Here is a 576,716-nt window from a genome sequence, read left to right on the forward strand (position 1 = left end):
AAAACTCAAAGATAAGTTAAAATCTTCTATAAAATTTTTCTTTTGTTCCGAAATGTTATGCGTAAATACGAAGTTCTATGTTTAGACGAAAGTCAATATGTCTCGGTTGAGACTTAGTTTTGTTTTACTTTATTTAGCTAAGGCAAAAGTATTATTTTCTTTAAGTATAAAATCTAAGAACAAGCAGTGTCTGTTGGTCGAAAGACTAATTCTGTTATGTTAAAGCCAAAATTTGGCCGAAGATAAAAATAACTTCGTATTCTTGTATTAATAAAAACTTTAGTTTCAGTGCCGCCAGCTTGGCGAAGAATGAGTAAAGTAAAAATTTATTTTCTCTTATTCATTTTATGGTAAATTGTAAAAATCATATGTCTTAGAATTTTGTAAATATACTTAAATACTTGAATGCTATGTAAAAGTAGAATTTAGTCTAGAAGCATAAAATTTTAGATGCTAAAAGTAAATGCTCAAAAGCAATGAATTCAAAATTTAAGTATTAAACTGTAGATAAAATCATGCTTTAGAGCGAAAGCCTGCATGTCAAAGGATGAATGAGGGGGAAGTTAGAATGAATGTGTTTTGTAGGGTTCTCCACCTACACTTGAATTTTAAGAATGTTAAAGTAGCTCATCGAGTTGTAGAATGTCGAGTAAGGTGTGTCTATTTGGTCTTTGAATTCTAACAAATCATGGTGGTTAGGGGAAGTGTTGTAATACTAAAGCACGAATATTCCCGTTTGACACCACACATGGTGGAGAGCCAGGGTAAAGTTAAATTAATGTTTGAATACTTGAATGAATATGAAGTAAGCAGTAACTAAGGAAAATAAATCGTTTAAAAACAAAAATGTATTCAGTGTCAAGAAAGTGTAAATTATAATGTATTTAGAAAGATACTGATACTTATTCCTTCCAGATGCTGGAAGGAAAGAACAAGATTGATTGCTGAAGTCCAGGAAAAGTTGCTGTAAGAAGAGAGATATAAATAAGTATCTACAGAAATTTAGTATACCTTTTGTTACATAAGATTTTTTTGTGTAAACGAGGCTCTTAAAAGTTAGTTCAGAATTGTAGAAACTTTATAACAGGTCGTTTGTAGGACCTGCTTCCAAGTTTTCCAAATTCTGGCAGCGGCAAATGTAGGGTTTATATTTATTCTAACTAACATTTATTTTAAGTTTAACTATCTTTCCTGTCAAGCCTTACTTTCCCTTGGAACTGCCAATGTAAATTTTTAGTAGAACGCGCAAGGATTCAAATTATCAGCGGAAGTATTCTGAGTTAAATAGAAAGGAAACGAGTTCGAGATGTGCTTTTCTTACTTCACGAGCGCAGAGGTAGTTAGCCAGAAATTGATGAACCACCCTTTTCGGCCTGTGTGCTTGTCTCGGACAATTGTTAATCGTTCAACGTGATATTCAGAGTTTGCTGAATTAGCAGCGGTATTGTAAAACGCGGTGAGGTTAGTTACGTTTAGAGAGCCTCGTAGTTAGAATCTTGTTATTATTTCTTTTCAGGTTCTTATTTTTATTTTACCGCCGGGTCGGCGTAGTTTGTGAGCGTCAAGAGCACGCAATTGTAATTTCTTAAGTTGAATAAAAAGGGACTTAAACCCTTTGCAAGACTCTGTCTAATTTCCAGTTTCAGCAGTCACCACTTTGTTGCGTGCAGGTTGGAGGCGCGCAACTGTACAACGTTTTGATGAGGCTTTTTACTCAAACTGGATTTCCAAAAGAACCAGGGAACTAATTTCACAGCCAAACTCACCCGAGCCTTTGAGAACTTACTTGGTGTGTCTCCACGATTCTCCACTCCAGGACACCTCGAGAGTATGGGTGCTGTCGAGCGTTGGAATAGAACCTTAAAAGAGATGATGAACAAAAATATCGAAGAACATGGCAAAAACTGGGATTTGAATCTTCCCTATCTTCCTGTTCGCCTACAGAGAAGTGCCACATAGCACCACTGGTTTGTCTCCCTTCCAGATGGTATATGGAAGCATACGACCAGGACCATTATCTTTGCTGAAAAAGATATGGACAGGTGAACGTAGCATTCCAGTTACAGCTTCCCGTTCAATTGAAAATTATCTACAAGACCTTTTAGATAAATTAAGAAAAGCATGACATTGCATCAGCAAATTCCAAAATATCTCAAGAAGAGTACACTTCAAGATACAATTTACGTTCTCAAGAAAAGACTTGCAATGTTGGGGACAAAGTTCTCGTGTTAATGCCATCATCATCACATAAATTGCTCAACACGTGGCAAGGAGCAGCTACCGTGATCAAACTTACCAGGCGGCCACACTCTGCCAAAATCGAAATGGAAAACGGAAGTATTAGAGAACTCCATATAAATAAGTTAAGGCCTTATATTGCTCGTGTAGATCACGTTGGTATCATTTTTGACCAGAATGAAGAGTTTGGAGATATCCACTATGCCCCAGCAGATCTTATGAATAAATCTGCTGATGATATCTGGACCCATTTAGAAAATCTGAAAGGCGACTTAAAATATTACCAACGGGAAGGAATATTTAAAGTTCTAAAATCTTATGTAGATATTTTCAGTAGCAAACCTGGTCAAGCCAATGTTGATGGTCACGACATCAAGGTTACAGAAGAATGTAATCCAAAAAGATTGAGACCCTACCGTGTTCCTGTTTCACTTCAAGAGGAAGTCGATCGTCAAGTTAAAGAACTGTTAGAATGGGATCTTATAGAACCCAGTGACAGTGACTGGGCACATCCTATAGTATGTGTTGCGAAAAAGAATGGCGGCGTTAGACTGTGCATAGACTTCAGGCTTTTAAATAGCTTCACAGTTCCGGACGCCTATCCGATGAAGATTGCTAAAGATTTACCATTCGAAATAGGGAAAGCCAAATTCATAACAGTTCTCGATTTAACCAAGGGATATTGGCAAATTCCTATGAAAGAAGAAGCTAAACCCTACACAGCATTTATCACTCATTCCGGCCATTACCAATGGAAAGTTCTCCCTTTCGGTTTGAAAAATGCTGGAAGTACCTTCCAAAAATCGATGGATAAGGTGCTTGCAAACCATAAGAACTACTGCCGTTCATATATTGATAATGTGGCAATATTTTCTGAAACTTGGGATGGCCACCTCTATCACATCGACCAAGTGTTTCAGACACTGAGAAACGCAGGTCTAACCGCAAATCTAGAAAAGTGTTGATTTCGGAAAGAGTCACGTGAAGTTTCTAGGACACGTAATAGGTTCTGGAATTCCCTCTCCAGATCCTGGGAAGGTAGAAGTCATCAGAAATCTGTCTAAGCCTACCACTAAAAAAGAAGTCAGAAGTCTTTTAGGGCTAGCAAGCTACTATAGGGATTATATCCCAAATTTTTCTGAGATTGTTTTACCTCTAACAAACCTTACAAAGAAGAGTGTTCCAAATAATATTCCATGGGACTCTGAAAAAGAAGCAGCTTTCAACAAACTTAAAGAAGAGTTGATTAAAATGCCATCTCTGCATACTCCGGACATCAGCAAGCCCTTTCAACTTTATACGGATGCATCTGCTTTCGCAATTGGAGCGTGTTTAGCTCAAAACGACGAACATGGCAAAGAAATGCCCATAGCATTTTTCAGCAAGAAACTAACGTCCTGTCAACAACGATGGTCAACCATCGAACGAGAAGCATTTTGTGTCATCGAAGCCTTGAAAAAATTTGACACATGGATTTTCGGTGCCAAAGTGCAGATTGTGTCTGATCACAATCCTCTCACCTACTTGACCCAAAGCGCCCCTCATGGTGCTAAACTGTCTCTTTGGACCTTAGCGTTACAACGGTATAACATGACTGTGACATACCGCAAAGGAAGTTCACATGGGAATGCTGATGCTTTGCCAAGGTTAGCAGTTAACTCTTTCTCTCTCAATGAACTCTGAGCAGCATTGTCTCTACGGTGACGAAGGTGCTTCTTGTGGGAGGACTTGTAAAGATCATGACTTGTAAAGATCGTGACTTGTAAAGATCATGACTTGTAAAGATCGTGACTTGTAAAGATCGTGACTTGTAAAGATCATGACTTGTAAAGATCGTGACTTGTAAAGATTGTGACTTAAAGAGAACGTGAAATATAAATAATAGGATAAGAACTTGCATTTTACGGTGTGGCAACAAGAGGAGAATTCGGAAGATTTTTATATATTTTGTTTAGAGAGTTTAAGATTTTAGTATTTTAATAGTTGTAAGGGTTTTAACTGTAGTAGTTAAGAGTTTAAAATTTTGATAGTTAAGAACTGCAGTATTTATTTTTTTTGGGGGGGTTTTGTTTTTAAAATTCAAATAAAAGTATTTTGTTTATTCTGAAAATTTAGCTTTGTTCTTCCTACAAGGTTCAATATCCATTATATTGAAATAAGGAAAGGATTTTTACTGACCTGGAGTCTATTAATAACTTTGCTATTAAAATTTATGATTACGATGCTAATGATAAATGTAACATCAATAGGACTGTAGAGACATTAGGATTTTTTTGGAAGCCAGACAGATGAAAAATATGCAACCGCCTTCGCCGGGAATCGAACCACGGACCTCTGAAATACCCGTCCAACGTGCTACCGTTACACCACGAAGGCACGCTAGTAAAGGGGGAGAAATACCTTATAGGCTTATGGCCATTCTTAGTGACACTCTTGATTAAGTTTAACTACACCATGGCTACCTTCTGTATAATATAATTTTTGTATTGTGTGTAACTGTTTACTTTTCATTTGTGCTCCTTACTTAATTTATTCCATGATTATGATTACATATTATTATAATATTGCACACTAGGTCTTGCATTTACCATATTTTTGTATGATAATTTATATGTTTCTATTATCATTGTTCTCACTGGCTCGACGGACTTCTGCAGCTTTCTGGATGGTATTTTCGTCACCGAATCATGTGCGCTTTAATTTGATGTAAATATTCATTCTAATTTCACTTATTAAGCCCATTATAAATAATTGAAAAAAACTTAAGATATCCTGTACATATTTATATAATACTATTAGTTACGCTTTGTCTCGTATTCAAAGTAGCATATTTTCGATTGGGGGTAGGGTTTATGACCCAGGCACCCCGGTGCTACACCATCACTCGTTGCGTACATTAACAGTTAAAAATTTTATAAAGTATTTTCTTCCTCCTTTCTACATGCATTTATTGTGTAATTGGAAGCATATTCAACACGTATTCGGGAGGTCCGGAGCTCGAATCTCGGCGAAGGCACTTAGGATTTCTTCAGTTTCCCGACTTTGAAAAGAATTCTAATGACACTATAAATGGCGCCCGAACAAAAAGGAGGTGGACGATAGTTCGCCACCGTTAGAATTTGGCGAGTGGGTACCCTAATCCCCAGTCGCCTTTTAAAAATGGTGATATATATAACGTAATTTTCCCCTCTTTTCCGCATGCCTTCGTGTTCGAAGCATACTTGACGCATATTCGAAAGGTCCAGGGTTCGAGTCCCGGCGAGGCACTGCGCATTTTTCACGTCTCATACTCCAAAATAACCTAATAACTCTACAAGTTAATGATAATGAGCTTTGATAGTTAAGGGAGAAAAGAGTGGTCATCTTAGGGAACAATATTATAATTTTCAATACCGATATTTATTTATAGTTTCAGAAATACTGGTCACTTCTAGACGGGATTCTTTGTAGGATGTGGTCACTATATGAAAGTTCTGTAATTATGTAGTATGCGATTTCCCGCTTTAGGTAGTTATATATTCCTTAGATGGGGCCACTTAAATATTTTTCTTAAACTCCAACGTGCGATAAAATTGATTTTTTGCAGTTTGGAAGACATAACAATAATTCATTTAATATTAGTGTTACAGTTTCTTTCGTCTTCTTGCCGCAGAGTGTAACTCTGCTAATATTTTCAATCTTTAAAAATCTTTAAAACATTTTACCAAACTCTATTAAAAATAGTGTGCTATTATTTATTATGTTTAGAAACATATTAAACTATTATTATGTTTATTATTATTAGAAACTATTATTATTATTAGAAACCATTATGTTTATTATTATTAGAAACTATCATGTTTATTATTATTAGAAACTATTATGTTTATTATTATTAGAAACTATTATTATTATTAGAAACTATTATTATTATTAGAAACTATTATTATTATTAGAAACTATTATTATTATTAGAAACTATTATTATTATTAGAAACTATTATGTTTATTATTATTAGCAACTATTATTATGTTGGAACAGTTAAATATATGTACTGTTGCGTCCGTATAAGTTTATAGTAGATTGAATGCACACAGATGATAGCTTAATAAAATTTATTTTACTAGAAGAAACCCTTTACAGCTTTGGAACTTCGTTTTTCCTAGTTTTGGAACTTTTGGAATCTAAAAAACATTCGTACAGCTCTTCTCAGTATGACAGAGTATTCTCAGTAGTTACCACTTCAAACTACTAAGAACGTTAAGCATAACGCAATGTAAAGCGCCTCTAAATAGCGAAGCATACACGGTGATATCTCAATACTCCGAAGTTTATTCTGAACTAGAAACTGAGAACTGATGCTCTCTCCAGTTTTATAGTTTGTCATCGGCCGTCGAGAAATCTCTAGTATCTTCCATTTCTCGAAATTACTAGAAAGAATATACGGTTAAAGTTACATATAAGAGCTCGATATGTTTACCGTTACATATAAAGATGAATTATAGTTATTCAGAGACCGAAACAAAATGTCGCCAAATTATCTGCAAGTTTGACGACTTTTAGCAATTTCTCGCCAAATTTTTCGACAAAAATCAGTCACCAAAACGAACGTCATCTTGGCGATATCTCGCCAGTTTAAGCTGACAGCCATTTACTTTAATGTTAATGCCTCTGCAATCTTACTTTTTTTGGCAATGCTTCGCTTTTTTGAGCATTTCATGTTACGTTATAAAAAGATACTACAATTTCACTAATATTACTTATATATATACAAAAATCGTTTCAGTATATGAAAAAGCGCACGCATTTAAAAAATGTGATGTTTAGAGATAAAGAAACAAAAAAGTGCTTTTACCTTTTATAAGAAAAGGCGAAGAGAAAAAATTCGCTCGATGGCATGGACGCACTCAGCTGACCAATGTTTATTAATTTTAACAATGTTTAACATGTTTTTACCGCAAACATCATGTGCAGTGAAATTCAAGATGAATTTGATGAGTGTATTTATTTTAACCTTACTGCTCATTTTGGTTCAAATTTTGAGTTATGTTTTAAAACAAAACAATAAAATAATTAATTTATCTTCACTTAGTAGTCATTTAAATTATTTATTTATTACTTAATTTGGTTTAATCTTATCACCGAGCCTCAAAATACATACATAACATTAAAGTTGGATTTGTTCCCTCCATTTTAATTTTCCAATTCTCATTCCTGTAGAATTTATACCGTAGCGAGTTTCACTAATTCTATTCATTAGAGAATCGGTAGCATACTAGTGTTTGGATAAAATCTTGATTCATGCTTATATATATATATATATTAAAAAAAAAGACGAAATATTTTAAATTTGAAAAAAAAAATATAAATAAACAAATAAAATCTGAAAGTTTCAGATTTTATATTACGCCCAAGAGGCGTTTTTTTTAACGTTTCGTGCGCTATTTTTATTTCTTAAATATCATGTTCTGCGCTTTTAAACCATAATATTCAATTCAACAGCACTATCACACACACACACACACACACACAAAAAAAAAAAAAAAAAAAAAAAAAAAAAAAAAAAAAATTGCACATTAATCATCTGTGTTTGAAGATGTTAGTTTCACAAAATATGAAATGGGTAATAAAACAAATTCCAAAATTCCAAATTTATGCGTCCAGATACCCACACTCAAGTGGAGGACTACGTTATTCAAAATTTGATTTCTCTAGGTACCACTTTTTTCACAATGAGAGAAACATACACACATTCATGCAAATTCTTCATTATTTAATTTCTTTAAATATAATGCAGGGCTGTAATATTTGGTGGCAACAATTTGAAAAGTGAAATGCACTTTTAGAGTGAACCAACGCAAAAAGCCAAAACGAAATCAACAGTCTTTCTGTGCTAACGCTCCTTTTGGGCTAAAAATAGAATAGAGTATAAATTTGCACACTAGGAATGTGACAGCCTGTACTCCATTTGAATTTTAAAAATTCATGTGAACTTTTACCACTATTATCTATTATTCACTTTTGATTTTTATTCAAGAACTGAGTGGTGCATTCCTTTATTGTTATTCCTCCTTTCACTGCTAAAGTGCTTTGAATAGAATATAACTAACTAAGACAATCTTGTCACAGGTTATGTATGTTGTCGAATTACCAGTTCAAGGCTAGTTTGAAATTAGCATTCTATTTCGCATTTACAGGAGCAATTATCTATACTTTCCTGAAATTTGGGCAAAGCTATTAAATTTGAACTTCCGGAGGCCAAAGCACTACTTGGGGAGGGTAATAACTTAACATCCTCATCCTTCCGTCGTAGTTACGTAAGAACTTGAACTAAAAAAATATCCATTCTGATTATGCGCCGACGATTGTTTTCGTTTTCCTCCTGACTGCATCTGCCGTTGCCATTCCTCGAAAGACAAAAGAATGCTTTTCTGGTCTCCTTTTTATTTACGACTTTGATCTGTGGCGCGTTCATATAAAGAAGGAAGGCCATTTTCCGCTTGATGAACGTCCTTTACAGTAAAAAAGAAAAAGAAAAAAAAAAAAGGGGGGGAAACGCAAGACAAGAGTTTGATGGTACAGGAGATTTAAGGAAAGAAGACAACTCCCTCTCATGTTATGTGGATGAGTGACCGAAGGTTCTGACCTTCTTGCAAAAATGGCAAAAAGGATTGTGGCTTGTCTTTGATTTTTTGTGGCCTCTATGTTTTGATATCCTTCGATTCACTTCCTATTTGAAAAGAAGGTGATTCTTAAAGTCGCGACCCTTTCTTTTCATATAATATTTTGAGATTATCAACCGTTCTTAGAAAGAGGAGAAGAGAATCATTCTTTTATTCTAAACTGTAAATTATATATTCTTTTATTGCTATCTCATATTCGGAGATACAACAGAAACCTTTGAAGTAAAAATAATATTAAAATTTTTATTTCGGAAAACATTTTAGAATGCATATGAAACCAATTCACTCGTCTACTAAGTAGAGTAAAATACTTTTCTTAATTATACAAAATATTTTAATTCTTACTCTGCTGTAATTTACTTTTTATCTTCGCGTCAATCTGTGCAAATAAATACAATTATTCATGTAAATGAAATTCATATATACTTTATTTCAGAAATTGAACTCACAATTTTCTTTTGAAAAAGTAATGTAAAAAATTTTTAATGCATTAAACTAAAACTACAAAACTTGATTTTCTTCGAAGCATGCATTTAGTAAATGTTTTTAATACATAGCATCCCCTCAAAATTATTGAGTTAAAAATAAATATTTTCTCTTTTCGGTGGGTAAATCACGTCACAAAAGTAATTGGCATTTACTGTTGTATAAATAACGAATAAAAATATTATTTATTATTTACGAATAAAAATAAAATATTCTTCTAATATTTTCTTAAATTATTACGGGCTTTCACAAAAAATGATTTAATCTTGTTGATGTAGATTCAACGAATTATTTATAGCTAATTTTTTCCCTTTCGTTTTAGTATTACTGAAATCATTTGCTGTTTTAAAAAAATACTTTATTTTTGAATTTTATATTCTTCTTTTTTCTTTTTTCTTTTTTTTTTCCAAATATATTTAATACTGTTTCTATCTGAACTCTAAACTAAACTCAGCGGCACAACAGCCCTTAGAAAGCCGTGGTGGCCGGCAGTGCCCTGATCACGGAGTATAGTGATACTTGATTTCTAGACAGTGGGCTCTGGGATGCGTGCATATGCCCCGGACAAGTGGTCAGCTTGTCGCAGTACCTCCGGTGTTTGGTCCCCAAGCGAACTTGGTACTCATTTTATCGACCCACTCATAGGATGAAAGGCTGAGTCAATCTAGCCCAACCTGGGGATCGAACCACGGACCTGTGTTGCTGCTACGCGAAGCGCCAGCCACTGCGCCACCGGACCTATCTAAACACAAAGGGAATATTTCTAAACTATTAAACAATAGCCAGAACTACATATTCATGGCAGTGCTCTTAAAGTCTACTGAATTTGAAATAGTTTTTGAAAGTTATGGATTTGTTATGGATATTAAAATATCAGTATACATCAATACAATGTACTGATCCGTTATCAATAAACTTAAAATTACGGTTTCAAAAAGCAATTATTACTTTGAATTACTTTGAAACAGATTGATGAGAAGTTGGCCAATAGGTGGCGTTAATGTTTACTTTTGGTTTTAGTACGTTCATTTCAGATGACACCAATTGAAGCCAATTGAAATATAATACAACTTCTGATTGTAAATATAAAGAAAATGAATATGCTGTATTCGCATATTAAGGATTGAGTTTAATTCACAGCTCACGAAAAACAATTAAGGGAAGAAAATTTCAGTTTACTTGATAGGCTATAAACCCCTGAAGATCTCAATTTCGATTTAATGGATTCAGAACACTCACTGTATTAAGCTTACAATGCGCAGTGGCTAAGTTATTAGATTTAATTTGTAGTATGAATGTTTCTTTATGAGTATGAATAAAAATTTTGGATTTTATTCTGAAGTTAACAGAATATCATAATTATCATAAAACAAAACTATATTAGATTGATTAAAACAGGAAGTTTTAAAGCTTATTTTGGCTGCGTCGTAACTAATTGCATGGGATCTGTATTTGTAACTTAAATTTTGAACTTAATCAAATAATTACCTTTTTATATTTTTCCGTACTATTACTTATGATTTGTTAAAATTATTTACTTAGTTGAATTAGAGTAAAGAAATAAAATGAGAATGTATCACCGTTAAATTATGCAATGATCCCTCTCTTAACACGAGAAGGTTCCAGATCATCTGTGGAAGTGGTCGTCTTAGAAAAATGATATTCTGTACCTATCATTAGTTAAGCTCTCAGAAATGCTTGTCATTTATCTGGAATCGTGGATCTTTTAGGGAGGTGGTTGCTAAGAAAAGGTTCGTAGGAGTAGTATTCAGTAATCAATTTAACTAAGTGTCTACCATTCGTATTGTTGCGTGCGTACGGGTTCGTAATAGATTGAATGCACAAGTCCGATAAAAAGTTGGTAAAATTTATTAACTTATCACAAGAAATATAGTAAAACGTTGGATTTTTCCTCACAGATATTTGCACAATATCACACACTAGTTATATTTTAAACTACTAAAACGTTAAATAGAACGCAATCCAAAGCGCAGACAAAGCTAATCCAATTTCACCCCGAATTCGCTAACAACTAAGTAAACAAATGAACTGAGATGTTTCTCTCCGGCATTTTAAAACTTTTTTTAACCGGGCAGAAGAATGAATGTTCTGGTAATTTCCGCTTTCTCGAGATTTCTGGAAAGCAAAAGAGTAGAATTACAGTCACAGCTAACACATTAGTCAATTCATTTATCCAGTTTAAATATAAATTACGAGATGTAACGAACGCTAGCAAACAGCCTCATGTACTGCAGCGCCACCTTATCGGACGCTATTCAAAATACCTACGCTCGAACTATTTAGTTTGAGTTTCGGCAGAGAACTATGAACATGAACTTTTTATTTTCATTTTGAGTAATATGTCTTTATGTTACTTCTTGTTAGTTTTGTCATGTAACTTTCTTTATGTAGTGTTTGTGTTTAATTAAATTTCTTTTGTTAAATGTTAAAGTTTGTCTGGTTTAAATTTTACCAGTTTTGTTTAGCAACTTTACAGCTAGCCGTGGTTACAACGCTACATAAAACAAAAATGGCTGCCCAACGGTCGGCTTCGAAAATTTAAAATTATTTTAAAATAAAAGTCGTACTCTTTACCGAAACTCGAGCTCAATTTTTTCTTTTAGCTCTCTAGCTTTTTCTGGTGATATGAACAATTTCGAATATCCATTTCGAAATATGAAGGATTAATCCAAAGTCCTTGGTTTTAGTTTGAAGCAGTTACACAGTAGGTAGGAGATTTATTTTGTGTAAAATTTCATTCATTGTGATGATTTAACATAGAGTGAAAGTCTGTTTTATTTTATAAATATTTAAGCGTTAACCGAAACATTACTTAACTGAGATTGTATTTTAATCATATCGGAAGTTAGAAGGTGTTAAATTATATTATCACAACCCATGATATCTCAGTTATGAGAAAATAAATATGTATCTTTAATTATACGGTACATCCGTATTTTTTTTTAAAGAAAAAGAGCAAAAGTTGTTCTTTGTTAATGTTATTAAAATGTGTAGAAATGATTTTATATTTACATTAATATTGTTTATAAGTTTTAAAGCTTGATTTTATCTTGTTAAATGATTATAACATAACTGAAAACAAAACTTGCTTTTGAAATAAGTGTTACGTATTTTATTCCATCTGAGAGATTGTTGCCAAATAAAGATTTGTCCTTGAACAAAAGATATCACTCGTAAATAACTTTTATTTAGAATTTGTGTCGTATTAATATGCTTTCACGTTCATTATTTTAAGAGTGAAAGATCAATGATGTTGGCAACTCAATAAAATTAGTTTGGTAAATAAAAGTATTATTTTTATACGAATGTGTAAAGAGTAATAATATATGATTAGAATTCCGTGAACTTTGATATTGCTTACGTGGAATTTTTGAAAGTATTGATATTAAATTAAACCCTCATTGCTTAAACTTACATATATTATTCTGCCAGTGAACAATATTAAATTAGATTAGAGACTTTTTCAACTATTTAAAGAAAAAAACTTTACATAAATCCCCTTAGAGATGGCGTATTTAGGCAAAGGCCTTAAAGAGGACCTTAAATTACTAGCTTTAGAGCTTGGATTAGAAGTTGCAGATAACTTAAAAGTTGTGCAATTGAGAGATCTGATAACGAGTTTTGAAACCTATGATGAAGAATTTACAAAAAATATGTTAAGTAACATAATCGATGAACGTATAAAAGCCGAAATAAGAAAACGTATAAAAGCCGAAAGCTGAAGATAGGGATGAAAAAGAAGCAGTAGAAGCAAGATTAGCCAAGGAACACGAGTTTGAATTAGAAGAAGTTTAAACTCCAACTTGAAGTTAATAAGAATATGCCAAAGGAATCTGTTTCTCAAATAGATCAGCCTAAATTTGATTTGAGTCGCATTCTTCCAAAGTTTAACCCAAAGGAAGATGAGATAGGACTTTATCTGACCATGTTTGAGCGTCAATTGAAGTTCGTAAATATACTCGAAACTGATTGGATCCCATACTTGATTGGATAATTACCACCTGAAATAAATCAATTAGTTGTTAGAGAAAACGAAGAGGATTCTAAAGATTATGCAAAAGTAAAAGCTATGCTTTTGAAGCCATATAGATGCACAGCTGATAGGTTTCGACAAATGTTTTCTCAGCATAGAAAATCTGCAGAAATTACATGGAAGGACTTTGCTTTTGAATTGAAATCTTATTTTGAAGGATGGATTAAAGAATTGAATATCTCTAGTTTCGAGCAGCTACAAAACTTGATCATAGCAGATCAAATAAAGAAACGAACACCTTCCGAGATAAGAGAACATTTTCTGGACAGTTTATCAGAAATGAACAATCCGTTGGAGCTCGCAGAAAAGCTCGATTATTATGAAAATGTAAGACTTGGCATGAAGAAAAATGGATCTTCCAATGCAAAGAAACCATATTGTAAAGAAAATATTAAATTTGTTCCAGAAGGTAAATCTAAAACTAGTAATCCTAAAAACGATAACCAGATTAAAAATACAAATGTTGACAATTCAAAATGTACTAATTCTAGACAAGAAAGGAAAACTTCTATTCATTGCTATGGTTGTGGATATCCCGGTTTCATACAATCAAAGTGCCCTAAGTGTAATAAGTTAAAAGAAGTTAAAACTGTCGTCAATTGTGTAAAATTGTATGTAGTTGAATCATCCGATCTACTGTCCAGTTCCATTTTTTTAACTGTTTGTGGAAAACAGCAGCTTTTTGCGCTGATACAGGGGCATCGAATTCTATTGCAGGAGAAAGATTTTATAAGTTGTTACGAGATCGAGGATTTATATTTAAAACAACAAATATTACGATGGTATTAGCTGATGGCAAAGAAAGAAATGTTCAAGCTTTGACTACAGTGGTAAATCTTAATGTTGAAGGAAAAATAGTCCGTATGAAATTTATTGCTTTGCCAAAAGCAAAAGGTAACAGGACGTTACTTGGAACTGATTTTCTACAGGCTGCGGGAATAGTGCTCAACAGAATCCAGAATGGCACTTGGTATTTTAGTGAAAATCCACAGAAGCAGTATCCCTTTTACAAAGAACCATATAAAGAGATTCCAAATGAACTAACATCTCTGAAAGTAGTATCTCCAGAAACAAAAATGTCTGGTGACACTCCTGTTGCAATAACGGAAGCAACCGAATCCGTGAAGTTGAGAGATGATGAAGGGAAGCATTTGACGAGAGAACAACGGAAGAAATTAAATTAATTGTTAGAAGAATATAAAACTGGCTTTCAGCCAGGGGGAGAGCCTATATTGAGCACAGAATCCAGACCGGAAATAATTTACCTGTTGCCGAACCACCATATAGAATGACACCCACGAAGAAAGAGTTGTTAAAAAAGGAGCTAGATTCCTTACTAGCTCAGTTACCCTGAGCTAGTAATGCGAATCACCCTATGCGAATTGAGGAATGCGAATCACTCTATGCGAGTCCTGTTGTGTTGGTCCCTAAACCTAATGGTTCCATCAGACTGTGTATAGATTATCGAAAATTAAACTCCCAAACCGTTCCAGATACCTATCCATTACCAAGAATGGATGATTTGCTAACTGAAGCAAAATCAACGAAATACATGTCTACCATTGACCTAAGAGCAGGTTATCATAAAGTTAAAGTTCATGAAGCAGATCAAGAGAAAACTGCCTTTGTTTGTCCATTTGGTACTTTCAAGTTTTTGCGAATGCCATTTGGGTTACGGAACGTGCCTGCAACTTTTCAACGACTTATTGATAAATTTAGATCAGGGTTAAAAGATGTTTTTGCCTTGTCATATCTCGACGATATCATAGTGTTATCAGAAACCTTTGATAAACATTTATCAGATTTGAGGAAAGTGTTTTAAAGACTTTCTGTGTTTAAACTAATTGCTAACAGGAGCAAATGCCATTTTGCTTGTGACAGAGTAAAGTATTTAGGTCATTGGATTACAGAAGATGGTGTAAAGGTAGATGCCGAGAAAGTATCTTCTATTCAGAAAATTCCTAAACCAACATGCGTAAAGGAAGTTCAGTATTTCCTACAGACGTGTTCCTGGTTCCCAAAAACATGTCCCTAAGTTTTCAGAAGTTGCTAGACCCCTTAGTGACTTAACCAAAAAGAATAAACAGTGGACATGGGGTGAAACCGAACAAAAAGCATTTGAAGAGTTGAAAAAAAGGTTGATTTCACCGCCTGTGTTATCTCAACCTGACGAAAATAAACCGTTCATCATTAGGACAGATGCCAGTAATTATGCTTTAGGAGCAGTCCTTATCCAAGGAGAAGGCCCAGAGGAACGTGTGATTGAGTATGAAAGTAGATTGCTAAGCTCAGCAGAAAGAAATTATTCAACTACCGAAAGAGAAGCTCTTGCAGTAGTTTGGGCTTTTGAGAAATTCCGCGGTTATATAGAAAACCAAGAAATAATAATTGCATCTGACCACCAACCTCTTACATGGCTAATGAGTATTAAATCACCATCTGGTCGTTTGGCTCGATGGGCCCTTCAAATCATCCAAAAATTCAGTCATATCATCCAAAAATTGTCTACACTCCAGGAAAATCCAATGTTATAGCAGATCTTCTTTCTAGACCATCTTATGCAAATACTGACTTTGTTTGTGATTTAAATGCTGTTTCTATAGATTTACCATCTCGGAAATCTAAAGACATTCGTGAGAAACAAATGAAAGATGAAGATGTAAGGAACATTATAGATTGTTTTGAGAGTGGCAAAAAAGATGAAAATTATGTAAATTGGACTAATAGAGGATATCTCATGAATCAAGGAGTTTTGTATCGTTTTACTCTTCCGACACAGACTCTGAAGAGGCTCAGTTAGTTGTCCCTTGTCAAGAGCGAGAACGAGTCCTACAGCAGTATCACGATTTCCCCACTGCAGGACTTTGTGGAGCTGAAGGCACGTACCATAAGATTGCCTCCAGGTATTACTTTCCTGGTATAAGAAAGTATATCTCAGAATACGTGAAAAATTGTGCTGAGTGCAATCGGTATAAACCAAATAACCAGAAACCTGCTGGATTACTTCGAACACCTGTGTATGCACAGAGGTTTGAAACACTTGCTATAGACCTTTTTGGCCCACTTCCAGAAACTCCAACTAGGAAGAAATGGATTTTTCTTATTGGAGACACCAGTACGAAATGGATAGAGCTCTTCGCCTTGGAAGTAGCCACTGCGAAAAAAATCTTAATTGAAGAAGTTTTTTTACGTTATGGTTTACCCAGAAGGTTGATTAGTGATAATGGCACACAGTTTGTTAGTGCGGTAATGCAGCAAACTTGTAACTTACTTGGTATTAAACAAGAACTTATTCCTGTTTATCACCCTCAAGCGAATCCCTCCGAACGAAAGAACAGAGATTTAAAACCGAAACTAGCTGTACTAGTCGGTGATGCTCACGATGCTTGGGAAGAAAAACTGCCCATGATTCGTTTTGCCATGAATACAGCAATATGTGACACTACAGGTGCTTATTTGCAATTCGGAAGAGAACTTAGGACGACGGATGACGTTAATCACAATTTAAGAGCACTTATTGAAAACGACAACTTTCTTGCCGAAATTACGCCGTATCTGAAAGAATTCGCTCGTTTGACACCTCAAATCAGGGAGCATGTCGAACAAAAACAGGACAAAAGAAAGGAATACTTTGATAGAAGACGTAGATAAACTACCTATCAGCCTGGTGACAAAGTATGGATAACTATACATCCAGTCAGTAAATCCATACACAAAAAAAGTAAAAAATTTATGCCGAAACGCGAAGGTCCGTATCTAGTGATTACTAACAGATCTCCTACAACATATGACACTGCAGATCCTGCTACTCCTGATGAAGTGTTAGGTACTTATCATACCAATATGATGAGACCATATAAACTGCCTCTATCGAAAGACCTAGGTCCTGTGACTCCCATAAGGAAAAGAGGCAGACCTCGCAAAATTGAACTGTCGAACACGGACTCTGCCGGGACGTCGTTAGAGCCCGAGGGGGAGTCTGTAACGAACTCTAGCAAACAGCCTCATGTACTGCAGCGCCACCTTATCGGACGCTATTCAAAATACCTACGCTCGAACTATTTAGTTTGAGTTTCGGCAGAGAACTATGAACATGAACTTTTTATTTTCATTTTGAGTAATATGTCTTTATGTTACTTCTTGTTAGTTTTGTCATGTAACTTTCTTTATGTAGTGTTTGTGTTTAATTAAATTTCTTTTGATATATATTTATATCAAAAGATATATATTTTGAGAGATATATATTTATTTAATGTGAGTGCTCCTGTATTTTTATTTTTTCGACGTAGCTTTCTCTTAAAACCCGTCACGCGCTGCATTGCACGGGGAAATAAAACAATTTTAATTACAATTATAATCAAAATAGCCAACTAAGTACAAATTCCGTAACAGTGTGAATATTCGGGTACTTTGTACCGTTTTTACTGTGAAGTGACCACTATATTAGGTGTTTAAGCCTTTTCAGATTAGAGTTACCTATGCTTTGATTAACTGGTACTATTTCGTTTTGAGGACCGTAAAAAATCGCCAAACTATTGTTGATGCCAGTGCGCCAAAAATAATTGCGGCAACCCTAACGCAAGAAAGGAAGTATAATAGGAAATAACTATCTAAAGATTATTGTATTAATTTATATGAAAGGTTAATTTCATATAATACTTTTTTATTATTGTAATTTATATCGAAAAAGCTAAACATAACTGAATGGAAGGCATAAGAGAAAATAACTGTTTCAAATCATTATTATAATTTATATAAAAAAAGACTAAACATAACTGAATGGATTCCTGCATCGCTATTTCGCTACCGAGTTATCGCTAAAGCATAATTTCATCTCATTGGTTGTTCAAACATAATTTTCTATAACGAATGATGCCTTTTCTTTGGAAAAATTCAATTGCAGAATTGTCATGGGAAATTCCCAAATTGTTAAATCCATAGGATATCAAAAAGGATTTAAAAATTAAACTAGTATTTCAATGGCATCTTTAGAAATATAGAACCACCTAAATTTACGCAATTTGAAATCAGCGCGTGTGCTAGATTTGGCGCGCTGTTAAATGGGCGCGTTTCTAGATTTAGCTCTTTGCGCATTCATTTTCGCTGCAATTTTTTACGGTCCTGAAACCGGAAAAGTACCCATTATCTTTGCCTTTGGCTTACGTACTTATTATCATTAGTTTTTTTTTTTTTTTTTTTTTTTGTGCACGTGTCCCCCAAAAGCCGAAGGTAGCTGAACGCAAGCTACTCACACGCATTTGTAATTTAAGTAGTGCGTGTGTCAGCTCGCTGTGAGTAATCTTACAACACAATAAATTATCGTTAATTACTTAGCAGTAAACATTTCATTTTTTTCTTCGTCGATATGTTATTTTATTATTATACATTATTATTTGCCGATATATTGGCCGGGCCGCAAAAATATCTGTTGTGCGCCGCATGCGGCCCTCGGGCCGCGAGTTTGACATCCTTGGTTTAAGATTTACTTCGTAATTTTTAATATAGATATTTTGAGTTTTTATGTATTTTTGCCTTCTCGCGAAGTAAGAACTGAATTAATTAAATGGGAAACACTCAATCGTCTGTGAAAAACTGTTTCTTTTTTGTTTTGTTTGCTTAATTTCTTTTATACATCATTTTAGCTTTATTATAGTATTTGAATAGAACATGTGGCAACGATTAGATAATTCTGTTCTTTAAATGATATAAATTTTGTGCATTATGAGTTATAATATGAACGAAATATATAAGTTAACTGTTATATAATTATTGGATTATATAACAGTTAACTTAGTTTCCGTTATAAAATTATTATATAAGTTAACTGTTATATAATTATTAATACTGTTAAGTCAATCTAGCGCCAGAGTGTCGCTATGGTAAACAAATACTGGAGTGAATTTTAAAGAATGCATTTATTCTATTGTAGTTTATGCGCTGTTGGCGAAGTAGATTTAATTCAATCCAATAAGTTTAAATGAAATGCAAGAAAAAAATGCGTATAATTTAATATTCCAATTTAATATTCCAATACAAGGAAGCCATGTGGTGTGCACATCAGATTTTTTATTTTTGTGTTCATTTAAGATTGCAGCTTTTGAAAATGATAATTGAACGTGGTTGGAGGTTGAAAGATACTGGAACAAATTACAAAAAATTAATAGTTCTAATACACCAATAAATACAGGGTGTCCCACAAATCTGCCAATATTATAAAAATTCATAAAAACTGAAAGAAGTGGTAGAATTGAGCGCAGTTTGGGAAAAAATTCTCGTGAAAGGGATGTTTTTTGGGTAAAGAAAAAATATTTAAAACTTTCACCGATAGAGGACGCCGCACAGACGCGGTAACAAGAAATATGTAAATCAGAATCCTATAATGCAGGTTTGACGATTATCAGTCATTTCTGATTTTTTCTCCTACCTTTTCGTAAGTTGTAATTGTGATGCTGACCCATTAGTGGATAAAACGTTATTAATGAAGTTGTTTTACCTCAGCCAGGAATCTCCTACTGAAGCTTTACGAAAGTTTCAGACACAGAAGGGATGGAAGAAAGGGTCGATTCCAATTACTCTTGCAAAACTGACTTTCCTGTAACGAAATTTCGAAGAAACAGGAAGTTTGTGTCGTCGCCATCGTAGTGGTGCACCAAGTTTATCCATAGGTCCGTATTTGCGATGTTGCTTCGCAAGTTGACACTCTAAGGCAATAGTTAGATACTGTTAATAATACATGCACATAAAAAATGAGATCGCTCGCATTTCACTTTGCGCTGGTATCTGTACTGGACGCAATTTATATTTTATTAATAATGAGAAAACTTGCATATAGAATTTTAATGAAAACTAAAAGATTTTTATAACAGTCAACGAGTGCAGTAAGTAGCTCACAAGAAGTAGCATGGAACTCTGGTATACCAAAGACATCGATACTCCGCATTCTTCACAGTGAATTGTACCCTTACATGTTGTAATCTGTCCAGCAGCCTTTGTCAAGTGACAAAGCTAAGCGACATGAATTCGCAAATTGAGCTTTGTCGAAACACGATGACGATCCACGGTGGCTTCTCAATATCTTGCGGACAGATGAGGCTCATTGTTCATTGAATGGAACAGTCAACATCCGTAATTGTAGAATCTGGGCAAAGAAGATCCCACGTGCCTACACTGAGGAGCCCCTACATTCATTGTGTTTAAGAGTTTGGTGTGGTTTCACTGCGTCCATTATAGTGGGCCCTTTTATCTTCTAAGAGCACTGTGCAAAACCTGGCTAGAAGAGACCTACTCAGTTGCTGGAAAAAGCTATTTGCAGCTGCTGCAGGAGAAAGTAATACCGAAATTTATACAGTGACGTTCATGCAAGTCGAGGCACCTCCTCATATCATAACTGACACGAAGACGTACCCAAGAAGAACTTTCACCGAAGGGCGACTAATTAGCCGTCACTGAAGAAATGAGTGTTCCCCTCTCTGCCCAAACTCAACACTACTGGAGTTGTGGCTTGGGGGTTATGTCACGTCCAGAGTGTACCACAATAGTCCATCTTCTTTGGTGCAATTAAAGGATGCCAATCGTCACAAAATCTCTTGCATACATTTGGATGTGTTACATGCTGCAGTGAACAGCGTAACTCGTTTGCAAACTGTAATTTGTGGTCACATAGAAAATGAGGCGGTCACAGAGACTAAGAGTGATATGTCTGTAAACATTTGCTTGCATGCAAAAGAATATAATTTCCTTTAAATACGCGATTTGCTCTCGTACAGTGCTCTCTGCCATGTAAATTTTAATTTTTTTTTCTTTACCCCCAAAAGAATCCCCCTTTACGAGAATAACTTTTTCGCAAACCGCGTTCAAATCTACCAATTCCTTCAATTTTTATGAATTTTAAAAATATTTAGTTTTGTAGGACACCCTGCATATACAATGAAAAAATTAATAAATAAAAAATAAAACAGTTACAAAAAGGGAATTATTGCGTACATACAGCAATGGAGTTACGTAAATACATAGTGGTGCGGTTGCAACATATTGCTATTCATTAAAAGAAGAAAATTACATACAACAAAATGCAGTTATAAAACAGAGAAACTCAGTAAACATAGCAGTGTTTACATTATAAACCTGGCAGATGTGACACTTAACTTATAAAGACACAAAGAGACGAATTCAATGGGGACCTTGCTGAATTATAATAAATGCAAAAGGAGTAAATTTAAGAATGTGTATACGCAACATAATGCTACTATACACCAGGAAAAGATACCCAAAAATGATAATATAAAATTGCAGTAAAAATTTTCACAGTTCATATGCATGGCAGTAACGGTGTTTAAGAAAATTTGAACAAAAATAATAGTTACTACTTTTATTTTATAGAAGTGAATACTTATATAGGAGTTGTAGAAAAAATGCAAAAATTGCAGTCTTTGTTCACGAGTGTTGATCATCAGCTGTTGTTACAGTTTAGTGGACAATGTCCAGAAGAAGTCGTTTGCCTGATTCTTTGAAGTGGTGAGCGATCGGATGGATGGAAATGGGGATGTCACAAGCTGATGCTGCTAGATGTCCCAATATCTTTCGTAATGTGGTCCACCGACTATGGAACCAGTTTGAATCCGAGGATTCTGTATCTAGAAGACATGCCAGGCAGGCCTAGAGTTACAACACCTGCGGAAGACCGTTATTTAGCTCTTTCGGCCCGTTGCAGGAGTAACATTACTGTACCTGAGCTCATGGCGCAGATCATTTAGTGGTAACAGGAACAAGAATCTCAGCTGCTACATTGCGCAGACGTCTGCACAATATAGGTCCGTATGCAAGGCAAACAATTTTTTGTGTTCCCTCCTTGACCCGAAGATACAGAGGTGCCTTTTTATGTTGGTCAGGAGCACATGTCTCCTGGACCAGTCAACAATGGGCGTCTCTTCACAAACGAGTCCAGGTTCACATTTAACAGTGATTCAGGTTGTCAGCTGATATGAAGGAAACAACGCATAAGACACAACCAATTCTACATTGTGGAAAGACACAGTTACAGAGATGGTGGAATAATGGTTTGGGCTGGGATCACTGTCGGTGGTCACACTGATTTGCATGTGTTCCATGGAAGAACTTTGACCGGTGTGAGATATCGAGACGAAATCCTTGATCAATATGGCCTCCCATAAGCCGCTGCTATTGGTCATGGATTTCTTCTGATGAACGACGATGTGCGACAGCACCGAGCTCGGATTGCTGAAGAATATCTTGAGGGTGGTATGGAGCGGATGGAATGGCCAGCTCAATCACTAGACCTGTAGCCGATAGATTATCTTTGAGACTACCTTGGGAGACAAGTTGCTGCTTTAAGTTCTCTTCCAAGGTTGTTAGATGAGTTTGAACAAGGATTACTCCGCATCTGGTTGTTCCTTCCGATTTCACTGTCCGACAGCTTAATTGACAGCATGGAACGTCGTTGCCGCCAATGTACTGCAGTTAAGGGTGGACACATTCCTTATTAGAACCAATTTTTGTAATGTTACCTCCCCATTGTTCCTCAAAAAACTGTGATATACTGTTTCTCCAAGAGTGGATTTCTCTGCCAAGAGTGCAATTTTTTGTTGTAATTCATGTTTGTGTTGAACTTTAGAACACTCTATGTTGCATTCATTAAAGAACTGCTTAATGAACATGTCCTTTACATTTCTTGTTTCTATGTTTCTTTATTCTCAAATTAGACAAAAAGAACGTGCTATTCCTTAACTTTTGGAGGGCAGTGTACATAAAACCGTATGACATTTAAAAAATGATTGCCAGAGAGAATCGCATTGAAAAATAACAGAAAAAAGGTAGTAGAACCTACAAGATATCAAACAGTAAATGAGTTAATGAATAAGGAGTAAAACATATTTACAACAAAATATTTTAGAAAGGTGGAAAGAACATAAAGGTGGTACTGCCATTGATGGCTTAATGCCATTTGCAGCCGTTGCCAAAAGAGCCTTAACACGTTTGTTCCTGTTTGAGCCTTATAGGGAAGGATTCAGAAATTTTATTCCCAGCTGAGCCCGATGGAGAAATATTCCCTCATTTTATTTGAATAGCAACCTGTGTTAACACAACTTCTTTTAAATAAGAGAACATAAAGTCGATATTTTCAACGGCATCACACTTGTTGATTTAACATTATTTTAATAGAGCTTTTTAACCTCGTTTTAGATGTTTCCAAATATGCCATAAGGCAACCTGTTACCGTTTCTTAAAAATCTTAGCTATTAATGATATTCTTATCATAATTTTGAAACTATAGTTTAACTTCGTTTAATTTTTTTCTTTTTCAATATTAAATGTTGAGTTTTGAAAGCATTTCCATATTAGAAGCTTACATTAAGTTCAATGTAAAATGCTCCTAGAAATTAGTCTAAAAGGTTAAATCCGAAGACAGGCATTATCTTATCTTTGACCAACGCGATTATTTTGGTATAACAAGTGGAGGGTGAAGTGTGATAAACCTTTCCTTACATTTGTATGAAGGGTTGAAAAACGAAGGCTAATATTGGAAGGATGGTCAACAACTATTTCCGGCTAATGCTAAATCGGGAATAAAATCGTCAAAGATCTTTTGGGATAAGGCCATTTTAGGCCATTATTGCCACTGATATTGTTTGCAGGAAGACATTTAATCCAGAATTTTGGAATGGAATAGCCTATGCATACACATTCTCATATACATTTGAGATCAAGCACATTCTTAATGTATTATATGCCTATGCTGTTAAATTTGCATTCGCAAGTTTGCAGGGATGGTGGCTCATGTTGTTATGATGTTTGGGCCACTTACCATCTAAAGAGATAGCGATCGGCATCTTCTTCCACAAGCACACTGCTCGATACCACAAATGCCAAAACTAGGGAGGTAGCTTATAAACAGTTTATGAAGAGTTAAATGGGGTATAAAATGCAGAAAGCTATTGATCAGCGTCTTTCCAGTTTTGGAGAAGAATTTATGTAACCTTCTTCCTGTTGTTTCATTATCCCAAAGAAGCTGCCTTTGCTCGACGAGTTCTTTATTCAGCATACTTGAGCCTACAAATGCACGAGGCTCGGTAGCTACTCTTTTAGCGGTCAATGTCGGCTTTAATCTACAAGAATTTATAAAAATTTTTAATTGTTTGTTTTACTAATTTGCTACTCTGTTCAGTTCTGTTATGATAACTCGTCAGAAGCAATTAAGACTGGCTAATATTTAAGAAGTTGAATTAAGGGCTAGGTCTCAGAACCATAAAAATCAGCTTTTCAACAGCCTCTTAGAAACTGGAAAAGTTATGACTAAGCTAACAATTCATTATCTGTTAACCCTTTTTACAGGCAATCATTTCAGGATCACCTGTTTTTCTTTTGAATATTATATCATTATGCCTTTTATTTTCAAATAACATTGGCTTTAAAATGGATTTTGATATTTTAAAATGACTTGAAGAATAAATTTTTAGCTTTTATAAACCATAACAAATTTCATAAATATCACCGAGATCTTCATAATAAAATTCTCTATGAAATCAACAGAAAGGTTCAAATCAATTTAACACTTTTTTTCCCTAGTGTTATGAACAAAAACACCTAACCGAGGCACATTTGACATGATGCGTGAAGAAATTACTCATAACAATGCATATTTCTCTGAGAAAACTATCCTAGTTGAAAGAAAATATACAACAAACATAATATAAATAGAATTTTCTAAACATTTTTAAAATAAAATTGTTATGACTCGAAAGATAGGTAAGCTATTACAAACGATGTTATCTATGCTTAGTTTCAAATCGTTCTTTCTTTATTCATAGGAAGTTATGCAGCTTTACATTTTTATTTGTGAGGAGGGAGAGGGTCAGATAAGCAACAGCTTTCCGTTTGTTAACATTATTGAATTTCTTTTTCATATACTGAACAATATACGCGCCATTTACTGCTACTGTAGCAGCGCGCCATTGAGTTCTATTTGTCAGTTGGATTCGCCATACAAGTCAAAGAAAACTATCAAAAATTATCAGTAAAGAATGATAAATAATCGAAAGAAAACACTTCATTACCTGAGAAGCTATATGATATAAAATTAAACTTATTGTTAAGATTGATGAGTTAATTGAAGAATAAAATATATAATAAAAAATCTTTTAACATAATATTCTAGGCCGTATGTTAATAAAAATATAATCATGATGTTGAAAACCATGGCTACGTTTGAATCAAAATCGCCCAACAGAAAGTTTAGAAATAAAGTTTTTAATTTAAACATTTTTATTCATGCCATTTAGTAAATGTATTGTTTCTTAAAATTGCCTCAATGTCTTGGTATACTATTATTAATAATAACAACTTTATTTTTCGTGGTATTTGACCAAGAATATTTTGATAGCTATTTTTTCTCTTCAGTGCTTTTAACTAAAACTCTAATTTAAAAAGCAGGTTAAAAGTGCAGTTTGAAAACCTTTTTTAATACTTTTTATTTAAGATTAATTTTGTCCACAAATATTAGAAACGTAATACGAAAAATAAAATAATTTTATAAGCGTAGAAAATTTTTTTTTCTAATTCTATTTGTTTACATACAGTCTCATTTAAAACAGCGATTGCGTAATCGCTTAAAATAATGGTCCTGCTAGCAATGAATTAATATTTTCAAAAATCCATCAAAGCTAGGAAGTAAAAAAATCGAATAATTTTTTAACAACCCCTGAAATTCCAAAAAATTACGTTAGAAATTCCGAAAAATGTTCATTTCGAAGACTATTGAATTTAAGGCTATTTGATAGTGTATAGATAAAAATTCTGGGATTATTAGTTTGACTGGTAAACAAGGCTAAGTAAGAAGCATTCAGCATTTAATAAAAAAATCTGATGTAGACACTACGCGACTTCCTTGTACGGTCTATTAAACTATTCACATTTTTTTTGCTGAATTTCGTTTAAACTTATTTTCTTGAATTTTAATTAAAAATATATTTCTCATTCAATGAATTCAGTTTTCACTTACTGCGAAGCCAAAAATACATAACATCTTCATTAAAAATCGTAAGATACATAAAAAACTAGAACACCAAATGCAGTTAAAAACATTTAAAAACATTTTTATAATAAAATTGTAGTTTTTACGCCAAAACTAGCAATTCGACCAGCGGGTAAAGAGACAGATTTTTTTTTTTTTTTTTTTGTACAAAATTGAAAGTTAACTTTTGGTCCGATTCCACAACAAGACACTGAAGTTGGTGCGCAAACTGACTTAATTCACTATTCTACTAAGAGTTTCAAATGTAAACAAATGGCGGCTTTGTTAGGCTTAGTACCACTTAAACAACTTTTAAATTGTTAATAATTCTACAACTGCTGCATGAACTAAAGGCATAAAAACCTTAATCGGAACATAAGAACTGCAGAATTCAATCACTTTTAAAGCAAAAAATGCATAATTTTATACATATTAAACTTTATTTTTTTTTTTGAAGTGTTTTGAATGCGCGTAAGGAAAATTCGGGATACATTTGAGATGTGATTTTTCGGTTTTAAACAAATCTTAATGTCTTAAATGAAAATTTAATTGAATCTTTTTTAGGTTTTTGATCTCAAATGAACCAGAAGAAGGAAACATGTATTCGAAACATAGTAATCGACTTTTATGAAGCTTTAATTCATTTCCCCCTGGCAAGTTCTGAATTAGAGTTTCAGTAGAAGTACATTAATTTTTTATATTTTTATAATTTTGTATATTTTTTCCCTTTTTCCACTTTTTTCGAGTTTCTGATGAATTCCTATTTTAATTTTCATTTGTTTAAATACAGTGTTAAACCTCTTATCTACGGTTATAATTATTAATATTGTTGAGGAATTGCCTTGCTTTGATTTCAATTTAATTTTAACTTTAGATGCTTTAAGTTTAATTTACTTCAATCCTGCAGCTCTAGCGCAGTATTAGTTAAAAATTTTTTTTTATTTTTGGCCTATTACTATGTTTCTTTTTGTACTTATATATATGTATTCATATACCCACTCTATTATCCAGCTCTGTGAGCTCAGTTTTTTATTCTTATATATTGTATGTATTATATGTTTTTTTTATTCTTATATAAACACATATATTTAATGTTGTATGATCTTAAATTCATTTAGTGCGAAATTAAGTTATTGTACTACTTGCGCAATTGCTGCAAAGTAAGTAAGTAACAGCATCAAAGGTAGTTAGAATTCTATTGAAATTATCAGGGTCAATGTTCCTTCTTACCTTCTTCGGGAAAATACAAGGACCTGACTCGGAACAGAGAGCTTACTAAAGCTATGTTCACTAATTGTGGTAAGTAGACAGGATACAGACGAAGGGTATACAAAACCCTTTATTTTTCTCTATATACAATAACTTCCGTACTTCGGAATACACTGACCCGCTACTTGGGGTCTAACGTAAAAGTATAAAAATAAAACTAAACTCTAATTTAACTTTAGAATAATAAACGTGGAAGATTGGCCTTATATTAACAGGAAGCGTATGTAGTACAGAGACTGTGAACACTACAATACGTTTAAATTTATCAAGAGGATTAAAACCTCTGGCCTGGAAGGCAAACAGCAACTGCGTAACTTCTAAGGTAAGCGGCCTGCTTTGACTCACTGCTTCCTCTCTCTCGCTTGGCAAAAGGCCACAACTTAAATACTTGGCGTTTGCCAGACAAACTTTGCATAAATACCTTCACGCTTATAATTCTGGCCGGAAGTAGAAAATAAGAAGTGATAGTAAAGATTTAAAATAAAAATAAACGTTAGTAAAACTTAAGATCCTTACATACTTCCCGCCAGAGTTAATTAGTTTGAAACTGAGGTCTAAACGACCTTGTTGAAAACTTTTAGCTCTAGAATCTAACGCGAGGCCAATCTTTTACAAACATACTTCGCCAGGAACTAGAAATTTAAAAGAAAGAAATTTGTTTTTTTTTTTACAATAGCAGCTCCCAGGATACAAAATTTTTTTTATCTGTACTGCATCTAAACAGGAGCTTTTATTCAATTCTGGTTCCTTCCAGAGATCTGGAAGGAAAACTAGTTTAATGAAATGTTACACAATGAAATGGCAAGTAACATATACAATTATACTTCTCTTAACATTCTTATTTCATTCATGACTATTTTAATTATCTCTCCCCGTGCTCTCTGACATGTGTTGTAAAAGAACACCAAACACGAATGTGTTTCTGTCTACGTGTTCCACACTTCCTCCTACAATCAAAACACTAACGTGTTAAAATTCAACATAACAAGACCTCTTAACACACCCTAATTTCAACTCTAAACCCTGAGGTACTATTCTGAAAAAGTCTAACTCTAAAGTGTAGCGTCAGAGAGCCTAACTACATCATTCAACCTTTAACACATATTCGCCATGCTTTAGTCTTTTTACAGTCACACGAATAAAAAATTTTAACATTCACTTTTACCATATCACGGTATTTCTTAACATTTAAAATAACAGTTCACATTGTATATAAGAACATATCAACATGCCGTTAATTTTACACATTTGAAAACATACATTAGTAGTACATTGTTAACTTCTATTCTTTTCAAAGCAAGTGCCAATTCTTTCTACAGTCTTTCAGACTAAAACTTCTCTCTTGCTAGAATGTTTTAAATAAAATTTATACAATAACTTTTTTCAATATTTAAGTCTTTACACAACGCTATCATACATCAACTTTAGTTTTACGCGCGAGTAATTGAAAAACATAATACCAAAATCGGTAACAACTCATTTCTTGCCCTTTTGGCGATAAAGGTAGACCTCGCATGAGGTAAAACTTCTTGAAATCTGCCACTTGCAGTAAGAATGAAAGATTAAGTTAAGTTTGCAAAGTAACATAAAATTTTACTTAACTTTGTGATATTCAGACATCCTTTTCTGGGCCCAGTCTTTAAAGGTATTGCAGATAGTAGTTTGATTTATCCTCCTTCTTGTACGGGCTCGCCCTTCAGTGCCTTCCTCTGGAAGCTTCCTTTTTTCACCAGTTCGGTCATCCTTGAATACCTTCTTTTTCTCCTCTGCTTGTGGTCTTGGCCGTTTGATGGCAGCTGGTCTTGGCGGACCCGGGAACCTTCTTTCGTGTTCTTGCTTGGACCTCGTTGCTGGCCGTTCAAATTTTCCTTGTAACTTTTCCTCCGCCGCTGATGGCCCTTCTGCAGTTCGGCGACATTTGCTGCGGAGAGTCCTGTCGGATGAGTAGATCTTCCGTTTTAGAGCCGGGTTATAGTTGCCGTCATTCTCTTTGTATACGTCGTCCTTCTCCCTTCTTTATTCTGGGGGTGATCGTTAGCTCTCTTTTCTGGACGGTGGAACGGCTTCTTTTTCTTGCTACCTTCAATTTTTCCGCGGGGCAATTTTCTTTTCACTTGCTCCTGTCTCTTATTGGCTTGCCCTTGTACTTGTCGTTTTTCCACCTCTGGACCTTGTGCCTGCGGTGTCTGCCGTGCCGGATCCTGCAAAAGATCTGAAAATATTTGCATTTTATTACGATCGAAGTAGGGCTTGATTTGATCAATGTTTGCGGAACAGGTTTCACCATTTCTGGCTTTCAACACTACTACAGCGTGAGTTATTTTTTCTATAACATATGGTCCTTCAAATCGTGGAAAAAATTTGGCAGTTTTATCTTCTGGTGCTGAAGAAAGTGAATGCTTAATTTTTAAAACTTCATCCCCTACTTTATAATTTACTCCCCGTCGTTTCAAATCATAATAGAGCTTCTGTTTTCTTTGTGCTACTTCCGTATTCTTTTTTGCTTCTTTTATTAGTTTTTCTATATCACCCATTTTAAATTCTGGGGCTCTTTGTTGCACATAAAATAATTTATCTAACGGCGTTATAATCTTTCTGCCTAGAAATAACTCAGCAGGAGTTTTGCCCGTTGTATCATGTTTTGCGATCCTAAGGGCGAAAGCAAATTCATTGACATAGTTATCCAGGCTTTTATGAAAATTTTTAACATAACTACGGATAATTTTCACTATATTTCTATTGACCCGTTCCGCTAGATTTGATTGCGGCCGATACGGGACCATTTTTAAATGACGTATGCCCAGTTTTTGGCACATGTCTTCAAATATATTACTTACAAATTGAGGACCATTATCCGATATAACTTTTAGGGGCGCCCTGTATTTAAAAATATATTTATTTAAAATAGAATCAGTAACTAATTTCTCGGAGGCTCGTTTTAAGGGAACAATTTCGGTCCATTTACTAAAATGATCAACCATAACAAGGCGATAGCGACTTTTATTTAACTGACTTTTTGGGAAAGGGCCCAATAAATCTATGCCAATTATTTCATTTGGAAATTCGGATTTAATACTATTTAGAAACCCGGCCGGGCGGAAATTAATATAATTAACTGCTTGACATGTTGGGCAGGACTGGACATACGCCCTTTTTAACTTTTGCAGTTCAGGAAAGTAGACTGCGTCGCGTACGCGTTGGATAGTTTTTCGAATACCAGCATGAGAAGCTAAAGGGCTGTCATGGAGCTCCTGCAGGATATTTAATCTAAGACTAGCTGGGATAACAGGTCGAAATTCGTTGTTGGAATTCGTAATTTTTGTATAAAATAATAGACCATCTATTAGTTCGTAATGCGCCGCCCTATTTCTTATCGCCACAATATCTTGGTGGCTAAAATTTTCAGGATCCTTCAAATACTCATAAATGCTTCCAAACTCAGGATCCTTAGCCAGTTCGGTTATTATAGTTTCTCGGGAATTGATTGTACATGCTGTAAGCATTGCCACCTTTACGGTATTACCTTGTTCGTCTATTTTAATTCTTGATAGGGCATCTGCTACTATATTTTCCTTTCCGGGGGTATGCTTGATTACCAGATTATATTCTTGCAGCTTGAGTGCCCATCTTATTAACCTTGGGGATAAATTTTTCCCTGAGTACAATCTAGTTACCGCCGCATGATCAGAGTGCACTGTTATCGGCGCCTTTCCAAAATAGACTCGGAACTTTTGCACTGCTAACAGAACTGCAAGTGCCTCTCTCTCGGTCGCGGCATAGTTTCTTTGTGTTTGATTTTGTGAAGTTCGGCTAAAAAATGCCACGGGCTGCTGATTTTGCGAAAGTACCGCTCCTACTGCATAATCCGAAGCATCCGCTGAAATTTCTAAATTCTCATCCTTTTCAGGAAATTTCAACACAGGGGCTTGCGTTAGTGCTTGTTTTAATTTTTCGAAAGCACTATTGGCTTCGGCCGTCCACGAGAATCTTGCCTTTTTCCTTTTTAATTTTAACAATGGCTCCGCGATAGCCGCAAAATCTTTTATAAAGGACCTATAATATGAACAAAGTCCTAGAAAAGAAGAGAGCTTCTTTGCCGTGTTTGGAGTCGGATACTTTTGTACAGCGATTATTTTTGATTCGTCTGTCTCGATCCCTTTTTGAGATATTTTATAACCTAAATATTTTAATTCAGGGGCTGCAAATTTGCACTTTTCGACATTAACTTTTAGACCGGCCTCATTTAATAAAGAAAACACCTGTCTTAAATCCTGTACATGTTGGTCGAGATTATCACTAGTAATAATGATATCGTCTAGATAGATAAATGTGGACTTTCCAAGAACAGGTCTTAACACAATGTCCATGCATCGCTGAAATGTTGCTGGGGCCCCTGAAAGGCCAAACGGCATACGCAAAAATGCATAAGTGCCAGACTTGGTTATAAAAGCAGTCTTAGGCACGTCCTCAGGCCTCACCCCTATTTGAAAATAACCAGTCGTTAAGTCTAAAGTTGTCATAAATTTGGTTGATTTTATATTCCTTAAAATTTCTTCTATGATCGGTAACGGATATACCGGATATTTAGTTATGGAGTTTAATTTACGGTAATCAATCGCGAATCTCCATCTTTTTGGATGCGTCAAAGGATAGTCATTATTTTTCTTACATAAAACCACCGGACTAGCATAACTACTTGAGATGGGCGTTATGATCTTTTTACGTAGCATATCGGTAATATTCCATTCTATAATTTTTTCCTTATTCTTATCATACCGGTATGGTTTTTGACGAACTGGCATTGCATCTCCGGTGTCAATACTATGGTTAGTAACCTGAGTAAATCCTGGAATATCACTAAATAACGAAGCAAATTCACTTACCACTTGTCGGATTCTTCCTTGCTCGTCATTAGGGAGGTGGTCAAGTTTTAACATCGGCGGTTCAGCCTTTTCTGCACGCACTGGTTTCATTGTCAGCTTAAGGGACGCTTCATTAAAATCCAGTGTTGCTTGTGCGTCTGAAAGAAAATCTATTCCTAAGATTAAATGTGCTTGCAGATTCTTTACTATAAAAAACATCACCTTTACTTGTTCGTCTTGATACGGATATAGAAAGGTACTTTAGCTACGCACTTACATTTTTCTCCTTGCGCCGCTAACACTGTCGTATTATCCGAATTATATATGCGGTGTTTGCGAAAATACTTCTTAAAAAATCTTCTGCCGCACAGGAACACTGCGCGCCGGTATCCAGGAGTGCGGTGGCTGGGATATTATTCACCAAGACTTCAATCTTCGGAAGAGTCAAATTTTTCACCATTACTGTATTTAACTTGTAGGAAGAGGGGTTTTCGTGGCCTTCGGATTTCCGCACCCTCTCGTCAGCAGAAATCCGTTTTAGTTTAAATTATTTTTCCTTTCCGTGCTTTCCTTCTTTTTCCACTGGCCTTGAGACTTTTTTTCTGGGTTGCTATTGAACTGTCGACGTTCGCCGGCTGTTTTTGAAAGCTCGGGTTTCCTTGCCCACTGATTCGCTTTTTCTCCGTAGCCGTGTGCTTGAGTTTGCTGTAGTCTTGGCGTACCAAATTGGTTTCGCTGTTGATATTGGCGTCTTCTTTCGACGTCCGCCGTTCTTCTACTTTCAAACTGGATTGCTAGCTCAAATAACTTTTCCAGTGTAGTCGGATTTCTCAATTCAATAAAGTCTTGCACTTGGGGCAGTAACCTCGGCAAAATCACTTGAATTATTTCAGGATCCGGACGGTTTCCAACCAAGAGTTTGAAAACGTGAATTTTTCTTAAAATAAAGCTCGAGAGGTTTTCGATTCTTTGTTGATATATACTGAAAAGTTCCGTTTCTAATTTCGCACGATCCCTTACAACAGGGAAGGCTTTTAGTAGGGCAGTCTTGAAATTTTCGTAAGTATAGGTGGGACTTCCTGCTTGACCCAAGAGACTTCTGCCTATACATTTGAACCAGTTAAGCGCTTGGCCCCTCAAAGCGCTGGTAGCTAAGGTAACTTTTTGAAACTCGTGCACGGGGTAGAGCATGAAGTGGTCATCCAATTTTTCCAAAAAACTGGTTACCGGTGAGTTTCCATTAAATGTTGCTTCTGGTTTCATCGAAGCGCGCATGGTCTGGACGATGTAACCAAATCCTTCCAGGGCGACAGCTGGCATTTCTGGATTTTGAGCCGTTTCTGCAGGCAGCACAGGTTCTTCTTGAAACTCGGCCATGGTTATTCTTCTTCGTTGGGCGCCACTATCAGGGTGAATGTTCCTTCTTACCTTCTTCGGGAACATACAAGGACCTGACTCGGAACAGAGAGCTTACTAAAGCTATGTTCACTAATTGTGGTAAGTAGACAGGATACAGACGAAGGGTATACAAAACCCTTTATTTTTCTCTATATACAATAACTTCCTTACTTCGGAATACACTGACCCGCTACTTGGGGTCTAACGTAAAAGTATAAAAATAAAACGAAACTCTAATTTAACTTTAGAATAATAAACGTGAAAGATTGGCCTCATATTAACAGGAAGCGTATGTAGTACAGAGACTGTGAACACTACAATACGTTTAAATTTATCAAGAGGATTAAAACCTCTGGCCTGGAAGGAAAACAGCAACTGCGTAATTTCTAAGGTAAGCGGCCTGCTTTGACTCATTGCTTCCTCTCTCTCGCTTGGCAAAAGGCCACAACTTAAATATTTGGCGTTCGCCAGACAAACTTTGCATAAATACCTTCACGCTTATAATTCTGGCCGGAAGTAGAAAATAAGAAGTGATAGTAAAGATTTAAAATAAAAATAAACGTTAGTAAAACTTAAGATCCTTACAAAATGAAGTATTTCATTAGCATACTTAAAATTGAATAATTTATTTACTAAATAATATTAATTATATTATCTCCTAAGATTAATTATAGTAGAATGATCTTAAAAGAGTGAATCCATATTTAGTAAGTTCTATTTCGAAAGATGTTTTTAAGTAACTTGAATGTAAATTGTTAAAAATGTTTAACGCGGACTGGAATTAAATCACGAATAACAATTGTAAAAGGAATAAATTAAAAGCAAGAATTAAATTAAATGCAAGTAATCATTGTCATTGATCGGAAATTAGTTGACTTTTCAAGGGGAACAAACCAACTCCCGTTCAATGAACAATAATTAAGAAATAAATACGAAGGTATTTCGTCCTTTACTCGAGCAATAAGGCAATGCCAAACCGGCAATTCAAGTCAGGCTAAACATTTCCGTGAATAGAAGGGATTAAGAACCAATGCAGAGATCCAAAGAACTCATTCCGATTAAATATTTTAGCTAATTCAATTTTGAGTGAAAAGCAATTTCTGCAGTAAATGTGATATCACTCGAGTAAGCATTCCCCGACACCCTCTTGTTTATGCATTTGAGTTCAATATTATTTGTAAAAATTAAACATTGGAAATTGTCATTATGAATAATATAATATATATAATTCAAAGTAGTTGAAATAAACATTAGAAATATACAAAATATAAGAAAATAATGCAATCTTTGTAAAAAAAATAAAAAATATATATAATAAGAAAAGTGAATGTACATGAAGATATAAAGCCAGAAAAAGCATTGATTAACTTACGTTCTTTCTAGTTGGGAGTGGGCAAAGTGCTCTCTTCGCGGTCTGACTCAGAAGGGTTGTGTTCAGAAAATTCTTTAGCGGCAGCGGGGGCTTTGAATTATATCAGTCAGTAAGACTTGTGTAAAGTAATTTATGGTGTGGGAGGGACTAGGAATTCTTGGGGGACGTATGCTGTGGAGCTCTTATTTGAGTGAAGCCGTCTGTTAAAATTTTTTGAAATGTATGGGACGTATGCTAGTGGATGGAAATTAATTAATTTCTGGCTAATTGTCGTGTCGTAACGATGAAGAATTTAAGAAAGGAAAAAAGGAATTTTCATTGTCAAAGAGCTATTTGACAGACTAGAGATTATGAAATAGGCCCATTTTTTTAGTAACAGCATCAAAGGTAGTTAGAAGTCTATTGAAATGAAGTAACTCATTAGCATACTTAAAATTGAATCTTGAATAAATTTAAAATGGAAATATCGAAAACGAATCTTGAATAAATTTAAATAGAAACTTTAAAAAGGTATAAAGGAAGGCTGAAATGGAAACTTTAAAAAGGTATAGATAAAGATTGATTTTAAAACTTGCCGGAACAGCCAGTTTCTTACTGAATTCTAAACAGCGCTTTTGCTTCAGTTCATCTTGCTTAAACTCAATTTACTTAGCTTAAGCTCATCTTACTAAAAAGCATTTTGTCATAATAATTCTTACTTGAGAAAGAGCATTTATTAATTGTTAATTGATAAGAGGTTGGTTTGTTCCACTTGTAAAGTCAGTTAATTTCCGGTCAATGACGATAATTACTTGGTTTATTGATTACATTTTTCACTTTTAATTATACCTTTTTAAAGCTTCCATTTTAAATTTATTGAAGATTCATTTTTGATATTCCCATTTTAAATTCATTGAAGATTCATTTTTGATATTTTCATTTTAAATTTATTCAAGATTCAATTTTTATATATGCTAATGAGTTACTTCATTTCAATAGGATTCTAATTACCTTTGTCAAAGGAGATAATATACACTCTTAGACCCCCCGAAAAAAAAAGGATGCACCAAGAAGGAGTTATCCGAATGGGACGAAAATCGGTAGAAGTGATGTACAAGTGCAAAAAAACAAATGATTACAGTTCGAGAAAAATTGGATGATTTATTGAAGTGATAGAGCTTCACAAAGTGAAAAAGTCAGTAATGCGTTTGTCCCTTATGCAAGCAGTTATTTGGCTTGGCATCGAATGATAGAGGTTGCGGATGTCCTCCTGAGTGATATCCTGCGAAATTCTGTCCAACTGGCGCGTTAGATCGTCAACATCCCGAGCTGGTTGGAGGGCCCTGCCCATAATGCTCCAAACGTGCTCAATAGGAGAGAGATCCGGCGACCTTGCTGGACAAGATATTGTTCGGAAAGCATTAATTCAAGTAGTAGAAACATGTGCAGTGAGGGGGCGGGCATTATCTTGCTGAAATGTAAGCCCAGGGTGGCGTGACATGAAGGGCAACACAACGGGCCTTAGAACTTCGTCGACGTACTGCTGTGCTGTAAGGTTGCGAAGGATGACAATCAAAGGGATCCTACTATGAAATGAAATGGCACCCAGACCCTCACTCCTGGTTGTCGGCCTGTCTGCAGAAGACAGCCAGGTTAGTATCACACTGTCCGGGGCGTCTCCAAACTCGCCTTCGTTCATCGGGGCTCAGTTCAAAGCGGGATTCGTCACTGAAGACTATTCCACTCCAATCAGTGACATTCCAGTGCGAATGAGCCCGACACCACTGCAAACGGGCTTGACATTGTACAGAGATAAATGGTAGTCGGCGCAAGGAGCGCCGTTAACTCAGCACCCTTTCTGTGAGCCGTCTATGAATGGTCCTTGAGGTCCCTGAAGGACTAGTTGCACGTACAATCGATGAGAATGATGCATCTGGGGCTGTGAGTGTCGCTGTGACGATTGCTCGGTCTTCACGTTCTGTCATTTCTCTAGGCCTACCGTGTCCTTCTTGATGCTGTGTGCGGCGATGGTTGACACATTCCTGGCAACATCGTCTAATAGTGTCATCGCTCCTGCTCAAATGTCGAGCTATTCGCCAATAAGACCAACCGGCTTCTTTGAGCCCACTACACGACCTTTCTCAAATTCTAACATCTGCGCATATCGTTCGCGTACTTGTATGCGAGGCATAGTTGCTGTCTACCCGAGTACACGGAATGAAATTCGTGAAGAATTTATGACATGGAATCGTAATTTCCTCTCTTAAATATCCTACCAGTTGCGCAGATCAGATGCGCTGTAGCGACAACCATTTATTCATTGGCAGACAAAATGTAAAATTTTGTATTTTCCGTCGAAATCTGTATGCATATCAATGTCCAATTTGATTTATATCTTCTCGGTGCGTCGTGGAACGTCGATTTTTTGTCTAAATAATCTGCTAGTAAATAAATCGTTAGCTTATTACTTTGCAGCTTTTGAGTAGGTATTAGGCAATTTAATGCAACTAATTAAATTGCTTATATATATATATATATATATATATGCGGTTGGTGTGGCCGATTGAAACCAAAGACAAATTAATGTTATAGAAGTCCCATATACAAAATTTCAACGTTCTGAGGCTACTCGTTTTAGGGTTATGAATGAAAGTTATAGCAGTTGCAATTGAATGTTATAAACACTACTCGTAATTCATTTACAACCGAATGTTATAGCAGTCCCATATACAAAATTTTAACTTTCTGAAGCTACTCGTTTTGGGGTTATGAGAAATATATATATATATAAGTAAGCATTTTAATTAATATATATTAATATATATATATATATATATATATATATATATATATATATATGTTACTGTGAAAGACCGAAATTGGAGAATGCCGACTTTCACCGGAGAATGTCAACATTCAACAAATACGTCGGTGAAAGATCGAATATTTCATTACATTCTTGTACATTCGGACCCTCACCGGTGTATGTCGACAATCACAGATATGCTCTGGTGTAAGTCGAAAAGAGAAGATTGTATGTACACGCTGTCATTGCAAAAGGAAGCGTTCCACAAATAAATGCCGTTGTAAAAGCAAGGGCCTCTTGTGCAATTCAAAGTGCCATAATAGTTTAAGTTGTTGCAATAAATAAGATTTGGATCACATAATGTAGTAAGTTTTTAGCTTTTATTATTTTCCTTTTTCATTTTGAATGTACTGTGTGTTTTATGTTCTTATTTTAAGTCTCAAGTGCTTTTTTTCGCGACTGAATTACGGAGAAGAAAATATAATATTCTTATATGTTCAACATTCACCATTAGTACATGGTGAATGTCGGCATTTACCGGTGTAAGTCAGAAGTAAGAGTATTTGGAAAATATTTTGGACATACACCAAGCGACTAGATGAATGTTGACATTCACCGGTGAAAGTCGACATTCTCCAGATTTCGGTGTTTCACCGTAACATATATATATAATACATTCAGGAGCAGGAATTTGGATGGCGCAGAAGTGTTGATCCATAATGACTAGGAAATTGGGGGCGAAGGCAGATAAATCTTCAGCTTTATTTTCAGCAACATGTTACGGCTACACACAAGTCGGTACATTAAATGTGCCTGTTCCAAAAGGCTTACATTTTTTATAACGTTGTAGCAAGAAAGCAGCAGCAGACAGACAGCAGTCTAGCTAAGCCAAAGCGTGGAAACCAAGTAAGAAATTTTCAGGATGAAATCTCAAGTCAGACTGAGTTACTTTGGGTTCTCAAAGCATTTTGATTGGATAGTTAATATTGCTGTAAAATTATTATTGGCTGCTTAAGTTTTAGTTCAATTTACATCACCAGAATTACGTAAGAGTCATATGACATTGATTTTTCTCGAAATAACGCAGTGCAAATAGATGTTGTTCTTTTTAGAATAGAGAAGGGAAATTAATTTACGCTGCTAATTATATTGTTGTGTTCTGTACGGATTCGTGGTTTTGGAGTAATTGAAGACATCACTTGATGAAGAATGAAAACACAATTTATTAGCCCATATTTTTCAGGACAGCTCCAAAAACACGTTTATAGTCGTGAAAGACTACGACAACCACGCTGAAACAATCAGCAACACAATCATCAGGCTATATGGATGAAGACAGCTTCAGAGCAAAGCACTAGAACATAGCTCCCGGCAATGTTCGTCGTTCTCGGAACTCAACATATTCTCGAGCCTCTCCACGCAACAACTTTCCATGTTCTCGACGATAGCCTCAACGATGTACACTCTCGATGGGCCAACTCGACAGTAGAACAGACGATAAAGCATGATAGACTAAGAGATACTCGATAGACTTGCGATTCAAAATTTCAACAGACGCCTCTTACATTCGAAAGAGAGTTCCACGACCACTTCTTTTCTGCATTCTAAAAATAGATTCCAAAAGTTTCCGCCTACACACTAACTCATTCTCTCTGCCCCCCCCCATTCTCTATCCTGGTTCGAATTCCAAATTCCATTTTGAGTACGAAGAAGGTAACGAACCTATCTCGCTTTAAACACTAACAAGCACAGAAGTTAATTAATTAATCTTCTGGCAATTTATGTACATTATGTACATTTCTTTTTCATACATTTTTAATCATACCTTTTTGTCTTACGTGAATATAATTTTTCACATTTTCTTACTTGTTTAATTGTTTTTGCAAAGATTCATTACGTTCATTATTTTTATAAAATTTACTTTGATTTAACATAATTACAGGCGCAGGTGTCGGGGGGAATTTTTCTTAAGTAAGAAAATACTGCTACTCACTCTTACAATAATATCTCACGATTTTGAAATTTATTTTTAAACTTGACGGAACAGCCACTTTCTTACTGAATTCTATACAGTGCTTTTACTTAAAATCATCTCATTTAAGCTCTACTTATTTAGCTTAAACTCATCTTACTAAAGTACCTTTATGGCATAATAAGTCTCACATGAGAAAGGACGAAATGTCTTCGCATTTATTAACTATTGTGAACTGATCGAAAGTTAGTTCGTTCCCCTTGAAAAGTAAACTAATTTCCGATCAATGACGATAATTACTTGGTTTATTAATTACATTTCAAATTTTAATTGTGCTTTTATAAAAGTTTCCATTCTTGATTCATTTTTTCCATTTAAAAAAATTTTTCAAGATTCATTTACATACGTACATATCTACGTACAGATGTCACGAGAAAACCACTTTTGAATGCATTTTAAATCAATTTTACGGTCTTTTTTTGGGAAAAAAGTCCTTTATTAGAAAGAAATTCTTTATCTGTACGCATATACACTGAAGTAACAAAAGTCATGGGATACCTCCTAATATTTGTCGGTCCTCCTTTTGCCCGGCGAAGTGCAGCAACTCGACGTGGCATGGACTCAACAAGTCGTTGGAAGTCCCCTGCAGGAATATTGAGCCATGCTGCCTCTATAGACGTCCATAATTGTGAAAGAGTTGACGGTGCAGGGTTTTGGGCACGAACTGACCTCTCGATGATGTCCCATAAATGTTCGATGGGATTCATGTCGGGCGATCTAGGTGGCCAGATCATTAGCTGGAATTGTCCAGAATGTTCTTCTAACCAATCGCGAACAATTGTGGCCCGGTGACATGGCGCATTGTTATCCATAAAAATCCCATCGTTGTTTGAGTACGTAAAGTCCATGAATGGCTGTAAGTGATCTCCAAGTAGCTGAAGGTATCCATTTCCAATCAATGATCGGTTCAGTTGCACCAGAGGACCGAGTCCATGCCATGTAAAAACAGCCCAGACAATTATGGAACTACTGCCAGCTTGAACAGTGCTTTGTTGGCAACTTGGGTCCATGGCTTCGTGGGGTCTGCGCCACACTCGAACCATACCATCAGTTCTTACCAACTGAAATCGTGACTCATCTGACCAAGCCACGGTTTTCCATTCGTTTAGGGACCAACCGATATGCTCACGAGCCCACGAGAGTCGCTGCAGGCGATGTCGTGCTGTCAGTAAAGGCACTCGAGTCGGTCTTCTGCTGGCATAGCCCAAGAAAGACAATTTTCGCCGCACTGTCCTATCGGACACGTCCCTCGTACGTCGCACATTGGTTTCTGCAGTTATTAGACGCAGTGTTGATTGTCTGTGAACATTGACAACTCTACGCAGACGTCGCTGGTCTCGGTCGTTAAGTGTAGGTGGTCGGCCACTGCGCTGTCCATGGTGGGATGTTATGCCTGAAATTAGATACTCTCGACACACTCTTGACACTGTGGATCACGGAATGTTGAATTCCCTAACGATATCCGAAATGGAATGATCCATGCGTCTAGCTCCAACTACCATTCCGCGTTCAAAGTCTGTTAATTCTCGTCGTGCGGCCATAATCACGTCAAAGCCGCTTCACATGAATAACTTGAACACAAATGAAAGCCCTGCCAAAGCACTTTGCATTTATACATTTTCTACGCGATACTACTGCCATCTGTATATTTGCATATTGCTATCCCATGGCTTTTGTCACTTCAGTGTATATAAGGTAAAAACATCGTTCAAATGGATCCGAGAACAGTCAAAATAGATATTTTCGTTGAAATACAATACCCGAAATTTTTCGCGATTTCAATCCTATTTTTACTTCGTACAAGGAAGTAAAACTACCTACATCTAAATGTGAGAACAATTTTCTGGAATAATACCTCAGCATCGTAAATATTTGTGTATGAAAAATTTCAGGAAGATCGGACCGGTAGAAAAAAGTTAACAATTACGAGTTGGATATATAAAATTCAATTAAAAGCCCTTTCAGCCGTATCAATCTATCTATTAGTAGCCGTTCTCGCGGCCAGCCACCTAAAGTAATTATCGTAAAAAAGAAAAAATAAGGATTTTAAATGAGTTTAGGTAGTAAAAATATTTAATATTTCTAACTTGTGATGATTTAAATGTATTTTTATTTAAATCAATCAGATTAGATGATAGTAAAATTATTCTTAAGAACTACTTTTTTCCCTCTCTAATTACTTACGCTTTTAAATCGTCTAATCTGTTAATGAGAAAATTCATTAAATTTGTATAAAACATGAAATAAGTACTGGGGCCCCCCAATGGCTGGCTCTAACTGTTTATAAGTGTACTAAGACTGGAAGGCTACTGAGGCTACTTCGCACTACTAATGCCGGAAGAGGTGGTCCCTTTATTATTTACGGAGGCACCTTCCAGGTGCACATGTTCGGATGAAGAACTACGTTATTCAAAATTCGATGGCTCTAGGTATCGTCGTTTTTTCATAGTGAGAAGAACATGCATACAGATTCTTCCTTATTTAGCTAACAATAGATCTTTAAAAAATGAAATGAAGATTTAAATTATTAAAAAGCGTTTTCTAGTTTTTAAATTTCGTAGTGTGCTAAGTAATACATCTGTATGTGAGTATTTTACGTCAGTTCGAAATTGAAGTATTCTAAAGCTATATATGCGACGCAACGTAAAAAATATGTTTTGAGTTTAGATATTTGAGTTTAGACATAGTAACCCCTACTAAGCTGCGTGGATGATAAATATATGGTACTGTAACCCAACTGTCCAAACATTTTGAAAAGACTTCTCTAAAGAATTTTTCAAGAGAGTATGATAGTTATGCTTTAAATAAAATGTATTAGCCCATATATCAAATCTTCTAGCTATCAAAATCTGTTACACGATAGAAGAATACGAGGAAAATGTTAAGATTTCTTATTTCAGTTATAAAATAATATAATAGTAAAATTGCTGCATTTAAAACATAACCAAAATTTAATTTTAAAATTACATTGTGGAAAACAAATTTAAAATTAAATTAGTTTTATTAGTGAACTAGTTGAAAATTAAATAGTAACATGAATATTACTCTTTAAAATGAAGACTTGTGTTATTTTACAAAATTTAAAGAATTATAACTGACCACTGGCAGGCACATATATGGGATTTTTTGGGTTATTATCTTTAATTTGACGAAATGTTACCATGGTTTGTAAACAATTCAAGTTAGATCGAACAGAAAATTGCAGATATTAATGTTGCCGTTGTCGTTGCTGTGACTAATCTCGCTTGTCTGACATCGGAACAAGCCCACGAAATTCATCGCGACAAAGAGTACAAGATAACGCCTGTGCTGGCAACAACTTAGGGCACCCTATAGGCAACGGTACGATTTTGTCCCTTTTCACACCAGTTTTAAGGAACAGCCCCGGGGGGGCATTCCGAGGTCTTTTCCTACCACCAATCCACACGAGAGGGCTCTCGGCTCGCCATACGTTTAGAGTGCTCCATACTACAAAGGCACTATACAAACATTCATGCCTTCTCCGAGACTCGAACCCAGGCCCTTCGGTACGGCAGACAAGGTCACTAACCACAATCACCTGGAAACACAGATATTAATAATATAATTATTAAGTAGCTCCTTTGTTTCAGATGTAAGAAAAAATATTTAGAAAACTAAAATCGTAGCCATGAATGTAGTGTTTGTTGAAAAGGTTTATTTAATGCTTGTGAGGGATTTCTCTTCTTCCTTAAAGGGTATCTTCTTTGTGCAATTGGAATTACGTCTGGCTGGCGTTCGAATCCAGATGAGAGCGCCGCAAATTTTTCCTTTTTCCTTCTTCAATAAATTTAATGACTCTGCAAGCTAATTTTAACCGTAAAACATTTGTTGTAACTTTAGATTTAAATTAAAAGTAATTCTAGATTATCAATTAAATTTTAAATTTAATACATTGAGGAAATCCTCATTTAATTCAAAAAGAAAGCATTATAACAGAATTTCAAATAACCGAACTCACTTGGACCACAGCCATTTCTCACTTTTGAAAAATTTGGCAACATAAGTTCTTTTTTCTGTAAATCAAATAAATACGTGTCTGTTATGATAAAAGTGAGAAAATATTTCATTTCTCTATTATCATGCATTATTTGGAAAAAAATATATATATACAATTAAAAATATAAAAAATTCTTCTTTCCTCAAAATGAAATTTAAAAACAAGTTCAACAAAATTAAATTATGAGACTATTTCTTGTTTGCCTAACATAAAAAGAATTTCTGATTCAACTAAAATAAACGATACAATCCATTCTCAGCTGCTCAATTCATAAAACTAAACACATAATCTAATTTGTAAAATACTATTCTAAAAAAATCCATACTTTATTTACTTTAAACAAAGAAATTCATTTCTGTATTTGACTGTTTTAATGCCAGTATGTTTAAATAGACAGTTTTTAGAAAAGGAACACTTGGTATGGTTTAAACAATAATTTAGGAAATCAGAATAGATTAAATAATACGTATCTTATGTACAACAGCTATATTTTATATACAACAGCTATCTTATATACAGCAGCTACAACTACTTTTAAGGTATATAAGATGCATATTTATTAAATATTAAGCGCAAATTTTTACATCCTTGTACGAAGTAAAGGAAGTATTATAATGCGAAAATTTCGGGTATCATATTTCAACGAAAATATCTGTTTTGACCGCTCTCGGGTACATTTGAATGACGTTTTTGCGTGAAATTTTTACTTAAGGGCAGAATAAAGGTCTCTTTTTTTTTCCCCCAAAAATAGATTGTAAAATGGATTTAAAATGGATTCAGTAGAAATTGCTTTTCGTGATTTCTGTACGTACGTTTGTATTTCGCATAATTCATAAACAGTAGCCTTTGAACACTGAAATTTTGTATACGGGACTGCTATAACACGTAGTTTTGCACCTCCCGTTTTTGTTCCATTGGGCCGCGTCAAACGTATGTAAATGTCACTCTGTTACTTGGCTCAGTGAACTCAGTTGTATATTCTTATATGATTGTAAATTGTGCATATTTTGCTTTAAATACATTGGTCTTATATTTTGGCTAAGGTACATTGGTCTTATATTTTGGCTAAGGTTTTCGTGCCTTTACGCAATCTGCAATCAATAGTTATAGAATTATCAACAATTTAATGGCCCTAAGCCTAACGAGGTCGCCATTTGTTTACATTTGAAACTCATAGTAGAATAATCAGTTGAGTCAGTTAGTGCACCAACTTTGGTGTGTCTTTTTGCCCAATGAGGCCAAATTTAACTTCCAGTTTTGTGCACCGAGAATTTTGTTTTCTTATTCATTGACCGAAATGCTTATTTTCTAGTTGAAACTCAAATTTTAACTGTAAAAAATTTCCTTTTTAACTGTTTTTGGTGTTTTAAGTTTTCCTGTATTTTACAATTTTTAATGAAGCTGTCTGAAGTTTTCATGTATTTTTGGCCTTATCGCAAGAACTGAATTAATTGAATGAGAAATATATCTCTGATAATGTTCGAGGAAATGAGTTTAAATGAAATGCACCAAAAATGTGTATATAATTCAATACGCCGTACAAGGAAGTCATGTGATGTCCATATAAGACATTCTAAACTTAAAAATACGCACTAGATTGCTTTGTTATTTGTATTACCGAGGGTGTTTATACATTTCAGGCCAATTTCGATAAAGAATTGAAGCAAATGTATTGGAATAAAAATTTCTAGCAATATTTTATTATTTTAAATGAGATTTGTCATCTCCTGCTTTTAAATTCATTCTTATTTCAAAATGTCGCATGTAAACAAGCTGTGGATTGAAGGATATGTTTTTGTTTTTTAGAGAAATATTTCTGTTCCATAATTCAAAAACGTTGTGAAATGCGAGGCATTAAAACTTCTAAGGGCAAAACAGACAACGTTATTAATCCGAAAGAGAAAAATTACCAGTCATAACTTCTACATGAAAAGAGGACTCCAAACAAATACTCGAAAAATGCACGTGCAGTTTCTAACATTGATAAACTTAAATCGTTGGTAACAAGGCAAAATCCACGTACGTGAAATCAGTTGCAGAGATTTTAAATACATTTCTAGCAACAATAAATAAAAGCAAAGATTTACAACTTAAGAAAGCTAAAACATAATGTTCCCCCATAATTTAGGTTAAAATAACGTGCCGGATAAAGATTATTGGAGAAATCAAACAACAAAGATCAATATTATTTTAGTAAATTTTCACAGGATTAGTTTCTATAGTTTAACTGCCGAAATATCATCCTCACCTGCCAAAGTGCAAATGGACGAAGTAAGATATGGTGATAAGATAAGAATGGCTGGACAGGAGTTAAGCTACTGGCGCCATCTATTTATGAAACAAGAAAACTGAAACATAATTCCCTTAAAGGCTAAAGGTAAAGATGGATTGGAATTACGGTCGTTAACTAGAACAGAAAGATTTTTTTGAATGTGAAACCCCTCCAGAAAATCTTATTCACCAATGGAAGATCTTTTTTGAATAATTTTGTATGCAGAAAAATGGAAGGGGATTTTCAAACTAACAGTGCTGGGCAACAGAGGACTTTTGTGTTTCCTTTTTCCTGATACCTCATGTTCTTTAACGCGATATTTTAAGTTTGACCAATGTTAATTAAACCACATTGGCAAAGAATCCTGTAAATACCACTGGAATTCATATCCGGAATGAGGTCCTTAAGTATGGAACTGGGAACTGAGTCCTGAAGTATGGAACTATATGACAGGAGAACAGAGACTACGAATAGACGAACTTACTACGTATACGATACTACGTATAAACTACATGTATCTACGCAGACGATACTTTTACCCTGTTTGACGGTAATAATGATTTAAAAAAAAAGTTCTTTCAATAATGAATTGAATTGATCCTGCGGAAATGAAGAGAAACAAATGTGCAAACTTGGTTCCGACAATGCAAAGAAAGTTTCAATAAAGTTTTCATGATTGTCACAGAATTCCCTTATAATGAGAAATTAAGAAGGTTGGAAAAAGTGTCAAAATCAACTCAATGTATTATGCAGAAGAAATTCCATTTCTTTATCACAATGACTTTCAGAGTGCGACCAACAAGTCATACTTCCAAAAGTATGACTGCTTTCCTTGAAAAAATGAAGATGGATACAGATATTGAAATCGTATTTTTTATATCTTTTCAACGTATTCCTGCAACGTCCCGTGTCGTTTCATCTATGGACTATTGCTCTTTTGATCTCTTTAAAAAAGCTCTTTTTTAAAAGTCATTGTGCCTTTCCTCTAAAAGAGGAAAGGCACAATGACTGATAGACTCTGGAAATTAGAAGAAGAGAAATGAAATCAATACCTCTAAAAATTTTACGAAAAGCCCTTCTATTATGGAAATCACTATGCAGATTTACACTCATGTCCATAAATTAAGGATAATTCGGAGTCACGGGGAAATCGAACTCTAAAATAAATATATCACCTGTAAAATCACTACAACACATCTTCAAGAATCATATGCAAATTTCAGGAAGTAACCAGATGACACCGATGGTACGTCACAATGACGAGAGTGTAAGAGAGTGATACATAAGGAATACAGGCAAAGAAATAAAATTGTTCGTAGGCGCTTTATAAGCATTTCAGTGCAATAACCGAATAGTTATGACACAAAGGACGCATTTGGATGATTTTTTTACGTAGTAGAATTATCGGCTGTCTGGAATGTGGGAAGTATCAGACGAACTTGGAATTGCCCAGAGTGTCATCTCCAGGCTTTGGCAATGATTCCAAGATGATGGTAATGTGAGTAGACGTTACAGCACAGCTCGCCCCAGAGTTATAACGCCGAATGAGGATCGGTATTTGGCAGTTACTGCCAAAAGAAACAGGCGGAGCACAGCCTCAGACCTGTCTCGTCAGCTCTCTTCAGCGACTGGCACGACAATTTCAAGGCAGACCGTGTACAGACGCTTAGGGCAGATTGGTCTATATGCTCGTAAACCTGTCAGATGCGTTCCACTTACTGCAACTCACTGTCGCCTGCGGTTAGCCTGGAGTAGAGAGCATGCATTGTGGACACCGCAACAGTGGGCTTGTGTGATGTTTTCCGACGAGTCCAGGTTTAGCTTGCAGTCTGATTCTCGCCGGACTTTCATATGGAGAGCTCCAGGTACCCGTTACCACCAAGAAAACATCATTGAACGACATCGTTACGGTGTTGCAGGAGTGCTCGTTTGGGGTGGAATTATTCTGGGTTCCAGATCTGACCTGCATGTTCAAATTGGAACCATGACAAGCCAAATCTATCGGGACGTCATTCTGGAACAACATGAACGCTTGTTTCGGGGCGCCATGGGCGCACAATTTGTGTTTATGGATGACAACGCCCGTCCTCACCGTGCAAACATCGTAAGCGAATGCCTTCAATCGGAGGATATCACCCGTATGGACTGGCCAGCATTCTCACCGGACTTTAATCCAGTACAGCACGTGTGGGACATACTTGGCCGACGAGTTGCAGCCCGTCAACCTCCTCCTACATGTCTACCGGAACTTCGGAGAGCATTTCGTTTTGAGTGGTGTAATATCCCCCAAGACCAGTTCGATAATTTGATACTCAGCATGCCTAGGCGTTGTACGGACTGTATTGCATCGTCTGGGAGACATACAATGTATTAAAAATCATACCAATCATGTAATATTGGTTTTTTGTAAATAGGTGTTTTTTGTAATTTGCTCCAGGGAGAAAAAATCGCTAATTTTTACTTCCTTGTTTTAATAATTATCAAACATGTAGCATCTTATTTTGCTCTGTACCTTTTGTTTAATAAATAAGCTTTACAAATAAGTCAAGTTTGTCTTGCTTCTAACTCTTTTTTTGCCTGATTTTGCATTATCCTTAATTTATGGACATGAGTGTATATTAAAGAGAAAAGGCTATCAGATCGAACATTTAAAAACTGCTGTTCACATTTTAAAACATTAATTAAATGCCCTCGAAATCGTTCTGAATCGTAAAAATACCCTTTATATTTAAGTTAACGAAAAGTAGTGTTACGAATTTTGTACATAGATAGATAATTTTAGTGAAATTATATGTGAAATTGTTGTATTTGTCTGTATAATGTAACATGAAAATCTAGAGAGAGGACGCTCTGCCAAAAAATAAGAATACAGGGGCAAGTCTATTTAACGCTGAGCAAATGGCTGTCTCGCGAAGCTGGCAACGGTTTAGCAACTAATTAACAACGGTTTAGCTGGTAACGATATCGCCAAGCTGGCAACTGCTTTAGAGACTAATTATTGTCGCCAATTTCCTCGACATTTGCAGCAGGTCCCTGTATCACCGTAATAGGTATAGTAATTGAATAACTGTAATTGATTTCATATATAACTGTAACTGTATCCAGCTCTCATATGCCTTCCAGTTACTTCAAGAAGCAGAAAGTGCTAGAAATATCTCGACAGCCGGGTGATAATTATATAAGACTACAGAGAGCATCTGCTCACAGTTGTTGTAGTTGTTAACTCAGAGCGACTTTGGAGATCTTCACCTTTTAGATGTACTTTGCATTGTTTTGCGTTTAACGTTCCTGGAAGTTTGAAGTGTAACGACTGATTGTGCTCTGTCATACTGTGAAGGGCTGTGTCAGTATTTTTGTGGAAAGTTCCAGAACTCTGAAGCGTTTCTTTTGATAAAATAAATTTTATCAACCTATCATCGGATCTGCGTGCATTTAGTCTATTGCGAATCCGTATGCACGCAACAGTATTAAAACATGGTAAATAAATTATGTATTTTGGATAGAAAGAAATATAAATAATTCGGATAACTAAAACTTCGGATTATTTGTATTTATGAAACAGTATACCGACATGTTTTTGATTATCAAAGTACGTACATTTATAATTTTATTGTATATGCAAATAAACCTTCCGTTTGATTTCCAAGTAAATAAAATGCTTTTACTACTGCAATAATCTTTTCAACAGAGGGTTTGAAATTTTAATTAATATTTATTTTATGTCTGTTAAATAAATAATTAAATTTAGGAACTCTTAAAATATTTGTAACGGAGAATTTTCATCATTTTTTTATGCACATTGCGTGCTTGAACGCGAAGTTTGCATAGATGTTTTTTCTTAACAGTTCAATTTAAAAACTACACAAAAAAATTAAATTCTACTAGCAAATAAAAAATAACAATATTTCATTGCTTTTTAAAGAATTCACTTAAATAAAAAAGTTATAAATATTTTTTAAAATTTACAATAAATAGGGTACTACTTTGGTAGACGGTTGCACAGATTTTTGGCGATTTACATTGGTGCAATTGTTCGCGCGGTTTTTATAGTCGTTAGCCATCTTGAAAAAAGCAGTTTTTACGCATTTTACGCATAGTAAAGTATTCGAAACTTGAAAAAAATGAATATCGTTAAAAATAATGGATTAATTTTTTGTTGACAATTTTGTTTTTTAAGATGGCTGGCAAATGTAAATAAATACATTTACTAAGAGTATAAAATGCTAAAGTAAGGTTAAATTATTGTTTTCATATAATGGAATAAAAACACCGCTATAAAAACATTGCGCCAACATTTAATTGGATTAAAATATTACTTAAATTGAATATCGAATTAAAAGCATCATACCAACGTTTAAAATAATTAAAATATTAGTTAAATTCAAATACTTTAAAATAGGTTTTATAGGATATTATTATTTAACATTAAAACATATGTGGCAATAAATATCTCAGGAATTTTTGAAAACAATGTATTAATTTTTTAATAAAAATTGAAATATACAATTATAAAGTAAAATAAAAATATGTACTTACATTTTGTTTTAAAAGTATTTTACCTGTCGTATTTTGATAAGTACCACACACACAACAAAAAAAGAAAAAACTTCATTTAAGAAGCAATTAGCAAGGTTTCCTCCAAAAATTTAAAATACATTTCCTCTGAATCTTTGTTACAATTTATAAATAAATCTTTGATTAGGAAAGACAGGTTGGCCAAAATAAGGTCTCAAAGGGCAATTTTTTTATTCCGATACCAATAATTATTGGTAATTACCAATAACAACATTAATCTTTGAAACGGACATATCCATTCGCTCTGAAATCTGAGGAATTCGAAGAGATGAATAATAAAATTTTAAAATGGCGCGGTAATTCAAAAATATTCAGTAACCAATCAGGGAGCTGATTTCATCACGCATAGAATTAAAATTATTTAAATAATCATTCATAATAAATCATTTTTTAAAAAAATGCAAAATTAAATTGTATTTTAATATTTAACAGCCATAAATAATGTTTCAAACATTAGATTAAATTTACAGATATTAAAACTGATTACTTTTAAAATAAGGTGACGCCATTGATTACATCATCCACGAAATAAAATTTCATAAACAATAAAATATTTATTTCAAATAAAACTGTAAAATTTAATTGATTTTTAATATTTAGAAGCCATAAATAATATTTAAAACGCTGAATTTATGCATAATAATAAAACGCATTATATTTTAAATAAAATGACAACAAAGTATTGGTTACCATAAATAACTTATCCAGCAATGGGTTTACCATAAGTCGTATTACTCGCCAAAAGAAAAATCGCCAAAAAATCGCCAAAATCCGTGCAACCGTCTACCAAAGTAGGGCCATAAATAGAAACCTTTTTTTTCACATAAATGCAGAAAGCAGAAACATAGAGCCATTTTATTGAAACTTGAAAAGATGAATCTTAGATCTTCTGGGCACTAATAATTCTGAAGTACACACAAGCGAACGCATAAGCGAAAGTTATGATACCTTTCTCCGTCAAGGAGAGAGTAATAAATAAGGTGTTACGCTTTTAAACGTTGACGGAACGTTTTTTCGCGAAAGTGATACGTACTTCTAACTGATGAAATTAAAGTTGGTTTGGGTACGTGTGAAACTTTTGATTTACACGTTTAAAATGTTCTTTTACTTGAGAAGGTTGAGCAACTGAGATAATTCCAGAAAAGTTTTTAGAAAATTGAATCGTTAGAAGACGTTTAAAACTTTGAATGAATGCTGAAAAATGCCAGAAGACGTTTAAAAAACGCTAAATTACATGGATCCTAGTTATATCGATCTCGTAATCTTTTGTTGTTGACTTCTAACATTCTTATGATGAATGAGAAAGTTTTTGGTTGCCCCTGTAAAATTTGACTTTTGTTACATAGCCCTTTTTTACATCTTTCGATTCAATTAGTTCCTCAATAGTTTCTCGAATTTGTTAATTTCTCATTGAGCACAGAATACCAAGAAATTTCGAATGACTTTTCATATGAAAGGATATTACAACCAAATGTTATCGCCATGTATTATTTTTAAATAAATAATATAGCCAATAGAAAAAAAATTATAGCAACACTTACATTCTCTCGGGAATTCTAAAGATATGTTGTTTTTAAAAATTTTGTGATTTTACTGTTGATTTTTATGTGGCGTAGTTGAGAAAAAACTGAAATTTAACAAATTAGTTAAAAAGACAAATAGTTAATAATAAAAGTACAAGAAAGTTTACTTAAGTCATCTTACTAAGAAAACTAAACATTGATTTCATTAACTGAGAAAAGACTAGAGGTGGGGGGGGAACTCTATATCAGTAGTTAGCACTCTATTGGAAATCTTAAAAATATTTTGTTTTTAAAAAAATTTATGATTTCATTGTTAAATTTTACGAAGAAAGTGATGTTTAATAATAAAGTTGAAAAGAAAAAAAATTATGTAATCAACGAGCAGATCGATAAATTGCGAGCTCATCGAGAACATAAAAAAAAAAAAAACCTCTGGTGAGACATATAAAATCTGAATCCTTTCAGATTTTTATCTTTTATATTTAATTTTACCTTTGATTCTCTTAAAATTATTAGTCTTCCATAAGGAATTCAGTTTCACTTTTTTCCAGTTCTTCAGCATTTCTGAATTTTTTCCTTTGGCATAAACTTTAGTTTATGATCCATGCATGTTTCTAAATGGACTTTAATTTATCTGTACACGGCAGAAATTACGAACTGTAGTTTCTTTAAGCAACAACCAATTAATTTCCTGACATCAAACACAAAAGAATCAAAGTCAACCATGTGAGACTGATCCGGTTTCGAACCACCTGCTCCAAAGTAACCTGGTTGGAAACCATTCCCCATCTGTGTGGCGCCTTGAATATGAGGCCCTCTTTTCTTTTGAAAAGAGGCCTGCATCGAGGACTCGTCACTTTCTCGTAAAAAAGGAGGGGCCTTTTGAGGTTAAACATCACTGTTTTAGGCGGAAAGTGAATTACGGATGCTATTTCGAGCATTCTTTGGAACAAAAAACGAGAGAAGGGACAAAAAAAAAAAAAAAAAAAAAGATAATGGCATTTTTTTATATATTCCTATGTCTATTTAGTTATGCCGTATTCTGGTTTCTATACTCTTGAGCAGCGGAATGTTTCCCAATATGTCCTAATTTCTATTTTATTTTAAATAAAAGCACATTTATCTGTTTGTTGTAATTGAAACATGGATGAAATGTCTTTGGAAGATAACAAATGGAAGATCCAACTTAACTCCTGCCGAGTCTAGACAAGTTAGGCAACATCCGGATGTGTTCTGCTGGGTGGCACCTGAATTCAAACATATGAAAAATGCTGGATTTCAATTCTAAGTGCTATGTTAACAGATGGGTGGGCTCGTAGGAGAGGCTGCACAAGTCGGGATGTCATGCTGTCAAAGGTTTGAGAAGATAAACATGAGGAATGACTTGAACCTTTATTTTATTCGGCTAGACAAATCTCAGATGCAACTACGAAAAATTCCGGTTTTGCTACTTATAATTGCACTTTCTAGTTCAATTAATACTTTCATTTACAATTAATATTTTCATTTAATTGAATTAATAGTTTTATTTCTAGTTAAATGTAAACGAAGCCTGTTAATAGAAAGATTCAACTGAAGTAACAAAGGTAATGTGAAAATAGGTTAGTTATCGATCGCAGGGTACAAGGAATTTATCATCATAAAAAACGGCTTTTATTTACGAATGAATTTATTGTAATGTTGAATGAATTTATTGTAATTTAGATTTTACAATCGCAGAACTTGTTAATGCACAGTGACTTAAGGCTAAATCAAAATGCAAATTGCCATGGTCCGGGAGGACAAAATTTAAACAATTGTTGTTGAGCTACAAGGCTCTTGAAGAAAATACATTGGCATCTTGTGATCTATAAGAAAGTTGTACTGCATAAATTATAGGACTGTTTACATCAATTTCATAGAATCATATAGTGGGCCACATATTATAGGAACTTTTTACTGAATATATGTGAGTATCAACTTAATAATACACAGAAATGCTCATATCCTGTTTCAGGGCCAACGAGACTAGTGGGAAATATTCAGGGATGGTACGTCTCTATATCCTATTGCCTTTGCCAGCTGTTGTTCGCATATAATTTGAGTTTTCCTTGCAGTGCTGACTCCGGCTTGGGAATGCGTTCCACAACCGGAAACGGGTAAGTTGTTCCTACCTTTAACAACATGTCTGCCTTTTCATTTCCTTCATACCCTATATCGGCTTTGATAAATTTCAGGTTGATGCGACATTCGCTACCAAGGAGAAGATCTCTAGTAATATATTCCAGCTTACTTTTAAAGGCGCTACTGCTTATTTTTACTTCCTTGTACGAAAGAAGTACTGTAATCAAAAAAAGTTTCGGTTATCATATTTCAAGGAATATATACATTTTGACCACTCTCGGATTCATTTGAACGATGATTTTGCGTGACATCTGTATATACGGACAGAATAAAAGACATTGTTTTTCCAAACAATGTTGAAAGTTTGTATATGGAACTGCTATAACATCTAGTTGTAAACATTGCTTTTTCGTTGCAATCAGCTGCACTAAACAGGCACACATATACATATATGTTCTCATTTTGTTACCCGGCTCTGTGAGCTCAGCATTTTTATTCTTATGTGTCGGTAAATTGTGCATTTTTTTGCTTTAAAAGTGATTGAATTATGTTTTTCTTATGTGCCGGTTAGGGATTTTGTGCCATTAGTTAATCTGCATGCAATAGTTGTAGAATTCTCAACAGTTTAAAAGTTGAAATTGCGTTAGGCCTAACGAGGCTATCATTTGTTTGTATCTGAAACTCTTACTAGTGAATTAGGTATTTGGTGCACCAACTTCAGTGCTTTTGGCCCAGTGAGCTCAAAAGTTAACTCTCAGTTTGTGCACTGAAAATGTTATCTTCCCATTGTTCGAATTGATTGGTTTGCTTAGAATCTCTAATTTTAATTGTTAAAATTTTTTTAAAACTGTATTTGGTATTTTAGGTTTTTCTGTCTTTCACAATTTTAGTGAAGATTTTTAAGTTTTATGTATTTGCGGGAAATAAGAACTGAACTGATTGAATGAGACATATATATCTAACGAAATTCGAGGAAATATGTTTAAATCACGTGCAGTAAAAGATGTGTGTAATTTAATAGGTCGTATAAAGATATTATGTGGCGCCTACATGAGATATTTAAATCGTAGGAAATCTTAGCTTCTTATCTTAATAAGAACATTTAAAACTAATGACCTAAATTTAAACAATTTTATTAATATTTACGTCATTAATATAATTAATAAAATACCATGTGTTATTTACATTATTTTTACTACCTCTTCTGACTTTTACGTATAGAGGTTTATCATGAAATCATTACTTACCTTAATTTGAAAAGGAATCACGGATAAAATTTGTTTTACTTAAAATATATCATATACGCGTGTTTGGGTCAGTTCTGTAATCCTGAAAATATTTAACTTCAATTTATTATCAGATCTCCACGTCTTACCAACCCTAAAGCTACCTAAAAACCGATGTTCCGCATGGCCGTCAGTCCATGCATCGGTACTTTAATATTTGTGCAAGAATGGCTTTAATTCACAATCGCATAGGAATCTGAGAATTGTCATAGAATTACTCCACATAGTCTGCCATTCTGGTCATGGAACTATTGATTCGGAATCAAATCACGCGATGAGAATGTTTTGGTTATTTTTTATGTATTTACTTCCTAAGTTACGGAATAGAAAGTTTTCAAAGGTTATTTTGCGAGAAGCATGAAATAAGACTGAGTATGGCTCTTCTAAAAATAATAATTTATATGCTGAGTTAAAAAAAGTTTTCTCAGTTAGAAACAAACAAAACAAAAAAAACAAAAAAAAAAAAAAAAAAAAACGTTTAATATCTGACTAATTTCTTGTTATTTCGTATGGCGCCATAAAAAAAATTTGAACAAAAAAAAAAAAAAATTAAACAATGGTTTCAAGTGTTTTGAAAACTAAAAAGATTTTTTGAAGGCACTTATTTTAACGTTTGTATTTTTTATTATATTTTTCAGAAAACTTAATAACGTAGTTCGATGTTGAGAGTTGAAATTATCACAGACAAAAGACATACATAATTTAATCTGAAATATGCAGTTATATCAAACACTTGAAATTACACTAAAAATTTTTCTTTGCTGTTGATTGCAAGCTTCTTCTATAAATTAAAAAACAAAATATTTTGCAGAGTCTGCATTATGAATTGTGGAATAAGAAGCTCTAACATGGAAAGTATCAAGCAAACCTCCATGAATCATGCATCAAATGTAACATGAAAAGTATCATCGTGCATGTATATCATGTAAAGAAAACAGAGCTGTTAATTAGTGCTTATTTGTTTCTACAAAAGATTAGGTTAGGTTGTTTCAGTGTAATAAAGTGCAATAGGGCTATGTGCCTAAGAAGAGGGATGCCTTTTTGGACGATGTTTTAAGGGAAACTGACTCATATTCACGTAACACACGGGAAAATCACGAAAAACAATCGTGCAGTAGCCCATTCATCTGAGACCGAGTTATGCAGACCCCAGCCGAAATTATACAGAAAGTAGATAGCTAAGAAAGCTAACTAACAGTTTTAAAAACAAAACACAATAAAGAGCGCACATTACACACATTATAAAAAATGTAAATATGTAGAAACAAGCAAAAAAAGTACTGTAAAACATTCAGGGCGCTTTAAGCTGCATTTCATTTAAGCTTATTTTCTCGAACTTCCAGAGAGATATTTTTCTCATTCAATAAATTCAGTTCTCACTTCGCGGGAAGGCAAAAATACATAAAAACTCAAAACATCTTCATTAAAAATTCTAAAATACAGAAAAAAACATAAATCACCAATTACAGTTAAAAAAACAATTTTTACAATTAAATTTAGAGTTTGTATGCAAAAAAAAAAAACGAGCAATTCGGTCAACGGGCAGTAAGAGAAATTTTTCTGTGCATGAACTCAAAGTTTTCTTTTGGTCCAACTCGATAAAAACACAATGTAGTTTGTGCGCAAACTGACTTAATTCACTATTCCACTGAGAGTTTCAAATATAAACAAATGGCGGCCTTACTTTAAAGTACTTTAGGCTTAGAAGCGCTACGTAACCTTAAATAAATTTAATTAAATTTTTGTAATTAAATTTTTGATTTAAAGTAATTAAATTTTTGATAGAAGTTGACGAAAGTCTGCTTCCGCTTCAAAAAGCAACGTTGGTCGTATCCTTCCGCCCTAGTTGGTGTGCGACGGGATTTAGCCGAGAAACAAAGAACGTTTTTTAGTTTCTGGGCCTAACCTCTCTGACAGAACTTAACTTAAAGTCATTGAAGAAAATATTATTGATGGACTACAGTATACTCAGACTAGGGTAAAAAGGTTATCACACTGAAGAACTAAAAAAGGACGTATTTAAACACTTTTGAGTTAAACATAAATATAATTTTATCAATCCCGATATTGGTTGTCACACGCAAATTATTGAAAGATTATGGAGAAGTGCGAAAAGGTGAAACAAGCGTCAACTCAGCGCTGATCGTAACCAATTAGATTCTATTTAATTGAGTTTATTTGGCGGCAGAAACATCCTAAAGCACAAATGTTTTCAAGCATTTTTAAATTATATCTGCAATTCCATGTCTTCATGTCAATCTCAATTCGCTAACCAAATTTGGTTTTGGTTTTTTTTGGCAAGTTGTTTAATTAACATTAAAAATTTCTATTTTGTCTAATATTTGTTATGTTATTTTTTCTCTTGGATGTTCCTTCAACTTAAGCGTATCGTAAATATTTTGACGATTATTTTTATGCTTTAAATTTATCGCCAAATGGCTAGCCTTTACGATATCTGAATCCGGTCACGATAACAAAACAATACCATTTTTTGCATTACTAAGTATTCTTTTCTACGTAATCATATGGGATCCAGAAAGGGACTAATTTAATTTACATCTAAGGGGATGGTTTTTTTCAGTTTACAAATATTTCGAGTGACAAACTATTTTCTAGAATGAACTAACTTCGTTAACCGAGGTTTCACTACAAAGTAAAATAATATCAGAATAAAGTACTTAAAATCTAAAGTTTAAGAATTTGAAGTTTTAGGTCATTGTGAAGGACTACGTCAATGAGGCCTATATGATCATCTGAAGCATTATTCTGCAGCAAATGCATCTCTGAAACCTTACGCTGGAATATTTCACAGCAACGGATGAAGCCGGTTGATGACTCAGTAAGCAGTGAAAGGAACGTTCTTGACGTAGCCGCTCAAAATGATCTTCCGCTTAACAATGACACCCAGATAGTGTTCACCTTGAGAATCTTGTTTACTTTTTCCTTTTGATGTTGAAAAAGAAATTTATTAATGGAAATTTGGTTCTAAAGTCTCCTACTAGAATGTTTCAAGATTCACTTTAATTTTCTTTCGTTGAACCACGTTAATAACATTAAACATGCCCTGCCCTTATTAAATGAAATTCGATAGCATTTTCAACCTACGGAATATGATAATTACGCTAGCAATGTTTAGAAGTTAATGAGAGCAATGAAACATGAAATACATCTATTTTACATGTACATTTTACATATATCTCTTAAAATACTTAGTTTAAAAGAGTTATGATAGCTTATCCATCTCAGATAAAAGAAAGTATGGGGGTGGGGGGGCAATATCTCCGAAGAAAACTGAATCATCGTCAAATACTTAATATTTTAGTATACCGTTTCAACTGTAATAGGCCGAACAACGGCTGAGCGGAAATGTCTTTGAACTCTGGTAGTTTCATTCAGGGTTCGAATCTCGAACTTACAGGCTGCATGTGCATTTTCGTGGTTTTTCCTATGTGTAATGTGTATACCAGCCAGTTTCCCGTAGGACATCATCTACGAAAGCATCCCTCCCTCCAGGCAGATAGCCCTCAAAGATAGCCCCTAGGCAGATAGCGTTTTGCCATAATCAAATAAATCAAACAAAGTGTAATAATATATTTATCAGTGCAACAGAACGAGCCAAGCTTTCTTCTTAATAATATCCCGGCATTCAGTTTTATATTGCAACACATGATAATTAATAAAGGTAGCTATTTCTCCAATACCTTAGTATAAAAGAAATGGAAAGAAACGAAATCAATATTCGAATGATGCTAGAGCTTCTGACGACGGCCAGAATGGAGCACAATTATCATCCGGATTCATATAGTTTCGTATGTGTGCAACCCGTATAACACAGCCCTCCAAACTGGAGAAAGTCGCTCTGTAATGTTGCTTTACTGCATGATATGTAATGCTGCTTTACTGTATGATATGTAATGCTGCTTTACTGTAACACACTCGTCTTGTAAAAGGGCTTAAGAACTGAGAAAAGTCGCTCTATAACGCGACTTTCCTACAATACGTTTTTGCTAACACGGACCGACCGTAGATCAGATAAACTGATATTATCAATTACTTGCGTTAGAATTGCCAATAACTTCGACATCAAAGGCAGGACTGTATTAAAAGGTTACAAAGAGAAAGAAAATAATTTTGTTAGTTATGTCATAATGGAGAGAACAATTTCCGAGTTGTATTTTCTAACTAAAGACCTTCCATTGAAAGAAACACAGAGTTCAAGACAGAATTTTGCATATAAACTTTATATGCAAGGAAATTTACTCTTTCACCTCCAACTAGATAATCGAAAACATCAGATTTTTTGGCAAAATGTGCAGCCTAAAAGTTAGGACATTGTTGAAGAAAGCTCAAAAGATTTCACCGAAAAGGAAATTCCCCCTTTAGTGGTGATTAGTAATGCTGATTAAGAGAGAATGTTGTGAAACAATTTTTGTTATTATTTTAACAAACATATTTCTCTGCAATTACAAATTAAAATGGCGCAATACTTTTAAATAGTATAACTTTATTTTAAACTTTTCTGACGCAATTCTGTTTTTTGTGTCAGTTATTTGGTTTGTGTAATACAAATTATTATGAAACGGCATTTTTTAGGAGCTTAACAACTATACTATACGTAAAAAAATTGTTAAGAGAATTGATTAAGAGTATTATAGAGTTTATTTTCTTGAATTATGAATAATTAATTATAGAGATTATTTTCTTGAATTATGTACTTTTTTTAATACAGATAGTTGCAAAAGATTCTGCACTTCTAGGAAAATGATAAATTTTTACATCCTTGTACGAAGTAAAGGAAGTATTGTGCTTGCGGAAAATTCCGGATATTGTATTTCTAAGGGAATACAAATTTTGCTCATTCCGGAATCCATATGGACGACTTTTTTTGCTCGACGTCTGTACGTAAATTCAGAATAAAGGTTTCTTTTCCCAAAACAGATCGTGAAATGGATTTAAAATGGACCTTTTCGTAACGTCTATACATTTGTATGTATGTACGAGTATATATATGTATGTATTTCACATAACTCAAAAACAAGTAATGTCAAAGAAATTAAAGTCAATTCCTACTTGGGTCAACAAAGAAAAATTTTATTTAATTTACATTTTTCGTTTAATGAGTAAGTATAATAATTTCATTTAATAAATAAGTAGGAATTGACTTTATGTGAAAAAAACCGTATTAACATCAAGTGTCATCGACTACAAGTTTAGGAATATGTATTTGAACTTGAGTGGATGAATAAAAGTATTTTATTAACGACTGAAAATTTGAACAAGATATAGGGAGAGTGTGATATAGTAGTAGGAATTTAATGATTAGAAGGATGAAATTTTGCATGTGAGATTACTATAATGTCTAATTGTGCCCCTTCTTTTTTTTTATTGCAACCGACAACACCAAATATGTATGTATATGCATGTTTTAAATGGCGTAAATATTCATGTTTTGACAATGTCAGATTAAATTTTTTTGACAAATTACAAAATCTAATTTTTAATGCGGTTTTCTGGTTTCTATACTTTTATTTAGAAAAGTTTTATACTCGTTATGAAAAAATAAAATAATAAGAAGTGTTATAACGTTGCGCGCCTCCAACTTGCACGCAACCAAGAGGTGACTGTGAAAGCTGTATAAAACACAGAGTCTTGTAAAGGGTTTAAGTCCCTTTTTATTCAACGTAATAAATTACAATTGCGTCCTCTTGACGCTTACAGACGGTGCCAACTCGGGAGTCAAATAAAAATAATAACCTGAAAAGAAACTAAAGACAAGATTCTAACTACGAGGCTCTCTAAAATAACTAACTCACCGCGTTTTACAATACCGCTGCTAATTCAGCAGACTTGAAGCTCACTGGAACGATTACCACTACTTCCCGCCAAGCACATAGGCCGCAACGCGGGGTTCTTCAATTCTCGCTAACTACCTCCGCGCTCGCTAAGTAAGAATATCACACCGAACTCGTTTCCTTCTATTTAAATCATACTACTTCCGCTGATAATTTGAATCCTTGCGCGTTCTACTCAGATTTACATATTCTGGCATTGGCAGTTCCAGGGGAAAGTAAGGCTTGACAGGAAAGATAGTTTAAACTTAAAATAAATGTTAGTTAAAATAAATATAAACCCTACATTTGCCGCTGCCAGAATTTGGAAAACTTGGAAGCAGGTCCTACAAACGACCTGTTGTAAGTTTCTCTAATTCTGAACTAACTGGCGAGAACCTCGTTTACACAAAAAAATCTTATGTAACAAATTGTATTCTGTTGCTCGTTTTAACTCTCTCTTCTTACACCAAATTTTCCTGGACTTCATCAATCAATCTTGGTCTTTCCTTCCAGCATCTGAAAGGAATAAGTATCAGTATCTTTCTAAATACATTATAATTTACACTTTCTTGACACAATAAATTTTTGTTTTTAAACGATTCGTTTTTCTTAGTTATTGCTTACTTCACATTCATTCAATTTTTTAAGCATTAATTTAACTTTACCCTGGCTCTCCACCGTGTGTGGTGTCAAACGGGAATATTCGTGTTTTACTCTTACAACACTTCCCCTAACCACCATGATTTGTTAGAATTCAACGACCAAATACACACACCTTACTCGACATTCTACAACTCAATGAGCTACTTTAATAGTCTTAAAAATTCAAATGTAGGTGGAGAACCCTACAAAACACATTCATTCTAACTTCCCCCTCATTCATCTTTAAACATGCAGGCTTTCGCTCTAAAGCATGACTTTATCTACAATTTACTACTTAAATTTTGACTTCATTGCTTTTAAGCATTCACTTTTAACATCTACAATTTTATGCTTCTAGACTAAATTCTACTTTTACATAACATTCAAGTATTTACGTACATTTACAAAATTTTAATACATATGATTTTTACAATTTACCATAAAATGAATAAGAGAAAATAAATTTTTACTTTACTCATTCTTCGCCAAGCTGGCGGCACTGAAAATAAAATTCTTATTAATACAAGAATACGAAGTTATTTTTATCTTCGGCCAAATTTTGGCTTTAACATAACAGAATTAGTCTTTCGACCAACAGAAAATGCTTGTTTTTAGCTTTTACACTTAAAGAAAATAATACTTTTGCCTTAGCTAAATAAAGTAAAACAAAACTAAGTCTCAACCGAGACATATTGACTTTCGTCAAAACATAGAACTTCGTACTTATGCATAACATTTCGGAACAAAAGAGAAAAAAATTTATAGAAGGTTTTAACTTATCTTTGAGTTTTCGATGCTTGAAACTCCGTCATTCGTTTTTGGCAGAATTGGTCCCAAGTTAGAGGTTTCATGGATGTTAATCTTCTCCTTACTGCCTTCCGAGTGTCGTCCACCTGACTTTTTCTTTTGCGTCCTCTACATGCTGGCCTCTTGGCGGAGTAATCGTCTGGTTGTTGGCCTTTCCGTTTCTCCCTGGGACGGCTGGTCTTGACGTCCTCCGGTCTGGAGTCCTTCTTGAATTTCTTCTGTTCCTCGTATTTTTGTGCCTCCTGTTGGCGTTTCAGTTTCCGGAACGGCGGCCTTGCTGGCACTTGACTCTGTGGCCGTGTGCGCGTTCTCCTTGATGTGTAATTTCTCCTGCTATCCTTTGTAGGTGGTGTTTTGCTCTTTACCACGGTTTCTTTACCCGGTGCATCTGTATTTTTGTTTTTCTTAAACGCTGGAGTTTGAAAATTATTTTTTCTTTTTGATACCGACGTCCGGGTTGTAGAAGTGCTAGGTCTCTCTTCAGTTCTCTGTTTCTTGGGTAGTGGAATAGTTGTTGCTGTCTCTGGACCCTCTACTTCGTTTAGACTTGAGTCCTGCAAGAAACTTTTAAGGATTTCAAAATCATTTGGATTATAGTATTTTTTCACCTGGTCGGGACTTGCTTTACAGATTTCCCCTCTCTCGTTCTTAAGATATAAGACTACTCCTTTGATTTCCTGAATTACATAGGGGCCTTCAATCTTTGGAGCTAGCTTTGCCATAAAATTGTCTGGGGCACTTGATAAAGAAAAGTTCTGCTTCAATACTTTATCCCCAACTTTAAAATCTGCTTCACGGCGTTTTCTATCGTAATATAGTTTCTGCCTATTTCTTGCCGTATCCGAGGTTTTAAGCGCCTGATCAATAAACTTTTGCACATCTTTTTGTTTAAACTCCTGCTCTCTTTGTTGCACAAAGAATAATTTATCTAAAGGCGTAATTAATTTTCGGCCTAAAAATAATTCTGCTGGAGTTTTTCCCGTAGTATCATGATGTGCCGTTCTTAAAGCATAAGCTAACTCATTTATGTAGCCATCCCAGCGCTTGTGATGTGTGCTCACGTAACTGCGAATTATTTTTACTATATTTTTATTAACTCTTTCTGCTATGTTAGCTTGTGGTCTATACGGAACCATTTTGATATGGCGTATGCCAAGTCCATTGCATATGTTTTCAAATATTTGACTAATGAATTGTTTTCCGTTATCGCTAATGACTTTTATCGGTGAACCGTATTTTAAAATGTATCTGTGTAAGAATGCATCTGCGACTGCTTTGGCTGACGCGCGTTTAAGTGGAACAATTTCTGTCCATTTTGAAAAATGATCTACTATTACTAAAAGAAAACGATTTTTATTTAACTCGCTCTGGGGAAAGGGACCAAGGAGATCTATGCCTAAAATTTCATTCGGAAATGTAGCGCGAATGCTATTTAAGTACCCGGCCGGGCTGTAATTAATATCATTTATTAACTGACATTGATTGCAGGACCTGACATACGCCGTTACTATTTTGTATAATTGCGGGAAATATACCGCCTCGCGTACCCTTTTTAGAGTCTTTCTGACCCCGAGGTGGCCGGCTGTTTTTGCTTCGTGCAACTCCTTCAAAATGCTTAATCGAAGCGAGGCTGGGATGACTGGCTTATACTCAAGATTTTCGTTTGTTGTTTTCGTATAGAATAATAAATTATCTATTATTTCATAGTTTTTTGCTCTATTTCTTATCGCATCGATATCTGTGTGCTCAAAGCTTTCGGGGTCTTTCAAATAAGCATAGATATTTCCAAATTCAGGATCAGCTTTCAGTTCAGTAATAACCGTATCTCTAGAATCTAAAATTTTTGAAGTCAACACAGCGCATTTAAGTTCATTTCCTTCATCGTCCAGTTTTATACGAGAAAGTGCGTCAGCTACATTGTTTTCTTTACCCGGTTTATATTTTATTGTGATATTATATTCTTGGAGTTTTAAAGCCCATCTTATTAACCTGGGCGTTAGATTTTTCCCCGAGTAAAGTCTACCAACAGCCGCATGATCCGAAAAGACTGTTACTGGCGATTTGCCGAAAGAAACTCGAAATTTGTGTACAGCCATTAATACGGCTAATGTTTCTCTTTCTGTAGCTGTATAATTCCTTTGAGTCTGATTCAATGTTTTACTAAAAAATGCCAGCGGATGGTTATTTTGCATAAGAACCGCACCCACCGCATAGTCTGACGCATCTGCTGCAATTTCCAGGTTTTCGTCCCCCTCAGGGAATTTTAAAACAGGGGCATTAATAAGCGCTTCTTTTAATCTTTCAAAAGCTGTGTTAGCTTCCGCTGTCCACGTAAATTTAGCCCTTTTTCTTTTGATTACTAAGAGTGGTTCAACAATATTAGCGAAATCTTTTATGAAAGATCGATAGTAAGAACATAATCCAAGGAAAGAAGAAAGTTTCTTGGCGGTGTTGGGCGGTGGGAAATTCTTAATAGCTTTCATTTTTGAATCTTGCGTTTCTATACTTTGTTGCGAAATTTTATAACCGAGATATTTAAGTTCTTTAGTTGCGAACTTGCATTTTGAGGCGTTAATTGTAAGACCGGCCTTTTTTAATAATTTAAAAACTTGTTCGAGGTCATTAATGTGTTGTTCCAACGTACTACTCGTTATAATTATATCATCTAGATAAATTAAAGTTGATTTTCCTAGGACAGGCTTTAGAACAATGTCTATAGCTCTCTGGAATGTTGATGGGGCCCCACACAACCCAAAGGGCATGCGTAAAAATGCATAAGTGCCCGATTTTGTTATAAACGCGGTTTTATGTATATCTTCGGGTCTCATAGCTATTTGATAGTAGCCAGACGTTAAGTCCAAAGTAGACATATATCTTGTCGATTTGATCTGTCTAATGATCTCGTCTATAACCGGCAAAGGGTAAACTGGAAATTTGGTAATACTATTTAGTTTTCTGTAATCAATAGCAAACCTCCAAGCCCTTTTATGCGAAGGAGGAAACTCGTTCTTTTTCCTACATAGTACGACTGGACTCGCGTACTCACTATTTATGGGCGTTATTATTTTATTCTTTAACATCTCCTGAATATGTTCTTCGATGATTAAGTCTTTTTGTTTGTCATAACGGTATGGCTTAGTCCTACAAGGTTTTTCGGCCTTTAATTGAATCTTATGTGTTATTATTTGGCAGTTTCCTGGTTTTTCTGAAAACAAATGAGAAAAATTACTCACCACTTGCTGTATTGCTTTACTTTCATGGTCATTCAGATGGCTAAGGTCCAATTCAGGTGTCTCCACAGGTTCCACCACCCTCTGGTCCATCTCCAACACCACGGAACTATCTTGAAAATTTAATTTGGCCCTCGCGGCCCTTAAAAAGTCCATACCTAAAATAAGAGAGTGTTGCAGGTCTTTCACCACAAAAATTAATACTTTGAGATTTTCCTCTTTTACCTGTAAGTTTAATGATAATTTCCCGATGCAGTGACATGTTTTTCCTTGCGCCGCTATAATTTCCGTATTTCTGGTTTTAAATAATCGTATCCTATAAAATTCTTTTTGAAGAAATTTTCACTCATAAAATTTCCTTCTGCTCCTGTATCGATGAGGGCTTCTACTGGTACATCGCAAACCAGGACTTGTATAATTGGTGGCTGTGAGTTTTTTACGATGACCGTGTTTAAATGTCTATTTGAGGGTTTTTTTAAAACTTCCGGGGTCTGGACCCTCCCTTTCACAGGCCCCATTACTCGTTTAAAGCTTTCTTTTCAATCTGTGTCTTCTGGGTACGCGGATGTTTATTTTCAAATTTTCTTTTTGGGCCTTGACCTTCGAGTTTCGATGCGTTAGCTTGATAGTTCTTTCCCCCATAAGAGCGATTTCCATTTCTGGTTTCCTCCTTCCTTCGGGTACTTTGAGAATATGTTTCCCCTCTCGCTTTTTCCGCTATTCTGCGATTTTGAAACTTCACCGCCAATTCGAAAAGTTCCTGCAATGTGCTTGGGTTTCTAATTTCAAAGTAGTCTTGAACAGCGGGTAACAATCTTGGTAATATTATTTCAATTATCTCCGCATCGGGTTTCTTTCCATACAGCATATCCGTTAGCTTGATTTTTCGTAGAATAAAGTCCGTCAATTCTGCTGTATCCCGTTGGTAGAAACTATATAGTTCGGCTTCCAGCCGTGCGCGATCTTTCACTATGGGGAAGGCCTTTACTAACGCTTTTTTGAAATTTTCAAATGTATACGTCGGGCTTCCAAATTCACCTAGTAAAAATTTGCCTATGTTTTTCCACCATAGCGCGGCCTGTCCTCTTAGTGCAGATGTGGCGATGGCAACTTTTTGTCTTTCAGGCACAGGGTAGAGCTGAAAGTGATTTTCTAGGCCTTCTAGAAATATCGCCACTGAATTTTTTCCGTCGAAATTGACGTTTGGCTTGATTGACGCTCTCAAAGTTTGGACCAGGTATTCAAATCCTTCCAATTGGCTTGCCATTTCTTGGTGTTGTCCAGCGGCTTCCATCCGATTTTCGGCCATTTCAGTTAAGTGTTCGGGCGCCAATGTAGAGTTGCGCGCCTCCAACTTGCACGCAACCAAGAGGTGACTGTTGAAACTGGAAAAATAACAGAGTCTTGCTAAGGGTTTAAGTCCCTTTTTATTCAACTTAAGAAGTTACAAGTGCGTGCTCTTGACGCTCACAAACTACGCCGACTCGGCGGTAAAATAAAAATAAGAACCTGAAAAGAAAATACTAACAAGACTCTAACTACGAGGCTCTCTAAAAGTAACTAACCTCACCGCGTTTTACAATACCGCTGCTAATTCAGCAAACTTTGAATATCACGTTGAACGATTAACAATTCTCCAAGGCAAGCACACAGGCCGAAACGCGGGGTTCTTCAATTTCTGGCTAACTACCTCCGCGCTCGCTAAGTAAGAATATCACACACCGAACTCGTTTCCTCTCTATTTAAATCATACTACTTCCGCTGATAATTTGAATCCTTGCGCGTTCTACTAAAATTTACATATTCTGGCATTGGCAGTTCCAGGGGAAAGTAAGGCTTGACAGGAAAGATAGTTTAAACTTAAAATAAATGTTAGTTAAAATAAATATAAACCCTACAGTGTGATGCCCACACGAAAAAAATTTACGATATTTAATTGCGAAACTTGTAATTTTTGATGTCATTTTCAACTTTCCTAGAGGGATCTGTTAATTTAAAATAATTTAAGGAAACAAGTTCAAATGAAGTGCAGCAAAAATCGTACATAATGTAATAGGTGTATAAGTAAGTCAGACCGTGTCTACATTATGTTTTTGCTTACTGCTGTAATTGCTGTGCTGATCGCAGAAAGCCTGTAAATAAATGCCTTTATAGCAGATTCCACATAAATATGAGATAGCTTTAAGAAACCACGAGCCATATTTAATGTAATCAAAAATGCTTTGCTAAAACTTGTGATTGCAGAAAAATAACGATTGCGTATCTAGCATTGCTAGAGTCTCGCAAAAAAGAAAGCAAAGAACTTGCCTTCCAACTCGAGACGGCAAGTTAAGAAATTTTCTGCGTGAGGAAGGTCAAAGATTCTCACACGTTTTCCATCTTAGTAGTTTGCGAATATCAGCTATCAGGAAGTATATTCTTAGCCTTAAGACAACACGGCTCATTTATTTAAAGTCTCATTCGGGATTGCATTTCAAAAATAAATAACCTTTTACCGTTTACGAATGTAGAGAGAAAGCTAAAAGCATAAAGATTACCCTTTAGAGCAACAGCTTCAGCCTAATGATGAAACACTTTCTTTAAAACAAAAGAATAAAGAAAGAGGAAGAAGAGGATTCTGAAATACGAGACATGATACAGAGCATTAACGTTCTGGGGGGGATTCTGATGCAGAGGCAAGTTTATCTGTTTTATTTTTATATTCTTCTTTGCTTAACGAAAGACATAAAGTTGATGAAAATTATAGTTGAGAAAACTTCGGTTTTCTTGTTTTAAGTTTCTGGAAGTTGTTTGATTCAACTGGTGACTTTCTTTCATTGCAGCTACAAAGTCTCGAAACTCATTCTATGTAAAAAACTGAAATGTTACATAGTAGCGAGAATCTTTAAAACAAGTATGAGCTGTCTATCACTATGATAAGAAGTCCTCTTTTAAAAATTCTTTGTTTTTCAAAATGTTACTTAACTTTTTTGATGGCTGAATAATTTTATATTAAATTAGCTTTTAAATATGAATAATTATTGCGTTTTGTGATGCAAATAAATATCTAGAAGGAAAGATAAATTTTAATTGAAAATATAAAGATAAATGAATAAATATTATCAGATAAATTCTTTACTGATTATGCTTGTATTTTATAATGAATTATGCAACTTTATTTTTATCCTAAAAGGCTACAGTTACCATCGTATATTTCTTCCTTTTCAGTTTACGTATTGGCTTTCCTACACCTTTAACTCCATCAAAAGCGAGTAAATGAGATATTTTAACATTGCTAGTTTTTTTCGCAACGATTGAACAGATTCTTACACGTGATTTTCTATAATGAATAGCATACTCTGATCTGTATTAGACATTATAATGCAATTTATAATCTTGTTTACAGGGGACATCATTTTAACAGTCTCTAATGACTCGCGTTTAGCATTAAACTGTAAAGAAGTTTTGAGGGAGGAATCCTGAAAAATTTGTTGTTTCGGAGTCGAACTCGCATCCTCCGTTTTCTGCATCAGCTCCCGATCATTTCTACAAAAGCACATGAATGAAAGTCTTAACCCTTTTGGCCCTGTTAATGGCGCTTACCGATTGTTTTGTAGAGTCTTGTCATTAGGTTATTTTGAATCAGGAGACATAAAAAATGAGCAATGCCTTCGCCGGAACTTTAACCTGGCCTCTCAAATAAACGCCGAATGTGCTATCGTCACGCAACGAAAGCATGTTGAAAGGAGGGAGAAAATATAAGTTATTTTCTATATATATATAGAGAGAAATATTCTTCTGGGAGAAAATACCTTATATTTTCTCACTTTTAAAGGGTGACTGGGGATTAGGAGACCTAGTCGCCAAATCCTGGTGCTGAAGAATCGGCATCCGCCATCTTTTAGTTCGGGCTCCACTGTAGAGTTATTAGGTCGTTTTGAAATAGAAGACGTGAAAACTGAATAATGCCCTCGCCGGGACTCGAACCTGGACATCTCGAATACGCACAGACTGTGCTACCGTAACAGCACGAAGGCGTGCTGGAAGGAGGGAGAAAATACTCTCAGAGAGGAACTTGTTAATATATTCCAAGGGAGTTCTTTTAACACCTATAAACAGTACTCTGTATACTTCTTCTTCCCTGCATCTAAAAAATGTCTAAAGATGAAAGGATTAATTTCTTATATTCTAACTACATAGAAAGGAAAGGGGTAGAGAAGCCGGGCTGCCTTATTCGACCAATTCAATTCTAACGGCTAATTATTATCCGTTACTTTAATTAGCTTCAGAGCTAAGAAGGTGTTCAATAAGAGAAGGTTTTGAAAAATTCTCCATACCCTTGCTTAGAAGTGAACTCAGTGGATTTGAATTATCAAATTTATGAACTATACTGTACTCTCAATTATTCGGGCGCAAATTATCTGGTTTGCGATTTATCCGTGCCTGTCTGTGCCGAGCATGCATAGTCAAAGCTATGCCCGAGAGTCTGGGGAAAAAAAACACATACAATTCCGAGAATTCTGTGAAAACCGTTGAATTGTATCTTTAGATTTAGTTTCAAAGATAACCTCGTACAATTCGTTCTGTATTTGCATAAAGCCGTCATTTAGATTGATCACTGGAAATTTTTTGCTTCCTACGTAAATTCGTGCATACTCTCTTCTTATTCCTTTAAAAATTGATTTAAAATTTTAGAACTACAAAGGAATAAAGAATACGCGCCGATTATCCTATTACAAGTACTAAACGTTTCAAATGTCACAAGAACAGAAGAGGCAGAGAGTGATACTGGAAATGCAAGCGAAGAAGACACTGACAATTATATTATTAGTTCCGAGACAGCAATGACTGCTGTTCAACTCAACTAGACTTCTTCACCAAAGAATCTAGGACTTTTCACCGTCAAGACTTTTTTTTTTTTTTTTTTACATGACTGTATTATATCTTGCTGTATTATAATCCTATTAAAATTATTTAGTTTAATAATTCTGTTTACCTCCTATATACGTAATAAAGGTTGCTTTTAATATATATAGTTGCTTACAAATATGAGATAAAAAGAAATTACTCATAGTTAGTTAGAAAATTAAGTCAATATCAAAGATAACTAGGGCTAAACCTCTGATACAACAAAAGGTATATTGTCAATTTTAAAATTATGCAGGTACAATATTTACATGATTCGTCAACATTTCTTGAAATTTTAATTGGCTAGTTGAGAGAAATCACTTAGGCAAGCAGGAAATTCACATTTTTATGAAATCTGAATTGAAAGCAGAATTACTTTGGAATCTCGTCAGAACGTTACTCTCTTAAAATTAATATGTCATACGTTAACGAAGTATTTGTATAACATTGTATACAAAACATTTTATATATTATTCAAAAGCTTTTAATATAAGGACTTTGCTAAAATGCGAATGTTAACAAACTATCTGGTTCTTTTAACGACAAAATTTTTTTTAAAGTACTTGCAAGAAATCGAATTTTAATTTAAAATCAAATTCATCTCTGGCCTATATTTCGGTTGAAGACGTTTTTTGAGATACTGCAATTTTGAACAATTTTCCGACCACCGTCTTTTAAACGTTAATGACTTCTGTTTTTTCTGTAACATTTGCTTCATGCATACAATATACCTAATTATCACACTGAGAAAACCCTTCCAAACAAATTCATCTCTGGGAAAAAAAGGTCGTTATTTCTAGGTAATATTTTAGAAAAGAAAGAAGATGAAAACTGGAAGATTAATTGCAACAGGTTTTTTTTTCGTTTAAAATTAAGACAGCCAGAGGTATACAATAGTAAACAAAATTATTAAATTAAATAAACTGAATATAATATGACGAGATATAATATGGGCGTATAAAGAAAATATCTCTTAAATGTACAATACAATAGGTAAAGCGAATTATTAAATACGGTAAGATACGTGCATACTGATATCATTAAATTCCTTAATAATACATAAAAGAAAAAAAGAGCATTTCAAAATTTTCGCGACCTATATAATTTATCTGCATTTTGGTACCATGTACACTGCGGGGAAGGAAGGGACAATTCTGTATCTCCCGTTCTACTGGGCCGATTGATGAGATTCAAATTGTGTTTTTCATGTCTCGAGAGCGATATGTATTACATTTATATATAGCGTTATTCTCACATGGGTATTTTGACACAAAATCTGACCTTTTCTGAAATAACATATATTGTTTTTTCCATATTTCGATTCTACAACACAAAATGATGCCTAGATATTAAATTTTGTAATTTTTGGTGAGAAATTTATGGGGAAATTTAAAAATTTATCTTGGGAAATTTTTTTCAGTTTGAGCCAAGAATAATTCACTTGGCGAACTTCTTAATTTATAGAAACCTATTTTCCTTTGCTTTTTTCTCTGTGCAAGAGCGGGAAAAAAGTCATCATTCATATTTTCAAATAATTTTAACAAAGTTTCGTTATCATAAATGCTCCAAATTTTAAAACGCGCCAAAATGTATATTTTATCATGTATATCTTAAGAAATTTTGAATAAAATACTCTAATTTTTTGCAGGTATGCTTAAAATTTATCTTGGCACATTTTTGTTTTTTTCATTTTGGGACAAGAATAATTTACTTGGTGGAATTCTTAATTTATAGCAACCTACTTACTTTTCTTTTTTTTTTCCCATTGAAGCGCAAGCGGAAAAAAAGCCATCTCTCATACTTTCAACTGACTGTAGCAAAGTGCGTAAACCATATTTTCATTATGATCGCTTATATTAAATACGTCAAATTTCAAAACGCGCCAAAATGTAAATTCAAGTACATCTTAGGAAATTTTGAATTAAACAAAACTCTAATTTTTTGGAGATATGCTTAAAAATACATCTAGTACTTTAAGGTAATTAAGGTTAAAAATTTTATAGGGTATAACACAAACAGTTTTTCGAACAATTTATAAAAATATTTTAAAATACACATTTTAAAAATAAATAAGAAAAAAAGCTATATTTGGATTAAGCTTAAATATCGAATTCTGAAAGAAGGAATGAGGTAAGCTTAATAAAAAATCTGATGTGTACACCACATGACTTCCTTGTACGGAATATTAAATTATGCGCATTTTTTCTTGCATTTCATTTAAATTTATTAGACTGAATTAAACCTACTTCGCCGACAGCGCATAAACCATAATAGAATAAATGCATTCTTTAAAATTCACTTTGTTTACCATAGCGACACTCTGGCGCTAGGTTTACTTAACAGTATTATATTTCGTTCATATTATAACTCAGCTAAACAAAATTTATATCATTTAAAGAATTATCTAATCGTTGCCACATGTTCTATTCAAATACTATAATAAAGCTAGAACGATGTATAAAAGAAATTAAGCAAACAAAACAAAAAAGAAACAGTTTTTCACAGACGATTGAGTATTTCTCATTCAATTAATTCAGTTTTCACTTCGCGACAAGGCAAAAATACATAAAAACTCAAAATATCTGTATTAAAAATTACGAAGTAAATCTTAAACGCTTATTTCCTCGAAAAAATTCCAGAAAGGATTAAGCATGATTTAAATAATAAATGAAGGCGTTATCTTTGTTGTTGCGAAGCTAAGTTTCTTTAGATTGGCAACAAATCCGCTATCCTGCTGTTTCAAATGTAAGCAAGAGCAATGGCCGCCATGAAAAACATTATTAGGCTTAGCGGCACTTAAACAATTTAAAAATTGTTGATAATTCTAAAAATATTGCATACAGATTTACTAAAGGCATAAAAACCTTAACCAGAAGATAAGAACAACATAATTCAATCATTTTTAAAGCAAAAAATGTACAATTTACAAACATATAAGAATAAAGAAACTAAGATCACTGAGCCGGGTAACAGAGTGGATATATATATAAATATATTTATATACGTTTGGTGCGGCCGATTGCAACCAAAATACGAGGTACACATCTACATGTTATAGGAGTCCTATATACAATATTTCAACGTTCTGAGGCTAGTCGTTTTTGAGTTATGCGAGATAAGTACGTCCGTACGCACGTACGTACATACGTTCGTACAGACGCCACGAAACATTCTCTTCAGAATTCATTTTAAAGCAGTTTTATAATTTTTTGGAGGAAAAGAGTGTTTTATTCTGTCCTTACATACAGATATCACGGAAATACATCCTTAAATTGCATTTGAAAGAGGTCAAAATGGAATATTTTCGTTGAAATATGATGCCTGAAACTTTTCTCGATTACAATACTTCCTTTTTACTTCGTACAAGGAAGTAAAAAAAGATATATTAATAAATGTATATCAAATTCAATTAACACTGTGGACTAAAGTTTTGAGAGGTAATTTTTTAAAAACTACTCGTGTAATTTTTACAAAACTTTGCGGTTTGGCAGAATCCGAGTCGTAGAATCAATATATATATATATATATATATAAATTGGCATGTTATTTCAGAAAAAAAGTCCTATTTTGTGTCAAAATATCTGTATTAGAGCACCGTTATATATAAATCTAATACATATCATAAGTCGCGCTTTCGAGAAATGAAAAACACAAATTGAATTTCGTCAATCGGCCCACTAGAAAACGGAGATACGGAACTGTCCCCCTCGTCCTCGTTTTTTTTTTGGGGGGGGGCAGTTCACAACCATGTATACATTACGGTAACTACTGACATGAGTAAAGAACAGTAAATTCTATCTATAATTCCATTGTAGTTTTTATTCCTGATATATTGATATTGAACGAGATCTAAAAACAACTTTCTCTTACAATGTATTTCCCCTTATGTCCTCTAACACACCCGTTTACTTTTTCCTTCGTCATTAAAGTCATTCTCCCCTTCTTGACCGCATATGGAACGACACCGTTGAAAAACGTTCTCTAATAAGCTGTAAACAATTAACAATGCTAATTTACCAATTAATTTATGCTCTCAAGAATTATGACCTAATTTTTTTCTCTATATTTTCTCAAAAATACTTAACATTGTTAAGTTTCAAAGAGCAATAATATGCAATAAAATGTATAATTTTTTTTATCGTGTTATCTACTCAAAATTCTGTTATCAATAACTCTTATAACTTTGGTGCATCCTTTCTACGGTTTTTTTAAACTCCATGCTCTTCTGGTAAAGGTTTATAATTACTTATGGCTTACAACGGTTTTAGCATTCCCTAGAGAGACTAACCCTCGTTTAAACTATTTGCCTTGCCATACTTCCCTTCCCCAACTTTAAATTCTTTCCCAATTAATAAGGCAGAGCACGCTCAAAGTTGAGGTTTGAACACGGTTTTGTTGCTAGTGTTGGGGTTGCCAAGAGGTCACGCCCAAATGGGCACACTAGCTTAAGACCCTGTTCTTTCTTTCTCCCCAATTGCTTTCTCTTTTCTGAAATTTCCTTGAAATTTCCCTTTCCTTCCATTCCCTTTTACTTTCCCCAGCTGCGATTGCAATAGAATTTTTCGAAGAGCTTTGGCTGGCAGAGTTCAAGGTCTTGGGGCCCGAGGTGCACTTAATTTATGTACCTATAGGATTTAGCTCACATGAAACATCGTTCTGAGGAGGGGAGAATAGCTACGATCCTACGGGGGTGGAAGATCTTTTTTACCTTTGTTCTTTTTAAAAGATTTATACTTTTGCGTGATATTTGGCCATAAATAGTTTTCCTACTTTGAAAAGTCAATTGCACATAAATCGCCAAGCCAATTCATTGTCTTGACGCGATGTGTATTACAAAGATGTGCGAAGAATGACAAAGAGGAGATAGTGGTATGTGATAAGTATTTTATTAAGGATTTAAAGAATTGTATCATACCAGGATGAAAAGTTGTCTTATTCTCAGTGACCTGTTATACACAGTAGAGCTTCTGAATTTCTTTCTCATGACCTCTTTTGGGCAAATGAAATATTATGTTTCTTCGTCCTTTTAAATTAAATTAAACTGTAACATATTGAAAATTATTAATAAGTTAGGAAGAAATTTAAAAGATAAAATATTATCTTGTAAGATCCATTACTATGACAGACGTTCAATTATATCAGCACTATTTTGAGCTAATAAACTGGACTGTGTTGCTTTGGTGATTTACCTTCCATTCATGTATCAAACACATAAATAACGACCAGAGGAATAAAATTTAATCAGATCTACCTCAGGAGGTGACACAAAATAAAATTTAAACTTAAAGCATTCCCTGAAATTGGTAGGAACTAAATGAAAAATTATAAAAATAATACCAGAATCTCAATACCTTTTAATTTTAACCAATTAGAAATTTCCTATTAGGTTTAATTTAGTTAGCAATGGGACTGTCAACTAAACTTAAGTCCTTCAGTAGCGTGGTTTGCAAACAGTAAAGTTTTAGCTTATTTGCAATTTAATGATGTAATGTGACACTGTTGCATTTAATTCTTTCCCAGGCAAGAAGGGGACTAGAATTTATTGCGCAAATTTAGTCATACATCAGGTAAACATTGCATCTGATTACTTTGCCAAGCATCTGGAAGACCAGCGCATTACTTTAAGTATGCATTATATCTGCATATTTATGGAGAGATGTTAATTGAACAGAAGAAGCAAAATGTAACAAAACTAAAAACGAAAACTAATTAATTGAACTTAGACCTTACATTACATATATAAAGTAGACTAAAAAAAAAAAAAGTCCTAAATGACTTTGGGTCACTTTACAATATAAAGGCAGTATACGTAATATAGTTACGTAATATTATTTGTTTTGGCTACAGATCTTCAGTTACTTAATCATTCACAATAAATAAATAAATAAATAAAATAAACAGAAATTTTAAACTTTTCTTCAGTCCCTAGTAATTTTTACATCAATATTAAATGGGACGCCACGTGTATACACTGTAACTCTGGCCTGTATCGAGTTTACTACTGGATAGATAAGGATGGTACTGACGGGTATGCAGCGAATGACCCGCAAGCAGGGCACAAAATTAAGGGGAGCCAAATCCAGTGGGTATCCATAATGGACACACTAGCTTAAGACCCTGTGGAAAGTTACTTGTGCAAGAAACAAATGGAAAGTTACTTGTGCAAGAAACAAATACACCATCCAAAGGTAATAATAAAGTCTAAATAATGGTAAAAAAGGCCTTTTTTGTTCAAAAGCCAAATTTGGAACTTCGGAGTTTACTTTTGGATAAAGGCCTTTTAAAATGTTTCACTCAGAAAGACGGGAGATAGAAATGCATTTACGTTCCTTTTAAACTGGGATTGCAAAGATAGCTTTTGAAAGATAAAGTTTAATTCTTTTTTTATCTTTTGAAGCCATTCCTTTTAGAAGCCACCTTTTTTAATTTTCAGACAGCAGATTAGGGAGTGCAAAGGAAATTTTTCGAGCTAACATTTCAATGCAGGCCCATTAGCGGCCGAACGGTAAAGTCGCTGAACACTGGTTGTTTGTTCCGGCGTTCGAATCCCAGCGAACGGGCTGACTGCATGGCCGTTTACATGGCCCATGCGTAACGGGATCAGCGGCCGAGCGGTAAAAGCGCTGAACACTGGTAGTTCGGTCTGAGGTTCGAATCCCGTTGGCGGCTGCATGGGCGTTTTCCCCATGTATGCCTTAGAAAGTTCTCCACGAAAGCATCTCTTCCCTTAGGGATATAGCCCTCGATGTTTAGCCGTAATCACATAAGCCCAACCCATGCGTAACGTGTATACGAGCCCATTTCCTTTAGAAAGTCTTCCACGAAGACATCCCTACCGTTAAGCAGATAGCCCTCAAATGCTTTGCCGTTATCAAATAAGCCAAACCATTTCAATATATTTCACTATTGAGAGAGCACGCAATTGAATTTATGAAGTCCCTTAGTTGTAAGTAGTACTTAGGAGACGCGAATGTCATTGGACAAGCGGCAAGAAAATAACCCCAGCAGACTCTAGAGTGGAGAGCATATATTTCTGTCGGAGAAGTCTTTCTGAGGCTTTGCAACTCTGACCTCTTTAGCTGCCGCAGTGAACTAAGTGAGTGATCTTGTATTCGAGGGAAATTGTTCTTGTTTTCAAAATTGACTATGTAAGACAGTAAATAGAGTATTATAAATAGAGTATTACAAGTAAATATGTACAACAAATTAATATTGTTAGGAAATATCAGCCGCGGTAATATAGCTTCCCCGCAAAGCAGATTTAGGGTTGCCAGAAAATGGCAAGGGAAGGCAGGGTTGTCATATTTGGAGAGAAATCACCCATTTGGCGACGAAATTGGCAATATGCCATAGACGGATGGAGAATCTTCTGGAACGAATTCTTACTGGTTTAGCCCAGAATGTTCTCGAACACAAGCCGAAAGTTCTATAAACCCTGCTGGTATGCGGGGAGTCAGATAGTGTCTTGTCTAGCAAGTTGATAGTCAGTCAGTGAGTGCCTAGTTGAGTCAGTTAAGAGTCAGTGAGGGAGTGTCTTAAAGTCTAGGGGTGAGTTGGATGTCGAGTGCATCGAGAGAGTCTCTTAAAGTATCACGAGTTAGTGCATCGTTGAGTTTCATCTTAGAGTGCGTTGAGATCCGGGAACGACTGAATCGAGTCGGTAGCTGTACTCTAGTGTATCGTCGAATGCATCGCGTCGAGTAGCGTGGAGAGTCTCGACAGTACGTAGAGTTCCGAGAACGACCGAGCAGAGTCGGAAACTGTACTCTGGTGCTTTGCCGTGAAAATGTTTTCCCCGCTATAGCCTGATCGTCTGAAGGCTGTGTCGCTGATTGTTTCAGAGTGTTTATTGCCGTTCTTTGACGACTGTAAACTTGATTTTGGAGCTGTCTTGAAAAATAATACTGGCTAATAAATTGTGTTTCGATACTTCATTAAGTGGTGTCGTTATTCGCTCCAAATCCACGAACCCTTAACGTGTAAAGAAAAACGTAACAATATTTAGGAAAATGCATTAAATAATTTTTATAACCAAATTATATTAAAAGAAATGAACAAAATAACTGCATGTTTCTGGAACGCGGACGCGTTGTCATGCTGAGAGTGCTGACACCACATCACAACTGGGTAGTTTTTTTTTTTTTTTTTTTTTCTTTCTTTCTTTTGCTACTTACTTATTTATTTTTCCTACTTAGAAGTGAGTGGCTGCTCTAGAAAAAAATATTTGAAGCCCAATATAAAAACGCCAACTGGAAAATGACTGAGAAAAAAAACAATTGTTGGATCTCTTACAAAATTTTTAAAACTTAGTTGTTCTACTCCAAAATAGTCCCCATCAAACTTAAAGCTTGTTCCAAAGTCATTGGTTTTTGATGATCAGCAGCCATCCATTCCTGGTGTGCTGGTGCGCATATTTTACTTAATTAATCACTTAAATCGGCTAAAATAGTAATCTATTTAATCATCATTTGCATCAAATTACAATCTATCAGACATAATTTAGAAACGGTAATCTATTTAAAACTTTTTATGCAAGAGGGTATCTGATATCTTATTCATAAGAATAGATTCGGACAAAATATTTTTTTCTGAAGTTACAGTATTGCACTTCCTTAATGAGTTTACAAAATGCTAATTTTTTTTTCGGCTAGAAAGAGTAAATCATGATAAACTATTTGAAAAGTGCTATAATTATATTCCATAGCTTCATAAAGCATGCAATATATATATATTTTTTGAAACTATGAATGGTTAGTTAGTTATTTCAGTAATGGCTAGGGGTTGGGCGGACATGGGACCCATGAAGGTATTTCCTGCGGTACGCAACACGTTTAAGAAATTTTATTATTACTGGCTACAGACTGATGATGCGTGATGAATACTTTTCCTCCTAGAAGTATAGATAAAAATTAATTTTGATGAGCTTGGTGCTTCACATCAAAAATCACCACGAAATTACAAATATTCTTCCACTTTGACAATGCAACAAGACGCACGTCTTTGCCTGTGAGAGAATGTTGGCCAAAATAGATCACTATACTTCTCCATGCATCGTACAGAGGACATTTGGCTTCGTTTGATTTCTTTCATCCATTCAGTTTAAAACTCATCTAATAAAACATCATTTTGGAGGCAACACCCAGGCAACTGCGATGAGGAGTTTGAGCAACTTTTGAAGTGAAGATTTCTTTCACTACTGCAGAGTTCAGTGATAAATGGCCACGATGCTGGAATTGCTGTATTCGATTACAAAGTGTAGATTTTGAAAAAGATAAAATGTAATTGCTATATCAATAAAAGTACAGCTTTAGGAAATCACTTTATTTTAGAGACAGATCGATAAAAATTGTCATAGACTTCTTATGGCTTCACATGTTTTTGACACCCGATGTTCAACTGGTCTGAAGGCTGCAGTTTTTTTTCCTCATTACTTTTATCTTAGAACTTTCCAGGATAGTTAGTTCTTCATGCCATGCTTTTCAAATAAATGTTTGATGACATACATCTGGACGCACTGGCGCGGGCAGTTTATCATTAGATATGTTTCCTTCACAACGCCAAAGAAAAATTATTGAGTATTACTTTGAGGACTGAACTTGCTCAAGTAGTCAAGACAAAACAATGCAAGTTTTAACAAGTATAAAAGAAAGGTACTCATCGATTATTTTCTTTTGTTATCGACAGTTAACTGGGAGTGCCCGATACATAGTGAGACTAACATTCGTGATGGGCGTAAACGTCTAGAAATCATTTGTCAATCTATTCCGTTATTCCACGAGCTGCATGAAGCTTTCTCAGCAGCTTTTTTTGTGTAGGAGGTGTCACAATAAAAATAAATTTGAAAAAGCTGTTAAAGACCGGAGAACAGAGAGAACAGATTGTTATCTCACCTACTTACTCAGATAAAGTGGATTCTTTCCGACTACTCTGGATTGATGGGGAAACAACAAATTTTAGTCATTAACATAACAAACGCGAAAAAAATAATTTCAGTCTACTGTACACATACCTCTCGCACGTACACAAAAGATTATAAAGAAAACGAAATACATGGTGTATGCAAATGAGGTAAACATTTTCAATAATTTATTATACAAAGGGAAGAACAGACAGTATATCCATATCGTCTGAAAGCAAAAAGAACTTCCCCCCCCCCAGTATATATGGAATAAAGGTACTTATTAGAGTCATCAGTTTTGGATCGAATCAGAGTGATAAAAAGATTTTTAATTTACTAAATAGTAATTTTAAAAATAAGAGTAAATTTTTCTTCTATGATATTTTATACTGAAGATTAGTTTCAAATTACTTGCACATTTCATGATCAAGTGATGACGATTTAATTTCTTTCTCTTTAAACTATAAATTATTTTTCTACTTTTAGTTTTTAATTATTTTGTGAGTTTTAAATAAAAGCTTGTTTTGTAAGCTTTAAAATTTTTACTTTTAGTTTTAATAATACGTTACAAATTAAATTATTCAATTTTAAAGTTATTTTTCAACAATGAATAATCACTATTTTACTTCCAACAACTGTTTACTACAGATAATAAAAAAAAATTGCAACGAATCTGACAAAACATCAGAAATTAAGTTGAAATCTCATACAAACATCAGTTAAAATATTTTTTTCCGCTCTATCTGATGATGCAAAGAATAAACAGTTCCAAATTGTATTGTCATCGATAATCTGTTATGTGATTTACGTTTTTTATTAGTTTCGGATCAGTTTCGAAAACATCGCTATTCTGTATTAGATTTTTTAAATTAACAGTTTCCGCACCTTCCGGTTAAGCCTAATTCCTCAGCAACGGATTTTAATTCGTCAGTCTTTTTTTTTTTTTTTTTTTTTTTTAGTTTAAGGCATGTTTGTAATTTGTGAATTACAGACATGCCTTAAAATATTAAAAAAAAAAAAAAATCCGTTGTCGAACTGCCTGAAATAGAAGCAAGAATTCAGTGATCAATGTACTATAATGGCATGATAACCATGAAACTGTTTTCCAAGTGAAAGGAAGAAGCAATAGTTCGGCTTCCGCTTCACAGCTTATTTCTTTTAAACTCAGAAAAGCAACCAATTAATCTTTATTTATCATTCTAGTTTAAAAAAGAGCGAATTTTTTTTAATTATCTGTGAAAATTTCAAGTCTTTGTCACCGCTACATTTTTAGATGTTGTAATTTTAAAATAACTGTCAAAAAATCAGAAATTGCGTTAAAACTTTCATATAAATTTCATTTAAAAGAATTCTTTTTTGTTCTAAAATATAGTTAAGAAATTTTTGCAGGCACTTATACTTTTAGTCTTTCTCCTTGCTAAGTATTATGACTATTTTTTCACCTACATCTTTGCAAGCATGTACGTATTTCTTTTCATAAACCTAGACAGCTGTAAGCTTTATATAGTTCTGAACATGTGCATGTCCAAACATATTCCAGTTATGGTTACTTCCATAACTGGAACATGTTTGGACATGTGTATCTTTCATTTCGGAAGTATATTCCAACACTTCCAGTACTAGCGGCATTCCTCCATCGAAAACCAACGATCCACAAAATACGCATTTCTTCCTTTCTTCAGTAATGTTCGAAGTCAAAATAAGTAGACTTTATTCTTCCCTTAAAGGGAAACATCATCAATAACTGGGCTTACTTCTGGTGAAGGGCTGTTCGTTGAAATCAAACATTATCTGATGTGAACACCACATTACTCCCTTGTACGGCTACACACACTTTTTGTAGCACTTCATTTTAACTTAATTCCTCGAATTTCATTAGAGATATGTTTCTCATTTAAACGATTGAGTTTCCATTTCGCGGCAAAGCAGAAAAGCATAAAAACTCAAAACATCTTCATTAAAAAATGTAAAAATACAGAAAAACCTAAAACACTAAATACAGTTAAAAGCAATTAAAAACACTTTCTAAAGTTTCTACTCCAAAACAAGCATCGGTCAATGGACAGGAAGACCACATTTTCAGGGCACAAAATTGAAAGTTAACGTTTGGTCCCGTAGTGCACCAACTGACTTAATTCACTATTTTACTAAGTTTCAAATGTAAACAAACAATGGCCTCATTAGGGCTAGCAGAACTTAAATTTTTAAATTGTTGGTAATTCTACATCCATTGCATGCAGTAAAGGTATAAAAACCTTAATGAGAATAACATACTTCAACTACTTTTAAAGCAAAAATGCACAATTTACCAACAGATAAGAACAAAAATACTGATCTCACCGAGCCGGGAATAAGGGTGAGAATATATATATATATATATATGTATATTTATTTATGTGTTTGCTGCGGCCGATAGTAACGAAAACATGAGATGCACAACTACATATTATAGCGATCCCATATAGAAAATATTTCAACGTTCTACGGCTAATGGTTTTAGAGTTACACGAGATAACACATACAAGCGTACTTACGTACAGACGTCCCGAAAATAATCTCTTCTGAATACGTTTTGAATCCATTTTACAATCCGTTTTAGAAAAAAAGAGTCCTTTATTTTGGCCATGCCTACAAATGTCACACACACACACACACACACACACAAAAAAAAAAAAAAAAAAAAAAAAAAAAAGTCATTCAAATGGATTCGATAGCTGTAAAAATGTCTGTTTTCCTTGAAATATAATACCCGAAATTTTTCTGGATTACAATACTTCCTTTATTTCATACAAGGAAGTAAAAAGTGTATTTAGGAGTATAAATTAGATAAAACAAAGTTGGGACAAATTACGTGTTAGTACTTTGCAGCTTTTATAAAAATGAATGTCGTCGTACTGATACTCTGGGAAAACAGGTTGTAAGAGTCTTATTACTTAGCTGTTAAGCTTTTCAGTTTTGCTATCTTGTTTGCTTTCTCATTTCATTTCACTTACTTATCCAGGAATTTTATAAATAAGTCGGTATAAGAACTGCGCACAATTGTGGAAATACTGGATAAAAAAGATGCATTAAACATTGTAAGGATCTTAAGTTTTACTAACGTTTATTTTATTTTAAATCTTTACTATTACTTCTTATTTTCTACTTCCGGCCAGAATTATAAGCGTGAAGGTTTTTATGCAAAGTTTGTCTGGCGAACGCCAAGTATTTAAGTGTGGCCTTTTTGCCAAGCGAAAGAGAGGAAGCAGTGAGTCAACGCAGGCCGCTTACCTTAGAAGTTACGCAGTTGCTGTTTGCCTTCCAGGCCAGAGGTTTTAATCCTCTTGATAAATTAAACGTATTGTAGTGTTCACAGTCTCTGTGCTACATACGCTTCCTGTTATTATAAGGCCAATCTTCCACGTGTATTATTCTAAAGTTAAATTAGAGTTTAGTTTTATTTTTATACTTTTACGTTAGACCCCGAGTGGCGGGTCATTGTATTCCGAAGTACGGAAGTTATTGTATATAGAGAAAAATAAAGGGTTTTGTATACCCTTCGTCTGTATCCTGTCTACTTACCACAATTAGTGAACATAGCTTTAGTAAGCTCTCTGTTCCGAGTCAGGTCCTTGTATGTTCCCGAAGAAGGTTAGAAGGAACATTGACCCTGATAGTGGCGCCCAACGAAGAAGAATAACCATGGCCGAGTTTCAAGAAGAACCTGTGCTGCCTGCAGAAACGGCTCAGAATCCAGAAATGCCAGCTGCCGCCCTAGAAGGATTCGGTTACATCGTCCAGACCATGCGCGCTTCGATGAAACCAGAAGCAACGTTTAATGGAAACTTACCGGTAACCAGTTTTTTGGAAAAATTGGATAACCACTTCATGCTCTACCCCGTGCACGAGTTTCAAAACGTTACCTTAGCTACCAGCGCTTTGAGGGGCCAAGCGCTTAACTGGTTCAAATGTATCGGCAGAAGTCTCTTGGGTCAAGCAGGAAGTCCCACCTACACTTACGAAAATTTCAAGACTGCCCTACTAAAAGCCTTCCCTGTTGTAAGGGATCGTGCAAAATTAGAAACGGAACCTTTAGTATATATCAACAAAGAATCGAAAACCTCTCGAGCTTTATTTTAAGAAAAATTCACGTTTTCAAGCTCTTGTATGGAAACCGTCCGGATCCTGAAATAATTCAAGTGATTTTGCCGAGGTTACTGCCCCAAGTGCAAGACTTTATTGAATTAAGAAATCCGACTACACTGGAAAAGTTATTTGAGCTAGCAATCCAGTTTGAAAGTGGAAGAGCGGCGGACGTCGAAAGAAGACGCCAATATCAACAGCGAAACCAATTTGGTACGCCAAGACTACAACAAACTCAAGCACATGGCTACGGAGAAAAAGCGAATCAGTGGGCAAGGAAACCCGAGCATTCAAAAACAGCCGGCGAACGTCGACAGTTCAATAGCAACCCAGGAAAAAATTCTCAAGGCCAGTGGAAAAAGAAGGAAAGCACGGAAAGAAAAAATAATTTAAACTAAAACGGATTTCTGCGGACGAGAGGGTGCGGAAATCCGAAGGCCACGAAAACCCCTCTTCCTACAAGTTAAATACAGTAATGGTGAAAAATTTGACTCTTCCGAAGATTGAAGTGTTGGTGAATAATATCCCGGCCACCGCATTCCTGGATACAGGCGCGCAGTGTTCCTGTGTGGCAGAAGAGTTTTTTAGAAAGTACTTTCGCAAATACCGCATATATAATGCGGATAATACGACAGTATTAGCGGCGCAAGGAGAAAAATGTAAGTGCGTAGGTAAAGTACCTTTGTATATCCGTATCAATGACGAACAAGTAAAGGTGATGTTTTTTATAGTAAAGAATCTGCAAGCACATTTGATCTTAGGAATAGATTTTCTTTCAGACGTACAAGCTACACTGGATTTTAATGAAGCGTCCCTTAAGCTGACAATGAAACCAGTGCGTGTAGAAAAGGCTGAACCGCCAAGGTTAAATCTTGACCACCTGCCTAATGACGAGCAAGATAGAATCCGACAAGTGGTAAGTGAATTTGCTTCGTTATTTAGTGATATTCCAGGATTTACTCAGGTTACTAACCATTGTATTGACACCGGAGATGCATTGCCAGTTCGTCAAAAACCATACCGGTATGATAAGAATAAGGAAAAAATTATAGAATGGCATATTACCGATATGCTACGTAAAAAGATCATAACGCCATCTCAAGTAGTTATGCTAGCCTGGTGGTTTTATGTAAGAAAAATAATGACTATCCTTTGGAGCATCCAAAAAGGTGGAGATTCGCTATTGATTACCATAAATTAAATTTCATAACGAAATATCCGGTATATCCGTTACCGATCACAGAAGAAATTTTAAGGAACATAAAATCAACCAAATTTATGACGACTTTAGACTTAACGACTGGTTATTTTCAAATAGGGGTGAGGCCTGAGGACGTGCCTAAGACTGCTTTTATAACCAAGTCTGGCACTTATGCATTTTTGCGTATGCCGTTTGGCCTTTCAGGCGCCCCGGCAACATTTCAGCGATGCATGGAAATTGTGTTAAGACCTGTTCTTGGAAAGTCCACATTTATCTATTTAGACGATATCATTATTACTAGTGATAATCTCGACCAACACTTACAGGATTTAAGACAGGTGTTTTCTTTATTAAATGAAGCCGGTCTAAAGGTTAATATCGAAAAGTGCAAATTTGCAGCCCCTGAATTAAAATATTTAGGTTACAAAATATCTCAAAAAGGCATCGAGACAGATGAATCAAAAATAATCGCTGTACAAAAGTATCCGACTCCAAACACGGCAAAGAAGCTCTCTTCTTTTATAGGACTTTGTTCATATTATAGGTCCTTTATAAAAGATTTTGCGGCTATCGCTGAGCCATTGTTAAAATTAAAAAGGAAAAAGGCAAGATTCTCGTGGACGGCCGAAGTCAATAGTGCTTTCGAAAAATTAAAACAAGCATTAACGAAAGCCCCTGTGTTGAAATTTCCTGAAAAGGATGAAAATTTAGAAATTTCAGCGGATGCTTCGGATTATGCGGTAGGAGCGGTACTTTCGCAAAATCAGCAGCCCTTGGCATTTTTTAGCCGAACTTTAAATCAAACACAAAGAAACTATTCCGCGACCGAGAGAGAGGCACTTGCAGTTCTGTTAGCAGTGCAAAAGTTCCGAGTCTATTTTGGAAAGGCGCTGATAACAGTATACTCTGATCATGCGGCGGTAACTAGATTGTACTCAGGGAAAAATTTATCCGCAAGGTTAATAAGATGGGCACTCAAGCTGCAAGAATATAATCTGGTAATCAAGCATACCCCTGAAAAGGAAAATATCGTAGCAGATGCCCTATCAAGGATTAAACTAGACGAACAAGGCAATACCGTAAAGATGGCAATGCTTACAGCGTGTACAATAAATTCCCGAGAAACTGTAATACCAGAACTGGGTAAGGATCCTGAGATTGGAAGTATTTATGAGTATTTGAAGGATCCTGAAAATTTTAGCCACCAAGATATTGTGGCGATAAGAAATAGGGCGGCCCATTACGAACTAATAGATGGTCTATTATTTTATACAAAAACTACGAATTCCAACAACGAATTTCGACCTGTTATCCCAGCTAGTCTTAGATTAAATATCCTGCAGGAGCTCCATGACAGCCCTTTAGCTTCTCATGCTGGTATTCGAAAAACTATCCAACGCGTAGGCGAGGCAGTCTACTTTCCTGAACTGCAAAAGTTAACAAGGGCGTATGTCCAGTCCTGCCCAACATGTCAAGCAGTTAATTATATTAATTTCCGCCCGGCCGGGTTTCTAAATAGTATTAAATCCGAATTTCCAAATGAAATAATTGGCATCGATTTATTGGGCCCTTTCCCAAAAAGTCAGTTAAATAAAAGTCGCTATCTCCTTGTTGGTCATTTTAGTAAATGGACCGATGGTTGATCATTTTAGTAAATGGACCGAAATTGTTCCCTTAAAACGAGCCTCCGCGAAATTAGTTACTGATTCTATTTTAAATAAATATATTTTAAAATACGGGGTGCCCCTAAAAGTTATATCGGATAATGGTCCTCAATTTGTAAGTAATATATTTGAAGACATGTGCCAAAAACTGGGCATACGTCATTTAAAAATGGTCCCGTATCGGCCGCAATCAAATATAGCGGAACGGGTCAATAGAAATATAGTGAAAATTATCTGTAGTTATGTTAAAAATTTTCATAAAAGCTGGGATAACTATGTCAATGAATTTGCTTTCGCCCTTAGGACCGCAAAACATGATACAACGGGCAAAACTCCTGCTGAGTTATTTCTAGGCAGAAAGATTATAACACCGTTAGATAAATTATTTTATGTGCAACAAAGAGCCCCAGAATTTAAAATGGGTGATATAGAAAAACTAATAAAAGAAGCAAAAAAGAATACGGAAGTAGCACAAAGAAAACAGAAGCTCTATTATGATTTGAAACGACGGGGAGTAACTTATAAAGTAGGGGATGAAGTTTTAAAAATTAAGCATTCACTTTCTTCAGCACCAGAAGATAAAACTGCCAAATTTTTTCCACGATTTGAAGAACCATATGTTATAGAAAAAATAACTCACGCTGTTGTAGTGTTAAAAGCCAGAAATGGTGAAACCTGTTCCGCAAACATTGATCAAATCAAGCCCTACTTCGATCGTAATAAAATGCAAATCTTTTCAGATCTTTTGCAGGATCCGGCACGGAAGACACCGCAGGTACAAGTTCCAGAGGTGGAAAAACGACAAGTACAAGGGCAAGCCAATCAGAGACAGAAGCAAGTGAAAAGAAAATTGCCCCGCGAAAAAATTGAAGGTAACAAGAAAAAGAAGCCTTTCCACCGTCCAGAAAACTGAGTTCACGAACACCCCCAGAATGAAGAAGGGAGAAAGACGACGTATGTGAAGAGGACCAGGAGAAATGACGGCAACTATAACCCGACTTTAAAACGGAAGATCTACTCATCCGACAGAACTCTCCGCAGCAAAAGTCGCCGAACTGCGGAAGGGTCATCAGCGGCGGAGGAAAAAGTACAAGGAAAATTTGAACGGCCAACAACGAGGTCCAAGCAGGATCACGACAGAAGTTTCCCGGTTCCGCCAAGACCAGCTGCCTTCAAACGGCCAAGACCACAAGCAGAGGAGAAAAGGAAGGTGTTCAAGGGTGGCCGAACTGGTGAAAAACGGAAGCTTCCAGAGGAAAGCTCTGAAGGGCGAGCCCGTACAAGAAGGAGGATAAATCAAGCTACTATCTGCAGTACCTTTAAAGACTGGGCCCAGAAAAGGATGTCCGAATATTACAAAGATAAGTAAAATTTTATGTTACTTTGCAAACTTAAGTTAATCTTTCATTCTTACTGCAAGTGGCAGATTTCAAGAAGTTTTACCTCATGCGAGGTCTACTTTTATCGCCAAAAGGGCGAGAAATGAGTTGTGACCGATTTTCGTATTATGTTTTTCAATTACTCGTGCGTAAAACTAAAGTTGATGTATAATAGCGTTGTGTAAAAACTTAAATATTGTAAAAAGTTATTGTATAAATTTTATTTAAAACATTCTAGCAAGAGAGAAGTTTTGTCTGAAAGACTTTTTTTGAAATGTAGTATTTCAATGTAGAAAGAATTGGCACTTGCTTTGAAAAGAATAGAAGTTAACAATGTACTACTAATGTATGTTTTCAAATCTATAAAATTAACGGCATGTTGATATGTTCTGTTATTTTAAATGTTAAGAAATACCGTGATATGGTAAAAGTGAAAGTAATGTTAAAAATTTGTTATTCGTGTGACTGTAAAGACTAAATCATGGCGAATATGTGTTAAAGGTTGAATGATGTAGTTAGGCTCTCTGACGCTACACTTTAGAGTTAGCCACTTTTAGAATAGTCCCTCAGGGTTTAGAGTTGAAATTAGGGTGTGTTAAGAGGTCTCGTTATGTTGAATTTTAACACGTTAGTGTTTTGATTGTAGGAGGAAGTGTGGCACACGTAGACAGAAACACATTCGTGTTTGGTGTTCTTTTACAACACATGTCAGAGAGCACGGGGAGAGATAATTAAAATAGTCATGAATGAAATAAGAATGTTAAAGAGCAGTATAATTGTATATGTTACTTGCCATGTCATTGTGTAACATTTCATTAAACTAGTTTTCCTTCCAGATCTCTGGAAGGAACCAGAATTGAATAAAAGCTCCTGTTTAGATGCAGTACAGATGAAAAAAAAAGATTGTTGTATATCCTGGGAGCTGCTATTGTAACAAATTTCTTTCTTTTAAATTTCTAGTTTCTAGCGAAGTTATGTTTGTAAAAGATTGGCCCCGCGTTAGATTCTAGAGCTAAAAGTTTTCAACAAGGTCGTTTTAGACCTCAGTTTCAAACTAATTAACTCTGGCGGGAAGTATGTAAGGATCTTAAGTTTTACTAACGTTTATTTTATTTTAAATCTTTACTATCACTTCTTATTTTCTACTTCCGGCCAGAATTATAAGCGTGAAGGTTTTTATGCAAAGTTTGTCTGGCGAACGCCAAGTATTTAAGTGTGGCCTTTTTGCCAAGCGAAAGAGAGGAAGCAGTGAGTCAACGCAGGCCGCTTACCTTAGAAGTTACGCAGTTGCTGTTTGCCTTCCAGGCCAGAGGTTTTAATCCTCTTGATAAATTAAACGTATTGTAGTGTTCACAGTCTCTGTGCTACATACGCTTCCTGTTATTATAAGGCCAATCTTCCACGTGTATTATTCTAAAGTTAAATTAGAGTTTAGTTTTATTTTTATACTTTTACGTTAGACCCCGAGTGGCGGGTCATTGTATTCCGAAGTACGGAAGTTATTGTATATAGAGAAAAATAAAGGGTTTTGTATACCCTTCGTCTGTATCCTGTCTACTTACCACAATTAGTGAACATAGCTTTAGTAAGCTCTCTGTTCCGAGTCAGGTCCTTGTATGTTCCCGAAGAAGGTTAGAAGGAACATTGACCCTGATAACATGAAGTAGTTCCTAATTAAAAAATTAAAACTGCAGCTGTAATTTCTCATATTCTTTGCATGGTAAGAAATCTGACAAATCAGTAGAAAGCTACAGCTGTTTTCTGTATAATATTCTATACAGGTACACTGCGACAAATTCTGATTACGTACCAACCAAACCTGATTTTAAAATATATAATGATTATATTGTCACAAAATATGTCTTTGAGCGTTTTAATATTCAATTTTTGCACCCTCTAAAAGAACTGTTTTTTTTTTATGTCAAAGAGATTGTTGATTCCAGTGCATACGATGTATATACAGACGGGTCTGGATTGAGGGGAGGATTTGATTAACAATCATTGTATATTATTTTAGTGTCGAAATCGACTATATAAAATTTAGATTAAACAAGTATAACTCTATCTTTCAGGCAGAGTGCGAGGTTCTCTCCCAAGCCCTAATTTGGATTAAGAGATGTGTTGTTTTTCGAAATGTGATTAGGCCCACCAGCGGCCGAGCGGTAAAGTCGCTGAACACTGGTAGTTCGGTCCGAGGTTCGAATCTCGCGAACGGGCTGGCTGCATGGGCGTTTTCGTGGTTTTCCCATGTGTAACGTGTATACGAGCCAGTTTCCCTTAGAAAGTCCTCCACGAAGGCATCCCTCCCCTTAGGTAGATAGCCTTCGATGCTTTGCCATAATCACACACTTCGCACTTCGAAATGTGATTAATATTTACACAGATTGTTTATCGCTGATTCAGTCTCCCGCCCAGACAATGACAATAATGTCATCTTGAAAATCAAAAACTTTTTACAAACTTTGAACGGGTATTTAGATGTAAAACTGCACTGGATCAAAGCTCATGTGGGGCCATATTTGAAACGAAAAGGGCCGACTATCTGGCCAAGGAGGCAACCTTTCCGATATGGATCTCCTCTTTACTGAAATTTCGGTATCTAAACAAATGGCTATCACACACGTGAAGAAATTTTATATTGATAAATGGAAAATCCTGTGGGAAAATTCACCAAAAAATAAGGGATACATAAAAATTATCAGAATTTCTAACAAAATGTCCATTTTTAACAATATTGATTTAAATCAAATTCTTACTGGCCGCGAGATATTTCCCTATTATTTAAAAAGATTCAACTTACAAAATAATGAACTTTGTAATTATTGTAATGCCACCGGAAACGCGAAATATTTTGTGGAGGACTGTCCTATTTTCGCCGATAAGAGGAAGCTTTATAAAATTGATAATGCTATATAGTGATAATTTTGATATCAAAGCTTTTATATCTTTTGCACAAGATGTCCTAAAATTTATCAATGCAAATCGAGGTGTAATTGGAATTTTGATCTGTTGTTGTCCTTTGTGTTAATTTTTGTTTGCATGTTTGTGAGAGTTTGTTATGTGCTTTTCCTCATTTCTATTTTATATTTGAGTATTATTTGTAATTTATTTATATTTTGTATTTGACCTCCTTTTGGGTTACTCTTTTTTTGGACCATGAGACCATTCCGCGGCCAGGAGGGTCTGAGTGTACCCCCAATGTGTTATAGGTACACAGCGGAAAAAAATGGGGAGGGGAGTAGTTCTATATCTCTACCGTTCCTACTGGGTTGATTGACGAAATTCAAGTTGCGTTTCTCATGTCTCGAAACCGCGACTTAGGATATATATTAAATTTATATATAGCATTGTTCTAACATAGGTGTTTTGGCATAAAATCGGACTTTTTCTGAAATAACATACCAATTTTTTTTCCACATTTCGGTTCTACGACTACGATTGATTGTAAATTGAACTGTAAATTGAATTTCAGTAGTTGCAGAAATCGACAGCTCTCCAAGAGAAATATGAGACTGAAGAGACTATTTAAAGATGCAACCGGAGGAAACAACTTTACCCGATAAGAGCTGAAAACCTAAATTTTGCCATTCATTTGCCATGTGCCATGATTTCTGTAGGCAAAATAAGTATACTTTAAACAAACAAACAAACAAACAAAAAAAAATGTTTAAGAAACTGAATTACTCTGAGGGTTGTTTTATAGAGAATACATTCCACTCAAGGGCTGTCTTCGGAACCATTTTATCATAGAAATGCGGCTATGGAGTCATCATTATACTTTCGCACTGCGTTCTAATAGTCAACAAAAACCATCACTTCTCCATTTTTCAATTTTTGAATTAGCATAACCAAACAGGACAGTAACCATACTTAGAAAAATTCAGACACATTGTATGATGATACATAATTTACTATTTCCTTTTTTCTTCGGAGGGCTTCATTGTAGAACCATTAGAAGATAATAAAATCTCCTCTCATACTACTTTTGAGATCATTAAAATAGTTTGAGTTGGAAAACTCAGGTCCATCCACTATTCTTTCTTAGTTTTATGATGTAAGTCAGGGGCTCCCAGCAAGGTCGCTACTGACTCCTAGATGTCGATGAAGTTTTTTTGGAATTTAAAAGTCATCCGAGAGAAATATTACAAAATACAAGTTGTTATTGAACCAATATTATTAATGTCTCTTCTTACTTAGCAGAAGCAAGCTTAAAGTTAATAATTTACCACACTAAGCAAGAAATGGGTTGAATACGTTTGAATGATGTCATTTAAGAATTAAGTTATTTGAGAGTAAAGCAGTTTTATGCCAAATATTAAAACAAATTGCATCAATACAACACAGAAATACATCAATCATCACATTAATTAAACGCGAACTTCTGTGCAATTAGAATCTATGATATTGTTTCTGAAAACTTGCTTACATTTGTAAAGTTAAAATGATAATAATACCATAAATAATAAAATGCAGATCTAATAAACTATTTTTGAAAACATTTGCTCATATTCTTAGTCTGATTGTCATCGTTATATTATTTATACGCGATTACTTGTATTATGGTTATATTGTATGTTGTATATTAGAGAAGAAAATGTAAGGGGATCGATACAGAAAACCATTCTTTTAAAAGGCTTCGGTACAAGTAAAAAAATTGGAATCCCCGATATAAGTGTAAAAGATTTTTGTATTAGTATTTGTTTAAATCATTGAATAATAATTTTACTATATATAAAATAAAATTTTAAAAATGTATATACGCTCTTAGACAAAAAACGACGAACCACGACGCACCGAAAAGATATAAAGCAAATTGGACACAAATCGATATGCATACAGGTTCCGATGGAAAATGCAAAATTTTACATTTTGGCTGCCAAAGAATGAACGGTTGTCGTTACAGCGCATCCGATCTGCGCAACTGGCAGGATATTTAAGAGGAAAAATTCTTCTGGCATACAGGTGCGCGAACGATATGCGCAGATGTTAGAATTTGAAAGAGTTCGTGTAGTTGGGGTCAAAGAAGCCGGTTGGTCTTATCGGCGAATAGCTCGACATTTGAGCAGGAGCGATGCCACTATTAGATGATGTTGGTAGGAATAGATGAACCATGGCCGCACATAGCGTCAAGAAGGAAGCGGTAGGCCTATCGAAACGACAGAACGTGAAGACCGAGCAATCGTCAGAGCAGCACTCACAGCCCCAGATGCATCATTATCATCGATTGTACGTGCAACTAGTACTTCAGTGACCGCAAGGAGCATTCATAGACAGCAAGGTCGCCGGATCTCTCTCCTATTGAGCACGTTTGGAGCATTATGGGAGCATCCAACCAGCTCGGTGTGTTGACGATCTAACGCGCCAGTCCAGTTGGACAGAATTTGGCACGATATCACTAAGGAGAGCATCCGTAATCTCTGTCAATCGACGCCAAGCCGAATAACGGCTTGCATAAGGGCCAGAAGTGGATAAACGCGTTACTGACTTTTTCACTTTGTGAAGCTCTGTCACTTCAATAAATCATCCAATTTATCTCAAACTGTAATCATTTGTTTTTCTTTACAAGTACATCACTTCTACCGATTTTGGTTCCATTCGGATAAATTTTTTTTGGTGCGTCTCTTTTTTTTTTTTTTTTTTTTTTTTTTTTTTTTTTGTCTAAGAGTGTATATAAATATATAGTCACTAAGCAAATCCATTTAACGCAGAATTAAAACTATCTTGTATTTTAAATAAAAGGTTTTTTTAAACACTTCTCAAAGAATTTCTTGGAATTATTCACTTTAGAATTTCTTAAAATATAACAGAACATATTTTACTTCTTAATTTCTGTTCATAACTTCCTCAAGACCCAGGTTATAAATTCTAAGGTATTTTTCTTTCTCGAAAGTCGTAAAGTTTAGTCTCCTTTAGTGTGACTGATTATAATCAATTATTTTAATGATATCAATTATTAAATTAAAATTACGATCCTTACAATCATTTTAATGTATCACATTGATTTGACTGAAATTTAAGAGATATGAAACTACGTAATTAAGTCTTATATAGCATCGCTAAGCCTTCCACAAATTCAGACTACCTTATAACAAGCGGCCAAGCCGTTTGTTAAAAAAAGATTTGACATGAGTATTTTAGTACGAAGGCGAGCATCTCGAAATGTGTTTGGACGTTTAAATTAGCATAAATATTGACAGGAAAAGAGTCAAAGATAGTGCAAAGTAAGAGGGTTTGTTTTGGAATTATAATTAAGAAAACGCATTTTCTCGAGGCCTTCTTGGAAAGGTGACGGTTTAGGGGGCTGAACCCTTGGCCGCTTAGAGGGTTATAAATCCCTTATTTCACTTTTAGTTCAGGAAGAAATTTAAGAGAATGAATTGGGTGCAAAAGAATCAACAAAATAATAATAACAATAAATCCTTATTTCTGCAGTATTCGGCATCAAAATTCAAACAAACGTTTTACATGAAAATTTCGTCTGATTAAGAAAGTAACATCAAATGATACAGACCAAATTTTCTGTTTTATTTTTTCAATACACTCTCCAATAAGTATTTGGACACATGTGATGGAAAACAAAATTTATGCATATTCAATAGTTGGTTGAGCCTCCAAGAGCGGCAATTAGGGCTTCAACCCTCCGGGCATGCTTTTCGTAAGTCCTTGTATTATGGCTATTAGCAATTACTTTCACTTCGTTTGGAGAAGACTTGTAAGTTCCTCCACCTACTAATTCGGCCATCCAACTCGTCCCAGAGGTTTTCGATAGGGTTCTGGTCAGGACTGTCGGCAGGCCAATCCATTCGGTTAACTTTATTGTCACCATAACAATTCAAGGTCGATACCGCTATATGACAGCTGACGTTGTCGCTCTGAAAGCAACATGGGTCCAACCCGTGAAACTGTAGCAACATAGTAAGTCCACTGCCATACAAAATAGTGCATTAGGCGTTGGCTTTGAGCTTACCATAAATTTGACCAAGGGTCCCAGTCCATACCAGCAGAAACACCCCAGCCTATAATTCCACCTCCGCCGAACTTTACTGTGGGCAAAATGCATTCTGGCAGGGGGCGTTCTTAAGGCAGACACCAGACACAAACCCCGCCATCCGAACGATGAAAGATGAACATTGATTCGTCGCTCCAGAGAACTCGTTTCCTACTGGTCTACGGTCCACTGTAGACGTGCTTTTCACTACATTAACTGAGCAGCTTGGTTGGACTTTGTGATCAAAGGCATTTTGGCGAGAGCACGACGATGATGTGCTTTCTTACGGCTTATATACATCGAAACAACACTCCCAGATGCCTGCTGAATCTTCTGGAAGCACGTGAGCCATCGGTTGCGTAGGTTTTCCCGAATTTCTCTGGACATACATGTCGGTCTCTATCGCCCAAGTTCGTGGGTCTGCCGACTCGAGGCAAATTCCGACAATCGCCAATCACCTTCCACATTTGAATCACATAGGCCATTGTCGATTTTGGGTAATTCAGCTTGCTAGATGTGCCCTTTAAGGATCGGCCATTTCTGTGATATCCTACGATAACTACGTGGCATCTTGTATGTGTCTATTACCGATGCTGTTTCGTACACGATAGTTAACGGCGGAAGGTGTGACGTATATCAAGAATTACAGATATTGGCATTTGCATGGGTGTCCAAATACTTATTGGTAAATTGTGTATTTTGTTTATCTGCTATGCTGTATTAGTTGCCTTGTTATATCATTCTCAAATAATATAGTAAAGTGATGCAAATTTATTAGGAATTATTCCATTTTCCTGTACATTCTTTAATGATGTAGGTATTTAGCACATTAACTCAGCGTTAAGAATATCCTAGGTTATGAATTTTCTCATTGTCTGATTTCAAAACATTTTACGGGTCTCTGTAGTAGATTTGAAATGAAATGTGTTTGGCGATAACCCATCACGTTCTGGACTTAATCGTTTGTGTCTCGTGTTATCCACAGCTACCCCTTAAATAGGAGAGAATAGAAGGAATTAATTCACTTCGTAATCTGTTTTTAAGTGGTGTATATGGTTAATATGTCCTATCTACTGGAGGAAGTAAGTAAATGCTGCTCTCCCCTATTTCATGCGTTCTTTTAATTCATAAAGCGATTTTATGAAAATTCGGACACTGTATGAGATTTTTCTAATAGACTTTGAATTTTGTAATTGTTTAACAAATGCCAATGCGGCTTGAGTCAATGGTCTACATGCCGCTAAGCAATATGATGCGGCCTACGAAGACATTTCAGTTATATATTTGTTGCAAAGATTTCGAAGTGTTAATTACTTGAAGTCTGAACTCATGTTATTTTCATTTCCATGAAAACGAACATAGATAATGGGCTAGAAAATCTATAAAAGTAGTTAAATAACTTTCTATAAAAGTAGTTAATTAACAATGTGATATAAATCTTCCTTAAAGATTTGAAGGTACAGATTTCGTTAATTTTCGTAATAAATAAGCTCAGTTACGAATTTTTGCACTAAGAATAATAATCGTTTTGCTTGGAAATACATTTATATGTGAACAGCTTTCTCTCTATATGATAAGAAAATATTCCGATGAGCATCTACAATCCGTGATGAAGATACTTTCCAGTGATTTCTCTCATTGCCTAGGTATGTTATCAGAATCGAAACACCATCAAGTGTCAAACTATAGAAAGAAATAAAGAAATTTATAATTATTTACATACGAACGTATGTATTTTTATTTATGCCCCGAAAAAAATTAGTAAATAAGAGAAAGAAATTAGAATATCACTATTTATTCTCAAGTTATGTCCACTCGGAAAAGTTTCCGTAAAAACTTGGAAATTTTTATTATTTCTTTATTTTTAGTTCAAATTAAAGTAAATCACTTAATGAACAATTAAGCATGTTAGGACTATCTGAAAGAAATGTCAGTCAAGGAATTTAATATTTAGCAGTTAATATAGCTGAATTACAAAATGTAACCAACAACGCCTTTAGGTAACAAACTTTAGATTTTTAGTTAGAAAATAAATATAAATTTGAATTTTTTGCGAAATTATTTTTATTATTTATGCGTACTTTCAGAAATATTTAGTAAGCAAAGCGTAGTAGTAGTAATTTAGCTTTCACTTTGTCAAACTTCTGACAATTTAGGTTCTGAATTCTTTTCTTTCCCAGTTTTGATAAAGGGAGTTTTGTAGTTTCAATTATTATTATATCTATTACCAAGATTTTTCAGTACTGTGCCAAATATGAGACTCTATATCTTCACCTTGGTTCTCCCAAAGTTGCTATAAAAGTCACACAAAAATTCATAAAATGTGAAAAAAATGGCTGCAGAAGATTTATCAAGCCGTTAATGTTAAAGGTCTTCCAAATTATTATAATTCAGTCTCACAGTTAGTTTGTAACATTTGACTGATATAATGCCATACTGAGTTTCTCAGAAAAATATGTTCATTGTCCTTGAAAACATAGTTAGATCATTCTCTTCAAGGGCAATGAAAAGGCTGACGGATTCACTGCCAAAGGTATCACCCATTTATTTGCAACAAACAGTGGGCATAGCTATTATATTGTTTCAAGCTTTCTGGCAGCTGGTCATTTTGAAACGCCTATCTGAAATCAACTGAATTGATATTTGTATATGACACAGAGAAAGTTACAGGTATAGTCAAAAGTAACGGCAACATGAAATGGTCACAATTAATCAACATACTAACCGTCTGTAAGAGTATCCTCGGCAATGAGTGACAGCATCGGAACACTTCCGATTTAAAATCCATGTTTGTTCTATGCCACAAAATCAGCCCCGCAATGTTGGCAGTCCATCATTCGCATTCCACGCGATAAGATCTTAGTATAGTTTTGAACCTGTGAATTACGTGAATATATTATAAGTAGGTTCATAGATTCAGATTTGAACTAGTTGAATTTGTACGGTGCTGCCAGACTATCTATCAGTTATCAAGCTCCATTAATCGGCGATATTCAACATACATATTCAGCACTCAGCATACATATATTACACAAAGAGTATTCATTTTCTTAATACAATTAAAAATCCGTTTCTTAGTCTTGGTCACACAGTCTTATTCCGTTTGTTAGTCTTGATCACACACTCTTATTAATAGTAAATTATTAATTTAGGTCGAAATAAACAGAGGCTATGAATATTTACAAAAAGATCTTGTAAAATTTACTATTTATTGATTTATAGAAGCGATCTTCTATAAATCAATAAATAGTTTTTCTTTTAATTTTTCTTTTAATACTCAGTTTCAATGTCTTGAATTTACCTCCGAAATAAACTCAAATATGCACTCTGTCTATTTTTCTCCGGAAGTATCACATAAACCTTGCGTAAAGACTTATTCATTATGTACTGTGTACTATATGTATTGTGTATTTATTCATTATATATAGAATTTAGATCTTATTCTATTCATTTGTGTATTCAGCTTAGAAGAAGACCTTAATTCCTCGTTTTTCTCATGTCTGCTTGAAGGAGAGAAAACTGATATAATTAGATTTTGCAGCGGGAAGAAAGTTGTTTAGAAATAGTCTGATATTGTTCTACAGATATTAATTTTTTTTCATACAGATAGGTCTAAATATATTTATATCGTAGAAGAAATATAATTTTTACTCAAGCAGTTTCTCTTTTATTGTTTACTGGAACAGCCAAGGCTTTTTGGTCACAACTGTATTATATTAATTTTTATAGGCACTTCAAGGTCGTACCGATCCTCCCTTAATTTACTGTCATTACGCGTGCCGTAATCATAGCACAGACGAGAATTAGAGTAAATGTTTCTCGACACCTTTCTGTAAGGTAGCATAAACTGACAATTAGACTTGTAGCATGGCATTTTTTTCCTGTTTTTTTCACATTTGAACAGGAGTCACTTCAAGTCTTCTAGAGAAGATTGTTTGCTTGTTTAAATGAATGTAGCAATGTAGCAATATACACGGAGGGTATTTATCTAAAAAGGTTAGTTTAAGCAATTCGACTACGACAAACACACAAGGGCTATCTACCTAAAGGAATAGATGCCTTCGTAGAGAACTTTCTAAGGAAAAATGATTCGTATTCGCATTGCACATGGTCTTCTAGAGACAACACATTGCACACAACCCATTGCAACACAACACTTTGCACATGGTCTTAACCAATAGGCCACTGGAGGGGCATCTGTCTAAAGAGAGGAATGCCTTCGTAGAGAATTTTATTAAGGAAAGTGCCTCTTATTTGCTTTCCAGAAGAGGAAACCTCGAAAATCCCCATGCCATGCAGCTTATTCATTCACCAAAAGCTGGAAATATAGGCTTTCAGAGTATTTTCAACTTGGCCATTGGATATTTTCCTCTGCAAAATTATCCTTACTTTGGCAGATAGCCTTTCTGTACTTATCTTAATTAAATAAGCTTTATTTACCTTATTTAATTAAGATAAATATGGAATCTATGAGAATAAGCGAAGCACATTATTAGCAAACTGATAATTGAGAACAGACTGCGTGCAAATTTTTCACAATATTAAAATTCTAATGTCTAAGAAGAATATGCAAGTAAACATGCACAATAAATTTCTCGAGTTTAAGTATTACCAATCATTGCATGTTTATTGTAATACAGAGTTAAAGATTTTTCAATTAATACAGTTTCTTACTTCCAAATATTAGTTTCATAAAAAAATCTTTCGATGACCTTCATAAAAATCTTTCGATGTCAGCTTTCTTTAAAATTATTTTAAATAATTATTTAAGATATATTTATACAAAGAAAGTAAAGCTCTTTCCTTAAAAGGGCATAACCGATTTCCTATACTTTCAAAGTTTCCATGTGAAGCTGATGTATATGCATGAGAACCAACAGACCAATTTTATGTTCCTAGATTTCGTAAGATCCTAAGTTGAAATCGAAATTCAGAATATTTTCGAAATAAACGATGGTTATGAGTCACAAAGGAAAATGTTTTGAAAAGCAGTCATAAATAACAACGCTTCAAATAATTTTCCACTGCGGTGTTCCTTGTGCATAAGAATAACCACCCGCCAGTGATGCTTTCGACTGTGAGGAAGTTTTCCTCATCTCTTTTTTTTCCCTTCCCCCCTTTTTTTTTTCTTTTGATGAGACTAAGCTTCTCACGGAGAAATGAGATTTGGCGGGAACGGAAAGAAAAACGTGTTTTTGAGGAAAAGCGGCATAAGTTCAGACAATGTTTTAACAGTTAATCTTTTCATAAAAGCAGAAAATAAAATGTGAATAAATATCAAACTAATAACAAAGAGAGTTACTAAAAATTTCGATACGATATCATCACTAAACATATACGAATGTTTGACCGTAAAAAGAAATCGTAGGCTTCCGAATTCAAACGAATAATAGACTTAAAAGAAATTACAGAATAATGCAAATTAATTTTTAATTTCTGAACGAAAAATCATAAATATGCCTCTGAGAGGTAATTGGAGCACTTAAGTTGTTAATCTCCTGAAAACTGCTGGTATTAAAGGATACCTACTTTTAATGTTGTTCGTTTGGTCTCCAAATGAAAAATAATTGAGAAATGCTACTGTACATGCGACATGCGACGGAGGACGTGGGCACCACCCCTCTACCAATACGGTTAATCGGTATAGAGCCACGTCCACCTTTATCTAGATAACCATACGTGTTCATTGTGCTAATATACTAATATATAAACATACATACAAATTTGGTACTTCATACAGTGGCGTTAAAGCTAATTAATGTTAGACACTGGATAATACATTGTCATGTTACAACGTGTATGCAAAAGCATGGATACGGTAGCATATATACATAACGTGTGTACTCATACGTTGAGTACACTATGACCCTTTGAAGCATTATCATTAGATTACAGAAGACATGTACATACTGAAATATTAGGTGCGCAATGTTATGCTGGAATAAGTAATTAGTACAGTGAATTAAAAGTTAGACCCTAGATTAGTACTGTGTAGTACAGTGTCTTTGGTGCAATTAATTTTAGAATGGGGCTCTAGTTAGTTCTTTGCGATACGGTGCCGTGTTACAGGATAAAATGTGCAGATGCATAGTTACATTATCATATATACAGAACATAAATTTATATACATATATACAGACGCATTAGGTACATGATTATTCAGTGCGTAATAGATGTATATTAACTATACAGTGCCAGATATGTGATAACACTAGTAGATACATGGGTACAATTACATATAAACAAGGACATACACAATTACATATAGACAAAAGCGTATAAACGCTTATATTTTGGTACACAATAGTCATTGGTGACATAAACATTTGGTACTTACTTCATATACTTAAACTCTAGATCCATAAAATAATGTTATAACTAGTAATAGGTGCTTATTTAATTTCATAATAGGACACTACGTTGATATTTTGCCTTACTGTGTCTCGTTACGTAGAAATGTATGCGGGTGCATGGGTACAGCTTCCTATTTACAATGCTATACTGTTTTCCTATTTACAATGCTATACCTATTTACAATGCTTATATCATTCGATTTCATAATCAATAGGTACATGGCACATTTATGTACATGAGCAGATGGTACATTGTAGAGTGCCGTTGAGGATAATTGATGCAATTAATTTTATAGTATTTTAAAAATAATGCATTTATACGCAATTATAGGGTGCATAATTGTCATTGGGTACATATACAATAGGCGCATAATACATATACATATTCATATATTAGTTTCTTAATACAATGCTAGGGCAAGTAATTGGTGCTGTTATTTTTACATGTTACATGATGCTGTAGGCGATTGGATGGATAAACTAATATATATACTAATATACATATACACAACTTTTAGGCACATAATAATCACTAGATTCTCAGACATTAGGTACATGGTATACATATACATATATAAACAGATGGTTCATAATACAGTGCTATGGAAAGTAATAAATGCAGTTAATTTTATAGTAAAATTCTAGTTTAACACTATGCGAAACGGCTTCATGTTACACAGTGTTAAATACTGACGCATGAATACAGTAATATTTCTACTTGTTAATACTATATATATAAAAATATACAAATATTTTTAGGTGCATACTTAACATAGGATACATAATTATTAGATGCACTATGCATATACGTACATAATACATAAGATTAGTACAATGCTGGAACAATTCATTGGTGCTGTTAGTTTTAGTGTAAGATCCTAGTTTAACGCTATGTGGTACAGTGCCATGCTACAGGATGATATGCGCGGAGCCATGGATGCAGTTATATACATACTAAAACACGTATAGACAATTATTTGGCACGCAGTAATCATTGGATTTATAAGCATTATATACATGGTACATATACAGACGATACATAATATATAAACAAATATATATATAATATATATAATAATAATGCTATAGAAGTTAGTTAATGCAATGGGGTTTTTATAATTAAGACTTTAGATTAACACTGTGCGGTAAAGTGTCATGTTGCGTGATGTTATATTCGGATGCATGGTTACATTATCATATATACGAGGATATATATACATATTATTAGGCACATAGTAATCATTGGGCTCAGAATCTTAATGCACATAGTACCTTAGTCTCGTAGACTTGAAAGTACGTAATAAGGTTCAAATGGTGCTATTAATTTGATGATGCTAAATAATATTAATACAACAATGCAGCAATGATTAATACAGTTAATGATCAATACAGTAACATTTATACTAGAACATATATATACAAGTACAAGGTGCATAATTACATTGAATATAGAAGCATTGGGTGCATTATACATATACATACATAAAGCATAACTACATGGTGATGGTACTTAAGATACATTTATAAACAGATACAGATGGTCCTTATTTACATATTGCGGTACAGACAATAGACATAATTCGTTTGGTTGGCATAATGCAAATTGATTAAATAGTTTATTCTTGGTATATTACTAGGAGTGTTGGACACTCCTTACGATAATTCACAGTTATTTTGTGGTGTTGGTAGTTGGTGCTAGACACTGAATTACTATTCGTCTATATGGCTAAGTATGGCACAGGTCTGTGTTAAGATCGGCCAGTTTATCCATTAAAAGCCCTATTTTTCTAACCAAGTGCCTCTGTTTTATCAAAAACTTACAGAAAGCTTGTGGATTGGTCGACGGAAGGTTGATGTGTAGCCCTTCTGTAAGGGGACAGGAGGTCAGATAATGCTCTGGAGAGCCAGTCTGTCCACAGGCGCACTGGCTAGTGTTACTTATCCCGCGTTTGTTAAAGTACTCGGGAAATGGTCCGTGACCCGTAATGTATCTTACCAATTGCATGTTTGCAAAAATTTTGGTAGTGTCCACGTAGCTGACATGGTAATAAGTCCGTCGGCCGGTATCGCTGTTATCCCATGTCTGCTGCCATTTCCCGATTGCCTTTAAGCGCAATGTTCTTATTGCGTATAGCTATTGCGTATAGCGAAGAAAGACTGTCTGTCTTTATTGTAGCGTTGCGGGAGTGGTGGGATTGCAGGTAGCGGATTGCTTGCGCATTTGCCACTGCTTCTCCCTGAAAAACGCTATTAAATTGCCTTAGTTGACCCTTCCATTGATCTATGACTGTATCTTGCAGCATGACCACATAGACACTTCCCACGTTTTCGTCTATCTTCGACCCGTCAGTGAAGATAGTAATCTGTGCTGGATGGTGGGCCCTAGTTGGATTAGTAATTATGCTTATTCCGGTGCCTTTGGCTGCTGGATGGATTTTCAGAGGGCAGCATTTAGCTTCATAGTCCTCTAGATTAAAATATTCTTCGTCAAAGGTGACAGGTCTTTTAAGCTGCAGGACGATTTGTCTTGCTGCCTCCTCTTCGACACGGATGTGTAGGGGAAGAAGGCCAGCCAGCACGTTGATCGCGTCTGAAGACGTCGTGCGGTAGGCTGTGGTGATACCCAATGCAAAGGGTCTTTGAATGGTAGAAAGGTGTTTAATTTTCCTGCTTTGCATTGGGTGAGCCCATACTGCTGCGGCATAAGTGACTATCTTTTCCACCACTGTGGTGAAGAGGACCTTCTGAATATGAGGATTGAGGCCCCATTTGTGGCCATGAAATAATCGCATTTGCTTCGCTATTGTCACTGTTCTAATTTTGATGTCCTGGATGTGTGGTATCCAGGTCATCTTGTGGTCGAACGTAAGGCCCAGATATTTTAGTTGATTGACTATTTGTATCCTCTGATTGTTGATCTTAATGGTTGGTCTTCTTGAAAGAGAACCTCCCTTTTTAGGTATTATTAACACTTTGGATTTGTGCTCTGTAATTTTCAGTTTAAGGTTGTCACATAGAGCATAGAATTGTTGGCACACTTCGTTACAGTGAGTCTATAATTCTTGTTGAAATAGTCAACAAAGAATTTAGGGTGAGTTTTGATCGTTGCTTTGGTGATAGCATAGTCCATCCCATCGGGCCCAGGGGTTTTCTTGCGCGGCAGAGTTGCAAGAACTTTTTGAAGTTCATTAATTGTAATATCCGGGTCTGTTGGGGTGTCCAGTGTGGTTGTTACTGTCCTGAGAAGAGCTTATTCTGTTGTGTCCTGCTGTACATCATCTTTGCAGAAAGCTGCGTTTAGGAGCGTACGTAGGGTGTCTGCCGTGTACTCCTGACTGTTGGTGATTGAGAGAGGGATCTGTAGCTGCGAAGGTTTAAAAATTTTACCGGTAGCTATTTTGTGGTGAATACCATACGTCTTTTTTGCTTGGGTGCAGAATTCCCTCCAGGAAATAATCTTAGCCTGAATAATCATCTTTTTGTACCGCGCCCGCTCCCGTTGAAATATGGTGAGGGTGTTGGACTCTATCTCCAACCGTCTTTCGCTTTTGAGTTTTCTTCGCAGTGCTCTGCACTTTCGTTGCTGTATTCTGAGCGCACTCTACCACCAGTGAATGCCTTGGAGTCTCTTAGGTTTTCCAAGAGGGAGATTTTCAGTACATATGGCTTGCATTGTTTCTTGTAATGTTACGGAGAAGTCTTCTAATTCTGCTGACGTGTTAACTAGTTGGAGCGAAGGTTCGAGGCGCATTAGCTGCACTTTAATTTTCTTCGTAAATGTTGTTAATTTTCGGCCAGGAAGGTTATAGCGTTTGATCTTGGACACGGAGGTGGTCTGCGATATCCCACATAGCACAAAAACATCCTTGGGATATCCCGAGGATGTTGCTCGCGGGATATGCGCACATCCTCAGGACATCCCGGAATATCCCGCGAACCTCCTAAACACCTCCTCCCGAGTGCTTAATGTCACATCCCGGGATATCCTCAGGACATCCTAAGTAAGTCCCATTGACAGCGTGCGGGATGTTATTAGGATATGAACTCCTACTTACTACATCCTCAAGACATCCCGGGATATCCCACTAACCTCCTAAACACATCCCATTATATCCTAAAAGCATCCTATCTATGTCCCATCGATGTTATTAGGATTTAAAGTTCTACTTACTACATCCTCAGGACATCCCGTAATAACCCAGTTTCCTCCTAAACTCATCCTCCCTAGTGCTTAATGTCACATCCCAGTATATCCTTAGGACATCCTATCTAGGTCCCACCGACAGCGTATGGGATGTTATCAGGATTTGAAATACTAGTTACAATATCCCTTTAACCTCTTAAATACATACTCTCAACTGCTTAATGTTACATCCCAGTATATCCCCAGAAATCTTCTTTATATTGCAGTGAAAGTGTGTGAAGGTGTTGTGATAACCTGAAACTTGCTTATTTTCCACAGACAGTCTCAGGTCCTCCATCTGTGGTTACTATGGAAAAATAAGAAATGTTAAGAATATTTATACAATTTATTTTCTAATTTGAATTTCAATTTATTTAATAATTTGTAAATATATCTAAAACTGAGCAAGAGACTTGAAATGAATTATTAATACAAAATATTATAAGAGAAAATTTTGCTTTAAAATATTAAAAATCTTTCGTTCATTTTTAACCATTCAATAGCCCAAAACTGAATTCATCGATATATTCATACTTAAATTATTCTACAAATTCAGTTCTGACATCAGTTAATTTGTATTCAAAATTCAATAATAAAATTAAGCATTTAATAACCTTTAAGTAGTGGACCAGATGTGTGTAAATTTTGAAATTCTGAACTTAAGTCAGTTACGTTGACTGAATCATTATTCATGGCTACAATATGATTAAACAGTTCATGAGTTCGTCTTGCTATTTGCTGTAATGGAGCGGAAGATTTTCTAATCAATTTTTTTTATAGAAGATATGTAGCTTTCAAATTTAAATGCACTGTAATTATCTAACGGCCCAAACATTTTTACATCTTCGCAAATATGCAGTAGGCCGTGAACATTATGAGCAATATACTGTTTTTCATAATAAAGCCCAAATTTTACTACGAAGAGTTTTAATAGAGACTGTGCGTATTTATCAATTGCCGTCTGATTCTGTATTTTGCATAAGAGTCTAATCGAAATATGAAGTAGTAAAAAATGATCATCTAGCGTTTTGTTAAATTAAAAAAAATAAATAAATAAAATAAGTGGGCTAGTGTACAGTAAAAATTGACGGTATTTTGTAGCTTTCCAGTGTTTCAATTCTTTTAGAGTTGGTTCCTTGGTTTTCTTGCAAATTCAATTGGTACATAAGGCTTTAAAAACTGGTCATTAAAAAAAAAAATTAGTTCAACATTTTTATGTGGTAATCGTGCTTGTAAGGTGCCTCCTATCCTAATAGTAATCATTTTTTGTACTACTCCTAAGCACACAAGGGACATAAAGTCTAACGGAATATTTATTAGTCCTATATTTAGAATATTCCTTAAAATGGGATAATCGTTTTGGTAATCGTCATCAGTCAGTTCTTCTTGAGACATAAAAGTTCATATTTCGAATCACAGTTTGAAATGGAACTTAAAGAATATTTGCTAGCGCGAAAATTCGACACAGTCTTTTTCATAATTAAATACTACTTCATCTTCTGACGAATCCGATAATATACGTTGATTTATTCTGCTGTAAATCCGTCTTTTAGACATCTGAGATAATTTTTTTTAGTTCTGATCATTTTTGTAGAATAAAGGAAACATTTAGAAACTTACTTTTCACACTCTGTCAATGTAAAACTTGCAAGCGTCAGCAAGTCAGTTCGTAACTGAAAGAGAATTTGAACGACGGCTATTAACGTTTAGCAGAATAGCTGAATTCTGGAAATCAGAAAGTAAGTACGTGTACTTTCCATTTTGTGGGGTTCTTCAAGGATATCACTATTACGGCGCAATTAAAACCGTTGGGGGCGTTTTGCGACTTTGTTGTGAAAGGATGTGAAGGGATGTTTCCCTTGTAGGGGGATACAAAAGAAGGGAAGGTCTGACACATAAATCTGCCACGTTAACAAAAGAGAAATCTTCTTGGGGCATCGGCTACAGAAAAAGTGCTCAGAGGTGTTACATTCTGAGCGGAGCTCGGTTTCTCAAAAGCAAAGAAAATTTGAGAAGCAGTTTTACGAAAAATGATAATGATGATCAAAACTTTAAGATTTTCAACTTCAATTGTTATTTATAGTATAAAAATAAAGTAATAAAACTGCTGAGTTTAAAGAACGCGTTTAGTTTAAAAATTAAATCATTTTAATTTAAAGTTTGAACATCTATTTAATCCGTTATCTAATTTTGAGTTTTCATAACAACATTTAACTTTGTGTTATATACCTTGAAGAAACCTGTTTACTGCATTTTCTGGATGTTACAAATAAATTAATAAAGCAGCAATTATTGTTAAATTATGAGGAGTCATGTAGCATTGTCGGCATAACGTATAAGACTGCAGAGCGCTGGATATATTTTTTCGCGCTTTGTTTAGCAAAGACCGAATATTTGTATGGTTAAAGAGGTAGCAAAGTGAGGTTTGAAGAGAGTAAGAACTTAATGTTAGTTCTTCCCATTCTCAAACCTTATTTTCCTATTACAGAGAGGTAAAAAATAAGTTACTTCTTACCTCAGTCGCTTTGAAAGACTAATTCTCATTATTAAAGAACTTACCAGAAAATGAACGAAGAAACTGCAATGAATTTTTTAGCCCAATAAAATTATTCTTCTGTTTATAAATTCAAATTAAAGCAAGTTAAACCTCGTACAGACTAGTTTTTAACTGCGTCTGTAAACTAAAATTTCGTTTGTTAAAAAAAAAAATATTGTTACTTATTACTTCACAGCACTAAACATCATTCATTACTAATATAATAGTGTAACAGATCAAAAAGTATTTTTTTTCTTTTGCAGTTTCAAAGTATAGTTATTTCTATGCTAAGAACTATCGATGAATTTAATAGAATACTTTTATAACTTGATATTTCTGATAAGTGCCTCAGAGACGGGTAAGTGATTATAGTGACTGATTGCCGTACAGAAGGGCTCAAGTTCGAATGCCATATAAGGCATGGATGCACATCATGCCCATCTGTTCATAGGATAAATGTCTTCGTAAAAGATTTTCTGAGTTAACCTGTAACGTAAATAATATTTGTGTTCAAAGATATTAGAAAAGTATCTAAAATAATGTTTACAAAATATATTATGTAGCAATTAGAATTTAATCGCAAACACACTTTCAATATGAAACTCAAAACGGATGAAAACACGTGCCTATAATTTGTAAGAAAGTTCTCTGATCAATAGGCACTGTGAAAAAACAACAAAAATTTGAAAATATTATTACTTAATACTTACAGCCAACATATACAAGACGAAAACCAGTGTAAGCATAACAATTAAATTTTCATATGCAGAATAGGTAATCCATAGAGTAAGATTTCGATTCTTATAACATGACTTGCGTGTGGTACAAGGTTACTTTAATATTTTCAGATATGAGCTTAAATAAAAAGTAAGTACTGAAGATATCTGAGAAACAACATCCTCAGGAGATCTTCATATATCTCGGGACATTACGACTTGAACAGGACATCATTAAGATGTTGATTTACAAAGTCCTCAGGATATCTGAAAATCAACATCCTGAGGAGATCTTCATATCTCCCGGGACATTGAGACTTGAATAGGATATCCTCAGGATGTTGACTTAAGAAGTCCTCAGGATATCTGAGAATCAACATCCTCAGGATATCCTAACTGCTTCCCGGGACATTGCGACTTAAATAGGATATCCTGAGGATGTCTTGTGTTATGGGGGATAGAGAAGGTAATGAACTTGTGATCACTGAGGCTCTCTTCCTCTTCGACTTTCCAGTCCTGCAAAAGAGGTGCTGCGTGCAGAGTGGTCAGGGTGAGGTCTGGCCATCCCTGCGCAAAGACCCTGTCGAAGGATGGTGGTGCACCTGCTGTATTCTGGACTATTAGATTACTTGAGGATATGAAGTCCTCTAGTTCTCTCCCTTTCGGGTCTGTAGTTCGATATCCCCAGGCCGTATTATGTGAATTGTAATCGCCTGCGAAGATCATATTTGGGATTTTAAATCGATGTATGAAACTTTGGATGAATCTTGTCGTCGGGCCAATATCCGCTGTTGGAGGAGAATAGATCGACGCTAAGAAGGAATGTACTTCTACGAGCACTGCTACATGATCTTGATCGAGTGAGATAGATGTTGGAGACCAGTCTGGATTACAGCTTATTATTATAGCTCTTGGTGGATGGTCGTGATTGGAACTTTGAAATACTGTCCATTGCAATGGAAAACCTGCTGCCGCGCCATCGCAGGTATATGGCTCTTGACCTATGATAAAGTCTATTTTATTATCAATTGCGAATTGAACTGTCTGAGCGACCGCAGCCCTGGCTCGCTGCATATTGATTTGTAAAAATCTGATGGGTTTTTCGTTTGAGTTAAACACTGTATTTATCTGAACGTTTTGCGCTTGTTGACTTTCGCAATTACGTGGTGTGTTGTTATTAATATTGGGTGATGCTGCGGATGTAGGCAGCTGCTCGCTGGTATTCTGCGCATTCAGTTGCGTAGGCTGGGTGCCTACAGTCGTGCATGGTTCCATGTCTATCGTTTGCGTCACGGCAGGTAATACATTCTGGTAGTTCTGCTTTGCAGTTTTTGACATTGTGCGGTCCGGCGCAGTAGGCACAGAAGTTCTTCTTGCATGTGCATTTATTCTGGGTATGTCCGAGCTGCTGGCACTTGTAGCAGCGACGGATGCCCAGGTACTCTGTGATTGCGTGTGCGTGCCAGCCTGAGAAAATTCGTCTTGCCCTAAGGACTGCCGGGAGGATGGACGGTTGGCACTCCAAAACCCATTTGACTCGCTTTGGGTTCCGTTCTCGGAGTCTGAAGAGCGCTTTGATGCCTTTGGATGGGATTTCTGCTGTTGCAGTGATTTCCTCGATGAGTTCCTCGGGCATGATGTTGTCTGGGACGCTATGAACTGCGCAGCGTGGCTTTCTTCTTTGCCGTCTTTGCAGATCAATCTCAAGGTTGGCATTTTGTAATTTCTCTTCTAATTGATCTATGTCTTTAGTTGATTTGCAAAAGACCTCTAACTCTCCTTTCGATGTTGAGGAGATATGCTCCACCGCAATTTGTAGGCTGCTAATCGGGGCTTTTTCTTGGAGCTCCTTCCTGAGTTGTGCTTCTCTCTTCTTACCAGTAGGCTTAATTATTAAACTAGGCCTCTGTGTTAGTTTCACTACTTCTTCAAAAGAGCGTGGGGGGTGGCTCCTGTATAACTGCTGATGTAAGAAATTTTCTGCGTATGAATTTTCTGCGTAAGAAACTGATGCACTCAGTGCAGGTGTGTGTGTGTGTATTTAATTATGGCAAAGCACACGAGGGCTATCTGCCTAAAGGGAGGGATGCCTTTCGTGGAGAACTTTCTAAGGGAAACTGGCTCGTATACACGTTACACATGGGGAAAACCACGAAAACGCCCATGCAGCCAGCCCGTTCGCGGGATTCGAACCTCAGACCGAACTACCAGTGTTCAGCGTCTTTACTGCTCGGCCGCTGGTGGGCGCACTCAGTGCAGGAAGATCGCTCGAGGCTGTAGAAATCTGTGCGCGTACTGCTTCGCAACATACGAAGGTGGATGTGTTGACCCCAATTTCAATTGTCTTAGGCTTCAGTGTGTATTCCGGGCCTTCTAGAACTAGCCCTTGTAGAACTTCTAACGACTTTTGTATGCGTATCCTTACGTCGTTTGGCAAGAGGTATTTGTTCCTTCTGGATGTCGCCGAGGCCTGTCTGATATCTTCTGCTAATGCTACGAGTTTCTCTGCGTGCGTCCGATCTGAAGAAAGTAAGGCAAAAGGGTCTAGTATGCCATTGATAGGGGTATGGTCTTCTTCAGTCGGCACAGCAGATTTTCGTCGCATGGCAAGGAGCACTATTCAATATTGCAACACTATTCAAAATTGATGTCACACAACACTGACATTCACGTCTTAACATTCACGAATATGATAGAGAGGTATGCAATTGTGTTTGAAAATGCAGTTGATTGCACAATTCAGTAATACAGGGAATATTATCAAGATAGTACTGAACAAAAAAAAAAAAAAAAAATTCAAAGTTCGGTACAGGGTATTACTGTATTAAAGTTCAGTCAGTGTCACAGATAGGACTAAATCAGTTCAGGGAGAAATATGTTACACTGTGGACTATTAAAAGCCTAGTGTAAAAGCTGTCACAGTAAATAAAGAACTTGTTGCTTTGATGCAGGTTCTAATATATGTGTGTCATACACTATATTAAAATAACAATTATACCTTGCACTAACCACAAAATGTTCTGAAGTGTAGTTTGAGATTGTTAATATACGGGCCTACTGCTCCCTGTTTATCTCAGAATGCAAGAAAGATGAGGTAGTTTTACCTCAGTAGATTAACATTACACTTAGTAGTATACAAGGATTATTCATTGACCATCTAGTAAAAGAACCGTGGTTGGAGAAATTCCAAATTTTTTTTTTATTTTTAGCCCAAAGGGTTAATTGGCCCTGAAAGACTATTAATTTGGTCTTGGCATTTTACGTTGGTTTACTATAAATGTCGGTTCACTTTTCAGATTGCTACCAAGAAATATTAGAGCTCTGTATTGTATTTAAAGAAATTAGGTTATAACGTTGCGCGCCTCCAACTTGCACGCAACCAAGAGGTGACTGTGAAAACTTGTATAAAAGATAGAGCCTTGTGAAGGGTTTAAGTCCCTTTTTATTCAACGTAATAAATTACAATTGCGTGCTCTTGACGCTCACAGACTGTGCCAACTTGGCAGTCAAATAAAAATAATAACCTGAAAAGAAAGTAAAGACAAGATTCTAACTACGAGGCTCTCTAAAATAACTAACTCACCGCGTTTTACAATACCGCTGCTAATTCAGCAGACTTGAAGCTCACTTGAACGATTACCACTACTTCCCGCCAAGCACATAGGCCGCAACGCGGGGTTCTTCAATTCTCGCTAACTACCTCCGCGCTCGCTAAGTAAGAATATCACACCGAACTCGTTTCCTTCTATTTAAATCAGAATACTTCCGCTGATAATTTGAATCCTTGCGCGTTCTACTCAGATTTACATATTCTGGCATTGGCAGTTCCAGGGGAAAGTAAGGCTTGACAGGAAAGATAGTTTAAACTTAAAATAAATGTTAGTTAAAATAAATATAAACCCTACATTTGCCGCTGCCAGAATTTGGAAAACTTGGAAGCAGGTCCTACAAACGACCTGTTGTAAGTTTCTCTAATTGTGAACTAATTGGCGAGAACTTCGTTTACACAAAAAGAATATCTTATGTAACCATTTGTATACTAAAATTCTGTTGAACGTTACAAAGCTGTCTTCTTACAGCAACTTTTCCTGGACTTCATCAATCAATCTTGGTCTTTCCTTCCAGCATCTGGAAGGAATAAGTATCAGTATCTTTCTACATACATTATAATTTACACTTTCTTGACACAATAAATTTTTGTTTTTAAACGATTCGTTTTTCTTAGTTATTGCTTACTTCACATTCATTCAATTTTTCAAGCATTAATTTAACTTTACCCTGGCTCTCCACCGTGTGTGGTGTCAAACGGGAATATTCGTGTTTTAGTCTTAGAACACTTCCCCTAACCACCATGATTTGTTAGAATTCAACGACCAAATAGACACACCTTACTCGACATTCTACAACTCAATGAGCTACTTTAATAGTCTTAAAAATTCAAATGTAAGTGGAGAACCCTACAAAACACATTCATTCTAACTTCCCACTCATTCATCTTTAAACATGCAGGCTTTCGCTCTAAAGCATGACTTTATCTACAATTTACTACTTAAATTTTGACTTCATTGCTTTTAAGCATTCACTTTTAGCATCTACAATTTTATGCTTCTAGACTAAATTCTACTTTTACATACCATTCAAGTATTTACATACATTTACAAAATTTTAATACATATGATTTTTACAATTTACCATAAAATGAATAAGAGAAAATAAATTTTTACTTTACTAATTCTTCGCCAAGCTGGCGGCACTGAAACTAAAATTCTTATTAATACAAGAATACGAAGTTATTTTTATCTTCGGCCAAATTTTGGCTTTAACATAACAGAATTAGATTTTCGACCAACAGAAAATGCTTGTTTTTAGCTTTTACACTTAAAGAAAATAATACTTTTGCCTTAGCTAAATAAAGTAAAACAAAACTAAGTCTCAACCGAGACATATTGACTTTCGTCAAAACATAGAACTTCGTACTTATGCATAACATTTCGGAACAAAAGAGAAAAAAAATTTATAGAAGGTTTTAACTTATCTTTGAGTTTTCGATGCTTGAAACTCCGTCGTTCGTTTTTGGCAGAATTGATCCCAAGTTAGAGGTTTCATGGATGTTAATCTTCTCCTTACTGCCCTCCGAGTGTCGTCCACCTGACTTTTTCTTTTGCGTCCTCTACATGCTGGCCTCTTGACGGAGTAATCGTCTGGTTGTTGGCCTTTCCGTTTCTCCCTGGGACGGCTGGTCTTGACGTCCTCCGGTCTGGAGTCCTTCTTGAATTTCTTCTGTTCCTCGTATTTTTGTGCCTCCTGTTGGCGTTTCAGTTTCCGGAACGGCGGCCTTGCTGGCACCTGACTCTGTGGCCGTGTGCGCGTTTTCCTTGATGTGTAATTTCTCCTGCTATCCTTTGTAGGTGGTGTTTTTCTCTTTACCACGGTTTCTTTACCCGGTGCATCTGTATTTTTGTTTTTCTTAAACGCTGGAGTTTGAAAATTATTTTTTCTTTTTGATACCGACGTCCGGGTTGTAGAAGTGCTAGGTCTCTCTTCAGTTCTCTGTTTCTTGGGTGGTGGAATAGTTGTTGCTGTCTCTGGACCCTCTATTTCGTTTAGACTTGAGTCCTGCAAGAAACTTTTAAGGATTTCAAAATTATTTGGATTATAGTATTTTTTCACCTGGTCGGGACTTGCTTTACAGATTTCCCCTCACTCGTTCTTAAGATATAAGACTACTCCTTTGATTTCCTGAATTACATAGGGGCCTTGAAACTTTGGAGCTAGCTTTCCCATAAAATTGTCTGGGGCACTTGATAAAGAAAGTTTCCGCTTCAATACTTTATCCCCAACTTTAAAATCTGCTTCACGGCGTTTTCTATCGTAATATAGTTTCTGCCTATTTCTTGCCGTATCCGAGGTTTTAAGCGCCTGATCAATAAACTTTTGCACATCTTTTTGTTTAAACTCCTGCTCTCTTTGTTGCACAAAGAATAATTTATCTAAAGGCGTAATTAATTTTCACCCTAAGAATAATTCTGCTGGAGTTTTTCCCGTAGTATCATGATGTGCCGTTCTTAAAGCATAAGCTAATTCATTTATGTAGCCATCCCAGCGCTTGTGATGTGTGCTCACGTAACTGCGAATTATTTTTACTACGTTTTTATTAACTCTTTCTGCTATGTTAGCCTGTGGTCTATACGGAACCATTTTGATATGGCGTATGCCAAGTCCATTGCATATGTTTTCAAATATTTGACTAATGAATTGTTTTCCGTTATCGCTAATGACTTTTATCGGTGAACCGTATTTTAAAATGTATCTGTGTAAGAATGCATCTGCGACTGCTTTGGCTGACGCGCGTTTAAGTGGAACAATTTCTATCCATTTTGAAAAATGATCTACTATTACTAAAAGAAAACGATTTTTATTTAACTAGCTCTGGGGGAAGGGACCAAGAAGACTTATGCCTAAAATTTCATTCGGAAATGTAGCGCGAATGCTATTTAAGTACCCGGCCGGGCTGTAATTAATATCATTTATTAACTGACATTGATTGCAGGACCTGACATACGCCGTTACTATTTTGTATAATTGCGGGAAATATACCGCCTCGCGTACCCTTTTTATAGTCTTTCTGACCCCGAGGTGGCCCGCTGTTTTTTCTTCGTGCAACTCCTTCAAAATGCTTAATCGAAGTGAGGCTGGGATGACTGGCTTATACTCAAGATTTTCGTTTGTTGTTTTCGTATAGAATAATAAATTATCTATTATTTCATAGTTTTTTGCTCTATTTCTTATCGCATCGATATCTGTATGCTCAAAGCTTTCGGGGTCTTTCAAATAAGCATAGATATTTCCAAATTCAGGATCAGCTTTCAGTTCAGTAATAACCGTATCTCTAGAATCTAAAATTTTTGAAGTCAACACAGCGCATTTAAGTTCATTTCCTTCATCGTCCAGTTTTATACGAGAAAGTGCGTCAGCTACATTGTTTTCCTTACCCGGTTTATATTTTATTCTGAGATTATATTCTTGGAGTTTTAAAGCCCATCTTATTAACCTGGGCGTTAGATTTTTCCCCGAGTAAAGTCTACCAACAGCCGCATGATCCGAAAAGACTGTTACTGGCGCTTTGCCGAAATAAACTCGAAATTTGTGTACAGCCATTAATACGGCTAATGTTTCTCTTTCTGTAGCTGTATAATTCCTTTGTGTCTGATTCAATGTTTTACTAAAAAATGCCAGCGGATGGTTATTTTGCATAAGAACCGCACCCACCGCATAGTCTGACGCATCTGCTGCAATTTCCAGGTTTTCGTCGCCCTCAGGGAATTTTAAAACAGGGGCATTAATAAGCACTTCTTTTAATCTTTCAAAAGCTGTGTTAGCTTCCGCTGTCCACGTAAATTTAGCCCTTTTTCTTTTGATTACTAAGAGTGGTTCAACAATATTAGCGAAATCTTTTATGAAAGATCGATAGTAAGAACATAACCCAAGGAAGGATGAAAGTTTCTTGGCGGTGTTGGGCGGTGGGAAATTCTTAATAGCTTTTATTTTTGAATCTTGCGTTTCTATACCCTTTTGCGAAATTTTATAACCGAGATATTTAAGTTCTTTAGTTGCGAACTTGCATTTTGAGGCGTTAATTGTAAGACCGGCCTCTTTTAATAATTTAAAAACTTGTTCGAGGTCATTAATGTGTTGTTCCAACGTACTACTCGTTATAATTATATCATCTAGATAAATTAAAGTTGATTTTCCTAGGACAGGCTTTAGAACAATGTCCATAGCTCTCTGGAATGTTGATGGGGCCCCACACAACCCAAAGGGCATGCGTAAAAATGCATAAGTGCCCGATTTTGTTATAAACGCGGTTTTATGTATATCTTCGGGTCTCATAGCTATTTGATAGTAGCCAGACGTTAAGTCCAAAGTAGACATATATCTTGTCGATTTGATCTATCTAATGATCTCGTCTATAACCGGCAAAGGGTAAACTGGAAATTTGGTAATACTATTTAGTTTTCTGTAATCAATAGCAAACCTCCAAGCCCTTTTATCCGAAGGAGGAAACTCGTTCTTTTTCCTACATAGTACGACTGGACTCGCGTACGCACTATTTATGGGCGTTATTATTTTATTCTTTAACATCTCCTGAATATGTTCTTCGATGATTAGGTCTTTTTGTTTATCATAACGATACGGTTTAGTCCTACAAGGTTTTTCGGCATTTAATTGAATCTTGTGAGTTACTATCTGGCAGTTTCCTGGTTTTTCTGAAAACAAATGAGAAAAATTACTCACCACTTGCTGTATTGCTTTACTTTCATGGTCATTCAGATGGCTAAGGTCCAATTCAGGTGTCTCCACAGGTTCCACCACCCTCTGGTCCATCTCCAACACCACGGAACTATCTTGAAAATTTAATTTGGCCCTCGCGGCCCTTAAAAAGTCCATACCTAAAATAAGAGAGTGTTGCAGGTCTTTCACCACAAAAATTAATACTTTGAGATTTTCCTCTTTTACCTGTAAGTTTAATGATAATTTCCCGATGCAGTGACATGTTTTTCCTTGCGCCGCTATAATTTCCGTATTTCTGGTTTTAAATAATCGTATCCTATAAAAATTCTTTTTGAAGAAATTTTCACTCATAAAATTTCCTTCTGCTCCTGTATCGATGAGGGCTTCTACTGGTACATCGCCAACCAGGACTCGTATAATTGGTAGCTGTGAGTTTTTTACGATGACCGTGTTTAAATGTCTATTTGAGGGTTTTTTTAAAACTTCCGGGGTCTGGACCCTCCCTTTCACAGGCCCCTCTACTCGTTTAAAGCTTTCCTTTCAATTTGTGTCTTCTGGGTACGCGGATGTTTATTTTCAAATTTTCTTTTTGGGCCTTGACCTTCGAGTTTCGATGCGTTAGCTTGATAGTTCTTTCCCCCTTAAGAGCGATTTCCATTTCTGGTTTCCTCCTTCCTTCGGGTACTTTGAGAATATGTTTCCCCTTTCGCTTTTTCCGCTATTCTGCGATTTTGAAACTTCACCGCCAATTCGAAAAGTTCCTGCAATGTGCTTGGGTTTCCAATTTCAAAGTAGTCTTGAACAGCGGGTAACAATCTTGGTAATATTATTTCAATAATCTCCGCATCGGGTTTATTTCCATACAGCATATCCGTTAGCTTGATTTTTCGTAGAATAAAGTCCGTCAATTCTGCTGTATCCCGTTGGTAGAAACTATATAGTTCGGCTTCCAGCCGTGCGTGATCTTTCACTATGGGGAAGGCCTTTACTAACGATTTTTTGAAATTTTCAAATGTATATGTCTGGCTTTCAAATTCCCCTAATAAAAATTTACCTATATTTTTCCACCATAGCGCGGCCTGTCCTCTTAGTGCTGATGTGGCGATGGCAACTTTTTGTCTTTCAGGCACAGGGTAGAGCTGAAAGTGGTTTTCTAGACCTTCGAGAAATACCGCCACCGAATTTTTTCCGTCCAAATGGACGTTTGGCTTGATTGATGCTCTCAAAGTCTGGACCAGGTATCCAAATCCTTCTAACTGAGTTGTCATTTCTTGGTGTTGTCCAGCGGCTTCCATCCAATTTTCGGCCATTTCAGTTCGATAATTGTTCGGGTGCCAATATAACGTTGCGCGCCTCCAAATTGCACGCAACCAAGAGGTGACTGTGAAAACTTGTATAAAAGATAGAGCCTTGTGAAGGGTTTAAGTCCCTTTTTATTCAACGTAATAAATTACAATTGCATGCTCTTGACGCTCACAGACTGTGCCAACTTGGCAGTCAAATAAAAATAATAACCTGAAAAGAAAGTAAAGACAAGATTCTAACTACGAGGCTCTCTAAAATAACTAACTCACCGCGTTTTACAATACCGCTGCTAATTCAGCAGACTTGAAGCTCACTGGAACGATTACCACTACTTCCCGCCAAGCACATAGGCCGCAACGCGGGGTTCTTCAATTCTCGCTAACTACCTCCGCGCTCGCTAAGTAAGAATATCACACCGAACTCGTTTCCTTCTATTTAAATCAGAATACTTCCGCTGATAATTTGAATCCTTGCGCGTTCTACTCAAATTTACATATTCTGGCATTGGCAGTTCCAGGGGAAAGTAAGGCTTGACAGGAAAGATAGTTTAAACTTAAAATAAATGTTAGTTAAAATAAATATAAACCCTACAAGGTAATGAGGAATCTGCATAAATGTATGTATGTTTCTCAAATTGTAATAAAACAACGGTACCTAGAGCCATCCAATTTTGAATAGCGTACGTTCCCACCCGAATGTGGACATCTGGAGGCTCAAATTTGGAATTTGTTTTATTATCTATTCCATGTTTTGTAAAAACTTTAAGGAATTTTTGATTAACAAACCCAACGATTTCAAAGCGAGAAATGCAACATCACTACACGAAAAAAAAAATTATCTTCAGCGTGCGAGACTGTGTATCGGGAATTCTAAAGATATGCTCTTTTTAAATTATTTTGCGATATTGCTGTTGAATTTAGTTTTATGGTTTGCGAAGAACATGATGTTTAATAAATAAAGGTAACACACAAAACGTTAAAAACGCCCTTTGGGCGTTATGTAAAATCTGAAAGCTTTTTTTTTTTCATTTTTTGGGAAATTCATATTTTAACGGTTGCCCAAAAGACCTCTTTTAAAGCTTGATGTGTTTCATCAGTGGAAATTACCTACACAGAGTGCCCAGGGAAAAAAGCGAAATATTTTATAGCACAGTAGGACAAATATACATTTAGGCTGACTGGGACCGTTATATATTTTCATTATATTTGTAAAATGAACAATATATAACGTAATTATATAAAATTATTGAATGTTTTGGTTATATATACCATGAATGGAATGCATTTTTAATTAAATTAATCCTATTAAAATGAAAAAAATATTATTCTTAAGAACTGCGTCTATATCTCTTAAATGGCTTAGTTTGTTCATTAGAAATAGTCAAATTTTAAAGATAAATATGTATTACGTCTTAACGAATGACAACAGGCTTGAATGAAAAGTGAAACAATGCAAAATCTTGTTTCAAAACTAATGGATGTTTTGGGTTAAAATGCGCGAAAAATGTTAGAAAAGTATTGTTTTTGAAGCAGTTTCTAGCTGCTTCGGTGAATGTTAAATTCAGTGCAGATGAAGCTTCCGTAAACGATATGACATGCATAAGTTATCTAAGCTGTATGAAATATTTCTTATTTTGGCGTATAAAAATTAAAATCTTATTTGTATTTTTCCAGTTTCTTTTCGATTTTCTCTTTATATGCTTATGGCCCTCCGAAACGTTAGTGCTTTCGGAATTTATAAGAGATTTTAGTAAAAAACTAATGTATGTAAAACTAAATAATCTTTTAAAAAATTTAGACAAAGAAATACATAAAGAAAGAAAAGAAAGAAATACATAATATTAGAACTGATTAATTTCTGTAAAACAACCAAAAATAACTAGGCTCTTTGCCTAAGGTCCATCGCAGTTTCGACTGTAGTGTCTTTCAGAAATTTATCAAAGCATTATCTTTTCCTGTCATAAGTACCTCGAGAGAATTTTAAGCTCCTCAGATCTGAAGTGCCCCCATGCCAAAAAAAACTGCGATGACAAACGTTCATGGCTTACCTGGGATTTGATTCCTAAGCTAAGCGCAAAGGAGTCTGATAGTCTGGAATCCTTCAGTAGAAAGTAAATCTGTAAAGAAGCATTTGCATAAAGTAGTATAAACTCTTAATATTGCTTCATTTCATATGAATTCCAGAAAAGATTTAAAAGATTTAAAACAAACCTTTTTATTTAACAGAACTTAAAAAAAAAAAAAAAAAAAAAAAAAACGCACTTTTTATGCTTACAGGATCAACCACTACTTGTTGCGACGCAACTTAAAAGAACAGTCAAATTCCAAACTGAAACAAACAATGTAAGCTAGCAGTCAAAACTACACAACTAATTTTATGTATATATCCAATTTGATGTTAACTTTAAATGCTTTAATTTCATTTTACTTTAATCCTGCAGCTTTAGCGCAGAGCGGGTTTAAAAATCTTGTTTCGAATTTTTAGCCTATTTTTAATGTTTCTTTACACACACACATATATATATATATATATATATATCAAATGTTGTATGATCTTAAATTCATTTAGTGCGAAAACAAGTTACTACTACTTGCGCAATTGCTGCAAAGTAAGTTAATAATAATTTATTTACTAAATAATATTGATTAATTGATTATATTATCTCCTAAGTTTAATTATAGTAGGATTATCTTAAAAGAGTGAATCCATACTAGTAAGTTATATTTTCAAAGATGTTTTGAAGTAATTTGAAAATTAATTGTTGAAAATGTTTTAACAGGGACTGGAATTAAATCATGAATAACAAAATTTCAATTGTAAAAGGAATAAATTAAAGGCAAGAATTAAATTAAATGCATGTTATCATTGTCATTGATCGGAAATTAGTTGACTTTTCAAGGGGAACAAACCAATTCCCGTTCAATGAACAATAATCAATAAATAAATACGAAGGTGTTTCGTCACTCGAGCAATAAGGTTAAGCCAAACCGGCAATTCAACTCAGGCCAAATATTTCCGTGAATAGAAGGGATTATGAACCAATGCTGATATTCAAAGAACTTATTCCTATTATGTATTTTAGCCAATTCAGTTTTGAGTGAAAAGCAATTTCTGCAGTAAAATTTCGATAATGCTCGAGTAGCCGTCTCAAGACAACCTCGTGTTTATGCATTTGAGTTCAATATTATTTGTAAAAATTAAACATTGGAAATTGTCATTATGAAACAGAATTCAAAGTAGTTGAAATAAACATTAGAAAATTACAAAATATAAGATAAATAATGCAAACTTTGTAAAAACAAATCAAAAATAAAATTAAAATAAAAATTATAATGAGAAAAGGGAATGTACATGAAGATATAAAGGCCAGAAATAGTATTAATTAACTTACGTTCTTTTTAGTGGGGAGTGGACAAAGTGTTCTCTTCGCGTCTGACTCAGAAGTGTATCCGAAACTTCTTTAGCAGCAGCGGGGGCTTTGAATAATATCAGTTGGTAAGACTTGGGTGAAGTATCCTTGATTTTAAATATATAATCAAATATAAAATAAAATGGGAATATTCTTATCAAAAATTCCAATAAAGTACAATTTAAGAATGCCACCGAAGGAAACTAAGAAATACAATTTGGATACAACAAAAATTTCAATCTACAGAGTCGTAAAAGTAAAATGAAGAAAGCAAAAATTGAAGGAAATTGATTTTATAAAAGCCAAATAAAGTGTACCAAATAAAGGTAAAATAAAATAAAAATTCTTTTGAAAAGAATTTTGAAATATTGTAAAAGAAAAAGTTACATATGGGAGAAATTGCCTTACAAGCACTAGGTAATAGTTGTGTAAAAGTAAATGAATTAGATGAAAAAAATAAATGTAAAGAAATTATAGCAATAGCACAGAAAAATGAACAATTGAAAAGATAACGAAATAATGCTGATTCTTGAGGGAAAATAAGCTTACTTCACTCTCTTCCCAACTACTCAAGCATCGTGTTTCATCCTTGCCATGCATGTGTAATTTAAAAATTTTTATACATACATATTCAGTTTCCCAAACTTAGTCAACTCATACGCATGTCAAGAATTTCCCTACACGATGTAAATCAATTTAAAAATTATTTGGAACATTCATATAAAATGAAAAAACATTATTTTAAAATGAAAAAAACTGTTAGAACAATACGCAAGTGTCAAATCAATAATTCGATTAAAACAAGTAAAAATGTATAAATAAAACAAGAAAACGCAGATGTAAACAAAAGGCGAATACCCTATTTTACAAAAATACTGCAAAACGTTTAAATTAAATGAAATTGTCATATTAAATTAATAAATAGACCAGAATAATTTTTAAAAACTATGATATTTTACTTCAGTACATCGTACTTTGTAACTAACAATGAACGGGTTTTTTGTTCTTAATTCCAAGGGCAGGCGTGTTTATCTGCAGTTGCCAGTTTTAAAAGAACAGTAGATATAAGGCAGGTGAAAAATGGAAGTTAGTTACGACATGGCTAGACAACGTGACTGGCTATTATATTGAACAAGTAAGCAAATCCATTTCTAAAATTTCAAATTTCTGGCTTAAAAGTCATGAAACACAAAACTAGATAGAGAAAAACATAAAAATCTTCACGCAAAATGAACTGTAATTGTGACTTAAGAAAATAAATGGCTCTTAATTAGTAAAAACACAGAAACCAGAAAAAGAATATTATACATTTATAGATCGTACTATTTTATATTTGCATAAATCTTCCTGTCTGCGCCATCCAACTTTCCTTTCCTTATTAAAGGTTTCATATAAAGCCTTCATATCTCCTATACTAAAAGATTAAAAGTTAAAATTAAAAATGACTGCCTTTTGAGATACAATTTAATGAATTTAAAATCTTTGAGTGTGCTAATTAGTAAGGAGATTTCTTTTTTAACATCTTGAATGTCTGTGCAAATACTCCTTATCCTCTGAATTTTATTGATAAAGGTATTTTCCATTATTGTTTTGAGAGATTTTGGAGTCCCCTTTGATTAACTTAATAGTTGTGAAATTAAATTCTTTTCTTTAGTCAAAATTTTGAATGGTGTGATGATTAATAATGTGCAAGTCAAGATAGTCAATAACCTGTTGATTGGTATTAGTAGACTTAAGTGTGAGTATAATACATACAAAAAAGAAAGGGGGGAGATTTAGAACCAAATTCACAAAGACATGGAAGAAATTCAAAACCAATAAATCTAAAATTCCCCATAAATATTAAAATAAAAATTAAGATAAAAATTTTAAAATAAAAATTTGTCATGCACAATATATGTATTATATACTCACTTTGTTACGCGGCTCGGTGAGCTCAGTTTTTTTATTTTTATATGCTGGTAAATTGTGACTTTTTTGCTTTAAAATTGATAGAATTAGGATGTTCTTATGTTCTGGTTAAGATTTTTATGCCTTTAATTAATTTGCATACAACAATCGTAGAATTATCAGCAATTTGAAGTGGTGCTAAGCCTAAAGCGGTCGCTATCTGTTTACATTTGAAACTCTGAGAAAAATACTGAATTAAGTCAGTTGGTGCAACAACTACAGTGTCTTTTTTCACAGGGGGACCAAAAGTTAACCTTCAATTTTGAGAACCAAAAAAATTTGTCTCCCTGCCCACTGACCGAATTGCTTGTTTTCTCATCGAAATTCTAATTTCAATTGTAAAATTAATTTTAAATGTTTTTTAAGTGTATTTGATGTTTTAAGCTTTTCTGTATATTTTACAAATTTTTATGAAAATTGAGTTTTTGTGTGTTTTTGCCATGTTGCGAAGTGAGAACTGAATTCATTGAATGGCAAATGTATATCTCTAATGAAATTCGAGGATGTAAGTGTAAATGAAATGCAGTAAAAGTGTCTATAATAGGCCATACAAGGAAGTTATGTGGTGTCCCCATCAGAAAATTTGCCATTAGCATTCTAAAATGCTTGATAAGTCCAATTTCTCAAATCTTATTTTTAAAGCAAAATAAGATTTTAGGTTTCTTATTGTGGATGTCCGACAAAGGAAACATCTTCATATTCCGTAAATCACCATTTGTATAAACGACAGATATCTGTAGAAGCTTAAAGATTCCATTTCAGCGAAAAATTTCTATAATTTTTCTTAAGCGATAATGAGAATGCTGATTGACACTGCAATCGATAATTTTCTAAAAGTATAAACAGCAATGATATGTAATTAAGAGTAATAAAGAAGTTTAGTACATGATTTAGAACAGTTTAAAACAATGAATTTGTAAAAATTTTAAAAATAACTAAATATTGCTGATGTAATGTATAATAAAAGTGTAAATCTGCAAGCGTAAATCATTAGGAAATCCTGATACGCATAGTAAAACAAAAATTACAAAATTAATTTTTACAAATTACAAAATTAAAAAATTACAAAAATCATTTAAAAGGCGATTCGAATTTGAAACAACACATTTGTGCTAGTTGTAATGCTCGCTTTAAGTTAAAAAAATCTAAAAAATTATAGTTAGTTTTATAATTACTTATAGTATTAATTTTTTACAAAAATAAATTAAAACAAAATTGTAGTTTGAATTCAAATTACTATCTAACACCTAAAATATTTTTATCCTTAAAATTTTTAAAAGACTACAAAAATATAAAAATGTTAAAGTAATTTGAAAAATCATATAAAGGCATCAATCATATTTCCATTTTTGTCCTAATTAAAAATGATAGCTGCTGCTGCCAACTCATGAAACTGCATCTTTACTGTCGAATAAAACAAAAATTAATATCGAAAAGAATTTAAATTTTAGCGACTTCCCATTTCTTTTGTTTGTTCGTTCTGTTTTGTTTCGAGTTGTTTTCCCATTTCCTTTTTGAACATAAAATGGTATAACTAGAAAATAACAAACTATTAAAAATATGTTACAGGTCTGATAGGTGTTTTAAAAGAAGCATATGGAGAGACTTTCAGTCTTTAATACAAAATCCCATCGTAGCCATTGGGCTTTTGGGAGTGGCAGTAGAGGATGTGAATGATGGTGTATATAAAGAAATAGAAGTTTAGAGTCTGTTTGTTATAAGTTAGTAGAAACTTGTTTAATGTATGAACCCCTAGTATCGCAAACATTTTCTTCTCTGAACTATCGTAACTGTGACTTTAGCAGACTCTAAGTTTTGATTTCACTTGATTTCGAATTTATACCTTTAAACTATCTTCTTTACTTGAATTTTACTTGTTATAAAATGCCATTTCCTTAACGTGGCGGTTCATAGGTAGTTCAATTAAACTTAATTATGTAGCCCCACATTTATGATTAGAGGTCTATTTTTTCTCCTTTTTCTATTTTCCTCATACAACTACTTCAATATAAGACATTTATTCTTCATTTTTTTTTTTTTTTTTGGTTCTATCTTTTTAGGTAGCCTTTCAAATTCGCATGAAAAGATACGAAACTTTTTCCTCTGAAATGCGAAAGTACCCTCTGTCTATGTACCTTTTCTTTGATTTTTCGCCCTGCAGGTAAAAAGATAGCGTGTGCAAAATAAGAAATCTACCTGCTTTGTCTGCTATAGCAAAAAACTTCGAGTAGTGCTTTGGTCTGTTACACAGTTGACGTGTAGGGGTGTGTATGCAGTATTTTGTATTCCTGCTAACATTGTAAAAAATATTCGTGTAACCTTTACGTGTGTTAAAGTATTTCAAAATGTAGATAGCTGTAATGAAAGTTGATGAACATTTGGATTTTAGAAGATTTTAGGCAAAGATATCCTACATCTCCGAATACTTTTACTAAAACAACTGAAGACACCCCAAGACATGTATTCACTGTTACTATATTGACATTACACATAGTATAAAACATCACTCATTGCAAAATGTTGTTATGAAATTTAAATCAGGCGACCTTTTTAAATAATCAGCCTGTGTTCATCAATAACGCGCTTTCATAATATCAAAGATTAATAAATCTCTTAAAAATATATTACCGAATATCATTTTATGCATCATCGATTTGCAAAAATATTTATAACATTTACATAAGGCTGACAAGATTTTCTAGCAAATTGAAAAATCCCTCATTCTTACATCTTTCCAAGCATTTTACGAGTTGCTGAAAGATAATATAAAAAATTCCGTTTATTACAATTTAAATTATAAGTTCTAAGTAAAAAATTTTACTGATGCAACACTGTGCTTTTCTTTTTTCTTTTAATTGACAAATTTTCCATAGAAGCAGTTAAAAAAATCGTATTTCATATTCATTCAAGAATAACCGTTAATAATCATTACAGTTCTGCGCAATGAAAATCAAGTAGTAATTAGTGATAATCAAATAGTAAACAATAGTATTTGTAAATTTGACCGTATAGGATGTTATACATTTGTGCAGAACACTAGAATTTTTTTTTGAAGCCAGGAAAAGCGGAAAGTTAATCACGTTCTCTTTTGAATTCGAACTAAGGATCTTTATCCTGCTATCTGAATGGGCTAACGACCGCAAAAGCAAGCCCGAAAGAATGCATAATTTTTTACATTCTCCCCCATGTAATTCCATTCTCTTCTACGACTTGAGAGAGATGCGTGACCCAGTCGACCAAATCCTATGGGAATGATGAACAATCACAAAAGTATTTGTAGCTCGAGCATCATTACAGAAAACGTTAGAAATTTTTGAAGCTGGATGCGTTGAGAAATTGTGGTCTTGCCGGGGTTCCTAACACAGATCTTCCAATTACTAGTTGTACTTACTAGAAATTTAGGGTGGTACCTCGACATACATCATTGATCCACTCCGGATACTTGGACGTGTATAAAATGAACTTTCTCAATGAGGAACAAAGGGAAAATAATTAATCTGTTCTTATAAAAAAATTTTTTTGTTATTATTACAACAATGTTTAATGCTAAAATACCAATGCAGTGGGTAAAGCATATATTGTACATAAATGAAGCACTGCAAATAATAATTTTTCTGCCATCCAGATCAGAAGGACTGTTCAAACAAAGATTACAGATCTTTGTTTGGTAATTGATTTCACCCTCTGCGCAGCATAAGCCGGTTTAAAAGCGCCTTTGGTTTTCACAGTCGTGGACACCATCGTATTTGGCGTATGGTATGCAATAGCCAAGTCTCGGATACGCATGATATCTTCATATTTTACAACAATCTCTTTTTTTTTTATCACCAGAGTGATCTTATAAGGTATTTTTTCCGCCTTCCTAGTATGCCTTCGTAGTGTAGTGGTTAGCACGTTGAGTGCGTATTCCAGAGGACCGTGGTTCGACTCCCGGTGAAGGTGTTGCTTTCCTTCCTCAGCTCCAAAGATCACATCGCCTCAAAGAGCTTTTTCAGGATTACTACTAATAAATAAATAAATTTCTTCATGTTTCAAAAATAATCCTAATGTATCTACAACAGTCCTAACCATTTTCTTCGTTGCTTGACTCTTCTCATTAACTTTCCTAAAACTCATTGTTAATAAATTTATAAAAAAAAAAAGTACACATACAAACAAACAAACAAAAAAATCTGATGTGGACACCACATGACTTCCTATTAAATTATACACATTTTTTACTGCATGTCATTTAATCTTATTTCCTCGAATTTCATTAGAGGTATATTTCTCATTCAAATAATTTAGTTCTCCCTTCACCGATAAGAAAAAGTACATAAAAACTCAAAATATCTACATTAAAAATAATAAAATACAGAAAAACATAAAACACTAAGTGAACATAAAAAAGAACAACTTTTAAAATTCAAATTAGAGGTTTCTACGCAAAAACAAGCATTTCGCCCAGCAGAAAAGAAGGCAGATTTTTCAGTGCACAAAGTTTACTTTTGGTCCCACTCGACAAAAAGACATTGAAGGTGTAGGAACTGAATTCACTATTGTACTGAGTTTCAACAAACCAATTACTGTTTGCTAGGCTTAACTCACCACTTAAAGCTTTAAATTGTTGATAATTGTAGAACAATTGCATACACATTAACTTAAGGCATAAAAACCTTAACCGGAACGTAAAAACTACATAATTCAATCACTTTTAAAGCAAAAAATGCACGATTTACCAACATATAAGAATAAAAAGTAAGCTCATCGAGACAGGTAATAGAGTAATGTAACGCCAGGTAGAGGGAACCTGAATAAGCAGATTTCGTATAGGGATGTGTGTGTGGTAATGCCGCATTAACTATAACCGCTAGCACATAAAGCAGTGTGAATCACAGGAAACTGAAAAGACAAGTAAAAAAAAATTAACAGTTTAAAATAGGTACTTGAAAGAGCGGCCACCAACAGCGAAACAAGATTCACTTCACAGTGGCGGCGTATGGATCGGGGTACCTTAGAAAAGACGTCAGGCATGTCGAGCACATGCCCAATAGCAACAGACAAGCGGGCAACAAGATCTTCTGCAGATGTGACGGGACTCTCGAGTACACTAAGCCTGTAATATGAAAAGAAAAGGAGAAATCCAAGCAGGTTAAATTAGGAGAATGCGCTGGCCAGGGAAATGGCCCTCCCCGTCCAATACCATGCTGGCCGCAGATAGCGTCCAGGTGATTCCTCACGTTCCGGCTGAAGTGAGCTGGGGCTTCCTCGTGTTGGAACCATATTCGTCTGCGAACAGCTGGAGGAATATTGACCAGAAGTTTAGGTAATAAGATAAGAATTGTGATACGTGCCCCATCCTTAACATTACACGTCTGGTACCAACTGAGGAACCTCCATATTGGGCAAGAGGCTGGATCCTAGGATTTAGTCTCCCAAGATTAGAATATATGCTAATTATACTACCACCCCGGGTTCCCAATCCTGAGTGGCAGACTTTAAAAATGGTCTCTATAACAAAGACTACCTCCTGGGCCCGAGAGGTCACTACTCCCGGTTCTCAGGTTTCACCGTGGCGAGAAACTATCAACTTGGAGATCTTACTGGTCGTTTTAAAGGCTACCTACCAGTACTACGCGGGCTACAGTTCACAATAGGTCATTACCTAGCAAACTCGGTGACGTTCCACATTGAGGCGTCGTCATCACACCGAGCTACAGAGCCTACTGCTCCGTGACTTATGCCGACCCACCCAAGCAGGCCAACAGAATTAGTCCCTGAGGCATCTCCTCCTGAGCACGTGGAACAGCCAAGTTCAATGATATTATGCCTCCCGTGGCCGAGACTGCCTAGGTACAGATCCTAGTCAGTAGCCTCAAAGAATTCTCGGCGTCGACCCCGGGGGGGGAAAGGTTCAGGTAATGTAGAATTGATCCCTATACATTCTTTGAGCAGCTAACCCATTTCCTTGTGCAGCCCCATACATGAAATGCTTGTCGGCAAGCTCCGCATTGGTGTGACAAAGTAAGCTGCTCAAGATCCGTGAGGAAAATGAAGAATCCGGCTAGCGCAGGGCTTTTATACGTCGTACTCATCAGCGCTGTCTACCCGTTCAAAGCGGCATTACCGCACACACACATTCCTATACGAAATCTGTTTATTTAGGTCCCCTCTACCTGCCTTTACATTTTTGACATATAGTTTTGAACCACTTTGTATATATTTATATACGATTGCTGCAGCCGATTGCAACCAAAATGTGAGGTGCACAACTACACGTTATATAGCAGTTCCATATACAAAATTTCAACGTTCTACGATTACTCGTTCTTGAGTTATGTTAGACATAAATACGTACTTACGTACACAGACGTTAAGAAAAAAATCTCTTCTGAATACATTTTAAACCCATTTTACAATCTTTTTTTGGTAAAAACAGTTCTTTATTCTGTCCGTATGTACAGATGTCACTCAAAAACATCGCTCAAACATCATGGTTTGGAGAGCGGTTGAAATGGGTATTTTCGTTGAAATATGATACTCGAAATTTTTCGCAATTACAGTACTTCCTTTACTTCGTCCAAGGAAGTAAAAAAAAACACACCACACAGAAAATCACTTAAAAATTCAAAATCATGGCGATAGTTGTTTACTGAAAAGTAGCAAGAGGTGTACTGACGCTCAAGCCAGTCGTAGCATTGTCTTGAAAGAGGTAAACAAGGGTAGTGTGCACATTCGGTACTCTTTGAACTCGAGTCGAAACAAATATGCTATACCAAACAAAAGTTTTCGCTTCCTGACCAGCTGAACTATTTCAGCTGAATTATTTTATTTAAGTGAATGTATACCACACACCACTGTATACAACAAGAATACGCACGAGAGGGATGAGATAACTTATTAAATAAATGTTGTCTTCGGGAAGATGAAAACGTTTCACCCGCAGTAATATTACAGGCATATTTTCAGCTTTACACGTATACGTTTTCTGCTGCTCTGTAAGTTAGTGATGAATTCCATAAACACAATTAAACTTAAGCAACAAACCTGTTCTTATTTTCTTTCAGAAACATTTCGAAGAGATGAAAATTTAATTCATAAAAAGTAAGAAGACAAGCTCAAAGTTCTTATCAACGGAGCAAGATTCAAAAACAGAAATGAGGGTCATTATGCACCCAGGACACGGCAGATCCCAGAATTTTTATTATGTTCTGTCACGCAAATAATTTCGCCTACGATCTTCCTCCTCGTTTAGATCATCCAAAGAATTTTAGCGTTGTAAAAAAATTCAAAGAGATGAGTTTGTTATTTTTACCAAACGAGTTTCTTGCCGTGGGAAAGTATGGAAACATTTTATCGTAAGATTTGTGATACAAAATATTTTCCCAGTGCTCTGAAAAAGTCTTTATCGGTCACTTATGACATTTTATAAATTATGTTTCGTTAATTGAGGTTGTTACTCTTAACGTGGAGTAATTTATTCATACAACGTTCAGAAAGTTACTTAAAAAATGTTCTTGTAAGAGTTTCTAGTTGGGATGAAAACTTTTATAGGGAATATATATCGTATTTGCTCGCATATCTCTCTTTTTTATTAATTTTATTGTACAAAAATTGAGAGAGGAAATTATGCGAATAATTTAATTTCTGAAGGACGCCGTTGCAGTAAAACAAATAAAAAATATTCATGAAAAAACTACCAGCAACTATCACAATATTATTCATTTAAAAGAGACCCAGATTCTAATAAGAACACAAAGTACCGTAATTTCCGGAAGAAAGGCCGCATCAGCGTAAACGCCGCACTCGAGAAAAATGGCGGGAAAAAAATTAAAATTACACAGAAACGCCGCATCAGCGTAAACGCCGCAATAGATTAAATTGCGCGTGACATCGTCGTGGGCCGTATAGATGCAAAAACTCAACCTAAGTCCTGATATATGACATACCAGTTAAGAAAAATGCATGAAATGAAACCATAATTCAAAAATAAATTAAAGGTAAGAAATGTATAGCTTCTGTGCCGTTTAGAGACATTTTCAAAAATTTTCGCTCCCTAATTAAAAACTATCCAACAAGTACTTGTACCCTAACTGATGGGATCTGTATTTGGCAGAATGCCAAGAAAAATCCATTCATGCTGAAGAGGAAATACGTCAGAGTTCGTTATTGCGAGGCAGGTGGAGTCGTGTCCGCCTTTGAAAAAAATTGCAGAAAAGGCAGGGGTGGAAAGAGGATGGGTTCTGGAAGATTCATCTAATGGCAGAGGAGAGAGACTATTCAAACTGATGAGAATGTTGATTTGAAAGGGGGAAGAATGTTATTGTTCTGAGATCTCGTTTAGGGTGAATAAGGCATGTAGGTCCGTTCAAGGGAAAGAATGTAAACAAAATAACGTTCGCAAAAAGCAACTGAGTGGTCTTTTGTGTGGGAACAGCACCAATCTATGCACAATGACAAGGCCATCCAAACTATGTACAATGACCATCATAGGAAATATTTTATTTTTAGTGCACCTAAACGCGGCATGGGTAGAAACGCCGCACCCGCTGAAAATTTAAGTTTCAAACACGTAAACGCGGCGGCATTTCTTCCGGAAATTACGGTAATATTTACATTAAACGATCTAATAAGGTTCGGTTCGAGGTAGTTCTGGTAGTTCGGTTCAAGGTTCAAATACCGCGAATAGGCAGACTGAATAGGCGTTTTCATAGTTTTCCCCCATGTGTAATGAGTATACGAGCCAGTTCCCTCAGAAAAGGCGAAGGCATCCCTGCCCTTATGTAGGTAACCCTCGAGTGCTTTTCCAAAATCAAATAAATCAAACCAAACCTGTCTAATAAGGTATATTCCTGTCTTCTTCTTTGTATCTTGAATCTGGCCCGTTATTTACTGGTTTTCAGTGCCAAAGTATTGCTAATTTAATACTGCTGGAAGTGAAACTACTGTGTCTTCTGCTAGAGCTTGTAATCCACCGCCATTATCACCTTTGTCATTGTCTTCGTTACCATTCAGTTTGTCCTCCCACACGCAGTTATCTTCAAAACCATTAAGAACATTAGCTATCTGTCTTCTTGAACCTCTTCACTATTATTGCTTTACCAATCATAACCCATGGATCAAATATCTGCATCATGTATCCTCTTGTAGGGCATCTACTGAAATAAATGTATATCAGTGTATATACAGCTTTAAACTGTGTTTAACTAAATGTGCTTGTGATCTCATCAAAAGACGAATTTCTGGCCCTCAGCTAATCTCACAAGGAGCTAAAGAACTTAGAAAGAAGTGAATGGCAGAATCAAAAGATCTTCTAACAATAATAAAATACATTCACCTAGTGCTTAAATTGCGCCGGAGCCCACTGGAGCCCGGCTCAGGTACTTCTCAATTTTTAAGATAAAATAAAATTCTAGCAGGAGCCCACCGGAGCCCTAAATAAGATGAGCTCCGGTTCTTCTTTTTATAAAACTGAACCGCAATTTCAAGAAAAAAAAATAGAATTCCTAACGTTTTAATTTAACAATAAGCAGACCTTGCAATACTCTATTTCCCTAGAAATACGAGCTCATGAGAACATGAGACGTTGAAGTAAAGTCCTCTCACTCACCTTTCACTGTCACCTTTCACTTTAAGAAGGGCAATAAATTTGGGGAGTTTGTCTATGAACGCGTAAATTTCTCGCCATTCCATCGTATCTAGTGTATTGTTATCGATGATTACAGTTAGTTATCCTCGCAGGAAGGAAAATTTGTGTTCTTAAATGTGCGTTAAGTGAGAGCGAGTACAATAAGAGTGAAATACTGAGATAAACTGCTCAAGCACGTCCTATACATCATCTTCCTACAGTATCCACTAATGTAACCAAGTACGGGTGGGGCAAAAAGCTTAACCAGCAATTTTACATTCATCCTTAGGAGTCAGATTCAGGACTCATTTTACCATTGACACACATCCGCTTGATGGCTATAATTATATCAGCAAAGAGCCGCGGTCAAAGAAAACGTTCTCTCTCACCAAGCTTCCCCTCATTTTTTGTTTCCACCCACTCATACCCTCATTATATGAATTTTCATCAGCTATATTTTAAGTATATTTAATTTTTGTGATGATAAAAGAACTTCCCTCCCTACGATCAGAGCTTAAATTGCGCTCACCGGATCCCTGCTCCGATGCTTCTTAGTTTTTGTAATTAAATCGTAATTCTAGCCGGAGCGTCCTAAAATAAGAAGGTTTTGGCACTTCTTTTGTGTAACTGAATAGCAATTTCAGTAGAAATTTTATCTCGAAAATTTTATTTTTAGCAATAAAATTATATTAAAAATCGCTTATTAAATTTTAATTTATCTCTTTACATTCAAGTTAATTTTAATTATTTAATAATTATTGATTAAATAACAATTTATAAACATTAATTAAATAACTATTAATTAATTTGATAGTAATTAACTATTTAATTTTAAAATTGTTAATGAGTTTAATAGTCATTTTATTTATTTATTTACTCTTGTTCCTCTTTGCTGACGGTCTTCCATAGGGCTTTGGCACTTCTAATCTTAGAAATTAAGCCCTGCATTCACCTGTTCAAAGGGGGGAGGGAACATGATTAGAGCAGTTTATAGACACCGTACTTCTGGGCAGTAGGAATCGATTCGATATATTTTATCCCACCCAGAGCCGAGGTTATTTGAGTCTAATATACTATACCCAGCTGTATAATAGCGCTGTTATGGCAACAAACGATACTGGGGGTATTGATTTTGCATGTTCTGTGCTCGAAAATTACTTACAATTTAACCATTTTTATTCTTATTATTGTGAAATAACTACGATCTGCTGACAATTCCAGTTCATGGTGTAGCAATCTGAATATACAGCTGTGTATTTCATATCCTTTGTCATGATTCTAGAAGTATATCATAAAGGTAAACGAAAGGGCGTGAATGATATTTTGCTATTTGTAGCTACTCAACAAAAATTTTCATGCGAAATTTTACTGATTTAAGCTATTTAAGCTATTATATGAAGTTTTTCGAATTCAGTTCATATTAATTATATTCAGGCAATCAGCATCTTTTTCTTTCACCCTTAAATCTTCAGGATTTATCGGAATTCAAACTCTTTTTGGCAAACAATTTGATTTCGAACTTACAAAGCTATTTTTGTCTTGCTGTGTTTTTCTGTTTAAGGATGCATTTGTCATTCAAATAATAACTATGCAATAGCTTATAAAAAAACTTTTTATGCCTAAAACGTAGATGTCCTTAAAGCACTTATGTGTAAAGAGATTTTCTGCTACATTGCTGAAATGTAATATTTTGCAGTGTTTTGGAGATAATGCAACGATTTGTAGTACTGCACATTAGTTTGAGCTCCCAAAGTGTGTAACTTTAACTGCGTAAAAAGTATCATCGTATGAATAAATTTTATATCATTAGAAAGCCCAAAGTGAGAGAAATTGATTGGTGCAAGTGCTGATACAATTGGATTAATCATCTGTAAGTCATTAGCGTTTCAATTATACATCTTAAATGCTTGAAGTTTCAACAGTGTTATCATTTGAAAGCCTGACTAACGTTTAGGTATGTGCTTCTAAATTGAAACTGAGTGGACTCCATTAATGATATTATGACTAATTTATAATAGATTTGTAGTACAAAAATTATCTTTCATATGATATAAGTTGTTTTACAAAATATTTAATAATATTGAATTTATGGTCAATTTTAAAATATTTTTCTTAATTTTTGTTTAATATTTGAATTCGTAGAAACCATTGTTACGAAATTCATGCAAAAAATCAAAAATAGTACGTGCAAAATATTTTCATATGTAATTAATAAATAAATACAGCTAAAATATTTAACGTTATTAAAAATAATAATTCAATAAAAAAATAAATAAATAAAATCCTACATAAGTAGTCAGAAACAACTAAATCTTGAATTGAAATTGAAATTGAGTGGAAAAATAAAATTTAGATTTAATTTAAGACTTACGTGTCTTAAATTGCACTTACGTGTACAACACTTAGGTGTTTTTAACTAATTTCAATGGCTTCCACTGCTCTATCAGTATCGCGCTCTGCACCCTCTTCAATTGCTTCTGAGAGAATTATTCCAGCTCCTGTCTTTGATCCAACAGTTTCTAGAGCCAATAATTATTTAGGAAGAAGCTTTTTTATCTTAAAATATATAGGTGCCGAAAACGCTCATCATAGATTAAACAAGGCTGATCAAAAATTAATCGCAGACGTCATTGAACTGGCACACAAGCTACTTGTCGAACAAGAACTTATTATTGCGAATCTACAAGGACAAATCAAAACATTACGGGAACACGACTCTCTCCAAAAAGTAATTTCAATCATACGCAGAACCTCCCAATCCAAATCCCACAACTGCTACCCCAGCACCAACACCCCAGCTCCATATTGATCATACATCAGAAGAGCCAGAACCTCCGTTTACACTAGTGCAAAGAAAGAAAACGAAACTCCGTCTGCAATTAACCCCAGTAGAAAAAGTCCTTATAATAGCTTCAAAAGATCCAAATAGTACACCTAAAAATATACAACAACAATTGGCACCTCAGTTGAACCGAAGAAGTTGCGGATTCCTATCAAGCAAATTAGGCCTACAAGATCAAAAGAATTATCAATCCGTTGTGCTTCTACAAAACACGTCACAAAACTGAAAGAATCCATTTCATCGGATAAAACCATTTGTGATACGTTACAGTTAAGAGCACCAAAACCATTGAAGGATTCCATGATTGTGTTTGGTGTATCATCTGAATTTACAGCGGACGACCTTATTTCAGCTTTTGAGACTCATTTACCTTCTGAAAAAGAAGGAGCAATTCACCCTAAGACTCAGATTCATCGTGAGGATTCTAAGACCAATTGGATAATTAATTTGGATAGAAACTATTTCATTAAATTAGGACAACAAGGACGATTTTACTTGGAATTTACTTGGGATGTGCACATGGGCAAAGCCGAGGTTGTGCGCTATGCTGAGTTTGTGCAATTCTCTGATGTTTTTTTTAAGTGAAAATAGACACTTACATGTACATGTACACTTAAGTGTACATGGGCAAAGCCAATGTAGCACGCAATGCCAAGTTTGTGCAATTCTCTAATGTTTTCTAAGTAAAAATAGATCGACTTGCACATGGACAAAGCCAAAGCAATGCGCAATGCCAAATTTGTGCAATTCTCTGATTTTTTTTTATAGTGAAAATAGATGGATGTGTACATCCACAGCAAGATTTTGCAATTCTTTGAAATTTTTCGAGCAAATGCAGATCGTTGTGCACATGAACAAAGCGAGGCTGTATGTTATACCGAGCTGTAATATAACGTATTTTATATGCAATGTTTAATGGGTCGTTTGTATATTTTAAATTTGCATTGTTGTATTAATTGCAAGTTATACTTTAGACATCTTTTTTATTGTATTTTTAATTGTTTGGTTTTGATACGTTGATAATGCTTTCCGAAAAATATCGATCCGACGATCGATAATCCGACGATCTACTCAATAGTAGCAAAATTTGACCCTATAAGTAACTTATACTTTTTTTTATTTTAATACGTAGTATTTGCTATCGCAATTGCACTTGATAATATGAGTTCATTGATAATATGTGTGTGCGTGTGTGTGTGTGTGTGTGAAGCATTGCTTAGTGTTCCAAATTTGTAGTGTTTATTTTCTTTCATTGTGAGAAATTAGATTTTTTTTATTTGTTGAATGTATAGAATTCTAGTAAGACTATAGAATATGACGTGATTTAAGGATTTAAGAAACAGTGGTATGAAAGCTGTGTATGATGTTGATCTGCAATAAAAATATTTATTATTTTTTTATTAATGTAAAATTTTAAATTTTTAGAAAATAATGAAGATTGTCTACTTACTAGTACCTAAGAGATTGTGTCGTTACGTAACAACAAGGTAATTTGTAAAAATGATAAATTAAAATGTTCGATAATATGAATTTAAATTTGTTGGCAACTACTCCGGTAAAAGAAAGAAAAAAAAATGAATGAAATAGTTTTTGATTCGAGCGTATTGGCAACAGAAAGAAACCAGACGAAAACTGTAGAACTAGCACATTTTTTTTAGAACTTGAACTCGATTTTTGGTAGTTTTTGAATCGGCTGTAATCGGATATTGTTCTTTAAATGATTATCCTTTTAAACTAAAAATGTAAATAATATTATGTCAATATAACCCCCCCCCCCCCAAAACAAAAATCAAAATCATGTGTAGGATTTATTTTACGTTGAATCATTCACAAAAGAAGAAGTTATTTTTCTAGTAGCTATCCGGAATATAATCCAGTGTCAAAAAAATCTTCAAAGGGGGGGGTAAGTCTTGAAATTTATTAAGCCCTTATATTAATAGATTTAATGTAAATTGGAGTATATACTATTTTATTTAAAAGACACCCAATAATTTGCAACATTCTGATATAATTGCTGCAATAAATTTAATAATAAAAATCTTTTTTTATTTGTATAAATTCTAAAATCTTTGAAAATACTGAAGCTGTATAAAATACAAATATGAGAGACTGCGACGTTGTTTACCGTTTTAATAACTGGTACAATTCACTTACTGCATTATTATAACTTAAAATATAAAGAATTTATTATACTTATTTCTATATCTATAGAGAATACCATGGACCTTATAAGAAATACACTAACCCAAACGGGTTTTCTCCCTCGTCTGAGGCGTTGCCGGCTGTCACCTTGATCATATCCGGAGGAGAGTAGGGACGACTTGCAGAAATTTAACATTGGTTGCCTATTGCAGCGTGTATAATTGTCAAGAAAAAGTTGCTTGTAGTGCCTCATTTCACAAATCAGAATTTCTACATATTGTTACGAATTTGGTATTTAAAAAGCTAATGTTAGTTCAATTATAAATTAAATGGTTTTATTTCTCGCGCAGTGCAGCGCGTGACGAATATTAAAAGAAAGCTAAGCCGGAAATTTGAAAATACAAGAGCGCGTGCATTAAATAAATAAATATCTCTTTTTGATTTCGAGAAAGTACTGGAAAATTCTAGCGCGTGATTTTTAAAATCTTATAAAAGGAGGAAAACATCTCAGTTCGTAGTAGTTGCTTAGTTTGTTGTTGTTTAGAAAACTGCTCTTGTTGATTGTAGCGAATTCGCGGATTAGCGTTCTTTAGCTGTTTTGAATTACGTTCTATTGGACATTTGAGTAGTTAAAAGATAACTACTGTGAGATATTGTAATACTGCATGATAATTTGAGAAAATTTAAGCATTTTTGTTGTGATAATAATAAATTTTTGTTCATTTTTCATCGGACCTGTGCATTCATTTCATAACGAACCCGTATGCAGGCAATAATATTTTTATTTTTGAAAGTGAGATGGATTTTTAAAAAATTAGCATATTTATCAAGCATAATTAACGTTCCAAATAATTATGAAGCTATTGCATGCTTCAGGGTTGGATAATTTTTTAGCTTTTCCTATGCCGGAAGGAAATTTGTAACTACTTCTTTTAGAAAATAATATTTTAAATCTGAACTAATAGAAAATTTCAAACAAGCAATTTTCTCTTGAAATTTTTGTGCTTTTTATTAGTGTAAATAAATAAAAAATATTAAATCTTTAAAAACGAATTTGAGAAAGTTTTGTTTAAATTTCTAAATTGTGCTGCTTTTTTAAAATTGTAGATGAGTATTATATCACAATTTCTATAAAGGAATTTTATTTCAATTATATTTCATAATACATCTTAGTGATAAACACTTTTGACTCCTTAAAAATTTTTATACATTTAATTCTAATATTAAAATTGTATTTAACCGTAACAATTAATTTTGTTTGTATTTTATAGTGATTATTTTTTAAATTTATTTTTAGTTTTGCATAAGATTTTTTTTACTGTTAATTTAATGTATTAGCCCAAAGCGGCGGAAGCCTAGAAAGGCTGTTAGTTTCGAAGCGTCGTTTTGCGCTGTTTTACTATAAATGTCCGTGTCTCCTTGCAAATTGTTGTTACCAAATATTATCGCCCTGTATTATATTTAAAGAAATTAAATAATGAAGAATCTGCATAAATACATGTACGTTTCTTGCATTGTGAGAAAAACGACAGTATCTAGAGCCATCAAATTTTGAATAATGTAATCCTCCACTCGAACATGGGCATCTGGACGGCCGAATTTCGAATTTTTTTTAATCTATTTCATATTTTGTAAAACTTTAACGAATTTTTGATTAAGAAACTCAACGCGTTCAGAGCGAACACTGTACGGAAAATAACAATTTTATTTCCAGTGCGGAAATTCTAAAGATATTCTGTTTTCAAATGTATGTGGTTTACGGCCGAAGAGCATGATATTCGATAAATATAGGTAACACACAAAGCTTTAAAAAAGGTTCCCTTTGGGTGTAATATAAAATCTAAGTGCTTCTAGAGTTTATTTTATCTTTTTTTTTTTTTTTTTTTTTTTTTTTTTTTCACTTCATTACGCTCAGAAAATTTTATGCTCCGAATTTTATGAATTAGTAAAATAACTAATCCACTTTAATGTTAATAATTTAATGATCATATAATAAAATAAATATAATCGTTTTGTAATGTTATTATAGTTTGGAAAATCACTGGCTGAAAATGTTCATTAAATTTTTAAAAAAAATTCTCAGATCTTGTTTAATTTTACCTTATTTATTCCAAAGTATTACGTACTATCAATCTTATTTAATTTATTTTTGCGCAAAATTAAGTTCATAAATTTTGTGCTTAGAGTTTTTACCGTTTTACCAAAGTACAGATGTTTGTACAAGAATTACGCGTGAAAAAAATGCTCGGAAATGCAGTAAAAAGTGCTTTAATGAGATATATTAAATCCTATTTGGAAAAAACTGTGGCTTTCATAATCTCATCACTATACAATGTATCACATTTAATAATAAAAAAAGATTTATGTGATACAAACGCCATAGGTTTCAGTGTTAAAGTAAACCAGATCGTCTCTACTCTTTCTTGCCGACATGTCGGTGACGCGCGCCCCGCCAACACCTCCTAGAACTAACTAGGAGGTGTTGGCCCCGCCCGCTGGGTTAGTCTATCTCTTATAAGGTCTATGGAGAATACATTGTGACGTCACAATTTTAGTCCCACCCATTTATGGACGTCACTTAGCTCCGCCTTAGCAACTTTATTTACGCAACGTATTCTGAGATTTTACTGGCGATTTTCAAAAAATCGCCACTACTGAAAATCGCCAAGCAGTGGGCTAAAGCACATTTTCATCGTAGCCAGCAAGGAACTCCGGATCATTCTGCCTTTTCCTGTTGTCTTACGAAACCTTTTCCACTTGACCAAGTCATCTGATCAATACTGGGAACAATGGACTTCATACCTATTAAAAACTAAAGGAGCTCTCTCTTACTAAACTGACTAAGATATTCATAATCATCAACTAGTTAAGTACTCATACGATAGCGACATTCGCACTCATCAGATAGCTAAGTAATCGTTTTATAATCTTTTTTTTTTATTTTTTTATTTTTATACATTTATTTTTTATTGTTTATTTATATTTACGTTTATTTATTTGCATATATTTATTCATTTTATTTATATTACTTTTTCTGTATTTATTTTATTTTTTATTTTTATTTTTTCCCTTAATTTGTTTTATTTTTTTATTATATTAAGTATTTGTAAAATTTATTCAACAACTTTCTTTTTATTATAAAGTACTAACTTATAACCCTGAATTATATGTAGCATATGAATGCAAGTTCTCTTTGTTTTTGAAATACTGCTACTGTATGTACTGTCTGAGTTTGTTAAAAAATATGTACAGCCCTACCGTAGTAGTGGCGACTGCTAGATTGTACTTGATCTCCTGCTGAGCAGGCACTATTCTGCTTGGTATACACCTTAGGTCAGAAGCCTGCTCAGTGGTGATAAATAAATAAATATTTTGCAGTTTTAAACTTTATAAGTTAACCTTTCCCTTTTTTCCTCATGCCTTCGTGGTGTAAATGGAAACGCTTGACGCGTATTCGGGAGGTATGGAGTCCGAATCCGAGACTGAATACCGCTGCACATTCTTCAGTTTCCTAACATAAAAAAAAAAAAATTCTAAAAGACCCTACAGGTGACGCCCAACTAAAAGGTAGTCTCCGATAATACGCCACCACCAGGATTTGGCAACTGGGTCCCCTCATCCCCAACTGCCCATTAAAAGAGGGTATATGAGACATTTTCTCCCTCCTTTCCGCATGCCTTCGTGATGTAACTGGAAGCCCACTGTAACAACTTTAAATATTATTAAAATCTTGTAGTTTAAATAATTTAAATAGATGAACATTAAGGTATTTGTGAATGGCAATATTTGAAACCAGACTCGAGTGCCACGTGCGACTCTCGCACGAAGAATGTAATTTATTTTTAAATGTTAGTATTCTTTTTTCCTTCTTGTTTTGTATGTCGCCATTTGAGTGTTAAATAAAGTTTTTTTCTGTGTTCCATCATTGGAGTTGCTTCATATTGCCAAAGAAGTATCACAGTCATAATTATTTTGGAGGCACCAACCGAGATCGAATAATCGTGCGTATTTTTATTTTATTAGTTCATCACTGAACATAACATTAGTGATACCAGATTATTACCTCCTGTTAATATTGAATTGCTTTATTTTATTAATTCATCATTGAACGCAATATTAGCGATACATGATTATTACTTCCTGTTAATATTGAATTGTCTTATTTTATTACCGTATTGGATACTATTTTTAATATTCATTTTAGTTGTCCAGACAGTAGATATATATATTGCTCTTTGTTGGCATTCTTATTTTAGTCACAATTAATGTGGTATAGAGAATGAATATAATTTAAATATTTCATTTTTGAGGTATGCGTATTTAACAGAGTGCATTTAATTTCGTGATTCCTGTCTGCATTAATTAATTAAAATAATTGATTTGAGCTATTTTGAGGAAGTATAAAGAACATAGTGTTCGTTAATTTTAAACATAGAAACAATGTCTTACTTGGGAAGAGCTCGTAAGGAAGATTTGCAAAATCTCGCGGCTGAACTGGAAATTCATGACTGCAGATTTGAAAATAGTCGATTTAAAACAGAAAATTGTTGAAAGTAGAGATTATGATGAAGTATTCGTCAAAGGAGTCTTAGACATAATAATAGAAGAACGGAAAAAGAGGGAGGGAAGGGAAAGAGAAGAACGTAGGAGACAGGAAGAAGCAGAAGAGCGAAGAAGGAACGAACAGTATGAATTAGAGAGATTAAGACTTGAAGCAGAGACAAAGTCTAAAAATACCGGACAGATCCGGCCGAAAACGGAGCTGCGTCACCTTATGCAGAAATTCGATGACAAGAAAGGAGATATCAGTCTATATTTGCTATTGTTTGAAAGGCAAGCAGAATGGGCTAAAATTGATAAAGAAAAATTTGTATCTCATTTACTAGGACTACTTCCTTACGAAGTAACCCAGTTAATAGCTAGAGAACCCTCCGATAAAGCTAAAGTCTATGATCACGTGAAGAATTTATTGTTAAGACGGTTTAAACTAAGCCCGGAAAAGTTTAGGCAGAAATTTATGAAACATCAAAAGAGTACCGAATCCACATGGGTGGATTTCAATTATGAAATAGAAAATTATCGCAAAGAATGGGTGACTGGTCTAGAAGTTAAGACTTTTGATCAGTTGCTAGATTTGATGGTGATTGACCAACTTAAACGTCGAGTTCCTCCTGAAATTCGAGATCATTTTCTTGATGAGTGGGTAGAGATGATTTCATCTAAAAAATTAGCTGAAAAACTTGATGCCTATGAAAAACGTCTGCGGAAACTTTCAAAAAAGGCCTGTAGTGGATCGGCAGAAAGAAAGATACAATGCATTAACTCATGGTAAATTGAGTTCAGATAATAAAAATAAAACTGAAAAAAAAAATTGTCATCAGGATTTAATTCGCAAAGCTGGTTTCATAGACCTAGAAGTCCAAGTCCGAATGATAAATATGAAAAACGAAAGACGCCACAATGCTATCAGTGTGGGTCCTATCAACATTTAAGACCCCAATGTCCAAAACTTAAGAATAGCATTGAATCTCCTGCTTAATCTTAACAGAATTAGTGCAAAACCAGAGGATAAATTTCTATTACCTTATACTAGTATGGGTTACGTAAATGGTCATTAAATTCCTATATTAAGGGATTCAGGTGCTAGTATTGATATAGTTTGTCGCAAAGACATCACGCTGGAAACGCTGACAGGTGAAAATGTGTGGGTGCAACAGCCATTAGATTTTAATCCAACCTGTTTACCATTGGCTGAGATCGAACTAAATTGTGATCTTGGGGGAGTAATAACTAAGGCTGCCATTATTAGAAATGAACTCGACAAAGGAAAGTATTTATTAGGCAATCGAACTTTTGCACTGTTTAATAAACAACGAAAGGAGCTCCATAGTTGTCCACACCAGGTTAATGCTGTCTCTACTAGAGCTCAAAGGAAAAGAGAAATAGCTGAAGAGAAGATCTTGGAACCAATGGAGGAAGAAAATAAAGCACACGGAGATGTTTTTGAAGAAGAAGATAATTTACCGAAACTAAACACGGAAGATGAAGCTCTCATGAAGCTGGTAAACATTGACTCAGAAGAAGTTGCACAACATCAGCTTACTGATAAGGAACTGTCTAAAATCATCAAAGAAGTTAAAGAAGGTACATGCAAAAATGAGAACTATAGTCTATCAGGACTTGTGTTCCTCTTTACTTGCTTTGGAAACATAAACTATCCTGACTCGGAACAGGGAGCTTACTCAAGCTATGTTCAATAAATTGTGAAGTAGACAATACACACAGGAAGGGTATACGAAACCCTTTATTTTTCTATCTTTACAGAGGTTTCCGGAACTTCGGAATACAGAGACCAACCACTTGTGGTCTGAACGTAAGAATATAAAACTGCTAACTAAAACTAACTTTGGATTAATATACAGGTGCCTAACTTTAAGATTGGCCGTTATTTAACAAAATTCCGTATGTAGTACAGAAAGCTGCTAAAACTACAATACGTTTAAAATTATCAAGAGGACTAAACCTCTGGCCTTGAAGGCAACTAGCAACCGAGTAAAACTACTATGGCAAGCGGCCTGCTTCTAATAACTCCTTCCTCTCTCTTGCTTGGCAAAAAGACGCAACTTAAGTACTTGGCGTTAGCAAGACAAATTTTCATAAATAAAGCTTTTAACTCTGGCCGGAAGTAGAAAATAAGAAGTGATAGTAAAGATTTAAAACAAAATAAATGTTAGTAAAACTTAGGATCCTTACATACTTTCCACCAGAGTTAATTAGTTTGAAACTGAGGTCTAAAACGACTTTGTTGAAAACTTTTAGCTCTAGAATCTAACGCGAGGCCAATCTTTTACAAACATTTCTCTCTAGAAACTAGAAATTAAAAAGTCGTTTTTACATTATCAACTCCATGGACAAGTCATTTTCATCTGTACTGCATCTATAAACAGGAGTTTCTTAGTTGAAATCTGGTTCCTTCCAGAGATCTGGAATGAAAACTAGTTTAATGAAATGTTACACAATCAAATGACAAGTAACATGAATACTTATATTTCTCTTTTAACATTCTTATTTCATTCATGACGTTATTTAATTATCTCCCCGTGCTCTCTGACATGTGTTGTAAAGGAAAACACCAAACACGAGCGTGTCTATGTACAAGTGTTCAACACTACCGCCTGCAATCAAAACACTGACGTGTTAAAATTCAACATAACAAGACCTCAGAACACACCTTATATTCATCTCTAAACCCTGAGGTACTATTCTGAAAAGTAGCTAACTCTGAAGTGTAGCGTCAGAGAGCCTAACTACATTCATTCAACCTTTAACACATATTCACAATAATTTGCTCTTTTTACAGTCACACCAATAAGTTAAAAAAAATTTTTTTTTGCATTACTCTAATATTTTCACTTTTAACATATCACAGTATATCTTAACTTTTAAGATAACAGTTCACATTGTATATAAGAACATATTAACATTTCGTTAATTTTACGCATTTTAAAACATACATTAGTAGTACATTGTTAACTTCTATTCTTTTCCAAGCAAGTGCCAATTATTCTACATTGAAATACTACATTTCAAAAGTCTTTCAGATTAAAACTTCTTTCTTGCCAGAATCTTTTAAATAAAATTTTATACAATAACTTTTACAATTTTCTTAAGGTACCTTTCTCAAAGATTATCAATGCTTTTACAATATTCAAGTATTTACACATTCCTATTATACATTAATTTTAGTTTTACTCGCGAGTAATTGAAAACAATACCAAAATAGGTAACAACTAATTTCTCGCCTTTTTGGCGATAAAGGTAGGCCTCACATGAGGTAAAACTTCTTGAATTCTGCTACTTGCAGTAAGAATGAAAAATTAACTTAAGGTTTCAAAGTAACATAAAGTTTTACTTATCTTTGTGATATTCAGACATCCTTTTTTCTGCCCAGGCTTGGAAAGTGGCGAAGACTACAGTCTGGTTGATCTTCCGTCTTGTGCGGGTTCGCCCTTCGGTTCCTTCCTCCATGAGCTTTCTTTTCCTTCCAATTCGGTCACTCTTGAAGACCTTCTTTTTAGCCTCTGCCTGAGGTCTCGGCCGTTTGATGGCAGCTGTTCTTGACGGAATCGGGACAACTGTCTCTCGTTGTTGCCTGGATCTCCTTGCTGGCTGTTCTAATTTTTCTTGCTTCTTTGCATCTGCAGCTGGTCTTCCTTCATCAGTTCGTCGACATTTGCTGCGTAGACTCCTATCCGATGGGAAGATCTTCCGTTTTGAAGCCGTGTTATAGTTGCTGTCATTTCTCCTGGCTCTCTTTGCATTAGTCGTACTTCTCCCTTCTTCATTCTGTTGGTGGTCGTGCCCTCTCTTTTCTGGTCGGTGCAACGGCTTCTTTTTCTTGTTACCTTCAGTTTTCCAACGGGGGAACTTCTTTTCAATTGCTCCTGTCTACTAATGGCTTGCCCTTTTGATTGTCGTTGGTCCACCTCTGGAGCTTGTGCCTGCTGTGCCAGATCCTGCAAAAGATCTTGAAATATTGGCATTTTATTATGATTATAAAATGGTTTTATCTGGTCAACGTTTGCGGTGCAGGTTTCACCATTCCTGGCTTTTAACACCACTACAGCCTGAGTTATTTTTTCTATGACATATGGTCCTTTAAATCGTGGATAAAATTTGGCAGTTTTATTTTCTGGTGCTTAAGAAAGTGAATGCTTAATTTTTAACACTTCATCCCCTACTTTATAAGTTACCCCCCGTCGTTTCATATCATAATAAAGCTTCTGTTTTCTCTGTGCTACTTGAGTGTTCTTTTTTGCTTCTTTAATTAATTTTTCTATATCGCCCATTTTAAATTCTGGGGCTCTTTGTTGAACATAAAATAATTTATCTAACGGCGTTATAATCTTTCTGCCTAAAAATAACTCAGCAGGAGTTTTGCCCGTCATATCATGTTTTGCGGTCCTAAGGGCGAAAGCTAATTCATTGACATACTTATCCCAGCTTTTATGAAAATTTTTAACATAACTACGGATAATTTTCACTATATTTCTATTGACCCGTTCCGCTATATTTGATTGAGGCCGATACGGGACCATTTTTAAATGAGGTATGCCCAGGTTTTGGCACATGTCTTCAAATATATTACTTACAAATTGAGGACCATTATCCGATATAACTTTTAAGGGCGCCCCGTATTTTAAAATATATTTATTTAAAATAGAATCAGTAACTAATTTCGCGGAGGCTCGTTTTAAGGGAACGATTTCGGTCCACTTACTAAAATGATCAACCATACCAAGGAGATACCGACCTTTATTTAACTGACTTTTTGGGAAAGGGCCCAATAAATCGATGTCAATTATTTCATTTGGAAATTCCGATTTAATGCTATTTAGAAACCGGGCCGGGCGGAAATTAATATAATTAACTGCTTGACATGTTGGGCAGGACTGGACATACGCCCTTGTTAACTTTTGCAGTTCAGGAAAGTAGACTGCCTCGCGTACGCGTTGGATAGTTTTTCGAATACCAGCATGAGAAGCTAAAGGGCTGTCATGGAGCTCCTGCAGGATATTTAATCTAAGACTAGCTGGGATAACAGGTCGAAATTCGTTGTTGGAATTCGTAGTTTTTGTATAAAATAATAGACCATCTATTAGTTCGTAATGGGCCGCCCTATTTCTTATCGCCACAATATCTTGGTGGCTAAAATTTTCAGGATCCTTTAAATAATCATAAATATTTTTAAATTCGGGATCCTTACCCAGTTCGGTTATTACAGTTTCTCGGGAATGTATCGTACATGCTGTGAGCATTGCCACTTTTACAGTATTACCCGGGGGTGTGCTTGATTACCAGATTATACTCTTGTAACTTGAGTGCCCATCTTATTAACCTTGGGGATAAGATTTTCCCTGAGTACAATCTAGTTACCGCCGCATGATCAGAATACACTGTTATTGGCGCCCTTCCAAAATAGACTCGGAACTTTTGCACTGCTAACAGAACTGCAAGTGCCTCTCTCTCAGTCGCGGAATAATTTCTTTGTGTTTGATTTTTCTACTAAAAAATGCCACGGGCTGCTGATTTTGCGAAAGTACCGCTCCTACTGCATAATCCGAAGCATCCGCTGAAATTTATAATTCTCATCGTTTTCAGGAAATTTCAAAACAGGGGCTTGCGTTAATGCTTGCTTTAATTTTTCGAAAGCACTACTGGCTTCGGCTGTCCACGAGAATCTTGCCTTTTTCCTTTTTAATTTTAACAATGGTTCAGCAATAGCTGCAAAATCTTTTATAAAGGACCTATAATATGAACAAAGTCCTAGAAAAGAAGAGAGCTTCTTCGCCGTATTTGGCGGCGGATACTTTTGCACTGCGATTATTTTTTATTCGTCCGTCTCGATTCCTTTCTGAGATATTTTGTAACCTAAGAATTTTAATTCAGGGGCTGCAAGTTTGCACTTTTCGACATTAAGTTTTAGACCGGCCTCATTTAGTAATGAAAACACCTGTCTTAAATCCTGTACATGTTGGTCCAGATTATCACTAGTAATAATGATATCGTCTAAATAGATAAATGTGGTCTTTCCTAGAACAGGCCTTAGCACAATGTGCATACATCGCTGAAATACTGCCGGTGCTCCTGAAAGGCCAAACGGCATACGCAAGAATGCATAAGTGCCAGACTTGGTTATAAAAGCAGTCTTAGTCACATCTTCCGGTTTAACCCCTATTTGAAAATAACCAGTTGTTAAGTCTAACGTAGTCATATATTTGGTAGAAGTTATGTTCCTTAGAATTTCTTCAATAATAGGTAACGGATATACCGGATATTTAATCATGGAGTTTAATTTACGATAGTCAATTGCAAAACGCCACCTTTTCGGATGTGTTACTGTGTAGTCATTATTTTTCTTACATAACACAACCGGGCTAGCATAACTACTTGAGATGGGCGTTATAATCTTTTTACGTAACATATCTCGAATGTGCCACTCTATAATTTTTTCTTTATTCTTGTCGTATCGATACGCCTTGTGGCGAACTGGCAGTGGATCTCCTGTGTCGATTCTATGGTTAGTAACTTGAGTAAAGCCGGGAATATCACTAAATAACGAAGCAAATTCACTTACAACTTGGCGAATTTTTTGTTGCTCTCCCGTAGGCAGGTGGTTGAGATTTAACGTCGGTGGTTCTCTTTTTTCTTCTCGAACTGGTTTCATCGTCAGCTTAAGGGACGCTTCGTTAAAATCCAGCGTTGCTTCTGCCTCTGAAAGAAAATCTATCCCTAAAATGACATGTGCTTGTAAATTTTTTACGATAAAAAACATGATCTTTACTTGCTCGTCCTTGATACGAATATATAATGGTATTTTACCTATGCATTTGCATCTTTCTCCCTGCGCAGCTAACACTGTTCGTATTATCCGAATTATATATGCGGTATCTACGGAAATACTTCCTAAAAAAATCTTCTGCCACACAGGAACACTGCGCGCCTGTATCCAGGAGTGCGGTGGCTGGGATGTTGTTCACCAAAACTTCAATTTTTGGAAGAGTCAAATTTTTCACAATAACTGTATTTAACTTGAAGGAAGAGGGGTTTTCTTGGCCTTCGGATTTCGGCACCCTCCCGTCAGCAGAAATCCGTTTTAATTTAAATTTTCTTTCTTCCTTTCCATGCCTACTTTCTTTTTCCGCTGGCCTTCAGACTTTTTTTCTGGCTTACCATTGAACTGTCGACGTTCGCCGGTTGTTTTTGGATACTCAGGTTTCCTTGCCCACTGATTCGATTTGCTTCCGTAGCCGTGTTCTTGCCTTTGCTGTGGTCTTGGCGCACCAAATTGGCTTCGTTGCTCATACTGGCGTCTTCTTTCAATGTCCGCCGCTCTTCTACTTTCAAACTGGATTGCTAGCTCAAATAACTTTTCCAGTGTAGTCGGATTCCTTAATTCAATAAAGTCTTGCACTTGGGGAAGTAACCTCGGCAAAATCACTTGGATCATCTCAGGATCCGGACGGTTTCCATACAGAAGTTTAAAGACGTGAATTTGTCTTAAAATAAAGGTGGAGAGATTTTCGATTCGCTGCTGATATATGCTGAAGAGTTCCGCTTCTAATTTGGAAAGATTTCTTACGACAGGGAAGGCTTTTACTAAGGCAGTCTTGAAATTTTCGTATAGGTGGGGCTTCCCGCTTGACCCAAGAGGCTTCTGCCTATACATTTGAACCAATTAAGCGCTTGGCCCCTCAAAGCGCTGGTAGCTAAGGTGACTTTCTGGAACTCATGGACTGGATACAGCATGAAGGGGTCATCCAATTTTTCCAAAAAACTGGTTACCGGCGAGTTTCCATTAAATGTTGCTTCTGGTTTCATCGATGCGCGCATGGTCTGTACGATGTACCCAAATCCTTCCAGGACGGCAGCTGGCATTTCTGGATTCTGAGTCGCTTCTGCAGGCACCACAGGTTCTTCTTGATACTCGGCCATGGTTACTCTTCTTCGTCGGGCGCCACTATCAGGACTTGTGTTCCTCTTTACTTGCTTTGGAAACATGAACTGTCCTGACTCGGAACAGGGAGCTTACTCAAGCTATGTTCAATAAATTGTGAAGTAGACAATACACACAGGAAGGGTATACGAAACCCTTTATTTTTCTATCTTTACAGAGGTTTCCGGAACTTCGGAATACAGAGACCACTTGTGGTCTGAACGTAAGAATATAAAACTGCTAACTATAACTAAAACTAACTTTGGATTAATATACAAGTGTCTAACTTTAAGATTGGCCGTTATTTAACAAAAATCCGTATGTAGTACAGAGAGCTGCTAAAACTACGATACGTTTAAAATTATCAAGAGGACTAAACCTCTGGCCTTGAAGGCAACTAGCAACCGAGTAAAACTACTATGGCAAGCGGCCTGCTTCTAATAACTCCTTCCTCTCTCTTGCTTGGCAAAAAGCCACAAGTTAAGTACTTGGCGTTAGCAAGACAAATTTGCATAAATAAGTTAAAGCTTTTAATTCCAGCCGGAAGTAGAAAATACAAAGTGATAGTAAAGATTTAAAACAAAATAAACGTTAGTAAAACTAAGGATTCTTACAAGTCTGACAAGAAAAGAGCTTTTAGTTAAAAAACGACTTATAAAATGGGCTTTGAAAGACAGCTGGTCGAACCTGAAAAACTCAAGCCGTCAATAATAAAGATGTGCCACGAAGGAACTTCTGGTCATTTGGGTGTCAAAAAGACCAAAGACAGACTTGCTAGATATTTTTGTTGGACGAGGTGTTACAAAGAAACTGAAGATTTTGTAAGAACCTGTGATGCTTGTCCGCGCGCTGGAAAAGGAAATGACAAAAAGAAGGCTCCAATGACATTAGTACCAGTAATTTCCAAAATATTCACTAAAATTAATGTCGATGCGGTTGGTCCGCTACCTATTTCAAAAATTGGAAAAAAATATATTATTACAGCTCTGTGTATGTCGTCCAAATATCCAGATGCTGTTGCGGTGACAGACATTTCTTCGCCATCTGTGATTGATGCTTTCTTACAGATTTTCAGTCGTATGCGTTTCCCAAAAGTGATCCAAACAGATCAGGGGACCTCTTTCGTCAGTGCTTTGACAGAGGAATTTTTGGAGCGTTTCGGAATTAAACATGTAAGAAGCTCTGTGTATCATCCGCAGAGTAATCCCGTTGAGCGATTCCATAGAACGCTAAAAAGAATGTTAAGAGTCGTATGTATAGGAGCGATTTCTGATTGGGAGAATTATCTACCATCAGTTCTTTTTGTTCTCAGAACAGTCACACACGAAAGCACTGGTTTTACACCAGCAGAATTAGTTCATGGCAAAAACCTACGAACGCCGGTCACTTTACTTTATGAGCAGTGGCTAGAAACGATTGAAGAAAGTAATAATGTTGTCAGTTACTTTTTCGAACTTATTAATCGAATGAAGAAATGCCAAGAACTTGTCATGGAAAACATGAAAGAAGCTCAGCAACGGAGGAAAACATGGTACGATCGAAACGCAGTGAAAAGAGAATTTGCTAGAGGAGATTTAGTTCTTGTTTTATCAACGAATCGTCAAAGTAAACTAGAAGTACAATGGAAAGGACCTGGAAAAATAGAGCAGAAAATTTCAGAAACCAATTATATTGTAAGTTTCGAGGAACAAAATGGGCCAAATCAAGTATATCACATTAACATGCTTAAACCATATTACAAAAGACCAGAAATGATTAATATAATAACTGAAGTGGAAGGAGACTTAGAAATGGACGTTCCTCATTTACCTTCCAATCCAAGTATATTAAATTTCTTGGACATCATAGAGGAGAATGAACTCGAGAAAAGGTTGAAACCCGAGCAAATAGAAGATTTACGAAAGATTTTATGGAAATATTCTGGTTGTTTTTCAAATAATCCTGGACTAACAAACTTAGTTTGTCACGATATTGAGCTATTAAATAATGAACCAATACAAATAAAGCCATGCAGACTGTCACCCTGACAGACTGAAATTCTCAAAAAGGAAATCCAGAAAATGCTCGATCTTAAAATTATAGAGCCGGGAGAATCGGACTATACATCTCCCATGATTTTGATAGAATCTTCATAAAAGGATCCTAGGCCTTGTATTGATTATCATAAACTCAATGCTGTTACTAAAACTGAATACTATCCTTTGCCTAATAGTGAAGAACGTATCGAAACTGTAGCAAAAGCAAAATATATTACCCTATTAGATTTATCTAGAGGCTACTGGCAAATTCCGTTAACAGAAAGAGCCCAAAGACTACAAGCCCAAAAACCAAAGAGCCTAAACACTTGTAACTAGTTTTGGAAGTTTCAGGCCTCTACGTTTACCCTTTGGATTAAAAAATGCCCCATATTTTTTTAGCAAAGTTATGACTAAAGTCCTGGCTGGATGCGAAGGATTCGCTGTACCATACCTGGATGACATTGCCATTTACTCAGAAAACTGGGAAGAGCACCTTAAAAACCTAACTTCTGTTCCAGAGAGAATACAGAAAGCAAACTTACGACTAAAACCATCAAAATGTAAATTTGCACGAGATCAAGTGAGATACTTAGGCCATGTTGTGGGACAAGGACAACGAACCCCGGATGAAGTAAAGATCCTGGCTGTAAAGGAGTATCCTACACCTAAAACCAAAACAGAAGTACGTGCTTTCTTAGGACTAGTAGGGTATTATCGCCAGTACATACCGAGATTTTCGAAAATTGCTTCACCCTTCACGGACGCTTTGAAGGGGGTAACAAAAAAAGGAAATATACTACAATGGTCTGAAATATGTGACAAAGCTTTTAAAAATTTAAAAGAGTTGCTATGCAAGCAACCAATTCTGTATGCTCCCGACTTTGATAAAAGGTTTATTATACAAACCGATGCCTCAGACAATGGCATGGGTATAGTACTATGCCAATTAGATGATGAACAACATGAACATCCTATCTTGCATATAAGCAAAACAATTACTAAATTTGAAAATAATTATTGTACTACTGAAAAGGAGTGCGCTGCTATCATCTACGCTATCAAGGAACTGCATTTTTATCTGGATGGTCAGCAAGAATTCTTGATTCAAGCTGATCATAACCCTTTGGTCTGGCTACAGTCCAACGCTAAATGTAACTCTAGATTGATGCGCTGGGCACTCTCATTACAACCTTATAATTTTAAGGTCATTCATCGCAAAGATCTTTGCACAAGAACGTAGATGTTCTGAGTAGAATTAAGTAATATAATAACTCTTAGTGTATGTAACCACGTTTAGAATTTATTTTATTATTTAATGTATGCTCAACTGATGTATTTGAACGTTCTCCATTTCTTTCTATTTAAATGTGGTGTAAAAGTATTTGTTTAAAACTTCAAATTTTTGACCTGAAATTTGGAAATTTATGAGAGAAATTACCTTTTCTCTTTAAGCAATTGAGCAAGCCGAGCTTATAAACTTTCGAATTTTACAGAACTCTTCCCGTCGGTAAAAGTCTCTCCGTTGGGAGAGAGATTGTAACAACTTTAAATATTATTAAAATATTGTAGTTTAAATAATTTAAATAGATGAACATTAAGGTATTTGTGAATGGCAATATTTGAAACCAGAATCGAGTGCCACGTGCGACTCTCGCACGAAGAATGTAATTTATTTTTAAATGTTAGTATTCTTTTTTTCTTCTTGTTTTGTATGTCGCCATCTGAGTGTTAAATAAAGTTTTTTTCTGTGTTCCATCATTGGAGTTGCTTCATATTACCAAAGAAGTATCACACCACTCGACGCGTATTCGGGAGGTCCGGAGTTCGAATCCAACTGAGGGCAATGCGGAATTTTCACGTTCTTGCATCCTTAAAAACCTAACGACTCTACAACTTTCCAGCATATTAATGCATGGTTTGCCAACTTGATGAAATTAAAGAGTAAACTAATTTTATATTGTCGTCTCTGACAAAACTGAGGAAGATGAAAACACGTTAAATCTTCTTTCTGGTATTAAAATGCTCTAAACTGCACTGATTGATATGCTGGTTAACTTAAGATTCATTGAACAATGTATATATGGTTATGCTATTATTTTAAACTATCGATACATTTTTGTCCAAAACTGCTAGATTTACTCATTAATTTTCGTACATATGAATGCTTTATTTCCTTAATTTCTTGAACAGGATAGTTTACGTAATACAATTTAGTTTCAGCACATTACATTTGTTTTACGATCGTTAAGAAAACAGATCTGTCAGATAATTACAATGTGATACAACAATAGTATCTAAAGTTCACAAATTTTTGCTTTCTGTTCAATGTAAGGTTGGTTTGATTTGTTTAACTTAAATTAAAATAAAACACTGCATCTTCATAAACTTAAATTTGACATGAAGTTGAATGGAAGATCAGACGTTCCACTTTTTGTCAAAGTTTTACCTATTTTTATTTTAGGCGGCATAAATAAAGAAAACCGTTTTGTTTACAGAAAACAACATTCAAGAGAAATAAGAAAAATTACTTCGATTTTTTAAAATATTCTTTATATGTGAGAAGAAATATTGAAGAAGGAATGTCCATGTTCTTAAAACCTATAAAGTACGTTCATTTGATTTCTTTCAAAATTGAAAGAAAGATACTCATTTCTAGGCTGATTTACATCTTTTTAAAGTTTCTTCTAAATTTCTTTAGCTGATTTTGTCAGCCTTTATCTTTTGATTTGAATCATGTTAATTGTCCCAACTTTATCGACAAATTTTTATCATGTTTTACTTAAGCCTAATACTTTCATCGTCCAGTTAGTGTCCATGTGATGGACTTACATCATTTTCCTTCAATATTTCAGCGTTCACTGCATGGGCGGGACAACTTCAAGAAGTTCCAAATGACCCATAAAAGCATCTTCAAGAGAGGGTGGACCTATGGCCGCGTGACTTACTTTTCCTTTCCTCTGAAGATGGAAAGTAAAAATACAGAAAAGAGGCTGCCGCTTAAAGAAATATTATTATTCTTTTTTATAGAGATGTGAATAGTGGGCCAAAAGGGGCATGCAGGGTTAGAAGCTACTAAAACACAGAGAAGGCGGCATTCGAACGATATGACGTCACCTGTTATTCATTCTTCTTTCAAAAAGTCCGGCTCGCCTTTGCCTTAGGCATACTACACATTACACGCCGGCTCAGAGTTGGGTGGTTTCATACGAATGCTACTGTGGGCCCTTTAAAATGAAGGTAATATTTGTTTTCTCTTGCTTTTGTCGTTATAGCTTCCTCCAGTGTAACGTTTTGCGTTGGCAGCAGCTTGTTCACCTTGTGAATAGTTTATTAGCTGTTTGACTATTCAGAAGCAAGTAGCTACTAAAATACTCAGAGTTATGATATTTACACACTTTTGTCGAGAAACTAGGCATTCATTTGTGATATTTCAAGATTTGTCTGCTTTAGAGCTAAAAGGAAAATGAGTTTACATTTCCCAAAACACATGGAAGTACCATATTTGCTTTTCGTAAGCAATGCTGATGCTAATGAAGAATTAAAAAAGTATCTAATATATTGGTCGCTATAGAATTTTACATAAATTTGTTGAAAAATGTCTGTTTACTTTCCCGGCTTATTCTGTGAGGATATATAAACATAATTAGTATTGTATTGTTTTGGTGCATTTTTTTAAAACAAAATGTAACATATTTTTATGTGTGGTCACCAGTGCCTTTACGGCGCTAATGGAATAATTTTGCCGAATACGCTGAAAGATACTACGAACTTTGCGGATCAACAATGACCCACCCTCGGCGATATTGAAATAACCATACCTAGATCAACGGTGACCTCATGGCGCCACTGAAATAACCAGATGTCGGTCACCGGTGATTCATATTGCTACCAATTTGTTAAAAAGGTGTTTATTGAGAAAAAAAAAAAAAAAAAAAAAAAAAAAAAGCGGAATAAAGAGGTTGCTGAAACTCTGAAACAAGCGATTTAAATATTCAGACTTTTCAGTTTGTTTTTCACGTCTATATTTTATGGAAGGATGCTTGCCAGAGCTCAAAGAGGTTGGAATTCTACTTCCACCACAATTTTGAGGGAGAGCAGAGATTTTGAGGGGTTGTCCAGGGCTCCCATCCCAATTCCCTGCCACCAAACCATATGAAAGTACCACCACAAACCATATCTTCTGCGGGATTCGAACACGGGCTCTTCGGTACGACAGTCAGAGTCACTAACTACAATCTGATCTGGGTGGTTGCAGATTTTTCAGTGGTTCAGCTTAAAGATAAAATGATGGTAGAATTATGAACACGTAAAGAACACTTCAATTAATTACAAATATTAACTTTTCTTTGAAATTACCGAATAAGAAACTTTTTTCATATATTAAAATCGAGAAAATATTACATTTTATATAAAACAAATATAGTATATGCATTAACCGTACATAGTTTAAATTATAATTATTTTTTAACGTAAAAATGAAAATTTTTGAAAAATTCTTTATTTGGGGGGGGGGTTACAAAATGATCATAATTACTGAAGAATAAGAGAAAAATATTTCAATTCAATGCTGAAATATTAAACAAAAATTATATTAGGGAATAGTGACAACGATCGAAATGTTAGTTCTTGATTCATTTATCGCAATATTATACTATTTTATTAATTGAATGTTAGTTGATATACTATTTATATACTCGTAAAGGCGCAGACTGATACCCTACCGTAACAAAAACTTTTGATTTCTAAGAGAATTTATACTAGGTAATCTTTTGACTGGCTTGGTTTATTTGATTTTGCCAAAGCACTCTAGGGCTGTCTGCCTAAGGGTACGGATGCCTTTGTGCAGGACGTAAAACTACGAAAACGTCTCTGTAGCCAGCCCGATCGCGGGATTCGAACCTCGGACCGAACTACCAGTGCTCATCAACTTTAGCGGTAATCTTTGAAGGCGAAACTGAAGTCCAAACTTTGCGTCAAATCGAAATTACGATGGGAAAAAAAAATATTCAAAGAAATATCTGTAGAGAAGGTACTGTGCTATCACCATATTTTAGCTTATCTTCAGTGAAATTGAAATTTTTAATGAAATAAGGTTTGTTAAATTATGCCAAGAATTTTTTCTTCAGAATTATTTACGCAACATTTTTAAAGAATGCGATGAAGAAAAGCCCGTTAAAGGCATAATTTTCTGTAATGAAACAAAACAATATTCGGAGCTATTTGTCTTTTAATTAAAAAAAAGCAAACAAACATTTTCATCTAATCCAAAGTCTAAAATAAAATCTAGTTCTGAAAATGAAGACTTGTGAAAGATCTCTTGTATTTTCTTATAAATCAGGAACTAAAACTGTATCCAGCTGCTGAACTATATCCAACTGCCGAACTAAAACTGTGTCCAACTACTGCATAGAAGATCAATTATATATCCAGAATGAATTTTATACTTTCCGCTTTGTTGCGAAATTATTCGCGATATACTATAAGGCTTCTCACTGTTTGTGGCTTAGTGAATGGACTTGATGAACATGGTAATCGAAAGACTCCCTGAAATATGCTTTGGTTGATTATGGTAGGATTATCTGAATAAGTGGCAGGAATCTCTGAATATGTTTTGATGCAGGGTTTGTTATACATGAGACAAGTTCCTTGTATTTTCCGCCGTATTCTGCACATGTAATGTAAATATAAATAATTAGATTAGATTCTTCACGAAAGCATGACTTCGAATGCAAGTATATGCTGCCAGCTAATTTTTATATGATTAGGTAATCAAATTAATTATTAGGTAGTTATATTTAATACTATTAGATATTAGTAATTATTAAGTAGTTATAATTATAATTAGGCAGTCAAATAGTTAGGTAGGCAATTAGGTAGTAAGTCCATCAATTTCTGCATAATTAGATAACGTTATTTGTGTGATTCGAAATACTCAAACACTGTGAGTACGAAACACAACTACATTACACGATTCGTTAACTTATGACTGGCTCCAAACCCATTATCGACTTACTATCAGTGGGGAAGTGTGGCTCATATTTATGTCCACAAGAGCTACAAATTAATATACAGATGGAGCTTTTTTCTATAATTTATTTTAAATCCATCAATTATTCAGACAACTTGTTGAGACATTACTTTTTTTTTTTTTTTTTAAAGCAGAAGTCATGAAAAATGAGCAACGCCTTCACCGGGAATCGAACCACAGACCTCTGAAATACCCGCCCAGCGGGCAGACCACCACACCGCGAAGGCATGCTAGGAAGGCGGGATAAATACCTTATATAACCCCCTTTTAAAGGGCGACTGGAGTTTTTAGGGGACCTAATCGCCAAATCCTGGGTGAGGAGAAGCATCATCCACCACCCTTTTAGTTCGGGCGCCACTGTAGAGACATTAGGTATTTTTTTGAAAGCAAGAGAGATGAAAAATGACAACCGCCTTCGCCGGGAATCGAAACGTGGACCTCTGGAATACTCGCTCAGCGTGCAGACCACCACACAACGAAGGCATGGAAAGCGGAAGAAATACCTTACAAACTATTCGAAATCTTCCAAATTATTATTAATAAGTACCTTCATGTTGCTTTTGTGATATAATCTTTAAGAAATTATTCTTCGTTAACATAATAATTCCTTAATATGGTGAAGAAATCTTGGCAACAAATCTCAGACAAGAGGGTTTGTCCCATAAAAGTGTCTTTGCATAAACAAGAAGATATACTCCACTTATCTATGCTATAGTAAAAGGAATTTTATTAATTCTAAGAAGTACCCAGCTTTACAACCCTTTTCATTTGCATTATTCGAAAAATATCTGATGTAGACACCACGTGACTTCCTTGTACGTCTCATTAAATTATATACATTTTTTGCTGCATTTCTTTTAAACTAATTTCCTCGAATTTCATTAGAGCTATATTTCTCATTCAATTAATTCAGTTTTCACTTCACGGCAAGGCAAAAATACATAAAATCTCAAATCATCTTAAAATTTGTAAAATATATAAAAACATAAAAACAGATTAAAAAAATTTTAACAATAAATTTAGTTTCTACGCAAAAACAAGCAAATCGGAACTCAGGGAAGTAGACAGATTTTTCTGGGCACAAAACTGAAAGTTTACTTTTGGTTCCACTCGGTAAAAAAGCACTGAAGTTAGGGCACAAAGTCAGTTAATTCACTATTCTACTTAGAGTTTTAAATGTAAACAGATGGCGGCCCGTTAGGCTTTTCACCACTTTTAAACTCTTGATAATTCTACAACTATTGTCTGCAGATTAACTAAAAACATAAAAGCATTAATTAGAACATAGGCAAAACATAATTCAATCACTTTTAAAGCAAAAAATGCACAATTTACTAAAGTATAAGAATAAGAAAACTGAGCTCACCGAGCCGGGTAACAGAGTAGTATATATATATACACGTTTGGTGCGGACGATTGTAACGGAAAATGGAGGAGCAAAACTACATACTATACGTTCTAAGGCTACTAGTTTTTAATTTATCCGAGCTACATAGATACGTACCGACGTCACGAAAATGATCTTTTCTGAATCCATTTAAAACCCATTCTACACTCCGTTTTGGAACACTGTCGGCACACAGACAGATGACAGATGTCACGGAAAAACATGGATTAGAAAGCGGTCAAAATGGATATGTTCGCTGAAATATGATATCCGAAAATTTTCGCTGTTACAATACTTGCTTTACATCATACAAGGAAGTAAAAATATTCCCATGTTAAAAAGTTTAGTTCTATTTTGATGACCACTTTTACAGCGAAACTGTACTGTAAATATGAGCTTAGTTAAAAGAATTTATGGAAAGTTAGCATTATTAAGGAGAGAGAAACTGTTTAAGGTCAGTACATTGTATGACCGCTTGATGCATGAATGCAAGCTTGAACATAATGTAAAATCCCGCTGGAGAATTCCACGAACCTTTCTGCGTGTTCGGCGAAAGAGGACTTTCACATGTGCAAAACTTCTTTAAATGTTACAGCATTTGTTTGATTATCTCCTAGATTCATCCTTCAATGGATGAAGATTTTAATGAATCAGCTAGCTAAAATAACGTATTAACTTTGGGAGCACTAACACATTTTGGCTGGAGACTTGATGCTGAGTTAAATGTCATGTTTACGAAAAAGTAATCTTGATGGTTCAACAGGCGTCAAGTTTCCAGAATATATTGGTAAACGGAGATTCTTCTAAATTTACAGTCTTATCAAGATTGATCTAAATGCAAGACATTATAAAACCATCAGATGCAATGATAGGATTAATTTAAATCTGTTCATTTCATCAAGTCGGTTGTAATGAACATTCCTAGAGAAATGCAGGAGTTATTATCGTTAAACAGATTTCCTTTGGATGCTTGATTTGCTTTTGTCAGACAGTACTTAAGGTGTTGTTTCTTACAAGTTAATGACAGCATTAAGTGCAGCTGGACGGAGGTCTTAACAAAATATTTTGGGGCGTATTGCCCCCCTTACAGTAAAAGTAGTGACTGCGTATGCTATACTGACTAGGTAGGAGTAGGAACCTTATCGTTTAAATGACACAGGGATGAGCTATTTGGCAGTTTGTTGTATACAGTGAGAAACCTTCGCTGGAGATAACTATCTTCTAATTGTACCATGCATCGTGATTTACCAGTTACTTCTCGACGCAAGTAAATATATTGTAGTCATGTTTGGTAAACAGTGTTTGGATCTGAATGAACACGATGCATTATTTCTATGCACGATAAATGGACAGTTTATAAGATTTTCAATGCCTATAAGTGGTAGGCTTCGCTGTGTATGTAGGCGTAAAAGTAGTTCGAATGAATAGGCAGCACATAAAGCAATATTCGAATTTATAAAACCTGAGTCTCATTCTGTTACAAAATACTGTAATAACTGCTTTCGCGTTTTATAGTTACTACATAGTATTTTGATAAGCAACTGAATTATAGCAAAGATTAAAAGCTTTAAAGTTTTCTCCAATGTACTATTTTGCAGGGGAGAAAATTACACTACAAGTTGCTTAAAATATAATGCATATTTCGTTATGTGACAATACTTGCCTTCAGGAATAAACATGGAAAACCCCTCACTGCATGAGTTCTTTTGTATGATTCTGTTGTTGATCTTTTGTATGATCCTTAAATTACATTGTTTGATGACATTGATCTGATTGCTGTTCTTTTGTATGATCCTCGAATTATACGAGGGTTAGAGGCTCCATTATCCTGAAAATTTGCAATCTGGATGTAAATTTTGCATCTTTGGAAATTTGATTATTAATATCCTATTGCAGTAAAATATCCTGTATAAAAAATTTTAGAGATCGTATAACAGAGAGATTATAGAGATCGTAACTAACACCTGTTTGTATGCTAAATGTATTATATACTATATACCTCCAATGAAGTAGTAAGCGAATGAAAGGAAAATTTTTTACAATAAAAAAACTTTATAAGAAAGATCAAATACGTCTACTCATACTGTACTAATTTCATACTGTACTCGTCGATATTATTTAAGTCATCTGCTTACGAGGTGGTTCATCTGTTCGTCTTACATGATATAAAACAAGGTAGATAGTATGCATAATACAGACTCCAGAAATCCAAACTAAAAAGGTAAGGAGAAGAAAAATATTATTATTGAAAAGTTTAAGTAATTATATTGACAATATAAATGCAGTCAATGAGATTGTTTCGTTAGCCCAGCCTGCCCCCTTATAGATTTAAAAAAATCTCCATAAAAATTTTAAGATATTCCAGCATGACAATACCATGTTCAGAACAGTCCGGAAAATAATATTGAATTAAAAATTAATCCATTAATTCACCAGTTTCTTAAAATATTCTGAATTTTTTCTGCATTTTGAGAGCAATGCCAGCATATCTATAGAATTTTAGCATGTGTGTAAAGATTGCAGAAATACTTTAAACACGGTGATAAATTTATTACAGTGTTCAAAATGGATTGACGAATTATTCAGGAGCAGACGATTAACGTCATGCGGCATTTTAATCAGACACTCTCATAGCTGAACTCACCACAATATGATTTATAGAAGGTGAATGTTGAAACTGTAATTTGGAATGCACAGTATGGAGTATAGATAAAGCTTTACAGATGCGGTTTATTTTGACGTTTTGGTTTACACTTTTTTATTGTCAGCGGCGCTGCGCAAAACAGTGCTTATGTACTTTATTTCGGCAAATTTTAATTTTCCATTGACGTGTTTACTTTATAATAGCAAATAATACCATAAGTTAGTACAGTAACACGGGGGATACTTTCCATCAAAGTAGAGCGTAATGCCAAACAGCGCTAAACGAGGCTATCTTAACATGTAAATAATGGGGTTAGGGGAAGATGGATAGAAAATTGGTTAGGTAATGAATTTAACAATGTTTTTTTAATAAAAATAAAACCAAACATTTATTTCTTACAAAAATAAAAACAATATAAACGAATATACTTATAAAAACAAATAAAATTCTCAGTCAGATCATTCAGTCTATTATGTGCTTCCAATTTTCTGCCTTTTTATCAAGAAGGCATTATGATAGATTAGCTTAATGGCATATTGCGTTCAATTTCGTCGTCAATCTATATATACAGTCGTTTTTCCATTTCCTCTATAATTTTATTTCTAGAACGGGTAATTCTAGTTGCAGAGCTTGACTTAGTTGTAGTTGCCGATGACAGTATTTTTTCTTTATTCTTAAGAATTGTCCTTATTGTTGAAGTTGCCAAATTCAATGCAGCACTAATTTGAGATTGACGTTCACCAGAATCTAATCTTCTAATCACTTGCATTTTAGTTTCCAGTGAAATGCTTTTTCTGGTTGCTTTCTTTTCTTGTTATTTATTATCACCAATGATAAAAACTAAAGATCATAATATTTGTCACTGTATTAATCGTTACAGTATTATATAAATTTATACTTACAATAATGTCAACAAATGTTTCAAATGATAAAAATGCGTCCGTACAGCACCGCACCAAACAAGAAACACAACTACACTGTTTCGGATATGTTATTTGGAAGGTGGCTTGGCAAATGCGGTCAAGAGCAAGAGACTGACGTTAATTACGGAAGGGTAAAGTAAACGGCTGTGTCGGGGATCCTAAGGGGACATATATTTTAAAAGAAAAGTGTTTTTAGGTCTTATTCAGTATCAGTAGATCAGGAATAAAATCTTGAATGGAGCTCTCCTCTGTTTTTCACTGTAAGTCAGTAACGCGTACAAGGCTGCACACGGTACCGGAATGGAGACAAATTACATAGGATACGAAAAGTTTTGAAGTGCTCTTTTACGTATTTATTAAACAGCTTAATAATATTAGTATGCACTTTTTGGTTTATTAATAAATAAATAATTAATATTAATAAATTATAATAAATTTATTAATAAATTAATAAATACTTTTTTAATAAAATAGTGCATAAACATATCAGTAATAAAGTATTTACAACTATTTTAGTAATAGTAATAATTTGTAAATATCCATATCATTAATGTAATTATTGAAAGGCATTTGAAACCAAAATAGGATTTGCATAAATAAATTATAGTTAAGAATAGTGGCTCCCATTGTTCTGATTATTATTGGAATAATTTGAAGATTAAATCCGATAGTAGCTTAAGATGGTTTTGCAGTTGGAAAAACAAGAATATAACTCATTTTGATTCACCTTTCTTTTCTTTATGATTGACGAATATCCGCTTGCCATACACGTGATCAAATAGGGAGTAAGTGTTTAATCCATAAGATAATAAGTATTGATTAACATTTCCTATAACTACTTCTAATTAAGGCTTCCTAAGAGCAACCCCCTTAATTTTGACTCGCAGCTTTTAGTTGTAGACTAGAATATGAGCATAGGATCTACCTTTAAACAATGGGATTTTTTTTAAACACTGTGCAATGACAATGCCTAGTAATAATAGTTTTAGAGTCACTAAGAATCATTTTCTGGATTCCCATACTGATGTTTTTTCCAAGAGATATTAAAAGTTGCAATTTACGAGTATGAGCAATGCATAATACATACATATATAACGTAAGCATACCATAAAGAAAAATGAACCCCAACAAAAGCTGATCGACTGTTATTGAACTCTAAAGAGGGGTTTATCAGTTGGAAAATGGCAATTAAAATTCCATTTAATTGATTTTAATTATATATTTACTGTATCGATTTATTACTAATTGTAATGGATTGGAGTATTTGAATATGAATTAGCTGAATATTTAAGAAAAATATTATGACTGCGAGAATAGAAAAAACATTTTTTGAATATCTGCTTTCTTATAGAATGCAGATGAATTCATTTTTACTCAAAATCAAAATTTAGTAGCTGATTAATCTGTCTTGTATCGAGTACCTTAGTTCAGTGATCCGTATTAATGTGCCCCTTTTTTTAAAAAAAAATTAAATGCTTCAAGAATAATTAGAAAAGGACATAATTCTCTTCTTACCCTTAAATTCTTCAATAAAAAAAAACTGTATTTTCAGCTATAACCAGGTGAAATAATTCTCTAAATATAATTCAAAGCATAAAAAATAAGGTACATAAACGAATTTGAAATAGAACTAGCACTGAGATTCTCTTTAAGAAATATGGTGAAGCTTACAAAAAGTCTACAAAGAAGTAATTCCGTAGAATATTTTCTAACTCTTTATAATTAAATTGCATTCAATTATACTTAATAAACGACATGTAAATACAATTTAATGCATATGTGTGGATGTGTGTGTGTCTGGCTTACTAGCGGCTGAGCGGTAAAGTCGTTGAACTCTGGCAGGTCGATCCGGGGTTCGAATCCCAGTGAACGGGGTGGCTGTGTTGGCGTTTTCGTGGTTTTCCCCATGTGTAACGTGCGTAAGAGTCAGTTTTGCTTAGAAAGTTCTTCGCGAGGCACCCTTACCCTTAGGCAAATAGCCGTCGAATGCTTTGCTATAATCAAACAAACCAGACCAAGCAATAGATATATAAATAAGTAGCTTAAAAAACTGCTATATTTTATGTATACTTATAAAGTAGTATTTAAATATATATAATGATTAAAAGAAAGGAAAAGTCGGATCTTAACTGATTGCATATAATGTAATCCCTATAAATGCCCTAACAATTCTTTCTCACTTAAAGTCGTAACCCAAAAGGAGAACAAGTAAAATTAAACTTCAGATATGTATAATACAAAGAATACAAAATATAAAAATAAATTATATGTTTACGAAACCTAACTAACCATTTATATTGATATTACTTAAACATACGTATGGTAATGAACATTTTATAATAAAGATATTTTTCTTTGATATTTTATACCTTGTTCTATATTTTGTTCAGTTTATATATACATATACATAGATATATATATAATTTAAGGATTCCATATTAACTACTACATATAAAACCCAAAACTGCACCAATAATGTATTTTTAGGTATTATTTAACTTCATTCTGAAGAATTTTTTGAAGTCTAGTTTGCGTTATTTTATTCATAAGTCTCAAATAAAAAAATTATTGTTTATATGTCATTAGAAAATTAACCAAAAAGCAGCGACCACAATGTAATTAAAAAACAGTCCTTAGACGTGAAAAGGTTGAAGGCCATTTGAATGAAGACTATTTTTTTCAGATACTCAGCTACTTCGTATACATGTAACATAGCATTCGAAATGAAAAACTCAATATTTACTACAAATTCATTCGTATAACAAATATCTGTCTTTCTACTCTTATGGCTTTAAAAAAAGATGTTATTTGCCTTACAGTTTATCGTTCAATAATAAATTTTCATTGTACAAAATTCCATTCATCAGAAAAATTCAATTTGCATTTTCCTCTGTATAAAACTGAATGTAGAGAAATTACATGTTTAAACGGCCCCCCACATTTTCTCAAGACCCCAAGCAAGATTATCCCTTCTCGTCAGCACTTCCCCTGAAAAAAGGAATGGTAAATTTACGACCTGACCGCATATGAGGTGATTTCATTTGGAAACCTAGCGCTGCGCACAATTTCGGGGAATCCCCGTAGTGCTGCGAGCAATTTCGGAAAAGCGCTAAACCGAAACAACGCTAAACGAAATAGCGTTAAGCGGGGTCTTACTGTATTTAAATAACATTTTACCAATCACGGCCTACCTTCCTTTTTAAAGTATTTACATTTTGTGATAGCTGTAAGCTACGTAGTTTGTTTGGTAGATTTATTTTCTTTCTCCTTTTTACAGATCGCTAGTCTGCATGTACCCCGAGAGGCTTAAAATAAGGAATACAGATAGTCGTTCTTGGGTTCTCTTTTCTAAGATTAAAATAGCAGGCAGCGAGAGGTTTTAGTGGTTTTCATTTTACTTACTGATTACTTTGTTTCTCATGAGAAAAGTATTTTCCCTAAAAAATATTTTCCTGATAAAATTTATTTCCTTTGTTTCATGAAGCTAATATTTTCCCTCGACAGATTAATAAAATAATTAATAATGTATGAATCACCAAAAGGTTCCTCGACGCATTTATTGAAAAATATTTATATAAGTGTAGAACGGCAGACTTAAAAACCTTTTATTTCAAATAATAAAAAAATATTAAATGAAAATAATTTTGCTTCAATGAGTTATTTCAACGACTCATCTTTTATATCAAAGAGTTAACTGGATATGCATATAATTCACTAGTTCGATCTATCTTGTCATATTTATGTGTAAAGGTACAGTAAAATGAGCATGTTTCAATTTTATTTTATATATGTGTATATGATAAAAATATGTAAATCAGCTTTATAACTTAGTTTATTAATAGCCTTTTAATTTCTCTTTTTTAATTTGGTTATTTCCTCTTTATTCTAAACAAATTAATAGCATTTCTGGACTGCGCCATTTCTAAATAAATCTATGTCAAATTGCTTGCGTAACGCTGATGACATAGTTAAATCGGAACCTAAACTCTGAGAACTGAAACCTTTCTAACCTAAACCAAAACCTTCTTCTTGGTAAGCTTCCATACTGGATAAATGCCACTTTTAGCTTGAACTTCTGTACTGCTTGGATGCCATTCCCTCGTTCTCTTCCTATCACAGCAGTACTCAAAAATGTAAATGTTCTGGAAGATAGGCACGACTAGAATGCCAAGTCAGCTGTGGCCACAAATGTGAATTTAAATAAAAATGGAATTTAATCCGCCTCGATTACCAAGTTTCTTAGTTATTATGATGCAATCAAAAATCTTCTTAGTTTTCATTTTTGTATTACATTTATAAATAATACGGGGAGTGTACATTTTTCTAGGATAAAAATACATTTCCGAATTAAAAGACAAGATTCTTCTATCAACAATTTCGTTTTCAAGAGTACACTGGTTTCATCTTGAAAGAAAGAACGTGTATTAAACTCAATATCCAGATGGATTTCTTAATTCCATTTACCCCAAAATTTCATAAAGCACTATTCGCCTAAATACAGCCAAGTAAATACTTTACGGTGCTTTGCTTTCATTAGCAAAAACCTGTTCAAATATAGCAAAGATTCCGAAAACTTTTCAAAACTATCAATTCAATATATTTATAAGTAGTTATACATGCTTTGATTCAAAAGAATATTAATTTATTGAAAACCTTAAGAGAAAGAATATTAGTTTTCCAAAAGATTTTCTTAAAAGAAATAGTTACCACATAATGCTTGTCTTTCTATACGTATGCTGATATAACAGAAAGAATAAAATTTGATATCTTTTAGATCTAAAAGTTTTTTATTGTATCCCAGCAGAATTGGGAAATAGTATGTAATGTGTTACGTTAGTTAGAGCTTGAGAGCTTTTTATCCCTTTTTTTGCACAGAATACATTTTTAATTCCGTGCTGCCATACTGAATATTTTTTATTGCAAGAAAAACATTTACAGCATTTTTGCTTATCTCTAGAATATCAAAATACTTTTATACTCCAAAATGTGCTTAAAATTTCAAAATATTTCTTATTTCTAAATGAAGTACCGTTAAACAAATATGGTTTGAAAGTATCAGACACGAATCTAAAACACTTGAGTCAACGCAAAGCAATAATCGTAACACTGCTATTGGTGGTGTATTTTATTATGTCAAAGCACACTAGGGTTATCTGCCTAAGGGGAGGGATGCCTTCGTGGAGGACTTTCTAAGGGAAACTGGCTCATATACACGTTACACATGGAGAAAACCACGAAAACACCCATGCAGCCGGCCCGTTCGCGGGATTCGAACCTCGGACCGAACTACCAGTGTTCAGCGACTTTACCGCTAGGCCGCTGGTGGGCCTTAACACTGCTATTATCATAGGAATTACATCAAGTCATAATATTTTTGAAAATGGGTTTCATAATAACTCATATTAAAAAAAACTAAACAATAAAATAAAAAAAGAAAAACTAAACTTTTAAATTACGTCCAAAAGGGTTTTTTTTAAACATTTTGTGTGTTACCTTTATTTATTAAATATCATGTTCTTCGTACTTTAACCATAAAATTCAGTTCAAGAGCAGTATCGCAAAATAATTTTAAATTGAACATATCTTTAGAATTTCCGATACACAGTCTCACGCGCTGGAGATAAAATGTATTTATTTATTTATTTATTTATTTTTTTTTTCCTGTACAACGTTGCCATTGCTCGCTTTGAAAGTTCCGAGTTTGTTAATCAAAAATTCGTTAAAGTTTTACAAAATATGAAATTGATAATAAAACAAATTCCAAAGTTCGGCTTCCAGATGCCCATATTCGCAGTAGGGTTACGTCATTCAAAATTCGATGGCCCTATGTACCGTTGTTTTATCACAATGCGAGAAATATGCATACATTTATGTAGATTTTTCATTATTTAATTTCTTCAAATATAATGCAGGACTCTAACATTTGGTGGCAACAGTTTGAAAAGTGAAACGGACATTCAGAGTGGTTCGACGCAAAATTGCAAAACCGAAACAATAGTCCCTCAGGGAAAAAGCCCGTTTGGACTAATAAATTATCATTTGTTTGATCTCATTCGTCTATTTTTTACATCTGCTTTCGTATCACATTGCTTTATATAGACATCTCGGCCGTTTCTCAATTTATTTATCAATTAAAATGACATTCGTAACATGTTCGCTGTTCACTGGAGGACTTGAGTAACTCAACAGCAAATATTTGCATTCAGAAGTAGGCATTGGATGTAAATATGAAGAACAGTCATAAATAATATAGGAGATAAATCATTTTAAATAAATGTACCTGGATGAAGTTTAGGAAAAGAATAAGGACTACATAGTATAATTTATTATGTACATAACTCCGAACATATTTATTTAGTGTAACAAAAAAAATCTTGTTGAGAATGATTCCATTCACGTTTTGGCGAAAGAAAGAATTCCTTCTTCAGCAGGTTCCCACAGTCATCACCTGCTACACTTTGTCGTACCATAACACAAGGAAAATAATTACGAACGAATATTCGTCATCGTAAAGCATAAAAAAATTGTAATCTTCATCTCACGTATAAAAGAAAAATGGAATTAAAAAAATGGCTCAAGTCACGGGTACACCGTGTTATTTATGCATCTCATGCTATAAGACGTGCTGTTTCTCGACTTGTTTTGTTGCCCTTTCAAATGATACTTAGTACGAAGGTCGTCACCCTCACCAGATCCTGTCTTCCAATTGTGAGTTGCAAATGTTTTAAGAAGAAAGTCTAAGAATACGCGAAATTATTGTTCTGTGTTTATATATTTCATAAATCCAGAGACTTTTCGAGTTAACCCAATTGTGAATGCAGCAGGTCATCTTCCAGAATTTAACTCATGATTGACAATTGCCCTCAATTTCAAAACCAGAAACATGGAAAGTTTTTCGAGGTTTAGCTAAATGAAAAACGATTTTCAGATCCTCAAAGAAAGATGACATAACTGTTTCTTAAGAAAAGCCGTAGTATTTGACGAGTTTTGTTTTTATGTTATGCATGTTAAATGTTTGAAAAGTTTCTAGTGTTTTGGACATAAAAAGACTTTTACTTGTGAATTTGAAATTTTTTGTTTAGTTTACACTTCAATGAAAAGAAAAATATGTTTCATCAGAAAAAACTCACATTTTCTTTCGTAAAACATGTGATGTTGCCTATGTTGAATTTAGCACGAATATTTCAACTCCTTTAAAAGAATAAGCAGCCGTGCGTTCTGATTTGAAGGATGGATTTATTAAAATTTATGTGGCATTTATAATATTAAAAAAAGAAATTCATCCATCATTTATTACAAATACGGATTTAATCTGCTCAAATGTTTGCAGATTTTGTGATATGTCTATGCTTTTATCAGCATAGTTAGTATGATCATAGTCTATCATAGATAAGTATTAAGTATTTTTTATAAGAATAAGAATGTCAAATCTGTTTGAAATTAACCAATTATTCAAACTTAGTTTACACAAGCTCCTTGGCTAAAAAGAAACTATGTAGAGTTGCTGAGAGGTTCTCGATAACTCGTTCTAAAGTAGTTTACGTAATGGAACTAAGTTATGGTAGTAATGATATTTTGCAAAGAAGCATAAGGTGTCACAGTATGAGTTGACTGCGACCTACGTACACATCAATAATAGACAAAATTGAAAGTGATGCGAAAGCGCCACTTGAAGAAAATCTAAAACTCTCGACCTGATCATGCTGTAGAGACATTAGGTATCTTTTTGGAAGCAAGAAAGATTAAAAATTAACAAACGCCCTTCCGGGGGAATCGAACCACGGACTCTAGAATACCGGGCCAGCGTGCAGAACCACTACACCACGAAGGAACGCTAGGAAAGCGGGAGAAGTACCTTATAATACTATGATCATACTACGTTGCTTGCATAGCAGCTCTTCTCTCTTGATGGGTTAAACTGTGTGACCATGTCAGTGTTTATAAGTCACATTCAGAAGCTTTTGCTGATTCAAGATTAATTTGGAATTCAGGATTTTCTATTTTAAAGAAACTGTGTTCCGATTTTTATGTCTTCTCCAGTTTGACATAGATTTTCAAACTGATTTAAAGTAAAATACGTAAATTATATTATATATTAACTATGCAGGAACCATTAGGATTTTTGGAGTCAGGAAACATGAAAAATTTAGTGTGCTATTTTAAGGATTAGTACAACAGATCTTTCGTTTGGTAACCTGGAATGCTAACTGCTTACACCATGATAGCACACTTGAATGAATGTAATAATTCCTTATATTCTCTTCTGCGAGATATTGGGTGAGGCGCGAGACCCAGCCTACAAAATCTAGATGTTATAGGACGAGTTTACCATATTTTAGTTTGCGCGTCAGGATGCAAACCTTTAAGATTTCTGAAACCAGGAAACATGAAGAATGTGCTCTGCCCTCACTAAGCCTCAAACACAGATCTTATAATTGCTAGCAGGAAATGCTAACCACTCATTAGTATGTGAGCACTTTCGGCATAATACGATAATTCATTATCACTTTTTAGCAGAGGATCAGAGAATAAGCACGACTTAAAGTCTCCACAACACGTTCTGACAATTTTTATTATGATGTCTGTATGTGTGTGACATTTTTTCATCCACTATAGCTCATATATCAGACTTCCAAAAAATTATGTTTTCCGTATTAAAGTTTTCTGCATTCAAAATAGTTGATTAGATTTTGAATAAAACTGGACAACCTGAAGTAGTGCTTGACATGAATTCCATAGCAGTTTTTAATGAAAAACTATATTAAATATAATCCAAAACTTTTCAGTTTTAGAATTTGAGAGTATTTTTTTAGAGTATTTTGGTGTATTTTTGTATTATATTTGGTATTATATTTAACGTATTATATTCTGGTTAAAACTGATAAGCCAGAAGTGATACTTCACTTGAAGCCCGAAACAGATTACCGGAAGTGGTACTTTAATTGTGATTCTTAACAGATAAAAACGTAACAAATTCTAGAATCATTAGAGTAAGGTACTTTAATTGTGATTCTTAACAGATAAAACGTGAAAAAATATGGAATCCTTATACTGAGAGTTTTGCAGACGGGTTTGTCAAATTGTGCTGCCCGGTGATATGTTGCACTTTAGGGTTATTTAATTATGGCACCCGGTGATATGTTGCACTTTAGGGTTATTTAATTATGGCAAAGCACACGAGGGCTATCTGCCTAAAGGGAGCGATGCATTCGTGGAGGACTTTCTAAGGGAAACTGGCTCGTATACACATTACACGTGGGGAAAACCACGAAAACGCCCATGCAGTCAGCCAGCCCCTTCGCGGGATTCAAACCTCGGACCGAACTACCAGTGTTCAGCTTCTTTATTGCTCTGCCGCTGGTAGGAGGTCGCACTTTACCCGACTTCGACGAAGGCAAATATTCACATTTGAAAAACATAAAATTTGTTTCAAGCGTGATTACAAGTTTCAAAAATACCAGTCTGTAGTCGTTTTAGACGCAATATTAAATTCGACAAAGCAAAGAGGTAATTGAGGGAAAAATTAAAACTGAAGATTAAAATTTTTAAAATTAAGGAAACAAATCTGATAAAGTTCAGACTTTAACACTGCCCAGATGGATCCATTTTTAAGCTAGAAGGGTTCTTTTTAAACATTTGATTATTTCGTACAAATTTAGAAAAACCAATTTCGGCGCATAGCCAATTATATCTAACAATATATACTCCAAAATTTCGGGTTACAAATGCTATTTATTGGAAGACCAAATTATATTTTGTTTAAAAACAATAAAATGGAAATGTCACTTTACTTAAATTTCGTTGCTGTTTAAAACACGGAATCGGGGGAAGGGGTGGTCATGTATTGGCCACATCAGATTTCTTGAATATTTCTGAACTTAGGCACTTTAAAGTTTCGACGTTAAAGTAAATTAAGAATACACAAATTCAGTATAGGTCCATAACCATATTCTTTTGAGAGTCAGATCAATTAAGGGTTGGATATGTTCTAATTTTAATTAGTTTAGAAATATAATTATGCTCTGGAGGAGGAAATCAATCAAACATTTGATGCGAAAGTATCATTGGCCTCTCAGATTACAAGGTTTCTCACTTATGGAATTATTTGCTGAAAGAGTATAAGGCCGTGTTCAAGTCAAAATCCCACATGATGTGAAAAACCTTGAAAATAGACATTATTCGGTATGTAAATGGAAGAAAATCATCTAAGCCACACCAGCATGAAAGCATGAAAAAACAATGTGTCATTACGTGGGTAAGTTGAAGACTATACATATAGGTCATTTTCAAAATGTTTTATAGGTTAATATTATTCCCTGAAGAGTCAAAGTCAGATATGAAAAATTATGCAATAAGCAACATAAAAGTTTTCTTTATTTGCATTAGTTTCAGAAAACAGTTATTTTCATTTATTGAAAATATAAAATTTGAGATATTAAAAAAATTGAGTTTTTGGGATTTTTTTAATCAGCGATTACCAAATTTCTTTACTCTTCGATGCTATGAAACGCTTTCATAATGAAAATTATAAATTATTATTACGTTATATCGAACAAACTCTAATTTTGAACTGCTATTAAGGTATGTATGCATTCCACTGCTTCAAATTTTTGAATTACTCGTTGGTTGTGTGACTCGCCGCCTAAAATAGAAAAAATAGAAAATTAGCTACAAAAATTTAGAAATTCATTCTGAAAAAGAAATTCTGATCGGACTTTGTAAAAACATCAATAAGCAGCGAAAGAATTTGAATTCTTATAAATCTTCCAGTTGAATTAAGTGAAGAATTTACAATACTAATTTTTCTCAAAAGTGCTGAGGTGTGCATCAGTGTGTATACTGTTGAATTTAATTTATTGCCAAGAAGGCGCCGACGTTAATATTCCCTACTATAATTCTTTAGCTTGGACTACAGGTTTTACTTTGCCATAACAAACTATTCAAAGTTTACTAATTGAGTTTATGTTGTATCGCAACAACGTAACCTTTGTTGCAGATGATCTAAGGCATAAAGCCCGAATGGAATAGCAACGAAAGATCAAATGAAGGTGTTTGCAAATGAAATGTGTGTAAAATGTGTTGTCGAATGAGACCTATGGTGAGAGGTTGTGTCCATACCGAATCTGCGACGGAACTACGCAGTTGGTTGTACTCACGATTATTTTTGAAACACATTCCTGGATCGATTAAAGGAATAATGTATTAGTCTATCTCATTATTTGTTATGCCCTGAATGCAAATATATCTAAGGTAAGACATGATTTCTTTCTCTTTCTTTCTTGACTTGTTTTATTGTGTATAATGAAATAATAATATTATTTAGCATCATAAAATATATAATTTTTATATAACTGATATTGACATTAATAAATATATTTTAAAAGTATAGTTTCTCTACGTTGATTATACGGTAACCAGTATAAAATATATATATATTTTTTTTAAAAACAAACCTGTTCTTGTAAAAGGAATTGTAAGAAATACAGTTTTGGAATGATTGAAATATGAAGGAAGTGAAGTAAATCAATGTGATAAAGTCGTTGATTTAAAGATTTAAAAAACGAAAATGAAATCAAAACATAAAAATCAGTTAGACCAGACTAGCAAACTTGCTCACTACTGCGAATGAAAATTACTGTCAAAGCACTTATAATTTGCAAAAGTTCACGCATTGAAAACCCCTTAGCTAACTGATGAGCTGGATAAAAGTAAGGAACTAAATCTTATTAATTTTAAATCTATCCTTGTTGTAAGTGTATGATGAGAACGAAAATCTATGAAAACATTTTCTGACAGCCCACCTATTGTCCATATTTAATTAAGAGTTAGTTAGCAAATAAAGTTTTCTTTAAGCTCAAATAATCCTTTCTTGCTATGATAATAGATTTGAATTATAAACAGTATGCGAATATTAAAGAACCGGCTCGTTGATTAATCGACTATAGTAAAGTTTGGATTTTGAGGCAGTAGTAAATTTATTGGAGCAAATTATTGCAGAATTTATGTAACAAAATTACATTCACGTTAAAATATGAGATACTGTTAGTTATAGGATAACATGTGCCAAACAAATTTCTAAAGAAACATTACATGTACCAGTGTTGCCTATTAGCCACCATTAAATTCAATATATTCTTCTTCTGCCTTATAATATAATAGCGTTTTCATTTTCACAGCAAGTATTGCCCGTGAAACGATTTTAAAAGCATGTTATTCTGTTTCTTTCATTGTTCATTGAAATAAATGACTTAAGAGATATTTTCTTTGTATATTTTAAAAAACGTTACTGCTATTGAAATGACACAGCCGTTTTCGATTTTTAATTCCTACTAAAATCAAGGAATTGAAATATTTTTCCTTGATATTTGACTGGATACTAAATACTTGGCATCAGCAACAATTGTGTTAGATTATTCGATAAGTATAGATATAGTTAACTTGTTTTGTGCATGTATATATTTCTCCCTCACCCCATCAAATGGTCGGATAACTTGCATCGTATACAGGGGCACGAATTTACCGCTTTGCCTCAGGTGAAAAATTGTGTTGGCACGACTCTGCTATCGGGAATAGTGTTTAAGAGATTTAATCATTTATTAATTTATTTTATTATTTCGTATTCGTTTATTTATTTATTGTTTCGTACTTGAAGTGCATAATTATGGAATTTTAATTTTTTTATAATTCTTTTGCTTTTTTTTATTTTGTACTTGAATTAATTACGACTGGTCAAAGTGGAGATCCGGTTAAAAGTTTATCTTTTATTTGATACCAAAAACTCAGCTACGGCTGAAATTTACGTCTTATCAACGATAAAAGTGGCACTTATATCAGAGTCTTGAAATTGAGCAGAACTCAATTTTGAGACAGTTTTAGAAACAAAAATTATGTATTTTGATTGAAATTAACATAGGGCTAATTTAAGAAAGTACATCCTTCTAAGCTGTTTTGCGAAAATTTAATTGCTTAAATAATAAATAAAATTAAATAAGTTTAAAAAAGCAGCAATTGTATTATTTATTTAACAAGCAGAGTAAACACGAAAGGAGTAAAAAATTACGACTCAACACTTTAAATGCTTCAGGAAGGACAAAATTGGAGTTATAAGGATTGCTGGAAAAATTCTGACCTTCTCGAAATTCCTTTTCCAGGATTATATAAAAAATGAGCAACAGGTAATAAAAACTACTGTCAAATTTAATTCAATTTATTCGTTAAGCATGAGCTGTGATGTGTCTTAAGAAAGATTATTTATGAGATTATCTGCTTTATGTCTCTAAACATGGGCCCAGTTTTACCAAATTGTAGTGACAAAATATTTGAGAAGGCTACAAAGAAAGAGTGTGATGTTAACTGTTTGGTCACCTGCTTCCGCAACGACAGTCTGGTCATAAAGATCAGGTCGGTTTACGATGAAGTTCAGCTGTAGGTTGCACAAGACAGACATATAGCTTATTGTGCATGAGCTTGCAGCGATTTTAAAAGTACACAAGGTGACTCTGAATACTACCTACGAGTAAAATCCTTGAGAACCATCAAGAGCATTAGATATGTTCATTGTCTTAAAGCTCTTCAGTATTACTGCTTCCTCAACTATAGAACCCATGCACCCAAAATCATCAATCAAGTCAATTAGTATGATGAAAGCAACCACTGAATGAGTAAATTCATTTTAAAATGCGAAAAAGCTCTCTATTATAACAATTTTAAGAAACTAAAAGTTACGTGAATATTTAAAAGATTTTCAGAAGCTTGTGCTAAAATGCTAAGGGAAAAATTAATTAAGTATAAGGAAATGTAATTAAATATAAAGCAAATCATATAAAATAGCCTGTATCTAGTGCTTTCAATCGATGGAAGTAGAACTAGTACCTGTATTTCGTGATCTTATACACTCGGAATAGTCATCTTTTAAGTTAATGATTAAATTGAGTGTGCGACATATTGTTACTTCCGTATGGGTTCGTAATGAACTGAATGCATCCAGAACAGATGATAGCTTGAAATTTATTTTCGCAAAAGAAACACTTTATAGTTCTGGAACTTTCCACGCAAGTTCTCTTACAGCTCTTCTCGGTAGTATAGATCATAATCAGTAATTACTCCTTCAAACTACTAATAACATTAAACGCAATGCAATGCAAAGCGCATCCAAAGAGCGAAGATAGCACGGAGATCTCTCAACTCAAAACTGATGTTCTTCCCGAGTTTATATACTTTTCTTCAGCCACTGAGAAATTTCTAATGCCTTCCATTTCTCGAAATTACTGGAAGGCACATATCGCTAAATTTACTTGTAAGGGTCGAATATAGTTATACATACACATATAAATCAATTACAGTACAAATTACAGTTATATAGGGACTGAGCGATAAAAATTAGTTGCCGAAACCATGCCAGCTTAGCGATATCTCGCCAGTTTAGTGAGATAGCCATTTATCTCAATGTTAAATGGAGTTTCCCCTGTAACATTATTTTTCTGGCAGAGCTTCGTTGTCTACAGACTTTTCATATTACATTAAGCAAAATTATAATTACAACGTAATCTTATAATATCTTGGCTAGGAACTGTATTCAAAAAAAAAAAAAAAAAAAAAAAAAAGCTATTCTCCATAAATGACTATTGCGACGACTCAGTGTAAAATGTATCAAATATATCATTTTAACATACTAATTTAAGTTATTTTTAAAATTTGAGACATGATTGTGCAAATGCTTCAGCAGCAGAAAATTTTAATAATTGTGTTATAAAAAGATATAATTGCAAAATTGTGGAATTCCTGAAAACGTTCTATTCAATTCTGCAGTTCCACCTAATCCAGTTTGAATATTACTGTTGCAGATATATTAGATATATTCCATAAAACGAAAATTTAAATTCTTATTTAAGTTTTTATACAGCTTATGAATACTAATTCTTACTTAAGTATATCTTTGTTATAATTCCGACACTTAAAAGAACGCATACGTCTATAGGCGAACTACTCATAGACGGCATCTATAGTCATAAACGACTTTTTTCATGGTCTCCAAATTTGATTAGAATCTAAATGCAGCTCTGTTTATGTACTGCATTCATAGCAAAAATCCTTTTGTGTTGCCTTTTTCTAATATAAAAAATTAGAAATGAGACATCTAATTTTTTTAGATGTAAGAACTAGTACTGACACAAAATTAACATTTTAAAGAATACGTTGGCAGTGAAAAAATAGCAGTTAAGGCTCACAAACAAATGAAAACTCGCGAAGAAAAATATCCTTGCCACTCTCAAAACAAAAGAGGCAAAGTTTTACGCTGCATCGATTCTACGAACTCATAGTTATTTATATTGTCTTTCGCACGGAAACAGCCATTAAGACTTCGCCACCTGGCATCCGACACCCTCCCCTTCCTTTTTAAACCTTTTGTTACTTCTCTCTCAAAGCTGGCAACCAACAAAACCATCATAACGTCAAAAAACAGTGTTCGTCTGTTCTCTGTCGTTCATATTACAAATAGCAAGCGCCCAGTTAGTCTTCTGGTTTTTTGGCTAGTTTATGGGGTTGTTGGTGCGCAGGGCAGCGGCCTCTGCTAGCGTGGTTCTGCGAAATAAATAAATGTTGGAAGTTACTGTAGCAGAACCATTTTGGCGTAAGCCAGGGCTTCCTTGAAAAAAAGTGTGTCCACATTTTGATGTGACATGTTAAAGAGTAAGCGATCATGATTGGAGTGCGGAACAGAAAACATATTGTGAAGAAAGTGTTTTTCTCGGATTGAGGTGGCATTGACTGCTGGTGGCGTGAGGACAATAGAGGGAAGCTGCAGAAAATTCTTTTTTCCGGGCGGAAGCGACATTGGTTTGTAGTCGAATGATCTGGAAATGTAAACAGCGTGAAACGTATGTATTATGTATACATTTGTAAATCGTATTTTGGTCTCGGAGATTGGGTTTGGTCGTCCATGCATAGCACTCATTTTCTCTGATTTTAATTTAAAGGCAAGCTGCATTTTTTTTTTTTTTTTTTTTTTTTTTTTTTTTTTTTTTGTATACTGTGTTAAGAAACAACCATTTTTTTCCCGTGGTACGTTGCGTTTTCAACGCGTGTGATCTTTCCCACGTGCTTCTGAGGTACAGACAGATTCAAATTATTTTCTTTTGTTCTTAATTTTTTATTTCCTATAGGAGCAGTAGACGGAAGTCAAATAATCATGAAAAAATAAACTTCGAAATTTTAGCGGAAATGAGAATTCGTTTTCTCGAATCGTAAATGAATACATTTACGGTAAATTCTTCATTTGCAGTTATATGCACGTTACGTAAGCCAATTTGAAATATTTGGACCGCTATAGTCGAATAAAAATGCTTGAAATATGTCAAAATATTAAATAATTTAACTCCCCAGCCTCCCAAAAGACTTACCCATTTATATATTTTTTTAAGATCGTTATCACAGTCACTTTAGTCATCGATTAACAGTATTTTTAACTGTGATTTGAATGCTTCATTAGCATTATTTATGATATTTAAAAATGCTTAAACGCAAAATTTGTTTTTGTGTTACTTATTGTTTGATGAATATATAATTACGTTCGCTTATTCAGTGTTGCAAATCATAAAAAGACATTTCTCATCTTATGGATTATTTTCTTTTCCTGAAAAACAATAGTTTATAATAAAGAAATCTACTTTTGGCATAATTTCAAAAATTCCATAAAATTTAACGTGAGAGAAAAAATTAATGCAATTGATTTCTGAAAAATTATCCAGAAGTTCTGACTACATTCCAAGCAATATTCAGCATTAAAATGATTGTACGCAAAAAATATATAAATAATTAAACTGCTTTCTTCTTTTTTTTTTTTTTTTTTTTTTTTTTTTTTTTTTTTGTGTGTGTGTGTGTGTGTGTACTCCATTTTACTATGTACCGATATTTTCTTTATCATTTCAATTCTGGGTGAATTTTATAATTATAAGACATTGTAGATGTTTTAGTTGCTATCGTAATCAAAAGCAGTAATGCCTAGCAGTTGTTACTTGTACTACTTACATTTTCTGCTTAAGAAACTGTATTATGTACAAAACATGAAGTGACAGCTCCACATGTAATATCTCAAAATATAGAATAATGTTTCACTATAAGCAAAAGAACACTTGTACCGCAAATATTTAATGAAATCGTTATATTTAAGAGAGCTTCTTCAGCTCCCTCTATTTAGTTTTTTTAAAAAAAAAAAAAAAAAAAAAAACTATCAAATTCTAGTATTTTTAAATTGATCAAATTACATAATCTGCAGAATTATTATTTGATCGAATGTTACGTAACAAATTGCGTAAGCTGTAAAATTACCAAATGTTCGTATCAAGTTGCGAAATCTTTTGAATTATTATCTGATTGAATGGGTATTATCTCATCCAAAATCACCATTTTTCCACTGACATATAAAAGACAAACCATGTAAAAATTGTCATGTATTTTACATTATTAACGATAGAATCTGCTGCAAAGAAATTACCTGAAGAGTTTTGGTTTTGAAACCTGTAGTGTCTTACAAAAGTAATTCGATCAGCTTTAGTTTCTAAAAGTAAAATAAAATATTTTAAATACATGAAACTGAAATTATAAAATTTTATTTTCGTTGAAATATATGTTTGTGTTGTCTACATTTAATATTAACAACGTTTTTCTATAAATATAATAGTTGAGCTTTAAATCTGATGTCTTCTCTTTTAAGTGAGAAAATATCATAAAAATTTCCGGACTTTACCGAAACTGAAAATAAAATCCTCTGTAATAATATAGCTTGTGAGTTACATTAAGATAAATTATAAGAATAGACAACAATAAAAAAACTTTCTTAAATTATATAGCAAATTATTTTTTAGAATTTGGGTTATTATAACGCTTAGCTATGAAGTCTGCTTATAGAAATCACATGGGATTAGAAACTGTAATACGTAATTTGCCACTAAGGAAAGCGAAATCTATTTCAAAAGTTCATGAAATTTAACCATTTCAGCAACTTTCAAGCACAGGGGCGTAGCTAGAGGGGGGCCATCTGTCCCCGGGCGCAGAATCCAAGGGGCGCCAAATCGATGTTACGACATTTTAGAATTAAATGTTTTCCATCGTTGGCAAACAGTAGGGGGCGCGAAATCTTCAGTTGCCCCTGGGCGCTGAAAACCCTAGCTACGACTCTGTTCAAGCATTTAAACACTTTTTGACGTAAGAAAATGCCATTCAGAGCATCAAGAAAATAAAATGAAAGAAGAATTGGGTAGCCATCAATGAAGTCGTTAGGAATATGATTCTTTATTATCCAACTGAGAAAGTAATCGAAGTGTGAGTGCTTTCGACTTACTAAGACATTTTGTTATTTATATATAATTCATATGAATTCTTATTTTTATATTTAAAAAATGTTTGAATAGTTAACGGATCTATTGAATAAAATAACTAGCTTACAAGGAAAAAAATTATGAGTTAATGAAACGAAAAGCAAACTCAAGCATTTCTCAAAAAATGGAAAAAATAACAACCTCGAATGCTGGAATCGTGTGAACAAACCTAATTTAACATCTTTCATTGAGATGGCCATTTTATAGCACACAGAAGATCTAAACAAGACTTTCAACAATAAAAGACTGGGTAAACGGTATTATGATTTAGGAGATGAAAAGGTAATTTTGAAATATCATGAATTTTATGCAGTCAGAGAGAGGAGCAGAAGTAAGCCGATTTTGTAATGAAACGTTTATGTACGGAAGGAAATGTTGCATTGAGTTGGTAGAGGGTACTATTAACACATATAGGGTGAAAGCGGTCCGCTGAATGTAAATAATCGTTCCGCATGCGGACTTCAAGTTGCATCCATCGTTATATGAACGTAGAGATCGCTGACATGCATTTTATTTATAGAGGCATGGATGGAAGAAGAGAAATTCTCAAAGGATGTACAAAGAACGACTGTCGAGTAGAGAACGGGCGAATCGTTACGTGTTCAAATACTTTAATCACGGCTGTGAATTATATAATAGTATTGGAGGTAGCACTTTTGAGCATCTGGAATAAAAATGCCGAAGCGTATAAGTTTTTTACTTCCTTGTACGAAGTAAAAAGGAAGTATTGTAACCGCGAAAAGCTTCAGGCAGCATATTTCAACGAAAATATCCACTTTGACCGCTTTCGAATGCAATTTAACGATGTTTTTGCGTGATATCTGTACGTAAGGACAGAATAAAAGACGCTTTTCCTCCAAAAAAACTAAAAAACTGCTTTAAAATGAATTCTGAAGATAATTTTTCGTGGCGTCTGTACGAACGTATGTACGTACGTGCGTACGTACGTATCTGGCATAACTCAAAAACGAGTAGCCTCAGAACGTTGAAATATTGTATATAAGACTACTATAACATGTAGATGTGCACCTCGTATTTTGGTTTCAATCGGCTGCGCCAATCGTATATAAATATATTTATAAATATATCCACTCTGTTACCCGGCTCAGTGATCTCAGTTTCTTTACTCTTGTATGTTTGTAAATTGTACATTTTTTGCTTTAAAAATGATTGAATTACGTTGTTTTTATCTTCCGGTTAAGGGTTTCATGCCTTTAGTAAATTTGTATGCAATATTTTTAGAATTATCAGCAATTTTAAAATTGTTTAAGTGCCGCTAAGCCTAATTTGATGGCGGCCATTGCTCTTGTTTACATTTGAAACAGCTGAATAGCGGATTTGTTGCCAATCTAGAGAAACTTAGCTTCGCAACAACAAAGATAACGCCTTCATTTATTACTTAAATCATGCTTAATCCTTTCTGGAATTTTTTCGAGGAAATAAGCGTTTAAGATTTATTTCGTAATTTTTAATACAGATATTTTGAGTTTTTATGTATTTTTGCCTTGTCACGAAGTGAAAACTGAATTAATTTGAGCAATACTCAATCGTCTGTGAAAAACTGTTTCTTTTTGTTTTGTTTGCTTAATTTCTTTTATACATAGTTCTAGCTTTATTATAGTATTTGAATAGAACATGTGGCAACGATTAGATAATTCTTTAAATGATATAATTTTTGTGCATTCTGAGTTATAATATGAACGAAATATAATACGTTTACCTAGCGCCAGAGTGTCGCTATGGTAAACAAAGGGAATTTTAAAGAATGCATTTATTCTATTGTGGTTTATGCGCTGTCGGCGAAGTAGGTTTAATTCAATGTAATAAGTTTAAATAAAATGCAAGAAAAATGCGTATAATTTAATATTCCGTACAAGGAAGTCATGTGGTGTACACATCAGATTTTTTTCCTCAAGTTAGTGCCAATGATAGTGTGGCAGATCATGATAGTGGGATAGATTTTTTTAGTACACTGGTGAAATAAATTAAAAGAATTTGCATATTTTATTGAATTGCATGAAAAGAGCTGAACTAAAGGGAAAACCACTGATTCTAGATAAAAATGCAAATCTTGTACGGCAAATACGTAAGCGTACACGTGTGTGTAGGCGGAGCCAGCAGAAACACAGGCTTCAGAAGCGCGTGGAGGGTAAGACGAATTGCGTTCGCTAGTACACCTCTGCGAATTTCTTGGTGTTATTTTGAAGCAATCGGTTAAATTCACATCGGAACAGTTAAAATGAGTAATCACCAACGTTTAGATGATGGAATTAAGTGACGAATTATGGAGAGGCTAGAGGCAGGTCAATCGCAAGTCCAGATATGCAGAGAGTTAAATTTAACGCCCAGCGTCGTATGCAACCTATGGAAATAGTTCCAGGATACTGGATCCATCGAAGGAAAGCCTGGGCAAGGTCGTCCAAGAGTCACGACTGCCAAAGAAGATCGATATTTGTCCATTTTAGCGAGGCGTAACAGAGGGGCTACAGCTTTTCAGCTCTCTCGGGACCTGTATGCAGCCACAGGAACCCGTTAACAAGGGTGACTGTTTTCAAAAGACTGAATGAGAGAGGGTTGTTTGCCAGAAGACCAGCTGTTTGCGTCTCGCTCACGTCTACGGACAGGAGAGAAACTATTATTAGCATAGTGCAGGCAAAATAGCGATTGGAGTACGAAGCAATGGGCGACCGTTCTGTTCACCGACGAGTCCCGTTTTAAAATAAACACCGATTCTCACCGTACTTTCATATAGAGAGAACCAGGGACCCGATACCTACCCTCCAATGTCCGCGAAATCAACAATTATGGCAGTGGAGGTGTAATGGTCTGAGCAGGCATCATGCTGGATGACCGCACACTTCTCCACGTCTTTGACAGAGGCTCTGTGACTGGTGTGAGGTATTGGGATGAGTTCTTGGAGCCCTAAGTTCGCCTTTTCGGGGGGGCAGTGGGCCCCGAGTTCATTTTACAGGACGATAACGAGAGGCCGCATAGAGCTCTTCTGATCGACGAATTTCTCGAGAGTGAGGATATTCGCCAGATGGATTGGGCAGCCAGGTCTCCAGACCTCAACCCTATAGAGCATGCCTGGGACGCTCTGAGGAGGGCAACTGCAACTCGCAAACCCCCTCCGAGAACCATTCAGGAACTGAAAACAACGTTGCTGAAGGAGTGGGACCAATTGCCGCAGGTACTGATAAACTGCCTTATGTCCAGTATGACATCACCCTGCGAGGCCTGTATTGGCTGTAAGAGAGGACCGTACCCCCTATTAACCCATTTCTTTTGTGTCTTCTGTAACTGCTGTTTCAGACCTTCAGAGTCTCATGAGTGCTACACACGAGCATGTGTGTCTATTATAACTGTTGAATGTTTATTTTGTTTGTATTATATCAACCTACGTGTATACCAAATTTTATTAAAATCTCTCCAGTAGTTCTGGAGATTGTAGATCAAATATGAAAATTTATTCTCTTAATTTCTTTGACCGGTGTATTTTGTGACTTTACTAACCTCTCTTGGAACGTAGGTGTGATTAATATTATTTAACGAATATCCAAATGGGAATTCCTGGTTCTGCTAATAGGACTGAAGTGGTACTTAGGCTAACTGAAGATATATTAGCACCACGAAGAAATTATATGCACCTAGATGTCTAGCTATGGATATCTGTGCGTTCATTATCCTGAACAAATGTACTGAGTAAATAAATGTTGAAAATAGACAGAGCATTTTAATGTTAATTTAGTGTACATTGCGAAAAAAAAAAAAATGATAGTTCTTGTATCTCTCGTTCTAGTGGGCCGATTGACGAAATTCAACTTGCGTTTTTCATGTCTTTAAAGCGCGACTTAGGATATGTATTATATTTATATATAGCATTGTTCTAATATAATTTATTTACTAAGGAATATTGATTATATTATCTCCTAAGATTAATTTTAGTAGAATTATCTTAAAAAAGTGAATCCATACTTAGAATCCATACTTCGAAAAATGTTTAAAATGTTTAACGGGGACTTGAATTAAATGATGAATAACAAAATTTCAATTGTAAAAAGAAATAAATTAAAAGCAAGTAATTAAATTAAATGCAAGTAATCATTGCCATTGATCGGAAATTAGTTGACTTTTCAAGGGGAACAAACCAACTCCTGTTCAATGAACAATAATTAAGGTATTTTGATACAAAATCCACTTTTTCTGAAATAACATAGCAATTTTTTCCATATTTCGATTCTACGACTTAAATTACTCCAAATTACCAAGTTTTGTAAAAATCGCACGAGTAGTTTTTTAAAAATTAGCTCTCAAAATTTTAACGCCTCAATGTTAATTGAGTTTGGTATATATTTATTACTCTTTCTTTTTTTATTAAACTTATTTGATTCTTCATTTCATATTTCGAAATTTAGATTCATTCCAAATAAAATTCGCCCATTTCTATAATTATTTTTAACATTTGTATTTTTAAATAATTTTTATAAATTTTTCAAAAAAACTTTTTGAATTATAATCCATGAAATTTTTACTACCATCTTAAAGTAGACGTATTTCTAAGCATACCTGCAAAAAATTACAGTTTTTATTCAAAATTTCCAAAGATATACGTGAATTCCTATATTGGTGCGTTTTGAAATTTGACATATTTGTTGAAAGCGATAAAACATCAAATGTGGTTTAGATATTTTGCTAAAATTATTTGGAAGTAGAAACGAGGTGCCTTTTTTTCCGCTCCGGGGAAGGGAAAGGAAAATTGGTTGCCACATATGAAGGAGTTTGCTAAGTGAATTATTCTAGGCGAAAACTGAAAATTTTTTTTTTAATTTCTCCGTAAATTTCGCACCAAATTTTACAAAATTTAATATCTAGGCATAATTTGAGTCGTAAAATCGAAATATGGAAAAACATTGGTATGTTGTTTCATAAAAAGTCCGATTTTGTGTCACAATAATGTTAGAACAATAGTAGATAGAAAACACGGGTTCACCCACACGCGGTGTGCGGTGTGGCCGTGGCCAATGACGTCACACAGAGGGCGGGGCCAAAGGCAACGTCATCACACTAGTAGGCGTGGTTTCGAGTGGAGTTGAGGTGTTCGTAGACTGCTGATTGAGTTGTAGACCTCCTGCTTTTCATTTAAAGTTAGTTTTTTTTTAAATTGGCAACGGGGTCATGGCGTCCGCTAGGGATGAAAAATGAAAATAATCTATTTAGGAATTGCTCATTGCGTCCTCTATGGACGAAAAAAGAAAATAATTTATTTTAGAAATTTCTATTTTTTAAAAAAAAAATACTCTATTATTCAAAATATAGAATTGAACTCTGAAACAAAATATCTCACCAGCTGAGTAGTTTGAAGATTTTAACCACTAAGCTGACGGGATACATTCAGATTTAGGTAAAAAAGCCTATATAAGAAAATGGAATTTGAATCGACTCATCAATTTATTCTGATACTTTTATTCTTTCTAGTTTTCCATGAAACTTTAACTTATTTCTCAGGTTTTCTGTTCATAATAACATATTTATTTACTGTCATATTTTTTTAATACTTAACGTTTCTAATTTGTAATATTTTATTTAATTTCCACATACTATTTTTTTTTCATACCTTTCATACCATTTCAGCATACCCTGATTTTTAACTTATATATTATATTTCACAAACGTTCCCGCACATGCTGTTTATTTGTTACACTACTTAATTTTAGATGCAATTTCACACTTTTTTTAACGTTATAATGTTCAATATATTCTGAATTTTAACTTCATTTACTTTTTTTAAACCATTCTAGTATTCTATACACACTTTAACTTAGTGGTTTGAAATTCTATTTAAAAAGAAACGTTTATTTTTCGTGATCTTAGTTCTTTTACTAAATTTTCTACAGAATTTCTAATTTCTTTTACATGTTTAACAATATCTTCCTTACATTACCGAATATTTTTTTTAAAAACTTAAGTCTATAACTGTTAATTGCGTTTCTTACGTTCATGATTTCCCTTCTGTGTTTATGTTTCTTAATTCTAGTTTAACTTATTTATTATAATGTTTTTATTTCTGTCTCATCATTCGTAATTCCAACATTTTATCCCTTTTTATTCATTTTAACGATATGGATTGTTTTCATTTACTCCATATTCAAATATTTCCTTACAATTTTTAAAATACTTGTTTTATTCTCCGATCATAATAGATCATCTACAGGTTTTACTCAGAAATTTCCATTCACAACTTTACAGTTTAATACCATTTATATCTAAATGCATTTCTTTCTGATATAGTTTTACGATCTTCAAAGTTTCTAACATCATGTTTAGTTTTAAATCCCTATTACCTTTATGTGTGTTGATAATTTTCATTTCTAATTTTACAACCACGTTCAGTGTTTCATCCACACATACCAAAATATTTCTTAAATCTTCTGGTATTTAGTCTATGTCATATTTCAGTACTTCAAATGAATTTACACTGCTCACACTATTATTTTTCATGTTTTAGAGACACTGACTATATTAATTTTACTATTTTTCATACACTAATTGCATCTATGTCAGCACTCATGATAAAGTAGCAATTGTTTTGCATCACATGCATAAAGAAATTCTTAAAACCAACTTTTTCAATATCGTATTCAAATTACTGTTTTCCAGATGGGAATTACCAGTATTCTTTGGTTTTACTCTGTTACAACTTTTTAAATTTTAACATCTTACTTTTAATTCTGACATACATCTTTCAAACAGTTTTTTCTTTTAATAATAGCCTTACCTTATTTGTTCAAATTAATTCTTTAATTCATCTTCTTTACTACCTTTCAATACCTTCATAATTCACTATGCAAACGCAATGTATTTCACTGACATTCTGTTTAATAATACTACAAGTTTCCTTAATTGACAAAAAGCGAATCATTTCTCAGTTCAAAATAGAACTACTATATTTCGCACAAACATTACCTTCATCCATTCAAGACACCCCTTAACCTGTAACTGACGTAGCGATAGGAAAGGAAACTCTTATCATATGCTCTTTCGACATTTGAAGTTTCTAGAACTTCTTTGACAAGTATATCAATACCATCAGAAAATATACTTAACATTTTTACCCAGTTTAAAGGCAACATACTGTTATAAGAATGGTTTTAGTTAAATTTATAAGACAAATAAACACATTTTGTGCTAAATAGGCATAAACATTTAGATTCAGAATATTTCTTTTTAATCCGATGTAAGACTTGAATTTCATTCATGATACGGATTGTCTCTTGATTTTTTTGTTTACCTTACACTAATAGAAAATTTTTATTTTACAAGTTCAGCTTTTAACGAAATAGAAATAAAAACTACGATACACCTGGTGTTTTTAAGAAAAGGAACTTTGATATAATTCTGGAAATGTAAATGCTTTTAGAGTTTTTTTCTTTCAATAACGTTGATTTTCATTACTTTACTAACTTCAATAATTCTCTTATTAGCTAATATGAATGAAAGAAGATTGTCAAAAATGTGACACAGTATAATTCTTACGAACATACGTACCTTTACCAGCATACAGATATTACCGATTGAAATGAAGAAAGATACAGATATTTTACTCCAATCTACATTAAATTAAAAAAAAATATTTAAACTTTCATACATTCCAAAGAATAAACGAAAACTCAATAGATATTGTCATGTTTGTATATATGAGATAAAAGTTTTATGAATGGTATTTAAAGTAATGCTTAGAACTTCATAAAAGCGAACATTCACTATGTTAATACACATATCATCAGTTATTTACATAATTCAATGTAATATTAATCATTACATGTACTATATGCATATATATTTAAAGTTTAATTGTCTTACAATTGAATAATTAACTATTGAGAGAAAGAGGTTCATATCTTACACTATTTAATTCACATGGAACAAATTTTTCCATCAACCACATTGAACCGCGTTTATTAAATTCGCCAAAGCTCTTTTATTTCTGCATTTTCACACTCACGACACATTTTAAATGTAACTATTGATTACCATTTCAAACACCGATATCATAACTCAGTGTAAATCCACATCATAACTCATTTTTTCCCTACTAACTACAATTTTATATATTCAAGAAGTACATCTAAGACATGATCATTTTCTATGTTCTAGCAAATCGATTCAATTGCGAACATACTATTAAGACTTGCGATTTTAGAAGACTTGCATGTATTAACGATGTCAACGTTTCTTCGTTTTTGTAAGATTCGTATCAAACCATGTCGCATTCGAATGTGGTGTAAGAGATCACTTTTTCTTTTAAACACTTGTAAACAATGGATGCAATTTATAAGAAGAGAAGTATCATGCTGTTTCAAAACATTATCATCAGCATATTTCTGTTTCTTTTGACACCAGCAAAATTTAAAAAAAAAAAAAAAAAAAAAAAAAAAAAAAAAAAAAAAGGTTCGTGAGATTTTCTTCAAATTCTGTTTTACTTGAAAAAAATGTCCGAACATTCAATACGATGTAAAGATTCATATTGTTTTAAATTCTTATGCTCACTAAATATTTTTTATCACGATTTACTCTTAAAAGTAACTTTATAAGTTTTCATATCCTTTTTACATGAAAAGAACTTGTGATATTTTCAACACGAGTGAATCACTTGAAGCATATACTGCACTGTAAGCATACAATACTTAAAAAAATTGTTATAAAAAATAAAAATACATTCATTTCACCAAGAAGCTTTTCTATTTAAATACATTTATTTATTTCCAAAGAACAAGTTTCTGTATTATACATAAAATATACTTAGAATTTTCTTTCATTAGTTAATATCAAATTAACAACAATATCCATTTACTGATATTTGATATACATGTTTGCTTTAAAATTAAAACTAAAATTTCAATATATTTCTATTAAAAAAAAACATAAGGAAAAAAAAATACTCATAACATCAACCAAAGACAGAAATTTAAATAGAATAGCTGTACTTATATTAGTGCATTTTTATAATCTTCATAACATTTCGATTCAAAAAACCTATTACAAAATAAATGAAACATTTTTTTCTGCCTTAAAGAATCTCTTATATTTTTAAAATTAATACATAAAAATATATCTTCCCCAATATATTTAATTCTATCCTCAACACTTATTATAATGCAATCATGTCTTGTTTGTGAAGGATGATTTACAATACAACCTTCGCATTTAAATAGTTTTGTAATCACTGAATTTAATTCAGTTTTGATAGAGTTTATGAGTTCTTTAAAAAGTTCATCATCATCACTTACCATATCCGGACAATTGTTTTTACATTTGATTTGCAACGGTAAAATAATTTCAAAAATACTTTTATATAAAGTATTAGATACATCAGGAATAATTTCTTTCAATTTTTTTAAAATATCACAGTTTACTTTTAGGTATGTAGGTTTTAGTTTAAAAGAATTTTCATCTTGTTTAAAAACTTGTTGAAAAATACACTCACCTTCTTTGTTGAAAACTACCAACTCATTATTGCAAATGATGCTGGCAGTCGTATAGACAAGGTTAAATTCATATATTTTTGAGGAAAATTCTTGCCATGTTGCAGGAGTTATAACAACAGCGCGTGTAGTAGGGTATAATATTTTATTTTGTTCCACACATTCACGTAGATGAATGTTCATTCTGTTTTCAAACTGATTTATGGACACAAAATATCCCCAACCAAGAGTCCACTGTGCAATCAACTTCGAACTTTCTTTTTTCTGTTCTCGATTATTCGGCATGAAGATATTTTCAGGAACAGACTTCATATAGTGGGCAAACCAGTCATCCTCTGGAAGTTCATCCTCATTATCTTCCAAGCGTCGTTTTTTAATTTTCGAAATTTTTATGTTTCGGAATGTGATACTAATTCTAGGATCTTTAACGTCAGGTTGAGAGGGTATTCCGTGCATCCAAAATTGATTCGTTGGGGGTTTCATTACAAGGAGAGTTCCATGAGTTAAGTCCACGCTTCAAGATGTGAAATTTCGCCTGGTAAATACCATTTGACGTTTTGCACCTAAACTGATGATAGGTATATCACTTTCAGGTTCGAGACAAGTTTCATTGTCTTTATGCGTTGAAATTTTCGCCACTCCGTCAGGATAATAGTTCAATAAAGCAAAATTATATTTTTTGCCAGTTATCGTTTCAACATAATCTTTTACATTTAGAAGAGTTTGAGTCCATGGTTCTGCACAAATGCTCGTTCCAGAGAATTCGTAACTAAGTCCTTCATCACCAAAACCGAGTACTTTTCTTCGTGGAACATACTGAGTCCCATTAATTTCAAAACTAATATTTTTAAAATCATAATTTGATAGTTCATCTAGCAAAATATCAGCTTCATTTCGTGAATAAAATTCTTCGTATAATTCCACATTTAACTCTGTATCACATATATTCCTCATATTCGCTTCTGAATCTAACGACAATTCTGAATGATATAGAAATACGTAGCATTCTTAAATAGCAAAAATTATCTAAAACATACATTAACGAAATGATTTCATCAACACTTATCGTAATACATTCTTGTCATGTCTTGTTTGTGAAGCCAGTCTTTCCGGCGTCATATGTGTAAAAATAATCATGATAGGATAGTGAGAAACAGTTATAGTGTCCTAATGTTGTTATTCTGAACCTCGATATTACATATATGCATAAGGAGAATCTTAAAAGCATCATCCACTTATCATGATAGAGTAATGGAAAATTTCTAAAACTCTGATAATCATACGCGAAAGAATGTATTATCTTAAGGTTGTTGTTGCTATTCCAAATTTGACAGTACATACAGAAGTGAAGGAAGATCCTTGATAAGCGCTGTAGACTTCACGTTATCATGATAACGTGCAGCACTTATCAAGGGTCTTCCTTCACTTCTGTATGTATTGTCAAACTTGGAATAGCAACAACAACCTTAAGATAATACATTCTTTCGCGTATGCTTATCAGAGTTTTAGAAATTTTCCATTACTCTATCATGATAAGTGGATGATGCTTTTAAGATTCTCCTTATGCATATATGTAATATCGAGGTTCAGAATAACAACATTAGGACACTATAACTGTTTCTCACTATCCTATCATGATTATTTTTACACATATGACGCCGGAAAGACTGGCTTCACAAACAAGACATGACAAGAATGTATTACGATAAGTGTTGATGAAATCATTTCGTTAATGTATGTTTTAGATAATTTTTGCTATTTAAGAATGCTACGTATTTCTATATCATTCAGAATTGTCGTTAGATTCAGAAGCGAATATGAGGAATATATGTGATACAGAGTTAAATGTGGAATTATACGAAGAATTTTATTCACGAAATGAAGCTGATATTTTGCTAGATGAACTATCAAATTATGATTTTAAAAATATTAGTTTTGAAATTAATGGGACTCAGTATGTTCCACGAAGAAAAGTACTCGGTTTTGGTGATGAAGGACTTAGTTACGAATTCTCTGGAACGAGCATTTGTGCAGAACCATGGACTCAAACTCTTCTAAATGTAAAAGATTATGTTGAAACGATAACTGGCAAAAAATATAATTTTGCTTTATTGAACTATTATCCTGACGGAGTGGCGAAAATTTCAACGCATAAAGACAATGAAACTTGTCTCGAACCTGAAAGTGATATACCTATCATCAGTTTAGGTGCAAAACGTCAAATGGTATTTACCAGGCGAAATTTCACATCTTGAAGCGTGGACTTAACTCATGGAACTCTCCTTGTAATGAAACCCCCAACGAATCAATTTTGGATGCACGGAATACCCTCTCAACCTGACGTTAAAGATCCTAGAATTAGTATCACATTCCGAAACATAAAAATTTCGAAAATTAAAAAACGACGCTTGGAAGATAATGAGGATGAACTTCCAGAGGATGACTGGTTTGCCCACTATATGAAGTCTGTTCCTGAAAATATCTTCATGCCGAATAATCGAGAACAGAAAAAAGAAAGTTCGAAGTTGATTGCACAGTGGACTCTTGGTTGGGGATATTTTGTGTCCATAAATCAGTTTGAAAACAGAATGAACATTCATCTACGTGAATGTGTGGAACAAAATAAAATATTATACCCTACTACACGCGCTGTTGTTATAACTCCTGCAACATGGCAAGAATTTTCCTCAAAAATATATGAATTTAACCTTGTCTATACGACTGCCAGCATCATTTGCAATAATGAGTTGGTAGTTTTCAACAAAGAAGGTGAGTGTATTTTTCAACAAGTTTTTAAACAAGATGAAAATTCTTTTAAACTAAAACCTACATACCTAAAAGTAAACTGTGATATTTTAAAAAAATTGAAAGAAATTATTCCTGATGTATCTAATACTTTATATAAAAGTATTTTTGAAATTATTTTACCGTTGCAAATCAAATGTAAAAACAATTGTCCGGATATGGTAAGTGATGATGATGAACTTTTTAAAGAACTCATAAACTCTATCAAAACTGAATTAAATTCAGTGATTACAAAACTATTTAAATGCGAAGGTTGTATTGTAAATCATCCTTCACAAACAAGACATGATTGCATTATAATAAGTGTTGAGGATAGAATTAAATATATTGGGGAAGATATATTTTTATGTATTAATTTTAAAAATATAAGAGATTCTTTAAGGCAGAAAAAAATGTTTCATTTATTTTGTAATAGGTTTTTTGAATCGAAATGTTATGAAGATTATAAAAATGCACTAATATAAGTACAGCTATTCTATTTAAATTTCTGTCTTTGGTTGATGTTATGAGTATTTTTTTTTCCTTATGTTTTTTTTAATAGAAATATATTGAAATTTTAGTTTTAATTTTAAAGCAAACATGTATATCAAATATCAGTAAATGGATATTGTTGTTAATTTGATATTAACTAATGAAAGAAAATTCTAAGTATATTTTATGTATAATACAGAAACTTGTTCTTTGGAAATAAATAAATGTATTTAAATAGAAAAGCTTCTTGGTGAAATGAATGTATTTTTATTTTTTATAACAATTTTTTTAAGTATTGTATGCTTACAGTGCAGTATATGCTTCAAGTGATTCACTCGTGTTGAAAATATCACAAGTTCTTTTCATGTAAAAAGGATATGAAAACTTATAAAGTTACTTTTAAGAGTAAATCGTGATAAAAAATATTTAGTGAGCATAAGAATTTAAAACAATATGAATCTTTACATCGTATTGAATGTTCGGACATTTTTTTCAAGTAAAACAGAATTTGAAGAAAATCTCACGAACCTTTTTTTTTTTTAAATTTTGCTGGTGTCAAAAGAAACAGAAATATGCTGATGATAATGTTTTGAAACAGCATGATACTTCTCTTCTTATAAATTGCATCCATTGTTTACAAGTGTTTAAAAGAAAAAGTGATCTCTTACACCACATTCGAATGCGACATGGTTTGATACGAATCTTACAAAAACGAAGAAACGTTGACATCGTTAATACATGCAAGTCTTCTAAAATCGCAAGTCTTAATAGTATGTTCGCAATTGAATCGATTTGCTAGAACATAGAAAATGATCATGTCTTAGATGTACTTCTTGAATATATAAAATTGTAGTTAGTAGGGAAAAAATGAGTTATGATGTGGATTTACACTGAGTTATGATATCGGTGTTTGAAATGGTAATCAATAGTTACATTTAAAATGTGTCGTGAGTGTGAAAATGCAGAAATAAAAGAGCTTTGGCGAATTTAATAAACGCGGTTCAATGTGGTTGATGGAAAAATTTGTTCCATGTGAATTAAATAGTGTAAGATATGAACCTCTTTCTCTCAATAGTTAATTATTCAATTGTAAGACAATTAAACTTTAAATATATATGCATATAGTACATGTAATGATTAATATTACATTGAATTATGTAAATAACTGATGATATGTGTATTAACATAGTGAATGTTCGCTTTTATGAAGTTCTAAGCATTACTTTAAATACCATTCATAAAACTTTTATCTCATATATACAAACATAACAATATCTATTGAGTTTTCGTTTATTCTTTGGAATGTATGAAAGTTAAAATATTTTTTTTTTTAATTTAATGTAGATTGGAGTAAAATATCTGTATCTTTCTTCATTTCAATCGGTAATATCTGTATGCTGGTAAAGGTACGTATGTTCGTAAGAATTATACTGTGTCACATTTTTGACAATCTTCTTTCATTCATATTAGCTAATAAGAGAATTATTGAAGTTAGTAAAGTAATGAAAATCAACGTTATTGAAAGAAAAAAACTCTAAAAGCATTTACATTTCCAGAATTATATCAAAGTTCCTTTTCTTAAAAACACCAGGTGTATCGTAGTTTTTATTTCTATTTCGTTAAAAGCTGAACTTGTAAAATAAAAATTTTCTATTAGTGTAAGGTAAACAAAAAAATCAAGAGACAATCCGTATCATGAATGAAATTCAAGTCTTACATCGGATTAAAAAGAAATATTCTGAATCTAAATGTTTATGCCTATTTAGCACAAAATGTGTTTATTTGTCTTATAAATTTAACTAAAACCATTCTTATAACAGTATGTTGCCTTTAAACTGGGTAAAAATGTTAAGTATATTTTCTGATGGTATTGATATACTTGTCAAAGAAGTTCTAGAAACTTCAAATGTCGAAAGAGCATATGATAAGAGTCTCCTTTCCTATCGCTACGTCAGTTACAGGTTAAGGGGTGTCTTGAATGGATGAAGGTAATGTTTGTGCGAAATATAGTAGTTCTATTTTGAACTGAGAAATGATTCGCTTTTTGTCAATTAAGGAAACTTGTAGTATTATTAAACAGAATGTCAGTGAAAGACATTGCGTTTGCATAGTGAATTATGAAGGTATTGAAAGGTAGTAAAGAAGATGAATTAAAGAATTAATTTGAACAAATAAGGTAAGGCTATTATTAAAAGAAAAAACTGTTCGAAAGATGTATGTTAGAATTAAAAGTAAGATGTTAAGATTTAAAAAGATGTAACAGAGTAAAACCAAAGAATACTGGTAATTCCCATCTGGAAAACAGTAATTTGAATACGATATTGAAAAAGTTGGTTTTAAGAATTTCTTTATGCATGTGATGCAAAACAATTGCTACTTTATCATGAGTGCTGACATAGATGCAATTAGTGTATGAAAAATAGTAAAATTAATATAGTCAGTGTCTCTAAAACATGAAAAAATAATAGTGTGAGCAGTGTAAATTCATTTGAAGTACTGAAATATGACATAGACTAAATACCAGAAGATGTAAGAAATATTTTGGTATGTGTGGATGAAACACTGAACGTGGTTGTAAAATTAGAAATGAAAATTATCAACACACATAAAGGTAATAGGGATTTAAAACTAAACATGATGTTAGAAACTTTGAAGATCGTAAAACTATATCAGAAAGAAATGCATTTAGATATAAATGGTATTAAACTGTAAAGTTGTGAATGGAAATTTCTGAGTAAAACCTGTAGATGATCTATTATGATCGGAGAATAAAACAAGTATTTTAAAAATTGTAAGGAAATATTTGAATATGGAGTAAATGAAAACAATCCATATCGTTAAAATGAATAAAAAGGAATAAAATGTTGGAATTACGAATGATGAGACAGAAATAAAAACATTATAATAAATAAGTTAAACTAGAATTAAGAAATATAAACACAGAAGGGAAATCATGAACGTAAGAAACGCAATTAACAGTTATAGACTTAAGTTTTTTAAAAAAATATTCGGTAATGTAAGGAAGATATTGTTAAACATGTAAAAGAAATTAGAAATTCTGTAGAAAATTTAGTAAAAGAACTAAGATCACGAAAAATAAACGTTTCTTTTTAAATAGAATTTCAAACCACTAAGTTAAAGTGTGTATAGAATACTAGAATGGTTTAAAAAAAGTAAATGAAGTTAAAATTCAGAATATATTGAACATTATAACGTTAAAAAAAGTGTGAAATTGCATCTAAAATTAAGTAGTGTAACAAATAAACAGCATGTGCGGGAACGTTTGTGAAATATAATATATAAGTTAAAAATCAGGGTATGCTGAAATGGTATGAAAGGTATGAAAAAAAATAGTATGTGGAAATTAAATAAAATATTACAAATTAGAAACGTTAAGTATTAAAAAAATATGACAGTAAATAAATATGTTATTATGAACAGAAAACCTGAGAAATAAGTTAAAGTTTCATGGAAAACTAGAAAGAATAAAAGTATCAGAATAAATTGATGAGTCGATTCAAATTCCATTTTCTTATATAGGCTTTTTTACCTAAATCTGAATGTATCCCGTCAGCTTAGTGGTTAAAATCTTCAAACTACTCAGCTGGTGAGATATTTTGTTTCAGAGTTCAATTCTATATTTTGAATAATAGAGTATTTTTTTTTTAAAAAATAGAAATTTCTAAAATAAATTATTTTCTTTTTTCGTCCATAGAGGACGCCATGAGCAATTCCTAAATAGATTATTTTCATTTTTCATCCCTAGCGGACGCCATGACCCCGTTGCCAATTTTGAAAAAAAACTAACTTTAAAAGCAGGAGGTCTACAACTCAATCAGCAGTCTACGAACACCTCAACTCCACTCGAAACCACGCCTACTAGTGTGATGACGTTGCCTTTGGCCCCGCCCTCTGTGTGATGTCATTGGCCACGCCCACACCGCACACCGCGTGTGGGTGAACCCGTGTTTTCTATCTACTAACAATGCTATATATAAATCTAATATATATCCTAAATCGCGCTTTCGAGAGATGAAAAACGCAATTTGAATTTTGTCAATCGGCGCTGCAGAAGGGGAGATATAGAACTGTCCCATATTTTTTTTCGCAGTGTACATTGCAAATTAGTAAGTGTAGTATTTTGTAACTGTTACATATCAGTGCAAACATTATCCTGCAAATAAATGGAAAATGTAGTGCACATTGTGTACCGCAGTGTTAAATATAGAGAATACTGCAAACTAAGTGTAGCATTTTGTGATTTCAGTTAGCTTCCTTAAAATCTCTGAGTGTATATTCTTGTAAAATAATATATAAGGTATCCTCCGTATCTGTAAGCTCCTGTGGCGCCGTCTGTAAATAAAAAATGTAAGCATGACAACAGTGTTCAAATATACCTCAAGTTAGAGGTGTGAAGTATGAAAGTGCATAAGGTACCGACGGTGACGACATCACTCTATCATTATTGTATCATTATTGTCTACTAAATTAACGCTTTTCGATCAATTAGAGGAGATAAACAATACCCACATCACCGATAGTAAAAATTGAGTGCTTTCTGCACTTCAACCTGAACATGATTTGCCTGTCTTTCTTATTTACCTGTTGTTCATACTCATATTACATATCAGTACTTACACAGACCCATTTCACATGCATAGTGCACTATAAAATCTGTTTATTTTGGTCCTCTCTATTGCCCTATTTTTTTGCTACATATTTTAGAATCATCCCGTATATAGAGTATAATAATATTAATAGCCACAACTTTAAAGAATGACAGAAATGGTAGAAGTAAAAATGTTCGTAATAAAATGTGTGGGGGAATGAGAAGTGTGAACACGGAAACACAGAAAGTACGAAGAACATGGAAGCGAAAATCTGATTTAATCACGGATACTTACAAGAAATAAAGCCTGATATCTGCAAGAACTGCTCAAGTGAACAACCACCAACTGCAATACATGTATGACAACGACGACGAATTTTATTTACAAACAGCAAATGGAGTCTCCTGAACACTGCATCAAAATTAATGTCTCTGCTGCGGAACTACGTGACATCCCGGGCATCTTCTAAAAGTATACAAACGGGTCACTTCGTTGTCTTTGCGATGCATGTATTGCGGTTATTAGTCGGTCATGTGAATTATTCGTATCGATATCAAACACTGTTTCTTGTAATATCTGCGACTAAAACGACTTTTCATTCTACATATTATTTGTACTTAACTGTATTTCCACATTTTCAAATTCCTCCACGCACTAAATTACAAAAATGTTACTTTTGGCGTGTACTACCATCCCTTAGAACTGTAATCATTAATCTTGTTACATCCTGTATAGTTCGTAAAAGACTGTAATCTTAAGTTTACGGATAATAAAGGGAGTTATTATAGATTTATTGATGATTTAAAAAGAAATTTGAAATCATCATACAAGAAATTCATATGCAAAATAATTTCAAATTCTATCAACACTATTTTCTTAAGCGCATTGATGTGTGCCACTCTGTGTGCTGTTTATTTGTCGCGCAATTAACAAAATATCTTCTCAATGTACAAAATTTTAAACTTACTTAACATGATATTTTGTAATATATTGGATATAAATTTAAAATGAAAAGACTTCTCTATTAAAGCAACAACTGAAATTAGTAAGATTAGGTAAGTTCTTCAAAATTAATCAAAAAATGACATAAATTCTAGTCGATTAACACTGAAAGATTAAAAACATATTTAGAAACCTCATGCTAATCAAAAATATATTAGAATATTTTAAGAATTATATTTTTTATTTTCATGTGATAGAACAGAGTGGACGATTAGCTTCACCAGCACGTTTTTCGACACTATTTTCCTGCTTAAAATATTTTGATAATGCATAATTTTATGAATTGTACACAAATTTCTTAAATAACCAAAAAATTAAACATCAGATGCAAAAACATCATTTTTTAATAATCTTTCTGCATCTGATCTAATGTTCATCTAATGTTTTTGCATCTAAACATCTAATTCTCTAATCATTTAATTATTTATGTCTATAAAAGGCGTTAATTAATACCAAATTTAACTTTATAAGAAACTATATGTATAATATTCTTCTTATCTGGATTCCAGATATCCAGAACTTCAGTCATTCGAATCGCATGTTCTACCTCATGTGCCGAATAAAATTAAACTTGTTAATTTATGTGTTTTGTAATTTTTTTTTTTTTTTATTTTTTTTTGATTTAAGAAATGCAACAGGACGAGCGATAAATTTCTTAATTGGAATATAAACCCGTTAAAATAAAATTTAATCTTCTTTGATTAAGCTGAAATATTTTCGATAAATTACATTTGTTTCTGAAGATGAGGGATTTATATCTGACCATAATTCTCTAAACTAATATAATCTAATTTTAAAGTATTATATTTTTTTTGCCTAAATGAACGGTTGCTTTTTTGCTTAAACAAAAAAATAAATACTATGATGCTTAATAAACTATTCATTTACATGCAAGTTCACAGCATGTAAATTGACCTAAAATGTACAAAAGCAAAAGTCATCCCGTTTTGTACGCAAGTCTGCTGATTTTTATTTAATTGTTGAATATTTGCGTAGAAAAAGTCAATTTCATCGTTTAACTTTATTGGAAAAGGTGTATTTTGTTTCATTTTGCGAGAATTAGAATATTATTATATCGCAAAGGGGTAATTTTCCCAGAAGGGCTATTAATTTCGATTTGTCATTTTGCGTTGGTTCACTCTTAAAAAAATCACTTTTCAAATTGTTGCCATCAAATATTAGAGTCCTGCATTATATTTAAAGAAATTAGATAATGAAGAATTTGCATGAATGTATGTATGTTTCTCGCATTGTGAAAAAACAACGGTACCTAGAGACATCAAATTTTAAATAACATAGTCCTCCACTCGAATATGGACATCTGGAAGCCCAAATATGAAATTTGTTTTGTATAACGAATTTTATATATATATATATATTTGTATAACAAATTTTGTATAACAAATTCCTGATTAGCAAACTCAACGATTTCAAAGCGTTCCATTAGTATTAACATTGCGTACATCTTCAAGCACGGATATTTTATGCGCGAGGTTTCTTTACATTTCTTACTGGTATTATGTTGATAGCAACGCAAAGACGTTGCAATGTCTACTGGCATTTTGCGTCTAATGACTTAATAATGAATGTCTGTATCACTTTTCAATCCCTTTTCGAATCCCCCATGAAAAAAATGCCTCTTTGGGGGTAATATAAAATCTAAAAGATCCCACATTTTTTTAAAATTTGGTTTAAATTTTGTTAAAATAAAAAATGATAAACGAAAAAATAAAATTCTCTCACTTACATTATAATAAGTATTCATCACATATAGAAATTTTAAATATATATTTAACATATATCGAAGAGACAACCCAATTTTATACGGACTTTTCGAATATCCGATAGTGTGTGTTACTTCGGATATATATTAAGCGATATTGAAATTTTTGTTGAAATCAACGCAAAGAAATTTATTTGTGAGGCTGATTTTGGCTTGTAAAATCTAAAACATTTATTGAAACAAAAATTATTGTTGCTGCAGATAAATGTTGGGAATTTATGTATTTTTAGCTGTTGACTTGTAATGCATCTAACTACTTAGTCTAAGCTTAATTTACTAGAAACTTTGTTGAACTATGTAGAGACTTATTGCTGATTCTAGGGGTGTAAATGAAAAGTCCAGAGAAGGACTAAATTAACCCTGTATTATATCAACTAAGAACACAGATGGCCCCTTTCTCGGGTTTTAACTCAAGGAAATAAGAAACTAATCTAATGCTAAACTAAACTGATCTTACCGAAGCTGTACAAAAATATCTAACGTAGTTGGCTTTTCATTAAGTTAACAGACGAATAGCAGAAGGCACGTACAATATGGCCGAACATAGTTAACTTTAAAGAACGAAGTAGCAAGCACGCGCCACCAAGGACTCCTAAGCTCTTCTGCTGAAGTAATCGAAATCTTCCTTTAATTACTCTTCCTAACTCATTTACATGCGACGAAATACAAAAAACTTATTTTGGGAGGGAATAGTAGGTGGGAAATGAGACTAAACAGGAAAGCATGTTATAAAATTAAAATAACTGTTAGAAACTTAAAATAACCTCTAAAAGACGTATTCTATATAAATTGAAATTTAATCTATTTCTTCTATTCTCCTAATTTGCCAATATATAGTTAGAATATTTACTCCTTTACTTTTGTCATCTAACAATTTTGCCTTTGAAAATTTCTAAATAAATTTTATCTATAAGAGATTATTTTAAATACTGTATAAACCAATTAGAAAAAAATTATGGGAATAAAATATTCAGAGTCTGATCCATGAAAGGAATTCAAAAAATAATAATAATAACAATAATAACACTTCCTGCTTAGAATTACAAGAGTTCATGTAATCAAAAAGAGAAGAAAAACTTGTTCTTACAGTAGTTACTAAATGAGGAGATGATTTAAATATGAAAAGGAATACTAACAATATGTAATGCTGTTTTATTTCGGTAAATTTCTTTCCTATTGTGTGTATCGATTTTAATGGTATGTAAAGCTATGACAAAGCGCTAAATCTTTCTTATCTAAGCAATTAGAATCATGAGAAAAAATAACTTATAAAAGCAAAGAATGACCTCCATGCATAATGTTTTACACTTATATTTCTCACAAGTGATGTTAAGCTTTTCGTGCATAATGCTGTAATTGAAACATCTTTTTACTTGGGAGTTTACTTCCGTAGATATTCCTGACGCTGATTCTATTTATATTTTGATTTTATATCTTTTATTTTAATAAGTAGTTCCTTATAATATCCAAGAAACTATTCCTTCTCCCCTTCCCTGATTTCAAAGTACGTATAAAAAAATAAACGTAACTTTTGCTAAATTCATCTAAAATAATTTATCCGGATTGTTTTGTGACCCGGATCAAAATATGAAATGTCGCAGAGAAAATTGTGGTTTTGTCGCAGCATGTTAATTTCGCTTATAAATATTTCTCTCATGCATTATGTTATAAATCTTTTACTTCTGAGTGACATTTAAATTACAATGACAGCTCAACTAGAAGTAGAGAATATGGGTAAAAATGCTCCTAGTGGATCATTTCGTCAACATCTACCGATTTCTTGTCAACTTAGCGACATTTTGAAAGTTTCCAGAAAACTCATTTACGAAGTCCTAGGGGCAATGTTTCGTGAAGCTTTCAAAATGCTTTTTGCATGCAGAAGTACCATAAATATCAGTTGCGTTGAAGCCTTCAGTCGGTGAGGAAGTCTGCAACTGTTTTGAAGCACTCACGGAGGAAAATCTAAAGGAGCTATCATGGAGCACTTTGCTTGGAAAGTACGTGTTTTAGACTTTGCATTGCGAATGATTTTGAAGGTCTGGGAAAGTTATGGCTTGTTAGAAAGGATTTGCTTTAATCGCGGTTTTTCTGTTCCCGTAGTGAGCAGTAACTTCTGTAATGACAATTCCAGATTTCTCGTAGTGAGCAACAATTTATTAATGAACGGTGACCGAATGAAGTTTGGTCACATTATAACTTAATCCCCTATATGGCTTAATCTTAACAAGTTGTATGTCCTTGAAATTATCTGTACTCCTATCCAAAGATAATAATCTGCCCGCATTTGTTAGTAATTGTATTGTAATAGGTAATGACAGGAGCTTATGAAAATTATGGATAACAAGATGAACTTATTTGTTACATAATAAGTTGTATAAATATAAATCTGCTCTTGCAGAACAGCTACTCCAGATTTTCTGCAGAAATATTGTATATCAGATTGTTCTCTTAGTATGGTATAAATTAAAGGCTACATAGCATGAGGCTCCTATCATTATACCAGCACTAAGATGAGCATCCTGTGTCATACTAATATTGCTTTTGTCGTGGAAAAGCCGAAGGAAGACATGAAAAGTATAACAAAAGCAATAACTTTAACATGAAAAGCATGATAACAAAAATGAAGTTTAATCTAATGATATCCTCCCTTGTTTCCACAAATAGGAATGTAATAAATCTCTAACTTACTTATTACAATAGGCAAGACAACATGGAGAGAGTTATTGAAAACATAGTGTTACATGTGTACAGTTTCGTAATTCATTAAATGCACACAGAATCGATGATTGCTTGATAAAATTTATTTTCCCCAAAGAAAATGTTGCAGTTCTGGAACTTTTAGCAAATGTACACTTACGGTTCTTCGCAGTATGACACAATAAAATCAGTAGTTACCACTTCAAACTATTAAGAATATTAAACACAAGGCAATGTAAAAAGCTTCAAATGTGTAAGCTCGCACAGTGATCTTTCAATAATTTCAGTGCTCTGAACTATGATCAAAATCAGACTGATGCTCTCCGATCTTATATAGTTTTCTCCCGTCCGCTAAGAAATTTCCAGCACCTTCGATTTCTCGAAATGGCTGGAAGGCATGCATGGTTATAGTTAAATAGCTGAAAATCCACAATGTCGTCAAATGATCGATAAGCTTGGCGAATTTTTGTGAATTGATAGGCAAACTTGGCGAGAAAAATTAGTCACAAAAAAACACTGCCAGCTTGGAGCTAGACATTTACCTCAATACTATATGGACTAACCCCTGTAATACTGTTTTTCCTGCAATGCTTCACACTCTTGAAACTTATCATGTTATAATGCAAGAGATACTATAATTTACATAAAATTTCACTAAAATTATTTACATGTGCACAAAATTCATAACAATAGGTTGTCGACAGAAATGCGAATGCAGACTTTCGTCTTCTGTGTAGTTTTCCTTCGCTCTTCTGCGCTGTCGGTGTCTACAACCAGACCTGAGACATCATTTATTCTAAAATTAATCTTCTTTCCAATACCTAAAAAAGTATCTCATACAAATTTTATTTTTAATATGATGGAAAATTTTTCTTTGAGATTTTAGAAGTAAATCGCTCTGAAAAAACAATAAGGAAATTATTATGCTTTTTAGCATAATAATAATCATATTTCTTCACACTGGCAACTAAAACATCAACCCATATACATTCTTCAGTGGAGATTAAAAGTAAACATGTCACTCATATGATTACAAGATTAAGAGATTGGCATCTTAATGTGTATGAAAGCAAAGTGACATAAGAACATACATCGCAGAAATTACTTCCATACTCAATTTGCCCCAGAATATATTTACAAATGCCGTGCAATGTTAACATCATTTAAAAATATTCATGAAAACCCGCAAGAGAAGCTTTATTCTGGAAAACCTCACGTAATTACAGATATGTTAATATTCATGACCTAGACTGATTATGATGCTTACAACTCTTATCAACCACCATATAAAGGAAAAATTTGTTTAAATGTACCAAAAGTTAACTTCTGAAGTCCGCTCTGAAAGGTACGGTACAGTGGAAGACGAATGTACAAAACACCTGGACCTAAGCTTGGACCCTGGATAAGGGGCAGACATTTGTGACAGTTGTAGAGCTGCGGAATGATAATATTTAAAATGTATTAATCTGAAAGTCCTTTTTTAAAGTGCATTCTAGGAGAAGATGGATTCGAGATCGTGATGCTTCCAATTCTGGGATGCTCTGGACCAGCACTGAGATGAAACTTATGCGGAAAGCTATCGTGAACTTACGCTAAATTAAATAAATAAGTAGTGAAGCAAAGAAGCACATTTCTTTATAATACACATAATTCTGCATTTACTCGGGGCATTTCTGTGCATATAACAATCGGAACTCTGGTTAAATTGTCTCCTTTTCGCAGATCAGCACAAGTATATAGGATAGTTATTCCAAACCATATTCATTATAAGCAGTTATAAACTAAAACTTATAGCATTCTCATTTCTTAGTTAAATTTATGAAATAATTATTAATTGCAATACAGTGAAACCTCGGTTTACGAATTCGTTCCTGAAGGCCGTTCGTCAACCAAAATGTTCGTCAAGAAAGCAATTTTCTCAGCAGGAATTAGTGTAAAATAGATTAATTCGCTCTTGAATAACATCTAATTGTTTATTTACACTTTACAATAACATTTCGGGCACAAGCTCATAAGCCAAGACTAACGGAAAATGTTAAAAATGAAAGGCAAACAGAATATTAAACAGATAAAATGGTTTGCTTGGTTTGATAGATTATGGCAAAGCATACTAGGTCTATCTGCCTCAGAGGAGAATTATGCTTTCGTGGAGGACTTTATAAGGGAGACTGGCTCCAATGCACTTACACAGGGGAAAAACACAAAAAGCCCATATAGCCAGCCCATTTGCCTGGACTCAAACCCATGTCGGAAATGACAATGTTTAGCTATTTTACCGTTCGGCTGCTCGTGGGCCAGATAAAATAGACAAGCACTTAATTTAATTTTACTTTACCTGTACGAAACAGAATGGATGGCGTAAACGAACGTGATGAGGAAGGTATTATTGTTGCGAAGTACCTTTCCATAAAATCATCATGTATCTCTCTTTAGGGGACTTTTTTTTTTTTAAATATTTTCGTTAGCTTTCTTCAAGGTGCCACTCGAGTCTGCTTGAGACTTATTGATCCTGTGGTTCACTCAAAATTTGTCCTGATTCCTGAACGTGTAGCATGGCTTATGCTGTAACTTGCTACTACTTTTTGAGGGTCATATTATTACAAGTAAAATTAATATTTTATCCCGTTATGCCCGAACCTCGCAGATTTCGAATTTGGATAATTTTTCTTATAATTTTCTTTCAAAGATATTTCTCCAGCAGCAATATTTTGTTGCTACTTCCGAAACTGTTGCAGTTATTTCTTGTTCAGCTCACCTTCATGGCTGTTTAGTAAGTTCTTCCACATCTTGATTGTTAATTGCCTAGCTCATTGTTTACTTCGAGACACAATATTATATATAGAAAAAAAAATCTAAGTGCTAAAACTTAAATTGAAAGATTCTGTCTGCAACTTAATCTGGCCAAAACTTTCTCCAGACCGAACTCGTGATCATGTTGGTCATTTGCTTGTTGGCTTTGTTACTAAGAATTAAGCAACAAAAAATATTAAAATGACGTTTCCAGAAGATTACTGACAATCGAATTTCGAAATATTACTGAAAATCATATGCTGCCGACTGGAGTGTTCGTACCTCGGAACATCTTTTTTCATCCAAGGTGTTTTTTGTTCAAATAATTTTTCGTGAAGTGAGGCGTTCGTGATCCAATGTTCTACTGAAATTAAAATTATATAATTTGAATTCCCAGAGCAATTATAATTTTTCTTCGTTTAGTTTACGGAATAATTTTGAGTGATACTTTGAACCACAACAAATTCACCATTGGACACGGACTTCTAATCCTTCAGTATAGGTATTAAATGTGACAATAGGAATATACGATGACCGCGCTTCGTACATTTGTCGGCACAGGAAGCATTTTCACGGTCGAGTAAATGACGCAGATATGACGATTGGAATTTCGGAAAAAAAAAATTTTTGCTTCAACCAGGAAGAAAGGTCGTGTTCGAAGGTAAACGACCACGCCATGTTTTTAACTTTTACTTTTCTGTTTATCGCTACTTTTGCATAGCTAAATGGGCGAACAAAAAAGAAAACGCGCGCGTGGGAGCCTGAAAAACAAACCGAACAACTTTACATCTGCGTTCGCAGAAAAATGTATTTTTTTTCTTATCTGAGTTTTATTATTTCTCATCTGGCATCATTGTGTAATAATTCTTCAGACTGATAGGCTTTATTTTAGCATGATTTGCAGTGCAAAAGTTTTTCTTCCCCCTTTCTCTTTTAACGGACCAATTATTTTCTAAAGAGGCCTTACATTGTGTTTGACATCCGCGTCGTTTTTCCTTTTGAGAAAGTAAATCGAATGATCAATGAGTAAGTAACAAGCGATATCCTTGAGAAGAAATGCTTCGTCTGGAGAATGGAGGCGGTGGATAATGTTTGAGTGAAAGTAAATGGCAACACACTGAAAATAAAGACTGGTAAATTAGCGCATTCCATTGAATGGGCATTAAGTTATACTTTCCCCGTTTCAAGAATAGCATTAAGATATGAAAATAATTTAAGCACCCATGCGTGAAATCTTTACTGCAGTAAAAGGTTTTCATTCTGCAGTTCCATTTGTTATGGTCTTTGAAAAGGGATGCGTACTCCCGTTATTATTATGTTTACTGGACCTTTCATCTTTTTAATGAGCTTAGAAACATAATCTATGATTTATTTTATATTTGTTGATTGAAAATGGTATCAGTCTACATCAGGATTATGAGAGAATGAATTTTTCCGACTTCCCTTGGCAATCCTTTTTGAAAGTATAATATTAAGTTACCCCATTATTGTTTGGAACGGATAAAAAAGATTAGGATTCAAAGTTATTAGAAAACAGAGATCGAATCTAGGAATATTAAGAATTTCAAGAAAAATTCAAGATTAAAAAAATCGAATCTTCGAGCAATTTTGTCATTTGAATCTTTCAAAATCTAAACTAAAACATTGGTATGATCTTAAATTATACACATTTTTTGCTGCACTTCATTTAAACTTATTTCCTCGAATTTCATTAGCAATATATTTTTAATTCATTCAATTCAGTTCCACTTCGCGACAAGGCAAAACTACTTAAAAACTCAATCTTCATTAAAAATTGTCTAATACGGAAAAACCTAAACCATCAAATACAGTTAAAAAAGTTTACAATTAAAATTAGGGTCTCTAAGCAAAAACAAGCAATTTGGCCAACAAGAAAGATGACAAAATTTCGATGCACAAAATTTAAATTTAACTTTTCACACTGTTCAAAAAGACACTGAAGTTGGTGTACCAACTGACTTAATTCAATGTAATAAGAGCTACAAATGTAAACATATGACGGTATCGTTAACCTTAGTGCCACTTAACGTTAAATTGTTGATAATTCTGCAAAATTTGCATTCATAATTAACTAAAAGCATAAAACGTTTAACAGGAACTTAATAACAATATTATTCAAACTACATGTTATAGCATCCCATGTACAAAATTTCAATGTTCTAGGACTACTTGTTTTTGAGTTATGAGAGATAACATATTATATACGTACGTACCTTCAGGCATCACGAAAAAATCATCTCGTCTGAATCCATTTTAAATCCATTTTACAATCCGTTTTGGAAAGAAAAAAGTTCTTTGTTCTGTCCGTACGTACAGAAGTCACGCAAAAACGTCGTTCAAATAGATTCGAGAGTGGCCAAAATGGATATTATCGCTGAAGTATAATACCCGAAAGTTTTTCGTGATTACAATACTTCCTTTACTACAAGGAAGCAAAAGTATTAAACTTTTTAGTTCAAAACTTTGAAAAGATTAATTGTATAGGAAGACGACAAGTACAAGTCTTTACTGACAAAAGAAGGTAACTGCTGCAATTTCAGTGATTATATCTCTTAGTAGCTTTGAGGATGGCTTTTTGTTAAGTTTCTGGACAGAATTCTGTGTTTCATAGTTAATATTGCTAATGTGAACTCTTAAAACAATGCTCTTTCCATTTCACTTGTTTATGTTCAAAAATAATCTCTTCGGAAAAAATATAAGGATTTTGAAATATTACAATCTTTGTCAGATATACTGAGAAAATGAGCCTGAAGATTCAAAATTTTTAATTACGTACTTAACTAAATTTCCTTTATATTATCTTAATAAATATATGGGTATTTTGATAAACTGTATTCTTAAATTTGTTTGTCGTTTAATGCAGACATAAAATTTTGTTTACGTAATGATTTTTAAAGTTAAGAAATCTCATTTCTTGCTATTGTTCTTACTGTATGCAAGATTCGAGAGATTAAAAAAACTACGATTTGCCCTATCTTTACCAAAGGTAACATAAAATCAGGAAATAGATTGAAATCAGAATTTGAGAAAGCAAATGCTTTTATCATTGTAAGCATTTGAATGGACCACTTATGTTTAATAAGGTATTCAGAGAAAGGAAATGATGTACGTAACATAACACACTCAGTTATTAAATGTGGTGTAAAGACGTCCTTAACTGAATGCCACTGAAATAAAATTCGGCTTAACTGAAGCCAGAGTAAAAGTACAACATTGAATTAATTAAATCATTTACTTCATTTCCCTTTGCTAGGCTACTAGCAACCGCGTTGTCAAGCAGCTAAACACTAAATTCACTAATTTCAGTCCGGAGTTTGAATCTCGGGAAATGGGCTGGCTGCATGGAAATGGGCTGACTGTGATTTTCCCGCGTGTAACATTTGTAAGAGCCCTTAGAAAGTTTCCTTTAGAAAGTCCTTCACGAAGACATCCCTCTCCTTAGGCAGATACCTCTCGAGTTCTCTGCCATAATTAAATAAACCAATCAGTTCCCTTCCCCTGGATTTTTAAATCAGTTTTTTTACTTGTTTCATTCTTTATTCGTAAGTACAATCCGATCGAAGCTCCTTCACCAAGTTTTTGTCATTATTATGGAATGTCCGCTAAATTAGGATACTTTGTTTTTTTATTTCGAGGGTTAGGGGCTTCAAGAACTGCTCCGCTAACTGGGGTTTGACTGAGGCCATAAACTAAGCTGTTACCATTTCACGCGATGCTAAGATCTTTCAACTATTTTTCGTATTATAAAAGCTCATTGCACTGTAGCATAAAAAAGTGAACCATTTAAAGTACGTTTTGCAACCTTATTAGTATAAATATGATATTAATTAACAGAAGGTATTCTTTTGATTGTATACACATCGTAACTCGACTACGAAATTCCTCTATAATTCGAAACTTACGTATACTTTATGATCTGTATCATATAAAGCCTTAAGGTAATGATAAAATTCTGTAGCCACATAGAAACTGGAATTGCATACATGCTTCTTCCTTCTGTTATTGATTTAGATATTCGAATATCATTTTAAAATTGATTTTAATAATTTTAGAGGAAGAGTCCATTAATTGCTACAGAAATTAAATGCTGCTGAAATTAGAGCAATATATGTTATTTTTAATATGGAATTCGTGTTTTAAGTTGTTCACGGATTTAAACTGTGCAATAAGTAAATAAATATTTTTTCTTGCATTTTATGATATTTAATTAAGAACCGTAATGTATGTACAGATTATTTAATTTCAAAGTAAACCCTTTGTTGAAATGGTAAGTCTAGATAGGTTTATAGATATATTTATTTTTCAAATGTGTTGGAAATGACATTCTTTTAGTTCAATGGTTAGATTAATTTATTAAGGAAAGTAATTTCAAGGCTGTCTGCCTGTAGGGAGAAGCCGTTGGGGAGAAGTTTTGAGGAAAAACTGTTCGTATCCACGTTACACATAAGGAAAGCCATGTAAACACCCATCATGCCAGCCGTTTGCCGGAATTCGAACCTAGTTAGAACTACAAAGGTTCAGCGACTTCACCGCTCGTCTGTTGGTGAGCCATTCCTCTAATTGCATGCATTTGTCTACATATTTTACCATGTGCTTGGTGACATTATGAAGCTTTTCTTATCTATACTCTGGATGACAGCAATGATGTAATTTTCATTTTTCGAGTGTGTGTCGAAGTGCTGGCGCCACGGTCGATGAAACCTACGCGGTAACACCGGACGGCAAAATTTTGGAACGACAAGATTTTAGAATTTAAGCTCAAAATCTGGAAAACAGTTGTCAAAAGCAGAGATGCCTGGAGAAAACTTCTGGGGAAGCCCACAGCCCTCCTGGGCTGTAAAGCAAAGAAGAGGATTTTAGATTTTAGAAAAATATAGGTCGGTAGAGTTTAGGAATCATAAACATTACAGATGGCAAAATCCCTAGCACCACCATCGCTTATTTTAAAAGCTTCCCTATAAAAAGTAGTCTAGATTTGTAACACTGGACGATCTCGGAGATCTTCAGAAAACATACTGTCGCTAAAGATATCTTCTAGTGTCTTCATGGTGGTTCTACTGTATCGCATTTTGAACCATGCAGTGTATCCAAGTTCATTCTCCGGTAATAACACGATGCACGCTGTATTATTAGATCTCAGCGTCCATGGTACATCAGGGTCACGATAATTCATCGTCTTTGGCAAGGCACAACAACTTTTTACAAGACAAAAAGGAATCTCGATAAAGAGATGCAAGATTTTAAAGCTTCGTGTGCGATTACTTCTGGCCAAAGACATGACTTCAGTGACACTATGTCACATATGAGAAAAATGCTTGATATAAAAGATAAATATCGCTAAAAATGAAATTTTTACAAAACGACAATCTGATACGCGACCTGTGATATGAGAGTATGAACACTAGCTCTCTACAAAAAACTCAAAATATCTCACTTTTTCTGAAACATTCATGCTTCCCTGAGCCACCTACGTATGACAAAAATCTTAATTTTAATTCTTAAAATATCCAGATATCTTTTTGATCACCAATAAACCCCATTATAATTGCGATATTTTCTCCTTTTTACTTAGAATATTTAAACTTATGCATATTTATTTAATTTATGGGCTCACTTTCTGAAGTAGTTTTGATATAAAACAAGTATGCCTGCTTATGAGACTTATTTAAAATACAGAAGTATATAGTTCAGAATAAAGGCGGTATATTTTTATGTACTTTATAGTAAATGCAGCATGAACATTTATATTAACCAATAGCATTAATGCGCTAATGAATACTTCTGGAATTCACTCTCAGTTTGCAAGTGAATAGAAAATAATAAAATGGTCTCTTTTTTGCCTTTTATTTAAACTTCAATCAAAGGCAAAATTTTTAAGATTGCTATTTTTAGAACTCCAGGTTTTAGATAGTAGCAGATCTATACCTAAAGAGCTATCTCTACTCCGGTGGAACGGCGTTAGACACCAGGGTGGCTGGGTTCGAGAACGTATCCTTAATCGAATAAATTTATACTTTCGAATAAATTACAAATTAACTTAAATTAATGCTTTAATTATTATTAATATTATTATTATTCTTTTAAATAATTATATTTTCGGTTATAAGAGAAGTGACTATAAATTTAAAGAATCTACAGAAAGCCGTTTAGCATGTGGAAAGCCGCAAGAACTGGTGTGTAACATATAATACATAAGCAAGTACCAATCACTCAATTCCAATAAAAGAACTTAAAGCATGTAACATAATTCAATTAGTAAAAATACACCAAATAAAAATGAATAGTAATCATGCGTTGAGTCAAACATTCGTAGCAGTTTGAAGTGGTAACTACTAATTGTGCTCTGTGTTACTGGGAAGAGCTGTATGAGTACATTTGTGGAATATTCCAGAACTGTAAAGTGTTTCTTTTGGGAAAATAAATTTTATCAAGCTATCATCGGTTCTGTGTGCACTCAATCCATTACGAACCCGTACGTACGCTATAATGTATTATATAGCTTTCAAACTTAAGGTAGTTTTCTTGAAGAAATAACCTTTTTTTTTTCAAATAAGAAAGTCTATTACGCGAACAAATCGATTATCTGAATTCATCCTGGTTCCATCCAACTTGGGTAATTGAGACTACTGTAATTTAAATTGCAAATTTTAATACACTGTTTACGAAGCGCAGTCATGCGAAATGTCTAAAGTATTTGCTTAGTTAGCCATATCCTTATATTTAAAATAATAATGAAGTTAAGAATATAAATTCACTTCCTTTACCGCAACATTAATTTTAAGGAAACTCCGGTCATCAACAGGACATCCTGTTGACATGCGAACTCATCAGGCTATTTGGAATGAGGTATGAAGCTCCTCTTACAGAGCCTAAGAGAAACTCATCTTTGGTAATTAACATTCTTTTTTTTGGAAGAAATGAAATTAGTATCAAACTAAACAACAGGTATTCTCGAATGCTGTTTTTTTAGTTAGAGAAATGCGGTTTCATAAAATGGCGTTCTTTAATGAATGCAAAAAATTTTATTCATAAGAACTGTGTTTAATTGCGAACACAAGAGCTCGTGTCTTTTACTGTACTGTTCCTTTATGTTAAGTTATGATGTAATTCTGCGCTGCCAGACACATTCTAAACTTTAAGTTTTCTTACTTGCAGGCTAGCAAATAAACTGAATTAAGCGAAGAGGAAGCAGCATAGTGAAGCTTAGATTATCCGAATTGTGACTGAAATTCAAGAGAATATTATATATATCTAAAAGGAGGACTAAAGGACTTCTCATGCTACAGTTTGTACAGGTGGCATTACTAAACATGAACAGGTAAGTTGTTGTTGCTACTCGTTGTTACTTATGTTCACTTGTCTGACCGTAACATCAGCCCAAGCCCAAGAAATAGCTCCTCACAAGGAGCGCTAGTTTACGCATGTCGTTAGCAACAGCATCTAACAGGTGACAATGTGATTTGGCTCAGTTCCGCCCTCAATTTTGATGGAGAGCACCCCGGGGACGGGTCCGAGGGTCTTCCGCCTCTCTTCCCTTCTACCAAACCACACGAGAGGACTTTCGACTCGTCGCATATTTGGAGTGCCTTCATGCCTCCTCCAGGACTCTAACCCAGGCCCTTCGGCACTGCAGTCAGCGACGCTAAACGCTATACCAATTGGGCAGCCCAGGTAAGTTGTAGAACTATTTATTCAGTTGTCCGGGAAAATCTCTTGTCCGAAATCGGTGTTACCAGTTAAGAGAGATTCTACTATAGTATAAAATAGTATAATCAGTATATTAAGTTATATATATATATATTCAATTTCCCAGTATTTACATTCAATTAACCGGAATATATATTCAATAATCTGGAGTCGGTACACCTATTAAGACAAACTCTACTGTAGTATAAAGAAGTGTAATCATCTTAATGCCGTAAAATAAATGAAATACAAAACACACGCATTTTCTATAAAAAAGAATAGTTTTTTTTATATAATTTAATCCCTAAACCGTTTCTATTTCAACTAGAATAAAGCGAAAGAGTTCGTCCTCTTTTCATCTCAGGTCTGAAAACTAAAAATGTAATCTCATTTGTTATTTTTGAATATTTATGAAGTGATTTACTTTTTATTTTCATAAAACAAAAGACGCTATTTATTTTTATTCATCTATATAAATTAAAATATTATTCTTTATTGAAATAAAATAATAATTAAATATTAAAATTACATTCTGAAAAATTCTGATTATGATTTAAACGAAGAATTCATCATAATTAAAAAATATTTAAATTTTAATAATTTTAAGTTTTAAAAAATATTTTAAATTACTCAAAAATATTTAAAAGTATAGCATTTATAAACTGAAATAAAATTTTGGTTGTTTTTTTATAGTTTAATACATGAAACAATTTTATGTTAAACCGTTTCATTTATGGTATTAATTTGGCAATTACTAGAAATTAAAATCATGTATTTAAAATTAACAGTAGAAAAATAGCAGTAGCTGCACCAGCAATGGAAAAATAACAGTGGACCAGCAGGAAAAATAGCTGTGACAAATGATAAGAAAAATATTTGTTATGATACGATTTTACCATAAATTAACGCCACATGCAGACTTGTGTGCAAATTTAATAATGAAAAAATTTAATTTATCAAGACCTAGCTATTAATAATTTATTTCGCCACATAGCGCGGCCTGTGGCAATGAATATTCTCCTTAAACGGACAACGCAAACTTGTCGTAAAATATAAAAGGGAATACCCAGAAGCCTTCTATGACAATTACTGACAGATGTGCCTTGCGACCGTACTGTCTGCCTGCAGAGCATCAAAAAGCTTTTTTTTTGTCATTTTAGAAAATATGGCGATCATATGCTTGTTTAAATAGGCTTAATTTAATTTTGTTAGGAAATTATGCTTTATTAAAAAATCAAATCTATTTTATAAGGTAAACATATAGATATAGATGATATCAATGTAGATAAATAAATAGAGAATACTTAAAGCACGAATATTGCAATTATTAATAATCTGAATTCTGTATCGCTTCCAAATAGTTACAGAACAAAGTTATTCAAATCCTAATGAATTTTTAAAATTCTTGCTTGGGAAAAAAATCTTTTTTAATGATTCACAAATTACTGCTCTTAAATCCATATAAAAATACCTCTGTTCACACCCTTGAAATTACCTCGTAATTATCTCACAGTTCAAAACAACTACTTTCACTCTTCTCTTTCAACGAAGAATAATATGTCTTTCACCTATCGATTGTTTGAACTTTTAATACTTGTCATTTCTCCGAAGCGAGGCGCCTAACTGACGAACTGAAGTGAAGCGAAACAGGTTAAGGAATTTGAATCGTTAAAGAAAGAAAGAAAAAAAGAGAACCATGAAAATACATACGGCAAGAAACACTTTCCCTCTGAAGATGCGTGTTCAGAGTCTGTAATCAGTGTGAAGATATCTCACGCTTTCAGACAAGAGGACTTGGCGGTCCTCGAACTTTTACGGCACACTTAAAGACAATTGAGCAAACATATATTTCTTTTAACTTTAAAAATTCGGTGAATACAAAAAATCCATTTTGCTTGGCTAATTTTTATTGCAGAAAATTATCTTACTATGTAATAATTAACTAATTAAAAGTTCTGATAGTTCCAGTCTAATATCTGAAAAGAAGTTTGGCTGATTCTTTGTTGAAAACTGATCTTTTTTTTAAACAAAAATAAAGATAAATTTTTTTCGGTTGTTACTCATTCTTTCACTTTGTCAGTTCACTCTATTAAAATCTTTCATACTACTGAATACGTAAGACTATCACTACATGTTTGGCAAAATTTGCAGTAATTATTATATTTGTTAGTCTAAAATATAAAAAAAAAAAATTCTTTTTTCCGTTCAGATAGATCAGAAGCCTATCGACGTCATTTCTGATCACATAAATGAAAAAAATCATTAATATAAAAGCATATTATGTAAGTTTTATTTACGACTAATAATTCTAAACTTTCTTTGTCTTGAGTTTTGCGATTTTTAATACTATTATGTATTTCATTAAATTTTATATGACTGTAATCATCTCAACTTCAATTAATATTAAGCAGGTATCTTGAATAAATATAAATAATTCTGGTATACTCTGAATTAATAAATTTTAAATGAAGTTTAAATACCTAGGGCATTCATTTGATATCTTAGCTTCAGTTTTGGCAAATTATTATATGTTTTTCAAGATCTCAAAACTAATGCTGATATTAAAAGTCTTTGTTGCTGTATAATATAGGAAATCTGGCATGGGTACTTTCGCCCGTAAATGACTACTTCTGAAATTGAGAGGCTAAAATTATTTGGAATGTAAATAAATGTTGGTACTGACCCTCACAAATAAATGCCTTCTCTAAACTGACTATTTCCATAAAAGACCGAACAGTTTAATTGTGTAATTCAAAAATAATTACCAAGATTAATCCGAAAAGAACCAAATTCTTTCTTCGGATGCCACATGCTGATAACTACTTACCCTAAAAGAACCCTAAAGAAACTGCACACTCCTTGTATATTTGTATAATTATGTGTCTTCAAATCATTGAGGATTCAGAATCATTTAGAGTTATGTCATGAACACTGTTGACCCAAACGGTTTGAAAACTTCCAACGAAATATCAAACAACATTGGATATTCTATAAATGCAGCCTTTCTTAATAAAGGTTTGGTTTCCTCTTTTTTCCACTCATTTAGTTGCCAACTGACGGTTGTAGATCTTGCTTGTACTAAGGAGGACACTTCCCACCGTCGTACGAGCAAAGTTGTTCTGCCTGGAGATTAAAACAAAATCTCTTTCATTTCGCTTAGAAGTTCCTAGGAAGAGTCTAGCTTAGGATAATCTCTTTTAGGCAACTTTGCTTAGCTATTTTATTCTTTTTTCTGTTTAGTTATATTCCAGAATCTTCGAAACCTTTGACTGACTACAACCATAGCGATCTTCTTACCCTGGGCATTACTAATTCTCTTTTTACGTTTGTATTCTAAGTTTTTATGCCTGTTAGATGATATCTGAGGGATTTTTCTTAGATAAAGTCATGCAAAGGACTATTTAATTAAACTTTATTTTTTTATACGGAAGCAGGTATAATGTATTTATCAACAATGTTGTACGAGACAGAATGCTACAATCCACTCTGATTTGTTTCTTAAGCGAGCGGTAACTGTTTTATCGTTATAATCACTTAACTGTTGCATTATTTATAACCATATGAGTACTAAGCAAAATTAAAAGAAGATGCAATTTTGCAATATATTTAGTCACTAGTATAATTCTCATTTTACGACCATATCAAATAATTATTTAATTTGCTTTTCTTATTATGCTTACAGTAGCAATACAAACACACTCTAGATGTTAGCACAGCGCAAGCCTAAACTGCATTTTTATAAAAAACAATCGAGATTTAGCATATCATTGTTATTGTTTGAATTTTTGCAAATTACCTTGCACTCTTTTATTTCGTAGCTCGTTTTGTTTCAATCATTTCTGTCTTATCATTTCTGCTACTTCAAAATGTGAGTTAGCACACTTAAGATTTTGCAACTAACAATAAGTAGAGAGAATAGCTAGTGAATGCTCATGTTGTTGCCTGTTTTAGGGCTTCGACTCTCTAACTGGTAAAAATTTGGAAATTGGTAAACAACTCTTTTGGGTCACGAAGATTAGAAAATAGGTAAAGACTAAAACTCTCCTGAAAAGGTTAGAGTCTAGCTTCGAGAGCAGCAAGTTTCGAGTTCAGTTGGAGTTAACCCTTAAATCCGTAAATATTTCTGATTAATTACGTTCCTAAAGAAGAGCATTATTCCCATTTAACATAAAAGGTTTTTTGTCCTGGCAGTATTGATGGATGAAAAAAACGGAAAAAACCTAGGAGCAGCGTTTGCCAAGTGTTACAACTGCAAATAACACTCTTCCACGTGCCTTTCGCGCGTAGAGGCTTCTTGGTGTTTGAAAAATGTATGATGTGGGCACCGAAAAATTTCCTTGTACGGCTTATTATATTATACGCATTTATAGCTACACGTCATTGAAACATATTTTCTCGAATTACTCTAATTTAATTAACCAAGCTCCCAAGGCCAGTCGAAAATGACACCAAAAAATTACAAATTTTAAAATTAAATATACTGTCATTCTTTGTTGTACGGCAGTCAAATTTCCTGTATTTTATTTTTTCATAATGAGTATAAAACTTTCCCAAATATAAGTATAGGAACCAGGAGATCGCATTAAAAGATATATGTACGTATATATACGTTTGGTACTACCGATTGCAGCAAGAAAAGGGAGGTGCATAACTAGATGTTATATAGTCCCATATACAGATTTCAACGTTTTACGGTCAATCCCCTTTGAATCCACTTTAAATCCATTTTACAATCCATTTTGTAGAAAACAGTTCTTTATTCTCTCCGTACGTATAGACGTCAAGCAAAAAAATATTCTAAATGGATTTGGGAATAATCAATATCTATATTTCCGTTGAAATATGATACCTGAAATTTTTCGTGATTACGGTACTTCCTTTACTTCGTACAGGGAAATAAAGAAGATCCTTAACTTATCTTTTCAAATTTAATTAATTGTTATTGATTAACAAACTGAGCGAAATAAGTGCAGTGCTTACTTTCTTAATAACGTAATTTATAAATATAAAAATACATTAAATTTTTAATGTATATCTAACTATTATTTTTAAGAACATTTATATATTTATTGTAATTAACAAATGATGTTTCAAAGGCCACATATTAAGTAATTGACATAGAAATGCTTTTTAAAATTTTTTAATTAAAAAATCGAGAAATTTTAATGTAACTTTTATTTGAGGTATTAGCTTGTAATTTGCATCTTCGGATTGCAAATTTTGTTTAAAACAAACTTCAATTTATTCATTAAAAGCTTTATTAATGGAAAATATAATTAATATTTGAAAAATTGTAATATTACTCATTGCACTACAAGTATGGCTTCAACAAAATTTACCGTTTCCCTTCCCGAATACTTGGTTATTTATAAAATTATTTACCCTGATCGTATAATTTTTATTGCGTGTCACTGTTGCTACGATTAAAATAATATGATAAATTCATAATTATTTAGTTATCACTTACACTGTGATTTATCTTCTAAAATTAAAACAGGAGTGTTAAGAAGTGTATAGAATGAATTATAATGAATAGAGGAATGAAGCTTCATGAAAATATTGGAATAAATGGAATCATGGAATGGAATAAATATTTATTTAAAAAACATTCATGCAAATTACTTTTACAATAGTATATATATTTTTTCCCTGAAAATAACAGTAAATTAGTGCATTTTAATAAAAATTATGAATTCAAATAATTCTACTTTTCGTATGACTAATCAATATTCGAGTTTCCATATAAAATTAATGAAACATTCGAAAATCCTAATTGCAGTTTGTTTGGGGACTTGAAGTCCTTGGATTAGCTTCTATTTATTACATTGCTTTTTTTTTAAAAAATAAGAATTTATAGTTTACCCTAAAAAAATGAAATCACTGGATAACTTGTAGTTAATTTTCCGCAATTTGAATTGATTTTTAAAAGAAAATCATTACACCGTATTTTATTTAAAAATATAGAGGCTTCAAACTTAAACACTTAACTAAACTTTTATATTTTTTAGACAAAACTGCGTTGTATTTTATCTAATAAACATAAAGGCTGAGTTGAATTTATGTAGTTACACTCCATATAACGAAGATCAGGAAAACGCTCTGAATGTCTGATGATAACTGCCTTCGTTTTATTTCGTAATAGCTTCAAGCTGCCAATAAAGAAACCTTTAAAAACATTGCATATAACAAAGGGCAGTTTCGTAATGCTTACAGGTTCAAAAAATTTCTATGATCCATCAAATGTCGATTATTATCGAAAATCTTACACAAACTGTTTGGATTTTGAGTCTTAATAACCTCTCAAAGCATTAAAATGTGATTTTACACGTGATTTCAAAAATAAAATATTATTGTCGAGTATACTACGTTTTGAAATATATTTCCTATTCCTATTTAAAAGCACATTTTTGTTTCAGGTCAGTGGGCTATCTGAATGCTTACCATAAAAGGGAATTTAGTACTTCTGCAATATAACTGCATGATAAAAAGATCGTTATTATGAGTAATTCTATTTTGTAATAATAATACGCGGAGTCTGTTCTCTTGCACATATATTTCCCTCTCAGCTTTCTGGTGACTGAATATGACAAATTCCGCTGTAGTTGAAAGGAGTATGTAATTTGTTTTTTAATTGAAAGAGGGATGAAGGTTTTTTCAATATTGTTTATTTGAGGAACTTTTATTGGAAAAACCTTTCCACCAAGCTAAGATTATTTGTTTAATATAGTAAAGTGTTTATGTTAATTTGATAAGCAGCTATCAGTTTTACAGAAGTACACACGAATGCTATTTAGTAAGTGATTCTTCGTATTTAGATAGTTTTTGGTTAGCTTACGAGATTACAACAAATCCTCGAGGGCTATTTGTCTGAGGACGTGGATGCCTTCGTGGAGGACTTTCTAAGGGAAACTGGCTCGTATACACGTTACACATGGGGAAAACAACGAAATCGCTCATGCAGCTAGTCATTCGCGGATTCGAACCTTGGACTGAACTACCAGTATTCAGCCACTTTACCGCTTGGCCGCTGGTGAGTCTTTTTATATTTAAAATAAACAGAGAAAGCCAGATCAAGCAGCTAAACCGATTCGGCCAACTGCGGGATGTTAGAATTCTATTTTACTTTATGGCGAGCAATGTACTTTTATAGGATTTAGTACAGGATTTCTGGATCGAAGGAGATTATAGTTTCAGAGGGGAATACGATCAGCCTTTTATTTAGCTGTTAAGTACACAGTTTTAGTTTATTAATATATTATAAAAGTATTTGAACCAACTATTTTTAATCAAGTTTTGGTAATTCAGAAGTCAAACAACAAGTTTCAAGTTTTGGCATTTAAAAAAATTCTTTTTACTCGTTTTGTTAAGTTTTTAAAATACATCATACAATAATTTAAATGTAAATAAATGTATATCTGTATTTTTCAAGTTTTGGAAAGGAGGAGAGAGGGGAATGGTCTTCTTGCAATGGTGAAACAGGTGCACAAGTCTAACAAAAGTTGAGAACTACTCATCTGGTATGAAGTAAAGAATTTATGTATTCTCAATTTACCGTCAATACCGATAATAGTTACCTGAAAGCAATAAGCATCTCGAGAGGTTTGAAAAATAAATAAAACAATAATTAAAAATAAGGGAGAGAAAAAAAAATTGTGACTTATTTTTGTAAACTGTTTTTCACAAATATTACTTTTCAATATATAGTTCTCATAAGTATATTTTAAATTTGCCGTTTAATTTCTATTTAATATTTTTTTATTTTCATGTAAATCAATAAATTACATTTCGTATAAATCACATAACATGAGTCGATAATTGTAAGAATTATTTTTGTAAATTAAGAATCGATCAGTAAACTGCTTAAAATCATATTCTAAACAGAGTCTTGATCCATGATAAGATATTTTTGCGCATAATATATACTAAATCACTTATTTAGAGTGAAAATCAGCCGGTACTCTTAAAGAATGATTATTTTTAGGACTTGTTGATTCATTATTATTAGCCCAAAGGTGTTAACCCAGAAGGGCTATTAATTTCGTTTTGGCATTTTGCGTCGGTTCACTTTCTGCGTTGATTCACTTTTCAAACTGTTGCCACCAAATGTTATCACCCTGTATTATATTTAAAGAAATTAAATAATGAAGAATCTGCATAAATGTATATATGTTTCTCGGATTGTGATAAAACGTCGGTACCCAGAGCCATCAAATTTTGAATAACGTAATCCTCCAGCGAATATGGGCATATGAAAGCCCTAATTTGGAATTTTGGAATTTGTTTTATTATCTACTTCATATTTTGTCAGACATTAAAGAATTTTTGATCAAGAAACTTAAAGATTTCAAAGCGAGGAATGGTAACACTGTATGGAAAAAAAATTATCTCCAGTGCGGCGAGACTGTGTATCGGAACTAAAGATATGCTCATTTTAAAATTATTGTTGAACTGAATTTTATGGTTTAATTGCAAAGAACATAATATTTAATAAATAAAGGTAATACACAAAACGTCAAAAAAAAAAAAAAAAAAAAAAAACCGCCCCTTTGGGCGTAATGTAAAATCTGAAAGCCTTCAGATTTCTTTTTTAATTTTTCTTTACCGTTTCCATTAAACAGTGTTTATAGTGAGTGTTGCATGTAACATCTGCAATACTAGCTCGATTTCGCATTCATTTCCGGATTCATGCTGATGATTAATTTTCCTGAACATTGCGATAACAGACAGTAGCCACCCATCGATTGTACTGGGAAAGGGTAATGAAGCGTTGAACCGGTTTCCACTTCTATTCAGATATCATCTCTATAAAAAAAAAACCTATCAGTCTTTGAAAGATGGATTTGGTTCTTAACCACTGAAGCTAATCTTATATATAATTACATAACAGCTATTAAACAGAAATTGGTATTTTTAAAAGTGTAATTTAATTGGAAGAGTTTATTTAGCCTGCTTTTATGTAAAGTGTAATAAAATAATTTGAAATAATGAAATTATTTGTATTAATTAATTTAATTTTTACATACGGTTGATAAACAAATTATTAGATCAGCCAACTGCAAAACACGTATTCATTTAAATGTTTCCCAAAATGAAGTGATCTTACAAGATGAAAATGGTATTTGGTGTGAAAAGTTTATTGCACTTTGCTTCAATTTATAAATTCAGAAAATGTGAAAAGTGATTCCGTTTGAATGAATCAGAATGTTACTGATTTTTGTGACTAACATCTGTTATAAAATTATAAACATCCGTAACTTAGGTAGAAATGCAGAATTCAAATTTGTTTTGCTAGATCTTTTTTTAGCACCAGTTGTGCTATTAATCTCAATTCTCCTTTTTTTTTTTTTTTTTTTTGTCCTTGTCGCTTTCGTATCCATATCACTTTCTAAATAAAAATAATGTTGCCATCAAACCTTATCGTCATGTATTATTTTTAAAAGAAATGATATAGTGAATATAGAAAAAGCATTTGCAACAATTAATATACTATTGAGAATTCTAAAGTTATAAAATATTTTGTGATTCTGCTGTTGAATTTTATGTGGCATAGTTCCGAAGAAAGTGATGTTTTAATAAATAAACTTAAAAAAGGACAAAAAGTCAATAACAAAAAGACAAAAAAAGTTGGGTTAGTTATTTTACTAAGAAAACTGGACATTGGTATAATGAACTGAGAAAAAATAAGAAAAAAATTTAATAACAACAATTAACACTCTATTAGGAATTATAAACATAATGCTGTTTTAAAAATTTAAATATTAAAGAAAAACAGTTCGTTCAGTCAAGTCGCGTCTCAGCACTTACCTAATTGTGATGCTGAGCCACACTCTCTACAATATTGCTTGAATCCCTCGGAGAACTCTGAAGGATCCACTTTAATCTTTTTTCCTGTCAACAAGAAAGATTTTGTCATCGTTGGCCTTGGAAATCATAAACAACATTCCAAAAAAATGTCATCAAGATCTTCACTGATAGTAGCGAAATTGCTGACAATGCAAGCAGCGGAATTTACGTTGAGATCCCTCAGGAAAAAATTACTTGTTGCCAACGTAACTTGGATCCGAAGCAAATTAACAGCAATTGATGTTGGACTCGAATCTATTCTACTTGAACCTGAAAAGGAATTAGGCGATCTCTGGTTCTGACCTGATAGCCATTGCTCCCTACAACATCTCAGCAGCTGAATCTCTGTAGGCGATCAAGTTCTATGTAGTTCCATCCTAGAAGAAAGAAGGAATGAAAGATATTATGGAGAAAGATATTATGAAAAAAAAGAAAAGGAGAAAAATATTATGGTTACGCTGCACCATAATATCTTTCTCCAGTGGATCCCATCTCATGTAGACATTTACGGCAATGCAATAGCGAACAAAATGGCAAAAGAGGGTAGTATTCATTTTACTCCGTCCTCTTCCAGCTTTACTTTTTGAAACTAAACCTTTTAGCCTTATATTTTGAAATCCTGAAAGAGTCACAACATATGGTGGAGTGACTGGCAGCCCCACCCATCACTGATATCAGAATAAAACTCTGGGATTGTCTCTAACCCTTACATCTGACAGGGACTTTCGGAGTGCGCTTTCACGACCAGCAAGTGGTCACATAAAGTGAAATTTTCTATGGAGGCAAGAAAATCTTCGACATCTTCTCCAAGTGGCACGAACATGGGATTTTGGCCGAAAATATCTTGGATTGTTTAGAACTTTCAAAAGACGACATTTCTTCCAGTGCCCTTTTTGTTCTAGGCTTTCATTTTTGTTCTAGGCTTTCATAGGGTTAATGGACTTTCAGATTTTTTCTGTCTTCTTTAGACTTTTGGAGGATAAGCAACAACAACGACAACAATTTTGTGATTTTGTTATTGAATTTTATGTGTGTGTAAATGTGAAGAAAGTAGTGTTTAAAAAAGAGAAGAAAAATTGTGTTAGCAAGAGTGAGTCCAAAAGCAGACTGGTAAACGACGAGTTCAGCAAGAGCATAAAAAAGCCTTAACAAATCCTCTGGGGCGAAAATGTGAATCGTTTAAGATTTATTTTTTTTTATTTATTTTTTAGTAAATAAATAATATTGACGACTGGTTTCTGTAAATTAAACTAACTCCTGAACTTATTTGAACATTACAAAATTCTACACTCAAAATTTAACAAAATAAAGTGTTTACGAAATTTTTAAAAATATGTTATTTATTTCAATTAGTATTATCTTTAATTATTAATTACTGTTAACTCTGGTTCATATGAACTGATTCAGTTTTGAATAGAAAAAAATTTTTAGGTTACTCTATCATCATTTTATTGTGATAAACCAGTGATTATACATGATATATGATGAACAGTTTCAGCTACAAGTCAGCTTGTTTACTTTTGTGAGCATAACAATTGTTTTATCTAATCTCCACTGCAGTTAGACCAAAGATTACTTTCGCTTTAAATAAACTGAAATATTTTAAGTGTGTATATTCCACATTCCCAGTTGTATAATACTAAATTGCTAATTTCAGAACTCGAGCTTTCACTGCCGTTGGCATAAAACTATTAGCATCCGGAGGTAAATTTCTAAATTATGAATTTTACTAGACGTTTACATTTAATTTTTGTAAAAACAGGAAATAAAACCAGACCACCGATACTAATTTAAGATTTGATTTTATATACATTTTCAGAAAATAACCATGAAGTCAAGCCTCTTGCCACTTCTACTGAAAAAACTTGTAGTTTGGATAATTTCATTTCCGAATTTTGATGAGAGCTGTTCTTGAGACTAGCGAAAGCATATGTAAAATGGAGATTTCAAATAAAAGTGGTGAGTAAAACTTATGCGTAATATTAGCGTTTATATAGCTCTACACTGTTCTAAGTGCTAAATTTACTAGAACCGTCAGAAGACTTAGATCAGATCCTGTCTGGTTTCTAATTACAGCTATCAAAATTGAAAATGAATGTTTAAATTATTGAAGTATTTATAAACAATCTGACGGTTTTCTAAAACTTGAAAGTATATCAAAAGCAAATCTATGTTATGTGCTGTAATTTAGAACATACGTTCAAGTTTAATTGAATGTGAAAATTCAAATGCAACATGCCTTAAAAAGCCTTGGCTCCACCCTAAGTATTTGAGAAGCAAAAGCGGCTTGCCGAAGCCATTTTAATCAGCGGAGGACCGCAGCAGAGGTGATGATCAGTAAATACTACTAAAAGCTGTCTCTCTAATCTCTAGAACACTGCTCTTATTTATAAATTAAACTAATTTGCATTCTGCTGGGAAATGAAGAAAATAGAAGTGAAAGTACAGATAAACTTCACATATAACTGGTTACTTAACATAAAACCTTATATATTCACAAAAGCAACTCAGTAATAAAACTTACACATTGTGTAACAAGTTGCGCGCTCTAAAAGCAATACACCTACTTCTGATTCAATCAATTCATATTTTTTTTTTAATAATAACGCTGACCGATGGAACTTCTTGTGTAATTCTTGTGATTTGTAATGTATTTAATTAATGTATAACTAATGTATTAGTGATTATACTAATTAATGTATAATCTAGAATATATCTAATTAAAATATTTATGGGTCAAATGCAATTAAAAGATATTTGTAGTTCCATAGATTATGCATTGGGTCTGGTGCTCATTAATCAGTTTTAAAATATTTTAAATTTAAACTTAACTGTTGTACTATTTAGGTTTTAATCACAAAAATATTATTCATTTTAAATTATTAAAGTTCTCTTCGCATTTTCCAAAACAGCAGTTTACGAACTATAATACCAAATAATTAGCCCAAGGGACAATTTGCCCAGAAGGGTTATTCATTTCGTTTTGGCATTTTGCGTCGATTCACTATACGCGGCAAATCACTTTCTAAATTGTTGCCACCAAATATTACAGCGTTGTATTATATTTAAAGAAATTAAATAATGAATAATCTGCATAAATGTATGTATGTTTCTCGTATTGTGATTTAATAAATAAAGGTAACACACAAAACGTTAAAAAAAGCTCCTTTGGGCGTAATATAAAATCTCAAAGCTTTCAGATTTAAAAAAAAAATATTTTATTAAATTATTCGTGTTTTGAAAAAGAATACTAGGGAAAAGAAACAGAGAGAAGCAAATCGCTATTTTGTCACTGATCTTATAACCGACTTATTTATTTTATACGATTGATCTATCCTTTTACGATGCGGAATTCCTTTGATCCAAATTCCGTTTTACGTTTTTGAACTGACCTTGAAAGACCTTGTAGCTGGTATTTATCTGGATTTCGAACTAATTAAATATATATATATATATATATATATATTGCTCTTTAAGCAAACCTTTTTTAATTTACCACACCTTTCTCCTATATGAGAAACTCGACTGATAAGAAAAAAGTATCTAATGTGGACACCACAACTTCCTTGCACGGCTTATTAAGTTATACACACTTTTTTCTGCACTTCATTTAAAGTTATTTCCTCGAATTATTGTAACTTAATTAACCGGTCCCTCAAGGCAAACTGTATATGGAATCAGAAATTCAAAATTTTAAAATAAAATATGCCGGGCATTTTTGGTCGTTCGGGAGTCAAATTTCTTATAATTTTATTTTTTTATCAAGTATAAGACTTTCCCAAGCATTAATTAGTACAGGAAACGGGAGACCGCATTAAAAGTTAGATTTCGCTGCTTGTCGAAAACTAAATAGTTTTAAAAATTTCACATTGCTGAAACATGAATATTTTCGTCATTCAAAACACTTTTGTAACTGGAAGTATAAGAGAAAACCCTGCGAAAATAAAGGCCGGGGGGTAAAGATTTTTAAGCCGAGTATAGAGGTGGATATATATATATATATATATACGTATATTTATGCAGGGCTTAATTTCTAAAATTAGAAATGCCGGAGTCCTATGAAAGATTGTGAGGAACAAAAGAAAAAATAAATTAAACATAATAGTTAAAGATTAAAATAATTAAGTTTAAATTAAGAGAAATGTAAAGAGATAAAGAGAAGTCTAATAAATTATTAAATTAATTTTAAATAGTTAAATAGAAAAAAAAATATCGAATCTTGTCTTATTTGGGGCGTTGGCTGGAATTACATTTCCGCTTAGAAGCTAACAAACAGCTCAGACGATCTCCATTTGAGTTTAAGCCCTGATTATACGTATAATGTACTATTCCAAGGCATGACAGATACCACTCTTTTTTGCAGCACCCCAAGGAAGATAAAAAGATTCAAGCTCCACTAAGGAGAACAGCGAAAATTCTAGAAACAGTATGAGAATATGGAAGGAAATTTTAACGGAAAAGCGAAGCTTTGAAAATAAAGGGAGGAGCGTTAAAGACTTTCTGATCGTGATGTCCTGTCGATATAATTCTAGCCGTCAAGCAGAAATTTCGGTAACAACGGGGGAATAAACGCAAGACTTCCCTGTACAAGTGACTGCAGTAGTTCCCCCCCCCGTTTGGTTGCATGATTCGGAAAGTCTACAGGAGCTCTAGAATAGGAAGTCTCTACCGTGGAACGTGCACGACCAGGGCACCACTTTTAGTAATTTGTGGAACACAAAATTTGCTCGCTCTCATAAAGTCATTGCACATTCTGGAGAATAAGCCTTTGACATATAATTGGAGGTTTTTTTTTTTTTTTCCTTTAAAAGTCACAACCTCTGTGCAAGGTTTGAGTGCGACGGAAAGAGAGGTCTGCATTCAGAAGTTAGAACTTTAATTTTTTTTAAGGTATGTTTACTATTAAGACAAAATTTATCTGCTAAAACTTACATAAACGAAATGCCGAAGCCCTTTTATTTATTGCTCCGGTGCACTCCGGCTGAAATTATAATTTATTTCGAAAACTGAGAAGTACCGGAGATAGGCTCCACTATTTAAATTTTATGTTTTTTAATGTAGGGGGCACTATACCCTAGGTCTTCCGATACATAATTCTTCGATGTTGGATCTCCTGAGGCGCTTTTTATTAAAACTGGTCTGGAGATGAGGTTAAAAAGTCCCCATTTGTTTAGTTTAAATTACATAATCCATTCTAAACTTTGAATCCTTCAATTAACCTTTTAACGATTCATAGGAAACTTAATAGCCATGTTTTTAAGTAAATTTCCAAGCATCCTGTTTTATCCCAGTCATCATAGAAGGAAGTTTTGGTGTTAGATCAGTCTTCAAATCGTGTTCTGCGGTATACCTCTTAGCGTTGTGAGTCAAAATCAAAGTTTCAAACAATTTTTTAAATAACTTGTTGATCGTAATATTAAACTTGTAAGATGACTACCTAGATATTTTTTAAAAATTTCTATTGTTGTACTTACCTAAAATAATATAAAATAGTTATATTTTTATGCATAAAGTTGAAGCAAAATAGTGATTGTTCTATTGAAGCAAAATAGCGAACATTTTTATAATTAAAATGTTTTTCAATGTTTATTTTTACAAGGGCAAAGGTTACCCCCCCCCAAAAAAAAATCGCAGCTTAACAGGCTGCCAGAATCTTCAAAGCTTGAAGATTACTCATCTGTAATTTAGAATCCCCCCTTTTTTTACATCATTTTTTGTTACTCTGCCGGGGCATTTATCATTTACGCGGTTTGGCAAATTGATCTGTGAACTGCTGCTACGTTCTGTGGCATAAGATTTTTATCTTCTGCACAACCTGTCAAATTGCTTCTTCTTCAAGATGTTGCATTCCGTGAGATATATGATGTGTAATTTATCTTTAAATTAGTCTTTAAATCTTTAAATCAAAATAAACTTTATCTTTAAATCAAAGGTGCCATTCCGTGAGATATACGGAGACTGTTCGCACACTTTTTACACAATTTTGCTTTGCTATAAAATGAAGTCTGCTTGGAAATTTATTTTTAACTGCAGCTATATTTTTAAAAGTAAAAACTGTCTTCTGCTACTTGGCAGTTTTGTTTTCATACAAAATGGTGCTTTTAAAAAAGCAATAAATAGAAGGCTATATTTGCGCTCTTTCCTAAGAACATTATTACCAATTACTTATTGAAAAACGATGTGAAAGTCATGCTTTTCAGATAACCTTAGCTGCTATAGGTATTATTGCTAATGTCAAAGTTCGACTTCAAGAAGAAAAATGTTCCAAGCGGATTGTTTTGAACGTTTCAAACGTAATATCTTTTATGTTAAAAGGAAATCCTGAAAATCAAAGGACAGCTGCAAAATCTTTAAAATGATCTGTGTCTATTGTAAACAAAGTGATTAATGCTGATTTCAAACTTAAAAAGACGAAAAAACATAATATGCATCGTCTTTGGGACATATCGACGAAAGCAAAACGCGTAGCAAGAAACATTTATCGAACAAAAAGGGAAAAGTGTTGTCACTATAGACGAATCTTAGGTGTATTTAAATGACTGGAATAAAAGAGATCCATTTATTATGATGAAAGAGGAGAAAAAAATATTAAAACATAATTCAAAGAATCTAAAGAAACTTTTTCAAAAGGATATATGATTGTCGTTTGTTTTTCCTATAACGTCAAATTAAAAACAAAGAGAGTGGAGAAAAATTTTAAGATCAATTCTATATATTATCAGGAACATATTTTATACCCAATTTTCAAATATGAAGTACCTTCTGTTTACCTAAAGTGCCATCAATCAGTAGAACTGCATCAAGACAAAGGAAGCAGCCACACGTCAAAATATCCATTGTTCCATCCTTTAAAAAATGGAACAAGAAATGGGTATCACAGCCATTACCTTCCCTCATACCCATAATAAATTTCTTGACGTATCACCCATGGAATTTTGAGCTTTAGGAGTACATTTATTTTGGTTTTTTAAAAAAGCGGATTGCCCAAACTTCGACCTGCAACCTTTCTTTGGACTCTGGAAAGATGGCCAAGAGGAATGGGATAATATACCTCCTCCAATACTACAAAATGTTTTATTGTTTCGGAAATTAAGGTATAGAAAGATAGTGAAAATAAGCGTTATCTAATAAATTATTTAAAACGCAAAACTTTTGGGTAAAATAATTCAGTAAATACAATGAAAATCGACTGAAAAGTGTTTGAAAAACTTCTTAATTTATCTTTATCTTTAAATCGAAGTTGCGTTACTAACTGAGCAATTGAAATGTAGTATATTGACTTCTTGATGATTTACATATATATTTCGTTTTGAATTATAAGTGTAAAATTAAATAGTTTATTATACGTTTATTTACAATAACTTTAAAAAAATTTCTGTTCCTAATGTAAATGCTAAAAGACTTTTCTCACATCATACATTTCATTCCGTTGTAATGAGTAATCCTTTGCATGCAGTCTCGAGTTCTCTGAGCAGGAAGTAGATTTATAATGTCAGACAGACAAAAGTGTTTTCTTTTGATTTTGCTAATAAGAAAATTTCTTAAGGTACTTAAAAGCATTTTCACTTTTTTGTAATTCCTTAACAAGTGTTTAATAAAGCCTAGTTTTCCATGAAGAAGATACGAAAAGACAGAATTACCTTCAAGTGCAAAAATTTTATGCAAAATATTCTGGCCTGGAGGTTCTAGAGAATTTCTTTCTGAAAGGAAAAGTGTCTTTATGACTTTTTATTCCCAGTGTAGAACTTTGCTCTGCTGTTCTATGCATCAAGAAAGGGTGGAAGTTTAGAATATTTTTTCTTTGCACATTACTTCACGGTATCTATCTGCCATCAGACCATAATCTATACTTTTTATAATTAGCTTTTTATAGCTGTGCGGAACGTAATCTTGGCTGCTCACTACACTGAAATTTTGCAGGGAGCATGCGCTGTGCATTATTTGAATCATTCTGAATAGTTTATATGCTAAAGATATACTTTTTTTATATATATTTTAGCTCAAAGGGACATTAGCCCAAAAACTCTCGAAATTCGCATGTGCGTGTAACTGAAAAAACTCCTCTTTGCGTTTCATATTAAACCTGCTACCTTTCAAATTTTTTGTTAATATTTATTTCCTGTTTGAAAATTAGCGGTATCTGCAAAAAACTTCTCTGGATTGTACTTCGTAATTCAAATGTATTGATAGTTAAATATCATTTTTTCAGACTAACATTCATTTCAAATATTCTTTTTAATACGTTGAATTAATTGCTAAATATCTTTTAACTTAAACTGAAAATATACAAATATCGAAAACTTCTCAAACGAGAAAAAATTTAAGAATAAATAATCACGACCTATTATTTTTTTCCTTATTAAATTTTTATTTGAAAAGTACCAAGAAGAATTTATATGTTTGTATGAAAATAATTACTGACCTCTTCAGTGTTTACTACAACTTTCAGCTACAATACTGTATGACGTTTCGATTTTGGTAAAATTTGTAACTTCCAGAAAAATTACTAGAAATTATCTTTACCATGAATTGCATTTGATTATCAGTCAGTCTGGTTCTTTGTTTAGACTTATTAATTTTCAGCTACTGACAAAGAAATCTGTTGACGTATGAAACTATTCCCCAACAGAGCTATTATTCTTATTGCAAAATTTGCTGAGGGCATTTATCTTTTGACATGTACGAAAAACGTTTAATTAAATCTATATCTTCAGATCTTTGAATAATAAAATTTATATCACAGTGTAAGTTAATTAGTAGTTACGTTCGTAGATTTTCTGGGGATTTATTCATGTTCGTTTTTAATGACAAGGAAAATAATGTAAAAGGGGCTTAAATCATTAAAATCTTAAGCTCTGAAATTTTTGCCATAATAGTACTAATTAACTTAGAGAAAACACACTCTTTTACGGAAATTTTACGGACGGGCTACGTAAAATTGCTTCAGAGTCTGCATGCGGCTCGCGAACTGCCAGTTTAAGGCCACTGGTTAGACAGTGCACACGGAACAGATAGAGAGAAGAAAATTATTTTGCAGGACGACCACAATCTTGTTCTTTTGAACTTGACTATCTGCTCTGGTTACTGAGAGAACTTGATAAGTAAGTGGTAAATATAGTTCAGTTACCGCCCCCTTTCGCTTATGCGCAAACGGTAATAAAAAATCGATTGACAGCAATACATTTGGATAAGGTTATAAAACAGCTATTTTTTTCTTCTTACAAAGGGAGATAGTATACTACGACTACAAAACAAAGGCTTCAAAATCCTACGGCAGTGTTAAACATTACATGTTACTGCCATTTTTATTTAGAGTTGCATCTAAGATTAGGAAGTGGGTAGATTACACATTGCAGATGGTAAAATCTATGCCACTCAATTGCATCCATGTACTGGTCCTGTATCTGCTTTAGAAAAAGTGATTTCATATTACAGGATGAAAACGCCCCTGCTAACGGCATGAAATTTAAGCAGATATATTAAGGGACTGTTACTCATGATTTTAGATTAGTTTTGTCTTCTATGGAAATGAACACCTTCAAGAAGATATTCTGGAAGGTGTTTAAATTACCCAGGAGCAACATGCAGCCCACGACTTGTCAGGCTGAGGCCATTCGTCTAATTGACAATGAAATATATTTTTTTTTTCTTTTGGATTTGGAGCTTGAAAGGTTGATTTTAATTTAACCATAATGAACCAGTCATAAATTTTATAACAGCAAAACTGAAGTTTCAAAAATACTTTTAGTTTTAATTAAAAAAATTAATTTATAAAAATTTATTAAAAATATAATCTGAAAGCTTTCACATTTTATATTATGCCCAATGGGACTTCTTTTTAACGTTTTATGTGTTACCTTTATTTATTAAATATCATATTCTTTGCAAACCATAAAATTCAATTCAACAGCAATATCGCAAAATAATTTAAAAAGAGCACATTTCCGATATGCATATAGAATTTCCGATACACAGTCTCGCACGCTAGAGATAATTTTTTTTCCCCGTACAGTGCGTACAGTGCTTGTTCGAGCATTGCTCGCTTTGAAATCGTTAAGTCAATTTGAAAAGTGATTCAGACTTTTAAAGTTTTCGACGCAAAATGCCAAAACGAAATTAATAGCCTTTCTGGGTTAACGCCCTTTCAGCTAATGAAAAAAATTATGCTTGCTTTAGAAGAATTTACAAAGAAAGGGTGAGGGAATGGGCAGCCAAAACTTTCCAAATGGCCTAGTGTTTACCTATTATGGTACATCGTGCAATCCTACCGTATGCCCCACATCCAGTATTTATTTATCTAAGACACAGACAGGTTACAATAGAGTCTCAATACAATTTGAAATTCACAAATTAAATTGAACGTCTGCTTTGTTGTAACACAAATAACAGGTAGACATGATTAGTATACATTTAAACATAATATTAATTTTATTTAATATGCATGCAATAATAGCAGAAATAACAAACATTTAAAAGATCAAATGGCGCCAGATCTAACGAGGCCAGCATTACTTTATATTTGAAACTATTAGCAGAATAGTTAATTAGTCAGTTGGTGCACCAGCTTGAGCGTCTTTTAGAACAGTGAGATCGAAAGTTAACTTTCAGTTTCGTGCGCCGAAAATTTTGTATTTCTGCCCAATTGAAGAACTGCTCTTTTTGTGTAGAAACTCTTAATTTTAAAAGCAATTTTATTTTAAAAAAATTTAACGAAATTTGGTGTTTTAGGTGTTTTAGGTTAAAAAGTAAATAAATAAAAAAAATGTGTGTAACTTAATAGGCTGTACAAGGAAGTCATTTTGGTCTCCACATAACATTATTTAGTTAGAAATCAATAGGTTCAAAATTTACGTTGAAATTTTATGTTATTAAATCAGTATGAGAAACTTTGGATGAATAAGCATTTTTATTAAAAAAAAATGCTATTTAATTTTTGGTTTTGGAAAACAAATTGTCAGTATATATCATAATTAATTTCCTGTTGATAAGCACTGGAGTTTACAGGGTGGTGACGATTAATTTTTCATGATGAGTGCAATAATACATCCCAACTTGTTTATTTCTCTCTTGTAAGTACATTGCTATTTCCAAAGAAACTAATAAAATACGTTATTTGCTCGCAAGGGTAATTCTTCTCGAAACACAATTTTCGGTCGACTGTAAACGCGTTGTTTCATTTTTCCTTCGAACCTGTTGCCATTCTGCAAAATGTGAGATATTTATCTTTCAGATTTAATCTCTCTGTTAATGATTGACAAACTGAGCTATTTAAAAGCAACAGATCCAGTTCTTCGGAATGTTATTATTTTTGTTTTTTTACTTTGTAATCTGACTAATTTAAAAAAAATTCATTTTATTCATAATGTATCTAAAATAAAAATATTAAATATTTTTATAGAATTTCATCATATATTTTCCCCTTTTTCAAATGTGCAAAACATATGTAACGTTTCCATTTAAATCTAAATATATGTTCATGTAGTATTCTGTAAAATGTTTCGCTATTCTCCCTGAGCCATCTCTACTGATAAATCGTATTAAAATTTGAAAGGTTCCCTTTCAGGGAACCCGTTAAAATCTCTTTCAGATTTTTTTATTTAGTATTTTAAGATGAATAACGGTGGCTCACTTTCAAATTTATTGCCACAGCTCTTCGAACATGTTTCTTTATTTTTCTGAAATGTATTAGCAGAGTTGGGACAAGTGTGAGACAAGTGAGGCACTTGCTTCAGGCACTTGCTTAGAGGAGAGCCAAATTAGTTGCGAAATTTTAAGAATGCATTTAAAAAATAAATTATTATGTACGTTTAGTTTTCAAATTCATCGAGAAGCACCATTTTAAAATAGCACATTTAAAGCAATTTAAAGCAGTAAAAAGAGCGGCATATTCTTCAGAACTTGCGCCCAAAAATTCATGCTAAACTAACTAACCTCTTCCTTAACTAAAGGGATTGATCTAATATCGAATCTCGACAAATGGGTCAACATTTCGTGGTTTCTCACATGTGTAACCTAAATAGAAGCCAGTTTCCGCTAGAAAATCCTCTACGAAGGAATTCCTTTATTTAGAAAAATAGTTCCTCTATATTCTACATATTCAATTAAACAAACAAGCATAATAGGAGGAATATCTCTTTCTTTACGAAAAAGATGAGAGAATGTATTTTTATGTGAAAATTCAACTTTAAAATAAGTATATCACAGAATATGAAAAGAAGTGAAAGAAAATTTTTTATAAATAATCAATTGATGATAGATTTTATTTTGTCAGAAAAATATTTGTTTCATCGTAGAAATGAAAGAAATGAGAGAGCTTTTAATTTCAGATATTAGATAACGAGCACGATATCTTTCTAGTTTCTAAATGATGAAAAATTAATGCCATTGGATTTGAGTATTTCGAAAATGAGCAGCTTAGCATTTAAGTATCCAAATGATGAAAATGCTTCAGATATTCCGTCAGGAATATCTAGCTTTCCATGCTATTTCCATAACTTCTGTTAGCTAAAGCAAAATCAGGTCCTTTAAAAATAATTCAGGAATGCAGTCTAGTCCAATTATATCTGAATTTGGAAAAATGCGTTAAGAATATTTTTAACTTTGCCAATTACTAATGCTAGGGTGAAAAAAAGCTTCAAAAAGAACTTCAAAAAAAAGCTGCCCGCCTTTCCCTAAAAAACGTTCACTTATCTCTGTGTAGGTAGATTTTGAAAATAATTACTGTCGATTTTATTTCATTATAAGCAAGAAAAATTAAATTACAAAAAGTTTGATTACAAATGTAATACTTTTCAAATTAATTCTAATAACATTTACATTATTTAAATAACATTTGCTATTTATGAAAAAAAAAAAAAAAAAAGAGAACTTTTAATGTTTTCATTTAAAAATTCTAAATTATTAAGTGTATTGATTTTCCGAATATATAGTTATTAAAAATATCATACGAGTTATGGCAGAATTTTGTATAGCTATATACAGATACAGTTAATTTCAATGTATATCGGAACGCGCATTTACTTATTTGCCTTAAGCGTAAAAATATCTAGGCACAGCTAGTAGTTTACTAGTAGTTACAGGTATTAGTAGTTTACTTTTTTCCCCCGTCAGCAAATACTACCTTCTAAATACGAAGAAATTAGACTTGACATAAATCTCACTTCGCAAATATCTACACTTAACTTATTATCACGATTTTCCAACTGATAAAATACAAAAGATGTTAGTCAGAGGATTATGCAAATCGTAAACGATTGCTAGATCCTGATAGATGCGAAAAATAATGTTTCGTCAATCTCTCTTCCCACGCGAACAACAAGGATTTCGAATATCGTCTCGCAAACCGTCATCCATCCGCGCCACTAATATTTTGAAACGTTCGAAGCCCTGAGGGCTCCGCCTGGAATTTCCGTCTATAAGCATCCCAGCCCAACACATCACAACCCCGACTGATCAGTCACCCTTGGCTCGGATTATGCGTCAGCAAAAAGAAGAAGAAAAACAACTTCTCCTTCTTTGCTGCAGCGGCCGACGATTTGGGCTGAGAGAAAAAGGCGCCAAACCAGTTTCCTCATGCAAATAACACCACACCATTATCCGACTGCCGAGGAAAGTGGTCGGGCAGAAAACCAGCCTCAACCTGTAATGCAGGCACGAGGGTAGCGACCTGGAAAAAGTTTTGGATGGATGTAGTCTTTGACACTGGTTCTCGAGTGACGTCACAAAAGCTTGATACCGACTTCTTCTTCTAAGTTCTTTCTTCTTTCTGCTTTTTGGATTTTTTTTATTCTTTTTAATGTATACACGATATTTTCCTTTCCCTTCAGCAGCGGGATGATGAGTCCTGTTCTATGGGATTCGTAATGTGAAATGCAAATCTCTTAGCCGAGATGAACGCCCCGGAGCTGCCAGACAAGCCAGCCTGCAGTTCATATCCGGCCTGTAAATAGGAAACATCGCAGGGTAGTAAAGCTTTACAGACAAAAAATATCACCGTGGCTGCATCACTAAACTGAAGAGTCACATTAATTTTTGAATTCGTTTTCTCAAACTCCTTCGATATAGTACAAATCGTTTGACGTATATATATAATGTTGAATGATCTTAAATTCACTTAGTTCGAAAACAAGTTTTTCTAATACTTGCGCAATAGCTGCAAAGTAAGATAATAACAAATTATTTGCTAAAGAAATATTGATTACATTATCTCCTAATATAAATTTAGTAGAAGTATCAAAAAAGAGTGAACCCATACGTAGGAAAATTAATTCCGAAAATTGTGTTTTTAAGTAATGTTTTTAATGAATGTAAATTATTTAAAATGTTTTACGGGGACTGGAATTAAATCATGAATAACAAAATTTTAAACTTTGAAAAAATTAAATTAAAAGCAAGTAATTATTGCTATTGATCGGAAATTAGTTGACTTTTCAAGGGGAACAAACCAACTCCCGTTCAGTTAACAATAGTTAATAAATACGAAGGTGTTTCATCTTTTACTCAAGTAAGAATGGTGATGCCAAACTAGAAAATTAAGCTAGGCCAAAATTGTAGTTCCGTGAAGTAATGGGATTTAGAACCAAAGTAGAGTGCCAAATAACTCATTCTCAATTAAGCATTTTCGCTAATACAAGATTTTTTACTTTGAGTTCTATTTCATAATTCCAATTAAGATTACAACTGTTTAATTTTTATACAAATAGTTTCGAATTAACATGCATGAAAGCGAAGGTGTCGGGGAACATTTACTCAAGTATTTTATAAATTTTAATACATAAATTGCTTTTCACTCAAAATTTATAATCTTGTATTAGCGAAAATGGATAATTCAGAATGTGTTATTTGGTACTCTACTTTGGTTCTAAATCCCATCACTTCACAAAACTACAATTTTGGCCTAACTTAATTTGCCAGTTTAGCATCACCATTCTTACTTGAGTAAACGACGAAACACCTTCGTATTTATTAATTATTGCTCATTGAACGGGAGTTGGTTTGTCCTTCTTGAAAAGTCAACTAATTTCCGATCCATAGAGATAATTACTTGCTTTTAATTTAAATTCTATTTCAAGGTATGAAATTTTGTTTTCATGATTTAAATCAAGTCCCCGTAAAACATTTTTAATAATTTACATTCAGGTTACTTTAAAACACAATTTTCGGAATTAAACTTCCTACATATGGGTTCATTCTTTTTTGATACTTCTCCTAAATTTATATTAGGTGATAATATAATCAGTATTTCTTTAATATTGTTACGATTTTTTTTCTTTCTTACTTCTGACACCAGCTGTTGCGTTATTTCTTTCCTTCACGTTCGTACGGGGTTCGTGTAGATTTGGAGTGAATAACGTCGACACTTTATGAAGTATCGAAACACACTTTATTTGCCAGTATTGTCAGGACAGCTCCAAAACACGTTTTACAGTCGTCGAAGGTCTACTATAAACACGCTGACACAATCAGCAACACGGCCTTCAGGTTATCAGGCTATCACGGTGGAGACAGCTTCCTACAAAGCACCCGACTCTACTTTCCGGAGTACAGCTCCCGACTCTGCTTGGTCGTTCTCGGAACTCCCCTTACTCTCGAGGCTCTCCACGCTACAACTTGCGATGCACTCGACGACACACGAGCACAGCTCCTGACTCTTCGGTTCAGTCTTTCCCGGAGCTCAACACGCTCTCTCGACTATGCACTAACCGCGATACACTAAGAGACTCCTTCGGTGAGCTCGACGACCCACTCGGCACCCAGCTGTCAACTCGATCGACTCCGCAGGGACTGACTCGCTAGACGAGGCACACACACTCTCTATGAGAGACACGCTAACTGAGTGCGGACCGGCAGGGCTTATATAGCTTTCGGCTTGTGTTCGGGAACATTCTGGGCTAAACCGGTAAGAATTCATTCCAGAAGGTTCTCCAACAGTCCATGGTATATCGCCAATTTTGTCGCCAATTGGGCGATTTCTCGCCAAATGTGCCAACCTTGCCTTCCCTTGCCTTTTTATGGCAACCCTAAAACTGCTTTGCGGGGAAGCTATCTTACCGTGCCTTTACATTTCGTAACACTGCCTCCTCCCAAGGACTGCCCGTCCCGGGCAATACAACCCTTGGTCAGAAGCATAATTCGATACAAACAAAGCGTAATGAAACAAACATAAGGTATAAATAAATAACATAACTAAAGAAACAGATATTTGCAGTATGTACAAGTCATATACACAAATTAAACGCATAACAATTTAAAATTATTCGAATTAAGGTCTCAAATATAAAATTAAATCTAATCTCTAATTAAATCTAATTAATATTAAATCTAATTAATATTAAATCTAATCTCTAAATTAAATCTAATCTAAATATAAAATTAAATCTAAGATCTAATATCAAATTAAAGTCTAATTTCAGTCTCTGTCTTTCCATTAAAATATACCCTGGTCAAAACCTTTTCCACTGCAGTTCTCAGATGGATTTCTGTTTTTCATACCATAGTATGGAGATTCAGTTCTTTCAAGCTTTTCATCCACAGGAAGATCTAAAACAATTCGTACACCACTCTGTAGATCATACGCAGCATGCGTATAGTTCACCTTGGTATCTTTAGCAGATGGTACATGCTTATTTACCTCTATTTCCTGAACACCAGTTCCGATGTTTGCACCAGGATCATGAATAGAATCCGATCCTTTACAAACAGAAGTATCCGGGTTTAGAATCAAGTCCTTGTCTGCAAAACCTGCACTATGAGACGCACACATAGTTTGCAAAGTGAGTGAATTTTCTTGCAATACTGGAGTGCACTACTTAAGCTGCACATAGGCTTCTTCCATCTCTGCATCACATGCACTTTCAGATGTTTCAACACTTGCTGCCTGCGACTTCGTAACTTCACTATCAGTTTCGACGAACTTAACAATCGCATTTTCACGTTCTTCCACTTCACGCACTTGAGAATCAAAATCTTCTTTCCCGTCTTTTATTTCTTCATGTTTTCGTTCATTTTCTTTAATCTCGTTAGATATTTCATCGCTTATTTCTGGATCTTTCTCAAAGGCAGTTCGTTAGCTACTTTTTCCATTTTTTCATCCTTGGATTCTCCAGATGCCACGACTGTCATTTTGACATCTTCTTTTACGGCTACAGTTTCTTCTGCAAGCTCCACTTTCAGCGGTTGGAGTTGCTCTCGCACCTTTTCTTGGCCGCCATTTATTTCTTCTCGTCGGGCTTTCTTCTCTTCCAGTCCGGCTTTCATCTCTTTCAGTCCGGCTTTGATCTCAGCAGTCATTTCTTTATATCCAGCTTTTATCTCAGCTGTAATCTCTTTATATCCAGCTTTTATCTCAGCATATCCGGATTTCAACTTCTCCTGTCCGGCTTCCATTTTTTCTTGGAATTCCGCAAAGGGAGTCACGAGCTGTCTTAATAGATCTTCCATTGGTCTTGTCAGTGGCATTCACCCTCAAATCCCACTTCTGACACCAATTGTTACGATTTTTTTCTTTCTTACTTCTGATACCAGCTGTTGCGTTATTTCTTTCCTTCACATTCGTACGGGGTTCATGTAGATTTGGAGTGAATAACGACGACACTTTATGAACTATCGAAACACACTTTACTTGTCAGTATTGTCAGGACAGCTCCAAAACACGTTTTACAGTCGTCGAAGGTCTACTATAAACACGCTGACACAATCAGCAACACGGCCTTCAGGTTATCAGGCTATCACGGTGGAGACAGCTTCCTACAAAGCACCCGACTCTACTTTCCGGAGTACAGCTCCCGACTCTGCTTGGTCGTTCTCGGAACTCCCCTTACTCTCGAGGCTCTCCACGCTACAACTCGCGATGCACTCGACGACACACGAGCACAGCTCCTGACTCTTCGGTTCAGTCTTTCCCGGAGCTCAACACGCTCTCTCGACTATGCACTAACCGCGATACACTAAGAGACTCCTTCGGTGAGCTCGACGACCCACTCGGCACCCAGCTGTCAACTCGATCGACTCCGCAGGGACTGAGTCGCTAGACGAGGCACACACACTCTCTATGAGAGACACGCTAACTGAGTGCGGACCGGCAGGGCTTATATAGCTTTCGGCTTGTGTTCGGGAACATTCTGGGCTAAACCGGTAAGAATTCATTCCAGAAGGTTCTCCAACAGTCCATGGTATATCGCCAATTTTTTCGCCAATTGGGCGATTTCTCGCCAAATGTGCCAACCTTGCCTTCCCTTGCCTTTTTATGGCAACCCTAAAACTGCTTTGCGGGAAGCTATCTTACCGTGCCTTTACATTTCGTAACAATATATATACTATACCACAAAGAAAACGAATTATCATTCTGAAATATTAAATATATATAAAAATATTAGTAAGAAGATAAATTTTAGTACGCGCGCTAAAAAGTTGCTAAAATACTGTGGTTCTGTGAAAACTTTAAATATATATGAAATATTAATAGATATATATATTATAAAATATTAATACTTTGATATAAATCATAGGTTACATTGAAACCCATTTTTAATATACTGTTGCATGCGTACGGGTTCGTCATGAATTGAATGCACAAGCCGATGAAAAATGAAGAAAAATTTTTTTATTATCTCAGCAAATAAAACAAAGTGCTTAAATTTTCCTCAGATATTCGTACAGTATTACAATATCTCACAGTAGTTATCTTTTAACTACTCAAACGTTCAACAGAACGTAATTCAAAACAGCTAAAGAAAGCTAATCCGCGAATTCTCTACAGTCTACAAGAGCAGTTTTCTAAACAAACTCTTAAAACAAGAACTAACTAACTAATGAACTGAGAAATCGAAATCGAGTCAATGGCTATGCGGCAATTAGTAGCCAACCGCTATTTTAACCGTAGCTGTTGCTAAATTGCCCTAAGGCGTTGGTACTTAAGTTTTTAAATAAGGCGATTTACACCGCGCCAACTAGGCGAAACTTGACAAATTTTGTGAAATGTAGGTGGAGTGGAGGGAGATGATTGGCAGGAGCCTGTCACGTGGGTGGTAACCCACCCAAGTTCAGACTCCGAGCAAAGCAGCTTACGCTTGCAATGAGAAATATTAGATATATTAATAATTATCAAGTTTTGAAACAGGTTATCCAGATTGGAATAATTAAACTAATATCGTGATCTAAATTAATACAAATAGCACAACTAAGTGCAACAGATTAGCTAAACAAAATATTCAAATTCATCCTTGCTGTAAAACACAGATTGGACAGTGGTAGTCACGTGGGGGTCACCCTCCCGTGAACTGTCCACAGCCAATGCATCTTGAAATAGTAGATATCACAATTCAGTGAAGTCTTGGTCTGAGAAATTAAACACTAAAGTTCTTGTACAAACACTGAGGCGCATGAGTTACTGAAACTATACACTATGTACATATAGGGACGGCGGTATTTGAGCGAAGTAGCAAATGGTGAAAAACATATTACACTAGCAATAAATAATCAGAGCTTTGAAGATCCAGGTACACGGATCATGTCCATAAGTCCACAATATTACAAATTCTCTGTTATAACAATAAAAATATCATGAAAATGACAAATATAAGATCAGTGCTTTGAAGATCCAGGTACATGGATCATGTCCATAAGTCTATAAAGTTTCAAAGACACTGGTAAAATGACACAATGAAGATAAAATAAAGATAATAGTACTATGTACAATATATACACATTTCACCATTTGCTGTTATGGAAGATGCCTCTTGGGCGCTTTGCTGCAATTTCTATAGTAGGATCATAATTTATCAGATCACAGATATGTTCGTATTGAGAAAGTTCTATTTTAGCATAGAAATTGTGGCTCGTGGTGAGAATTTGATCAGCTATGGGTCTTATTTTTATACTTATTTTTATACTTTCTTTATGTATCTGCAGGTTACGTACGAACCATGGGGAGTCAACAATTTGTCTGAGTATTTTGTTCTGAAAGACCTGTAGTTTCTGTCTATAAGTCTTGTACACAGTGGCCCAGATAGGCACTGCATAAAGTAGGGTGGGTCTTATTAAGCTGGTATAGATCTTCTTCTTGAGACTGATATTTAATTTAGCATTTCTTCTTATTAAAGGGTAAAGAGAAATTTTAGCAGCGGTGGCTTTGCGCAAGGTATACTCCGTGTGTTCTTTGAATAACAGCTGTGAGTCGAAGACCACTCCTAGATACTTGGTACTTGAAACAATTGCTAGGGCTTGATCATTAATTTTTATATTTACATTCACAGGAGTGAACTTCCGATGACGTCTGAAAAGGAGAATTTGTCTCTTTGACGGATTTACTTTTAATTTCCATGAATCATAATAGTGTGCTATGATATTTACTGCGCTTTCAAGTTTATCTACAGCGAGCTGAGGTTTTAGCGACTTAGTTAAAATTGCTGTGTCGTCGGCATATTTCACTACTTTTGCATTCAAAGGAACCGGCATATCATTCGTGTAGATATTAAACAGAAGTGGTCCCAGAACGCTTTCTTGAGCCACTCCGCTTTTAATTCTTTTTTCTTGAAGAGATAGAGTCATTAATTTTTACCTGAAAGGTCCTGTTTTTAAAGATAGCTTTTCATGAGCTTAATAAAACTGATGTGCAGATGAGCAAGGTGCAGCTTGTAGAGGAGACCCTCATGCCACACCTTGTCAAATGCTTTTTCTAGATCTAGAAAGCAGTTGGCGATTGTGTTCTTTTTTGCGAAGGAGTCTGCAAATTACCTGCACACCCTGCAGTAAATTCTGTAACGTTCAGTAGTTGGTGCACGGTACTATGACCGGCTCTAAAACCAAACTGCTCTTTACATATAAATTTCTTATCCTCTAAATGTTGAGTCAATCTCTTTTGGAGCACACGCTCAAATACCTTTCCCAAACTGGGGAGAAGGCTGATCGGACGGTAGGAGTTCAAGTCCTTTGGGTTTTTCCCCGGCTTGACAAACGTAATTATCTGCGCGTGCCTCCACTGTTGCGGAAAGTAATTGAGCCTTGTGGTGATGGCGATAAGGAGCGCGCCTTGCGCCCTCCGATAAGTGTGGCAACCCTAGAGGAGAAGTTTCTTACGAGTAGCGAGCAGAGCGACACAGGCAGGCTGTCGGGCAGTGTGCGCGATGTTCCTAAATAAAGTTTAATTTTTATTGTGCACTATGTCTTGTTAATATTTATATCAATGCAGTAGGAACATAATCTGTGATATGGAATTCGAGGATTGGTGGTAAAAACATAACAGGAAATTTCCATAATGGTAACCCGGACTGTGTTAAATCGTATGAACAGTTCTCAAGCACTTTCGGTTTTGACTACAAGCCATCACTCAAGATCTCCAAACCAGAAGTAATGGATTACATCGGTTTTCGTCCTCCGGATCACAGATGAGTACTAATTATAGATCATTTTATAATTCTGTTTTCTACTTATCATTTAATTTCATTTTCTTTAGTTAAATTTTTGCTTTTATTTTGGCTTAAAAACCTTGCACAATGTCTGATGTTTATGCCGTCCAAATTCCGGTTTATAACCGATCAGACCCATCTTTATGGTTTATTATGTGTGAAAGTACTTTTGCTCTTGCCACCCCCAAACCTATCACAGAATCCATTACTAAATATAATTATGTAGTTTCTCATCTTCCTCCAGATATCGCATCACTAGTACGGGATTTACTTATGAAACCAGACCCTATTGATCCATATGCAAAGCTTAAAACTGAGTTAATAAATCGTTCAGGAGAATCTTCTCAGCAAGAAATTCGCCAATTTATTATCTGGAGAAGAATTAGGTTCTCGAAAACCTTCCGATTTGCTTAGAAATATGAAACGTCGAGCAGAATCTTTAAATGTTCCTGATAACTTAATGTTAGAATTATTCCTTCAACGTTTGCCTTCGACTGTTCAGTCTATTTTGGCAGCGGTGTCCAATTTAACTGTAGATAAAGCTGCAGAAATTGCCGACAGAATTTTAGAAGTAAATCCAACCCCAGGGACTTGTGCCGTTTCTCGCACAGTCGATCAGTCTCTTGAGGATAAATTATTTAAACAAATAGAAAAATTAAACAAACGTATTGATCGCATTTCTCTTTCTCGTGGTCGCTCGCCAAATCGCGGAGATCGCAATAAGGAAAGAAGCAATTCCAAAAGGAGAGATTATTCTGTTTGCTGGTATCATAGACGTTTTGGGAAAAAGTGTAGAGATGACAAATGTACAAAACCTTGTTCATGGCAGGGAAACGAAACCAGCAAAGAATAGAGGCGACTTATTCTTTGCCTCAAGTTTCACGTCGCCTGTTCGTTCGTGACCGTAGAACAAACCTTTCATTCTTGGTCGATACCGGCTCTGACGTGTCCTTACTTCCAGCAAATAATTCTCAAAAACGGAATTCGTCCCAACAAACACTTTTCGCTGCTAATTCTTCTACTATTCATGTTTATGGTCAAAAAACACTTTCTTTGGATTTCAAATTAAGACGACAGTTTACATGGACTTTTCTTATAGCAAATGTTAGTACACCCATTCTTGGAGCAGATTTTCTCCATTTCTTTGAATTGGTGCCTGATCTCAGAAACAAATGTCTCAAAGATTTAAAAACGCATTTTAAAACCGTCGGTTGCGTGAAAAATGCAAGCATTTATTCAGTAAAAACTGTATTTAGTGATACACCATATCACAAAATTATAAAAGAATTTCCTTCAGTTAATAGATTACCAGATCCTAACCAACCTGTTAAACACAACACCGTTCATTATATCATAACTAAAGGTCCACCTGTGGTTGCAAAACCTCGTCGGTTAGCTCCAGATCGCTTAAAAATAGCAAAACAAGAATTTCAAACTATGATGCAATTGGGGCATTTGAGACCTTCGAGCAGCAATTATGCATCCCCACTTCACATGGTTCCAAAAAAGGGAAGTCTGGAATGGAGACCTGTAGGAGATTATCGAGCATTGAACGCTCAAACAATAAAAGACAAATACCCTATTCCATGTTTAGCCGATTTTACTGCTGCATTGCACGGTACTAAAATTTTTAGTCATGTCGACCTGATTAAGGCATACCATCAAATACCAATTAACCCAGCCGACATCCACAAAACCGCCATATGCACACCATTCGGTTTATTCGAAAGTATCCGTATGCAATTCGGCTTATGCAATGCATCCGCGACTTTTCAACGTTTTATAGATGAAGTCACGCGGGATTTAGAAGGTGTTTACGCTTTTGTCGATGACTTGCTCATAGCCTCTAAAGATTCTGAGGAACATTGCAGGCATTTGAAAGCTTTATTTTCCAAACTTCAGGAATATGGACTTTGCATAAATGTTTCAAAATGCACCTTTGGTCAAACATCTATTGATTTCTTAGGTTTTCACCTTAGTGAAAACGGAATTGAACCTCTTCCTGACAAAGTCAAATGTATTTTAGATTTTCCTCAACCTACCACTCTCACTCAGCTTCGCCGATTTTTAGGCATGTTTAACTTTTACAGATGTTTCATACCTAAAGCAGCACATATTCTTTCTCCTTTAATAAAATTGTTAGAAGGCTATATTAATAAAAAGAAATCTCGTTCTCGTGTTCAGGATTCATCCCCACAATTAAATTGGAACGAGAATGCTGAACAAGCCTTTATTGCTGCCAAAAATGCCATTGCTCAGGCTACCCTTTTGAGACACCCTATTCCCGGAGCCCAGCTAAGCATCTGGGTAGATGCCTCAGACGTCGCAATAGGCGGCACACTTATGCAATTGTCTCAACAAACATGGGAACCTATAGCATTTTTCTCTATGAAACTCAATAAAAGTCAACAGAAATGGTCCGCGTACGATAGGGAATTATTTTCAATTTATTCTGCAATTAAGAAATTCCGACACATGTTAGAGGGCAGAAATTTTATAATTTATACGGATCAAAAACCGTTAATATACGCTTTTAAACAGAACCCTCATAAATGTTCACCTCGACAATTGCGCCATTTAGATTTTATTTCTCAGTACTCTACTGATATTAGGCATGTGCAAGGTTCAAAAAACGTCGTTGCTGACGCTCTTTCAAGAATCGAAATTGATTCCATAACAAAATCTCCATTTTTGGATTTTAAAAAATTTTCGGAAGCTCAACGGCATGATCCGGAGGTACAAGACCTTCTCAAAAACAACACATCATCTTTGAAACTGGAATTTAAACCGTGCCAATATTCTGATGGTAATATTCTTTGTGACATATCAACAGACATTCCTCGTCCATTTGTTCCGAATTCCTTTCGCAGACTCATCTTTAATCATCTGCATAATCTGTCACATCCAGGAATTGCAGCTACTACGAAGCTTATTTGTTCTCGTTATGTATGGCCCGATATGAAACGTCATATCAAAAATTGGGTGAAATCCTGTGAATCTTGCCAAAAATCGAAAATTACTAGGCATACTAAAGCACCACTGGGCACATTCTCTCTTCCTGATGCACGTTTTTCAGAAATCCATATGGATATCGTCGAACCGTTACCTCCATCAGAAGGCAACGTGTACCTTTTGACTCTAATAGATAGATTCTCCAGATGGCCTGAAGCCATTCCCATCCCGGATATGAAAACGGAAACCATTTGCAGAGCCATCTTCAACTGTTGGATATCTCGTTTTGGCTGCCCATCGATCATAATAACAGACCAAGGTTCTCAAATGAGATCCGCACTTTTTGCAGAATTCACGCGCATTTTGGGTACGAACAGAATCACAACAACAGCCTATCATCCAATGTCAAACGGCATTGTTGAACGATTTCATCGACATTTAAAATCTTCTCTCAAGGCTCACGAGACCAATAACTGGACTGAAACACTACCAGTTGTTATGCTTGGTATTCGGACAGCCGTAAAGGAAGATCTACAGTCATCTTGTGCTGAACTGGTGTACGGCACAACTCTCAAGCTGCCTAGTGATATGATAGCGTCATCTAAGATATCTCCGTATGACACACAATTTATCACGAATCTTAGGCGTAGAATGCAACAATTGAATCCAATAGCAACATCTGCACATTGCCAAGAAAAATGTTACGTAAGTGCTACCTTAAAGTCGTGTACGCATGTATACTTACGTGCCGATCGAGTAAAGCCACCTCTGTGCCAACCATATACAGGTCCGCATAAAGTTCTTTCTAGAACGGACAAAACTTTCACAATTGATATTAACGGTCTGAAATCTACTGTGTCTATAGACCGTGTGAAACCAGCCTATTTGCTTTCGGACTCTAATTTGCCTGAACTAAAAACAAATAAAGACTTAAAGACAGTTCAGCAGAATAAATCTGCAAACGAACTCTCTAAGACACAAACTGTCACCAGATCGGGAAGACATGTTCACTTCCCTAAGAAACTTGCTTCTTACATAACAATTTAAAACACTTTTTTAAAATTCATATCTTAACATATTTCTTGTTATTTCATGTTTATTATATGTGTCAATACCTTGTTATATATTGAATTTCATTTTGATCTTTTCTAATTTTATATTTTAATTTTGTAATCATGTAAAAATACCCGACAGTACGGATACTCTGAGATAATTTCATAACCTATGTCGTTCCTTTGAATAGCCATTAAAGGAACTGGGGGGAAACTCTGTGGTGATGGCGATAAGGAGCGCGCCTTGCGCCCTCCGATAAGTGTGGCAACCCTAGAGGAGAAGTTTCTTACGAGTAGCGAGCAGAGCGACACAGGCAGGCTGTCGGGCAGTGTGCGCGATGTTCCTAAATAAAGTTTAATTTTTATTGTGCACTATGTCTTGTTAATATTTATATCAATGCAGTAGGAACATAATCTGTGATATGGAATTCGAGGATTGGTGGTAAAAACATAACAGGAAATTTCCATAGCCTCATACAAGCATTGACTATGTTTGTAATGAGGACTGTGTAGGTTCTTGGGAGATCTTTGAGAACCGTATTGGTGATTCTATCGTAGCCGGGAGCTTTCCTGGACTTTAAGTTGCTAATTATATTACTTATTTCTATTGGAGAAGTTGGGTTGAAATGATTATTACAATTTCTGTCAGGTAGGTGGTTAATGAAATTATCGACTTCTTCATCTGTCTCATCATTATTAGAGGCATGATTGGTGAAAGTCTTTTCTAGATGCTGCGTAAGGGCTTCAGCCATGTCATGTTCAGAATAAGCAATTCCACTACTGGTGTGGAGAGGACCAATATTTCTGTTATTAGTATTCCTTAAGGAATTTCGAATACGGCAGACTGTATTCGGAGAGAAATCCATGGAGTGTAAGAAATCGTTCCAACAATTTGATCTGTACTTTAGGAGGAGGGTCTTGATGTTCCCAATTTTTCTGTTCAGATTTCTTTTAACAGTGGCATCGCCTGTTCTTCGCCAGATTTTTGCTATGCGGTTTTTGTCTTTTATTTTCTCAATGATGTGGTCGGGGAGCTTGTCTTTCTTATAATCTTTGAATTTGGTGGAATCATCAAGGGCTTTCTTAATTTTACTATTGATCTTAGTGATATTGTACTCAATGTCTACAATATCGGCAAGAGCCGGGTGTGCAGGTAATTGTTCCAGAGAATTATTGAATTTCTGCCAGTTTATAATTTTCTTTAAAGGCAAGGTCTTCTCAAAGCCATGGTAAGTAAATTTAACAGGGAGATGGTCAGAGGTTAATTGATTAATCACCTGTAGGAAAGGGATTTGCTGGATATTTTTTTTAATAACAATGTCGAGAACATCCGAGCTGCCTGTATGATGATACCTGGTAGGTTCTGTTGGTCCAAAAATTCTCAGGTCATTCGTAAGAGCATAGCTATAAAGTTTGTTGCCATTTGTGTTATTTCTTTGAGAATTCCAGCTATGACGTTTAGAATTCAGGTCCCCTGCTATAATAACAGGGTGAGTGATATTGCTAAAAATTTGCAAGTCATTGTTCGTGAGAATGTTTCTGGGGGGATTATAAGCGGAGATGATGACAATCGACTCATTTGTGCACGAATGCACAACGATCGCAGTGGTTTCAATGCTGCTGCTATTGGGAATTTTAAACTCGTTGGCGTGCAGATGCCTTTTAATTAATATCATAGTACCGCCGCCCCTGTTATGGTCTCTGTCCGTCCTGAATGCGTTGTAACCATTGATCTTGAACTTATCATTAGGTCTGAGCCAAGTTTCATTCACTAGAAACACATCAATATTATGGTGATTAAGGAAGTTTGCTACTTCAACGTTCTTGTGGCGAATACCGTTGGCGTTAAAAAATGCGAGGTTTAAACTGCTGGGGGCAGTGAAGTGAGTTCTTGAATTACTGTTAATGTGGTTAAAATTCATAATTGATGCTTGACAAAAGTTCAAAGGCTTCCCAGCCGACTTGAAGTTTTTCCAATATTGATTTAGATTTTAAGAACCGCTCGAAGAGATTTTTACCTTGCAGGAATAATTTCTTCAGCCAAATTATGAAATCGGAAACGGAGCCTAAGTTCTCACTTTCGACAGCTGCGTCCTGATTGGTGGATGAAGCATTCTGCTCATTAACATTTTCACTGCTATTTTGGGTTATGTTTCTTCTTGGCAGAGGTGGGAAATTTTCTAAGTTGATATCAGGGGGATTATTTTTTGAAGTTTTTCTCGCTTCTTTTTGGAATTCTTTTTCTGCAATTTTTCTTTTCAAGTTATCCGTATGCATTTCGAAACCACGGTACGAACTAATGTGGGGGCCTCCACAGAGGCAACATTTTCCGGGTATGTTTCTGTCTTTTGCGCATGTAATAGTAATATGGTTTTGCCCGCATTTTAAACACCTGGGCTTGTGCTTACAGTGAGCACTACTGTGGCCATACCTCTGACAGTGGTGACACTGAGTGGGTCTGAAGGGAGTAATTTTAACAGCCAAATCTAGAATATGCGTTATGTTGTATATTTTCTTGCCTTCTATGCTGCGTTTGACTTCAACCATGAAAGTGGGTAGTTTGACAATTTCATTGTCTATTTTCTTGGTAACTTGTCTTACTGTTTTAACTAGGATGTTATTATCTATTAGTTCTTCCATAATGTCCTCGGGTTTGGTGTGAACAGATAATTTTTTGATTACAACTCTTATCGGTTTATCCTGAGGGAGAGGGAAGGTATGGTAGTAATGAACTGAGAGGTTTTCATGCCGCTTATATAAGCTTTTTAAAGGCGCGAGAATTTTTTGGTATTTTCTCGAGATCAAAAGGAGATATTTATTTATTTATTAAATGTTAAATACACGTGCTCTTGTATTTTGAATTTTTCCCTCTTAGCTTTCTCATAATATGCGCTGTACTGCACGGGGAATAAAAAAATTTAATTTACAATTCTACTAACATTAGCTATTCAAATACCAAATCTATAACACTTCCCTCTTCCCAAGGACTGCACATTCCGAGCAGTACAATCCCTGGACAGGAAGCCAAACTTACAACTAAGGCATAAATGCAATAATAAACATGACATTACAATAAAAAATAATATGAACAATAAATGCAATAACTAACTTTAAACAAATCAAATGATATCAAATACTAAATACAAATCTAATGCTATCAAATACTAAACACAAATCAAATGTTATCAAATATTAAATACAAATCAAATCAAATACACATTTAGAAACAAAAGGGACCATGGTCTTACACTATTTACAATTATTTACACTACGTACTATGGCTATAGTAATGAGCTAACCTGTCGTAATGAACAACTTGAGGTTTTAGGAGTTCGATAACTTACGAATCCGAAGCCTGTTTAGGACTGTATACGGACCATCCCAAGGTGACTGTAATTTCGGAAAGAGTTCTTTCCGTCGAGTCGGATTCCACAACCACACCTTGTCTCCTTCATGGTATTGGTGCTCAGTAGCGCTTGTGTCGTATCGGGTCTTCATCTTCTCCGTCGCCAAATTAACTCGCTTTCGTGCAAAGTTGTGCATCACTTCAAACCGAACCTGGAGATCTTGGATATATTCCTGAGGCGATGAAAGAGCATCCGGAGGGCGACCTCACAAGGCAGACGAAGGTCACGACAGAAGAGCATCTGTAATGGGAAAAGCCGGTAGTCTCGTGGACAGCACTGCGGTAAGCCAGTAAAAACAGAGGTAATTTCTTGTACCAGTCCTGTGGCTTCTGGAAACCACTAATGAGAGGTTATTAAGGATGGCTCGATTGAACCTCTCTACCATGCCGTCCGACTGCGGATGTATTGGCATCGTTTGGGTTTTGTCAATCCTGTGTAGTTCCTTCTCTGATCGGAATGTAACTGCAGAGGCACTCCGAACTTGGAAACCCAGTCTACATCATTACCTCAGCTACTGTGACAGCCTCTTGATCAAGAATAGGATATGCTTCAGGCCACTTGGTAATTTTTAAAAGTAATCAATTCACCAAATGGCCAATTGCCATCAGCGTTCGTGGCAGAGGTCCCAAGATGTCAAAAGCGATACGTTCGAAAGGCGCACCTACGTTGTAACGTTGCAGCTTGCCTCGGCTGCGTTTTCTCTGTCCTTTCCGACCTGCACAGGCATCGCAAGATCGGCCCCACTTTTGCACATCATCCTTTACATTATTCCAGTAAAAGCGCTCAAGAACTCTCTGCAAGGTCTTCATTATTCCAAAGTGACCTCCTGTAGGGCTGTTATGTAGTTCTTTAAGGACATCAGAAATACGGGATCTTGGAAGTATCAGTTGCCATCGGAAAGTCTTCCCATCATCCGATTTGAATTTCCGGTATGAGACGCCGTTTCGAATGTGAAGTGAATCCCAGAGTGGCCAGTATTGTTTTGTTGTACGACTATAGATAGAAATGTCCTGCCAGGTAGGTTTTCTGTTTCATGACTCCATTAAATCAATTATGGGTTTAATGTCACGGTCTTTCCTGACTTCATCATCACTCCACGGGTCTCGATCAGCCAATGCTGATGTCATAATTTGCCGTGCGACTGGACTCAGCAGCTCATATTTTGCTTCGACCCTGGAACAATATCGGCAGCTTTCTGGGAAAGGTCTTCTAGACAGAGCGTCGGCGTTTCCGTTCTGTGTGGAGTAGGAATTTTCTGCCGTAAAGATAATGATGGAAATGTTCTACGACTTTGACTATGGCGAGCAACTCTTTCCTGGTGACACAGTAATTCCTCTCCGGTTTAGACAGGTACTTATGTCGAGGGTTTCACCTTTTCCCAAATACTCTTTGTGGATAATTCCACGGCAATCCTACCAGATACAAAGCATGATATTTTTTTAGTCAAATTGCGCTTTGCGACGCTGCTGACGGGCTCACCGACGGGTGCAGACCATCCCCCCTTTTCGACATGCGTTGATGAAGTAAATCCACTTTCATCACAAGTGACGATCCGGTCCAAAATTTTGTCTTTGCTAGCAGCTTATTGAGGGTCTGTTCTTATCTGTTAGAGTCAGCTTATGCGGCACCCAGCGATTGAACTTGTACCTCAAATTTATGCGATGCATTGCGTGCTTTATGGACATGGTACTAACACCTAACTCTTTAGCGAGCTCTCGAGTGTTTGCATGCTGATTTTCATCCTCAAGCTCTCGCAGGTGGGCCTCATCAACATCAGTAGACCGGCCAGAGCGCTCTGATTCTTGAATGTCAAAGGCCTTTCTTTTCCGCCGTATGACAAGAGCTGTAATCGACCATAAGGCATAAACTATTGCCCATGTAGTGTCTGCGGAGACATGGATACATAAAAATCCTCATCGGTTTGCAAATATTTTCTAGAAACTGGTGAAAGAAATACGTGACAACAACGGACTTTAACGGACTCTTCTACGGCTTTCTATGTGAAATGGGGATATGAAGCTTGGAAAAGTAGTACTCTTCTTTCTGGTAATTAATATGATCCAGTTTCCTTTAGGCAGTTGTTCACGAAGGCATTCTTCCTCTTCGGCAGATAGCCCTCGTGTACTTTGCCTTTCTTCAAACTGTGTTCAGAGGAACTTCGGGATTCCAGGAGTCAAAATAAAAATTCGACATACTACATACGTCAGAGAGGATGGAGTGTGATGATTTGAAAAACTAAACAGATTTCTAACGGAAAATGAATTACATTTAGACGATAGTATTAAAAATTATATAATGGAGTATCTTTTCCAATTGAAGAAAACTATAAGAAAAGAGTTTCCCAGAAGGAAAAGCTAAGTACGACTATATAAAAAACTCGTTCCAGGACTGCGGTAAATCGGAAGGCTTTTGCCAGTGAAAGAAACGGAGCAACTAACTAATGAACAAACACATCAACATTAAATATCGACATATCGACAAATAATCGATATATCGACGTTAAGCAAGAGCAGCTCCTAAATTTTTGGTTCCAGATTCATGCAGAATAACCAAACGTTTCTTACACAGCTATAATGCCATTCGGAGCAATGCATTTAAGTGTGTAAGATATATTTTAATTTTATAACAGGTACTTTAATTTTAAAGTCCTTTTCTATCAATTCTTGTTTCCCCTTACAACTTCCTACCAGAATGAGGTTTCAGAATCGCGTTGAATGCAAATGAGTTAAAAGAAATATTTAAGGAAGGTTCAACTTAATTCGTTAGAGAATGCTAGGAATTCTTACTATCGGACTAAGTCACTCTTGAAGCTTTCACACTCGGCCGTATTTTAATGCTGCCCATTGATATTCGCCGGCTAGTTTAATTTAAGGACCAACTACATTAGATAATTGTGTTTAGCTTCGGCTAAGTCTCGTTTAGTTAATTATAGTTTAGTTTCTTATTTCTTATTCGGAGTTAAAGCCCGAGTAGAGGCTTCTTGTAAGCCCGAGAAGGGGCCGACTGTTAATGTTATTTGATTGAAATAAAAGGTATTTAACCCTTCTCGAGTCTACGTCTTAGTTGTTGACTGCTTTGGAACTTAGCGATAAGTCGCTACACAATTCACTAGGTTCATCGACGTTCATCTTAGGCAAAAAGAGTCAGAAAACCTACAAATGAAAAATCTTTCTCAACAAAACAAGAAAAAAATTGTATATATATATAGAAAGTAATTAAATGTATAACATGAAATGCAATTACACATAACATTAACAGAACTAGATTTCGACATTTTGCGAAAAACATGTGAGCACACCTCAGTCACTAAATATAATGCAAGGGTAGGTGACACTTGGAGCACGAGTTAATGTTATCAATGAGTAAATTACATTAATTTTATTTTAATATTTGTTAATAAAAATGTAATAATTTCCTTTAATTGTCTTATAAGGTATTTTCTTCTTTCTTTCCAGTATGCCTTCGTGGTGTAACGGTTAGTAAACTCGGCGCGTATTCAAGAGGTCCAGGTTCGAGTCCCGGCGAGGGCATTGCTCATTTTTCACGTCTCCTACTTTAAAAAATTTTAATGTCTCTACAGTGGCCCCCGAACTAAAGGAAAGGAGGTGGATGATGATTCTACACCATCAGGATTTGGCGTTTGGGCCCCCTAATCCGCAGTCGCCCTTTAAAAGGGATATTTAAAGGGGAAAACCACTGTCCTATTAAAATAACTCATATTATTCATTTCTGATATTATATCTCTGATGAAACAAATGATAAATTCCCACAGTAATTATTCATAGAGCTTTTAGCGTTTAAAGACTTTCGGTAAATAACAACAGAACAAAGTGTTTGTTTAAAAGAAATTGCAAATTATGATTAGAAGTTTGGTAAAAAAATCATATAGGCTCTCTGAACGATTACTGCAGTGTTTAATGCGAATGTTACATTTATTTCTGAAGGTTTTTAATTTATTTGTTAGTAATTTTTAAATCAATTAGTTTTAATTAAAATATTACATAATAACCTTTTGTGTTAAGAATATTCAATGAACTAATCAGTATTTGTAAGATGTTATAAATAATTAAATTTTGTGTTTGAGGAAAAAGTTGCATTTGAACAGATGACAACTATATCTTTTCTTCGATTCTTCGAAATTCTAAAAAAATAAGCCATTGTCTGAAACAATTAATAATTCCGTTAGCTAATTAATCATGAATGAAGAATATTTTCCATTTTCCTCTACAGTTAATAGTGATTCATTTTCAAAAAGTAATATACAGGTCACAGTTGCTTTTAGGTGAATCAAAGCTTAACCATCTAAAAGTCTTGAAAACATTTCTTTTTTTGAGGCTTTTTCTGTTGTCAAAAACTGCTTTGAAACTACATATATACATATGAGGTGCCTCAGACACATCCATTTTAAGTTGAAGTTTCTGACCTGATGAGATTCCTGTGATTGAAGCTTCCGATCAATTAAACTTTTCTTTTGTTAGCTGCATTCACTTTTCAGTCTTTTTAACTAGCAGCACGCCTCTCGAGTTTCCTTTTTGGTAATTTGTTTCTAATTACCACTATGTAGATTAGCAACATTCTGCTTGAATTACATCTAACAGGTGTTGTGGAACATGTTGCTAGAAGAAATTTCAGGATATTTTGAGAATTTAGTTTTAAAAACCGAAATTTATGTAATTTTATGTCTTTCTAAACGCAGAATATAAGTTTTCAGAGCAAGTCTGTTATGCGTAACAAGCTGAATTCAGAATTTCGAAGCGTGATTTTCGGAATAACTCTTCCTTAGGAGCAATATTAATTGACTTCATTTTTATGTATGTTTACTATTTTCTTGCTTGTCAATATAAGAGTAACTCTGAGAAGTTTTCTAATTTTTCTTGCTGCGCCAGAAATACTATTACTCTCAAACCCTCAGATTACATCCGTACTTACACTTCTGTATCACGTTTGTATCCGTATCCCTTTCCAAATATTGCAACCAAATGTTGTGTATTATTTTAAAACCATAATGATCATGTAAATACATAATACTATTTTATATTTACATTACTAATATAAATTTATATTTTTACTAATAATATATGTAACTAAAAATACTTTTAATAAATTTTATTTTAATTATATTATTAGCGAAAAGAAAGCTAAAAGAGCTAAAAGAAAGAAATGTGTGGCAACACTTAATACTGTATCTAAAATCGGAAAATATGCTGTTTTTTTTTTTTTTTTTTTTTTTTTTTTTTTTTTTTTTTAAAATTAAAAAGCCCCTTTTTCCCCCAAAAATGTTGTATCAGCAGTAGTGTGTCCAAAAGCAGATAGATGAACTGCGTGCTCAACGAGACAATAAAAGAACTCTGATGCGACGTTAAAGTCTGAAATTTTTCAGATCTTCTTCATATCTTTTTTCTTTTCTTAATTTTCCCCTGTCACATTTTTAAACAGAGCACTGCCAAATGAAAGGAAGAAAGGTTTCCTGTAATATAATTCCAGCATAAGTAATGGAACAAAAATAATGGAGATTTATGCACTTATTTCATAAAGAAATCATACAAGACGTACATACTGGATTGCTTGCAAACGAGGCTTGCAGAAAATATATCCATTAAGTGACACTACATTTTATCTTGCAGGACACAAAATTTGCTTACTGAAAATAATAACAATCTATTTGAGATATTAAATAATAAATAAAATAATAATAGACAATAGAATAAATAATGAGCAATTAAAATAAAATAAACCATAAAACGAAGAATAAAATAATTACTATCGTTGCGAAATACCCAGCTGTGGTAACATAGCTTCGACAAAAGCGGGGTTAGTGTTGTAAGAAAAAAGAAGGGAAAGATAGGGTTATCAGGTTCAATGTTCCGTCTAACCTTCTTCGGGAACAAGCAAGGACCTGACTCGGTTGATTTTTCCGATAATAATCCTATGTGCTATATCTGACTTCGAATCTAAAATTTTCTGAAGAACACAAAAACCTTGTCTAAAACTTAAAGGTTTATTTAACTGGAACTTCAACACTGATGAAAACTTAACATCATAAACGAAAACTTAACATCTTGGGCGGAAAAACATTCAAAATGCTTTAAAGTAACAGCTATGCCGGCACGGTGAAGAACACTTTCCTTTAAAAGACAGAACCCATCTAGCCCTTTCGGCGTATATCTCCATTCGCTGGATTCAGATATCCGCTCCTATGTGTTTTGGACTTAAACGGCCAGGCTGGAACTGGAATAGGACTGGATCAGGACCGGAACAGGACTGGAACAAGACGGGAACCGGAACAGGACTGGATCCGCAACAAGACGGGAACCGCAACAGGGCGGGAACCGGAATCTCTCATCCCCTGGCTTCTCTCCGGGCAGGTCTATTCTGGCTCGAACTAAAAGGAACTGCGGTGCCACTAAGGAAAGCACCTCCTTTTATTGCCGGCGGTTGCCGTTACTACAGGCGACTATGCAAATATTTAACATCCTTCCACCTAAGGGAAAAAAAAAGAAAAAAAAGTGAACTTTCACATCAAAGTAAAACAATGCCAAAGAGCCTTAATATACCAGTCTGTCCGGCGGAGTTACAGTTCTACCAGATCGTGTTACAGGCCTGATGACAGATTTATCATTTATGTTGAGTTTAAGTTCAGACAACGAATCTTGTTTTTCATTCTGCAGCTTCACGGGTACATCATTAGTTCCATTATCACTGTACACAGTTGTGGGTTTACCTCTTCGTGACACGAACCGATGAAAAGCCTGAAGAAACACTTCTGTAGATAGAGAAGTCAGCAACTCCAAATGGACCGCTCTATAAACGGCGCATGTAAAAACACAAATCCATGCCTTTTCTTTTTTTCTCAGCAATAAAGGACCACAAAGGTCTATACCCGTTACTTGAAATAGTGCTGAATCATTTACTCGCTCTATTGGCGGTGGGGCTGATATGTGGTCAACAGGTGCAGCAGAATATCTCTTGCAAGTAATGCATTTACTCAAAACAGAACGCACCGTTCTTCTGCCAGATAACAACCAAAACCGTTCCCTTAAGGTATTCAGTATATATTGTACACCTACATGTCTTTTCTTTTTATGTTCTTCCATAATTAAATTCCTAACTAATGGATGTTCTCCTGGTAATATTATAGGTGTTCTAAACTCTAACGTGTCATCTCTTCGAAACGCACCAGTTTTAATTCTTACAATTCCCGCATCATAAAATGGACTAGGAGTTTGTAAGCGTGCGTCTTCTATATCCTGAAACGATTCCGATTGAATCAAGCGAATAACAACCTTTTCTGCAAAATCAATTTCATCAACAGTGAGTTCACCTTTCCTTTTTTTCTTATTTCTGCAATTAAAGAAAAATCGTTGAATCCTACCAACAACTCTAACTGTTTTTCGATAGCTAGAAAATCGCTCACTCAAACTAAACATTTCAGTAGACACTAGAGATGAAACCACTGCCTTTTTTTTCTTGCTGGCTATTTCCGCTTCATCAGTTATAAATTCGGCACTCGGCCAATTTTCTTGGGATTTTAAAAGCCAGCTCGGACCCTCCCACCATTTTGACCGGGAGAGTTGGCGAACTGAACACCCTGTACTTGGAAGATCTGCAGGGTTAAGGTGACCAGGTATATGCCTCCAATCCTCCACACGTGTCAAAAGCCTTATTTCCTGTACTCTATTTTCTACAAATGTCCCCCATTGTTCTTCCCTTTTTATCCATGCAAGGACAGTAGTTGAATCTGTCCAGAAAAATATACTTCTGGCCTCAAAGTCTTTTAGAACGTCTGCAGCAAGACGAGATGCAATAGTTGCTGCTAACAATTCTAATCTTACAATAGTAGTTTCCTTTTTACCACAAGGGGAAACTCTAGACCTAGCCTGAAGCAACTGGACTTTAACTGATTCAGGTTCTTCTACACGAATAAAAACTACTGCCGCATGCGCTGCTTGACTGGCGTCACAAAAAACATGGATTGAACACTGTTTTGGCTGATATCGTATCCACCTTGGAATTTTAATGTTTTTCAAAAGAAAAATGTCTTTTATCCATTTCAAAAATTTACTTTTAATTTCGGTGTTAACTTCTTCGTCCCATTTTACTTTTGTTTCCCATGTACGCTGTAATAACATCTTAGGTAATATAAGGACTGGACATGTTATACCGATGGGATCAAATACTTTATGGGCTATTGCCAAAATACTTCTTTTCGTAACTTTCTCGAAACAAAGATTTTGTAAATTAGCAACATTTATTTGAAGAGTATCGCCTTGTCTTTCCCATAACAAACCTAATACATTCGCAATAGTTTCTGTTTCTAAACTACAGTCGGTATATTTCCAACCCCGTAATTCAAATTTTCGTTCTGCCATAACATCTGAAGATACTTTCATGAAGCGCTGTAATTCATCTTCACTTCCGACACTTGTTACACAGTTATCAACATAGAAACTATTCATTAATTTAACAATAATGTTGGAAGGATATTTTACATCTGCATCATTTTTCTCCAAAATTGAATTTAAGTGATATTGAATAACAGCTCCAAGTAAAAATGGACTACTGGTTACACCAAATACGACTCGACAATGACGAAAATGCTTCAAGCCATCTTCACCCTTAATCCAAAGAAATCGGAGGAAGTTTCTGTCACTAAAATTCAGGCCAATTTGTAGAAAAGCCTTACGAATATCAGAAATCACCCCTATTTTTTCTTGGCGAAATCTATTTAAGATTGTAGGAATAAATGAAATAAGGTTCAATCCCTTTTCAAGACAATCGTTGAGACTCGGACAACCCTTTGCTTTAGACGAAGCTTCAAATACTGGCCGTAACTTCGTAGTACTATGTTCCTTAACAACATGTCTATGTGGCAAATAATGATGGGGTAAATCTAATTCATTTACGGGTACTTCCTCTATTATGCCCTCTTTGAGCCATTCTTGGAATATATTTTCATACTCTTGGCGAAGATTATCTATTTCAAGTTGCCTAATCGTACCGTGCAACCTTTTAAGCGATAACTCAAAATTATCCGACAGGGGAGGGTGCCCTTCCAACCAAGGCAAAGACACTACAAAGCGGTCATCTTCTATTTTTACAGTATCAAGAAAATGTTGCTTGGTAGCCTCATACAATTCCAATTTACTCTTTTGTTCGGATGGGTCCGTAATACCAAGCGAGTCGAGGTCCCATAAATCAGAAATACAAGCCTCTTTATTCAACATTGAAGTAACTAAGAATGTTGAACCTTCACTATTCAACTCCCCGGTTTTTCCCATAACCGTCCATCCTAACTTTGTCTCAATAGCCACAAGACCGTTTGAAATTTGTTTACGATTCCCCGTTAATAATCGTCCTGCAACATCGGCTCCTATTAAAATTTCTATGGGTCCTTCTAAACGATCTGTTAAACTTATTCCACAGTCAGAAAGCTCTTTAAGCCATATTCCTTGTCCAATAGAAGGTATACTATTACAAATAACAGGCTGACTTAACACATCAAAATTACAATTGTAAGAGCCAGACATATTAGATAAATGAATTTTATAGACTTTATGTTCACACAAACTGGTCGTCGTACCGCCAAATAATGCGTGGCTAAGGTATTCCTTTACCGTATACCTGTAACCCATATCTTGAGCTGCGCTTTGCAAAATATATGTTGCCGTTGCCCTTGTCTCACTCATTTGTGAATGGCCCTTACATAGAAAAATATGATGCCTTTTGCCGCATGTAAAACAAACTGTTTTTAATCTACACCTCTTGACAGAATGTCCAGATTTCAGACACAGATAACAAGAGCGTGTCCTTTGGACCAAAACTTCTCTTTCTGACAACGATAAGTTACGCGCCTGAAAACATTCCGCAGAACCATGATTTATACTGGAACAAAATATGCAGCCTTTTCTAGCTTCATTAGAAGAAGTAAACAGTTCAGCTGCCGTAGGTTTTAAGCGAGGTTCTCTTATCGTTAAACCAGAATTTCCTTTCTTATTACCGTTAGCCAATCGATCGAAAACATTGAAAGATTTAGCTGCTAAAGAAATTCTTTCGGCGTTTTCACCGGTTAAACTTTCTGATCCTTTACGCGAAAACCTAAGTCTCTCCCAGGTTTTTAAGACTTCATTCGGCAATGCTGATTCTACCAATGGATATAATATCGCGCAATATTTGCCTCTATTTATTCCCAATATCTCCAAGGCTCTTAGATTAGATTCGAGTTCATCGTATAGTTTCCGCAAAGAGTGTGTACCTTGTTTTTGAATAACTAGGGTTAACTAATCACGAATATAAATCTCCGTTAGTAATTCTTTGTTACCAAAACGCGTCTGCAATGCTTCGATTGCGCACTTGTAACTATCGACAGTTGGCGGAAAGCTTTTAACTATTTCCTCTGCAGGAGAATTCTTCTCCATAGCCTGTGCTAAATAAGCAAATTTATCATTATTATCTAATGTAGGATCTTTATCAATCTTTTGGAATTGCCCCCAAAATCCTAGCCATTTCTTCATGTTGCCGTCAAACATAGGCAATTTAATCTTCGGATAATGTAACATTTTATTCTGAATAAAGGACGGATCAATTAAAGTTACATTCGGGGTTCCAGAAGTGAGATCTTTTACTTTACTTTCCAGAAGACTCCACCTATCAAAATATAATTCAGATTCATCTATTTCTTTAATAAGTAAAGTCTCATCTGTAATTTCTTTAAACATTAATTCTCGTATTTTCATTTCAGTATCAAACAAAACTTTAGCTTTCTCGGCAATAACTTTTATTTTAATTAATTTTTCTTCCTGATTAAATTTAGTTTCTTCATTGTCAAATTCATTACAAGCTTTACCGAATAGTCTTCTATATTGAGTTCGTGCTAACTTTAAAGCTTCCATGATTAAAAAATAAAAAAGTCGCTTACCTTGCAGACAATATCCTGTCGCTTGATGCCAAATGTTGATTTTTCCGATAATAATCCTATGTGCTATATCTGACTTCGAATCTAAAATTTTCTGAAGAACACAAAAACCTTGTCTAAAACTTAAAGGTTTATTTAACTGGAACTTCAACACTGATGAAAACTTAACATCATAAACGAAAACTTAACATCTTGGGCGGAAAAACATTCAAAATGCTTTAAAGTAACAGCTATGCCGGCACGGTGAAGAACACTTTCCTTTAAAAGACAGAACCCATCTAGCCCTTTCGGCGTATATCTCCATTCGCTGGATTCAGATATCCGCTCCTATGTGTTTTGGACTTAAACGGCCAGGCTGGAACTGGAATAGGACTGGATAAGGACCGGAACAGGACTGGAACAAGACGGGAACCGGAACAGGGCGGGAACCGGAATCTCTCATCCCCTGGCTTCTCCCCGAGCAGGTCTATTCTGGCTCGAACTAAAAGGAACTGCGGTGCCACTAAGGAAAGCACCTCCTTTTATTGCCGGCGGTTGCCGTTACTACAGGCGACTATGCAAATATTTAACAGAGAGCTTACTAAAGCTATGTTCAAAACTGTGGGAAGTAAACAGGATACACAAGAAGGGTATACAAAACCCTTTATTTTTCTCTATTTACAATAACTTCCGTACTTCGGAATACACAGACCCGCTACTTGGGGTCTAACGTAAAAATATAAAAATAGAACTAAACTCTAATTTAACTTTAACAAACGTGGAAGATTGGCCTTATATTAACAGGAAGTCGTATGTAGTACAGAGAACTGTGAACACTACAATACGTTTAAAATTTATCAAGAGGATTAAAACCTCTGACCTGGAAGGCAACCAGCAACTGAGTCAAACTTCTAAGGTAAGCGGCCTGCTTCAACTAACTGCTTCCTCTCCCTCGCTTGGCAAAAAGCCACAACTTAAATACTTGGCGTTCGCCAGACAAACTTTGCATAAATATTTTAACGCTTATAATTCTGGCCGGAAGTAGAAAATAAGAAGTGATAGTAAAGATTTAAAATAAAATAAACGTTAGTAAAACTTAAGATCCTTACATACTTCCCGCCAGAGTTAATTAGTTTGAAACTGAGGTCTAAAACGACCTTGTTGAAAACTTTTAGCTCTAGAATTTAACGCGAGGGCAATCTTTTACAAACATTTTTCGCTAGAAACTAGAAATTTAAAAGAAAGAAATTTGTTTTTACAATAGCAGCTCCCAGGACACAATTTTTTTCATCTGTACTGCATCTAAACAGGAGCTTTTATTCAAATCTGGTTCCTTCCAGAGATCTGGAAGGAAAACTAGTTTAATGAAATGTTACACAATGAAATGGCAAGTAACATGTATAATTATATTTCTCTTAACATTCTTATTTCATTCATAACTATTTTAGTTATCTCTCCCCGTGCTCTCTGACATGTGTTGTAAAAGAACACCAAACACGAATGTGTTTATGTCTTTTATGTGTTCAACACTTCCTCCTACAATCAAAACACTAACGTGTTAAAATTCAACATACCAAGACGTCGTAACACACCCTAATTTCAACTCTAAACCCTGAGGTACTATTCTGAAAGTGGCTAACTCTGAAGTGTAGCGTCAGAGAGCCTAACTACATCATTCAACCTTTAACACATATTCACCATGATGTAGTCTTTTTACAGTCACACGAATAAAAAAATTTTAACATTACTTTCACTTTTACCATATAACGGTATTTCTTAACATTTAAAATAACAGTTCACATTGTATATAAGAACATATTAACATGCCGTTAATTTTATACATTTGAAAACATACATTAGTACATTGTTAACTTCTATTCTTTTCAAAGCAAGTGCCAATTCTTTCTACATTGAAATAATACATTTCAAAAAGTCTTTCAGACTAAAACATCTTTCTTGCCAGAAAGTTTTAAATAAAATTTATACAATTTATCGCTATTATACATCAACTTTAGTTTTACACGCCAGTAATTGAAAAACATAATACCAACATCGGTAACAACTCATTTCTCGCCCTTTTGGCGATAAAGGTAGACCTCACATGAGGTAAAACTTCTTGAAATCTGCCACTTGCAGTAAGAATGAAAGATTAACTTAAGTTTGCAAAGTAACATAAAATTTTACTTATCTTTGTGATATTCGGACATTCTTTTCTGGGCCCAGTCCTTAAAGGTAGTGCAGATAGTTGTTTGATTTATCCTCCTTCTTGTACGGGCTCGCCCTTCAGTGCCTTCCTCTAGATGCTTTCTTTTTTCTCCAGTTCGGTCACCCTTGAATACCTTCTTTTTCGCTTCTGCTTGTGGTCTTGGTCGTTTGATGGCAGCTGGTCTTGGAGGAACCGGGAAACTTCTTTCGTGTTACTGCTTGGACCTCGTAGCTGGCCGTTCAAATTTTCCTTGTAACTTTTCCTCCGCCGCTGATGGCCCTTCCGCAGTTCGGCGACATTTGCTGCGGAGAGTCCTGTCGGATGAGTAGATCTTCCGTTTTAGAGCCGGGTTATAGTTGCCGTCATTTCTCCTGGTTCTCTTTGCATACGTCGTCCTTCTCCCTTCTTCATTCTGGGGGTGTTCGTGAACTCTCTTTTCTGGACGGTGGAACGGCTTCTTTTTCTTGCTACCTTCAATTTTTTCACTTGCTCCTGCCTCTTAATGGCTTGCCCTTGTACTTGTCGTTTTTCCACCTCTGGAGCTTGTGCCTGCGGTGTCTGCCGTGCCGGATCCTGCAAAAGATCTGAAAATATTTGCATTTTATTACGATCATAGTAGGGTTTGATTTGATCAATGTTTGCGGAGCAGGTTTCACCATTTCTAGCTTTTAACACTACTACAGCGTGAGTTATTTTTTCTATGACATATGGTCCTTCAAATCGTGGAAAAAATTTGGCAGTTTTATCTTCTGGTGCTGAAGAAAGTGAATGCTTAATTTTTAAAACTTCATCCCCTACTTTATAAGTTACTCCCCGTCGATCCAAGTCATAATATAATTTTTGTTTTCTCTGTGCTACTTCAGTATTCTTCTTTGCTTCCTTAATTAGTTTTTCTATATCACCCATTTTAAATTCTGGGGCTCTTTGTTGCACATAAAATAATTTATCTAACTGCGTTATAATCTTTCTGCCTAAAAATAACTCAGCAGGAGTTTTGCCCGTTGTATCATGTTTTGCGGTCCTAAGGGCGAAAGCAAATTCATTTACATAGTTATCCCAGCTTTTATGAAAATTTTTAACATAACTACGGATAATTTTCACTATATTTCTATTGACCCGTTCCGCTATATTTGATTGCGGCCGATACGGGACCATTTTTAAATGACGTATGCCCAGTTTTTGGCACATGTCTTCAAATATATTACTTACAAATTGAGGACCATTATCCGATATAACTTATTAACCGCCACGTATTTTAAAATATATTTATTTAAAATAGAATCAGTAACTAATTTCGCGGAGGCTCGTCTTAAGGGAACAATTTCGGTCCATTTACTAAAATGATCAACCATGACAAGGTGATAGCGACTTTTATTTAACTGACTTTTTGGGAAAGGGCCCAATAAATCGATGCCAATTATTTCATTTGGAAATTCGGATTTAATACTATTTAGAAACCCGACCGGGCGGAAATTAATATAATTAACTGCTTGACATGTTGGGCAGGACTGGACATACGCCCTTGTTAACTTTTGCAGTTCAGGAAAGTAGACTGCCTCTCGTACGCGTTGGATAGTTTTTCGAATACCAGCATGAGAAGCTAAAGGGCTGTCATGGAGCTCCTGCAGGATATTTAATCTAAGACTAGCTGGGATAACAGGTCGAAATTCGTTGTTGGAATTCGTAGTTTTTGTATAGAATAATAGACCATCTATTAGTTCGTAATGGGCCGCCCTATTTCTTATCGCCACAATATCTTGGTGGCTAAAATTTTCAGGATCCTTTAAATACTCATAAATGCTTCCAAACTCAGGATCTTTCCCCAGTTCGGTTATTACAGTTTCTCGGGAATTTATTGTACATGCTGTCAGCATTGCCACCTTTACAGTATTACCTTGTTCATCTATTTTAATTCTTGATAGGGCATCTGCTACGATATTTTCCTTTTCGGGGGTATGCTTGATTACCAGATTATATTCTTGTAGCTTGAGTGCCCATCTTATTAACCTCGGGGATAAGTTTTTCCCTGAGTACAATCTAGTTACAGCCGCATGATCAGAGTACACTGTTATTGTCGCCTTTCCAAAATAGACTCGGAACTTTTGCACTGCTAACAGAACTTCAAGTGCCTCTCTCTCGGTCGCGGAATAGTTTCTTTGTGTTTGATTTAAAGTTCGGCTAAAAAGTGCCACGGCCTGCTGATTTTGCGAAAACCGCTCCTACCGCATAATCCGAAGCATCCGCTGAAATTTCTAAATTTTCATCCTTTTCAGGAAATTTCAACACAGGGGCTTTCGTTAATGCTTGTTTTAATTTTTCGAAAGCACTATTGGCTTCGGCCGTCCACGAGAATCTTGCCTTTTTCCTTTTTAATTTTAACAATGGCTCAGCGATAGCTGCAAAATCTTTTATAAAGGACCTATAATATGAACAAAGTCCTAGGAAAGAAGAGAGCTTCTTCGCCGTGTTTGGAGTCGGATACTTTTGTACAGCGATTATTTTTGATTCGTCTGTCTCTATTCCTTTCTGAGATATTTTGTAACCTAAATATTTTAATTCAGGGGTTGCAAATTTGCACTTTTTGACATTAACTTTTAGACCGGCCTCATTTAATAAAGAAAACACCTGTCTTAAATCCTGTACATGTTGGTCGAGATTATGACTAGTAATAATATCGTCTAAATAGATAAATGTGGACTTTCCAAGAACAGGTCTTAACACAATGTCCATACATCGCTGAAATGTTGCCGGGGCCCCTGAAAGGCCAAACGGCATACGCAAAAATGCATAAGTGCCAGACTTGGTTATAAAAGCAGTCTTAGGCACGTCCTCAGGCCTCACCCCTATTTGAAAATAACCAGTCGTCAAGTCTAAAGTCGTCATATATTTGGTGGATGTTATGTTCCTTAGAATCTCCTCAATAATAGGTAACGAATATACCGGATATTTAGTTATGGAGTTTAATTTAGGGTAATCAATCGCGAATCTCCACCTTTTTGGATGTGTCAAAGGATAGTCATTATTTTTCTTACCTAAAACCACCGGGCTAGCATAACTACTTGAGATGGGCGTTATGATCTTTTTACGTAGCATATCGGTGATATGCCATTCTATAATTTTTTCCTTATTCTTATCATACCGGTATGCTTTGTGGCGAACTGGCATTGCATCTCCGGTGTCAATACTATGGTTAGTAACCTGAGTAAATCCTGGAATATCACTAAATAACGAAGCAAATTCACTTACCACTTGTCGGAATTTTCCTTGCTCGTCATTAGGCAGGTGGTCAAGATTTAACATCGGCGGTTCAGCCTTTTCTGCACGAACTGGTTTCATTGTCAGCTTAAGGGACGCTTCATTAAAATCCAGCGTTGCTTGTGCATCTGAAAAAAAAAAATCTATTCCTAAGATTATATGTGCTTGTAGATTCTTTACTATAAAAAACATCACCTTTACTTGTTCGTCCTTGATACGGACATATAGCGGTACTTTACCTATACCCTTACATAGTTCTCCTTGCGCCGCTAACACTGTCGTATTATCCGAATTATATATGCGGTATTTCCGAAAATACTTCCTAAAAAAATCTTCTGCCACACAGGAACACTGCGCGCCTGTATCCAGGAGTGCGGTGGCTGGGATATTATTCACCAACACTTCGATCTTCGGAAGAGTCAAATTTTTCACCATTACTGTATTTAACTTGAAGGAAGAGGGGTTTTCGTGGCCTTCGGATTTCCGCACCCTCTCGTCAGCAGAAATCCGTTTTAGTTTAACTTATTTTTCATTTCCGTGTATTCCTTCTTTTTCCCCTGGCCTTGAGACTTTTTTTCTGGATTGCTATTGAACTGTCGACGTTCGCCGGCTGTTTTTGAATGCTCGGGTTTCCTTGCCCACTGATTCGCTTTGCTTCCGTAGCCGTGTGCTTGAGTTTGCTGTAGTCTTGGCGCACCAAATTGGTTTCGCTCTTGATATTGGCGTCTTCTTTCGACGTCCGCCGTTCTTCTACTTTCAAACTGGATTGCTAGCTCAAATAACTTTTCCAGTGTAGTTGGATTTCTTAATTCAATAAAGTCTTGGACTTGGGACAGTAACCTCGGCAAAATCACTTGAATTATTTCAGGATCCGGACGGTTTCCATACAAGAGTTTGAAGACGTGAATTTTTCTTAAAATAAAGCTTGAGAGCTTTTCGATTCTTTGCTGATATATACTGAAAAGTTCCGTTTCTAATTTCGCACGATCCCTTACAACAGGGAAGGCTTTTAGTAGGGCAGTCTTGAAATTCTCGTAAGTATAGGTGGGACTTCCTGCTTGACCCAAGAGACTTCTGCCTATACATTTGAACCAGTTAAGCGCTTGGCGCCTCAAAGCGCTGGTAGCTAAGGTAACTTTTTGAAATTCGTGCACGGGGTAGAGCATGAAGTGGTCATCGAATTTTTCCAAAAAACTGGTTAACGGTGAGTTTCCATTAAATGTTGCTTCTGGTTTCATCGAAGCGCGCATGGTCTGGACGATGTAACCAAATCCTTCCAGGGCGGCAGCTGGCATTTCTGGATTCTGAGCCGCTTCTGCAGGCAGCACAGGTTCTTCTTGAAACTCGGCCTTGGTTATTCTTCTTCGTTGGGCGCCACTATCAGGGTCCATGTTCCTTCTTACCTTCTTCGGGAACATACAAGGACCTGACTCGGAACAGAGAGCTTACTAAAGCTATGTTCACTAATTGTGGTAAGTAGACAGGATACAGACGAAGGGTATACAAAACCCTTTATTTTTCTCTATATACAATAACTTCCGTACTTCGGAATACACCGACCCGCTACTCGGGGTCTAACGTAAAAGTATAAAAATAAAACTAAACTCTAATTTAACTTTAGAATAATAAACGTGTAAGATTGGTCTTATATTAACAGGAAGCCGTATGTAGTACAGAGAACTGTGAACACTACAATACGTTTAAAATTTATCAAGAGGATTAAAACCTCTGGCCTGGAAGGCAACCAGCAACTGAGTCAAACTTCTAAGGTAAGCGGCCTGCTTCAACTAACTGCTTCCTCTCCCTCGCTTGGCAAAAAGCCACAACTTAAATACTTGGCGTTCGCCAGACAAACTTTGCATAAATATTTTAACGCTTATAATTCTGGCCGGAAGTAGAAAATAAGAAGTGATAGTAAAGATTTAAAATAAAATAAACGTTAGTAAAATTTAAGATCCTTACAGGGTCGCCAGATTTGGGGCGAAATCGGTCATTTGGTGATATGTTACAGACATAGCAAGAATATTCTAGAAGACAATTTTAGCGGTTTTTAGTCCAAAGGGCTACTAGTCTCGAAACGGCATTTTGCGTTGTTTCACTCTCTGCATTAGCTCACTTTTCAAATTGTTGCCACCAAATATTATCGCCATGTATATTTAAAGATATATTATATTTAAAAAAAACTAAATGATGAAGAAACTGCATGAATGCATGAAAGTTTCTCGCATTATGAAAAAACAACGGCACCTAGAGCCATCAAATCTTGAATATCGTTGTCCTCCAACTCAACATGGGCACTTGGAAGACTGAATTTTGAATTTCGAATTTGCTTTATTATCTATTTCAAATTTTGTAAAACTTTAACAAATTTTTGATTAACAAACTCAACGATTTCAAAGCAAGCAATGGCAACACTGGATGAAAAAAAAAAAAAAAAAAAAAAAAAAAAAAAAAAAAACATTTTAATCTTCAACGCGCAAGACTGTGGATCGGAAATTCTAAAGATATCGTTGTTATCAAAGCAATATCTGCTATGTACAAAAAATTTAACTTTGAAATATTGAATAAAAGCATTCTCCTGTAAAATTTTGTGTGAAGCAGATTTTTGAAAACTAATTTAAATTAAAGTTATATGTGTTATACGCTATTTTCATTTGATTTTTAGATATTCAAATGTAATAATTTATTTATTATTATTGCCATGTGCACAATTCGCACATAGCAAGTATTAATAAAAAACATGTCTAATTTACAGTAGTATTTTATTATTGCTGAATGAAAAAAACGGGCATTAATCAGACTTATACTTTAAACAATCACAAAACGGATGGTATTCACGGTCAATAAACGGTTTAAGTTCCTGTAACTGATTGAACTTAGATCGAGTTATTTCCAATGGACCGTCATACAATGTTGAAGGTTCAGGATACTCTCGAGGAAGACGTCTTCATTGAGGAAGTGTTATATAATCATGTGGATGGCGAAGTTTAAAGCACATTTTACCATTAGACCTATATAAAAATTCTCTGATATCATTCACATGATTTTTTACCAGGTCTGATAGATTGAAAGTTGGTGGTTAGATGCTCTTAATCTTTGAAAAAATCTTAATGAACCACTCTGATATCATACCGTTGTTTGAGTCGAGCCTGGCGCATTCTCATTATATAATCTTGTGCTGCATAAATAGGGGGTTTGATATAATGTTCTATATTGGAGTGCACAATATCTACCTCCATCACTGTGTGTCCCTTTTCTAGTACTATTTGTCCCACTTTGAAAAAATAAGCAAAATTACTCAATGCACTCGCCCCAAACCTTATTTCTATTTTGGTACTTATACCTATCACTAATTATGTAAGTGTATTTATAAGAACTACATGTAGTTTTAAGGTAGTCAATGATGCAGCTTGTGAATTCGTTGGACGTAACTCTTCCATCTACTTCGTGCCAAAAATAAAGAATAACATCCCCAGAACGAGAGTTATAAATTGTTAAAATTATGATACTGAATTTTCTGTTTATAATACAGTGCTCCTGCAAGTAAATTTGGTACTAAAAGAACACTTTACACGTCAACAGATATCACCATGTGATCGGATTTATCCTTCAAAATTTCTATAGCTTTGTTCTTAACGCTACGTGCTTCATCTTTTTGCTGGACTATGCCACATACTCATCTTGCGAAACATTTTTAACTGAAAACTGGGGCACAAGAACACTTAAAAGTATCTCTCGACACTGGTTTTTTTATTTTGCTCAATGCATCACGTTTTGTAAACTGCATGTGCAAGTGTGATCGAAAAGTTAACTCAACGTAAGTGCGCTGTGATGATGCTCGGCAATAGTGAGTAGGTACTTTTGGAAGTAAATTCAACCATTTCGGACAGTTCCTCGTGCATTTCTATTTGTGATGATACCACAAAGACGCACATTTAAAGTAACGGTTTCACAATCATCTGTCGTACCTGCTGTTGTTGGACTATCCTTAATCTTTATCCTTATCTACACACTTTTATTCTAGCATTTTGAGAATCAGACTTTGGCACAAATATATCAAAACCAGTTTGTTTCCTGGAAGTAATACGATTATCATGTTTGCGTTGCTTACATAAATTTCTCTTAGAGACTGATCCTTTGAACGAAAGCTTTTTTTCGTTCCATGACTTTATTCCAAAACTTGGAATACAACTCAACACTTTCTTCTTCCGAGATCAACCCGCACTTGAAACTATTTTGAGATTTTTGTTTAACTGCAGTGTGGATTACAACGAATTTTTACATACCTGACTTCTTTAGGTACACTTTCTTCTATTTTGCCGTCTATTTTCTTATTACTTATGTATTATTTACCCAATAAACGACGATTGTTTCTAAATTGAATAAAAAAAAGATGGATTTGAGAGCTGCTTGGCATAATATCGTCTCTCGCAAGGAATTCCGGTACTAGTAACTGATCGTTTGATGAATTGACAATAACCTCACTACTGTCAATAACCTCAGCACTAGAGCTGTACTTTGGTGCTCTGCCGTGAAGCTGTCTTCACCGTTACAGCCTGATAGCCTGAAGGCTGTGTTGCTAATTGTTTCAGCGTGTTTTTTGTAGTTTTTTCGACGATTGTAAACGTGCTTTTGGAGCTGTCCTGAGAAATACTGGCTAATAAATTGTGTTTTCATTCTTCATCAAGTGTTATCGTCAATCACTCCAAATCCATGAGCCCATAGAAACGTAACAATATTTTTAACGGAGTGGATGTTTTTAGACTTTTCCTTTAAATCTGAGTAGCCTATGTTTTAGGTTACTTATTAAAACGGAAAGAAAGCAAGCATAACCTTTTCTCATGAGATTTATTTTAACTGAACTCTATTTTTAATACTTTTATATAAAAAAACCTTAAAATTAATATTACTTCTGTTTTTATTAAATTTCATAAAGTCATTAAAATGTTTAAACAGTATAAAAATATTTCGACATCGAGTTTTTAATTCAAATGCATCTTTTGTAACTTATGTATGTACATTTTAATAGGGAATTTAAAAAAATGGTGCATAAAAGTACGTGTTTTCCTTAATAGTATAAAAAATTTTAATTTAAAAATAATTCACCATATTTCATCGCATATTTTTCCCCTAGCATTTTAGCGCCAATTTCCGAATTTTTAAAAAATATTCGCTCAACTTGTATATTCCTCAATGCGTTTAGAGAAAGAGCTTTCCCACATCTGTTGTATTTCCCATATCTGTGGTATTTCCCACAGATTTATCCATATTGTGATCGTTTTCGTCTTACTAACAAAGACAAACCATCGCAAACTACCTGCAAAGGACACGTCGAACCTTTCTCTTCTAACTGTTGAACTTTATGTCAGCCTAATACAAAAACCGAACCATCACAGGAAAAATAACACGAACTGATATTCAGTTTAAAATTTTGTTATGTCGGCTGTATGTTCACCATTTCTAATTATTTGTGGATGATTTGAGGCCTAAAAAGAAACAGCGAGCAATCATAAGATCAAATGAGATTCAAATTACAGGGAAATGGAAATTAAGATTTCTCATTAGATATTGTAATGTTAATATTACTGTGCCTTCTTAATAGAATGTAGGCTTATTTTAAAGCAATAGTATTGCGATAGTTATCTGTAGTCTATCCATAACTACTTTTCATCTGTTTTGTACTTACTGTAACCGCATCTTTCAGAAATGAAATTGTTCACACAATTTATCCTCTCGATTTTCGGCCGGTGAAACTGGTAAAATAGCGGGAAAAAATACGTGAGGAAAAACGGTAAATCTGATCTTCGTTACTGAAATAACGGGTCGAGGAGGCCAGGCTGCATATTTTTGGTATCATCATTCTGGGAGGCCTAAATTATGAAAGTAGAAATATATCTCCTCTGTCTAAACCCTTCCATGGGCTCTCCACTTGATAGGGAAAGACAATAGTGCTACAGTTTGGTGGACCAACAGGAAGACAGTATTTTTGTTTCGTATTACGTATTTTAAATGAAAGTGAGAGGGTATTCTCATAATTTATCGCTTGTGAAAATGCTGCGTGACGGAAAATAAATATTTTATTATCAGATACTGCAAAATCAGTGAAGGAAGCTACACGGTTATTTGTATGGATCTTAAAAGTTTCTTGTATAAATTAAGTATCGTCTGGAATTTTATTAAACGTATGATAATTTGAAGTAAAAATAAAGAAAAACAATCCGTTATTAGAAAGAATTAGTTTGAAGGAGCTTGTAACTACATTTGAATAAATAGGGTGTAAGCCTTTCACTGTGTTTAAAACTCAGTTACTGTAGAAAGTGACGAGTCTTAAGAACTAGATAGCGAATAATCGCTTAAGTTCGAGTGACAAGAAACAACAAGATGAAAGGGTAACTAACCCTTTATTATTCCAATAAGATTTAACAAACTCCGTCTGGGAGTGTACAAACAAAGCCGACACTTGGGCTTGAACTTAAGAGACTAAAACTAAAACTAAAACTAAGATTAACTAAAGAAATATAGCCGAAGGTATCAAGATTCAAACCGAGTTGGCCCCTTAACTTATTTGACTACGAAGCTTAGCAAGGGCCTGAGTACGGCCGAGCGTAATAACAGCTTTGAGAGAGAGAGTGGCCAAAGGCAGACGCGCGTAAATCAGAAACTCTGATTCTCTCTCTGTAAATAACTTCGTGGTTTAAATACCGCTCCTCCTCATTAAATATTCAGCAAGATTCCAAAACTACGTTCTGGCCGGAAGTAGTAAGTTGAAGTTAAGAATTTGATAGGAAAGGAACTTAAAATTTAACTGTTAATAAAATTAACATAACAATACAAGGGAAACAAAAAAGTTAAATCTAATCCAAGAATTAGGAAATGTATTTTTTATACTTTTTTCAATCTTGAAGACTAGAAAATACTTAATTTATGTATCAATATCCTACTTCTGGAGATTATAATAAAGGGATAATATAATATGCATGAATTAAGTTTTCACTTTCATTAATTTATTTAAATTAATTACTTCATTAATTAGTTTATGCAGGACACCACTGACATTTAAAAAATTTTTTCTTGATACACATATTCATAATTGTCATAGAATAGGCAAATGAATATCATGCTCTGGTTTCTTATTTATAAATTTTTCAAGAATCATATTAAGGCATAAAGGGAAAAACGTAACCTCTAAGTGTACTACCCGTAATCATTTGAGAATAAAAATTAATTACGTTAGTTACAAAAATATCCATTTTGAAAGTTCTTAAATCCATTTCGACGTTTTTTTTTTTTTTTTTTTTTTTTTTGAGTGATGTCTGTACATACGGACAGAATAAAGAACTTTTTTCCAAATCGGATTGTAAAATGGATTTCAAGTGTATTCAGAAGGGATTTTTATGCGACTTCTGGACGTGCGTACGCATGTATATATCGCGTACAACAAAAATTCACCGGCCTATTTAATTTCAATATTTGCAGTTTTTGATGTCATTTCAACTTGCCTCAAAGGATCGGTTATTCAGATTAGAATAATTCGAGAAAATAAGTTTAAATGAAAGGCAGCAAAAAATGTGTACAATTTAATTGGCTGTAGAGGGAATTCGCGTGATGTCTACATCAGATTTTTTAAAAATTCATTATCATTTTAGGGAATTCAAATTTCCCCAAAATTTCCCTTCATCTCAGAAATTCATCATACTTCAAAAATATCTCACAGTGATAAAGCTTTCAATTTCAGTTTAAAAAATGTAATTGCTGTAAATTATATTACCTTTATTAAACTATATAATTTGGATATTTTTCTTAACGGTTTTAGATTTTCATCACTACCACGTCGTAATAGCTTAGAATTCCAATATTGTTATTTAAAAAAATGAAACTAGTTAATTACTCAACAATCTTGTGCATTTTAAACTAGTAAAACCCCTATTTTTTTATTTTATTTCAGCTTTCTAATACTGAACTGAGTTATATTCAATATATTCAATTCCGACCTTGAATATTTTAACTAAAGAAACGGAAGAAATATTACCTTGAAGTCAAAATGCGTATAAATAATAAATCACAACATAACTTCTATTAAATAACGAATTGTATGCCTCTGATACTTTGAAATTCTAATGAGAACAAAAAAGTACCGTGTTCTGGAAATCACACATTGAGAAGATTCAGCTTATGAAAATATGGTCACCTTTGACACCAGATCATCTTCGGAGGCTGCAAAGAAAGAATATTAGCAACGAATAACTAAAAAATAAAAACAGATAAGATCCCATTTATCAATGACAGAGGAACAAGACTGAGGAAAGGAAGATTTGAAATCGTATCCTATGAGGCAGATAGCAGATGCCTTGAGCTAATATCTTTTATTCATTGTGAATGAAATTCAGCATTCTATATATGTGACTGACCTAGTCTGTGTTTCCATCCACTGAAAGAGTTTCGCTTTTCGCACTCCAAGGATTTATTTATCTATAAAGAGAAGGAATAAATTTAAAATAAACCTAATTGTGCATTTTATGGATTAAAACAGCATCTTTACGTAAGCACTATTTAAACATCTTGAAGAAATGTTCTAGTAACTAGCAGTTTGAACAAAATTTTTAAGTGCTTGTTTCAGCTAAAACTGAAACCACAATAAGATTAAGTAAGGTGACCAGACGTCCCGCTTTTGGCGGCACAATCCCGATTTTTAACAATTTGTCCCGCATCCCGCGACGTTTTAAAAAGTCCCGATTTTTGGAAAGAATGCACGATAAGCTAGGGACCGGCGGGAGAATACGGTTTTCGACGGCCATGTGGCTACTTAGCCAGGATATGTGTCTTATATTCTTTTTGTTAATTTTATAATGTTAAATTTTAATAATAACAAATAATTGTTGACAACTGGTTATCGAGAACTGCTTATCAAAGTTCGCATTGTTGACCAGCTGTTAGAATTCAACCACCGTTGTTTGGACTTAATGGCATTTTTTGGCATTGGCATTGACGAAAACATTTTGTAACTGTCTCTCAGACTATACACATCGTACTGCGTGCTAGTGCTAGTTAAACAAGTGATGTCAACAAATCACTATTCAGATAATTTAAGTACGTAATTTATTTATTCATTTTACAAACACATAAATTTTCTTGAATTTAGCAGACAGTACTCTTATTATTTATATTTTATAGGGGCGGCAAAAGGTCTAGCGTCGGTCTTGAAAGTGATGCTTACGACTTACGTTACAGCAAATTCAAAGAAAAAATAATACAAGTTAATACTGTTATTATTTAGAAAGAATTATAGGATTAAAATTTAAATAATTTTTAAAATATAATTACTTTATAACAAACAAATTAATTTAATTTTTAAACAGTGGTGTCCCGTTTTACCAAAGTTAAAATCTGGTCACCTTAGATTAAGCTTAACAGAAGTCATGAAGATAACTGATAATAAATCATTAGGTCTTTTTTAAATCAGATTTGTTTCGCTTTTTTAATCTAAACACGTTATCTTAGCACATTGTATGCAGAAACAGAAGACTGTGAAATACCTATTCTAGAAATGAACTGTAAGTACGTATTACATTCGCTGATGGATTATTAGTCCAAAGGAGCTTTGTCCCTGGAAGGACTATTGTTTTCGTTTTGCGATTATGCATTGAATCACTACAAACGGCGAATCACTTTTCAAACTGTTGCCACCAAATGTTAGAGTCCTGCATTATATTTGAAGAAATTAAATAATGAAAAATCTGCATAAATGTATGTATATTTTTGGCGTTGTGATAAAACAACGGTTCATAGAGCCATCGAATTTTGAATGACGTAATCCTCCTACGAACATGGGCATGTGCAAGACCAAATTTGAAATTTGGAATTTGTTTCATTATCGATTTCATAGTTTGTAAAACTTTAACGAATTTTTGAATAACAAACTCAACGATTTAAAAGCGAGTAATGGCAACACTCTACGGGGAAAAAAATCTTTTTATCTCCAGCTCACGGAATTGTGTTCCGGAAATTCTTAAGATATGCTCATTTTAAAATTATTTTGCGATATTGCTGTTGAACTTAATTTTATGGTTTAAGTGCGAAGAACATGATATTTAATAAAGAAAGGCAACACAAAAAACGTTAAAAAAACGCCCCTTTGGACGTAATTTAAAATCTGAAAACTTTCAGATTTTATTTATTATATCTAGATTTTTTTCTAGGTCTTTTGAACTTGGACTTGACATGTTTTTCATCAGTTATTCCTACTGCATACTAGATTTCTTAGTAAATGAAAAAAAGACTCGTCGATTCCGGTTTCATTTTTTCTTAGTTTCAGTATTTATATAAAGTGGGATTTGCTGCAAGGCTCGATTGGTTCGCCGAAGTTGAGAAGGTTTCTCTTATCCTTGATCCATTCAGAATACAGAGCGATTAATTTTATGTTGAAAAATTTGTACGTAAATTTACGTCAAAAGTTATCAAATGAAACGAAGGGTCATATAAATAAACATTGTACTGAAAAGCAAAACTCATTGTAGATTTTTCAATGAACTTGACAATTAGTCCTTATTGAATCGAAAGTTTCCAATCTAAAAGACGAGAACCAGTTATAAATAGAATATCTAACGAAAATGCATACGTGACAATAAAAAAAAAACTGAAGAATATATCTAGAAAAATCTGATGTGAATACCACATGAATACACATGACCTACTCAATTATATAAATTTTTGATACACTCCTTGTAAACTTATTTCCTCAAATTATTCTAATTTGATTTACCGACTCCTCGAGGCAAGTGTGAAATGACATCAAAAATTGTAAATTTTGAAATTCAGTATCTCGGTCAAATTTTTTCGTACCGGAGTCAAACTTCGTATAATTTTATATTTTCATTATGAACATAAAAGTTTCCCAAATAGAAGTGTATGAACCAGGAGATGGGATTCAAAGTTACATATCATTACTTATAAAAAATTTTTTTTTAATTTGAGATTGCCAAAATATTAATATTTTCGTCAATTAAAGTTTTCTGTGACTGAAAGTATATGATTCCGCCCAACAGTCTTTTATACTACACATACACGTTTGGTGTTGTCGATTTCAGTAAAAAATAAGTTCTACGGCTAATTGTTTCTTAGTTATGCTAGATATATGCATACGCAAGTACATACAAAAAGACGTCGCAAAAAAAATCAGTTTTGAATCCACTTCAAACCCATTTTACAACACGTTTTGGAAAAAGAGTCTTTTATTCTTTCCGTAAGCAGAGACCTCACGCAAAAAAGGCGTCCATACAGATTCGGGAAAGGTCAAAGTTGATATTTTCTTTGAAATATGATACCCGAAGTTTTTCGTTACAAAACTTCCTTTAAGTACAAGGAAATAAAAAACACGAAAAATTCTTCTCTATCATTTTGAGAATCTTCTAAACTAAAACGATATTTTACTTATTCTTTAAGCAGTAAAAATGAGTTAAATCTGTACAATTATTAATTAGTTACTACAAACTTCCTTTGGAAATGGAATGCAAACATTATACATTTTTTTTAAAAAAATTTGCTTATTTACTATGTAAGGATCTTAAGTTTTACTAACGTTTATTTTATTTTAAATCTTTACTATCACTTCTTATTTTCTACTTCCGGCCAGAATTATAAGCGTTAAGGTTTTTATGCAAAGTTTGTCTGGCGAACGCCAAGTATTTAAGTTGTGGCCTTTTGCCAAGCGAGAGAGAGGAAGCAGTGAGTTCGAAGCAGGCCGCTTACCTTAGAAGTTACGCAGTTGCTTGTTGCCTTCCAGGCCAGAGGTTTTAATCCTCTTGATAACTTTTAAACGTATTGTAGTGTTCTCAGTTATCTGTACTACATACGGCTTCCTGTAAATATAAGGCCAATCTTCCACGTTTATTATTCTAAAGTTAAATTAGAGTTTAGTTTTATTTTTATACTTTTACGTTAGACCCCGAGTAGCGGGTCGGTGTATTCCGAAGTACGGAAGTTATTGTATATAGAGAAAAATAAAGGGTTTTGTATACCCTTCGTCTGTATACTGTCTACTTACCACAATTAGTGAACATAGCTTTAGTAAGCTCTCTGTTCCGAGTCAGGTCCTTGTATGTTCCCGAAGAAGGTAAGAAGGAACATGGACCCTGATAGTGGCGCCCAACGAAGAAGAATAACCATGGCCGAGTTTCAAGAAGAACCTGTGCTGCCTGCAGAAACGGCTCAGAATCCAGAAATGCCAGCTGCCGCCCTGGAAGGATTTGGTTACATCGTCCAGACCATGCGCGCTTCGATGAAACCAGAAGCAACATTTAAGGGAAACTCACCGGTAACCAGTTTTTTGGAAAAATTCGATGACCACTTCATGCTCTACCCCGTGCACGAGTTTCAAAAAGTTACCTTAGCTACCAGCGCTTTGAGGGGCCAAGCGCTTAACTGGTTCAAATGTATAGGCAGAAGTCTCTTGGGTCAAGCAGGAAGTCCCACCTATACTTACGAAAATTTCAAGACTGCCCTACTAAAAGCCTTCCCTGTTGTAAGAGATCGTGCGAAATTAGAAACGGAACTTTTCAGTATATATCAACAAAGAATCGAAAACCTCTCGAGCTTTATTTTAAGAAAAATTCACGTTTTCAAGCTCTTGTATGGAAACCGTCCGGATCCTGAAATAATTCAAGTGATTTTGCCGAGGTTACTACCCCAAGTGCAAGACTTTATTGAATTAAGAAATCCGACTACACTGGAAAAGTTATTTGAGCTCGCAATCCAGTTTGAAAGTAGAAGAACGGCGGACGTCGAAAGAAGACGCCAGTATCAACAGCGAAACCAATTTGGTACGCCAAGACTACAGCAAACTCAAGCACATGGCTACGGAGAAAAAGCTAATCAGTGGGCAAGGAAACCCGAGCATTCAAAAACAGCCGGCGAACGTCGACAGTTCAATAGCAACCCAGGAAAAAAGTCTCAAGGCCAGTGGAAAAAGAAGGAAAGCACGGAAAGGAAAAATAATTTAAACTAAAACGGATTTTTGCTGACGAGAGGGTGCGGAAATCCGAAGGCCACGAAAACCCCTCTTCCTACAAGTTAAATACAGTAATGGTGAAAAATTTGACTCTTCCGAAGATTGAAGTCTTGGTGAATAATATCTCAGCCACCGCACTCCTGGATACCGGCGCTCAGTGTTCCTGTGTGGCAGAAGAGTTTTTTAGGAAGTATTTTGGCAAATACCGCATATATAATGCGGATAATACGACAGTGTTAGCGGCGCAAGGAGAAAAATGTAAGTGCGTAGGTAAAGTACCTTTGTATATCCGTATCAAGGACGAACAATTAAAGGTGATGTTTTTTATAGTAAAGAATCTGCAAGCACATTTAATTTTAGGAATAGATTTTCTTTCAGAAGCACAAGCTACGCTGGATTTTAATGAAGCGTCCCTTAAGCTGACAATGAAACCAGTTCGTACAGAAAACGCTGAAACGCCGATGTTAAAACTTGACCACCTCCCTAATGACGAGCAAGGAAGAATCCGACAAGTGGTAAGAGAATTTGCTTCGTTATTTAGTGATATTCCAGGATTTACTCAGGTTACTAACCCTAGTATTGACACCGGAGATGCAATGCCAGTTCGTCAAAAACCATACCGGTATGATAAGAATAAGGAAAAAATTATAGAATGGCATATTACCGATATACTACGTAAAAAGTTCATAACGCCCATCTCAAGCAATTATGCTAGCCCGGTGGTTTTATGTAAGAAAAATAATGACTATCCTTTGACGCATCCAAAAAGATGGAGATTCGCTATTGATTACCGTAAATTAAACTCCATAACTAAATATCCGGTATATCCGTTACCGATTATAGAAGAAATTCTAAGGAACATAAAATCAACCAAATTTATGACGACTTTAGACTTAACGATTGGTTATTTTCAAATAGGGGTGAGGCCTGAGGACGTGCCTATGACTGCTTTTATAACCAAGTCTGGCACTTATGCATTTTTGCGTATGCCGTTTGGCCTTTCAGGGGCCCCGGCAACATTTCAGCGATGGATGGACATTGTGTTAAGACCTGCTCTTGGAATGTCCACATTTATCTATCTTAGACGATATCATTATTACTAGTGATAATCTCGACCAACATGTACAGGATTTAAGACAGGTGTTTTCTTTATTAAATGAGGCCGGTTTAAAAGTTAATGTCGAAAAGTGCAAATTTGCAGCCCCTGAATTAAAATATTTAGGTTACAAAATATCTCAAAAAGGGATCGAGACAGATGAATCAAAAATAATCGCTGTACAAAAGTATCCGACTCCAAACACGGCAAAGAAGCTCTCTTCTTTTCTAGGACTTTGTTCATATTATAGGTCCTTTATAAAAAATTTTGCAGCTATTGCTGAGCCATTGTTAAAATTAAAAAGGAAAAAGGGCAAGATTCTCGTGGACGGCCGAAGCCAATAGTGCTTTCGAAAAATTAAAGCAAGCATTAACGCAAGCCCCTGTGTTGAAATTTCCTGAAAAGGATGAGAATTTAGAAATTTCAGCGGATGCTTCGGATTATGCGGTAGGAGCGGTACTTTCGCAAAATCAGCAGCCCGTGGCATTTTTTAGCCGAACTTTAAATCAAACACAAAGAAACTATTCCGCGACCGAGACAGAGGCACTTGCAGTTCTGTTAGCAGTGCAAAAGTTCCGAGACTATTTTGGAAAGGCGCCGATAACAGTGTACTCTGATCATGCGGCGGTAACTAGATTGTACTCAGGGGAAAATGTATCCCCCAGGTTAATAAGATGGGCACTCAAGCTGCAAGAAGATAATCTGGTAATTAAGCATGCCCCTGGAAAGGAAAATATCGTAGCAGATGCCCTATCAAAAATTAAAATAGAGGAACAAGGAAATACCGTGAAGGTGGCAATGCTCACAGCATGTACAATAAATTCCCGAGAAACTGTAATAACCGAACTGGGTAAGGATCCTGAGTTTGGAAGCATTTATGAGTATTTGAAGGATCCTGAAAATTTTAGCCACCAAGATATTGTGGCAATAAGAAATAGGGCGGCCCATTACGAACTAATAGATGGTCTATTATTCTATGCCAAAACTACGAATTCCAACAACGAATTTCGACCTGTTATCCCAGCTAGTCTTAGATTAAATATCCTGCAGGAGCTCCATGACAGCCCTTTAGCTTCTCATGCTGGTATTCGAAAAACTATCCAACGCGTACGAGAGGCAGTCTACTTTCCTGAACTGCAAAAGTTAACAAGGGCGTATGTCCAGTCCTGCCCAACATGTCAAGCACTTAATTATATTAATTTCCGCCCGGCCGGGTTTCTAAATAGTATTAAATCCGAATTTCCAAATGAAATAATTGGCATCGATTTATTGGGCCCTTTCCCAAAAAGTCAGTTAAATAAAAGTCGCTATCTCCTTGTTATGGTTGATCATTTTAGTAAATGGACCGAAATTGTTCCCTTAAGACGAGCCTCCGCGAAATTAGTTACTGATTCTATTTTAAATAAATATATTTTAAAATACGTGGCGGTTAATAAGTTATATCGGATAATGGTCCTCAATTTGTAAGTAATATATTTGAAGACATGTGCCAAAAACTGGGCATACGTCATTTAAGAATGGTCCCGTATCGGCCTCAATCAAATATAGCGGAACGGGTCAATAGAAATATAGTGAAAATTATCCGTAGTTATGTTAAAAATTTTCATAAAAGCTGGGATAAGTATGTCAATGAATTAGCTTTCGCCTTTAGGACCGCAAAACATGATACAACGAGCAAAACTCCTGCTGAGTTATTTTTAGGCAGAAAGATTATAACGCCGTTAGATAAATTATTTTGTGTGCAACAAAGAGCCCCAGAATTTAAAATGGGTGATATAGAAAAACTAATTAAGGAAGCAAAGAAGAATACTGAAGTAGCACAGAGAAAAGAAAAATTATGTTATGACTTGAAACGACGGGGAGTAACTTATAAAGTAGGGGATGAAGTTTTAAAAATTAAGCATTCACTTTCTTCAGCACCAGAAGATAAAACTGCCAAATTTTTTCCACGATTTGAAGGACCATATGTTATAGAAAAAATAACTCGCGCTGTAGTAGTGTTAAAAGCCAGAAATGGTGAAACCTGTTCCGCAAACATTGATCAAATCAAGCCCTACTTCGATCATAATAAAATGGAAATATTTTCAGATCTTTTGCAGGATCCGGCACGGCAGACACCGCAGGCACAAGCTCCAGAGGTGGAAAAACGACAAGTACAAGGGCAAGCCAATAAGAGGCAGGAGCAAGTGAAAAGAAAATTGCCCCGCGGAAAAATTGAAGGTAGCAAGAAAAAGAAGCCGTTCCACCGTCCAGAAAAGAGAGTTCACGAACACCCCGAGAATGAAGAAGGGAGAAGGACGACATATGTGAAGAGAACCAGGAGAAATGACGGCAACTATAACCCGGCTCTAAAACGGAAGATCGACTTATCCGACAGGACTCTCCGCAGTAAATGTAGCCGAACTGCGGAAGGGCCATCAGCGGCGGAGGAAAAGTTACAAGGAAAATTTGAACGGCAAACAACGAGGTCCAAGCAGGAACACGACAGAAGTTTCCCGGTTCCGCCAAGACCAGCTGCCATCAAACGACCAAGACCACAAGCAGAAGCGAAAAAGAAGGTATTCAAGGGTGACCGAACTGGAGAAAAAAGAAAGCATCTAGAGGAAGGCACTGAAGGGCGAGCCCGTACAAGAAGGAGGAGAAATCACACAACTATCTGCAATACCTTTAAAGACTGGGGCCAGAAAAGGATGTCCGAATATCACAAAGATAAGTAAAATTTTATGTTACTTTGCAAACTTAAGTTAATCTTTCATTCTTACTGCAAGTGGCAGATTTCAAGAAGTTTTACCTCATGCGAGGTCTACCTTTATCGCCAAAAGTACGAGAAATGAGTTGTTACCGATTTTCGTATTATGTTTTTCAATTACTCGAGCGTAAAACTAAAGTTGATGTATAATAGCGTTGTGTAAAGACTTAAATATTGAAAAAAAAGTTATTGTATAAATTTTATGTAAAACATTCTAGCAAGAGAGAAGTTTTAGTCTCAAAGACTTTTTGAAATGTAGTATTTCAATGTAGAAAGAATTGGCACTTGCTTTGAAAAGAATAGAAGTTAACAATGTACTACTAATGTATGTTTTCAAATGTGTAAAATTAACGGCATGTTGATATGTTCTTATATACAATGTGAACTGTTATTTTAAATGTTAAGAAATACCGTGATATGGTAAAAGTGAATGTTAAAATTTTTTTTATTCGTGTGACTGTAAAAAGACTAAAGCATGGCGAATATGTGTTAAAGGTTGAATGATGTAATTATGCTCTCTGACGCTACACTTTAGAGTTAGACACTTTCAGAATAGTACCTCAGGGTTTAGAGTTGAAATTAGGGTGTGTTAAGAGGTCTTGTTATGTTGAATTGTAACACGTTAGTGTTTTGATTGTAGGAGGAAGTGTGGAACACGTAGACAGAAACACATTCGTGTTTGGTGTTCTTTTACAACACATGTCAGAGAGCACGGGGAGAGATAATTAAAATAGTCATGAATGAAATAAGAATGTTAAGAGAAGTATAATTGTATATGTTACTTGCCATTTCATTGTGTAACATTTCATTAAACTAGTTTTCCTTCCAGATCTCTGGAAGGAACCAGAATTGAATAAAAGCTCCTGTTTAGATGCAATACAGAAGAAAAAAAATTGTTGTATATTCTGGGAGCTGCTATTGTAAAAAAAAAAAAAAAAAAATTTCTTTCTTTTAAATTTCTAGTTTCTAGCGAAGTATGTTTGTAAAAGATTGGCCTCGCGTTAGATTCTAGAGCTAAAAGTTTTCAACAAGGTCGTTTTAGACCTCAGTTTCAAACTAATTAACTCTGGCGGGAAGTATGTAAGGATCTCAGTGATAAAAAGGGGGTCGTGACTGAAAGAAGTTTAAGAAACCCTGGAATAAAGATGTTTTTCACGAAAGAGTTTATCGTATGTGCACCAGCTTTGATAAATAATAAATAAGATATCAGTCATCATAGCTTAAGAAAAAACAATCATCCAAATCCAGCATTTCATTTTAAATTAAATTAAATATTTCGGAGAATAGTAAGTGTTCCATTCCACCATTTCGAGAATTTTAGGTTAACTGTGGCAAGAGAAAAATTAAAAGATATATTTGAACGACAAAATATAATTAGAGAACAAGTTTCATTAACCCTTAATTTTTAGAGTTCAATGTTAGACTCTTTTCCAAAGCTCTCTTAATTCCTATGTAAAGGAAAATTTTTCTTAAATTCATACTTAGTATGAAACAATTAAGCTTTGAATCACGTATATTTTGAGGTAAAAGTATATCATTCTTTTGTTAGATGTGGAAGATAATAGTGTTACGAATTTGGTATTTAAAAAGCTAATGTTAGTTCAATTATAAATTAAATGGTTTTATTTCTCGCGTAGTGCAGCGCGTGACGAATATTAAAAGAAAGCTAAGCCGGAAAAATTAAAAATACAAGAGCGCGTGCGTTAAATAAATAAATATCTCTTTTTGATTTCGAGAAAATGCTGGAAAATTCTAGCGCGTGATTTTAAAATCTTATAAAAGGAGGAAAACATCTCAGTTTGTAGTAGTTGCTTAGTTTGTTGTTGTTTAGAAAACTGCTCTTTTTGATTGTAGCGAATTCGCGGATTAGCGTTCTTTATCTGTTTTGAATTGCGTTCTATTGGACATTTGAGTAGTTAAAAGATACCTACTGTGAGATATTGTAATACTGCATGATAATTTGAGAAAATTTAAGCATTTTTGTTGTGATAATAATAAATTTTTGTTCATTTTTCATCGGACTTGTGCATTCATTTCGTAACGAACCCGGACGCACGGAACAATTTTTGGTGTCAGAAGTGGGATTTGAATGCCAATCACAAGAGCGATGGAAGAGCAGTTAAGACAGCTGATATCAGCCTTTGCTGCATTTAAGGAAGAAATGAAATTGGGCCAAGATTCCGTTAAAGGAGAGATGATATCCGTTAAAAAGGGAATGGAAGCCCTTCACGAAAAGTTGGAAGCTGGTCAAGTAACTTTTAAAGAAGACATAAAAGCTGTACAAGAAAAGATTGAGGCAGGTCAAGACGAAATGAAAAGAGAAATAACCTGCGTAATAGAAAGTAAATTTGAGGCTATGGAAGACAGAATAGGAGCTGTCGAAAATAAAGTAGGGCAAATTGAAGAAAAGGTTTCTTCTGTCAAAGGTGAAATAGAAGATATAGAAAGGTGAGTGTCAAATGTGGAGCAACGAGTCGAAGGAAGAGTTTCGGCCTTCCAACAACAAATTGAAGAAAGAGTTTCTGCCGTCGAACAACAAATTGATGATAGGGTTTCTGCTGCCGTCGCCAAAGACGTTGACAGCCTAAAGAAGTGCATAGCGACGGTAGGAAACAATTCTGAAGGTTTCAAATTTTTATCGATGCCTGGTCGTTCCGTTCTGAAACTATTTACATATGATGGGAAGACCTCCTGGCAGGTGCATAGGACACAATTTTCTATCGTTGCGGATGCGAATGGATGGGATTCCCAAGCTAAGGCCTGTCATCTCGCCGCTTCTCTGAGAGCAGACGCAGCGGATATCCTGCAGACGCTTCCCGAAAATCAAACGCTAGATTTCGAAGCTCTATCCGGCGCTTTGGAGCTGCGCTTCGGCGAGAAATGTTTAAAAGACTACAGCAGGCTCCAATTAAAATCTCGTCAACAGAAGCTCACCGAAACGCTTCAGGAGCTCGCCACGGATGTTGAAAGGCTGTCACATCACGCCTTTTCGGAGTGCCCGACAGAAACAAGGGAAATCCTGTTCCTGCAATATTTCATCGATGGCATCCGGGACCCTGAAATACAGAAAGCACTGCGAATGGCGGATGTTAAAGATCTGAAAAGCGCTATAGTGTATGCCATGAAATTTGAGGCAGCCCAGCAAGCCACTCGTCGAGACCGCCATCCAGTCAGAGCTGCTCAAGTCCAGGAGCCAGGGGATCAAGTCACTGCTCGTCTAGACGATTTAACTAGACAAATGAACGCCTTGAGACAGAATATTGGTGACAAGAAACCGACCGTAAAGTGCTGGAACTGCGGTGCTGAAGGACACATACGACGAAACTGCAGAACACCCCAGGGCACGGATGCTAAGACCGCTCCTAACAAACAGCAGGGAAACTAATTAGTGGCCATCTCGCGGGGCGGAGGTTGCCAGATCATGAAAAGCCCCAGTTTAAAGCGCTTCAGATTTCTGCAGTGAGAGGCGGCAGTAATGGACTTTTCATAATAGGACATATTAATGGAGTTCCCTGCAATATGACGATAGATACAGGAGCCAACGTTACCATCATCCGAAAAGATTTGGCTCAACAACTGGGAAGCAAACTTATCTGGACGCCGCCCTGCGTTACCCTACAGACTGTGTCCGGTGAGAAGATCAACATCGATGGAAAAGTAAATACTAACATCACGTTTGGAAGTGCCGCTTACCATCACACGGCATATGTAGCAGAGATCACTGATTCTTGCATACTCGGATTGGACTTTCTAAGGAAATACAATTTTTCCTTGGACTTTAAAAATAACGAATTGCATTCTACATCTGAGGACATAACGTTATTTGGAGTCAATGATGAAATTAAATCTGTCCATAAAATCATAACACAAGACAATATCACAATACCGGCAAGAACAGAAATTTTACTTCCTGGATCCATAGCCGAAAACAGAAATTTCCGCTACGGCATAATAGAATATCCTAATAGCCCAAAAGGAGTACTAGTAGCCTCAACACTCGTCGACCTATCCAGAACGGTTATCCCGGTGACAGTCGCCAGTGTAACTGAGAAGGGGAGAATTATTAAGAAAGGTGAAGTGGTTGCAGCATGTACTCCAGTAACCACCGTTGAAAGAAAGAGTAACATCCAAGAATCCGTGTCCTCAGAGAGAATTACATCGGAGTTATTGCAGAATGCGCAATTAAACGATAAAGAGAGGAATGCTGCCGATCGCGTCATTAAAGAACTTCAAGTTGTTTTCTCCCGCTCTTCTTCTGACGTGGGTCGAACTAGTTTGACACAACATAGAATAGATACCGGAGATCATCCCCCGATCAAGCAACATCCAAGACGTCTACCGTTTGCTAAACAGGAAGAGGTGCGAACACTGTTAAAAGATATGGAAGAAAGCGATGTCATCGAGCCTTCAGTAAGTCCATGGGCATCTCCTATCGTCCTAGTCAGAAAGAAAGACGGCTCAACAAGATTTTGCGTCGACTATCGCCGGTTGAATGAGGTTACGAAGAAAGACAGTTACCCTCTTCCTAGAATTGACGACATTCTAGACACTCTTTCTGGAAGCAAGTGGTTTCTCAACACTTGATTTAAAGAGTGGGTATTGGCAGGTAGAAATACAGCCTGAAGACCGAGAAAAGACGGCATTTACTACGGGACAAGGGCTTTGGCAATTCAAGGTGATGCCGTTTGGCGTGTGTAATGCGCCGGCAACATTCGAACGTCTTATGGAAACTGTTTTGAAAGGCCTTTCCTACGAAGCGTGCCTCATATACCTGGACGACATCATCATCGTCGGAAAGAGTTTTGAAGAACATTTAGAAAATCTTAGGAAGGTGCTTCAGAAACTGAAAGAAGCCAATCTGAAGCTGAGTCCCGCTAAATGCAAATTGTTCCGAAAGGAAGTGACTTACCTGGGACATGTCATCTCTGCAAAAGGTGTGCGCACGGATCCTGAAAAGGTATCAGCCGTTAAATCCTGGAAACGTCCCGAAAATGTCCATCAGCTGAGAAGCTTCCTAGGGCTTTGCACCTACTATAGGAAATTCGTGAAGGACTTTTCTTCCATCGCAAGACCCCTACACAAGCTGACAGAGAGCCAGAAGTTCTTGTGGACAAAAGAATGCGAGGATGCATTTAACAACTTAAAGGAGGCTTTAACATCTCCTCCAATCCTGACGTATCCTCAGCTTGACCGACCATTTATTCTCGACACCGACGCGAGTAATGAAAGTGTTGGTGCTGTTTTGTCCCAAGAAATAGACGGCCAAGAACGTGTAGTGGCGTACTGGAGCAAGTGCCTGTGTAAACCGGAGAGGAATTATTGTGTCACCAGGAAAGAGTTGCTCGCCATAGTCAAAGCTGTAGAACAGTTCCATCACTATCTATACGGCAGAAAATTCCTGCTCCGCACCGATCATGCATCATTGACCTGGCTTTTAAATTTCAAGAATCCTGAGGGTCAAATAGCCAGGTGGATACAGAGACTCCAAGAATATGACATCACTATCCGTCATCGTAAGGGATCATCACACGGAAACGCCGACGCCCTGTCTAGAAGACCTTGCCAAGAAAGCTGCCGATATTGTTCCAGGGTGGAAGCGAAATACGAGCTGCTGACTCCGGTCGCAAGACAAATTACAACATCAACATCGGCTGATCGAGAACCGTGGAGTGATGATGAAGTCAGGAAAGACCAGCTGGAAGACCGCGACATTAAACCCATAATTGATTTAATGGAGTCATCAAACAGAAAACCTACCTGGCAGGAAATTTCTATCTGTAGTCCTACAACCAAACAATATTGGGCACTCTGGGATTCACTTCACATTCGAAACGGGGTCTTTTACCGGAAATTCGAATCGGATGATGGGAAGACGTTCCGATGGCAACTTATACATCCAAGATCCCGCATTCCTGATGTCCTTAAAGAGTTACATAGCACCCCTACTGGAGGTCACTTTGGAATAATGAAGACCTTGCAGAGAGTTCGTGAGCGCTTTTACTGGAATAATGCAAAGGATGACGTGCAAAAGTGGTGCCGATCTTGCGATGCCTGTGCAGGTCGGAAAGGACCGAGGAGTCGCAGCCGAGGCAAGCTGCAACGTTACAACGTAGGGGCGCCTTTTGAACGTATCGCCTTTGACATCTTAGGACCTCTGCCACGAACTGCTGATGGCAACAAATACATACTCGTTGTCATTGATTACTTCACCAAGTGGCCTGAAGCTTATCTTATTCCTGATCAAGAGGCTGTCACAGTAACTGAGGTAATGATACAGCACTGGATTTCCAGGTTCGGAGTGCCTCTTCAGTTACATTCCGATCAGGGAAGGAATTTTGCCTCGGCAGTAATCAAAGAACTATGCAAACTACTCGGCATTGACAAAACTCAAACGACGCCATTGCATCCCCAGTCGGACGGCATGGTAGAGAGGTTCAATCGAACCATCCTTAATAACCTCTCATTAGTGGTTTCCAGAAACCAACAGGACTGGGACAAGAAATTACCACTCTTTTTACTGGCTTACCGCAATGCTGTCCACGAGACTACCGGCTATTCTCCATCACAAATGCTCTTCGGTCGTGACCTTCGTCTGCCTTGTGATCTATTGTTTGGCGGCCCTCCGGATGCTCCTTCATCGTCTGAGGAATATATTCAAGATCTCCAGGCCCGGTTTGAAGTGATGCACAACTTTGCACGAGAGCGAGTCAACTTGGCGACGGAGAAGATGAAGACCCGCTACGACACAAGAGCTACTGAACATCAGTTCCACGAAGGAGACAAGGTGTGGTTGTGGAATCCGACTCGACGGAAAGGACTTTGTCCGAAATTACAGTCACCTTGGGATGGCCCGTAGACAGTCCTAAAAAGGCTGAATGACGTCGTGGTTTGGATTCGTAAGTCTTCGAACTCTAAACCTAAAGTCGTTCATTACGACAGGTTAGCTCATTACTATGGCCATAGTACGTAATGTAAATAATTGTAAATAGTATCAGACCATGGTCCTTTTTGTTTATAAATGTGTATTTGATTTGATTTGTATTTAGTATTTGATTTGTATTTAGTATTTGTTTTGTATTTAGTATTTGATAGCATTTGATTTGTTTAAGTTAGTTATTGCATTTATTGTTTATATTGTTTGATATTGTAATGTAATGTTTATGCCTCAGTTGCATTTATGCCACAGTTGTAAGTTTAGCTTCCTGTCCAGGGATTGTACTGCCCGGGACGTGCAGTCGTTGGGAAGGGGGCAGTGTTACGAATTTGGTATTTAAAAAGCTAATGTTAGTTCAATTATAAATTAAATGGTTTTATTTCTCGCGCAGTGCAGCGCGTGACGAATATTAAAAGAAAGCTAAGCCGGAAAAATTAAAAATACAAGAGCGCGTGTGTTAAATAAATAAATAAATATCTCTTTTTGATTTCGAGAAAGTGCTGGGAAATTCTAGCGCGTGATTTTAAAATCTTATAAAAGGAGGAAAACATCTCAGTTTGTAGTAGTTGCTTAGTTTGTTGTTGTTTAGAAAACTGCTCTTGTTGATTGTAGCGAATTCTTTAGCTGTTTTGAATTGCGTTCTATTGGACATTTGAGTAGTTAAAAGATAACTACTGTGAGATATTGTAATACTGCATGATAATTTGAGAAAATTTAAGCATTTTTGTTGTGATAATAATAAATTTTTGTTCATTTTTCATCGGACTTGTGCATTCATTTCGTAACGAACCCGTACGCACGCAACAATACGTATGACGTGGTATCGAAAAATCTTCAGACTAGCTCTGTTTACCCTTTGTACCCTTACACACTGTTCCGTATGACAAACCGACAACAGCAGTAATGTTGTAGATCGTTCTCCGATAATCCACATGTTCCCGAATGGTTTTGATATTTTCTGGTATTGCGTTTGTGGAAGGTCATCCTGATCTCTCGGGTATTCCAGTGATGTTTTTCCGATCTTGAAGCGCGTACCACTCAAAACACCTCGAAAAGCAGCATCGTCGTATACTTGCAGAATCATTTCAAGCATCTCTAAGGCGGATTTTCCAAGTTCTACACAGAATTTCACTTTTTCTGCTTGTTCTAACTTGCTGTCCATGATGAAATCTCAGACGTGGTAACTCACGTAGTCAGAATAGCACCAACTGCGCAGTTCCAGATCCACATAAGACGACGATGTTTCTTGGCACACTGACTAATGAAGGTCAGTGCTCTGTGCCTGTGCTCTACTAGCGCTACTGTCAATATAGTCTCGAAACTTTTTCATATCACTTCGTATGCCATTTGTTTTATAAGAAACTCTACCATGTAAATAAGCGAAATTCGTTATGAACTGCATCATTTACAGCTGAAAGCTGCTAAATTTACATAAAGTTTTGACGAGTCATTTTGTTATTAAACTTTGCGTAAACACAGTTTATCACTGAAAATTACACTAATTATCTCTGTCGAATAAGAAGCTCTTATCTCTAACTATTGTATTCAATGTTGTTTGACGTGAAGGTGATATGGAAGTGTTCGAAACAAGAGTAACTTTCATGCAATATCTACACTCATATCAATGTTTTTCGTTATCATATAATCGAAGTCATTGATTAATAAACTTATTTTTAATAGGAAAGCTCTTTCATTCCACTGTATGAAATCCAACTAACAAATAAGTGTAGCCAAATCATCAATTTAATGATTATCAAGAAATTTTGAAAATTATCGTTAACATCTTTAAATCATTATAAATAATCGTCAAATTATCATTTAAAAATTATTGTTAAATCGAAGAAACAGCTCCATTCAGTTATATGCATGAAAAAATATATTAAAAGTATTAAAAATATGTTTGTACTGTCTTTTACTCCCCTTACAGACTTCTAAACTAATTACATCATTCTTTTTGTTTGAAATAAAAAAACCTTCCATATTAGAAAAATCTTAAAAAATTAGAAAGAACAGTCTTTCTATGCTTCTAAATCAATGAAGAGAAGAAACAATTATTGCTCATGCCATTCATGAAATTTAGGCTACATTCAAGTTATCTTAAACTGCACTAATCTAACATTCTAAAGATGAATTTTCGTCTAGCTTTCTAATACGCTCTCAGAACAGAAATATTGTTACGAAATGTCAAGGCGCAGTGAGATGGCTTCCCCGCAAAGCAGTTTTAGGGTTGCCATAAAACGGCAAAGGAAGGCAGGGTTGCCACATTTGGCGAGAAATCGCCCATTTGGCGATAAAATCTTCGATATTCCATGGACGGTTGGAGAACCTTCTGGAACGAATTCTTACCGGTTTAGCCCAGAATGTTCTCGAAGACCAGTCAAAAGCTATATAAACCCTTCTGGTTCGCGGAGAGTTGGTTGCGAGTTAGTTAGTGTCTCGTCTAGCAAGTCAGTCCGTGCGGAGTCGATCGAGTTGACAGCCGGGCAGCAAGTGCCGAGTGGGTCGTCGAGTTCACCGAAGGAGTCTCTTAGTGTATCGCGGTTAGTGCATCGTCGAGAGAGCATGTTGAGCTCCGGGAATCACTGAACCGAAGAGTCGGGAGCGTGCTCTTTGTGTCGTCGAGTGCATCGCGAGTTGTAGCGTGGAGAGTCTCGAGAGTACGTGGAGTTCCGAGAACGACTAAGCAGAGTCACGAGCTGTACTCAAGTGCTTTGCCGTGAAGCTGTCTCCACCGTGATAGCCTGATAACCTGAAGGCTGGGTCGCTGATTGTTCCAGCGTTTTTATAGTAGATCTTCGACGACTGTAAAAAGTGTTATTGGAGCTGTCCTGATTAATACTGGCTAAATAAAGTGTGTTTCGATACTTCATCAAGTGTCGTCGTTATTCACTCCAAATCTAGGAACAATGCAGCAAAGTCCACGAAAACTGTCCGCCTGAAGGGGCAAACGTCTCCTAGAGAACTTCCTAACTGAAATTGGCTCCTATTCACATTACGTATTGAGAAAAATACTGTTACGAATTTGGTATTTAAAAAGCTAATGTTAGTTTAATTATAAATTAAATGGTTTTATTTCTCGCGCAGTGCAGCGCGTGACGAATATTAAAAGAAAGCTAAGCCGGAAAATTGAAAATACAAGAGCGCGTGCATTAAATAAATAAATATCTCTTTTTGATTTCGAGAAAGTACTGGAAAATTCTAGCGCGTGATTTTAAAATCTTATAAAAGGAGGAAAACATCTCAGTTTGTAGTTGCTTGCTTAGTTTGTTGTTGTTTAGAAAATTGCTCTTGTTGATTGTAGCGAATTCACGGACTTGTGCATTCATTTCATAACGAACCCGTACTCACGCAACAATACGAAAACGCCCGTGCAGCCAGGGAAGGCGAACTACCGGTGTTCAGCGGATTCAACAGGTACTGCTGGGGCTGAGTTCTTTTGAATATGTATTTTTTATAACTGGGATTTCTGTCAAGAGCGAAGAAATACTGAAGCAGCATTTCAATGGTTTTAAATGTATTTAAACCTTTTGTTTAACCAACAGTAAAAAATAACTAGTTACGGTTTGAGGAGAATATGCTCTTTCATCGTTCTTCGATAAATTTGAACATTTATAAAGCTGATTCATTTTCATTTACTAAATTTTATTATTCGAGCACATGTGTATTTACGTATTTATCATTATATGTGCAAAATAATGGAAAAAATTATAAAAAATAAAATATTTATTTTTTGGAGTTCCTATTTTTAATTCCTTGTACGAAGCAACGGATGTATTGTATTCGCGAGAAATTTCTAGTATCATATTTAAACAAAAATATCCATTTTGATCAATTTCAAACCCATTCAGACAATTGTTTTGTATGACGTCTGTACATACGGACAGAATAAAAGACTCCTTTTTATCCGAAACGGATTGTAAAATGGTTTTAAAATAGATTCAAAAGGGATTTTTTTCCTGACGTGCGTATATATGTGTTTCGCACAGCTGAAAAATGATTAGTCCCAGAACTTCGAAATTTTATATATAAAACTGCCATAACATCTAGTCGTGAAACCTCCCTTTTCTATTGCAGTCAGCAGTACCAAAAGTACATACGTATATAAGCGCTTTTGTTAGCTTTTAAATTCCTTTTCTATTTGAACTAATTTTATAAAAATTTAGCAGCTCAAGGAGTTAATTTTAGTCAAATTGTTCTTTCATTTTTTTAAAAAAAAGCACTTTTGACTACTTTATTATATCTTCTTGATATATATACCCAATACTTTAACCGGCTTAATAGTCAATATCCGGCCTTTATTTTATTTGGTTACGGCAAAGCACTCCAGGTTTATCTGTCTAAGGGAGGGGGTGCCTTCGTGGAGGACTTTCTCATACATTGGTTGTGAAAAAGTAAAAATTGTAAGAAGTGTGACTTCCTCCCATATGACAAAAACTTGCAGGTATATTTAATTTCAAACTTTGCAAATTTTGGTGTCATTTTCAGCATACCCTGAAGAAATAGTTAGAATAATAGAATAGTTAGAATAGTTCGGAAGTTAGAATAATTCGAAGAAATAAGTTTAAATAAAGTGCAGAAAAAATTGCGCATAATTTAATAGAACGTAAAAGGAAGTCATGTGATGTCCATATCAGTTTTTTTTATTTCTGTTCAGGGCATCTCTTATTCCGTAAATATTATTATTATTTAATATTTACCAGTTACAAATTAAAATTTATCCGAATCGCAATTAGGAAAATCCGAAATTCGAATAATTTTACAATGAATGTAAAATTTTTTGAGGGCGAGTACTGTGGAATTGCAAGTGGCCTCCCGGGGTTTACCACCTTCCGCTCTTTTATACTACATAACATTTTCTAAAAAAATCATGCTTTAATTTAATTACATTAATTTCAATGAATAATGAAGAAATTTGAAAATATATTTTCTTTCAAAAACGATAAATTTTTGCATGCCGCGGTATTGCTAATTCATTTCAGAAATAGAAATTGAATTGAATCTGAGTTAACTAATCTGAATTGAATTTGAATTTGAGTTAATCTGATGCATTATGTAAAAGCTTCACTATTTCTTAAGACCTGGATCATTACTATAACAGTCATTCTCCTTTGCCCAATTTTTCGTTTATTCTGAACATTTAAAATTTGATATCCGGAATCGCCCAATTTCGATTTATACAGAATTTACATTTTTTTTATATACTGCAGATACCTGGCATTCATTAAGCATTGCAGAATTTCATTCAGTAATCGAAATATTATCATACCGGTATGCGGTTTGACAATGAAACTGCAAAATTCGGATGTTTAGAAAATTCGCATAATGGCAGTTCAGATAATCGACGTTTCTTTTGTATTAATACAGTGGTCTCAAACTTAAATTGCATGCAAACTTAAATACACAGTCTAAAAAAGACGGAGGGGTCAGATTTTTTTTTTTTTTTCAAAGAAATGAAAAATTTTTATATAGAAAATATAATATTTTAAATAAATTTAAAATTTCGTCTGCGAAATACTTTACAAAATATAAATAAACAATAATAACTAATATCAGAAAGGAAAAATATTAAAATTTATATTTTTTTCCATGGGAAATCTAATGTTTGTTAATTCCAACACATTTTTAAGGTTAAGTCTTAATTATTCAAATATATTGATAGCTAAATACTAATTTTTTAGACTGAACTTTATTTAAAATGTTTCTAATCTGTTTAATTATACATTCCATAACTTAATTTAAACTAAAAATAAACAAATTATGAAAACATTATTCGGAGATAATTTTCTAAATGGGACAAAACTTGAGAGTAAATATTGATAATCTAGTCTATTTCTCCTGCTTATTAAATTTTTCGCCGACGAATAAATTGAAATTACATATGTTTGCGTGTAAATAATTATAAACTTCATTATTACTTACTATAACTTGACATTTGTGACGTTTAAATTCTAATAAAGTGTGTAGCCTCAGAAATTTCTACAAATTATCTTCATCTCGGATTGTAGATGCTCATCGGTTTATCGGGCTTCTTTTCTTATTAATTTTTTAATATGGAAGAAGCTGTTTCCATACAAATATATTTCCAAACAAAGAGATTATACTTAGTGCAAAAATTCGCAACTGAGCGTGTTTATTTTTTAACAGAAGTGTGAATAAAAGTTACTAAAATATACATCTTCAAAATTTTTAATAAGATTTGCTTCACGCAGTAAATTATATAGCTCCATTTATAGATTTTCTAGTGCGCGTTATTCATGTTCGTTTTTAAGGATGATGAAAATAATATAAACTTAGACTTCAAACACATAATATTCTGAAATCTTTGAAAAAATGCATAGTTAAAATGGACGCGCCGTATAGAATTGCTTCTGAAACCTCATGGAGCCCGCGGCCAACCAATTTGTTACCACTGTTTTAACAAACTACGCAGACAGAAAGTAACTTAATTTTTTTTTCTTTTTCGTAAATTTAGTAAAATCTTTACATAGGCACAAAAACAAGCGTTCATTTTAATGTGATTCATGAAAAGACGAATCACCTTGCAGACGCGAGGGGAAGTGACAAGACAGCCGGAAAAAAACAATCTTTTTCCATTTCTGTCACTTCCAAGCTCTGAAGTGAAAAAAAGAAAATCCCGCTCGGTGGCGCCTCTGTAGTTCGTTCCCACTCCATCCCGTCCGACAAGCAGACGATAACTTTTCAGTTCACCTGAAGTTCAGAACAGCCGCGGTCATCAGGCAAAGCAGTTCTTCCTTATTTGTGTTGTGTTTCGGTACCATACCCTCTTGGAAAGTGGGAGGGATAACTGTTCCTTCCATTTACAAACTCGGTAATCTTAAAAGGGATACATTATTTGCCAGAATTTTTAAGTATTAAATAAGTTGCTGAACAACTTTCACCCGCATTTGCGACTCTGTTCTTCGGATATTTCGAAACTATAGACGAGGTTTCTTTTTTCAGTGTGGCTTATGAAAGAAATTATGTGGGTGTCAGTCGACCTGAATTTTCTAATTTTTTTCTGAAAAGGATAAAACATATTACCACGCACTGTTCCGAGAGCCAAGTAGTGCGAAACACTTCATTTATTTTAATGTGAAGAACTTTGGATAACAATTAGTTGCATCATAGCTATTATTTGTTAGATTTATTAAAAGATGAGCTGATGACCACATGATACCTTTGAAATCGTGAAAGTGGGACGTGTGGTACCTTTTGTTTAGCGTCGGATGGCAATAATTATCACCACTGGTAAGTACATACTTGTTTTTGTTCTAAGAAATCTTTTGTACAAATTTGTACATTCTTTGTTCTAAGAAATTTTTTTCTTTGCTTTACATGCTTTAAAGAATATCCCGCGTTAATGCAATAGGATGCTTTCTTACGATTACATAAATTGCTGAATATTGTCAGTATTTGAAAAAAGACTAAAAAGAACTGTATATCACATTTTGAAGAAAAACGAAGACGATTGCCGACTTTTTTCAAAATTATTAACCCGGCACACACACATATATAGTATATTTTTCTGAGCTTCTGTTTATATTTAAATTTTTACGAGCTGTGAAGTGCGATTTCTCATTTTTCTGCTTTATTCCGAAATTGCACGTTGCGTCTCTTCGTTCTTAATTTTTCGCCTCTCCATTAAAGACTGGCCGGCCGTGCCTAAAAGAGCTATCATAAAAAATAAAAAAATATATATATAATGATTTTAATGCGCGTAATTTTATAAAAATATTTTTTTTCTTATTAGATATCTCATGATTTCCTTGTTTTTTTTTATTTAAATCAATCAGATTAAAAAAAATAAAAAAAACCTGCATTTATTACTTTTTAAATTGATACTCATTAACAAACACATTAAATATGAAATTAAATATCATACGCTTTACTGAATGGCAACGCTTTAGCGCATGGAAGCTAAAAATATTTTATTTTAGGCAGTGGCAAAACATTGTTTTCAAATAGGTGAGTTCGTTTATTATAAGTGAAAGATAAATATCTCCCATTTTTTCCGAATGGCAACAATTTGGCAAGCTGGAAATAAAAAGGACTTATTTAAAACGATATTATCCTTTAAATCGCTAATATTGTTAATCAAATATTCATTAAATTCAAACAAAATATGAACTAAAGAAAAGTATTCCAAATTCGGGCTTCGAAGTGCACATGTTTTGGTTAGAGAGCAACGTATTTTAAAAATTTTTGCATGTGTTCAAATTCTGTTGTCTTTAGGTGCCGTCATTTTCCATAGTGCCAGGGACATATATACAGAATCTTCAAAATTGTATAGTTTAATAGTAGAAATTTAAATTTAGCATTGCGAAAGCATTAAAACGTTGCAGAGCTTGTATTGGTTACAAAAACTTTTGTTGTTTTCGATATCTCACGAAGATTTATATTCAGATTTGTCTCAATTTTTACATACGAGTATATTATGATTTCTGTTATTTTCTGTTAGCTTTCATTCAGCAAGAACGCAGCGCGACGGATGAAAATCTATTCGTGGTATGGGGAAAAGGAAAAGAAAGTGTTTTGGTCATTTAAGTACCATTTACGAAAGAGTCTACGACCTCTTTTCTTCCTGCTTTGTTATTGTAATCTAGAACTGGTTGTTGAAGAATGTGTTCTTTACCTTTAATAATGGTCATTCGCGAAGCAGTTTGAATGATTGTGGCTAGGTACTGAAAGCAATATATTCAAAATTCAAAATTTTCGTTAGGCGTATGAAATTAAAAACTGTGAATTCAATTATCTTAATTTGGTAAATCATCTGCTTAATATTAGACTAAAGCAACAAATTTATTTATTTATTTATTTGTGTTTTGCTTAAGAATTAAAGACACTACACTTCGTAAAACCGACCATACATCGTATATTTTCCAAACGTCAGTGTCTCAAAAAGGGAATGAAAGTAGAAATGCCGAGGAATTAATTTTATTGTTCTTTATATTCAGACAAATAAAAACAAACGAAAGTTTTTTCATTAGCAACTCTTTAAAAGGCTGTTTAAAATTTTTTGTCCCTCTTAAACCGAGTATATTTTAAGCATTTAAAAATATTCCTGCAACATGAATTAATGGAAAAAAAGTGTAAATTTTTATGATTTAGTAGATATCTAAATTGCTGATCGTGATTATATAAACATTCTAATCAATTTAGATCCTAAAGTATATATATATCCTAAAAATAATGGCCTTCGTTCGTGTTGATTTTTTCACGAATAGAGAATACGAGCTTCTGAGTTAGTGGTTTATTAGCCCAAAAGGGACGTTAGTGCCGAATGGGATTTTAGTTTGCGGCATTTTGCGTCGAAACACTTAAACGCGTAGTATCATTTTTTAAAGCCTACAAATATTATCGCCTTGTGTGTTAAAGAAATTAAATAATAGAAAAATGAATATATGCATGTTTCTCGCACTGTGAGAAAACAACGGTACACTTTGAATAACGTAGTCCTCCACACGTACATCTACATCGCGAAGCCTGAAATTTAAATTTCGAATTTGTTTTATTATATATTTTATATTTTGTAAAACTTTAACAAAATTTGATTAACAAACTCAACGATTTCAAATCGAGCACTGGCAACGTTGTACGGAATAAAACATTTTTATCTCCAGCGCACGAGACTGTCTATCGGAAATTCTAAAGATATATTATGTTTAAATATTTTATGATTTTGCTGTTGAATCGAATTTTATGGGGCGTAATTAACAAAAACATGATATTTAATAAAGTTAGCGCACGAAACGTTAATAATAAAAAGGAAAAAAAAGTATTGTAAGTCATTGTAGTACGAAAACGGATCACTGATATGATAACTGAGAAAAGACTGAAAAAAAAAAAAAAAAAAAAAAAAAAAAACAGAAAAATATTACGCCAACAAATTCTAAACGTATACTTCAATGCTGCTTTGAAAGTTGTTTGTAATTTTGTTGGTGAAGTATATGGCTTAAAGTGCGAAGAAAATAATTCTTAATAAGAAAGCTAAAAAGACAAAAAAGAAAATGGGCCAGGAGAAGTGAGTGTAACAGCGGTCTGGTATACTACGAGCTCAGCGAGATTAAACAAAACCTTAGCAAATCCTTTTAGGCAATACAATAGTTAAAATCTAAAACTTTTTTTTTAAAAAAAGAATAATACAATTACTTTTAATTTGGATAATTCGCAGTCTGATATTGATTGTTACAATTTTGTAAGAAATTTGTTTTTTAAGTTTTGAGATTAAAGCTCGAAACTTCTTTTCTGATCGCTAACAAGGTGCAATTGCAAAAATTTATTTTTCGTAGTTTAATACTATATTTGGTCTGAAAAATAAAATTCTCATATTTTGTGAAAATTGATCGTATAGTATCTATCTTCCTTTTTAACTATTTATGATTTGATCGTTTTTAGACGACTTATTGCTACCAGTCCATATTTTTCGAAGGTTTAATCAGTAAACATCGTCTTGTTTTGAAAATTTCGGTCCCTCAAGAAAAACACTTATTTTAGAATGCTGTTTTCAATGCTCAAATGCACAATAATAGCCTTGTTCTTTCGCTTCACATTTGATCTGCAGCTTCTGTCCTTCATTTAATATGATAGTCCTTATAACTCTTTTCTTTGGTACAAATATGGTTAGTTAATTTATGGAGATGCTTTTCATGGACCAGTTATGAAAAATTATTAAAGATTTGAGGATAGTTTTGTATTTTAAATAATAATCAAATAAGTCTAACTGAATAAGAATTATGGAAATGTGGACATTTACGAAATAATGAACGATATTAATAAAAACTGGAGTTAATATTAAATATTGATCTTCGTGTTTCTTTGAAAAAGATAGATAATGGCTCTAACTGAAGTGGAAAAAATTTAAATTTGAGTTTATGATGCAGGTAATAACTTTAAAGAATTTTCAAATTATGTTTCGTGTTTTCCAAAAAAACTTTTTTAGATATTCTTTAATTGAAATTTTGTTTTAAGTTTGATTTTGAATGTACCCAATTTAAATTGAAATACAATATGTTTTAATTATTTGAATAAGTATAAACTTTTAAAAATTTAAAATAATTCCTCGAAGTAATTGTTTAATAATTTGTAAATGAATAAAATCTTTAAAAGAAAAAGTTAAAAGAAAATGCAGTAACTTATATGTAAAAGTTGTTTGATAAATTTATACAACAGTTGACAATTGCAAGACAAGTCAAGTCTGAATACCAAACCCAGGAAGGAGATACCCACCGCAGCTTTCCAGGAATGCATGATCAACTATTTCGATGTATTAAAGTCCAACAAACTCACGCGAGACACCAGGTTACTATCTTTCAACCAAAAAAACGGAGTCTACTCTTTCAGTTGTGTAGGCATACAGTTCTGCTTCTAAGCAGAGTAATTTATGCTTGGTGTCCAGTTTTCATATTCAAGATTCAATCAAACGTGAAATATGTGCATTTTATAATTTTGTTAGTTTTCGTGTTAGACGAAGCTTAAAATTGAAAAATTGTTTGAATGACTCTTTTTTTCTCTTCCTGGAAATTTCTATTTATTTTTCCAGTTCAGAAAGTACGGGAGAAAAAAACATTTTATAACTTGCTTAAAGTTAACTTTGAATTTCGCATCTACCGTATGCTACGCAGTTCAGGTATATATATTTTTAAATATTAGTGTTATATATTATTTACGAGTAATTAGCTGCTTTCAAAACTCTACCGTATTCATTACGAAAAGAATATATTGTCCTAAAGAGTATAGATATATTTTAAGCATTAGCTTGCAGTTTAAATAACATTGGATCTCAACTCATGTGCTAACGGCAGTGTTGAAGCAATGTATAACTGAATCGTTTTCTTTTCGTATTTTTTACGTGTTGTGTCTTTAGCTTGTTTCTATTAGTTTTATGTTTGATTGGATTTGATTATATTTGATTTATATATAACCAGGAGAAGTTTCCTAGTTTCAAGAGAGGAAGCGGTTAGCATTTATTTAGCGGTCAAGTGTTTAGTTTTAGTCTTATGAATATATATACATATATAAATCTGAAAGCTTTCCGATTTTATATTACGCCCGAAGGGGATTTTTTGTAACTTCTTTACCTTTATTTATTAAATATCATATTCTTCGCACTTAAACCATAAAATTCAATTCAAAAGCACTGTCACAAAATATTTAAAAGGAGCATATCTTTAGAATTTCTGATAGCCAGTCTCGGGCATTGGAGATAATTTTTTTTTCTGTGCAGTGTTAACATTTCTAGCTTTGAAATCGTTGTGTTAATATAAAATTCGTTAGACTTACAAAGTATGAAATATATAATAAAAACAAACTCCAAATTTCAAATTCCAGATGTCCATATTCGAGTGGAGGATTACGTTATTAAAAATTTTATGTCTCTAGGCAAGCGCGTAAGTACGAAGAAAATGGTGTTTAATAATTAAGCTAAAAAGACAAAAAGAAATGAGTTAGCAGGAGTTAGTGTAACAGCAGACTGGTTGACTACCAGCTAGGCGAGAGCATAAAAAAACTTTAACAAATCCTTTTGGGCGATCGTCAAAATCTGTAATCTTTCAGATTTTTTTTTATAGTCAATAGGGTGTTATTGAAAACAATAAGTTATGAACGTATAAGACATGTAAGCGGAAATCATCAATGCATCTTTGCCATGACATTTTAGAACAATAATATTAAGATATGTTTTTTTTTTTTCTTTTTACCTCCCGCCAGCCTACGTAGATAAGGGAGGCAAAGTTTTCTGTCCAAAAATTCGATTGTGAGTCTTCAGTGAATGAACACGAATTAGGGTCCCCGCAAGACTTTTTACTATGATGTCTGTCGGTCTGCATGTGTGTGACGATTTTTTCGCCCATGATAACTTCAAAAAATTTCTTTTTGTCCCTATAGAAGCTTTCTGTTTTCATGTAACGATTTGATTAGATTTGGAGTAAAATAAGGTAACCGGAAGTGGCACTTTAATTGAAGCCCATAGCAGTTTTGCAGCAATTAACATAACATATTGTTGCTTATATATTGTGATAGGTGAACAATTATTTATCAGTGCCTAATATCGCGAGTATGTACCTATAGTTCAAAATGAATTTATATATATTGATGCTACAGAAATAACATTCAAGCAAATTAATATGTCATTCATTTCAAAATGTTTATTTCAAATATATTATAAACAATTGATTCACTTTAATAAAAAAAACAAATATTAGTCAACTGCCCAATAAAATACAATTTTTAATGAAAAGAAATAAAGAGCCAAACGTTTGATTATCTTCATATAAATACAGAAAAAACAGTTTTTACACATAGTCAGTTAATCCTAATTAAATATAATTCTAAATTTCGTATTTAAGACCTTGATATGTATTGGAACAGCGAATTAAATTTTGTTTACAAAGGATCAACTGGAAGTGAAACTTCACATAAAGCTCGTTGCTGTTTTAAACATTGAATTGGTGAGAGGTCTTGTGCTGGACACATCAAATATTTTTTTTTTACCTATGGCTATTGAAAAACTGAAGTAACTCTTTCCCGAATGAGCTCTAGAAAGCTTAAATAATTGGATTCATCCTGTTTATATACAGACAGCAGAAACAAGGCTTTCTCTTCAGGAGAAAGCTGCAATCCTTTCCTGTCCCAAACAACTCATTTACTGCTAACGAGTGTGACGCCTTACTCTTTTTTTTTTTTTTTTTTTTTTCTTCACAAGAAGGGACAGCGACTGCATACAAGAGGAAAAAATGTAATAAATAAAAGAGAAGAACAATCACCGGGGGTGTGTATCAGTGACCCGAGCTCTGCGAAAAACGGTTTTTACATCCCTCATTAACGGATGATACGAAACGTTACGCATACATGGTTCTCAATTTGCGGAAATGTTAAGGGTCCTTTCATTTCTCAGCTGACGCAAACTCTATTGTACGGAATCTATAGATCCGGATATATATTTATTAGGATGTGTATTCGCTATTCATTGTGGCGCTCTTCGGTCACCGAGTTTGCTGTTGTTCCTCCATTCTATTGATGCCTTCTTCATTCTCTTCATGTTCCTTTCGATAGTAATCTCCAGCGCATATGGATTTCGGTTTTTCTGTTCGAGGAAATATCGAACTTCATTGCTTCCGCGAGGTTATTGGGTTCTGTATCTGATTCTTCTGAATGCTTTTTTTTTAAATTTAAGAAGCGTGGTTAATATCTCTGACAGATCAAAGAGGAAATGGGTACTAAGCGAACGCAGTGCTTCTTTATAGACCCAGTAATCTTTAAACCAGGTACGGACAATTTCAGTTTACGCGAAGTCCAATTTAAGATATATCTGTGCGCCTTCTCCCTCAGAATACGTTTTTTTCAACCAGAAAAGACAACTACCGATTAAGCAAAGCGATGCACATAATTAACTGAAAATCAGTTGGATTAATTCGAAGTAGTTAAAAAAAGTAGGAAAAAATAAAAAACAATATTTCGATTAATATAAAAATAGTATGGCTAATTTATCCGTATCTTCAAAGAGATTTATATGGAGAAGGAGTTCATTTGGTTGCGCAAATTAAATCAATATTCAAATCAAAAAGACTATTTAAATAAAAAAAAGGAAAAACATCACTACCGATGAAGAAATTAAACTACAAATGGCATAAAAGAACAATACAGACGATATAACGTGAACAATGTCTTTGAGTTTAAACTCGTGTAGAAATGTCGGTTAGATTCCTTTCTTTCTTTCTTTCTTTTCTTTTTCTTTTTCTTTCTTTTTTTTTTTTTTTTCTTTCTTTCTTTTTTTTTTTTTTTCTTTGTGAATCCTACAATGTTCATATATTTCAAATTAAGTGCAATTAAATTATTTACTCAAATGGATAAAAAGTACTTCCAAATGCTAACATGATTTGCTACACATTTCCCTTTCCTTTTTGTAATTCCAGGAGACATTTTTATTTAACGATGATGATATTTAATTTTTCCAACATTTCGAGATAAACGAATTAGATTTTAACACAAAACAGCGTTAGCCCGAATAGGCTATTAGTCTCGAAATGTGATTTTGCGCCGTCCACTATAAACAACTGTATCACTTTTCAAATTGTTGCCACCAAATATTATCGCCCTTTATTACTTTCAAAGATATTAAATAATGAAGAATCTGCAGGAAAACGATGGTACCTAGAGCCAGCCAGTTCTGAATAACGTAGTCATCCACCCAAACATGAGCAAAAGGAAGCCTGAATTTTGAGTTTCAAAATTCTTTTATTATTGTGAAACTGAATTTTTTATTAACAAACTCAACGATTTGGAAGCGAGCAGTGGCAACACTGTACGGAATAAAACATTTTTATATGCAGCGCGCAAGACTGTCTGTCGGTAGTTCTACAGATATGCTGTTTTTAATGTTTGGCAATGGTATTTTTATTTCATCGTAAAACTTGGAAATTTTTTATTAACAAACTCTAGGATTTGAAAGCGAGCAGTGGCAACAACTTTGGAAATAAAGCAGATTTTCATCTCCAGCTTGCGAGACTGTTGCCACTCGGAAAAAAAAGGGCGAAAATTGTTGTTTTTCGGAGTATTTAATTGATGTATCTGATTTTAGCTTTTTTTTTTTTTTTTTTTTTTTTTTTTTTTTTTTGTCTTCTTCCGAAAAAGTGGACGTCGGCTTTTTCCATTACCCAGAAAAAAACTGTAGAAAGTTTAGTGACGATAGCTATAGCAGTAACTAAGTTATTAGAGGACAAACACACAAACTTTCTTCTTTATATATATATAGATTAATGTCATTCTTATTTCGATGTAGTATAGTCTCAATAACGTGCCTATCTTTCTCATTTTAGAGATCTTCACGTTATTTTTTAAATGTTCAAGTTAAATGTAAAAGCGGATTTCCGAAAAGGACAAATTTCTTTTACTAACGTGAAGTATATATTTCATTTTTTATCATCATTATTTGCTTTATCTTGTGTAAACCTTTACACTTACCGACCTTTTGTTTTTATTTTTCCTCACGCTATCATACACCTTTCCTGGGAAACGAAGTGCTTTGTTCTCTCTTCGAACTTGCCTCCCACGTGTCTCTTTTCCCGCGAAAACAAAACCGGCATTTGGCGTGACTCCATTTGGCTTCCTGAGAATAAGTGCTCGATATCGGGAAACATAAACATCCCAACAAACAAATGAACGGTCATCGGAAATCATAAATACGTCCCAAGCGTGCCTTCCGCTTTTTTTAAACAGCAGCTTTCAACCCGTTACCTCATTCATAGTTTGTTATAGTAATTCGGCACATCCTCTGCGCGTGAACATGCTCCAAAAGGTAGATCAATTGATGGCTTTTTAGGAACGGATTTCATGTGCGTAAATGCTGCCACAGCACGATTAGGGCCCTATTGACCCCGAATTTAACTAAAAGGTGGAGGGTCGATATGGATTCCGTTGTTGACTCCATTCCGTTGTGTGCTGCCTTCTAGGGCATGCTTTTCGGAATTGTTTCACCGTTTGATGGGCTTTTATAGACGTATTTTATGTGCGTAAGCATTGTCAATGCTCGATAAAGCCATATTGACCTCGAATTTAATGCATGGTGTTCCGTTAGATATTTTGCTGTTTATCAATACAAGGAACATGGTCAGAACTTGTGTAGTCATCGATGTCCTTGAAGGGTGCTGTTGAAGAATTGAACTGTAATAATTGCCTTTTCCTTTTGCTTATTGTCCTTGTGAATATGCATCAGTAAAATTTCCCTTTCTGTTCATGCTTAGCTTTGCATAACGTATTAAAAATTCCAGATTTTCATGAGGAAAATCTGCTGTTTTTATGATTTAATTAATTCTACTTGGTATTTTGACTGTCAAGTCGTATTTTTGTATGTGAGCTGATGCATCGCTGTACTTGCTGTACCATGTCTAAAATCATTTCTTCTCAATAGTAATGTGCATAATCAGAATGCTGTAAATTAACAAAAGGCTTATTAATCGCGATCAGGCAATAAAGTAAGTACTGTATTGGATGGAATAAAAATTGGCTTCACATACAAGACTACCATAATTTCTTAAGTTTATACAAAAATAGAGCTAGCATATAAAAAGCCCGAATTTTCTAAACTTAATACTTTCAAGAAACTTCTAGAAACATATTTATATGGTTTAAATATAATACCTTTCTATGAATTTAAATAAACAGTTTTCTTTTACTTAAATCTCATCTGATAAATATATTAATAGAGTTTTTAAAATATTGACTCGCGTATAAGATGGTTTCAGAAATGCATTTTAAAGGAAAAATAGTGTCTTAGTTAATACATTATTTTTCAGTAATTCTATTTACTATCAAGAAGTTATTCGAGAGTTAATACTAGTTAGTTATTTTGCAGAGATCAGGCAGTAAATGAAAATTTAAATATAAACTAATGTCCAAATCGCTTTTACCTTTGTTTGAACTGTATTTTTGTAACTCTGCTTAAACTTGTTATATATATATATATATATATATATATATATATTTAATATTTTTGAGGCGTAGTCGTGATAGCAGAGCGGCAAGACGGGACGAAAAGTTGATACCAAACGAAGTTCAGCTAATTACCATCTTTACGTCGAGGCACATTAGAATAATTCTTCGTAGACATTATATTTTTTGTTCATAAACAATTACAATAATTTCTTATATACACAGATTAACAGGGCGATATCATTTTAGACGGACAAGCAAAGCAGCGTGGATCTTGGCGTGGCGGAAGATAGGAGGAGAACATGACGCAGTTTATTTGCGAGCGGTATTTATACTAAGTACATGCAGAAAGTACTATAAGCTATGATTGGTTAATTTGAGTTGCTATATAATCATGGAAGGATCTCGAATTTGGGAGAACTGATGAATTTAGGGGGAGAGCACCAAATGTAGAATATTAATTTTGAGGTCGCCAATTATTTTTAAAGCAGCTATCGTATTTTCTTATATCTTACACATGCACATATAGTACAAATAATAAATAACAATATTTTTATTTACTTATCCTAAAAGCTACGTACATCCGGTAAAAATATTAGCAAAGGGCTTACTTCTTAACCTATAAAAACAAAATGTCAAATTCTAGTTAACTGTTTTACTTTCTACAAAAATAAAAAATAATTATGCATAAACAAGAAAACATTTAAAAAAATAAAAAAGGAAATATATCACAGAAATTACTTACTAAAATAACGAGTAAATTTAATTCTGCAGCACAATTTATGCCAGCTATTGCCAGGCATTTTTTTCTTTCACGTCAGTGCATCTAAAAGGTTCTAAGTCGCAGTAATGAGTTTTCAAAAAGTTTTCACATAAAGTTGAGAGAGTTAAATTCTTATAAAGTTTCCTGTCAAAGGAGATTACCGTTAAACGTGCTTATATATTGTACAGTTCAAGAAAATTAGAACCTTCCGTCTTCTAACAGAAAGCTAAACGACAGAACTTCATCCCATTGTCTTGATATTGAAAAATCTGATACTAAATAATTAATTTATTGAAAATAACTGGATTTTTTGTCACACCTATTTAAATTTCAAGTTAACTAGAATGCGCTGATCGAATTTAAACGCAACAAATGAGACGAAAACTCTCAAGGAGTGGAAGAATAACGGGAGTCAAAGTGTGATTATGACTCAACAACAGTTGCTTTTCTTAGACTTAATAGAACAAGGGCTCACAGGTTATGGACAAATTTAACAAAGAATAGAGAATATAAATGAAATAATAATAATAATAATAATAATAAATGAAAATATATAAAAAAAATCTGAAAGCTAAGGGGCTAGGGACCTTTTTTTAACGTTTTCTGTGTTACCTTTATTTATTAAATATCATGTTCTTCGCACTTAAACCATAAAATTCAATTCAACAGCAATATCGCAAAATAAATCTAAAATGAGAATATCTTTAGAATTTCCGATACACAGTCTCGCGCGCTGGATGTAATTTTTTTCCAGTGTTGCCATTGTTCGCTTTGAAATCATTTCTTAATCAAAAACTCATAAATGCTATACAAAATATGAAATAGATAAGAAAACAAAATCCAAATTCCAAATTTGGGCTTCCAGATGACCGTATTCGGAGGAGGTTTACGTTTTTCAAAATTTGATGGCTCTAGGTACCGTTGTTTTACCACAATGCAAGAAACATACATACATTTATACAGATACTTCATTATTTAATTTCTTTAAATATAACACAAGACGATAATATTTGGTGGCAAAAGTTTGAAAAGTGAATCAACGCAGAAAGTGAATCGACGCAAAATACCAAAACGAAATTAATAGCCCTTCTGAGCAAATGCTCCTTTGGGCTAATTAAATTTTATATACTGCATTATTATAGTTAAAAGATACCTGCTGAATGTATTAAATATTTAATGCAAATTTTTACCTGAATAAAATATCAGAAACCAATCCGAAAATATGCTTTTAAATAATGAGCTTTGTTAAAGATGTAGCATTCCCAAATTCTCTTAAACATCGTAGAAAGTAATTAGGGGAGGTCTTTAGTGTATTTTTTCTTCGCATTTGAAATAAATACAAAGATAATAATTACTGAAAGAGGACGCCATGTTTCGCATTATGCAATTAAACGTAACTATACCGATAAATTGTGTTTCATTGAGCAGTTACTCGAGTGTTATGTAGTCTTTATTGTTCTAATGTTGCGTGTGTGTCACGCGCTGATTTAACTAAATACCTGCTAATTTATTGTTCAGAGAAGTACGGGTTATGATGACCCACATTCTTCTCAAAGTTTTGTCGCAACTCTGCTTTCAATGTGCCATTGAGCAAATGAAGAGCTGACTTTTAAGCTAGGTGTGTTCTTTAGTTCATTTTCAAAATCTGTATTTTTGGTCGCCCCCGAAGCAATTTTATGCGGTCCGCGAAGACATATGTATTTGTTGCGAATAAGGTGCTGCAAAGATTTTAATTTTAACTGTTTTCAGTCTGAACTACATTGTTTCGTTTCCATTTAGATCCGGTATAAGCAACCCTGCAGAAAATTTATACGTAGAACTAATTAATTCGCAGCGTCATATATATCTTATTCGAGGATTTGAAGATACAGATTTTACTAACTTTTTTTCGTACTTACCAAATAAATGAGTTACGAACTTTTGCACTAAGAATAATCGCTTTATTCGGGAATACATTTATATGTGAACAGACTTTTTTAACAGTAGAAAATTAATAAGAAAAAAACCCGATGAAGATAATTTCTAATAATGATTCTCCAAGGCTAAAAACTTCATCAGAAAAAAAAATGCCATCAGGAGTCAAGGTGTACTGAGAAATGAAGAAGTTTATAATTATACATATGTATTTTTATTTGTGTGTGTCCAGGAAAAATTATAGTGTAGTTTGTTATCATTTACTCTCAAGTTTTGTCCCACTTGGTAAATTATCACTGAAAACTTAGAAAAGTATTCACAATTTGTTTACATCTACTTTAAATAAAAGTAAGTTACTTACATTAACATCTTAATTAACGATTCATTAAACACGTCAGAATTATTTGAAAGAAATAATAATTGAAGAAATAAATAAATGACACAATTATAACACCATTTTTTAATTCCATGTACGAAGTTAAGGAAATATTGTACTCTCGAAAGATTTCGGTATCTTCTTTCAACGAAAATATCCATTTTGACCGCTCTCGAATCTATTTGAAGGATTGGATATAAAATGGATTCAGAAGGGTTTTTTTTGGTGAAGTCTGTACGTACGTCCGTATGTATGTATGTATCAGCATAACTCAAAAACGATTAGCTGTAGAATGTTGAAATTTTGTATACGAAACTGCTATAACATCTAGTTGTACACCTCCCTTTTCTGCTGCAATCGGCTGCACCAAACACAGATATATATATATATATATATATATATCCACATTCTTACTAGGCTCGGTGAGCTCTGTGTTTATTCTTATATGTTTGTAAATTGCATTTTTTCATTTACAAGTGATTGAATTATGCTGATCTTGTGTTCCGGCTAAGGTTTTTATGCCTATTTAGGTAATCTGCACGCATATACTTATAGAATTACTAGCAATTTAAAAGTTTGAGTGGCGCTAGGCCTAAGGAGGCTGCCATTTGTTTACATTTGAAACTCTTAGTAGAATAATGAAATAAATCAGTTGGCACACCTACTTCAGAGTCTTTCTGCGCAGTGATACCAAAAGTTAACTTTCAGTTTTCTGCATTAAAAATTTTCTCTTCGTGCCCGCTGGTCGAATTGCTTGTTTTTGCTTAGAAACTCTAATTTTAATTATAAATATTGTTTTTTTAAAACTGTATTTAACTGTATTTGGTGTTTTAGGTTTTCGTGTGTTTTAAAATTTTTAATAGAGATTTTTTTAATGTATTTTTGGATTGCCGCGAAGCGGGAACTGAGTTGATTAAATGTGTATGCCTAATGAAAATCGAGAAAATACCGTAATTTCCGGAAGAAACGCCGCGGCATTTACGTGTTTAAAACTTAAATTTTCAGCGGGTGCGGCGTTTCTACCCATGCGGCGTTTAGGTGCACTAAAAATAAAATATTTCCTATGATGGTCATTGTACATAGTTTGGATGGCCTTGTCATTGTGCATAGATTGGTGCTGTTCCCACACAAAAGACCACTCAGTTGCTTTTTGCGAACGTTATTTTGTTTACGTTCTTTCCCTTGAACGGACCTACATCGTCACCACCGGAAAAACACCTTTTCCGGTGGTGACGCCTACATGCCTTATTCACCCTAAACGAGATCTCAGAAGAATAACATTCTTCCCCCTTTCAAATCAACATTCTCATCAGTTTGAATAGTCTCTCTCCTCTGCCATTCGATGAATCTTCCAGGACCCATCCTCTTTCCACCCCTGCCTTTTCTGCAATTTTTTTCAAAGGCGGACACGACTCCACCTACCTCGCAATAACGAACTCTGACGTATTTCCCCTTCAGCATGAATGGATTTTTCTTGGCATTCTGCCAAATACAGATCCCATCAGTTAGGGTACAAGCACAGCCAACTCTATACAGTCAGCTGTGGGGTACAAGTACTTGTTGGATAGTTTTTAATTAGGGAGCGGAAAATTTTTGAAAATGTCTCTAAACGGCACAGAAGCTATACATTTCTTACCTTTAATTTATTTTTGAGTTATGGTTTCATTTCATGCATTTTTCTTAACTGGTATGTCGTATATCAGGACTTAGGTTGAGTTATATATTACTTACTGAGGACTTAGGTTGTCATATATCAGGACTTAGGTAGCATCTATACGGCCCACGACGATGTCACGCGCAATTTAATCTATTGCGGCGTTTACGCTGATGCGGCGTTTCTGTGTAATTTTAATTTTTTCCCCGCCATTTTTCTCGAGTGCGGCGTTTACGCTGATGCGGCCTTTCTTCCGGAAATTACGGTAAGTTTAGTGAGAAGTGCTTTAAAAAGTGTGTATAATGTAGCAGTTCGTACAAGGAAGTCATATGGTGTATACATCAGCTTTTTATAATTTAGGAATAAAATAAAAACTTTTTATTTTAAAAGTTAAATAAGTAATTTAATATATCATTTATTTTTTTTAAAGTAAACACATTTAATAACTTACTTGTCTAATATCGGATATTTATTTTTTTAATGACAACGGGTATCTTTAAAAGAACATAATGGATTCATTTTATTTCTCGTTTTGCTTTCATAATTTGTCACGTTCGTTTCTCATAAACATGTAATATCATTCCATATCCTGCTTTTACTTCTTTCCCATAGTCGAATTACATTAATTTGTATAATTCCACTTCTGATTCACACAATTATCCTACAAGATAAGACGGTGTAATACCTGAATCTTTCTGTAGTTCATTGTCTTTATTAGGGTCACTTGATACAGAATAATTCAGGAAAGCTTATTAGACAGTCTAACCATTTGATAAGTACCAGACAATCGAATGCGGAAATTTTATTATGTGAAACTTACCGAATGTGTCACTTTCTTCTCGTTTGCTTATATATCATCCCATTTATCTAAACTTGAACTGAATGAACTAAGTAGAGATATAATCTCTTCAGCCCACGATCGTGTGGAAGGAAAATGCATATTACTGCGCATTACTTCCTCCTGTTGGCATTTACAATGCAAAATATTGTAGATAATCAAGCAGCGTTTTGTTGTTGCTATAAAAATGACTGAAAGCTAATGTAAAAATTTATTCGAATTTGTGTTCAACAGATAGGTATGTGCTGTCAAATTAAATGCTAATTTTTTTAAATTTTTTAATGGCAAACAATACTCGTATGTCAGGAATATATTTCTTACTGGCGAAATAAAAATAATCTTAAGCTGAGAATAATTGTAAGAACAGAAAGTTAAACTAAAAATAATACTATACGATACAAGCAAAATGTGTAATTAGTGAAATAAAATTACCTTACGGAGGCTATAAATAAAAATGAATGTAATCGAAAGCGCAGGATCCACACTGGCAATGACAAAATATTAAAAAAAATTAGCTTAACCTTATCGAAATGCAAATGGTGAATCAGACCGATATAACGAAGTGAAATTCTGTGTTATTATATTCATAACAAAATGGCAATAAACCAGAGCTATTGACGAAGTTATTAGAATGAGCCTAAAACTTGCAGACGATTATTATTTTCAAGAAAGCTGTATCGAGTGTTGAACGAGTGAGGCATGCTCAGGAGAAAAATGCCAATGAACAAAACTGATTATACGAGTCTGTTACCTGAATTTTTGAAATAACAGTGTTTCGAAAATTTTATGATTTATTAAATTAGGATAAAAATTCATCTGAAATTTTATGTACTCTAATTTTGAATAAAACCCTAGAAGCATCCATTTGGAATTTAAACTAGAAAAATAAAAAAAACTACTTCTTGAATCCGGAGTGGGGCAGATTGGTTCTTTAATCAGTTATGGCAAAGAATTGTATGTCTAGGAAAGCTGCCTTTATGGAGAACATAAAAGAGGAACTGGTTTGTATTCCCGGATTGGTTAAAATATAATTTTAACAAAACTGAACAGGAGCTATAAAAATATATGTGACGATTTAGTACAGCTTTCACGCTAATGAATTATCAAAAGTAATATTTAAGTTAAACAAAAAAGTGTACGACATAATCAGTCACAGCCTATTCTCAAAATATTAGTCCTGTCAGTGGCAGAGCGATTTAAGACTATTGAATGCTGGTAGTTTGGCTCAGATAGGAACCGAGATGAATGGCTAGCTGCATGATTCATTTTCGTGGTTTTTCCCATGTGTAACATGAGTACGGGCCACTTCACCTTCAGAGGTCCTTCTTGAAAGTATCCTTTCCTTAGACAAATAGCCTAGTTCTCTTTTCCATACTCAGATAACTAACCAACCATAAAAAACGATTTATAATCTACGTAGAATTAATAAGTTATTAACTTCGGGAAATACGAAATTAATGTATACTTGTAAATGAGCTCCATCATGGCCGGGTGGCTGAGGCTGCTGAATATTAGTAGTTCGACCTGATTTGTGTTTGAACCCAGGCGAACGTGCTAGTTGCATGGTTGGTTTTCGTCGTTTTGCTGATGTGCTACATGCATACGAGCTACTTTCCATCACAGAGTCCTCCAGAAGGCATCCCTCCTCTTAGGCAGACAGCCCCTTGCTCATTCGCCACATTCAAACAACCTAGTGATAGCATTTTCAAGCACTGAAGTAAGAGTCAGGATTTGAAACATTTTTAGAGCTCAAATCACAGCTATCAAATCTGTGGACATAATCATATGAAAAGTAATTTTCAAAGGCAGTTCACACAAATTATTTGCATATCTGAAATTCAAATTCAGCCGATGCAGAATTTATGAGTTTAATATTTCTTTTAAGAAAGGCATTTAATCTTAGATAGAATATTAAATAATTTCTTTAGAGAACAGCGATCAGATGAATAATTGAGTGTCCAACATTTTTATTAGCAACCGGTAAGATTTACTCTATTTAACAAAAACGGTCCTTTCAAAATAAATCTTAAGAATAAATTCAAATTCAAATGGGTTCATTCAACAGTAATATACTTGTATTTTGTTATTTAATCATCGTAGTCTCTACTAAGCAAGTGAAGGAGTGCAGAAATACGAAGAACTTTTTCGATGACGAAATCTAAGCGACTCTTGTCGTAGTAAGGGATAGTTTTATTTTGAAACACTACTTAAAATCATGCTTCAAGGCACTTTTCTTTAAGTTCATTAATTACATTTTTACTTCCTTGTACTTCGGGTGTCATATTTCAACGAAAACATCCATTTTGACCTCCCTCGAATCCATTTAAACTATTCTTTGTTTTGCTTGACATCTGTGCGTACGGACAGAATAAAGGACTATTTTCTCCGAAACGAATTGTACAATGGTTTTAAAATAGATTCAGAAGGAATTTTTATTCATAACGCCTGTACATATGTATGTAGCTCGCATAACTCAAAAACGATTAGTGGTAGAACGCGGAAATCTTTTACATGGGACTGCTATAACATCCAGTTGTGCACCGTCTTTTTTTTTTGTTGCAATCGGCGACACCAAACGTGGATATATATATATATATATATATCCACTGTCTTATCGGGCTTGGTGAGCTCTGTTTGTTCTTTTTTATATGTTGGTAAAATGTGAATTTTTTGCTTTAAAAGTGTTATGCTGTTCTAGGTTTTTTTGCCTTTAGTTAATCTGCATGTATTGGCTATAGAATTACCAATAGTTTAAAAGCTAAGTTGCGCTAGGCCTAATGTGGCGGCTATTTATTTGCATTTAAAATTCGTAGTAGTATAGTGAATCAATCCGTTTGTAGCATCAACTTCAGCGTTTTTATGCCCAGTGGGACCAAAAGTTAGCTTTAAATTATGCGCTCCAAAAATGTTGTTTTCTTGCACGTTAGCTGAATTGCTTCTTTTTGCATAGAAACTAATTTTAATTGCCAAAACCGACTTTATTCGTTATTTTAGGGATTTTTGTATTTTACAATTTTTTATGAAGATGTTAAGTTCAGAAAAAATGTGGATACTTTAATAGGCCGTTCGAGGATGTCCTGTCGTGTCCACATCAGAGTTGCTTTTTATTTACGAGACAATAAAATTAATATCTGTAGGAATTTGAACAGTTTCAACAGCATATCATTTCTGCCCCTTAACATAGTGGTGATAATAGAGCCTAGTGGACTACCAAGACTATAAAAAAATAAATGCATTTAGCAACTCACTGCGCTGAGTGAATGACATTGGCTGACATGAAGTATGAGCACGTCTAACCTAGTCACTAAAGAGCATACCCAATCCTCTTAGCAGAATGGTAATTTTTCATTGAGGTTTGCCGATGGTTCTCATCTGAGCCAAAATATTGCTGTCGGTGATACTCATGTTACCATCATGGCGTATCGGTGAGGTATAATTACACATATATGCACCTCAATATGAAAACATAATTTCAATATCCAACCTGCGAGACAGTTACACTCATTGTATCGACATTTCGTGTAGAAATTGCTTCAGCAATGCTATACTGAACAGCCAGTTTAAGAACAATAAAATACTACATCTCTGAGTCCAACTACTAGTCCATTAAGTGTCATTTGAACGACGTCGTTGACCAGCATATATGAAGAAAGCATCAATAACAGATGAATATTCATATGTATTACAACTTTTTTATGATTTAGGGAAAACAGATCTAGCTTATCGAATGCCGCGTAAAAAGGAGAATGACAGGCGTTCTGATTATATGCTAAGATTCGAAACCTGTAATTTGAAGGTCGTATGACCAGAAAATAAATTAGAAATCTTTTCGAGGTTAGAGATGTGTTTAATTGTTCATTTCGTCACTTATTAGATAATTAAATTTAGAATCCAGATCCCATAACCGATTGTAATTACGAGTGTTTGAATTACTGAAATTAGGAGTAGCAGGACCTTTTTGGCTGTAATTATCTGAGTACTAAATATGTTTCTGATGCAACACCAAACAGTGACAGAAATTATGCCTCGCCACCGCCCAAATTTTTGTGCTTATGTCAGATATGTTCTGGTTTAAGTCTTTTAATTTTTTTGTTGAATATGGGTATATTCATTGCATTTTCATTAAAATTTAATTCAGTATTTTCTTCTGTAGTTTTCCTTTCTTGTGCATGATATTTTTCTGTGTTTCACTATTGCGTTCTTAAATCAAATGATTCTTTGGCTTATCATGGGTAGACTTCCGGTAGATGAATACGTATCCTTATACTCATGAGGTCTTAGGACTGTTCTACTAAACCCGTACTTTAAGATTGCATGACTCTTATTTGAAGCCGGAGTCTTTGACCAAATAATCCATTTTTGTATTTTAAGTAATTCGGAATGATACATGCAAGAAAACGCTCGTTTGCGAAAACGGTAGATCAAGGTGTAAGGTTTGATATTAATTTATTATTTTATCTGTACTGTTACTTCCACTTTCATCGGCTTCCACCAGGATGCAAATTAATTAAAGATTTTTAAGTAAGAGAATGAGCTTTTGGCAGCAACGTTGACCTTTGTGTGTTTACTCGTCCTTTCCTTCGAATTATTTAAAACGGCTTTAGTTTTTTGCTAGCCGTGTTACTCATACATTTTGTAGCCTGAGGCAGAACTTAGCATTTTGCCGTATCAGTTCCGAGCATTACTTGCTTTAATTTGATTTTAATATTTTTTGTTAGCTTAAATGCCGCCACTAACGATGACAGACTCTAAAAGGCATGATCTGTGCATTGGGTTAAGTTTAATTAACAAAGTTTATTTTAAGGATTCTTCACTTAGACGGTAATAAGTTACAATTCTTTCACTAAGATAGGACAATAAGTCGGCTGCCGGTATACACACAGAACTAGAATTTACTTCTCTAAACGTGGGAGATTCCGTATAAAGGTTCTGCTGCTTTCTTAAATTTAAATATTTTCAGTTTATTTTTCAGTTTTCTACGTAAAAGTGCCAGGTATTTATGACAACATAAATAAACATCGGTGCTCAGTATCGTATCACCTCTGTAAGGGACCACTCCTACTGACGAAAATCATCTTTAACCATGGATGGTCATCTTAGATAGAGTTCACTGTATTTACATTATATGACATGTAGGAAAACAATGCATGGCAAAAGAAAGAGATATCCTTAAACTGAGGCAACAGATTAAAAGCATCTTTTTGCAAAAATTGCAATTTGCAAAAGAGGAAGTCAAATCATCCCTATCCTAGAATTTAAATTACAATGATTTCTCTCGTGGGGGCCACTTCTGAACATTTCTAAGAATATAATGTTGATACTGAATATTCCCTCTCTAACATGATCACTTCGACAAAAGGCCAAAATCATCGGTATTCATTGCAATAAACCACTTTACGAAATGGGCATGAAATTAAATTTCTGAATGGATTTAATATTCAGATACTATAAACAGAAAATAATTTGCGAATAAAATTTTATTATGTAAATTATTTTCAATTTAATTCTATTTTATTTTAAGGTGCTGAAGTTAATTGAAGTTAGCGCCATTAATTATCAGAAATTTTTGCAATTTATAGCCTTTTATACATTTTTCCGTACGTAATATAAAATTAGATATATTCGAGAAACAGTGCTCTTTTATTATTTGAGTCGTCACAACGCTTTAAAATATTACTTCACTTTGTTTTGCGGTTACCGTTAATAAAACATAAATAAATTTAAATCACAGCTAAAGAAAGAAAAAAAGAAAAAGAAAGTAAGTCAATAAAATGAAAAAAAACTTATTGACATTCGTTCCGGATTTTTATTTTTCTTCGTTCGACGGAAGTTTGTCGTCATGTTTCGTCATTTTATTTTCGTGCCTTGTTTGGCAGCATAAAACTTCCCGTTTATTCTCGAAGAGTAGGAGGAAATAAAAAAAAAAAAAAAAAGGCTTCAACGCATATCTATTCAAGGAGAAAATTGAGTCTCTAAATAAATGAAAATTCCCATCGGTGTCGAACCCGGAGGCAGGTCCCGAATGCCCGCACGTTTAGTCTTACATCAAATTCATGAACCTATTACCTATCAAACGCATAGTCGAACCGTAAAAAAATTATTTACTTTATTTCCATGTCGCTTCTTGAATCTGCGGAGAAGCGATTTGTTTCGTTTCGTTTTATCTTCTGTTTGTAGGATTAAATTGAGGAGTTCTAATGGCAAAGAATATAAAAGGTGAGTAAAATGAGAATTTTTAGTTCATTTTTGAACCGATCTGCAAGACTGCTCTTAAAGCGTGCTGCGTATTGATAAAACCTGGAACAATAAAAGTACAATGGAAAAATGTTAGAAAATTTGCAGTAATTTGGAGGATATATAATACTGTAAAGACAATGGGTTATTTTTGAAGTAGGAAGTGTGAAAAATGAGCAGTGCCCTCATCAGGACTCGAACCCTGGACCTCTCGAATGTGCGCCAAGTGTGCAACCGTTACACCACGAAGGCATGCTGAAATACTTTATATTCCTTATGGATTAAAAATGTACTTTTAAAAAATGGATTTTAGACCAATACCGTATTTACTCGCAAATTTCTCCACCTCGCTCAATTTTCTCCCTAGTTTTTTTTTTTTTTTCAGTATATGATTTAGAAACTTCTGGTTTATGGTTAAACTTCAGATTTATGGTTCTGATATACGTAAAATTTGTGCCCAAATAAAACTCACACGTAAAAAGAATACTACTGAAAGTGACATATTCTTTAATATACATAATATAAAAATATCAGTGCATCTTTATGCGTGCTTTTTAATTTGCAGTTTCTCTTCTAAAAGAGAATGCACCACGTAATTTTCCAGACCCCATTTTCAGGCAATAAAATTTATAACAAAAGGGCGGGGGGAAGTTCGCGAATAAAAATGCATTTTGCATAAGTAAAAAGAATGTTTTGAATGTGATAGGTTCTTTAAAATACATAATATAATAACATTAGTGCATCTTTATGCGTGAATTTTTAATATGGTATGTCTCTTTAGAAAGAGCACGCACCACGTATTTTGTGCCTTACCGTTTTAAGCGGTAAAATTAGGAAAAGGGGAAAATGCGATATACTATCTCAAGAAAGACTACAGAGTCAATAGGTTATTTCGAAGCAGAATCCATGAAAAATGTGTAAAGCCCTCGCTGGAACTCGAATACTGGACTTCTCGAAAACATGTCGAGTATACTTCCTATTAGACCACATGATGAACCTATTAGACCACATGATGATGAAGGCATGATGAACGGAGGGACAAAATACTTTATAAGACAATACATATTTTGGAAATTTTAGATTATGAAAGACGTGTGAAAATATAAAAATTCATAAAATAAAAAGAAGAACATATAATTGAATTTAATAAAATTGAGTTTTAGTTTGAAACTGGACCAGGACATCTAAATGGCAGTTATTTTTTTTTTTCCATTTTCATTTTTTTCTCCGTGAAATTCAAGATAAACAGTTGTTTAACGTTTTAGTGAATAATCTCGGTTATATATCACCTGTCGAAACCTGCTCGGTGTTTCTTCAATTAAATAGCTATTTTTTTACTTCACTCATTTTTAGCAATACAGGCACTTGGAAAACAGATCTTTGGCTGCAGATTGTAGACAAAAATTTCAGCCTTAACTTCTTATCGTGTAAGGATAAGGGTAAGGATAAGGAACGGGGGACGTGGGCACTATACCTCTACCATACGGTTAATTAGTATAGCACCACGTCCACCATTATCTAGAGAACCCTTAAGACAACACTAATTCAAATACGTGAGTACATTATTGAAAATGAATGATTGATTACAAACAATTGTGGTATTCCTTGGCAGTAAAATTGTTGCATTTGTGTAAATAACAAGTTGCATTTGTGTAAATAACAAGTATCGTGTAAAACAAATTTAGGTTAAGCGAATTTTTTTTTTTTTTTTTTTTTTTTTTTTTTTGGTGTATGTATTATTCCTTTGAATCACTTTTCAAATTGTTGCCACCATGTATTATCGCCCTGTATATTTAAAGAAATTAATTAAAGAAATATCTGCATGAACATATATATGTTTCTCGCACTGTGAAAAAAGAACAATACCTAGAGCCATCAGATTTTGTATAACGTAATCGTTCACTCGAATATGGGCACCTGGAAGCCCGAATTTTGAATTCTGAATTTTTTTATTGTGTATGTCATATTTTGTAAAACTTTAACGAATTTTGGATTAAAAAACTCAGCGATTTTAAAGCGATCAGTAGCAACACTGTACAGAATAAAACATTTTTATCTCCAGTGCGCGAGTCTGTTTATCGGAAATTCTAAAGATATGCTGTTTTTAGATATTATTAGCCCAAAAGCTCTGGAAACGTGTATGTGTGAGTAAATGAAAAAACACGTCTTAGGGCATAATATGAAATCTGAAAGCATTCAGATTTTTTAATATAATCATCCTCTCCTTCGCAAAAAAGTAACTGTATCTTATCGATACGACATTTTTGTGTGTAAACCTTAATTGCGGGACATGTAACTACTTTTAAAATAGCTCGTCATAAAATATTACTTAAATGAACTTATAATTCAGCATGAAGACTGTGAAAGCTACTTTTTTAAACTCACCATCGTGATTAAAAGAGAAGAAGGTAAAAGGAAAACAAGAACCCATAACAAACAAATAAATACGTATTCTCGGATTGTTCAGTCGCATCTAGGGCGACGGCAGAACCACTCGTGCGGAGTGAAATCATTCCAAGGAAGAGGCCGAAAGGATTGAGTTGAAGGGTCGGAGATTACTGAAAGGAAGGATGTATAATAACTGCAGGTGGGATATAAGCTTGGCCGATTGTTTCTCGAGAACAGGTTTGTCGCAGCGCATCAACATCAGATTACAATAATTACAATTCAAATCAATGCTCTCCCTCCCTCGATTATAACAATGCATCGATTAAATAGAGCGCTTTCGAATGCTGTGTTAACCACCCTAAAGAGCAGAAACCCCAATTCTTCCGAATTAGAAGTTGGCATTGCTAGCGCGGCTGACCAGTTGTTTTTCTCATGTTATTCATGCAATAGCTAACTATATTTTGTAATAATTAATTCATTAATGTAAAAAGGTTAGATAAAATAGCAGAAGTTTAAGTAAATTGGTATAGTAGAAGGAAGGCTAATGCCTAGTTTTAGAGAAAGATATTTTAGTTTTGGCAAGCTACTGAATATGCGCATAGAATTTAAAGAATTTTTTTTAAGGTTTAGTTCATTTTTTCCCAATTAAAGTAACGTAGTCTTAATTTTCAGTTTAAATCATATATAGTGTTCCCTAGTGCAGTGTTTTTCAAATGGAATTATTCCAGGGACCGGTAAAATAATTCGATACGTTTTCGCGGACCGGTTAGTTTAATAATTCGACCCAATGGCACACTTTTTTCACATAAATAAATCATGAAGACAAAATTAACCGGCAAATTCGCGGACCGGTGCCGGTCCCAATGCTTCGATTCCGCGGACCGGCGGTTGAGAAACACTGGCCTAGTGTACAAAAAAAAAAAAAAAAAAAAAAAAAAAAAAGCATTCCTGTAAAACTTTTGCATTTCAAAATGGCGTAAAATAGAAAAGCATATACCATTAATTTGTGTGGAAAAAGGCTTTGAACTTCCCGAAAACTTATTAAATTACGTCAAATATCGCTTGAAAATATAAAATAACAGCAAAAGAAATAAGAAATAATAATGTGATAAATACACAATAAAGTATTTTTTCCTTCTTTCCTGCATGCCTTCGTGGTGTAACTGGAAGCACGCTTGACGCATATTCGGGAGGTCCTAGTTCCCGGCGAGGTTAATGCATATTTCTTCAGTTCCCTGGCTTCGAAAACTTCAAAGAAGACTCTACAAGTGGCGTCCGAACAGAAAGATGGAAGACGACAATTCGTCGCCACCAGGATTTGACGATTGGGTCATCTAATCCCCAGGGGTGTATATTAGGCATTTTCTCCCTCCTTTCCGCATGTCTTCGTGATGTAACTGGAAGCATCCTCGAAGCGTATTCGGCAGATCCAAGTTTCGAATCCCGGTGTATTCACTGCGGATTTCTTCACTTTCCTAGTTTCGATATAACCTAATGACGCTTAACATTGATCACACAAATAAAAATAGCATGTGTATGATGTAATTTCCACTTCCAGAAGTGAAAAGAAAGCGAGCACGTTGGAAGATGGCCATCACGATCATGTAGTGATGTATCCGAGATTCGGTAGTGAGAGAAGCATGGCCTACTGTGTAGGACAAAGAGGACAAAGATCATCTATTGTTTTATCGCCATTTATAACCATCAGATCACTCCATATACAACTTCTATATCTGGTACGGCCCAGTGTCAGAAGTCGAAATATGTTGTGCTTTGGCGGGCCGCCGAAAATTACAATGCAGAACAAAATCCCATTTATTGGTCTACATCATATCTTAAAATATCTCTTGACAATCTCATTAAAAAAAAATGGCAAGATGAACGAAATATTTGCTAACAGGGCAAAAGCATCTTTAATTATATAACAACTATTGTTCTAAATCGTAAAGTTTCGACTCGCCAGTTATCAAGATACAGTTTTGGTAGATTATGGCAAAGCACATTAAGGCTATCTGCTTAAGGGGAGGGATGCCTTTGTGGAGGAGTTTGTAAAGGAAATTGGCTCGTATACACGTTACATATTGGGAAAGCCACAAAAACGCCCATGCAGTCCTCTCGTTCACCTGGAATCGAACCGATGGCGGAGCTACCAGTATTCAGCGATTTTACCGCTCGACCGCTGGCAGGCTCCATCAAGATACAGAACAGGATATAGTTTCTTCTCAACGTTTTATTATTAACAGGGATGTACTAATACTGATCATTGTGCCTGTTTGGACATAGGATCTCCAGATCATTACATAATGGAATACCGGCCTTACGAAACAATACCGTATTAAATTTTCTGCAGCTAATAGCATTTCTTTCAAAAGTTTCTTTATTAAACAATGACATCCTGTTCTTGAAATTTTTAAAGTTATAAATCTATTTCTTGCCTTGGGACCAAACTTGGGATATGTTTACAAACCAGTTTAAAAATATGAATATAACATTAGCAATAGCTTTTCCTTTAAAATTTTACTATTTTCTTCATAAGCTCACACGTAGTAACTTCCTTTTATGAGTATAATGTGTAAAGGCTTAACTAACGCGTAATGACTCTTTTGTATAATGTTTGCTGTTATGAATGTTTGATCGAACTTTATGGATTCCTTGAACAGTGAACTTTATCAATTTTAATTTTAGTCTAATTGGATTTTGTTTCAAATTTAGTTTTTTATTCCTGTTTCATCTAAATATATTTCAAAATTTATACATTTAAATTATGCCCTGTAATAATAGAAACTTTAAAAATTTGGATGTTATTATTTAAAATTAAAATAAATTTTGTTAACGATGGATGTAGGACAATACCTGTTAACCACTGTAAAAACTAAATGTCCCTATTCATCGTCAACTGATCTGAATTGATGAGAAAGGTAGAAGTAAAATAATATGCTTGGATACTACAAATCGCATTAATTCTTTATAGGAAATTACAAAACTGCCTTAATTCCATATGCTGTAGATGTTTACTAGTATAATAATAGTACTGCTATAATAATACTATAACTAGTTCTAGATTCTTACTCCTTTTAGTAACGTATACCAAGTCCAGACTCTAAATAGAACTAAGCGAATTATCAATGTGTTTAGAATATAAACAGAAACCTAAGAAGGGTGTAAAAGACCCTTGTAGAAGCATTAGATTTTTATTTTTGAAGCAGGAGAGATGAAAAATTATCAATGCCCTCGCCGGGAATCGAACCACTGGCGTCTCGAATTCGCGCCGAGCATGCTGACCATTACACCGCGAAGACATGCTAAGAAAGCGGGAGAAATACCTTATATCCTTTTATTGAAAACTTAAATAGCTCAACAGAAAGCACGCTTGGTGCTTACAAAACCAGCCTGCATTCATGACATTGCTTAAAAGGTAGAATTCAAAATAAAACTAAGAAGTTAACCAAAGGCTAAGCAGAAAAAAATTAACACATAAGTTGGTGCAAACCTACACTGATGTGAAAGCACTATTTGTAAGATTAAATCAATGTCGAAGACAGAATGCTATCATAGAATTTTAACAAGTAACGTGGTCTTCAGCAGATAGAACATGCTCTGACTAAACAATCTAAAACTTCCCTTTAAATACTATCTCTTTCTACGTAACTTAAATACGCACAAGCTAAAATTTGCGTTTTGGCAGGAAAACTGAAATAGAGAAGTGACAGTACAGTTTCTGAACATAAATTAACTAGTTAATTAAAATAAATACCTTACATGCTGTTTAAGAGTTAGCCAGACTTTTATAAACTTTTTGTCTTTCTTCGAAAAAGCGAAAATCATTCTCACATTTTTTTCTTTAAATCGCTTAACCACCACCCGAAAAAAAAAAAAGAATATACTAATTTAGGCCTTTCGTAAAAGCGAGTTTTCATAGCGAACATAGTTTTCATAGCGAATGACTTTTCATAGCAAAGAGGGGGATACTTATGTAATTAGCATTGACCTCTTGTAATTTAGTGCAAGAGGGAAGGACACTAGCCCATTTTCTCTCTGGTGGTATTCTGGTTTTGATGTGATTGGTTTAGATTTCAGATTTGATCATTCTGCGCTATGGATATTTCTCTATCAAAATATGGAATTGATTAAGACTTTGGGTATAATTCTGCAGGTTCCTTCTGAAAAGAATTTTAAAATCTTAATATTTTTGCAAAACATTTTTATAGAGAAGTATTTAATGTGTTATACTTCATTAAATAATACTTTTCTTAACAAAACAATCCCAAAGTTGATTTTATTTTGTACAATAAGGAATATTTATGAAAAAAAATTAAATTATATAGCAAATACCCAAATTTAAGAATTGGCCTTTTTTAAAATGGGCTGTAATGCCTCGAATGTGAATAGAATTTTTTATTCTTAAAAGGCTCTTCTACGATTTCATACTCGTCCAATCTGCGGAGCTGAACATTTAAAAAATACACCAAGCTTATTTTGTTTTTATCCATTAAGGTTTATGTTAAAAGAAAATATATTTACTTTTATCTCAAGGAGCAATACTGGAAGCATCTAATTATTTTTTTCTCTGCAACACTTTCCGCCCGTAAATGTCATATATGTGAGCTGGGTATCTATCTCGCAAGAGCATTTTTTCGCTGCTGTAAAGCATTCTAAAAAGTGTAGCATCCTCTTATATATATGAGGCCAGTTTATATTTCGATCAAATTTGTAAAACAGCAGGAAGTCATAAAAACATTTCGCTTTTCTTTTTAAACGAAGATAAGCAGTTTTCTTTTAATTAAAAATAAATCTTTATCGCTCTACGACCGCTTATAGCTATGTGTTTTGAAGAATTGGTCATTTCAGATCTAAGATATACAAAAAGCACGGTACTTTACTGAAGTCGATCTAAGACGCATGTTATCTGCACCATGCTAAAAGCCTTCTCTTGTGCAGTGAGCCAGACGCAAACAGTGTGTCTTCTAGCATATAGCCCTTGTTCATGAAGCAATTGTATACCGTGAAACTGCGTCCTCCAGCCAAAGAACGTCTATGTTTATGAACGTCAAGAACAATGCATTCTTTGCTCCAGCTGCAGCATACAGCTCACGTGAGAGCTGGGAAGCTGTTGCAGACCTGTGTTACCGCGCTAAAAGTGCCAAATAATGATCTTCATCTATCATTGTGGATCTTGGTCGACCATGTCCAGGTGTTCTCGATATGAATTCTGGAACTGTGTCCTGAGACTGTTTCCACAAATTACAGACGACACTGGGCGTAACAATGAGCTCTGTAGCCATAGCCACCTGCGTTTGTGTTTGGCTTGCCTCTAATCTTAATTTGTGATTGCCCTGCCTCAATTCTCTGACTCATTCCATCATCCATACGTTCGTTGGCAATCTTTTTATCTGATATCTTATAAAATTTACCCAAATGTTTCGAGAAATACGGTGAATATCGTGAAGGAGTACGAGTACATAAAAATCGCTGAAAACACCTCGTGCACGTATATCCTATCCATAATCACAGCACCACAGACACGCGCATGTACACTTACGTATTCGACTCACTTACGAATATTTGCATAATGGCTTCATGATGGCTTCTGCATAATGGCATAACCAGTTCCTTTGGTTCAATACTTTCCCCAAAATAGGCAAAAATTTTTTAATTATTTTAATTTCGCACAGTAGTGCACAAATCAGTGTACTGTCTGCGTCCTTGTGTTAAGCGACTTCTTTATCCCGCCTACTCACTAGTCGTGATCTTTAATACTTTTGAGTAATTAATATTTTCTTGAAGACAATTATAACGGTTGCTCATCTTAGAACTCATGCATTATTTAACTTTGCTTAAAGTGCGAAATACAGAATTTTATTCCTTGAAACACAGCAGAAATTATATTAAAAATTATATAAAAGAAATTTGTCTGTAGAATAATTTATAACGGAAACTAATGCTAATTAACTTGTGCAACTCATGAAATTATTTTTTCAATCTTCATTAAATTTGGTTTTAGGAATATTGTTGATAAACGTTTTTCTGCGTAAGGGAATTTAAACGAAAAGCTATGAAAGTATAAGATACATTCGTCTAAACTTTTTGACAACTCGAAAATGTTCTTTCTTATATATGCATACTTGCCTTTTATGCAAGTCCAAAATTTGAGTATCGCAAACATCTATTGATAGGCATTTTAATACGGCTTAAGCAGGGCAGTAATAATCACAGCAAAATTATGTACCACTTACATCCAGCAGAAAGTTTTTTATTTATTCTTATTACCCATTTCTTAGATCTTGCTAATATTCCGTCTTCAGCTTCGTTGCCAATTCTCACTTAAAAATTTTGATTATGATTGTCCTGATATTTATGTATTAAACTACTGTTCAAAGTAATGATAAATGATCTATCAAATAATAATTGACATGCAGTGTAAACCTTCTTTACTAAAGCGCTGTGCACAGATTTCTGCGTATACTGCTTTAACATGTAACTTTGGACTTAACGAACGTTTTTTAAAAGCATTTTGAGGAAACCCTAAGAAGAGGAGTGCCTGTATTTAAAATATATTCCTTTATTTTTCTCAGTCGTCATATAATTGTTGTTGTCGTTATTTATCTCACTTGTCTGACAGTTCCATCAGAACAACTCACGAAATTCATCATGGCAAGGAGTGCAAGATTGCCCCTAGTCATGGAATTTATTTACTTAATCTACAAATGTTGATTGCGCTGCCTTATATGATGAGAAAGAGCTAATTTGCTGATGAATTTTATGACAAGAAGAACGGTGAATAACCTATCATTAAAATGCGATTTCAAGAATTTATTTAAAAATATACGAGTATCATGAACATGTTGCTGCATTAAACCGTACTTTAAAGCTTGCACTATAAATGTAAAGTAAATGTGTAGTTGTAACATATTTTAAAATGCCTGCGTATAATTATAATCCTTTGTTTTGATATTTTAAAAAGCTGAAGCCGCGAAGCGTTTTTCTTCTACATAACGTCAACCTACCGTATATTGCATATCTTCTGATGACATATTAATCATTCAGTTTGTCGCTGATGGCATACTCTTATAGCTTTTTCTGTAATTTTTTCCTACAAAATTTTCATCCAACTGTAAAGGAAGATTATAACCATGTTCTTCTTGGCATTACACGAACAATTATTTCCTCCAGAACTCTATTTTCCAATTAAATAATATTATTCTGTCTTTACAAGGATTATTCAGACATCCAAAGTTTGTCTTTGCGAAGTGCGTGCATGCTTTGGCGGTTGACTCTCGATATTCAGGTCAAGGCTTTCTGAGACTGGTCTACCTGAGCAGACTGGTGGGCGAGAAAGTAGAAATGAACAAAATAAGTAAAATGCGCGGCAATAGAATAATATATTTACCTAGCTAGAATTTGAAATTTTCTTCTTCCCCGTGAGAGATGTCGAACCACTTCTGCGCATCCCAAGGACAAAATCGAAAATGAAGTCAAAGCGGGTTTTATGTTCTTGATTTTTTTTATTTGTTTATTATCATTAACTTTTTTTTTGGTATGTGTCATCCTTCAGGCGTCGTATTGGTAACGTTCTGGAAGGGCATATGTATAGCCAGTATGCTTGAATAGAATAATTTTGTAATCCTCCAGGAGTGCGATTACAAGGTTGTGCTAATTAAAACATTAGAAACGTAAAACTCGATTCATAAGAAAACTGGCTATCCGTTGTACTGATATTTGGTATTTTCTTTTTTTGCATGATTTTTAAATATAGAATGATCTAATATAGGGATTTCCAAAGAGATCAGTATGACCAATTAATCAGTATGAGATTCGATGAAATTTTTAAAAGGGTCAGTGTTAATGAAGGGGCTGATTTGGCGTCGATAGCCAATTATGCACCGGTAACTGGTCCGCGTAATGGAGATCTCATCAATAACAAAAATTATTAATAAAATTATTCATTAAATGTTTATTGATATAAAGCAATATCATGCGAAGTCAAATCTTATTGATAGTCACATTAAAGCACATGGGTACAATGAGCTTTGAAATTTATAAGTCATTCGAGAAAAATACCTCAAAATAAAAATTCCGCTTTTTGTTTTTCGGAAGTAGAATGATTTAAATAAAAAACTTAATACGGAGAACAAGAAAAAGATTGAATATTTTTAACTGATGACTCCAGAATTACGTTAAGCAATTTGATGCCAAATATTGAAAAAACAATTGCATCAATACATCAAGCGCAGTCATCACATTCATAAAAATCACAATTTTATGCAAACAGAATCTGTAATATTGTTTCTGAAAATTTTCTTACATTTGTGAAATTAATAATAATAATAATACAAAAAAGAATAAAAGATAAATCTCATAAACCATTTTTTTTCAAAACTTTTGTTCATATTCTTAGCTTAAATTTTACTTTAAGTTACATATGAATAATTATTTGCGTTATTATTATGTTGTGTGCTGTATATTATAAAGGAAAACGTAAGGGGGTTTATCAAGAAAAACAGTCTTTTAAAAAAATGACCCTGTTTAACAAAATTCAAGTTGGCAGCACCTGACCTAACGGAACTAATATTTATCATATATATATGCCTACAAATCCACGCAAATGTAATTACACTCATAATATTTTCTTCTTTAATTTTGTAAAGCTATGCATAAAGCAAGGCGATTGAGGCACTTGCTTCAGATAAAGAATAATAGGAGACATAAAATTTAAATTAATTATATATTAATGAGAAATCGTCAAGAAAATACGAAGACTGCAGTTTTGAGATTCTCCTTAGAGCTGAAATCTGCCGACATGGCTCTGCATATCATGCTTATGTTGACATGAGGAGACGATTGTGAAAATTAGCTTTCAGACATTTATAAGAATTCTGTATTCAGTAGATGAAATATTGAGCAAAATAGTATGGTGTAAAAGATACTGAATATCTGGTTAGAGAATATCTAAGATATATGTGTTATTTATAACTCATTCATAACTAGTTTTTCTTATTTAAAACTCAATTCTAATATCCAATTCAGATAACTTTTCAAAATTCATGTCGAGAAAACTACGCTTCAAAGAAAGATGATTACGAATAGGAAATGATTATTTATAAAATTAATGATAAAACATAGATATCATGTCAGAATATCCAAGCATATCCTACATGGCTAAGTATATCAAGATTTGGCTGTCAAGACTTGTTGAAAAAAAAAAAAAGAAAGTGAACGCTCGATTTAACCTTAATACTCTCTTTGTCTCTCTCTATATATATGGTATCAGATTGGCAAGAAAGTAATTTCGGTTTTTTAGCGTCAAATAAAACTCAATTTTTTCTATACAAAAAGGAGTTTTAATCAGTTAAATATATATTCTTTTCGATGACCTTTTCCTGCGATATAACTTCACAGCCAAGCTTCAGTAATTTCGTCTGTGTTGCTAAAAATGTGCGAGGCCTCGCATTGTCGTGGTAAAACACGATTCGTTTGCGATTTGCCACATCTGGTCTTTTTTCTTCAACTGCTTTCTTTAATTTCATAAGTTCTTGGCAGTACATATTTGAGTTGATTGTTTGGTTGCTTGGAACATGATATTTTTCGATTAATGTTATTGTAGACGATCCATTTTCTATCACCAGTAATAATTCATTTAAAAAAAGAGTCGATTGCTTTAGGTCTGAAATGCGCATCGCAAATATTAATAAATACCTTGTGTTAAGTAAATTTCTTTCAATTCATGCGGAACCCGGTCATCGAACTTGCTCACGAGTCCAAGACATAAGATTTTCAGTTGTTTTGTGTGATACATTTAACGGTTTTGCAAACTCTCGCGCAGTTATTCGACGATTCGATTCACCTATGGCTTTCATTATGTCATCACCAACTTCAGAAGTTCAGCCAGAACGGTGGACCCCCTTCAATGGAAAAATATCCAGGATGGCATTTTTTAAACCGATTCTGACACATGCATTCTGTTAAGCAAACACCGCAAACTTAACATATCTCTTTTTGAGCTTCAGCCCCTTTCTTGCCTTTATGGAAACAAGAAAGTAAAATATATAGAAAATGTTTGTTTTTGCAGTACAAGTTGAAATCGATCGTAAACTAAGAGCAGTACACAAAAATATGCAGAATTTATTTCTTTTGCAACGTAAAATTATCAGTAATTAAAAAAAAAACGTTTGTGACATTGACAGAATTGACAGAAGAATAAAAAGCGAACATAATGCTATCTATTTATGCAAACGAAATTACAAGCTTTCCAACCCAATATTGCAAATATAATTATTGATAATGAATTGCTTATATCTTATGCAGCTATCGTAACTCAACGATGAATATCAGGAGGGTTAATAATATATTTTTATAGATATTTGGTAATTGATGGAAATGAGTTTATATCGTATTTGATTTCTTTTTTGAGGTAATACTTGATATATGTGATATTCAAAGAACTATCATTTTAATTTCAAAGAATAACTTTTAATGTTTTATTTCATATTTGTTATATATCGACTGGAATTAAAAGCGCAGATTGTTGTTGTGGTTGGATTTTTGTATCATTAATTCTTGATTAATTTGCATTTGGAACATTGAAAAAGGAATTCCCAATTATAAGTTTACTAATCTTGGAAATAACGTACAAGTACCTTGCAGGGTTATTATACTTTTAATTAACCAGTTATTGGGATCTAGATCTTCCTTATAAAATTTATTTATTCCTTTCTATTTCCTTACCAGAATGTAAATTCGGTTTTATTTAGAGTATTTAAGTCGAAGGTTTGGGATTGTAAAACAGAGCGTGTTTCTGCCTCTCGAGGCCACGTTGCTATGTTCGCCAGGCCTGATAAGATTGCATTTCTTCTGTTTTGCGTTATTGCTGCTGGCCGACATTTAAATTGTTACGCCGGTGAGAAGTTTTGAGCTAACTTCTCGTTAAATCAATAGTGCGGTCTTTGACTACTAGACTTAGTTTAACCTTTGAGACGGACTGTTACTTTAAGTTATATCGCCGAAAATGGTGGCTGATCTTGCCAAGCATAAGACGTGGTTCAAAGGTGATCAACAATTGATCATCATGATACTTAAAAAATATGTAATTACCTGCCACAAATACCATCAGAGATGCAATTTGAGAATCTGTGAAAGAAACCAAAAGTACCTCATCTGCCTTTTCTTGCAATGTTTTTTCTGCTTTTTTAAATATATAACGCTCAAATGAAACTTAAAAAATGCTGAATAAATCAACCCTAATACATGTTTCATGATTAAGTTATTATATTTAACCTAGATGTTTATTATCAATCAACCCCCTCTTTTTTCTCCAGTAATCGGCTGAAACATCTGCTGAGATTTATGTGATAATTTTCAATACCTTGCAGCAGTAAGATGTATATCGCCAAAACATGGTATTAATATTGTCTAATGATATCTTTAAAAACCATTAACTTTACATTATAAATTTATATTTACATTAAAAAGGTTATAATGCACGAATACAAGTTCCTTGCTTGTTACTTTTATTAGGCTTTTGGAATCTTGTGTGTATCGAACTGAATCGATCTGTTTGTTGATTCTTTTTCTTTTTGATTTGAATGTGTTTTGTAATTACAGTGTAGTTTCGATTGATTATATGAGGTCACTAGGGTTTGGAGGGATAATCAAAGCTGCATGCTGTTCCTTAGAAAAAAGTGGGGCGAAGATGTTAAATATACAATTATATCTCGCTTTACGTCATTAATCCGTTCCAGATCCTAGGTTATATTACATATATTAAATGAACTTTTCCAAAAAATAAAGGAAAAATAATAACTCCGTTCTTATTAAAAATCCTGTTGTTTTTATGATAACACTGTTTAACTGTAAAATACCAACGCAATGAGTGAAATATATATAGTACGTAACTGAAGCACTGTACACGATACTGTACATAATTGTTTTTCTGCTATGTAGATCAAAAGCAATTTTTAATCGATTTCACTCTTTTCGCAACATAAGCCGGTTTAAGCGCCTTTGTTTTTCACAATCGTCAACATCATCGTATTTGGCATACGGTATGCAATAGCCATGTCCCGTATACGCATGATATCTTCATACTTTTCAACAATCTCTTTTTTTTTCACCAACATGGTGATCCTAACTATTTTCTTCGTTGCTTAACTCTTCTCGTTAAAACTCTTTGTTAATGAATTTTTAAAAAAATTACAGAAGTCATTTGTAAGTTCAGAATTATAACGCGGGTTGTTTACTAAACAGTAGCAACAATCATGCTTGCGATCATGTGTTGTTTCAAACCAGCATTGTCTCAAAAGATGTTAAACAAATGTCGTGCGCGCAGTTGTGACTTTTCGAACTGGAGTTGTATTCTAAACAAAAATTTTCGTATTCAAACAGTGCCTATACCAAGTTGATGTATACGTACTTTAAAGCGGTCGTATACCGACGTATCACTGTGCAGTAAAAGTACTGGCAAATCTTTGTTTTATCCGTCACTTACACAATTTTTGGACAATAGCGGATTATGAAATATGCCGGATTATCCGATTTGTGAAGACAAGTGTGACCAAAACTATTTTAAAAAAGTATTTCAATCTACTGCAAACGCGTAAATCATTAAATGAAGCTTCAAGTAGATTAACTCTTTAAATTTATTGAATACTTGAAGGTAAACTGCAGAATTTGCACAAATTATTATTCTCAATCAGGTTTTGTTTTGAAAACTACTGTATTGTTGTAGCCTGAAGACAAAAATCCATTTTTTAAAACTTTCTTTTCAAAAAATTTTTAAGGAATTTAGAGAAATTCATAGTTTATTCACTGCGCTATGGTTTTTATGCCTTGCAAATTTTGAAACTCCATTTAATGTTTCAGAATCCTTGCATCAGGTAATATTAGTTAAATCTTCTTCCTCGTCGCTCAGAATTTGTTTTGACGCCATCGAGGTTTACAACCATTGGCTCATTGTAACTTAATTAACACTAATTAGATTTATGGGACCCGTCATTTTGGCGGATTTTGGATTTCAGGGGCAAAATTACAAAAAGCATTATTTTTATAGTTTTCTAGTATATGTTGACAATTATCCATGTAATGAGACGAATACATATCTAGATTTATTCCTTCTTCAGCCCTTTAATTTCAAAGTTGTGTATGATGTCTCTACGGAATCATACTCTTCTGGCTACCTCTAAGGATACTTGTCGATAGTTTCATAATTAATCTAAATAAATCGTTTTTTTATGAAATTATTTTTCTGGTGACAAAAGCAAAAGTAGTTAGAACGTAGATACTAAATAAAAATCACAAATCAACGGAAATATCTTCCGATAACTTCAAACCCAATGTCAACGTGCCGCGTTTCTTCTGAGCAACGGATATGTTAATTATGATTATCTGTCAATCGTACGTGACTAAAACGTAAACGTAAAGCGTAAGGCTCAAGACTAAGGAACGATCTGCAGTTGTTGAGTTCCAGTCAATGTCTCAAGACGGTAATGTTTCAGTTAGTGCGAGTAGAGTCTATCGTATTAGAAAAGTATTAGATTGTTATGAATATTAGCAGTATCATTACAGAATTAGAAGAAAGTACTAGTATTACTTTATTCTGAAGAAATACCCTTCTTTAGTCATCAGGAGTAATTAAAGAAGGGATACTGAATTGCTAGAGAGAATAATCAGTATCAACAAAGATTGCTCTAATAAGTCTGTAACTTTTTACACCGATAAAAACAACTACAAAGTCGTCAGGTTGACGGTCATCGGTAATTCTAGTGTTAAGGTTATAAGTATTTTTAAATTAAATTAATATTTTGTTAGAAAAAAACGTGGTTTCGTATACCCGTCAATTTGACATATGTCCGTAAATACAGGAGAACAGAAATGTCTGTAATATAGTGTTAATACACTCAGAAAATATCGTCCTCAAAAAGAATAACTAGAAAATTGTTCAAAAGGTCACTTTGGATGGAATTTAGCATATCAGAATATTATTATTTTACCTGTCAATGTAAGTGTAGCAGCACGCTTCCAGTTACTTTCGAAAAACTGGCTTATATTATCATCAGATGGTGTCCCCTGAAATCATCGCAGACGAAAATCTCGCCGAGGAAACAACGAAGGCGAAAACATCGTAGTACAAAACATCGGTGGGAGAAGAGAAAGCAAAGGTTTGGTTTATTGAGAATACGGCAAAGCACACTAGGGCTATCTGCCTAAGGGGCGGGATGCCTTCGTGGAGGACTTTTTAAGGAAAACTGACTCGTATACACGTTACACATGGAGAAAAACACGAAAACGCCCATTCAGCCAGCCTATTTGCGGGATTCGAACCTCGGAGCTAACTACCAGTGTTCAGCGATTTTACTGCTCGGCCGCTGGTGGGCAGAAAGCAAAGGAATGCATCTGTAAAACATCGTGGTATAAGAACATCGTCGTCGAAAATATTATGCTAAAAAATAAAGCATCTGCAAATCATCGAATGACGATAACATCGCAGACGTGTGTTTTTTTTTCCCCCAAAAGACATACATGTATATTCCCATAATGATTTGTGAGGAAGAAAAGAGAAATATTTTTACCCATATATTTCATATTTTTGAAAAAACTAATAAACCTTTGTTGCAAGAAGGAAACTTAAGCATTCAAATAAACCTGTACTGGTAGTTTTTCTTCAAAAATATAGTCTAAAGATTAGAAAAGGGAGGATCAGTAACTGCATGAGGTTATATTAAAATTTTTTAATTAATTATTATATTGTAAATATATATATGTCATAAAAAAAGCAAAGGAAAAGACGGAGCACTGTAGATGCGTGCCTAGATCCATATTGAAGAAGAATTTTGATTGCGTAGTATTTAAAGAGCTTGGCAGTCGAGGCAGTTTTAATTCCATTTTTATTTCCAGTTGATATTTGTGGCCACAATCACTTGGCACTCTAGTCGTGCCTTTCCACAGAACATTTACATTTTTGATATTGTTGGGATAGAAAGCAAGCCAGCGAAATTACATCTTAGCACAGTAGAGAGCAAAAGCTGAAGTGCGTAGTTATGAAAGATGGAAGCACGCGAAGAGAAAGGTTTTGGTTTACAATTCGGTGATTGGTCGTCAAGAGGCATCTGGTATTAACGGTTACGTAAGATCGCATGATTAATTTGAATGACGCAATGCAGATAAGTTATTACGATTTCAGAATAGCGAGGAAGAATTAATGTTTATAGTTATATTATAATTCTGATTCATACATTGTTATCTTACATATTTCCCCCCCTTCAAAAAGAAAAAGGCGTAGCGACACAGAAGCCTTTCTAAAGAGAAAGAGTTAAAACACTAGCAAATGTAAAAAAAATAAAAATAAATAAATCATAAAATTTTTGTCCTGTAAAGTATAATTTATAAATATCAATTTTTTTTAAATAAATTTTTAATTTTTAAAATCCTATTGAATTTTTCAGCATTTCAGTCCAAAAGTCTTTTTGTTTGAGAATTCACATAATCATAATTCTTCAGGGAAGGTTCTTGTTATTACAGAATACCACAAAATCTTTTACATAATCATTACTTATAATTAAATGTAATGCACATAAATATTTATGATACTTATTTCTATACTGATAAATTATAATTTAACATGATAAATAATAGGATTAAGATTTTCAGAATTTATGGTTTCACCGTTATCATCTATCATTTACAATTCCTGATTTTACCAAACTGGAAACCTCGCAATACTTCTAAACAAACATATCCATCAATAGGGCTGTCCTCTTGAGCTAACCAGTGTGTTCTCTGCACTGGTGGCCCAGGGTGCCTAGACAGTTACTTGAAAAGGCCTCCGTTCCTTGCATTAAGGTAACTGGCCTTTGAGAACTGCACTAATACATTCCATAATAAATAATAATAATAATAATAATATAAAAAAATTACATGCATTCATAAAATGAGAGCCTCCAACATTATCTTGCATGAAGAGGGTAAAAGGAACAACTGTACAGAGGTAATTGCAGGCCTCTGATGAAGGAACCAGTACACCCTCATCATACTATACTTAACACACAATAACCCATAAATTTTAACGTGCATTTACCATAATTTCATGTTACTTCTCTGTACTAATTTCACTTATTTTTAACATCTTTATTTTTAGAATAATTATAAAATTCGTATTCAAAATTCTCAACAAAATTTCAAAAACATAAAAACTTATCTTAATATCCTTCCCTATGAATAATTTAAATAGCTTAAAATTAATTACTTAATTTGCTCACACATAATTATGAAAAATTAGAAAAATTAATGAACAAGAATTTCAGATTTTCTCAAAACAAATTGCAGAAATTTTAACCAAAGTTGAAATATAAACTATAGAATCCGCAGCACATTAAATAATTTAGTTCCTGAGCTAGATTCACACGAATATATTAATTTTTGAGCTGTTGCAAAGCAGAAGTGCAAATAATTTTCTGTCGCACATACTTGCAAACACTAACTCAGATCGATCTTGAACCCGCTGTAATGCTTAATTCCTAAATGGTAATTCACTGATGATTTCTTTTTCACTAGGCATTCGAACTTCTCAATTTATCGAGAGATTACTTTCAATCTGTAAGCACTACGCGTGATTATTTTTTTGAAGCACTTGCAAAACACCACAGCAGAAGAATGATCTGTTATTTTTTAAACACTGAAAAAACAAACTTTATGATTCACTTCTTTCACATTATCTTGGATTTATCACAAAACGATGATTTGAAGAGCTGAATTAAATTTTCCATTGAGGTTTCAGGCTGCAGGAAACTATCCTACCGGTTTAACTGTCATAATAAGAGCAAAACAAGGAAAAGCCGGAGCAGTGTCGATGCGTGCCTAGATCCATATTGAAGAAGAATTTTGATTGCGTAGTATTTAAAAAGCTTGGTGGTCGAGGCAGTTTTAATTCCATTTTTATTTCCAATTGATATTTATGGCCACAATCACTTTGGCACTTTAGTCGTGCCTTTCCACAGAACATTTACATTTTTGATATTGTTGGGATAGAAAGCAAGCCAGCGAAATTACATCTTAGCACAGTAGAGAGCAAAAGCTGAAGTGCGTAGTTATGAAAGATGGAAGCACGCGAAGAGAAAAGTTTTGGTTTACAATTCGGTGATTGGTCGTCAAGAGGCATCTGGTATTAACGGTTACGTAAGATCGCATGATTAATTTGAATGACGCAATGCAGATAAGTTATTACACGATTTTAGAATAGAGAGGAAGAATTAATGTTTATAGTTATATTATAATTCTGATTCATACATTTTTATCTTACATATATATATATATATATATTCTATTTTAGACTATATTATCATAAAAAAACTGCAATAGAACTTTATAAAAGAGTAATTAAATAATGACTATCAATAGTTAACTACATAAGTTTAAAATTCTATTAGGTGTTGTGCGTAGCATTAATTTTGTTTGTTTCTCCGTGACGTTTTCGTTTGTAATCTCGTCAGATACTATTCGTACAGGATATATGCCTGCTGAATTATCTGACTTTTATTAGGTTACATATACAACTGTATATGTAAATAGGCAATAATTTTCAGTCGCATTTGAAATTTAACGTTTCTTCTCACTAGTTGGTATTCAAAATTGACTAATTTATTCTAAACGGCTTATATTTAATTAGTATAGCGTACAAATTATTCGAATACATATTTTTTAATAATCATCCCTTTATCGACGGATAATTCGCCCACCAATTTATCGAAGCCGGAATGCTCATGCATTTTACGTTCATGAATCTTTCAACTGAATTTCCAAACAGCAAAAATATTACATTTCCGGTTCCTGTGTGCTGAAGATCCTTGATTTAATCCCCATCATTTTTTACGGTATAATACAGTGTGGGAGGAAAATAGAAAAGAGCCTCGGCGAAACTGGAAAGCTTTTTTAATCGTAGTCTGCAAAGGTCAAAAGCAATTCTTCATTAATAATTGCCGTTATGGAATACCTTCCCAATAGGGAGGCTAGGAATTTTTCAATTAGGAGGCCCCTTTGGTACAAGTTATGGTACATAATCTTCTCCCAAAAGGGCCCCTTGTTAGGTCATTGTCCGGATTAGGATTGGATTCGAGTCGTCGGTCTTTTAATGTAAAGAATTAATTGGATAAAATTAGGGTTTAATAGCTTGGGGGGAAGATGGAAGAATTTTCTGCTCAAAAGTTTTTACTATTGGGTATTTAATATTTGGGTGTTGATTCAAAGATGCATATAGGATTCTCAACTGTAAACACAGTATTTTTGTTTAAAATACAAAAGAGCCTCGGCGAACTGGAAGAGACTCGACGAACTCAACTGTAAACACAGTATTTTTGTATTTTAAACAAAAATTCTGTGTTTATAGTTGAGTTATTGGCCGGATTAGGATTGTTAGGTCATTGGCCGGATTAGGATTGGATTCGAGTCGTCGGTCTTTTAATGTAGAGAGTTAATTGGATAAAATTAGGGTTTAATAGCTTGGAGGGAAGATGGAAGAATTTTATGTTCAAAATGTTTCTACTATTGGGTACTTGGGTATTTAATATTTGGATGTTGTTTCAAAGATGCATATAGGATTCTCAACTGTAAACACAGTATTTTTGTTTAAAATACAAAAGAGCCTCGGCGAACTGGAAGAGACTCGACGAACTCAACTGTAAACACAGTATTTTTGTATTTTAAACAAAAATTCTGTGTTTATAGTTGAGTTATTGGCCGGATTAGGATTGTTAGGTCATTGGCCGGATTAGGATTGGATTCGAGTCGTCGGTCTTTTAATGTAGAGAGTTACTTGGATAAAATTAGGGTTTAATAGCTTGGAGGGAAGATGGAAGAATTTTATGTTCAAAATGTTTCTACTATTGGGTAATTGGGTATTTAATATTTGGATGTTGATTCAAAGATGCATATAGGATTCTCAACTGTAAACACAGTATTTTTGTTTAAAATACAAAAGAGCCTCGGCGAACTGGAAGAGACTCGACGAACTCAACTGTAAACACAGTATTTTTGTATTTTAAACAAAAATTCTGTGTTTATAGTTGAGTTATTGGCCGGATTAGGATTGTTAGGTCATTGGCCGGATTAGGATTGGATTCGAGTCGTCGGTCTTTTAATGTAGAGAGTTACTTGGATAAAATTAGGGTTTAATAGCTTGGAGGGAAGATGGAAGAATTTTATGTTCAAAATGTTTCTACTATTGGGTAATTGGGTATTTAATATTTGGATGTTGATTCAAAGATGCATATAGGATTCTCAACTGTAAACACAGTATTTTTGTTTAAAATACAAAAGAGCCTCGGCGAACTGGAAGAGACTCGACGAACTCAACTGTAAACACAGTATTTTTGTATTTTAAACAAAAATTCTGTGTTTACAGTTGAGTTATTGGCCGGATTAGGATTGTTAGGTCATTGGCCGGATTAGGATTGGATTCGAGTCGTCGGTCTTTTAATGTAGAGAGTTAATTGGATAAAATTAGGGTTTAATAGCTTGGAGGGAAGATGGAAGAATTTTATGTTCAAAATGTTTTTACTATTGGGTAATTGGGTATTTAATATTTGGGTGTTGATTCAAAGATGCATATAGGATTCTCAACTGTAAACACAATATTTTTGTTTAAAATTATGTAAAATTCAACCTGACGTATCTAAAGCTGAATTTTACCCCTGCCGTTTTTAAATCTGAAATTAGCATAGTCGTCTTAAATATTTTTCGTCCACATCGAATATAGTTTTTATCGAAAGAACTATTTTTATTTCACAGCTAAAACTTTTAACATGTATTTATGGACATAATGTATGTTTTAATGCGATGTTTTGATACACGTTTAAATACATTATGGAAACTTCATTGTATATTTGATTATGAAACATTACATTGTTCTAATTGACACTATTCCATATTATCGATACATATTAATGCAAGGATGACCGAACAACACTGATTAACGGTTAATCCACAAAAGGGCGCGGTTAAATTAATACACATTATTCTTAAAAAAGAATTAACTGTTTGGCTTTTTAAATGAATTACAGGTATTTATTTACTAAAGAAATATTTATTATATTATTATTTCTAATTATTATCTATCTAAAGAAATATTGATTATATTATTAGTAATATTATTTATTTACTAAAATATAATTTATTAATTATTGTTCATTGAACGGGAGTTGGTTTGTTCCCCTTGAAAAGGCAACTAATTTCCGATCAGTGACGATAATTACTAGGTTTATTAATTTTCTTTATAAATTTCAAAAAGTTTGAATTTTTGTTATTCATGATTTAAATTCAAGTCCTCTTAAAACGTTTTTTTTTATGATTTACATTCAAATTCTTTTAAAAAACAATTTTCGGAATTAAACTTCCTACTTCTGGGTTCCCTCTTTTTCATACATTTTCCTAAATTTATATTAGGAGGTAATAAAATCAATATTTCTTTAGTAAATAAATTATTATTATTTTACTTTGCAGCTGTTGCGCAAGTATTAGAAAAACTTGTTTTCGATTTTAATGAATTTTAGTTCATTCAGTATAGAAATAAATATATATATTTCAGTGGTCTTTGTGGCCAAATAGAAAGAGAGAGTAATTTTTCCCTCTTCGTTTCCAAGTTTCTATGAAAGCAAGTATAAATCAAAAAGAAGTATTTAAAAAATTAATTTATAATTATTATATTACAATTATAATGGCTGCTGAATCAAACACCTATAGGAACAGTAATTATGTAAAAATTTCTATTGCATTTGCTTGCTTTTAAATTTTTAATTTATTAAAAATTGTACTTATTAACAAAACTATTTTTGTAAGGCTTTGTTAATGAGCCTAAGATCAAAGTATAATTCTATTGTTAAATTTATTCTTAAGACAAAGCTACGTATTTAAAGTTAGAAAACGAATTCCAAAACGCAAATTCAGGTGAAATATTTTTTGGACTTTTCTAGCAACGCAACGATTTATTGTACATTTTTAAAGTGTTTAAGTATATATGCAATGTTGTAGAAAAATTGATTTCGTAGGTATTGAGATGTTGATTCATAATGAACAGCAGGAATTTGGCAGACGAAGCAGGTAAAATATTACTTTTTATTTCAATTGACGTTTGTGACCACAATTTGACTTGGCACTCTAATCGTGCCTATTTCCAGAAGATTTACATTTGTAATATTATTGCGATAGGAAGAAAACTAGGTAACAGCATCTTAGCGGCAACAGTGGTAGAAGCAAACTACGTAGTTATCCAATATGACAGCTACTTATTCGGTTCGAGAAAGGTTTCGATTCAGGAAATCTTAAGTTCCGAATTAGCTACGCTATCATTGCTATGTAAAAGTCATATGATATGCATAATTATAGAAATGATGCAGTCCAGAAAAAGGTTATTAATAATTTTAGAATAGACAGGGGTAATAATTTTAATGTGGAAATGCCCACATTAAAATTAAGAATTAAGGGGCTGTTGCTGACTTAAATTAATAAATTTGTTTTACCTAACTTTTATTTTGCATGCATACAGTTCGAAAAATTTATATAATATACATTATTCTTGACGTATAGTAAACTGGTTCATACGGTAAATTTAAAAAATCGACAAATAAAAGGTTTTAAATGCGTAGTTTTTTAAATACTTTGAAGTAAACTTTCTCGAAGAGTTTATTGTTTTGAATTCGCCGAGTTCTCGTCCTGGCAAAATAAAAGTATTTATGTTTCAAAGAAATATTTGTTGCTATCTTCGGGGCAATGCAACAATGCACAGCTATGTCTTGAATAATTCTTATTTCTTAAATAAGTTCGCAGGTCTCTCTATGTTGCAGTGATTAATATAATAATGATATTGCAATAAAGTAACATCCTAGAAAATTTTATTTCTACCAGTTGGCTTCGCTCGCTGGTTTCTCTTCTGAAAGAAACATTCTTAATAACCAGTTGTAAATTCTAGTAAATCAATCGTAACTTCCCTTATTTAAAATTATTTCAGCTCTCAAACTGAAATTTACGCACCAATGTTTAGCCCTCAAATTAAAATCTGCATATGAAATGAAATACTGAACTTTTTTTTCAATCTTTTGATTTTTATATTTTTTTGATAAAAAATTATCTAAATAATTTTTTAATTGTTTTCATGCGTATAGTAATGAAGCAATTGTGTTTGCTGAACCACAATGTAATGAAATTTATATTACCCTTAACACGATAATCTGGCCTATCTAATTTGTGTAAATATGCCGAGATTTAAGCATCAACGAGTTCGTTTTTAGTTTTCCATCAGCTTTTCTCCGAAAGTTTTCATCGGCGTATGTAAGTATGTATTTCATAGGCGGCAATTTATCCTTCGGCAAAATTCTGTGAGAAATGAAATAGAATTCTTTATAAACACTTTTTTTCTTTACCTAGGTTACTTCTTAGAAAGTATTTTCATTGTTTTATGCAGGACACAAAGAACATGAAACTTATATTTTTGACTTATAGACGGGCATAAATATTTTTGATAAAGAATCGTTTTTCACAGATTTGACGTGACAACGTTTATGTGGTTTTTTGGAACTCACCGCCTTACGACACCCAGGAATTCATTGGTGATTCACTTCACCCAAGATTGCAAGCGTTTAAGAAAGATGTGGTGCCCAAGGTCTTTGACACCGCTTTCTTAAGGCATTTATCTAAAAATAAGTAGTCTTAAAAAAATACTGGTTGATATATAACTTTGTCAGTACAGTTTAGCGAAGGAGTCATTTTGAGATAAACTCACATTGCTGAAATTTTATGATTCTATTATATTTACGCTTTTTCCCGCTATTCTGCACTTCCAAGACATTAGAATAGAACATCAGTTAGGATGGAAAATTTGTCGTACGTTTTGCTGAAATGAACAATTTATTTATAAATGGCAATGTATATAGTATTTTTCCCATTGTTTTATTATTTTCACAGAATGGATGATTTAAATTTACAGTACAATATTTTACATATGTATTTCCGATCTCTTATTATAAAGTGACAGAATAACTTTTGTTTTGTTTAAAGGTGAAGCTATTGTTTCATGGGTTTAAATATTTGGTAAAAATCAATGATTTGATATAGTTATTTTGAAGGAAGAATTTTGAATGAGCTTTTGAATAATACGCATTTTTTGGAAAAACTCTGAATTCTCAATCTTTGTTGCTTTAAAAGTCATTTTACGAATTATCAAAATTTCTAAAATATTTCCTGTTAAAATTGTATGTATTATACCTCAAAGCAGTCAACCATATCTATTAATAATCTGCATTACATCGAAATAATTACATCTGTTGAGAAATTTGTTGAGGCATATTAATGTCTGAAAATTTTGAAAAAAGCAAACTTTTCAATATTAAAAAATTTATAAAAATTTCTTAGCGACATCTGGGTTCTAATTAGTAGATGCGCTTCAATCCTGTTGTTTTATTCTATTAGTAAAATGCTATGTATAGCTGATTTCAAACTGTAAACATACTAAATACAATAACCAGTTTCCTTCCCTGGAGTTCTGGTGTGTAAATAAAATTGAACACTATTTTACAAGTTATCTTTATTAATCAAAATCAAAGCTTATCATTTCAAGTCTTATCTTTTGCATTTAGTTTTTCATTTGAAAATATTAGTAGATTGCTGAAAAAATATAACAGCAAAGAAAATTTTAAAGCCTTTTAACGTTTTGCATATGTGATGTGGGGTTTTCCCCCTTTCAGACATTCTATAAAACTTAAAATTGGAAATGTAAATGTCTTTTAAACCAAATGAACATTGCAGTCTGTTATTATGATTTCATGATGAGTAAATCTGCTGTTTATATTTTAATATTTCTGTTTTTTAACTGTAGTTTGAAAAGTCTTCTGATAAGTTTTAAGTTCGTTTTAAACACCTGTTTTATCAAACTGAACATAAAAAAAAAAAAAAAAAAAAAAAAAAAAAAAAACTTAAAAGCGTTTGATTCAGCCGTAAGCTTATCCAGCAAGTTCTATTACTGTAAGAGCTGAGATCTGTTGTTATTGTTGCTTATGCTTACTTGTCTGACGTACTCAGCTCAAGCCCACGAAATTCATCGTGGCAAGGAGCACAAGATTAAGCTTGTCGTTGGCAACAGCCTTGAGCATCTAACAGGTGACAGTGCGATTTGGCTCAGTTCCACCCCCAATTTTGATGGAGAGCACCTCGGGGCGGGAAGACGGGTCCGAGGGATTCGAACCCCTCTCCCCTTCCACCAAACCCATGGAGGTAGGAAGTCCTTTCTTACCTCCATGACCAAACCTACAAATAATCCTGAATTCCCTTAAAATAGCTGATTTCAAATTGTAAATTCCCTTAAAATCCAGTTTCCCTTAAAAATTACCTGCGGAAGCATCCATTATTAAGACAATGGCTATAATGTTTTGGTCATATTAATCCAGCCTTGCAAAGACAGTTAAATTAAAAAGAAAGGAGAAAGAAGAAAAAGGAAGTCTGATTATTAATCAAGACACAGTGAACCAGCTTTACTAAGAACTGGCTGTACGGATGATAATTTGTATAATAATTCAAGATTACTCTGTAATCAATTTTATGAAATTTATATTGCTTTTAGTTAATAGTTATTTAAATTTATTTGCTATTTCTGTCACTCCTTGATTCTCTCACGCAGGATGTAAATGATAGGGTGAATGAACGGGTATTTAACCTGAAGTGCCGAAAAGGATAGTCGGAGCGTGTTTTCGCTATTGAGTGTGCATGTTGTTATTTCTACTAGCTGTTTGAATTCTGAACCTTGGCTTCGCATTCTTGCCGCTGAAGTTTAATATTACACCGGTATAGGTTTTTGAATAGACCTGCTAGGTTAAATTAATTTGTGTAGTCTTTAACTGCCTAGCTTACCTTTGAATTTAGTTTATTACCATTATCTTTAAGTTCTTCACCACAAGTGGGTGATTAAATTGCAAGCACGTAAGACCGTGCCATCTGTAATAACGTGCCGTCTGTAATAACTTGAGTTCAATAAAAGGGACTACACCCTTCCCCTGTTGTATTGATCTTCTAGTCTTAGCGTCATTGCGCAAACTTTCAAGTAGGTAGCAGTTTATGCCAGCAAAGAAGACTCTATCTTACGCATTGACATATTAGATTTAATAATTTAGAATTAGTAATTTAGCTTTCATAATTTTATACATGTACTTTGTTCATCTAAATGTCATTAGAACGACATTAAATCCTGTAAAAGAGGAACAACGGTTTTCCTCGTTGTACCGTTCAATCGCTATCGCCTATTCATATTACATTACCACAGGAAATCACCTCGTATCTTTAAATATGCAATTTTTTATGTCTTTTTTACTCGGCTCTGATAGGTCTTTTATTTCCATTTATCGAAAAGAAAATAGTGAATTGTCTTTAATAATAAGTTGCAACTATTTAGTGACAATACCGAAGTGTCGTATATACGAGCTTTTGAATTTAACTCTTTTCTATCTGCTTACTAAGGATCTAAGGATTTACAAAAACGTTCATCAGGAATAAAAACCTAGAAAATCTACATCGCGGAGGGAAAAAAAAAGACTTTCGGTGTATCATACAGAATACTAAAATATCCAGACACACAGAGATTGGATGCAGAAAGTACTGAGTTATCAGAAAAGTAATTTCGGTTTGCACAAATAAGGAAGCGGTCTGTTCGTTTCGTTATTCTTCTGTCAATCTTATAATTTTTTTTTCTTTCGATATTTGGCAGCTGACACTTTTGGGTTGCTATAGAAGCAAATTCCGTGTATTTTTGTTTAATAATAATATTAATTTTATATATTAATATTAATTTATATTAATATATAGTATTAATACTTTTCTTTCGCATTTATCTCGAAAACTATTGGTTTTTTTGGTCAGTTTTAACATGGAGTGCAAAAATAAACATTTTCGATAAATTTTACTTTTTATTTTCATAAAGGCAAGAAAACGACTGAGGAACCTAAAGAGATGTGTGAAGTTTATGATGTTGATTGCTTAACAGAATGTACGTGTCAGAATTGGATTCAAATATTTTTTTCTGGAGGTTTTTCACTTAATGATGACCGACGTTCTGGCCGACCTTCTGAAGAGGATGATGATAGCATTAATCGAAGTCGAATCTTGATACAACTGTTCGAAAGATTCCAGAAAGGTTAAATGTATCATACACAGTTGAAAATCACATATGATGTCTTGGACTCGTTTAAGAAGTTCGATATTTGAGTTCCGCGTGAATCGAAGGAAATTCACTTAACACTTCGAATCATTATTTGCAGTACACATTTCAAACCTAATGCAGTCGACGCTTTTTCTAACCGAATTATCACTTATGAAGAAAAATGGATCGTCTACAGTGACATTAATCGGAAATATCATGGTCGAAGCATGATGAATCAGTACAAATTATATCGTAAGCTAGTCTGGATGAGAAAGAGATTGTGTTGTCAGTTTGTTGAGATTACAAACATGTTTTGTATTTTGAGCTGCTTCCCAGCAACGAAATGATCAACTCAGATGTTTGCGCCATCGGATTATCATTTGTTTCAAAGTTTACAAAGTGGTAAAAATTTTAGTAATAAGGATGACCTCATTTCACGCTTGGTTAAGTTTTTTTACTGATAAAGGCCAGAATTTCTATAAACGCGGAGGCACGAAGATATCGTCGAAGAGAATGGAAGATATTTCACCGATTAAAGTTAATTTTCTTATTTAAAAAAATTGAGTTTTTTCACACTAAAAAACTGAAATTACTTTATTGCCAACCCAATGCATAAATTCTAATTTCCAAGTAATTTATAGAGAAGTTCTATAACATAATGTTTCATTTTTGGGCATCAAGTTACGTGAGATTTCGCTACTAAGGTGTGTGACCTGGCAAAGTGGTAAATCTAAGGCGGAATGCCATTTACAGCAGATCGTCAATTTATTATTTACCCCAACTAACTAATTTCTAGTTTTTAGATGTGTTGCCAAGCCGTGCGGTATAATTTTTTTAATTTTATTTAAAGTTACAACAGTACATTGGATTAACAAACAGAGCGATTCAAAGGTAATATAGTATTTCTCAATAATTTTTATCATTCTTTTAGTTTTTTAATTTTAGTTTCTTTTAGTTTTCTCAATAATATAACTTATTCATAGGGTTTGTAATAAAAATATATTTGATGTGGTAAATTGTCTAAATGGTATTATTTTAAAAACCACCATAATTATCTAGAACTTAAAAGGAATTTTTATGTTTGTATGGCTATGAATATCCCAGGGAGTGCAATGTGTATAGACGGGTACAGATCTGTGAACACCATGCTGCTACAACATGTGCAGTCAGCCATGCATGTTTTGATGTGCGCGGAGCACATTTTGCACATATTCCTATGTAAGCATATGCAGCTACCTATGTTTTTCACGGGATATGACTTCAAATTTTTCTTTGGCATTTATCTCGAAAACTATGGGTCTCTTTGGCCATTTTCGGTGTATTCCAGACGAGAAATCTGGCTGTGTGGAGTTTGGCCTATCTTGATGAGACACCATGTATGGGGACTTACTGGATGTACTCCAGTTTAAACGTTTTTAGTCCTATAAAAATCTAGGATCTTTATGCTTTGGTATTACTTTCACGAATTAAATATTCGTTGGATGTTGCGTTCTGTAGTACATATGAATAAATAATTGCACATTACATTCCGGTGCTCTTAAATTCTATACAGGCATGAAGTTTGTCAGCATTTTTGATAGGAGGACATTTCTTTCTGCTGCCTGTTACTCAGCATAGAAACTTTAATGCGCTGTTATTTCTTACTGCAAGTATTTAAATCTTTCTTCAATTTTTGCAAATTTTACTACATCTACTGTATTATAATCTATATTTAAACTAATTCAAAAACAGTATAACTTCCAATTTTTCTTAACCTGTTTCTTTTTTTATTTTCACGGGATATTTGGTGTATCTCAGTGTAATCTCGCGATAAAAATCCGGTTGCCTTGATTAGTGCCTTCCAAACGAAGAAAGCAAGAAAAATAAATTAAATTACTATCAGCACAGGAAGAAAAGAAAATGGCAATAGAAAAATTCCTTTCCAGAACAATATTATGTAGTCCAACGAACGTATAATGTCAATCTAACACGCGAAAACTTCTTCTTTTATATTTTCTTATTTTTAATTTCTGCTTCTCTTTGGCGATGGTGGTGCTTGTGAAGTTTGCTCGAAACCATTTCTTCTGGAGGAGTGGCTGGTCGGTAAACCACATACTAATTCTCAGGGGTTGGGAAATTCGTCTTTTCGTCTGTCTTTATTGTTCGTATGAGACAGGGACGGAGTGGGAAGGGAGAAATATACCTCCTTTTAATTTTCCATCATGTTTGAAGAGTCTTTGAACCGATATTTATCTTGAAAGTGCGGGAATAAAATTGGAAGCCTTTTTGTATAAAATTGAGAAATTCAAGAACGTAAGATAATTGCTTTCCAGGTGTGCTGTAAATTCGTGTACTAGCAAAGTTCAGGGCTGAGAGTTTCGATTAAATTAATGAGAAAAGATATCTGGAATTTTAGTGGGGTATTGATGTGTTCCAAGAATGTTGTTGCAATGTTGTCATGGTGAAATCATTTCAAAACATTGCCTGAAATCTCCAGAAGTAGAAAAAAAAGGGGGGAACTAAACTATTTAAAACATATTTATCGAATCTAGGTGTAGTATTTTTATATATATATATATAAAAAAAAAAAAAAAAAAAAAAAACATAAAAATTTGGTTTGGTTAATAGAACCAAAACTATTTTATTTTTTATTCCTTGAATTTTAGAAAACATTTGTAAAATTCCTAATATTATCATTTTGGTGTTGCATTATTCAGTATTTTAATAGGTAGATTGAAATACAAATTACGCTGCCTATAGTTAAAATGCTCATTTAATTCTTCTTTTTTACTACCATGTACGAAGTAAAGGAAGTACTGTAATCGTGAAAAATTTCGGGTATCGTATTTCTGCGAAAATATCCATCATACCATACATCATATATTTACCGTCCTCGAATCTAATTGAACGATGTTTTTTCGTGAGATCTGTGCGTACGGACAGAATAAAGGACTCCTTTTTTCAAAACGCATTGTAAAATGGATTTAGAAGAAACTTTTTCGTAATGTCTGTAGATCTCGCATTACTCAAAAAAGAGTAGAACGTGGAAATTTTGTGCATGGGACTGCTATAACATGGGACTGCTATAACTGTACGTTTCCTTTCTGGTTGCAATCAGATGAACCAAACATATTGTTACGAAATGTAAAGGCGCGGTAAGATAGTTTGCTCGCAAAGCAGTTTTAGGGTTGCCATAAAAGAGAAAGGAAGGCAGGGTTGCCACATTTGGCAAGAAATCGCCCATTTGGCGACAAAATTGGAGATATACCATGGACGGTTGGAGAACCTTCTGGAACGAATTCTTACTAGCCCAGAATGTTCTCGAACACAGGCCGAAAGCTATATAAACCCTGCTGGTTCGCAGTCAGTTAGTGTGCGTGTGCGTCTCTCATCGAGTGTGTGTGCCTTGTCTAGCGAGCTGATAGTCATTGAGCGAGTGTCTCGAAGTCTAGCGCCGAGTTGGTCGTCGAGTGCATCGAGAGAGTCTTTTAGTGCATCGCGAATTAATGCATCGTCGAGTTTTGTCTTAGACTGTGCTGAGTCGAGAGCTATAACCCTTGTGTATCGTCGAGTGCATCACGTGGAGAGTCTCAAGAGTACGTGGAGTTCCGAGAACGACCAAACAGAGTCAGAAACTGTAATCTGGTGCTTTGTGGTGAAGCTGCCTCCACCGTTATTGCCTGACAGTGTGAAGGCTGTGTCGCTGAACCTGTCAGCGTGTTTATAACAGTTGAAAAAGTGATTTTGGAGCTGTCCTGAGAATATTGGTAAATAAAGTGTGTTTCGATACCTCATCAAGTGTCGTCGTTATTCACTTCAAATCCACACGAACCCCGTACGAACGTGAAGGAAGAAAATAACGTAACAATATACTATATATATATATTGTAACTTTGTTACCCAGCTCGGTGACTCGGTTAGTTCATTTTTTTAGTCTTATATGTTGGCAAACTGTGTATTTTTTGCTTTAATAGTGAATGAATTATGTTGTTCTTATGTTTTTATTAACGATTTAAAAGTTGAAGTGGCGTTAAACCTAAAGAGACGGCCATTTGTTTACTTTTGAAGCGCTCAGTAGAATAACGAATTAAGTCAGTTGGTGCACCACCTTCAACGTCTTTTTACACAGTGAGACTCAAACTTAACTTTCAGTTTTGTCCAGCAAAAATATTTTCTTGCTGCTCGTTGGCCGAATTGCTTATTTTTGCGTACAAACTCTAATTTTAATTGCAAAAATTGTTTTTTTAATTGTTTTTAACTGCATTTGGTGTTTTAGGTTTTCCTGTCCGTAATAATTTTCAATAAAGATCTTTTGAGATTTTATATATTTTTGCCTTGCCGTGAAGTAAGAACTGAATTGATTGAATAAAAATTCTATCTATAATGAAATTCGAGGAAATAAGTTTAAATGAAGTGCAGCAAAAAATGTGCTGGTCTTAATAGGCCGCACAAGAAAGACATGTGGTATCCACATTAGATATTTTATATTATATTTCAGTTCTTACAGTATTCGAGCGGTGAGCTTATTCTATCTGAAGCATCCAATATGGAACAAAATTACGAATGTTGCTTTCCTCTTGCGAATAGAAGGAGGATAATCAACGAGTTAAGTAATTATCTTGTATCCTTGAAATATGGAATATAAAAGTTCAAATTCAGGCCTGTAGCATTAATGATCATCGATTTGATTGCAAATGTTATTTTCAAGAAAGGAGAGAGACTGGAATGTATTCCCGTGTTTTCATAGAATATAAAAAAATTTAAATTTCCCACACTTTAAGCTACACAAGCGTAATACTTATCGTGCTTGCGTTTCAGATAATTTAATTCTAAAAAGAAAGAGTTTTCAACATAGTAAAAATTTATCACTATTTAAAATTGCGTATCATAACTGCTGATACTTAGTCCCAGATGTTGAACTTTTTTTTTTCAATTTCATTATCAGTTATTCTCAGTAATTTAGTCTTAATATCTTTAATATACATCTTTATTGTAATGATATATCTTTTTAACAAATTTAAGGACTGATGCTGTATTAAGATATTCTCTTCACACTTGCTTTTCGTTTTATTTCTAGAAGAAGGTGGCTCTTACCTACATTCCAGAAAAGTTAAAGAAAATTCTATACTAACGTATTATCGCAGCCACCTTAGTAGAAGTCTCCAAACTCTGTCAATCGTGCGCATAACTGTTCATTAGGTAACCATATCCATTGTTAAGTTGCAATCCAAAAATTCACTGAATCACCTTTTTCTTTTGTAAAATGTTCCCAAGCTGTGCCAAGGTGTTGCACTAATACGTGAATACGGAAAATTTATTTTCTCCTAGTAGCGTAAAAAAGAATGGGAAAAAATTAATTAATGACTTTTAATGTTCTTACTAAAGTGATAATTTTAAAGAAAGGAGAGGGAATGAAATGCATTTCCATCTCGAAAGTTTTTAAAATATAAAAAATTTGAAGTTTCCCATTCTTTTACTGAATAGGTGTTGTGTTTAAGATCGTTTAATCGTAAAAAGAAAAGCTTTGATCTAAAGTAAAAATTTATCACTCTTTTAAATTTCCTATCATAGCCTGATGCTGAATGCAAGATACCAAATTTCTTTAAAATTTTGGTATCAATTATCCTCAATAATTCAGCCTTAATACCTTTAATATCGGGGAGCAGCAATTTTAAAATTGTAATTTAATAGATTACATTTCGGTCTTGTGAAATAAAAGGGTAAAAAAAAAGTCTGTGACATTAAAGTGAAAGTCGTTGCTTGTATTTGAATATTATACTAAAAATACTGTGGATTTGTGCTACCTTAAGTCTATCAAAACTATTCTGATTCTAAATAAATAACATTTAACTATAAATTCGATGCAGATTTACAACTTCCTTTTTCATGTGGAATGTGAAGTATGGAACACATAAAAAAAGACAAAAAAAAAAAAAATAAATAAATAAATAAATAAATAAATAAATAAAAATAAACAAGCCAGCAAGAAGATAAAGCAACAGCTTGAAAAACCAGAAAAAGTCTTGCGACTGCAACAAAGTAGTTCAAATTTTCGTAATCCATTAAGTAATGTAAAAACCATTCTTTGAAGCCTGCCTTGCACTTTAATATCCGTTTCTGATAAGGAGTTAATAATTAATCATTGTTTCAATTATAATAGAGGTTAATAGGTGTGTCTGTGACCTCTGTAAAAACTGAAGCCGACAGCATTCCGAACCAACTTTAAGAAGTCGCTATAAATCCTTAAATTTCTCCCATTAAACGGTAAAAAATATGATGCTTATTTTTAGATAAACACGATGTTATTTCTTTCGCTATGAAACTCTCCCTCCAGATGAACTCTCAGAATCGATGCATTCTTTTTTTAACCATTCTGTCATTATTCTAAGATACCCTTAATCCGTTTATTAGTGGCCATTTAATGATGGCCTCATATTTGCTAGCGATGTGATTCTGAGCGTAATAATTCCAGTTCAGGCAGTGTAATTTGTAATCCAAATGCCTGAAAGGTCGCATTTTGTTTGTTTTTGATTTTTAATCGGCGTATGTAGGGCAACCAACTTATATCTTTGTTATTGTTTTGATACAACAATTTACGCCAGCAACAGAAGTTCGACTTCCGATGCTTAACTTGCGATTAAGAGCGAACGTTTCATCTTAATCGGCTGCCGCATATTAAGGTCGGAATATTTTCTTATTTCGATTTCTGAAATTTTATTTAAATGTTACCTTTTTATTTATAGTGTTTTTTTTTTTTTTTTTTTTTTTTTTTTTAGTCCAAAGGGGCTTTGTCCCTGAAGGACTATTGTTTTCGTTTTGCGATTTTGCGTCGGACTCATAAACGTCGGTTCACTTTTCAAACTGTTGCCACAAAATGTTAGAGTCCTGCATTATATTTGAAGAAATTAAATAATGAAAAATCTGCATAAATGATTGTTTATTTCTCGCATTGTGATAAAACAATGGTACATAGAGCCATCGAATTTTGAATGACGAAATCCTACTGCGAATATGGGCATCTGAAATCCCAAATTTGGAATTTGTTTTATTATAGATTTTATATTTTGTAAAACTTTAACGAATTTTTGATTTACAAACTCAATGCTTTAAAAGCGAGAAATGGCAACGTTATATAGAAAAAAAATACTTTTATCTCCAGCTCGCGAGACTGTGTATATCGGAAATTCTAAAGATATGCTTAATTTAACATTATTTTGCGATATTGCTCTTGAACTGAATTTTATGGTTTAAGTGCAAAGAACATGATATTTAATAAATAAAGGTAACACTCAAAACGTTAAAAAAACGCCCCTTTGGAAGTAATTTAAAATCTGAAACATTTCAGATTTTTTTTTTTTTTTTTTTTTTTCATTTGCAATTTGCATATAGTTGTCAAAATCGTGATCATATCAGGTTTTTCATGCAGCCTGTGGCAATGGAGGTATGAAGTAGTCGAATGGATATGTGGGTTGATTTTATCGTGGGTGGTGCTGCATTTTTGCTGTTAGTTTTTGGCACCTGCCATGGTCACCATCCCTCTCAGCGAATAATGATAATACTTTCAAATCACATATCTTGCAATTTATCATCGATATATTCGTTTACCACTGATGATATTCTAAGGAAATGACAATTAATTTATCATCGATGTATTAGCTTATAGCTAATAAAATTGTGAAGAAAAGAATTTTTTTAAAATTTAGTTTCCTATTAATAGTATGTAATGTAAGGCTAAACTTAATATGCTAAACACTTAATATTTGTTTTCCCCAATGCCGTTTATAAGCTTTGGCCTAAGGCCGGAAGCGGTGGTCTGTTTATTATGGAGGCACTTAATAGCTGGTTATGAAGGAATGGACAAATTATCCATGCCTTCTCAGGGATTCGAACCCGGCGTTCGGTACAGCAGCCAGAGTCACTAACCACTTTTCCGTGTGGATGGCTAAATACTTAGCAACTAAACGTAATCAATTAATCAATTAACATTAATTTTGCATTCCACGTGCGTTACTATGTGAAGTATACCCATGACAACTTCCAACGCTGAACAATGAATGTGAATACTGATAGATATTTAATCTGATAAATTTAATGTTTTGGGAATCAAATCTGTGAAGTAATTAATAGTATTCAACGATATGTTTGGCATTTTTTAGCCTTTGTGAAAGATGTACGTTTGGTGAATTATTCTTATAGCAGTGCACGCGAAGGATATCTATTGAGAAGGAATGCCTTCATAAAGACTTTCTAATGGAAACTTACTTGTATTCATATTATCATGATAAAATGATGATAAGCCTACGCAGTGAATCTATTTGCCGAGAACCAAATTCGATACAACAAAGTTTTGCATTTTATAATAAAATTTCATATGGAAATGTACTTATCGTAATAATTTAAAATGAGGATTAGTAGCTAAACTATGCGATTTTTAAAACCTTTCAAGAGATTTGTATAATTATTTAAATCTGTTGAACATTGGTTCATACACAAAAAAGTTCAATTAATGTTAAATATTTTTATTTTAAGAAAATTATTAAGAATTTGGCTTTTCTACAATAAATGTTTATTAAAACTATTTTCTATTAATTTAACTATCATTTAATTATATGTTGAAGTGTAACATATATGTATATCCGCGGCTAGGGTTTTCTTTGAGAATCTCCTTTTTTCAGTGATTGATTCTTTGCTATTCGATTCCTCGAATATTTGCTTTTAGGTGTTATATTTCGAGAAATTTGACATTATTTGTAATGAGTTTTCGTAATTTTACTACATTTATCGCTTTTGGAACGGAAGTATCTGAAACACGTTCCTTCAAATCTAGAAAATTCTGAGCGTATTACAGCAAGGTACTTAAAGTGGTCTACTAAATGGATCAAACCGAGATAACCGTTTAAACCAAGATTTCTCGCTTCACTTCCCTTCAGACAAGGTGGCTGAAGTCGAAGTATTTTATCGACTGCCAAAATGACGAATGGATTCTCAGAAATCCTCGAAATTTTTTTAGCGATTGATCGCTAAGGTCACGTTAGACTCAAGTCGTGACCATAGCCGTGACATTGCTCAAATGCCGTCGAATATTGAATGCTTTTTCGACGCTTTGTTGGAAAGAGTTATTTTAGATTAAAAAGGCGCCATTTGTTTTTGAAGTCGTCGTTCAGAATACTAATGTCGGGTTTCTTACGCCTCTCATTCCATAAGTGGCAGGTGTTACCCTTTGGATGGAAGTACGTATAATTTACTTTCCGTTAATTTTGGCTTGCTGTGGGTAAGCTGTAACCGTATAAAGCAATTAGACTGGATTATGTTGTTCTGTTCACTTGCTTTCTCTTACTGTTGAGGAAAAATTCCATCTGCCGCTTTGTCATATAGGTGTAAAGAAGCAGCTGTTATATTTCAGGTTTATTATTTAATGGGATAAATTCTTAGTGTAAGCTATTCTTTTTCCATGTTGTAAACACAGCTTATAAAAGTTCTTTTGCCTAGAAGTGTAGTAAGATTTACGTGTTTAAAAAATACTTAAAGACGTCATTCGTATCATATTATCGGTTATGTCCCATTTCAGGCTTTCCCTGTTGCGGCGTTTTGAAAAATCGTGCCATTTCAGCCTTTCTTGAAAATCTTTAGTAATACTGCTATCACATAGTTAAAAAAATGGATCAATTCTTTTATAGATTTTCAAAAATGTGACTTTCATTTAAGAGGAAAATATTAAGTTATATAAAAAGATTTTTTTAACAACCATCTTCCGAACAGAGTTAACTATATAATATTGAAACAAAAGGTATGTCTTTCTTCTGGCCTGAAATAATTTCTCTTTATGCACCTCAAGAAGCCTCCTTTCGTCGGTGTTCCTTGTTTCGCTCACAGTTTATTTCTTAGTAGCTGAAAAAACGCGAATTTTACCATTCTTGGAGAAAGCCCAAAATGGAACATCACGGCATGAATAAAATACCAAATCAACTAAATCAATTCGCAAACTACGTTTTTCCCGTAATTTCGTAATTCTTTTGCATAATTCGAGAAAATATTAATTTTTAGTCTGATCACAGTAAATGCTATTTTTCTTTGAAGTTTTAAAATGATAAATTTCTAAGCAAAACATATTTAAAGTAAATTATTACAATGTAATGTGAAATATAAAACGGTATTAAAATATTCAATAATTATTCGTGAAATTTTAGACGGATATTCAACAGATACTTAACTGCAGCAAATTAGTTGAAGCTGCTCTCTAACACAAATAACAAACTTTTTTTTTTATTTCACAGTATTAAAGTATAATCAGCCTTTTTGAAGCAACCACCTTTCTAAGACGACCATCTCTGTAATTGTCTGGTATTACTAAGAGATGGGAATAAACATTGCACATTTACAAACTCAGGAACATATAACTGCAGATGCAGAGATAACAAGTTACTGAGGGAACAGTCGCCCTTTAAAAGGGGGAGTGCATAAGGAATTTTCTCCCTTCTTTCCGCATGCCATCGTGTTTATAACTGGAAGCACGTTCGATATTCGGGAAGTCTGGAGTTCGAATCCCGGCTAGGGCAGTGTCGATTTCTTCAGTTTCCTGAAATTGGAAAAATTTTAAATGACTCTACAAGCATTTTTTTAAAAAACCTTTTCATATATAAATTATATTGATGCTGGAATACAACAATTTTTTAGACATAACAGTATTCCTTCAAGTGCAAATTCAGGAAAAAGTAATATAACATCCCGTCAGACTGAAGGGTTATGAAAGTAGTGGTGCAAGATATTGCTATAACAAGGTAGCAGTTTGATTTATTGAAGTTTCCGTTATTCTCGCGAATATTGACGCTTCCGTATCTTAACACAATCTGTGCATAAAATTTAATTATTAATTTAAACATTCGAAACTTTTCGCTGTATTTACAGTTTTGGAATTACACTCCTGGAATTCCTTTTGATAATCCTGTGTCATAGAACTGAAAGATAAAGTGAGAATTAAATATCTAAGCATTTTAAGACTCTTCTTTAAGGTACTGAATATCGATGTCCAATTTAGCACATACACTTGCATATATATATATATATATTTTAAGCTTATTAAATTTAAATGTAGGTCAGCTCAGTTATTGCATAAAAACTCAAATTCCCAATGTTTAATGATTGTTGCACTGTCTACTGCCAAGGTTACATATTCTTGCATAAAGCAGAACACAAAATTAAGCATTATTTTTAATGCATTTAATTTTGCATCAAATTTTTCATTAGCAAACATGCCTGCCTTGCATTTGTTTTTTTAACCATAATTTTTTCGGGTTTTCATAATCTAGAGAACAGCTGCAAAACTATTACTTAGCTTTTAATTAATATAAGAAAGTCTGATGTGAACAAACACCACAGGACTTCCTTGTGTAGCCTATTAAGTTATACGCATTTTTTGATCACTTCATTTAAACTTATTTCCTCGAATCATAAGAGATATATTTCATAAGAGATATATTTCTCAATAACTCAATTCAGTTCTCGCTTCGCGGCAAGGTAAAAATACATAAAAATTCAAAACAACTTCATTGAAAATTGTAAAATATATAAAAACCTAAAACACCAAATGCCGTTAAGCAGAGTTACATAATCAATTTTTAAAAACAGTAATTAAAATTAGAGTTTTACTCAAAAATTAGCATTTTGGCCAATGGGGAAGAAAACAAAATTTTCGGTGCACGAAATTGAAAATTAACGGTGGCCCCACTGGGCAGAAAAGCAGAAATTGGTGCACTAACTGATTTAATTTATTTTTCTGCTAAAAATTCCAAATGTAAAAAAATGGCGGCATCGTTAGCCTTAGCGCCACATACAAAATTTCAACGTTCTACGTCTAATAATTTTTACGTTATGCGACATGCATACATATGGACGAGTGCGTACGTAGAGGCGTCACAAAAAAAATCTCTTATGAGCCCATTTTAGATCCGTTTTATGATCCGGTTCGGAAAAAATATTCTTTTCTTCTGTCCTTACGTGCAGATGTAACACCGTTAAAGTGGATTCGAGAGCGGTCAAAATGGATATTTTGATTGAAATATGATACCCGAAATTTTTTCGCGATTACAATATATCTCCTTTACTTCGTACAAGAAAGTAAAAAACATTTAATTTAGTTCCTTGTTCTCTAATACTTTGTGTACATTCCTTTTATTTGCGGGTTATCATTACTTTAGAAACTAATTTCTCTCTTTGTACAGTAATTTTCACAGAATAGTCATCTCCTTCATCGATTGGTTATTGTGAAATTCATCTGTTTCTCTTCAACAATTAGAAGCTTTTGTAATGAAAAAAGAATCATCAGTTTCTGAAAATTTGTAATTTATATTTTAATGCATGTGTAAATAATAATTTCAGCTTATTATTTTAAGTCATTTTCATTTATATATAGAAATTATCTCGTGCATTTTAGACGCGTTTCGTGAAATGCATTTCCTCCTTTTCTTCATTAATTTCCATTATAATGACTTTAGCTTTCATTATTCTGAGTATCTGAAATTCCAAGGTCGAAATCTTTCCGTAAAGAAAGATGACGCGTCACTTCAGTGTTATAATTTTGTACCGATCTCTTATCTGATATGTCTCCAATCGAATGTTGTAACCTTGATTGGAAGAATGAAATGAATTACTTTTCAGTTATTACAATATAGTCAATGCTGTGTGAGAGCATTTCGCGCTTAATTGGCGACCCTGACTTCATAAAAATCGCTCTTTCGTAAGATTACATGTAATTATAATTTTGTACATGAATTCATGAGAGTACCATCATCACAAAACATCTGGAAATAAATCATTTTTATTTATTATTATTATTTATTATTAATTATAAATTATTATTAATTATTATTTATTATTATTGTTATTATTATTATTATTATGCCATAAAGTTTTATAAGTAAAACCTATAAGTGTCTAATAAGTAAAAATATGCATTTCTGAAATATATGTTTTATCTACATATTCTATATATAAAATGTGCGTATAATGATGTAGTAGTTAGTAAGCCTCAGTGTTACGAAGAACACAGAAAATATATAAATCAAATATATTTAAAACAGTTCGTTCAGTTGCGGGCCTGCCTCTACCCGAGGCTGGGTGCATTATGAATAAAGACAAAAAAATTCTTAATAAATCATTCTTTATTTCCATCAAAACAGTATCACTCTTCCGAGCTCAGCTTTCGTTCGTCCACACGTAAAACATTCGAAAAACTCAGCACGCAGGCTGACGTCACAAGCAGCAGCGCCTCGCGCCGGTTATTACTTCAGTTCATTTCACAACATCCTCCCCCCCCCTTGAGACTCAGGTTGAGTCTCAAACTCATAACAAACATTATTTAAAAGATCAAGTCTTTTTGGAACTTTTACAAGTCGTCCAGAGGAGGAATATTGTTGCATCACCATTTTATCAGGTGCAATACTCTTTTTTAACGTACACCCAGCACTAGAATTAGATTCCTCTGCACCCAGTTTCTTATCAGGAATTATGTTTCTATCATTGGACTGTATCTCCAGAGGAAAGATGCGTTGTATTGGTCGTATAACTATTCCATGCCGGGTCTTAAGTTTAACCGTACGAATCTTTCCATCACGTCCAGGGATCAATTCTGTAATTCGGGCTAAAGGCCAAAATAAACGTTTTCTGTTATCATCCCCCATCAGTACTATTTCTCCTACAACAGGTTCCCGAGATCGCTTTTCATTATGCTTTTGAACCAGTTGACTAAGGTATTCTTTTCTAAATCGTTGTCTCAGATCATTTAACAATTTAGTTCTATACTTTAATCTCTTATTAAGACTTTTTAATTCATCAAGATCTTCAACATTGGAATTTCTGTTCTCGATAAGAAACATGGCGGGTGTCAGAGGTACTAATTCTTGCGGATCTTCAGAAACATAAGTTAAGGATCTAGAATTAATTATAGTTTCACAATCACAAATAATAGTACAAAGTTCTTCAGATGATAACACTGTTTTACCTAAAGTACGTTTTAACAATTCTTTTACTGTACGAACCAACCTCTCCCACCAGCCACCCCACCAAGCTGCAGTAGGTGGAATAAATTTCCAGATTATACTTTCAGTTCCCGTTTCCTTTACTACTTTAGTCCAATTTAGTTTTGATAAATCATTAGACGCACCCCGAAAATTTGTCCCGTTATCACTATAGATTATTCTAGGGCGTCCGCGCCTAGCAACAAATCGTCGAAGCGCCAGGAGAAACGCATCAGTAGAAAGAGAATTTACGAGTTCAAGGTGAATGGCACGGTACACAGCGCAGGTGAACAGCGCGATCCACACCTTTCCTCCATTTTTTAAAAACAGCGGTCCGGCCAAATCAATCCCTATGATTTCAAATGGCGCACAATCCGTAACTCGGTCTGGCGGCAGAGGTGTCGGTTCGCTTGACATGGCCTTAGTTTTAAATCTTTTACAAACGATACAGTTAAAGAGGACATTTTTAATGGCCTTTCTAGCTCTGACTATCCAAAATCTTTCTCGTAATATGCATTGCATCATCTGAAGACCAGCATGACAGTTCTTATTATGCACATTTCTGATTAATAACTTAGTAAAATCACATTTTTCTGGTAACAGTATTGGATACAGAAAAGATTCATAGTCATCTCTATTTAGTATTCTCGTTTTAACTCTTAGAATACCATCATCATCAATGAGCGTTTCAATAAAATTATAAGATTTCTTATCAGTCAGATAATAATTTTGAACCAAACGAATTAAATTTTTCTCAGAATTTTCAATTTCATACTGTGAAAGTTCAATCTTTCCATTCTTTTCAGAACCACCTTTACAATTATTTACAAATCTAAATATCCATGCAAATACTCTAATCATTTTATCATAATTGGATACACTGATTCGATGCCAAGGGGGTGCGTCTTTTGATAGATCAATATTCACTCTTTTTATCTTTTTCCTCTCCAATTCTACTTCTTCATGCAAATAAATAATCTCACCAGTGGGCCAGTTTTCAGGGCTTTCTCGTAACCACAAGGGGCCTTCCCACCATCTAGACCGAAGCATTTGCTTCGCAAAACATCCGCGCGACAACAAGTCGGCAATATTTAGTTTCCCTGGGATATGTCTCCATGAATGACCTCGCGTCAACTCTCGAATCTCTTTAACCCTATTTTCGACGAAAACGGACCAATTTCCTTGCTCTGTTATCCACCAAAGGGCAGTGGTTGAATCAGACCAGAAGGTAACTTTTAAATCGGGCAAACTGAGAGCTTTGATAATAGAATTTGCAAGTCTAGAACCTATACAACAGGCCATTAATTCTAAGCGAGGAATGCTTAAAGATTTCAAAGGCGATACTCTAGACTTCGCCCGTACGAGATTTATTTTTACTTCAGAATTAAATATTGATCGAACAAAGACGCACGCTGCATACGCCCCCTTGCAAGCATCCACAAATACATGTAGTTCAGACGTGTCATTGATAAACAAGTATCGAGGCAAAGTAACATCTTTCAAAACATTAAGTTCTTTAAACCAGTTCAAAAATATATTTACATCATTCGGAGACAATTCATCATCCCATGCAATTTTCACTTTCCACAATTTTTGCAACAACAGTTTTGGAAGCAATGTAGTTGGCGTTATTAAACCAATAGGATCAAAAATTGTCTGCACAATTGCCAAAATTGTCCTCTTTGTGATTTTTGTATCACAGGTCAATGTATCTGTGTCTGTGCAGCACCTCAGCGTATCATTATCCAAATTCCAAATTACCCCCAAAACGGAAGTATCCCCTGAATGTTTGTCAACATTTGTACCAGCCACATTGCTTTCAAAACCGCGCAAGTTAAAACATCCATTTGACATGATTAATTTGGAATGTTCAATAAACATAAACTGTTCATCAATACTAAAAACACTAGATAAACAATTATCCACATAAAATGACGATTTCAATTTTTGAGCAACTTCACTATATTGACGTGGACAGTTTTCTAATAGATGCATTATAGATGCGTTCAACAAGTAGGGGCTCGAAGAAACTCCAAACACAACTCTGCAATGCCTATAAATTAATTTCTCTTCATTGCATGGGAAAAAAAATCTGAGAAAATCTCTATCTTTAGATGCGACGGATAACATTAAAAAAGCCTTTTCAATATCGGCACTAATACCAATCGGATACATTCTAAAACGATCTATAATATCAGGTATTAATTCAATAAGATTTATTCCTTTACACAAACATTCGTTCAAAGAGAGTCTCCCTTTCTCAGATGCAGAAGCGTCAAAAACAGGACGAATTTTCGTGGTTTCACTTCCTAATTTGATTACAGGCCTATGCGGCAAATAATGACATTCATTATTCAATTCGTTTTCTGGTACGCGTTCAATAATATTCAACCTTTCCCATTCTTTGAACACATTTTGATAATCATCGAAAAATTTACTACATCTGAGTTTATAGATCATCTTTTGATACCTTTTCCAGGATAATTCTTTATTATCGGTTAAATGTGTCGTATCACATTTCCACGGAAGTTCTACTTCATATCTTCCATTTGGAAGAATTTTCATTTTGTTCTCAAATTCAGATAAATTAAAACTTTCATTCATTTTAACAGTTTCGTTTGGAGCGCATATTCCTATTTTTTCAAGTTCCCATAACTCATTCAGAGGAATTCTCCTGACATGCATTGAAAATGTTTTCAAAATATTATCCTTTTCACCCGAATTTCGTTTGCCAAATACCGTCCACCCAAGTTTCGTTTCGACAGCCGTTACCCCGGACTGTAATTCAATAGAATTTCCCGTCAATAACTTTCCTATAACATCTGCTCCGATTAAAAGGTTAATTTCAATTTCCTTTCGCAATGGATCCGAAAATTCGATTTCTTTTTCTTTTAATTCATTCAAAATCTCTTTATCCTTAACCTTAGGAATAAAACCGCAAATCTTTTTTTCCGATAATGCCTCAAAACTACATGCGAATGTTCCTTTTAAATTGCTGACCTCGACCGAAAACACTTCATGTTGTTTAGGTTTCGTTTCGTCCCCCCCAAACAGTGCATGTATAACTGTCTCCTCCCGAAGTGGAGATGCTTTAAGCTGACTCATCATATTTTCACTAACGTAGCTACTTTGGCTTCCACTATCAATTATGCAGCGAATAATTTTCTCGCGACCTTGACACCGAATTCGAACGCAAAGCGTTTGCAAAAATACAGTTTCGCTTCTGCTACAGTTAGAAAGAGAACTCTCTTTTGAAACATTTATCTGATCATTATTTTTTAGCTTTTGATTACACATTACATCAAAATGATTACAACTTTTGCAAATAGAACAACTTAACTTACCTTTGAAAGGACAAAATTTACTAATATGACTCGCTCTTTTCAGACAAGAAAAACAAGCACCTTTTTTCAACAACAATTGTTGTTTTTCAGCTAAAGTCATTTTTTTTGCAGAGTAACATTTTTCACTAAAATGTTTCTTTTCACAAAAATTACAGTTCGGAACACTCTTACCTGAATTCTCAAGACTTACTAGAGCTGATGCTGTTACGGGATCATTTTGCTTTACCTGTTCGTGGTTATAATCTTTCTTTCGATGGTTCTGTTGGGAAGCGAAACCAGTTCTTGCGAGGAGAACCATCTCTTCCCCCTTAACTTCCTGTTTTAAGAAATTCATTAAATATTTCAAAGATCGATTCCCTTTAGTTTCAATGGAGTCGTGATTTCTGCTTCTTTCCCATGCCATCAGTACTTCTTCTGGTAAGCAACTTTCCACTAAGGGGGTCAAAAAATCCCCATATTTTTCTTGGGTTCTTCCCAAACTTTCCAACGCTCGCAATTTTCCTTCTAGTTCATCATACAGGGAGGGTAGATCCGTTTTTGCTCTTCCGGTTACAGCGTTCTTCATCACTAGGCTTAACAAGTCTCTCACATAGATTTGCACAAGTAAATCTTCGCGTCCAAAGCGCTCTTTTAGTTGTTCGATGGCTTTAGGATAATTAGCTGCCGTTGCCGGGAAGCTAAGGACTAGGCGTTCTGCTTTCGATTTGGGTTCCATGGCCTGCAATAAATACTGCATTTTATCTTCATCGGCGATACTTTTGTCATCGTGGATTTTCTGGAACTGACTCCAAAAAGTCAGGTAATCTTTAGCTTCACCACTGAATTTTTTAAGCTCAATTTTAGGCAATTTAAATTTCCTAGATTCGGAATTATTTGAAGGAGAAGAGGCTTGTATTTCCGCATCTATTTGAGCACACTGTTCTAGAAACTTATCTCGATAATTCTCCGCTTCTTGAAAATCATCACTAAATAATTTTTCTCCATCTTCAGTCTGCAGAATTTGCTGCGATATAGCACTCTGGCATACGTCAAGTCTCTGGAATTTATCACAAAGTTGACACTTCAAAATCGAAAGTATTTTCAAATCTCTTACTTCTTTAGTTAATTCACTTTCGGTTTTTCTTGAGGTTTGCGTAAACGCAATTCTAAGTCCTTTTCTTTGGGCCTTTAAAGCGATCAAATCCATCTTCAAAGTATATTCAAAATCGAAATTCAATATCAAAAGTTCAATCGGAAAATTCTAATTCAAAGCACCCGGTCCCGCCGAGGGTACCACTATGTTACGAAGAACACAGAAAATATATAAATCAAATATATTTAAAACAGTTCGTTCAGTTGCGGGCCTGCCTCTACCCGAGGCTGGGTGCATTATGAATAAAGACAAAAAAATTCTTAATAAATCATTCTTTATTTCCATCAAAACAGTATCACTCTTCCGAGCTCAGCTTTCGTTCGTCCACACGTAAAACATTCGAAAAACTCAGCACGCAGGCTGACGTCACAAGCAGCAGCGCCTCGCGCCGGTTATTACTTCAGTTCATTTCACAACACTCAGCGACAGTTTTGCTTTCGAAATATTACTTTTTAATTTTTCCATAACATATGCAGGTGTTTAGTAGGATAAAATAAGAGTAGCTCGTAGCAGGTGAAAAGAATCGTAAAGCGAGTACCCGCCTTTGCGCAACCTGCGTGTTTTCACGAAGACAAACAAAACGGGAAGTATTATGTTGGGTAGATATTGTATAAAACTTGTTATGTTATGATCACGATTCTATTTTATTCACGAGTTGGGAGAGCATCAATGTAATCAAGAATATATTAGTATATCAATCAAGAATATACTAGTATTTTAATTCTTCTTATTATTATTATGCCATAAAGTTTTATAAGTAAAACCTGTAAGTCAATATGCCATTTTCACGTAAAGACTCAACTTGAAAATAAGAACTTCCAGTTGAAACATAGAAATATTTAATGAAGAGCCTATGTACATTATTTACATTATTCAAAGCACAAAATTTACATATAATATAAATTTCCCCATCATAGGGCCAAGATTAGTTTATCAAGAACAATTATTATAATTTTTTGATTACCGCTATGCGGCCAAGAACAGATCATTTCAAGCTAAAGTAAAATTCTTTCTCTGCCGCCAGTCACGTGACCTAGTCGGCGACAGACGATAAATAATAAAAAGAAAACTGACTCTATTGGAGGGAAAAAGAAATAATTTCAACTGGGTCTTAAAATGGCGAAGTTACTTTATTGTTGATATAAGAATGCAAATTATTTTATTATTATTAGTTATAAAACTTTTAAATATAAATAATATCATCGAATAAAGAGCGCGGGAAAAACACTGTGCGCCCCCCTTTTTTTAACATTTAAATTTATAGTCTTGCTAAGAATGCAACTAAAAATAATATTAATGTTGATGTAAATATTCCAAAATCTTATTTAAAAAAAAACATTCAAAGCTAAAATGATTGAGCAGTGGAACTGTGATTATATCTCTTCTGATAAGGGATCAGTTACAAAAACATTCTTCCCAACTATTTTTGAAAGACTGAAAAGTAAGGACTTGTTGCTCAATTTTAAAATTACGCAATTTTTGTCTGGACATGGTAAGTTTAATGTTTATCTTGAACGATTTAAGCTGACATCTTCCAATTTGTGTAATTGCAATCTTAGCGTTCAGCAAAGTGTTTTCCACCTGCTTTTTGATTGCTCATTGCTTGATAAAGCAAGAAATCTTTTGAAATGTAGATTGAAATTCATTGGAATTCATTGGCCGCCGAAATGTTATGATTTTGTATCTTCGACTTCGGCCTACCGAGCTTTCAATGTTTTTGTTGACTTTTATTTTAAACACTGTTAATGATTTCTTTATACATTTTTATACATTTGTATTTACTTGTGTTTTTTTATCCTTGTTATGATTTCATTGTAGTGTTGTAAACTGATGATATTACTTACTATTTTGCCTTTTTTACTTACGATTTGTAAGTCTCGTGTGATACTTTGTGGTGCACGAGGATTTCTTTTCCTTTAAATAAAAAAAAAAAAAAAAAATATAGTCACCTCATAGGTTTACAGCGACAGGTTAAAAAAATAAATAAATAACACAACACGAAGTAAAATAAAATTTACATAGTCACAGATGAAACGTTAGAGATAAATATGATATATACAGAAGAAAGGAAATGCCATTTTATTTTAAATGCACAAATAAAGAGGAGAAAGAAGCTTAATATTTAAAGGTTGGCTTGGATTATTTGATTACGGCAAAGCAATAGAGGTCTATCACATCTGAAGGGAAGGATGTCTTTATAGAGGACTTTCTAAAGCAAACTGGCTAGCTTCTACGTTACACATGGGGAAAAACACGAAAAAGTCCATGCAGCCGCCCGAGCGTCGAGATTTGAAGCCCGAACTACCATTGCTCAGCGACTACCACTTGGCCGTTGGTGACCGTAATGGTTTAAGAATTCAAACGGAAAATGAGTTCTTTTCTTTCCTGCCTGAGTTTTCAACAGTTGAACATCAAATATTCGACATTTTTACACTCGCCCAAAGCTACAGAAACACTACGAATGAGATAGCCTAAATCTTCTGAGATATAAAATGAAATTATCGCTGATAATAGGTTGATATGAATTAACAGTTTAGTAATTTCAAAATTGCAGAAAAAGTTTTTATCATTGAGTTTGTGAGGAATAGGAGGAAAAAATAATTTGGTCAGAGAGCCAGTGCCTGATAATGTCGCATTCTACAGTGATATGCATACTCATTTGTAATGGAATGTGGTGAAAGAAAATGGTGAACTGTAGAATCTTATATGTGTTTTTAATTTAAACGTCACTTATCAGATTCGCATGTTTTTTCTCACTGTGCTTCATACAAATATATTGACAGGGAAATGAGACTATGAGGGGACAGATACCTAGTTAATTATTTGAGCCCTTTGTTTTGGTAACAACTCCAAAGATTTAAATTTACGTCAGCATTTTTAACTTCAATTTTGCAGTAATTATGATCTAAAAAATCCGTATCTTGTGCAGAAAGCATCTTACGCTGAGCTACTATCTTAGTCATGGAATTCATTGAAATGTTATTACTCTTGTTCTTCGTTTAACTTTTCTCTTTTTTGCTTCAAGCCTTCTTGGCAGTTCTTCTGAAGGCAAACATTAATCATACCATTTTTTAAAATTATTTTGTTAAAAAATGAATGATTTTCATCCTTACTTTAAACAGTACATTACACTGGGTTGTACAGAAATTGCATGTTTCGATTTTTCCTTTTTCTTTTGTAGATTAGGTTGAAATGGCAAAATTACTCGCACAGAAAAGAAGGAATAGTGTGTAATGTCTACTTTGTGTTGCCTTGTTCACACTTATACAATAAGTTATATAATATACAGCGTACAGTAAACGTTTATTATTACGTTATTTAATGTTGCTGAATGTCTTGCATTACATAATTTATCAATTAAACTTGATCATATTTATGTGCATTAGATGAATATCCTGTTTTACAGAGCTCGGTGTTATGTATTCCTTGTAACATATTGTTATGAAGTTTGTTCATATGAAATAATTTTACTGAAATTATATATGAAATTGCAGTATTTTTTGTATAATGTCACATGCAATGGTTGACGAAACTTTGCCGAGAAAACAAGATTACAGGGGACAAGTCTATTTAAGTAAATGCCTATCTCGCTAAATTGGTAAGATATCGCCAAGCTGACGGCGGTTTTGGCGCCTACTTTCTGTTAGCAAATTTAGCCTGAAATCGCCAGAAGTTGCCAAACTTGGTGAACATTTGGCTATATTTCGGCCCCGGTCCCTGTATAACTAATTGATATTGTTACGAATTCGGTACTTAAAAAGCTAATGTTAGTTCAATTATAAATTAATTGGTTTTATTTCCCGCGCAGTGCAGCGCGTGACGAATATTAAAAGAAGAAAGCTAATCCGGAAAATTAAAAATACAAGAGCGCGTGCATTAAATAAATAAATATCTCTTATTGATTTCGAGAAAGTACTGGAAAATTCTAGCGCGTGATTTTAAAAGCTTATAAAAGGAGGAAAACATCTCAGTTCGTAGTAGTTGCTTAGTTTGTTGTTGTTTAGAAAACTGCTCTTGTTGATTGTAGCGAATTCGCGGATTAGCTTTCTTTAGCTGTTTTGAATTACGTTCTATTGGACATTTGAGTAGTTAAAAGATAACTACTGTGAGATATTGTAATACTGCATGATAATTTGAGAAAATTAAAAAATTTCTGTAGTGATAATAATAAATTTCTGTTCATTTTTCATCGGACTTGTGCATTTATTTCATAACGAACCCGTACGCACGCAACAGTTTTTGGTGTCAGAAGTGGGATTTGAATGCCAATAACAAGAGCGATGGAAGAGCAATTAAGGCAGTTAATATCAGCCTTTGCCTCATTTAAAGAAGAAATGAAATTGGGCCAGGAATCCGTTAAGGACGAAATGAAAGCCGTTCAAGCTGGTCAAGAAAAGATTGAAGCATGTCAAGAAGAAATGAAAAGAGAAATTACCTGCATAATAGAAAATAAATCTGAAACTATGGAAGGCAGAATTGACACAGTTAAAAATAAAGTTGGACAAATTGAAGAAAAAGTTTCTTTCGTAAAAGATCAAATTGAAGAAAGAGTTTCTTCGGTGAAAGAAGAAATAGAAAAAAAGTTTCTTCTGTAAAAGAACATATAGAAGGGAGAGTTTCGGCTGTGGAGGAACGAATTGAAGGAAGAGTTTGCGCCGTCCAACACCAAATCGAACAACAAATTGATGAGAGAGTTTCTGCAGTTGCCAAAGAAATGGAAACTTTAAAGAAATTCGTAGCGACGGCAGGGAGCAAGAGTGATGATTTTAAATTCTTACCGATGCCTTCTCGTCCATTTCTGAAGCTATCCACATATGATGGGAAGACATCCTGGCAAGTGTACAAGACCCAGTTTTCTGTCGTTGCGGATCCGAATGGATGGGATTCCCAAGTAAGGCCTGTCATCTCGCCGCTTCTTTAAGAGCCGACGCAGCGGATATCCTTCAGACTCTTCCCGAAAACAAAAGGTTAGATTTCGAAGCTCTGTCCGGCGCCTAGGAGCTGCGCTTTGGAGAGAAGTGTTTAAAAGACTACAGCAGGTTCCAATTAAAATCTCGTCAACAGAAGCCTACCGAAACACTTCAGGAGCTCGCCACGGATGTTGAAAGGCTGTCCCATCTCGCCTTTTCGGAATGCCCGACAGAAACAAGGGAAATCCTGTCCTTGCAATACTTTATCGACGGCATCCGGGATACTGAAATACAAAAAGCTCTACGAATGGCGGATGTAAAAGATTTAAAAAGCGCTCTAGTGTACGCCATGAAATTCGAGGCAGCCCAGCAAGCCACTCGTCGAGACCGCCACCCAGTCAGAGCTGCTCAAGTCCAGGAGCCAGGGGATCAAGTCACCGCTCGTCTAGACGATTTAACTAGACAACTGAACGCCTTGAGACGGAATATTGGTGAGAAGAAACCGACCGTTAAGTGCTGGAACTGCGGTACTGAAGGACACATATGACGAAACTGCAGAATACCCCAGGGTACGGATGTTAAGACCGCTTCTAACAAGCAGCAGGGAAACTAATTAGTGGCCATCTCGCGGGGCGGAGGTTGCCAGATAATGAAAAGCCCCAGCTTAAAGCGCTTCAGATTTCTGCAGTGAGAGGCGGCAGTAATGGACTTTTCATAATAGGACGTATTAATGGAGTTCCCTGCAATATGACGATAGACACAGGAGCCAACGTTACCATCATCCGAAAAGATTTGGCTCAACAACTGGAAAGCAAACTTATCTGGACGCCGCCCTGCGTTACCCTACAGACTGTGTCCGGTGAGAAGATCGACATCAATTGGAAAGTAAATGTTAACATCACGTTTGGAAGTGCCGCTTACCATCACACGGCATATGTAGCAGAGATCACTGATACTTGCATACTCGGATTGGACTTTCTAAGGAAATACAATTTTTCCTTGGACTTTAAAAATAACGAATTGCATTCTGCGTCTGAGGACATAACGTTATTTGGAATTAATAATGAAGAAGTTAAATCTGTCCACAGAATCATAGCACAAGACAATATCACAATACCGGCAAGAACAGAAATTTTACTCCCTGGATCTATAGCCGAAAACAGAGATTTCCGCTACGGCATCATAGAATATCCCAATAACTGTAATATCGCGAAAGGAGTACTAGTAGCCTCAACACTCGTCGACCTATCGAGAATGATTATCCCGGTGAGAGTTGCCAATGTAACTGAGAAGGCGAGAGTTATTAAGAAAGGCGACGTGGCTGCAGCATGCACTCCAGTAACCAGCGTTGAAAGAAAGAGCAATATACAAGAATCCGTGTCCTCATCAGAGAGCATTACATCGGAGTTATTGCAGAATGCGCAATTGAACGATGAAGAGAAGAATGCTGCCGATCGCGTCATTAAAGATCTTCAAATCTTCAAGTTGTTTTCTCCCGCTCGTCTTCTGACGTGGGTCGAACTAGTTTGACACAACATAGAATAGATACCGGCGATCATCCCCCGATCAAGCAACATCCAAGACGTCTACCGTTTGCTAAACAGGAAGAGGTGCGAACACTGTTAAAAGATATGGAAGAAGGCGATGTCATCGAGCCTTCAGCGAGTCCATGGGCATCTCCCATCATCGTTCTCGTCAGAAAGAAAGACGGCTCAACAAGATTTTGCGTTGACTATCGCCGGTTGAATGAGGTTACGAAGAAAGACAGTTACCCTCTTCCTAGACTTGACGACATTCTAGACACTCTTTCTGGAATCAAGTGGTTCTCAACACTTGATTTAAAGAGTGGGTATTGGCAGGTAGAAATACAGCCTGAAGACCGAGAAAAGACGGCATTTACTACGGGACATTACTTTGGCAATTCGAGGTGATGCCGTTTGGGCTGTGTAATGCGCCGGCAACATTCGAACGTCTTATGGAGACTGTTTTGAAAGGTCTTTCCTACGAAGCCTGCCTGATATACCTGGACGACATCATCATCGTCGGAAAGAGTTTTGAAGAACATTTAGAAAATCTTAGGAAGGTACTTCAGAAACTGAAAGAAGCCAATCTGAAGCTGAGTCCCGCTAAATGCAAATTGTTCTGAAAGGAAGTGACTTACCTGGGACATGTCACTCTGCAGAAGGTGTGCGCACGGATCCTGAAAAGGTATCAGCGGTTAAATCCTGGAAACGTCCCGAAAATGTCCATCAGATGAGAAGCTTCCTAGGGCTTTGCACCTACTATAGGAGATTCGTGAAGGACTTTTCTTCCATCGCAAGACCCCTTCACAAGCTGACAGAGAGCAAGCAAAGATTCTTGTTGACAAAAGAATGCGAGGATGCATTTAACAACTTAAAGGAGGTTTTAACATCTGCTCCTATCCTGACGTATCCTCAGCTCGACCGACCATTTATTCTTGACACCGACGGGAGCAATGAAAGTGTCGGTGCTGTTTTGTCCCAAGAAATAGACGGCCAAGAACGTGTAGTGGCGTACTGGAGCAAGTGCCTGTCTAAACCGGAGATGAATTATTGTGTCACCAGGAAAGAGTAGCTCGCCATACTCAAAGCTGTAGAACAGTTCCATCACTATCTATACGGCAGAAAATTCCTGCTCCGCACTGATCATGCATCATTGACCTGGCTTTTAAATTTCAAGAATCCTGAGGGTCAAATAGCCAGGTGGATACAGAGACTCCAAGAATATGACATCACTATCCGTCATCGTAAGGGATCATCACACGGAAATGCCGACGCCCTGTCTAGAAGACCTTGCCAAGAAAGCTGCCGATATTGTTCCAGGGTGGAAGCGAAATACGAGCTGCTGACTCCGGTCGCAAGACAAATTACATCAACATCGGCTGATCGAGAACCGTGGAGTGATGATGAAGTCAGGAAACACCAGCTGGAAGACCGCGACATTAAACCCATAATTGATTTAATGGAGTCATCAACCAGAAAACCTACCTGGCAGGACGTTTCTATCTGTAGTCCTACAACCAAACAGTATTGGGCACTCTGGGATTCACTTCACATTCGAAACGGCGTCTTATACCGGAAATTTGAATCGGATGATGGGAAGACGTTCCGATGGCAGCTGATACTTCCAAGATCCCGCATTCCTGACGTCCTTAAAGAACTACATAACAGCCCTACGGGAGGTCACTTTGGAATAATGAAGACCTTACAGAGAGTTCGTGAGCGCTTTTACTGGAATAATGCAAAGGATGACGTGCAAAAGTGGTGCCGATCCTGCGATGCCTGTGCATGTCGGAAAGGACCGAAGAGACGCAGCCGAGGCAAGGTGCAACGTTACAACGTAGGGGCGCCTTTTGAACGTATCGCCTTTGACATCTTAGGACCTCTGCCACGAACTGCTAATGGCAACAAATACATACTCGTTGTCCTTGATTACTTCACTAAGTGGCCTGAAGCGTACCCTGTTCCTGATCAAGAGGCTGTCACAGTAGCTGAGGTAATGATGCAGCACTGGATTTCCAGGTTCGGAGTGCCTCTTCAGTTACATTCCGATCAGGGAAGGAATTTTGCCTCGGCAGTAATCAAAGAACTATGCAAACTACTCGGCATTGACAAAACTCAAACGACGCCATTGCATCCCCCGTCGGACGGCATGGTAGAGAGGTTCAATCGAACCATCCTTAATAACCTCTCATTAGTAGTTTCCAGAAACCAACAGGACTGGGACAAGAAATTACCACTCTTTTTACTGGCTTACCGCAATGCTGTCCACGAGACTACCGGCTATTCTCCATCACAAATGCTCTTCGGTCGTGATCTTCGTCTGCCTTGTGATCTATTGTTTGGCCGCCCTCCGGATGCTCCTTCATCGTCTGAGGAATATATTCAAGATCTCCAGGCCCGGTTTGAAGTGATGCACAACTTTGCACGAGAGCGAGTCAACTTGGCGACGGAGAAGATGAAGACCCGATACGACACAAGAGCTACTGAACATCAATTCCACGAAGGAGACAAGGTGTGGTTGTGGAATCCGACTCGACGGAAAGGACTTTGTCCGAAATTACAGTCACCTTGGGATGGCCCGTACACAGTCCTAAACAGGCTGAATGACGTCGTGGTTCGTATTCGTAAGTCTTCGAAATCTAAACCTAAAGTCGTTCATTACGACAGGTTAGCACATTACTATGGCCATAGTACGTAATGTAAGTAATTGTAAATAGTGTAAGACCATGGTCCTTTTTGCTTCTAAATGTGTATTTAGTAATTGATTTGTATTTTGCATTTGATTTGTATTTTGTATTTGATTTGTTTTATTTATTGCATTTATTGTTCATGTTGTTTTTTATTGTAATGTAATGCTTATTATTGCATTCATGCTTTAGCTGTAAGTTTGGCTTCCAGTCCAGGGATTATACTGCCCGGGACGTGCAGTGCTTGGGAAGGGGGCAGTGTTACGAATTCGGTACTTAAAAAGCTAATGTTAGTTCAATTATAAATTAATTGGTTTTATTTCCCGCGCAGTGCAGCGCGTGACGAATATTAAAAGAAGAAAGCTAAGCCGGAAAATTAAAAATACAAGAGCGCGTGCATTAAATAAATAAATATCTCTTTTTGATTTCGAGAAAGTACTGGAAAATTCTAGCGCGTGATTTTAAAAGCTTATAAAAGGAGGAAAACACATCAGTTCGTAGTAGTTGCTTAGTTTGTTGTTGTTTAGAAAACTGCTCTTGTTGATTGTAGCGAATTCGCGGATTAGCTTTCTTTAGCTGTTTTGAATTACGTTCTATTGGACATTTGAGTAGTTAAAAGATAATTACTGTGAGATATTGTAATACTGCATGATAATTTTAGAAAATTTAAGCATTTTTGTTGTGATAATAATAAATTTTTGTTCATTTTTCATCGGACTTGTGCATTCATTTCATAACGAACCCGTACGCACGCAACATAACAATCCGTACGCAATATTGTAATTGAATAACTGTACGTGATCCCTAGATATAACTGTAACCGTATCCGGTCCTTAGATGTAACTTTAACCGTGCAGTAATTTCGAGAAATGGGAGGTACTAGAGATTTCTCGGTGACCGAGGTAAAACTGTATAACTCCGAAGAGAGAATCAGTTTTCAGTGTTTAGTTCAAAGCGACTTCGGCGTATTGAGATATCCGTAATAGATTCGCATTTTAGATGCGCTTGCATTGCGTTGTGTGTAACGTTTTTTGCAGTTTGAATTGCGCTGTGTGATACTGAGAAGAGCTGTGCCAGTATTTATGTTGATAGTTCTAGAACTGGAAAGTGTTTCTTTTGGTAAAATAAATTTTATCAAGCTATCATAGGTTCTGTATGCATTCAATCCATTAAGAAACCGTATGAACGCAACGGTTATTAGCAGATACGAGGATACTTCTGTAATGTAGAATTTGTGACTGTTCTATATTTGAATTCGAAGTGTTCTGTATTTGAATTCGCAATTGCATTTGCGAAGAACAGTTCTGCATTTGAATTCGAAATGTACTTTGTTCTGCATTTGCAATGGAAGGAAATACAAATGTTAGAAATCTAATCTACCTTAGGTACGGCTTCTTCAACTTGTGAATGCCAATAAAATTAATATTAGATGATCACTGGCGATTGGGTTCATTAGTGAATAATTAAATGCTTTATTGAGTGAATAATGTAGAAGTATTTTCCTTTATCAACCTCTGATTTTAAATCATAAATGCAAATGAACGTAAAATTAAGAATATTCATGCTACTAAGTTAAATTGTTTTTGAATAATCTTCAAATATTTTGCCTAAAATTATGCTTACGTAGGTAAGTCTTTTCTTAGTTAAAGTTAACTAATTCACTTTGAAAATTTAAAGTTTATTAGGTGTTTTCTCCCTCCTTTCTACATGCCTTCGTGGTGTATCGGTAGCACACTCGGCGCGTATTCGAGATGTCCAGATTCGAGTCCCGGCGAGACCGTTGACACCTTTCTCAATTTGCCTTGGCTTCTTCCCCTCCATATATTGGCATATATTGATAGGCAAATATTGATAGACTATTGGATAGACAAATCTTTCATTATAAAATTTGCAAAACCTCGCCCTTATTTTCCCCCTTTGTTTTCAAAATTTCTCTTTGTTTCTATTCTGGGATAAAGTTTTTGGGAACCAGTCGAACCTAAACTTTGTTCACGGACAATTCTTTATAGATGATTTTTTGTACGTGTTTGGTAGAGATCTGAAAATGTTCAGACACTGTTTTCACGTTCATTTGACTGTGTCCATAACCATATCTAGAACAGCGTCGATCTGTGCTGTTGCAGTCCCTGAACGTTTTCCTCGTAGTTCATTCAAAATGTTTTCGCGTTCACGGTTAAGTCACCGTTTAACAGTTAGTTGCAATTGATGAGACTGTATTTGTCCTAGTGAATATATACTGCAGTGAGATCCTTCCTATAGAGGCACCGACTACAGCCCTGTCGGCCACTCTCATCTGTCACACTTAGTTCATCTTTTCTGTGACATTTAATTCATTTTACACTTTAAGAAAGCATGTCAATTTCAGAAAATATTGTACTTTGTGTCACAAAGCTCCAGTCTCTCTAATACGCTACAAAAATTTAACTACTTAACATTATTTTTACACTATGAGGTTTAAAACGTTTCACCCCTTTTATGCAAATACAAATAACTTCTATGCAATAATAAATAAATTTGCAATAGTCTTTTACTATGCTAAAAATTCAGTAAAAACAAACCGTCACACATTCTAAAATAATGCCCTTGTGATTTCGTTTTTTTCACATGAAAATTCTATACTGCCTTTTATACCAAACGTTTTCAAAATGTTTATGCAAGGGGCTTAATGCGTAATATATCATTTATTTTCAGAAATAAATTTATAGCCTTACTAAAACGACTGAACTCGTTTTTACATGCAATAATTCCAGCTCTGTGGCTCTGATCGAGCTAAAATGATACTAGCAATTAATTTGTTATGCTATTTACCCATTTTTAGTACTTCAGTATCTGAAGGATGCACCACGTTTATCCTTAATTCTTTTGTTTATTATTTTCTAACATATCTATAAGTATTAAAAACTATAGACACGATAAAAGGGCAATTAATAACTACAGCTGCACTAAGTGTCGAAAACAAGAAGTCATAAGAGGTTGAAGTTTATAATTTTTTTTTATCTTGAAATATAGACTTTTTTTTTTATTTCCAATAACTTAATGCTTTGCTTAACATTTTTAGAAGAGGATTTTGTTCAAAATTAAGTAACGGCAGCTTAGAATATGGCTTGACTTCGTGTGAGCAAATTCCTTATCTGATATTTGATATTAGCCTTTTAAAATGAGCTATTAAGTTTATATGATAGATTGCGCTGTTCGAAATACACATCTTCTTTACACTCCGGAGCTGAGTGCCAGGTCCAGTTTAAACGATGCATTCTTTTTTATTGAGGTAAGGGGGATTATTCTTTTGGGTCTTACACCAATCACTAGCATAGTAACAAAGTCATCAACATTCATAATTCTTAACTAAAGCTATGTGAGAAGTTTATAAATTTGGTATATTAGTCATGATTGCCATCTTGACCGGTGTAATAACAGCAAATATTAGTGGGAAAAGAAAGAGGTCAGAAATATTAGTGGGATGATGAATAAAACGTTTTACTTCTGCGGTTTGCATTGTTTTTCTCACCCAGAATTAGTTGCAGTTTGTTCTATCGGAAATTTCGCTATCATGTCATCATCTTCGTGACCATCAAGATGCAAAATGGTTTGAAAAATCAAGGAGACGAGTCGATCGCTTTTCATTTCCGACATCAAAGCCGTTAGAATGGGGTAATGCGGAATAGTTTATGGATTGCATAATGAAGAAGAACCATTGTTTTTGAAGATCGCAGGAAAACTTCGCTGTCGTTTCTTCCATACTTGAAAGACGCTCTTCGTTGAAGAATATTATCACGTACAGCATGAACAATTGTCAGTGATACGAAATTATCTTTAGACGAATATTATTAAGTGCATGCTGTGTTCATTGTCAATCTTAAATGTGTTATATCATCGCGGTATCTCCTTTTGTTATATCTAAAGTTTTAGCATGTGTTCTTTCCTTGTCGGCGGAATTCGTTCACTGATTCACTTCAAAGAACATCTGAAAAAAAGGGGGGATATTCAGTCACAAAATTTCTGACATTGAACAACTATGGAGGCTAAATTTGCCTGATTATTTAAGATAATTTTCATATTTACAGTTTTGTGACATATTCATCAACTTCTTCGTTTTTCAAAAGCACATTTTTTAACGTGTTAACGAGCTGATTTAATTCGAATGTCGTGAAAATAATTGTGTATTGCTCCTATTCTTGTAATTCTTATAATACCGTTCTTGTAAACTGCCACGAATCCTGACCATTCGTGAATTTAGAAGTTAGAATGGCAGCATTCATAATCTTCACATTATGAAAATTTGAAAGAAGTTGATGAAAGAATAATGGTAACATCCATATCAAAAGAGCATCGAAAAAAAAACATTTTTATCTTGAAGTCTCTTTTCAAATTAGCTAGGTGATTATTTTAGGTAATAGTAAAACTAAACAAGCGAGTAATTCTTTCCAGATACCCTTTGCCTTGGTAGTGCTTCTGCTAAAAGAGGCATTTCTGTAGCTTTCTAACTCAAGTAACAGCGATTATTATATACGTCAACGTATATCGGAATTGTTTAATATTGCATTTTATTTTTCTTAAAGCTCTTTGTAAATCCTTTTTCAATCATACAGTGGTATACATCATCTTTAAACTACTTTCTTTACTAAATTCATAAATAGTGAAAGTAGTTTTAATGCTGTGCCTTAATGTGGTATTATACCTGTATTTGTGCGGGCAGTTTGTATTTTAAAGACGCAAACCGTTTTCGTACCATACTTCAGAAAAAGTAGCGAAATATCCGCAGTTTTAGCTGATAATGTAACTGCGAATGATACCGTTCACAGTAAATTAATTTGCATCATTTTATTTACTTTCAGTACAATAGATATATGACACTTAATCCATATTAACTAGAAAATTAGTAACACATTTTGAAGGGACAATGCTATTGATAGACTTCGATGATTTAACAGATTAACAGCAAATATTTTAACCTAACACTACTATAACTCTTGAAAAATTTTATATAGCAAGTAAAATTGTCTCATATTACACAAAGAAACAAATTAAAATTTCGTGGGTTTGGAAAATAGAGCAGAACTGATGTTTGTGCAACTAGAAAAGTGAGAAGACGTTTTAAGCATTGTGCTGTGCGTGTGTATATATATGTGTAAGATAAAAAAATATGAAAGCAAGCTTCTAAATTTAATTCTCCATAACATCTTTTATTTTTATTTCATTTGGGAACTTAATCTATCCGTCATAAATAGCTCTTTAGTCTAAACTGCGTCATTTAAATTAATCATGTGATTTTACGTAACCCTTAATGCAGATGCCTCTTGATCAATCACCTAATTGTAAACCAAAGCTTAGAGCTGAAACTTTTCACTTCCTCCCTTTTTTCTATGAACTGATACGTCACTTTTGCTTGTGCTTTCATCTGGGCCAGACGTCTTTCTGCAATTATGTGTGTGCTGCAGCTTTCGCTTAAGCTTTGCCGCTACTTTCTTTGTTCGAGGATATGTGCTGATCTAAAAATGTACAGCGCATAAGACGCTCGTCCGTATGTGAACCAAATATTGTGAATCCCGACTTGTTTTCTTCAATAATAAAGTTATCTTGAATCCGGACATGTTTGCCTTGCCAAATTTTTTCGCTACTCATCTATTACGCCACCGCCAAGCTCCAAATCATTCATTTTGTATCATGACATATATAGATATATATAGATATAGATAGATAATTTCCTTTTCTTTGTTTCACTTTTAATACATCCGGAGGATTACGAAACCAACAGCTGCCAGTTCAGTGTCCATCCAGCGGTCAAAGGCAGGAAAGTAAATATTACCATCAGTCCCACTACGACTCACCATCCTGCACAGCACACCATCTGCACGGATGGTTCGAAAATTGACGAAAAAGTGGGAAGTGCGTTTGTAGTTATGCAACAAGGTACAATAAAAGACCAATGGAAGGGACACCTGCGGCAAAATAATAGCGTATTTCAGGGAGAAGCAGTGGCGATTGCGGAAGCAATTCGCTACTTGCAATCCCACAACATCCGCAACGTTACTATCAAAACCGACAGCCTCTCATATCCCTGTATGCAATAGAAAATCCGGACCATCCTTCCGGCATAATACAAGGTGTCCAAGAAGACCTGCGGAAAAATCCATCTCTCCGTACCAAATTGGAATAGATAAAAGCGTATGCAGGCTACCACGGTAATGAATTGGCAGACCATCTCGTCAAAGAAGCAGCTACAGGACCGACCGATTTACAAATTGACATCCCATGGCCTGTCTCATTCCTGAAGAGGACTCTGCGTTTAAAGGCAATTGGGCTATGGCAGCAGACATGGGACAATAGCGAAACTGGGAGACGGGCTCATTACCACATCAGCTACGTGGATACCACCAGGAACATTGCTAACACGCAACTGATCTCGTACATTACGGGTCATGGACCATTTCCAGAATATTTCAACAGATTCGGCATAAGCCATACCAGTCAGTGCACCTGTGGACAGACTGGCTCTCCGGAGCACTACCTAACATCCTGTCCCCGTACAGAAGAGCTTCACGTCAACTTTCCGTCCACAAATCGACAGGCCTTCTGTAAGTTTTTAATAAAGCAAAGGCACCTGATCAGAAAAATCGGATTCCTAATGGGCAAACTGGCAGAGCTAAATATGGATCTGTGCCAAACTTAGCCAAACTCACAGACTGCCACAATAGACAAATAGCGATTTAGTAACTGGAACCAGTATCTAATACCTTTGAATAATCTTGAATAATATTGAATGTGTATACAACACTGATAGTTCTATTGCATGTATATACAAGCATTATTTAACGAAACTGTATTATGCCAATTATCTGTATTTTGTTAACTAACTGAACTGTACAACGGAATTAGCATTGTCTGTATCTGCATATATTTATATCTTCTGTACCTTATATCATTTATTTCGTATCATCCTGTATCATGCAAATTATTCAGCACTCTATATCATGTATTCTGACATCCGCATATATTATCTCGTATTATCCTGTATTATGTAACTTATTCATTCAACTTATCATGCTCCTTGTATTAAGTATCCTGGCATTAGCATAAATTTGTATTTCCAGCATCTAGTATCATATATCTCGCAAAATCTTAGTTATGTAACTTATTCTGAATCCAGTATCATGTATCCCGGCATCTGCATATATAATCTCGTATCATCTTGTAGCATGTAATATATTTTTCACCATGTATCATGTACCTTGGATCTTGGTATGCCCTATAATAGTATTTTCTGCACCTTGTATCATATATCTTGTGACATCCTGCAATACGTAACCTATATTGTAAAATGTAACCCTGTATATTTAACAAATATCTCGTATCATCCTGTAATATGTTTCATATATCTCGTATCATCCTTTAATATGTATTATGTATCATGCATCTTGGTATCTTCTTATATTAGTATATCGTCTGCAGCTTGTATTATACATCTTGCAACATCCTGCAATACGTAACCTATGTTGTAAAATGTAACCCTGTACGTTTTAACAAATATATTGTATCATTGTGTAATAATTATCATATATCTCGTATCATCCTTTAATACGTAACCTATTTTGAACCTTCTTTTCTTAAGTATGTGTATGTCATCTTGTGCATGTCCTTATATTTGTCACCTTATGTATCTACCGCACTTTATGTTCTACGTATCATGCATCCTGGCATCTGCCAATATTTGTATTTTCTGCATATTCTAACATATATCTCGCATAACCCTGTATCATGCATCTTATTTAACTGATTCTGCTCCTATATATCTTATATTCATAAGTATGTGTACGTCACCCAATGTATGTCACCTTAGATATGTTCTTATGAATGTACCCTTATACATCTCATGCACCCCATGTTCCTACGTAAGATGTATTTAGGCATCTGAATATATGCACAGTCTGTTTCTTATGTATGTCTCTTATGTCTATGTTTTTATGTATCATGTATTTAGGCAATAGATAAAGGTGGACGTGGCGCTATACCGATTAACCGTATTGGTAGAGGGATGGTGCCCACGTCCTCCGTCGCATGTCACTTTTAATAGAAACATTGCAATTAATATAAATGTAAATAATAATATTAGAAAAATAAGAAGAAATAATATGGAAAATACAAATAGTACAATAAAAGTGAATAAGGATTTATTTGGATTTCATTGACATTTTTGTTTTAATTTTGTTTTTAAGAAGCATGGTAAACGTCTTCATATATTTTACAAAATTTTGAAGATAAATAAAGAAAAATTTCTGTATAAGCTGTATTGTTAGATAAAATGTGTCTGATAAATAGCTCCTTACATTTGCCTTTTAAATTTCATTTTGCGTAAGCAAAAGAATTGAGTAACTTATTCGCTTAGAACAAAAAGATTCTTTTGGCCACGTTAAAAATTTTGTTTTCTTTCAGATGTTTACTTTGTCTGCCCGAGTTGTAAGAAGACGAAGTGTCTGCGAAATACTGATTAGCTGATACTTATTCACCTTAGCAAGATAAAAAAGTGGTAAGAGTTATGTGATAATATGAGTATTGTTTTCCCATTTCTTATTTTAGTGATTTAATCTCGAAAATAATTTTATTTCTTCCCTACTTTTGTCTTTATCATATATTTATTTATTTGAGATATTCATTACGAGATGCGAGACAGCAAAAGCTATGAAAAATAAGACAGCAGTTAAATCAAAAAGAATTAAAGCAAGGCATTATAAGTATTCTTTTATAAAGAAACCACTAAAAATATGTCCCTTCTCATGAAAAGCTCATTTAATTTCTCAGCCAAAACCTTCATATATCATTTAATTATCTGAGTAGTTCAACTTTCCGAATTTTTAAAATCTTTTCATTATTTTAGTTTAAGTCGTTATTTAGTCTTATTAGCCACTTGGGCCTCTAGCCGACTAAAATAGTAATCATAAAAGAGGAAAAATATATAATGACTTTCCAACTAGTGTGATTTCAAAAAATTTATAATATTTCTAATTAAACATCTTATGATTTCAGTGAATTTTTACCATAGCAATAAGATTACGAAAAAAGAAAAAATATTCTGAAAAACCATATTTACGCTTTTAAATCGCATAGTTTGCTAATCAGTAACAGAGAAATTAAAAATGAAAATTAAATATCCTTCACCTTTGTTAAATGGCAACGGGCTGGCGCGTAGAAAAAAGTAATTTATTTCTGGAAGTGGCAACTAGTTTCTTTTAAACAACCGAGCTCGTTGATTAAAAGTGAGATCTTAATTTTATAAGAATGGTGACTGTCTGGCGCGTTGGAGAGAAAATTATAAAATTTCGAACAGTTTTGCCACTGTTCGCTTTCAAATAGCTGACTCTGTTAATAAAAAGTTCATTAAATTCTTACAAAACGTGATATAAATTTAAAAAAACTAATTCGAAATTCAAAATTTGCGGTTCGAGTTACACATGTTCTATTCATGAATTAAGTGCGTTCTTAATTAGGTAGCTCTAGGCCCCACTATTTTTCCACAGTGCAAGGAACATACAAACATTAGTACATGCATACATCTATACATATAGATTACTTAATGATGAAAGATAATGATTTTAAAATAAAGGGAAAGCTAAAATATTGTTTGCTAAAATCTTTTTTCAAGTGTTTCTTTGCAAAAACAATAACGCTCAAATAGTTTAATAGTACGTTATTTTACAATTTAAGGCATGCTTTTCCCTCATTTTGATTTAGTATTTTGGGCTGTCATTTAGAATGTACGCCAGACTAAGGTACATATTAATATAAAGTTACAATATGTACTCATTTACAATAATTTTCCTCAATGAAAAATTCAAGACTCATTGAATGATGTTACACATCTTTCTGGATTACAACAAATTATAAATAAAAAAATTAAAATCTGAAAGGCTTCAGATCACATCTAAAGCGGCGCTTTTTTAACGTTTTGTGTGTTACCTTTATTTATTAAATATCATATTCTACGTACTCAAACCATAAAATTCACTTCAACAGCAATATCGCAAAACAATTTTAAAATGAGCATATCTTTAGAATTTTCGTTACACAGTCTTGCACGCTGGAGATAAAAATATTTTTCTGTACAACGTTGCCATTGCTCTCTTTGAAATTCTTGAGTTTGTTAATAAAAATTTCGTTAATGTTTTACAAAATATGAAATCGATAATAAAACAAATTCCAAACTTCAAATTTGGTCTTTCAGATGCCCATATTCGCAGTAGGATTACGTCATTCAAAATGGAATGGCTCCAGCTACCGTTTTTTTAACACAATGCGAGAAATATACATACATTTATGCAGATTCTTTATTATTTAATTTCTTCAAATATAATGCAGGGCTCTAACATTTGGTAGGAGCAGTTTGAAAAGTGATTCGCCGTTTATAATGATTCAACGCAAAATGACAAAACGAAAACAATAGAAGTCCCTGAAGGACTAAAAATAAACATATGAAAATTTGCTAACTTATTTTTGTTTATTTTCATCGCTTTTAGAACAGATTAAGTTTAAAAAAAAAACCTTCACTGAAGATCTTTGATAAAATATTTCTATCTTTCATATCTTTGATAAGCATATATCTTTCCTTCATTTTGCTGAGATTTAACAACGTCCGACTTCATAGCAGTGTGACCTTATAGAAATTCGACGGGTATAATACCATGCTTCCTTCATTTCTTAGCAGCTGCATTAGACATTTCCTGTAAAAGCGTAGAAATTCCGGTTTTGGGATAAACTTTCACAGAGAATCAGATACTGCTGTTTTCCTTTTTTTTTCCTTGTTTTTTTCCCCTAAAAGAGGATACGTCTGCTTCCTTTATCACACGGTCTCACGCTAACTCTCTCGTTTCACACGATATTAAGTGGCAAAGTACTGTGGGGAAAATGTTGCAGTGTTGATATATTTTTTGTTTTCGAACGTGAAAACTTTCCGTACGAATTCTACAGTTTCTGTTCTTAAAATGAAATTTATAGCTAGAAACTTCTGTATGTGTGAGTATTTAATAACTTTTTACATAAATCGCATTTTATTAATTATCATTTTTATCCAATCATGTAGTGAGGTTCCTTTAATTTTATTTACCAGTTAAGTTTTGTTAACCAGTTATGTCACTTCTTCCTTTCCGTTTTACTGCCAGAATGCAGATTTAGTTCGCGTGTATTTAAAGTGAGGTTTTGAGATTTGTAAGACAGAACGTGTTCTGTCTCTCGTGGCCACGTTACTAGGTTGATATTATACATAAGAGTTCTTACTTCGCCCTTGATTTATAATTGCCGATAGTTAAAATCCACGCCGGTGAAATTCTGAGCCAACCTCACCTTAATTTGCTCTGTGTAGGCTTTGGCTATTAGTTTATTTAAATTTAAGCTTTACATTTGACCTACTGCTTTTATGTTCTCGCCATAAATGCTGGCAGATTTATAAGCACCAGGAGTGCTTTCTGTTCTTATTCAGTTTTAAATAAAGAGTCTTTATTTAAAACTGAATAAGAATTTAGTCTGGAAGTAACAAAAGTCTGGGAATAACACCATTCCAATAAAACTTAACGTCTACCAAGAGTTTGGTCACGTTGGGTAATATCTACACACATTAAACTCTGCAATGTTTTCCTTCTAAAATTTAACTACAATAGTTCACATTTTATTTCTGACACTTGTATTTTTAAGTTTTATTTGCAAGCATCAGTTGCTGAATATCAACGAAAGGACTGTTTTCTTTCACGTATACTAACTGACCGTTTTTATTAAAATCTGCCTGATTTGATAGAAAAATAGTTTATTCAAAAAGTTATAAAAATAAACATACATAAGTATTCGGGCACTTTGAAAAAGTAGTTTATACTTACTAAAAACTTTACAATATTTCATCCAATACTTTGTTACATAACTTTTAGCTAAAATTACACTTTTCATGCACATTCGCATAGATTTAACTAACTTTTCGAGTATGAATGTATCATTCCTTCGTAAGAATTGGTTTTAACAGAGCTTCTGAAGAAATTACAAGTTTAATTATCCTTTTCTTAACTCACTCCATATTCGTCGATAATTTAAAATCCAAAAAATATAGAGAAGTTTTGATAACTTCAGTAGAACTGTATAATAATCACAAGCGAACACTTAGGGCTGTGTGTTTAGGATCGTTATCCTAACAGAACTTGAATGTATTTTGCATTCTAAGTTTTTTTTTTCTTTTTTTTCAAATGCTTTCCGGTTTTCATTAAGAGTATTTATATTTTTATAGCGGTCCATTTTATTTTGTATAAAAGTAAATTTTCCATCCCAGAGGCTTCGAAATATTACCCAAACCATTATGTTTCTACCTTCATGCTTAACACTAGGCAATACGTCTTTCAGATTCAGTTCTTCATTTGCCTTTCGCTTCACAGATGTTCGCCTAGCGGACCCAAATATGTTAAAATTTGGGCCGTCTTCAAATATAACACAATTCAATAAGATAAATCTTTGCTCACCATATATTTTATGAATTCTAGGTGTATTTTCGTTGTTTTCTTGTCGATGAAGAATTTCCTTCTTGCTAAGCGCCCGTTATGTTCATGTATCCTAGCGACTCTTTTAACAGTTTCAGAGTTAATTTTTGCTGAAAGCCGTTTTTCTAAATCCGCTGCAAATTTTACAGCACTAGTTTTTGAGTTGTGTTTGATTTTTCATAGGGTAAATCTTCGATTCCTTCGTGTTAACTTAAAATGTTGCACCGACTTTAAGATATTTTGAACAGTTTCACAGAACTTCCATCATTTTAATACATTAAAGACAGTCGTTTTATACCAAGGAGTATGTTTTTCATCAATAATATTGCATCATGGATAATGCTTTCCACCAAGAATTGTTTGAATCATCATTTTTTTAAACAAACAAACATCAAAGATTGTTATTTTAATATTTTATTATCTTAAAAATTTAAAATCGTAAATAGTTAAAATTTCGAACACTTGCCATTAACTTGCAGCGGCTTGCCATGTTTACTTCAAATAAGGAAGTGTTACTATAGTTTGCTAAAACAAGCAATAATTTCCAAAGTCAGACGATAGTTTTTGTGAAGTATTTTCATTGACAAAATTCTCAAGAGTCCAAATTATTATATGAGTTAATGAATAACACTTTTGAAATAAATTATTTTATTGCAAGGAATATTTTGATATTTATTTTGCAATAAGCAAGGCTTATAATAGAGAAAATATAATATACTAGGACATAGTTAGGAGTATATGTTTCAAAATTTACTGCAAGATCTATGGAAATCAATTTCCAAAATCCAAGTGTTCCTAAAGAGTGTGATCTATTATATATGATAAAAGATTTGGTTTTTCATTTGATTTAGTTCGGATAAAGGGGTTATGTGTATTGATATTCTACGTGCCATCTAAAGTCGGACAGAATGTTGGTCATTTTCAATTGAAAAATCTCAAGAACTAAACTCTTTAAATCAGTTCTGACACATGCGTTCTGTTAAGCAATCAACACCATAAACTTGACATATCTCTTCGTGATCCTGAGCCTCTTGAGAAAAGAAAAAAGTAAAATATGTCGAAAATGTTTATTTTTGGAAAACATAAAATAGCATGCTAATATCATGCTAACACTGAGTGTAAATTAATAATTGTAAACAAAAATAGACGGAATTTGTTTCTATAGCAACCTAAAAGTAACAGCTACCGAACTCAAAAGAAAAAAAATAGAAGGTCGACAGAACAACAGCAAAACGAACGGAACGCTATCTGTGTGCGTAAACCGAAATTATTTTCTTGCCAATCCAATATTACTAAAAATATCTCAATTAGCCAATTTATATTTTGAGTGCATTTCACTCTAATATCGAAACTCTTTTGAATGGATGCCAAAAAAAATTAACATTAATATGTGAGTTCATAATTTGGTCTTAAAAAGTGACATCTTTTTCTTATAAACTCTTGCTTATTTGATAAAATAATCTATTTATAAAATTATTAATTAGTAATCTTTAGCCGGTTTTGTTATTACTTTCATCAGAAAGAAGACAATCTTTTCAGTTCGTTTAAAATGCGCTAATTTTGAAGCTAATTAAGTTTGAAAAAGGTGTATTTAGATGCTGAGTTAAAATAGTGTCGGCATTTTTAACTAGCTAGTGTTGGCACTTTTAATTTTTGTTTTATTTTTCATTTTTAAGTTAGGTTGTAACGGTTCAGTAGTTGCAAATTATTTAAATAATCTACATACGTGGAATGTTTAAAAGCCTTGAATTAAACGGTTCATTTCAAACTCTAACTTAAGTAATGCCCAAGAAATTATTTTACGAAGAATTCTATTTTGAGAAATGTTATTTAGCCTTTTCGAAAGAATAGTTTGTTTTTAAATTAACCATAAATAAAGAAATAAATGAATAGCAGTTGAGAAAGTAGAAGAGAGTTGCAAAATGTTTCTACTTTATTTCTAACTAAAATTAAAAAATAATGGTTAATTAGTCAACTGATTATTAATACATAAGGGAGTTTATTAGCTTGTTAAATTTTTTAGAGATTTCAGCCTAAAGTAAGGTAATGTTTTAACAGAAATGCAGCATCCAAGTTTTTTAACCGAAAGATAAATTTTTGGTTAATAGTTTGCGAGATTATTCCAACACTCAAAGATAACAAACTAAGCTCATTTTTATACTGCCTAGTATGAAGTAAAGGAAGTATTGCCATCGCAAAAAATTTCGGAAATCATAATTTCAACAGAAGTATCTATTTTGACTATTCCTGAATCTGTTTGGACGATGTTTTTGCATTACATCTGTACATACGGACATAATAAAGAATTTTGTTTTCCAAAAAGTATTGTAAAGGGAATTTAAAAGGGATCTTCTTCGTGACGTTCTATACGCACGTACGTATTGTTTCTATATATGTAGGTATGTATGTATATCGCAAACCTCCAAAACAATAAGCCATAGAACGTTAAAATTTTGTATATGGGACTGTTTTGCATCTAGTTTTGCATCTTATCATCTGTAAACTAGACGTGTCTTAATGCTGAGCTGAGTCTACTATTTAAACGCGTAATTTTGCATTGATGTATAATATTTAAACCATTTAATTAATGGCCTTGTAGAATACTTTGAACACAATTTGATGGGGTCAATATATAAGCTATTTTTTCTATGTATTGTGTCGTAAATAATATTTAATTTATGGTCTTCCATTATGTCTTCGATAGCTTTGCCATTATTCAGTCTATAATTTGATTTCTTCATTTTTAAGAGACAACATTTAAAAAATATAAATGACCTGAATGCTAAAAATAAAAGGTTAGATGAAAACCAGTTTTTTAATAACGCATATTTTATTAATAATATTTTCGCCATTAAGACGTCTAGTAACTTACTATGTTGCACTTATAAATACTGTATTACTGGCGATTTGAAAAAGTTAAAAATGAACGCATGGTTGAATCCTTTCATATTTTATTTTATCTATTTATTTGTCCTCTGCAGCTGTAAAATCACGCAAATAGTGTTACTTACCGCAAAGCATACACGAAATCAACATGTCTACAAAAGAGGTAACATTCTTATAGCTGATTCTGAAGTTATTTTTGCCAAATGTTAATTTATAATTTGTAAACTAGATTTTAAATTATTTCTTCTTATGTGCCCTTCAAATAAAAAATGTGAATGGACATCAAATGACTTCCTTGTATGCCATATTAAATTACACAAATTTTTAGTACACTTCAATTAAACGTGTTTCCTCGAATTATTTAACTCAATTAACCGATTCCTCGAGGGCAGTCGAAAATGATAGATAAAAAAGAAGATTTTGAAATTAAATATCTCGGTCAATTTTTGATGTACTGGAGTCAAACTTCTTATAATTTTACTTTTCCATAACGAGCATAAAATTTTCCTAAATATACAGTATAGGAACTGGAAGATCGAATATAAGTATAGGAACTGGAATCGAAGTTATTTGTCGAAAATGACTTTTTTAAAAAAATCTGGCATTGCCAAAACATGAATATTTTCGTCATTTAAAACACTTCTGTATTTGGAAGTGAAGTGTACGAATGCATCCAACGACTGTGAAAATAAAAGCCGGGTAAAGAGAACTTTTAAGCCAGACAAGACGACGGGTATGTTATATACATATATATATATATATATATATATATATATATGTTTGGTGCTACCATTGCAATAAAAAGGGAGGTGCATAACTAGATGTTAGAACTATTCTATATACAAAATTTAAACGTTTTACGGCTTTTTTTTTTTTTTTTTTTTTTTTAGTTAGTTATGTGAGTTATATACCATAGATTTCACAAGGTGAAAAAAAAAATTTTGAAAACTTTTTAAATCCATTATGAAATCCGTTTTATAAAAAAGAGTTAGTTATTGGGTACTTATGTAAAGACGTCACGCAAAAATATAGTCGAAATGGATTCGGAAACGGTCAAAATGGATGTTTAATTTGAAATATGATACCCGAAATTTTTAGCGATTACAATGCTTTCTTTCGTACAAGGAGGTAAAAAATGAAACTTTTTTCTATTAGAGAATAAATCTCTATTCTTTGGTTTAATATATCGCTCTGTCTTTCTTTTTCGCCGCATGAGGGGCTTATAAAATATAAATATTTCAGCCGCCATGATTGCATTCAGACGCCATGATTCTCTATGTAGTATAATTTGTTCTATTACCTTTTTCGATGTTTTTCGATGCCATTATATGTTTAATAGACAACGAGCTTGTAATGCTGTGCCATTTTTAAGGGTTTCTTGAAGATGCCTTGATTCTTAAAAATCGTTCGTTGACTGAGTCATTTATTTACTCATTTTGCCAAGTATCGGATTTTCGACTTGAATTTCTTTAGGCAGTTTTTATGAACATTCATCTCCTTGTATAGCTAAACGGAAGAAGTAGAGAAATGACAGATGTGCCTTTTAATTTTTATCAGAGTTTTATTTAGCTTCAAAATGCCATTGGCATTCTAATAGCCCATATTTGTCGCTATGTAGGTGACTGAAATAATGGGAACGCTGTGATAGAAATGCATAGGAGTGAACATTAAGAATTTTATCCAACAGAGAGAATGCAGACACACGTGTCGCTTAGTCTAGTGTTCTCAAGGTCATTTTTTCCCTTTTCTTATGTTTCAGTACCAGATTCTAGTTTACAAAATTAGGATTCTTTTCAAGTCCTAACCTTTTTGTGTGGGATAGCATACTTTTGTATTGCATGGCCTTCCGAAGTCCTTATGCTTTAAAAGATTATTCTGAAAATCTTTGTGTCTTAAGAACTTCATTAATTAATTCATCCTTGAAGAATGATTCGTTAAATAATCAGTCCTTTGGAAGAAAAGGATTTTAAGCCGTGATAAAAATTGCAGTGAAAGTAAAGGAAGCAAAGAAGTGAAAGTAAAACAATAAGTTAAACAGAAAATACTTCAAGGAATTTTTTACATGTGTGTTCATTAAAAGCTATCAGCATCTATGTTAATGAAAATTTTGTCGTTTATTAACTTCTTTTTAAAATGAAAAATATTTTATTTTGAAAATTATGTGGACATTTTGCGATAGGCATGAATTCGTTTAATTTTCTTTTGGAAATTATTTGGATGTTTATGTGCAGGCATGAATTCGTTTACAAAAGTCATGTAATAAGAATATGGAGAGTGAGAATATTTATAGCGAAGATAAAATATATAAAAACTATTTTAATTAAATGCGCTCATTTCTACTCCCAATTTTCAGAGAATACGAGGGGGTGCGAGTCCGAGAGTCTCCCATCCCTGTTCTACCGCGAACTTTTCGAGAGTACTTTCGGCATATTTAGAGTGTTCCCATGCCACACAGATACTATCCATTAACAAACATTCATGCTTTCTCCTGGATTCGAACCCGGGTCCTTCGGTATGGCAGTCACAGTCACTAACCACTATCCCAATTGGGCGGCGTCGTGATACTCCTTATCATATGTGGCTAAAAATGAATTCGAGGGAGGGGGAGTGTGTGTGTGTATTTAATTATGGCAAAGCACACTAGGGCTATCTGCCTAAGGGGAGGGATGCCTTCGTGGAGGACTTTCTAAGGGAAACTGGCTCGTATACACGTTACACATGAGGAAAACCACGAAAACACTCATGCAGCCAGCCCGTTCGCGGGATTCGAACCTCGGACCGAACTACCAGTGTTCAGCGACTTTACCGCTCGGCTGAGGGAGGGGGAAGCTGCTAAGAATGGAGAATTTTAAATCAAGTGTTTCAGTGAAACGTTTAAACAGACTAAATGTTATCATTTTGATATATGTGATTTCTATATTATCACTTCAATTATTCCTTGAAATTCTGTATAAATATATCATTACGTTTCAAATATGGAAGAAATATAGTTGTATTTTTATTGGCATATGATCAAGAGTGTTAAGATTGCTAACATTTATTTTTTACATTTTGATGCATTTGATAAAAACCATGTAAGAATACCGAAAAGCAATAAAGGAAAAAAAATTCTTTTCTTCAAATGCAGAAAAAATATTCTTTCCAATGTGACAAGACAGGATTCATTTCATTTAGCTTTATGTCTGATTTAGGAATATGAGCTCATAATCATAGGCCTGCTAAAAATGAAAGATTACATCTTTTGATTTAAAAATTCATTATTGTTTGCAACTCAACGATAGCTGAAATAAATGGAATAATTTTTGAAAAACCGCCCAAATTCGGCATATTGAATTTGAGGTTCCAGAAAATTTTCATTTAGAAGATTATACCTCGATTTATCTGCTGTTATATAGAATAAAATTCTCTTGTGATTAACGTGAGCGTTAAACGTATGGATTTGTGAAAACATTCAGCGCGAAGTAGAACAATTTCAAGAATATTTATCAGATCAGTAGAAAGGGAGCAAAAATTAATTTCAAGAAAGATTTATCATATTCCGCAATGTTTGCTAGTAGCACGTCTGACTAGGAATGGAATGAGCCATGGTTTGTGTCACTCTGACAGCATAACTGATTTTTCCCATTTTCTGCTACTAAAATAAAAAATTTCTGCAATCTAAACGCACAGACAGACAAATCAATCTAAGTAAAATTATATAAAAATAATAATTTAAAAAATAAGCTAGATAAAGTGCATTATGATCTGAAAAATACCCGTCAAAATCTCAGTGGTAAAAGAATTGTTTATGAATATTACTTTCATGCTCTTTTATTAACTCAGTGAAGAAAAATATCAAAATTAAAAAAAAAAAAAAAACTGTTCAAAACAATTATATATATTTTAGTGGTTCAGATGTTAAAAATACTTGACATATGTTCTAAATTTTTCTTACCTTAATAGATTTAGATATTTCCTAATATTTTCTTGTGACAGATCTTGATACTGTATTAGGTTTCTTCCACGTTCTCTGAATTAATGAAGTTTTACTTGATGAATTGCTTTGATCCTTTCGCATAACCACTGGTGATTACTAATATTTCAACTATGTACCGTGTTCTTAACGTGTCCTCTATAAAACTGTCTCCGTCAAGTTAATCGCATGAAAATGAAGTTTTTTAGTAGTGCTAGTTAAGATCCAAACGTCTTGCAGGCAATTAGCACTCCCTATACCGCTGCTAAGGAATTTCCGAATCACATCTTTAAACAACGTAATTTAACGTACATTATCATTTTGCGGTTTAAAACTTTATTAATTTCTCTTAGTTTGATAAATTTGGAATAACATAATTTTGTAATTACCAATTCCTTTCCCATGCTCCTGCCTTGATATCAAATATGCATATTTATAAACATGTAATTAAAAATGCTTTTTGCTGCATAATAAGTTTCTCATACACACCGTCAGTAAATATTATATGATTAATAACTGCACATTAGAGAAAATTACTGTAGAGAAAATGGTAAAATTGTTAATTAGATAGGAAATCGGTAGGTATTTGGCTGCATTTATTTGATAAATAATTATGCAACACTTACAGATGTGAGATCTGAGATTAGGTATGATACTAATTTTGGTGAAGGAAAGAAAAAGAGCTTCAGCAGAAATTAGAAATTTATTGAAGAATCTTTTTTAGCCTAAAACAGTCTCGAAACAGCATTTTGCGTTGAATCGCTGTAAATGGCGTATCACTTTCCAAATTGTGGCCATCAAATATTACCCCACTGTGTGAGATTTAAAGAAATTAAGTAAGTAAGAATCTGCATGAATGTACGCATGTTTCTCGCATTGCGAAAAAAAAAACTGTACCTAGAGTCATTAAGTTTTGAATAACATTGTCCTCCACCCCGAGCATGGGCACCTGGAAGCCCAAATTCTGAATATCTAATTTGTTTATTACCTGTTTCACATTTTTTAAAACTTTAATGAATTTTTGATTAACAAACTCATTTCAAAGCGGGCAGTGGCAACACTTGACCAAAAAAATAAAAAATAATTTTTATCTCCAGTGCGCGAGACTAGCGTAAATTCCAAAGATATGCTGTTTTAAAATATATTGTGATTCTGCTGTTGAATCGAATTTTATGTGGTGTAATAAATAAATTTAATAAATTAATAAATAACGCAAATACACAAAACGTTTATAATAAGAAGACAAAAAAAAGTTTTGTAAAACCATCTTAGTCAGAAATCTGAACATTAATATGATAAACTAAGAAAAAACTGAAAAAAGAGAAAAATGTGTGCCAACACTTAACGCTGCATCGGGAATTCTAAACAATACTGCTGTATTGCTTTTAAAATTTTTGTAATTTTATTGTTGAATTGTATACGGCATAAGTTCGAAGAAAATGATCCTTAATAATAAAGCTAAAAAGACAAAAAAACTGGGGTTAGTAGGAGGGAGTGTAACAGCAGACTGGTAGACTGCGAACTCAGCGAGAACGTAAAAACCCTTAAGAAACCCTTTTTGGGCGACCGTTTTTCAGATTTTCTTTTTTTCTTTTTATATAAGATAGCTGCTTTTACCTTTAAAAAAACACTACTTAAAAATGAATTCAAGCACGACTACCATCACAATAATTCATTGATCAAGCTGTTTTAATCCACGCAATGAAATATATTGATTATACTCCGCTTATATGGATTTTTGTGCATTTAACAACTGTATGTCAAAAATGCATTTCGCAAGGTTAATTTTAAAAGACGACCTTGACAGTATTTCTAGCGTAAAGAAATCCTCAAAGTATTTCTAGCGTTGCTTTATGAAGTGAAATTGAAGTTATATAAAAGGCTCAGAATGCTCCATGAAAAATTTAGAAATATCCATAGCTGGATCAGGATCCAAGAAAGAAAGAAATATTTATATTTAAGAAACGTTTGTATTTATTCGTAAATTGCATGGTATATTTTCTACACATAATACACAAACCAAGATATTAATACTGAAAGTTGTGCATCATTAGGTTTTTGATGCTGGAGACATGAAAAATAAACAATGTCCTCGCCAGGATTCGAACATGGATTTCTCGAATGCGCGCCGAGTGTGCTACCGTTACACCAAGGAAGCATGCAGGAAGGAGGGAGAAAATACAGTGACAATTTAGTATAGAATTTAACATAAAATCCACAAGCTGATAATCCGTATCGTCTTTTAGAATCAGCAGCCGAGAGAAATGCTACAACTGGATAAAATGTTAATTCCAATAAAAGCATTTTTAAGGAAAATGTCAACTATTTTAACAAATTTAAGGATTAAAATATTGTTATTGGAAATAGCAATTTATCCAGTTATGGGATTAAAAATGGGATCAAATTCCTTTTATTTTTCTTTTGGCTGCTTTTTGGAAAAAAAAACAAAAAAACTAAGGATTAACAACTTACGCTTTCGCTGTTAAAATTTGTTCTAAACTGTCTCATAATTATTTATTCATTAAATTCCAAACTTATAAATTCTGGGTTATGCATTCTGATTTTTATCCTTCTATTCCAATAATTTATGTATTTCTCTTCAGGATTAGGCAGCTGTCCAATTTCAAACGATAAAAATTTGCATTGACACATTACCTTCACATCAGCAAGTTACGTGATTTCAATAAATGTTATTTTTAGATTTTCTTTTTCAACTTTCTAATTTTTTATATACGTATATACTTGAGTTTTCAGTTCTTATTGCAAGTTTTGCCTGTAAAAGCAGACGTTTATCTATGTTAAGCAACGTCGGATTATTCTGACGTTCTTGTGGCATAGTTAGTTTTGTAAGATAATTAAATTTGATTCTAAGAATTCAAACAGACATATATGAGTAATATTTCACGGTTTTTCCATTTCTCTGGTTTTCGCTCTTATGCCATTCCTTGATGAAAGTGGCCCAGTGACCAAGATGTGTAGCACCTGACTCATGTCATAGCTGACCCTGACACATCTCCTCATAGCCCACGGGTGCGGTGAATTGTCCATTACTTTTCAGCAAAGAGGTGGTTAACCCAATTTCGCACTGATAGTATCTGTATTTGCTATAGGATGGCAAATCTGGCTTATGCGAATGATGAAAATGATAAACATTTGAACATAATATATTTTGTTCATATCGTCTTTGATTTGTATAGCTTTTCATAATTCATTATTTTTCTTGAAATGACGTTTGTGCTTCTTGATGTTTCTGAAAAACACTATTTTGATGCCAAAAAGTAAGACATGGGTTTAATGACAAAAATGTGTAACTTGTGGTTTTAACGAGCTGAAGTGAATAATGCTGCAGCTAAATTTTTTTCTTGTTAAATATTTTGCAAATTAAATTAATTATTAAAATTAAATTAAATTAAATTAAATTAATTATTAAAATTAAATTAATTATTAAATTAAGGATTAATTATTAAAGCAGGATTTTTCTCTATATTCTTTTAAAATTGCATTGAATATTGTAAAGCTGAGTGTAATGACTAAACGCCATCTTAAGTTTATACGCGTAGAAATTTGTCAGAAGATAACAAATAAGTAATTTTTTAGATCGCTTTGTGTTACTTTGCATTATTTAGAATCATTAAATACGTCTTGATATTAATTTTTGTATTTTTTGACAATTCGAATGTGGTACGATTTCACAATTCTGTATTTCACTGCCATGATTTTGCAGCAGCAATTAAATTTGAATGGTTTTACAATTCATTATTTCATTGTCGTGGTTGGCAAAAAACATAAATTAATGACAGCTTTAGAATACATTGGATGTTTCATATCGTCAATGATACATTTTATTTCTCAATTTTTGCTTGGTTTAAGATCCCTTTCTTTTTAAGGAAGCGCGTAGGTTTATTCCTTTTATAGCCGTACGTACGCCACTGATGGTATTTCACTAGATGTTTCTAGTAAAAGCTGTTAAATCTGCCAGCAGAGAAAAAGACATCGATGTAGGTATAAAAAACTTTCGATTTCACGTATCTCGTACGTAGATAGTCGCATCTTATGCTCGTGTAGAAAGTTCTTTGGGCATTTAATTTTTTACATTTTGTAAACATTTCTATCCAAAATATATTTCTTCATGTTAGTGATCCGAATTCTTGTAATTTTCATATAATCGAACGTCAACAATGACAATATTCCTCTGAATGGTAATATATGCTCAGTACTTGCAGTTTGTATTGTGGGATGCAATGACTTTCTTTTACAGAACTGATTTCATTAATTCATGATATGGAAAGATGCTGGTTTTAGTGCTTGGTGATTACTGGCTTTCACATCATTTTAAGGAAGAGGTTTCGACGTAATTAGTTGTCGTACACATAAATGACCCTACGTAATACACATCAAGTGACCTGAGTATCAAACTTATTTAATTGCAGAAGAATCTGTTTAAGTTCATGGTGAATAAAAGTAAGGAAAAGAGATATTTTTCATTTTTATTTATCAAGCCTTATCAGAGAAGAATCATATAGAATATATATGATTCTTCTCTGATTCAATGAATATTCATATAGTTCGTGAAAATCGTGTATCACTATTATGGCTGGCAATCTAACCATATTTTTACATAACTACCAGAATATTAAAAACGCTATATGAGGTACATTTTAGGTTTAATGTAAATTAATTAATCGTTTATTACTTTTGAGAACTAAACGTAGAAATGGAGACAAAACAAATAAAAAAACTTAGTATTTTCATTAAATACTGATCGCGTGCCGAGTAAAAAAACACGAATTTTGAAATAAATAGACATTGTAGTAGAAACGGCATAGCTACAAGATTTAAATTAAAAGTTAAGCTATTATCCTCATCAATTATGGAAAATTTACATTTTTCGTGTAGTAAATATTCCTTTTAAACCTTTTAATGTGAACATAAGCACTCTGTGATGCAGGAATAAAGGCAGAAATGAGAAAGATGTGGACAGATAGCTTTCGTATTTTGTAGTTTGGGTTATCCGGAAACTTCTGTAGTTTTTGAAATCAAAGTGCATTTTCTTCTAATTCTTTTGTTACTGCTGATAAAAAGTGGTCTTGATAAAGAGTGGCGTTTATTTAAATTGGTCTTTTTTGCTTCGGTTGTTTAATTCTTGCATGTATTGTAATGTAATTTTTCTCCCAATGTAATGCTAAGAATGGAAAACACAGAAGTTAATTTTCATCATGTTATGTTCTTTTATTTTAAGAAAGGAGTACAATGCTAGTTATCATGCTTGTAAAATTTGTGCTACTTAGAAACAAAATGCTGTTTCTTATGACATAGTTTGAAGGCGGTTTGAGAAGTTTAAGTGCGAAACTTTCCGCTTGGAAGATGATATCCATTCTGGATGATCATCCAGTGTAAGCAAGGACCTCTCGTTGAAAATTTATGTTATTATAGTTCAGGAACTATCAGACAGTATAAATATTCCAAAAAGTATAGTACTTAATCATTTGAAGACGATCTGGTATGTAAGCTGCTACGATGTATGAGTACTTCATACTTTAACAGAGCGGAATATGCCTGCTCGAGTTTCGGCATATGATTCTTTGCTGAAAAAAATAAAAAAGTTCCTTTTTTGTAACGGTTTATTACCTGAGATTATAAGGTATTTCTCCCACTTCCCTAGCGTACCTTCGTGGTGTAACGGTAGCACGCTGGGCCGGTATTCCAGAGGTCCTCGTTCGATTCCCGGCGAAGGCGGTTGCATATTTTTCATCTTTCCTGCTTCCAATTAACCTAATGACTCTACAAGATGAGAAGTGGATACTATAGAATTATTACAAGAAAAAGATCATGGTTGAGCCAAGCGAACCCCCTTTAGTATCATCGAGAATGTGTTGAACCAAAAACATAATCCTTTTTGCATGATGGTCTTATAAAGGAACTGGAGAATAAGAATTTTTGTCACTAAATTCGGCAATAAATTTGGAAAAGCACTATTCCTAAATGGCAATTTTTAAAAGCAAAAATTGAAACAAAGTGCTCAGAACTGATCAGTTTTCCAGGTGCTCTCCTCCAGCATGACAATCCTCGACCTCACATTTCGATGAATGTCAGACAAAAACTTACTCAGTATAGTTGAGATGTTTTGTGTCACCTCTTATTTTCATTATATCTTGCCCTGTCGGATTTACTGCTCTTCAAATCACTTCCAAATTTCCTGAACATCCTGAAGTTCGCTTCTTTGAAGAATGTCAAACTTTGATAACTTCTTTACAAATTAAAAAATATTTAAAATTTTAATTTAATATTTAAAAAAGGACACTGTAAAGATGGAAAAAAGGAATTTTGCCATCTTTACAGTGGTTAAAATCTCTAATGGAACTGAGTGTTTGAGTTTTGAAGGACATCATCTTTTAAGTCTACACTTTGCTGTCGCCGACATAGCAATTTAGGATGCTCATTAACAGTCCTAATGAACCATTGGGTCATCAACAGAAAAAGTCCATGGTTATCTACGTTCTTCAAAATTCACCTTTCATTATTAAGCTGTCAGAGACATGAAAGAAAGTCTTAGAACAAAGTAGTGCTTATGTATTTCAATGAAAATTGCTTATATTTTTTATACTGCTTCATTTTGTATTTATCATTAAAAAACTGCAAAACTTCCCAGATGACCCAATAGTTACGTAAAATATGAAGAGATGTATTTATTTTAATAAATACATACATGCTTCCTTTTAGCATGCAAAACTATGTATTTTGATTTCCTTTGATATTCAGATCTAATCCCAATCTGGATCTAATATGATAAAAATGTTTTAGGTTTTAGTCCTGCGAACATATAATTACAGAACACGACCTATGAATAATTAAGAAGCAAGAGTTCAGAAAGCATATGAACAAAATCTTGTTCGTCACGTATATGTGATGATTCTGGTATTCGAATATAGACATTCAATAGCGTTAGTTATTCTTTCTGAGAAGTTAATATGACCACTGATTCCCGATGTATGAATGAGTATGCGCCGCAGTATTTAAAGTATAGTTAATGTAAAATAATCATAGATTTAAGAGTAGATTTTCGAGGTTTTTCTTTTTGGAAAAATTCTATACTATTCTACTCCGATACCTTCTCTAACAGTGTCGACGGTGTCTCTAGCGCTATGTCAACATTCGTGCCAAAAACTATATCATTAAACTGAAACTCATTTTATTCGTCTAGTATGATGTAATAGGCCGTCTGCACATTTCAATACTCTGTCATGGCCAGCTTTCTTATTTCAGCTTCAGCTTCATTATTAATTTCCCATTCATTTCTATGGGTAGCAGAGAAGTCACTGCATCTGACATGTTCTTGGTCTCATAAAGGACTAAAAACGCATCATTCTTTCTGTACCATTCTTCCATGTTTCCTCTACTTGTAATTTTGACGATCTTGAATATTAGAAGCAATTTCAACAGAGCTCGATGCTGTTACCTTTCATAGGCAAAACTGTCCTAGTTTGCGATACTGAGGCTAGGTGCATGAATAATTTGTGAAACAGATAATCTGGAGAAGCGATCCAGTGTGTGTCAGTAGACAAGTTCTTTATGACACTAGTATAAAACAGGGAAATACAGTCCCTTGAAAACATTATTTTGGATTTATGCTTCTCATCCTTTGGTTATATCCTTGAAAATGTTGAGCGGATTTTTTTCCTTAGACATATGACAAATAAACTACTTATATGTATTCGATTTAAACGTAACCTTGCCATGTCATTTAGTTACAGATGATCGCTGCTAAGCTGTCGTAATTATTCATGCAGTAAAGGCAGATGTAGAACATATTTTTGGTCATACATATAGAAAAACTTCTGGAAGTTTGATGTTTCGTGAAATAAGCCAGAAATATTATTGCTCTTGTGAACTACATAAGCAAATGGCTGTTTATTTCGGATGTTAAAGAAAAGGCGGAACGTTCGTCCATGCGTAAAATAGCTCAGAAGAAGTAGAAACGTCTGCTTTCGTCGTCATAATTTTTGACATTTTAAATACAAATCATAGTGTTTGTTGGATAAACTCATGAATTCTTGTAGAAATTCGAATGCAGTTCTATGTCTTCATGGCTTTACATATTTATGCGTATGTATTGTACATTCATATTAAGTCATCTATTGATTTTAAAGTTTATAGCAAACTTAATATGTACGAATGAACGAAATTCAAGTATGAGATTTTGGTCGAGATAATGACTTAATATTGTCGATATTGTAATATTTAGTTTGTAAAATTCCCTCGATTTGATAATATTTGGCAACATTCACATTGATAACATTCGATATTGGATGTAAGTGAATTTTTTCTCATGACTTGCGTGTTTACTAAAAATATACGATATATTCAGTTGAGTGGAAAGAACATCATAGTTAGGATCAGCGATACCAAGAATGATTTCTGGCGAAATACACATTTTACTTTGCAGGCCAATGAAAAAAAAAATCTTCGATGTTTGATTATATTTATCATGAACCCATGCACAGATTGTAGGCCGTTTTATAAATCTTCTTATTTCGTGCTGCTCAACTTATTGCCTAACGTTTTATGCTTTACGCACTTCATTGCATTATGTGATCCCAAACTGTTATTCTTAACAGAAATAATACCAAGTTTCAAAATTTCCATACTGATATACATCATGTAACAAAAAATAATTTTTGTAATCGATTTTGTCAGAATAGATAATCGAAGAGATTTTGTAATGGCTTAATCCAAAGGAAAATTAATGATGTTTTCATAGAGTAGAGAATTTTCTATGAACTGAAATTTTAGAACGTGTTAGCTTTCCTCTTAATTTGATTTTATCATCTTGGGTTTATACTTCTTAGATTTCTTTATATTCTGATTTTATAATTTTAGTTTTATACTATTAAATCATTCGTTCATTGAAATGTTGAATGTTCTGATTTGCATTTTAAAAATTTTTATGTAATACGAAGTGCTAATTAAAAACATAGCGTGCTCAGTTATTTCTACCCCATTGAGGCCATGAAGTTCTCTCAATCCTTAGGATAAATTCAGATTTGCTTTGTTGATGTTTTGTTCTAAATTTCAACCTATATTATATATTATGTTATATTTTGTGTTAAACTCATCTTGATCGTAAATTTTATTCAAACCTAGAATATTAATCAGTTGTATACTGAGCATTTGGAGTGAAGGAGAACTGGTACTCACAAACCCATTTCTACTCTTTTAACAAGAAATTTTCATCTGATTTTCTTTTCCGAGAGCCATGCTAATGAAACATTTGATCCATATCTTGACAAAATAACAAGAATAATATTCTCACGACAGGGCAGAACAATACTTCCATGCCTTGAAAACTGGAAGACCAGAATTACGTCTAGTTGGTGTACGTTACGCAATTTCACGCGATCTAACGGTTGTTTGACTCAGAAACTTCATTAAGAGCTCAAGGTCTTCAAATCTCAAGGTTCAGTTTTTCTCTTTTTTTTTTTTTTTTCCCTTTCTTTTTTGCCATCTTTACAGTGGTTAAAATCTCTAATGGAACTGAGTGTTTGAGTTTTGAAGGACTTCATCTTCCAAGTCTACACTTTGCTGTCGCCGACATAGCAATTTAGGATGCTCATTAACAGTCCTAATGAACCATTGGGTCATCAACAGAAAAAGTCCATGGTTATCTACGTTCTTCAAAATCCACCTTTCATTATTCCATTTGGCCATTGCTTACTGTTAAAGAGATTTTACACATTGTCAGCTGTTGATGTACTTAAAGCATCTGAGTACTCTATGTTTTTTCAAACAATATTTCAAACTTTATTCATTATCAGTGTTACCAATATTTATTTTTGCTGTTACATTAACACTGCAGCTATAAGCACGCTATTTCTGTAAACATTAACGGAGCGTGTTTTGGTGCGTAACGTGATTCCTTTTGAATTTTTGTATGTGAAACATATTTTTTTTCCCAGTGGTAGGTACTAACTATTATAGGGTTTGGTCATTATTAAGGCCGGAAACAGCAGTCACTTTAATATGGAGGCCTCTAATAGGTAGTTCACCGTTGACTCCTATGAACGGACGCGCAATTTAACGTCTGTGCTTTCTCCGAGATTCGAACCCGGATCCTTCGGTACGGCAGTCAGAGTCATTAACCTCATTCACATCTGGGCAGCTATTTTAAGAAATATGTAGCTTAAGTTATTTACATAAATAAGAAAGAAAATAGAATGAAAGATTATTATTAATAGTACTTTTTCCTTCTAAAATTTTCTTTGAAAAAAGAAAAGTATTTTAAGTCATAAGAATGACACTTTTTAATATAACGGTTGCTAATAAGCAGCGCTGATACATATATTTATGTAGAGGAAATAATTTTTTTGGGTGTTATAGCATACTGAAAAAATAGCCATAGAATTTTTTTAATTACATGCTAAAAGTTGAAATTATTTGTTGAAGCATTTCGAGTACTTAATTAATTTGGATGAAGTTTCATCTATTGGTTTATATATCTGAGAGTTTTCATCATTGAAAACTGTACAGTCGGGTATCTTCGCGGTTATAAATAATACCATTTCGATTATGTGAGAATCTAAAATGTTAATCACGCCGACGTATATTTTCTGCATATACATATTTGTGAAATGTAGTTTTGTTAGATCTTCATTAAGCAAAATGTAACCAATTCATTAAATTTGGTACGTATCACTGAATGTATTTACTTTGAGATTTATGAAGCAGATATTTTCTGGAATACCCATAGCACCGCTTGTGTGTAATATTTCCGTTTAATTTGCGTAATCAGAAGCATTGCAGTGAAAAACCTTACGTTATTGGTAACTGCCTCGAAAATCTGGACAGTTAATTTTATGTTTTATGCTTTAAATCGCGTGAGCTAGCACGTTAGGATTAAATCATACAGTACAGAATAAGATAAGAAACCTGCTACACCGCAATTTGTTATAAGTCATTTGTATTTCATTTATATTATTTTTTTAAATTTTTGTCCTGTCATTTTCCTCTTAATGTAAAGGCACAAATCGTAACAAATACTCTATTCCTTATTTTGCACGGAATTTATAAATTATAATTTTAGAGATATTTTCAGTTTATTACATGCTGAGTAAATGTGATAATCTATCTGTGGAAACATGCTCACATGCTTATAATTGAAGAATGAGCCGAAAGGTCATCGCATGCCTCGTTAATATTTGAAAATGAGAAATGTTTGGGTAATTTTTAATGGATACGGCTGCTTACTGAAATGAAATGAACGTGTATCTTGTAACATGTATCAAGATCATAAGCAACCATTAAATGAAGTTTCAAGGAATGACAACATTCAAAATTTAATTAAAATTGAGAGAAACTTTCATTAAGTATAATTGCTTAATTCACTCTGGAACTCTGTTTGGAGAAAGTCTTGTAAGGTTAAAAAAATAGGTGGCATTGATTGCCATTTTTTCACACAACTCAAGATTTTTGGAATACAGACTGCATTTCAGTACATTTGCCACTGCGTTCTCGATTTACACCAAATTTATTCAAAAACATGGCGAACGTTCGAATATCTAAAGTAAAATTTATAGCATGCGTAATCGATATTCGAAAATACTGGAATCTATTTCTAAAGCAAAAGTTCTTATTAGCCCGAAGGGCTATTAGTCTAAAACGGCATTTTGCATCGTTTCACATTCTGCGCTGATTCGCTTTTCAAACTGTTGTCACCAAATGTTATCGCCAAGTATGATATTTATAGAAACTAAATAATGAAAGATCTGAATGAATGCATGAATGTTTCTGGCATTGTGAAAAAACCAACGGCACCCAGAGCCATCAAATTTTGAATAACGTAGTCCTCGAATCAAACATTTTCACTTGGAAGCCCGAATTTTGAATTTCGAATTTGTTTTATTATCTATTTCAAATTTACTAAAACTTAACGAGTTTTTGATTAACAAACTCGACGATTTCAAAGCGAGCAATGACAACACTGTACGAAAAAAAAAAAAATATTATCGCCAGCGCGCGAGACTGTGCATCGGAAATTCTAAAGTTATGCTGTTTTTAAATATTTTGTGATTTTTCTGTTGAATCTAATTTTATTTGACGTAAGCAGCAAGAACGTGTTTTTTAATAAACACACAAAACTTTAATAATAAAAAGACAAAAAACTTTTTCCAAATCTATCTTAATAAGAAAACTGAACATTGATATTATGAACTTAAAAAAAAAAAAAAAAAAAAAAAAAAAAAATGTATACCAACGTTTAACGTAATTTAGAACTCCCAACGCTTAACGCAGCCTCGGGAGTTCTAAATGCATACACCTATGCTGATTTTAAAATTTTTGTAATTTTGCTGTTGAAATGCGTATGGCTTAAATGGGAAGAAAATGCTGCTTAATAATAAAGCTAAACAGAAAAAAAAAAAAAAATGTGTCAGTGGGAATGACTGTAACAGCAGAATGGTAGACTACTAGCTCAGCGTGAGCGTAAAACATCTTAACAAACCCTTTTGGGCGACAATTAAAATCTGAAATCTTAAAGTTTTTTTTTTAAATTATTTTTTATTATTAAAATGGTATGCCTGACGATTTCATTTGCTGTATATTTAGTGATCTTTTAAAATTTAAAATAACTGTACATAGCTAAACATATCATAATGTATTAACAAAACTGGGTTCATTCACCTATTTGGAAATTTTCAGGATTTAAAATTTGCAATAATGCAAATTATAACTTGAATTCCCCTTTAACTGGCATTCGAGCTATGCAATAAGGAGTTTTGTCTCATTTCATTTGTACTGTAAAGATTCATTTATTTTTATCTAACCTGTTATTTTGTAAGGTTTATGTTAATTTTTCTAATAGTTAATCTTTAGTTCAAAATTACTTTCCTATATTCCTGAATTTCAACTTACAACTTCCGGCCAGAATGTATTTTCAGAATCGCGTTTGAATGCAAATGAGAAGTATTTAACTGTAAAGTTAACTGACTTCGTTAAAAAGCCAATGATTCTGACTAGCGAGCGTTCGCCTTTTTAAGCTATTCTCTCTCTCTCTCTCTCTTAAGCTAGTATTACGCTCGGCCGTAGTTTAGGCCCACGATAGCTTCGCCGTTATTTAGCGTTAAGGGGCCAACTCGGTTAGAATCTTGATATCTTCGGCTATATCTTTTTAGTTAAGATTAGTTAAGTTTTAGTTCTTAGTTTCCTAAGTTCAAGCCCGTGTGGACGCTTTATTATAACTCCAAGAAAGGAGTCATCTGTTATGAAAATATATGTCATATGTCAAAATCTAACACTGCATCGGGAATTCTAAACATACGCTGCTAAGCAGCTTTTGCAGATTTTGTGATTTTGTTGTTGGAGTGTACAGAGGCTGTTCGCACATTGTTTAGAGGATTTTGGTAAGCGGTATAAAAAATCGTTTGCTGCAAAAGAAGTAATTGCAGTTGTACTATGTTTTTATAAGTCAAAATTATCGTCTGTGGCTTGAAAGTTTTGTTTTTATTAAAAATGGCGAATTTAACAAAGTAGTGGTTCGAAGGCTACATTTACGCTCTTTCCGAAGAGAAATATGCATACTCCGTTATCCAAAAACGATGTTAGAGTCATGGTTTTAATAAAGGATAATTCAACCCTTCTCACGTTTGTTCTCTGTCTCACAAACTCAAGCGATTATTCAGTTCTTAAGGCTCCTCACTTCAACTGTAACCTAAAGGTACACAGGTTGGAATCTTACAGTTTTATGTTAAATATCTTTACTGTAATTCTTCCTTTTCGTTTTCCTGCTAGAATGCTAATTTTAGTTCGTGCATATTCAAATGAGTTAGAAAGAGATAGTATTTAAAGGAAGGTTTTTAGATTGTTTAATCAGAGCGCGTTTCACCTGCTGAAGACCACGTTACTAAAAGCAGTTCTTCGACAGTACACTGTCTTCGGCGTTGCGATATTCTTACCTTGTCTCACCGATATAGGCTTGAGCCAACTTGCTTAGTAATCAATTCTGCGTAGCCTTTGGCTAACTTAGTTTTAATTGAACTTTCTATCATTTACAGTTACACTATAACTGCTGGTTGGTTTTGTAAGCACAAGAAGTGCCTATGTTAACTGATTGAGAGTTCTTAATAAAAGGGTCTTTTACACCCTTCTTACGTTCTCTGTCTTCTGGATGTAACGATAAGTCGCTTAGAATCCAGCTTGAGTTTCGGTTCCGTTTATGCTCCCCAAGAAGGTGAGACTCTACAACATTCAAACGCACGACTTTTTTGTGAAGTAGTTTTTATTCCGCGGAAATTAAGCATGTAGAACTTTTTATCTGTAAAGCTAGCAAATGAAATTTTCTCACGTTGCGTAAAGATTAATAAATACCTTCTGATTTTCTATACGCTGCAAGTTAGAAAGAAACGAAAGTTAATTATCTAATTGGGAGTATTTTGTTGCTGTGTAAGAAATTTCGGAACAATAACTTTTTTTCCAATTTAATGCCTTTGTTCTATCGAGGCTGATCACATGCCGAACGTAATGGGTGTCCACCCGCAGCCACACCCTAGTTTGGTACGAGCATCACGCAAAAAATTAGTAACGGGGTCTGATTGAGGTAATAATATTTTAATAAAAGCCGACTTCGATAGGTGCCTTGCTCTAGATGTGACCTCTGACCCGGAAAAGCAGCGGAGGTTGAACTACTGCTTGGACACGCGTTCTGTATCGCGCAGACCAAACTGGTTGGTCGTGTTTCCACGCGTGTCCTTTTAGGTCATCAAACGTGCGCTAGCGACTTGCCTTTCCGTGCAGGGAGAAAAATTAACGTCTCCCGCAACCGTTTCCTGATGTTCCTAGCGATCATACATACGCCCATCTGCTGCATTAACATGTTAAAAAGGTGCAGGTCTGCATTTCGGTAATCCAGGTTTTGAACTATTGGAGTCTTAAAAAATTTCCGTTATTTATTTTGAATTTTATAACCTGCTTCATGCATAGAAATGACATGAGATAAATTTTAATTAAATTGCCGTACTATTCTCGATTTTGTCTCTTGTGCTTCTAATGTGATATGTGGACCAAAACGATCGGCTTCGTAGCATTATTCTTAAGCGAAACTGCAAAGTAATTCAGTAGCTTGGAATGAAGAAAGCAAAATATATGTTGGCCTTTCGCTTATTATGCGTTAATATTTCAGATTCTATACGCTAGGGTGATGATGTATATTGGCATTTCCGAAACAAAGTGGAACGTACCAGACCAGGTACCTGGTGGAAACGGATGAACATCTGGGTTTCTCGAAAACGTATCTATCGTATGTCGACAAATATGATATATATATAATTGAATATATATGTATGTATATCATATACGGCAAACCTAGCCTTTTAATTTTAATTTTAATTATATATATATGTCATAATAAAAGCAAAGGAAAAACGGAACACTGTAGATGCGTAGTTATCCTATATTGAAGAGGAAGTAATCTGATTGCGTCGTAAGCTAATGTGTTGACTTCGTAAATAAAACTTGGCAGTAGAAGCGATTTTAATTCCATTTTTATTTCCAATTGATATTTGTGGCCACAATCACCTTGGCACTATAGTTATGCCTATTCAAGAGCATTACATTTTTGATATAATTGAGAAGGAAAGCAAGCTAGCGAAATTACATCTTAGCAGAGTAGAGGGCAAAAGCTGAAGTGCTTAGTTATGAAAGATGGAAGCACGCGAAGAGAAAAGTTTTGGTTTACAATTCGGTGATTGGTTGTTAAGAGGCATCTGGTATTAACGGTTACGTAAGATCGCATGATTAATTTGAATGACGCAATGCAGATAAGTTATTACGATTTTAGAATAGAGAGGAAGAATTAATGTTTATAGTTATATTATAATTCTGATTGATACATTTTTATCTTACATTCCTAAATAATATTGATTAATTGATTATATTATCTCCTAAGTTTAATTAAAGTAGAATTATTTTAAAAGAGTGAATCCATACTGGTAAGTTATATTTTGAAAGATGTTTTGAAGTAACTTGAAAGTAAAATGTTAATAATGTTAATAATGTTTTAACGGGAACTGGAATTAAATCATCATGAAGAACAAAATTTCAATTGTAAAAGGAAAAATTAAAAACATGTAATCATTGTCATTGATCGGAAATTAGTTGAACGGAAATTAGTTGATCGGAAATTAGTTGAAGGGGAACAAACCAACTCCCGTTCAATGAACAATAATTAATAAAAATACGTAAATACGAAGGTGTTTCGTCTTTACTCGAGTTAAAAGGTAAAGCCAAACCGGCAATTCTAGTCAGGCCAAATATTTCCGCGAATAGAAGGGATTACGAACCAATGCTGATACTCAAAGAACTTATTCTTGTGAAGCATTTTAGCCAATTCAATTTGGAGTAAAAAGCAATTTCTGTAGAGAAATCCGAAAAAACTCGAGTAACCGTCTCCGACACCCTCATGTTTATGCATTTGAGTTCTATATTATTTGTAAAAATTAAACATTGGAAATTGTCATTATGAAATAGAATTCAAAGTTAATTTGAAATAAACATAGACGATTACAAAATAAGATAAATAATGCAAACTTTGTAAAAACAAATCAAAAATAATATAAAAATAATATAAAAAATATAATAAGAACAGTGAATGTACATGAAGATATAAAGGCCAGAAAAGGTATTAAGTAACTTACAATCTTTCTAGTGGGGAGTTGACAAAGTGTTCTCTTCGTGTCTGACTCATAAGTGTAGGATGTCCGAAAATTCTTAGCGGCAGTGGGGCCTTTGAATAATATCAGTCGGTAAGACTTGGGTGAAGAAATTTATGGTAGTGGGTGGGACTCGGAATTCTTGAGGGATGTATTATGTGGAGTTCTTATTTGAGTGAAACTGTCTGTTAAGATTTTTTTTTTAAAATACTAGTGAATGGAAATTAATTAATTTCTGACTAATTGTCGTGTCGCAATGATTAAGAATTTAAGAAAGGAGAAAAGGAATTTTCACTGTCCAAGAGCTATTAGACAGACTAAAGTCACGAAAAAGGCCCATTTTTTTAGTAACAGCTTAGTAACAGCATAAGTCTGCAGACAACTAGCTTTTTACAATATATACAACTGAGTAATTACACTATATACAAATCCTTCAACTGATAGTCATCCAACTTATACCGCCTTCTCAGGTTTAGGAACAAATTATCATATCCCTATCAGTTAAATGATTTAGAGTGAGTATTTAACGCCTGCTCTTTTAAGGCAATGGTTAATAAATTGAATGGTTATTAGATTATTTTTGAGAATTTTAATAAGGAGCAAAATTTCGCGTTGTAAATCTATTGTATCTGTGCATATAATTTTAATTCGTTGTATTTGATTAATTATTGTATTGTTAATTACTTTTTTTGGATACGTTGGAGTTCCAATTTATTAATTTGTTAGTATTCAAATTGAAGTTTCTTGTTTTGTCAAAAAGTAAAATTTTTTTGTAGTTAATGATTTGAAGATCTAGAAAGTCTATGCTCTTTTGTGAATTATTAGTTTTATTAAGTGTCAGACAATTGGGATAAATCTCGGAGTGTTCAATTTTATCAAAATTATTAATTGTAATAAGGTCATCAATATATCTGTAGGTGTGTTTGTAGTAATTTAACTCTTGTGGTTGTAGATTTTTTTGGAAGTTAAATTCTTTGATAAATAAAAAGATATCACAGATCGAGGAGCTGGAATGTAAGCCCATAGGCAATCCTCTGACTTGTTTAAAAAGTTGATTTTGAAACTTGATGTAGTTATGAAAAAGTGTGCATTTTAGGTAGGTTTTCCATTTGTCAAGAGTCATAATTTTGAGCATATCAGGGAAGAGTTTAGGCAGATCAAGTAGACTGGTATAGATTTCTTCTAGAGGAAGTGAGGTATATAAGTTTTTAAAGTCATAGCAGTTAATGTTTTGGATGTTAATTGTTTGAATGGTATTAATGACAGGAGTGTTATTATGGATGATCCAGCAATAGTTATGATTAGTGTTACAATCATTGAAAATAAATTTACAGATTTTATTAAGTTGAATTGAAAAATAATAGTCTACATTTTTCTTGTAATTATTAGTTCCATTAGCTATAAATCTGAATTTTAATGGTGTTTTATGGAATTTGAGAATTGCATAAAGATTAGTAAATCTGTTGTAGTTTGTATTGAAGGTAATATTGAGTTTCTTATGAAAACTTTTAATCCTGTTTATTATAGATGTTTCTGTAAGGTTGGCTAATTGATAAGTAGTTGCGTTGAGAAGTTCTTTATGAATAATTTCTGGGTAGAATTGTTTTCATATAACGCAAAATTATTAGTTGCTTTATCTATTTTTGTAATAGTAAAAAGCTGTTTTAATTTTTTAATATCTGATGTAAGTTGCGACCAATTCAGTGTACTTTTAAACTTGAGGTGACTGATTTCGGTGGATATGCGTTGAAGAATTTTAGCTTTCCATTTTAAGAAGGTATCTATGGGTAAATTCAGTTGATAGCTTGCTTTAACTATAAATTCGTTGATGTTGTTTTCGAAAGTCTTGTAACAGTAATTTTTAGTCATGTTTCTGACTGGTCTAAATTTTGTACCATAACTCATTAGTGATTTTAGTTGATGGTTTTGTATGATACTCAGGTTGCCAGTAATTATGTGCTGGTGATGAGAATCTACGTAATTGCTGTAAATTGGCGTCTTACAATGTCATTCTGCTGTTTCATGTATTTCATGGTGGTTAGTGAGCAAGTTGCTTAAGGTCCTTTGATATTTAAATGCAACCATTGGTATTGTGTCAACTGCGGGGAAGTAATCTTTACAATATCTGATGATTCTTGAGAAATGAATATTGTCATTTATTTTGCTTCCTCTTTTTCCTCTCTGCGTTTTGTTGATGTAGAGCTTAAATTGGCTGAGAATAGATTTTTTAGAAGTATCTCTATGACTATGTTTATAAATGTTAAGTCCATATGGATAAAGTGAACGTTGTTTTAGTATATAGAGCGATTCCTGAAAAATTCGTGTTTTGTGATTGGGTATTATATCTAGTATCTGAAGTTGAATAGAGTTGAAGTCATGGTGTTTAAAGTGCTCTAATTCTGCTGTATTGAGTTGTGATGGTGTATTTATTTTAATGCTATTTTTTGTGCGTTGAATTTTTTAATTTGAGATATATAATAAAAAAATCTGATGAAAACAAATTTCAGAGAAGTATTGATGTAGAACACTGAGACGTAGAAACGTAGATCTATACTGAAGCGGAAGAATACTGAAATGCCGATCCACAATGAATTAAGAAATTTGGCAGTCGAGGCAGTTTTAATTCTATTTTTATATTCGAATTGACATTTGTGGCCACAGTTCATTTGGCATTCTAATCGTGCCTATTCAAGGACGTTTATATTTTCGATACTGTTGTGATGGGAAGCGAGCACAGCGAAGCCAAGCAAGCTTTCCAAGTCCAAGCTAGTTATCGAATACGGAAGCTCACGAAGAGGAAGGTTTAGGTTTGAGTTAGAAAGGTTTCAGTTTCCAATTACTACGTCATCAGCGTTAAAGCTTCGTGGCATAAATTAATCTAGAAATGACGCAGTCTAGAAATGTTATATTATTTTTAGAATGAAGACGGGAGTTAATGACCTATTATTAATTTATTATTTCAAAGATAGATATTTTATACTTTACATACATATATATATATATATATATATATATATATATATCTTAACACTCATATTATTTCTTGCTGGTTAGTAAAATGCTTCCCAAATAAATATTTTTCATTCCCTAGCCTAAAATATTTTATTTGTCAAAGAGTTATTTTACATCCTTGTCGCTGCAGATGCTAAACTAGAACACCATTTGCGTCTTTTGTTTAGCATTCGAACGCACATAAATTTAACCCGATAGTCAATTCCAGTCTTGCAACATCTGAATTTTATGAATGGAACGCCTAACAAAGAATAGTACCGTAATTAAAGAACAGGGAACACCTAACTCTTGACAATTTCTAAAGTCAACAATAAATGGATAGTAAAATAAGCCTGTGGAAGTATACATTTGCTATAGAATACTGATCTATCTGTGTCTCTTATAGCTACACTGCTATTTAAATTTGCCTCTAGGTTTCAATATCAAAGTGTTTTTATTAATGTTTTGCTTATAAATCGAGCATAACTATAACATCATAATGTCAAGCCGTTTCTTCTTTCAACTTAATGTAAAGCTGTTTCTAAGCAATTGACAGTGAAAGTTCAGGAGATGATCTTCGACCATTAGTTGTCAAGAAAAAAAAAATGGGGGCATATTTTAGTACGAAATTTGTTGCTTATATACGCTTGAACCACCAAAATTTATTCAGATTAGGTGGATTTGCTGACGAAAACTCTGGTGATAAAATAAAACATGTAATCGGCGTAGAATTATTCTACTACAAAATCTACGAAGTTAAAAGCATTTATTTATATGTGTTTTGCCTTACGTCTAAAAAAAAACAATCATTCGAAATGAAAGCAAATCTTATATATATCATACTTAGAAAGCAAATTCCAAATAATGTATAGCGACTAGCTTAATTCTTGCTAAAATATTTAAATTTCCTCCTATAGGTGAAAAGTATGAAATTTATACTGTGATAGTTGGATTTAATTATGAAAAAATCATGATAATTGTCTTTTATTTGATGCTGCATGAAGAAAAAAAAAACCTTTTTTCCGAAGTTTATGGAAGGTGAAAGATAATCAGATTATTCTAATATTTTATGAGCTCTGAAACATTTATACGATGCATTGCACTTTAATGCTGGCAATTTATGGATGAAGTATGGGAACTCTTTCTGTAAAATAATAAATATAGCCAGTCACACATAGATTAGCAGGACAAAGCGCGTTTTATTATGCGTTATTTAAATAAATGGATTTATTATTTATTGTGTTAAGTTTCTCACCATCAATTCCAAAGAAATTAACAATCGGATATTATTTAATACGAATCACTTGAGCGGCTTCTTGGTTACGCATGATTACTTTGGCCAACGTATGTTTTTCTCTTTGTAATTTTGCGCACAGCAGCCGAGCGGTAAAACCTCTGAACACTGGTAGTTCCGACCTGGTTCGATTCCAGGCGAATGGGCTGGCTCCATGGACGTTTTCGTGGTTTTCCCCATGTGTAACGTGTATACAAGCCAGTTTCCTTGGCAAGTTCTCCACGAAGGCATTCCTTCCGTTAGCAGATAGCCCTAGAATGCCACAATCAAATAAACCAACCTTGGTATGTTTACCTTAATGTTAGTAGTATTTCATGCTATTATCAATATAATCTTGTGCAGAAAAATAAGATTCTGTTTCTGGAAGATTTTCTGTTTTATTTTTATTTCCTTGTATGAACTAAAGTAGAAGCATAGAAATCGCGAAAAATTTCGGGGATGATATGTCAACGGAAATATAATTTTAACCATTCCCGAATCTGTTTGGACAATCTTTTATGCTTGATATTTGTACGTACGGACAAAATAAAGTTTCTCATAACGGTTGCAAAATGGATTCAGGAGGTTTTTTTTTTTTTTTGTGTGTGTGTGTGTGTGTGTGTGTGCCGTCTTTTCTTGTGTATGTGTGAATGGATGTATGTATGTGTCTAGGATAACTCAAAAACAATTAATCGTGGAATTAAAAGAAATTTTGATATGGGACTGCTATAACATCTAATTGTGCGCCTCCCCTTTTTTATTGCAACATGCAGACAAATTCAACGATTTCGAAATTAACAAATTCAACGATTTCGAAGTGAGGAATGACAGCACTGTATGGAAGAAAAATATCTCCAGCGCGCAAGACTATGTATCGGAAATTATAAAAATATACTACTATAACCTAAAAATACACTATACTATAAATCTGCACTACTGCATTTATAATTTATAAATGTAATACTTTTTAAGAACAAGCAACTTAGCTTACCTTTTATTATTAGCTCAAAGGGGCAATTTGCCCAGAAGAGCTATTAATTTTCTTATGGCATTTTGCGCTGCTTCACTATAAACGTCGTTTCGCTTTTGAAATTGTTACCACCAAATATTAGAACCCTGTATTATATTCAAAGAAATTACGTAATGAAGAATCTGGATTCACATGTACGTTTTTTGCACTGTGAAAAAAACAACGGTGCCTAGAGACATCAATTTTTGAAGAACGTAGTCCTTCACTCGAATATGCACATCTGGAAGACATCTGGAAGAGTCATACAATTTACATTAAGTCATACATTGAATTTGGAATTGGTTTTTATTATCTATTTCATATTTTGTAAAACTTTATAGAAATTTTAATTAACAAACTCAACGACTTCAAAGCGAGCAATGAAAACACGGTACCGGGGGAGGAATTATTTTCTGCGCGAGAAACTGTGTACCGGAAATTCTAAAGGTATGCTCTTTTTAAATTATTGTGTGATATTGCTGTTCAATTGAATTTTATGCTTTAAGTGCGAAGAATATGATATTTAATAAATAAAGTTAAGACGCAAAATGTTGAAAAAAGCGCTCGTAGACGTAATATAAAATCTGACAGCTTTCAGATTCTTTTGTCATCGTACTGAACTATCGTATATTTTTAATTAAAACCGAATTTAATTCAAAATATGCGATTTTAAATTGTGAATCAAAATTTTCAAAGTAAATTTAGGAATAAGGTACGTGTTTCGAAAATAATTCTGTTTTGATTTTTCACTTTTTTTCTTTCTTTCACTAAATATATATATATAATTTTTTTTTGCACACACACAGACATATATATAATTTTGTTTTGAGTTTTTCTGTGCAGTTAGCTTCAACTAAAGCTGAATATTTGTCTAATTTTGTGATTAAAATTAGCATGCTTTTTCCATACAAAAGTATAAAAAATATTTCGATTATTATAAAATATAATTCACATGGAATTAAATGAGGAGTATAACGTAAGAGTCGCGTAATAAATAGTGTTATAAGGAGGAGAATAAAGTCAAAAAGCCAGTACTTCAAAATGTATATATCGTAAAATCCTCGGTTTTTTTTTAAACCTTTTTCTTGTCTGAAAAAAGTTCTTTTAAGCGTTCTACAAAGCGACGAACTTCCCAGTTTAAGAACTAATACCGTGTCTGTGCCATCAATATTCAATGTAGCCTAATTCGCATTCATAAATAGGACGTTTCCATCCTTCCAAAATACATATTTCCTTTCGTGAGGGTATTTTAGGATGATATTTCCACGCACTTATGGACACTAATTCGTGTCAGTTTGTCACGTCGAAAGTCGCGATGGACCAGCGAGTCCCTCTGGAGCGTGAATTTGGGTGAGCCAGACGCTCGAAGTCTGGGGTCGCCCCCAAAAAAAGAAAAAATGGATGATAAATAAAAGATTGCATACACTATCGGAACTAGGTCGAAGAGCGTGGTGTTTGATTCCCCAATTCTGATCCATTTTGGTTGTCGGAAGCGACCGACTGACCTCCACTTAGAGCAAACTCTCTCTTATGTCCAGCCGACCCCGTCCGGATGACTCAAATCAATCGCATGCTGACCAGATATCAAACATATCGAAAGAAATTGTTCCCATTTCGGTCAGGGAAATTCTCGCAGAGAAAGTGGAATGAGACAACGATTATGACTCCCCCAAATCCCGCATATTTTACGTGAACATAACCCGAAATGGATTCCTGAAACTTTAAAGTTCTGAAAATTTACATTAAGTCATACATTTTGATGTTTTTCCAAGAAAAATTATAATTGTCGAAGATTTAAATAGTTTTTTTTTTTTTTTTTTTTTTTTTTTTTTTTTTTTTTTTTTAAATTTTATTCATTGCTATTTTGAGGTAAGATTCTCAGCAGCCTGCGATGAGGTTACATCTTGATGAATCTATCGTTAAGTTGAAAATATACGTAACATACTTTACTTAACAAATGTCGTAACTGAATTTAAGCCATAGTTAAATAGATTAAAAAAAGCTTATATTTATTTGAGCAAAGCTGTTAGATACAAAGCTAGATTAATAGTAAAGATCTGAATATCTCAAGTAATTTATTGGACTGTGTATTGAAGGTGAAAAGTTTGATGCTGAATTTTAACATGCAAATCTGAAAAGCACGCTACACTTTGAAGCCCTGAACCTGTAGTATTTATTGAAGGGCTAATGTAAACAATATCGGTCTTTAGTGCTAAAAGATAATCTTTTTCACATGAAATAATAGTATTTAAGAATTTAAATTCTACAAAAATGATAATATATTCAAGAACTAATAAAATTTTATCTTTTATCTTTTTAATAATTCAAAGTGATCTGTTTTTTTCCATATTCCTTAATTATAATTTTTTTATCATAAGAAAATATTAAATTAAAATTATTTTTTCATTTGTCGTTTTTCGTAATATTTTGAGGTTACCTTATTCGGATATGGCAAAACACATGAGGGCTATGTCCCTCAAGTGAGGAGGGCTTTCTAAGGGAAACTGACTTCTATCACTTTACGCATTGGAGAAAACCACGAAAACCCAACAAGGCCAACCCACTTGCCTCAGTTCGAATCCAGATCGAACTACCAATATTCAGCGGTTTCGCAATTGGTGGGGCTTGTTGTTTTGAGATAATAACAAATGCTCTACTTTTTTTCTTATATGTCGGACAATCTTAATTTTTCAGATAAATATTTATTTGAGTGTTCTTCATTTGGAAGCGAATACATTTTGGCAAAATTTAATCATTTCTGGTAAAAAAAGGAAAATGCAATGCAATTCTGATAATTTGCAGCAGTATTACCGAGCAGTTTATAAGGTAATTTCTCCCTCCTTTTTCTGCTAGCCTTCGTCGTGTAAGCACCGGACGCGTATTCGGGAGGTCGGGAATTCGAATCCCGACGAGGGGATCACATGTTTTTCACCCTCTTTGCATCGATATAACCTAGTGACTCTACAATGATGAATTAGATATTGCGAAAAATAAATTACTATTTTACTATTAATCTGCATTAGTTAGTAATAAAGTTTGAATATATCAAGTAATTTAAGGACTAAGCAGTTTTTGTTGAATTTGTAAGGATTTTTTCTTATCTGATCAGTTATTTTATGTTAAGTATCTATACTGTCATTCTCCCTTTCCATTTTCCTGCTAGATTGTTAATTTTTTGTTCGAGTAGATTCAAATGAGGTAGAAAGAGATAGTATTTAAAGCGAAGTTTTAAACTCTTTAATCAAAGCATAATCCGCCTACTGAAGGCCGTGTTGCTAGTTGAAATTCTCAATAGCAGTCTATCTTCGGCGTTGTATTATTCTTGCCAGTAGTGCTTGTCATGCTGGTATAGGCTCGAGCCAACTTGCGCGTATTTATTTCTGTGTAGCCTTTGGTTAACCTAGTTTTAATTTGAATTTCTATCGTTTTGAGTTACGCTATTAATATGGCTGATTTGTAAGCACAATAAGTGCCTTCTGTTAAATTATTTTGTGTTCTGAGCAAGAGGGTCTTTCACACCTTTCTTTAGTTCTTCACCTATTGCTTCATCTTAGACACAGTGATGAGTAACTTACATGTTTGTTCAAGGATTTGGCCACAAGTTACACTTAGTTCCAGGCACAATCCCTAAAAGTTAAAGTATTTTTGAAATTTTTATTTATTTATTTATTTATTGTTTATTGCCTTATTTGCTATTAATACAAATATGCAATTTATTTTTTAGTTAAATAATACAATAATGAATTTCTTGGTTAAATAAGTTTTGTTTAATATGCAATTTATTTTTTGGTTAAAAATGTTTTGGCTTTTGGTTGCCTTAATTGCTGTTAATACAAAAATGCAATTTAATTTTTGGTTATTGCCTTAATTGCTATTAAGTTAAATAATTTTTCTGAATATTTTTGCCTTGAGTTTTTGTTTCCTTAAAGTGAAAAGCACTGCTTATGTGCATTATAAAGTGTCCGTAAAATACACGTTCAGCATTTTGTCGGTACGGAGAAAAGGATCACTGCAGTAAATGCTAGCAATAACTTTGAATATTCTTACTTAAAGACCAAAAGTGAATATTTTTTCCAAGAATGCTTATTATTCACGACTTTCGTGAATACTCCTACAATAGCCGAGCGGTAAGGTCGCTGAACACTGGTAGTTCAACCCGAGTCCATATCCGAAGAAATGGTATGAAGGATTTCGTGGGTTTTTTTCATCTGTGATGTGACTACGAGCCAACGTTCCTTAAAAACTCTTCTACAAAGGCATCTCTCCTGTTATGCAGATAGCCCTCTCGTGCTTTGTCATAATCGACACAGTTTAACTTTTCCCCCCGCGAAATCTGTTGGGAGCTGGCTTCGGATACATTTAGAGATCATTATAAGGAGATTTTTATTGTTTTATATCTTTAATATTTCTATTATCATTAAAAATTAATGCAGTGACAAGAGAATGATATTAGTTTACAAAACGTAAGATTTATATTTAAATCGTAAAGATTTTCTTTTATTCAAGGCATTTTAACAGCAAACACGCGCCCTTAATTACATAAAAGATCTATTCAAATACAAACAGGCGCACCATTAAGGAATAATAAGGTCTTAACAGAGCTTTCCTTCTAAACAGAGCGGAACCGTTAGAAAATCCTCGAGTCCAAAATCGGACCAACCTCGTTAGACAATGAAAATACTTTTCCTATGCTTCTTCGGCTGTTTGTTTTCGACGACAAAGTATTAAGTGGAAGCATCCAGTGCGGATATTGTTCCAGATCAAGAAAAATATTTATTTTCTGTTATGTTACGATTCTGCAATATTGCAGAGGTCGTAGCAAATGCACTTTAATTTTCATCATGAGAATTTCTTGCTTTTTAGACACTGTACTATCAAGTTAGTAGGTATCTATTTAGATTTAGATTAATACTACTATTACAAAAGCAATGTTATCGTTTGAAATTAAATTAATTTATCTATTTTTGGAATGCATTGCTTCATAGGAGTTGTTCTATTAAAAAATCCTCTTCGTCTCAAACATACCTTGAAAGAAATACCATTTCTTATATAAAAAAATTACTGTGTTTGAAACAAAGTGTCGGGCTTTCGAGGGATTATAAAGTATTTGATCCGATTTAAAGGATATGAAGTTTGCACTTCTAGAATTCTTTGAATCGTTTTTACAAGAAGTGGACTGAATTGCGTACGTGAGCTGTAAATCTACTTAATTTTGGTAATTTCATCTAGATCATTCTTCCATATTTGAAAAGTATAGTTATTAAGTGGTATATATTACATTTTTTAATAATACGAGTAGAGAATGATATCCGTTATGAAGGTCTTATCTTTTAGATATGAATATAAATTACGGAAAGATACTAGTTGCAAAACTAGTGACGTCACTATTGTGTAATTATAACAATTATTTTCATTTCTTTCAGTATTTCACAATATACCTTTTTATTTTTACTTAAAAATAAACTAAGATGCTACTTTTGAAAGTTCAGATTGTCTTATCTTTTATATATTATATAAAATTTGTTCGGAATTATGTTCTATGGTGAGAATTATTTTCTTTGTCCTCTTTCGCTTCTTGTAATTAAATAATTAAGATCAACAAAAAATAGATACAGATTGAAGAAATATGCATATAAATAAGGTGTAATTATGTGGAATTGGGAAGTACCAATATTAAATGAAACCGTAATTTACTGTAATTCATGTTATCAAACACGAGAAGAAAATATTGCACAACAATTCTACTAAAGAACTTCGCCTTATTTCACAAGCATGTTTATTTACTTTTCATAAAAAGGTGGAAGCAGTTTAGGACCATTCAATTTTATTCGTCGTTGCTCTTATATGCGTTTATTACAACGAAAACGTTCACTTGTTAGAATTTCTGTTAGCATAATATGATGGCTTCTGTTAATATACCAGGGATATTTTACAGACTTCTATTACTCCAAAGAGCTTTATTTTGTTTTTACGTTTTAAATTATTCGTACTTATCCACAAGAAAATCGCGTGCGTTAATGGACAACCACGGAATTCGCCTCTGTACACACTTACGCGCACGAATGGTTCGAGATTTGATGTTACTCAAGAATATCAATTTTAGGTTTTCTTAACTCTTAGTACATAGAACCGCTAGAGAATAACCAGTTACTTTGAATTGTTTAAACCTTAAAGGGATTTGTAATTCCGTGTACAGATGAAAACTGGTGAGCAGTTATTGATTATTAACATTTACTCATTAGATAATAATAAACTGCGCATAATATATACGAAAGTCATAATCTTAACGTTGTTCTACGGAAAATTCAGCTTATTTAAGGATACATCGTATCTTATTTCCCTATGACTAAACTTATGTAGAATGTAGAATTCTACATAGAAACTTATGTAGAATGTCTTGAATCTTTATGATTTTTAATGTGTAAGGTGTTTATATTAGTTAATCAATTATTTACGAATCTTAACCGTCATTTTTCTCGCTCCGTTTTCTTGTCCCAGTGCAAATTTAGTTCGTGTGTATTTAAGTGAGGGTTCGAGATTGTACTAGTCAGAGCGTATTTTCCTTCTGAAATCGTTACTAGTTATTATTCTACGACAAGCATTCTTATCTACGGCGTTGTTTTATTAATGCCAATAGTACTGCCACGTTGGTGTAGGTAAAGAGCCAACTTGTGCGTTTAGCACAAGTAGCCTTTAGCTATCTGCGTAGCCTTTAGCACAAGTAGCCTTTAGCTGTCTGCGTAACCTTTAGCTAAATAAGACTTAGATTTAGTTTTAATCTGATATTATACAATAACGACTCATTCAACATTACACTGACGCAATTAATAAAACCAGCCAACTTTCTCTTTAGTTATGGCAATATTGTTTGTAAATTTTGGAATAAGGTAGCAGTTATGATTCAACACTCGTTTCCGAAACTAACGAACCTAAATTTAGAAACTGGCTGTATAATTAATTACTAACAAAGGATTTCGTATCATTTCATTCATTGAAACTGTGGAAAAATTTCTTACATACTGCACTGCAACATTATTTTATTCTTACATTTACAAATTATCCCATGTGCGTTTATTTCACAATAAATGCTAGTTCTGTATTTGCATGATTTGCTCCCAATATATGGCGAGAGGATTCTTATACTTTGGTATCTATGTAGAATGTCTTGAGAATATAAGAATGAATATTCACAGTGCCTGTCTTTTCATATCAAATGCAAACTCTAGGCAATTTTACGACATCTTCAGTACATTCATGGATCAGTTAATTAAATTTTTCGCTGTCTTCTGTTCTAGGCTTTGTTTAAAAATTTATATTTCTCGAATTGTTTATAGTTATATTATAAAATTGTATATATCATCGGATTCCGTTTACCTTCCACATTAAACAAAATAAGTATTTAATTATTATTCACTTTATAATCACAACACTGGAAAAGATTCCTTATTTCTTACTGTCAAACTGGCCGAAAATTCGATATAATTGCTAGGTAGCATACATTTTAGCACGCCTTCGGGTACTGTAGTACATAATGCATTTGGTGACATTCAACTACAATTCAATAAACGTGAAAAGATGTATGAAATCTATAAATATTCTCCGATGTTCTGAGCTTGCTGTAAACGCCTATTAAATTACTAGTGCTGATATATTATTACACTGAACTGCGAATCAATATGGATATCTACTGAAATTCTTAAGCGATGTCAACTTTTGTAGATCTTGCAGGCACGAAGAATAAAGTAACACAATGCATATCTGTGCTTTGTAATCATTGCAGAGAAAGTCAGGCAGAGAGATTATCGCATAAGAACTTGGCTCATAACCGTCAACAACCTCATACGTCTACCTGTTCCAGCACTTCCAGTTAGCGATGTTATCGCCTGATTATTATGATGGTGACGCGACTGTGATCTCAGTAACAGGGTCATCTTGTCCCAGAAGGTTCCTACACGATTATTTTATGCAGTTGTAGCATGTGGTGAATACGAGATGGACATAGGATAGAATGGATGGCTAAGGTTGATCTTTAGATGCGGTAGGGCGAGTTTTTCAAACAAAAGTCTTTTTGAACTAACGTAATTTTGTAAAAGAAAATTAATTGCGGTGTTTCAAAAAAGAAAGCGTTCTTTAAGACTTTTATTTTACTTATCCTCGTCAGTTTTCTTTTGAAGATTGATTATTGAAATCAGGCAGACTAGAGAAAAAGTTTTTTTTTTTTTTTTTTTTTTTTTTTTCCGGCCCAAAGTCAACGTTAATAATATTTGTCGCTATTATTATTGTTAATATTAATAAAGAATTTTTTTGATATATTATCGAATATTTTGAAAGTCTTAACACCATCTTCAAAGTCTGGGTTGAAAATATCAATAATACCACTGAAAACTGATTTTGCTGTATTGGCTGCTTCGCAGAAACTTTCAGAATTTTACGTACATATGTCCTTAAACTTAAGAACCTAAATATTTTATGATATATGCAATACATTTAAAACAATATTTGGAATATTTCAGGTGCGTAATGTTATATGTAGTCTCAATATGTTCTATTCGCAACGCTGAGAACAAAGATAATTTAAAGTGCGCAAACTTGTGTTTATTACCCTTGGGCGGATTTCTAAATATTGGCAAGGCATTATATAATGTGTGGCCTTCACATATACTTTAAATTGTCACGTTATGACCACAAATTAGCCACGTTCGTTTTAAATCTGATCTACACGAATTGAAGCAATTAATGTGCGAAACTTTTGCTGAGCTAATATTTCTCAAAGTACCTAATATGTTTCAGCAATTTCATTTTAACAAAGCAATTACGTTTCGAAAATAAGGATCGTAATTAGCGAAGTAATATGAGTTAGTTCTATTTAATTTACTAAAATGTATTTTCTATGAGAAGGGAGAAAAATAAAAGTAAAGAAAAATAACAAAGTAAAGAAAATCTGAAAGCTTTCAGATTTTACATTACGCTCAATTGGGCGGTTTTTTTAACGTTTTGTGTGTTACCTATATTTATTAAATATCATGTTCTTCGCACTTAAACCATAAAGTTCAATTCAACAGCAATATCGCAAAATAATTTTTAAATGAGCATATCTTTAGAATTTCCGATACACAGTCTCGCGCCCTGGAGATAAATATGTTCTCCTCCCCCCCGGTACAGTGTTGCCATTGCTCGCATTGAAATCTTTGAGTTTGTTAATCAAAAATTCGTTAAAGTATGAAATTGATAATAAGCAAATTTCAAATGCCAAATTCGTGCTTCCAGATGCCCTTATTCGAGTCTAGACGTGCGATATTCAAAATTTGATGGCTCTAGGTACCGTCGTTTTATCGCAATGCTAGAAACATACATACATTTATGCAGATTCTTCATTATTTAATTTCTTTAAATATAATACAGGGATCTAATATTTGGTGGCAACAATTTGAAAAGTGAAGCAACGCAAAATGCCAAAACGAAATTAATAGCCCTTCTGCGCAAATTGCCTCTTTGGACTAATAAATAAAAAACGAAAAATTTCTTAGAATTAGTCATATGTTAAGGTAATTGAGGTTGTTCCATTTTAGCACGTTTGTTCTCGAAAATACATTTTATAATAATGGGAGCCAATAGACTATATATTACGAACATTTGCATTGTCCAAAAAAGTACTTATAAAGCAATAATCGACTTTAAATTTGCCTATGTATAAAGTATGAAGAATAATAATGGAATAGAGAATTCATAGTGAATAATATATATGTAATAGCTTGAAAACTGCTTACTTCGAAAAGGAGAAATCTGAATTTTTTCCCTGCTATGTATCTTCGATTCTGCTAAATTAAAAGGTACCAGAAAATAGGAAAGGAAATGAAGATAATAATGTCGGTATGGTTTTCGCAAAAATGACGTTAAGAGCGTCGTTAATGATAGTTCTGTGATTGATTAATTTGAAAATTTACTTTTTTACTGTAAAGAAGTAAGCTTTTTCTCAAGTGAATATTACGTGCAAAACTTTGGTCATACAAATATTTATTTCGTTTGACAAACACAATCCTTAAGCCACTAGGAAACATAGCCTTAGAGAAAATGACCTGTTTTTATATATGGAATATTCTTCGTGCGTGTGCTGCCGTTTTGGAATAAATTTGTGCTTTATGAATTTTAAGCAATAAGCGTTTCTCTTTTAAGTAGGTTAATGTGAAACTTGTTCTCGAATTCAAACCTTATTTGGGTATTTTATAAAAGTCATTGTCATGTGCTTATGTCATAAAGTTTAAAAGCCTCTAGGCATTTCACTTCTGTGTCAAGTCTGTCATTTACAAATTGGCATTATACATGAAAATGAAAAACACTGTTGAGGCAAAATGCCATAAAAGTTCTCTAAAAACTAAACAAAAAGGCCAGTATGTGTCGTATGAATATTTGTCGTTATAATAACTTCTTTGGATAGAAAATTTAGTTTTTGCTTTCATTCTCTTTCTTTCTTTTCTTTTCTACCCCCAAAAAGGGCTATTAGTCTCTCAAAATGGTATTTTGCGTCGGTTGACTGTACGGCTATATAAACGTTTCACTAAACGACGCATCACTTTTCGAATTGTTAACCACCAAAAATTATCGCCTTGTATTATTTTTAAAGAAATTAAATAATGAAGAATCTGCATATATGTATATTCTTCGCATTGTGAAAAAAGGAGGGTACGTAGAGCGATCAAATTTTCAATAACGTAGTGCTCCACCCGAACATGTGCACCATGGAAGCCCGAATTTTGAATTTCGATTTTTATATTTCATATTTTGTAAAACTTTAATAAATTTTTGATTAACAAGCTCAAACGGTATGCTAGCCAGCAGTGGAAACGTTGTTAAGGGAATAACACTTTTTTACCTTCAGCGGGCGAGACTGTCTATCGGAAATTTTAAAGATATGAAGATTTTAATTATTTTGTGATTTTGCTGTTGAATGGAATTTTATGAGAAGTAAGTGAGAAGAACGTGATATTTAATAAGTCAAGTCAACACTTAAAATGTTAATAATAAAAAGACAAAAAATGTTTTGTGAGACAACTTACTAAGAAAATTAACATTGGTATGATAGACTGAAAAAATAGAAAAGTGTGTGCCAACAAAATACTCCATCAGGAATTCTAAACATATGCTGATTTTAAAACTTTTGTGAATAACTAGCATGTTACGTGATAAAAGTGGCTATTATAATTCAAGTGAATTTACATTAGATTTTATATTCACAAGTAGAGTATCCATATTCAAATCGGGGGGAGGGGGATTAAGTGATTGTCAATAGATTTGTTCATCAAGTAATTTAACATTCGAAATTTCCAAAGCTAGCGTAAGCTGACGTATTGAGTAATTTTCTATCGTTATGTCGTATATGCATTATTTACTGCATTATTTTTCGATAAAAACGTAATAATTTAGCTAAAATTCTTGTAATAAATTTCATGCAAAATATATATCAGGTTCTGTTGCACACATATTTGACTGGCTGAACATTTTGAATCCAAACTCAATGTAGTTTTAGCCTGTAGAATATTAAATCTCTGTAATTCTGGATGTCATAAGTATTGCGAATCTATCAGCATAAGTATTGCGATTCAGCTTGAAATAAAATATGAAAAAAAAATCTAGCCATCATTATCTTTTTATTTTTAAATATAGTAAACCCTCTTACGAAAACCTCTTCTCTAAGATGAATACATCTGTAAGTGATCATTATCTCTGGAAATGTAATCGAATGCTGGCTATTTATATCACCTCTCTAAATATTATATCATCGTGGTTCGAGTTCCGGCGAGGGCATTGCTCATTTTTCATTTTTCCTGCTTTGAAATAACCTAATGTCTCTACAGTGGCGCCCGAACTAAAAGAAGGTGGTGGATGATGATTCTCCAGCACCGAGATTTGGCAATTGGGTCCCCTAATTCCGAGTCTCCCTTTAAAAGGAGTATATAAGGTATTTCCCCTGCCTTCTTAGCATGCCTTCGTGGTGTAATGGTCAGCACACTTGGTGCGTATTCGAGAGGTCCATGGTTCGAGTCCCGGCAAGGGCATTGCTCATTTTTCATCTTTCCTGTTTCGAAATAACCTAAAGTCTGTACGACTCAATGCAAGTGTTCTTTAGTTACAATTGTTTAAATAATGTGTCTAATGTAATTATGCTCTTATTCTTCATCCCAGTCTTTCTAAATCCCGAACAACGTATGAGTTTAGATATTGGTTTCTATTCTTTAGAACAAGATAAAATAACATGGAAAAATATTATTTTTTATTCCCATAACTAATCTAAAATTTGAGGAAAATGCTTTCCCTAATCAAGCTTTACGTTATAATGGGCTAGAATTGTACCACGTGAGTACCGTAGAGCTACCACGTGATTATCAAGCTAACTGAAAACTTATGTATCTCATTTAACTCGAAAAACTACAAAAATCTATTGGAATAGTTATCACATGGTGATAATAATTGCATAATAGATTTACTACTGTGTTGCAGGCAAGGCGGATTATTTCTAAATTTTAGCCAGAGTTTTAAAGAAGTTCTTGCATCTTGAATTGTAACATAGATTTTAATGCAAATGTCAAATCAAGCAAAATAAACAGTTCCTGATATAAATCGCTAATTTCAAAAATTTTGACCTCGTTTCTCTTACATTATCTGTGACTTAAATCTGATGCAATAAATCGGCAATAAAAATACCGTTAGCAACTTCGGTTTTGCCGAGAAAGGGGGGGGGGTGCATGTACACTGCGCAAAGAAACAAGCAAACAAAAACAGCTTACAAAAAAGTAATAATAGCACTGATCTTATCTGTGAACCGTCGGAGAACAAAACACAAAAATCGAATTAAAAAAGTACCTTGATCGGGTTCTGTAGGTATCGCATAATGAGTTGCGGATGAAGTGAAATCTCAAAGTCGACCCGTTTTCCGTCGAGTCGATCATTAGCTTTGTAACGCGTGACTCTGCTTTATGGACGTCACCGATTTGCTCACTGACTTGTGACGCCATACTCTGCAGAGATTTTTATTTCTCCGGAAATGACATAATTGGACTTATAAATCACAAAGTAAGTTGTACTTGCAATTGAAAATTTCTAAAAAAAAAAGTAAAAACAGATACTGACACTTGTCCCCTGGACAATTGTTTTTAAAATTATCTGTCGCAGCAAGAAGTACTTCTTGAAACAAGACTTAACAAGAAACCATTCTGATTGATCATCTCGCTTTTAGGTATAGTTTATTCAAAGTAATTTAAAAGACTTTTGTAAGTATTCAGTGTTTGATAAAAATGTCTGTTTATGAACTTAAATACAGAGAAATTTAAATGAAAATTGACTTTCTTAGGATGAATTTTATTTTTTTTTCTCACAAAATGTTGTATGCAACGGAAAACATTTTTGAGATGAACAATTAGAAAAAAATGCTGTAATAGTTTGAAAGAATAAATCTAAGTAGTTCACCAATTTTATATTTTAAAAAGTTTTACAACACCAAAAAAGAACTTTCATATGAGTAAAGCCTCATAAATGTGGTTTCTTGAAATTGTTAAAGTAAAAAAAATAATTAGCGGCAAAAGCCTCACGTCTGAACGAAATAAAACTAACTAAAAAATTTGCATTTAAAATAAATCTTAAAGGATAAATTATAACATTATGTCAGTAAATCTTTTAAATGTTTTTATGTTAAATCGTTATGGTGTTTCAAACAGGCATTATACGGAACAAATATTTATGCAGAAAAGCTATTCTTATGCCTACGTCAATGCGTATGCAAATGTAAAACAATATAGAGGTTTCAAATAGCGGAATACAAATTTATTTTTCTCCACGTGACGAGTTCAAAGAAAAGTTTCAGACAGTTTCTGACAGAAACTTTTCAAGTTTTTAGACCGTTGCGTTATGTTAGTTAACGCTGCCTTAGATATATCGTCGCATATCGCGGCAAGGCTTTCCACTGCATGAAAGATAAGATCTTTAATTCTTCTTTAACATGACTTTGCACTTAACCATTTCTCAGAATGCTGACATTTTACAAAATATAAGATGTTTGAATTATCTTTCGTTGGTCTTTCTTGGTGTAGTTCCCTAGAGAGGGATTGTTTAATATCGATGTTAATTTAAATTCTCAAATCACCAGTTACTTTCAGAGGTGGTCGTCTTAAGTAGATAACCGCTACGAGTGAGTTCATTGTATCTGAAACAGCATAATGATGATCCAGATGTTAATGGCTCACAATGTAATTACAAGTATAATCCTTATGGGCTATTTTTATTTAGACAGAGAGTGAGAGGGCAAAGGGAAAAGAAAAGAAAGGGAAAGAATTTAGTCTACACTTTCACAGAACGTTCAAAAAATTTTAGCATTGTATAAGTAATAATTAAAATTTGAAGGGGGCCTTATTACTATTTAGCCATTTTTCTTTCTAATGCTGTAAACCTGTTCACAGATTCTCTGAATTGGATTACTTGACGTAAGCTAAATAAATGATAGGCACTTCATCGATTTTTCTGGATGTCTTTGCAGAAAACAAGCTCAGAATTATTCTTTAATTTCCCTGTTATATCTCACCCCCTCAGGTCCCTGATCCCTCTAATTGAGAAGCGGCCTCATCACCTAATTATATGCTCTGCAGAATTTAATACTGGATTCTTCAAACTCCTTTTTTTAGCACGGCGAACTTTCTCTGAGACTATCACTCACAATATCAAATGATTTTGGTCTCCCTTGGAGATTATCTCCTAAGAGATTAGACATTCAGTGCTGATGTTAATTCATGTTCTTAAATTATTGGTTACTTCATATGTGATTGTATGAGGGAGGAAATTGCCACGACAGGATTCACTGCGTTGTTGTATTACATGTATAAAGAGCATTTGTTATAGATTCATTTATATTATTTTAATTTTTCAGTGCTGATGTTAATTCATGTTCTAAAGTTATTGGTTACTTCATATGTGATCGTGTGGGGAAGGAAATCGTTACAACAAGATTCACTGTGTTGTTGCATTTACAAGTATAAGTTCATTTATATTATTTTAATTAATAATCGCTAAAAGTGATTCTTCAATGTATTTAGTATTAGATTAAACAGTGTGCGCTGATTTAGGTGGTATGTTTGAATTGTTCCTGTTTAGTATGTATCTCATTTTACGAAAACGGCATTTTCTGTGTTCCTTTGCATTGTAAAATTACAGTTTATGGATTTTGTGTCTTTTTGCTCTGAACCCTTAAGTTGCAGTCAGTATTTATCGTTACATGATGGACATTGGTTTAAAATGCTCTCGATTAAAATCCGGGTAGAAACAATGAGTATTTAAAAGTTACATTTTCCAAACATGAAATCGTAAAATTTATTTCATGTATTTCGAGGACTTTTATCCTGAGCACATTTCACCTGAGCAAAAATAACCGATTAGTATTAAAAAAGAAAGGAGGCCAATATTAGAAATCGTGGCTGAATTTAAAAATAGTTAATAATTAAGAATAAGTGGAGAAAGGTATAAAAGTTAAGTCCTGTTTGTCTTCCCAAGCGTTAAATTCTTCCTAACCTTGAATCCATCAAGAAGCATCCACATAAACAAGCATCACACCCTACCAGCGAGACCACCCAAGGAATTCTTAATTTTTATTTTCCCACGTTTGCATCTATTCGGCAGTCCGGGCGAGAATGACTGTTGGAGAAAAATTTCCGCCGTTTAATTGAGTGCGAAAACGATTTGAGGTTTTACGGACCCCCACAGGTAGCTACCCGCGGTTTCTGTCCGACGGTTCCTTTTTTGGGGCGTATCCGGGCGAGACCCTCTGCTGGGATGAAGCAGATAAATCGAATTTTTGTTTTTCTCCGCTTTCCTTTTCGTGCTAGTATATGCGCGTTTTGATGTTGCAGACAACACCAATGTGCAGAAGAAAATACTTCGATAATGTTTTCAAAAGTTTTTGTTCTAGAATATATTTTGGATAAACTTAGGCGGGAAGCACTTTTGTTTCAGAATTTACGCAGTCTAAGAACGTTTTTGTCTTCGTATTTGATGCTTTCTATTAATATCTATGGTAATATTTATTTATTTCCCCCTTTTAGGCAAATTAATTTTGTTCCTAACTTTTATGAAAGAGGAAGTTAACAAGTGAGAATAATGATTATTGTGTCAACTGTTATGATTTACTATTAGAATGAAAATCATATTCACATTTAAGAATATTATATTAGAATGTAGGATCTAGTCTTCTTAGCTAACGTGCACTGTAACTATATCTACTTAAAGGTCGATGTTGCGATTTTCGCAAGGTCTCGAAGATGAATACAGCAGGGAAGTGTGGAAAAGACCCTTTTACTGAACCCAATAGTTTACAGACTGCACGCTCCAACTAATTCTGCAAGCACCCCAAGTAGTTGGTTCCTATAAGTTCAAACAGCTGATATAATTAATAATGTGCACTCTCAGGAGCGCAACCATGCTCTAACTAAACGTTTCGCTAATTCAGATTAAACACACTCTCGTTCACCCTAACTGATTTACATACTGTTGAGAGAAATGAGAAGAAACATAAAAGGCTAATAAAGTATATTAAATTATATAACGATTAAGGAAAATAATAGAACCCTATAAGAATAATCCTTTTTTCATATCTGAATTCAGATGCCAGTGCGGTAGACAGATACTCTCAATGGCTAAAGAATAGTCCAATTGATTAATCGTTGCTGAAAGAAAATTAAACGAGTAAAAATAAAAATGATACGAGAACCGATTTTCTCAGCGAAGTTCAATAACACGAAATGGATTTATTAGCAACATTTTTAAACATCTCAGAGGAAAAATGTATTGTTTTCAGTTAGTGGATTTAATGTCCTGCAAAGGTGGAAAGCATTGCCATTTAAGGAATATATATATATATATATATATTTGCTAACCACGAACACAAGAAATCGTGTGAAATAAGTATACATGAATTTTTGGAGTAAATTATTTTTTTCTTTATTATTAAAAATCGCCACGTTGTATTAAATTGCGATGGAATAATATCATAGAAAATATTTTTCTATCGTTTGACTTTGCCATTTTGAACAAATCATTTTTATATCTAAAATTTTGTTCTCTAATATCTGGAGGATTAATTTTAAAAGCAGTAGGCTCATAGTGATCCCTTAGTTTCAGGTGTTTGTTTCAAACATTAAATCTGCATGCCAAGATCAAAATGATTTTCTTTTCAGTCTAAAATTTTTATATTCATTTTAAAATATTTTCTAAATTTTAACTGCAAATTTATGTATGTTTTATACTGAAATCAAAAGTTTTAAACAGGTTTTTTTTTTTTTTTTTTTTTTTTTTTAAATTTTTTTGCGATGCATTTTCGATTTCCGATAATTAGTTTGCGTTGAGTATTTGTTAAAGTTCGTTTCCCTAATGGCTATTGCTTATTTTCACTGAGTCAAAATGTTTAAAGTGAAGGACAAAATAAGTTGACTTACGAAGAGGGTCGGGTTTGATTCATTAACTTGAGCGTAGGTGCAACAACAGCGGAATTGGCAATCCTTGAACCCCTGCCTGATGTAGTGGTATTAAAAATTAAATGGATTGAGTTAATATGCTAATTTTTGCCATTTAAAATATTAGCATACGTATGCATTTACATTGCCTTTTTATAATGCCTATTAAAAAGGGAAAGGGACAGAGAAATGAAACGTGCCCCTCCCAGTGAAATTGATTAAGGAAAAATAACTCATTTTTCAATTTTTAATTGCGATTTTGCAAAAAGTTAATTCCTCGTATAAAACGGTAGTGTGTTTCCGTTATTATTATTCATTAGGTGAAATATTTTTTTCTTCATGAAAACTTGTTTTTTTCGGTAGAGTTGGGTAAAAAAACATATTGCTAGCCTTTCGCCAAAGTCACGAATTTGCAGTTATTTTTAACTGCTTTTACTTCTATCGGTTTTCTGTGTTCTTTTTCAATATTTTAACGGTTTTTTTAAAAGGAACAAACGAATATTCTATGAGATAAATGTATGAGATTTACTGTGAAGAAGTTCCAACTTGGTTTTTCTCAAAACAAACATTTAAACGAGTTTCTCAGAAAAACAGTTTTTCAGATTCGTGACTTTGGCGTTAAGGTGAGGATATGAGGCTGCCATTATTCGCTTATATTTTTCAGTAGAAACCGATTACATTCCTCAGATTCAGATTTATATTTTTAATACATACGTGATATTTTATTATATTATAACAATAAATATTAGTCTTTAAACTATTAATTAATATCTAACCCGATGTTTTCATGAATCCTTTCTACAATATTTTTAACTTCTCTAGAAAACGGAAAACTGTAAACGCTGATGTTATGCAGAAAATAAACACTACAAACAAAATAAAATACTGTCTAAGAAAGTTATCATAAAAAAACCTTTCCTCTCATTTATATTTTTTGATGTTAAAAGTTCATATGCTATCTCTTAAAATCAAGAATACCGAAAGCGTGATGTGTGGATCTTCAGGAAAATATGTTTTCGAATAATAGTTAGGTAGAAGTCAGTAACACCGTAAAGTTCAAATACGTGGGTTGCATAATAACGCGGGATTAACTTTTACTCTGACTGCATGTTAGCAGCATTAATATAAAAAACATTCATTTATTTCTTTCGGTAAAGTTTGAATTCGAACTATTTAGCTTCGATTTACTTCGAGCATAATTCGAAAAGTTGTGAAAGGCATATATCATGTGGCTCGGAAGATCTTCATGTAGCCTGCACCTCCATGATCTGAATGCAGTAATGAAATCGATGTGTAAAGATAATCGTTACTAGTGTTTCAACGGTGCGAAACTTGAAACTTCGTTGCTAGGTCATAACTTATGCTCCAGTGAGCTTGACATTCACACTCTCTTCTATCACATTCAAGCCCTCAGCGGGTAAAATGCGTTTTCCTACTGCCATGTTTTGCAACTTAATGTAGATGATGAATGACTTTTCCTATACTTATGTTTTGGATCGACTTGTAACCTTTACAGAAGGTATTAGAAGAATATCTTGGTGGATGTTTATTCGGTTCATCGTCATTTTTTGGCACTGTTGGTCTGTTCTTAATAACGCTTGATTTTTATTCAAAAATAAAAGAATCTTTTCAGGGCCAATCCTAGACCATCGGCCGTTCACGCGCAAATTAAATTTTTTTCAAAAGAAATATAATACGTTTGATAATCATTTAGCCGCCTACATGCTGAGCATCATCTTGCTCCCCCCACTAGGATCAGCCCAGATTTATGGGTACGTTTAATTCGTAATTAATTCACTTTTCTACCAAGAGTTTTAAATGTAAACAAATGGCGGCTTCTTTAGGCCCAGCGGCATTTTTAAATTGTTGATACTTCTGCAACTATTACATGCAGATTAATTAACGACATAAAAACCTTACCAGAACATGAGAATAACAAATATAACAGAATATAACAAATAATTACTTTAAAAGAAAAAAATGCACAATTTACCAACATATAAGAGGGAAAAAATACTCAACGAGGTCAAAAAAATTCCAATGTCAAATAAAGTAAAAGAAATTAATTAGACACTTTTCACTGAATTCAAGATTGAAATTAAAATGTAAATAATACGAAATATACTTAGAAATTAACAGAGAACATTGAAATCATAACTAATTAGTACGAAACAAGTAAAAGTAAGTAAATAACAAACAAGTAAGTAAAGGAAGTGAAAAGTGCTTGGATCATATCTGTATTGGAAAATGTATCACGCATTTTTCAGAGTTTTGTGCTTTATATTCTGTTTATGTTTATTTATTTATTAGCAATTTTTCTTGCGCAGGTGTAATCTAAAACATGTTACCACTTAATACTTTTTATCAAAATTATGGTAGAAATAACCCAGAATAAACGCAAGTAGAAAGAATAACCTAAAATACATGCAAATAATTTCTAGTATAAATGCAACTTTCTATCTGTCATTAGAATTCTTGGATATTGAAAATACCAGTTAAATGCACTTTTTATAATTACGATAATGTATACTGCGGAAAAGGACCACATAGGCTTCCAGCTCGCATAATATCTTCTGAAGGTATTGTTTTCATGCTCAGCGAACTGTCAGTTTGGTATATTTCGAAGACAGATCAAGGCTGTTTCAGAAATATTAGATTCAACCAGTCAAAAAGCTTCCTTCCTCCCCCTTCATAAACCTTCTCATCTCTTATACGATTTTCAAGGTAATATAAATCGTAGATAACGAAACAATTTTGAGATCCTTCAGAAAGGAAATTTGAAGTAGACAATATTAAATTCGTATTTTTAATGGAAGTACACTTTTTCCCCTATACTTTTATGATTTTTTTAAATAGTATTCTTTTATGATTTGTTTTATATAGTGTTCTGTTTTGTTCTCTTACCTAATGTTTCAGGAAAGCTAGCGACATGTCAAGAAAAGATAGCTCGCCGAATAACAGATTTAACCTATTACAATTTTAACAAACATGCGGCCTAATTATTTTTCTATTCAATTCCTTTTTTCGTGAGCTACAATAGGCTAACACAGGGATCCTCAACACTATGCCCGCTCGCACCATTGTGTCCGCTGCTGTACAACATAAAAAAATTAATTTATATTTTCAATAGAATGCTATGTAAATATTTTTATATTTAGTAATTAATTAGAGATATATAAGCTTAATTGTTTAAAAAATTATTTGTGTATAATTATATTGCTGCTTGCGTAAAAGATTTAACGGGTTCGTAATAGATTGAACGGGTTCGTAATAGATTGAATACACACAGAACGGATGATAGTTTGATAAAATTTATTTCACCAAAACAAATACTTCACAGTTCTGGACTTTCCACAAAAATAATCGTACAAGTCATCACAGTATTGCAGAGTGCAATCAGTAGTTACACTTCAAACTACTAAAAATGTTAAACACAATGGAATGCAAAGCGCGTCTAAAGAGCTGAGCTAATGCGGAGATATACTCAGCACTCCAAATTGACTCTGAACTAACAACTAACAACTGAGAAACTGATGTTGTTTCCGGTCTTATATAGTTTTCAATCTGGCCGCCGAGATATTTCTAGTACTTCCTACTCCTTGAAATTGCTGGAATTAAGGCCGAATACGGTTACAATTACACAAAGCATCAACTACAGTTTTTCAATTACAATATCCTTTACAGTTATGCAGGCACCGGACCAGAATGTCGTCAAATGGTCCCCAAGTTTGGGGATGTTTGACGATTTATTCCCAAAACCGTTGCCAGTTTGGCGATATTTCGCCAAATTAGTGAGATAGCCATTTACTCAACGTTAAGTAGATTTGTCCATGAATTCTTCTTTTCCCGACTCAGCATCGTTTCTCTCAGCTTTTCATGCTCTATTGTGGTCATTAGGATTTTTTAAAGCTAGAGTTCATGAGAAATGAGCAATTCCCTCGCCGGGACTCGAACCTGGATCTCTTGAATACGCGCCGAGTGTACTACCAGCAATAAATTTATATCTTAAAATAATATTTTTTGTATATTACGTATATTACTACTTATTACTAATTACGTCAACCTATAAATTTACCTTGAGAGAATAAATATGCCCACCATTTCAACGATATTCTAGAATGTCTAGGATACAAAAAGTTTAGTATCTATGAGATAGAATATTTGGCATTTAAAGCAAATCTAATAATAATGTTATTCAAGTTAGCGACGTGTCAAGAAATTTAATGAACTGAAGCAATATAATAATTAGTTGCGTATTCATCAGAAGTTGGAAACACTGAACTCTCGTAATTAAAAAAAAAAAAAAAAAAGAAGAAGTTATATTTAACCAATGTTTAACGTATACAAGTGAGAGGAAATGCTCTGTAAATTCCTTTTCAGATTTTCACAATAGCGTAAGGACTTTTATTTAAGTGATTAGGATAGCGTAAGGATTTTTATTTTTATTTACAATCAAAAACGTTTACTCTGGGAAAAGTTACTTTGCTTATTTCATCACATGTCTTTGTTAATTAGTCGCTGTTTACAGAAAATATTTGTTGGAAATAAGAACAAGCGTTTGTAAGAAGAATGAATTTAACGCTACTTCTTTGTGCTTCGGAGTCATGTATTATTGAAGCGTCTTTCTTTTTGAATTTCCATCATAAATTGCAGTTTTCCGTAAAAACCATTACCGCCATTTATTGCTTCTAAACTTTACATGACTCTTTTGGGTATCTATGGAATTTGAGATATTATGTGTAAACCTTGGGTGAATAAGGAGCTGCAGATACGTCGTATGTGTTCAATGAAAGGAATCAATATAAAATGTATATTAAACCTTCTATTCAAAACGCTAAATTCAACCGAAGATAACTTTATAATTTTACACATTTATTTTATTAAGCAAATCCGTATTCGATACATATTTAATGCATAAAATATGTAAAAACTGTTCTGAAGGCTGTGCTTTTAAAAACTGAAATTTATTAAAGCTAACGGAAATATGCATTGTGTTGACATATTTTTAAACTTCTTTTTATTCACTTAAGTTTTACTAAAATTTTCATAATAATATAAAGCCAGATTATTTGTTTTCAGTATACTTTGCAAACAATTGCGCAATGTAAATAATTATAAATTGGATTAAAATTTTTTGAGTCTTTGTAGTCATAAATATTAGTTGGTTATTAAAAAGACCACCAAGTGGTTCGATATGCATAAGTATCATTTTAAGATTATCTTTTAATTCAAGGGAACAGCTGCATAATAATCACCCTCTTCTCATTGATATTTCATATTATTTGTGAAGCTAAATTTCACCTGCGCTCTTTCTGTTTTTTCAGCACAATCCATTCGTAATTTATGCAGAGATGAAATTAATTTCCTGTAACATCCTATGTACACTGAAATCCTTCCAATTTGGACATACGTACATAACAATTTGTCAGACTACTTTTTCTCCTTGATAATAACAGCTATACTGTGAGACAAAAAATTTTGAAGGCATCTCAGACATACAGTTAACCACGAATTTGTAATTATCACGTGTTCGTTGGTTAGGATACGTTGACCCACAATAGTTTGATGACATCACGGAGGTGTTCTAAAAGAATAAAAGCTGGGGATTAGTGCTGCCAGCTGAGCACTTTAAATTCATTGGCATGTTCTTCTGTCATTCACGACGCGTTGGCACTTGAACTATCTTTTTGTAGTGTACTTCTTCAGAGGAAGGAATGATGAAAAATACTTTAAAAAAGTCCGTAAGAATTTTAGTAACTTTGTTTTAGCTAGTTTCTTCTGAAAGGTACCTGGTTCTTCAGTTTTTAAATTTTTAATACTGTTTTCCATGTTAAAATATTTTTATCTTTATAAAATTAGTATTTTATGACAACAAAAGTTTAAGTCAACAGTAGGGGTTGAAGATGGTTATAATAAAAGAAGAAGGCAAATGTATGCCGTGAAATATATTTGACAGGTATAAAGTGTAGGTATGAAATGCTGTTCATGTTTTTGCACTTAATTGCCGTAAATGGACATAGCAATTAATTTTATTATTAAAATTTTACCAAAGCTATTTTTAAAATTCCAACTAACTGTCAATTAATTATGTTGAGGTAGATGATTTTCCCATCTTTTTTTTATGAGTAACATATAAATGAACATGAAACATGTAATTCAGCTTCACATCTGCATTGATGGGTCTCCTTTGGATTTTGCTCAGGGTGCTGGGGCTGGTGTTTTTAGTGACCTTTCCCCATTGTTCATACATGTTGGTTCGTTTACAACTCACTGTGATAGAGAACTCGTAGCTATTTAAATAGTCCTGAAACAACTTGCTGTTCGTCTCTTGAGGAAGTTGTAATTTTTTCGGATTCTATCTCTGCTCTCCAGGCTTTGACAGACAACCAGGAGAATGGGGGTTCCGGTATACAAAGTTGTAAGGAGCTTCTGAAAGGGATTCAGGGAAAGGTTGCTTTCCAGTAGGTACCTTCCCATTGTGGTCTTTTGGCATCATACTTTCCCATTGTGATCATGGCGGTCTTTTCGCCAGAAAAGGGAACTGATATTCTCCAAAAGTTGTATAGTGATTTTCCGCTCCACAATGGTAAATTAGAAATATAGAGAATTTTCAAGCAATTGTTTCGACGTATGGCTTCGCTGTTGGTGTTAGGCCCGGAGTGCGCTCAAAGTGTACTGGACTCACCTCATGTTGCCGCAGTGGCCGACTTGAGAACCGGAAAGGATTGTCTTAGTTGCTTCGTTTTAAACTGACTAATTCGCCTGAATGTGTTCTGTATGAATCCGGACAAAACATGACTGCTGGTCATCTGGACGAGTGTTCTGCACTAAATGATTTGGATCGTATTGTTAAAAGCATTGGAGAGCTCGTCGCGTAATGTCCTGATGGTCATTTGCATAATGACCTGATGGTGGTCCCGCACTTGTTTAATAATAAATCAGCTCAGTTCGTTAATTTTCAGTATCATTGTCAAACACATTTGAAAGAATATTTATGTATTTTTCTGTTGTGAAATTCATTGATACCAAATAAAAGAATGCCACCCAGATTCGAATTAATATGTTCAGAGATATCTTTATGCTTGAAGTAAAATAGACACTCTTAATATCAATAAAGGTATAAGGAATGCCTCACTCCCCCCAATCCAGCTAGCAAGCTATCTAACCTCGGAGAAAGCATAATTTATTTCTCATATTCCCGCTCTTGAAACCTAATAATATAGCTGGGCGCAAACTAAAAATGTAAGAAACGATAGCTACTCGCCATTTGTATATGGTCGAGTGGATCCTGTGCCTTTCTACTTATATCTTTTAGGGGGAAAGAATGTAAAGAACTATATTTTTGTGTGTGCTTCCAGTTGCACTATTAGTAGTTAACATATCCAGCTAGCAGACTGGAAGTTTCTTAGTCATAGTTAGTTTCTTAGATCGAATTCCTTCGAGGATACAACTGATTTGTTTTTAACATTTCACGCACCGGAAACCTACCATCTCTTTCATCAAATACGAGGGAAAAAATTTTATACATGTCCATTAGCAATCATTATATTGAATATCGAAGTACAGTCTGGTACACTGAATTCTAAACAAAATACCATTCCCTCAAATTTCCGCTTTTGAAGAATGTCGATTACAGCTGGAGCAAACCGCAGGTATTCGTTACTGAGTAACGGGTACATCGGTTGACTCGAAGTACCGATTCGGTACTCACAAATTCATTTCGTTACTCGCATCTGTCGTATGATGCGGTTTGTTCGAGTACGAATGATGCAGTTTCTATGCGAATACGAATGATGCGGTTTCTATGCTAATACGAATGATGCGGTTGCTGTTCGAATACGAATGATACGGTTGCGTCACAATACGCTCATATTTTTCATAGATAATTTTGAATTTTTTTGGGCATCGGGCAAACTCTTGTTTACATTATGTGTTTTAGTTGAAATACTATTTAGTTGTTGATATTTAAGAAAATGAGCAATTTTGATAGCGTGAAGCGTTATTTTGTATTTGCCTTTACTATTGCTATTTATGTTTGTAATTTGAAAATTTAGATAATTCATCTTTTTTTTTTTTTTTTTTTTTTTTTTTTCCTTGAGCGTGCCATAGTCAGATTTTATTGATTTGAAATATTTATATACTGCACTTAGGTATTGTTTATATAAGAATATGTAGGTTAATATAGGTTCTTTACTTCCTTGTATCAAATAAAATGGTAGTAATTATTGTAATCGAGAAAACTTTTGGGTATCATATTTTAACGGAAATATCCGTTTTTGACGATTACGGAATCCATGTGAATTATTTTTTGGGCTGACGCCTGTACGTACGAACATAATGAAGGACTCTCTCTCTCTCCTTTTTTTTTTTTTCTTTTTTTTTCTTTTTTTTTTTTTTTTTTTTTTTTCTTTTTTCAAAAAAACTTATTGTTAAATGCAATCCCATTTACTCTAAGCTGATACTTATGACTAATGATTATGACTTTAAGTTGATACTTGAAAGGGATTTTTTTCGTGATGTGTAAGTACGTTTTTTTGCATTTTGCATAACTCAAAAACGGTTAGTTATAGAACGTTGAAATTTTGTATATGGGTCCGTTATAACATCTAGATGTGCACCTCCCTTTTTATTGCAATCGCTAATACTACCAAACGTAAATATGTATATATATATCAAATAAATTATAATTAAATGTAAAGTACATATATATATGTCCTTATAATTAAATGTAAATTACACACACACACATATATATAAAAATAAAAGCCAAGTAAGGCGAAAATAAAAGCTTTGGTTTTTATTTTATTTAATTATCACTAAATAAGTTACTTGACTTTTATTTTCGCAATCATTGGTTGTAGTCAGGACTTAATTTTTAAAATTAGAAGTGCTGGAGCTCTATGGAAGGCAATCAGGAAAGATGAATAAATAAATAAATAAATAAAAACAAATAAAATAACTATTACAATAATGAAATAATTAGCAACTAGAATATTAAATGATTATTATTATAATTCAATAAAAATTTAAAGACAAATGAAAATTTAATTAATGAATAACTAAGTAATGAAATAAAATACCAAACATCGTCTTGTTTGGGGGCTGTGGCTGAAATTGCAATTTAAGAACTAAGCCGAGCATTAGCTAAATTTAGGCTTTTGATGAGCAAATAATGTACTGTTTACCAGAGTATAGATAGAAATTTGGTTATGTAGCCCATTCTTCTAAAACGACGTTTCGTAGCTGCCTTCCACCACCAATTCCTTTTTTTTTTTTTTTTTTAGTTTCGGTTTATTCGGTTACAGCAAAGCACACTACGGCTATTGCCTACGGGGAGGGAGGCCTTCGTGTAGGATTTTTTAAAGGGAACTGACTCATATGCAAGTTACACACGGGAATAACAATGAAAACGCCCGTGCAGCTAGCCGTTAGCCGGGAATTGAACCCCGGACCGAACTATTAGTGCTCAGCGACTTTACCGCTCGAGCTCTGGTGGGCTCTTTTTTTTCTTTTCATTCGCTGTTTGAAAAACGGGTGTTCACTTTACGATAAAGTAAGCACCTGTTTACTTCAATTAAAATGGGTTATACGATGTGACTCTTCCTACTTTAATCTCACTTAGCTTTTGATTTCTCATATTGATTCAATGTTTTCTGTAGACAAAGTATTTTGATTAGAATAATAGATTTCAAACATGTTCAAAAGGTGTGTATCTGAATATAATTAGGTTTTTATAACATAGGGCCCATTTTATTAGTTTCACATAGTTCTAAAGCAATTGAACCACAGCATCGCTGTTTTGAAAGAAAGTAAAAATGTGAGAAATGTATAATGAACATTAATATACAAGCTTTATTAAAAGTAGTCAGCCTTTTAAAACGTGACCGTCTATGCTTTTAGAGGATTTTTGGAGCTCTGTGCATTTGCTCTGGCATCTTAAAAAGTGATGTTCAATATCAACGTATGTTTATGTTCTCAAAAATACAGGTTTCTTTCAGAAAGCGACCTCTTAGAAGTCGTCAATAAATGATTCAGTATAATTATTTTCTAATAGACCATAGAATAAATTTATTTTAACGTCAATTTAAAAATGGCTGCTTGTACTAAGAGTTAAGAGCAATAAGACTCTAATTTTTCTTTCGCAATTAGCTATCATGCCAGCTGAATTGTTTTCTGCATAACCTTTATTGTGTATAATTGAAATATTTAGCTATGCATTCAACAAATATACAACAAATGTAAGACAAATCATTAAAAAAAATAAAATTTGGAACATTAATGAATGATGAATTTATATCATATTATATATAAATAAAAATTTAAACTCCTATTCCTTTATAATAAATTGAAGAAAAGCTATAAAGTGAATTAATTTTTAAAAACAAAACGAAAATTTAAAAAAAAAAAAAAAAAAAAATTGTCATATACCTAGAATCTAAAAATGACGAATACTGAATTTTACGACTCATGTGTGTATGGGTGTATTTAATTATGGCAAGGCACACTATGGCTATCTGCCTAAGGGGGGATGCCTTCGTGGAGGACTTTCTAAGGGAAACTGGCTCGTATACACGTTACACATGGGGAAAACCACGAAAACACCCTTGTAGCCTGACCGTTCGCGGGATTCGAACCTCGGACCGAACTACCAGTGTTCAGCGACTTTACCGCTCGGCTGCTGGTGGGCCGTTTTACGACTCATATAATAATAAATGCATATTCATATTGTAACAGAAATTTTGTTAGAAGTCTAGCATATGTATAGTTATTTGTGATCTTTTAAAACTGTCGTAACATGATGCATATTTATTATTATCGTGGACCAAAACAGTATGCTTTACATCCTTACAAATATACGTGATAGATTTTAATATTTATTTCTGCATATACTTACGTTTCCCAAAGACACGAAAGCAAGTCAAGCAGATTTTTGTTGCATTAAGCAGACTTAAGTTCTCTTTTAGCTAGTGTAACATAATTTCGGATGTTAGTGTAACATAATTTCGAACTCTATGAGCCTTCCAGAATTATTAGCAAAATAGTGGAAACGTCTTTACAAAGTGTTTTTATAAGCAAACAGCAGATGTACACTGAGCAGTGATCAACTGATATATTTCTTAAATGATTTGGTTTAGTTGATTATGACAAAACACACTGGGGCTATGTGCCTAAAAGGAAAAATGCCTTCGTAGAGCCCTTTCTTAGGAAAGCTGGCTCGTATGGTACGTGGTAAGATGGCTTGTAAGCTGGTACGGGAAAAAAAAAAAACGAAACGCTTATGAAGCCAACCCGTTTGCCTGAGATCGAACTCAGGTCGGAACTACCAGTGTTCAGCGATTTTACCGCTCGACCGCTGGTGGGCCATTTCTTAAATGAATAAAGGTATACTCATAGCATTATGAAATAACACTGATTGAAATATTTAGTGCTTCACTATTATCTCAATAAAGTAACATAAAACTTTCCTTACCTTTTATCGATTTCTAAATTTCTTTTTAAGTTCTTATTCTTACTTAACCTATAACATTTGCGAGCGTTTTTATCGATTTTATTGTTAAGTGTAAAAATCAAGTTGACATTTATAATATAGCATTCCTTGTCTCAACAAATAACAGTCTCAACAAGGAGTTTTTGGAGAGGGGATGAATCGGGGAAATTTCACCCTTTCGTCATTAGCGGTTCTGATGAAGGGAATGGGGGAAGCAGCAAACGAAATAACGAATAACGGACAAATAACGAAAGCTAATCTTTAATGCGGTCTCCCAGTTTCTGTATTTGTATTTGGGAAAGTTTTATGGTCATTATGAAAAAGTGAAAATTTGATATGGATTCCGCATGACTTCCTTCTACGACTATTTAAATTATGCTTATTTTTTCTGCACTTCATTTAAACTTATTTCCTCGAATTATTCTAACTCAATTAAGCGATACCCGAAGGCAAGTTACAAATGGCATCAAACATTGCAAATTTTGAAACTAAATTTCCTGGTCAATCTTTGTCCTACGAGACTCAAACTTCTTGTATTTTTATTTTTTCATAACAAGTATAAAATTTTGCCAGATATAAATATAGAAACCAGAAGACGACATCACAGTTAGATTTCATAATTTGTCCAAAGTTAATTCTTTTTTAAATTTGACATTGACAAAATATGAATATTTTCGTCATTTAAAATTCTGTATTTTTGTTGCATCGTATTTAAACTTGCTTCCTCGAGTTATTGACATTAAATTACATTAATTCCATTATCTATCGGAAAATAATTATAGCAAATCATCTATTTACCACATCTCTAAGAGGTCACCTTTTAAGAGATCTCTATTTTTGGGATCATAAACAAACATTGGTAGTGAACATCATCTTTTTAAGACCACCACATGTAAAATCCTCTAAAAGCATGAATGGTTGCATTTAATGAGGACCCATTACTTTTAATAAGGAATGTAACATTAATCTTAATTATACATGTTTCTGATGTGTGTGCCAAAATAGTGATAACGTACTTCTGTTGCTTTAGAAATGTATGAAATTAAAAAAATGGATACTATACAACAAAAATGTTATTATATTCAGATACACACCTTTTGAACACGTCTGAAATTCATTATTCTGCTCAACATAATTTGTCTGCATAAAATATTAAATAATATTAAAAAATCAAAAGCTAAGTCGAAGTAGAAACAGTCATCTCTTCTAAACCATTTTAATTGAAGTAAACAGACGTTCGCCTTATCGTAAAGTAAACACCTATTTTTCAAACAGCGGATGAAACGGGAAAGAAGGAATTGGTGGGGGAAGGCAGCGAACGAAATAACACTTTTTCGAGCTGGGGATGAAATGAGAAAGGACGAAATGATACTAAGCCAATAAGACAAGATCTGGTATTTTACTTTATTATTTAATTAGTCATCATAAATTTAAAAATTATTTTAATTTTTATTTGTTTTTACATTTTTATTAAATTGTACTTATAAGTATTTTATATTTCAGTTGCTAATTATTATGTTACTTTAATTATTCATTATTTTAATCACTATTTTTTATTATTTTAATTATTAAGTTTTTTAATAAGTAATTTTTTTGTTATTTTAATTACTAATTAATTTTATTATTGTAATATTTATTTCCTTTCTTTCTTTATTTTTTATTTTATTTTTTCCTGTTTTCCTGACGGCCCTTCCGTAGGCCCTTCTGACTTTAGAAACTAAGCCCTGACAGCAATAGAAAAATTAATAATGAATCCAGTGCACCAAAAAATAATAGCGAAAATAAAGTGAGTTATTTCTACCCAAAAATGCGACGCAAAACTCCCTATCGCAGCACTACCCAGTTCCCGGGCGGTAGAATAGCTCACGTGATTCAATGAAATGCGACGTTTCAAGGCCCTTTTTAGGGCCGTAGACCGATAAAATAGGCTCAGGATACGGATATCGATCGATTTTACCGAAAGTAACGGGTAACGATACGATAGTAACGAGTACTGGTTCACCGAGTAACGAATACATACGGGTACACAATTTCTCGTTACTTCTACAGCACTAATGTCGATAATCAGCCAAAGTATTCCAAGGCCCCTATCCTCCTTGACAACCAATAAAACGAGCGACCCTCCCATCTGAAATAACAAAGGCAGTTGGCGATAATCGTCTGTTAAAGGACTTCCTGCTTATTTTCGTTAGGAAGAACCAAGCGCTGTTTTTTTCCTGCTCTTCTCTCTCTGCTGTGTGTGGGATGAACAGATTGTGGAAGTACGAACACAAACCAAGGTCACTAGCACGCACCGACCGTCAGGTGACGCATATACAGCCCGCTGCCGAATCTGGTTGCTGAATCATTGCAAAGCTGATCTTAAAAAAAAAAATAAATGAATAAATTTTTTTTTTTTTTTTTTTTTTTGCTTTGTTTTTATTTTCGTGGTTTCTTGTTTATTTTGACGCTTCTGGAGGAGGCATCTGGCCGTTTACTTTTACGTGGGATAATACTTTTATCACGTGTTTTGCTAATGATGTGCCTTTGTAATGTTGACCCAAAGACCGAAGCCGAACTGTTTCATCTACCCACTTGATACGAACAGTACATGAGAAATGAAAAAGTAGTTAATTGATTCTTTTGAAGATGGTTAACAGCTACTTCATACATTTCGCAAATGAATATTTAACACTTGTGTTGTACTGTGTGATATTTATATATATATCAGAATTAGGTAGTGAAGTGCTGTATCTCTCTCACTTTCTCTTTCTTTTAAGGCATGTATTACTGGCCTCCCAGTTAGCTGGCCTAATACCTGATACCGGGAACAACATAACGATTAACCAAAAATCACAGCTAATTCGAGGGCAGTTAAAAAAAACTCACATGAAGGATGTATAACTCATATTAAAATTAATGGAGAAATGCTGTTTACTTTTGTTTACCTATTCAGCGTATATTACTATATTTTCAAGCAATTTAATCTGAAGAATAATTTCATTTCTCTTTATAAATTAAATCAGTGTTCAAAACTAAAAGAATGCGTTGTAAATAGCGGGAGGACAAGTGTCATCAGAAATGAAGGACTATAGAATAATATTACCTAAGAACCGACGTTAAAGAACAGTATATACAAAAGCACGCGGGCAATATTGCTGACATCAAACTCGTGTGAAAAATTCGGTTAGAACTTTTCGTTCTATGGCTTGTGGTATTTTTAATTTTTTCCCTGGTTCCTTGTAAACAGACTTAGCACTTTTTTAAACATAGCTTGGTTAATCCGCCTTCCGGTAATCAGGAGCTGACTGTAGGTTAGCTTACATACAGTACGTATTTTGAATACTTTTAAAAAGTAATTTGATTGTATCCTAGTTGTCGATTTGTAACATAGTTACTGATGGCAAGTATTTCAGGGTACTTGCAATTTGTGCTTCAGTTCCTCTTTCTATTAATGGACCTTTATCTTTCCAATCTTTAATATTTTGTAGATAAATAATTATTACATATTATGATCGGGATTGATTACAACCATAAATCCGTGATTAGAGTATATTTCTTCTTCAAATTTTCGTTTCAAATTCAAAGAAAAATAGAGTGCATTGTATCCAATGTATTTCTTCAATGTACAAGTCAATGTACTTCTTCGTCTAGAATTTAAAGCAAGTTTAAATAACAGTATTGCTACTCATTATTTGGGAAGCTGTCAAGTTTATGCTTAAATTAATGGTTGTTATTTGTGATGGTAATTTTATTTCAAAACGAGAACTAAAACAAAAAGATTATTAAGCACTTGTAAGCAATGGCGGATTTATGAAGCGGATGGCCCACCTCACCTGAACTTTTAAGGGCCTTCACCTAAAGATGCAGAACATGTTTACTACTTTTTCACACTTTTGCACTACTTTTCTAGAGATTAGGGAGCCCTTTGAAACTCAGGCCCCCCCTCGCAAATTGCGACTTGAACGACCCCATAAACCCGCTTTTCCTTATATGTCAGACGCTGAACACTGGTAGTTCGGTCTGAGGTTCGAATCCCGCGAACGGGCTGGCTGCATGGGCGTTTTCGTGGTTTTCCCCATGTGTAACGTGTATACGAGCCAGTTTCCCTTAGAAAGTCCTCCACGAAAGGCATCCCTCCCTTTAGGCAGATAGCCCTCGTGTGCTTTGCCATAATTAAATACACCAACACCAACACCTTATATGTCAGAAATACAAATCTCTACGTTTTAAGCTGAGAAAAATACATCTGAGGTTTTCGTTCTCAAATTACTGTAAATCGGTGCTTTTAAATGTTATTGGCAAATGAAATGCTTTGTAATATTCCTTAAATAACGTGCTGGGAAGACATCAGATTTTCCTCCTTGTATGTTGTAGAAAATATAAATTTAAAAAAATCTGCAGGTTCAGATTTTAAATTACGTTCAAAGGGGCATTTTTTTAACGTTTTGTGTTTTACCTTTATTTATTAAATAACATGTTCTTTGCACTTAAATCATACAATTCAGTTCAATAACAATGTCGCAAAATAATTTTAAAATGAGCATATCTTTAGAATTTCCGATACACAGTTTCGCGCGCTGGAGATAAAAAGTTCCCCCCCCCCAGTAGAGTGTTGCCATTGCTCGCTTTGAAATACTTGAGTTTGTAAATAAAAAATTCATTAAAATTTTACAAAATATAAAAACGATAATAAAACAAATTCCAAATTTCAAATTTGGTCTTCCACATATCCATATACATAAGAGGATTACCTCATTCAAAATTCGATGGTTCTGTGTACGTTTGATTTTTTAACATAATGCGAGAAATATACATACATTTTATTCAGATTTTTCATTATTTAATTTCTTCAAATATAATGCAGGACTCTAACATTTGGTGGCAACAGTTTGAAAAGTAAAACGGACATTTATAGTGATTCAACGCGAAATTCCAAAACGAAAACAATAGTTCTTCAGGGGCAAAGCCCCTTTGGACTAAAAATAGGTCTCCATGTCTTTTAGAATAGTAGTATTTTACTTTTTATTAATAATACACTATTTAACATTCGTAGCTGCATTTTCTTTTCAAAGAACATATATAATAGCTTCATATAAAGACATTCGAAAGTGTCTGCGTGTTACTGTTGTTGCAAATGCCAAGCTTTTATTAACTTAAGGGATTAGTTATCCTTCTAGCTTCCCATTGATTTTGACGATTATAATTAAAATCATTGAGATGCATGTACCAGTATGCTTTCCATGAGTTGTGCAAGTGCAGGACAAGGAAGAAAGTAGCTGTTATATTAGAAAATTCTCAGAATCACTGAGGTTTTGTTTCACGAATGGAATAACTTTTTATGAAAATTTAACCCATATTCATCGAGTTAATATTTGTATTTAGTTTATATATATATATATAAAGTACATTATTAAGTTTATCTACCTAGTAATACGTACATGAATTATTAATTTTATTTTTATTATTAAAAATACTTCAATAAATGATAACAATATTTCTCTACTCAGTGAAATTTTCTTAGTATAAAAGTACTTAAAAATTAATAGTAAAAAGAAATTAGCCGAAAAACACAAAATTTAGACCGTTTAATAACATAGCAATATACTTTAGAATCGTATTATAAATAATTTAAGAGCCGAATCATGCATTCTAGAGTTAATTAAAGTCAAACTGGAAGTTTTTTCAACGGACCTTGCCGTGCAGTTCGAAAACCTCCCGGAAACGTTTGGTTTTTGATATTTCAATGTCAGCTGCTATAAAATTTGGATGATCACCATAGGGAGATTTCGCAAATTGGATAACTATTAATACTGCAGACTTTAGCAGCTCGACGTATGCTTACTTCAATAACTCAACTTTAATTTGTGTTTGTAACAAAGCACCTACTTGAAAAAACACGTTCTAGTAGAGATAGAAACATTTTATTAATGCACTCTTTTTTTTTTTCTTTCTTTCTTTTTTAAACAGTTTTTCAGTGCGTCAGAAATGCAAAAGTAAAAGCTTCGATTAAAAATTAAAATCTGGATTTGATGATTTATATTAAATGCGAAAGAAAAATGTAGTTTATTTAGCCAACAGAATAAATTCGTGTTCAGATGTTTATAAAATTTCTTTGTTGTGTGCAATTACAGTTAATTTAAATTTAAGTATTATTCTTGAAGATTTTTCTGCCTGCATCAAAGATCTTCAACTCTTTTTACAAACAGATCCATTTTTTTTTTTTTGCATTTTTTGATAAATCTTATTTTTCGTTCTTTGACCCAATATGACATCTTGTCTTTTCTGACAAATAGATCTCATTCCTGTCTTTTATTGTGTTCGGTAATGACCGTTAATGCATTTGACCCCTTTATCCTACAAGTGGCGACCTCTTTTTGGGTGACTGTGCGGTCATTTTATGTCTCGTCGTGTACGAAGAAAAGATTTTTCGATTGGATATCTCCTCTCCTAATTCCGAACCGAGCAGCGGTAAGAAAAGTAGTGTACTTTCTATCGTTCATAAATATTTAGAGAAATTTCATTGCTGGCAATTTTCTTCGGCATCAAACACTTGCTGAATAATAAATTTGAATGCAAGAATTTGATCATTTTCGGTATTCATATGAAAGTGTATACAACAGCTAAAGTGATATATGCTTGCTATTTAGTTCACGTTATCGAGAGAAAAAATGACTGGTAACATGAAGCGTTTAATATAACAAAGAATATGATAACTTGACTAAAAAAATTACCTTAATGTGAAAAACACATGAGAGACAATTCTCAATTTAAAGAAAACTTACCATTAGACAGAATCTGGCAAATTTTCGTGAATACTTTTAAAACGAATCGTTCAGTTGGTCCAGTTGATTAAAATTCAATTGATAACAATGTTTAAAAATAATTATTTCTCATTAAAATTAAAAGTACATTAGAACTTCGATTATCCGGAATGAATAGATTTAGGTTCCGGTAATTTTCTTTTTATGGTTAGAAAGACGGGGAGCTGTTTGAAGTAGACAAATTATTCTTAAATATTCCAGTACTTACTTTAAATAAATAAAAATCCATTTTCAAGTGTTTAGGTGTTTTATTTTATGTCAAGCATTTAAGAGCTTATAAGTTAGCACTTTATTTCGACTTATAATTTTCAGAAAAAGGAGAAGTAAAAGAAACACCTGTAATAGTTTTTTTTTTTTTTTTTTTTTTTTCATGAGTATCAAGACATAACTGTTGTGTTTCATTTTTTTAAACAACTGCTAATTGTTGATTTGTCTTGTATTGAAAAGGAAATTTTAAGTGCCACATTTAGATATAATATACTCACAAAATACATTCCCCCTTTTAGCTGAAAGCTTAAACTAGACTGCAAGTCGGCCTTTTTTTTAACATTCGTTGATCGTAGTTATATATTTTTAATTACAGAAGTGTTTTTAATGACGAAAATATTCATGCTTTCGAAATTAAATTTTAAAGAAATTAATTTTAACGAAATTAAATTAAATAGAACAAAGTCTATAACTTTTAATACGGTCTCGACCGGGATATCTAGTTTCAAAATTTGCAATTTTTGATGCCATCTTGAAGCAGTGCTTGTATTTGCATTAATTTTTATTGTCTATTCGGTAATTTTGAGTGGTTTTATGGCGCTTGATATTAATGTTTAATTAGATCTATTTAACAGTGCATAGAGATAAGGTATAATGAAAGAATATTATCCATTTTTAACCATTTTCTAGCAATTTTCATATATGCTTTCGTTATGAAGAATAAATCCGATGCAATAAGTGAGACATTTCAAAAATATATCTCCTACGTTTAACTGCATTTCTATAAATTTTCATACTTCGCACTAGTGGCATAGTTAGAAGGAAAGAGAGCGGTCAGCTCCGGAAAGAATATTTCTGAGGGCGAATTTTCACGTAGGTATAATTTTATAAGTGTTTGCCATATATCAGCGAAACAGAAAAAAGAAACTTTGCCTGACAAAATGGAATTGCGGAGGGAAATTGTTTTCTCCTCGACAGAGCAATCAAAGTAACCACAATGAGATTTCAGCAGTTTCACGCTCTTGCTATGTCTTCTTTAGGAACATTCTTTAGGAACTATGCCACAGAAACATTTCTGAGTGAAAAAAATCAATTATATTATGATAACAGTGACATTAGTAAGGAAGAATCCGTCCTTGCGAAAAACAAAATTCAGAGTGTTATTTCTACGTATTATTGCCAATGGAGACTAAGCAGAAACGCGGAAATTATTCCTATAGTCCCATTCTCAGTCTTCAAAAAGCAGTTCAGTAAACTTATATACTACTGCGACTTTTTCTCAAAATTGTTGTAACTAGACAGAAGTTTTTCTAAATAACATTCAATTAAAAATATCCAAGACCTGAAAAGGAATACCTTGCCTTTTAGAAATCTTATTATACCATCATCTGTTGAAAAGCAGTTGCAATGATTAGACGATCACCGACAATTTTGCTAACAGAAAACAAGCAAATCTGCTTATTAGAATGGTGCAATTAAAGTCTGAATTAAAAAGTAAACAAAAAGTTCTACTTTTTTTCCTGTTTGTCATTTCAGGTAATTAAATTACTACATTAAACGTTTTGCACATTTTCTGGTATGTACTAAGAGCGGGGGAGGGCAAAAGCAGACACTGACTTATACCAGAGAAAATGCATTGCTTATATACTACTGGTTTATCTCCTTAGTATTTAGCAATTGGAGCTGTCTTAGCTTTGTACCTGACAATTCTTTCCGCTTGCAAGCTTGTATAATGCAAAAATTATTGATTGTGTTAAATATATTGATTCTTGCTTGATCCTTATCAACAAGACTGCACTTTCTCAGCGTTCTGATTTTTAAACTCACTTGTATTCATTGCTTTAAAATGTGACTGAGCTCGCAATCAATCCATCGTAGGAAAAAGTGAGAATTACTTTTCTTTAATCTTTATTCAAAAAAACAACAATATATTGCGTTCACAGGCCTTGGAAGATCTGGTTTGCCGTTTGACGAAGAAAAGTCAACCCATTGTTACCGATTATAAACATCGAACGATGTTCCACGAGTGTCCCAATTATAACCTTCCGATATACTGATTTAAAAGAAAAATACAAGAAACCAAGTCCTAAATTGAGAGAAAAAAATGAGGTAACTTAGAGTGAGTATGGGGTGGAGTTAGAAACCAAGGTTATGTTGCGATAGCAGGACTGGTTTGAACGCTGAAGGTGATTGTTTTGTTTTGAAACAAAGACTTTGATAGACAGTTTCGTTTCATTGATCAATGATATTCAAGATTTTTCTTAGTTCTGCTTTTAATTTGGTACTTAACGTCAATTGAAAGATACTTTTGCAAATGGAGGTGGTTTTGGGCCGTGATAGTAATGATGGCAAAGCACGAATTTAAATCAGAAGTTACGTTAACGGTAGCTAGTAGCCGGTTTTGCCGTATGAAATTATGTCGAGGTAAGAAATACAAATAGGGAACGCATGACTGAAACGTAATTGCGATGCGTGATCGAGGATATTTCTTTCGCCATGATCAGTGTTGGATAATATAATATTAAGTTTTTTATTTAGAATTTTCTTTAAGATGTTTCGATTTGTGAAAAGGTTATTAAAAGTAGTATTTGTTCGAGAAACGTTAAAGCTCACGACTTCATTGAAATCTCCGTTCTTGGGCGGGTAAAATAATTTTTATAAATAATCTGCTGTCAATTAAAAAAGCAAACCGAAAAAAAAAGTGTTGTTTTTGTTGTTCACTGTAATATTCATTATCTGTTTGTTTTGAAAGTTAGTAATGTCAAGCTATCATAAATTATATATCTAAAAATTGTATCATCATTCGTGGAAAATTCGAAATTCGTAGACCTTTCAAATAGCAACTCATTGCATGTACCTATAAACCAGTGCTTTCTTAAGCTCACTGTGGATGGTTATAGCATTCTTTATAATGCTTTCTTTCCAAAGGTAGATAGATCACTATATAGGTGAATTTTGATGGACTTATATAATTGTGAGTTTTGTTCTAGAAATTCAGTGTAAATGTATTTAGAAAATTATTATTATTAATACCGCAGTTGTTATTATTAACCCTTTGTTGGGGAAACGGAATATTTTCTTATAATTTGATATGTATGTGGGCTGCGCAAATACAATCATAAGTCATGTAGTGATTATATCATTCTCTAATCAAACGCTTTTTATACATATGGATGGAGGAAGATATGATCTTTGTATACGTTTGTGCAAATTATCTTTGCATTTCTTAATTGTCAGTCAGTTAGGTGCTTTGTATTAGGCCTGATTATCACTTAGGTACACATGACCTTGGCCTGGGGCTCCAAAAATCATATGACAAATCCTCATCCTGCTTTTCCCTCAAAAAAAAAAAAAAAAAAAGCTTTGGGATCCTTGTAAAGTTTGTCATACCTAGAAAAAAAAAGCCCCATACTGTCTTAATCAAGCTCTGGTTTATGTACCTGTATAAATACTGCTTCTAAAGGATCTAGTATCATATTAAACCTATCATGTATGGACTGTATTCCTATACTTTTATTAAATTACACTTGTCAGCGATGCAAAATAATTGATACAAATTAAGCGAGCCATTCTACATGGCTGTCACAAACACAATTCTATCAATCAATTATCTTGTTGCCACACATAAAGTTCAAAACTAAAGAAAGAAAAGCAGAAGGAATTTACGCTGTTTGCAACAATAAAATGAAGCAAACGATACTCACATAAACACCCTGGCCCTCGTTGAAATCCCAGGGGATTTCAACAGTTGGAGCATTTTGAAACTTCTTAGTCTGTAATAAAGATAAACATAAGAAAAATAATACAAAATATTATATGCGAAGCAGTTCATAGTTTTTTAGTTTGAATAGGAAGAGGACACAATTTCACGACTGGTCGTTTTATGACACCATGACCAGTTTTAATACTAGCAACTCTGACTCTTTGATCTGAGCCCGGATGAACAGCAATTATTCTCCCTAACCTCCATTTAAGAGGCGGAAGGTTGTCTTCTTTGATGAGGACTAAGTCATTGACTTTTAAATTGTTTTGACTTTTTTGCCATTTAGGTCTTTGTTGAAGCTGAGATAGGTATTCCCGACTCCATCTTTTCCAGAAGTGCTGAAAAATAAACTGTCTCACATGCCATTTGTCAATGTGATTGAAGGAACTATAATTTAGGTCTGGTTCAGGTATGGCAGTTAAAGACGTTCCTATTAGGAAATGACCAGGTGTTAATGCAGTTAAATCATTTGGATCAGCCGATGTTGGACACAATGGCCTAGAGTTGAGACAAGCCTCAACCTGCGCTATCAAGGTCTGAAATTCCGGATAGGTCAGCACAGTATCACCAACAGTCCTTTTTAGATGTAATTTCATTGACTTTACTGCCGATTCTCATAGTCCACCAAAATGGGGAGATGATGGCGGGTTGAATATCCATTTTATTTCCTCTAAAGACAAAAATTTGTGAATTTCTTGATTTTGCTTACATTGCAAAAAACATTTTCTGATTTCTTTGTCTGCACCTTTAAAGTTAGTACCGCAGTCACTATAAATCTCAAATGGTTTTCCTCTTCTTGCAATAAATCGTTTCAATGCACTTAAAAATGCCTTTGTTGACAAATCTTCTACCACTTCAAGATGTACTGCCTTGATTATAAAACACACAAATAAGCATACGTAATATTTAAATGATTTTTGTCCACGTCCTGCACGATGTTTAATCATGAACGGTCCAGAAAAATCTATTCCAGTTCGATGAAATGGTCGTGATTGTGTTACTCTAGATTCCGGTAGATCAGCCATTATTTGACTTGCAGTTTTAGCTCTAAGTTTACAACACGTAATACAAGATTTTACTACTTTTCGGATAGCAGATCTAGCAGCTATGATCCAAAATTGCTGTCTAATTAAAGATAGAAGAAGTTCCGGTGCTGCATGCAGATATTTGACATGAAAGTGTCCAATTATGATTTCTGTCAGATTGTGTTTTGAAGGTAATAAGATTGGATGTTTTTCATTTTCTGATAGTTGCGCATTTTTCAGTCTTCCTCCTACACGTAACACTTTGTTGTCATCTAAAATTGGACACAAGCTAAGGAGGTTGCTGTTTGTAGGTAAGTCCTTTCCCAACTCCAAACATTGAATTTCTTTAAAAAAGTGAAATCGCTGTATTATTCGGACAATACAGAAAGTTGCAGCTCGAATTTCATTACTAGATAAAAAAGACGTATTTCTTTCTAGATATGCTACTTTAGAATTCGATATGAATCTTAATATCCAAGCAAATATGCGTTGTAACTTTGGAAATGAAGATATATTTAATATAATAGCAAGTTCCTGTACAGGTTCAGAAACTACAAATGAGACTGTTTTACGTGCATCTGGTAATGCCTCTTCATCTATAAGAATATTTTTAGATAAGGCAATCTCACTGCACTTTAACCAAGAAGGATCATTCCACCACAATTGATGAGATAATAGTTCTGCAGGAAATAATCCACGTGAAGCACAATCAGCTGGATTTTCCTTTCCATCAACATGACTCCAGTTCTCAGGTGATAAGATGGATTGTATTTCAGAAACTCTATTGGATACGAATACTTGCCATTTTTTAGGATCTGACCTTAGCCATGACAACACGATTTGTGAATCACTCCAAGCTTGCACTAAATCAAAATTTATAACTAATGCAGCTTTTACAGACTGAATTAAGCGTGCCAATAACACTGCTGCACATAATTCCAGTCTTGGAATCGTAATAGATTTTAATGGTGCTACACGAGTTTTAGCTGTTACGAGTTTAATATTAATGTCAGAGTTATTGCAAGTTTTGATATAAATAACTGCTGCATAACCTCTTTCAGACGCATCACAAAATCCGTGAAGTTCACATCGAAAATAATCAGGTAGCAGAATTTTCCTAGGTATATTTATAGAATTCAAAAGTTTAACTTCTCTACATAGATTTCTCCAATTTCGATCAATCTCTTCTGTTACAGGATCATCCCATGATAACTGTAATTTCCACAATTGCTGAAGGATCATTTTAGCGAGAATTACAAACGGAGCTATCCACCCCAATGGATCGAATAGTTTTGCTATGAATGACAAAATAATTCTTTTAGTCGGAACACTTTGATACTCTATTACACCGACATTACATTTGAATTCATCATTGTCCGGATGCCATTCCAATCCCAGAACTTTCAATGGTTTGTCTTCTATTACACGATGAATATTGTCACTATCTGTGTTTGTTAAGCCAGAGGTTTTTAACAATGACGGTTCACTTGTCGACCATTTGTGAAGCTCAAAGCCACCACTTTTTAGCAGATGTTGCAATTCGTCTATCAATGCAATATCTTCCGAACTATCTTTTACACCAGTTAACATATCATCAACATAAAAATCTCTTAAAACTATATTCTTTGCCTTTGGAAAGTTCAATCCTTCATCAATCGCTAACTGACTCAACAATTTGGTTGCAAGATATGGAGCAGCTGCAGTTCCATATGTAACTGTTTTCAAACGACAAACTTGTATTTGCTTATACGGGCTATCTCTCCATAATATTCTCTGAAAATCTCTATCTTTTTCATGAACCTTTATCTGTCTGTACATCATTTTAATATCAGCGGTTATTGCAATGTTATGAAGTCTAAATCTTAGTAAAATACAAATTAAGTCATCTTGTATTTTTGGGCCTATCATTAGTGTATCATTTAAAGAAACACCTGTGGTTGTTTTAGCGCTCGCATCGAAAACAACTCTCAATTTTGTTGTTAAGCTAGAGTCCTTCAACACAAAGTGATGTGGGATATAATAGTGTTTATTCTCTAATTCATAATCTGTGTCTGGCACTAATTCTACGTGTTCTAGTGAAAAGTACTCTTTCATAAACTGAATATACTGGTTGTAAATTTCTTTCATAGATAACAGCCTCTTCTCCAAGTATTGAAATCTTCTGTACGCCACTTCACGGGAGTCACCTAGAATATCTCTATTATGTTTGAATGGTAATGCAACTGAATAACGACCTGATGTGTCTCTAAAATGCGAGTTTTTAAAATGTTCTTCACAAAGTTTTTCTTCATTTGTTAAAGGTTGTACATTTGGAAACTTTTCTAACTCCCAGAAAGAATTTACTAACTCATCTGTGTTTGTATTCAAATGATTTACATATACTGGCTCAAAATTTGTAGATTCAAAATTTGTAGTACCCGAAATTATCCATCCCAACCTCGAATTTAGAGCAAATGGTAGATCAGGACCACGTTTGACAATTTCTCCCGTCATTAAATGCAGAAATACATTTACTCCAAATAAAATGTCAACTGGTTGTGACTTGTAAAATAATGGATCAGCTAATTGTAAATCACTGAAGTTATCGAAGATGATTGATGGCAAAGATACATAGGGAATGTTATCTGTCACCTTGTCCAGTACAAACGCTGATGTTGATACACGAATATCACTTTTAAAATGAGAAGTGAATACTAAATCGACTTCCCCATTACTTATAGTATTAAATTCTCCTAAACATGATACAGAAATGGAATTATCTTTCACTCGTAATCCTAATTTCTTCACACAATCCCTTGAAATAAATGATCTCTGAGATCCAGTGTCACATAAACATCTACACTTCACAAATTGTTGCTTAGAATTTTGAACTTTTATTAAAGCAGTACACAATAAAATGTGACTGGTTTGATTACCTTTTGCATTCGAATCATAATGAGAGGCACAAACTGTGGCTGAAACGTCCTTAGGACTCGTTAATTCATCTCTTTTAATGATAGATTGCGTAGGCGGAGATATACTGTTTAACTGAGTTTTATTCTTTGAATTATTTACAATGTGCAAAATACTGTGATGCTTCTTAAAGCAATATTGACATGTATTTAAACTCTTGCATTTTTTGAGCAAGTGCATATTAGATAAACAATTAAAACAGTAACGATTAGATTTTACAAAATCTATCCTTTGCTGAACCGATAAATTTAGAAATTTCGAACATTTGGCTAAACTATGATCTTGTTTACAATAACCACAACCCAAAGTAGCAACCAGAACATTATTCTTATTTTGAAACACAGATTTAGGTACCTTATTACTTGTTGATTTGCTATTTTGAAGTGTTCTTGCATAGTTTTTTAGGAATTCAATTAAAGTCGTAAGTTTTGGAATTTCATTAGATTTTAACTGACGTTCCCACCATAATTTTGTAGCAGGGTCTAATTTTTGCACAATTAAATAAGTCATTAAAGTGTCACCAAAATTATCAATGGTTTGATTCAATACTTCTAAAGAACGAATTACTTCATTAATATTGTCAACTAAATTTAAAATAGCAAATGCTGATTCATTTTGAATAGTTGGTAAACTTAAAAAACGTTTAATATATGCAAAAATTTGTTCTCTCTTATTTGAATATCTTTCGTCTAACAGATTCCATGCTATTTCAAAATTACAATCCGAAATTTGAATGGTTTGAATAATGCGATATGCTTCACCTTTCAACGAAGCCTTCAAATACTGCAATTTTTGAGCATTAGATAAATTTGTATTATTTCTTACACAAGCACTGAAAAGATCTTTAAAAGCTATCCATTCTGTAATATTACCACCAAAAGTCGGTAATGTTAACTTGGGTAATTTAATATTGTCAAGAACCTGTTCTGAAATTACACTATTAGAATTATTTTTATTATTTTGATTTTTTAATATTTTTTCACCTTTAAATTTCCACAAATAAATTTTATCTGTGTACTCCTGAACATTATCTATTTCGTTTTCTAATTCTTTAGTATCTGTAATTAAACTTTCGATTTCAGAATCAAGCTTCCTTAACTCAGTTTCTTTTTGTTTCAATAATTCGACACATTCCTCTAGTTCTATTAAATTAATTTCATCTGCAGTTAAAATAGTTTCAATTTTCTTTACATAATTAGTAACACTCCTGCGTAAGACCGCTCTTTTTGTTTTAAAAGTTATAAGTTCACTCATAATTGATCAATTCAAAAACAGAAATTGTTCTTAAATCACTTAACACTATTATTAAAATGAAATCGAATTCTATGTTGTATTACAACATTGTTCTTAAAATTTAACAACAAATTAAACGAATTTTTGTTCAAAATCCACTTACCTCACAAAGTGGATAATTTTCACAAACCATCTGCATATTTGCGTTGTTAGAATACACTTAGAACAGTCACTATCTTCACTAGCTCTCCGGCTAGACTTTTGACCAACAATATGTTTTCTATTAAACTTAATATGTTTCACAAACTGTAATCAATCAACAAATGGACTGTATTCCTATACTTTTATTAAATTACACTTGTCAGCGATGCAAAATAATTGATACAAATTAAGCGAGCCATTCTACATGGCATTCACAAACACAATTCTATCAATCAATTATCTTGTTGCCACACATAAAGTTCAAAACTAAAGAAAGAAAAACAAAAGGAATTTACGCTGTTTGCAACAATAAAATGAAGCAAACGATACTCACATAAACAATGTATATATATAAAAAGTTGCAAACTTGTAACCTATTATAATAAACCGTCGCTCATATATGGAGTAAATTCTGATCTACTTTCTTTTGCAAATACCGTGAATTTCACATCATATTTTGAAACATCTTCCATTGTTATAAATGAAGCTCATCGACTGTATGTGAAGAGTGATTGTAATTGTATTGCAGAGACCTCCTGCAAAATGTAGCGCAGCAAAGAAACATTTAATTTATGAAGGCAAGTGAAATTATTGGCACTATTTCTCATATTAATTATTTTCCATGCATGCCCTCTTACTACTTACTTGGTTTCACTAAATTTAAAAAAAGCAAAAGTGTAAGGAAAAGAATTGCAGTTAATCCTTCACACATTTTTTTTTAAAGATTTGTTGCCCAAATATATTTTTGTATAATCAGGAAGTGTTTGGGACCAGGTTACTTTTTTATGCTAAACATACGAATGCGAAACATTCAACGGTAGGATAAGAAAATTGCAACAACCCACACATGATTGTTTTGTTTTTGATCTCTCTTTTAATCTTTCTTTAAAAGAAGATGACTTATCGTCCATTGAGAATCTCTGGCAATTACCCTGAAGAGAGCTGCAATCGCCATTTTTCCAAAAATGACTCAGTTAGTTCCTGCTTCTGCAAATGAAAGTCGCTCGCCCTATTTTGATCTCTTTCTGATACCATTAGAAAGGAAACAAGAGATGAAATCTTTCTCATATTGTTCTTGGGGAAGCATTTCCGCAAAACAGAGATGCATTTTAGAAGAAGGGAAAATCGCTTAACATTGACTTTATGCAGGAAAACCTTTGTAATTAATTTTTAAGTATACAAAATTTGTTTATAGTGTTTTTAGAAGTAAGTGACTACCGCATTACTCGCAGTTAAAATGTTTAAAGTAATCGTGTTGTCATTTCCAGAATAATGTTATGTATTACGCCTTTGATTTCAATGAAATAAAAGAGGAAATTTTTAATTCCTAATGTTTATAAGTTAATGATTATGTAAGACTTTTTAATGCGTTTTGAGGCACGAAAAATGTAAGGTTATCTATTGGATGTTATAGTTTTAAAGGCTATTTGAAATAATTAGATATATAGTCTTTAAGATTTTCATATTAGAAGATAATTACAGATATTTCAATAGCAGCAGCAAGAAGAAATTATTAATATTCAAATGAGTGAAAGTATGCAAATATCAATCTGTTTAGTCAGTGTTCAAGATCGTCTCCAGGAGTCTCTGCTTTTGGCAACTGTTTTCCAGTTTAGAATGTTTAGGTCATTTTCAACACAATCGATCCATCTCACCGGGTTCTACCACGAGTCTGGTTCCCATGGGTTTGCCAGAAAGATTTTCTTAAACACCAATCTTCATGCATTCTGGTCAGATGATCACCCATTTAAGTCTCTGTAGTTTAAAGAATTTTACAACATCAAGTTGTCTATAGATGTTTCGTAGCTGTAAGTAAGGACTCGTAAAGAGCTAATTTAGTTCTTAACTTGAGAAAGCTGGGTTTTAAATAGCTTTTCAGGGCATGAAAACATCTATTTGCAGAACCTCTACTAATTTGTAAATGACTAAGTGGTAAGTCGCATTTTAAGCAAAATATATATTTAGTTTTATTTTCATTAACAGACAGGTAAATCTTTTTGCATCTTTTTCCAGTGTCATGAATTCTTGTTTAAGAGCAGGAGCAGTACTGGCAACAATGCAAATATCATCTGCATAAGCCAGTAATTGAATAGTATTTAAGAAATATTTTCTCTTGTATTAATACTAGGTCTCTAATAACATTTTCAAGTGCAATATTAAACAGAATGCGTGCTAATGCACCTACCTGTCTCACTCCATTCTTGAACTCAAGACGTTCTATAAGGTCACCTTGTAAACGAATTGATGCCCAGTGTGACATGCTAATTTGCTGAATTCAATCGGTAACATCGGAAACCTAGGCTTATCACTTGGTTCAATCGGAAACCTAGGCTTATCACTTGCTGATAATTGTTTTATTATCAGAAATAATTAATGTAATATAGTAATAAGCAATAAACGAATATGAACAGTTTTTCAGAATGTTCTAATAACTGAATGAATTACTGGTTACTTTAAAGTAAAAAATTTCTAAGGTCTTCAATAGGAAAAAATTAAGAAGCATAGCTGTAATTTATGCTGCATGTAGAGCACGCTAATTTCTGCCCATGGCCTGAAATATTATTATTTATGACATTTCTACTATTAAATAATGAAGAATCTTTGTGTAGTTCAGTATGCTACTCGCATAGTGAAAAAACGGCGGTGCCTAGAGCCACCAGTTGTTAAACACGCATAATCTTTCAACCAAACACGTGCACCTATTGTATGCGAATTTAATAAGTTGTTGACTAACAAATTAGGCGATATAAAAGCAATCTGTTGACATTCGGCAAAGTATAGTATTTAAGAAATATTTTCTCTTGTATTAATACTAGGTCTCTAATAACATTTTCAAGTGCAATATTAAACAGAATGCGTGCTAAGGCACCTACCTGTCTCACTCCATTCTTGAACTCAAGACGTTCTATAAGGTCACCTTGTAAACGAATTGATGCCCAGTGTGACATGCTAATTTGCTGAATTCAATCGGTAACATCGGAAACCTAGGCTTATCACTTGGTTCAATCGGAAACCTAGGCTTATCACTTGCTGATAATTGTTTTATTATCAGAAATAATTAATCAGAAATTTAATCAAATATTTCAAATTTAATCAGAAAACTCAGATATTTAAAAGAAATATGTTACCTTTGCCCGAAATAAAATATTTCTATCCTCCATGCGGCAGTTTTTTTGGTGGTATTCTAAGCATAAGATATTTAATTTTTGAGTTAATTCTGTATATTAATGAATAACAAACTAAGCGATTTAAAAGCAATAAGTGCAGATATTCAGTTAATTTAATTATTTTCTCTATTATTATCAATTAGTTGGAGGATCTATGAAAATTCACAAACTGGGCTCATCAAAAGCATTATATAGTTTTCCTTTTTATAATAAACATTTTAGGCGGCTGACCTCGCAAGTGGCTAATTATTTAAAAAAGGAGAAGCATGTTATTTTCATAAGCATGCAATAAGTTGAATATGACCTCAACAGTTACAACAGACAGTTAGTGTCATTTTATTATTTTGTCATAACACCGTGTGGCACAATGTCATATATGCAAGAAAGCCATAATGTTTTCCAGACAGCGAGTACTTCATAGACAGTATATTATATTCCATAGCAAACCAGTGACGATAACCAGTACAGTCAAATGCTGTTAATAGTTTTCATTTAAACGTAGTCTGTAACTATAAATTTGTCTACAAGCATTGCGTATTACAAGTATTTTGATGAAAATATTTCAAGTGAATATATAAATAATGTTATGTATCCTCTTTCTTATTCTAATTTTAGTACAGTTGTTTACTGTAAGTAATACAAATTAATTAATTTTTTTCTTTTTTTTTCTTTCAGATATGATACTTGGCCATTTTAAGAATCAACAATATGCTTTCTTATGATCTCCAGCCACAACTGTGGCCGTCCAAGGTTTGAAAAGATACGTCTCCTTCAGAAAGCAATCACGAGTCCAATATCGCTGTGGGAGTCTGCATCGGGGGAACCCATGTCTTCCTCCGACGCCAGTACTTACCTCTCAGCCGTGAAATGGGGCGACGAGGGCCACTACCTAAAAGAATTTACCAGCAAATTCAAGCTTCCGCAAGTGGCCAAAATTATCAAAGGACAGTATCAGAGTCTGGGAGTTCCCACCTTGCCCTCACCTAATCTCAACCAGGTAGTGTTCCTTGCATCTGCTGGAGCAAAACTGAAAGTCATCGCGCAGTGCGTGAAATTCAAGGACTTTGGTCGCCGAATGGTTACCGTCGGTTCCAAACTTGCAGTTCCAGAGAATTACGATGGATGGTTTGAAATTCTTTCAGAGGACGGTCGAGCCGTTCGTTGCATCGAAAGTGTTGCTGAACTGGCTCGGAGGAACCCAAAATCATGTTTAGTACGAGATAGTATTAAAGTTCACTTACCAAGACCAGATGATACTGATTCTGTTTGGGATAAAACTCGAACCATTTCTCCAGGAGAAGTTCTCACTGTCGGGGAAATCGTGAGTGGAAATTCACGTGGTAACCGGAGTAGTGGAAAATATCTTGGATGTGTTACTTCTTTTGGAGATACTGTTTATTTGCCGTTGGAATTAAGGGGGAGGTTCAGCACAATCGCCGGAGAGGATAATATATCAGGAGTTCATACGGTGAAGACACTGATGTCGAAAAGATTTCCTTTGATGGTACGTTTAGTACATGGAAAACCACCTGTAGGCGTAAAACAAGGTTCTCAGTTTGTTAATGAAATGCGATTATACGCTTTGATAGAAGAGGAATGTCTAGTGGCTATGCCACTTTCGAAAGATGTAGGAGTAGTATCTTTGCCACCGAACGCTGCGTTAAAGGTTCTGGCTCCAAAAAATGCAGAAGGATTGGTTAAAATGCCTGAGCATTCCGCTCTGGCTAATAAGTGCCACAGTTTAATGGTTGAAGCATCTGGATGTATACAGATATGTGATGTCAGTTGTGTTAGAGAAATCAAGAACTTACCATCCTCTTCTCAAAATATTTATACTCAACGGAAATCCATGGATACATACCGCACTATTCCTCTAATCAGACGTAGTACGTCTGATCCTCGAGGTACTAATATTCCTAATAGAGTGCACTTAGAAAGGGGTTTATCCACACCAAATGATACTTCACTGCCTCTGAATGATAGGACTGATGAATTTTCTGATTCTGATGACTTGCGATACGATGAGATAGACCAGATCTATGATTACGTGAGAGGATTTGCTCCTTTACCTGTGAATATCAAGAACGAATTTTCTGTGAGCGAAGACCACAAGTCTCAACTTTTACCCCAAATTAATGTCGAAAATGTAAATGGAAAATCAAATGAACGCAAGCCACCCGAACCTCCTCCCATAGAAACTATACCAGCTAGAAAGTCCAGTACAGGTACGGTTAAACACAACCAAACCCCCCATAAGATAACAGTAAGCATTGTGAATCGAACCCCTTCCTTCAAGACCAAAGAAATATTCATTCCGCATCGCAGCCAGAAAAATAGGAAAGCAGCGGATGATCATATATATGAGAAAATAGACAAACGAAAAAATGGTCTAAAACTGGCGAAGGTTTTCGATACTCCTGGCCGTACTCCTTTACGGTCAAACAGCGCGAGTAAAATATGTTTCCAGAATGGTGCTGTTAACGCCAATTGTGATAATAACAACAACAATAAAGTTTCTTATAAACGTCAAACTCAGTATCAGCTGCATGTTAACCATTCCCAAAATCATTTGAATGGAAAATCCAGATTCCTGAAAAACAACAAAAATTATGCTCACAAGGATTTATCTGGTATCAATCGAAATAACAATAAAACGCAGAAAACTTCTTGGGTTAATAGTGGTGTAAAAACTATTGCCACTTCTCCTTTATTCCATATCCGTTATAAATCATTAACAGATTTGCTTATGGATTCCAAGAAATCTAGCCCAGATTCTAGCAACACTTCATCTGGTAAAAAAGTTGATGATGGCTCAGCTGGATCTTCTTCAACAATGTCTTCTAAAGAAGATATCGATGGCCAGGATGATCAGTCTGAAGTTGTCGAAGACTCGCAGAAAAACATAAAAAATGGACGTCGGTTGTCAAGGCCCAAGTCCTTATCGAATTTGATTGGAGATGTAACGCCAAAGAGAAGACTGGACAATCATAACTATTATAATCTTGTGCAGAATGATCTCATCAAACCTCCGGAGCTGAACTGTCCAAAATTTTATTCCATGCCGGATTCTACCCGGTATACTAAGAATCATTATAGTAGCACGCATCATTCAAAGAAACTGGGAACTTTATATTTATGAAAGAATACTGTAGGTTTTAATATTTTTCCTTTCAATTTCGATGAACTTCAGAAGTTCAAAAGCTTGAAAGGAGAAATTTTCTATTTTATGTAAAAAAGCGGACACTCTTTAACGCTTTTTAAAGTTAGCCAAGCTATGCTACAAATTGTGATGTCAAAAGGTGATAAACTGCTAAAGCAGATCTATGAAAATAAAATTACGTTTCATAAAGAACACTTGCTTTAGGACACTAGAAATGTTTGTTTTTATTTTTATTTTTTTATTGCCATTGAATTCTGTGTTCTTTTGCTGTTCTTTGGCGTCAATAGCACGTTTTGATGGATATTAGTTAAATAGGACAATCGAGTCACATTATTTCATTCGCTGTGATATTTTTCACACCTTGTCCTGAATGTCACTTATGTAGTAAATCTGATGTAGTGCAGACTGTTATGGTGAGTAATGGCTGTTCTAATTTTATAATAAAATGCGTAATATATATGTATATTGTTTGCTGTCTTAATTTAAATTTATATTTTAAACTTTCCACTAGCTTCATTGAAATAAGTGGAATATTTAATAAAAATGGGCAAGATACTTAAAAAACACGTACATAATTAATTAGATTTGTTAGACTTGTACATGCTAACTTAATGCGTTTGTTAGACTCGTTGACTTTTCTTGGAATGAAATAACTTCGCTCGCTCTAGTTGCGCTTATTTGAAGATGTGTTCAAAGTCATTTCCTGGTATTGGCCTTCAAATTCACATTTAAAACCATTGCTACTACTATTTCAATATCAAAATGTGCGTTTCTTGCATTTTAGTTGCAGAGTCAAGTTGTTACCTGAAACTAAGGTGATCTGTATTGTCCTAGACACTTATGCCATTTTCATACCAGTAAACTTCCATCGGATTAGAAACATGTGATTTTATACTAGTTAGATGTAATTCCATTGATTTTCTGGTAATAAAAGAAGATCCTTTTGGAAAATGATTAATTATCAGTTATTATAGTTTGGGTTGTTATGATCTGTTTAGTTAGAGTAGCACCTACACCTTCCACTCATTTCAGAAATCTGACGCGTTCATTTAGATTTTTTATAACTAATAAAACGCGAACAACATGTTATTACATTGCCGACATATATCCTTATTGAAAGCTTTCATAAATTTTAAATTTCTAGAGCTATTTTGGCAAAATTGAAGCAGAAAAGAATGACATAACTTTCACAAAGCACTGACCATTCTCCAAAGCAATGCTTAAGCTAAATATGTAGAAAGCAAAGTTTTAAGGTAAGTTTAATACGAGAAAAGTGTCCATTGTGTTACACTGCACAATTAAAAGCTAAACAGACTGAACAAAATTCTTATTCTCTGAATCTAAATTCTTAAATGTATGTATTTACTTATTATTTTGCATTTTCACTCTCAGTATCTATTATCTAGGAATTCAAAAAATGACATTTTGAAACTGAAGAAAACCACCATTTAGTGTTCCATTGACAAATACCGCTATAATTCATTTACATTTGTTCCTTATCTGCTAAAGTTTCCATCACTTAATATTTTTAGATGAACAAATTTATCTGAAATTTTTAAAAAGTATTCAAAATCCTTAGGCCTTCTGTATAAGGCTGTTCTTCATCAAAATTGCGGTGGAGCTGGGTGTAGCCATACTGTCACCTATATGGCAATAAGCTTTGTTCACACAGTCGTTTTGAAGTCATAACAGGTTTAAGCCGAGCTTCGTTCCTAAGCAACCAGACCTTGCTATGTCACAAAAACTGGCTTAAGGATTTTGCCTAAAAGCTCTAACTTTTCAATTTCATGCCAGGTTGGTATGATAACCACCAATCTTAGAGAAGCAAACATCGATCGATGGTTTCGCTCAGTTACACATTTACGCATGCGCAACTTTCTTTTCCCTGACTGGCTATGACTTAAACCTTGCTAAACAGATATAAATGAACATAATGATTGACTTGTATGCTTCGTTCACATGGTCGTTTTAAAATCATAACAGGTCTAAGCCGAGGTTCGTTGCTAGGCATCCAGATCTTGCTATGTGAGAAAAATTGGTTTAAAGGTTTTGCCTAAATATTCTAGTTTTTCAACTTTATGGCACTTGTTATAAGAGCCGACTAATCACAGCGAAGCAAACATCAGTCGACGGTGGTCGCTGACTCATCTATACATTTACACATGCGCAATTTTCCAATGACCGGTTCTGGCTCAAACTCGGTTAAACATGTTTGAATGGACTTTATGACTTTTATGCCTTGAACCACTAAGCTTATGCCAACAAAACCATATCGTCTGAACAAGGTATTAAATCACAAACTTTATAACGACAAAACCGTTGTCTGACGAAAGGCTTACGCTGCGTTCGGACGATGATATAAATATCATAACTGGTTTAAGCCAAGTTTCTTTTCTAAGTAACCATATCTTGCTAAGCCACAAAAATTGGTTTAGGGCTTTGGCGTAAAGTTCGAAATTTTCAATTGTATGCCGATTTGGTATAATAATCGACCAATCAGAGCGAACTCGCGAAACATATTGAGCGAGAGAGCTGTATACACATCCACGCATGCGCAAATTTAGCTTTCCTAATTGGCTGCGGATTATAATGTGTTCACACCTGTCTGGAAGGGGTGAACGGAATTCTCGCATTTTATGCCATATGACAATGCCTGTATGACATTTATAACACATTCAGAAAGGAGCCTTAAAGGCCATGCCAATATAGTACAACCTTGCGCTCCTTGATACGATAAAATTTGTGGACTTGTTCTGATTAGGTAGCATAAGTGAGCTAAGTCACAGAAACAAAAGATTATAACTAGGCAGCTAAAGGAGATGGCGATATATTTAAATCATCGAAATTAGTCCTACAATATTGCAAGCATTACGCTGATTATTATTGTTTAACTTCAGCAATAATTTCTCATGCTGTGTCGCATTTGTAGTGAGTCTGCGCTCAAATATTTAATGACAAATTAAAGTAGCTTAAATTTAATAATGTTGTAGGCACCTTTTATAGATTAGAAAATATCTGTAACTTTGTCAATTTTTTATGAACTAAAGATGTTGCAAAGACGGTTGTTTTTAAATCTTTGAAAATAAAGCAAGATGGGAAAGTGAGACATACTCATAGTAAGTATTCTTGGGTGCGTATTACCAAACTGTCTGACGACAGGAAAAGCTAGCTACACATGCTAGCTATTAGCCAGATAACTTAGACGTATACCTAGAAGGAGTATCAAACAGAAAAACGCGTTTTCCCCAACTGCTTAATGAGGTTTAAAGTTTCATTACTTTTTAATAGTCAAAACCATTTAGATAAATTACTCTTTTACTCTTTAACTCTTGGAAGCTATGCTAAAAAAGAGGGAGAAAATACAATTATAGTAATACTAATAATAATAATATCCCACTGAAAAGAATAGCAACTTCATACGAAGCTTTCAGAATCTTCAAGCCCATGGCCGAGATGACATAGAAGACATCGTACATATTTACATAACAGTAAAAAAGAAATAATTGAAGAATAAAGTATAATAATAGCAATTATACCTTGCATAGTTCGGTTCCATTGACCATGAGTCCATATGATGATCTGGAGTCTATTTTTATGTTGGTTATGACCGTTTATCTCTAGTTTGGATTGCGTATGGCAGTAGGACATCAAAAATTGAAGATTCACTTGAATGATAGGAACTATTATCTAAGTTATCCTTGGCGCCATAGGAATAGTGATTATTTTAATGGAATCTTAATGTATAAAATTACGATGAAGTTGCACATTGTGTAGGAAAGAACTGCGTAAGTTGTTTCGCTCTCTTGGTTAAATCAGCGAAGGGGAAGAAGTCGCATATCTTTTTCCTCCGACAAACCGCTGTTCTAAGAGAACTGCTATTTTTTAATAAGATAGTTGTTAAACTTTATTACGCGCTGGATTTCGGAGGTAATGAATAGCCAGCATTCCTTTCTAAATGGTTTGTAAAGGAGTTGGCTGCAACAATTTTGGTGATATAAATCTTTTTATTTCGCTTGCAATAAGACATTTTGCTCTTATTTTATTTGGGACTTATAAGCTGGAACGAACGAATTATGAAATATATATTTGCTTTTATGCTTGTGCCCACATTTTTCCAGAACTGCGAGGGATTCGTTTTGTGAGATATTATTCTATTTACATAAATTCATGGAGATCGTGAATGCTAATCCGATTTCTCCAAAAACAGAGCAAACACACTCTCACATTCTGATCAATTTTGGGGGGTCATACATAAATGTGCAGCAGACTGAGGCTTGATCCAGCTGTTAAAGTAGCTGGGTTTACTATATGCAAGGTTTACAGTATTTAATGTTGGTGACGATGAAATTTAAATTCCGGATTCTAGTATTATGTCTGTTCAAACACATTTCCTGATCGCGAATAAAATTTAAAAGGTGTCCATTATGAAGTAGAGAAAGATTTCGTGATGGCTTAGAGAATTTGAAGTTATTTGAATTTGAATACTAAATATACAGGGGGGTAATTACTGAGAAAAACGTGTCAATGTGACAGAACACTGGTGTTGTTATGATCCTGGTATACGTAAAAAGCCTTGAATATAGAGGAATACATACTTTGATTCTTTCCCACAAAGCAAGAAACACTATTTGCAATTTTTGAATCTATGTTGCATCATTGCAACCATTTTTGTATGAATTACGTTATATCGCTCGATGTCTATTTGCCTAAAGAAGGGTACTTAAAGCTGGCTTATCTACCACACAGTAAAAATCCTCGGAAACAACAACTGTTTCTATATTACTAAGATCATTCTCTTTGTAAATAAAATTAATTAAAACTGATTATATAGTATTTCATAGTTCTAATAAGAAATCTGTATTATTCTGACAGTAAATATTTAATAAAGCAAAATATTTCGAAACGTACAGAAATATCTGAATAAAGAATCCGTCTGTAATCGTTATAATTCAATAAACACAAAATCATTCCCCTCATTTGTGGAAATTTCAAAAAATTTCAAATTTTTATATCATCCATTTAGAGTAAAATCCATTTAGAGCAGACATATTCGTCAATGACGAGTAGCATGTTTTACGCTTCATAAAATAGCCTATATTTTTGAGGGAAAAACTTTCCGTTACCATAGAGACCACAAATAGCGGAACAATGGTATTTCATCTTGTGTTGTGTTAGTGGTAATGACCGAGTAAGTTAAGTGTATGGCTTTTATGATTTTCCTTGTATTTAACGTAAATGCTATTGAATTTTTGACAAAATTGTGGACGAAGGCATCCCTTTCTAAATAGGCAATCTTCGAATACTTTACCACAATTATTCTTATATGATCACAAGGCGTTTCAGAAAGACTGTACCACTAATTGTTACTTGAATGGTGGTATTTTATAGTTTTAATTCAAGGAATGATTTAAAAGAGGTGGTTCTGCAAACAATAATAGCTTTTGTCATATGATATTTTTAGTTCAAATACATGAAACTTCAAATTTTACAAGCCCATTGTATTGATTTAAAGAGAATAATTTTTCTGTAGCCAAATTATGGAAAGAATTGACGGGAGTTCGTCTGTTACATATGTTCCAAACGGCCGCTGAGTTTTAGATGCGTAGGACTAGTTTCAAATATTTTCAATTCTCATTTTAATGATTAAGTGCTCTTTTGTTTATTTTACGTGTTATTTTGTTACTTTAAAGAATGAATGTTTAGGGAAATTTAGAGAAAAAAATGAAATTAATAGTAATGTATTAATTATTTATTTCTTAACATTGTTCGTGAACACAATGTGGAATAGTTAAAACTTTATGTAAAATTGGTCGATCATACGAAAGACAACTAACATAATTCAATAGTCCTGCACTCGTGTTTCTCGTAAAAATAAGATCTATATATTAATTACCTACAGTACTTGGATAATTGGTTGATATTATGTTAAAGTTCTGTTTCATAAAATTGAACGTTTTCTCATTTTCATTTCACATATGTGACGTCATCAAAATAGTGTGTATATTTGCCTAATTTTGAGACTCTACTGTGGCTCAACTACAATTTCAATTTTCAAAATTGTTTTTGCGTTATGTAATGATTTACTTTAAATATCAAATAAATCATAAACCAAAACTATAGCTTTGGGGTTTATTGAGATGTAAGCTTTCCACTAAGACATATTTTGCGTCTTAAAATGTTTTTGTTTTTGAGACCGTTATTGAGGAACGTAGCCCTGCGTTAAAAATACTATCAAAATTACTCGAGCTATCTTTAATTAAAAAATTTTGGAAGATCGTGCGCAGCTAAAGGTAACTATTTTCGAAATTAAAGCTGTAAAAGATGATTTTGCATAGAAAATAATTAGTTAAAAGCCATAGTTTCAAATTACTTTTTATAGAAATGATTATTTGTAAAAAAATTATAGAAATTCGGAAATCTATTAGTGAAACTCTTTGTATGACCTATGTATTATTTTTTTTCTTCCTCCCAAGTAAAAAATGCCTACATCATTTAAATTGTAGAATTTACAGAAGTTCAGAATTTTAAATTTAATGAAATTCAGCTCACTATATGACCTCTATATTGCATTTTTTCCCTCCTCTGCCCCCTAGTAAAAAATGCTCGCATCATTTAAACTAACAAACATTCTTGCGTTTTACAAACCTCTAGTTCTAAACAGGTCGTAAAAGAAGAATAACTGGAATTTAATTATGAATTGAAATTTCATAAGAAATCTACACAAAACTCAAATTTTGATTTTTTTTTTTTTTTTTTTTACTTCTAAACATTAAAATGACTTCGCGACAAGTTTTTCAAGAACCATTCAGTTGTATTATCTTTTGGACACAATATATCAACGGTAGCAAAGTTATCATTGCCGCTCAGCAGCTGAGAATGCGTCATATTTAAAAATCTGATATCGAAGTTCAGTGAACATTATTTTGAAATAATTATATTAACATAATTTTACGTATAGTTAATTACACTATCTCTTATATGATTTACATTTAATATTCAGCTGTCCAATCGACTCTGACTACCGTACCGAAGGCACCGCTTTCGAATCCCGGAGAAGGCATGGATGTTTGTAAATCTAGTCTCTGTATGGCATGGGAGCCTTCTAAATATCCAGCTTTCTTCTTAACAAATTAAGCAGAAGCAAAAAATATCAGAACAAGGATTTTAATAAAATTGTAACTTCGTGTATGCTTAGCTAACATAAGATGTTCTCGATGTTGAGGACTGTTTGTTGAATTATCACCAATCTTTTAAAGTACTCCTTTTAAAGCCAGGAGTTTAAAAGTTTAATCTTTTAAAGTCAGGAGAAGAGTGTGAAGAACTCTTTATTAACTCAAATAAAGTTTAACAATCGGCACCAATTCGTGCTTACAAAAGCCAGCACTTCTGGCTTAGCTCAAGTGATGATGAGTAACTTAAAAACTGATTAAGTATAGCCTAACGGCTTCACAATTTAACTATCGCGCAAGCCTAATGCCAAAAATAACTCAACGCCGCAGAATTCTTATCGCTGAAGAATCAAAATTAGCAACATTACCTTCAGGCAGGCAGAAAATGCTCTGATTTTCATCTTTTAAATACTTCCTTCTATACAGTACAAAGTCCGTAATCCGGACTTGTCGAGACTTCGGCGATTCCGGATTAAGGGTTTTTCCGGATTATAGATCATCAATTTAAATCTGGTTAAATGGCATGCAGAAATTATACAATTAAAAATATGAAACCGTAATTTATGAAATAAAGAGCAATTATGATCTAAAGGGTATTAAAATTTACAAAAAAAAAAGGCTTAATATTGATTTGTTTACTTTATTAAACATTTCTTTCAGTGTAAGTTGTTCGTTGTTGCTTCATTTTTTGTGCCAAACGCGCATGTGTAAACATTAAACGCGCATGCGTAAACGCATTACGCACATGCGTAAAGCATACAAAAATAAAGTTTGTGGCTTTGAGGTCCAGATTATAGATCATTCCGTATAATGGACGTCCAGATTACAGACTTTGTACTGTAGCTAATTTGAAAATCATGAGTGCTGGAAATTTGCATTCTGGCAAGGAAATGAAATGAGTATTGAAAGGAAAGGTATTTTAACTTGAAATAACGGGTTAGAATATTAAACGATGCTCTAAAAAATGTTGTAGACAGAAACGTTTTAAAGGTTCATAAGTAATGATAGCCGCCCAACCGGGATAGTGATTAATGATCTTAACCTGCTGTACCGAAAAGCCCGGGTTCAAATCCTGGAGAAAGCTTGAATGTTTGTAAACGTATAGTGTCTGCGCGACAAGGAAACACTGTAAATATGCAGCAAGCCGGAAGTCCTCCCTATAGATTAGTGGTAGTGGAAAAGGGGTGGAGACCTTGGACCGTTCCCGCAGAGGTGCTCTCCTTCAAAATGGAGCTGAACTGAGCTAAAGTCGGGCTGTCACCCATCGCCAACGACAGACGCATTTGACTTCTTGCGCCGATGAATGTCGTGCGCTTCTGCTGATCATTTTCCGACAAGTGAGACTGGTAACAACAACATTTAATATTGAAATTTCGTGTTGTTATAAACACATATTAAAAGTTTTACATAAACTGAAAATATAACTCGTTTTTATCACGTACTATTGGGACAAAAGCAAGGTGTGATATACTTGCCATTGAACAGCTTACTAATTGACATCTGATTAATACTTTGTTTGGTTAGGTATCATTGAAACGATATCACGGCATAGGACATAAAAGCTAATTAATGCTTATCTTGATTTACCTCAACCCTTTCACGCATAAAGTGTTAACAACAATGGCAAACTTGTTTACAAATATGCGGATGACCGCTTTCAAAATTCTACCTATTAATTACCCTTAAAATACATGTTAATCGAAAAGAAAAATATTTTGCTTCGAAAGATCGTCTTCCATTAAGTGTTATGGAATGATTAATTTTGTTATGGAATAAATCATCCCACTAAACGAAGTTGACCTATAAAAACTGGGATTGATGATAAGAGATATGCATAGACTTCTTCATTAGGATCTAACCCAAAGCTAATTCTCAGTTTTATTTCTACTCACTCCCTGATGATTCTTTAACCCTCTTACGTACGCCTCAGCACATGTATTCTATCGCCTTAAGGAATGTAAGAATCAGATTTCTTGCGTAGAAGTTGAACCTCGCAGCGTTAGATCATTGATGAACGGCCCAAACAAAACAATAATAAAAATATGGACAACAGGGCGGCGATTGTCATTTCTTTAATCCTCATCTAATGACCTATTTCGTATTTCCGGTAATCTATGTAATGTTACATTTTTCTCACACTGCACCATTAAAATACATGGGAGATATGTTCCTTTACATTCTGTAATTCCTTTTCATGCGACTACAGATGCCTTAGTCGATATAAAATTGTCGATAATTTTATCGATATAAAAAAGTACATGGAGTTTAAATATAGGGTACCTGTATTAATCTCACTGTTAACTCAATAGCTGCTTTTATGTCTACCTTTCTACATAAGAAGTAGATAAATAAGATAAGATAAAATAGAAGAAAGGTAAAGCTGTATGCTTTATCTGTATCCTTTATCTGTATCCTTTATTTTCTTTACCTCACATTAAATCATAATACAGGAAAACTGTATAACATGATTTCTCAGAATTCTACAACAGAACTTACAGATTAAAATTTTAATTTCAAGCAGAATTGCGCTTATAATAAAGAACTAAAAATTGAATTTAAATGTAAAAGATATTTCAATTTATTATAAATTAAATTGTGTAAAATGACGATAACACAAAAACAAAATTGTCTGGAATCAAACGTTTAACTTCAAAATATGCAGGAAATCATACAATCAGCAAAATGTTTAATGTTCTCTTTCCACAAAATAAATTTTCCATTAAAAGAAGCAGAAAATTCAAGGGAGAATTACTTAAATGTTAGTTTCATATAAAGAAATTTACAGAAATACTATATTCAAAAAAATACAAGCAAAAGAAAATAACAGAAAGTTTAGAAAAAAAAAAAAAAAAAATCAGGCGTGCAAAGTTAAAGGTATACTGGGCCCATTCCACATAATGTCTCGTAGATTAGGTCTATGACGAAGATAGGCGGGAGACAGAATCCTGTATAAAGCATATTTTACGTCTCTGATTTGATGATGGTAAGTAATTTGTATGCGCATCTTTTAAAGGTGCGATATCGCTGCATCTCTTAGGTTGCATCTTGGACTAGGTTCTTGTTGATGAAATGGCAGAATGACCAATGGGTTGGAGAAATTCCGAAAAATTCTCATTTTCTTAGAGTAAAGTTGATTCTACTAACCTTGAGAGAATGCACTAATGAACTTGCCGCCTAATGAACTGTTTAGAACAAGAAATGCTGAAAAAAAAAAAAAAAAACTTAAGATGTTGAGAAATCCTCAAAACTTGATTTTGTAGAGACCATCAGAGGACGCTGTTTTGTACACCAAGATTTTGGTAGTTGACACCTAGAAAATGAAAAAAAAAATTACATGTGAATCATTGTGCACTCATCAAAAGATTTAATTAATATAGAATGCTGTTCCTTTTCACATATTGGTGCACTGACCGGAATTGGAAAATGAGAATAAATTTGGTACTAGAAGATGAAGATATTTTCTGGGAAGGGGAATGCTATTGTTTATTCTTCTGTAATATTAATGGAAGAGGAAAAAATTCAAATGAATTTAGTGAATTTTGTGTATTTTGCGGTGCTGATTTCGATTATATAAGAATTCCGCTATACATTTCACTGTACGTGTTGTAATTAATTAGTTTAATACAAATGATCTTATGATCTTCTCTGTGGTCTTAATTTATAAAATTTGATGTCGACACCAGACTTCAGATTTAGATGACAATTTCCTGTACGGTCTATTAAATTATGTACATTTTTCGTTACATTTCATTTAAACTTATTTCCGCGAATTTCATTAGAGATACACTTCTCATTCAATCAACTCAATTCTCACTCTGCGGCAAGGCAAAGATACATAAAAGTTCAAAGCACCTTCATTAAACATTGGAAAATACAGAATAACCTAAAACACCAAATACAGTTTAAAAACCGTTAGAAAACTATTTTTACAATTAAAAGTAGAGTTTAAATTAGTTAAAATTAGGCAGAAAGATAGATTTTTCAATGAACAATAACTTTTATCCCCGCTTGGCAAAATGACAGTGAAGTTGGTTCAGAAATTGACTTAATTCACTATGCTACTAAGTTTCAAATGTAAACAAATGGCAGCGTCTTTAGGCTTAGTGGAACTTAAACAACTTTTAGAGTGCTGATAATTCTATAACTATTGCATGCAGATTAACTAAAGGCATAAAAAACCTTAGATGGAAATTAAGAACAATATAAAAAATCATTTTTAAAGCAAAAAATGCATAGGTTACCTTAGTAGTAGCCAACGCCTATAATGGCTAGTGTCCGCCGTTGGAAAAACAAAATATTATTTATTACATATTTGGGCTCCAATACAATTGTGAAAACTGAAAGTAGTTCAAGATTCCTAGAAAACAAGTTTAAAAGCAGTTTTCTTAATAACAAAAATATCTATCCGTCGGTGACCCCCTACCTTTAGAATGTTCACGTAAAAATCACAGCAGAATATGAAATTTATTTTGGTCAGTATAAATCACGATAAAACTTACTTTATGTGTGTAGAAATCTGAATATAATAGCTCTTATGCGTATACTATCTACAAACTATTGTTATATTTGTTAAAAGAAAGATAAGTAAAGGTTTGTAAGAATAAAGACAAATATAACATTAAAAAATTCTGCCCTTGTAGGAAAATATTCAATGCAGTAATTAAGAATGATGTTTCGGAATCCTTAGGATATCTTCATAAAATAGACTTGTTAACCTTAATATCGAAATTTCTGTGAACAAAATGGTTAGAAAATGATGGATTTTTCATCTTCAAAATAAAGCGTTCCCAAATTGCTGGATATAAAATTAAGGAGTGGTTCTTTCCTTGATTCTGAGCTTAGGAAAGGCATAGGTGATTCCTGAACTTGAATGTAAATTGAATAAGGCTAAATTTGATATTGGAAGTATATTAAAAGTGTTATGCCGAGATTGTACGGTAGTTCAGAAAATAACAATTATTTGTACATTAAATAACAATTGCCGCTCAGAGGGTATAGTACTTAAGGAAGCCTACTGCGGTATCGAAGAGCCCGGTTCGAATCCAGGAGAAGTCATGGCTGTAATTGTCCGTCGCTTCATTGGAGGAAACGGTATCACACCTATTAGGTGCTTCCACAATAAAGTGGCCATCACTTGCTGCCTTAGTAGTGGCCAAGCTTTAGTCGGCTAAGTTACCACCAATGTAAAATAATACTTAACGAGCTTCTGAGGAACTACAAAACATTTCGAGTAACATAAAATTCCCTTTTAAGGTTTCACTTGTGATTCCTCTCCTTACAGTATTTAAGATTTGTACATGAATAAATGGGTAGAAATAGCTTGAAAAACGTTTTTTTAAGATATAAGGACGATTAGAACTCATCATAAAGGAAAATGGACAATAAAATGCTAATCGAATAATGTTAAGATCTAATAAAAGAATTACTAGAAGTAACTGTAAAAAAAAAAAAACGAATAAAATTTTATACTGAGTAAAATTACCGTTACTTTATATGTTTGATCAATTGTAACTATTATTTGTTACAATTGCTCAAACATCTAAAGTAACGGTATTATTGTAAAAAGTAAAAAATACTACTAAAAAAACAATGCCCTGTACAAAAAACAATAAGCCAGTTTCGAAATAAACGCAAGAAATATAAATTTGAAGTCTGTTAAAAAAAAAAAAAAAGGTTACACTTTGTTATTCAGTAATAGTTCATTAATTTGTTATTCAGTAATAGTTATTCAGTAATAAGCACATTTCAGACAATTTCAAATTTTAAATAATGTAATTTTGTTAATTTTTGAAGCCTAATCTAACCTTTTATTTGTTTGTTTTTTTTTTTTTTTTGTTTCACGAAACATGAAATTTTATAAAACGGCATTTTTAGGAATCTCTCAAATGCATTACTTGTACCACTTAATTTAGTTGCATTTTTTAAATTAATTGCACTTTTAAGGTTAATTTTAAAACAATTAATCTAATAACATTTAAATTTGTCACATTACAAATCCGACATGCAAAGTATTTTCTCCTTTTTTTCTGCATGCCTTCGTGATGTATCTGGAACTCGACACGAATTCGGGAGGTCCGGAGTTCGAATCCCGGCAAGGGCTTTACACATTTTTCACGTTCCTACATCGATAACTTAATGATTCTACAAATAATACGGTCATTTGATCCTTTCTTGAAATTTGAATCAATTCAAAATGTTACTTCGAAAACTTACTTGAAGAAAAAAAACTAACGGCAGATTTCAGAAGAGACTACGAAAACAATTACTAAGCAAAGTTTACGGAAAGTTACGGATAGATGGCCTAGTGTGAACCTTTCCTAGAAAACGAAAAGTTACTGATAGTTAAAGAGTCTTTCAACCAGATCTTAATGGATATAGTAAGAAATCGCACTAGTCATTATAGTCTATTAGGAATTCTATCGGTTTTCGATTTTCAGATCAATGGCTGTGTAACGAGGAATTAAATATTAATGATAACCGTGAGTGGAAGAGTTCATGGCAATCTGTTTTTATTCTTATCGTAATTTTACAACTAGACTGATGAAGCTATGTGACACGTCAAATATCTTAATGTACATGAAACAGTGCTTCAGTATTCCAAAACCAATATTAGTTTACATTACAAGATATTCTTTGATACGACAGACTGATAACAGACTAAAAATAACATTATGGCTTTCTCGACACTTGTAAAAATGTTAATAGTTAATATTATTAATTTATTTCTAAGAATATTGTGAGTTATAAAATATTCTAAAAGTATTGATTGCGATTTTACGAAACACGCAATCACTTCGAGAGAAACCTTTTCAACATGGGGTAAGAAATTCTTGTGCAGTATAAAAATCTTCTGAAGTTTCAAAATTATTCAATATTACTGTATAAAGATTAAATTTAATACAAAATGAATCTATGATATTGGTTTCCTTCTGTATGTACTATGTGACGATAATTCTTCTTTTTGCAAATAGTGTTACCATCATGGTAAGAATGTGCTGTCAGAAGCAGAAAAACAAATCTTATGTTATTAACAAATCTTATAACTGCTGTTGAGTTTTTTACGTAAATTCTTTTAGCATTTATTCATATTTTATGTCATAAGAAAACATTATCACGTACATATTTCAAGTTCTTTTTAGCATTGCATTAGCTATAATGAAAATTTCATTGGAAAAATGTCGCTAATAGTATTTAACCGGTTTAGAATTGCTGTAGAACAATGAAAAGAGGAATTCTGATGGAAAATTAAAAACATACTTAGCCCATTTCATTTACATATAAGGTAAATTATTCCACTGAACTAAAAGGGTTTTGGTTTATTGAGATTACGGCGAAGCACACTATGGGTATCTATCTACCTAAAGGGAGGATACCTCTGTGGAGAACTTTCTAAAGGAAAATGACTCGTATATACGTTATACACGGGAAAAGAAAAACACGAAAAGCCCATTCAGCCAGTCCTTTCGCCTAGAATCGTTCAGGTCGGAACTACCAATCTTCAGCAACGTTATTACTCGCTGTACTAAAATTATCGTAATTAAAGACGCTGATGGGGAACGTATCGCTTTGGGGAAGACGGTTTTCAACGGGAAGTATCAGTGCTGCCTATTTTGATTATCGGTGCAAAGTACAGAGTGGAATCAGGATTAAGCTGCGTCATGCTGAATGTGAAGAATTCCCTCGCTAAAAATAAATTGATTGCATAAAAAAATTATATGAGTATGTGAATAAAATATTGTTGAGTGCGTCCGGGTTCGTAATAGATTGAATGCACACAGAATCCATGATAGCTTGCTAGAATTTATTATACCAAAAGAAACACTTCACACTTCTAGAACCTTCTACAGACATACTCGTACAGTTCTTCTCAGTCTCACACAGTTCAATCAGTAGTTACATTACAAACTACTAAGAACGTTAAACACAACGCGATGCAAAACGCATCTAAAAGGAGAAGCTCTTACGGATATCTCAATCCTCTAAAGTCGCTCTGAACTAAGATCTGAGAGCAGATGTTTTCTCCGGTCTTAAATATCCCCCGGCCGCCGAAAAATCTCTAGTAAAATCCATTTCTCGAAATTACTGGAAACCAAATAAGGGCTGGATACTGTTGCTGTTACGTAAGAATGAGTTACAGTTATTCAGTTACAATACCCATTACAGTTTTACAGGGATTGGGAAAAAATGTCGCAAGTTTGGGGATTTCTCGCCAAATTTTGAGACAATAATTTGTCACCAAAACTATAGCCAGCTTGACGATATCTAGACCAATTTAGCGAGACAGCTACTTACTGAATGTTAAATAAACATGCCCTTGTATTTTCAGTTTTCCAGCGAAACTCCGCTTATTTAGATTTCTATGTTTCATTATATAAAAGACACAAGAATTTTAGGTATAATTGCACTAAATTATTTATATATGTACAAGATTCATAACAATGTATACATATACATTTATTAACAAATTTTAGCTTTACTTTCAACCAATGAGTTATGTTAAGTGAATGACAAGAAACAAAACAGAAAAGTGTACAGAAGGCAACATTTTGCGCGCACTTACTTTCTACACTTCGTCCTCGTTGGACTGCTGCCTTCTGCTCTCTTCTTACTCCAAAGGTATAAAAAATGCAAACTTTTCGAAACAGGCACAAATAGAATACCAAGTTCTTTTGAACCACAACGTGTTTTTTTTTTTTTTTTTTTTTTAAATAAAGATGAATATTTATTCTACCTAGTCTGCAAAGTTGCTCTTCATTATGGATCTACAATCTACATTTCTGCGCCATCAATATTTCTACGTATTTGCTCAATCAATGCTTATACGTAAGTCTTTTTGCCATTACATATATATGTATATATATTTCCTTTACAAAATTAGATGTGTACATATTTTTTTCCTTTACAAAATTGACAGCTAAGTTACGTTGATTGCCGTACCTAAGTGCTCGAGTTCAATCTCAGAGAAGGTATAGATCTTTGTAAGCGTATGGTGTTTGTGCGATGAGAGGACACTCAAAATTCCCGGCGAGCCGAAAAATCCCCTCTAAAAGCTGGTGGTAGTGGAAGGCGGGTAGGAGACCGTCAGACCATCCCCCGGGGGGTTTTCCCTTCGAATTCAAATTTGGGCTGAGGACTAGCAATTACCTAAAATATCTACTTGGATGCATCGGTTCCGGCCTCATTCCAACCCATATCTTTACTAGTAAGAGGACATTTAAATCTGAAAATTCTAATCTAAAACAAATTAGAAATAATATACACTTCGGGCAAACGACGTTAATGAATATTTTTCTTAAACGATTTCCCTCTTCTATGAAGATCGGAAACAAAGCCACATGCGAATGATTCTATTATGATGAAAGGATCCATCAACCTGCAAACTGCTTTGAAAACTCCTCGGTATAATCTTAAGATGTTTTTGCATTTTTATGAAAACTTGAATACGAAACATAACTCAATAAATATAGAAGTATCTTCCAAGAATTAGAATTACTTAGTTGTATTTGATCATATTGGTACACAACCATGAAAACTGAGTTTAGAATTGAAAATTCTAAATTCTAAATTTAACTTTAAAGATGATATTAACTGCATTAAAATAGTTTAATGTAATCAGCGTGAGTATCTTTCCAGTTCCGCACCTGGCTCACAGCTCAGCTATTAGAAAACAGTTTATTTTTCAATAATTGAACTTAACTTATAAGAATTATTAATTAAATTAATCAGTTATTTATAATTTTAGCCGTTACTATAACTTCTTCTTTCCGTTTCCTCGCCAGAATGTAAATTGAGTTAGATAGTATTTAAGCTGGGGTTTCAGATTGGAAGACAGAGCGTGTTTTTGACCCTCGTGGCCACGTTACATAGTTCCTGCCAATTCTGACAAGTTTGTAATTATTCGGCTTTGCGTTATTGCTGCCGAAATTTGAATTGATACACCTGTTAGAGTTTTTGAGCCAACTTATATTTAAATTAATCGTATAGTCTTTGACTACAAGTCTACGTTTTAAATTTGAATTTGACTGTTACTTCGGTTGTATTGCTACAGGTTGTGGTTGATTCTGTTATCACGAAGAAAGGCATCAAAGTTTGTGTTTAAATAAAAATGTTTATTTTAAACCTTTTCAAGACTTTTAAGTAGTTAATTTCGAAAACAGCAACAATTTGCTTTACGTCTGTTAAGAATTTGGAACTAGTTTATACTTCCAAAGCACGCCAAACTCTCTAAACCATACGCAACGTCTTTCCATACAAAAAACATTCAGCAGTGTCAAAGAAGAATTCCCATCAGCATGGAAAATACCTCTTGATACATGTGAAATGGTGCTTTTCAGAGACTTGAAAAATTAGTTGTGTAAATTATATCACAATTTTTGCTTGAGCGTTGAAAGTTCGCATTCTCTGAAGATAGAAGCTCAAGTCAATTATTCAGTCCTACTTTCGATTATATGTTCAAATACTCATTCACAATTTTTTCACATCCGGTGAATGATAGCAACTATCAATTGCCAAGTGAACTCGTGTTATAACAGTCAAGAACATTCACTTGTTATTCATCATATGGTTTTACTAACGTGTCATATGGTTTTACTAAGGTGTCATATGGTTTTACTGACATGGTATGGCCATCTGTTTTGTTAAACTTAGGGAAATTAAATTATAATTATTCCACCTATTAAATCTTATGTTTTCGAATTACAGCAAGTGTACCTTGGTAGGGAATCAAGTTTTGCACTAATGTGTATCACTCTCAAGAAGCTTCAAAAATATAAAACAGCAGATATACGTATATCTTCTCTGATTTTTTAAAGAAAGACATGTTTGGTAAAAATTCCAGAGTTGAAACGAAAGAATATTTTAAATATCTGATGTGGACAACACGTGACATCCTTGTATGGCCTATTAAATTATATTTTTTCCCTGCATTTCATTATAAACATATTTCTTCCAGTTATTCCAGCATACTTAACCGATCCCTCAAAGCAAATTGAAAATGACATAAAAAATTCCAAATTTTGAAATTAAATAATATCCAGGTTAATTTTTGTCGCATGGGAGTCAAACTTCTTACAATTTTACTTTTTCATAACGAGTATAAAACTCATCCAAATATAAGTATACAAGATGGAATACAAGATTTCGTCATTAACAGTTACATTTCGTTATTTCTTGAAAACTAATATAAATATATTATATATATTCACATACACGTTTGGTTATGCAGATTGCAATCAAAACGAGAGGTGCACAAATAGATGTTATAACAATCCTATATACAAAATTTCAACATTCTATGACTAATCTTTTTTGAGTTAAGTGAGATAGGTACATACATAAATACGGACGGACGGACGTACAGACGTCAGGAAAAATAAATCCGCTTCAAATCCATTTCACAAACCGTTTTAGAAAAAAAGAGTGCTTTATTCTGTCCATACATGCAGAAGTCACCTCCAAAAAATCGTTCAAATGGGTTCGGGAATGGTCAAAATGGACATTTTTGTTGAAACAAACTTTTTTGCGATTATAATACTTCCTTGAGCGAAGTGGTAAATGAAGCTAGAAGAAACATAAATGAATTAATTTATAAGTTATTTCAATATGATTGAAATTCTGAGATCAATAATGTTTGACTACACAGCAAAAGGCAACGCCTATAAAGAATTCAATTATGCAAAGGTATTTCAAAGAGAAAACATAATTCATTTTACTTTATTCGAATATGCAGCTGATAACATGATGCTAAGTTGAAGTATAATCCTCTAAAAGTGATAGTAGTTACAGGTGAAAGGAGTGGCTTATCGTAACCCAGCCCTATAAACTATTTTACATCACAAAAGTTTAACACTGGATCCTGCCCATTAAAAGTGTGTGATTTGGATTGAAGCTATCAAGGTTCCGTTTTTGGTTCTAAAGCTGATCGTGTCAGTGGGATTTTCATCAATTATCAGGGTAAGTTGCCTTGCCTATAAAAGAGTCTAGTTGAAATCAAACCTTCACATAGAATTAACAAAAAACTAAACCCTTGAATGTTATCTTGATCGCAAGTTGTTGATACTGTTTATTTTTTCTCCATTCGTTTTTCTACATTGTTCTTTAAGAGACCTTGGTACCCCAAAACCGATGAAATTACCGATTTTTCAGTTTTTTGCTAAAAAATACCTTAAAATACCTTACCGCACTGAAGAGAAATTTTGAAACGATCTGACGATAATCAAGAATATAAAAAAGCAATTAAAATTTTTAACAGCCTTTTAAATGCCACACCCCCTTAATGCTTATTTTTTTAACTTCTTAACTGTTTCAGTAACTTATTAAAAATCAGTGTAAAAGAAGAGAAATGTAGAAAATATTGTTCCAACTATCAGCAAACTCTGTATAAACAGAGTTAAACTGCATAAGCTGATTTATTAGTATTTTTAAACTGATTAATAAACACTAATTTTCACTAACATTATTCCACCCTCCAGTAATTAATAAACTACTGAAATTTGCTTATACTTTGGATTGAAACAACTGTTTAGATCATTACGATGAAGATAAATATTATGCGATAGAAATAATAAACACAAGAATTTGGATTACAACATAAGCAACTTTTTCAATTTATTACTGTTGTACAGAGTGATTGTCATTTCAATGAATCACAATCTGGTACTAAACTTTATCGCAGCATTTTGTTGCTCATATTTTTTTCTAACTTTATTAAGAAAGTTTTTTTGGTGGAAAATTTTCCTTACAGCCAGATAATTAAATAGTGATAGTGAAGTTAGAAATAGTAATTTTTTTTCACTTTTGAACTGTCAGGTTTATATATATATTCAGATAAGCAAATATCTCTATGTGTGGTATCAGTCAATTTTGCTATGTTTCTTCAAAAACTTAAATTATTTGTGAAAGCGATCAAATTCCATACGGTAGCATTATTTGAAATTGTGCTGAAACAAAATCTCCTTAATTAATTAAAATACACTTGAATTAATTTAAAATGCAATTTATATACGAGACCAAATGGCTAAAAGAACAGAAGAAATCATGTATGCAGCTGAGATGTTTTAAATAAAATGTTTTATATCTATCTAAATTTCAAATTATGCTTCTTGATAAAATGAATAAAACGACAAAGGACTATTTATTATAAGTGTTTTAGAAAATATATTTTAATTAATTCATATTTTAAAATTGTTTTGAACGTGTTTTACAAAGCAAAATCAGATAAAATGTTCGACTTGCATTTTACGATTTTTTTGCAATATTTCTGGCCAGATATGGTTTTAAATAAAAGCTTACAATTTATGTTCATTTTAACCAAATGAATAGTATTAAATTATGTATATATATATATATATGTGTGTGTGTGTAATAACATTTTTGTGGTATTTGAAATGATTTAATGACCATTTAGACAGTTTACATCCTTTAAACTGCGTTTTTCAGTTTGCAAATGATCGATAAAACCTTTTACTTAAAGCCCTAAAATCTATACAGATATGGACTAAAATATTTAATATATTTAATTCTTGTTTAAAATTATGTACTTAATAGGAACAAGGGTGAGATTTTTAAAACTTTAAAGCAAAAATTATTGAAAGTGAAAATGTGATTGAGATTATAATTTTTTCAGAATTTTTACATAAAAATGTGCGCTTATATTTTTTCTCAAACTTATTTATTAATTGCAGAATTGATCCTTAAAGTCATTAAGTATATTCTAATAAATAAAATTTAAAAAATTGGGGGAGGACCATTTAAATTTGTAGGAGAAGAAAAGCATTTTAATTGTTAAATTTTTTGAAGAAAAATTTAAATTAAAAAAATACCGGCAAATTTTTTTTTTCAACTTAAAGTCCTTTTATCTTACAAAACCATTTAAAAATATTCATAGAAAACAGATGAAAGTTCAAAATAAATAAAATCATTCAAAGGGTACCGAGTCCCCTTAAAATAAAAAAAAAAGTATCTTATTACTTGATTTGAAAACTGTCAGAAAATTCCATAATTTTGGTCATAAAACTTCGAATTTGAGTATACCTTGAATCCAGCACTGAATCTGAGAGTGTGACCCGTGATAATAAAACGATAGCAAGCCAGATTCACATAATATATTCTACATGATTTGGTCTGCTATTTTTGTATGCATTTCAGTTTGGTCACAATCTGACCGAATTCAAGTTTAAGTAGAATTTCAAGTCCACTGTTCACCCCGTCTTTTGTATTTGGAAGGAGACGCATGTGCAACGTTTATGAAAGCTCAGTTTAATCCCAAAAGTCCTCACTATTATTGCCCACCATAACAATCAAGATTTTGAGTTATATACGCAACAGATCTTATCATCCGGATTAAATCTTGAGCGGATATATGGCCGTTCCACTAGGCCCGATTGACGTCATTTTCGTTTTCCATGTCTCGAAAGCGCGACTTAGGATGTGTATTAGCTTTATGTATGGTATTGTTCTATTTTGACACAAAATAAATTAAAATATTTCCGTATTTATTTTTACTTTAAATTTAAATTCTCACTTTTTCTCTCTTTTTCGGACTTTTTCTGAAATGGCATACCGATTTTTTCCCATATTTCGATAGTGTGGATCAAATTATGCCTAAATATTAAATTTTGTAAAACTTGGCAGAAAACTTAAAAATATACCTTTAAACTTATCTTAGAAATTTAAAAACTTATCTTGGCCCACTTTTTACAATTTTCTCCAAGAATAATTCACTTGGCGAAATTCTTAATTTATGGTAACCTATTTCTTCTCCCTTTTTTCATCGTGCTCGAGCGGATAAAAGGTGCATCCTCCATTCTTTCAAATAAATTTAAAAGTGCGTAAAGCACATTTGGCTTTATCATTGCTTATAACAAATTGATTATAACAAAAACTCCTTAAACAAGTTTCAAAACCTGGCAATATATCAGGCATATTTTTGAAATTTTAAATAACATACTCTAATTTTCAGGTATTCCTAGAATTCTAACAGGTATTCCTAGAAATAAATCTAGTTTAAGGTGATGATAAAAATTTTGTAGGTTATAATTCAAAATTTTTTAAAAAAATAAATAAATAAATAAAAATAAAAGTTACCTAAAAATACAAATTAAAAAAATAAATCAGAAAATATCTGCGAATTTTATTTGGATTGAACCAAACTTTTGAACTGAGAAAGAAGGAATCAAGTAACTGTTATAAAAATAAAGATATTAATAAATATATACCAGATTGAATTAGCATTGAGGTACTAAAATTTTGATAGCTAATTTTTTAAAAACTACTCCTGTAATTTTTACGAAACTTGGCAGCCTGGCTTAATTTGAGCCGTAGAATAGAAATACTGAAAAAAAAAAAATGGATACGTTATTTTTAAAAAAGTCTTATTTTGTGGCAAGATACCCATGTTAGAACAATTTACTGTATATAAACCTATTATATATCCTAAGTCGCGCTTTCGAGACATGAAAAACGCAAAGTTAAATTTCGGCCCAGTAGAATGGAAGATATAGAACTGTCCCCCTTTTTTTTGGTGACATTTGTGTGCGTGTGTGCAAGGTGTATATATACATTTTTTACATTTAGTACTGAAAATTTTTAAGGTATGCAGAGTGTCCAGAGAGTAGCACTACAAATTTCAAGAAGTTACCAGAAATTTATTAATAAGATATTTCAATACAGTGTAACGTAAATTAAGAAAAATACTTCTTAGATTTATTAGTAGGCTCACCTTCACTTGAATGTCTTTAGTTAAACGTAAGACATGATACTACTACTCATTCTCCCACTATGTTCTTTGCAAGAGATCTGTAATGATGCAAAAGATCTGTGACGGCTTCAGATGTTTAGGACATAGAGCTCTAAGATTTCAATTCGATGGATTATATCGAATATATTCTTAAACCTACAAAAAATCAAAAATTGTGATGTCACTAGAAAGAAACAGACAAAGGCTAGAACAATCGTTTTCAAATTGCTGATTTAAAAATATTTAGTTAAAACCCCATGCATTGTGAGGTTCCAATGAAGTAATGCATCGTTCTGCACGAAAATTTTAAGATATGGCTAAGAATCTTCTAGCCATGATACTAGTTATTCTTGTTAAACATTCTCCATCCTAAAACGTATTCCTCATGTAGGATAATCATAATTTTTGATCCTTTTGAACTTGATCTTTTATATACTTATATATATACATATAAGTATATAAAAGGGTGATAAAGGTAAGAAGTATATGAAAGATGATATAAGTAGATAACGACGAAAAAAGGAAATTCCGTGGCATTTTTAAGTTAAAATATTGCTCTGTATGAACACTATCTTCATTTTTATTTATCTTTGCAATTAATTGTAATTGTCCATTATCGCGTAGAGGAATTTTTCCACATTTCTGAAATTATGTAAAATTTAGATTTTATAAAATTAATCAGAAAACTAAAATTAGAATAGGAATTTTGTTCAGAAATTCAAATTCAGAAATGCGAGAAAACGAAACGCAATCTCATGAATTGTTGGTTATTGTATAGAGAGATTCAAATTTCCTTGAAAAGTCGGCATTTTCTTTGGAATTCACAATAATTGTCTTATTCCAATTGTTTAAATTTATTTTTATTAATCTAGCATTTTATTACCAATTCAAGTTTAATTAATTTCAAGTTCCAAAACTTGATTTACACAATGGGTATGCATTTACTGTCTAAATTATATTTCGCATTTCCTAGGAGATAATTTTTCAAAAACCTTCAAACAACAACAACAACAACAACAACAAAAAATAAATAAATAAATAAATAAATAAATAAATAAATAAAAAAGAAAAAGAAAAGAACAATTCTATCAAACTTTGAATTTTTTTATGATGGAAAGAAATTAAACCAACTATCTAAAACAAAAATTTCCGTGGACGGAGCAGTGAATTTGAAGTGCTTAACCTATATATTACTAAATATAACTCACATTCATATATGGGAAAAGCAGAAAGTAACAAACATGAATCGCATTCTTCCAAACATATGGTGCCGAGAAATTATCCCAAATGGCTTGCAAATATTTGCTTTAACCGGTAATTAATTGAACCCGGATCTCTCGGTTTGCAACAGGCGCTACCGCTGAGTTCTAAAAGCTATTGACCATATATTCCAAATAAGTCATTTTTTTGTTTGAAGGAAGAGAAGTGCTTCCCACTGTTCCGCATTGTACTTTACATCTTGAAAGTATTATGAAAGATTCATCATATAAATGTAATCTAAGTGCTAAAAATATATAAAACCACTTTAAAGAACTAAACATAAAGACTAAAATGCTGAAGAATAATTTTTCATTCAGTTTTATAGACCATCTAGGGAATACGTTCTTTATGCTGAAGAAAACATCCTTGTGCTTATTATATATAAGCTACGTCTTATTAATGTGTTATACATGACCGCCAAAGCTATGCATCTTCAAACGCTTCCAGAAAACGCATTTAAATGTTTCGGAGGTGCTTGAGTTTGACAAAAATCGAATCATGACTTTCGAATAAAATTTCTCATATATCTTAAAGTAATAATGTAAATATACAATCTTGTAATAAATACCAAAAATCAAACATAGGCATCATATGACATGTAAAATTATACACATTTCTGTTCCACTTCATTTAAATGTATTTGCTCGAATTTCATTAGAGATATATTTCTCATTCAATTAATTCAGTTCTCACTTAGCAGCAAGACAAAAATACATAAAAACTCAAAGCAATTTCATTAAAAACCGTAAAATACAGAAAAACCTAAAACACCCAATACAGTTACAACAGTTGTCCTTACCAAGTTTCATTAAAATCTATTCACCACTTCTAGAGATAACTGACCAAATGTGAAAATTCTCTTAATTTTGAAACATCATTTTAAGTACTCCAGATGGAAATTCTCACAGTGCTTGATTAATTTATTTACTTTATGGTTTGGATTACAATGCTTCATTAAAATTACTTTGGCATAAATTGGATTGTAATTGTAGTACTATTAAATGATTAAAAATAAGAACTCATTTTCCGTGAAAATCGTAATAATTTAATTTGAACGATTATAATTAAACTTTAAGTTCGTTAGGTAGTTTCTCTAAAGTTGTTATCCCCACCGGAAAATTATAACTCGCAAATAATAAATATTTATTTAAAAAATTATTTTTGATCTTTTGCTGCCAAAAAAATATTTAGCAAAAATTTCATGATTTTGTAATTAATGTTTTTTACCTTTAACAAGTCCTAACAAGAAGCAAAATGGCCTTATTTTCTCTTAAAAGGCAGGTGAATGGAGTTTCTTATACAGTAAAAAATATACAGTGTGTTTTAAAAAGATTATTGCATTGAATACCTGTTGAATAGTTAGCGACAGAATCATTGTTTTAATTTAAGAAATGAATCGAATAAGGTAGACTTTAGACTACAACAGCTTTGTTCAGAACAACTTTGTTTATTAAAGAATATACGAAAGTTAAATTTTTATACAATTTTCTCTAAATAAAACTAACTTTTATCAAAAAATGACTTCAACTACTTTCATCTGAAGTGAATTGTTTTTGTGATTCTCAAAACGAACGAATCCATTTCGTGTTTAATTTAGTTTGAAACTTCCCAGTCTTCCGCTGGAAGTGGAAAACTCAGCTGTCTTTGAGCTTGTTGTCCATCTGCCGTCCTTCCATTGCTTTTGAATATCTCGATTCAATAAGTTTCCTAGAGCGCTTTAAGATACTACTGTTTGATTGTCACCTAGATTTCCTTACATCTCACCAAGGAAAACTTAATGGCTGCAACAATATAGACCCATTTTGCTCTATTGCTTCCCACCAAAAGAAACTTGTTTTTGCTCAAAGATGGCTTGCAGTTCTTCTATAGTAATATAATGTAAGTATATTAGACCATTTTGATCCGTCTTAAACAGGAGGTTAAATAAATTTAGCTTCTCATTTAATGTGCGACGAAACTAGCTTTCGGTTCGTAATATTAATTTATCTTTCGTGGTACTGTTCCTCGTGCACGTTCGTTCGTGTAAAGTGTTTGTTATGCGACGAGCTTCTCATATAGTGTACCCTCGATTATCCGGCTACGGAATATCCGGTTTGCAGATTACCCGTAAGTGGCGGTGCCCACGAGAGCACACACAGTGCTATGCGGCAAGGGGTGTAAAAAACAACACGCACAATTCCAAGTATGCTCTAAAAACAGTTAAACTGCGTCTTCAGGTTTAGTTTAAACGATTACCTCGTACAGTTACTTCATTAAACCAAAAACACTGGTTTGATAATGGAGATAGAATCTTCCGATACAGAAATCAGCTATTTGTCTAATTGTGAAGAAGTCGAAGCAATAAGTGGTGTTGTAGGCCCAAAAATCGAAAATGTAAAATTTTTTAAATTAGTCTATCGAGAAAATATCGAAGAATGGTTCGATGCTGATTACAACAAGTTGGGCTTTCAATACTTGAGTGATGGGGATATCGTTTCAAATGTCACAAGAACGGAAGAGGCAAAGAATGATACGAAAAATACAAGCGAATCAGATACTGACAATAACATTATTCCCAGACAGCAATGACATCTGTTGGAACTCTAGTGGACTTCTTCGACCAAAGGAAATTCGAATGTAATGATAAAATAACCCTTCAAAACCACGTTGTAAAATTCGAAAACTATTTAAACTTTCTCAAAAATGAAGTAAAATCAGTGATTTTTTAAAAAAATAAACACATATGCATGAAAAATTTAATAGTTTGGATTAGCCGTATTTTTCAATTACCCGTAACCTGCTTCCCCAGATAATCCGACAGTACACTATAGTTTGATTTCAGAGGTCATATAAAATAGATCCTAATTACATATAAAAATTTAGAATGCCAGCATTTATATAAATAATAATTTGGAACGAATGCTCTAGACAAATAACTGTGTAGAGTTTAATAACAAACAAATGGAGCCAAAGTTTATAAACTATTGTTTCTGCAACTTAAATAATCTTTTAGAAATTTGCAGTTGAAAATTTAACATGCATGCTTTAGTAATATTTGTATGGGCTCTCCTACCCAAAAATATTCTTATCATACTTTTATTAAAAGATATGCAATTACTAAAATTAATTTAATCTGAAAGCATATCACATTCGATTTCCTTTATTTGGAACTCTTGGTCAGTAAAAATTCGTTCACGAAATAAAAACTGCTGCCTTTTTTAAAGTTATTCTGCATACAAAATACTCAGTTCAAAAAAATGGATCTTTTACAAAAGCCGCATGTGCAGATATTTAAGAGATCTAACTTGTTTATAGCATATGTTGGAAATAAATTTCTTCTGCTTCAGTGCACTTACTTGTCTGTACGTTTTATCATTTCCTAACAATCTTAAAAAGCTTTGCTTTATTTGTATTCAAGATGACAGTAGTGATATTATATTTCAAGTTTTTCAAAGCGAATGAATTGTTTATGAATGCTGGATGTTTTATTAGTTCATATTAAGAGCAGTTTTATGTGCTGGGAGCTGAATACCTTAGCGTGCAGAATCTTTAAAATTGATTCTATTGCTAAAACTCTTATCAAGCAATTCATGGTGGAATCAGTGATTATTTTGCCCCATCTTACTTTTCCTAGGAGAGCTCTTTGTTCAGCTGCTGTCAGACAATGACTTGCTAGAAACTATCTCTATAGACGTTATCTAACGTTTGTTTAAAAATAAACTGAATGCTTACAATTAGCTACTTTAACATGGAACGCCTAGCAACAATTTTCGCATGATGAAGGTTCGATAAACATATGGTAGGTTTTCAAAGCTCCATCTTAGATAATTTTGTCCACAGATACATCCATTTCGATGAGAATAGGCGTTATCTGTGAGCGACATCTGGTTCAAAATGGAAAGATCACCGTGAAAAAAATTATTTTGAAACACAATTCAGAGATGCGTTACACAGTATAACAGTGCTCAACAGTTGCTTTCCTCAAGATAAAGACTGTCAACGGCCATATCGTGTTGAAAGCACCCGTTCTTGTACTAACATACACTTCCAAAATTTTCATGATGAAATTGGTTTATTAGTCTGTCACACTTAAAGGGAACTATACAAGGACGACAAATTCCTGCACACAGTTTATGCACAGAATTACATGCTTTAAATGGAGGCGTTAAGGTCAAGAGTTAAGGCTTATCAGTAGGGAAGTGAAATCCACGTCTGTTAATACAATGCTGTTTTTGATTAAAAACAAATTCAAAATATTATTCAAGAGAGAGCATCAGTACTTACTAGAATCACTATACTTAAAGATACCTTTTGGAGGGATTATCCACTCGAAAACAGAAACATCGACGCCCAGGATGGATTTTCCTAGAGGGTTTTGGCCTGTAAGGATATCATTGAATTTTGCCAAGATGTGCAGATGCTTGCGAAACCCAGAAATTCCATGGAACAAATCGGTCTACAGGCAGATTTAAATTTGAGTCAATTCACATCGAAAAAGGATACTTCACTGAATCTACTAAAGCGATACTTCACTGTATCGCTTTTGGAGATTATTGAAACTAAATATCCTGAAAATAAGTGACTACGTATTTATACGGATGGATCATAGCTTTCAAGACAAGAGAACGTTGGCGCCGGAGTTTTCTCTAAATTATTTTCCTTCTATGCATCGGTTAGAAAGCATGATACTGCCTATGACGGTAGTGTAAGGGATCGGTACAGCACTTAAACAGCTTACTTGCCATTTGAGCAGATTTAAAAATGTAGTATTACTGTCAGATTCACAGGCTGCCATTCAGTCCAAGATTTCTGTTCAGGCTCTACTCTATGAGATTTTCCAGTGTCAAGAGCTGCTGATTTCCTTGAAGACTCGGCATTAACGCGTTGCTTTCTATTGGATCCCTGGCCATTGCAGTCCGCATGGTAACGATCAGGCAGATTTACACGCTGAAAGCGTGCCATGCTGTTTCAATGTACTAAACGAGAAACCTCTTTCCTCGCCTCTAAACTATTTATAAGACAATTTATGCAGTCGATATATCAGGATGAACTATGGAAAATTGAAGCGAAATATGGAAAAATTATCTTTAAGATGTACCTGATAAACCATGGCGCGAGACAGTGTAGTAAGTCCATAAGTAAGTTTTCGCCTACTTTATGGGGCGCGATTGCGAGGCTGCTCATTTGTGTCGTGTTGGAGCTCTCACTGATGCTGCCTGCGCTTTGGGTGACAAAAACGAGCCTACGGACCAATATCACTCGCGTGTTTGCGGAGCTTTCGATGGAGATACTAAAGTTTCTAGATATTGGGAAGCTAGATAGCCGCGGTTATCTCTTGAACTTCTTGATGTTATTCCTATTGCTTAAATTTATTCTTTTGTTTTTTCCCTATTACTTGTTTTTATTCTTGCTCATGTGCCGCGCCATTGAAATAAAAACAAAAATTTAAATGGATCGCATTTGAAATGCAATAATCTTTACCTTGAGATACTGTCCTGATTTATCAGTTTTCTCGAAATAAAATATTTTGGTCATCATGTAACGTTCATTCAGCAAATAATTTTAAAGTTTCTTTTATTCAAACCACATCGTAAGGCTAACATGAGTTCTTTACCCCGATGCCCGACCAACTTTTTAAAATTGATAAAAAATTATAGTTTGGAATTCAAAAACAATATACATACGCATATAGACCATTTTGCGTCATATAGTAATATCTGTTAAAACATTGTCAAAAACATTAATAATATAAAAAAAGCATGCATTGCAAAGGAAAAATCTTAAGGTCAAGTGTTAGGCGTAACAAATGACAGCTGGTGCTGAAAGCACAGTGAGTGACAACGCTTCAGATATGAATTTGTGGGCAAAGTTGAATTTAATCAAGTAGGAACAATATCTTCGTATACATAACTTTTTAACACCTGATTTATAATAAATGCAGATTTGTTTTTCATTCAGAACCTCATGGTTTCCCTGTTGTATGGATAAATGATAAATAGTTATAGAATGCGAATTGATGACTCTTGCTTTCTTTTCAGAATAATTAGTTGATAAATTGGAAGCCTTAATTATTAAAATAATACCAGAACGGAGAATATTTTATATTTTGATCTTCTTATTGCAAACATATAATTAAATAAGCCAAATGAAAAAAAAAAAGAAACAAACGTGATTCTTAACGGAAACGGAAATTAGTGATTCTTTTAAATGTTTTATTTCAAAGCCGTACAGGGCTTAATTTATCGGATTAGAAGTGCCGCATACCTGTGGAAAACCAGCAAAAAAGGGGCATAAAAATAAATATTTAAAATACCAAATAAAATATAATATAGTTAATAATTAAAAAATAAAGTAATTAATAAACAAAATAATAAAAATTAATATTCAATAAAAAAGAAAGAGATAAAAAAATTTCATTAATTATTGAATTAATGATAATAGTTAAAAATAAAATACAATATCAGGTCTCTTATTTAGGCTTCGGTTAGAATAATAATACGGGTGAAATTTGAATCAAAACCTAAGAAATATTTCAGTGGGGTTCCTGCTGAATTTAAACCCTGAATGTATAATAAAGTGTATTACTTCAAAGGATTATAGAAACAAAGACCATTGTTTTCCCAGTACATCAATAAAAAAGAGCAAAACGGTTAAAGTGCCACTAATCAAACTAGAAATAATGCTAAAACACTTCATGAGAGTATGTATGGAAATTTTAAAGATTTGCAGATATGAAAACAAAAAAGAAAAGGCCAAAGCTTTCTAACCAAGACTCCTCTGCCAGCATAATTCTAGCTGTCAAACAGAATGAGATAGGCATAAAACATTTTCCCGGAAACCAACGGTTAACAAATAACGAAGAAACTGGTAACAATTTTTGTTCCTCTGGTATTCAGTTGCACCGTTCTAAAAAGTGTGCTGTTGCTGTTTTCCGTGAGAAGACACTAGCGCTGGAATAAAAAATTTACCTGCTATTATAAATTCATTGCAATTCCTGAAAAATAAGCCTTTGAATTTGGGAGGGGACTTTTCTTTTTTTGAAAGTCTCAACCTCCATCTAGGATTTGTTTCCCAGAGGGAAAAATATTATCCATTTAGAAGTTAGAATCAATTTTTAGTTTAATTTTATTTCTGGAATAATACTTTATAGTTTAAAAGAATTTTCTGCTGAAATTGTGGTTCATTTACATGAAAGAGAAGAATTATGACTTATCCCCAAAATTTAAAAAGTACCGAGATCTGGGTTTTCCTGCGTAACTTAAGCTCTGAGGCCATGGCAAGAGTGAGTCATATGGGGTAGACATTCTCCTTCAGTGAATAATTAGGATGGACAACAAACTGGTTATGCAAATAAAAGATATTGTGAAATAAATTAAAAATGAACTATTTAAATTGAATTTTAGCTCACTTATGAATATTTTACGCAATTAATTTCAAATAAATTTTTAATATTCATTAAAATCCCCGATTTCTTAATATCTGATATGACCTTAAAAAACTGAAAACTTATGAAAGGAATGTCATTTCGAAAAATATTTCGACAACATATATAATATTCTTTAAAAAATTAGTGAAATTGATATTGCATATAAATAACTGAAAAATTATTTTTCAAGTATTTTTCATTATGTCCCAAGTTAACTATATTATTATTTTTATGCAATTTAGTTTGATAGAATTGTTAATAAACGCTTTTTGTTCATTGTTTTCCGGGTTTTGAGTATAAATCATTATGCAATGTTTTGCCGGACGTAAAAATTCAGCATTTAAATTACTGCGACGAGTATAGCGCTGTGATTAGAAAAGTTATTTTAAAATACATTTGATAAAATCATGCCAGTTTAGCTAAAACCCGTGTAACTAAAAAATGCTGTTTACATATTTTGTCAACTGAAATACGTAACTTTTCTTGTACTATTGAAGGAGAATGGAATACGATCGATTACATTTCCATCACATTAATTAGCATTCTGGGTTACGTCACGAACATTAAAAGCTTCTTTAGAATGACATTTTTTATTTTCTAGATTTTATATTCAAATCAAAATTGGTTCCACATTTCTGGCTTGCTTCCATCTTCACAGTGGTCCCGAGTTATGATACCAAATCGAGAAATAAACGCCAAAACGTGGGCGCTGCACCTCTCACGATCAACCTCTCCACCTGGAAGATCTCGTGTTCAAGTGCTCTAAATTCAGCTTTCCTCCATAAAAGAAATAGGACCCGCAACAAAAGGAAACTTTCTCCCTTTACGAGATGACGGATGAAAAAAAAAAACATTTACAAATCCACTATGAGTCACTGGAGGATAGAAGGAACAGATGTCGGGGCGTTTGTCCGCTTCCTAAAAAGGCCAAGGGTGGACCTCGCGATGTCAAGCTGTTCTTTCAAGAAGCATTAAGCGAGAAGAATTTGGTAAAAATCATCGTCTTGAGTGAACTAAATTGTGGGTGAGACGGAATATTTTTTGTGGCTTAATCTTTTCTCAACAGGGCGGGTCTTGACCTGGTGGGAGATATTGCTTTTGATTATGTGACATGTTGTAATAGAAAAATCAAATGGTCTGTTATTTTTATTATTGTCATTTATATGTTTTATTTATTTAGAAAGGCATGTCATTCGAAGTTTTAAATTTATAGGCTGCTTTCCGCACCAGGTGTTTCTAAAATAAACGTGAAGTCTTGACATATGTTCCAGTGTTCAACTTGTATGCCAACAAGTTATGCAATTAATACATATGTAAAATGAATTGTTATGAAAATGATTCAACATTTTTGACCTCATTACTATTTTTGCATTGTTGCCACCTATGATACCATAGCATTCAAGAAAGCTAAAATATTTTAGATCATTAGCATTTTTTTTATCGTTAAATTATTCGAAACTTCTACTTTTTCCCCTTTATACCTTTGCCATTTGCAATAATTCATAGTTGTATCAACAGAACTGAAGAAATCGTTATTAAAAATAATATTGCTTTTTAAAAGTAAAAACAACAAAAAAAAAAACAGTTGTTATTAGAATTAGCTAAAATTATGAGGCTATCGGAGAAGACATATCTATTTGGAATTTAGAAGATTACCCCGAGAAGATTATACTTGTGAGAAGTTACACCGAAGATCAATTTAACCTTCCAAAAATCTACCTTTCAGTTTTAATTTTATAAAACCAAGGGAGCATCGCTGACTCTGAAATTGTATAACATGTTTAGGTTTTCAGAATCAAACGCTAGTAAATTAATATTGAAAAAGGCAAATTAAGACAAAGAGATAATTTTTAAGATGTTTCTTTTAAATAGTTTTTAATTGATGCTTATGAGTAGTTTTCGCAGTTATTATATTCTGTTTATATCAATGGTATTCTGTGTAAGCATTTTTACGAATTACGTCTGTTAGTAACATAAATAATTTTCAAAGATCTGAATTTAGAGCATTTACGTGAACATATCCATGGACTAGCCAAAGCTTCCGAAAGTGGGTTTGTTGGTAAGTATATGGTGAGACATGAAGGAGTATAGTTACATGTTTAAAAGAATTTACTTTTTATCAAAATGAAATGTTGAAACTTTCAAGATAATTACAGATATGCAAAAATACAGGCAAGAAGGCTCGAAAAACTGACAATCACTTGAAGAAATGATTTAAAAATCATTCGGTAAGCCAGAATCTTTAAGAAATAAAGAAATAATCAGAAGTAAACTGAAACATAAAACTGCTCAGCAGTTATCAGAGCATGATTATGATGCCATACCAGTTAAAAAAAAAATTTAAATGTAGTTGATCGAGCGATGTTTGTTTTTTCACCCTCAAAACGAATTTTTTTCAATATTTAAGTACATTTTTTATAAAATTACATTTGTAATATTTAACTCTCTTGGATATCATCCACTGTTAAACTCTATATGGACGTTAAGAGACTTATTGCTAAATCTAAAAGTACAACAAAGGCATGAGATGGGTACAAAAGACCCTTTATTTAAAACTAAAATAGATAAACAGAAGGCCTTCTTGGTGTTTACAGCTCCACCAGATTTATAATGAGGATGAGAATGCGGTTTTGAACATCAGATGAAAAAGAAAATCTCTTCTGTGAAAACAGAAAACTTTGCCCAACGCTTGTGATATAAGATTCTTCATTTACTTACAATAGTTGCAGTACTATCTGCATAATGTAATTAATTCTAAAAGAGGTAGAAGATGATTACCTAAACGCTATGTAAAAAACTGTTGTAGCAAGCGAAGAATACTTATAGTTCGAATAAATACAAGATAGCTCAAGATAAACCGAACCCAAAGCAAATGAAGTCTCCCATGTCGAGTACGATTCATCTGAGCCCTACTAGATTACTGAGCCGGGTAGCAGAGTGGATATATATATAAATATATTTATATAGGTGTCATATCCTTCTTCTTGGGCGTGTAGGTTCTGGTATATGTTTAATTTCTACCGTAGACCATTTCACAAACCAGCCATTTTAACGGCACAAAACTTTATTAACACACAAACAAACGATTAACACACAAGTATAACTGCGTATTTTGCATCCACGCTGGCATACAGCATGTTTCCTTCGTTACTTCGCTACTAACTACTAACTACTCTTCTCTATTAAGTCACATGAGAGAGAGGCGTTGCAGGCCGTTCGGCTAAACTGGGTGGTCATCACGTCATGACTATAGGTTTGGTGCGGCCGATTGCAACTAAAATACGAGGTGCACATCTACATGTTATAGCAGTCCTATATATAAAATTCAACGTTCTGAGGCTACTCGTTTTTGAGTTATTCGAGATATGAACGTACGTACATACGTTCGTACAGACGCTACCAAAAATTCTCTTCAGAATTCCTTTTAAAGCAGTTTTAGAATTTTTTTGGAGAAAACGAGTCTTTTATTCTGTCCTTACGTACAGATATCACGCAAAAACATCGTTAAATTGCATTCGATAGCGGTCAAAATGGATATTTTCATTGAAATATGCTGCCTGAAACTTTTCGCGATTACAATACTTCCTTTTTACTTCGTACAAGGAAGTAAAAATTCGTGTCCTGAATAAATGGGAAATAGATCAGAGTTAACACCTTTTATATTATAAGAAAGCATTTTTGATCAGCGTAGCGGAGTTGAACATTTAAAAGACAATTTATTCATCTTAAAACAATTTTCAACAAATTTATATACTCTCTATAAATGTATTATATAAATACATTATATTATATAAATGTTATTTAATACATTATTAAAATTTATATAATACATTTTATTATATAAATGTTACTACAATTACATAGAGTGTAATATTAATGCAATTAATAAAAGAAATTTTAACGCCTTATAATGGGTACTAAGATTCAAATTTTCTACCAATATTTTTTCTGTGCACTAATTTCTGAATCAGATGAAAATCTATATACAGGGTGATTCTCTTAAGCATCTACAAACTTCAAGGATGAGTCGTTACTCAAACAATGATTCGAAATAACATAGTAATGTAGTGAAGTAAACACAACCCTCTGCTGTAGTGTGCAGAGAAGAAAACGCAAGAAATGAAAGAGAGAGTGAAGCGAATAATAATATTTTATCAGATAATCGTGGCAGTTGCGATATTCAGGGATCACAATAAGCGATCGGAATTACAGTCGCGAATTACGATACAAACCGGCGCAGCAGAGAATCTTGGGCTTTTTGGAATATACCAGCGGTCTTGAGGATGATCGCGTTAGTTATGCTAAAGCGCGTGACAAAATCCTTATCATTAGCCATGGATGTTTAATACATCAGGCTTTTCAGTTAAACCTAGAGAAAGAAAGGTAAGAGGAACAGTACCGGCGAAGGTGAAGGCCAATGAATAGGTTTGGTTTGGTTTATTTAATTAAGGCAAAGCATTCGATGTGAAGGCTATCTAAGGGGTTGATCTGCTCTCGTCATGGCTTATTTTGTGCATTCTGCAGTGACTTCGATGTTGTGTTCTCCGAAGACACAGAGACTAAAGGATTACTGGTTCGTCTAACGCAGGTCATTGGAGTACATGCTGCAATGGAGTTTCTTTATCCCAAAAACGTTTCGTCATTATACTGTAGAGACATTAGGTTATTTTAATGACGGAGACGTGAAAAATGAGAATGTCCTCACCGGGACCTCTCGAGCGTGCTGACCATTACAACACGAAGGCATGCTAAGAAGGCCTGAGAAATGCCTTATATACTTTTCCTTTTAAAGGGCGACTGGGGATTAGGACTAGGAACTAGCGACTAGGGAACGGGAACCCAATCGTCAAATCCTGGTGGTGGAGAATCCACCCCTTTTAGTTCGGGCGCCACTGTAGAGACGTTAGTTTATTTTGATGCGGGAGTAAAAAATGAGCAATGCCCTAACCGGGACTCGAAACTCTGACATCTCTAATACGCACCGAGTGTGCTGGTCATTAACACCACGAAGGCATGCTGAGGAGGCAGGAGAAATATCTTATAATACTTCCTTTCTATTCATTTTTAGTTAATGAATTATTATAAAAATTCAGTTACGTATTTTATCACTATTAAGAAAGTTGTGACTTCTAGATGTGTTATTATAAGGCACAAATTCGTTGCTTTTATACCGTCGTTTTTCACATAATCTCACTGTTAAAACGTCTTCTGTAAAGTCATGTGTTCCATTGCGCATCGAACGATATTAAGAAAATTTGATAGCGCAGTGTTTTGAGTGAAAAAGCGAAAAAACATTGCTTTTTTAAAAAGAGAAATTCTGACATTAATCATGCAAGCGAAAATTCTCGAAATTTACGATTTTAGAAGGAAGATAAAATTAGTGAAAATATCAGATAGGAGAAAATATGTTAAAAGAAAAAAACAAAATTTAAAAATGTCTATATTAACTTACTCATGAATATGTTTAATTGCGAATTATGTTAATCATAGTATAAAGCAGGAAATTAAGTCACTAGAAAATTATGTAGCAGTCCTTGAAAAACTCAATACAATTTCTTGAAAATTAAATAACGTAGCCTAAGATATAAAACAAAATTGTATAGGATTCATTATGGATTTAATCTTATTAGCTTATATATTTTATTAGCTTACATATTTAATTTTATTAGCTTACATATTTAATTTTATTAGCTTACATATTTAATTTTATTAGCTTACATATTTAATTTTATTAGCTTACATATTTAATTTTATTAGCTTACATATTTAATTTTCTTAGCTTACATATTTTACACGTAATAAATTATTTCAAAATGAATTAAAAAAACCCATTGAAATCGTTTTTCTTTTTTTGAACAGAAGTGAATAAAAGACAAGAAAATCTAAGAGGACTCAGATTTTAACCAGTAGGTATATTAAAATTTTTTATACTCTCAACTGAGTTCGCAGTTTTGTTAAGACCAAAAGATAGACATTTTCTTTTTAGTCCAAACGGACTTTGTCCCTGAAGGACTATTGCGATTTTGCGTTGATTCACTATAAATGTCCGTTTCACTTTTCAAACTGTTGCCACCAAATATTAGAATCTTGCATTATATTTGAAGATATTATTCTAAGATGCTAAAGATATATTCTAAAGATACGGAAATTCTAAAGATATACTCAATTTAAAACTATTTAGCGATATTGCTCTTGAACTGAATTTTATGGTTTAAGTGCGAAGAACGTGATATTTAATAATTAAAGGTAACAGACAAAATATTAAAAATCGCCCCCTTTGGATGTAATTTAAAATCTGAAACCTTTCAGATTTTTTTTTTAATCTCTTTAATTTTTCCCTCTTTTTCTTTTCTTTTCTTTCTTTTTTCTTTTTTTTTTATATATATATATACTTTATTATTAAACATCGCTTTCTTCGCACTTACGCTACCTAAAATTCAACAGTAAAATGATAAAATTTTTAACAGCTGTATATTTTTAGAATTACTCATACTGTTAAACACTTGCTATATGATTTTCTACTTTTCATTTTAGTTTATTTCATTTTTTTAGCCTTTTCTTAGTTGATCACATCAATGGTCAACTTTCTTAACAAGATGACTAACACAACTTTTTTTGTCTTTTAAACTTTATTATTAAATGTCACCTTATAGGGTTCCTCACTTTGTAAAGGCTAAGTTGCTGTTGAACGTGAAGAAACTTAAGAGGCTAAGAAGTAAACTAAAACTAATCTAAACTAAAAAAGATATAACCCAAGATATCAAGATTTTAACCGAGCTGGCCCTTCAAAGCTAATTGACTGCAAAGCTATCAAGGGCCTGAGTACGGCCGAGTGTAATAACAGTTTTGAGAGAGAGTAGTCAAAAGGCAGACGCGCACAAATTAGAAACTCTGATTCTCTCCAACTCAGCAAGTAGACTTCGCGGTTTAAATACCGCTCTTCTTCATTATGTATTCAGACGTGATTCTAAAACTACGTTCTGGCCGGAAGTAGTAAGTTGAAGTTAAGAATCAACAGGAAAGGAACTTAAAATTTAACTGTTAATAAAATTAACATAATCTTTACAACCTTTTTCCACATTTTTATACAATAATTTCAACAGCAAAATCATAAAAATTTTAAAAGCAGCCTATGTTTAAAACTCTGGATACGATGTTAAGTATTGCAATTTTTTTTCCGAGACTAAGTAACTCTTGTGCTAATTATTTTTTGAGAAACTCTTTCTTAGCTAACTGCACTTCCACGATTTAGTTTTTCAGAGTAACTGGCACGTACCTTCTTTTAAGAAGTCAGAGAAACTACGTAACCCCTCTTGTATATAGAGCTTGATATCGGACAGAAATATCTTGTACTTTGTTGTTATTTACTTTATAGCAAGTGCATCTGCTTTATGCATCTGCTCAAAAGCAGATGGGTAGGCAAGAAACCAATTTTTTTTTTTTTTTTTTTTTTTTTTTTTTTTTTTTGTGTGTGTGTGTGTGCGAAATAAAACTGGAATTTTTATGTTAAAAATGACCTAAATCAGCTAAATATTTTCCATTTTATTCGATGATCTTTTGCCCTCTTTCTAGTAAATTCATGATTCCACGCTCATAAAAATTCTAGTCTTCATTAGCAAAAAACGCAACCAAGTGAGATTCGAAATCATGTTCATTACTAACATTTTATCATTTAAGAAGGCTTAAAAAACTTCGTAATAAATAATAATCCGATGGCACAACGTCGGGGGCATGTGTAGCATGCGACATTACTTCCCAACCAAACTCCATAAATTTCGTACGTATTGCTAAATATGTGAGAGGCCTCCATCTATCGTGGTTGGAGCACGATTCCTTGGCGATTAGCCAGTTCTGGCCTTTTCTCTTTGGTTGCTTCGTGTAGTTTCGTAAGTTATTGCATAAGGTATTTTCTCTCTCCTTTCAGCATGCCTTCGTGGTGTAACGGTAGCACACTCGGAGCGTATTCGAGAGGTCCAGGTTCGAGTCCCAGAGAGGGCGTTACTCATTTTTCCTGTCTTCTGCTTCAAAAATAGCTTAGTGTCTTTACAGTTGGCAGAAAACATTTGAGTTGATCGTTTGGTTGCTTATTCAGCTCGAAATACGCAACATCTTTTTGTAACCCCACCAAACTGGCAGCTTCATCTTTTTCTGATGCAGTTTAGCTTTCGATATGATTTATGCTGATTTAGTATGCTTGGACCATGAACGTTTTCGCTTAATGTTATTGCGAACGATCCATTTTTCCTGACAACTGATAATTCGTTTCAAAAAAGGGTCGACTGCATTGCGTTTGAAATGCGTATCGCAAATATTGATTTAGAGTTAAATGAAATTCACGAGGAATAAAAATATTGACAATACAAGTCCAAGACATCTTATGTGATTTGTAACTGTTATGTATAACACATTTAACCTTTTTATAATCTCTTGCACAGTTATATGACGATTGACAGCTTATATGACAGTTATCTCTTGACAGTTGTATGACGTTGAATGACAATTCGATTCAATTGTGGCTTTAATTTTGTCATGAACTTCAGAAGATAGGCCAGAAATTTGCTCATCTTCAAGTGAAAGTCTCTAGAAAGAAATGTTTTAAATCAGTTCTGACATATGTGTTCTGCTAAGGAATCAACACCTTTAAGTTCACGTATCTCTTTGTGAACCTCAGATGCTCTCTTGCCTTTATGAAAATAAAAAAATAAAATATGTCGAAAATGTTTATTTTTGAACCTCATGTTAAAACTGACCATAAACGAAGAGATGCAAGCAAAAGTGCACGAAATGTGTTCCTATAGCAGCCTAAAATTATCAGTTGCTAAATCTCAGAAGAAAAAAAATGTACGGTTGACAGAAGAATAACAAAACGAACATAATGCTACATGTTTGTGCAAACCGAAATTACTTTCTTGCCAACCCGATATTATTGAACTTAAAACTATTATGCGCATTTAATTCTATCCATAGCTAACTGCATTTCCGATTACACATGTTTTACTGTCATACGATTGTATAAAAATTATAGAAATCCTTGGATAGCTTTAGAATGTCCATTTTGTTGTAGATTAATGACATATCGTCGAAAAGAAGGTGTAGCTTTAAGATGTGTGTAACTCTATTGACATCTTGCATGCTATAATCACAAACATGTATGCGCATAAAGGAGTCAGCAAACTGGCAGAGAAATTTATTTTTCTATTTTTGAATCTGGTTGCGAAACTTTATAACAGTTATTAACTGTCTTTATCTGTTAACCACTTTCCTTTACACTACCTCCAAAAGAAAACGATACTGATCGTGTACATGTAATATTATTAGACGTCGTTGCGTAAGACAACATATAAAACCCTCGCCTAAGATGAAGTATAGCAAGAGTTTTTATTAGTCATTGTTTTATTTTATCTTTTGAATATTTACATGTTTAAAACCATGGATTTCTATCAGCCTAAAAAAAATTTTTAATTGAACCATTATTTTATACTTCATCGCGTCTGTTTTAAATAATTCATTCATTGCATAGCAACTATTCAGTTATTTAATGCTATTTATTATATTTTGCAACATTAAATTGCACTTTTCGTTTCCTAATGCTTTCTGATAGCTATGAAATATTAGGCAGAAAAAACAGGTATAGGAAAAATATGAAATACATCTACAGATTTCAGATATTACACGGGTGTTGCTTAAATTCACACGTAGATATAGTAAAACTCTCTCGTAACCTTAACTGGCAATATCAAAATTACGACAGTTTTGAAAATATAAATTTCAATCCGAAATTCAGGTCTTTGACATTAAAAAAGAAAAATATGTGTAATATGCTCACTATCTGAAGACTTGAATGTGAAAAACACTTGTGTTACGTTTCTGACACCCCGCGTAATAAGCCTAATACATCCAATGAACCAAGGAATTACCCAGAACCATTAAGAAGATCAGTGATCCCTTTGTATGCGTCAATGTGTGAATTTTGAAGTGTCCATGATTTTTAGAAAACCTTTACACTTAAAAACGTCACATTTACTATGTCTCTTAGTTAGAAAGATGTAAAGAGCATTACTTAAATTATGGCCTATGACCATGTTTGTAGATAACGATTCGAGTGATGAAAATTATCTATTTTAAAATACATCCAGCGCCCGTAGCTGATACCTTGGATCTAGTTACATATTTAGAGAATGTTAGTAATAAGTTAAAGGAAGTGTGAGCTTGAATAGATGTATAAAATTCCATTCTGTCGCATTCTCTCAAGGTAAAGGCGAAATAATCGAACATGTACTACGAAACGAGTAAGATGATAGATATCAAAGAAGGGGAGAAGGAAGACGAAGACGACAAGCAGAGCAAGAAAATTACATCAAAGCAAGCTGACGAAGGATTCCAGGCTGTCATAACTTTACTGAGAATTGCTGATAGATGTCAGTAAGATATGAAGCTTCATTGCATAACATCGAGAATTTTTGAAATTACAGTGGCAGTCTCGTAAGCAGGTAGACATTCCAAGTTAAGTGTCATTAATCTCAAACATTCATAAACTTCATGAGATAATATATATGATAATTTTTAAATGCTGCATAATTTTGTTTATCTGAAATATAAAATCGCGTGTAGATGTTTTAATTTTAAATAATCTGTAAGATTTTCGATATTATTTATTTATTTAACTGTCGCCAATAAATGAAATATAGACCAACGCTTTTCGTACGCTGCAGTTTTTACAGATGGCGCCGCAAACCATGAATCAGTGTGTTCTAAAAATATATATTCAATTATCCGTAAAAAATTTTTATCCAGAACTGGCGAGGTTCCGTTGTTTCCGGTTAAGAGAGATTTTACTGTAACACGATTCTTAATGACAACCTTAGCCCTCCCAAAAAAAAATTCTGAAAGGGCTCAAATTTTAACGGTCACCCTAAATGCTTTGCTACCCTTCCGCTGAGCTCACAGTCTAACAGTCTGCTCTTGCATTCTCTCCTGATAACCCTTTTTTTTTTTTTTTTTGTCTTTTTAGCTTTATTATTAAGCATTTTTTTCGCATTTGCGTCATATACAATTCAACAGAAAAAATACAAAAATTTTGAAAGGAGCACAGCTTTAAGATTGTTGATGAAGTGCTGGTTTATGCTAGCACTTCATCAACAATCAAATTTTCAGTTTTTTGTGAATTTATCATATCAATGCACAGTTTTCTTAATAAGATTAGCTTGCAAAACCTTTTTATTTTTTATTTTTATTATTAATGTTTTGTGTGTTAAATTAATTAATTAAACATCACGTTCTTTACTCTTAAGCCACATAAAATTCAGCTGAATAGCAACATCACAAAATATTCAAAAAGGCGTATCTTTCCAATTTTCGATATACACTCTCGTGGGCTGGAGATAGCGATGTTTTAATCTGTACGGTGTTGCCACTGCGTGCTTTCAAATCGTTAAGTTTATTGAATATTGATTAAAGTTTTACAAAATCTGAAATATAAATTTCTAAATTCAAAATTCGGGCTCCTAGGTGCACATGTTCGGGTGGAGGACTACGTTACTGAAAATTTGATGGCCGTAGGTACTGTCGGTTTTCCACAGTGTGAGAAACATATATACATTCACGCAGATCTCCAGCCCCCCCCCCCCCGTGGAACTGTATATCGGAAATTCTAATGATATGCTCATTTTAAAATTATTTTGCGACTTTGCTGTTGAACTGAATTTTATGGTTTAAGTGTAAAGAACATGATATTTAATAGATAAAGGTAACACACAAAACGTTAAAAAAAATCCCTTTGGACGTAATTTAAAATCTGAAACCTTTCAGATTTATTTATTTATTTATTTACTTTTTGGTTAGGAAGTTCAATATATTGTAATTTCAATTTCGTCTTATCATGGATAGAAGTATTCTAAGTTTCTTTCCTTATTTTTTTATAACCAAAAAAAAACAAACAACAGTATTTTGCGCTTGAAATTTCTTACCGTTTCGAAATCCCACTCTTCTATTTATAATTAATAAGAAAATTACATTATTTCGAATTCTGCTTTATTTAATTTAGATTTAGATAAACATTTTAATGATAATGTAGAAAGGAAACTCGAAGTGCCAAACTCACCTATTCTTTGACCTTCACACTGAAAATAATTACAAGGTTATCCACCAAATGTCTTCAACAGTTAACTGAGTTCATGTGCTCTTTAATCTTTGAGGAATGAAAAATAATTATAGAGATTTTGCAGGATAGAGTGCCAATTATTAACAACCAAGGTCAAAATTAACTGCGCCTGCTGCGAAATATTGTTTGTTATTAAAAGTTTCTTTGTTTGTTCTTCGCTAGAATTATACACCTATAATAATATTAATGTTGCGCGAGTTGGGTTCATCATGAATTGAATGCACTCAGAACCGATGATAGCTTGATGAAATTTATTTTCCCAAAAGAAACACTTAACAGTAAGTAGTTGTACAACCCTTCTCAGTATCACAGAGCATAACCAGTAGTTAACTTCAACCTACGAAGAACACTAAACGCAATGCAATGCAAAGAGCATATAAAAGAGCAAGCTCTCACGGAGATGTCTCAGTACTTTGCAGTCAGCTCTGAACTAAAAAACTGACGACTTTATAATTGATGGAGCTATTGCGAAGAGCAATGTTGCCGGTTCCAGAATTAAAACCCAAGGGCACTTGACATAAAGAAATCCGGACGTGGAGAAAATCTCAGATGAGAAAACGGACATAAGGGGAAGAAGAGAAGTACCAAAAGGAGCAAGAAAATCCAATCGGACAAGTTCGCAAAACGTGACGAGCGATCATAGCTTTCAAGGAGGACCCAAGACAATGTAAATCAATGACAAAAATATGAGAATATACACTACAGCAATAGTTCCAATGACAAATTCAAATTCAATTAAACAACCTAAATCAGTAGTGCTAAATACAACACAATACAATACAACTATACAACACAATTTAAATACAACTATTCAACGCAATACACTACAGCAACTCAACGACAACCTAAGCAACCTATTTACAACACCACTATATCATCACAATGCGAAAAATCTCACAGCATTAGTTTTATCAATCTACAAGAATAATATTCAAGCTACAGAAGAACTTCAATCAAAATCAGATGCATTGGAAGTATAAACAGCTACCAGTTTGGTTTTTGGTTATTGGCAGTCTTGGAGCTTCTTTTGTATGATTATTAAAGATAATTAATACATTTGAATTCAGATAGTGGTAGGACTATTAAAGTAAATTTTTGAAATAAATTAATAGTTTAAATAGAATTATGATTATACAAATAATATGCTATTAAAGTAATATTGTAGGGAATTCGGTTTGACCTTCTACAGGTTATTTAAATTGGGAATTCCTCGATGGCTTTGGACCGCCTGTGCCTGTTCCGAAAATTCATGTGAATGAATGTTTCTTGAGAGTTTCCGCCACTCTGTTTGACCGTAGGGTTTTTAATTGTTTTTGAATTTTGAATGTTTCGTGCTGTGCTTCGTTGTTTGTATGTCTCTTCCTTATTTTTAGTTCGTTAATTAACCTCCAATTATTTTAGTTAATTAGCTTCTTTTTCTTTCTTCTTTCCTTTTGTGATCTTGAGGGGGTCGACCCTTTATGGTCATATGGTCTAGTGGGACTAGGAGGATTGGGTCTTCCCTGTATTATGACCAGTTGAGGATCTAAGTGAAAAAGTTGTCGTCTCCTCCCATGAAGGTGTGAGCTGCAAGTGGTCTGAAGCTTCTATCTTCGAAGAGAATTTCATAATTAAAGACTTTGGAGTAATTAACAAAGTCACATTGCACAGGTCTGTTGAAGAATTTTTCATTAGATCTTCTGATGTAATCTGGAATCGTCTCAAGTTTTAAGTCTCTGTGTAAAAGTTTATTGCGGATAAGATAGTGTGAATCAGTAATAATGCGCAAAAATTTGTTTTGCACTACTTGTAATTGATGCAGTTGAGTTTGAGTGACCGTGTTCCAAGCAGGAGCAGCATAACAAAGTATAGGTCGAATGCAAGTGGTATATACTATACATGTTTTTTGGTACGCAAGCTAAGATTTAAATATTTTCCAATGACCGGGAGAAATCTGCATATTATGCCCATGGCTTTGCTTTTGACACTATTAATGTGATTAGACCATGTGAGCCTTTGGTTCAAAATAATTCCTAAGTATTTGGCCTTTGTGACCAGAGAAACAGCTTCCTGAAAAACTTAAGAGATCTTTAAAAGCAATATTTTTCTTAATTCTTCTAAGAATTAAAAGTTGTGACTTACTAGCATTGATTTTTACGCGCCAATTTGTGCACCAATCTTCTACGGCATAGAGGTAATTTTACATTTTGTCTATTGCATGATTAGCTCTGATGGATTTAATTGCAATCGCCGTATCGTCGGCATAACATGCTAACAGAGAGTAATTGTCCAAACCAGGGTGAAGAAAATCTGATATGTAGAAAAGATATAGTATTGGACCGAGATTACTTCCTTGTGGGACACTGGATCTTATAGGTCTTGAATTGGAATTTTCATTTCCTTGAGCGACGAAGAAAGTGCGGTTCTGCAAAAAGGAGAAGATCAGAAGAATGAGTTCTCTAGGAATTCCCAAGTTGACAAGCTTGAAGACGAGCCCCTCATGCCAAACGCGGTCAAAGGCTTTTGCCACGTCCAGCACAAGGAGCGCAACACTTTGCTTGTTATGGAATGCAGATCCCACAAGTTCTACAATTCTTACTACTTGTCAAGTAGTACTGAGAGTTTTTCTGAATCCGTACTGATCATTAGGTAGCAGGTGAAGAAAAGGTTCCAATCTAGTGAGAATAAGTCTTTCATAAATTTTACCAAGGCTGGATAACAAACTGATTGGACGATAGCCATCAGGCTTGGTCACATCTTTACCCGGTTTGGAAAGAAGAAAGATCTTGGCTTGCTTCCAAGGATCAGGGAAATAGTTGAGAGTAGGACAAGCGTTGAGAATACTAGCGAATTTACTGATAAGTTTTCTAGGTAAGTTACGAAGCATTTTATTAGTAATTTGATCACTTCCAGGAGCTTTTTTGATGTTGAGATATTTAATAATATTAGTAATTTCTATAGGAGAAGTAAGCCTTGGGATGTTATGAGCCGAAGAAGAATGAAGCCAGGAATACACATAGTTTTCCAGAACATCTTTAAAGGTCTGATTCATGGGCTCCATATTAGGAGTAAACTGCTTTTCCAGGTATTCAGCGAAAATATCAACTTTATCTTTAAGTGAGTAGGTAATTTTAGTATTCGTATGAATAGGTCTATTGCTAATACTACTTCTTTTAAGATTTTGAAGATACTTCCACAAAGAACCATCATTAATATTGAGTTTAGATATAAAATCTTCTCTTGTTTCCTTTTTAAAATCAGTGATAAGCTTCTTGATTCTTCTATTAAAAATATTGATTTCTCTTTTAAGGGCAGGGTCCCAGTTACGGTGCCAAAGCTTCAGCAATCGGTTTCTTTCTTTGATAATGTCTCTGATACTGCGAGGAAGTCGAATATTATTGTTAGTTAATTGAATGGTAACATCTCTGAATGCTTTCAGTATACTGTCAGTGAAGATTTGAATGGCAAGATCGATATCCTGTTTGGTAGAAAGTGAAGTGAAAATAGGAGGATGTTTGATTAAGATATTGTGAAAAGTAATCCAGTCAGTATTATTTCTGGTAATAGGAAGGTCTTCTTTAGAAACACCAAGAGAAGCAATGACAGGTACATGATCAAATGTAAGTTCTGCCTTGACTTCCAAGGAAATAGGGATAGAAGTATTTTTAAAGATAATATCCAATATGTCCGAGAGATTTGGAGAGCAGGACGACAAGTGGCTTCAGAAGATACATGTAATGCGACAGGATGATTGCAGATAAAATTATGCATAATACGTCCATTGGTGTTAGAACGACGACATCCCCATTCGAGGTGCTTAGCATTCATGTCTCCGGCAATAATAACTTGCTGATCTTCAGGAAGTAAGTTTTTTAGCATATTTTCAGAAAGTCGATTTCGTGGTTGTTAAGTCATTAAGACTAACTGTAAGATTACGTCAGTTTTTCTCTTCTTGGCGCCTTGCATGGCGCAGATGTTCATTACAGCAACCCTGTAAACGCTTACTCAGTTTTATTTTTTATTGCTGTTGTTGTTAGTAGTTAGTCATCGCTTGAAAGATGGCACGCATTTGATTAAAGTTGTTGAATAAAATATTTAGTACAGTCCACTTCTAGTTAATTTGAAATTGTTGTATAACAACGCACGCATCGCATGAACACTTTATGGCCCGCCGAGCCACAGGTAAAAGACATCGTTGCTAAAATTAACCTTTTAGAACATTTGTAATATTTTCGTTTGGTTGTATTACGCATAACTTCATATAGAGTGTTTGGAATGCTTTCGTTTTCGTGTGGATTACGCAATTAAGATTGGATACTGTGTCATCGTTCATTTCCGGTGTTGCTGTCGAGAAATCTGCAATCACGGTAAGGGATAAATTATTTATTTGTTCATGATGAGTGAATTGAAAGCAATTAAAGCTAACAAAAAGAGTTTAAAATGCAGTATCAGAAAGTTTGAAAATAAGGTAAATTCTACAGTGGATGAAGCAGATATTTCCTTATTGGAGTTATACGAATCAAAAATATTAGAATTTAAAAAGGAATTAAGTAACATTTTCGATTCTTTATTTACACATTGTGAAGAAAAGGACACTGACGAATTCATTAAGGAAAAGGAAAATGTAGTAGATAATCTCGATGAAGTTCATTTGAAAATTAAAAGAAAAATTTCTGAGATCAGTTCTCAAAGGAATAGCTGTTCAAATGAAAACGGTTCGAGTAAAGACATAATTGTTTCGGATATAAAATTACCTAAATTGTCTCTTCCAATATTTAGTGGGAAAATCGAAGAATGGATTGAATTTGAGGATTTATTTTCCGCAGCTGTGCATAAAAATAGCAAATTAACTAATGCGCAAAAATTGCAATATTTAAAGAGTTCGTGTAAGGCAGACGCTTTAAATATTATTCAGTCCATTCCAATTTCAGATTCGAATTATGACATAGCATGGAATCTGTTGGTTGATCGCTATTGCAACAAAAAAGATTTGATCAATTCTATCATAAAGAAATTAATTTCTATACCTCAAACGAGTGATTCTACTTCGTCGCTTTTAAAATTTATCGATAAGGTGCATGAATGTTTACGATCCTTGGAAGCATTGGAGCAAAAGGTGGAAGAATTTTCAGACACGTTAATTGTTTATTTATTAGTTGAAAAGTTGGATAGAAATACTGGGTGTTGGTGGGAAAGGTCACTTAAAAAAGACGAGATAGGAACGGTTAAACAACTGACATGTTTTTTGAAGGAACACGCTCGCACCCTATCACATTACAAACCTCTGCATGGGGAATCGAAACGTTCATTTAATACCAAAGCTCTTACATCACTTTCGGAAAATTCAAAAAATTGTCCTTATTGTAAAGCTGATCATTTATTGTTGAAATGTGCGCAATTCTTAAATCTAACAGTCAAGAAACGATTTGAATTTGTAAAGACAAAAAAACTATGTTTTAATTGTTTATCTTCGGTCTACACAATCAAGGACTGTAAAAGTTCTAATACATGCAGAAAATGTCAGAAATTTCACAATTCGCTCTTACATTTTGATCGAAATGAAAAAAATTTCGATAAAGCAAATGGCACATCGAATCAAATCACAAACAAGACTAATAAATTAAGCAGTAATCTTTCTCCAAATGCTGATACATTTACTCCAATGGCAAGCAGCCAAAAGGTTAGTGACACTAATGAAACCAACCAAGCAAAGTCCATTAACGGTACTGCGTTGAATATTTGCAGTTCTCTTAATAAACAAGTTCTACTTTCAACTGCAATTATTTTCGTTAAGGGTAATGATGGAAAATTTATCTCGTTGAGAACCTTGCTGGATTCCGGTTCTCAAAATAATTTCATTACTAAAGAAGGTGCTGAGTTATTGAATTTGAAGAAAAGAAAAATAAACACTTCTATTTCAGGTATCAATGGTACAGTTATGGGTGTTAAGGAAAAAGCTATAGCAACCATCGCTAACGCTACTAGAGATTTTATTCGTACCTTACAATTTTTTGTTGTTCCAAAAATAACTCGCGTAACGCCTGCTAGATATATAAACATTCCTGATGTTAAGCAGTTGCAACTCATTGGTTTAGCTGATCCAAAGTTTTATAAACCTGGTCAAATACATGTTTTATTATCTAACGAAATATTTTTTGATTTACTGGGAACAAATAGAATAAATATGCAAGACCTGATTCTCCATCAGTCAGTTTTTGGATACATCGTTAGCGGGTCAGTACGCATGCCGCAGCAAGGCAGTGTTGATAATTTTTGTGGGTTTGTGGAAAATGGGGATAATTTATCTGACAACATGAGAAGGTTTTGGGAGATTGAAGGTATTAATGAAGCAAAAAAAGTGAAAAGTCAGGAAGAGGAATTTTGTGAACAGCACTTTCTTCGTACACACACGAGGCAAGATGATGGCAGATATGTAGTGGAAATGCCAATTAAGGAGGAAGGACTTAGCCTTTTAGGCGAATCGAGAGAAAACACTAGCAAAAGACTGAATTATCTACTTAAACGCTTCACTCGCAATCCCGCAATGAAACACTTATACGAAGATTTCATTAAGGAATATAATGAATTAGACCATTCCGAAGAAATTGATGAAGGGGATAGCTCTAGTTTCTCATATTATCTTCCTCACCATGGGGTTTTCAGGCCCGAGAAACCTAGCACTAAACTTAGGGTAGTGTTCGATGCCACTGCTCCTACGACTACTGGAATTTCGTTAAACGATATTCTGCTGAATGGAGGGTTAGTTCAAGACGAACTATTTGATATTATTTGCAGATTTCGAACGCATAAAATTGCCTTCACAGCAGACATTGTAAAAATGTATCGTCAGATTTTGATTAAAGAACATCAAAGAGATTTATTACGCATCTTATGGAAGAGTAGTGAAGAAGAACCAGTTAAGGTCTATAGACTGAAGACTATAACTTACGGTACTTCCAACGCACCATATCTAGCAACACGCACACTTAATCAATTAGCAGAAGACGAGAAAAATAATTTTTCGTTAGCAGCGCCAATAGTACAAAGGGATTTTTATGTCGATGACGTACTCACAGGAGCCCATACTCTAATAGAGGCTAAAGAATTACAGTCGCAATTGATTAACCTATTATCACGTGGAGGAATGCATCTGCACAGATGGTGTGATAATCATCCTGATCTTTTGCAGTTTTCGGATGGACAAGAGGAATATTCTTTCAGTAATTTCGATGACAATCAGAGCATCAAAACTTTAGGATTATTATGGAATCCAAAGATAGATTGTTTTTCGTACAAATCAACCATCAAGAAACCAACTACTTACACAAAGAGAACAGTGTTGTCTGATATTGCTCGCATTTATGATCCATTAGGACTGCTTGGTCCAGGGATAACAAAAGCAAAAATCTTTATCCAAAGACTTTGGTTATTGAAGCTTGATTGGAACGATCCGCTACCCGAAAGGATAATTAAGGATTGGCAACTTTTTATTGATTCAATGCAATCTATCAACAATTTGAAAGTCAGTAGATATGTTTTACAGGATAGTTTTTCTGATATACAAATTCATGGATTTTCAGATGCATCAGAACACGCATACGGAGTAGCCATCTATTTACGCTGTAGAAGTGACAATAATTTATCTTCACATTTGCTTTTCAGCAAGTCCAGAGTAGCTCCACTAAAACCGCTGACAGTACCTCGACTGGAACTCTGCGCAACTGTACTGCTAGCACAGCTTGTTGCAAAGGTGGTGCCTTTATTGAAATTGGACATCAGCAAAATATGTCTGTGGTGTGACTCAACCATAGTGTTAGCATGGCTTCAGAATCCCCCGCATGTACTAAAAACTTTTGTTGCTAATCGAGTGTTGCAGATCCAAGAGCTAACACAGACATGCCAGTGGAATTATGTGTGTTCAGAGGAGAACCCGGCAGACCTTATTTCCCGAGGACTGAATTTTGACAAGCTGCATGATGCTGATCTGTGGTGGAAAGGTCCTCCATTCTTGAGTGAGGGTGTCATACCTAACAAGAACATTGACTTTGAACAATTAGAAAAAACAGAGACATTTTCTAATGAACTGAGAAAAAGAACTGACATTGCTTGTTTATGCACTTTGCCTTCAAAATTTATTGATAATGTCCTAGATATCACTAACAATTATTTAAAATTATTACGTATTGTTAGTTATATTTTCAGGTTCATTTGGAAGTCTAGGTGTGCAAAACAGAAAGGAGCACAGAGAAGAACAGGAGGAGTAAGTTCAAAGGAGTTAAATGAAGCAGAATCCTTTTTAGTAAGAGAGGTTCAAAAATGTAGTTTTTATTCAGAATACAACTCCCTCGCACAAGGTAAACCCATCAATAATAAAAGTAATTTACTTTCTTTGAACCCTTTTTTGGATGCAAATAATGTAATGAGAGTAGGAGGCCGATTACAAGGGGCCAATGTAATGTTTTCACAAAAACATCAAATAATTTTGCCTGTTAAATGCAAACTAACTAAGCTGATTGCTGAGCATTATCATCGGAAATATTTACACGTAGGTTCGCAAGCATTATTGTGTTTTATGAGACAGAAATTTTGGCCATTACAAGGTAGGAATTTAACTAGAAACATTACCCATGAATGTATAATTTGTAGCAAAAATAAACCAGTCACTATAGAACAAATTATGGGGTCATTACCTGCAGAGCGCGTAAATCCAAGCTCACCCTTTAATCATGTCGGCACCGATTTTTGCGGTCCATTTCTTATTAGGTACAAGGGACAGAGGAAAGGAACTCTTTATAAGGTATATTTAGCTCTTTTCATTTGCCTTATAACAAAGGCAGTGCATCTCGAACTAGTGAGTGAACTCACCACTGACGCATTTATTGCCACCTTAAAGAGATTTATTGCTAGGCGCGGAAAATGCTCAATCATTTTCTCAGACAACGCAAAAAACTTCGTTGGCGCAAATGCCGAATTGCAAAGAATTAACAATTTAATTAGAAATCCTGACAAAAAATTAGCAGATTATTTAGGTGAAGAAGGAATAGTATGGAAGTTTATTCCCGCACGGACACCTAATTTTGGTGGACTATGGGAATCTGGAATAAAATCCGTGAAACTTACTTAAAGCCGTGAATCACTTAAAGCGGATTGTAGATAATGCAAGGTTGACTTTCGAGGAGTTATTACCTGTAGTAACTCAGATAGAGTCTGTTTTAAATTCTCGCCCTATTACTCCCTTATCTTCCGATGTAAATGATTTAGAGGCATTAACACCAGGTCATTTTCTCATTGGGAAACACTTGAATGCTATAGTAGAACCCGAATTAATTGATATACCTGAAAACAGACTCTCAAGATGGAAACGAACTACCAGATTTGTCCAGTTGATATGGAATCGTTGGTATAGGGACTATTTAAACACACTACAACAGCGTTCAAAATGGAAGGTAGAACAAACGAATATTAAAATAGGTATGCTAGTACTAGTTAAGGAGGATGAGCTTCCTGTCTGTAGATGGGTGTTAGGGCGCATTACAAGAATTTTTCCTGGAGTTGACGGTAAGGTTAGAGTAGTAGAAATACAGACAGCAAAGGGCATCATTAAGCGTGGAATTACAAAAATTGCAATTTTACCCCAAGAAGAAGCTTCCTAAGTTAGTTAAGTGTTAGCTTATTATTATAAAACTTGTATTGTAAATTGTATTGTGCACAAAAATTTGTATTGAAAATTGAATATTATTATATTGAATTAAGAGAAGTTATTCGTATTGCATTATTGTATAAGGTAGTTAGTAATTGTACAATTTTGTAGGTTATTATGAGTATTATCGCACGAAATTATTGAAGTAACCCTTCAATGCCGGGGGGTATGTTAAGTCATTAAGACTAACTGTAAGATTACGTCAGTTTTTCTCTTCTTGGCGCCTTGCATGGCGCAGATGTTCATTACAGCAACCCTGTAAACGCTTACTCAGTTTTATTTTTTATTGCTGTTGTTGTTAGTAGTAAGTCATCGCTTGAAAGATGGCACGCATTTGATTAAAGTTGTCTAATAAAATATTTAGTACAGTCCACTTCTAGTTAATTTGAAATTTTTGTATAACAACGCACGCATCGCATGAACAGTGGTGATTATTTATAAAAAATAGCTGTAAAATGGATGGTACCAAATTGTGGGAATATAACAGCAACAGTCACACTTTCGAATCCAGAAGCAGAGTTTGTCGAGACAAGACAGGATTGCAGAGAGTTTTTAACAAAAATTGCAGCTCCTCCTCTTCTTTGTGAAAGTCTATCACCTCTGTAGGTGCGATAATTAGCAATATACAGTCTATCGGCAGGAACAACATGTGTTTCAGAGATCATGCCAATATCTATGTTATATTCTATAAAAAAGTCCGAAAGTTCATCAATTTTGTTAACAATGCCAGCAGCATTCCAATAGCAAAGTTTAGGCGAATCTGACTTATTGAATATGCTGGTCAGAATTAGTTTCATCTGATACTGTATTAGTGGCGTTTTGACGGATGTTTTGCGCAAGGAGTTGTATTCCTGAGTTTTCCAGGAAGGTAACTAGGGTATTAAGGTCATCAAATATCTTTTTTGCTTCTGCAATAAGATTTGGAGAAGGATTGTTATTAGTTTTGATGGCTTCAGCAAAAGACTTATTGATAATAAACCTATCAGCATATGATTTGGTTTGTTCTTTTTTAGCTTGCTTCGGAAACTTTTCACAACCTTCAAATGAAGCTGTGTGCTCTAGACTACAATTTGCACATTTAGCAGGTGCATTCTTGTCTTTTTGACAGGTTCTTGAGTCATGGTTATCACCACATTTAACACATCTAAAGTCATTGTGGCAAGCAGGTTGTGAATGGTGAAATCCTTGACATCGGAAGCACTGGACTGGGCCAGAGCGTCCTTTATATGGTTCGACTTTGATATGTAATCCACAAATTTTGGTTTCTTTAGAAATTTCTTTAGATTTTTCATTTTTCTTCAGAGTGATAAGAAAAAGTGGAAATTTTTTAACTTCTCCTTTAAATCTACAAGAGAGTTGATTGACACTTATAACTTGGTAATTTTTGCTTACGCTCTCTCCGGGCTTATATAGTTTTCCCCGGCCGCCAAGGAATCTCTAATACTTTCGATTTCTCGAAATTTCTGAAGTCACATACGGATAAAGTTACATGCAAGGGCTGGATAAGGTTACAATTATATAAAGGGATTAATTATAGTTATTCACTTAAGAGTATCGATTGCAGCAGCAATTACAGAAACAGGAACAAAATATTGCCAAATGGCCGCCAAGTTCGGCGACTTTTGGTGATTTTCCGCTAAATTTGCTGACAAAATTTAGTCGCCAGAACCATAGACAATTTAGACTAGAAGAGAAACATGCTAATGTGACAATCAAAATCGTAAAAAAAACCTTGTATTTAGCATAAGTATATTGATGCATAACAATCTTGTATTTAGCGTAAGTATATCTTGCGATTGTATTATCTGTTCGATGTTATGCAAATTGTATTTCTTTCTTTGTACCGAGGAGCGGCGCAGACGCAAATTTGTTAGGTTTTTAAAGCTCGCGTTTAGAGCTTTGAGGTTGCTGTGAATTACTGGAGTTTCAATCAAGCAGAGGTTCTTCTGAGTTTGTGTTGGTAAGCCGCCACTGAAGTCGGAGTTTGTGTGGTCTTCGCCGTTCCTCAACTAACTTACTCTATGAAAGTCAATGAAGAAGTTTCGGTCAACGTTATGAGTCTGAGGTTTTTTGGGTTCTATACTGAAGTAATATCAAGTCAATTTACAGTCCACTATTTTTAACCACGGAACGTACATGGTTTTTGGTCCGTCGAGCCGGAGTCGCAGTAAATTTGGTGAGTCAGTGTGTTTTTCAGTCTTTCTTATTAGATAATGGAATTTACAACGCTTAAGACTAAAAAGCGTGTTGCTAAAGCTAAGTTAAGTAAACTGAAAGAGAAAATTACAGTGACTTACGATTCTGCTGATGTTGATCAGTTAGAACTTTTTAAATCTAGATTAAATGATTTAATGACCGAACTTTCGGATATTTTTAGTAACATATTTGTAGTGTGTGAAGAAAAAGATATTGATGTATTTATAGAAGAACAACAGGTCATACAAGATACTGTTGATGAGTTAATTTTAATGCTAACCAGAGTTAAGAATGTTAAAGACATCAGTGTGGAAACTAAATCTTGTGAAATAGCGAGTATACGCTTACCTAAGCTAACTCTTCCTGTATTTAGTGGCAGTACTGAAGAATGGTTATCATTTTTTGAATTATTTAAAACGGCGATAGTGGATAATGACCGTTTATCAGGTGCACAAAAACTACAATATTTAAAGGGTTCTATGAAAGGAGATGCTTTGCGGATTGTTCAAGCTTTAACTATTTGTGACAGGAATTTCGAAATAGCGTAGCATTTATTGTGTCAAAGATTTTCACATAAGAGAGAATTACTTTCATCGTTATTAAAGAAAATCTTGTATTTATCAAATTTACAAGCTGAAATTCCTAGTCAGATATTAGCGTTAGTAGACACTGTAAGAGAGTGTGTATGTTCGTTTGAAAATCTAGGATTCAAAGTGGAGCAATTCGCGGATACTATTTTAATGTTAATAGTACAGTTTAAATTGGATTCTTCGACGAGAGGATGGTGGGAAAGAACATTAAAGATTGAGGAAATACAAACGCTTAATAATCTGCTAGAGTTCTTGAAATCTCATGCCAGAACCTTGCAAGCAGGTAAAACGCAAGGTGTTAAAAACAAGTTACAAAAGACAAATTAACTTCATTGGCTTCAGAGATTCGCGCGCAGTGTACGTATTGTAATGCCGGTCATTCAGTTTTTAAATGTAATAAGTTTTTAAATTTGAATGTTCAGGAACGCGTTAATTTTGTCAAGAGAAATAATGTTTGTTTGAATTGTTTGGTTTCAAATCATAAAGCTTTCGAGTGTAGAAGTACACATAAATGTAAAAAGTGCTTTACAAATCATCACACACTACTGCATTTCGAAAGAGTTCAAAGTGAACCAAAGGCACGTAAAGGAGTTACGAACAGTTTGAATGAATTATCAGTGACGGCTAAGCCATTTTTTCCTGGGCCAGAACCTCGCACTCAATCGGCTGGGTCAGGGGAGAATATCGCAAGTTCTAGTCCAGTAATTAAATCTTGTGTTTCAGACTTTAATTTTCAGAGTGAAGTTTTATTATGTACGACTGTTATTAAAGTGTTAGATTCATCGGGTGAATACCAATTGTGTAGAGCCCTCCTTGACCCTGGAAGTCAAGCAAGCCTGATTTCAGAAGATTGTGTACAAAGGCTAGGGTTAGCAAGAAGAAATGCCAAAGTTTTTATTTCATGTTTAGGGTCTTTGGATACGAAAACTAATGAAATTACGGAAATAAACTTCGTTCCGCATTTTCCGGCGAAAGTGTCATTTAAAACACCAGTATTTATCATCAATAGAATTATTGGAACTTTGCCGCATTTTACATTGGATAAGAAGTATGTTGAGGAATATAATGATTTAATGTTAGCAGATCCAACATTTTACAAAAGTGGGCCTGTTGATATACTTTTAGGCGTAGATATTGCCTTACCTCTTTTAAAGGGAGAAATAATTAAATGCGAAGAAGGTAAACCGGTAGCTTCTCGTTCTGAACTAGGATGGATTATTTCAGGTAGTGTGAATAATTCAACAGAAATTAATCCTACTATCTATGTTAATAATATACAAGTGGAAACTGATCAGATGCTGTCAGACTTTTGGAAATTGGATGCTGTACCTACGTTTGACATGCTTACTAAATCGGAGAGAGCATGTGAAGATTATTTCAAATCTACATATACGAGAGAGGAAAGTGGGGTATATACTGTGAAATTACCGTTTCACTCTCCGCCTTCTCAGCTTGGAGATTCCAGACAATTAGCTATGCGTAGATTCCAATCTTTAGAAAATTCACTTCTAAAAAGGCCTCAGATATATGAACAGTATAAGGATTTCATGAGGGAATACCTTGAGCTGAGACATATGCAGGGAGTGCCTGAGGGAGAGATTCTTATTGACTCTACGTATTACATGCCTCATCATGCCGTATTAAAGGAATCAAGTACTACGACTAAACTGAGAGTTTTTTTCGATGCTTCAGCTAAAACGACATCGGGTCTTTCATTAAATGATATTTTGATGGTTGGGCCAAGAATTCAGCAAGAGCTGTTTCCAATTCTTCTACGGTTTAGAACTTACAAAATTGCAGTATGTGCAGATCTAGAGAAGATGTTCAGACAAATTCGTGTCCACACAGAAGATGCAAATTGGCAACGAATGCTTTGGAGGGATAGTCCTAGTGAGCCCTTGAGTACATTTAGATTAGTGACAGTTACATACGGGACTGCCTGTGCGCCATATTTGTCTACTAGAGTAATGAAACAACTTGCATTAGATGAACGAGTGAGATTTCCTTTAGCATCAAAAATTGCCCTTCGTGATTTTTATATTGATGATTTGCTTTCAGGGGCACAAAGTGAAGAGGAAGCGAATGTTCTAGTTCAGCAGTTGAATGAAATGATGAAAAGGGGTGGATTTCGCTTAAGGAAGTGGATTTCAAACAGTTCAGCTATTTTAGAGAATATTCCCGAGTGCTTACGAGAATCCAGTATTTCTCTTGAAATAAACAGTGACAAGAAAGTAAAAGTATTGGGAATTAATTGGAACAACTCTAGTGATACGTTTCATTTTTCGGTATGCATAAGTGATAAAGAGTTTACTAAGAGGACTATTTTATCAGAAGTAGCCAAAATCTTTGATCCAATGGGATGGTTAGCGCCAACAATAATATACGCGAAAATATTATTACAAGAGTTATGGAACTTACAGCTGGGTTGGGATGAACTCGTTGATAAGAGAATAAGTAGAAAATGGAAGCGTTTCTATCTAGAATTGCCCTTACTTTCAAGCTTACAATTTCCGAGGTATGTCTTGAGTCCGAAGGCAGTAGTTCTAGATATCCATGCTTTCTGCGACGCTTCAGAAAAGGCTTATTGTGCAGTCATCTATCTCCGAACAATCGACCTTGATTCGTCAGTCAAAGTCAGCCTTCTGACATCGAAAACCAGAGTAGCGCCCTTAAAAAACCAGTCTCTTCCGAGACTAGAGTTGTGTGCTGCGTTACTTTTAACCAACCTCTTATATGCAGTATTATCAGGCATAGAACTGCCTATTAACAATATTTATGCATGGACCGACTCGCGGGTTGCATTGGCATGGGTTTCGTCCGAACCTTGCCGTTGGCTACCTTTTGTGGCAAATCGAGTTACAAAAATCCAGGAAGCTGTTCCAGGTATTCAATGGAATTATGTTGCTGGGAAAGAAAATCCTGCAGACTGTGGGACCAGAGGTCTTATTCCATCAGAATTCCTACAATGTGAGTTATGGATGAAGGGACCGCAGTGGTTAAACGAATCCCTAATTCATGTACAGCAAAATTCAAGTGTAGAATTAGAGAGTGAAGTTATGTTGAAGGAATTGAAAAAGAGTTTCAGTTCAATTGTTTCCAAATTTGAAGAGCCTAGTGTGTTTTCAAGATTTTCATCATGGTTAAAGCTATGTCGAGTGTTAGCGTGGTGTTTAAGATTCAGAAATAATTGTAGTAAGTTACCTACAGAGCGTATAAAGGGTTATTTATCTACTGAAGAATTATGTGAAGTTACTTCTATGATTGTTAGGATTGTGCAAAGAGCCGAATTTCCAGAAGAATTATTCTGTTTAGAATCTGGTAAACCCTGGAAGACATCAAGTAAATTACTGTCTTTAAGTCCTTTCTTGGATTCCGCGAGAGTAATGCGTGTAGGCGGAAGGCTCAGAAACTCTACAGTTTCAAATAATCAGAAACATCCTATGATTTTACCTAAGAATCACAATGTTACGCGTTTAATTATTAAGTATTATCATGACACGTATCTTCACGCAGGTACGCAGCTACTCACTTCTGTCATACGACATAGATTTTGGATTGTGAATGCTAGAGATATTATAAGAAAGTGTATAAACCAATGTGCTATCTGCCGTAGAGTTAGAGCGCAAACTGCAACTCAGCTAATGGCAGATTTACCCGCTTCATGAGTTACTCAAAGTAGAGCTTTTTCTCGTGTAGGGATTGATTTAGCAGGACCATTTAATGTTAAATATCGTCCTGGTAGAGGAGTCAAAATCTTTAAGTGTTACGTATGTCTATTTATTTGTTTTATTTGTTTTACTACAAGAGCAATACACTTAGAATTAGTTGGAGATCTTTCAACAAAATCATTCCTCGCGACACTTAAGCGGTTTATAGCTCGTAGAGGCAAACCGTGTGAAATTCCCAGTGATTATGCAACGAATTTTATAGGAGCTAATAAAGAATTAAGGAAAGCCTTTTCTATTGTTCAACGTGATGAACAGCTACAGGGTAATATTTCTTCAGAAAATATTAAATGGTTATTTAATCCTCCCTCTGCCCCTCATTTTGGAGGGTTTTGGGAAGCGGGTATCAAGTCTATGAAACATCACTTAAAAAGATGTTTAGGAACGCTTATTTTAACATACGAGGAATTTTTGACATTAATAACCCAAATTGAATCCTGTCTTAATTCTAGGCCTTTGGTACCAGCTTCAAGTGATTGTAGCGACTTGGAGGCGATAACACCAGGACACTTTTTAACCGGAGCGGCTTTAAGCGCTATTCCAGAATCTAACCAAATTCAAGAAACCATGAGCTGCAGTGACCGTTGGAGGAACGTGCAAAGGTTATTTCAACATTTCTGGAATCGATGGAGCAGTGAGTATTTATCTAGATTGCAGCAGAGACCCAAGTGGTGCATGTTACAACAAGATCTGAAGATTGGTGATATGGTTCTTATTAAGAACGAAAATCTACCTCCATTACGTTGAAAATTAGGTAGAATTATTAAAGCGTATCCTGGTCTGGATGAGAAAGTTCGAGTGGTGAGTTTACGCATGTCTAATGGTGAAATAAAACGACCTATAGCAAAGCTATGTGCTTTTCCATTTAATTCCTGATTTAGAGACTTTAATTTTTATTTTTCAGGTTTATGCAGTTCAACAGTTTAAATTTATTGTTTGAACCCCCTTGGGATTTCAAGGCTGGGGGTATGTTCGATGTTATGCAAATTGTATTTCTTTCTTTGTACCGAGGAGCGGCGCAGACGCAAATTTGTTAGGTTTTTAAAGCTCGCGTTTAGAGCTTTGAGGTTGCTGTGAATTACTGGAGTTTCAATCAAGCAGAGGTTCTTCTGAGTTTGTGTTGGTAAGCCGCCACTGAAGTCGGAGTTTGTGTGGTCTTCGCCGTTCCTCAACTAACTTACTCTTTGAAAGTCAATAAAGAAGTTTCGGTCAACGTTATGATTCTGAGGTTTTTTGGGTTCTATACTGAAGTAATATCAAGTCAATTTACAGTCCACTATTTTTAAACAACGGAACGTACAATATCAATATACTTACGCTAAATACAACGATTTTGATTTTCACAGACAATTTGTCAATATATCGCCAATTTTGTCAGATACCTCATAACTTTTTTTTTTTTTTTTTTTTACAATTTAATACCATATAGACTTGCCTCTGTAATCTTATTTCTCTGTCAGACTTTATTGCATTATACGAAAGACGCTACTATTTCACATATAATTTCTTTAAATTTATTTACACATATATAAAATTCGTAGCAATAATAAAAGCAATGAAAGACTTTGTCTATGCCCTCTGTCACATAGCGCAGAAAAGGAACGAGCTAGCATATATACGAAGTACGAAAAATATGAAATACATCACAGCAGAAAGTGGCAGTGATTGATTTTTTTTTTTTTTCAAATTTCAAGTTAGATCATTTTATTGAATTTTGAAGAGATATTTTAAGGTTATTTTATAAATTTCTGCATGCCTATTTTATTCACAGAGCTGATCATTACGGAATAAAATCATTAAATCTTTCTGCGTTTTCATGAATTTCGAAACATTAAAAGTTTATTATGCCTGAGGCTTTTAACGAAATAGACGAAACTGAATATATACCGCTTGTAGAGACATTAGGCATATTTTTGGAAGCAGGAAAGATGAAAAATCAGCAACCGCCTTCTCCAGAAATCGAACCATGGACCTCTGAAATACCAGCTGAGTGTGCAGACCGCCACACCACGAAGGCTCGCCAAGAAGGTGGGAGAAGTACCTTATAAGCTATAAGGTGTTTCTCCCGCCTTCTTAGCATGCCGTGTGGTGGTCTGAGGGCTGGGCGCATAATCAAGAAGTCTGTGGTTCGATTCCCGGCGACGGTGTTGCTCATTTTTCATCTTTCCTGCTTTAAAAATGACCTAATGTCTCTACAGTGGCACCGCCTGAACTAAAAGGGTGGTGGATGATGATTCTCCACACCCAGGATTTGGCGATAGGATCCCCTAAAAACCCAGTCGCCCTTTAAAAGGGGGTAGTATATAAGGTATTTCTCTCGACTTCTTAGCATGCCTTCGTGGTGTGGTGGTCTGCACACTGGGCGCGTATTTCAGAGATCTGTGGTTCGATTCCCGGGAAGGCGTTGCTCATTTTTCATCTTCACAGCTTTAAAAATAACATAATATCTAACCTACCAGAGCTTTTATTAATACATGATTAATAGTTCATTGTAAAATCTCGCATTTATTCATATTATGCGATAAACTTGTGCAATTGTTGCAACGTTTCTTAAAATTTTGATCAAAGCAGCAAATATTAATTTATCGATAAATGGTTGTATTTTTCAGTATTCTACACCTTTATTCTTACAACGCTGAGTTTCTATACACATGCATTCGTGCGCAAAATTTAGTCTGAATATACATTTATAACAGAGGAAGAGATGTGTATTGTTCAAGTAATTTTATATGCGCATGATCATCAGTAAAGCTCATAGTGCAGGGATGTCGAAAATTCCCGTTGTGGTATGAAAAGGAAAATGAATCTAACACGTCGTATGGTCCCCTCTCACAGCCAGACAGGTCGCTCAGCGTGACGACATACTTGACAGGAGGTGAATGAAAGGTCCCTGTGACAATCAATCTCACTCCTGCGGTAAGGCAGGTTTCAACTCCGAGATTTTTCTCAGAGCAGCATGGGGAGATGAAATTGCCCTACCAAGAGAGTCCCAGACATCTGATCTGGCTGGTCAAGAGATCTGGCTGGCCAATCTATATAGCGAATATCCCCACTTTCCAGGTAATCGTTGATCACCTGAGCCCTATGTGAATGAGCGTTGTCTTCCATTAATTGGGACTAAGGACTAATTGCGCCCCTAATAGCCCATTTATTGGTATTCGAATTTTAATTCGAATATAGGCTCTTATGTAAGATCTCCTTTTTGTACCTCAGCAGTCACACAGCCTTTGTCAAACATATGTAGGGGTTTGTGGCCGTCCATCATAATGCCTGCGCCAAATCATTACACTTCCCCCGCTGTAATAATCCTTTTCCCTGATGAGAGAGAAATGGCATCGTATTCCAAGCTCTCTCCAGATACATGTATGCCGAAAATCAACGTCCAGGCTGAATTTCGACTCATCTGTAAAAAGCAAGGAGTTCTACTGCGGTCTAAATTCTTTAAATTTTGAACACGAGTGTGTGTGTGTATATGTATATATATATATATATATATATATATACATAGCGTTGTGTGAATGAAGTGTAGAATAGTGACAAATGCCACCATTTCTTGGTATATTAATGTTCGCTGCTGTGATCAAAATTTTAAGAAATATTTCTACATTGTGAAAGTTTATCGCACCTAAGTCTGATCCAAAGCGCATGTCATCTGCACCAGGCTAAGCGCAAGAAGAGTTTTTGGTGAATTATGTGCTTGTACTCATTCAGGACAATCGCTGTGTGAAGACAGTCAATTTGCTAGGGAGTTCTTTAGTAAATTAACAACTGCAGCAAAGAAGTGTTGTAGTGAGTGAAACACATACAGCAGGTCTTTTGACACACAGTCCTGAAGCCTTTGGCGATTGTAGATCCTGAAACTTGGATTCCAATGGCAGCGTACAGCTCATGTTAAAACTATGAAAAGTAGCAGTCCTTTGTCAGCGTTCTGAAAGTGATTATGCTAACGATCCTCATTTGTCATTGTGGATTTTGATCCATCTTGCCCAAGTTTTCTCGATATGGATCTAATATCCTGAAAGTTTTTCCACAAACTGTAGACAACACTGAGCGTTACATTAAGCTCTGTAGCCACCTGCTTCTCTGACTGGCTTGCCTCCAATATATCGACAATTCTCAATCTCATTTATTCTTCCATACATTCGTGGCTACTTATTTTACTTGATATCTTATAAAAATTACCCAATTCTTGCGAGAAACACGGAGAATATCGTGAAGGAGTACGAGCACACAAATTACAGAAAAACTCTCGTGCGTTTATATCCCCCCGCACAGTCACAGCTCCACAGATACTCACATGCACGCTACGTACTCGATTCTCAATAAATTCTTCAGTGGTATAATTAGTATTTCTGTTCAATACTTTTCGTAAAAATAGACATGTTTTGAAAATTCTCTTAATTTTGCACCCGAATGTAGCTGTCACCGTCGAAACACTACTGTATAGTCAGCAGGATGTCCACATATACAAGCATACGATATTACAATATTTTATTATCTGTTATTACTTTGAATTTGCCGTTATGAAGAATATTATCTGCCCTTGCTAGCCAGCTTCTCGGAGCTAGCTGTTTCCGTTATATTGTTTGGTACTTAATTAGCCGTATGCATACTGATTCAAGGATGCGTTTCCACATTAATGTCATCTTAAACAAGTCAGCTACATAAAATGTTCATTATTTTTCTTATATATAACATAGCCTGGACCTCAGGGCTATGTGCTCGTTTCCTGCAGAAATTCCTCGATAGCATCTGGACAAATAACTCTAATGTGATTGCCATAATCAAAATAACTTAATCTATTCTAAACATATACAATGTATATATTTTTGATCAGCATGAGAAGCGTAATCTATTGTAATGAAACTTTTCTAGTCAATTGACTGTCTCTTACTAGAACAGTTAATAATGTTAGCATGTGACTATCATTGTCAAGTGCATCGATGTTAAAATCTGAATGTATGATAATATTTTTGAGAAAACGAAGTGCATTATTAATAATCTTAATGGACTTATTTTTTATTATCTATAATTGTTTTTCTCTATTGTATGCAGAAGTAGAAATAAGAACGATATATATAAAATTATAGGTCTTGTCATGGTGAGAGAGATAATTAATTTTTACAGGTATTTTAAAGTTGCGTTTCAGCAGAGGAAGAAGCTCTATAAATGGAGTTATTTGGCTTTTGAAATATTTGGTTAACGTGATCTTTGGTTAATTAATGTTCAGCTTTCGATTTAAAATCGATATATGTCCTTAACAAAATTATAATTTGAAATTTCTTAATTTTTAAAATGCCAATCAGGTATTAATTTTATTTTCGAGGCTGCTGTAAACAATAACGAAAGAAATTATTCTTTCTTATTTGTCTCTGGAAGCACTGTTCTGAATTTCAGAATAGAAATACTTAGCTTCTGGAAGACCATTAATAACTCTAACAAGAAATTGATCCAAAGCTGGTTCCTGTAGACATCTTATCTGGGTGAAGTTGATTGAAGAATAGTTACGCATTACCCATTAAGTGTTAAAAACTTTCGTACTGCTACATAGGTTACAAGGAAGAATGATTGTCTTACGCAGTAAGAGGTCATAAGTCACAGATAATGAGAAAATTCAAAATTTATTATAACGAACTACACACTTTTATTATCTGTCTTAAGTAGTAACAATACCCTTTTAAAAAAATAAGTTTCCCAAACAGTTGTTTCAGACAAGATCGCTCCACTCCAAGTTCGACCTCTATCTTGTTATCAGCGAAAACGTTTAATCAAATGAATGCCCATGTATTGTTGTTTATCTTAACTTCACCCGTAACCTTTTATTTCAAAAGTACCATTTCAAAAGTACCAACACCGTAGTTAAATTATATCATACCTGTGTTTAACAGCACTGACATGCGTATACCTATTCTTGATATGTCATTGATAGGGATAAAGAATTAATCATCCGAAGTTGAAAGAATGTAACAAAGACTTCATTTTTCCACCCAGAAATAATCTCAGATTAAGCAACCTTTAATAAATTAAATTCTCCCAAAATCCATTCGGAAGATCAAACAACTGTTTTTACTTTCCTACCCCAGAAGTCAGTTCAACTACCGCTTGAGAACTGCCACCGTTGAGAGGGAAATACAGGAAATTCAGAAATGATAGATGGCTGTTTTCATTGTCAGGCAAGTTCCGATAGGAAGAAAGGGTGAATGGGATTACAACTATTGGAAGTTTTCTCATGCGCCCTGTAATAAATAGTTCTCCTCTGGCAATCTGATGGAAATTTTAATGGTAGTTCGATGGAACTGTAATTTTTTACTTCTCTTATTTGCCTAACTTTCTGGAATATAATGATGCTTGATAACCGTCATTTTTCATGCAAATTGTACGTGGGAGTCAGTGTACGTATCTTCACTTTCGTTCTAATTATACCTAACAAAGAAATGATATATTTACAAACTCGTTCGTTTTTTTTGGTTGCCCACCCTTCTTATTTGAAAACGCAAGGCACTAGTTAAGTTCTCGAAGCAATGTTAGCACTAAAGAGTTGAGAAGAAAAATGTACAATTGTTAGAGGTTAATAAACTATAAGAAAACAGACTGCAGCTGTGGAGGGAGCAGATACATTTGTTGAAACTTTCCTAAAGGCAGCAGCTTTGTATCTAAGTTATGTATATAAAAAAACAGCGAAACCTCCATACAGGCAACAAGCTTCATCATTGAGAACTGAACCCGGGTAAAAAGCATTTACGTCTTTGCAATTTAACTCTCTCATCACTCGTAGATCGAAGGAATTTAAAGCCTTTTGACGACTCGGTCGTTACAACCGGGAAATAAACTAATTTATCTATGTTTAAAGCATATGTATTTCTGTGAAGGCTAATATTATAAACTATTTTAAATTATTTGCTTCAGTAATTTTATACGTCACATGTCTCCAGATGCAAATGTATTTGCTTAAATTGACAAAAGCCTGACTCAAAAGATTGATATTCATAAGTACTATATATTGGCAACACAAACTGACTGAAAATTCGAGCTAAATGCAAATAACTCAAACATATTCAAATAGCTGGATTGTAGAAGTGCAAAAACCAGTTACAGGCATGCCGGACTTTCCATACAACAACTAGAACTGCAAATCCATCAGACAATTTTCCGTTCCTCTGATCATCAAATGCTATTAGCTGCCATGCATCACATTTTAAATTCAAAGAGTGATCGTTACTGTTAGGAAGCATCAAAAAGTCAAGTTTTGTGTTTGTTCCGAAGACAGGAAGTGTATAGCCATGAGTAAGAAGGAAATTAATATAAAATTATTTTCAGTAATTATTTAGAAGTCAAACAACAAAAATCAGCGTTATATTTTTTAATTTGAAAATATAAAGCTGCTTTTTGTTGTTTGACTTCTAAATTAATATTTGTTCGGCGTGTTATTGTATCTTAATTATTTTCAGTATTTGGCAAAATTTAAAGCATATAGTGCATATACCAAAAGTTGAAATAAAAGCAATGGCACCAAGCTAGGAGTTGATCGGACACTTATCAGAAAAACCCAGACGTAGCGGTAAATAAACCTGGTTTCTGATATTTTGCAAGACACATTTTGGATTGAAATAGATTATTTGATCATGGCAAAGCACACAAGGGTCATTTGCCAAAAAGAAAGAAAACCTTCGAGGAGGACTTTTAAATAAAACCAGCTCGTTATACGTTCACTTGTACAAAGGATAAAGCTACGAAAAGGCCAACTTGTTCACTGTGATTTTGAGCCTGGATCGAACTACCAGTTCCCAAGAGTCTTATCTACTCGCCTTCAGGAGGACTTACAAGCACGTCAAGCAAAAAGTAAATCAAGGATTTTGTTTACATTTTGAGCAAACAAAATCCCTAAAACAAAGCAAGGAAAATTTATGAAATCTTTTAATAACATATTAAAAAGCAGCATCTTAAATCTTAAACACAGAAAAAAAATTGTCTGAGAGCATCAACGATAAACTGGTCTTTCTGTAATTTAGAATAACTAATAAATAGTAAGTCAAAACTAGCACACATTCCTAATTATCTTTCTGCTACTGATTTTCTTCTTATTCAAAGTATCTTTTTAACAATCAAGACTTTGTTTCTTACATGTAAGCAAAATTTTCATACCAGGATTTAGTCACTATACCATTTATTTAGTTAAAACTTTCAACAGGAAATACACCAGTCACGTCTTGTCAAAATCCTCTTTGTTTCCTTAGTTATCCAGTAACTCCTTGTTTTTATCTTTGATGCTTTTGCTTCGTTTATTTTTTAGACTTTAATTTTGACTAAATTTTAAGAATATTCACAACTTCTAGCTATACCTAAGTTCGATAGACAATTATCTTTTTCGATAGAAAATGAAGGAAAACTGACTGCCCCTGATTTGAAACACTGTGCAGCATTTGACCATCATTTTATTCGCCTATAATCGAGAGCTGCGACTGACGAATAGAATTTGCAATTTCTTTCTGCTTCTCAACTTAATCGTTCTTGCATTTTCTCTTTTAGATTAGTGTAAGAATAACCTTTTTTGTCTGACGTTTGAATTCTTTATTTTTAAATAAATTCAGCACTAAATTAGCTTTTCTTCAATTTTTCATTTAACGAAACATAACATTGTTTTATACGCACGCAAATTTCTTAAAAGGAAAATTTTAAAACAATTTCCGCAATTTTTGAAACTTTTATAGGTATAGTTAAATAACAATAGTTAACTAATACCGAAGTCGTTTTGTTAATTCGTTAATATATTTTAAAATTTACTTGAATGCAAATACATTGAAAGCTACTCGATAAAAAAAAATTATAGCTCATTTAAAAGAACTATGAATGCCTATTTTATACATAATCAAAAATTTATCCTATGAAAAATAGACATCATCTCTTTGCATTCCCTTGATGAACCTCGAAGCAGTTATATGATATCCTTTAGAATTTAAAGTGACTTAGAAGCAGAAATGTTTAACAATTGGAAATCATCTTGGCTTCGTTATCGCAGGTTTGTTTGTCTTGAAGTTGGAGCTTAGAGACCGGAAAATGTAATTTACTAGTGCTAATCTAGAATTATATTTCTATGAATAAAATAACCCTCTTACCTCCATTGACTTCTGTCGGGTGGCTCGAGTCACATATCTTGCTCAAAGTTGCAGGAATTGAAAAATACCGCCCCGCCAAAGCTGCTCGATAAGTTTATCAACAAAGTGCTACTGTTACGAAATCATTGCTCAAGAAAATTTGCCATTCAGATAATTTGTTGCAGATATAAGTTGTTGCATTAACGATTTGTTTCAGGGTTTTGCCACAGAAAGAAAATTTTTCATTTCATCACGAATCGTTTTTGGATATATTTGGAGATAGTATAGGCAAACAAACATGCTCATAGTCACATGAATTGCAGTTTTATCTTTAGGATACAATATTCTGTCGTTTTTAGGTATGAGCCAGTGGTTTGTAAATGTGGACGCACATCTGCATTTAGTCACAAATTAAGTGATATATAGTATAAGTGGGAATAAAGAGTCTATGTATTTGAAACCCAGCAAAGAGGAAAAATCAGTTGTTTTGAGATATTATGTACCAAGACATAGTTACATAGCTGTTAATACTATTTCAAATGAAATTGAGAGTCTATAAATAACTCTGGAGCAGAAATATAACTAGGTACCAGAGTAGGATTCTTTTAAAGCTGTTGAAGTTAAAAAAACTATTCAAAGAAAGAGCTAAAACCAGTGTAGATCTTGTTGATTCGTAGTGCAAAATGAGATTAAATAAGTATCAAGCAGAATCAGATTCCTGAAGGGGTCTGGAAAAAGTTCGAAACGCATGGTTCTGTCTCCGGAATATTTTCATTAAGAAATGGAAAATTCATCTAAAAGACAAAAATAAAGAAAGACAGAAAATTTTGGTTGCACCATTTTAATGTAAACATCGGGATAGTAATTTTACAAAATTTGAATAATTCAAAGACTAAAAAAGTATATATTTAGTGCTACTTTTAATTTTGTATCCAAGTTACGAACCAATTACATAGCATTCTCTATTAAGTACTCAACTCGCTATTTCCAGCTTCTTCTGGTGTTAATGAAATAACATATTATAAGGTATCTCCCGCCTTTTTAACATGCCTCTATGGTAGCAGCACATATAATGGCCAGCACACTCAGTGCGTATTCGAAGATGGTCGACTCCCGGCCAGAGCATTGCAAATTTTTTATGTTTTCTGTTTCAAAACGTCTAACGTCTAACCTAACGTAACGTAAAACCTAACGTCTTTACAGTGGTGCCAGAAGTAAAAAAGGTGGTGGATGACGATTCTCCACCACCAGGATTTGACGATTGGGTTCCCTAATCCTCAGTTGCCCTTTAAAAGAGGGAGTATATAACGTATTTCTCCCGCCTTCATAGCATGACTTCGTGGTGTAATGGCCAGCACACTCGGTGCGTATTCAAGAGGTTCGACTCCCGGGAAGGCATTGCACATTTTTCATGCCTACGTCTTCGAAATAACCAAATGTCTCTACAATATGAAAAAATCGAAAAATAAAGGAAAAGAAACATTCGAAAAGTGTGGCATCTATATTGAAAAGCATTTTTCTTTGAGCACAAATATCAGGCTCTTTATTACTTATTCATTTCTTTCAATGCATGTGGCGCCATATACAGAATCTTGCTACTGAAGTCTATAAATTTCATTCTTGCGTCTAGATATTATATTTTCTTTTCCGTTGTCCAAAAGAGAAAGCGACAATCTTTATCAGTAACATACACAACATACAGTAGATGTTTGTAACAAAAATCGTGTCATGTATATTAGGACTTAATTTACGCGTGAAGCTTTGGGTTAAACCTATTTAAGTCCTATGAAATATTACAGCGACAGACGGCCTTTCATCTGATGAGCAGCTAAGAATAATTTTCCCTTTCATTAGTCTGTGTCGTGTGGAGTTGAATTGGATTTGTTGCCAATATGTAACAGTTACTTGATGAACATATTGCTTAAAAACGCTAATTAACTGTCATGGATAGATTATCTAAACCTGAGAAACCTAGTTTCTCACATTTTTTTTTTTTTTTTTTTGGTTAGCAGTGATTGCACTGTAACTTTTCTAATACAAAACTATGCTATCAAATATATAATAATCCAGTTTTCTGATTTGTCTCACAGATTGTCATCTCAGTGGCCAGAGTGGAGAATATAAGATAAATTAGCCTTAGTCAGTATGAATCTGAAAAAGATGGTATCTTCGGTTTACCTGTGAGGTGACTTAAAAAACATTTTATGTCGCCTTTGGCATTCATGCATTCTTCATGCATTATCTTTAAATACCAGCTTCTCCAGTGTCACTGTATTTAATCTGTTTTTCGTTAATTATATTTCATATTAGTTTAATGCTCATGTTTTTATTACTTCAGTTTATACGACGGTTCTTTCTTAACACATTGCATTTAATTCCAAATCCTTTGAAATTGTGTAGTAATTTATGTTCAGATTGCATAATGCCATTGCAATGTGGGGGATTTAATGAATTTCACAAGCCAAGATAATAACATTCCAGCACTATTTAAATTCTATAATAGCCTAACATGCGATAACTGTTTTACTGTTAGTATACAGGTATTGAAATATTTTGTTTTAGTTTCCGAATTTGATAAAACGTCAAGTATCGCAAAGCTTCAGTTTTCTTCTATGCAGTCTACGGTATTAGCGATTAACTGTTGTTCAGAGGAAAAATATTTCTTGTATTTTTATAACAAGGAGTCAATTTGAATTTGATTGACGAAGTGGAACAGGTAGAAACACGCCTTATGGTCGATTATGTACTTTTACCCGTTGGTTAAATAACATTTAGTAATCCATATAGGAAGGTCTGGAAACACGGGAGGAAATGTCTTTAAATGCCCGCCAACTTAGCCATTGTTAAGAAATAATGCACTGCGTCACATTTTTTGCTCAAAATCTAATAACAAAAATTTCCCAGTCACCACACCTCTCCTTCACGAAATTAAAAAAAAGAGCAATCTTCGTAAGTATCCCAATGCTGTCTTAGGCGACCACTTCTGAATCCCCGGAAGTGACCTTAGCTGCAGTCGCATGCCTCTCCTTTCTTTTTTATGCCTAAATCTCAAATTATCTCCAAAATGGGCAGAGCCCATCGAGAACAAACGAGTTGGTTTTTGAGTGGCCTGGAGGTTAAGAGGTGGACTGGATAGGGAAATGAAATAAGAGACTTCTAAATACCAAAAATGATTATTCGGAGTTCCAATAACCTTGGGGTTAGACTAACGAGAGTTGGGAAGCCAAACTCCTCCCCAAAACTGTTGTTGTTTTTGTTTTGCGGCAAGGCTAATGACTACTGAACGTCTTGGGAAACTCTGCTGTTACTTCAGGATGCCGAACAATTGTTTGAATTGCTTTAAACATTCAGTTAGTGCTCTTACGTTAACTGCAAGCAGAACAATAGACAAATTTATGAGGTTTAATCAAATAAATTAAATAAAGGTTAAAGTAAATAAGCCCTTAATCAGCTACTCCTACAGATGGACAACTCCTTTTACTTTGGTGCTACTTTGGTAGACGGTTGCACGGATTTTGGCGAGTTTTTGGCAATTTTTCTTTTGGCGAGTAATACGACTTATGGTAAACCCATTGCTGGATAAGTTATTTATGGTAACCGATACTTTGTTGACATTTTATTTAAAAAATAATGCGTGTTATTATGCATAAATTCCGTGTTTTAAATATTATTTATGGCTTCTAAATATTAAAAATCAATTTAATTTTGCATTTTTATTTGAAATAAAAATTTTATTCTTTATCATATTTTATGAAATTTTATGCTGTGGATGATGTAATCAGTGACGTCACCTTACTTTAAAAGTAATTGGTTTTAATATCTATAAATTTAATCTAATGTTTTAAACATTATTTATGGCTGTTAAATATTAAAATACAATTTAATTTTGCATTTCTTTTTTAAAATGATTTTATTATGTATGATTATTTAAATAATTTTAATTCTAGGCGTGATGTAATCAGCTCTCTGATTGGTTTTAGAATATTTGTGCATTAATGAGCTGTAATCAGCTCCCTGATAGGTTGCTGAAAATTTGTGCATTACCGCGCCATCTTAAAATTTAATTCATATCTTCGAATTCCTTCAAAAATGTCTCCTTCAAAGATGAATGTTGTTTTTGATAAGTACCAAGAATTTTTGGTTTCGGAATCAAAAAATTGTCCTTTGAGACCTTATTTTCGCCAGCCTGGCTTTCTTAATCAAAGATTTATTTTTAAATTCTTACAAGGGTCAGAGGAAATTTATTTTAAATTTTTGAAGGAAACGTCGCTAATTGTTTCTTCAATGAAGTGCGAAAATGTAGATCACAGATGAAGACCGTTAGAAGAGCCGATTCTGAGATGGCCGTATATGATATTGTGGCCATGTTGGAAGAAATAACCGCTGTAACGGTAAGAAAATTATTAGACATTCCTCCTTTTCTACTGGCAATATACTAATTGCTGTCATTTTAGCTCTAGTGTACGAAGCGTTCTTATTTACTTATTTTAAAGTATTTAATTTAAGTAATATTTTAATTCTTTTAAACGTTGGTATGATGGTTTTTAATTCGATATTCAATTTACGTAATATTTTAATCCAATTAAACGTTTGCGCAATGTTTTTATAGTGGTATTTTTATTCTATTTCTATGCTATATGAAAGTAATAATTTAACCTTTCTTTAGTATTTTATACTCGTAGTAAATGTATTTATTATATATATATATATATATATATATATATATATATATATATTATATTCTATATAACGTATTTTAAAGTATTTAAATTTAATAATATTCTAATTCTTTTAAATGTTGGATGATGTTTTTTATTTCGATATTCAATTTCAGTAATATTTTAATCTAATTAAACGTTGGTACAATGTTTTTATAGCGGTGTTTTTATTCTCTTCTTTGCTATATGAAAGTAATAATAACCTTACTTTAGTATTTTATACACATAGTAAATGTATTTATTTACACTTGCCTGCCATCTTAAAAAACGACATTTTCAACAAAAAAATTAATCCATTATTTCTAACGATATTTTTTTTTTTTTAAGTTTCGAATACTTTACTATGCGTAAAAACAGCGCTTTTCAAGATGGCTGACGTTTGTAGAAATCGCGCCAACAATTGCGCCAACGTAAATCGCCAAAAATCCGTGCAACCGTCTACCAAAGTAGCACCTTTACTTTGATTAAGCAATGGAATGCAATAAAAGCAGGTAATAAAAAATACCAGATTAAAAATATTACATTAAAGAGTTAATTATAAACAATGGCAAATATATTCAATCATTAAATAATTCTAAATTTTAACAAAACAAAATCAATTAAAGCTGAAAGCATCAAATGAAATCTTGAGTCACCTGCCATGATTATTGAAAAGTGAAAAATAAAACACTGTTTAAATTACTTATTAAAAGTACTTCCAGAAATATTTCTTAAACAGCACTGCTTCTATATAAAATTTCCTCCATATAAGAGAGAAGTTGAATAGAGCCAGCTATATAACTCAAAATAGTACGTAAGTTAACTTTTGCTTTCACTAATCCCCTTTTCAATTTTGTTTTCCTATGCATTCTTCTCTTCACTTCACTCGCTCACTCCCAAACTATATGAATGGTCAGATAAATAAAACTTTACATTTAAGAAACAGAAAGTTACACTCATTTCGATTGCTTCCATTGTCTAGAAAAGGTATTCTCAAAGCAGCAGGAGTCAAGACCACAACTCAGACTTCAAGTAGTGGGGGTGGCAGAAGTATTTTAAACTTTATTTTCATGAATAATTACTTACCGTACACGTAAAGTCGGATGTGCGATACTCATGTCTTTTGAAGTCATTTATTCGAAGATTTGTCCCAGACTATCGACTTTTCACACATCGGTATTTGTGATGAACAATACTATACTGAAGGCGAATAATTTAAAAATTCAACATATATACTTTTAATTTTGGGCTGATCTTTCTCACAATTACTCAATATTTGACCCTACTAAGAGTCAAATATTTTTTACTCCTTAGGCAAATAGAAAAATGATCTTATAAACGTAGTTCGCTATTTCTAAAGCTGTAGCAAAAATCGCTAGACTTTTTTTCAATCTGGCGTGCAGATCAAAAGCCGTTAGGATCCCTACTATTAATTGCACTAATGACAGTGGATATCTAAATCAAACTCAAGTTTAAATGAATTGAATGGGAACTTACCCTAGATGACAAAGAAAAGTTTTCCTACTTTCTGAAGTAGTGATTTTCTTTCCTTATTATTTTTCTGACATTCGTAGATTAAAAGTTTTGGATAAGATATATACAAAACATTTTTAAATTACACAGTTTTAATTAAATGCACTAAAAATAAAAAAAAACATTTTAGGTATTATAAAAGCTTTGGTAAGCCAAATTCTTATAATAGTTTGATACTATCTACTGCGATAACTTCATAATATGATGTCTTGGGCGCACGTGAAAAATAAAATCGCGGGGCTCGCATGTACAAATTAATTACTATTATTATTTGAACATATATTATGGTATTAACAAAATTTCAAGAAAAACAATAGAAGTGATAGTACAGGATATCGCGAAGATGATATCCGTCTCAGATCGTGTCATACGGAATGGAACGTCATTTTAACGGAAGTCATCGGTTAACTCGCAGCCTTAACTTTTTTTTTTCATTATTAGAAAGCAACATACCTGTTTTACTGACATGCAAAGCCTATTTTTCAATATATTTCTGACAGCTATTTTTTACAAGATATTTTGAAGAGCACTGTGTTGTGGTTTACGTAAACAATTACATAACATTAACCTAAGGCTGTTCTTGGTTTAGTGATCAATAAATTCTGTTGCATATGTATAAATATTGAAACATGTTGTAATGTTTATTTATATTAATTAGCCAGTTAATTTATGTTCTGAATCTACTACTACTGTCGCTTCTTGCAAATTAGTTCGCATGTGCTTAAGTGGGGGTTTGAGATTGTATAGAAGGAGCGCGGTTTGCCTCCTGAAGGCCGAGTTACTAGTTTGTTATTCTAAGATAAGCGCAACTGTCTTCCGTGTTGCTTTATTCTTTCCAATAGTGCTGTCATGCCTGTGTAAGCTTTTACGAGCCAGCTCCTGCAATTAAATTACTCTGCGTAGCCATTGGCTAAGAGATACTTATTTAGTTTTAATTTAAAATTCCATCTTGGGTTCACGTCATAATTGCTAGGTAACTTGTAAGCACCAGATGTGCCTCCTCTTCGGCTTCCTTAGTTTTAAATAAAAGGATATTTTACGCCCTTCTGAAGTTTCTGTTTCAAATTAGACTTCGCGATAAATCGCTTACAGCCTACTAAGAATTTGCCCGCAAGTTGCATTTAGTTACAGGCGTATTCTCTACAATGTCCTAAAACACAGATTACAAATTTTCTGTTCCTTGATTTCCAATAGGTTGACTTTGCTACACCTATGGTTATTATTGTTACACCTATGCCATATGTCCTATTGTTACACCTATGAGACATGTCCTATGGTTACACCTATGCCATATGTCCGTTTACTTCATTATATTAATGTATTTACAACAGTAGAATGAACACTTATATTATAAATTTTAATACTTACATATAACAGAGAACTACGTCAAGTATGTACGTATGTACTGTATGACGTATATGGCATTCGACAAGGGTGATTGCAGTCGAAGGAAATAAACGGTATAAACCTATATATAACAGAGAATTACATCAAATATGCGTACATATACATATGACAGGAGCAATTGCAGTCAAAGGGGATAACAGATGTTTATGAATGTACAGAAGTATGATGATTACATTTTTATGTTTAAATTTGTCCCAGATAATTTTAATTTCTAATTGATTATTTTTTTAGCCCAACAATTATAATTTTAGTCATATAGAATCAAGAATGTTATGATAGCTAAAAATTATTATTTATTTTTCAGTGCATTTAATTAAAACCATTTAACTGATAAAGAATTCTGAAACATTTCCTTTTCTTCTACACTTATAAACTTATCTTAGATTGAGATAGTCATCACGGGAGTGGCAAACTAATGTTCTTTAAATACCGTTTTACCCGAATATAAAACAGTGACAATGCATTTCTAAAAAGGCTCGACTTTTACTTTAAAAGTGCTCTTAAGAAATTACTTGTGTGTAAGGCATCCACACACAAAGGAGCTTAGTTAGGATAAAGGCATTCTAAAAATACAAGAATGAAGACGATAATTAAACAATCTAAATCATGAACCTTGAATGAATTCTGAGTAAATATGTTCCATTTTAATGTGAAGTTTAAAGAATAAGCTATATAATTATTTTTACATTTTAAATATTAGACACGGCATATAAACAAGGTATGATTTTTAAAGCTCATTTTAAACTTAGTCTTATATATAGGCCAATACTGTATTATTCTCTCACACATCTCCATTTCTCAATAGAAAAATGTTAAGAATTAAATTCCAAAAACTTAATACTGAAGAAATGGGCTAAGGCGAATTGATCTTCATGACTTCAAACAGTCTTCGGTCGGCCACTTCCTTGTCCTTCAGAAAAGAATGCCATGTTCATGGAACTACGTGTATGGGTGAGTAAACACACTTTTTTCAAAGAACCGAAAACTGCCACCGAGTTCGTTCAGTTCAGGATATAATTTAATTTTCTGTATTGGTCATTTGTAGAGCGTATCCATTAAATAATTTCCGACATTGTCTTTTGCTTAAAAAAATGCACCGCCTTTTTTCAATTAAACATTCCGGAACAACTAATTCTTTCTCATTCGGATAATTTAATTTAATTTGAATTGCATACTTTTATTCTTCAAAACACGCATATTGTTTAGAAATTTTGGGCAGCTTATAATTAACTCTTAATTGTAGACAAAATAAGAGAGATTGTTAGCTGCATATGTTTTTAACTGTTTTTTTATTAAAGCAGTCGCATTCCTTTGGTTGGCGTTTTCTTTTAGGTTATTCCTAGAAATATTTTCTGATAGAACGTCAAAGGTTTATTTTATTGAAATAGGAAAGACCTTAAAATAACATACATAAGATGCAATACATTTCTGAAGTGAAAGCAAATAGGATATTACCCAAACTAACTATCGGCGTTCTCTAAATGCTTTACAAAGCATTCCTTTCTGAACATTTAGCTTTACAAACATTAATTTTTAAAAAAATTACTTGCCTTCTGTCTCTCCTAGGTCCCATATATCTTGAATTGAGATCAAGTATATTAAGCAACTACAATGGTTAGTTTTACATGTAAAGTCAACAAATGTTGACGCTTTGCTACTCGGGCGAACCACCAGCTCAAAGTTTTCCGCGTATTTGTTGAATTTCTTATAGCTAACTTAAAGTGATTTCACAGAAATCTAATGAGTCTGCTATATCGAGTATATTGTTTATGCAATGTATGAAGATATCTGCGGCCTCTTTTGACGGATGCAAATGGTATTCTACACAGTATTTTTTCTCTTTTCCGTTCAATATTTACTATCCTGATGTTTCGACTTCTCGCACCTCTCACTTCATCGCTATCTTCATCACTTCTTTCTTCTCTCTCATCAGGTAGTGTATGCATAGATGCAAGTTCATTCTTCATCACACAAAAAAAGTCGAACTCATCTTTATTTGAATTGATTCTTTAATCGTATTCACGCTTGTTCGGCTCCGTAAGTTTGAAATTAATATTCCTATTGCCACGACTGTCGAGTTGGAAATAATGTCGAAGACGCATATGTAACAATAAGTCTATAAAACGTATGTAAGATTAAATATTGGCAGTTGTTTTATGGGCATATATCATGGAAATACACTCATGAAGCGATATTATCCCAACCAAATCTAAATAAACATCGTTACCGCTTGAACAATCGCGTCAAACCGAGTGGTGATCGAGAGTGTGCTGTCGAGTAGAAAGGACTAATGAAATTAAATAATAAATTTATCTTTATTGTAAACTGAAATTCTATTTTGTTATAATTGTTGAACGTGCTATAAAAAAGAGTAGGTGATAATAACTTATCTCATAGACATAATAACTTATCTCAGTTTTTATTTTTCTCAAATTCAATAATTAAAGTCCTTCTCTTTTTAAAATTAAGAAAATGAAATAATCTAAATATATGTATGAATTGTACATTTCATTAATTTTAAGTATTATCAATTAATTGTTTAATGTCCGTACCTTGAATTTCAGAAAGAATGCAAGAAAACAATATTGATCGTCGCACAAACATTTTTGCTTTTCAACTTCCTGTGTTTTATTGTGCGAAGAATGCACTTCGCACATGTGCATGTGTATGTACTCTCTCGATGTGTGAAAGTGAACAGTGAAAGTTTAAAATAATACCTTTAAAAATAATTGTTAAAAAACTTCTGCTGAATGTATGTGCTTCTTACCCACTTTGAATAAAACAACTCAACTCTACATAGGCGTGTATATTGGAATTTGCTATAACCGTGATTAGGGCAAAACACTCAAGAGCTACCTGCTTAAATGGAGTCATGCCATCGTGGAGGACATTTTAAAGGAATTCGCTCATATGCACGTTACACGTGGGGAAAACCACGAGCGAAAACTCGAACAGGACCTCTCGAATACGTACCGAGTGTGCTACAGTTACACTACGAAGGCATGCCGAAAGGAGAGAGAAAATACCTTGTATTCTTATGTGAGTAAGAGCCGATTTCTTTTAGAAAATTCTTTAATAATGGCACCGTTTCGCTTAGACAGAAACTATCGATTTGCCTGCCCCACAATTAACCAAATGATTAAGTCTTCTTAACATTAGTTAGTAAGTTCAAAATCTCGGTAAATAGGTTGGTTGTATGAGTGCTTTCATGGTTTTTTCTGCGTATAACGCAAAATCTATACAGTTTTCCTTATAAATTTCTCCATGAAGGCATCCCTTACCTGAGAAATATAGTCTTAGTATACTTATCATAATTAAACAATAATAAACTCGATTTGCCATAATTTAATTAACAAGAAATTAAAGCAATTATTATGACTACAAGTGCTGAAATATACAAATGTATATCTAAACTATAGTTAGAACAAATCAAAAACGGATAAATTATGTCTTTAGGTCAAAATCAAATTGTTTAATGTTTGAAAATATTTTTACACAATACACGTGTACTAACTGCATATTAAAGTATAATGCAGCCGTATTATGAATGCGCAGTTTATACTGAGTGAATAGGTATTGCTTACTTAAAACACGAATTAAGCCTTTCGTTACGAAGAAAGTTTTATTGCCAAGTGCTTAATGTTTATAACAGAATCGCGTGATAGACCCACCACCGAGATTACTCTGGAACAACACTCTGTAAAACACATGAGAGAGAAAATAAATGCTGTGCCGCAAAATAAACAAAGAAGAAAGTGATGCAATTTCGAAGTTGAGCATATTCTTGTCGGATGCACGCCGCTTTATCGAACAACATCGACTTCCTGCCCAAGATCCGAATTAACCCCCACTGATCTCGTCGAACAAGCAGGTTTAACCTTTTTCTGTCGACTTGTATCTTAGACCAACAATGGACCATTTAAAACAATGGCTTCGTTTCTGGGTCCTCTGTGATGAAACTATTACTTGGTCGAGCACACCTTTTGCCTCGGGGCGTGGGCTATCTGACCTCGAAGCCTCCAGAATGCAGAAGAGAGAAAATATTGGGCCCTCGAGTATCGAATCTTAAATTGGCTTTTGATACTGCAATATTTTTGGAAGTCCTCAAAGGGGTTGTTATAAAGATTTGAGTCAATTATTCTTTTATTTTTAGGCTCTTTATCCATTTAATTATCTCCTTTATAATAATGCTGAGAATTTTTATTTTTTAGAAAAAACTTTTTAAAGATGTTAACTGTATTTATTTAAAGAAGTACATTATTTAGATAACTGAGACTCCTGCAATAAAAATGAATGATATGAAAATTTTCACTGCAGCTTCATTTCTTATTAAGAACCATAAACATATTTATTAGAAATGTAATAATTGATTTTGCTTATACTGTAACAATCCTCAGTCTGACGGTACTGTATTACTCATAACCATCCACCAGGCAGCGGTTCTACTACTGGTTGCGGAATGGATCCGCTGAGAACTGACCATTCAGTTGCCTTATTTGAGTAATTATTTTGATGATTTTTATAAAATACATGCTTTTTTTTAAAAAGATCCAGTGGTGGACACATGTATATTCAGCATTGGCCACTCCTAAGGAAGAACTCCAGAAGTGGAGACACCTAAAAGGCGGTGACTATTGTCTTTTATGAAAGGATGGACAGTTACAACCGTGTCTTCTCCGAGATTCTAGCCCGGGCCTTTCGGTACCGCCTGCCCACACACAGCACTTAACAGCCTCAAGCAGCGAGGAGCTAGATTCTGGCCAAATTGGTTCCAGAATATGCAAAGTAACAGAGTTGCCCAGAGGAAATTGAAAACAATAATTGACTACTATACTAGCAATTACTCTTCTGACGCTCGAAGATAGTAACCATAAAGCAAACCTTGTGTGGTATCTAACATACATTAGGTTCTAACAGCGCCATTCCTAAGCATAGCTCTCTCAGAATTAGACATCGCACCTTCAGTATGGCATTAACTCTTCTTGAACTGGCACATTTATTAACCTAAAGACAGATTACTTGCTCTGCAAAGCATAGCAGTATGCACGTTAGAACTATATACGCTAGTTCAATATGTCAGCAACAGAGTATGTAATATGTATGTTCAATGTGTAATTTTGTGTTTATGCAGTACCAGGTTTTCATACACAAATTTTGTACTATACCTGAATGCTGCACTGTATCTGTACATGTTAATATCTTTTATTTATGATACCTAATCCATATACTAAGGATCATGCGTACCTCAATGGCATGCTTCATGTAAACTTTAACTATCATGATAAAGTATATGTATAGATTGTATATATAAATATGCGTAACAGTATGTGTGTATACATTTATTTCCTTCGAAATACATGAGTATATAAGTGTGTACATATCTGAGTTGGTATTTATATGTATACTATGTATATTTTGATTGTACTCTTCTTCAAATGCCTGTATGCACATATATATTTCTTTCTTGTATTTAATAAATGTCGTCTGCTCTGCCGGGGCGGCCCAGGGCTGCGGCCTGGCAGTTAGTGGTTAACTCCCGCTGGGTTGGTAACCAATTCTGCACGGATATATCAAGTATACCTGGGTCGGAAACCAATTCAGCGGTTTACCTCCCCTAATCACCATACCGTCTGGGCGGCTTTTTTAAAATACTAAAGCTGAATGTAAAATATCGGCGAATAATAAATAATATGACTCATATCTTAATAGCGTATGAAAACAGTAAATAAATTATCACCTTGTTTTTAAACAGCGTACGACGGTGTCGCTTTTCTCAACACTTCAACCAACAAAGCTAATCAGTTTCGTGTACATAATTTCAAAAATAATATTCAGAGAAGGAAAATTAGGAAACAATAAAGGTGGAACAATTTGAACAGAATACAAACAGACTGAGCAAGACCAGTACCTGTACATCCATTTCAGCATATTAGATATCGCTGGGCCTTGCTAAATGTTGGACCCTTACATCCGCACCAGATGAAAGGACGGAATCCTGTGATTATTTGAGATTTCATCGGTCCCGAATGGAATTCCAAGGAAGAGCTTCCCGGAGGAGAACCTCTGCCACCCTTCTTAGCCTATCGCCAGCCTCTCCAGAGAATTTCGGCTCGCTGTGTATTTTTCCGCACAGACGCTATACGCTTACAAACATCAATGTCTATCCCGGAGTTCAAACCCGGATACTTCGGTACAGCAGCCAGCTAAACTAATTACTATCCTGTCTGTACGGCAGAATAAAATCAAGTTGTCTGTACGGCAGAATAAAATCAAGTTGTCTGTACGGCAGAATAAAATCAAGTTGTCTGTACGGCAGAATAAAATCAAGAAAAGTTATCGAATACTATCAGAGCTTTCAAAAGGCATAATATCCTCTCCTCTCTCTAACGATTGCGCACTTGCCGAATCAAGTAACATGTGATAACTAAGTTTTGCCACACTGATACTACCACACTGATGCCATACTGATACTACCACACTGATGCCATACTGATACTACCACACTGATGCCATACTGATACTACCACACTGATGCCACACTGAACTAAGTTGACGATGCGGCTTATTCTTGATGGTCTGATATGCAACTCTATCGACAGAATTTATTCTCTCAGCGACAGAGTAAGGAAAATGTCTCACATAAACTCTGCATTTGTTTAAACACGAGCTTGATTACTTCAAAATCTTAACATGAAAGTTTCCTTATCACCATGTAGAGACATTAGGATTTTTTTTTGTTTTGTTTTTGGAAGCGGGAGAAGTGAAAAATTAGCAACGCCTTCGCCGGGAATCGAACCACGTAACCTCCGGAATACGCGCACAGCGTGCAGACCACCACACCACGAAGGCATGCCAAGAAGTTGGGAGAAATACCTTATATATTACCCCTTTTAAAGGGACACTGGGGTTCTTAGGGCACCCAATCGCCAAATACTGGGTGGGAAGAATCATCATCCACCACTGTTTCAGCTCGGCGTCACTGTAGAGACATTAGGTATTTTTAGAAGTAGGCAAGATGAAGAATTAACAAAGCCTTCGCCGGGAATCGAACCGCGGACCTATGGAATCCGCGCCCAGCATGCAGACCACCACACCACGAAGGCATGTCAAGAAGGTGGGAGAAACACCTTATATCCTTAATGAATTTCACACAGGATCGGCTTTCTCTTTCGCTGACCATTCAGCATGTTTATATAGAAGGAAACACCTTATTGCAATCACAGCTGTGCATGCTATAATCATTAAGAGATGATACGAGCCAAAATTGAAACGACAGTTAAGCCGGTAGCGGTGCCTGTCATCATTTCACCCAAGAAAAGTGCAAAGAAATGTCCAAGTAACTTCCAGAGAGTGGTATTTTTTAGCCTAAAAGGACGTTGGACCCAAAGGGCTATTAGTCTCAAAAAGGCATTTTGGGTTGTTCACTTTCTGCGTTGGTTCACTTTTCAAACTGTTGCCACCAAAATTATAAAGAAATCAAATAATGAAAAATCTGCATGAATATTTCTCGCCTTGTGAAAAACAGCGGTACCTAGAGCCATCAAATTTTGAACAACGTAGTCTTCCAACCAAACATGGGCGCTTGGAAGCCCGAATTTTGAATTTCGAATTTGTTTTATTATCTATTTCAAATTTTGGAAAACTTTAACGAATTTTTATTAAAAATCTCAACGATTTCAAAGCGAGCAATGGCAACACTGTATGAAGAAAGACACTTTTATCTCCAGCGCGCGAGGCTCTATATCGGAAATTCTAAAAATACGCGGTTTTTAAATATTTTGTGATACTGCTGTTGAATTGAATCTTATGTAGTTTAATGCGAAGAACGTAATATTTAACAAATAAAGGTAATACACAAAACGTTAAAAAACGCCCTTCTGAGCGTAATATAAAATGTGAAAGCTTTCAGATTTTTTTTTTTTTTTTCTTTTACTTCACTCTGCTGATGCAGAATGCTACCCATATTTTCTCGAACTTATTTTTACCCCGTTCGGTGGTGCGAAGAAAGTCATGAAATTTCCCAGGAAGTTAACCCATTACCTTGCGTGATAAACCTGGTCTCACACTCTTAAGAATCTGTTAGCACTTTAATATAGAAAATCACACGTGACTTCAATCTCTTTCCAAAACTGAAAAACCATGGACAGTAAAGCATTTCACATAAGAAAAGAAATCCTTTACGGAAGTACAGCTCTCGCAAGATGACGTCATACAAACGGCTCTGCTTACCAGTCTGCCCTTAATAATACGTAGTCGATCTCTATGAATACAAGAGGAGATTGCTGTGACGTAAACTTATTATGAAAAAATATTTCGTAACACATAAATCTGAGATCCACTATTTGAGATCAAAATCGCATACTTGTTTGAACTGAAGAATTATTTCGGAATAAAATCTATTGTTTAAGTACTTAAATGAAAAGAAGATTGATTCTCATTAAGATTAAAACTCGTATAGATTAACAGATGAAGCCTTAGCCTTAAACTGAACTTTTAACTTTAAATTTATTATGTCCAATATAAATATGTTGAATATCTAAAACGTCTTTTATACTTGTGAAAGTGAACTTTTCACAGCTCAGTCCATATTGAGTGATAAATATGATTTGAGTGATACATATATAATACCGATGGAAAAAAAGATGCTCATTCCACTACAGATATTTTTCATTCCAAAGAAAGCGAATACTTATTTAATTATTCTTAATTATGATATATTTCGTAATTTTTTGTCATTTTAAACTCATTTTCTTAGCTTTAATTTAGCGCAGTTTATTACTTTTGAATTAAAGAATAATTTTTAAGAATATTAAAGAAATCGGATCTTCTTATATTATTGGAAATGTCTCCATGGATATGATGGAAATGTCTCCATGGAAATGTCTCCATCTCTCATCATCATATATGCTTATTATCAAAATGTGCGAAAGACGTTCTTCATTTTTAAGGGTTTGATATAACTTGTTTTTAATCATTTGCTTTGATGGTAAGAGAAAAACATATCTTTCCCAATGGTTGCATTTTAACTGTATGGTTTGCACTCTCAGTTGTCTATCTGAGGGCTTTTGCACTCTAGTTATGTTCTGTTTGTCGCACACATGGCTGCATTCTAGTTGTTTCTTTTTCTACCATTTTTCTCTCTTCAAGTGGTGAAAGAATTAGTTATCTGATTGTCTCGGTATCTGATGCTATAAAACCAAATTTCTTCTGCATAAATAATATATCTACAAATGTTTTAAAACTACAGTATTTTAAAATACGTTTACCGGATATTCATTTATTTCCTAATGAAAACCATTCATCAAAGAGAAGAATTTTTACGCCCATGTCTATTTTATAATTTTCATTCTAAAATCAACAGATATTTTCTAATACGATTATCTAGTGCAAAGAAATCATAGCGGCAGCAGCGATGTCGGCTATTATTTGTAGAGTCTCACTCTTTTAGTAGCATCCACTAAGTCAAGACTCTTGAATACGTAAGTGACTTATCGATGTGTCCAGTTAATCACACAGAAAAATAAGCAGGGTGTAAAAGACCCTTTTATTCAAAACTCAGATAACTTAACTTGTGCTTACAAAACCAGCCAGTCTTTATGGTGTTACTCAAAAAGTAAGGAATTGATATTTAATTCAAATCTAAGTTGTAAATTAGAAGGCTACACAGAAATAGTTAGCTCGCAAGGTGGCTGAAATCTGCTCCGGCGTAACAAGCACTATTGGCAAGAATAAAAAAGCAACGCAGAGACAGAATGCTAACATAGAATATCAACTAGTAACGTGACGTTCAGGCAGAACACGCTCTGTTTAAGCAGTCTAAAACCTCCCTTTAAGTACTGTCTCCTTCTACCTCAGTTAAAATTTGCATTCTGGCAGGAAAACGGAAAGGAAGAAATGACAGTGAAGACATGTAACATAGAATAATTGGTTAACTTAAAAAATACCTTCATATTTAAGAAGTTATATGTTAATTGAGCAATTATGACTTACCTGAGTAAAAAAAAATAAATAAGGAAAACATGTGTTTAGCCAGATTTCCAAATGAAGGAAGTTTTCTGAACACTGTTACATTTTCGTAAGAGTTCATACTAATTTTTTCAACCCTTAGAAAAATTTCTTAGGGAACTTCTTAGGGAAATGGATACGAAAAAAGGATTCATTTCAATTTGAAGAGAAAATTAATAATTGCCACTTTTTCCGCTGCCAAACCTGCTTTTGAAATTATTTATACAATCTTGTGCCATGCTGTCATATTATTTATTTATTTCAGGTTTTATTTTTAGAACTTTTTATGTTATTTTCTTTTGTTAGCAAAATCTTTGCATATGTGTCAGCTCTTTTTCACTAAAGCAAATGAAAAATGCAAAACAAATAAACACATTAAAGAGAAATGTTAGTTTAGACCTGTTTAAATAAACATATGTAAAAAAAAAAAAAAAATCTTTCTTTCGACACGTACTTCGTATTTTCCAAGCATATAAGACAATCCTGAATGCTGCTTCTATATCGCTAAAAAAACTTGAAGGAATGTATTAAGTTTACTGCATTCATTATTAGGCAGTATGTAGTGAGATTTATGAGTTGTAAGTGCATTCGTGCGATCAGTTTTACTGATCTCTAAACATATGAATACATAATAGCATCAGATACAACCATCTCATTAGAAAGTCCTTATCAGAGATCCTTAATCGGGTTACCAAAGTGAATACGGATAATAAATTTGTAAAGCTGAATGTTATCTTAAAAGAAAGAAAAGATTACTAAAATACGACTTAATTATATAAAACATACGAGCTGAAAATTTAACGAGCATAATCTTCTCAGTTGCATCAGGGGGTCAATTTTGTATTCTACTTATAACCATCTAAACACTTAACCAGATTCAAGGTTATTTAGAGACATGTTTTAATTTGATTCCTCATATTCAGAAATAATAACAGCATTGTTAAAAAAATTGTTGAAATTTGGATCGGAGAATAAATAAGCACGGAATTCGTTCCTTGAGAAAGAGAATAATATATTGTTGCGTGCGTACGGGTTCGTTATGAAATGAATGCATAAGTCCGATGAAAAATGAACAAAAATTTATTATTATCACAACAAAAATGCTTAAATTTTCTCAAATTATCATGCAGTATTACAATATCTCACAGTAGTTATCTTTTAACTACTCAAATGTCCAATACAACGTAATTCAAAACAGCTAAAGAAAGCTAATCCGCGAATTCGCTATAATCAACAACGGCAGTTTTCTAGACAACAACAAACTAAGCAACTACTACGAACTGAGATGTTTTCCTCCTTTTATAAGATTTTAAAATCACGCGCTAGAATTTTCCAGTACTTTCTCGAAATCAAAAAGAGATATTTATTTATTTAATGCACGCGCTCTTGTATTTTCAATTTTCCGGCTTAGCTTTCTTTTAATATTCGTCACGCGCTGCACGGCGCGAGAAATAAGACCATTTAATTTATAATTGAACTAACATTAACTTTTTAAATACCAAATTCGTAACACTGCCCCCTTCCCAAGGACTGCACGTCCCGGGCAGTGCAATCCCTGGACAGGAAGCTAAACTTACAACTGTGGCATAAATGCAACTGAGGCATAAACATTACATCACAATATCAAACAACATGAACAATAAATGCAATAACTAACTTAAACAAATCAAATGCTATCAAATACTAAATACGAAACAAATACTAAATACAAATCAAATCAAATACACATTTAAAAACATAAAGGACCATGGTCTGATACTATTTACAATTATTTACATAACGTACTATGGCCATAGTAATGAGCTAACCTGTCGTAATGAACGACTTTAGGTTTAGAGTTCGAAGACTTACGGATCCGAACCACGACTTCATTCAGCCTGTTTAGAACTGTGTACGAGCCATCCCAAGGTGACTGTAATTTCGGACAAAGTCCTTTCCGTCGAGTCGGATTCCACAACCACACCTTGTCTCCTCCGTGGAATTGATGTTCAGTAGCTCTTGTGTCGTATCGGGTCTTCATCTTCTCCGTCGCCAAGTTGACTCGCTCTCGTGCAAAGTTGTGCATCACTTCAAACCGGGCCTGGAGATCTTGAATATATTCCTCAGACGATGAAGTAGCATCCGGAGGGCGGCCAAACAATAGATCACAAGGCAGACGAAGATCACGACCGAAGAGCATTTGTGATGGAGAATAGCCGGTAATCTCGTGGACAGCACTGCGGTAAGCCAGTAAAAGAGTGGTAATTTCTTGTCCCAGTCCTGTTGGTTTCTGGAAACCACTAATGAGAGGTTATTAAGGATGGTTCGATTGAACCTCTCTACCATGCCGTCCGACTGGGGATGCAATGGCGTCGTTTGAGTTTTATCAATGCCGAGTAGTTTGCATAGATCTTTGATTACTGCAGAGGCAAAATTCCTTCCCTGATCGGAATGTAACTGAAGAGGCACTCCGAACCTTGAAATCCAGTGCTGTATCATTACCTCAGCTACTGTGACAGCCTTTTGATCAGGAACAGGGTACGCTTCAGGCCACTTGGTGAAGTAATCAATGACAACGAGTATGTATTTGTTGCCATCAGCAGTTCGTGGCAGAGGTCCTAAGATGTCAAAGGCGATACGTTCAAAAGGCGCCCCTACGTTGTAACGTTGCAGCTTCCCTCGGCTGCGTCTCTACGGTCCTTTCCGACCTGCACAGGCATCGCAGGATCGGCACCACTTTTGCACGTTATCCTTTCCATTATTCCAGTAAAAGCGCTCACGAACTCTCTGTAAGGTCTTCATTATTCCAAAGTGACCTCCCGTAGGGCTGTTATGTAGTTCTTTAAGGACATCAGGAATGCGGGATCTTGGAAGTATCAGCTGCCATCGGAACGTCTTCCCATCATCCGATTCAAATTTCCGGTATAAGACGCCGTTTCGAATGTGAAGTGAATCCCAGAGTGCCCAATACTGTTTGGTTGTAGGACTACAGATAGAAATGTCCTGCCAGGCAGGTTTTCTTGTTGATGACTCCATTAAATCAATTATGGGTTTAATGTCGCAGTCTTCCAGCTGGTCTTTCCTGACTTCATCATCACTCTACGGTTCTCGATCAGCCGATGTTGATGTTGTAATTTATCTTGCGACCGGACTCAGCAGCTCGTATTTCGCTTCCACCCTGGAACAATATCGGCAGCTTTCTTGGCAAGGTCTTCTAGACAGGGCGTCGGCGTTTCCGTGTGATGATCCCTTACGATGACGGATAGTGATGTCATATTCTTGGAGTCTCTGTATCCACCTGGCTATTTGACCCTCAGGATTCTTGAAATTTAAAAGCCAGGTCAATGATGCATGATCAGTGCGGAGCAGGAATTTTCTGCCGTATAGATAGTGATGGAACTGTTCTACAGCTTTGACTATGGCGAGCAACTCTTTCCTGGTGACACAATAATTCCTCTCCGGTTTAGACAGGCACTTGCTGCAGTACGCCACTACACGTTCTTGGCCGTCTATTTCTTGGGACAAAACAGCACCGACACTTTCATTGCTCGCGTTGGTGTCAAGAATAAATGGTCGGTCGAGCTGAGGATACGTCAGGATAGGAGCAGATGTTTAAGCCTCCTTTAAGTTGTTAAATGCATCCTCGCATTCTTTTGTCCACAAGAATCTTTGCTTGCTCTCTGTCAGCTTGTGAAGGGGTCTTGCGATGGAAGAAAAGTCCTTCACGAATCTCCTATAGCAGGTGCAAAGCCCTAGGAAGCTTCTCAGCTGATGGATATTTTCGGGACGTTTCCAGGATTTAACCGCTGATACCTTATCAGGATCCGTGCGCACACCTTCTGCAGAGTACATGTCCCAGGTAAGTCACTTCCTTTCGGAACAATTTGCATTTAGCGGGACTCAGCTTCAGATTGGCTTCTTTCAGTTTCTGAAGCACCTTCCTAAGATTTTCTAAATGTTCTTCAAAACTCTTTCCGACGATGATGATGTCGTCCAGGTATATCAGGCAGGCTTCGTAGGAAAGACCTTTCAAAACAGTCTCCATAAGACGTTCGAATGTTGCCGGCGCATTACACAGTCCAAACGGCATCACCTTGAATTGCCAAAGCCCTTGTCCCGTAGTAAATGCCGTCTTTTCTCGGTCTTCAGGCTGTATTTCTACCTGCCAATACCCACTCTTTAAATCAAGTGTTGAGAACCACATGCTTCCAAAAAGAGTGTCTAGAATGTCGTCAAGTCTAGGAAGAGGGTAACTGTCTTTCTTCGTAACCTCATTCAACCGGCGATAGTCAACGCAAAATCTTGTTGAGCCGTCTTTCCTTCTTACGAGAACGATGGGAGATGCACATGGACTCGCTGAAGGCTCAATGACATCGCCTTCTTCCATATCTTTTAACAGTGTTCGCACCTCTTCCTGTTTAGCAAACGGTAGACGTCTTGGATGTTGCTTGATCGGAGGATGATCGCCGGTATCTATTCTATGTTGTGTCAAACTAGTTCGACCAACGTCAGAAGACGAGCGGGTGAAAACAACTTGAAGATCTTTAATGACGCGATCGGCAGCATTCTTCTCTTCATCGTTCAATTGCGCATTCTGCAATAACTCCGATGTAATGCTCTCTGATGAGGACACGGATTCTTGTATATTGCTCTTTCTTTCAACGCTGGTTACTGGAGTGCATGCTGCAGCCACGTCGCCTTTCTTAATAACTCTCGCCTTCTCAGTTACATTGGCAACTCTCACCGGGATAACCATTCTCGATAGGTCGACGAGTGTTGAGGCTGCTAGTACTCCTTTCGGGCTATTACAGTTATTGGGATATTCTATGATGCCGTAGCGGAAATCTCTGTTTTCGGCTATAGATCCAGGGAGTAAAATTTCTGTTCTTACCGGTATTGTGATATTGTCTTGTGCTATGATTCTGTGGACAGATTTAACTTCTTCATTATTAATTCCAAATAACGTTATGTCCTCAGACGCAGAATGCAATTCGTTATTTTTAAAGTCCAAGGAAAATTTGTATTTCCTTAGAAAGTCCAATCCGAGTATGCAAGAATCAGTGATCTCTGCTACATATGCCGTGTGATGGTAAGCGGCACTTCCAAACGTGATGTTAACATTTACTTTCCCATTGATGTCGATCTTCTCACCGGACACAGTCTGTAGGGTAACGCACGGCGGCGTCCAGATAAGTTTGCTTTCCAGTTGTTGAGCCAAATCTTTTCGGATGATGGTAACGTTGGCTCCTGTGTCTATCGTCATATTGCAGGGAACTCCATTAATATGTCCTATTATGAAAAGTCCATTACTGCCGCCTCTCACTGCAGAAATCTGAAGCGCTTTAAACTGGGGCTTTTCATTATCTGGCAACCTCCGCCCCAGGAGATGCCCACTAATTACTTTCGCTACTGCTTGTTAGAAGCGGTCTTGACATCCGTAACCTGGGGTATTCTGCAGTTTCGTCGTATGTGTCCTTCAGCACCGCAGTTCCAGCACTTAACGGTCCGTTTCTTCTCACCAATATTCCGTCTCAAAGCGTTCAGTTGTCTAGTTAAATCGTCTAGACGAGCGGTGACTTGATCCCCTGGCTCCTGGACTTGAGTAGCTCTGACTGAGTGGCGGTCTCGACGAGTGGCTTGCTGGGCTGCCTCGAATTTCATGGCGTACACTAGAGCGCTTTTTAAATCTTTTACATCCGCCATTCGTAGAGCTTTTTGTATTTCAGTATCCCGGATGCCGCCGATAAAGTATTGCAAGGACAGGATTTCCCTTGTTTCTGTCGGGCATTCCGAAAAGGCGAGATGGGACAGCCGTTCAACATCCGTGGCGAGCTCCTGTAGTGTTTCGGTAGGCTTCTGTTGACGAGATTTTAATTGGACCCTGCTGTAGTCTTTTAAACACTTCTCTCCAAAGCGCAGCTCCAAGGCGCCGGAGAGCTTCGAAATCTAACCTTTTGTTTTCGGGAAGAGTCTGAAGAATATCCGCTGCGTCGGCTCTTAAAGAAGCGGTGAGATGACAGGCCTTAGCTTGGGAATCCCATCCATTCGCATCCGTAACGATAGAAAACTGGGTCTTGTACACTTGCCAGGATGTCTTTCCATCATATGTGGATAGCTTCAGAAATGGAAGAGCAGGCATCGGTAAGAATTTAAAATCATCACTCTTGCTCCCCTGCCGTCGCTACGAATTTCTTTAAAGTTTCCATTTCTTTGGCAACTGCAGAAACTCTCTCATCAATTTGTTGTACGATTTGGTGTTGGACGGCACAAACTCTTCCTTCAATTCGTTCCTCCGCAGCCGAAACTCTTCCTTCTATATGTTCTTTTACAGAAGAAACTTTTTTTTCTATTTCTTCTTTCACCAAAGAAACTCTTTCTTCGATTTCAACTTTTACGAAAGAAACTTTTTCTTCAATTTGTCCAACTTTATTTTCAACTGTGTCAATTCTGCCTTCCATAGCTTCAAATTTATTTTCTATTACGCAGGTAATTTCTCTTTTCATTTCTTCTTGACATGCTTCAATCTTTTCTTGACCAGCTTGAACGGCTTTCATTTCGTCCTTAACGGATTCCTGGCCCAATTTCATTTCTTCTTTAAATGAGGCAAAGGCTGATATTAACTGCCTTAATTGCTCTTCCATCGCTCTTGTTATTGGCATTCAAATCCCACTCCTGACACCAAAAACTGTTGCGTGCGTACGGGTTCGTTATGAAATGAATGCACAAGTCCGAGAAAAAATGAACAAAAATTTATTATTATCACAACAAAAATGCTTAAATTTTCTCAAATTATCATGCAGTATTACAATATCTCACAGTAGTTATCTTTTAACTACTCAAATGTCCAATAGAACGTAATTCAAAACAGCTAAAGAAAGCTAATCCGCGAATTCGCTATAATCAACAACGGCAGTTTTCTAGACAACAACAAACTAAGCAACTACTACGAACTGAGATGTTTTCCTCCTTTTATAAGATTTTAAAATCACGCGCTATAATTTTCCAGTACTTTCTCGAAATCAAAAAGAGATATTTATTTATTTAATGCACGCGCTCTTGTATTTTCAATTTTCCGGCTTAGCTTTCTTTTAATATTCGTCACGCGCTGCACGGCGCGAGAAATAAGACCATTTAATTTATAATTGAACTAACATTAACTTTTTAAATACCAAATTCGTAACACTGCCCCCTTCCCAAGGACTGCACGTCTCGGGAAGTACAATCCCTGGACAGGAAGCTAAACTTACAACTGTGGCATAAATGCAACTGAGGCATAAACATTACATCACAATATCAAACAACATGAACAATAAATGCAATAACTAACTTAAACAAATCAAATGCTATCAAATACTAAATACGAAACAAATACTAAATACAAATCAAATCAAATACACATTTAAAAACATAAAGGACCATGGTCTGATACTATTTACAATTATTTACATAACGTACTATGGCCATAGTAATGAGCTAACCTGTCATAATGAACGACTTTAGGTTTAGAGTTCGAAGACTTACGGATCCGAACCACGACTTCATTCAGCCTGTTTAGAACTGTGTACGAGCCATCCCAAGGTGACTGTAATTTCGGACAAAGTCCTTTCCGTCGAGTCGGATTCCACAACCACACCTTGTCTCCTCCGTGGAATTGATGTTCAGTAGCTCTTGTGTCGTATCGGGTCTTCATCTTCTCCGTCGCCAAGTTGACTCGCTCTCGTGCAAAGTTGTGCATCACTTCAAACCGGGCCTGGAGATCTTGAATATATTCCTCAGACGATGAAGTAGCATCCGGAGGGCGGCCAAACAATAGATCACAAGGCAGACGAAGATCACGACCGAAGAGCATTTGTGATGGAGAATAGCCGGTAATCTCGTGGACAGCACTGCGGTAAGCCAGTAAAAGAGTGGTAATTTCTTGTCCCAGTCCTGTTGGTTTCTGGAAACCACTAATGAGAGGTTATTAAGGATGGTTCGATTGAACCTCTCTACCATGCCGTCCGACTGGGGATGCAATGGCGTCGTTTGAGTTTTGTCAATGCCGAGTAGTTTGCATAGATCTTTGATTACTGCAGAGGCAAAATTCCTACCCTGATCGGAATGTAACTGAAGAGGCTCTCCGAACCTTGAAATCCAGTGCTGTATCATTACCTCAGCTACTGTGACAGCCTCTTGATCAGGAACAGGGTACGCTTCAGGCCACTTGGTGAAGTAATCAATGACAACGAGTATGTATTTGTTGCCATCAGCAGTTCGTGGCAGAGGTCCTAAGATGTCAAAGGCGATACGTTCAAAAGGCGCCCCTACGTTGTAACGTTGCAGCTTCCCTCGGCTGCGTCTCTACGGTCCTTTCCGACCTGCACAGGCATCGCAGGATCGGCACCACTTTTGCACGTTATCCTTTCCATTATTCCAGTAAAAGCGCTCACGAACTCTCTGTAAGGTCTTCATTATTCCAAAGTGACCTCCCGTAGGGCTGTTATGTAGTTCTTTAAGGACATCAGGAATGCGGGATCTTGGAAGTATCAGCTGCCATCGGAACGTCTTCCCATCATCCGATTCAAATTTCCGGTATAAGACGCCGTTTCGAATGTGAAGTGAATCCCAGAGTGCCCAATACTGTTTGGTTGTAGGACTACAGATAGAAATGTCCTGCCAGGCAGGTTTTCTTGTTGATGACTCCATTAAATCAATTATGGGTTTAATGTCGCAGTCTTCCAGCTGGTCTTTCCTGACTTCATCATCACTCTACGGTTCTCGATCAGCCGATGTTGATGTTGTAATTTGTCTTGCGACCGGACTCAGCAGCTCGTATTTCGCTTCCACCCTGGAACAATATCGGCAGCTTTCTTGGCAAGGTCTTCTAGACAGGGCGTCGGCGTTTCCGTGTGATGATCCCTTACAATGACGGATAGTGATGTCATATTCTTGGAGTCTCTGTATCCACCTGGCTATTTGTCCCTCAGGATTCTTGAAATTTAAAAGCCAGGTCAATGATGCATGATCAGTGCGGAGCAGGAATTTTCTGCCGTATAGATAGTGATGGAACTGTTCTACAGCTTTGACTATGGCGAGCAACTCTTTCCTGGTGACACAATAATTCCTCTCCGGTTTAGACAGGCACTTGCTTCAGTACGCCACTACACGTTCTTGGCCGTCTATTTCTTGGGACAAAACAGCACCGACACTTTCATTGCTCGCGTTGGTGTCAAGAATAAATGGTCGGTCGAGCTGAGGATACGTCAGGATAGGAGCAGATGTTTAAGCCTCCTTTAAGTTGTTAAATGCATCCTCGCATTCTTTTGTCCACAAGAATCTTTGCTTGCTCTCTGTCAGCTTGTGAAGGGGTCTTGCGATGGAAGAAAAGTCCTTCACGAATCTCCTATAGCAGGTGCAAAGCCCTAGGAAGCTTCTCAGCTGATGGATATTTTCAGGACGTTTCCAGGATTTAACCGCTGATACCTTATCAGGATCCGTGCGCACACCTTCTGCAGGGTACATGTCCCAGGTAAGTCACTTCCTTTCGGAACAATTTGCATTTAGCGGGACTCAGCTTCAGATTGGCTTCTTTCAGTTTCTGAAGCACCTTCCTAAGATTTTCTAAATGTTCTTCAAAACTCTTTCCGACGATGATGATGTCGTCCAGGTATATCAGGCAGGCTTCGTAGGAAAGACCTTTCAAAACAGTCTCCATAAGACGTTCGAATGTTGCCGGCGCATTACACCGTCCAAACGGCATCACCTTGAATTGCCAAAGCCCTTGTCCCGTAGTAAATGCCGTCTTTTCTCGGTCTTCAGGCTGTATTTCTACCTGCCAATACCCACTCTTTAAATCAAGTGTTGAGAACCACATGCTTCCAAAAAGAGTGTCTAGAATGTCGTCAAGTCTAGGAAGAGGGTAACTGTCTTTCTTCGTAACCTCATTCAACCGGCGATAGTCAACGCAAAATCTTGTTGAGCCGTCTTTCCTTCTTACGAGAACGATGGGAGATGCACATGGACTCGCTGAAGGCTCAATGACATCGCCTTCTTCCATATCTTTTAACAGTGTTCGCACCTCTTCCTGTTTAGCAAACGGTAGACGTCTTGGATGTTGCTTGATCGGAGGATGATCGCCGGTATCTATTCTATGTTGTGTCAAACTAGTTCGACCCACGTCAGAAGACGAGCGGGTGAAAACAACTTGAAGATCTTTAATGACGCGATCGGCAGCATTCTTCTCTTCATCGTTCAATTGCGCATTCTGCAATAACTCCGATGTAATGCTCTCTGATGAGGACACGGATTCTTGTATATTGCTCTTTCTTTCAACGCTGGTTACTGGAGTGCATGCTGCAGCCACGTCGCCTTTCTTAATAACTCTCGCCTTCTCAGTTACATTGGCAACTCTCACCGGGATAACCATTCTCGATAGGTCGACGAGTGTTGAGGCTACTAGTACTCCTTTCGGGCTATTACAGTTATTGGGATATTCTATGATGCCGTAGCGGAAATCTCTGTTTTCGGCTATAGATCCAGGGAGTAAAATTTCTGTTCTTACCGGTATTGTGATATTGTCTTGTGCTATGATTCTGTGGACAGATTTAACTTCTTCATTATTAATTCCAAATAACGTTATGTCCTCAGACGCAGAATGCAATTCGTTATTTTTAAAGTCCAAGGAAAATTTGTATTTCCTTAGAAAGTCCAATCCGAGTATGCAAGAATCAGTGATCTCTGCTACATATGCCGTGTGATGGTAAGCGGCACTTCCAAACGTGATGTTAACATTTACTTTCCCATTGATGTCGATCTTCTCACCGGACACAGTCTGTAGGGTAACGCACGGCGGCGTCCAGATAAGTTTGCTTTCCAGTTGTTGAGCCAAATCTTTTTGGATGATGGTAACGTTGGCTCCTGTGTCTATCGTCATATTGCAGGAAACTCCATTAATATGTCCTATTATGAAAAGTCCATTACTGCCGCCTCTCACTGCAGAAATCTGAAGCGCTGTAAACTGGGGCTTTTCATTATCTGGCAACCTCCGCCCCGGGAGATGCCCACTAATTAGTTTCGCTACTGCTTGTTAGAAGCGGTCTTAACATCCGTAACCTGGGGTATTCTGCAGTTTCGTCGTATGTGTCCTTCAGCACCGCAGTTCCAGCACTTAACGGTCCGTTTCTTCTCACCAATATTCCGTCTCAAAGCGTTCAGTTGTCTAGTTAAATCGTCTAGACGAGCGGTGACTTGATCCCCTGGCTCCTGGACTTGAGTAGCTCTGACTGAGTGGCGGTCTCGACGAGTGGCTTGCTGGGCTGCCTCGAATTTCATGGCGTACACTAGAGCGCTTTTTAAATCTTTTACATCCGCCATTCGTAGAGCTTTTTGTATTTCAGTATCCCGGATGCCGCCGATAAAGTATTGCAAGGACAGGATTTCCCTTGTTTCTGTCGGGCATTCCGAAAAGGCGAGATGGGACAGCCTTTCAACATCCGTGGCGAGCTCCTGTAGTGTTTCGGTAGGCTTCTGTTGACGAGATTTTAATTGGACCCTGCTGTAGTCTTTTAAACACTTCTCTCCAAAGCGCAGCTCTAAGGCGCCGGACAGAGCTTCGAAATCTAACCTTTTGTTTTCGGGAAGAGTCTGAAGAATATCCGCTGCGTCGGCTCTTAAAGAAGCGGCGAGATGACAGGCCTTAGCTTGGGAATCCCATCCATTCGCATCCGTAACGATAGAAAACTGGGTCTTGTACACTTGCCAGGATGTCTTTCCATCATATGTGGATAGCTTCAGAAATGGACGAGCAGGCATCGGTAAGAATTTAAAATCATCACTCTTGCTCCCCTGCCGTCGCTACGAATTTCTTTAAAGTTTCCATTTCTTTGGCAACTGCAGAAACTCTCTCATCAATTTGTTGTACGATTTGGTGTTGGACGGCACAAACTCTTCCTTCAATTCGTTCCTCCGCAGCCGAAACTCTTCCTTCTATATGTTCTTTTACAGAAGAAACTTTTTTTTCTATTTCTTCTTTCACCAAAGAAACTCTTTCTTCAATTTGATCTTTTACGAAAGAAACTTTTTCTTCAATTTGTCCAACTTTATTTTCAACTGTGTCAATTCTGCCTTCCATAGCTTCAAATTTATTTTCTATTATGCAGGTAATTTCTCTTTTCATTTCTTCTTGACATGCTTCAATCTTTTCTTGACCAGCTTGAACGGCTTTCATTTCGTCCTTAACGGATTCATGGCCCAATTTCATTTCTTCTTTAAATGAGGCAAAGGCTGATATTAACTGCCTTAATTGCTCTTCCATCGCTCTTGTTATTGGCATTCAAATCCCACTCCTGACACCAAAAACTGTTGCATGCGTACGGGTTCGTTATGAAATGAATGCACAAGTCCGAGAAAAAATGAACAAAAATTTATTATTATCACAACAAAAATGCTTAAATTTTCTCAAATTATCATGCAGTATTACAATATCTCACAGTAGTTATCTTTTAACTACTCAAATGTCCAATAGAACGTAATTCAAAACAGCTAAAGAAAGCTAATCCGCGAATTCGCTATAATCAACAACGGCAGTTTTCTAAACAACAAACTAAGCAACTACTACGAACTGAGATGTTTTCCTCCTTTTTTAAGATTTTAAAATCACGCGCTAGAATTTTCCAGTACTTTCTCGAAATCAAAAAGAGATATTTATTTATTAAAGCACGCGCTCTTGTATTTTCAATTTTCCGGCTTAGCTTTCTTTTAATATTCGTCACGCGCTGCACTGCGCGAGAAATAAGACCATTTAATTTATAATTGAACTAACATTAACTTTTTAAATATCAAATTCGTAACAATATTTTAGTAAACCTTCATAGCTCGTTTGTGAAAATTTCTGAAATATCTTTTGTTTTACTTCAGAGGATGTATAGATTGTTTTAACACAACTATTTAGGTAGGCTGCTTGAAAAACTTCAAGATTGATGCTCTTATTCCGAGTCACATGACGGGCAGGGTATTTTCTTTATTTCCAGGTTTGAGTACTTTATATATAAAAAATCTTTTTACAGCATGTAAGGTCCCTCACTTGAAATTCTAAGTTAATGTTGGAAGTGAGGAACCTAGGAAGTTAGAAGACAGGAAACAACAAGAGAGAAGGGTAAATAACCCTTTATTATTTGTATAAGATTTCACAAAACTCCGCCTGGGAGTGAACAAATAAATTCCGCACTTTGGACTTGAACTTAAAAGACTAAGAATTGAACTAAAACTAAGGTTAATTAACTAAGTATAGCCAAAGCTATCAAGGTACAATGAGAGTTGGCCCCTTAACCTATTTTACTACGAAGCTTAGCAAGGGCTTGAGTACGGCCGAGCGTATAACAGCTTTGAGAGAGACAGCGGCCAAAAAGGCAGACGCACGTCGTTCAGAAACTCTGTTTCTCTCTCTGTCTCGGTAAGTAACTTCGTGGTTTAAATACCGCTCTTTCTCATTAAATATTCAGCAAATTCCAAAACTACGTTCTGGCCGGAAGTAGTAAGTTGAAGTTAAGAATTTGACAGGAAAGGAACTTAAAATTTAACTGTTAATAAAATTAACATAATCCTTACAAGCATTTTATAAATATTTTGCATTAAAAACATTAAATAGATTATCCTCTTTAGTACTGCAGAAGGGGCATTTTCTCTTCCTCATCCGAAGAAACCCTCTTCGCGCGAAGGCCAGAAGTCATATGTCATTAAATCTAGAATATATATATACTGGTACTAACAGGTCGACTTCAGACAGTGTTATTAGTGACTCTGCTGCAATATACAACAAGACCTGGAGCTAAACCAGTAACTTTTCAGAAAATCTGGTCTTTTTTTTTTTTTTTTTTTTTTTTTTATCGTGGCTTGCACAAAGGGTATTTTAGGACGTCTGCATTGTCTTTGTTTAGTATCTGTTCATACATTGAGAATTTTGACATTCCTATGGATGGCCTTCCAGTACGTACGTTATCGATCCCTCACGGTTTTTGGCTCTAAGAACCTCATTTATTGAAATCTGGCTAGGTGTTTCACCACCGTCTGCAAGGACTTGATCACTGTTTTTACTGCTACATTTAAATTCAGTCATCGAAGCCCCGTTCACATGCAACGCTCTTTCGAACAGCCACCGTTTATATTAGGGAGAAACGGGGCTATGAAGCAGTTTTGCCTTCATTACCGGTTCAGATGCACATCGTCTTTATTCCCTTAACCCATAAGCCACTGCGAGCAATGAATGATGTCACAAACGCGAATAAGATTTGGCGGATTTCTAACGTTTACTTACATCTTTTTTGGCATTGTTTACTATTGCTATAGAACGTCATCGGAATTTAACTCTTTAATTAATTAAAATATACCTTAATTAATTTAAAATGCAATTTATATACGAGACCAAATGATTAAAAGAAGAAAAGAAACCACATATGCTGAGCGGTTTTAAATAAAATGTTTTCTGGCTGCTAAAATTTCAAACTTTGCTTTTTGAAAAAAGGAATAAAACGACAAATTAATTGTATTAATATTAATTCTAAATGTTTTAATATTGATTATAAATATTTTAGAGAATATATTATAATTAATTCATCTGTTAAAATTGTTTTGAACGTGTTTTATGAAGATTTTAAATAAAAGCTTGTAATTTACGTTTATATTAATCAATTGAATAGCACTGGGTTTTGCTTTATATCTATATAATGGAATTTAGTAATAAAATTTCTAAGCAATTTGAAATGATTTAATGACCATATAGACAGCTTATATTCTTTAAAATGCGTTTTCTCAGATTGCATTTTTTCGATAAATTCTTTTATTTAAAGTCGTAAAACTTATATAGATATAGCCTAAATTATTTAATACTTTTACCGCTTAATTAAAATTATATACTTTATAGAAAAAGGAAGGGGTTTTGCAAAATACCGAAAAGAAAAATTATTTGAAGTGGAAATGTTGTAAGGATCTTAAGTTTTACTAACGTTTATTTTATTTTAAATCTTTGCTATCACTTCTTATTTTCTACTTCCGGCCAGAATTAAAAGCTTTAACTTATTTATGCAAATTTGTCTGGCGAACGCCAAGTACTTAAGTTGTGGCTTTTTGCCAAGCAAGAGAGGAAGGAGTTAGTAGAAGTAGGCCGCTTGCCTTAGCAGTTTATACTCGGTTGCTGGTTGCCTTCCAGGCCAGAGGTTTAATCCTCTTAATAATTTTAAACGTATTGTAGTGTTAACAGTTCTCTGTACTACATACGGCTTCCTGTTAATATACGGCCAATCTTCCACGTAGGCCCTTGTTTATTATTCCAAAGTTAAGTTAGAGTTTAGTTAATATTTTTATATTCTTACGTTCAGACCACAAGTGGTTTGTCTCTGTATTCTGAAGTCCGGAAATTATTGTAAAGAGTGAAAAATAAAGGGTTTCGTATACCCTTTCTGTGTATCTTGTCTACTTTCCACATTTATTGAACATAGCTTTAGTAAGCTCCCTGTTCCGAGTCAGGTTCTTGAATGTTCCCCAAGCAAGTAAGGCGGAACACTGAACCTGATAGTGGCGCCCAACGAAGAAGAATAACCATGGCCGAGTTTCAAGAAGAACCTGTGCTGCCTGCAGAAGCGGCTCAGAATCCAGAAATGCCAGCTGCCGCCCTGGAAGGATTTGGTTACATCGTCCAGACCATGCGCGCTTCGATGAAACCAGAAGAAACATTTAATGGAAACTCACCGGTAACCAGTTTTTTGGAAAAATTGGATGACCACTTCATGCGCTACCCCGTGCACGAGTTTCAAAAAGTTACCTTAGCTACCAGCGCTTTGAGGGGCCAAGCGCTTAATTGGTTCAAATGTATAGGCAGAAGTCTCTTGGGTCAAGCAGGAAGTCCCACCTATACTTACGAAAATTTCAAGACTGCCTTAGTAAAAGCCTTCCCTGTCGTAAGGGATCGTGCGAAATTAGAAACGGAACTTTTCAGCATATACCAGAAACGAATTGAAAATCTC

At 34.0% G+C, this 576,716-nt stretch overlaps 1 protein-coding gene across 3 annotated transcripts; it reads left to right on the plus strand.

Annotated features, from left to right (window-relative positions):
• The first annotated feature begins 228,580 nt into the window (after nucleotides 1-228,580).
• LOC118179414 (uncharacterized) lies at nucleotides 228,581-474,551 on the plus strand. 3 transcript variants are annotated; one of them, XM_085825583.1, is made up of 4 exons: nucleotides 228,581-228,714; nucleotides 228,830-228,969; nucleotides 389,726-389,819; nucleotides 471,604-474,551. In XM_085825583.1, exon 4 carries the CDS (start codon nucleotides 471,647-471,649, stop codon nucleotides 474,065-474,067), a length of 2,421 nt encoding a protein of 806 aa, XP_085681709.1. In that variant the 5' UTR covers nucleotides 228,581-228,714; nucleotides 228,830-228,969; nucleotides 389,726-389,819; nucleotides 471,604-471,646; the 3' UTR covers nucleotides 474,068-474,551. The 3 variants fall into 3 exon arrangements, with proteins under 3 accessions (XP_085681709.1, XP_085681707.1, XP_085681711.1); XM_085825581.1 differs by lacking the exons at nucleotides 228,581-228,714; nucleotides 228,830-228,969 and adding an exon at nucleotides 302,662-303,207; XM_085825585.1 differs by lacking the exons at nucleotides 228,581-228,714; nucleotides 228,830-228,969; nucleotides 389,726-389,819 and adding an exon at nucleotides 302,662-303,207.
• The last annotated feature ends 102,165 nt before the right edge of the window (nucleotides 474,552-576,716 follow it).

The sequence above is a fragment of the Stegodyphus dumicola genome, chromosome 1, assembly GCF_044657685.1.
Source record: "Stegodyphus dumicola isolate Sdum_Otavi_A_Nest chromosome 1, ASM4465768v1".
NCBI lineage: Eukaryota > Metazoa > Arthropoda > Arachnida > Araneae > Eresidae > Stegodyphus > Stegodyphus dumicola.

Excerpts from the sequence above, each read along its gene's own strand:
- LOC118179414 (XM_085825583.1), top strand. The coding sequence starts at position 471,647 with ATGATCTCCAGCCACAACTGTGGCCGTCCAAGGTTTGAAAAGATACGT.